Source organism: Leguminivora glycinivorella, chromosome 8 (genome assembly GCF_023078275.1).
Source record: "Leguminivora glycinivorella isolate SPB_JAAS2020 chromosome 8, LegGlyc_1.1, whole genome shotgun sequence".
NCBI lineage: Eukaryota > Metazoa > Arthropoda > Insecta > Lepidoptera > Tortricidae > Leguminivora > Leguminivora glycinivorella.
In genome coordinates, this window is record NC_062978.1 from 25,656,696 (window position 1) to 26,233,411 (window position 576,716).

General features: G+C 38.3%; 14 protein-coding genes and 2 non-coding genes across 28 annotated transcripts; 8 read left to right on the top strand and 8 right to left on the bottom strand.

Annotated features, from left to right (window-relative positions):
- Nucleotides 1–5,208: 5,208 nt before the first annotated feature.
- LOC125229210 lies at nucleotides 5,209–34,842 on the top strand. Its single transcript, XM_048134005.1, has 18 exons — nucleotides 5,209–5,402; nucleotides 6,258–6,408; nucleotides 9,539–9,644; nucleotides 14,574–14,632; nucleotides 16,879–17,090; nucleotides 17,644–17,742; nucleotides 17,983–18,087; nucleotides 18,243–18,321; nucleotides 18,581–18,798; nucleotides 19,325–19,559; nucleotides 19,874–19,975; nucleotides 20,095–20,238; nucleotides 20,375–20,511; nucleotides 20,970–21,123; nucleotides 29,899–30,012; nucleotides 30,794–30,943; nucleotides 33,594–33,805; nucleotides 34,558–34,842. The coding sequence occupies exons 1-18, from the start codon at nucleotides 5,362–5,364 to the stop codon at nucleotides 34,766–34,768; spliced, it is 2,529 nt and encodes an 842-aa protein (XP_047989962.1). The 5' UTR covers nucleotides 5,209–5,361; the 3' UTR covers nucleotides 34,769–34,842.
- A 6,772-nt stretch (nucleotides 34,843–41,614) lies between these two features.
- Nucleotides 41,615–50,782, bottom strand: LOC125229143 (zinc finger protein 665-like). Its single transcript, XM_048133924.1, has 6 exons — nucleotides 50,699–50,782; nucleotides 49,296–49,391; nucleotides 45,581–45,690; nucleotides 44,993–45,138; nucleotides 44,377–44,492; nucleotides 41,615–43,558 (listed from the first exon to the last, which is right to left on the bottom strand). Exons 4-6 carry the CDS (start codon nucleotides 45,136–45,138, stop codon nucleotides 41,706–41,708), a joined length of 2,115 nt encoding a protein of 704 aa, XP_047989881.1. The 5' UTR covers nucleotides 45,581–45,690; nucleotides 49,296–49,391; nucleotides 50,699–50,782; the 3' UTR covers nucleotides 41,615–41,705.
- Nucleotides 50,783–67,404: 16,622 nt separating this feature from the next.
- On the top strand, nucleotides 67,405–139,478 carry LOC125228499 (phosphatidylinositol 4-phosphate 3-kinase C2 domain-containing subunit alpha). Of its 6 annotated transcripts, none has more exons than XM_048133084.1 (34): nucleotides 67,405–67,546; nucleotides 67,674–67,813; nucleotides 70,751–70,868; nucleotides 73,714–73,839; nucleotides 74,893–75,409; nucleotides 75,930–76,077; nucleotides 79,641–79,837; nucleotides 80,311–80,401; nucleotides 81,118–81,261; nucleotides 83,268–83,356; nucleotides 84,819–85,056; nucleotides 87,418–87,593; nucleotides 87,762–87,975; nucleotides 88,802–89,006; nucleotides 94,517–94,711; nucleotides 95,335–95,453; nucleotides 95,875–96,044; nucleotides 100,707–100,873; nucleotides 101,217–101,350; nucleotides 101,563–101,651; nucleotides 101,947–102,120; nucleotides 105,402–105,559; nucleotides 105,922–106,009; nucleotides 106,651–106,780; nucleotides 107,383–107,538; nucleotides 108,510–108,660; nucleotides 109,468–109,624; nucleotides 110,622–110,755; nucleotides 111,281–111,388; nucleotides 112,714–112,914; nucleotides 124,291–124,487; nucleotides 125,801–125,946; nucleotides 126,434–126,598; nucleotides 127,736–129,651. In XM_048133084.1, exons 2-34 carry the CDS (start codon nucleotides 67,696–67,698, stop codon nucleotides 127,832–127,834), a joined length of 5,319 nt encoding a protein of 1,772 aa, XP_047989041.1. In that variant the 5' UTR covers nucleotides 67,405–67,546; nucleotides 67,674–67,695; the 3' UTR covers nucleotides 127,835–129,651. The 6 variants fall into 6 exon arrangements, 3 of the variants coding, with proteins under 3 accessions (XP_047989041.1, XP_047989040.1, XP_047989042.1); XR_007177296.1 differs by adding an exon at nucleotides 139,181–139,478 and having other exon boundaries at nucleotides 67,424–67,813; nucleotides 127,736–127,891; XR_007177295.1 differs by adding an exon at nucleotides 136,741–136,853 and having other exon boundaries at nucleotides 67,424–67,813; nucleotides 127,736–127,891.
- On the bottom strand, nucleotides 113,476–121,830 carry LOC125228501. The gene is made up of 3 exons (XM_048133088.1): nucleotides 121,725–121,830; nucleotides 120,341–120,471; nucleotides 113,476–114,262 (listed from the first exon to the last, which is right to left on the bottom strand). Exons 2-3 carry the CDS (start codon nucleotides 120,468–120,470, stop codon nucleotides 113,505–113,507), a joined length of 888 nt encoding a protein of 295 aa, XP_047989045.1. The 5' UTR covers nucleotide 120,471; nucleotides 121,725–121,830; the 3' UTR covers nucleotides 113,476–113,504.
- Trnat-ugu lies at nucleotides 123,713–123,784 on the top strand. Its single transcript has one exon. It is a non-coding gene; the product is annotated as a tRNA-Thr (tRNA).
- LOC125228500 (lipase member H-B-like) lies at nucleotides 133,255–138,452 on the bottom strand. The gene is made up of 6 exons (XM_048133087.1): nucleotides 138,228–138,452; nucleotides 136,720–136,895; nucleotides 136,313–136,443; nucleotides 135,230–135,411; nucleotides 134,169–134,321; nucleotides 133,255–133,617 (listed from the first exon to the last, which is right to left on the bottom strand). The coding sequence occupies exons 1-6, from the start codon at nucleotides 138,319–138,321 to the stop codon at nucleotides 133,265–133,267; spliced, it is 1,089 nt and encodes a 362-aa protein (XP_047989044.1). The 5' UTR covers nucleotides 138,322–138,452; the 3' UTR covers nucleotides 133,255–133,264.
- Nucleotides 139,479–143,898: 4,420 nt separating the features above from the next.
- Nucleotides 143,899–187,872, top strand: LOC125228688 (heparan-alpha-glucosaminide N-acetyltransferase). Of its 2 annotated transcripts, none has more exons than XM_048133344.1 (10): nucleotides 143,899–144,304; nucleotides 150,351–150,478; nucleotides 155,964–156,079; nucleotides 176,636–176,792; nucleotides 177,077–177,281; nucleotides 182,327–182,503; nucleotides 182,981–183,102; nucleotides 183,727–183,896; nucleotides 184,720–184,906; nucleotides 187,285–187,872. In XM_048133344.1, the coding sequence occupies exons 1-10, from the start codon at nucleotides 144,104–144,106 to the stop codon at nucleotides 187,577–187,579; spliced, it is 1,758 nt and encodes a 585-aa protein (XP_047989301.1). In that variant the 5' UTR covers nucleotides 143,899–144,103; the 3' UTR covers nucleotides 187,580–187,872. The 2 variants fall into 2 exon arrangements, with proteins under 2 accessions (XP_047989301.1, XP_047989302.1); XM_048133345.1 differs by having other exon boundaries at nucleotides 182,327–182,494.
- LOC125228689 (carboxylesterase 4A-like) lies at nucleotides 173,077–175,699 on the bottom strand. The gene is made up of 3 exons (XM_048133346.1): nucleotides 175,446–175,699; nucleotides 174,129–175,372; nucleotides 173,077–173,681 (listed from the first exon to the last, which is right to left on the bottom strand). Exons 1-3 carry the CDS (start codon nucleotides 175,626–175,628, stop codon nucleotides 173,486–173,488), a joined length of 1,623 nt encoding a protein of 540 aa, XP_047989303.1. The 5' UTR covers nucleotides 175,629–175,699; the 3' UTR covers nucleotides 173,077–173,485.
- Nucleotides 187,873–195,060: 7,188 nt separating the features above from the next.
- On the bottom strand, nucleotides 195,061–437,503 carry LOC125228887 (cyclic AMP response element-binding protein A). 2 transcript variants are annotated; one of them, XM_048133592.1, is made up of 7 exons: nucleotides 437,190–437,503; nucleotides 214,238–214,433; nucleotides 201,041–201,225; nucleotides 198,129–198,276; nucleotides 197,520–197,695; nucleotides 196,715–196,858; nucleotides 195,061–196,072 (listed from the first exon to the last, which is right to left on the bottom strand). In XM_048133592.1, exons 1-7 carry the CDS (start codon nucleotides 437,250–437,252, stop codon nucleotides 195,884–195,886), a joined length of 1,101 nt encoding a protein of 366 aa, XP_047989549.1. In that variant the 5' UTR covers nucleotides 437,253–437,503; the 3' UTR covers nucleotides 195,061–195,883. The 2 variants fall into 2 exon arrangements, with proteins under 2 accessions (XP_047989549.1, XP_047989548.1); XM_048133591.1 differs by lacking the exons at nucleotides 195,061–196,072; nucleotides 196,715–196,858; nucleotides 197,520–197,695; ... (1 more) ...; nucleotides 201,041–201,225; nucleotides 214,238–214,433 and adding an exon at nucleotides 323,655–324,986.
- Nucleotides 253,403–259,557, top strand: LOC125228884 (facilitated trehalose transporter Tret1-like). Of its 2 annotated transcripts, XM_048133587.1 has the most exons (10): nucleotides 253,403–253,590; nucleotides 254,161–254,393; nucleotides 255,645–255,798; nucleotides 256,259–256,428; nucleotides 256,902–257,025; nucleotides 257,465–257,557; nucleotides 257,633–257,691; nucleotides 258,009–258,167; nucleotides 258,729–258,908; nucleotides 259,323–259,557. In XM_048133587.1, exons 1-10 carry the CDS (start codon nucleotides 253,554–253,556, stop codon nucleotides 259,539–259,541), a joined length of 1,428 nt encoding a protein of 475 aa, XP_047989544.1. In that variant the 5' UTR covers nucleotides 253,403–253,553; the 3' UTR covers nucleotides 259,542–259,557. The 2 variants fall into 2 exon arrangements, with proteins under 2 accessions (XP_047989544.1, XP_047989545.1); XM_048133588.1 differs by lacking the exons at nucleotides 254,161–254,393; nucleotides 255,645–255,798.
- On the top strand, nucleotides 264,567–270,251 carry LOC125228885 (facilitated trehalose transporter Tret1-like). Its single transcript, XM_048133589.1, has 10 exons — nucleotides 264,567–264,740; nucleotides 265,323–265,555; nucleotides 266,104–266,257; nucleotides 266,491–266,660; nucleotides 267,340–267,463; nucleotides 267,920–268,012; nucleotides 268,088–268,146; nucleotides 268,470–268,628; nucleotides 269,303–269,482; nucleotides 270,021–270,251. The coding sequence occupies exons 1-10, from the start codon at nucleotides 264,704–264,706 to the stop codon at nucleotides 270,237–270,239; spliced, it is 1,428 nt and encodes a 475-aa protein (XP_047989546.1). The 5' UTR covers nucleotides 264,567–264,703; the 3' UTR covers nucleotides 270,240–270,251.
- On the top strand, nucleotides 389,362–391,231 carry LOC125228886 (piggyBac transposable element-derived protein 3-like). The gene is made up of 2 exons (XM_048133590.1): nucleotides 389,362–390,892; nucleotides 390,924–391,231. Exons 1-2 carry the CDS (start codon nucleotides 389,601–389,603, stop codon nucleotides 390,964–390,966), a joined length of 1,335 nt encoding a protein of 444 aa, XP_047989547.1. The 5' UTR covers nucleotides 389,362–389,600; the 3' UTR covers nucleotides 390,967–391,231.
- Nucleotides 409,640–409,717, bottom strand: Trnar-gcg. The gene has a single exon. It is a non-coding gene; the product is annotated as a tRNA-Arg (tRNA).
- Nucleotides 437,504–439,045: 1,542 nt separating the features above from the next.
- On the bottom strand, nucleotides 439,046–458,165 carry LOC125229055 (TBC domain-containing protein kinase-like protein). The gene is made up of 14 exons (XM_048133832.1): nucleotides 457,860–458,165; nucleotides 457,387–457,639; nucleotides 457,084–457,300; nucleotides 454,886–455,148; nucleotides 452,020–452,263; nucleotides 450,542–450,703; nucleotides 449,300–449,477; nucleotides 448,797–448,858; nucleotides 448,573–448,717; nucleotides 445,756–445,943; nucleotides 442,768–442,851; nucleotides 441,532–441,656; nucleotides 440,888–441,059; nucleotides 439,046–439,981 (listed from the first exon to the last, which is right to left on the bottom strand). The coding sequence occupies exons 1-14, from the start codon at nucleotides 458,044–458,046 to the stop codon at nucleotides 439,862–439,864; spliced, it is 2,400 nt and encodes a 799-aa protein (XP_047989789.1). The 5' UTR covers nucleotides 458,047–458,165; the 3' UTR covers nucleotides 439,046–439,861.
- Nucleotides 458,166–458,444: 279 nt separating this feature from the next.
- LOC125228908 (biorientation of chromosomes in cell division protein 1-like 1) lies at nucleotides 458,445–467,234 on the top strand. 4 transcript variants are annotated; one of them, XM_048133621.1, is made up of 7 exons: nucleotides 458,445–458,839; nucleotides 462,176–463,764; nucleotides 464,090–464,301; nucleotides 464,372–464,566; nucleotides 464,682–465,146; nucleotides 465,730–465,827; nucleotides 467,022–467,234. In XM_048133621.1, exons 1-6 carry the CDS (start codon nucleotides 458,644–458,646, stop codon nucleotides 465,788–465,790), a joined length of 2,718 nt encoding a protein of 905 aa, XP_047989578.1. In that variant the 5' UTR covers nucleotides 458,445–458,643; the 3' UTR covers nucleotides 465,791–465,827; nucleotides 467,022–467,234. The 4 variants fall into 4 exon arrangements, with proteins under 4 accessions (XP_047989578.1, XP_047989577.1, XP_047989576.1 ...); XM_048133620.1 differs by lacking the exon at nucleotides 465,730–465,827 and adding an exon at nucleotides 465,894–466,102; XM_048133619.1 differs by lacking the exon at nucleotides 465,730–465,827 and adding an exon at nucleotides 465,894–466,088.
- A 1,272-nt stretch (nucleotides 467,235–468,506) lies between these two features.
- On the bottom strand, nucleotides 468,507–556,897 carry LOC125228813 (synaptotagmin-5-like). Of its 2 annotated transcripts, none has more exons than XM_048133499.1 (9): nucleotides 556,809–556,897; nucleotides 542,801–543,011; nucleotides 498,041–498,187; nucleotides 490,551–490,777; nucleotides 473,845–474,065; nucleotides 472,858–473,065; nucleotides 472,276–472,502; nucleotides 471,537–471,682; nucleotides 468,507–471,010 (listed from the first exon to the last, which is right to left on the bottom strand). In XM_048133499.1, exons 1-9 carry the CDS (start codon nucleotides 556,817–556,819, stop codon nucleotides 470,864–470,866), a joined length of 1,545 nt encoding a protein of 514 aa, XP_047989456.1. In that variant the 5' UTR covers nucleotides 556,820–556,897; the 3' UTR covers nucleotides 468,507–470,863. The 2 variants fall into 2 exon arrangements, with proteins under 2 accessions (XP_047989456.1, XP_047989457.1); XM_048133500.1 differs by lacking the exons at nucleotides 542,801–543,011; nucleotides 556,809–556,897 and adding exons at nucleotides 508,462–508,743; nucleotides 510,841–510,947.
- Nucleotides 556,898–576,716: the final 19,819 nt, after the last annotated feature.

The following is a 576,716-nucleotide window of genomic DNA, read 5'->3' on the forward strand; positions in this document are numbered from 1 at the left end:
ACGTGTTTCCGAGCTAGTGAGGGGAAAAAGTAATTTAACTACCTGTACACTGTGCTGTCTCTATCGCGCTAATACGGAAGAGCGATACAGAGGGCTACGATAGCGTAAGCGAACCCTAAAAAAGTAACAGGTTATTTGCTAACGACTCCGCAACAGCCCTTCGAAGCCGAACTCGGGTTAACCGAGTCAGTTCACATCCGCGGCCCAACCGAGTAGCGCCACGCGTGAAACTTTGTCAACTCTCGGCGGTTATGTAAAAGAATCTACTCGTAGTTTACGCGCGAAGGGCAAGCTGACGGGGTATATGAGTGTTTTTATGATATATTATGTTTGGGGAAAAAACTTGATTCAAAACAAAATATTTTAGAGAGTATTAAAATAAAGTGTGGGTTATTTTTCATAGATAGGAAGGATAGGTACTTATTGGGAAAATCTGATTTTCTACGCTTAGCTAAGGTGTAATTTGTAGTGAAAATTATGACACAACCACAAGTTGAGTTTACCCAATTTCAAAATGTAATAGATTTTTATTTCCTTTACACATATTATTTTTTCGTAAAAAAAACAGTTTCAAAGTAATGCTAATGAATAGAGATAAATCGAAACTTAAATAAATACAGCCTAATTAAGCAAAACAAGCCAATTATATATTAAAAGGTACCTAATAGCAAATAAAATAAAACATTCCCAATACACTAAAGAAAATACAATGTCACAATGCCGGACAAATACGACCCCAACGCTCTCTGGGTGGCCCTCAACGAGGTTGGAGAAGGGGACATCTTCGGCGTGTACCCACGACTGCTGGCCGAGCTTCTGCAGAAGGGGGAAGGGGAGGACAGCAGTGCAGCGGAGCGCCTGGTGCTGCCGAGCGACAAGGAGTGGCGGCTGCAGCAGTACTTCCTACTGGTCGCTATGCAGAAGGATGTCCAGCTGGAAGAGGCGCTGTGAGTAGACACTAACACTCTGGGTGGTGCTCAGTGAGGTGGGAAAAGGGGTCATATTCGGGCTGGCCGAGCTGCTGCAGAAGGGGGAAGGGGGGGATAGCAGTGCAGCGGAGCGCCTGGTGCTGCCGAGCGACAAGGAGTGGCGGCTGCAGCAATATTTCCTGCTGGTCGCTATGCAGAAGGATGTCCAGCTGGAAGAGGCGCTGTGAGTTGACACTAACACTATGGGTGGTGCTCAGTGAGGTGGGAAAAGGGGGCATATTCGGACTGGCCAAGCTGCTGCAGGAGGGGGAAGGGGGGGATAGCAGTGCAGCGGAGCGCCTGGTGCTGCCGAGCGACAAGGAGTGGCGGCTGCAGCAGTATTTCCTACTGGTCGCCATGCAGAATTATGTCCAGCTGAAAGAGGCGCTGTGAGTAGAAGTTAACACTAAATGGTGCCCAACGAGGTGGGAGAAGGGGAATTTTTTAGCGTGTAGCGTCTGCGGAAGGGGGAGGGGGGATAGCAGTACAGCGCAGCGGCTCGTGCGAAACTAAGACTAAGCTTAAGTACGTTTTCACATTATCCGATCCGATATCGGATGTAGGAAGAATTTCAAGGGCAGAAATCAAAGATGGCGGCTTAAATGTATGGGATAACGGTCTTACATCCGATATCGGATCGGATAATGTAAAAAAGCACTAAAACCTACCTAATCTAAAACCTAAATGAAACCCCATAACAATCAGCCTCATACGAGTATAACTCGTAATGCCTGCACGAGGTAATTTGCCGAGTGTGTGGCCCTGACCTGCTAAAGGTCCCTTATTGAACATCTCCGTCGAAGTCTACTGCGGACGAAGAATAAATTAGGCTTTGGTGAATTGGTACAGTCGAGGTAATAAAATAGCTATAAATATAGGCAAAGCCTGACTAGAAATATATGATATAGTCAGGATTTATACGGTTGTCTATTGTTTGCCCGACAGTCATTTAACATAATATTCATTTGCCCGAATCTAACTTGCCTGAATTTCATTTGCCCGAATGATTTGTTTACCATAAAAATCATATGACATACTCGTTGTTTATCCGAATATTACCTTCCATAATCATACAATGCCATACTATTTGTTAGTCATATTATTAAGTGCAATAATATGGTTTCATAGAATATTCAAACGCCATAAGCAATTATTGCCATATTAATTGTTGCCCATATTATTACCTAACCTAACCTACTTTCTGATAGCAGTTTCATTTTCCAGGGGTCACAGTTCTAACCTAACCTAACCTACTTTTCCAGCAGTTTCATTCTCCAGGGGGTCACAGTTCTAACCTAACCTAACCTACTTTCTGATAGCAGTTTCATTTTCCAGGGGGTCGCAGTTCTAACCTAACCTAACCTACTGTCTGATAGTATTTTCATTTTCCGGGGGGTCACAGTTCTAACCTAACCTAACCTACTTTCTGATAGCAGTTTCATTTTCCAGGAGGTCACAGTTCTAACCTAACCTAACCTACTTTCTGATAGCAGTTTCATTCTCTAGTCCTTCTAGTACCTATTATAGTAGTTTTCGATTCTGCCAAAGCACATTATGGAAATTGACTTTTCTGGACGCTAATTTGTATGACAAATGATGGTATGGAATGTGGTAATTACGGATTTCGATGATTCTGACAAATGACATTATGGAAACTGACTTTATGGGAAACAAAGTTTTTGGCACTAGATTAATATAGTAAACAATGATTATGGCATAAGATGTTATGAGAAACAATATTATGATTGTTGAATAGGATGGCAAATAAAATTATGGCAAATGAAATTCTGGCAAATGGGGTATCCCGGATTTATACGAGTACCTAGCACCTGTATTTTTTTAGGTTTTGTGTAAATTAAGGGTTCAGGTACGGTACCTATACCTACCCAACGTACCCAGCTAGTGGCTAGGCAGCCGAGCTCACTCGCGGCTGGCGAGATTATAAATATGTATAGAAGAAAGTTTGAAATATAGTTATTTCATTTATTTTTACCCTCACTAAAAACGCATTTTATCCACTAGTGGGTAAAGTAATTTGACCTTGAATAAAGTCGAATTAACTGCTTTAACATTGATAAAAGTAGGTGAATCTAGTAATAAAGCTGATTTACCACCTGTGGAACTACTGGAAGCAGCGATAAACGCATATTTTGCGTTGTAGTTTCCTCGCTATAGTGAGGGGAAAAGTTTTGTGTTACACTCGGGTGTTAAAAATGTACGGTCACCGGCATAAATAAGTGTGGTGATTTCTGTACCTTGTCATGTTAAAGTCTTGTTTGAAATGTCATACGAAATTGTCAGACGATTAAAAGCGGCAAGGTACAGAAATCATCACTTCTTCATGCCGGTGACTGTACTTATGTACACTATGCACCTATTAGTTTGTTGCTCGTTTGTTTTGATGAAACTTGTTTAAATGAACTAGTTTCATAAAGACACACTATTAGTATTTTAAGCTTCTGATTATACGAGTACCGCGTGCTTATTTATAACATAATCTACTATTTATGTTCGTGTTTTATGAACTTCCTACGCGATTTCAGCTCGTTTCAAAAACCCTAGTGTTTTAGTGCCGTTTATTGCCTCAACAACTATTTTGCGCCCCTTCCGTGACTCAGTCACTTCAGAATTACGAAACGGTGACAATGTGACATACAAAATTGGTAGCATGATGTGACAGAAACCTATTCAATTATGTTCCTTGAACTTCGTTGTTAGAATACCGATTTGAGCATTTCTTTTTTTTTTGCCACTTTTATGAAGTGTGATATTTAAAAAAAAAAAATGCTATTTCTACTCAGAATTACTAGCCTTTTCAATCCTAGTAGTTAAAAAAAATGTCCCATACGATTTTTTGTTATTTTGTTACCATTTTCCGTACACGTTGTATGGGGTAACAAAAGAGGAAAGTAACAAAAATGTATGGAAATTCTGGGACACATTTTGTCTCCCAGTGAGATTGAAAGTACTCGTGATTCTGAGTACAATTGACCTAAAATTCCCTAAAACAATAAAAAAAAATGATTGGCAAAAAAAAAAGAAATGCTCATTTCATTTCAACCCGTTGTCAGCCGGCCTAGCCGAAATGACAATCGTTGCGACTAGTGCAGTATTATATTCTTTGGACTAGCGTACGCCGATCTAAACACAGTCTGGGTCTCTCGCGCCAATACAGAAGAGCGATAGAGACAGATACGATAACGATAATATCGTAAACGTTTGTGCATTTGGCTACGTAAAGCTCTCACACGATTCTAACACCTTGAGGTTCATAAAAGCACAAGTCGATATTTCCAAATTTCTCAATCACTATTCGATTCTCAAGTGAATCTAGATTAAAACGATCTTTATTCTGAAGGCAGTAGGGATCATACGATTGGTAAGTGTCAGTCACCAGCGCCTTAGTTCTAAGATATCTGAACACGTACACTAAGTGCGTTTTCACATTATCCGATCCGATGACGGATTTTTGACCGATATCCTCTGTAATAAAGGCACTATCATTGATTTTTGTCTATCCTTCATCCTTCCTACATCTGATATCGGATCGGACAATGTGAAAACGCTCTAACGCCTTAACAATAGAGGCGTGCTAATATATTTGTGAACATCTCAGCGATATGTACATATTTGAAGACGGTTGTACGTGAAGTAGGTACTTACCTAAGCTATTACGTGAGGCGTCGGATCGTCGGATACAGGCAGTTTGCATGTTGCATCTCTATGCTATTATCGGGCTTGCCACGATTAACCTATTTTCAGTTCTAACATGGGTAATCGTCTTTCAAAAGAAGTATACTTTACTTCTAAAGATTTTGAACACATGAGTCATCAATGGAGTGTTTATAAAAACTTGATATGAGTGTAATGTTGGTACTTTTTTAAAGCTCAATCGTGTCACGAGCTTAAAATAAGCTTGAGTCTCGACTGTGATGACGATGAGTCTTTTTATGCTTTTATGAGCATAACTGATCTATGAAATATCGAATATCGAATTGAAGCGGTTTTAGTTCTAAAGAAGTATAGGTACTAAAGTTCGAATCAGGATCTACTTTGTGACTACCAAAGAGCATTGAATCACTACGTTTGTGACTACCATACCAACCTCATTGGAGGCATTTTAAAATGGCTAGCTGGAACTGACAATTCTACTCACAAAAAAAGTAAAGTGTCACAAAATGTCAAACATCATTTACCATCAAAATAAAAAAATAAACTTTACACATTTCTTATATTTCAATATTTACCGGCGGTTTTTCTGTAAAATATTAGGGACGATTACAATTTTACCATTTACTAAGTGAAATGGAGACCCCATAATTAGAAAACCCGTATTTTTTGTGGATTGTTTGTGCAGTTTTACTAAGTATGGATAACAAAAAATAATTACTCAATGGAGGAAGATTTACTTGATGAAAATGCGATTTCACCTCAGTAAGTAAAATAGTGATATTATTATAGTTACTTTACGACTTTTTGAAGTACCAAATTATGTAGAAATTTACATGCGGTTTACGTGCATGAAAATCCGAATAGATAAAATATTATCGACGATATCAAAGTGGACGTCAACTATGGTAAGTTTGTTTATAATTTTGGATACTCCTTTACCATAAGCTCAGACCTACTTACCTATAATCTTAACCTATGTAGGTACAATGCAATACAATTTACCTACAGAGGTAATGTTTTGGTACCTAGATATCTATAGGTATGTATTCAACTATCCGCTATAAGGAGGCTCTGTCTTTATCCTACACATACGTAATTAACATTAATGCAAGCACATTGTTTCTTATGCATAGACTAGGTATATTTACATATGTAACTCCGTATAGATGGATAAAGTCTAAGAAAAAAATGTACCTCAAAGCCGTAGAGAAAAAGGTATGGTGGCCTAGATGGCGTTACACCTTTGGAGAACGCTCGGCTAGATGGCGCTAATATTAATATTTGACATTTTAACACATATCAAGCTAACAATATGGGCCAAATTGTCAAAACTGAGGTTCAAAAGTTTTAAGCTTATGTCGAGAGATGGCATTCGCTGTGATGGCGTCTATGCACTGTGATTACACATTTTACTTTGACAGTAACTCTCTATAATACTCGATCCTCTTTGCTTTAAGCTTAGGTACACGGTCTTCATTCTCGACTAATTATTATTAGATATTATGTTAACGTTCTACTTCTAAAACATTTACTTCTATATCAAATTTTGGGAGACAATTTTCCATAGACTATAGTTTACTACAACCACACCGTCTATAACCTGCCATTGCTTTACAGAGATGAAGCGGAAAAAACCTCGAAACCACCCGAAGACACGGTCGAAGAATGGGCCCCGTGGCGACTCGTGGTGTCCATTAAGAACCCCCACGCACCCCCGCCTGTTGCCGTGAGGTCCCCTCCCGATGGACACGCCTGGGACATTGCTCAGGTTAGTCCCCCAAGACGCCATTGAAAAATGGACCCTGTGGTGACTCGCGGTGTCTATAAAGAACCTCATGCCCATGTGACACCCCTTGAGTTACAGGCGTCCATAGGTTTTGGTGACCGCTTTCCATCAAGCGTACCGTACGCCTGTTTGGCACCGAGGTGGTATAAAAAAAAACTTCCACGTAGGCTCGCACTCCCGACTGTTGCCGTGAGATTCCCGTCTGGACACGCCTGGTTAGTCTCCCAAATCCCCATAAATATAGTTAAGGGTGCCTAATACTGTAATATCTGTGATAAGTGCCTTTCCAAACGGACTTTTATTAAAATATTACATGGCGTAGTCGGTAGGATGGGCCCTGTGGCAACTCGTGGTGTATATAAATGTATTTGCTCACTGTATGGACTTTAGTCTGAAATAAAGATATTTTATTTTTATTTTTATTTATTTATAAAGAATCCCCGCACACCCCGGGCTTTTTCCGTAAGGTCTCACTCTGGACAAGTCTGGGGTAGGTATTGCTCAGGGTTGTCTATTGTTTGCCCGACAGTCATTTAACATAATATTCATATGCCCGAATCTAACTTGCCTGAATTTCATTTGCCCGAATGATTTGTTTACCATAAAAATTGTATGACATACTGGTTGTTTACCCGAATATTACCTTCCATAATCATACAATGCCATACTATTTGTTAGCCATATTATTAAGTGCAATAATATGGTTTAATATAATATTCAAACGCCATAAGCAATTCTTGCCATATTAATTGTTGCCCATATTATTACCTAACCTACTTTTTGATAGCAGTTTCATTTTCCAGGGGGTCACAGTTCTAACCTAACCTAACCTACTTTCAGATAGCATTTTTATTTTCCGTGGGGTCACAGTTCTAACCTAACCTAACCTACTTTCTGATAGCAGTTTCATTTTTCAGGGGGTCACAGTTCTAACCTAACCTAACCTACTTTCTGATAGCAGTTTTATTTTCCAGGGGGTCACAGTTCTAACCTAACCTAACCTACTTTCTGATAGCAGTTTCATTCTCTAATACTTCTAGTAGTGTCGTCTCTGTGATAATTACGCATTTCGATGATTCTGCCAAATCACATTATGGAAATTGACTTTTCTGGTCGCTAATTTGGATGACAAATGATGGTATGGAATGTGGTAATTACTGATTTCGATGATTCTGACAAGTGACATTATAGGAACTGACTTTATGGGAAACAAAGTTTCTGGCACTTGATTAATATAGTAAACAATGATTATGGCATAAGATGTTATGAGAAACAATTTTATGATTGTTGAATAGGGTGGCAAATAAAATTATGGCAAATGAAATTCTGGCAAATGGGGGTATCCCATTGCTCAGGTTAAGTTCATAGACTGTATGCAAACGGTTTAAATGTGAATAGATAACAGACAGGCTGATGCGATGATATTTCACAGCTATGTACTGTCATTACTGTCAAGCTAATATGCTAACACTGCTGCTTCAGTCACCGTCATAAATAAGTGATGCTTTCTGTACCTTGTCGCTTTAATCGTTTATTGATTTATTGATTTATTCATTTAATATCAACTCTTGCGGGCTTACACTTGCGGGTTAGACAATTTCGTATACTTTTCAAACAAGACGTTAATGTGGCAAGGTGCAGCCCGTCGTCACTCCATAGTAGATCACCCATGCAAGCGATGGTTGCCAACATTGCGAAACAAAGAAAATCCTACCGAACTAAAATTACATCTATTGCCATACACTAAAGTTTATTATATTTTGGTAGCACGAATCTACGTATTTCCTTCAAAACGTCAAACATAATGATCTCGTAAGTGACGTAAGTCTCGTAACTCGTTGTTGCAATTCTGTAAATAATAAAATAACTATAGTTTATTATTGAAATTTTGGGAAAACCAATAAGAAAGTGTGAAATTTGTGATGTTAGACATTTGAAAAGGTCAACCTGTGGCTTATTTTTGCCTAGAATTGCACTGAATACAAACAATATTTTATGCGATATTTTCATTTTGATTTGCTAAAATTTACTAATTTAATCAATTTAAAGCAGTACACAACATGCAGTTCGTGTATCTACGATTTTAACGAAACATTTTGTAAATGTTTTTTCGTAAAAAAAAAATAACCTAAAATACGAATAGAGTGTGACCAACTTATCGATAATCTCTTTATTTCAGATGTCGTTTATGGGTAAAATTTACAAGTAATGAAGATTTGGTATATTTACCCATCTCCTGTATGCAGATAATGTTGGGCAAAGGTTTTCAGGACTTTCTGCAGTAAATATTAAAATGAAGCAACAAATATTGGCTTGTAGCTAAACACTTGATTAGGAGGCAGTGCCACTATTAACGTCATACATGGTAAAAACATAGGAATTAAGATTCTGCAAACAGCTCAACTGAGAAGTGCTGCAAAGTAGTTGGAAAATTCCTTCATGTAAAAGAAAAGTGTTGTTATATTTTGCTATTGTTTTATTTATCTTAGGCCCACTTGCACCAACCACTTAACTCAGGGTTAGTGGGCTGTCATCTGTCAAATTCCATATAAAATGGTGGGTTAACCCTCGGGTTAACACTCCATTATCGTTGGTGCAAGTGGCCCTTATACAGGGGCGTATTAAAGGCGGAAGGTTCTGTTTAGGGGAGCAAAGCAGCATTTTTTTTTAAATTTCATACTTTATCGTCACTTAACGGGGCGGTAAAGCTGACTGGCTCAGGATGCCAACGCCAAATCCTTGAAATACTCCTCTGAGCCTTCCCTGAAATTTTTCTTAAGTATAAAAATTTTCTGTTAAGGATCACCATACTGCAAAATATCGTATATATATCGATATCGATAAATATTAGGGGCTGGGTTTGTCAAGCCCTAGCGATTTTTTTCTTGGTTTTGGTAGCAGTGACATGACGTCATGACCGTCAAAAAACGCTTGCATGAGTCGGTTCGAGGCTTGTTCGAGAGTGCCGACTCTTAAAACGTAGTATCAATACTCTTTGGCAAAGTATATAAATCCACTTATTTTTGCCGGTGTCTGTCCATAAGTTTAAATATACGTCATATCATTTGTATATTGTTTATATATTAAATTCGTGTTTGTTTCTGCGCTGCAGGTTCTAAAAGCAGCCTATCTCCTTTCAAAACCACCCAAGAAGGTAAACTTCGCTGACGAACAGCAAATGCGATGCGTCTACTCTCTCATCTACGACGTTTTCCGATGTAAGTACTCATACGTAAAAAAATGGGTTAGATTACGATTCGCAGGATTTACTGCAGAACATCAAAATTCGAGTATAATAAGAGAATCCGACGAAACTGGAAATTAGGTAAGTGCAGAACTAACAACATTTTTTGACAAAAACAATATCTTATTGCTTATAATTTTTTTTATAACTAATTTGCTTCAATTCAGTGTAAATTCGATAAATGTATGAAAATTACTATGTCTTTTTTAGGTACTTGTTCACCTTGAATGTATATTTCTTACAGTCATGAAATCAGAAAAAGGGCAACGTTTTATGATTTTATATTTAAATATCATGTAATAAACCCGTTCAATAAAAGGCACTTGGAATGTCGTTTATTTGGAAATAAAGAAGCTATAAAAACGCACACAATATCGTAGCCATATTCGTGCCACAATTCAGCATGGTTTTTCAAGTTCATTTATGTGTTCTATAAAATAAAATTTGACAGTGAAGAGCATAAGTCTGCAGTCTGATCAGATGGCAGTGTTATCACTTGCACGCCATGATCACAATTAAAGTACCTAAACGTATGTATTTTCATACAAGTAGATAAGTTTGTCTTTGTATCAAAACAGCCTGTGGTATCAAAACCACAACTTAGGTTGGTCTGAATTTAGACAAGTATTATTTTTTCAGTTTTTAATTACCATCAAACCATACTAATATTATGAATGGGAAAATGTGTGTTGTTTGTTTGTACCTACGTCTTTCACGGCAAAACGGAGTGACGAATTGACGTGATTTTTTAAGTGGATATAGTTGAAGGGAAGGAGAGTGACTAAGGCTACTTTTTGTCTATGTCTAACTCCCCACTTCCCTAAAATGGGGGTGGAAGTTTGTATGGAGAATTCCGCAATTTTCGAATTTAGTGCGAGCGAAGCCACGGGCAATATAGCTAATAGTTCTTAAATAAGAGTTCATGGCGTCCAAACGTTCACATATACTCGTAATCTTGTATCATATTTCAGAATCAGTCACATTGCGTGTTCCTACCCTTATAGGTATGAATACCCCTCGCCACTAGAAATACAAGAAATATCTGATATCAGCCATTTCGCACGAAAGCAGATTGTTTTTCGGAATACGTATCAAAGTGTCATCGCGGTAAAGTTAGCGCCTGGCCGTAAATAACGTCACGCCACGCTTTTGCTAACGCAACTTTGTACTAACGGTTTTACATAAGATGGAACTAACGCAAAATTGTAGTAGATAAGTAGGACGAAAGGGGAGGACCCAAGAATTTTAAAATATGACTTTAGCTCTATAGAAAATGACATAATAAAGAAAAAACATTTATTTCAGATCTTGAGCCCATATTAAAATATAATAAATAACACAAACAAATTAAATTAAAATGAATTGTAAAATGAAATTAAATAAGATGTAAAATTAAATTAAATTAGATGTAAAATTAAATTAAATTAGAAGTAAAATTAAAATAAAATAAAATATAGACATATATTATGGACCAATAAGTCTGAAATAAATGATTTTAATTCAATTCAATTCAATGGACAGGTAAGATACAGCGGTGTAATTGCGACTGGGGGATAAAAGCAACTGATCAATTTGTTCCATGTTTGCATTATTAATTTGAGTGTCCACTGGTTATATATGGTACGCGTGTTCTGGATACATAAAGGAACTCAACTTAATAGTGTAATAATGGAAAAAAAAAATCAGTTACAAAAGCCCCCCAGTCGGGATTTGTCCCGCTGTACCTTAAGTATTTTTAGGGTTCCGTACCTCAAAAGGAAAAAACGGAACCCTTATAGGATCACTTTGTTGTCCGTCTGTCCGTCCGTCCGTCCGTCTGTCAAGACCCTTTTTCTCAGGAACGCGTGGAGGTATGAAGCTGAAATTTATATCAATTACTCAGGTCTACTGTCCCTTGAAGCTGTGAAAAAATCAAACTTCTAAGCCAACGCAATCAAAAGATACAGCCGTTTATGCCGCAAATTTTCGACACTTGCAAGGGAATCAAAACCTACAGGGTGCTTCCCGTGAACTCAGAATCTTGAAATTTGGTACGAAGCAACGTCTTATAGCATAGATAAAGGAAAAATTACGAAAACCATAAATTTTTAGTTACATCACATAATATATTTTTTTTTAATAATTTTAACCTTACTACCCATTTCCTCATAAACGCGTAGAGGTATTAAATTGAAATTCATACCAAATACTCAGGTCTATAATACCTTTAAGCTGTAACAAAATCAAACTTCTATGTCAACGCAATCAAAAGAAACAGCAATTTAAGCTGCATATTTTGAAACTCGCAAGTACTCGCAAGGGAATCAAAACCTAAAGGGTACTTCCAGTCGACCTAGAATCTTGAAATTTGGCATGAAGCAACGTTTTATAGCACACATAAAGGAAAAATTCCGAAAACCTTAAATTTTTAGTTACATTACAAAAATACCATAGTTATGACTCGATTGTCGTAATGAACGAACTTTGTAAACCTTGCAGGTTTGTACGGAACCCTCGGTGCGCGAGTCCGACTCGCACTTGGCCGGTTTTTTATATTTTATGTGCTTACCTATAATGAAATATACTTTACATAGGTATGGTTAAAAATTTGACATACTAATCTTCGTCCATTATACCGATATTTTAGTAGCCCTATCACGAGTTTTAGACTAGGTACGTATTTACTAGCATGTGCCTATCTTACTTTCTACAAATCTGTATCAAAAAAGTAACGGACACGCTAGCGATTATATTAGTTCCGGATTAGACTTATATTGACCGGGATATAGACCGTGATTAAGTACCTGTTTGATTTTTGTCGAGCTCCCGATATTTCGACGCAGTTGCATGCATCATGATCACGGAAAACTGGCGAAGGCAGGTGGATGTCAAAGTTGCGTATAGGTACAGCTCGGTAAAAATCAAAAAGGTAATCACAGTCTATCCCGGTCAATATACGTCTAATGAAAATAACCGTGAATCATTCAAAACTCTTAGTGTCAAACTTGGGGTAGAACTACAGGCTCAGAATGTTATTTAAGTTTTATCAGTTCATCGCGGAGGAGGCCATTTTGTATTATAACCGCAATAAACGACCTGACTTTTGAAACTAACTATCAAAGTAGCCTCCTATGACATGATATACATGTATTTTAATGGTAACTAGATGGTTTAATTTTACTGGCAAAGTTACCGCATAATGGACAATTTAAGGTTGTACAGTCGCGTTCAGTTACGTTTTAAATAAACAAAATAAATAAATAAATATTATAGGACATTCTTACACGGATTGACTGAGGCTCACGGTAAGCTCAAGAAGGCTTGTGTTGTGGGTACTCAGACAACGATATATAAATACTTATATACATAGAAAACATCCATGATTCAGGAGCAAATATCTGTGTTCATCACACAAATAAATGCCCTTACCGGGATTCGAACCCTACACACTTACAGGGAGCAAAAATATCTGAACAGAGCATAAAATCGTGTTCAAATAGCACAGCTGAACTAGTTGAAATGACAATCATTGACGCTAGATGCCGAAAGAAACGCAGTCTGGCTCTGTCGCGCCAATACAGACCGATAGAGATGGCTAGCTACGATAACGATATTAACGTAAGCATTTGTGTAGTTAGGTAGGTACCCTGAGCATAACCACACATCTAATATATGAAAGAAGCGCTAAGCGCGTTCCTAGCACACAGTCGAAGCTCGTGTAAGTGAACGCGTACTATGCTTGTATGAGTGAAATATGACAGGTCGACGGTTCGCATTTTTGACAGGCGGTAACTATGAGGTAACCGAGAGGGGGTGGGCGGCACTTTCAGCGGGGAGCGGGAGTGGCCATACTGTACGATAGTACTTTTTATTATACTGTAGCATAACAGTACCTACTGTACTTCATTTACCCATTTTTAGCTTTATTTCTGCGTTCTTATTTTCTATCAGACATATTTATTGCAGAAAAAGAACTCATCTTTATTTGCCATTCGTGTCTTTTACTTTTCTAGTATTAGCGATAAAACCCAAGGACAGATGTTGCATGGCTCTCGAACGAAGGCTTATAAATAATGTTATCGATGAAAGAATACGACGACCGGCCTAGCCAAATGACAATCGTTGACGCTAGAAGCCGATTGAAACTCAGTCGCGCTCTGTCGCACCTATAAGGAAGAGCGATAGAGATATAACATACAGGGTAGCTCATTCAAATCGGTCAGTATGGGAGTCTGAAACTATAAGACATCCAAGATCTGTTCCTAGGAACCATGTCACCGATTTTAATAAAAAGAAAACTGCATTCATACATTAAAAAAAAACTGTACCCAGCTGGGGAATCGAACCCTGTTGTTTTGAAAAAATAGACATACACTTTTTCTATTCAAATATGGATTGTGTAGGTCTTTAGCAGTAAATGTCTCTATGAAACATTATGTCTAAAATTAATAAAATGCATTGATTTCAATAATTCAATTTATTTTAGTAGATGTTCGAAGTGTCCACAATTACAGAAGTAGGTACAGTTAGCTGCAGAGAAAAGTAGACCCCCTTGCATACAAATTTGTATGGCAGCTACTTTTCTCTGCAGCTGACTGTACCTTCACAAGTTGGTGCAGTTTTTTTTTCAAATGTATGAATGCAGTTTTTCTTAGTTTTTTTTTTTTTACATTTGGCTACGTACCCTGATTCGTACTCGTATTGCATATGCCGTGTCATATGATAGAGACTTGTCATGGAAATGGAAAAATGTAGAGCTTTCTGCCAATAATCTTGCGTTTTTGCAAGGTTTGAAGCCTTAAGCACGCAACACATACGACTGAAATAAACATATGTCAAGGCAAAAGCCTTAGTTTAGGTACATTTTGTATGTTTATTCTACATATTTCAATTTGAATATGATGTTTTAATACTATTGTTACAGACAAGTCCATACTAGAACAAGCAATAGAGGACATCGACTTTTTCGGGGACTTCCCAGAGGTAATAATATTTATAATTCTGGACATGAATTATAATTATATTGTCCCAGCTGACCATAAAATATAGCAGATACCCATATAATGCAGCTTCGTCTACTAGAGTAGCAAGCCATCAAGAAATTACAATATCTGACTGATATTAGTTCGTTTTCACATTATCCCATCCGATATTGGATGTAGGAAGGATTTCAAAGGCAAAAATCAAAGATGGCGGCTTAAATATATGGGATGTCGGTCCTACATCAGATATCGGACCGGATAATGTGAAAACGCATTTACGGCTTGGCACCGACATTCACGTTCACATTGAACTTGGGCCAGTTAGCGTTATCAAGGCTGCATTTAAACGTCGTTATCAAATGTAATAACTTCTGTATAACTGGATCAGAGACTAAGTAGCTTATGAAGACAGGAAATCTGCAATTCTGCATAGAAGTCTCGAGTCACGATATGCGAGCGAATGTTCGAAAAGAAAACAGCTTTATTGAATTCTCAGACCAGCAACAGCAATCAAAACTATTGTCAAATGAGGGTTTTTTAATTGTTTATTTTTTAAGCAGTTATTTTAAAATTGTGATGTAAGAAATTCTAAAGTCGCTACTTGAGAGTCAGGAAGAATATTGTCAATATCAGTCCTTATCTAACAGATATATCTACCTGCCGGATCCGTCAAGGTGTCCATAAGTATTTACCTTTCTAGACAAAGGCGTGTTGTTTGGATTAAAGTTTCGGTATAAAACTGTACCATTACAATCAGTTCGTTAAAAGCGACCCATAAAGTATTCCTCACTCAGGATTTACAGAAATTAATGAGTTATCTAAGCTAAACAATGGTACTGTTCACCACAGGACAGGCATGTCTAGTTTGGAGACCAGAATAAAATGTAAATCACTATTTTATTTAAATAAACGTTTCAATGTTTCAATTACTGCTTAAAAATGTGTGGGATTTAAAATACTAACGAAGACATTTCCAATACCTTTAATTTAGTAACATAAATGCACATTTATATAACTAATACCAATCTTTATTTGTTACTAGTCTCTGACCGAAGAGTTACAATAAAAGTCGTCCCATCTAACTCGCATTAGGTCGCATGTCCACGATCCGTTTCTTTATTTGAGGACGCTCACGAAAATGACTCTATATTTACGACAAGTTATTTATGTTAGTGGCAGGTAAAGTGGCCCCGATTAAAAAAAGGGGACCGCTAAGAAACCGGTGTTCATACAAATATTATGTAGTTTTTCTCTCTGGAAGTTGATTCTTAATGAAAATGTTTTTAGACAATGTGATATTTTTATCGTACCACCTAGGCAAGTTGGTTTTTTTTGTACATTTTGATTATTGTAAAAATGTGGGACGAGAAAAATTTACCTCGGACTGCTTTTAAAATGCTCCTTTTATCTTATCACTGTAATTGAAAGTTCTAAAAAAAAAACCTTTCATATCATAGGTATTACTTTTTTATATATTCAATCTTAAAGCAGAATAGATTTACCCAAGTTTGAAGTTAAGCGACACATATTAAGTATAGTATGATACATTATTACGGCCGCCAACATACCTACTTAGCGATCCGTCTGTCCGTCAGATAAAAAATCCCAGGAAAATGAGGAGTAGTTTGTATGGAGAACCGATTGTTCCGTACTCTATGAATGTTTAGATTTATCGACTGATTCGAACGGAAGTATTATGTGCGGCGCCCTACTTTTAAATTGGGCAATTCGTGGAAGTTAATTCATTTTGCGGCTTTTTTTCGTTAAGTTTTTGGAACTGCCTTAAATCCGAGTGTGACGTGATTTATCAATTGGCAGCGCTAAAAATTGGTTTGCAAATTCTAAAACTTTTTAAATAGAGAAATAACTTATGTCAAAATCAATACTTGTACATGTGTAATGAAATAAATACAAGTGTCACATACGAGTATTGCGATATATATGTAGAGTAGGCGGAAACGGTATGTAAGCGAAAATAATAAATCAGTTTATAATCAGCCGAGGTGGTTTCATTGTGTGATATCTAGTCATTTACATGGCGCAGTCGGTAGGATAAAAAACGTAAAAATTATGTAAAATAATAACAGCATATTGTATATATATTTATGAGAATATTTCTTCCATACATATTTTTACACTTGACTGATGTATACTTATTCTACAAATTCTTTAGGATACCTACCTAAAATATTTTTTTATTCTTCTATTTAATTAAACAAACATATATTACATTTTTCTAACCCTCAGTACGCCGTCAACCGCCACACAGTCTGGCTTTTCCTCATGGAGCTAACCCGCCGCCGCTGGGGCGCGAGGCCACGAGGCGAGGCCGAACGCGCGGCGAAGCTGTTGAAAGAAGCAGGGTCTCCATTCCAGGACATCGAGAATACTGTCTGGGAGCAAAGGGTTCACTTTGCTGCCGCTATAGCCAGGATACGAATTAAGAATAGGGCTTTCTCGTAAGTTCTACATTTAGTCTACATTCTTAAATGTAGGCTACGGAAACAGTGTGGCTGTTTTTCAATGAGCTGATCCTTCCTCGCTAATGCTCGAGGTCTAACACAAGGTGAACCTGTGGAAAGAAGGTGGGTTGCTGTATCAGGATTTTGAAAATACGGTATGGGTTCATTTCGCAGCCGCTGTAGCCAGAATACCGGTGAAGAATAGGGCTTTCTCGTAAGTTTTTTTCAACATTAGTGTGGGCTAATGTTGACAAAATCAGTGTGACTGTTGCTCAAGGAGCTGATCCTTGGGCGCTAAGACTCGAGCCTGAAGAACAGGGCGTACTCGTATGGTCAAAATGTTTTCGATATTCTTAAATTTAGGCAACGAAAACAGAGTGACTGTTTCTCATGGAACTAACCCGCTGGAACTGGGACGCGCGGCCCAGAGGCGACGCCAATTCGCTATTCTACTTTCATTTTAGAACTGATACTATTATAGTTAAGTAGATTTAGTAAGTACTAGGTAGTTAGTAGTCTCGAAGATCAACACGTATTTAAACTGTTTCAGATTAAGCGAACTTCTGCCACCACATCTGAGGGATGAACCTTTGGCGACGTGTGTCAACAAAGAATCTGTTACTGGATGGGTCAATACTTTTAAAGCCACGTAAGCTACATAACAATTGGCTCCTGACCACAATTTGATAGCGTTCCTCCTGTCCTAACAAAAAGCACCGCTTGTCATAAATTATCCCCCCTGGATCGGCACCAAACTGATTGTGTGCAGAAATTTTACAGATTCACAACTTTATCTTAGTAGTGCAGATGGAAATGTAATACTGTTTTTCTTCTATCTTTTATACTCTCATAGAATCCATGAAGGTTTAATAGATGATATTGGTTTCAGGAAAGTAGCGAATCTTGTGATGAAGCTGCACGAACTGGGTTACTCATACAGTGGATCACGACAGCTGTGTGCGGGAGAGTACAGATTCGACCGCGTGTGCCCAAGGTTTGATAACTTTCATACAATTAGCTCTTTATGCGATCATATTTTTGGGATTTGCGTCTCTTTAACCGTTAAAGTTAAAATGAGGGAAGAGAAAATAAGAAAATGATTTGTCTTACTATGATCATAGGGTTCCTACCACATATTTCGTTTACCAGGTTCATCACGCTGCGGCCTCCAGCTGATAAAACCATTGGGCAGCTGGACCTCGTCAAAGATGGAATCATCGTGTTGCAGGTTAAGCATTACAAGCTTTCCTTATTAGTGTTTAAATGAATATTAAAGTATATCAATAATTATCTCAGGTGATAAAATCAAGTCTCCAAAATCTTTTTATATTTTGAAGTTTGTAAATGTCCGAAAATACTGCAATTTGGCTGTGCCATGCTGTTTTCTTGTTCTTCACAGGCTTGTAAGTTTACTTTTCAATGCAAGTCTCTCAAAAATCATCTTCCAAAGTGTTTCAGCGCCTAATTATAAAGTTTCCTGTCTCCAGGAGCGCGAATTCTGTGAAGGCGCATCAACCCTCTGCCGAGCGCTGCGAGCAAACAGCCTCCGCGGCGTAGTGGCCCAGACTCACGCTTCCTCCCCTCGCTGCTCGGCGTACTTGGCTGCTCAGTTGAGGGAGTTGGGTGCCGTGCTGAAGGCCAGCGCACCAGCAGCGCCAGCAACACCACAACTTGGGAAACTCGTGGTCTTCGGGGCGGGAGACAAGTTTGTAGCCTTGATTTTTTGCTTAAACCTTTGGCTAGGTCTATCTCAAGTTACCTCCGCGGTGTAGACGCTCAGACCCAGGCCTCTTCTCCCCGATGCTTGGTGTACTTTGGTGCTTAGCTGAGAGATCTCGGGGCGAAGGTGCGATGCTGAAAGCACACCCACGGCACCAGCTACTCCATCGTCTTCGAGGGAGATTGTAGCCTAGGATATACCTTTCCCTATGTCTCCGATTGATATAATAGGCTAGTTTCCTATACTTAAAATAAAATATGTTATGCAGTTCACGAAATAAAGCACCACATAATTAGAAGAAAAATATGGACAGTAGTTATGTTTAAACATAATTTCTATTTAATATGTCAAAGAAAAAGATACAAAGTAAATGAATTGACCTTGACGTCACTCCTCAGTATTTCATAGTAATTCCATATTAGCAAATTGTTTTGACATTTCTTAAAAATAATCTGATTTGACTAATAGGAAACTAGCCTATTATAATTATTGAAAATGCTTTTTCTTCCAGGGTATCCAGCTACGTTGGCGCCCTCCGAGAGCTCGGCATCGAGGCCTCCGAAGCCCCCCAATCCAGCGCCCCCGTCTGCGTGATCAGTGAGGCTGTATACTGCGACACGCCAGTGGTGACCAGCGCGCTGGATGGCGTGGTAGCTGTGCTGGCTACACCGCCTAACTCTTACTCTGCTGTAACTGACCCTATCGATCTTGTCTGTGGGAGGGGAGGAGACTTGGCCATGCTTGAGGTAACTTTTTTTTTATTATGAATGGGCTTACTCTTGACCACAGTCTGTAGCCAAAGGCAAAGACGTGACCTACAATGGATTGAGCTCGCCCAGAAGATGCCTGTTCACCCTTGATTTGAAGGTTGCCGGGTTATATGAGCTCAAGTTTGACGATTAGCTTATTTTCATACATCCGCGAAACCTAGCTTTTGAACATTTATTTCTCAAGAGATAGTTTTTTTTCAAGTGCGAAAACCAAATAGACAACGATGATGAACCTAACGGCAATCAGGAAACACCCATTTGTAGCTTAATGTTATTTAAATTATCTGCAGATATTAACAGAATCCGAAATGGACGCTAAAGGCAGAGAAAGAGTTCAATCTATACTGGAGGAGCAGAAGAAAACCCTCAAGACACTATTATCAAAGCCCCAGGTAATCAGCAGTCAACTAAAAAAACTTTGTTTTAATGTTTTTGAGAAAAAAAAATCAACAAAATATATAGGTATTAAAAAAAGGGTTTTGTGTAATTTTTATTTACGAAACTCCTTTAGATCCAGTTAATCCTGTACGAAACCCACTCCGCTCTCGAGGCCGAAAACCAAGCTCAAGTCACACGCGCCGTAGCCGAGGCCAACCGCCTCGCCCGCGAGAGGCATGTACTACTTAAGAAGAAGCATAAAGACCACCATGGTTCTGTAAGTATTGAACTACTTACTGGCTTTTGAAGCCGAAAACTGGGGTCAAGTCCGTATATCACAAACTTCATATCGTAACTGGCTGTTAGCTAAGTAACGAGCTACTTACAATTAGCCGGTTTCTCGATTTCCCCAGAGTTCCAAGAAAGACGTCACCGACGTGGCAAGCACGGAATCATCTTCGTCCCTTGATAACACGCTGTCGCAAGTGGGCTTTGATAGAGATTACTCTATAGCTAGCCAGTCGAGACCAGCTTCCGCGTGTACTAACAGGTATATTATAAATGACTTTCCACACCTTGTAAATAGGTGACTGACCGTCCAATCAAAACACAAATTATATACTTATTGCTGACCTGAAATGGACATTGGCCTCGCAACAACAGACATGCTTCTCAGTTTATAGCCATGTCTGACCAGTCAATGGCCCAAATTTCGCTTATTTCATACTTAGGGCGGCGATAATTTGGGTTTATATTGAATCAAAAACAAGAAACAAACAGAACTACTACTAAGAGCCTATCCCATTTCGTCAGGGTGATAGGAACCTGTAGTACAAAAATAAGTTATTTTTCACCTGCCATGCCCCTTTTGGGCCATTTTATATGCTTCGATAGGCAAATATTTTTTTCTTTCCGCAAGTTTCGAAGGATCGCATCTCTTGTAAAAAAAAACTGTAAATTAGAATTGGAATAACACAAAAATGGTAAACTGTATTTTATGTTATACAGTTCCAGACCGCCAACAGCCAGCGTTCTGAAGAAGCAAGCTGAGCGATCGCAGCAGAATTCGCGTCCGGGCACCACCAGCAAAGTCCGGCCCATACCCGAGGCTCCTGTAGTGAACGCACCGCGAGACCCTGACGAGGACATCCCGGATGTATATGTAAGTTATTTATAAAGTTTTATTTGTTTGGAAATAATAAAGGGGTGCTCTGTGAGACTGGTGAGACTGACCGCCAGGTCTAGTCTAACCCATCTTGTTTAAGGTGGCTCGCTTAGGTTACCCGAAGCTCAGGCTGCGTTAGATGGCGTTAATCTTCAAATTACCAGTCTTATTTTTTTTGTGGAGTCGTACAGGCATTTATATACTTTCAATTATGCTTCGCAAACATTTAATATTAAAATTGACGTATTACAACAAACATTCAACTTCTCATTGTAACGTTAATCCCCTTAATGTAGATAAATTTACTATTTTACACTATTTCTAAGTACCACTCACACATACAAACAGTGTTTTTGTATTCCTTCTAGTCGATAATTTCACGCGGCGACAGGTTGTTTAAATAGCCTTGCGGTAAATACGTGCCATCGCATGATTTGCATGGAAGTACTGGGTTCGAATCCAGGACTTTTTCTCTTTTTTTTTAATACTACGTCGGTGGCAAATAAGCATACGGTCCGCCTAATGGAAAGCGGTCACCGTAACCTATGGACGCCTGCAACTCAAAGAGTGTCGCATGCGCGTTGCCGCCCCATTAGAAACTTGTACACTCCCCTTTGCTGCGTGTGCACAGCAAAAAGGAGTGTACAAGTTCAAAGGAGGGTTTGGGTTGCCGACGACTCAAAGGACAATAGACGGAACAAATTAGTTCCGTAAGTCCTCCCGTCGTCAGCACCCCACACCCTCGTTGAGCTCTGGCAGCCTTACTCACCGGCAGGAACACAACACTATGAGACACTATTTTTTGTTTTATTATTATACATAAATGTATATGTACTCGTACAGTAGTTACTGAGCGTTTTCCACAAAAAAGATTAAAAACCTATTCTCTTACATGGTAATAATTTTTGGGTTCGTCGAACTCAGAATTTCGAACATAATTATCCTAATCTGATATTTTTAAAAATTCCAAAAAAGTATAAAAAGCTAAAGTATAAATTTTAGTTTCTAAACTACGATTCGAATGATTTTTTTTTCTAATTGTTTATTTTCGATGGAGCAAGGGTATTCAAATCGCTTTTGAAATCTTAAATTAGTAAATGAAAATGCAATAGTTAACTGAGTAACGTAATGCTTTAAAAACTCAAGTGGACTTTTTTTATCTAAGGAGTAATTTCGATAAAATATTATATTTAGCGAGGGTATTAAAAGTTGTGTTTTATATCTCAACTTAATAAATAGAAAATCAAAATGACAATAAAAATATCAATAGGTTCTCTAAGATAAAATTGATACCTTCGGCTCTCCATTCTTGCTCGGTCAATAAAAAATACGAAATTTATATCCAAAAAAATACAAAAAGTTAATAGAATCCTGGGAATCGAACGCACCTTCACGGCGTAACAGACGACTGTACACCAACGACGCCATTACATAACACGCTGTTCCTGACGAAATTGGGCTATACATATATAATTAATTAAATATAAGTAATAATGTCAAATCCATACTAATATTACAAATGGGAAAGGGTGTGTGTCTGTTTGTTTGTCCGTCTTTCACGGCAAAACCGGAGCGACGAATTGACGTGATTATTTAAGGGGATTTAGTTGAAGGGATGGAGAGTGACATATGCTACTTTTGTCTCTTTCTAACGCAAGCGAAGCCGCGGGCAAAAGCTGGTACAGCACGGGTAGCATGGTCGCGCGATAGACGATAAAATATCAGGCCGTCCCTGTCGCACTATTAGTAAGTGCGATTATAGGGACGGCCAGATGTTTTATCATTTATCGCGCGACCATAATTGCCTGCCTGGACCTTGATGATAATTATTATTTGTAACCATTTAGTTAATATTGTCTTCAGTTACCGCGATAGTTACTCATGAAATAAAAACTATGAAAACGGATTAAATCGCGTATAATGAGTTTAAAATTCATCCCGATGTTTCAAACTTTACAGCGTTCGTGGTCAACGGGTGACTGAGGAAAAATTACAATGTGCAAAAGCTACCCATATTCTTGTATATAACCATTTAGTTGTTGAAGAAAAACATTCACACAACAATAACATAGGTCAACCAGCTCAGTAAATGCAATAATTTACTAATACTATTGTACGGTTGGTGGAATACCAATAAAATACGGAGCTCGATTACATGTGTTTATTGTTCAAACTCAACTTACAGACTACTCAATACATGGATGATACATGACATATATAACTATAGATACACATACACCACACGCCCCCTCTTCATTTAAAAAAAAATACATAATAGAGAGTGTGTTTTTTTTTTTTTAGGAAACATATGGCTTAGTCCTATTTTTGTGCAATATATTTTGCTTATTTTTATTATCTAAAATGATTACATTTGGTTGTATATCCTTAACTACCTTATATGGGCCTAAATATAAAGGGTCCAATTTATTGGCGCGAGCTTCATTTTTTACCAAAATTAAATCGCCTTCTGCATATTTTACAGTGTTTACATCAGTGTCGTATCTGTATTTTCTTACCTCTTTACTTTTACAAAGATTTGTCTTAGCATCTAATTGCGACTTTTGAATCCTATATTTTAATTCGCATGGGTAATCGTTATGGTTATATAATGGGTCTAAAGTATCTGTTAGATGTGTCGGTATACTACATAATTTGCCAAAAACAAGTTCAAATGGGCTATATTTAGTTTCACTGTGTACAGTGGTATTGAAAGCAAAAGACCAATAAGGTAACCATGTACTCCAATTTTGGGGCGCGTTGTTTGTTTGAATACGTAAAAAGGAAATTAGATTTTTATGACTATTTTCTAACGCACCTATAGTTTGATGATGATAAGCGGTTGAGGTTAAGTGTGTAATTTTTAAAAGTTTGCACACTTCTTGCATGGTAGCTGAAATAAATTCCGTCCCTCGATCGGTAACGATCTCACTAGGTATGCCGTAGCGTAGAATGAAGTTGTTTACAAATGCAGTAGCAACCGCCACCGTTTCTTTAGTTGTTAGGGGATAGGCTTCGACATACTTTGTGAGGTCGCATTGTAATGTTAATATATAATTATAACCATTGTCATCCTTAATTAACGGGCCAACTAAATCTAAAAATATTCTACTGAAAGCTGACTTACCTGTGTCAGTTATTGACATTGGTTCTCGTATATACTTACTGTGTTTCTGTCTCTGACATGAATCGCACTTTTTCACGAAATTTATGACATCTTTTTCCATGCCGTTCCAGAAATACAGTCTTTTAATATTGTTTAACATGCGCCTAATGCCAGCATGGCCACTAGTTGGCAGCATGTGGTAGTCATTTAGTATGACACGGATTGTGTCTGTATCGGTAATCCTTTTAATTCCTCTTAAAATATGTAACCGTGGGCCGGTCCACGTTGGTAATTTATTAATGGTACGCGTTAACTCTTCTACTTTTTCTTTATTATTGTCATTCTTTATAACATACAAATTATTTACATTTATATTTGTACAAAACAAACTCAACGCCCTCGCAAAGGCAGCTCGTGCGCAATACGATCGGGATGATGGTTTGACGTAAATTATAGACTTCGTTTCCAAAAATGCGAAGTCTTCGCTCTCTTTTGTGACATAATGTTGTAAATTATTGATATCTTTGTCATGTAGATTTAGCAAGAGTTCTGTGTAATTATTTGGTACTTTTAACATGTCTACCACTCGGGGTTGGGGTGTTATAACTACTTGACTGTCAGGAGATTTATTTTGTGGTTGTAACATATTTTCATGTTTCCTTCGTTGAGCCCTAGTTAGAACTGCTATGATGTTTTCATGCATTGCTTTTAATTTGTCACTACTGATTCTTATACGAGATAATGCATCGGCTGCGACATTGTTTGTCCCTTTGACATATTCGACGTCAAAATCGTACTCTTCCAGTACTAAACGGAATTTCATTTGGCGACTATTTGGATTAGACATATTAAATAAATATATTAGTGGTTTGTGATCTGTTTCGATTTTAAATTTCTTACCATACAGGTATGGTCTAAAGTATTTTATTGACCAGACAATCGCCAAAAGTTCTTTATCTATAGTAGAGTAGTTGATTTCCGCTTTATTCAGAGTGCGACTGGCATAAGCTACGGGTCTATTATCGCCGTTACTCAGAATCGCACCCAACGCATAACCACTAGCATCAGTTTTCAAAATAAATGTGTTATTTTCGTCAAAGTTTGGGTATTGAAGTATGGGTGGATTTGCTAATTTTTTTTTTATTTCATTAAAGGCTGCATTGCAGTCATTTGTCCAAACAAATGGTACATTTTTCCGGCATAGTTTTGTTAATGGTAAAGTAATTTCTGCAAAAGAGGGTATGAATTTTCTGTAGTAGTTTGCGAATGCAACAAATCTACGAACGTCATCTATATTTTCTGGAGTAGAATAGTTATCAATAGCTTTTGTTTTTTCTGGATCAGGTTTGACACCGTCTGATGACACTATATGCCCTAAATATAATAATTCTTTCTTTAAAAAGTTGCATTTATTAGGATTTAATTTTAGATTAACTTGCCTAAGTCGAGATAATATGTCTATAAGATTTTTATTGTGGGTTTGTAGGTTTCGGCCGTAACAAATTAGGTCATCAAGGTACACAAGACATTTTTCATGATGCAAACCCGCCATTGCAATTGTCATGGCCCTGGAAAAACAATTAGGGCTTGTTTTCAGACCTTGGGGTAATCTAGTTAGCTGGTAATGCCCTGAGTGTGTAGTGAATGCTGTTAGTTTTCTACTATTTGGATCTAAATTTAATTGATAATAACCTTGGCTTAGGTCAAGATGTGAGAAATACATCGCTCCTGAAAGCGAGTCTAAAATGTCCGTTATATTAGGAAGCGGAAATTTGTCATCAACGATCTGATTGTTTAGTTTTCTAAAATCTATAACTAATCGCCATTTTTTTTCGTCAGAGTTAGATTTTTTCGGAACTAGGAGAACTGGGCTAGACCACTCACTGTTAGATGGTTCGATAATGTCGTCTGCCAACATTTCTTTAATTTTTTTATCTATTTCATCCCTATGAATTTGTGGCAACCGATAGGGTTTCACATAAACAGGAACGGAGTCTGGTTTCAGTGTAATATTAGGTTGATAAATGTTTGTGGTCGACAACTTATCTCCTGGTAAATGGAATACGTCAGAGTATTTTGCGCAAATATTTTGTATTGAGCGTCTTTCCTCTGTATTTAAATGAGACAAATTTAAAAACGACAGCATTTTTCGAACACGTTCACTGTCTATATTGTCGCATTTTTCAAAGTTACAAATATTGTAGTTGTTTAAAGTAGTCAATTCCGGATTTAAGTTCGTTAAGGTCACGCCATCTTCCCGGGTGTTAAGTATTTGTATGGGAATTTTCCCATTAATAGGCGGACTAATACTTCCTGCAATGAAAATCCCTTTACCTATTTGTTTCGGAGTTACTATACAATCTTCTTCGAAATTTGTCCTTATAAATATTATTTTTTCGCATCGCGGCGGTATGAATAAGTTATCATTGTCATCCGGTTGTCTTGTACATATTGGTAACGTAATAATCTTATTTAAGTCATGGTTAAATAATGAGAACATATCGTCGTAATAATCTATGAAGCAATAATATTTTTTAAAAAAATCTCTACCTATCAATGCATTCGTCCAACACGGCCAATCTTTTATGACGTGAAACTTGTGTTCAAATTCCGCACCATTTATAATGAAGCTAATGTAAACATATCCTTCGGTATCGAGACGTCCCCCGAGGCCATTTACGGGAATGCTACTTTTAGTAATCGGAATGCTAAGCTCAATTACAGTTTCAAGGCTTATAGCGCATAATGATGAGCCCGTATCTAATAGCCAAGAACATGTTACGTCATTGACGGGTAATTCTATGTAGTCACTACTATCACATGAAAATATGTTATGCACGAAAAAACTCTGATTCATTTTCCTGTGTTGCCGGATTATTTGTAGTCTCGCTTGAATTAGGTAAATTTTGGTTTTCAATGTAATTTACACTCGGGCGGTTGTAGTTGTAATTACCTCGATACATGCTACGCGAGTAACGATTACCCCGGTGCATGTGTCCTCGATAGAGCGGCGCCCGCGGCTGCCCGTACTATAAGTCGCAGTCGAATCATTTCGAGTTGCGTGTGAGTAGGCGTGTTGACCCCTACTACTTTGGTTGTACCATGTGTTCCTGCCTCGGCCTGTAAATGGACGGGTGTTATACTCACCTGAGGGTCTTCCTCGGGATCCCGTAAACATCTCCTCTTGCGACTGCTGCTCCCTTGAAGAAAGTTCTTCGTCTTTAGCAGCTCTTATGACGTCCTTAAAGGATTTGTAGTCACGCGCTGTTAATATAATGCTTAAGTTACGTGATCTCAGGCCGTCAGTGAAATTTCTAATTGCTAATTTTTCATTAATCGGTTTTAACACGTCGAATGCTTTTTTGTCACCGTCGGCCTGCGATATCGTTAAGTCTACGAAAAGTTTTTCTAATCTTTTACCATACTCATCGATAGTGCTAGTGCCTTGTTTTTCTTGAATTAGTTGAGCGTGAAGCGCGGTAGGGGATTTTTTTGTTAATAAATGCAATTTTAGGTCGTCTATCAGATTTTTACAGGACGTATAAGAAGATGATAGGCGTAACTTTGCGCTTTCTGTCAACCTAGTTTTTAAAATAAATTTTATTAAATTCGGTTGACTGTCCGAGTCAATCATGTCACTGTACAATTCTATGGCGTCAATCAATTTCTTGACGCTGTCTTCATCGCTCGTTATTTCAGGCAATAAAGACACCGCCGTTTTAAGGTTAAACTTTTCCATGGTGTTTTTGCTTTCAATGCCCTGTGCCGTACAAAATTCTTGTAACTGTACGTACAAGTTTTCTATTCGAATACAAATTTCTTTAATAGGAATTATGTCACTACCCTTAATAAGATTTTTTGATATATCTGCATCTAATGTCTCTGAACACTTTAGGTATTGTGTATACAATTGAGTAGCTTTTAACAAGGTGTTTTGCAACACATTAGGAGTTCTTTTAATTTTTGCTAATTTTTGTGTATTGTCTTTAAGTTTTTTTAAACTGTCGAAGACACTAGAAAGTTCTTCCACCATTACATACTATAAATAGGACACATTGCACTATGTAGCACACTGTTTTTTTTTCTTACGTGAATTTAACACTCACTATTACGACACCGTTGTTTAACACTGCTCCTGCATTTCCTCCTGCACTAGACGTCGTCGTCTGCTGGCCGCTTATCCCTTCTAAACGATCTTTTGAACATGACGTGATGGTTGATTTCTCGTTGAATCCACTTCTTGTGGCACTTATGGTATATTTTATATATTCCGTAAAGTATCGTCAGCAAAACAATGAATAATATAATGGCTAGGATGATGTTGGTGGTGGAGGCATGAAATTTCAATTGTTGCAAGTCGACATTGTTGCTGCCCCCTGCTGCAGTTTGCGCGATTATCACTTCTTCTTTTTCTCAGTGGAAGTTGAAGAACCCATTTGGAATTTTCGTTGCACTGGTGTTATTAGACACTAAAACTTTTCCTGCTAACGGTTGGACTGCGATGATGCAAATTATCGGCTGGAATACTGTCTGTTCTAGTAAGGCCGCAAACAGTCTCGGTTTCGAATCACTCGCGACGCACATATTTGGTCCGATCACTGACTTATTAGGCAAACACGCGCGGCGCGTGGCGACTGGCCAAGGGTCGCCATGTACGGTTGGTGGAATACCAATAAAATACGGAGCTCGATTACATGTGTTTATTGTTCAAACTCAACTTACAGACTACTCAATACATGGATGATACATGACATATATAACTATAGATACACATACACCACACTATGCCCACACTATGACCTATGTATAATGTATTATACCAGACGTGTAATATTTTATTTTATCAACAAAGGCATAATAAAGGATTGTATTGTATTTTTGTATGAAAATAAAAAATAGGAAAGCAATATAGTAATAGTCAAATATTCCATTAAAAAAATAAAAACTACTTAATAAATCCATAAAAGTTCAAATGATTAAAAAAAACTTCGGATTCGAACCCACGATCTTCTGCATCATAGTCAGTCGTTTGACCGAGACGCCATTTCGATTTACATTAGCAGTGTCGAAATACACGATATGTATCTTTGTTGACAAAATGCGTCATTATTTCTGAGTCTGCTTGAGTTAACTAAACCAATACCTTTAAATAATTAATTGTCAAGAGCCAAGTGTCACTGATGACAATGTCAACTAAAAATGCGCGAAATATGACGGCTCTGTGTCTGTACACAAAATTTGGCACGCACATTTACGTAAAATTAATAAGAAATTCACAAGGATTTGTCCATGATTTCTGTATGAAACAATGTATTTCATTCACTACCGCGACGACGGATAATGTATAGTAGATGTATGCGCATATTTTTATTTAGTTGTAGTGTGCGGTGACTAAATAAATGGTAGATGTTTTTTGTATGGAAAGCGAGCCACCTTAAGTTGTTAATTATTATGCAACTTGAGACAGACATATTGTAGGTACCTACTACCTACCTACCTACATCATCATCCCTTTATCAGCGGAGCATCGGCCTCTCTTCTAGTAAGCCACTTGTCACGGTCCTGAGCTAGTCTCATCCAATTGTGACACCCTACAAGAATCTAGCACTTACACTAGTTACTTACAGTATTACCCTTGAATAAATTATGTTCTACCGTTTTGGTTCTAGGTGCCAAACTGCGACTTGTTTGAAATCCAGACGCTGCCGAATCTTGGAAACGGTTTAGATATCAACTACATTTTAGACAGGGATGGATGTTACCTCGGTCTCATCCAGAGGAAGGTAGGTAGAAGTAGTGAGAAAATGTCTATATTGTGCATGGTTGTGTTATTGCATCAGTGTTGCATTCCTATCTACAAAATTCCAATTTTTTTTATCCAATCATTTGATATTGGCTTTCGCATCTAAGCAATGTAATATTTACATATTTCTGTGAGACTTCGCTTAGTCTTCATGAGTGGCCATCAAGTAGGTAACTAAATTACCCATTAGAAGCGAGCATTATTTTCCCTATCTTGTTTTTGTGTCTTGCTCAAAGGCAAGTTGCAACAGTCCCTGGGCGATTGCAAGCCTGAGCTGCTGCTTATATTAAGTACACACGCTGACGTAAATTGGACGTACTGACCGTCGGTCGAGCACCAATGCCAGACTAAGTCCGTTTTCACATTATCCGATCCAATATCGATGTCGGAAGGATTTCAATAGAAAAAATCCAAGATCCTGTAATGGATATCGGTCCGACATCCGATATCGGATCAGATAATGTAAAAACGGCCTAAGGGTTTACTCACGGTACAGTCAACCAATTGGAACCCTAGGCCACTCTACAACCATGTCAAAATGACAAGCAGTAAGAGATTTCATAAAATCTGATTTATAACGTCACTATGACATAGTTCTGCAGTGGCCTAGGGTTCCAATTGGTTGACTGTACACCGGGCCTGGGACGGGCAGACGTCATTTACTCATTTTCCGGTGTAGCTCGAGTCAACCCGATCCGTTGGATTTATATAATGTTAAAACTTACATGGAAAAGGTTTTACATAAATCATCAGTCGCACAGGAGATCACCCGGCTAGACGCGAAGTACATGATTCAAGTGGCGGAGGAGCGCGGGCTGTTCGGCGCGGGCGCGCCGGCGCCGGCGCCGCAGCGGCGCAAGAAGGAAGCCAGCGCGCCGAAGCGGCGCCGCAATAACAAGGGAACCTTCGAGGTTACTGGATTTTTTTTCGTCGTATGATTAAATCTTATAGAGGCAACCCACACGACCTTGCGATTCCTACGCTGCCCTACTAAGCCGAGTGGGGTGTGTAATGATTGGTATAACTTTTTTTGGTATAATAACATTTGATATAACAACATTTCGTATATATTTAAAGGATATATTCATTCGTTTGACATAATTAACATTTGGTATAACCACAAAATATATACTTTTATTTTGTATAATCATTATTTCGTATAACACTTATTTATAATAACCGTTATATGGCATATCTATTGATATACGACTAGTATAATATAACCAGCAAACAGTATAAAACATTTCATGAATTAATTTTATTATTTTTTGAAGAGATCACAGTTCTAACCTAACCTAACCTACTTTTCTGATAGCAGTAGGTACATATGTTTGAGGGTCACAGTTCTAACCTAACATAACCTATTTTTCTGGTAGCAGCGCGTTGTGTGTAGGGGTCACAGTTCTAACCTAATCTACTTTTCTGGTAAATGATGGATCTAATTTATTGTACAATTGTTTTTTATTCTAACTGTGCTTTAGAAAGAATTTGTGTTATACAATTTATTTATTATCGGAAATAAGCATTATACTCAAAGTATGTTATAATAAATGTTATTAGAAAAAATGATCATTATATTAAATAAGAATTATACAATTTGTTAGTATATTATTTGTTGTTATATAATACAATAATTATATCAAATGATCGTTATAACGACTAAAAATATATCAAAAAAAGTTATATCGATCGATACGCACCCAGCCGAGTGGCGCTATCTCAAAACCAAATGATTTTGAAAATGGAACTGTCAGGTATAGATACTTAAGTACAGAGAGCGATGGAGCGCACCATGCTCGGCATTAAACTCCAAGATCGAGTGAGGAATGTCGAGATCCGACGCCGTACCAAGGTGCGGGACGTGGGTGACGTCATTTCCAAACTAAAATGGAATTGGGCGGGGCATGTTGCCAGGCAGAGTGATGGCAGGTGGACTAAAATGTTGACCGAAGTTATCGGATGTAAGAAGCGCCTGGCATCCGTTGGCTCGTTGGGTGGACGACATCCGAAAAACTGCGGGGCACTTCTGGATGAGATTAGCCCAGGACCGGGATAAGTGGCGTACACGAAGGGAGGCCTGTGCTCAGCAGTGGGCGATTAATGGCTGAAATGATGATGATGACTTAAGTACAAGTTAGCTATGGATTTTCGTTTGAGATAGCGCTTTTCGGTTTAGGAGGACAGTACGGCACACCTTGGACAGTGGCGATCAAAATATATGAAAGAGGCGCGATCAGACGCACAGTCTAAGGTCCTTGTATTAGGCGAACGCGTTCTGTGCTTCTATGAGTGAGATATTAGGTAATTGCGAGATAACCCAGTGCGGATGGGTGGCATTTTCAGCGAGGAGCGGGAGTGGCCAATGGCCATACTGTACGATAGTACCTACTCTATTATTCAGTGCGCACGTTGAGTACGTTTAATATTAAATTTTAATAGATTACCTTCACCAAAGACATATATAACTCCGTATAGACTGATAAAGTCTAAGAAAAAAACGTACCTCAGTACCATACAGAAAAAGGTACCGTGGCCTAGATGGCATTACACCTTTGGGGTACGCTCAGCTAGGTGGCGCTAATATAAATATTTGACATTTTGACACATCAAGCTAAGAATATGGGCCAAATCGTCAAAACTGAGGTTCAAAAGTTTTAAGCCTGTGTCAAGAGATGGCAGTCTATGCACTGTGATTACCACAGATTTCGGGAGATAGGTCATGCCAGGCGATTTGTATAGAATACGCCTGTCGCAAGGTCTGCGCAACCCACACAAAGCACCAGTAATTGTAAAGATAATGCACGCACACACCTAATCCACAAACACTTGTAGCTGGACGCTCCTATTGCGCAATACACGCGCATCATTTCAATGTATGTGTACACGCGAACGATAAGCGAGCGCGATCGCGCACGCACACAACGATAAATAGCGGGAACGCCTCGCCTCGTTTCCGAGAAAAATGTCTCACTGAGAGAATCGTTTTGTACACCGTTCATTGCGGCGCAAAACACTACACTGTTTACAATATGTTCCTTGTGTAGCCGCAATGTATAATGAACGTTTTAAAGCACAAGCAAACGTAAGGTTACATGGTACAACTCGGAGTATTACGTTGAATTCGTGTTTTATGTGAAATAAAAGGAAATAAATAGTATTTACCTATGAAATGTTATCCTATCGGCTTGGAAATTATTCAGGTCACTGCGATGTTTGCAAGTTATTATTGCACACTTCGGCATTTTTGATAAAACTCGTTTTTCGTCGGTGAACAGCGCGCGTGTACACTCGATGACAGCGGACGGCGAACTGGCGGCGGTGTAGGCCCAATGGGCCTACATCTGCGACCAGGCCGCGCGCGGCTTGTCCTCTGTGATTACACATTTTACTTCGACAGTAACTAAGCTTTCACACAGCAGCGAAGTATAGAAATGACATTCCCGTACAATAAGATTTAGTGAACCCTTTTATCTGGTGCAACCGACCCTAAGATACTTCGATACGAATAGGCAATGTGCACGCTTTCGATATGTGCCTTATTAATATGTAAACTTGGTTCAGGTGGAGCGCATAGCCGCGCCGACGTACGCGTCTCTCTCGCGTTCGTCGCGGCGGAACAGCGCGCCGGTGCCGGCGCCCCCGTCGGCGGAGGCGTCGGGCCCGCGGCTGGCGGCGCTGGCGCCCGAGCCCGAGCTGCCGCGCGTGTGCTCGCGCCACGAGCGCCGCCAGGCCGCCGCCGGCTCCGTGCACTGCGCCTGCGACGCGAGGCACAGGTGAGGACAGGTGAACCCGCCCTTCTAACGCGGCTGCTCGGTTGAAGATGAAGAAGGCACCGGCTCGTGACTGCTGGCGCATGTCAAACGCGACACGCACGCTAGCCGATTGGTGTACTGTGTATGTGACACAGGTCAGAAATTACCCGCCTAACGCGCCCGGTAGCTACGTTTTGGACGCAAGAGACGGGAGAAATTACCTCTCCTCTTGTGTCGAGTAACTACTTATCTGCGCTCTAGAAAAAGGTATTGTCGTGTAGTTGTGGTAAAACGATAGGTAGATAAAAACCATGCTCTAAAGTATTTTTACAACTTATGCGTTATCACTAGAGACAGTAGATAAAGTATGATGTACCTACCGATACCGATAGACTATACATCTTGTAACACTACTGGATACATAACGGTACTGGAGTCTGAGGTTACAACATATCGCTATACGCCACCTTAAGTGCGTTTCCACATTATCCGATCCGATATCGGAGGTAGGACCGATATCTCATACATTAAAGCCGCCATCTCGGATTTTTGCCTTTGAAATTCCTCCGACTTCCGATATCGGATTGGATAATGTGAAAACGTATAGGATATAGAGGTAGTATGGTAGTATCATAAGTGCGTTTTCACATAATCCCATCCGATATAGTAAGGTTTTCAAAGGAAAAAAATCAAAGATGGCGGCTCAAATATATCGGTCCTACATCAGATATCGGATCGGATGACGTGGAAACGCAGTAACGTATTATTTGTAGGTTATACTCCCACCACCGACCGCGGCGCATGTCGGCGGACGCGGCGTCGCCGCCGCCGCCGCCGTGCCGGCGCCCGTTCCCGCTGGTGGTGCACGAGCTGCGCCTGAGCCGCTACTCCAAGGACTCGCTCGAGCCGCTGCCCCGCCGAGACCTGCCGCCGTGCCCTCTGCTCACGCACGACAAGTATCACAACTTCTTGTCTCACGTTTGATGAGTTGAAAAAGTAAAAAAAAAAAAACTCCAACTCTGGCCCCGTAGCCGAATAGCATTTCTACGACGCGAAACGAAAACGAAACGCAAGTTGAGCGATAGAGATAGATAATATCTACGAGCGTTTCGTTTCGTGAGCGTTTGTACTATTCGGCTATGCACCCTGATCTCCATAATTCAGGCTGATCCGAACACTGAATTTAATTTTGACATGTAAGCAAGATTTTGTCTGTTTTTCATCAAAAAAATCAGTGGCGTTACCTACTTACGTAGCAATTAACGATTACCATCTTGTCTACGCAACCAGTTTTTTGGCTTAATAAAACGCATACACATACCATAGTTTTGTGGGTGGATTTTCTAGTTTTTCACGACATAATTTTTGGGGGCCAGGTCGTAGATTAAGAAATACCAAAAATTTTAATTGGATTTTTTTAGGCTTCATACTTAAAATTATTATCACTGAGGCTTCTATAATAGTTATTTGTTTTACAAGGGGGCAAAGTTGTTGTTTAACCGCACGTGCCAATATTGAAGCCCGAGCAAGCGAAAGATTCCAATATTGAACCGCGAGCGTAGCGAATGGTTCAAAAAGTGGAATCTTGAGCGTTGCGAGGGTTTCAAGGCACGAAGGTTAAACAAACTTTGCCGCCGAGTGAAATACAAAATTTTTCACCACACCAACACGAACAAATTACTGACTATAAAACATCAAACTAAATGAAATCTATCAACTTGTTCAATATTTATCATTCAAAATAATCACTTATAGGTAATTTCTACCAGCCAGCTCCAGATCAAATTTTATGAAATTACTTTGCACTCTTGTGGATAAAATGCAATTTTACTATCTATTTTGGAATAGCAAAGTAAGCCTTTATCAGTTGGTGTGGTGAAAATGTATTTTTAACAGCGTCCCCTTTTTTAATTAAACTAAGAGCTTTTTAAATTCCATTCTAAAAAAAAGAAATTAGGATGTTTTTTATTACAGTGTATGTAGATCACGTATTTTATCACGCCATGTATTTCAGAAGTCAAACTCCAAGGCACATATTATTTTAATTTAAATCTGTTCTTCCGCCACTCTTTTATAACCTGTAATTTTCGTCATTCCCATTTGTAACCACCTCTTGTTGGCGGATGGCAGGTTGGTGGGGACAGATGGGAAGATAAAAATGATATAATTAAGCTACTTATATTTAATAAATATGCAATATTGTGTAATATAATTATTTAATAAAATGACACCTTGAACTTTTTTTTAGCAGAAATGGAGGGATTGACAAAATAAACATCGATATAACTGTTATTGATATTGATACCTAAAATCTAAAAATACTGTAATCCTTATAGATGATAGCTGCTGCCAAAAACTGGAAATGTAGCCTTCTTGCTTGAAGTTTTAGCAATTATTAAGAAGTTGGTTCCAATTTTTAACGTCAGAAAAAGACGTCTTTTATTATGTAGGTCATACTGAACTGCCTACTCTTTTTTTCCGGGAGAAAAAAAATGGTCTGTCGCATAAAAAATATCGTTTTCTAATCAGCCATGCATAATGAATGACACCAACAAAATTATCGCAATGCCGGATTTGATAACATCGCAAAATATGGATAAGGGTCAAATAATGTTTTTGTTTTCATTGTCCGGTATTATTTGGAGTTATTGCAGAGGTTTGGCACAGTATAATAAAGAGTACCTACTATCGTACAGTATGGCCACTCTCGCTACACGCTGAAAGTGCCGCCCACCCGCTCTCGGTTACCTCACAGTTGCCACCTGTTAAAAACGCGAACAGTCCTCATGGCATATCTGTGCAATGCCCGAAAAGTTTGTACATTTGGATCACGTCTCCCAATTTTGATAAAAATTGGTATGCTGATAGAGTCCGTGATGCTGAGCAAGTTCCACTAGGTTTCCCAAAATGTCCCACGTAGTTTGTATGAAACTTTCCTTTTTTGTTACCAGATTTTTATACATTTTCGGTAACAAAAAAGGAGAGTTTCATACAATCAACCTAAGACATTTTGGGAAACCTAGTGGATCTTGCTCAGCATCATGGACTCTATCAGCCTACCAATTTTTATCCAAATCGGAGACGTGATCCAAATGTACAAACTTATCGGGAATTGCATATCTCACTCATACAAGCAAGGCGCGCGAGCTTAGAATGTGTGCTAGGAACACGCCTCTTTCATATATCTGATCGCCATTGTCCGAGATGTGGTTTCGGTGAGAGACATCTTTATTTTTGACCTGCTTTGCTCTTTGCGACAGAGTACCTATACTTAAATAGTGCGAATTTATATAGTTTTTATCTTATCGATTTAAAATTGAGAATGACCATAATTATACCTTGTACTTTTGGCTCTTGAAAAAAGTGTAAACAAACCGGAACTGTCAAATTTGAGGGTTGTTTATTAGGTAACATTTGGTTACTGTTTTTTTTTCTCTATTTAAAAATAAATTGAGTTCACTACTATTTTCCATTTCATTCCACTAACATGTTACATGTAATTTCGTTTAATTTGACGAAACACAATACACCTTCATGAATAGCATATCGTCATTACATTTAATTAATATTATTATTTTCTTTAGGGAATCATCAACCAAAAAGTACCCAATTTTGCAGAGGTTTAAAACTCATGGTTGCATTTTAATCTGCGTGTAACACTACTAAAATATAAAGGTACTAGACCTTACACGATTTTTAATTTTATCTGACATTTTCCATTGCTTGCTATCAATCATCATCATCACCTGTTCCAAATTTGATATTTGTGTTTTCGAGCTTCCGTTTCTCCGTATGAGATGATGATTGTTATATTTATGTATTTTTTTACACTAGACTAGATGGTAGTTTAGTTGATTCAGTAATATTTATAGGTACCACACTACATTTTGATCAAAGACAGAGAAATATAAAAAAGCAATAGAAATAAAATTAAGATTATCGGTCCTTAAATTAATAAAAAGTGTTTAATGGTGAAAACATAATATGTATATTTTTAAATAAAACGTTATTTTATTCTGGTGAGGACGATGACGGCGACGAGGATGAAGACGAAGATGAGTCTGTCTCATTTATTATTATTCTGTCGGTCAAATCGTCAATCTTGTTGTCTAACTCTTTCATTTGCTTCTCTTCCTTAATGACATATTCTTCGCATCTTCTCCAGTTTTCTGGTTTCACATTAGCAATGTGCGTTTGCCGACCCATTATAAACTTGTACTTACACTCGTCTTGTCTAATTGTACATGTGTATTTGGTAGAATTAAGCGAAAGTAGGTATATGTTTTTGGAATGGAACGGGTGGAGTGAGCTCATTTATTTTTAAATACGAAAATTTTAACAGGAACCAAATGTTACCTGATAAACAACTATTTGACGGTTTATTCACAGTTTTTTTAAATACCTAAAAATACAAGGAATCGCATTTTTACTCTCACCTTACTTACCATTTATGCATTTATAATCATTAAAATTGGCTCGCCATGAATAAAAAGTACCAAGTTGCCACCTACAATTTTGTTCTTCGATCTGGCCTTAAAAGGTTCACTACCCCTGGATATGTCAAATTTGACGGCTCCGGTTTGTTTACACTTTTTTCAACAGCTAAAAGTACAAGGTATAGATGGGTCAAGGCTAAAAAAACATTGGATATCGATAAGAAGTTTATCGATGTTTTTTTTATCTAGCACTCGTTTTAGTCAGAATATGTTTTAGTGTTTTTTAAATAGCATGGGTAATTGGGTATGGTGTCATCGGTCATCTTATGTGATTTCCCAACAAATCGTGTCTTTATATTTCAATTGCACTAAGGAATTTTTAATAATTATGAAAGAACAGAAATTCTGTTCAATTCAATTCTTATTGCAGATCAAGCATAAGGACCATTTCATGAAAGAAACGAAGTGCTTAAAATATTCTCCATTTAAAGCTCTAAAGGTGGTTTTCCACCGGCAGAGCGGAGAGGGAATTGAAATCGCCCTGACCCTTTTCCACTAAAAGTTGGCATTAATAGCCATCGCGGGCCTGCGCCGTGCGCGAGCCTGCGCGTGCCTGCGGTTGCCTGCGCGTGCCTGCGGTAGATTGTAGGTTTCATACGATTATACTCTATGTCGAAAGCAATACGGTACATTTTTACAGTAAAATATCGGAATTCAAGTCTCGCACATCCTCGTCAATCCGCGCCTCGCGATGTCTCGTCGCGCCCTGCCGGTAGAATACCACCTTCGAGTTAATTTATACTCTAAGTAGGAAGCAATACGGTTAATTTTTACACTAACAAATATTTCAATTCACGTCCCGCACATTCACGTCAATCCACTCCTCTCCACGCTAAGCCACTTTTCGTCTCGCCCTGCCGGTAGAGTAGTACAATATAAATTAACTCGGATAACTACCATCAGAGTTAATTTATATTGTACTTTAATCTCAATTTAAGTCCCGCACATCCCAGTCAATCTTTACTATTTCCACCGAAGATGCGCTGGGCGAGAATTTAAAATTTGCCATACAAATTTCAATTCCCTCCCCGCTCTGCCCATTCACGCCCTGCCGGTGGAAAACCACCTTAATTTGTGAGCTCGCATGACAGCTGTCACTGTACCCAAGCTCTATAAAAAAAAAATAGGTCTAGTTGTAATAGAGCTAATAAGAGGTACAAGTTCCTACAAAGAAAATATTTTGATGTAAAATCATTTGGAAAGTCTTGGTTCGTAATATCCTTAGCGACTTATTTTAATATTAACCACAAGGTTGTATGAAAGCAATAAATAAGCAACAAAACCAAATCTTCTTTTATTTTAAGTAAGGAATTCTTAGTATGATGTGTTTAGTGTTGGTCTTGGTCACATCCAATGGGAAGGTAGTAATAAAAGGTAATTCAAAAAATTAGGACATGGGGGTCAATCAATAGCCATTATTTTAACATGCTTAGGGCCTAAAATATGAAAAAATATTTAATAAAATAATATGATCTTTTACATACTTAGTTAATAATAAGTTAAATAATTGACTCTAGCTGTAGGCCACAGAGGCAACAACTAACCTAAAGCAGGCAGGCAATTATGGTCGCGCGATAAATGATAAAATAGCAGGCCGTCCCTATCGCACTATATGTAAGTGCCATAGGGACGGCCCGATGTTTTATCATCTATCGCGCGACCATGATTGCCCTACTGAATTAGCAGTTCTCATTGTGTCTTTAACACTGCTTTCCCACTCTGGCAACTGTCGAGTTAGTTATCCTAATATTACAGGGCGCGTAGACAAATTGCCAAATGTTCACACTTGATAGCGTATAGTAATTATCTTTTATCGCACTTCTGTACCAGTACAGAGCTACAGAGAGAGCGAGAGATAGAGAGAGAGAGAGAGGGAAAACTACGTTACGCTATGGAGCGTAAACAATTAGTCACTTGTCACTACGCCCAAATGAACTAATAGAAACAAAATACGGTGTCAAGAATATTTTCTAACATAAAATAACTGAAAAATAATAGAAAAACAAGTTGAAACAACGCCAGTATCACATTCGAAAGGGAACAACTGCTTCTTCTTACATGTTCATTATAGTCCTCATTTTCCTCACGATACAGAGAGAAACATTACTGTGGGCCTAGTGAAAAAGAGTATAACTCAAATTGACTCTGTGAAAAAGGTCACAACTTCACAAGTCCGAGATGGGACTTGTGCCCTTTTTCACCGAGTCAATTTGAGTTATACCCTTTTTCACTAGGCCCTCAGAATTTAGAATTAAGTACATTCGTATGAAAAAGCGCTTATTTACACACCGACACGGTTTCCCCTTGCTCCACCGCGCAAATGAGAAAATATGCAGAAGCCGTCTCACTTGCACTGCAAATGTGTCGCTTATTAACTTCAAAACTGGGTAAATCCATTCTGCTGTCAGGTTGGTTATCTTTCACATCATATCTCAGAATATATAATAGTTCAAGTACAGAAGGCCCACTGCTTTTTTTGTGTTCACGAAATGCCGCCTTTTTAAATGCCTACAAAATTCTAACAAAGAAACGAGCTGCACGTGCGCAGCGTCGGAGGATAGGGTTGACTATGGTTTAAAACGCATTAATTCTCAGATAAATCTTGGGTACTTTCTAGGTATATATACAGTATTTATATATTTTTGTTACAGCCTTCAGCATCACAAGCCTTTTAACTATAAAACTCCCGTGAGACTCATACATATTTAAAAATATTTTAAGCGGGTTACTCACGTATTAAGTCGATATAGCGTTCGACATGTTTCGGTCCGGTGTTCGTTAACATGTCGAACGCTATATCGACTTAATACGTAAGTAACCCGCTTAAAATATTTTTAAATATCACAAGCCTTATTGAACTTTTCCGTGGGACTTAATCAATAAGATCAGTGTAAGATTGTCCTATTTTATTCATGATGTCTATTTAACTAAATATTATTAGCCATTCCACACGTGGACATCGCATATAAACCTTGAAAAAAAAAACTCGCTACGTAATGTAACAATAGAAAGTGCGAACGTGCGTTCCGTGACAACGCGCGCCACCCCTGATCAGGCCACGAACTCGCGGCCGCCAGCATGTACTTGTAGCGCGGCGATAGAATTGCGGAGTGAGCCGCCCCTGATCATATTATATTTTTTATATATTCAAACTTACAGCAGAATTGATTTACCCAGTAGGCCTAGCACATGATTGCCGTGAGAGTATGTCGCCGCGAGATAGATGACATGTCTTTGATGTCTTCTTCTGTATTAATGACATAAGGACGGGTAGTCTATCTCGCGGCGACATACTCTCGCGGCAATCATGTGCTAGGCCTACAGTTACATGATAATCCTAAAAACAAAGCGTTTAATATGTCACTGTTTCAGAAGTAACTGATACTTTTAAAGTCATTCATTCTAAACAAATGTATACAGCAAAATTACACCGTTGTAGGGTGGGTTTTCATATGATTTGTTAAGTGCATTCTAGTAGCACCCCTGTACCTCCACACGTCGCAGCTGTACGGCTTCTGGCCCGAATGCCGCGCCATTAGGTGACGATTTAGTTCACTTGACGTAGTGGTCCTGTAGTCACAGATGTTGCACTCGAAAGGTTTGCCACCTGTGTGTGTTCTCTTGTGATTTTTAAAAGAACTGCTTTGGGTAAAGGCGGCGCTACACTGATCACATTTGAACGGTCGTTCTCCAGTGTGTGTTCTCTTGTGTCTCTGTAAATTACCGCTTTGGGTAAAGGCGGCGCTACACTGATCACATTTGAACGGTCTTTCTCCAGTGTGTGTTCTCTTGTGGCTTTGTAAATGACTGCTTACGGTAAAGACGGCGCTACACTGATCACATTTGAATTCTCCAGTGTGTATTCTCTTGTGTTTTTTTAATCTACCGCTTTCGGTAAAGGCGGCGCTACACTGATCACATTTGAACGGTCTTTCTCCAGTGTGTGTTCTCTTGTGTTTTTGTAAACTACCGCTTTCGGTAAAGGCGGCGCTACACTGATCACATTTGAACGGTCTTTCTCCAGTGTGTGTTCTCTTGTGGCTTTGTAAATGACTGCTTACGGTAAAGACGGCGCTACACTGATCACATTTGAATTCTCCAGTGTGTATTCTCTTGTGTTTTTTTAGTCTACCGCTTTCGGTAAAGGCGGCGCTACACTGATCACATTTGAACGGTCTTTCTCCAGTGTGTGTTCTCTTGTGTTTTTGTAAACTACCGCTTTCGGTAAAGGCGGCGCTACACTGATCACATTTGAACGGTCTTTCTCCAGTGTGTGTTCTCTTGTGCCTTTGTAAACTACCGCTTATGCTAAAAGCGGCGCTACACTGATCACATTTGAACGGTCTTTCTCCAGTGTGTGTTCTTTTGTGTTTTTGTAAACTACCGCTTTCGGTAAAGGCGGCGCTACACTGATCACATTTGAACGGTCTTTCTCCAGTGTGTGTTCTCTTGTGCCTTTGTAAACTACCGCTTATGCTAAAAGCGGCGCTACACTGATCACATTTGAACGGTCTTTCTCCAGTGTGTGTTCTCTTGTGGCTTTGTAAACTACCGCTTTGGGTAAAGGCGGCGCTACACTGATCACATTTGAACGGTCTTTCTCCAGTGTGTGTTCTCTTGTGGCTTTGTAAACTACCGCTTTGGGTAAAGGCGGCGCTACACTGATCACATTTGAACGGTCTTTCTCCAGTGTGTATTCTCAGATGTGTCCGTAATTTTTCTTTCTCACTAGTTGCATACTGACATTCAGAGCAAGTGAAGTACTCCACATCATGACGGCTCTTCGCATGCTGCAATAGAAGCAGTCGAGTATCAAATATGGAACTACATTTTTTACACTTGAATTCCTTTTTTGAGGTTACACTGCAACCATTTCCAATGTTGGCCTTTTTCAATGCAATGTGCGAGTGTATGTGTTTTCCTAAGTTTGTCTTAATATCGAATGCTTGGCCACAATGGTCACATTTGTAATAATTCTCATTCGAGGCGGTGTTGTTATAAGATGTATCAACAGGTTTTCTAGTAGGAATATCTTGTACATCCACGTTCTTTGGTAAATCTACTTCAGGGAATGAAGAAGGTTCTTGTAGACCTCTCTTTTCCTTCTTTTTGTTACGCGCTTTACGTGTATTTGTCTTCACAGATTCATTTATGGTGACAAGTTTAGTTTGACCTGAACTATCTTTAATTTCTGTTGCTTGTTTCTTTTCATTTGAAGTTTTTTCTTTCCCTATTTTATCAACTTCATTTTTAGCTTCTTCACGTAGTGGAGGTTGACCTGAAATTCGTAAACATCAATTGTTTGATTTTGTCTTTCCACTAATAAATATATATATATATATATATATAAATCTTCAAGTGTTGTTACATATAACTTCCAGCCTATATAAAAAAAACCGGCCAAGTGCGAGTCGGCCTCGCCCACCGAGGGTTCTGTATCCGTACAAACTTACAAAAGTTAAAATAATCTCAAGTATCTCATATGTATAACTTTAAAGACTTGACTATAATTACCTACAGAAACAGCGCCAGCTCTCGGCAAATTTGCCGGTATTATATGGTATTTTTTTTTACATTTTCTTCATAATTCTTTTTTTTCCACAACAAAAAAATATATAAAAAATAGTTTTGATGTGTACAATTTGAGCTCTTTCTAACGATACCCCACTTGACGTAGTAACTTGACATTTACAGTTTGCCCACCTTCCATTTTGGCCATTTTCTATAATTAATATTAATATAATACATACATACATACATACATACAATCACGCCTGTATCCCATGAAGGGGTAGGCTCTTGGCAAATAAGGGGTAGAAAGAAAACGAAACTTTGACATTAAAGTGACATGTTGCCGGCCTCTCGCCTACGCCACAATTTAACCCACTAACATTTTAATATAATATTTTTTTAAATAACAATTTCAGGTTAACAATGTTCATAACTGTTCCAAATTTTAAATTAGTAGCGTAAGTAAGTTTTCGAGATATTTAGAAATGGTACAGACAGACAGACAGAGCGTCGCCATAAGGGTTCCGTTTGTACCGTTTTGGTACGGAACCCTAAAATTAAAGGTTATGTTGATTAGTGTCTTACAGTGTTCGCAGTCGCAGGGCTTGGAGTAGCGGCGCAGATCGACGCCGAGCCGGTTGGCGAACTCGCTGCCATAGAACACCAGCAGCTCCGTGAAGCGCGGCACGATCTTCACAGTCCTAAGAGATTTCACATTAAGAAAAAGTGCGTATCTGAGTCATGCATAATGGATATGACTTATTTTTCAATTTTATTTTAGCGATTAAGTGACGCATCGTGCATAAGAACCTTACTGTGATTGTAAGCCATATTTTAGAGTAAAATCGCTGTGACGACATGTGATATAATGACATGACGAAACTATTTTATAAACGTTCCTCAAGGTAGGTTTGTTTGGCTACCCTAAATGGAAGCATGAAAGTATGCAAGATCAATATCTATGAGTAAGCCTCTCCAAACCCTTTCGGCCTGTGGAGCTCGGATAGTGGCCCACGTTGGATTTTTCTGAGCAGCAATAAAGACATAGACAAAGAACGTTTATTTTCAGAATTATGTATCTACGTTACCAATATTACCAGGTGTCTCCGCACTAGGCTGTGCTTGTGTCGCGGAGAACCCTTTCAACCCGGGGAATATGACCCTAAGGAATATATGTGTGGAGACCCTTGAAAGCACTCGCCTGTAGTAGAGCTCGCCCTGGTACTGGAAGGCGACGAGGTTCTGCTCGGAGTAGCGCCGCGCGCAGTTGACGTAGCGCATCCAGTTGGAGTTGTTGGCGTCGCTCGCGTCCACCACGTGACTCGGCTTGTTGTTGCGGTCGTACATCTACGAAACGAATTAAAGACACTACACTCTATCCATCTACTCGTATCTATTACAATAGGTAGTGAGTAGTGAGGTAGTCTTCTGATAATACTAAGAGTCATTGTAGGTATTGAACTTTCTTTAGGCCACGGTTTGACTAAGTGTACCTAAGAATTTCATGGGGTTCCCAATTGATTGGATCTAGCTATTTTTTATGATATAGGCAAACGAGAAGACGATCCGCCTGATGTGAAGCAGTTATCACCGCCCATGGACATAGAAAAAACGAGCAAGAGACCCGTTTTTGGTTTGCCACATATCGAGAAAGTGAGGATGAACTTTGGCGGGAGGAGCGGTAACAAAAGCGCGACGATGGCACCAAGTCAAAAAGTTCTTCAGAGTATTCTTCAAGGTATTAGAATATAGTAAATATATTATATAAATAGTGATAGTGAGGACTGACCTGCCACTCGTACCCGGAGTCGACGGCGGTCTTGAGGCGGCGGCCGCGGTAGGGCCCGAAGCGCACGCCGCTGGGCAGCGTCAGCGTGCTGAACACGCCTATTCCCGCCCCTGACATACAACGAGTTTTTAAATAGTCTACAGAACCCACAGTCTACAGAAAAAATATGTGCAAAAAAGCCTAAAGCTTGGATTTGTAGTACAACACTACTTTTGCTGCTGATGTACACTAAACTCTATAAAAGCTAGCTATCTCCTGAAGTAAGAAAACAATAGCTTGCGATTTAGGTACTTACTTACAATCACAAGTACAATAGTCTCACTTAGGAACTGATTAAAAGTAAGTATGTTCAATATTTAGGACCAAGGAAACAAGGTAAAAATCTAAAAATAATAGTTACATATTTACCCCCTTACTCATAAACCTTCACTACAGTTATTATTAAGCCCATAAAGTTCGTTTGTCACTTTCTATCACGCTAATACGCCGGAAAGTGACAAACGAACTTTACCGGTTTGATAACTTTACTTTATGAATTAAACCCTAAACTGGCACCCCTGACTATTAAAAGGACAACTAATCTATGCCAACTACATACCTACTAATAAAAATACAGATCTAATCTAATCGCCTTCTATGTATAAACCTGGTATGTAGGAGTAGGCAAGATGCAGGAAGACCCTCGGCACGGTGAGCGCGGCGCGAGGCACGAACGCGGGCAGCCCCGTCACGGCGGGCACCTGACACATGCAAGCACTACACTACTACCCAGCAAGCAACATTCGTGCCCCCGGCAAAATCATATAATTTCTGGCGAAATTAAATCGGTCCGTAGTTCGTAGTACCTAGTTCATTTATTGTGTGCATCAGAATGACTGACCAAAGTGGCAGATCGATGTTGGAGTACCATCAGCATTTACTACCTATTTGCTACTATTATTTACCTATATTGACATATTTGCTACCTAAGTTAAAAAAAAAAGATTTTCCAAAAATAATGTGGGCAGTCATTCTGACGTCAGGATGACTGCCCAAACTGAGTATGTCGGGGTTGGTCCCCCTATTTTGCAACAATGTATATACTATGATTTACTACCTATTTGCTACCTACACATATATTTTTTTCAGATTTTTTAGGTAAAAAATAACGATTTTATGAGCAAAGTATTATTTTTAGAGATTTCTTCCATAAAGTGGGCAGTCATTCTGACGTCAGGATGACTGCCCAAACTGAGTATGTCGAGGTTGGACCCCCTAATTTGCAACAATGAATGTACTATGATTTACTACCTATTTGCTACCTGCACATATATTTTTTTCGGATTTTTTAGGCCAAGATTAACGGTTTTATAAGCAAAATAGTTTTTTTGTAGAAATGTGTTTCATAAAGTGGGCAGTCATTCATACTTCAAGTTGGACCCCCTAATTTGCAACATTATATGTCCTATGATTTACTACCCATTTGCCTACTTACATAATATAATATGTATGTTTTCAGATTTTTTTAAATATGAAAAATTTAATAAAATGAAATAAATATAGGCCCCAAGGCCCCATTTGCCTACCTACATAATATTATTTGTATGTTTTCAGATTTTATTTATAAATAAATAAAATGAAAATGTATAGATATTATATGTAGGTAGCAAAGGTAGTAAATCATAGGACATAGAATGTTGCAAATTAGGGGGTCCAACTTGAAGTATGAACGACTGCCCACTTTATGAAACATATTTCTACAAAAAAACTAATTGCTTATAAAATCGTTATTCTTTGCCTAAAAAATCGGAAAAAAATATATGTGCAGGTAGCAAATAGGTAGTAAATCATAGTACATACATTGTTGCAAATTAGGGGGTCCAACCTCGACATACTCAGTTTGGGCAGTCATCCTGACGTCAGAATGACTGCCTACTTTATGGAAGAAATCTCTAAAAATAATACTTTGCTCATAAAATCGTTATTTTTTACCTAAAAAATCTGGAAAAAATATATGTGTAGGTAGCAAATAGGTAGTAAATCATAGTATATACATTGTTGCAAATTAGGGGGCCCAACCCCGACATACTCAGTTTAGGCAGTCATCCTGACGTCAGAATGACTGCCCACATTATTTTTGGAAAATCTTTTTTCTAACTTAGGTAGCAAATATGTCAATATAGGTAGTAAATAGTAGCAAATAGGTAGTAAATGCTGATGGTACTCCAACATCGATCTGCCACTTTGGTCAGTCATTCTGATGCACACCATTTATTGCAGATAAGTGTAAATCCAAACATGTAAGTACCTAGGCATTCGGCGAATATGCGTGTTGCCATCTAGTGCTATAAAACCGGCCAAGAGCGTGTCGGGCCACGCGCAGTGTAGGGTTCCGTAGTTTTTCGTATTTTTCTCAAAAACTACTGAACCTATCAAGTTAAAAACAATTTTCCTAGAAAGTCTTTATAAAGTTCTACTTTGGTGATTTTTTTCATATTTTTTAAACATATGGTTCAAAAGTTAGAGGGGGGGGGGACGCACTTTTTTTCCTTTAGGAGCGATTATTTCCGAAAATATGAATATTATCAAAAAACGATCTTAGTAAACCCTTATTCATTTTTAAATACCTATCCAACAATATATCACACGTTGGGGTTGGAATGAAAAAAAATATCAGCCCCCACTTTACATGTAGGGGGGGTACCCTAATAAAACATGTTTTTCCATTTTTTATTTTTGCACTTTGTTGGCGTGATTGATATACACATTGGTACCAAATTTCAGCTTTCTAGTGCTTACGGTTACTGAGATTATCCGCGGACGGACGGACGGACGGACGGACGGACGGACAGACAGACATGGCGAAACTATAAGGGTTCCTAGTTGACTACGGAACCCTAAAAAGGAAATTAATGAGGCGCCATACAACTCCAGCTTCCTAGGACAGCGGTGCCGTCATATAGCCAAGTAGAAGCCGTCGGTGGCCGTTACCATACAACCAAAACATACAAAATTAAGCGGTTGTGTATGGAGTCATTGGAGACAGACAGCCGCTGTATATCCTAGAAACCCTTATGCCATTGTAGAACTATGTCATAGTGACGTAATGAATCAGATTGTAAGAAATCTTTTTCTGCTTGTTATTTTGACATAGTTGTAGAGTGGCCTAGGGTACCAATTGGTTGACTGTACAATGACACAAAATTGTAGATCATGCTTCTCGTGCTCTTATCAAACAAAACTTATGCAATCCCGGGTAAATATCCATGCAGTAAAAAATCTAATCGTTTGAGATATAATGCAGTATGTTTTGTCAGTGCCACACCGACTTAAAAAACTTACGTGTAAAGTACAAGTCAGGCACAATAGGTATAGATTTTTTTTTTGATAGGACAGGGAGGTAGGTACACTTGGTACATATCTAAAGCTATCCGTTCCATTTCCATCTAAATCACGGTGTTCAATAAGCGATAATCATTATGATATCAGTAGACCATAATTCTCTAAAGGTACGACATGACATACAAATGTCTTTAGCTGTGAACTTAATTTTTTAATGAAAATTAACTTGGTAACATAGCATCTTAGCTTCACTTGCATACTTATCTTAGCAATATACCATACAGAAAAGAATAACATAATATTTTAAGTAAATACTAGGTAGGTGATATATATGAGGACATCGATAATGATATACATATGAAGACATCCAATACAAGTTTTACAAAGAGCTTACCTTGTCATCAGGTATAACAAGTAACGGACCATGTATTGCGCAGTACTCATACACATAGTCCCGGCACTCAGAACAGTCTGTAACAATATATCCAGGCTATACAGAATGTCTTTTAATAGCGAGTCAGTAAGGGCAGCTATGAGATTGTAGGGGGTAGGGCATAGCGAATGAAATTCCGCTTTGCGTGGTAGGGCACAGCACAGCGGATATCATCTCGCTCGAATCTAGAGCAGAGCCCAACTGGGGTAGTACCTCCGCCTTACAAAAGACCGCAGCCAAATAGCACTAGACCCTATATAGTGTTGTGTTCCTGCCGGTGAGTAAGGCTGCCAGAGCTCAACGAGTGTGCGGTGTGCTGATGACGGGAGGACTTACGGAACCGACTTATTCCGTCTATTGTCCTTTGAGTCGTCAGCAACCCGAACCCTTCTTGGAACTTGTACACTCCTTTTTGCTGTGTATTTAACACAGCAAAAGGGAATATACAAGTTTCTAATGGGGTGGCAACGCGCATGTGACACTCTTTGAGTTGCAGGCGTCTATAGCTTACGGCGACCGCTTTCCATCAGGCGGGACGTACGCTTGTTTGCCACCGACGTAGTATAAAAAAAGATTCCGTGGTCCTACGCGGAAATGGTCTACGCCGGAGACCTTCCATCGATTTCAAATGGATGAGAAATGGCATTTACAGATTTTGGAAAAAGATACAGATAATACATATACTTACAGGATCAAAAGCTTGTATGGGACTAAAAAAAATTCAGGCTAGAAAAGTCACAAATCGCGAAAAACTTTTCCCATACAATTTGTATGAAAGAAAAAGAAAATTGGCATGTTGTGTTTAGGCATTTGTGACTTTTCTAGTGGGAATTTTATTTTAGTCCCATACAAGCTTTTGATCGTGTATAGGTATGATATCGCTTGGCGTCAAAAAAAAGTTTGTCAAAAATGCCCTTTTTCTCGCATCCTCTGTATGTTTTTCATCATATTGAAATCGATGGATGGTCTCTTCAGACCATTTTCGCGTAGGCCTACGGGATCTCATAGCTGTCCTTACTGACCCGCTATCAAAATACACCCTGTATGTATACCCAACTGGCACAAGTCTATGACATTACTTAACGATTAACGATAGTAAAACCAGATGCCTTGCTGATTTGGTTTTGGTTTCCTTAACGATACAAGTGCGGAAAAGAGAGAGTTCGAAACGAGGGGTGATTTCAGTTGTGTTTTATATCGACACGAGTTACGAATTCCCTCTTCAAACGCGTATCATACGACGTTTTTCAGCACATAAACGCCCCTTTGAAGTTTCGACCCATTCGACCTATCAGAATAATACATTATTACGATACAAGTGCGATAAATAAGAAATTCTAAAAGAGTAGAGAGTGTTTACTTACAAATGAATTCATCAAAGGGTGGTTCCTCTGGCTCGTAGTAGCATACACGAGGCCGCTTTCTTAGAGTGAAACCGCTCATCTTCTAGAACAAGATGGAAACAATTGAAATCGGCTATTTATTAAGTTACTTTCCTGAAATGCAATTCTGATAAAACAAACTTAAATTACCTACCTACCTATTAATAATGTAGAAAATAAATAGGAAAAGTAACAACATACTTAAAGGATTATGAGCACGATTGGTAAGTACACTAATTACGAATTGATAGTGAAGAATTGGTTGATAGCTTATTATTTATTACTCATGGCTGACAGTAAATTTAATGTTAATAATACTTAATTACCTTCGTTTGATAAAATAATCAATTTAACCTGGTTCAATGCAGAGAAAAGAGAGAGGAAAGAAGTTTTTAGGAGCACCTGCCTAAAGTACCCAATAAAATGAAAACGAATGATTGATTCCCGCCATTTTCAACTTTTTACCGCCAACTTTTTTTTAAACGGGTCCAAATCAAACCTAAGTTTCCAGACTTTCTCACCAAATATTTCTACAGATCGTGTAGCTCGGGTATGCGATTTCATAATAGAACCGTTTTTCCCCCGAAGGGTAAAAAACGGATATTTAGGTTCCTGCCGAAGCTTGAACCACTAATGAGATTAACACCTTCATAACTCGGCCCTAATCGAGTGAATTCCTCGACTAGTAGCGCCATCTGGCGCGCCAGTCAAGTATTAGTGTCGCCCGGTTACCAGCGCTCGGCTGCTTTTTCCTCAGTACCTTTAGCCGGCAAGGCCCTTAAGGGTGGTTCAAGCTTCGGCAGGAACCTAAATATCCGTTTTTTACCCTTCGGGGGAAAAACGGTTCTATTTAGGTGTCCGTGCCTTCGCTTGAACCACTAATGAGACGTGTTTAAACCTCTGCCGGCGCTGGTTAGGGCGTACTGTGACTGATATACTTTATTTATACAGAAATTTCATAATAAGAAATAGGAAGGTATACCTACAAAGGGAAGTTTCAAAATTTAGCCACTAAGGTTTCATGAGTTGAAACTGACAGCACATCACAGTTATCCATTATGACTCTATGATGGTGGTGAATCACTTAATTTATGTATAACATAAAACCGACAGGAAGCCAGTAGTTAATAGATCGGTATTATAATATTTACGGAAATAAAACCTGTTATTTCAATAACATTTTTGTGAGAAAATATCTGTAGCAACCTAAACTCTGAAGAGCTTCCCTTCATCAATGGGTGTTACATCAACGTCGGCAAAATTTGTCTCACGTTTCCCTTTCAATAGTCCCTAGTCAGAAGAAGATCATATACATGTTTTTTGTCTTATAAATTCACCAAGATACTAGTCTTCTTCTGCTTAAGATAACTATAATTATATCATGTAACTATAATACACAATTATATCATAGCACTGCCATGAGCATTATGACATTATGTTGAAATTTTTATTTTTCATGTAAATTGATTACTGTACCATAAGTAATGTATCTCCGAATATGCACATATTATTGTTAGTATACAGAGTAATAAGCAATATTGACATAGCTTAAACATTGTCTTACATAGCCCACTGCCAAATGTCAACATTTCCCATTGCATAATGTGATATGAATTCTGTATATGAAATATACATTTGTCAAAATAATTGAAATGGACGCTTGAGTTGGGAGAAATTGCACGCTATCATATGTTAATTTGTAATGTATACCCACATCACGATAATGTATGCGTTACTGCTGGACTGGTAGCAAAACGGCAAATAAGATGATAATACATTTTCGGCTTCTGACTGAATTGACAATACCATGGCCATGATTAGCTAAGGATCCATATAATAAAAGGTAAGCTCCTACTCAAAGTCTTTACGAGAACGGAAACTATGCAAATTTTTCCTATTAAATTAAAATGGGTCAACTGAGCAAAAAGCTTTGGGATACAATCGATTGAAACGAATCAATGATCTAATGAGTCACACATACTTAGGCGAAGGTCAAATGAAGGCAATTATTTCTAATTAAATTGACTTTGATACTTCCATGAATATACATGAATGTTAATGCGGGAATCCTCTCTACACTGTACTCGTCAACTTTATTTAGTCTTTTACTATGTCTAGCTAGTATGCTTTTTTCGATATTTGAAATATTTAATTTGTGTTTGAACAATTATGAATATGTGATGCATATATTTTTAGGCTTATCATTTTTATGACTTATGTGCTGACTAGCCGAATTTATAAAGGGAAAATTGTACGATTCGTGAGCTAGTAATTCTAAAACATTACGACTTATGGCTCTTTAGTCCATTTCGATATTCTAATAAGAACGTAAGACGACAGATAACTCTTCAAATAAGGGTTAATGATGTACGATTACCCATTTATAATTAAAATTCAGTCATCAGCTTAAAATAGTAAATAGTTTTCTTTTCAGAACTTTCGTAATTTATCACCAAATTGCAAAGCAATATATTCTATATTGCTCTTTTGTGCAAATAATATAAATGTCTCACGTTCTTTATAAACTGATGTATACACATAAACATACGGGTTAATATTTACTGTATTCTTGCTTATTTCCCAAAATCCATATGCAGCGGGACTTCCCATAAACAAGATGCAACTGTTATGTAGGGTAATACCTGATTCTACAATTATATCGAGATGACAATTATTTATTTATCGTATGGCATATAATTAGAATTTTCTTAAAAGTCGTACGTACGCACGGCTGTAGCATGTATCGCCACGGACGATGACAATGGTATTTACACTTGCCTGTCATTCGAGACCAATAGGTCAAAATATCGTAGCTATAAGTACCTACTGCGTACCTTAAGCGCTGAGCTTTTATTTTTCATTTAGGTTTCAAGACCTTACTTCTGATAAATATAGTTCATCAATATCTATTTAAACGGCAATAATTTTAAGTTTTCTGTTACCACTAGAAACCCATTTTGCCTAGAATCTGCGCTCCCTTTTATGAGTGTCCTAACAAATTCTTGTATGTCAGGTATATTAGTAGTCCGAAGTCTTCTAAATTAAGTCATAAGTCACAGTAATGTTATAAACATCATATTTCTAGTTCCTTACACTAAATTCAATTGGGACTGGGACTCGTCCTCTGACCTTACGAACCGTTTTTGAATAAGTTGTGGCGTCTCCTCTGTTACTGACAAATAGTCGCGCCGCAAAATTTTAATAAATGGCGCTTAGTAAGCAACTGCGGAAATGTGTATCGATCCTACAACGCGCTAATGGAGTTCCAAGACAAGACAAGACAAGACAAGAGACGCCGTACCCAGCCAGGACATGCCTGCTCCGGACTAGCCGGCGTACCAGGGGGCGTAGTTTTGTGGGGAGTGACACGCTCAGGGATAGGGGGAGGATAGTCAATCAGCCGGCTATGCAGCCTTGAGCCAATATTGGAAGGTAGGAGGGGTAGGTTAAGTCATTAAAGGAGAGCGTTAGAAAATTAATATGTCTGTTCCTCGTTTTAGTTTCGATTAGCTAACTAACTTGTTTCGAGTTAGCTGTATGCAATATAATCTTAGAATTCTGGCTGCTCGTCGATTCGATGGTCTACTTCTTCTTCTGATTCGCTGTCGGTCTCTTCTAGTGTATAAATTTCTCTTGCTGCTTTTACGAATTGGCTTTTGTCCTCTGCCATGTTGAGCCATTCGGAAGGATGTCTGGGGTAATATTCCATGTCTTGCATCAGTGAATTTTCCCACGTGTAGATAGGTCTGCCCACTTTAAGTTTATTGGCTCTGTATCTATAGGCGGCCTTAAGAGGTGGGGTTTAGGGCGTCTTAGGATGTGTCCTAGGTAGCACATTCGGAGGCATTTTATCCTCTTTGTGATTGTTTTACCGTTGAGGATATCTCGAATCTTAGCTAGTTTCGGTGCTGTTCCTGACTTGTTTATCATGTCTCTTAATATTATTCGCTCATAGCGTCTGAGTTTGGATCTATTGGCTTTAGTAAGGGCTGCACACTTGAGCCCGTATGTGATGGTAGGTTCGATGACCATTTTATATAGTAGAAGTGTGATCTGCCATTGCATTCTAGATTCTTTGACGAATTTAGTAAGAATTTTAGCGTTTCGTAGAGCCTGTTTGCAACGTGTGTGAACTGTGTTATTTCTAGATAGCGTAGACGTGATGTATGTTCCTAGGTATCTAATTTCGTTCACTGGGGAGATTAGTGAGCTACCGAGGGTGACGAAGGTTCCCTGGTTTTGGTTTGTATTTACTGGGTCTCTCACTAGTATTTTAGTTTTAGTCTCATTCACTCTGAGGCCTACCGTTTCGAATAAGGATTTGGCTTTATCGTAAATGGTATGAAGCTGTTGCTGGCAATTAGAAATAATGATTACGTCGTCCGCAAATGCCAAAATGATAGGTAATTGTATTTCTTGGTCCTGGTTGAGCTTCACAAAGGGAAGCTCTTCTTCAAGGGTTATGAATACGTCATCCATTAGTATCGTAAATAACCTGGGAGAAAGAGGGCACCCCTGTTTGACGCCTTTGCCTTTTTTAATCCACCTTGTTTGTTGCCCGAACCATTTTATACAGGTTAATTCGTTCATGGCCGCTTTGACTATTCTGTTGGTCATAGCTCTGTTTGTTCTACTCAATAGTATGTCCCTGAGGGCGTTTAGGTCCACGGTGTCGAAGGCTTTTTCCAGATCGATTGATAGAACGTACGTTTTGTTGCCTGCTTTCCACTCTTCGTCCAAAACTCTCCGTAGGGTGAACATGTGGTCGTCTGTGGATCTGTTTTTCAGGAATGCTGCCTGGTAATTACCAAGTTCCTTGGTTGATTCTTCTAACTTTGCTAAAAGAAAGTTGGCGTATATTCTGTAGCCGGTAGTACAGATAGAGATGCGTCGGTAGTCGTCAATCGTTCTCGGATTAGATTTTTTGGGAGGGGTACTTGGACTGACTGTGTCCAGGTGGCCGGCAAAACGTTTTTTGTCCAAGCCGTTTTTATATGTCCTAGAATCTCGGATTTTAGCTCCCAGGTGTTTGCTTTGTATAATTCCGTGACCACTTGATCGATGCCGGGGGAGGTACCGTTTCTCATTTGGCTGATGATCTTATCAATGTCCTCCATTGTGGGGTCCTCTCCTAGTTCTGATGGGTCCTCCTCGATGAGTCCGTCAATGAAAGGCCCCTCCATGTTGTCTAGTTCGTTTTCCCATTTTGACATTGGGATAAAAGTGTTTTTGATTTGCCGTCTTTCTTTTTGTTTATGTCTTCTGTAGAAGTCGTAAGTGATCTTCATTCTCATCGATGGGTGTGTTTTGGCTAGCCCCTGAAGAACGCTCTGCATTCTTTTTCGTCGTCTGCTGCTTCGATCGTTTCTAAACGACGCCTGCACTCTCTGAGATTGTTTCTAACTGATGGGTCCTGTGGGTGTTGTTTACTTTGAAATTTTGCCTTTTGTAGATTTGTTAGTGCCTCTTTGCGTTCTGTGGAGTAGTTAGGTTGATATTTTAGGGTCTTATTAGCGGCAGTTTTCATGATGTTCATGATGTTGTCCCACGGTAGTGGCATTGTTCTCTCCGCTCTGCTTTTCTCAGTTAGATCCATAAGGCAACCTTGGTATTCTTTAACTGTTGAGCTGTTTTGGAGCAGTTCGTAATTAAGGGTCCTGTAGTTGAATTCGTCGGTTATCGTCTTGTTGGTTGTCTGATAAGAAACTTTCTTACGGGTTAAACCGTGTCTTTGTTTCAGATTACCCCATATCATTTTGTGATCAGATAAGTGTGTGTACTCCCCTTTGATAAAGTTAAATATGGGTCGACTTCTTGCGTCTGTCATTATATGGTCGATTTGAGACCTTTTCTCTCCTGACCTCCAAGTCAGTTTACAGCTTGTCCGTCCAAAAGAAGTTTCTAATCGGAATTTCTCCCTGCGAATCAGGTCTAATAAGATTTCCCCGTTGTCGTTAGTCTTTTCATGAAAGAGGTTCCTGCCTATTAGTTTTTGATCCCGAAGTGCAGTTGTGTCTTTGAGGCCAATGTGAGCGTTCAAGTCTCCTAGGATGATAGGTGTTGCATTCTTTGGTTTCTTATCTAACAGTTGTAGAAGGCGTGTTAGGTCATTGGCGGCGGCAGACGCTGCATTAGACCAGTGGGTTGTGATAATAAATAGTGTGTGTCCGTTAGATGTGTCTATTGAGGCCACCATGTTGTTTGTGTTTTCTTTTGACCAGTTTAGCTTAAGCCCGGTGTTTTTTCTGATTAGTATGGCTACGCCTCTTCTGTTGTTGTTTCCGCTAAGATTCCACGTGTAGTGTTTTGAGTCGAGTGTGCCAGATTTGAGATGTGTTTCTTGTAAGCATGCGATGTGGATTGACTTTTCTTCCAGTAGTGAGTCAATGTCACGTTTTTTAATTTGTGTCGCCGCACCTCTTACGTTCCAAGTGGCCACGTTTATGTTTTCTACATCACGTTTATGGGTGGCAGGCCGCGGTTTGGTGCGGGTAATTCTGTAGCCGGTCTTATCGGGTATATCTTCTGGGGTCCCAGTTCCAGCCGTAAGACTGAGATCGTTATGTGGTATATTTCTCGTTAATACTCCTAGATGGCTTTCAAAACAGTCGTAGTGATTGCCACTAAAAATAAGGCCTATATTACCGACCGCGTCATGTGGTATGGTGGGAGAAAAGCATGCTGTTTCTTGTGGAGGGGATCCCTGGAATATTTTTACATTTATGCTATAATAATCAGCCGCTGCAATTAGTATATCGGTGCCACCCCATGTACCATCTACGTATTGTGATTTTATGTAATTGTCGATTTCTGCGTTTTGCGCAAAGGTGTCCAGGTTGCTCATGATTGCCATATGTATTTTAGGGTCGTTTTTATTTTCTTCCACATATCGCGCGAGATCTCGTCGGATTGCCTGGTAGTCAAATGTTAGGTCATATAGGTCGTTTATTTGGTGGGCTAGTGCGCGGTATAGGCAATTCCCGTCGCCTTGTATCTTTATGATTTTGTTATCCATGTTGGGGCTTGTATTTGATGTTGCAGTTGGCGTTGCTAGAGTATGCTGTGGGGAGGACTTATGTGTCTAATTTATGTTTAGGGTTAATTTCTTACTAATGTGTCATGCAGTTCGTGCAACTTAGTGTGATGTACTTATATGTTATATTAGGGCTAAGTAATGTTTGGTTGAATTATTATTACTAACCATTAACTAATGAACAATTTAATTACTGATTATGTTGACCTAAACAACATTAAAACTAGAGTTCAACTTACAAATAAAAGTGAGCTTGTACCAAACTACGTATCTAATTACATAGAACTTGGGTTATGCTAATTAACTTATATAGTAAAGAATATAATTAAGTGTATAATATTTGCTGTGTGCTTATAGAATTAAGTAATGTTTATTAGGTATGCAGTACTTGCGCTTTCTGGGATTATACTGTTTTACAGGGTATGGTGTGATTTAGGTTATTTTTCAGTAGTGTGCAATGGCTTTCGGGCCTTGTGGTGCCTAATTAATATTTATTTCTGTTTACTAACATTAGTTTCTAACTGTGTGACTGCGCCACGATTGAGTAGCCCGTTGCGTTTTTTATGTATACTACTTACTTATGAATGGGTAGTACATACAGATACAATTTTTTATAACTGTGATATAGCTAACGTTCGAAATGTATTTGTATAGTTATCCTTCTTCTTTGACTCGTAGTTTCCTGTTCGTGGTGTAAAGTTGTCCAAGGATCCCGATTTTTTGGTGGGAATAATTACGGTCTAGCGAGTGCCCCGGGGTAAAGACAATACGGCTCAATGCGAGTCAGATAAACAACCCTGCATGAATAGAGTTTTACGTAATTTATCGTTTATGACCGTGTTCGACAGCAAAGTGATGGCTGGGGCTGGACGCCATATGTGTGCGTTTCTACTAAGGAGTTGTCATCGTTTTTTTTGGGGGAAATTTATCCTTTTCTTTAATGGGAAGTTATTGGTTTGTTTTATGAGTTGGGTGCGCAATGTGTTTGTTATTATGTTGTATAAGTTATCCAAATTGTTCCCAAGAAAGGTCCGGGTTTTTTGTGCTTTGAATCTTGCTGTTTAGTATTTCCGAATGTCTGTGTCCGCGGGTGCTGCTATTATGACTTAATATGAAGCTTGTACTTGTATGCTTAATGTGCCTTCCAGGCTGTGATATCTCGTCTCGGAAGAGTCCTTCGTTAGAAGGGTACAAGAGGTATGGTACCTAATTGATATTTGGCGCAAGGTAATGTGGTGTGTAGGCCTAGGCAATATTAAGGCTAACGTAGTAATTAGTAATTACTACACAAGTATACCTAAGAAAACATTCTTACTCGGAATTAAATGAAATAAAAATTAAACTATACAAATTTTATACCTACGAGATTTATTTATACCACTTGAATAACAAATTACAGAACTACGGTGGTATTAATGCTATAGATTACCTAAAAATAATTATGAAATAAATTATGCTAACTATACCTAATAGAAATTAATGTTGTAAATTTGGAAACGTAATGTGCAAATTATTATTTTATGAATAGATGAATAATATTGGAAAATGAAATGTTTCATAAGGATGTTATTAGCTGAAGTATATTATAGGTATGGACACTGGACAGGTATACGATGCCTATGAGGTTTGTCCATTAAGTAGTATGGTCGCGTTACGGGTGTACAAATAAGTTAGGTACTTATATGTTAGGTACTTAGGAACAGTATGTATACTCCGGGTGAACTAGGCATGTATAATAGTTGTAGTCGGCTGGTTGTGGTGTATCACCCCCGCTATGTCTCTGTACCGGTTCGTTTGTGATATGTACGTTGTAACTCGTGGACCTAGTGGACTGAGTATACTGCAGTACTGGTGTTAGTGCTAAGGTCTAGCAGAGATGGAACGAGCTCACCAGTTTGGTCATGGAGGTGTAGTTGGCAGCAGCTGCTGTTCCTCGGCGTTGGATCGTAGGCGCCGGGCGCGGGAAAGTTGGCCCGGTCTGGGAGAGCGAGAGTCACACACTAGGCTAGTTCGCTGCTAGATCTGGTGTCCCTATAAGTTATTGATTTAACACTGTCCCTAGGATTGAGCCACAGACACTGTAGGAATGTAAACACACTGCACACTCGTAACGCGGGAAGAGGTTCGTGATTCTAAATAGATCTAACACTGTCTCTATAAATGAGGTAAATCTAAATGATTATGTAAATAACACACAATACACTCGTAACGTGAAACCTATAAGCAACTATTTGTGCAATTTGGACGCGTAAGGAACTTGGCGTAGGTTGCGGTCGGCTAGTTGTCGCACTTGCCACCCGGTTATCGCGGGTTCCTTTGTTTTGGCCGAGGTTTTACAACTTTGGGCTCTCGGGGGATGCGTCCGTCTCCCACGACGTGTCAGACAAGACCTACAACGCGCTAATGGAGTTCCAAAAGTTAATTGTAAATATACAACTTCTGTTAATCTCTCTCTAGGCCCCAGAAACCTATTCAGAAAACATTTGTCAAATGAAATAAACGGGAACTTTCTGTTAGTAATACCGCAGTAGCGGGCGATAATTTTAGGATGCGAGCGTGTTACGAAACCGTTCAAAAACCACCCTGGTTTTTGATCCTGTCTTCGTTAGGTTAAGATATTCATTTTTGTAATTAAAAATCAATTTTCAATTTTATAAATTTAATAATAATAATTCATTTTAATTCTAATTCATTATCATGCAACTTTGACATTTCAATTTGTATATTCTTTCATTAAAATATTCAATATTGTATTCAAGTTGACATTACGCATTGCAAATCATCAGTTTTAATTTATTCAATTTTTATTTAATGTTCATTTATAATTCTATTATTCATTAATACTACTTGCATATTTTTTAACTAAAATATTCATTGGAGTGTATAAAATCATACTTGAAATCACTATTTACAATTGGCAATATTCACATTCAAATCTGACAGCTTTTAGAGCTTTTTAAAAAACTTACGGTTATTCCGCCTCCAACGACATTCACAGTGTCACTTTTCTTTGTCCTCACAATTTGCATTTATTCACATTTTTTACAATTTGGAATCCATATCCACGCAATTTGGATTTTACATGGTCCTTACGAAGCCTCTGGATTGTGAGAGGACAGGACTGTGGCACCGAGTCAGGCTCCACCTATGCAACGGGTCTTCATCATCGAAGCCGTGGGTCGACCAGGTTGGCGCAGGGCGTATTCAGCTGCGTGCAGGTTCCAGGGCTTCCACTCATCGAGTCCCATCCCATCAGCCAGGATCCAGGACGGGTGAAAGTCGCGACGAGCACACGCAGCATCCCATTGCAGTGGGCATCCATCCGTGACCAGCAGTCAGTCGCGGGATCCAGCCAATTCAGCGCCAACTAGACCAGTCCAGGAGTATTCAGTGGAGATCAGCGGGAGCCAATATTCAAGATCAAGCAGCATCCAGCACAGGAGGGAAACGAAAAAAGTGAGATCGTTCCATTTCCTTTCTTATTCAATCCATATTCCTTTGTTTCTTCCTTTTCTGTGTAGCTGCACTATTCATTAGGTATTATTCAGGCATACCTATTCAAATACCAAATTCATTGCTTTCCCATTAAGTGCAGAAAGTTAATTCATTGCCATCGTTTGGATTACCCGTAGACATTGCCAGTAGACATTCGATAGGATTATTCATAGCGGTATTCATTTTCTTAGGTATAACCTCTTGACCCAGTTCACAGTAATAATATTTAAGATTTTAATATAAACTATCACTTTCACATAATTCCTATATAATACGATAACAATAATTCAATAATTTTGTAACTTTATTACGCTAATTTCAATTAAAAACTTCAAAAACAATAGGCAAACACGTTCTTAAAACAATCTTGATAACTAACTGCAGTGCAAATAAGTCGTAAACAAGGTTACGTAATACAAGTGCATACCTTTGATTCGCATAGCAAATAGTTTTAGCGCCTGGAGATTTTTTAAGAGCAAAGTTTTTATTTAAGGTCATAATTTGTACCAATATTTATAGGCTCATTTTTTAGCATTTTATTATGCCACAATGTCATCGGAACATGATTTTCATAAACTTAATTACAAGCTTGGACTTATTAAAGGTAAACTTACTGTTTTTCACAATTTTGTGTCGCAACTAGCTGTTGAACCGCAAGTAAACGAGTTACAGCTTGCAGAGCTGCAGCTTCGATTTGACAAAATAGGGCTTTTATACAATGAGTTCGATACATTGCTGCTAGACATAGACATATTGTCAGAATTCACAAGCGGAGAGTATATAGAGGATGAGCGGGCACTCTTCGAAGACATTTACTTCGCTAGCATGTCGAATGCACAAGTGCTGATTCATAAGTATTCAAAACTTAATTCAACAGTGAAAGTGTCCACTCAGGCGATCAAAAATATGTTAGATAGCACGATAAACACACAAGTATCCATATCCGCACATAAAACTCCCTCAAATACAAATATTCAGTTTCCAGTTAAGGAATTAGATTCAAATGTTCCGAGTGACAGTTGTACGATACAATGTCAGTGTCCAAAAGCTGCTCATGATCAGCAATCCACGACATCCATCGCATTTAATGAGCGGCCGTCAGTCCAGGGATACTCATTACAGCGAACTTCAGTTGCCTCCCTTTCTATGGAGCGTAGCTTGGAAGCCAAACATGGCAATACAATTCACAGGTGCAGTTACGATCGTGGGGTGGGAAGACCGAGCAACTCCATTCACATTCAGGTTCTTCAACGTTCAGGGTTGCTCAGTTCAAAACATCAGCGTCAATATGTATACATTTTTATATTCAAATATTACCGCCTCACGTTCTTACATGCAGGGCCTCTTTTGAATAACGAAACGATACAGTTCTTGATAGGTAACGTATCAAGAGAGCGTGAGGCGTTTCATTTATACTGTTATCACGTTATTTATTACACACTTTCACATAGGTACATTACACCTACTGATTCAAATTATGGTAATTTACACCCAAACATATTTCAGTCCTTTCGTTCCTTTCCACTTCCTGATGGGCGATCCACACCATGACAGTTCGGACCAAATGCACAGATTGCAGCCTTCAAGACATCACCAGTTCGTGGCACTCATCTGCAGGACAACTTGGAAGGCATCCATGGCAGCGACGGTATCTCACGGCCTGCACCATCATCTACCCTTCCCCTCGGCATACAGTTGAAGTCACAGACTTCAAGGCGGGAGCATGTTACGAAACCGTTCAAAAACCACCCTGGTTTTTGATCCTGTCTTCGTTAGGTTAAGATATTCATTTTTGTAATTAAAAATCAATTTTCAATTTTATAAATTTAATAATAATAATTCATTTTAATTCTAATTCATTATCATGCAACTTTGACATTTCAATTTGTATATTCTTTCATTAAAATATTCAATATTGTATTCAAGTTGACATTACGCATTGCAAATCATCAGTTTTAATTTATTCAATTTTTATTTAATGTTCATTTATAATTCTATTATTCATTAATACTACTTGCATATTTTTTAACTAAAATATTCATTGGAGTGTATAAAATCATACTTGAAATCACTATTTACAATTGGCAATATTCACATTCAAATCTGACAGCTTTTAGAGCTTTTTAAAAAACTTACGGTTATTCCGCCTCCAACGACATTCACTGTACCACTTTTCTTATTCTTTCACAATTTGGATTAAACCAGCACCAAACTACAGTCCGCTTATTATTTCTACCACCACTACGAAGACCTGAGACCAGCGAAGATTTTACAGAGCGCCTCTTTATTTGTAAGAGGAAACTGTGGTCAAAAATCGAAAGAGATTCATCCTTCAATTTCCGTTTAATTTATTATTTCAGAAACAGGCCTCCATATTCAGTGACTACTTTTCAACATTTTATCCATAAGAGTGCCTTAGCAAATTGTGAAAATCGGCTTCTCTCGGAAAATGTATTGCCCTATTGGTTTTAATGAGCTTAAAGTGTTTTCGATATATCATACTCATACAACAAATAAGCACTTTGAATACAATTTACCTACACGGTTTCTTGCTTTGTTTTGTGTAGTTGTTTAAAGTTTAGGACTAACTCCATTTACTTCGGTCAAGAGATGTAAGCCATAGTTCTTCGCTGTAAATAGTTTGAGAATATTGTTCGGTCGTCTCTTTAATCTAATTCGTTAGTTATTTATAGAGACATAGGATTCGTAACATTACGCCATCGAACTGGGCAACCGACAAATCCTTTTACGACGAGAGTCCGTCCTGAGTAACAATGCAACAAGGCATACTAAAATGCTATTGTACTAAATAACATATCCTTTAAGTCATTTTGCCAAACTATCCACAAAATATCGTATATATATTTGGGAGTCAGGTTTCCGGTACGAGTTTGTTGTCTTTGTATTAACCTCTTCAAGGATTGTCTGTAACCTTGGTCTAGCTAACGTTAGTAATAATGCATGATTGAGTATTCTAACCGTTGGTCGATTAACGGCAGTTTGAGGTCAATTTGTAGTACATATATGTATATATCGTACTTAGAAAACTTTCCGAGCTGTAGCTTTTTATTTCTAAATGAATTGGTTCAGAAGTCTCTACTGGGTCGATTGTTACAGAAGTAATACTTTTGTCAGTTCGGTATACTGAACAACATATACTGGAACATTATCCGCCATTAGTCCGACTGGAAGTTTCAGCCGGACAGCTATAAGTTTGCTGAAATACAGACGAATATCCAGGTTTCACAGAGTAATGAGCCTAGTACAAGAATTTTCCTTTGCGGTAAGTTATTTTGTAGCTAATAGTCAACATTTGCTAAGTACCTGAGTGGTTTTTCTGCATTTCTAAAGTCCGTATCAAGACCCAAGACCATGCGTCAATTATTGACGCCCGTGAGCTGATGAGACTAGAGCTCTAATCATTCATTTAAAAGAATCTGCACTCGAGGGATAGCGTAAAACAGTGGCATAAATTAATGGATTTTCTTTTTCCCATTGGTAATTTCGCCGCCCCCTCTCCCTTTCTGATTGGGCAAGAAGGGCTTTGTAATATAAAGTGGTTTTTCATTCTGTTTAGCATCACTATTATGTATATTTCTTAATTCGCTTAGTATCTGGCAACAAAGTGCTAGTTAATTGCTACCGAAGCTCCACCCACACGTTTTTAGATGTGGAAGTGGATTTTCACAACGTCAAACCTGCTAATAAACCTCTATCATGACGAGCATTCTAAAAGTTGACATGACAAATTAGGTTGGCAATAACGGCGTTGCTTTACAGTAATTGGATCACACATTCGTCATCATTATGGCCATTCAGATATTTACGAGTGAGAGAAATTTGGACATTCCTCACAATCATTCAATTGAGACGACGCCGATGTCGTTCACTTTACCTGTCTAAAACGACCCCACTTATGGGAACCCATCACGTGATGATTTTTGTCTAATAAGACAATGACTAAACTGTGTAATTGTGTATGTCTCAGGTTAACACGTACGCTGTGGTTCTGATTCGAAAGACCTTCTACGAAGTACATATGTTTAGAAATACCTTATACAAAGTATGTTTAGTTAAGAGTTGTGCTAATTACCGTAAAGTAGATGTTAAAGCGACATAATCTCATTGAGATTCGAGTACAAATACAACATTTTGCCTCGTGATCATAACGCTCGTCTCATGACACGAAAGGTGAATTAGTGCATAGCATGTAATAGCCCAATGGGTTCTCACAGGATGTCGTAAATCATCGCATAGGGCAACGAAATCCAAATTCCAAGTCGCTGCAAAGTTTAATCTTTTACGGGGCGACGCTTCTCAATTTATATGACAGTGTACTTTTTCGCACAGCACAACTTTACTCATGTTGTCTCTAATGACGAATCATGTCTGCACAATGAATGATCTCCTTTGTCATATCACGAGGCGATGCCCTATCGGATCGTGGGCCCTATCTTTTCATAGGCCAGGTTATCTAATGGGACCTCATCTGTCGTTTCAAGACATCTCTCGTGTCCTGTCACCTCACGAGGCGAAGCTATGACTTTTCAAGGGACGAACCTATGTCGTCTCACGGGACGTCGCTCTGTCTCGTCTTACGTGAGCGTAGCATTTGTCCCTTATATTCTTTATGACGGTGCATAGGATTACACTGCGTCCCATCGCTGTCAATTTTCTTCATCGTCTCCATGCCACCACACAGGAACAACCCTGTCGTCTCGCGGGACAATGCAATGTCGTCTCATTGGACGACGCCTGTCGTGTCACGGCACGACGCCATGTCATCTAACGGGACGACACCAGTCGTCTCACGGGACGACGCTTGTCGTCTCACGGGACTACGCCATGTCATCTCACTGGACGACGTCATGTCGTCTCACGGGACGACGCCTGTCGTCTCACGGGACGAGGTCTTTCGTCTCATGGGACGACGTCTGTTGTCTCACGGGACGACATCTGTCGTCTCACAGGACGACGTATGTCGTCTCACAGGACAACGTCTATCGTCTTACGGGACGACATCTTTCGTCTCACGGGACGACGTCTGTCGTCTCACAGGACGACGTCTGTTGTCTCATGGGACGACGTCTGTCGTCTCACAGGACGACGTCTGTCGTCTCACGGGGCGATGTCTGTCGTCTCACGGGACGACGCCATGTCTGTCTCACGTGAGTGAGGCATATGTATCCGCGTACTTATGACGGTGCCTACAGGAGGTCACTGCGTCTCGTCGCTGGGCCAAAGGCACCGAGCGGAATATCACGAAGTCAGAAGTAATCATAATCTTTTCGATGTTTTAAATTTCTCGAACTTTTTAAGACTTGCTTTTGTAAACGTGTTGCTCGGCCGAGTTACAAAAGCGTACTGAGGAAAAAGCAGCCGAGCGCTGGTAACCGGGCGACACTAATACTTGACTGGCGCGCCAGATGGCGCTACTAGTCGAGGAATTCACTCGATTAGGGCCGAGTTATGAAGGTGTTAATCTCATTAGTGGTTCAAGCGAAGGCACGGACACCTAAATATGGCAATGACAAAATAGTCAGACAGGATTTTTAAAAATCTAGATTTTAATACTCCCTGAAAAAATCCAAAGTCGCGGTGTAGTGCGCTTATATGCGTATTGCGTATATGTATTAAACTTCCATTTTTTTAGTGCTAACATGAATATAACGCACCAAAGTCATCCACATGCTATCCTGTGAGAGCGAGAGACATATTTTTTCTCGTTTTCACTTCGAACTGTTCTGCGAGCGGAGCGGTCGTGTGTTAGTTATACGTTTGTCTTGATGTTTGTACAGCCTTACAGTGACAGGATGTGACAGAGTTGCCATCTCATATTTTCTTAAATTATGGTTATCAATTTTATTATAAACAGTTTCTTTTATTCGTTTTTATTTTTTATAAGCCGTGTGTATAAAACAATATACATAAATATTTATAAAAGGCAGGAAAAAATACATGTTTAATTGATACCGAATATGTAGTTAAGTCCGAAAATGTATACTCGACTAAATTAAAACGTAGTCCGTATAAAGACATGGTCTGTGACATTTCTTTCCTTGATACAGCTTTTGGCATAAGTGTGTCTCACTTTCGCTACCGTGTGACAGTCAAACATGGATTTTTATAAAGACAGAGTATAGTCAATTAAAGTCAGTCAGTTGTCTTACCACTAAACATTTTGACTCTTTGTCGACACATATCTTTTTTATACGAATTTCATTCGAGATTTTTAGCCAAAGATCGTTTACACAATGTCTTGAAAAGTAAACAAGCTGCGCGTTATCGGGAAGTTTCTTTTGGTGAGGCAACTGCCCGAGATTTTGTGAAGTGATGTGGTTAAACCGCTACTTTTGTGAAGTTTTTCTACCATAACGAGTGTTATTGTGCTAACAGTTTATTTTCTCACGTTCGTGTTCCGTGTTCTAGATGGTCGTCGGACGACCTGATAATGTCAGAATACGATCTGCAGTTCCAAGCAGACTTGGAGAAGGCGCAGGCTCTGAGTTTAGAGAGCCTAGCGCTCGAGCAATTTCGGAGAAAGAAGCAACTGAGCTCAGGTGAAAATTGTAAGTTTAATTGGCTCGCAAAAGAGTTATTCCAATTAAAATGCATCTCGTTATTTCACGTTACTGCTCTTTTCTATATTTTTTTTCTCTGCCACAAGCTGTGGTCCTAGGTCAACTGGCATAATGATGTTTAGCATTCACAAATCACAACTGTCATGTCAAGTAGTTTGTGTTTACAACATTCATCAAGTTGAGGCCTTGTTTAGGGTGAACTTTGAACTAGCTTTATGGGATGTTATTTGCTGTTATAAACATTCTTGTTTATGCAATGGACAACAAGATAAATTTATATAGTTCTTAAAAGTTTCTCTTTTGAGTTGGTTTTGAAAACTAAATAAAACAGCAATATCAAGCAGTCATTTTATAAGGTGATCAGGGACAACTGCCGCCGTCTGAAAGACTATAATCTGTTAAATTCTATAAATATTTAAGAAGTCTTCTTATAAAGTTGAGTGTGAACTTCAGTGTGTTTTTTCAGTAACTTTTTCGTAGCTAAACTGAGAAAAGAACTGTCACCCGTAATATTACCGATACTATAAACTGAAATAGATCTATCTATTAAGCCCCTTTTTTCTGAATTAGAGAATGTCTCTTAGTTCAGTGTGCCGCTTGGCAAAGGCCTCCTCTAGCTCTTTCCATTGATGCCTATCCTGGGCAACTGAAATAGATACAATACTCTAAAGATAAAGCGATCAAGCCCACTGGTGGGGAAGCCGGGAATCGAACCCCGGTCATACCGATACTGCTTACAAACTTTCAAGTGAGTGTACTCCGGTATCACAGGCCAGCAACACACATCCTTATATCTTTTCTTACATCTGCACATAAGTAATGATGAATCTTATTATTTGTTTGGTTTTTGGCTAGAAGCCAATTATTATGGGGAATTCTATAAAATCTTTTGCCTTGTAGGGCAGCTATTTCAATAAAAAAAACTGCTAATTTGTTAACTAAGCCATGAAAGGTTGTCAGACACAACTTTGCTTTCTTAGCGTCTTCAGTATTTGAAGAATTGTGAGTCGTACAAGACATTCTCGTGGAATGCCAAAAATTTGGTTCACACATTACTGTGTTACTACACACTCTTATGCAGGAACGTTGATCCGTGCAGGAAGTATTGAATTCTAATTCATTAGAGCTCAATACCTATTCTCCAATGCCTCTTCATTCTGGCATACGAGAGGTTCTTCTAGGTTAGGGGCTTTGTAAAGCTTCAGGGCGCCTTATGTATCACTGCGACCATTTCTGATCTATTGTGATAGGTTAAGGTATTCATTGCAACAACATTTTCTGCATAATAAATATGATTGTGAACTAGGGTATTGAATAAAAATAAAAACAAAATTCCATGTATCTTTTAATCAATAGTGGAGACACTTAATGCACTTCTACTACATAGCTTTGTGGTAGTATATACAATACACTATCACTTATCAATAGGAAAAAGGAAGTAGGGGTTGTCAACCTATCAGTGCATTCAGCATTTTGCCGTTCGGTGGCCAGTTGTCAACAACTCAACAGATATAAAATAAAAATATTAAAAATGGTGCCTAGTGCTTTCTGTGAGTGTTCTGTATCAAAGTTACCATTTTATTCATAATGTAATGCAAAATTTTCTTGAAATTTTGAAAGATATCACAATAACTGTGTGGTCAAATTATGTAGAAGTGACAATCCAAATTTATATAAAATTTCCTGTGATATTTTTTAGTGTAATAAAATTGTATGATAAATGAATATCTGATTTTCTCAAGTAAAAGGTACCACATTGTTGTTTACAATAAGAGAGATGTGTGTGATTGATATGAAACAAATGCAAGATGAGATGATGCATGGAAGAAATGCGCCAACCCCAAGTAAATGCAGCAAGATTGTAACATGAATAACTGTTTCAGAGTGCTTACATGACAATGTGCTACCTTTTGCTTGTTAATGCCACTCTCTGATTATCAGTCTGATACAAAAGGGCAAAATGATTGGTTTCACATTATTTTCAGTTTTTTTCGCCTTGGACTAACCATTAGTATGTAACTAATGAGTTATAGTTAGCAGTTAAGCTTTCATTCTAATGCATCTAATTAACACGAAGTTTCCTAATTAGTCATTAGACCCATTATCATTTAAGATTACTTGTTATATAATTGAATTAATTAGATTATTCCGTATTTTATGAGTCTTAATCATATAGAATTATAGGAACCTGATATTTTATATGATAATGACCAAGAAATTTGATTCTTTTTAACTTTTACCAGTTACCAATTACGGAGTCTTATGTCAAAGTTTCATTTTCTCAAAACCCCTTATTTGCCAAGAGCCCCTTTATGGGATACAGGCGTGATTGTATTGTATGTATGTATGTAAGTAAAATAAGAAGTAGGCATGTGAGTATCAAATTCAAAACTTCTAAGCCAATTAAAGTGAAAGAGATCTATTTAAAGAGTTTTAAAGAGTAGTAGATCTACATTTTAATTACATGAAAAACTCTTGGCCTAAAAAAATTGAATTTGTTGTGATGTTCAGATGGTAATTATCTACCAATACCACCGTATTTTCGTTCTATTAACATTATTCCATACAAAAACAATCTAAAAGTCTAAAACGATAATGTACTGGTTCACTAAATACAAAAAGAGGAAACGTGGCAGGCCAAGAAGAAGATGGGAAGATGAGATAAAGCGTGCAGCAGGAAGTTCCTGGACTACAATAACAAAAGACAGAGACAAATGGAGGGAGTTAGGGGGAGGCCTTTGCCTACAAAAGGCATACAGACTAAAATTAGAAAATATAATATATGTGTGTTAACAACAAAATGAAATGTAACAAAACGTCTGAAATAAAGGCTATTTTATTTATATTATTTTATTATACAAAAACAATGCAACAAAGATAAACAAACATTGGCGAACCCGTATCTCATCGATACGCTATCGGCAGATAATGGCAGCGGGCCCGCCAGTGGCCGCCTGCGCGAGGAGCCCGACGCACCGCCGCCCGCGCTGCCGCCGCCGCCGCGCCGCCCCTCCAGAGGCCGCACCAGCACGGACTCCTCCAAGTGAGTATGAGAGCCTGGTACTTTTACGTGGGTCGCCAGTATACTCGGCAACAATTAGTACATTACATCAGAGGCCGGGAAAATGAGGATTTCCGGCCAAGTGGGTATATAGGATAGGGATACGAGGCCGGGAATCCGTTTTCACGCCGAGGCATGTATAGTGCTTTTCTCAAACATACAATGAAATAAAAAAAAATGCTCTAAAGGACAATATTTTATAAAAAAAAGTTACTTTGCAGGCCTAGGCCTAAAAAATAATATGAAATCCCTTTACAGTCCTTCGAGTTGTTGCGCCCAAAAAGCGATACATCCCAGCCCATTTTAAGGAACGTAAAGACAATATTTCAATGCATGTTTGAGAAATAGTACATTACGGTACAAGTGCGTAGAAAAGGAAGTTCGAAACGAGTGGCGATAAATTAAAACACGACTGAAGGGAGTGTTTTAAATCGACACGAGTTACGAATTTCCTTTTCGCACGTGTATCGTCCGACGTTTTTCAGTACAGATGAGCCTCCGAAGTTTCGACCTGGCATATAATGAACCACTTCTCGCACTAGTGCGTAAAAAAAAACCATCTGTACTGAAAATTATATTGTAGCTTTGAAGGTATATTATTTTTACACTTTGGCTGCTACTATTTATTTAATTTTGACTGGTAATCTATTGAAACAAACCCAACTTGTCAGTACAAAAAGGCGAAATTTAAAATTTTATGGGATAAGTCACCTCTTCTAGTCTTTGCGCCTACTTGTACTGAAAAAGTTGCTATGCCATCAACTTGATTTTGTGTAACAACACTTAGAGCCGATCGGCACAAACGCGCTTAGTCTGTGCCGAACGGCTGTGGTAGATTGACGTATCGCAATGAAAAATATTTCGTCTAAATAATGCCGTCATGTGTAGTGAGGTACTGTACAAACTGCTCAGGCTAACGAAAGCCAAGGAGTGACTTTTCATACGTAGGTTTACTGTATTTTTGTTTAAACACGCTTACTTTTAAAAAAATGTATCAATATAAATTCATGCCGAAGCGCCATGTTGCGGCGGCCATGTTTCGTTGAAACCAAAGAGTAAAAAATGCAACAAAAGCAGACGTGACAATATCGCAAGTTAGTTCAAGTTTCCTATCATCAGTTTCATATCATTAAATTATGTATATTTATCGACGCAAAAAAGGTTATTTGATTATTATTGTCAGAATTGCACAGTTTTCCGACATGTCGGTCTATAACAGATTCTCAATACGCGTGTCGAATTTCATGTGAGTATGTAAATGTAAGTGCAGTACCTAACCTGCCTGAATGAATTTGGGTAGGTAGACGGTCAAGCAAATTATGAGAGTATAAAAACGCGCGCAATTCAAATTTTCTATGGGACGATAAACCCGCGCCCATACATACATGGATGTAGATAAAGTTATGTATGCGACTAATCATAATTAGGCATTAAAACACTCATGTTATCTTATTAACAACAAAAACAACACTCATGTTTTAATGCCTACCATTATGCAAATGTCACATAAATAACTAATATCCAGTTGCGGCTACGTGTACACATGTACGCTCAGTCCGTATGTAGCTTTATATGTGGGCATTTAAAAAAATTGGGACTCACAGAGTTGTTAAAAAAAAGTTAAATCGCTGTGAGTTTTGCAACGATAATTAAGCATGGAATGTCAATAAAAACATCGTTTTTGTTTTAATTATGTAAATTATACTAAGCTATAATCTAAAGTCAGAACGTGAAAAAAGTTTACTTTTAAATACAGATTTCAAGCTTGATTGTCGTTACAAAACTAACAGCGATTTATGTTTTTTGTTAACAACTCACGCTAATTGAGAGTCATAAATTAAAGAAATGCCCATGTAAACCCATGTCACTTCTATACTACGACTTCTAATCTATGCACTCTATGCAGGGCTCATCATCGCGACCGAAAGGTCGTAAGTGCAGAGTAAAATCGTAGCGCTTGCGACGTAACGGAAGCAGGCCATTGGTTCACACCCCGCCCCCTCTCCCCGCCTTCAGCTTACAGGCTGTGACACGTTCGTTGTTTGCTATAGCTCCTCTGATGCCAAAAGACGCCAAAGTATAAGAAGATAGTAAAATACCACTTATACCTCCGCATCAGCCCACAATAATTTGTCAAAGAGTAAGGTAGCTCAGATCTTTAGGAGCACCTAAGCCGCTCCGTTATATCTGTATGTTGGAGAGACAACAGACTATACCAAGCAGTTGAGTTGCAGAAATTAATTCAGACTGGAAATTAGATATCTACGCTATTATGTGACTACAAAACCTGTGCAATTTTAAATAGTTTAATTGGCCCGACATAAGCCAATATTCAATACATTGTCATGTAAATTCAACCCTCTTGTTCTTTAAATTCTAAACAAGATAAATCGCAGCGCATAATTTACGCTTCGAAATGAATGTATCGTATTCTGTACAATTTATCAAGAAATAAATTGCTTCATTTAAAGCAGGTGAGAATGACGTATCAATTAAAATATCGTGACTTGCTCACGTATTACAATGATACACTTAAACTCATTCGTTGCATCATGGTTTTGTTTCAAGTACGCGCTGTTGTAGGTAAAAGTGCCATGCCATGATTTAGTCAGAAATGATGCAGATTTTCTTATTTTATGAGATTTTCGTGACAGGCTAAGAATTACACCACCCCCTTTTCTTCCATGGGTGTCGCAGAACTCGACTGTGGGTTTGTGGGACATGAGTCCAATTGTGGTGCCGACGATGAATTTTTTTCTAACCCTTTAATTGCCGAAAGCTCTTTCGGGAATAAAATGTAATAATAAAATTGTGTTTAATCCTCCAGATCTACAAGCACAAGTCCTACGAGAAACGAAAGCAGTGACCTCATATCTTTTGCGAGCCCGACAAGCAAGACAGCACCTAAAGATCCGCACGCGTCTCTCAAAGAGTACATCGAACAGTTTAACAAGTAAGATTCGTTTTAATCAATTTCAATTGCTTCAATCCATCATCATCCTCCTTGCGTTATCCCAGCATTTGCCACGGCTCGTGGGATCCTGGAGTCCGCTTTGACAACTAATACCAAGATTACTATCACAATAACGCTGGTATTTTCTGGTACGTGTTGCTAACCGAATATTCGGCATCCGATAAATCATTAAATCTAAGAAGCTGTAACATTATAATTACGTACTAGCTCACTATACGTCAGACCCAATAAAAATACAGAAAAATATGTTTGCGTGGATCTATCGCTATGTGCCAAAACAAAAAAATATTTTTTTGTTTGTAGTGTAACTTTTTTATTTGACACTTTTTTGATATGTGTATAAGGGTGAATTTGAATAATTCATCTAATCAACCATACATTTTGATTTTTGAGGCAATCAAGAGTGAATAGGCTACTGAACCAGTGAGCTACAACCTCGGCCTTGTCGTCACTTTCCATCAGGTGCGACTAAGGTCAATCACTGGCCAGTTTATAAAAAAAAAAAAAACATATTTAAAGGTGGTGCAAAGTTACCCACAGGGGAGCAAAGTAGCCTCGTTTTACCGTACTATAATTAATTTGATCTAAACAGTTCTGCCGTACACAAAACTTGTGTACTTACAAGATAAGAGTAATCTGCAATTTAAGTAGTACTGATAACACTATTCGGTTGTGATAACGATGACAACACAGAATATAACCAGTGGCTTAGTAATTTACGTCTTTCGAATATTCTTGCTATTTGAAATTTGCCCTTTATCGTGTAAAGATTGAGTCTAAGATTTAGGGCCAGTTGCATCAACCACATTTGACAGACACATCATCGTCACGCAACAGACGTCTATGGAACTTCTCATACAATAAAATTTAACGAACCCCTTAACGGTGACAGACGGTTTGGTTCAACCGGCCCTAAGTTGTCAAAGCGGACCCCAGGTCCACATGAACCGTGGCAAATGCCGGGATAACGCAAGGAGGATGGTGTTTGAGTCTAAGATTGATAATAGTACTCAAGATGCTTTTCTATTTCAGCGTGACCCAGCAGACGCAAGAACTAGCCCTAACCACAACAACACAACAATCAACCATGAACAACCACTATTACAACCAACGCCCCGGTTTCCCCCCCTACCCGTACAACCAGCCCCCCTACAACCAGTACCAGTTCCAATCCCCCCCTTATCCAAGCACCCCCTACGGCATGCCGACACCTATGACCCCTCCATACCCTTACTATCCTCCTGAGTCTCCATATACGGCTCCCAGATTCCCGAATGTCCCATATAATCAGACTAGAATGTCCTCTCCTACGCCTTACGTCGGTTACCCCCCACCTACAGTCCCCCCGCATACTCCAGTATACAACTATAACACAACTAACATGGTCTCACGACCCACGCCCCCGACTCCTAGTATATATCCTCAGTTGAATCAGGTGCATAGCTACCCGCCCTTGCAGGGAACTACTAGTACTAGTACTACTGGTCAGGAAGTGAAGGAAACAGTGGATAGCAGTAAAGTGAGGAAGACGTCAGAAGTCAGTACTGGGGTGAGTTTTTCTATGGCTATTGGAATAGAGTTTAAAGTTTGTACGAACGTTTTTTTGGTTGTTCTCGACTGTCTAGTAATACTAGCATATTATGTCTAAAGATTTCGTTATTGTTATTTTGGCTTAAGCCTCATTTCGGACTGATTCCTTGTAAGTTGCTGAGTAATGATGGTAAAATAACTATTGAATTGCAACTACTATCAATCTATAAACTGAAATAAATGTCATATAAAAAAAAAAAATCCGTTCCTTTTAACCTCTGACGCAAAAACGACGGGGTGATAAGTCTGACCTCTCTGTCTGTTTGTCTGTCTGTAGCATCGTAGCGTCTGTAGCTCCCGAACGGATGAACCGATTTCGATTTAGATTTGTTTTTTTTTTGAAAGCTGAATTAGTGAGGAGTGTTTTTAGCCATGTTTGATAGAAATCGGTCCACTATGTCGAAGGTTTTTTTCAAAATTTAAATTTCAATAATTGTTGTAATGTTTATCTGTAAATAGTCCAATTCTCTAATTTCCAGTCGAACGAATCCGCGGACACCGTGGGCAGCCTGCCCCACTCCATGAACCTGATCGACTTCGGGCGCCAGCGCCACTCCGGGCAAGGTAGCGTGCGCGTGAGTGTGCTCGAGGCTTTCGACCCGCTACTCACAGAGCCGAGTAGCCCGGGTGAGTGGGGTGCTTCATACACAAACTACTAAGTCCCGGGGTTTGAACTTTTGAACATTAAGAACACCTAAAGCACACCTCGGACACTGGCGATCAAATATATAAAAGAGGCGCGTTCCTAGCACACATTGAAAGCTACGCGTACCATGCTTGTATGAGTGAGATATGACAGGTCATCTGTTAGCGTTTTTGACATGCGGTAACTGTGAGGTAACCGAGAGGGGGTGGGAGGCACTTTCAGCGGGGAGAGGGAATGGCCATACTGTACGATAGTACTCTTTATTATACTGTGCCTGAAGGTGTAGAAATTCGTCGGGTCTACACTGACCGAGAAGCCTCGCGATTTTGAACAGCTGAATAAAGGCCGCCATCTTGCCGAGAGAATAGGGATGACGGCTACATAAAAAAATGTCATTCTGTTTAGTCCATCAGTTAGATCATCGAAAAATACTGAACACATTTTTGCTTTTATCAAATTAATGAATAAATACAGTGATATAGAGCTTCAAAGTTCTGGAGTGGGGGCTTGTGATGTCACTTATAAGTAAAAATTGTAATCTAGGCGTGACGTCACGCGAAACTCCAACGCACTGTACCGTCGTCATTTTTCATTTACGAAAAGACAAAATATGTGTCCAAATTTTTTTGATAATCTAACTGACGGACTAAACAGTTTTTTTACTCGTTTCGCCTATTCGCGCGGGTAAGGCAAACGTGCGCGTACTATCACGGAAGTTTGCCGCGCGAGGCATGGCCTGGCGATGCTGCTCGGTCAGTGTGGACCCAGCTAATAGGCTAGTTTCCCATACTCAAAATAAAATATTTTATGCAGTGCACGAAATAAAGCACCACGTAATTAGAAGAAAAATATGGACAATAGTTATGTTTAAACATAATTTCTATTTAATAAGTCAAAGAGAAAGATATAAAGTAAATGAACTGACCGTGACGTCACTCCTCAGTATTTCATAGTAATTCCATATTAGCAAATCGTTTTGACAGTTCATAAAAAGAAACTGATTTGACTAGGAAGAAACTAGCCTATTATAAACGTTGTCATGTATCCTGTTAAAGTTTCTAGTATGGTTTATATTTGCTTTTGCGCCCATGTCCCTGGCGTGCAAGTGTTACTATGAATATTTAAATGATAAAGGACAAAATCAAATTGGATTTTTAAATGACTCTGGGACTTAGGAGGCAATATTACCTTGGGGCTTTCCGTATAAGAATGTTGGGTATTTAATATTTATTAAAAGAAACAATAGGGATGACGACTACATAAAAAATGGCATTCTGTTTAGTCCGTCAGTTAGATCGTCCAATAATACTGAACACATATTTTTCACTTTTTCTAATTAATGAAAAAATACAGAGCTGAGAGATATAGAGCATCAAAGTTCCGGAGTGGGGGCTTGTGACGTCACTTTCTAAGTAAAAATTGTACCCAGGCGTGACGTCACGCGAAACTTCAACGCACTGTACAGTCAAGTGCAAAAATACGTATCGAAATAATAGTCTCATAAATATGGTACTACGCTCTTATTACACTGGACTAAGATGCTATAGGACATATTTTTGAGTAAGATGTGTACACCCATATTTTTACACTTGACTGTACCGTCGTCATTTTTCGTTTACGAGAAAAAAGAAAAAATACGTGTCTAAAATTCTTTGATAATCTAACTGACGGACAAATTTAATTTATTTTAAATATAAATGCCAGTGTCAGTTTTATGAATGATAAATCTGAGCACAAAAAATATAACACGTAAAAATATTTCTCAACCCAAAAAATATATACTTAGCTTAAAAGTTTAGTCTGTAACCATCTATTTACTATAGTTCTTATAATAACAACTTTGTATTTGATTATAATACGTATTAGCTTATTTCCATGCAGTTTATACGTATACATGTACCGACTGAAATTTTGACAACCGGTCTGGCGCAGTCGGTAGTGACCCTGCCTGCTGCGCCACGGTCCCGGGTTCGAATCCCGGTAAGGGCATTTATTTGTGTGATGAGCACAGATATTAGATCCCAAGTCATGGATGTTTTCTATGTATATAAGTATTTATATATTATATATATCGTTGTCTAAGTACCCACAATACAAGCCTTCTTGAGCTTACCGTGGGCCTCAGTCAATCTGTGTAAGAATGTCCTATAATATTTATTTGTATTTTTTGTCTGTTTCTTTAAATATGCGTTATAGACTAAATAGCTAAATTTATATTAATTTTGTTTACCTAAATTTGTAGGCTTTTTGTCTGTTAGATGTTTAGAATCAATGAGCAAGTGAGTGGCTAAATGAACTACACCGAAACCCCCGAGGTATTTTCATTATAAACATCGAAATATAACAAACATGGAATGTAATCTTCATTTATTTCGATGACCATACGGATTTCAGAATAGTTTAACATTCTTTGTGTAATTATTAATTAAGCTTATTATTGTGTTAAAAATATGTGATTTGAGTGAATCCCGTTACTTGAAAAGTTGACGAAATCAAAATTCTGAATAATATTACTTATTAGATATCAGTGATATCGTTTTAAAAGAAGGCGACATACCTTTAATTTGGGATGTTAAACTTACCTGCCGGCGTATTATGATTCCAATTTTATCATTTATCCACGTGGATAAAGCATCCGTCACGCTTTGGCAAGTATGTCAGTGTGAGAGTGACAGTTGTCTTATCCAAGTGGACAAGTGATAAAATTGGAAGCATGATACGCCGGCTGGACTCATAATCGTAAACGGGAGGGTCATGTTTTTAGATTCCTAAAGTTTTTTTTAATTGAAATTGTGTGATATTCATCTGTCAAAGAGGGAGAGGTATATTTGAGTTGTCTTATTGTGTTATAACTGTGTGGTGTGTTTTGCTGTGTTAATCTGATCAAATGTGAATATCATGAGTATCATTACATTCTTAATTTTATTAATAATTTTACTTTCACATACATTGGTTTGTAAATCTGTGTTTTGTTATAATCTGACATTTCATAACACAAGTTTTTCTTTTAGTTATTAAAAAGATCGTGGGTAATTTTGCCAATCTTATGACTTATGACAATGTGGATTGCTATTTTTTTTTTTACTTTATTTCTGCTACAATATTATCCTTTTCTCTTTTGAATAGTAGATTTGCCATTTGTTTGAGTTTATAGTTTTAAACCACCATGTAACTTTCCTATGGCTTTTATGACTGCATCAATTTAAACTTCACAGTGCACAGACTGCTATCTCTCGACACAAGCTTAGAACTTTTGAACTTCGGTTCTGACAATTTGGCCCATATTGCTAGCTTGATATGTATTAAAATGTCATTAATATTAGCGCCATCTAGCCGAGCGTACCCCAAAGGTGTAACGCCATCTAGGCCACCGTACCTTTTTCTCTATGGATTTGAGGTACGTTTTTTTCTTAGACTTTATCTGTCTATACGGACATACGTCTTTGCCATCAGAGACAATAATCGCTTACCACCAAGCGATTCGACTACTCAAATACCCTCAATACAAAAAAAAAACTATTTACGAACTATTTATATACAACAGAATATGCAGTGGCTAGCGAAGGCTCCGGCAGCGTGTATGAAGAGTACGACCCGCTAGACTTCCTCTACGGAGAGACAGAGATGCGAGAGACTCCTGTTTATGGGAAGATAGATAGAAGGAAAGAGAGCGCGATACTGCCGTCGCCTCCGCCTAAGAACATACCAAGCGTGCCGGCTGTTGTTAAGAGGACAACTACTGTAAGTCACTATAACTTATTAAATTGCAAAAAAAAACCTACAATATTAAAACCGTATTTTATTGGTGTTCTGTTCACCAAATAAATGTCCTTATTGAATCATAACATCTATCAGGATCAAACAGGAAAGCCACATATAGTATAGTCTATCTATCAATTCAACAATACCTTTGATGGAAAAAAAATGATGGCTCATGGGTACTTAGCTCAGAAAGGTCCCAAGCACTATGGGCACCTTTGCACCGAAAAATAGTTACTATCGGCAACACTGTTAGCTGTACACTTGTAATTCTTATTACAAGGCCATAAAGTCTACCGATGTTGGTGTTGCTGTTAGTACTATACATACTGAAAAAAAAATAAAAAAAATGTTTAATTAAAATATTAGTCACCCTTAGATTTTGATAATAACATAAAGTTTTACAAATAAAATTGTTGTCTTTTTATATTATTTTATAGTATTTTTAATTTCAGAATAAACTATACGACTGCATAATAAAATGTAGGACGAGGAACAGTGATAGTGAGCACAACGCGTTTTTGAAGATGGTGTTAGATGTAAGAAGTAAGTGATATCGTTCCTAACCAGCTTATTAAAAGCTCGGCCACACATGCGCGTTTTGAGAGCGTAGGCGTTAGCGGAGCACAATGATAGCGGTGCACTGGGCGAACGTTGGCGGGAACTACCGAGCGCGGAATGTGCGCGCATTCAGCTACGCTTTCAAAACGCTTTATGTGTGGCGGAGGCTTAACTGTGTTTTTTTCTGTTATGATACCCGTCTCATTTAAATTAATACAGTTATAAAAAGATCATATCATATCATTCTTTATTGCAACCATGTTCATTTTACACATGTTGTTACATATGTTGATACAATTGCGCTTATCTTGAGAAAGCCCTACTGTATTTTGTTTGAATTTTAACACATGTCTGCTACTTACTATCCACAAAGCAGGAAGCAGTTAGAAAACTATTCATATTTAGTAGAAATAAAATGTATGTAAATGAGTTTGCATTTTCATACAACTTGTATAGGAATTTTTTTTCTCGATTTGTGACTTTTCTAGCTAGAAATAAGTTTTTGTCCCGTACAAGTTTTCTATCTATGATATGAATGGGATAGAATGAAATCAAATAAAAGGTTTCTCATAAATTACTTTACTCGTAACGTGTATGCTTTTTCCAAAATCCAATGTTCCATGTTAAAGTCCAATGTTCATCAAGTTTCTCAATTGTATTAGTTTTGATGATAATACGAGTAATTTATTTTATATTTCCAGAAAGATTTGTCCATTCTGATCATTCGACGAACCCTGGGCACGTAGTCGCGGCGCGCTCTGGAGGAAGATACCCTCCTAACACCAGTATCAAGATTCTAGTCCACCACAATCACTCGGAGGAACCGATCACCTTCACGTCTGATGGTAATACTACTATTGCTATTAAATATATAATGTAGCACAGCCTTAACTCCCTACCCAGACGTGTAGACACACCCTCATACACACGTCTGTGAACGCCTTAACATTCATACACTCACCATTCATCACATTCACTCAACCAATCATTCACACACCTCGCGTGCGCCATATTATTTCAGTCCGAATCCGTTTGCCTTTGAAGAAAGATGTAAGGTCGCGACCTTACAACTACATGTAAGTGTCCTCTCTTAGTTGTTTTGCGTAAATCACGGGACCCCTTTGACCATCCCCGGTTATAATAATAAATAAATTAAATATATTAAACTAAAAGATAAATTTAAAGTGAGAGTTTTGAATGATTCACGGTTATTTTCATTAGATTTATATTGACCGGGATATAGACCGTGATTACCTTTTTGATTTTTGTCGAGCTCCCGATATTTCGACGCAGTTGCATGCATCATGATCACGGAAAACTGACGAAGGCGGGTGGATGTTAAAGTTGCATAGACAGCGCGCGATCTACCCTCCTTCGCGCGCGTCGGCTGCGTTTACTTTCAGCGTTACCTCTGGTCGCATTCACACTCGATGGTCTGTCCAAACACACTACACTCACGGTCTATATCCCGGTCAATATAAGTCTAATGAAATTAAAAGTGGAATATTCACCCTCTTTGGTGGGACTTGAACTCACGAGCCTGGGTCGATAGACCTTTTCAAGATAAACACAGCAAATATTTCCACCTTCTTATTAGATATTAGGTAAAACTTTGCTCAAATGATGATGATCCATCAATCACAGAGAAAACTATCAAAGAACCGTTTCAAGGTATATAGTATGTAAGTATGTATATACTCTATGGTTTACTGCATGATTGCTGTATATTAAAGTGCTACAATGGCGACAGAATATTGTCGTAGTATTCCCTCTTGAAGCGTCATAAAAACTAAATTAAATACTCTTCCTATACTTTTATCATAACTTTATAACTGCTCAGGAACCTTTGTCGATACTGTTGCTTACCACACGGCGGGCCGTATACTTGTTTTTCACCGAAGTACTTTTATAATAAAGCATAAAAGTTAATTCGCTACTAGGCAGGGTCGCCATATATGGAAGAGGGTTGGAAACTCATGTTAACAAAACGAAAACAACAACATGTAACGAAACGACAATTAGTTACTTATAAAGTAATATTGCAGTTTAAAATGACTACATTCGTATTAAGATAACCATGAAGTGGGAGCCCCACTAGTCAAACCAGCAGGCCTAGCACATGATGGCCGCGGGAGTATGTCGCCGCGAGATAGACTACCTGTCCTTATGTCATTAATACAATTAGACAAAGACGTGTGATCTATCTCGCGGCGACATACTCCCGCGGCCATCATGTGCTAGGCCTACAGGGATCCGGCAGACCACATGGGCGATTGCGGGATAACCTCGACTTATTTTTGAGTGGTTGGCCAGACTTAGCACTTAACCACACTTAACAGAGACGAAGGGAAAAAGAGAGGGGAGGTCTTTGCCCAGCAGTGGGACACAGCAGGCTCCTAATACGTAATAATAACATTCGTATAAATGTTGTCCCCTTGTCGCTCCGTGCGAGCGGCCGTTTTCGGGGACCCATATAGTGAGTTGGCGAGTCACCGCCTGCCTATTTTGTCATGTTTTATAACATATGAGCAAGGCAGGTGCCATAGTATTTTCGATAGTACCGGTTACCAATCCACCAGCAACTCAACCTAATAGCCCGGTTTCTTTTTGTACCATTTTCTTACAATAGTTCTACATTAACCGGGGCTTGTCCTTGGGTGCATTACTATAGTGCAGACAGGGATAATCGCCGGTTAGTCTCACATTACTTTTTAAATTAAACTGTCTTAAAGGGCCTCTGCGCTGTTGGCTTCGGCCCCACGCACGCCTCCCAAAAGTCCGGGACCCCATGGTCCCGAGAACTGAAAAGGACATTCGTATTAAATGTAATGTTGTTTATTTTTTGTTTCAGTGGAGTCAACCGTGGAACATGTGATATTGACCGTAGTTTGTTCACTGGACGAAGATACGAGAGATGATATGTCTGAATATATGTTAAGAGTAAGTTATTTCATAATTTAATTGAATTATAAATCGCCATGAACCACTTGGCCGCTGTGACGGGGTGGCCTAGGGGTTCATGGCGTTAGCCCGGTTTGCTAAAGACGCCGGTTCGAATCCAGCCTTCGCCACTGGTGGTGTCCGTCATTTTTTCTTTAATATATGGCATCTTATTTCAATTTTTAATTTAAATATATTAGTTTCACTGCTTATAAATACAAATCAAAACATTTGTTAAAATATTTTGATTTGTTCCCATAGTTCCGTAATTTCAATTATTTTTTAGTTGTATAAACAATGAGCAGAACGTAGGAAATACAATACAGTCTTTACTGCATACCTTACATAGTTTATAATAAAAGCCCAAGCAAAGTAAACAAGAAAGAATCTATTATGATTTCTATTTATAAATAACTAGCTGTTGCCCGCGGCTTTGCTCGCGTTAAATTCGAAAATTGCGGAATACTCTATACAAACTTCCACCCTCCATTTTATGGAAGTGGGGAGTCAGGAAGAGACAAAAAGTAGCCTATGTGACTCTCCATCCCTTCAACTATCTCCACTTAAAAAATCACGTCAATTCGTCGCTCCGTTTTGCCGTGAAAGACGGACAAACAAACACACACACACTTTCCCATTTATTATATTAGTATGGATAAAGATGAGCGACCGGGGCGAGAAATTATGTACCAAATGAAAAAAGGACAAAAGCTATGAAAACAGTTTTTTTGTCTTATTTTAAGGTCCAAATCTTTTCTTTTTTATTTTTAACCCCCAATGCAAAAACAACGAGGTGTTATAAGTTTGACGTGTCTGCCTGTCTGTCTGTGTGTGTGTCTGTCTGTGGCATCATAGCTCCCGAACGGATGAACCGATTTTGATTTAGTTTTTTTGTTTGAAAGCTGAGTCAGGAGTGTTCTTAGCCATGTTTCATGAAAATCGGTCCACTATGTCGCGGTCGGGGGTTTTTTCAAAATTTAAATTTTGTGGTTAGGTCATTCAGTTTGTATAAACAATTAGCAGAATGTAGGAAAAATACAATGCAGTCTTTACTGCATACCTTACATAGTTTATAATAAAAGCACAAGCAAAATAAACAAGGAAGAATCTATTATAAAACATAAAATAAATATTATAGGACATTCTTACACAGATTGACTGAGGCCCACGGTAAGCTCAAGAAGGCTTGTGTTGTGGGTACTCAGACAAAGATATATATAATATATAAATACTTATATACATAGAAAACATCCATGACTCAGGAACAAATATCTGTGCTCATCACACAAATAAATGCCCTTACCGGGATTCGAACCCGTATTATGATTTCTATTTATAAATATTTTTTTTATTTATGTCTTATTTTAAGGTCCCAATCTTTTCTATTTCATTTTTTATGTATCTATTTTTTTTATACTTACAGTATTGTTGCATTAAATAAATGTGTTTTATTTTATTACAGGTATGGGGTGCCAAAGAATACCTAACGCCGGGCAGCTCGCTAAGCGAGTACGACTATATTCGCGAGTGCGTTAGATTAGAGAAGGACGTCCGACTGTGTCTACACGAAGGAAAGGACCGCGCGTTAGCAAGGACAGAGAGAGATGACGCTAGAGACGCGCATCTGTCGCTGGATGACTTGATTCCTGTGCAGGGGGCGGCACCGTTGCTGTCTTTTGATAATTTGTCTATTTTACTAGGTAAGTTGAATTAAAGGACTTCAAGGTTTCAACTATCTTTCTTCCATTCGGTGTGCCGAAAAACATCTCCTTGCTCCGCCAACTTCTTCCTCCAAATTTTACGTGAACTCTTTCACCTTTCGTGCTGTTCTGTTGTGGAATGCTTTGCCATTAGACATCAGACTTGCTAAATCCCTCCCCGTTTTTAAATCTCTTTTAAAATCTCATTACTTGTCGCTGCCTTAATCTGCCTTTATTTACTTATTAAATGTAATATATTTATGTATATGTACGTATTTAAGTAGGTATATAGCATTTATATATTATACAGGTATTTTTATTATATATCTTTATGTACGTATTTTCTATATTATATATAATACTTTATTCATTGTAATTTATATATATCGGCACTACCCGTTTAATGATCTAAATTCATTGTTTCCTGCTACCTAAGGGTTGTCTGGTAGAGATCGCTTCTTAGCGATAAGACCGCCTGTTGTTACCTAGTTATTAAGCGTGATCCATCTTGTGTATTTTTTTTTTCTGTATGGTGCACAATAAAGAATATTATTATTATTTGTTTCTCCGTTTTTAAACTCTCGGGTCTTTCGAGCCCGGTCATTTATAAGGCGTGCGTGGGGATATAGATCCAACACGTAGAGGCCGTTTAGAGATATTTGATGTCATGTAGAACGCCTGCTGGAACCCATTCACGGGTACATATAGATACCCGTGAACCGGTTTCAGCAGGCATTGGAAACTATTGTCAATAAAATGGAAAGAATAGATCAGGTCTATGGGTTGAAGTTTTGATGAGTTATGAAAATTGGCTATTGCAAAGGTCCGGACACCTACCATAACATTGCGTTAACAAGTTATCGAGGCAGGCGGTGACTCGCCACTCGGTAGATGGGCACCTGATTTGCCATCATAAAGACGGCCAGGCGCAACACCAGCATGAGTGGCTCAGGGGTGTCGAGAGGTGGTGCTGCGCTTTCTCCGAAGTTACTCGCGGCGTTATGCCCTTTAACACTTCCACCCCCACAGACACACGTCACAGACAGCGACAGCTCAGACGTTCCTCTCTGGACGGCCAATGAAGGCAAGCCAGAGTTGAGAGTCCTGCGGGTCCCCTTGGGGTTCCACTCCGGCCGGCGAAGACACACCGGAGACGGAGACCCAGACCGACTCTCGGGAACACTCGGGTCCGTGGGGTCGTCACTCCCCAACAGCTCGCCACAAGCTGCCCTGCGGGCTATTATTATTATTATTAAAGGAGTGATCTAGTGGTAAGGATGTTAGGCACGTAGATACCCGGGTATGATTCTCCGGTCTTTCGGTGTGGGCTTGGCCACATTTTCTTTAGTGTAATAACATATTTCAGTTTAGAACCGTAAACTAATCAAATGAGTGTAGGGTAAGGTACAGCGGGGCAAATTTTGACTGGGGGGGCAATTGTAACTAATCCATTTTTTCCATTATTATAGTATGATGTTGAGTTCTACATGTATCCACTGAACACGCCTACCATATATAACCGGTGGACACTCCATTTCATAATGCAAACATTGTAAAACATGGAAAAAATGGACCAGTTACAAAAACAACGGCTTATATTCCAAATGTGATATTTTGGGCTTGGCCCAAACTATGTTATTCTTATTATTTATTTGGTTTCGCACTACGTATTGCTTTTGAGCCAAATTAAGATTTCCACTATTATCTCTAAAATGATGTAGGAAAACTGCAGCACAACTCGGACATTGGCGATCAAATATATGAAAGAGGCGCGTTCCTGCGCACACAGTCTAAGCTCGTGTCGGTGAACGCGTACCCTGCTTAGTATGAGCAAAGACATATATAACTTCGTATAGACAGATAAAGTCTTAGTAAAAAACGTACCTCAGTACCATACAGAAAAAGGTACGGTGGCCTAGATGGCATTACACCTTTGGGGTACGCTCAGCTAGGTGGCGCTAATATTAATATTTGACATTTTATCACATATCAAGCTAAGAATATGGTCCAAATCCAAACTGTCAAAACTGAGGTTCAAAAGTTTTAAGCCTGTGTCAAGAGATGGCAGTCTATGCACTGTGATTACACATTTTACTTTGACAGTAACTCTCTTTAACACTCGATCCTCTTTGGTATGAGTGAGATATGACAGATCGACTGTTCGCGTTTTTGACAGGCGGTAACTGTGAGAGGGGGTGGGCGGCACTTTCAGCGGGGAGCGGGAGTGGCCATACTGTACGATAGTATTCTTTATTATACTGTGACTACAGCTCCAAGGGTACAGTCTGCATTATTGAAAAGATTTTTCATTTAATAGTGTGTATATTGATTCTGAGTGCAATGAATGTATTATTCCTTCAGAAACCCTAGAAGGCGAGCTATCCCGCGCAGTGGGCGTAGTGGGTGCAGAAGGCACATGCTCGCCCAAAGCTGTCTTCCAAGCTGTCAAAGCCATCTGTGCGTTAGCTGGAGGAGTAGAAACCCTTCATGTCACTCACACACTCAATGCTTTCGCGCAAGCAGCTACGGGGGCATCGGTATGTATCTAAACTTTAAAAAAATCGTATCAAAAATATTTTTTATAGCATACTTTCGCTCTACATATGAATTGACTCTTAAAGACGACAGACTAGACATATGTATAGTACGCACAGGACCTACACTAAAGTGCAAGTTGGGTATTAAAGATATATTGTATTCCCCAGGGCACCAACAACCTCATAACCCCCGAGATTCAAGCGGACACCGGCCAGTATTGCTCCGTGTCCATCCGCTCCGCGACCGCGAGGGAAACCGTCCAGCACCAGTGCAACCGCGTGCGAGACGCCGTCCGCTCACTCATAGCACTCTACACTAGAACTAGACTGCTGGATTTCCAGCTGGCTGATTCCCACTTGACACCACAGGGTGCTTCTGATAGTGAGTATCACCCTCCCATTATAATAAGTCGTAATTTTCTATCTAGTTAGCGTCTAGGACATTTTATAACACACCAACAGAGCGGCAGCTGATGTTCACGTCCGCTCACTCATAGCGCTGTACACTAGAAATAGACTGCTGGATTTCCAGCTGGCTGATTCCCACTTGACACCACATGGTTCTTCTGATAGTGAGTATCACCCTCCCATTATAATAAGTCGTAATTTTCTACCTAGTTAGCGTCTATGACATTTTATAACACACCAACAGAGCCGCAGCTGATGTTTACGGAACTAGGATACGTTATAAGGTTTAGTACTTGTAACTTTAACGCTTCCTATTCGTAACCGCGCGGGAAACTGTCCTGCACAAGTGCAACCGCGTGCGGGACGCTGTTCGGTCACTCATAGGCAGCTGTGTATCTCAAGAACAGATCGCCTCACCGTGCTCTAGATGGCAATACGGACTCCGGTGGGAATGGCTCTACACTAGGACTAGGTTGCTGGACTTCCAACTAGCTGATTCCCATTTGACACCACAGGGAGCTACTGACAGTGAGTATCACTATCCCATAATAATAGGGCGTAGATTTTTATCTATTTAATTACCGATTAAGACATGTTTTAAAACACACCAACAGAGCGGCAGCTGATGTTCACGGGCCTAGGATACATTATATAATTTTGCTATTTCTAACACTGTAAGAGACTCCATATTACATTTTCACGGTTTCGGTACCGCCCGAGAGATCGTGGAGCATCAGCGCAACGTCGAGCTCAGTGCGACGTACAAAACAAATTATCAAAATTTCTCATATCATCCACAGAAGCGACCCCAGCCTACAAGATGACAGAGACGACGCTATTCTGCATAGAAGCAGTGCACCGGCTGCCACCGAGCTGGGCGCACGAGGACTACGTGTTCCACGCGCAACTGCACTACGGCACGAGGCCGCTCAAGGCTCTGCGGCTCACGCACACTTCCAGGATCGACTCTGCCGGTTTCTATAACAGAATCATCTTTGACACATGGTGAGTGGAAAAGTTTGATATTGTCAAAATTAGGTGCACTAAGGGACAAGACCGCTGACACTCTTGCGACTTCTAAGATTGAATCTGCTTGATTGAAATGAAAATGAAATATTTATTTTTTCAAGTAGGCATATTACAATGCGCATATGAACGTCAAATAAAGCTACGTCGGCTCTAACCCTACGCCTCAGCCTCGAGAAGATTTCAGTCCCCCCTCAGTTGGGAGGGGGGTATCCACTATGGGACCGGCAAGAAACTCGGCGGGCAACTTCTTTTCAAAACATTACATCTTATAATTAACATGCATTAAATAACAACATACAATTTAACATGCAAAAGTATTCATCAAAGAATATGAACAGACTAGGTACTCTATGGAAATCAATTTCAATAAATTATATTATTGCTTAATAATACGTCGTTCTTCTTCAGAGAAAACATATCAAATTGTCATAGAAGAAAAAGATAATATGAATCTCAATATCATTAAATATGTAATTTACCTACACAACATAAAATATAAAATATTTGATGTGCTTTCTTATCTGAACTGTGTCCTCTATACATAATACAATTATTTTAATTGCTATTCGTTTTTTGTAGTTTCTGGTTCGGGCCATGCATGTTTGTCTGTCAAATAGTCCTCGACTCTGTAATAAGCCTTTAACATCAATGATTTTTTTAAGTAGTTCTTAAGAGCTGGGAGGGGTAATCTCAAAGCAGTGTCAGGTAACTTATTATAAAAATGAATGCATTGCCCAACAAATGACTTCTGTACTTTACGGACACGAAACTTCTTTATGGCAAGCTTATTTTTGTTTCTAGTGTTATAATTATGGATATCAGAATTCTTAGTGAAACAGTCTAAATTCTTAACAACATAAATTATACTATCATAAAAATAAATAAATGTATTGGGAAGCTACAGTTAAGATATTAATTTCTTTGAAGAGTTCTCTTACTGATTCACGTGTTCCTAAGTTGTAAATAGAACGAATGGCTCTCTTTTGTAATACAAAGATAGTCTGTATGTCAGCTGCTTTGCCCCAAACCAGAATACCGTATGACATTACACTGTGAAAATAACTATGATACACTAGGCGAGCTGTCTCAACATTAGTCAGTTGCCTGATTCTCCTAACGGCGTATGCGGCTGAACTTAATTGAAGATTTTATCACAGGATCATATTTGTGATATGTCTCACTAACTAGGTGAGTAAAAAAGTATGATTTACCCTAAGATCTAAGACTGTACTGTTTAAGAGGAATATTCACCCTTGGACGCTCTGGCTGTAAGACTCAGCTATGTCAAGATTCTCCAACTGAGAATGGTGAGGGGTTCTTCAAAATAGTAAATTATATAGTTAGGTCAGTAAATGTCTCAGATCTCATGTAATTATCGACCGAGGCAGAGCCGAGGTCAACAAACATATCTGAGGCTTTTTTATTTACGTACTAAGGTGTGTATATACTATTTACATGTTCGACGGAGTTGAGAAACGGTAACTTCGTTTAGCGCAGCGCAGTTTTCCAACCAGAGGATAGTAAAGTAACGCAAGACATGAGTGTAAGGTACCAGGGTAGCATAAAATGCCAGAAGCGACACGGTTTTGCATAGAAGCAGTGCACCGGTTGCCACCGAGCCGGGCGCACGAGGACTACGTGTTCCACGCGCAACTGCACTACGGCACGAGGCCGCTCAAGGCGCTGCGGCTCACGCACACTTCCAGGATCGACTCCGCTGGCTTCTATAACAGGATCATCTTTGACACATGGTGAGTTTAACAGTTTGATTCTGCCAAAGCTAGGTGTACTAAGGGACAAGACGGCTGAAGACGCTCTGACTAACCTACACTTCTCTGCATGATTTTATCACATCATTTGTGATATTTCTTACTAGGTGAGTGAAAAAGTATGATTCACCTTACAAGACTGTGCGATTTACAACAACTACGAAAGGGAATGTACAAGTTTCTAATGGGGTGGCAACGCGCATGTGACACTGTTTGAGTTGCAGGCGTCCATAGGTTACGGTGACCGCTTTACATCAGGCGGGCCGTATACTTGTTTGCCACCGACGTAGTATAAAAGATTTATGAGGAATTTCCACCCTCGGACGCTCCAGGTTCAAGAATGACCTATGTCAAGTTTTTCTCTAGGTGTGGGGTTCTTCAAAATAGTAGATTACATAACTAGGTCAGTAAATGTCTCAGATCACATGTAATCGTCTGCCGAGACGGAGCCGAGGTCAACAACCATGTGATCTGATGCTTTCTTATTCTCTTAGGAGGACTTCGAAACCAATACGGAGAAGCGATAGAGACAGCTATGATAAAGATATATTATTATCTTAAGCGTTTATGCATTTGGCTACGTAGGTAGCCTGACCAACTGACAGACTGAGATTCTCCAAATTGACAACATTTCATATTTTTGAGTACTACTTTTTATTGTTTGTTTTGAAAGAACTTAATACTAAAAGATACACGTATTTTTTATTTTTCCAAAAACTGCTATTTTAATGTGAAAATCCCTTCTTATTACTACTTCGAGCAGAAAGAGCGTAAGTTACAAACGTCAAGACGCAGCTTCGTGACGTCACATGTGTTGTTTCATACACCTAAGAAAACGACAAAATCTTTTTAAAAAATTTAATATTTGCTACGAACTGTGATAAGTGTCACTGTCAAACTCAAGGGACATCCCAACTGGAAGATTTTTTTGTGGCAGCTCTAAATCAGCTATTTGACGTCACTTCCCCTTTAAACTATTTTTATGATTTTTTATACTAAAAATACGGAAAAAAAAATTAAAAAAATATTTATGTGATCTACAAGCGTATATCTCGAAATGATTTTCGATTTAGGGACATTGAAAATTTTGAAACGTTGTCAATTGGAAGTGTACAGACATTTAATGTCACTCCCGGGTAGAACGTGAACATTGTTTTACCGTTTTTAGGGTTCCGTAGTCAACTAGGAACCCTTATAGTTTCGCCATGTCTGTCTGTCCGTCCGTCCGTCCGTCCGTCCGTCCGTCCGTCCGTCCGTCCGTCCGTCCGTCCGTCCGCGGATAATCTCAGTAACCGTTAGCACTAGAAAGCTGAAATTTGGTACCAATATGTATATCAATCACGCCAACAAAGTGCAAAAATAAAAAATGGAAAAAAATGTTTTATTAGGGTACCCCCCCTACATGTAAAGTGGGGGCTGATATTTTTTTCATTCCAACCCCAACGTGTGATATATTTTTGGATAGGTATTTAAAAATGAATAAGGGTTTACTAAAATCGTTTTTTGATAATATTAATATTTTCGGAAATAATCGCTCCTAAAGGAAAAAAAAGTGCGTCCCCCCCCCTCTAACTTTTGAACCATACGTTTAAAAAATATGAAAAAAATCACAAAAGTAGAACTTTATAAAGACTTTCTAGGAAAATTATTTTGAACTTAATAGGTTCAGTAGTTTTTGAGAAAAATACGGAAAACTACGGAACCCTATACTGAGCGTGGCCCGACACGCTCTTGGCCGGTTTTTTTCAACTTTTCAACGGTCGCACTGGCCGTGTTTAGAGTCTTCTATCTAATAATTATTATTTAAAACGGGTAATATGTAAAAGTGTACGTGTAAGCAATGAGGTTTTCTCAATGAATTATTCATTTTCCAATGAGGGAGGGGGATTTGACCATTCTACAGGGTGGCCCAAAAATACGTTGACAAACGTTTGTATAATTATTTTTCTGTCCTTATACGAATGATTGTCCAACAAATAGTACGTTGCTTCTGGAAAGTTATGTATGAAAATATTGGCATAATTAATGGAAGATTTTTTTTGATTGGGATATGTACATTATAGGCCGAAGTTATTTTTCATCAACCCTCCCCATCTCTCCCCCCTCTGCGTCACCCCTCTTCCCCCCCTTAAATAGCCGAAAATGCGGTTTTTCGTGATTTCTGACAAAACCGTTGCAGATACAGAAAAAGCGTGTAGGAACAAAGTAATCCTTAATAAATTTACTACAAATCATTCATTGACACTTTGGTTCTAGCACTTATAGTTTTCGCGTGATCCATCGCGAAAGTTGGTCCTTTGCTGCAATTTTCTTTAGTGAATGTTAAGTTTTCTCCCAAATTGCTTACGAAATCTGTTTGATATTACTAAAATATTATAAACTGAAAATGAATTTCAGGGGGAAAAATCACTACCATGGGTGGAACTTGAACTCACGGCTTCTGGATGAAACTCCAGGGCTCTACCAACAGCTACCAAAAGCTCATCCCCAGTCATCGATATACTATATGGATCAATGATACTCCTAGCCACTACTACCGTGAAAATATTACGTCTTAAATAGTTACTGGAATTCCAAGACATATTGGAAATTCCACCCATGGTAGTGATTTTTCCCCCTTAATTTTATTTTAGTCATGGGTTACAATATTTTAGTCATATCAAACAAATTTCGACGATTTCGTAAGCATTTTGGGCGAAAACTTAACATTCATTAAAGAAAATTGCAGCAAAGGACCAACTTTCGTGACGGATCACGCGAAATCTATAAGTGCTAGAACTAAAGTGTTAATCAATGATTTGTAGTAAATTTATTAAGGATTACTTCGTTCCTACGCGTTTCTCCTGTATCTTCAACAGTTTTGTCAGAAATCGAGAAAAACCGCATTTTCGGCACTTTAAGGGAGGGTAGAGGGGTGACGCAGAGGGGGGAGGAGTGGGGAGGGTTGATGAAAAATAACTTCAGTCTATAACGTACATATTTCAATTAAAAAAAACCTTCCATTAATTATGCCGTCATTTTAGCTAATTTCCCCCTACTAAAATTAAAATGTGAAACCTTAATAATTTTTGACCAAATAAATCGAATCGCCTTCAAAATGCCCTCCTTTGGCTTTGAAGTACAAACGCAAATGTAAGAAAAAAAAATAACGATATGCCGCTGCACCTCTAGTATGACTTTCGTCTAACTTATTGCACGTTTAGCTTTTTAAATATCCTAATTTTTGTAATCAATAAACGGGCTAGGGTTTTAAGATTGATTACAAACTATAATTTATAGTTTTAAGTGAGGTGAATTTACGTAGGTAGGCTGAAACGTATCGAACGTATGAATTTGAAAAAATCGCCGTTTTACAATTGGTCTACATAGCAAATCTTGCGAAATGGACATGAATGCTGTTGAAATATTCATGGTGAATGTAGAAATATACAATAAATATAGGCTCAAAAAATATTTTCGGTAACTTCGATATTTAGGTTTATTTCAACATTTTACTATTCTTTGTCAACGTAATTTTGGGCCACCCTGTAAGTATTTGGACTATTAAATAAAACTATGGAAACGGATTATATCGCGTATAATGAATTTACAATTCATCCCGACATTTCGGACACTTTACAGCGTTCGTTTACATAGTTTTAATCGATTAGTAACTATCGCGGTAATCGAAGACAATATTATTTGTACTATTCTTAAATCAAAATGTCTGTTCCCCAGGTTGAACCTCGAAGACGTCCCGATAAGCCAGCTGCCGCGCGAGGCCCGCCTTGTACTATCCCTGTACGGGCGCACCCGTCGTCCGGACGACGCGCACAACGAGAACGACAACGACAAGCAGAACAACGACGACGACGTGCTGTATGACCTCGTCGAGTTGGGCTGGGCTAGCTTACAGCTGTTTGATTTCGATGGGTAAGTTATAGCTGGAAATCCAGCTGGATGGGCAGATCATTTCTTTCATTTTTGTTTGTCTAACTAACTACATAGTAAAACTAAAGTACACCGTTTTACTGTGTAGTGCATCTTTGTACCAGAAAAATGCTCAGCCAGGCAAGTATGGTCGCGCGATAAATGATAAAACATCTGGCCGTTCCTATCGCACTATTTGTAAGTGCGATAGGGACGGCCTGATGTTTTATCATTTATCGAGCGACCATGCTTGCCTGCCAGATTTCTGGTGAAGCAAGTGGAAATATGGAAGTTTTAAGCTGGTTTAAGCATTCGGTGGGACGCGCCCGGAAGGAATGGTTTATCGGTAACGGACAGTTTGGTCCTTAGATGGTTCGCAATCCTCAAGTTATTATCAGTCTCATCGTCCCTCTTGTTTTATCCCGGCATTTGCCACGACTCATGGGAGCCTGGGGTCCGCTTTGTCAACTAATCCCAAGATTTGGTGTAGGCACTAGTTTTACGAAGGCGACTGCTATCAGACTCAAGTATAATAACGTAGATATTTCCTAAGAGGGTAGAGTAAATTTCTGAAGTGTAAAGTTGCATGTAAATATGATTGTATTAACAAGAATACATTGTTACAGCATGCTAGCGTCCGGTTCGTACGTGCTGCCGCTGTGGCCGGCGTGCTGCGACCGGCGCCTGGGCCCCGCGCCGCACCCCATGGACGAGCCGCCGGAACCCTTCCCCGTTGTCAATATTGGTAAATATAACTCGAAACATTCGTTTATGACGCATGCCGGATGTCCTAAGGGGTTTCTAGGCCCCAGTAAGCAAAACTGACACTTCTTACAGTAGTTGTAGGCCCGGGGGTAACTAAAATAAAAATGTCCTCATTTGTTTCAAGTTTGACTAAAAGCGACTTAGATGTACCTAATATCCGAAAATAGTGTTAAATTGACTGAAAAAAATACCTACTTATCCAACTTCAATATTGATTTAAAATATACAGTAAACGGCAATAAAGAATGCACATCGGTCTATGGAAAGAGACAATCGACGTCACATAAGCAAGAAAGAGACAACGCTCGATGAAAATGAAAAACCGATGTGCAATCATTATCTACTTCAAGTATACTTTTGCTATCCATGAACGGTATGACTTTTTATTTGCTTTCTTCTAGAAATCCCAACGTACATCCACCACGGCGTGCGTTGGACGGCGGGCGAAATAGAGAAATCCATAACAGACCCACTGCCGCCGTTCGACTCTTTAGATGGTCACACACAATCTCAGCTGCTACATCTTATAGAACAAGGCGCGTACCAGAGAATGCCCACCGATTGTAGAGAGGTAAGTAAATTTTGTCTATGACCTTGGTACATTAAAAAATAAACGGTTTAGTACCCTTTAGTAGCCAAAATTTCGTAACCGGCCACAAACCGGTAATCTTGTTTCCCATTTTGTAGCCGGTTACGTATTGGGCCAGCGTGGTACCGTTTGGTAACTAAATTTTGTAACTGGCTATAGAACGGGAATACAAAATTCCCTGTTTTAGCTGGTTACGTATTGGGCCCGAGTTACTGTTCGGAGTTTCTACCAAATCGAAGCTAGGACGGTGTACATACGGACAGATGAACAGAGCGAAACTATAAGACAACTAACAACTAAAAAATTATTCAATGTCAGCATTATTCGAATAAATCATCTATTCAACACAAAAAATTCCCATTTTGTAACCAGTTACAATACGAGATTTTTTTTTCCCGTTTGTAAGCTGGTTACCAACCATGGCTACGAATCGGTAATGATTTAGTCTCATTTTGCAACCAGTTACGAATTGGGATTTTTTTCCCGTTTCGAAGCTGGTTACCAATTTTTAGTTACGAAACGGTACTAAAGGAAAATAAACAGTGTATGACCTATACCTATCAGTGGCCAAACATAATTTTTGCCAGATCATAGATCTAGATTCCTAGTCGTATCGTGAAACGTGTTAATCATTGTTTCATCTCTTGAGTCAACGAAACTAGCTGTCGGGCATAGAAACACCGCATTTGTAAAATGTATCTTACACACCGACCCCTTGTTGCATAATTGACTGTATCATAAACTTTTCCATCATTAACTGAAATAGATACTTTTCCATCATGAATTGACCTTACCGTATTATTTACTTGTAAATCAGTCGTTCTCCGAAGGAATATTCCCCGACCAATTAAAGACTGCTATTATTAAGCCCATTCATAAAAAAGGCACTAAGTCAGATCCCAACAATTATAGACCTATTGCTTTACTACCGACTTCATCAAAGATATTCGAACAAGCTATGTGCAAACGCCTGAACTCATTTTGCGAAAAATATTCAATTTTTAATGAAAGTCAGAACGGTTTTCGAAGAAACCGTTCAACTGTACTGGCCACTTATAAATACATACAAGAAGCGCTAAATATTATAAACGAAAGGAAATACGCGGTAGGTATTTTGCTAGATATGTCTAAAGCCTACGATCGAGTACAGTACAAAATTCTCTTAGACAAGTTACAGGAAATAGGTATAAGAGGTGCTGCTCATAAATGGTTTATCTCGTACCTCGAGAACCGTAAACAATATGTCGAGATACAGCACCACGACTACCAAACTGGCATGATCAATAACATTAAATCGGAAGCGCAATCTGTCAAACACTCCATTCCTCAAGGATCGTGTATAGGATGTTTGTTATTTTTAACCTCTCGTATGCTTAGGAGCAGATCTGCTCCATATTGTTTCAACTTTAACATGTAGTTATTATGACTAATATATTAATGACAATTTTTTGACAGACGCATACGAAAGGTTAATATATATAAATAATCTCCCTAGAAATCTCAATGACATGTGTATACTTTTCGCGGACGATATTTCGATCATGACGTCCTGTCAAAACGACCTAAATCTAAAAAATGACATAAATGACATACTGACAAAACTGACAGACTGGTTAACTGACCATAACTTGGAGATAAATTTTTCAAAAACAAAACTTATACAATTTAGGCCATATCAAAAAAACGCACTAGACATAAATTATTCCTTTAAAGATAATGCAATAGAATGTGTAGATACATTTACCCTCCTTGGTCTGGATATTGATACACACCTAAATTGGAAAGCACATATCCAAAAACTAGCCAGCAAACTTTCAAAATTTATATACGCGCTAAGAGAATTAAAAAGATCGACAAACTTCGATTGCGCCCTTAAGGCCTACTACGCATACGCCTTTTATTACGGGATAATACTTTGGGGAAACAGGGGCCTTACCATGATCTCTTAACGCGATTCAGTTTAGGACCTAAACTGAACTGCGTCGCTATTTCCTACCACGACATTGTTATTGCGATCAAATTTCGACCGAGCGAGCGATAAGCGTCCCAGCCGTTTCATTCACTCATCTCAAGTGTATTTCGTACCATGACATGCCACTTGAGCCTAAACTGAATAGCAGGAATGTCAAATTTAGCGATTCATAAAAAGTTACTCACTTACCGCATTATTCTGAATCGCTTTGTTGTAACACTAGCGATACTAAATAGTTTTGTGTTTTTTATAAGGAGTAGGAGATGGAAAATATAACTAAAGCTAGTTTCATCACCTGATTAATTTATTATTTTGGTTTTTCGGTCCTTACCGATTCGATAATAAAATATAAAGTTTTATGATTTTGTTTAGGAATATTTACGGACCAACTATTCCAACTAAATACACGTTTTTACATTTTCAGAGTGCCCTATGATCTCGCAACTTTCGCAAAAACGCAAATCAAAAAGAGCGAGAAAAAGTCTGATCCTTTTGTAGTCAATATGCAAGGAGTCATGTTAACACTTGCGACAAACTATGCCTAGAACTAGGATGGCTAAGGAATCAACTAGGTCTAGCATAACTTAGCGATATACATTAAATTTAGACACGAGTGAGCTACCTATAAATACTAATGACTTACGTATTTGTTAAAATATCATCCAAACACTGCGAGTTCTATAGCCGACCGAGCACAGCACTTCAAATACATAAATAAAAACTTTATTATTCCTTATAGTCAAGGGCGCGATGTTCTAAACATAAGCTTTAACGAACTGTCATTAATGTCATTATATATATATTTTTATCATTTATTTATAGTTTTGTTCAAAAAGACACGATATTTTACACAAAATCATTGTAATTATTGTGAATTTTACATTTAAATGTTTCTTTTTCCAGTTTTAAGAATGAAATAAAATTAAAAATTAGTAATCGTTCCTGGTTTTCGAACGATCAAACGTCACAAGGGGAAAACGAGATAGATTTATACGATTCCTATAGCGTCATCCTTTTCTTCTCAAAACGATTCAGTTGCGAACCAGAGACAATATCGGTCTTTCATTCACTTGTACGCGGTTCAGTTTCGACTCTGAACATTGGAGGTCATGGTAGCAAATTGAGACGCTCAGTTTAGGCACCTAAACTGAACTGCTCTGCGTTTGAATCGTTTTTAAAAAGATCGTGGTAAGGCTGCAGTACTGATATTGAAGAAATATTTATATTACAAAAAACTTGCATACGAATACTGGCAAATATTACGGTACCGGACAGTTGCAGAACCTATTTTATCAAGTATAAAATTATGACAGTAACTTCAATGTACATTTTCGAAATTTGTAAGTTCGTTAGAAAATATCCAAGTCTTTTTCCAAAAATAGCCGACCGTCCTCGACGGTACGAGAGTAGGCACAAACATAACCTGGCGCCACCAGAACGTTCAGAACTACACATACACAAAACAAGCCCAAAAATGATGGCTATCAAAATATATAATAAACTTAGTGACGATATTAAAACTCAGACATCACACAAACAATTTAATAACGAATTGAAGAATTTATTACTAAGTAAGTGCTACTATAAACTTAATGATTTTTTGGATGAAAAGAATGATGATAATGAATGCTATTAGTTTTAGTTCAAATTTACACACGCCAATTTAATTAATATAATTTTAATCTTATTTTTATTTTCTTACCCTCTTAATTGAATATTCTGTGACATATTATCTATTTTGGTATACGTAGCAACTTCAAGTGACATTCATAATTTTAATTCTTTTTTGACATACCTACCTTTATGTCCTATTTCATTGTTTCCTATTATATACTTTTACATAATTACCTTGTTAAATTCAATATTGTAATATTATAATCGATTCAATACCTAGCATAATTTAAATTTAAGACTTGCTGTACCCTGTCAGGGTCCATGTGAAACCAATATAAATATGTAACACCTAGATGTAACCATGGATGCAATAAATAAATTATGAATTATGATACCATACACTAAAGAAAAAGCGATCATACCCACTGTTGGCGAAGCCGGGAACCGAACCCGCTACACCACCTCGACCGCCGAGGTACCCGTCGAAATTTCTCTAGTGTATGTTATCTCTGAAGGCTAGGCGCCTTTGTCCAACTCTAAGGGCGAGCAATTTGTGCTTGTACCTCCTATATGAATCCTTTGCAGGATTACGATATAGCGAGAGAGACGGTGCTGCCATCTAACGGTGTATATTTGGTGGGATCCCACCAAAAGCAAACGCCCCGTACACACCTGGAGGCGGAGCGTTGAGAACGAGCTGAGGGAATATGGACTGAGCTGGAACGAGGCCAAGGCGGTGGCTCAAGATAGAAAGGCGTGGAAGGATCTTGTGGAGGCCCTATGCACCTATGGGGTGCCTTAGGACATACAACAACAACAACAACCACCAAAAGCGAGGCAGTGACAAGCTATCAGCGATTGAAACGAACGAAAGATAGTCGTTCTTGTGTAAATAAAAGAGAGAGCGAGCGATTTGCAGTGACGAACTATAACTTGCTCGCGCTATCATCGCGTTTCTTTTATCGCTTATTCGGCTTTTGGTGAGACCAGTGCCTAACGCAAGGATAATTGGTGATAAACTTTTCCACAATTTTACAACTTTTAAATTTCTTTAACAGGTGATGTGGGAGAAACGCCAGTACCTTGTCCAGCTTCCCGGAGCACTGCCTTTAGTACTTCTAGCCGCTACGAACTGGTACGGCGAGCATCGAGCACAACTAGTGAATCTGCTAAGGCGGTGGGAAAAGCCCTCTCCTCTCAACGCCATGCACCTTCTGCTGCCCTGGTAAGTCACATTAACGTCTAGAATTATATGGACGAAGCGACTAAAATTTTTACACGCGACATTTGACCTCAAATGTGACCTCATCGGAGAAGGGTCTTCGCTTCAAAAGTAACATATTGTCTATAGGGAGATCTATTATGCTCGATGCCCTTTAGTACTACTAGTTACCAAGAATTGGTTACAAATTAAAGAGAAGTGAAATACATTTTCCCCGTAAATTTTAACATTAATTTATAACATTTATAAAATTTCTAATAGTTTTTGCCTTGAGGCTTCACAGCTGATCATAGTCTCATTTAAACGGTCTTTGGGCTTATCTAAACGCTACTGTTCTCTTTCGCAGTTTCCCTGACTCGGAAGTGCGAGAAACGGCCACGAGTCTCATCAACGCTATGTCCGACGATGATCTGTGCCGCGTGCTACCACAGCTGACTCAAGCTTTACGACATGAGACCTATCTGACTAGTCCTCTAGCAGGTACGTTATTTTGCCAAATTAAAAGTTTTGACTGTTGAACCCTTTGTTTTTGTAATTTACATTTAGTTCTAAAGCTGTTTATTTCGCGTTTGCAGTTTTTTACCACCACTTGATTTTTTATTCTGTTTTATTCTGTTTGAAGTGTGTGATAAATAAAGTGACAATAAAAATGATTTTCTTTGTGACCCAAGAGACATATTTTTCCTTTGCAGAACTGTTATTGTCAAGAGCCTTAGCGGCACCGGCGGTAGCTCACAGATTGTTCTGGCTTCTTGTCCATTCGCTACCAAATGTTCCACAGGTAAACACTATTCTATTTAATTATAACTTTTAAATTCTTTGTAAAATAACAATATTTTCTCATGTTCTGTGATTGATTGTTATATTGGATGTGCCTACGAGACAGTAAGATTTAATTATCTATTTATAAAGTTCCCAAGTAAATTACATTTGTATTTTATTTATTAAGTACCTACAACTAACTTCACAAAAAGGACTAATGATTTGTATGTCAGTCTGCCGATTGTAACTTTCCACAGGTAGAAACTATACAAAGAACTTTGAACATTATCATAATTGGCCATTTTTGGTTCCAGGCACCAAGTCAAGAGTTCTTAGGCATAACTTTAGAAGACAACGCGACAGAGCCACAAGAATCTGTTGAATGCGTGACGGCTACGTGGCGATATAGACTCATGTTGAGGGCTTTACTAGCGGTCTGCGGAGAACAACTCACACGGACATTGGTTAGGCAACAGTTGCTTGTGAAGGTGGGTCTTATACTTATTGTGTTCTAAGAGGATTTAAACATATGCTAGCTGAAATGACTGTCTTTTTTTTAATACTACGTCGGTGGCAAACAAGCGTACGGCCCGCCTGATGGAAAGCGGTCACCGTAACCTATGGACGCCTGCAACTCAAGGAGTGTCACATGCGCGTTGCCAACCCATTAAAAACTTGTACATTCCCTTTTGCTGTGTTAAATACACAGTAAAAAGGAGTCACAAGTTCCAAGGAGGGTTCGGGTTGCCGACGACTCAAGGGACAATAGACGGAACAAGTCAGTTCCGTAAGTCCTCCCGTCATCAGCACACCGCACCCTCGTTGAGCTCTGGCAGCCTTACTCACCGGCAGGAACACAACACTATGAGTAGGGTCTAGTGCTATTTGGCTGCGGTCTTCTGTAAGGCGGAGGTACTACCCCAGTTGGGCTCTGCTCTAGATTCGAGCGAAACGATATCCGCTGTGCTGTGCCCTACCACACAAAGCGAAATCGCTTCATCATTCGCTATGCCCTACCTCCTACATCTTTCAAATGCGTGACGACGACGTGGCGATATCGACTCGTGTGTGTGTGGGGAACCGTTGACTAGGACACTTGTGAGACAGCAATTGTGTCGCTTAACTTCAAACCTGGGCAAATCCATTCTGCTTTACGGTTGAATATTAAAAAAAATATAATATGATCTGAAAGATAATCAACCTTGCAGCCGAATGGATTTACCCAATTTTGAAGTTAAGCGAGACAATTATTAGTCAAGGTGAGTTTTATACGGTAATAGAGTTGAACATTTTTTTTTTTTTTATTTTTTTTTTATATAAGTCTTACAGCTATCTTTACAGTTTCCCAATGCGATAGTGTATACAGGTTATTTACATTACAAACTAAACTTATTCTACTATGTACTACAATTAAATAAACCTATACTAAGAATAACACAACACATACAATGCAACTTTCTTAAATTCACCTTCAGAACAATAAAATACGTCTGTCCGACTAGCTACCTGGTTAAAAATTCTGGTGGCTCTCGTCCACGGGCCTGTGCGCATCATACCGGTGCACGCGCGCGGCTCGGCTAGCAGTGGCGGCCTGCGCCTCCGCCACACGTAACGCTGGGGCGCATAAATCCCTATTGTCGCAAGTAAATCTGGGTTACTCATTTTTCCACGGACTAACTTAAATATATATGACGCTAGTGCCAACTCTCTTCTAACCTCTAGTTGGTTATATGCAACCATGCCGAGCACAAACAAGGTTGGGTACATTAAGGGATAAAAGGGGTACACTCCGTACAACTTTAAGTATAAGAACCTTACGAATTTATTTTGGATTCGTTCCAGCATAAATTTGTATTTCGCCTCATTTGGGCTCCAGACGCAAGAACTGCTCTCCATGTGGCTTCTGACCAGAGCTTCGTACAGTGCGCGTATAGCTCTTACGTTGGAAAACCCGTGACACTGCCGCAAAACGAATCCCAAGTTCCTGTACGCCTTCTTGCATATAGTTGTTATATGTAGTTTGAAGGAAAGATCCGCGGTAAAATGAACCCCCAAATCTCGCAGTTCCGTCAAACGCTCCATTGGTGCCCCTTCTACTACATATTGATGAAGTATCGGGCTGAAGGACCTGCTGAAGGACATGGACGAGCATTTGGCTACATTAAAGTGCAGTTTATTTTCGTGACTCCAACGAACCACTCGGTCAATATCCTCCTGCAACGCGACACAGTCCGACACATCCTCGATCCTTCGTAGTAGTTTCAAGTCATCGGCAAAGAGTAAACATTCCGCATTTTGTACCACACTAGGTAGATCATTAATCATCAGTACAAAGTGTAATGGACCCAGATTACTTCCTTGGCTGACTCCAGACCTGGTATGGTATGGCTTTGACCGGTTACCAGCGCAGTCTACGTACTGGCTCCTTCCCCGCATGTAACTTGCAAAAAATGCAAGAGTATGTGGTGTACACCCCGCGTCCGCTAGCTTCTTCAGTAAGATGTCATTGTCTACCATGTCGAAAGCTTTCCTAAAATCGAAGTAAGTGACATCTACTTGACCGCCAGCGTCCACTGCAGGTGCTACCCGGGACATAAGGTGCATTAAATTTCCCTCAGTACTGCGTCCAGCCCTAAAACCGTATTGGGCATCTGACAACTGGTAACCAACCTGTTCCTGTAACGACCGTTGTATAGCGGACTTAACATGATAGAACGAATAGCTACTAGTGAAAAGAAACCTTGCAGTGTTGAGGTACAGTCAACCAATTGGAACCCTAGGCCACTGTAGAATTATGTCATAGTGACGTTATAAATCAGATTGTAAGAAATCTGTTACTGCTTGTCATTACGACATGGTTGTAGAGTGGCCTAGGGTTCCAATTGGTTGACTATACAGTTTAAATGGGAACAGTCTAACTAACACAATGCAAGATCACTTATGTCAATGGTTCTGCTAGCGGTGTATGGAAAATAAGGGTCATTAATATCCACCGCAGTTAACAGACACATCAACGTCACTCAGCAGAAGTCTATGGAAATTCCCATACAAAAAATGCGGACGCTTTTGGTAACATACGGTTTGATGTAACGGACCCTATACGTCATACGTTTACCACTAATCATAAGTAGGGAAGTAGCAAAAGTATGAACTCGCAAAAACACCTGTGTATTTTTTTACAAGCTTTTGTTCAACTTGCCTTGTCAGTATGTTAGTGTGCGTCAAAACGTAAAAGCTAAATTTGACCCACTTCCCGGTTTCCGATTGAGCTGAAATTTTGCACATTATGGTATCATGGAGCTGATCTGATGATGGAGCGGAAAGGTGGTCATAGGAACTCTGTTATGAAATGTACCCCTTATCGAGTAATGGGTTTTTAAAAACGTCTCGGGGAGCAGTAGATGACTGTTGAAAGAAAGGTACAGTAGGCAATAAATGCCTGCGCCAAAAATGAAATTTTTGCAAAAAACTTATTATTGGTACCCGTGTGGTGACGGGTTAAGAATTTCACCACCCCCTTTCTTCCCGTGGGTGTAGAAGGCGACTGTGGGATATGGGTTAAATTGTGGCGTAGGCGAGAGGCTGGCAACCTGTCACTGCAATGTTACAGTTTCGTTTTCTTTCAACCCCTTATTTGCCAAGAGTGGCACTGAAACCTGAGTAGTTTCATGTGCTCTGCCTACCCCTTAATGGGACACAGGCGTGATTGTATGTATGTACTTATTATTTGTTTGGGTTGTAACTGTTAACACTGCTAATTTCCTTGCAGACACTGTCCGAAATAGCGCTCTCAGTGAAAGCCGCCAAGGACGGCGGGCGAGCTCGCGCGCTCAGCGCCGGCGGCGAGAGGCTGGCCGCTCTACTGCGCGCCGAGCCCGCCGCTCTACCTTTAGCTCTACATCAATATGTACATGACGTCGATGTCAAGTGAGTACCACTAAATTAAGGTACACTCTAGCCCCGGGCACCACACTGTCAGGAGAAAAAATTACAAATAAAAAATAAGTAGACCTCAAAGGTTGATCTCCAATATAAAATCGTAATTTCCTGCCTTTTTGTGGCGACAAAGTGCTTGTGCCAGAATATACATTTTAGGATGGCCATTGAGTAATACGAGAGGATCAATTAATTCTTACTCTTTTTTCTGCCTTATCAAGGTATCAGCCAGGAGACAAAACTGATACAATTTGTTAGAATTATTTTTACTTCTACCACTCACGGAAAAGAATGCATAGAACATCTTATTTTTGAATTTTTATTATTGGGTTAACATTCAATTTTGTTTTCAGGTCGTGTATGTACTTCAATTCGAATACTCTACCTCTCAAAATTAACTTCATCGGCTGTGACAACGCTGTCGTGCCTGCCATGTTTAAGGTATGTCTCCTTTCGCAGTTGATAAAAATAATATAAACAGGCAGGCAAGCTTTGGTCGCACGATAAATAATTGATAAAACATCAGGCCGTCTCTGTTGCACTTACAAATAGTGCGATAGGGACGGCTTGATTTATCATTTATCGCGCGACCATGCTTGCCTGCTAGACGTGACTAATAAAAAATAACCACATAAAAAAATTGTTGAGACTGAGTTTTCGCATGTAGTTCTTTACAAATTGTTTGATGTACATTTTGAAGGTTGTTCTCCAGATTGGATATTAATTAGAACACAAACACATTTAGGTGCATTCCTCATTTTCTCAAGGATGAAACTGGGATAATGTTTTGGGATATTTTCTTGCGTACCGACATTTGGCCGACGGGCCGAACTAGGTAATATGCCGAAGTTAAACGTCGATACAAACTCTACATTATCCCAAAGTTTCATCCTTGAGAAAATTATAAAGTTCTGGAGGTTCTGGGCAAGTGTTCTATAAGAATCGTCATCATATAGCCTAATAAAAGAACAATTAACAATACAAAACTTTAAGTAGTGATGTAATGTTACTGGAGAGAACATTTTATGACTGTATTGAAAGTAATTTTTGATAAATAAAAAAACTGTTACGTGTTTGTTTAGGTCGGTGATGACTTGAGACAAGACGCCCTCGTGCTTCAAGTGATGAAAGTGATGGATAGTCTGTGGCTCAAAGCCAACTTGGATCTCCGGATGGTCACCTTCCAGACATTGCCTACGAGTGATAGAAGAGGTAAGAAATGTCTCAGATCAAATGCAATTGTAAGCCGAGGTGTAGCCGAGGTCAACAAACATGTGATCTGAACCTGAGGGTTTCTTATTAATAAATAATTGGCCTATTATTAGCCATTATACAGCTTATATTAGCATTACATAGCTTGTGGACATTATTTTGGTTTATTTCTGACCTTTATTGTACTTCTGTAAGTTTGTCTATCTTGCCTACTTTAATGTTCCTCTCATCTAATCTAAGGTTATCTGGAAGAGATCCCTTATAGGGATAAGTTCGCCTTTGAACCTCTGTTCCTGTAAACTGTATATGAATCTGTTGTACACAATAAAGTGATTATTACTACTACTACTACTACTACATTATTATTGGTTATTAGCCAAGGTGTGTATTTTCTGTTCGACGGAGGCGAGATGCGAAAAATTCGTTTAGCGTAGCGGCCTGAAATTTGATGCTTTCCAGCTGGAGGACAGACAAATAAATAAAACCTTGCAGATTTTTTTTTTAATTCTGAACGTATCAAAATTCGAACACGTAATGGTTTTGGCTTTCTCACTGACCTGTTGTTTGCCATGCATGTTTAAACGTTATCGTTTATTTTATAGGCATGATAGAAATAGTAGCGGAGGCGGAGACCCTCCGAGCCATACAGACAGAGTGGGGCCTGACGGGCTCGTTCAAGGACAAACCTATAGCTGAATGGCTCGCCAAACACAACCCCTCAGAGCTCGAGTACCAGCGCGCCAGGGACAATTTCACCGGTAACAATCTCCGTTCACCTCCTCCCTAAAACCCACCCTCCTCAACCCCTTACCTAAAAGCAAAGACATATGTAACTCCGTATAGACGGATAAAGTCTAAGGCCCACTTGCACTAACCACTTAACTCAGTGTTAGTGGGCTGTCATCTCTCAAATTCCATATAAATGGTGGGTTAACTCTCGGGTTAACCCTCCATTTTCGTTGGTGCAAGTGGCCCTAAGAAAAACACGTACCTCAAATCCATAGAGAAAAATGTACGGCGGCCTAGATGGCGTTGCACCTATGGGGGACGCTCGGCTAGATGGCGCTAATACTAATTTGACATTTTAACACATATCAAGCTAAGAATATGGGCCAAATTATTAAATTAAAACGGGACTTAATCGCGTAAAACTTACGTTTTATATTTAACCCGACGTTACGCGAGTTTTTCGAGTTTTACGCGATTAAGTCCCGTTTTAATTTAATAATATGAGTGAAGATCGTGTTAGTTTAAATCAATATATGGGCCAAATTGTCAAAACTGAGGTTCAAAAGTTCTAAGCTTGTGTCGAGAGATGGCAGTCTGTGCACTGTGATTACACATTTTACTTTGACAGTAACTCTCTATAATATTCGATCCTCTTTGCCTAAAAGTAAAATAGGTAAGCATGATGAGATGCGAATGATGTTTTTTTAACGCAATAAATAAATATTGTAGGAAATTCTTACACAGATTGACCGAGGCCCACGGTAAGATCAAGGAGACTTGTGTTGTGGGTAGACAGACAACGATATATATAATATACAAATACTTATATACATAGAAAACATCCAAGACTCAGAAACAAATATCTGTGCTCATCACACAAATAAATGCCCTTACCGGGATTTGATCCCTGCCTGCTGCACCCGGGACCGCGGCGCAGCAGGCAGGGTCACTACCGACTGCGCCAGACCGGTAATAATTTATTTTATTCTTCAATTCGCAGCTTCGTGCGCCGGCTACAGTGTAGCAACATATCTCCTGGGCATATGCGATCGGCACAACGACAACATTATGTTGAAGACGTCAGGCCATCTCTTCCATATTGACTTTGGCAAGTTCTTGGGAGATGCACAGATGTTTGGCAATTTTAAAAGGTCAGTGATAAAAGGTTTTTGTGCACTGGCTCCACCGCGAGCTAGTAAGCTATGAGCTATCGGCTATAACAACGAACAAAAGATAAGCACTCGTGCAAATAAAAGAGACACGGCGATATTGATAGCTCACCGCTGGGCGAGTAACTATAAACATCGCCTTGTCTCTTTTATTTACGCGGGAGCGATTATCTTTTGTTCGTTTTTATAGCCGATAGCTCATAGTTTACTAGCTCGCGGTGGGGCCAGTGCCTCATTAGTGTCCGCGGCCAGCAAAACGTTCCACTTTAACGCTTGTCATGAAGACGCTTTGACAGACATTATTTGTAAAAATATAGTATAAAACACAAATCTTGTCCGACATATGGTAAGCGACAAAGTAGGATGTGGCCGACCGAGAACGCAATCAAAACATCTTGTATACTGCTTTTAATTTTATGGATTTAGTGTGTTTGTTTTTATAGTTTAGAGTAGTATGCATCATGGTTTTAGCGTCTATTGCAGACGATTTATGGTGTAATATTCGAGAAGCACCTTTTGAAGCGCTGGTAGCCTGGCGGTAAGTACGTGCGGCTTTCGTTCCGGAGGTCGCGGGTTCGAACCCCGGCTCGCACCAATGAGTTTTTCGTAAAAACTAGTGCCTACGCCAAATCTTGGGTTTAGTTGTCAAAGCGGACCCCAGGCTTCCATGAGCCGTGGAAATGCCGGGATAACGCAAGGAGGATGATAAGTCTAGTATGTACCTACCTACGCTTTTGCTAAGATATTTAGACCGGACATACAGACTTCAAGTTTTGTGTTCATTTGCAGAGACCGTGCACCATTCGTCCTAACCAACGACATGGTATATGTCATAAACGGAGGCGACCGTCCTACGCAACGGTTCCAGCATTTCGTCGAACAGTGCTGTATGGCCTTCAACGTTATTCGGCAACATCACGACCACATATTAGATCTGTTCGCTTTGGTAAGTCGACAATGATTGTTTAAATTTTACCTACCACTTACTGTTTTAAATATTTTACATTGCTAATTTCTCAAATTATTGAAAAAACGAGCATAAACTCATGAAATACGGACAAGTTCAAGAGTTACACTTTGTATGTTATGTTACCTTCCGTGATTTTTCTCACTTAATGGTCTCACCGGAAGACCAGCGCTGGAAGTCGCCAGCAATATGCTGAGGTGAAGCCATTTCGTGGCACTTTATTACTATTTTATGTCAGTGTAAAATTGTTTATTATCTGTGTGCTTTCGAATAAAAATATTCTATTCTATTCTAAAAATTGGCATATTCCTGGCATCAGTCTAACATGTTTTCAAAATTCGAGTTGGCACGACTGAGTCACTGAGCGTTAAACGTTTAACGCTGTCAGCATCGCATCGTCCGTTTACAGATTACCAAATGAATACCACCTATTCCCCAACTAGGGTTGTAAATAGAAAAAAAACCAAATGTTTTTTTTTAGAATTATGAAAAAAAACATGAAAAAAAACCGAGCACCATGGTTTTTTTTCTAAATATGTTTTTTTTCAGATGAACAAATAATACGACAATAACGGTTTTTCGTGAGTTGTAACGTGTTTCGATAACAATAACGTACATTTTAATTCAATTAACATTCAGTATACAAACGTTTATTGGGGAATCCCCGATGCTGCGTGTAGCGTGAAGAGGCGGTGGTGTTGCCAACAGTAAATAGTGATAACTACCAACTACAGATTTCATAAATGTTTCTTTTATAAGACCAGAAATTAAAGTTATTTGACTAAATTCGTTTAATAGTTAACATTAAGTCTAAAAAACCGTATAAAAGTATTAACTACTTTGCAAATTTTGAGATTTCATACTTTAGAAAAAAAACATACTCCAGGAAAAAAACTGTTTTTTTTCACGGTTTTTTTTCATGTTTTTTTTCAAGCCAGAAAAAAAAACCGTTTTTTTGCAACCCTATCCCCAACAGATGGCAGCATCCGGCGTCCCCGGGGTGACGTCGACGGCGGTGAGCTACGTGCGCTCGGCGCTCATGCCCGACGCCACCAACGCCGAGGCGGCCGCCGCCTTCGCTAGGCTCATACACTCCTCGCTCAAGAGCAGGTCAGTACACAGCTCCTGTTGCCATGGTAACGTCGACAGCGGTAACAGTATGCCAGTGTTGTGAAACAGAGATTATTCGAATAAAACAGGGAGGGGTGGCGGCATCTGGTGTCCTTGTAATGTCGACCGACAGTGACAGTGACAGGTTGCCAACCCATAGCCCATATCCCACAGTCAATTTCTGTCTGTCAACGTAGGCACATCTCGGACACTGGCGATCAAATATATGAAAGAGGCGCGTTCCTAGCACACATTCTAAGCTTGTGTAGGTGAACGCGTACCATGCTTGTATGAGTGAGATATGACAGGTTCACTGTTCGCGTTTTTGACAGGCGGTAACTGTGAGGTAACCGAGAGGGGGTGGGCGGCGCTTTCAGCGGGGAGCGGGAGTGGCCATACTGTACGATAGTACTATTTATTATACTGTGACGTGGGTGTCGGACACAGGAGGAAAGGGGGTGGTGAAATTCATAATTCGCCACCGAGATGTAAAAAAAATGACATTAACATTTACATCTATTACAGGTTCACGCCTATAAACTTCTTCCTGCACAACCTGGCGCAGTTCCGCGCGAGTGGCGACACCAACACCAGCTCTTCGGAACTACTGTCCTTCATGCCCAGGACTTACACGTAAGCATACATACATACAATCACGCCTGTGTCCTATGAAGGGGTAGGCAGAGCACATGAAACTACTCAGGTTTCAGTGCCACTCTTGGCAAATAAGGGGTTGAAAGAAAACGAAACTGTGGCATTGCAGTGACAGGATGCCAGCCTCTCGCCTACGCCACAATTTAACCCATATCCCACAGTCGCCTTCTACGACACCCACGGGAAGAAAGGGGGTGGTGAAATTCTTAACCCGTCACCATTAGGGCATAACGACACGGGGACGTAAGCATATAAAGATAAATCTAGTTATTTTGTCACTCTAACTTAAAATAAACTTTACCTATCACTTATCTGTAATGAGAGTTTTGAATGATTCGCGGTTATTTTACGTGATTACCTTTTTGATTTATCGTGATCATGATGCATGCAAGTGCATCGAAATATCGGGAGCTCGACAAAAATCAAAAAGGTAATCACGGTCTATATCCCGGTCAATATAAGTTTAACTTATCTGTAATGTTCAATTTCCGTATTTCTTGTTTGTCGTATTTGTTGTTTAACGTAATCTTTTGAATTGAGTTCAATTACATGTGTGTCGCTTTACTTCAAACTCGGGTAAATCCATTCTGCTTTAAAGTTGATTAATGATTATGTATACAAATATATCGTCACTACTTTTAAAAAAACTTGTATCTTCGTCTGTCAATGAAAAAAAAAATTGTAGTTAGTATGTATGGAATGCATATAGACTTACTGCGTTTTAACTTTGAGGAACAGCGTGAGATACGAGATTTTTTAAAAGTAGTGACGATATGTAATCTGAAAAAAAAAATGCTGAATGGATTTACCCCAGTTTGAAATTAAGCGACACATGTGGTCTGCGATTTCCAGAGCCCGGAAAATCCATAGCAAAACAAAAGACTGTCGCAATCAAACTAGGGTGCTGTGTCTATTATAAATTTACAATGAGGTTGATTAGATTACCTCTTTGTCACCCGACTACGGCCAAGCTAAAAGGAAAGGGTTATTACTTACTTAATATGCAGAAATATAAGTAACGTTGATAATATAGGTTACGTTGTATTTTAGATGAAATAATAACACATATAAAACAAACCCTTAACTTACTACTCGTTTTGCGTTTGGCGTGAATAATTATAAAATAACGTACGTACCTAAACATATCGGTATGATTTTTTTTAGACAAAACTTACTCGATATCGATAAAAAAATGTTTCTCACCCTAGTTTGATTGCGACAGTCTTTTGTTTTGCTATGGATTTTCCGGGCTCTGGCGATTTCTTACTTTAGTGGCTTAGATGTAATCTACTATTTATTTCCAGAATGGCGCAAGAAGGCCGCCTAGTCAGCGTGGAATGTCTCGGCTTCGAGAAACGCTACGACCCAGAAAAGCATTACGTCTATGCGCTCCGCATCTACCGGCAGGGCCAAGCCACGCCGTCCGTGCTATACCGGTCATACAAGCACTTTACAGAGCTGTACCAGAAAATCTGTCTGCACTTCCCGCTGGCTAAAGTTCATAGGTAAGTGGCTTTATGGTAAAGTATTTAATAAAAATAGATAATGGACAACAGGGCCAAGCCACGCCGTCCGTGCTACACCAGCCCCTCCATACTTGAAGTCGCGCTTGATGTATGGACTCGCGCGCGACAAGGCAAGTTGTACTAAAGGGTCAGTTGTACAAACACTTAACTGAGATGTACTAGAAGATCTGTCTGCACTTCCCGCTGGCTAAGTGCGTTTTCACATTATCATCAAATATCATTTCACATATCAAAGGATTTCAAGATTATCAATGTTGACGGCTTAAATGGACCTACATCCGATATCGGATCGGATAATGTGAAAACGCACTAAAGTTCATAGGTAAGTAAAAAAGCATTAGAAGACTGGATTATGGACATATTTCTTCATAATTAATGAAAACGCAATTTTGAAAAAAAAAAACAGCTGTGATGGGTACTTACCCATCGATCGATCTCGCTCGGTAAATTAAAAGCTACGATTATGGAAAGCACTACTGGGTCACGAAGTGAACCACTAACTCAACAATCTTCTGTAGCACAAACAAAACCCGAGAAAAATACTTATAAAAACTTTAATGTTACATTATTCAAACTTCAGTATTATTTTTAACATTTTCCTGCGCTTTATCAAAGCTTAGCTGCAGATCCAGCACCATTTGTTTTTGTCTAGACCCGCTAGCCACAGGATTCCTGCTCATCTGACTCCGGTGCTCCGAAATCATGTCCCAACTACTACTCTCTATTGGTTTACTAAAACTGGTATTCCCTGTAGAATCGTTCCTGTTCACATGTTTCTCTGGCTTAACTTGTTCAGTATAAGGCGGTGGGCCGCTACTACGGCTGATAGAACTTTCTAGAGTATTAGTCGCTACTCTTCCTAAAGGATTCTTCTGCGGTTCTTTAGGCACTAAAGATTTAGTCACAGTCGCTTGCGGCAACGCTTTTTTACTCTCCTTCTTCCTTGCTTTAACATCTTTCGCCTGCTGTTCGGCTATCTTCTTATCTCGTTGTATTCTTAACTTGTCCTGCTTCGCTTGTTCTTGAGCTTTCTTCTTTTCTTCCGCTAACCGCTGCTTCTTTGCTTTCTTTTTCTCTTTATCTTTTTTATCATCTTTTGCGTTCTTTTTCGCATTCTTATATAAAACTGAGGATCCTCTGTTATTAGAAGGTCCGCCTCTAGGGTCAGTTGAGACATTCGGTGAACTCTTTCTAAGTTCTGGAGGTAGATTATAAGGTTCTGTTAAGTCGTTGGCACTTTTTGAAGTCTTTATTGTTTCTGTACTGGGTGGCAGCTTTACCATAGATGGCGTTAGTTTTTTTGGCGGATCTGCTATACTGTTGCGTCCTGTAATTAAAATATTATGGTTTGTTATTATTTCAGTGTCATTGCACAGGTGGAAAGATAAAGGTTAGTAACAGATACTTGATTATCTGATTACATATCTGATTAGATGAGAACGGTATTTTACCTGAACATGTACTACGGGTAATAATAGTAATAATGCACTAGCCATAATATTCGACTGTTTTGGCATTTACGTGATGAGTCATCATCATCATCAATTTAAGAGATATTCTCTTGTCGGTGGAGTATTTCCCAGCTTTTTCTTTGTCGGTGGAGTATTATGAGTAATTCATATAAAATAAAAGGTTGGACAACCTATCGTTTCTGATAGTCTATGTGGGTGTATATCTATTGTTCAAACGCACAGTCAAAGTTAAAAAGAGCCATTTTGCACCTTGTCAAGGACGTAGTACACGAATGTGACATGATTCACATGACAAGCAACTATGGCCTATGGGTTGGAAATAAAATTCTTTGACAGTATAATTTTCTGACTGTTTCATGAAACTCTAAAACGTTTTCTTGATATACTATAAAAAATAAAATAAAACAATAAATATTGGGAGACACACACAGAGATCAACCTAGACCTATATACATATTACATACTTAATATACATAGAAAATTATCCATGACTCAGGAACAAATATCTATGTTCATTATCATCACAAATATTATATTATTTGTGCCGTTTGTATATCCGAGGTCTTATATAGAGAGCACGTCGTAGACGTCGCATCGGACCGATAGATGGCGCCATCGTTCGTTGCAAGTCGCTCCGGCGTCACACCGCCGCGATGTTGGTAGTCCCGTTTTCCCCACCTGCAACATAAGGCTCCTACGCGCCCCCACCCGCCACCAGCCACCCTCATTGTTTCGTCGAACGCCGAAGTGACCGGTTGTCGCGTATTCCGTTCGAACATTTTTACAGCATGGTGTCTCGAAATTAATCTTTTAGTTTCTATTTCCTTGTTACTTCTGGTCAAACCAGAGTTATTCGTGTTTTTATTTAAAAAGTGGCTTATAACATTTCGGAATTATGAAATTTTTCAATTTCATCCGTCAATTCTTTCTTCCCTTTTAATTTACGCTCGTTCGTCTTGAATAATGAGATATATTATGCCTCGCTAGCGATCATTATTCGTCTTTCGGGGTTCTCACGATAGAAATGAACGAGCGGTGCTTTATGATTCTACCCACTTTTTTTGTAAGAAAGTTCCATGCTGCAAAAATCGTTACCGTTAATCAGTTTTCTTTTTAAAATTCGCATTTCCGAGACTAAAGTAGGAAGTGTTATCCGCGTATTAAAAGTTTCGCGCGAGAATATAAGCGGTAACGTAGGTAAGTTGCTCCGCCGGGGACCACGTGCTCCGGGGACCACGTGCTGCGCGACCTGCGGGCTGCGGCGGCGGCGGCGACGGGCGCGGTGGAGGAATACCGCGCTCCAAGGAGGTTTGAATTTCTCCGACGAATGGGTGAGCAGCTTCATATTATTTTAGAAAGAACATGTTCGGTTTCCGATTCGGTGCGGAGGACGGCGGACACGTGTCGGCGCCGAAACTTACTGTAGCGCTGCGATAGCGCCACTGACCGCGGCAGTGTTGTCCGCCGCGTCGGCGCCGCCGAAGTTGCGTAGAAGTTGCCTCCTCGTTAACGATGGCCATCTCTGCGGTGCCGCCGAACAACGTTGTGGCCGCCACATAGGCGTCGCGTGCGACGCTGTAAGTATGTCTGCTGCTGCCCCGACGCGAGCGCCGCGCCGTTAGTGATCTGTCGTCAATATGCAGGCTACCAGCGCGGCCACCTGCCCCCGCCACAACGCGACGAGCCTGCTGAAGCTGTCCACCAATATCGCTGGCCGCCACGCTTATGCTGGCGCCTCGATGGTGATGCAGAGCGTTCGTCTGCCGTGACAACGCCGCGATCCTGTTGAAGCTGTCCACCAATATCGCTGGCCGCCACGCTTATGCTGGCGCCTCGATGGTGATGCAGAGCGTTCGTCTGCCGTGACAACGCCGCGATCCTGCTGAAGCTGTCCACCAGTATCGCTGGCCGCCACGCTTATGCTGGCGCCTCGATGGTGATGCAGAGCGTGCGTCTGCCTTGACAACGCCGAGAGCCTGCTGAAGCTGTCCACCAATATCGCTGGCCGCCACGCTTATGCTGGCGCCTCGATGGTGATGCAGAGCGTTCGTCTGCCATGACAACGCCGCGATCCTGCTGAAGCTGTCCACCAGTATCGCTGGCCGCCACGCTTATGCTGGCGCCTCGATGGTGATGCAGAGCGTTCGTCAGCCCTGACAACGCCGCGATCCTGCTGCTGCCCACCAGTATCGCTGGCCGCCACGCTTATGCTGGCGCCTCGATGGTGATGCAGCGAGCTCATCTGCCGTGACAACGCCGCGATCCTGTTGAAGCTGTCCACCAGTATCGCTGGCCGCCACACTTATGCTGGCGCCTCGATGGTGATGCAGCGCGCTCATCTGCCGTGAAAACGCCGCGACCCTGCTGAAGCTGTCCACCAGTATCGCTGGCCGCCACGCTTATGCTGGCGCCTCGATGGTGATGCAGAGCGTTCGTCTGCCGTGACAAGCCTCAGTGGTGATGCGGAGCGTAATACTGTTAACCGCTGCACAGGCGTCGCAATCCTTCTGCTGCGTCTGCCGTGACATCGCCGCAAGCTACTTGAAGTTTTCCACCGGTGTCGTCGGCCGACACGCTGATGCTGGTGCCTTGATGTCGCCTCGATCGCACGAGGTAAGATTGCAGACGCGGCGACCTTCATCGCGCCACCGAGCGCAATACTGCGGCTGCCGCGAAGGCGTCGCTAATTTTCCTGCCGCGTCTGCCGTGACGACGCCGCGAACTCTGTTGATGCTGTTCACCGATGTAGCTGACTGTCATGCTGGCGCCGGTGCCTCCCGCGCTGACGGCGGCGACCTCGAGAGGGCCACCGAACACGATACTGCGTGACGCGACAGGGGCATCGAAGACGCCTTTCGAGCTGACGACGGCCGTCTCAATCTCACCGCCGAACGTAACATCGTCTGCTGCAGTGACAAGCTGGTAAGATTGCTGATGTGGTCCCTTGGTACTGCTAGCCGCCACGCTGATAACGTCCGTCGCGCCTAAGATGTCACGCTCACCGCGAGCACTGTCTTCCCCTACAATGGTGCCACGACCATATCCGGGCTCCGTCTGCTACGGTATCGTTGCAGACTCTGTTGCTAACCAGGCTGATACTGCCCTCCAATGTGACGCCGGGCGCCGCTATCAGCTGACATCCCGTACACTATGGTATCCACTCTTCTCTTTCCAGTTCCCGTGAAGTACTTCGACAGTATTTACACTCTATTTTGACCAATGACTCCTCCGTCGCCGAAGTGAGAACAGATAAATTCTAAAGATGCTACGTCCTAACGTGGCTTGGCCACCCATAGTTGAACGAGGTAAGACGTCAATAACCGGACGAGAAGCCGCACTGCTGCGAGGGTGTCCTGAAGATGTTCGCGAGCTATCTAATCGGAGAGGCGCCTCGCGAGACGACCCTGTGATTCCTGTACGTCGCTCATTGTGTAGGTCAAAGACATCGTAAAGGTTTGCGGAATTTAAAAAAAAAACTCTTTCAGAATGTCCAGATCTGAATTCGAGCCAGCGTGCTGCATCCTGAGCGTGCGTCTGTTTACCGGGCGGACACCAAAACCGATCGGTAATCTGGCCGCGGGGTTCCAAGTACACGACGATTTCCCGGAGGCTTGTGGCGCTTCCTGTCCATTCGAGAGATTAACTTATTCGCCGAGCCTCTAATAAACAAATTGGGAAAAATAAACCCGCTTCGCCTTAGTGAACTTGAGATTCCAGCTCAAAGCGAAAGGGGCCAGGAACTCAGGAGGACTTCAGTAGTTATCATCTGGCTCGACTATACTGAATTAATATAGTGCTTGATTCGATCGTAGAACCTGATTTCATCAATTTCACAACTTTCGTAGTCTACAGAGGAAGGTTGCACCGCTGCAGTTTCCAGCATTACCTCGTACAGCTGCCGATAGCTGTAGGCCAATCGCTCCTGTTTTGCTTGCATTTGCAGCCCGATAAGACCTTCAATAATCGGAATATTGTACAAAGTAAAGCTCTTCCGATGGAAAATAATCTTCAACAGGCGGTGGCGCTGGCGACTGAAGTGACATGCAGCCGGATTAAGGTTCGCATAGCACTATATGCTATGCACAGTTCGGTTGTATGTTATGTTATGCTGTACGATGGCAGGACTACATCTCTTCTGTTACGAGTAACTACGAAAGTAACTGCTGACTCCAACAGACTGTCGTACGAGGTCAGTATGCACCCCCTGGGAGCCAAGTAAGTGACCTTCGGTGACCTCGCCTTCTTCTGCTTCGCCCGTCATCGTACCTCTTCGTCTGCGAGAGCCCTGCATTACGCCGTACAACGGTACGTATTAAGCCTCCGCCACACATAAAGCGCATTCCGCTTCGCTAACGCTACGCTATCAGCGCGCTGAATGCGCGCGCATTCCGCTCGCGTCCCGCGCGCGTTGCGCTCGCAATCCGCGCTCGTTAGTTCCCGCTAGTGCCCACTGGGCGCAACGCCAGCGTTTGTGCGGTGCACCGCCATTATTGCGCTCCGCCTACGCTCTCAAAGCGCGCATGTGTGGCGGTGTTTTAATTCACTCCTTGACCTGCTACCACGACGTGTTCAGCAACCACCAGCGATGCGACACGGACGTCACCTCTCAGTCTACACTGTCGACCTTCATTGCACGAAGTAGAAATACGTCGCATCGGGTTTTGGATTAGGTAATGGATTACCCTAAGAGTCAATGACTGACTTGAAGAAATCGACTGATACCTCCGTCCAGTGTAGTAGCAATCGACAGCGCTCGTACTTTTCATCTTCTAGGCTAGTTTTACCGAGCGATCAGTATCCTCAAATGCCCTCACTAAAAAGAGTTCAGAGTTCAGGAGTCTCGCTTGTAACCGCGCTCGCTTGACGCGAAATAGTCTGATCGAAAATACCAGTATCGTAACAAATAGCCCTCGGGCGCGTGAGTGATGACCTTTTTCTGTGTTTGATATGGACGTAAGACGTTGGACTTTAAATAGTCATATCAAAGCTAATATTGATTTAGATAATTTTTACAAAGGGTTGACAAAAGCAGTATCAATTACGTTACCCTGCTACAGTACAGATAGTTACACTACTTTTACAGTTAATTTCCACACTTTGTGTCTGAAATTGGGTTTATAATAACCTGATAAAATAACGTGTCTGTTAATAATAAAAGTGTATCTAAGGTTTTTGTATCTTGTTCAAGTCAGCCTCGCCTACAATGTATAATAATGTCATTTCTCTAACTATTCGCTGACTAAAGCTAAACGTCATCACGAAAATCTCTTTAGGCGTTTCTGGCACCGAGATATTCGCGGATCGAAGGCGATTTCGACTGATACATCTGTCAAATCGGTTCAACAACCGATTCACTTATTCTTCTATGCTATGCCAATAGGGCTACCAAAGGCTTGCGCGCCAGCTGACTCGCCACCAGGAGATAATAAACAGGTCTCTATATAAGACCTCGGATATACAAACGGCACAAATAATATAAAAATTTTACCTTCCAATAAAATTGTTATTATTTTGCCTGGTATATCCGAGGTCTGAGTGATGCCTTCCTGGTAGGCTTAATATACCGTCGGCACTTCTCCTCAACAATGAGGGTGGCTGGTGGCGGGTGGGGGCGCGTAGGAGCCTTATGTTGCAGGTGGGGAAAACGGGACTACCAACATCGCGGCGGTGTGACGCCGGAGCGACTTGCAACGAACGATGGCGCCATCTATCGGTCCGATGCGACGTCTACGACGTGCTCTCTATATAAGACCTCGGATATACCAGGCAAAATAATAACAATTTTATTGGAAGGTAAAATTTTTATATTAAAAAATAAATCACAAATGCCCTCCCTCAGTGCCCTCACCGGGATTTGAACCCAGGACCCAAACATCGGCTTATCATTAGCAGACTAAAATTGAAAATAACGTTTTAGTTAAGCATTCAATTACCGAAGAATTCTTCCCTATGTGATCTGTAGGCCCCTCCTGTAGACAGGTCCGGGCCGCTGTCGTACACTTCCCTGCGGCGACTGCCGCCGCTGAAGTTTAGCGACGCCTTCCATCCTCCGAACTTGAACATTATCTACCTCGACCTAAAACATATCGGGCTACATTCAGTTTTAGGACGAAGTTTAATGCGGATGCTGTTTTGTACCTACGCGTTTGACGAAGCCTGCGCAGTGGATTTGGATGATGGTTTGTATGTTTTGGATATGAGGATATGAAATAAATGATTACTGTTTTAGGTGCATGTTATATTTCTCTGAAGTGAAATGTATAATTTCTTTGAGAAAATAAAGATCTATAAACCTAATATACTGGCTGCAAGCTTTGTAAGGCTCATTTACTCTTATGGTATTATTTTACGACTTGTTTTTGACAAAAAAATTACCTGTGTTACTGATTAAGGCACTGGTCCCACCAGAGACAAGTAAGCGATGAGAAAAAGATAGTCGCACTCGTGTAAATAAAAGAGAGAGCGAACAATTTATAGTTCATTGTCGAGGAATTATCGTGTCTGTTTTATTTACTCGGGAGCGACTATCGTTTCTACGTTTCGCTTTTGGTGGGACCAGTGCCTAAGCTACTTTATTTTTTAAATGTTTTTACTATATTGGGCTTACTCATGGCGATAGCCTAGCTGAGACGAAGTCGTATACTGTCAAGGTGTTATGACTTATGATTTCTTTCGTATATAATATACAGCGTGTGTATTCCATACGGGCGAATATCTTAGTAACGATTAGTATAGGACCTAAGGAGCCTAACTACTTGTTTTTTTTTTAATAGATGAAAAAATTTTTTCATACATAATAATTCAGCACGCAATGTATTACGTCCACATCAATTAGCGTACCTACCTAAACGTCACTACGACATGACGTTTATGTCAACGTATGAAGTTGGACGGGGTACATTGCTGCTTGGTCAGATTTAAAAAAATAATTACTCTTAATTAAAAACACTTTTTAACAAAATGATTATAGTACACGATTCGTACGATCAGATACTATAACTGGATACATTATTCGCCCGTATGGAATCCACACGCTGTATTTCAAGTGTGTTAGAACTCTGACTCAAGGCTATAAGATAACATACTTGTTTAAAAACCTAAGGTCCAATTTGGAATGTATTTTTGTAATATTTCTGTGGTTCAAGTGTGAACAGGCGTCTTCTGGGCGAGCTCACTCCATCGTAAGCCACGTCTTTGCCTTTGGCTAGTCTGTGGCCAAGAGTAAGCCCATTTATAATAATAAAAAAAACTAAAAAAAGACATGTTATTTTTGTATACAAACAGGAAAACTTTTGTGCTGTCACAAAAAACTGCATACTCACGTTTTGTGTTTAAATCCTATAACGTTCTCACAATATTATTGTAACTACATATATAATTGACATTCACCATTTGTGTATGATTCGTTAGCGCGCCGATTACATTGTGGACTGATTAATGCTTATCTTATCGCGGTCTTGAATTCGCTATCGTATCGGGTCCGGCCAAATTAATCTGAATAAATACCAACGAAATGTTATCTATTCCTGTTATATGGATTAACTTTGGGGTATAAGCTACAGCCTTGCAATGTAAACCACATGTAAACCGTTTTGCATGTGGCAACTATTGAGTCACTTTTCTATTTAAAAGTGAGTGCAGATATGATAAAATAAGTTTTTTGCAAAAAATGCATTTTTGGCACAAGCTTTAACGCCGACTGTACCTTTCTTTCAACAGTCATCTACTGCTCTCCGAGACGTTTCTAAAAACTCCTTACTCTATGGGGATACGACGTTTCATAATAGAGTTCCTATGCCCATCTATCTGCTCCATCATCAGATCAGATCATTGATAACATAATATTGCATTGTCACGTGATTTACTTATACACATGTGTGCAAAATTTCAGCTCAATCGGAAACCGGGAAGTGGGTTTTTTTTAAATCTTTTTTGCCAAGCTGTAAGCATATTTAAGGCAAATAAATGATCAATCATTCGCTCGCCCTTATCCCATTAATTTGGGGTTCACAAATCATGTCTTCTTCCAGTCTTCCACACCTTTCTATCGCTCGTCATATGATCACTCACCTGCGATCATTTCATAATATATTGTCTATCTATCCACAGATTCTTTTTCATTGTAATTTCCTTCCAGATCCTTTCTAAATTCCTTTCTCGTCACATTTCTTTTATCACATGCATATACCACATTAGATTGTATTTTAATTTTCTTAAGATTGTACTTTTTGTTAAAACTAACAATTCAGTAACAGAAGTTCTTACTTTTGTGAAAATTATTATCGATTTCACCGATTCCTTAAATTGGCACGTCAATGATTATTAACATTTTCATAAAATTCCGAACAAGCGGAACAAGTATTATTTATCAGCGGAAAATAATATAGCAAGACGGCCAACTTAGATGTAACCAAAAATGACACTAGTCATCAACTCGTATAACTTTAATGGAATTCTTAATGGTTACTAAAGAATAGATTGCTTCTCCGATAGTATAAAATGATATCATTATCCTTGTGTGCGGCACTTCAAATGTACCCTGCATATAACTGCAAGACCGCCATTGTAGTTACTATAGTAGTAAATACTTGATATTATCACGCACAAACTAGATACAATTGTTAAAGAAACATTTAACAGTGTAATGTGTATTCAGATCTATACATAAAAGATATGTAAGGTCAATACGGATCATCATCATCATCATCATCATATCAGCCGAAAGACGTCCACTGCTGGACATAGGCCTCCCCCAAAGATTGCCACAATGACCTGTCCTGCGCCACCCGCATCCAGCGGATAAGTGTGTCATAAGGAGAATTGTGACTGGCCTTTTGACCATTTTACTCATTATCACAGGTGTTTTTGCGAGTTCATACCGCTGCCGCGAGTTGGTACTTGAGACTCATGATTATTGGTAAACGTATGAACCCTCAATAAACACTGATCATTGGTTAATCAGGTCAAAGGCCAGACACACTTCTCCTTAAAATAAATAAATAAATATTGGGGACACCTTACACAGATCAACTTAGCCCCAAACTAAGCAAAGCTTGTACTATGGGTGCTAAGTAACGATATACATACTTAAATATATATAAATACATACTTATATACATAGAAAACATCCATGACTCAGGAACAAATATCAGTGCCTTGTGACACACTTATCCGTATTGACCTTACTTTACAAATATAGCGACAAATAACGTGACATTTTTTATCTGTTCCCAATGCACTGTAATGTTGAATAAATTAAATGAAAAACTATTGCTTATTACAACTAACGTACCACGTACCACAGCGGGCGGGTGGTCTAGTGGTAAAGACGTTAGCCTTGTAAGCTGAAGACCCTGGTTCAATTACCGGCTCGGCCACCAGTGGGCCTTGTCGTTTTTTCTTTCATATGATATCTATTCCAATAGAAATTGCTTATTAATTGCCAATTTGTCGATGAACAGTTGTTACCTTTGAATATTTGTATGTTTAGTAAAACGTCCCACTTTGTCAGTTATCATTAGGGCGAGATTTACTTGTATCTTTATATGAATAAACTGACAATGCGGCTTTATAGCAATCGACAAAGTGGGACGTTTTCCCGTGCACACTCACATTTTTGAGTTGTTTGATGTAAAATTCGGAACAATTTCCGAACCTTTTGTGAACTGATTAACCGCATCACAATAAATTAAAGTTTTCCGCAAGAAAATATTGTTCATATTCGCGTAATTGGATGCTTTGGCAAACGAAATCCTAAACGATACCTAAGTTTCTAACACTTTAAAAAAATACTTTAAATTTTCGCGTTTCACTGGCCATACATCCTAGCCGAAACGTTAGAAAAAAGTTAAATAATGACTTTCAAATTGTTTTATTCTTCCAGTTTGCCATCCGGTCTCCACGTCGGCCGCTCAAACATCCGGCAAGTAGCGGAACGACGTTTCGGCGATGTCCAAGCGTTCCTCACCTCGCTCTTCAGTCTCGCCGACGAAATCGCTCATTCAGACCTGGTGTATACCTTCTTCCATCCACTGTTGAGGGACCAGCAAGATGTGGAACCACAGAGAATGAAGAATAGAGGTAAATATATCAGTTACTTCGCTTACACGTAAATACATGGATCGATACCTATCGAATACCTATATCGATATTGTTTTTTTAATTGCTTATAAGGAGTCCCACTGCTGGGACTCACTTTCCTTAGACTTACTTACTTACTTTGTTGGCGCGACGACCCAAAGTGAGTCTTGGCCTCCACCACAAGAGCACGCCACTTTACGCGGTCCAGAGCGACCTCTCGCCAGCCCTCGTTGACGCCGAGTTCACGGAGATCTACCTCCACTCTATCTGCCCAACGATATTTAGGATGGCCAGCCGGACGGCGTCCAGTTGGACAACCCAGATAGGCTCTCTTGACTGCCCGATCCTCACCCACCCTTATAAGTAAATTTACTTACTTTGTTGGCGCGACGACCCAAAGTGAGTCTTGGCCTCCACCACAAGAGCACGCCACTTTACGCGGTCCAGAGCGACCTCTCGCCAGCCCTCGTTGACGCCGAGTTCACGGAGATCTACCTCCACTCTATCTGCCCAACGATATTTAGGATGGCCAGCCGGACGGCGTCCAGTTGGACAACCCAGATAGGCTCTCTTGACTGCCCGATCCTCACCCACCCTTATAAGTAAATTTACTTACTTTGTTGGCGCGACGACCCAAAGTGAGTCTTGGCCTCCACCACAAGAGCACGCCACTTTACGCGGTCCAGAGCGACCTCTCGCCAGCCCTCGTGCACGCCGAATTCCGGAGATCTGCCTCCACTCCTTAGACTTCTAATGTTCCCGATTAATTGCAATACCGGTACAACTATACAACATCTGCTATAAAATATACCCAGTCGGCGTATCATGCGTCCAATTTTATCGCTTATCTATGTGGATAAAGTATCCGTCACGCTTTGGCAAGCATGTTAGTGTGAGACAGATGTCTTATCCACATAGATAAGTGATAAAATTGGAAGCATAATGCGCCGGCTGGTCGTGTTATCATTTTTTTCTTGGAGCGACCTTTCGGGCATATGCATCGTGGCACCGACTCTTACTAATTTTTACCCAACTTTGTGGATGTATCCTACGTACATGACCTGTCCAATTCCAGTTTAGCCTTTTTTTCCCAATCACCGACCTGCCTCTTTTGATTTATTTTCCACTAGCGACCCGCCCCGGATTCGCACGGGTACTATACCTACATGTAAACCTTCCTCTAGAATCACTCTATCTATTAAAAAGAACCGCATCAAAATCCGTTGCGTAGTTTTAAAGATTTAAGCATACATAGGGACATAGGGACAGAGAAAGCGACTTTGTTTTGTCTCACAAATTCCTTATATCACCAGGAGAGACCGCGGAGGCTGAGAACACCGGGTCCGGCTCACTAAAGATGTCGGTTCAGTACGCCGGCGGAGTGTTGTCCGTGCTCATACTGCACGCGCAGTCGCTGGCCGCCACCGCGCAGGGCATCCCGCCCAACCCTTATGTCAAGGTAAGTTCCAAATGAGGTTAATGGGGATTTTCAGAATTTGGGTCACCCCAATTAGCGTAAGTTGTCAACAAGAATTAACTCGCTGTCAGTTTTGTGACGACAATTAATCATGAAATCTGTCTAAAAATTTACTTTTTTCACATTATGAATGTAGATTATCGCTTAAAGTTCACGTAATTAACACAAAAATAATGTTTTTATTGCAATTTCATGCTTAATTATCGTCACAAAACTGACAGTGAGTTAAGTTTTGTTAACAACTTACGCTAATTGGGGGGTCCCAAATTCTGAAGATGCCCACATATTTGACATTTTAACACATATCAAGCTAACAATATGGGCCAAATTGTCAAAACTGAGGTTCCAAAGTTTTAAGCCTGTGTCGAGAGATGGCAGTCTATGCACTGTGATTACACATTTTACTTTGACAGTAACTCTATAATACTCATGTATCAAGCAATACTACTAACAATCTCTATATTCCCAGGTGTACCTTGTACCGGACCCTACCAAAGAGACGAAGCGAAAAACACGCGTGCTGAAAAGGAATTCGCACCCCTCCTTCATGGAAATGTTGGAGTACCGCCTGCCCATAGACGTGGTACAGAACCGGTGTCTACAAGCCACGGTGTGGCACTACGACTCCTTACAGGTAATTCTTGTAAATATTGTTTTTAGTACAGTTGCTCAAAAAGCCATAAATAGAAACCTGTAAGCCTTTATTTCCTAAACTTGGACTCCTAACTCTGACCTCCCTTTACATATATGAAATGTCACTGTTTGTCAAGCAGAACCCAGACTTGTTTCCTGCTGTAAAAAATGTTGTCAATAGACCTGTACGGCAATTCCAAATGACAGTGCCATCGCATAATCTACTAGTCAGAAGGAAAAGTGCCTACATTATGGGTATCAGAATATATAATAAAATTCCAGCATATTTAAAGACCCTTACTTATACGGATTTCAAAAACAAACTGTATAAGTTATTGTGTGATTGTTGCTTTTATGCCCTAGACGATTTCTTTAGTTTTAAGTTTTAATATTAGATTTGGTATCAACTGTTATTTGGCATTAAATGACAGCAGTCAATGTCAAACCTGTGTTTGTGCACGAAAAGGTAGCTCAGGACTTCTGTTTCTTGCATGAATACAATCTAATTTCACATGCCGAATGGCAGAATATAGTAATACTAATACTATGTTCTTGTGAATAAATCATTCATTCAAAGTGCCCGTTTTTTGGCTGTTTAGCGTGCGACACTACTTTTAAAAAAACTTGTATCTTCGTCTGTCAATGAAAAGAAAATTGTAGTAAGTATGTATGGAATGCATATAGACTTACTGCGTTTTAACTTTGAGGAACAGCGTGAAATACGAGATTTTTTAAAAGTAGTGACGATATGGATCTTTTGTGTAATTGATCTCTTTATGTGTCAGTATTATTCAGATATTACCAGGGTCGTAGGACTCGACCAAGTCATCAAAACTTATGCGACAGTGACTGAAAACTCCCATCTTGTACTTTCTCAGTATTATACATATCTCAAAATGTTGTTATTAATATGGAAAAAAAAATTGCATTTTTGTTTACTATGTCCCATTTGACTCGAACCCTATCCTTAGACTTTCGATATCTACGTGCTTGGATATTACCTGTTAGAGTTGTTTAAGTAGTAATTCGATAGTAGTTCGATTCCCGGCTTCGCCACCAGTGGGCTTGATCGCTTTTTCTTTAGTGTATGGTATCTATTTCAGTTTATAACTTATCATATCTTCTGTATTGTTAACAGGAAAACACATTCCTCGGCGGAGTGATGATACCCCTCAACACTCTACCTTTGCGTCAAGAAACCGTTGCGTGGTACCCTCTGGAATACATACCCCGGTAGCTACTGCTCGCAGGGTCCGCGCTGTGGACCGCTAGATAGGACTGCTATATTGTGGAGGTAACCGCGACTTATACAATTATACTGTAGTTATATAGAACTGTTCAAATCCCGCCCAGATTTTTTTCTTTGATTGGAGGAACTATATCCAGTAAAAGTTTGAAGACCCCGGCTCTAGCACACCGACCTTATCAGAATAAAGAAGTAGCTAATTTGATGAGAGATGAGTGGCGTCGTCCTGCTATAGAAAATTTGTATTTCGTGCTTTTCTACTAAGAATGTGGGTGTGTCAGAGTATAGATAGACACTGTCTTGTGGAAAAAATACACATTTTTAAAGTGCGTTCATTTGAATTTGCGGCTTGTGTAAAGATGTCACTGTGTATAGGTTGACAATCGGAAACGGAAAATTAATCTTTCTGTTATTTTCAAATGTTGGTTTACAGTTCAAATAGCTTTTAGTATTCAATATTGTTTGCTTGGCTACGCTGCGTTTTAGAAAGAGGCCTCGTACGGTCGAGTTCAGAAACATCGTTATAATTCAACTTGCCAAAAATATATCCACAAGTGTATAAGAAATGTGTACATAATAATTATATTTGGAAAGTTGGTTTGAAAAGATGTTCTTGAACTGTGTACACACGAAGCTAAAAATTCCCTATTAATTTCAAAAATCTCGTCGTCTTAATATTGTAATTCCATTTTGCCTCTCAAAATGCTGCAAAATCTATAAAAGTGTGTCAAATGACAATTTATGCCAAAATAATGTACTGAACTGGTAATAATCGTAATAAGAACACGAAGAATCGAAGTTCTAAATATGTTCTGGAAGTTAAATTTTCAGCTTCAGGAAAGATCGGCTCATATGTTAACATAGATAGCTTAATAGTTAAATAATATTTTAATACCTTTGCTCTTAAGGCCAGAGCACACGGAATGCGTGTGCGTAGGCGTGCACGCACATGTCACGCACGTGGTGTGACGTCTCATAAGCAGAGATCGGACAACTGGGCGCCATTCTAACAACATAAGGTTCATTATTCCGAAAACGTCATACAAATGACGCCCAACTGTCCGATCTCTGCTCATAAGGGCATTTTCAGAAATTGGAATCAAAAATTAGTGACAGTTGTTAACAAAAATTAACTCGATGTCAGTTTTGTGACGTCAATTAAGAATACAATTTGTCTAGAAACCAACTTTTTTCATGTTCTAAATGTAAATTATTGCTTATAGTTTATGTAATGAACACAAAAGCAATATTTTTTATTGAAATTTCATGCTTAACTGTCGTCACAAAACTGACATTTAGTTAAGTCCCAATTTTTGAAAGTGCTCATAAACATCCGTATAAGTATTACAACGCGCAATCCACGTGCGCGCATCTAGTGTGCACATTCCTTATGATGTAGGTAGTTGAAATGATGTACCGTTAATGTATCCTTAGTATTATATGTACGTATTCGAGAGTAGTATTTGCTCATAAAAAGGCAGCTTTATTAAAAGATATAATTGGTATTTGATAAATTTAAAGAAATGCATATCTATAAGCTTAGTTCGACGCTTGTCTTGTATGTAAATGCCGCCGAGTTATACACCCTGTTTTTATTGAATTCCGTTAACTTTAAGTGATGGTTCTTTAGATCAAATACAATTAATTTCTCTAAAAAAACTAGCGTCTTAACTCGTAATAACACGATAACCGTAAGGTTATCGTGTTATTAAAAAAATAAAAATAATTACTGAACACGTGTGTGACAGCCTTTACCACTTCCCAATGTTATTTGTTTTAACATGTGTCGTCAATCACTTGACACTAACTTGAATATTATTCTTAAGGGTATCTCACACTAACTTATTCATTTATTATGTATGAAAACGATGAAAACATTTTTTTTGCGAATTTAACTAAAAGTGATATACAGGGTGGTTCCTGATAATGAGCCTAACAACGTGTCGAATTTAACGGAAAACAAATAAAACATGGTGTATGCTATAATTGAGACAAGCTAGATTAATCTATCTACTCGCGTCATATAAAAAAAACCTTGGAATTTGTGTAAAGCCTGACCAGGAATATATGAGCATTGTCTAGAGGGCGCTGTCAATCTCGTGTATGTGGTGACAGTTGAAAATACTACGAAGAAAATAGTTCTCATGAAATTCCGCAACATGGCGCGTATAGATGTAGCGCGAAAAGAGTCTCCTTCGTATTTTTCCGGAAACGTTCGTATTTGTTACGCTAGTTCAGTCTACACTTTGTACTGAGCCTGACTGAAATACACAGAGAACCTCCTATAGAGTGGCAGTCTTGTATATTTGGTTCGCGATACGAGTCACCAGTGTTTGGGGTGCGAGGAGCGGGCGGGGAATGTGTTAAGCGCGCTGTGATTGGCCGTTTCAAGGACGGCGGGCAGTCGCGCCAGATGAAAAGGGACAGAAGTATGACTGTCCCTCTACTGACGCGTAAGTGGCCAATGTAAGTTGACCTATGCCGGCTCTGAATAAATTATAAATATGACTTATTTGTGGAATGTAATGCCGTCTGTTTTTAAATTTGAGCTTCTTGTTACCTTTCCACACCATTTCACACTACAGGTGGACATCTTTAAGGCATCAAAATACCCTTTTCCAATTTTTTTGTGCGAAAAACACGCGCTGCTTTCGGGTCTGTTACTTGGTCGATACTGATCGGGCACGGCGAGCGCCCGCGCTTATATCAGTGCAAATACTAGGAAGGCTGGCGACCGCGAGTCGTCTTGTAATAGATGTCTATAGGGGTTGGTCTGTGCTGAAATAGCATGACACGTTAACTTACGTTTCCGTAACAATACGAAGGCAAATCTTTTCGCACTACATCATTAGTAGAGATGCACCGAATATTCGGTTACTATTCGGTATCCGGCCTATTCGGCCCTTATTTTAATATTCGGCCGGATACCGGATAGTGACGCACTATCCGGCCGGATACCGGATGTGCTATTTTTGATTGAATGATTTTGGAGTAAACAAATTAAATGTAAAAAAAACAGTTACGGTTATAATACCTATAATCATAGCCCTTTATAATTAAAAAAATTAAACATTTAAACAAAAACGGACTCCGCGCAAAGTTCACTACGAATCAAGTCAAAACCTGCAAGACGCACCCCACACGCGCCCGCTCCCTGCTTAAGTTGTAGGTATTGTAGGTAAAATTCTGCTGGCCGAATATTCGGTATCCGGTATCCGGCCAAACAACTATTCGTTTCATCTCTAATCATTAGTTATATATTTGTGGTCAGTCTTTAAAATCATTTATGGACGAATCTGTTGTCTATTGTAAATATATCGAGATTATCTTGCTATAAGCCGTGATACACGAATTGTTTACGATTTTAGGGCATATCACTTTGTACACTTTCTACTTTTGTACATTTATATAATTATAGACTAATCAATTTATTTTTATTAAACTTGATGAAAATCCAAGTCCTTTGTAAAGTATGACAGTAATTTTGAGAATGAACTATGATATGATTTAATTAAAAACGATTTATGGAATTACCCGATATCTGAAAGTAATTTGGAATTACGAAGTATACTTTATAAAGGTATTAGGGCAATTATGTGAAATTGAAATTATTTATTGTATGAAATCTGCCGCTCAGATATTTTTATTTACATTCCCATTTATTCCAATTCCATGATCAATTCTCAATGGCATATAAGAATCGCTTAATTGACTTATTGGTAGACTTGTTAATATTATTTTTGCTTTTGCTAAACTGGCCTATACTACTGTAAACAATGAATTATAATCATCTATATAAAACTTAGCCAATATTAATGAATGGCGAATCATAAAAAATGTAATTGTTGTATTGATATGATGAAATTTTTATTGAGATCTGAAGGTTGCGAGCGGATATGTTATTACTTAACACGTTTAAAGGCTGGAGTACATCGGCTGCGTGAGCGTACAAGTGCACGCACATTTCACGCAAGCGGTGTGACATCTCTTATAACAATCTATATTATACAACGCGGTCGTGCACGTTAACGCACACGCATCCGGTGCGCACAGGCCTTTAGGGCCTGTTTTAAATGTAAACAATTTGTTTTTGACACACGGTGAATCAATTGTTTTGTAATGCACTGTATTTTTAGTTGATCATTTAGCACAAAATGAGATGTCAATCCCAAGCAGAAGGCACTTGCGTTTCGTAAAATTAGTCTCTTTTGTTTGATATTGACATTAATAATGTAATGAAAGTGATAATCACATTTTCTGTACAATATTATAATAATTAAACGACTTAAGGTATATTTTGGTGTGGACGCCTGCATCTTAATATTATTATTATTATGAATTATGACTGTGTTTATTATACTTCAGTTAAAGTATAGATAGGAATTATTTTTAGATGTACTATTTATTGGAATAAAGCTATTTCAAATGCTTTTGCATATTTTCGGAGTAATCGATCATTTTTAGCGTTTTGTGATGTATTTACTTCATTTTTGTAAGTTTTAATGTTATATTAAAAGTATCATCTTGTTTATTGAAAAATAAAAATGTTGGTTAATGAAATATCGACTTCCATAAGCTTTCCAAAATTTCTTTAAAATATTTCTGTTTCATGTATTTTCAACTTCTTGAAAGAAAAGACAATAACATCACTAATTTCATGCTTGACGCAAAAATCTGATTTAATAGTCAAAATTATGTTGTGTATAAAATTGTAAAAGCAATAAACCATATTTGTTTTTATTTCGTTTGTTTATGTAAACCAATCCAAGATACCTACCTCATTTGTATCCACTTACCTGAAACTTCAGTGCCATTATTCTTAAAGAAAAAGGGTTAAGAGTCAAACGAAATTGTGACTACATACAATAAAATTAAGGGCAGAGTCACCTACAGTAATATGTTACACAAAGAAGACCGCCAAAATATCTAAGAATGTCACATATTTGTACGGCCTTAAATAAAATAACATACATACATACATACAATCACGCCTGTGTCCCAAAAAAGAGTAGGCAGAGCACATGGAACTAATAAATCTTCTGTGTCAAGTAATAAAATAAATAAATAAATATCAACGCACAGCCGAAACCGCTGGTCCTAGAGATTCCAAATTTGGCTCGTAGATTCCTTAGAAGGTGTAGAGGAGCACTAAGAAAGGATTTCTCAAAATTCACCTAAAGGGGTGAAATGGAGGTCCAAAGTTTGTTTAGGAGAACAAGATTAGTTTTTAGTACGCGGGCGAAGCCGCGGGAAATAGCTAGTTAGGTATATTACAACGTGCACGTTTGTGTACGTGCATCCAGTATGTACAGGTCTTTACAAGTAGTCAAGATGCACACTTAAAATTCTAAGCTCTATTAGTTTTAGGTATGAAGGGTTTTTGTAACAAAATGAGCTCCATATTCTCCACATCTTTATTTGTCACACCAACACATCCCCCTCCGGTTCTACCGATGTCTTCAACAAATAATCATTATGTCCAAATCTTCGTTTCTTCAACCCTTCCTCCCCTAAGTAATATGGCGTCCTCTCCGATGTAGGTAAGTAGTATATCCCTGGCTTGCTATGGTTAGTTTTAGGCCCTAAGAAGTTGTGAACTATAGGTTTGTTATAGCAGTCCCCTTTGCGGGCGTGTGCCATGGTGTCGCAGCGGACTGCTATGAATTTGTCCGGGTTGTCGTAGGCAAGGAGCCAGTAGAAAGCGGAGCGGAGGTGGCTGCAGAGTAGGAAGCATGGCATGATGAAGTTTCCTACCATTGATGGTTGGAATTCACCTAGAAGGAGAAAACACCACAGTGAGTGGGATCTTTAGTTACTTTAAACTTGCGAGCCTAAATAGATAACTTGCTACGGCTTTGCTTAGTTTCTTGGTGTCGTCGAGATAGCAGAACTAGATGGCGCTACATAACAATACCGGTAATACCGTTAATCTTGCCAAGAGAGTTTCTCTGTAGTACCGGAACGAGCACTCAATCTAGGTAGACCGAGATAAATATATAATTTTGGCGCCCGTTTAAAAACGTTTTTCACTCAAAAAAAGTACCTACTCGTACCATCTGTTTTTACCATTTCTTCTAGTTCTACCCTTCTCTCTCTCTCGTAATCTGGCCCTGTCTGTAGTGTTAAAATACCATGTAGGTAAACTGTTCTTCTCTCAACTCACGTACCTACCTATGTCATCAATGTTGTGTTACTTATTTGCTCATGTTGACATAGGTATCCTATCTCTACCATTGAATCCAAATCTAAACCTAGTTTGTTACCCGTTCCAAGTCTGTTCTACAAGAAACAGGGGCCCCGTTAATCTAAAAACATGTATACTTACCGCCATTAGCGTAAAAATCGACGTGCCCCATAGGATGAGCTATGCCAAACCCGTCTATATTGGTGTGTAGCGCGTCTACGCGTTCCGCTCCGCCCGCGTTGAAACGCTCCCAGGGTGGCAGGTTGCGAAAACAGGGGCCTGCTGGGTCCAAGCCTGGAAGTTCATTACGATTCTCCAATAATTACATTAACGGTTATTTATTTACCACAATCACACGTGTATGTACCTACGGTCACGGACTTTAATAGTTGATCCACTTCTAGCTCATTTTATACTGGATATTTCATAGTTATAATCATAGTTAAGCTATGACGTGTCCAGTATAAAATGAGCTGGAAGTGGATCAACATCAAAAATTAAAGTCCGTGAGTGTACCATCACTCGGGAGCAATCACAGTACTGACAGATATCCACAGAATAGTTAGTAAAAGTACCTACGTATATAAGTACAGTCACCTACTGGCTACTGCACTAATATGTTAAATGACGAAAGCTGCAAAAACATCTAACACGTTCTTTCATGAAGAGCCGTAAAGCGCCTTCCACACTCGCGCGTGATATATTTTTTTGCATATAATTATTTAGATATGAAAATATAAGGCCTCTAAGGTTAAAACGATCAGCCACTTGAAATACTCATTGCGGGAACCTGCAATTATTAAGTATGTATTGTGACGTGTTATGTGCGTAAAGATACCACGTCCTAGCTGTAGCTTATTATCTACATAGTAATAGGAATTAACGTGTCGATTTAAATCATGTAAATCTTGGCTTATAGTTTTAACTGTTGAAGTGCAAACTCAGGATACCTATACAGTTTTTAACCCATTAGCGATCCCTATACGTGACTTATCCGTGGTCTCAGACTATCCTGGGTCTATCTGCCACTTTTTGGTGCGATACAGGCAGTTGCGTAGGTATTCACCACGGATCGTTAGCGATTGTACTCTTCGCTACGGACCCATCAGGCAGTAGTCTTCCGTCAAGACTGCCGCCAAGCCTTTGTTGGGTCAGCAGCTTCATCCCTTTGAACTTTGATATGTAGTACAGTCGCTACTAACCAGTAAGTCTTGCAGGTTTCCTTCCCGTAAGTTCTCTATACTTGACGGAGGCGTAGTAAGCGACGTGAGCTCCCAGACTGCCGCCGGAGATCTCTAATCTACTCGGTGGTAAACCTCTTCGAGTCAGCTCGGCTAGAAACTCGCCGAGAAGTTTACCGAGTGGGCGTGTGATGCGTGCTGCCCTGCAGAAATAATTAAATACAATTAACGCAATATAAATCTTAGCTTGCAGGTAGGTACTTAATTACCCTTCTTTTTAATCCCCTCTAAAATATTTCATTCTTCCGTTAAGCCCTGACTGAGTGTTACATTATCTTGCAACGGCATATAAATGGGTTAGCTTCCTTGCCGTTTCATAAGTAGGTTATAGTTTTGCCCCGGCATTTCAAACAAAGACGGAATCACACCTATATTTTATTTCAAGTAGGTACCATTCTGTAACCGCTAAAGAAGAAAATATGTGTGTCCAGTGTCCACACATAAGCAAATAAATAAATATTGGGGGACACCTTACACAAATCAACCTAGCCCCAAACTATAAGAATAATTTAAACTTCGACATGTCTGACCGCGAACCATGTGCATAGCCGAATGCACAAACGCTCACGTTAATATATAATATCTCTTGCGTGGCTATACTGGCTATGTATCTATCTCTATCGCTCTTGCGTATTGGCGAACAGACTATACGTCGCGACAGAGCCAGACTACATTTCTGTGGCGTTTCGCATATACTCTGTCAAACAATTAAGTCTCTCAGTAAATAAAAACAAAGAATACTATAGGTATCCTTTTCTCTAGCACCCTAAAGAAAAGGATGCATATAGTTTTCTTTGTTCTTATTTACTGACAGACTTGTTTGACAGAGTATAGCAGAAAATTGGCAGAAATGCCATTTGGCTACGAGTCCTGTACAGATTTATCCATGATTTATCTATGTTTAAAAAAAAATTAAGGATGTCAGATACTTTTGATGTGTTGTTTCAACGGCTGCTTTTTCCCCTTTTTCCTGGTTATTACTGTTATTAGTTTATTACTGAGAATACTGGCTGACAAGTTGTAAGCTTGATTACATATTCTCACATGGGATATGTCCGGATGAGCAGCGGGAACACCTCGACGAGGATGACATTGCGGCCAAGGTTCAGATACGCGCCAGCCACTGACCGGACTACGGGAGAGAACGACGCGTCCAGGTACCCGGCTACCAGGACCTGGAATCATTGGGAGTAATTAACTATACATGAACGAATTTTAAGAGGTAAACTACATCGGTATATAATGGGAATTTAAATCAATTGTATCACTCTCTCATGGGACATTGGATCACTGAGTCAACAGCAGGTCTTTCTATTTTTGACGTAGCCCGCTGAGGCTGGCTGAATCGTCTGAAAGTACTCCTAGCACTAGCACCATGACCACGGCAATTCTAACTTATCGTTAGAACCGCCATGTCTGTAAGTTGTCCATCAACATTAGTCCTGTCTTACCTGTGTCCTCCTCCTCTTCAGATCCATCCAGCGCGCTGCACAGGCAGCACCAGGTACGCTGAGTCGGCAGCTCGTCTCTCTACTCCTGATGTAGCCTGCTGATGGCGCCATGACCACGGCAGTGAGCGAGCGCCGAGTTTTCTCTGAAAACTCTGTGGATGCATTCATTCCAGGGCCTGGAAAATCATGTAGAGGTAAAGAAATATAGTAATATTTAGATGTTGCGCTCTTCAAACGCCAACAAACTGTCTCACAGTTTGGCGAAAATTTAATTTAAGGTACTACGTAACTGTGTTTTTTTCTTTAAATAAAAAAAAAAGAAACGGTATGCAAATTCCCTTTCTTTTTTCCAGTTTTCTGTTACACCAGTTTAGTTTAGCTTAAGGGTGAGAAACGAAGCCTTTAAACAGGACTCAGGTTTTTTGTAATGATAAACATCCGTGTAACTACACTATATTCGATTACAATACGTAACAGTGTTGTAGAATTTCCTGAGTTCCCATTTTGCTAAATAAAACTTCAAAGGAAGCTATCGTTGTAGTGTATAAACTACTTTAATAACAAATTAATTGACTTTTTATTCTTAAAAATTGCGTAACGATAAAGTGCCAAATACTTGCAAAGACTGATTAGTGATAAAAGCGAGCTAGAGAAAAAAGATTTATGAACTCAATCAATGTATAACCGATCCTTACGCATTTTATGCAACCCCACAATGTCAGGGAACCTGTGAACCCGACGGAATATGATACCTTCAACCTTTCCTTGGTGAAGGTCGCTATCAGTGGGTATCAATCGCGTTTATTATAATTAAAGCAGGTAAATATAAATAAATATAAATAAATAAATATTGGGGACACCTCACACAGATCAACTTAGCCCCAAACTAAGCAAAGCTTGTACTATGGGTGCTAAGCGACGAAATACATACTTAAATAGATAAATACATACTTATATACATAGAAATCATCCATGACTCAGGAACAAATATCTATGCTCATCACACAAATAAATGCCCTTACCGGGATCCGAACCCAGGACCGCGGCTTAGCAGGCAGGGTCACTACCGACTGAGCCAGACCGGTCGTCAATATTAACTTTAGTTCCATCTTTCTCGGAGGTTGCTTGTTATGTCTGTCAATCAGGGAAACCTTGCGCATGCCAGTGAAGTCGGCGTATACCTAAGTGCGTCTTCACATTAGCCGATCCGATATCGGATGTAGGAAGGATTTCAAAGGCAATGTTCAAAGATGGCGGTTGAAATATGATATTCGATAATGTAAAAACGCACTAAAGTTTCGAGTCAATTTTCAGATTAATTTACGTGTATTCTGTGGTATTTCAAAAAATTACCGAGAAACGAGTAACCTTAATAAATAAAAAATCCTTATAAAAAACAAATTTATGGTCGTCAGGTTCATAAGTTCCATAACACTTGGATACCGGCCGGTTCTGCCAACTATCCGAAATCCAAAAAAAAATGTGCTTCTTGGAAATGCCAAACTCACAATCACTCATGTATCCAGCCGGCGTCCCGGAGTCATATTCATAAGCCGCACACGCACACATCCAAAGCACCACTAAAAGAAGTCGATCCTCCATCACAGATAAGAAAAATTTGCACCAACGACTGATCGCAGTCTATTTCATCTCACGAGTGGCGAACTTCATTGATTTTCCTTCGCGAAGGTCGCCCGATTCAAGAACGAAACGCAGTGCTAATATCTAAAATGCATGGGCGATTCTGTTGTGGAGTTTTCTTGACCTCGATTTGATAATGCACCAAAGCGTAATCAGGTGCGGTACTCGTATAGTAATACGAGTAGTATTATCATCATCCTCCTTGCGTTATCTCGGCATTTGCCACGGTTCATGGGAGCCTGGTTTCAGCTTTGACAACGAATCCCAAGATTTGTCATAAGCCATAGTTTTATGAAAGCGACTGCTGCCATCTGTAGCTGTACTTACTGTATGACTGATGCTTGACAAAAATCAGAAATGATTGTGTTCCATTAATTCCATTAGGCATACTTTACTTTAAATTACTTTTTCAATGGAACAGACGGACCGCCTGGTGGTAAGCGATTACTGCCAATCATGAACACTTGTCCTCGCCAGGGATGACGACTACATAAAAAAAAATGGCATTCTGTTTAGTCCGTCAGTTAGATCGTCCAAAAATGCTGAACGCATATTTTTCGCTTTTTCTAATTAATGAACAAATACAAAAATATAGAGCATCAAAGTTCCGGAATGGGGGCTTGGGACGTCACTTCTAAGTAAAAATTGTACCTAGGCGTGACGTCACGCGAAACTTCAACGCACTGTACCGTCGTAATTTTTCGTTTACGAGAAAAAAGAAAAAATACGTGTCTAAAATTCTTTGATAATCTAACTGTTGGATTAACGCCTATTGGGTACTTAAAAAAAACCCTTTACATGATACTTTTACTTATTACAGAATCGAATGAAGACTTCGAAAAAGCCACAAGCCAATTACGGCAGCGGTAGACGCAACCACAACTTTCTGGCAGCTGTATAGTGCCCGTGGCGAACAGGTATCGCTCAGAACAGGTATCGCTTGGCGCGTTACTAGTACCTAGATGTCAAATAAAAAGGGAATCTCCCTCCTGTCGTAGTACTATAAACCGGTCAGCCCTACCTATACCTAACTTGGGTCAAATTTAAGGTACGGTTACGTTGGATTAAGCATTAGCCTGGCATTCGGGTCAGTGCTAACTAGTACTTTTTAGGAGACGTACTGTTCATCAGTACCGTTCAGTACATTCTCTACGTTCTCTACTGTCAGAATGACTTAAGTACCTAGGTAGTCCGTTGCTTCTGGAAAGTTATGTATGAAAATGTTGGCATAATTAATGGAAGATTTTTTTATCTCTGTGATATTGATTGGGATATGTACATTACAGGCCGAAAGTTATTTTGTTGGCATCAACCCTCCCCATCCCTCCCCCCCTCTGCGTCACCCCTCTTCCCCCCCTTAAATAGCCGAAAATGCGGTTTTTCGCGATTTCTGACAAAACCGTTGTAGATACAGAAAAAGCATGTAGGAAAAAAGTAATCCTTGATAAATTTACTACAAATCATTCATTGACACTTTGGTTCTAGCACTTATCGGTTTCGCGTGATCCATCACGAAAGTTGGTCCTTTGCTGCAATTTTCTTTAGTAAATGTTAAGTTTTCTTCCAAATTGCTTACGAAATCTGTTTGATATTACTTAAATAATATAAACTGAAAATGAATTTCAGGGGGAAAAATCACTACCATGGGTGGGACTTGAACTCACGGCTACTGGATTGATACTCCAGGGCTCTACCAACAGCTACCAAAAGCTCATCCCCAGTCATAGATATACTATATAGATCAATGGTACTCCTAGCGACTACTACCGTGAAAATATTACGTCTTAAATAGTTACTGGAATTCCAAGACACATTGGAAATTCCACCCATGGTAGTGATTTTTCCCCCTTAATTTTAGTTTAGTCATGAGTTACAATATTTTAGTTATATCAAACAAATTTTGACGATTTCGTATGCATTTTGGGCGAAAACTTAACATGCACTAAAGAAAATTGCAGCAAAGGACCAACTTTCGTGACGGATCACGCGTAAACTATAAGTGCTAGAACCAAAGTGTTAATGAATGAATTGTAGTAAATTTATTGAGGATTACTTCGTTCCTACGCGCTTTTTCTGTATCTTCAACAGTTTTGTCAGAAATCGAGAAAACCGCATTTAAGGGAGGGTAGAGGGGTGACGCAGAGGAGGGAGGAGTGGGGAGGGTTGATGAAAAATAACTTCGGTCTATAACGTACATATTTCAATTAAAAAAAACCTTCCATTAATTATGCCGTAATTTTAGCTAATTTCCCCCTACTATTATAAGCCTGAACTGAGTGTAGAATTCAACATCATAGTGTAATAAATGTAATAATGGAAAAAATGGATCAGTTACAATTGCCCCGCAGTCGAGATTTGCCCCGCTGTACCATATATATATTTGATTTTGTTAAATTTTTGAAATACATTTCAAATGGTTTCAACATTTTGCAGTTGAGCATATAAAGGTATATCTTTAAACATAATCGTATGTGGAAGTACAATTATTTGGTTTGACGTGCGTGAAGATAATCGCAGCCGCAGGGAAGATTGGTCCGATCTCGTGCCAGCTTGCGTTTAGCATAATCTTGGACGGGTCATACTTAATAGGTGCTAATTTCCTTGAATTGTTTTATTTGGGTTAGTGGTAGAAATTGTACAAGTTGCAAAATGTTCTCAAAAATTTCAAAATTTTCATTAAAAATGTCTCATGCAAGTTGCTATTGGCGCACGTGTTCTCTAAGGCCCACTTGCACCAACCACTTAACTCAGGGTTAGTGGGTTGTCATCTGTCAAATTCCATATAAAATGGTGGGTTAACCCTCCATTTTCGTTGGTACAAGTGACCCTAAGATAAGGATGTACAGGTGTAGTGCGAAAATGGTTTCCTTCGTATTTTTCCGGAAACGTTCGTATTTGTCATGCTAGTTCAGTCAATGTCAGTAGGTACATCTTGTACTGACTGACTGAAATAGCATGACACGTTCGTATTTGTACAATAATATGTCTGAGCACCCACATTTCAAGCCTTCTTTAACTTACTGTATGACTCAGTCTATCTGTGTGAGTATGTCCTATAATATATATTTATTTTATTTATTTAATAGCATTCCTTTATTTGATTATAGACAGATGAAGCCTCATTGGAAAATAAGTCGATATCATTGGACAAGACACAACACGCATAGAATTATAAACTTTAGTAGTTTATTTACTTCGCCCGTGTGACTTCATCTTCATAAAATAAGAATTATAGGAATGCAACAAACACTTGTTGACCATTCCAACGATTCCAACGATATATATTATATAACTCAACCGATATCGGATCGGATAATGTGAAAACGCACTTACGTAACACAAAATTTCGATTTTTTTGAACCCCTATGTCACGCTTTTTTGTAGCCCTTTAACATGGATTGTTACATTTAGTATGACCCTTCCCCTTCCCTTACGCTCTGATGTAATATGTGGATGATCTTATACCAAAATTTTAATATATTATTCTATTCCGTGTGTCCACGAAAACTAAAGTAAGTATTTGGACGTAACCTAACACATTGAAAGTACATACCATTTTGCACTCATTTACACATATATAGGTATATTGAAAATTAGAAATAGTTAGTTAGTTATAGTGCACTTAAGATCAATTAAACTATCCGTTCAATATAAATTATCATTTTATTACAGGAAATACATTTAAAGAGATATTAATTCGAAGGCCAACATGTGAAACGCATAGTCCACTGCACTGTTGCATGCAATGACATAATGAAAATAGAAGGGCAGGTCTGGCAAGTTTTCTGCTACAGTAATGTTGCCAGAGTATGATATAGAAAATCTGGAAAAAAAAATTAAAAAAAAATGTTAAACACTAATAGGCCCCGGACGCCCTGTTCACTCATGGAAGCGGTCCATCGAAAATGAGCTACGAGCGGCTGGTTTGAGCTGGAGCGAGGCCACGAGGGTCGCTGAAGATAGGAAGGCGTGGCGCGAGCTTGTGAAGGCCCTTTGCACCTCTGGGGTGACTTAGGACTACAACAACAAAAGGATGGTCAAACAAAACTTTTTTTATGAGGTACGAGGCAAACAAGCTGATGGTAAGCGATCACTGTCGCCGATGGACACCCGAAATACAAGAAGGGTAAGAATGCATTGCTGGCCATTAAGATGGGAGAACTTTAAGATGATATTAGCTTCACATTGATTTGAACCATGGATTAAAGCCGTACAAATATCGCGGGGCGGAGATCGGTATATGCGAGATACTAAAATTAAAATAGCATTTTTACATATTACTTATAGTCTACTGCCTATTTCATGTTCCAATTTTGCACTCAGGTTTTGATACGACCATGACGATATTGACGATGTTTTGTATTGTATATTGTAACGCATTTCACGGACAATATTCACTTCATTTCAATCAGCGAGTCTTTAAAGGCGTAACGTGAGGAAAAGTGTACCATAGTGTGTAATTTTTATAACCAGCAATATTTTCTGGATATGATGGATGATCCTTCAGATCATCGCCTTAAATATTACCGGCACAATCATCTGCTTCGTAGAGAGTCGTGCTAATCACTAATAAAAAAAAAAAGTTTAAAACGCGAATAAAAGGAGGATGTAGCAACACTGCGCTAGAGTGGAAATACCTGTTCCGCTGTTGAACTCGACTGGCGTCTATGAAAATATCGTGAAATAAAATTTATGTGCGTAAAGTAAAGTTATCTTTACAATGGCAAGATTGAGATCATTTTAATTTGATGAAAATTATATCAATGTTACTAATGTTAGCAGACTGAGCATCGAAGTCTTGAAGATACGGCCTTATTGCGGAAAGTTTGTAAGTAGGTATAAGGAAAAATAAAATAAGTCATAATTAAATACAATTACAACTCATAGGGTATGAAACTCGTTTTTGAATGTAAAAAAATCAGAAATAAGAAAAGAGTCAGAGACGAAAAAAATAGAGACCTATTTTTTTATGAAATTTATATTTTAATATTATATTTTAATTATGAAATTTACTTAACCCTTACAGAGGCAGGGCTATTAAAATCTTTGCAGACTTATCGTGGCAAGACTCTATGTTGCTGTTTATGGGAAATTTAAGAGAGTCAAATAAATCTGGCCATGAAGCTAAACTAAACTGTAACTTTAAATAGATCTTCTTCTTCTTTGTCCTGGCCTTTTCCCGTTACGCGGAGTCGGCTTTCCCAATCTTGAGGCGCCATGAATTTCGCTGTAAATTTAAATACATATTCTGAAAAAAATAAAGCATGGAATCCGATATGAATAATGTAGTAAATAATACCTACCCCTTTTTTCATCAGATTTGAAATCCGAGGAAGCAGCTAGAAAACTTGAAAACGTCATATTTCAATCTAAAGTTTTAGGTATTTATTATTGTATAAGTGAGTACACCCATCATAATAATATTAACAATTGTCGTATTTTTTTCAACTGCTCTATAAGGTGGACTTTCTTTCATTGTTATTCTTGCAAGGCCGATTTTGCGCGCTTGCCGGCAGTACGACTCCATACCATCGCGCATACAGACGTCAGTGCGCGCGCACTGACACGATCGTCGCGAACGACATCCGCACTTTTTATCGGCCAGTGTGTCGCTTCCTTAAAAATACTGGCCGCTAAGAAAGTCGTTCAAGTTTTTAGTGGCCAGAGATTTTTTTTTCGAACTGGCAGTTTAGACTGGCCATAAAGTGTTTTAAAAAATACTGGTTAGTTTTTGTTTTCGAACATGAATGAAACAGTGATGGTGTCAAACAATACTTGGCAATGGTACAGGGAGGCTATCCGCTCATGGCTGGAGGACCCTGGAGTAGCGGAGTTTCAGGGTCTTAACATGACAGCTTTGAAGATAGATCAGGCTTATATGGTCGCCGATTCGGATGCTGATGTGAATTTGGGGGTGTATAGCGTTTCGGACGACTGCTTTCGGGTAAGGATACATACAGGGTGTAATTTCGTCGTGGTGCAATAATTTATGGAGTAAATATAAAGGTCATTGAACAACTTTTATTAGAAGACCAACTTAAAAATCGTGAGTTCGGTCGACCTAATATCGAAATGTAATTGCAATTCGTATGTCTTTATCAATGAGGTTTATAGTTTTACAAAACTAATGGAGTGAAAAATCCACCAATTCCGTACGAAGGTATACGTACCCGGTCAGTGTAAACAAGTAAGGTACGATTAATTACAATTAAAAAATAAATCATAATCAGAATGTGAAAATGCTTCCAAAGACAAATAAATGGAATCGCGTCGCGTAGTATCTGTATGTATAGACCAAATCACATACATTTTATTATATTGCCATAATTCGAATGATTCAATGCCTCGTTTACTAATTATGGACTAAGAGCTAGGCACCAAAAACGTTACATGTCGAGATCAGTTTGACAGCGGGTCTCTATCCAAACGTAATCGTGAACGCTCCGTGGCGAATCGCAACTCTATTAAATGGTCCCCGCAAACCCCGGTCACTAAAAAGGCCATAGAAAATTTGGATTTCGCGCCTTTTTATTGACAAGATTTGCTTGATATATGTTGACGACCGGTCTGGCTTGGTAGTGACTCTGCCTGCTTCGAATCCCGGTAAGGGCATTTATTTGTGTGATGAGCACAGATGTTTGTTCCTGAGTCATGGATGTTTTCTATGTATATAAATATGTATTTATCTATTTAAGTATGTATATCGTCGCTTAGCACCCATAGTACAAGCTATGCTTAGTTTGGAGCTAAGTTGATCTGTGTAAGGTGTCCCCAATATTTATTTATTTATTTATTATTTATTTATAACGCTATAGCTCTGTCGCCCCAGTGTCATAGAGCGATACGCTAAGGAGCGTCAGCGATTGAACTCTTGGCTAGAGCTCAATAGTTTAGCTATCTCTATCGTTCTTCGGTATTGGCGGGACAGAGCCAGACTGCGTTTCGACCGGCGTCTAGTGTTAACGATTGTCATGGCTAGGTCGGCTGGTCAGCAAATCTTTTCTATTCTCTACCCAACTACCAATAGCAAATTGTCAAGTTTCGTTGGTCATCGTCGCATTTTCAGAGCTAGCTCTCCGTTTCTTGCATGATTTCTTTCAATAAAAGTCGTGCTTACCTAAATTGTACGTTTTCTATTGTTTTGAAAAATTATTTAAAACATTGCATGCAAACGTAGAAACTAGAACGGAGCAAAAACTCAATGAGTGTCAGTATGTCAGGAAATTCGCATTGATATTTCTTGGAGGCGGATTCTGGTTTTGGTAACAGGTTACTAATTTTGTTTAAGTAAGGTGAAATACCCCATAATGGACGGTGATGCCATTATGGACAAAAAAACACAAATCCTTAAAATTAAGTATCTAAAATTAGTTTCTAAAAACTGACGGCTATGTACCATAAACTAGAGTTGTAGAGCTGTTTCATTTTGAAGTTTCAATTAATTCGGTTATTTCTGAAGGATTTGGCGACAAGATAAAATTCATCAGTTTACTGAAAAAAATATCAAAACGAATTCTTAGTAATGTTGCTAAGAGAGTTGAGTTCATGTATAAAATAATAAAAAAATAATACTCGGTGTAAACTTGAATGCGTTTTACTTACTGCATTAAGCATGAGATAAGGTATAAAACATACTAGTTTGTTGCTCCAAATATATAAAGAAATGGCGTCATTTTGCGAGTGTCCATTACTGGAACCGAAAAACTGCCTACCTCCTATGATGGACAAGGAACAATTTACAAAACCAAAATTTACAAGAAACAATCCTATGTGAAAATAACTCAAACTAATTGTATTTATGGTATATAAAATTGACTCATTGGGTATCAGTTGGCTTTAAAAGTAAAATTTTAAACTTATTTCACTGTCCATAATGGGGGATCCATTACTGGAGAACTGCCGTCCATAATTGGAGAAAAAACACCTAGTTTCAATTTGTTAAGTATGAAAAAACTATTAGGAGTATCCATTCTGAAATACGCTTGAAATGTAAAAGAAGGATAGGGCATTCAAGATTTAACACGCTTAGCGGTAGAATTTTTACATTTATGAGTGAAATATCAAAAACAGGCGAAAATTTTCCTTAAACTGTCCATGATTGGGTCCGTTACCTTATGTGATAATACTGATAATGTCAGTGTCAAAAGTGTACCTAATAGTATTGAACCAACACTGAATTATTTACAATATTTAAACATTTTAAACACTGTGCTATCAGAATGACTGCCAAATTAGTTTGTTGTGAATCTATCTGGGAAAATTCATATTTCAAAGTCATTTAATGGCATAAACATTTTAGGAGATACCTACGTAGTTAAGACCCAGGAGATAATGCCACCGACTCTGAGTAAAGCAACCCTGAGAAACTACATATATTTCTGAGCTCATATAACCCGGCAACCTTCAAATCAAGAGTGAACAGGCATCTTCTGGGCGAGCTCAATCCATTGTAGGCCACGTCTTTGCCTTTGGCTAGTCTGTGGCCAAGAGTAAGCCCATTTATAATTTAAAAAAAAAGTCCAGATTTGTAAGAATGCCATGTGTTCCTGCTTGAGTAACGCTCAAAGGGGTTGCGAAGTGCGATGTGTGAGGTCACACTCACACATTAGAGGGTGCCATCTGCCATCATCCTCCTTTTTTTATGGTATAAGAGGCAAACGAGCAGGCAAGTCGCCTGATGGTAAGCGATCATGGCGGTAGCCCATGGATACCCGAAACACCAGAGGTGTTGAAGGTGCGTTGCCGGCCTTTAAGATGGGTGTACGCTCTTTTCTTGAAGATTTGAGTTATCCCGGCATTTGCCACGGCTCATGGGAACCTGGGGTCCGCTTTCACAACTAATCCCAAGATTTGGCGTAGGCACCAGTTTTTACGAAAGCGACTGCCATCTGACCTTCCAACCCGAAGGGTAACTGGACCTTATTGGGATTGGTCCGGTTTCCTCACGATGTTTTCCTTCACCGAAAAGCGACTGGAAAATATCAAATAGGTACATTAGAAGGTGTAATATTTAGAATTTCAGGTAGGTATCCAAGGACACACAGACGTACTTACTTTAGTTTAAACCATGCGATGTCTTAATTAAGGTAGACAGGTTCGGGTCCAAGCATCTGGCGGTTTATTTTCTATGACGAAAATTTCCCGGCATGGTCTAACGTATCATACGGGTTTTCAGGGTTTACTTTCAAAGTTAACACAGTTATTACAATCAGAATAAACCACCGATTTCTACTACCGTGTATCGAGTGTTTCCCATACAATTACACGTATTGTCCAGGCCGGTTCCATCGATCAGTTCCGATCGAAAGTGGAGACAATGATCGAAACAAAAGTAAAGCGATTAGAAAGTGGGAACGGCTTTCTGCCAAGGTTATGTAAAAACTGGCGTCATTGATTGCATTTCTAAGTATTTGGTCTCGGATCTGATTAGAAGGTCATATTAACTCCTAGATAGGGAATAAGATATCACAACAATATTTTAGTTTAAGACGATACAGGAGGGGTCAATTCTCCATACAAACGCTCTCGACTATTTCCTTCCTGGTTTTTGAAGATAGAGCAATGATTTTTTCAACACAGATTATTATTATTTTTATCTGTGTCTATTTTTATTTTTAAAGACGTTAGAGCCAAAGAAAAAAAAAATTAAAAACGGCCTTTTTCATTATGGCGCAAAAAAAGATACTCAAAATTAGTAACAATTGGCCAAAAAAACTAAACGGTCCGACACAGACTATTTTATTGTTATTCAGATTCTCAAATTTCGTTCCGATTGATTAAGTTTTGAAGGAGTAAACAGTCGAGAGCGGAACCTCGATTTTAAAGATATTTTTGCAATATCTTTTAACTGAGTTGTTCTTAATGGACATTTTTTTTCCTAGTATATTTTATGTTCTTATGTATGTTCTTATTGTGAGTACTTTAAGGCTCGAGCATATATGTAGAGTTATGGAGTCCTACCCATTCGCCTCCTTACCCCTGTATTAAGGGTGGGTTCGTTCTTATAGAAGATAAGACGTTTCATCTGAAAACTCTGAATACGTATATTGACCAAACAAGTTCGACACGTCACGGGATTTCCCGGGATTGATCTGACAAGTGCTGGGCACTCGCAGTGCACTGCCCTGACATTACTGATACTGGTGGATACGATTATGTTCAGACAATTACGGCCGAAGGAAATAAGATATCACTAATATTAAAACAAAAGCTCAATAGACTGAAATAAATGTCATATACAAAGAAAAAGTGATCAAGGCCAAAAAGCTCAATAGGTAATAAACATACCTATACCTACACAATACTCTGGCACTACATTTTTAAATTACGAATTTATTATTACTATACAATAATTACAATATACATAGAAGAAACAATACAAGTATAAAAAAATATCGGGTGTGTATAATTGTGTACATAAACAACATCATGCAAATCGTGAAGCGATACTGATTCTGAACTTGGCTATGCGGCTGCCTAATTAACAGAACTATAATTATATTATAGAGCGAACATGTTTGTCAGTGTCATGTGACGGGATTTCCCGTGATTGCCATATGAAGTTCAATGCCCTGCCTTAGGATTTAGTACGTCCAGACAACAATCAGGACCAAAATAATAACAACATAATTATCACGTATGTTTAACTATACATACCCACTTGTATAAAATGCCTTCGCAAACTGATAGCCAAGTGGATGCCTTAAATATAGGCAATCGACGTTTACCTCAAATAGCCCCGAATTTGTATCAGAGAGTCATTAACTCATGCGTGATCACTCATGTGTAAGAGTCACAAGGTAACCTTACTCTTAGAACGTCACAATTCACATTACCGTAAGAAAGGAAATTGAGTAATCTCACATTGCTAACACGGCGAAGTGGGGTAGTTTTTATACTGTGTAACAAACCGTATCTGGGCCAGCGAACCAATCGCCGATAATTTCTCTAACGAGCAAGATGGAACACGCGTGCCGAGAGCATTTGACATACTTCGCGTTTCGCTGGCATATATTGTATTAGATGTGTGATTGTTAACGCCAGGCCAGGAAGAAGGTTGGACACCCTGAGGTTAGATAGAATGCATTAGTAAAAGGAAACTAGGGTCAATATTGGATCAGGAACATCAGGAAACCTCGGGCAGTACTTACTAAAACTACTCCTTCACTGCTATAATAGTGTTAGATTATTTACACACCATCCGATCCGATATAGATTCCGCTGTGAACCCTCGGGTTAACCCTCCATTTTCGTTGGTGTAAGTGGCCCTTATATGGATATTATAGCGTATTAGGCTTAGTTGGCGCTGTTTGAAAGCAAGTCACATATTAGGTACTAACTTGTACTTACTAAAAAGTTTTGTATTCACAGTTTACACCCGAACACAAAGTAGGAAGAAATACATTTGATTATTGCCTCAGTACGAACTAATTAACTTGTTGAAATTCATCTAAAAACATACCCAGCGTTAATTACATTGTCGTGCCAAAAACACGGTTTAATTTTAGCTATTAACGCACAAAACACAATATACTTGGTTTATATGAATACAATGTTTCCATAAGTATTACATCACGCTTTAGTTTGAAGAAAAGCAAGAAAATGTATGTGCCATGAGAAGTAATAAATTGTGTAAAATGTATAACAAAAGAATAATATGCAATGCTTTACCAATTTTTACGGTTATTTTTCTCGGAAAATACAGTCGTTGCATTAAGAGACATTATTCAGAAATATAACTAGGTAGGTAAACGATAATTCATTCACTCAGAAATAAAATAGAGATGTCACGAGTAAGGCTTTCCCCAAACCTATGGACGCGGAATCTGCTCTAGCCGGCTAAAAATCGCTCGTTAATATGAAGAGTATGAAGACGCTTACGGGTCGTTGTCGCTGAACTCAGACGTACGCATGTTCACATTAGCTCCGGGGAGACCCTAAAAAAGGAAGAAAAATCATAGTCTAAATTTCATATTTCCTCTTGTTCCCAGTGTCCATTCGAACTCCAGAAGATTATAAAGGCTGATACACAAGAATCCTGGATGGTGGACACGGCACACAGATCCTCATGGCGGGTGTACCGGTCTTCAGAGCAGTACATCTCTGCTACAAACACAACGTGAGTTATTTGTATCTATTCGAAGATTATAAACGCTGATACACAAGAATCCTGGATGGTGAACACAGCACACAGATTCTCATGGCGGATGTACCAGTCTTCGGAGCAGTACATCTCTGCTACCAACACAACGTGAGTTATTTGTATCTATTCGAAGATTATAAACGCTTATAAGTACACAAGAATCCTGAATGGTGAACACAGCACACAGATTCTCATGGCGGATGTACCAGTCTTCGGAACAGTACATCTCTGCTACCAACACCACGTGAGTACCTACAAAAAATGTTGTCCATGGATGGCTTAAGGTGCACCCTGTGTGATGCCGGGTTAAGAATTTCACCACCCCCACCACCCCCTTTCTTCCCATGGTTGTCGTAGAAATCGACTGTGGGATATTGGCAACCTGTCATTGCAAATATTGCAATGTCACAATTTGGTTTTCTTTCAACTAAGGAAATTGCCAAGAGTAGCATTGAAACTTGAGTAGTTTTAGATGCTCTGCCTACCCCTTTTTGGGAATAAAGGCGTAGTTATATGTATGTTGTAATTCTCTTAATCATTGTCCCACATCTGAGGTTTTTTTTATAGGGCTGTGTGGGTGGCCCGACCGTACCTACTTACCGCTACGTCCATACCAAGATCTCCATTCATAACGTAACTGTTTATTTTAAAAGGCACGCGTACGCGCGCACCTCCTAAATGCGATTTTATTACCACTTTGTTTTTACCAGGCCCCGTAGCCGAATGGCATTTCTCCGACGCCAAACGAAAGCGATACGCCGCTGGCTCTGTCGCGCCAATACGCAAGCCGCGCAAGCGCGATAGAGATAGATATCTACTAGCGCTTCGTTTCGTGAGCGTTTCGTGAGCGATTGTGCCATTCGGCTAGCCACCCGGCCCCGTAGCCGAATGGCATTTCTCCGACGCCAAACGAAAACGAAACGTAGTCCGGCTCTGTCGCGCCAATATGCAAGAGCGATAGGGATAGATATCTACTAGCGCTTCGTTTCGTGAGCGTTTCGTGAGCGATTGTGCCATTCGGCTAGCCACCCTGGGCGGTAAAATAGCTTAATGGACTAAGAGCTCAGAGCCGCCAAACCTTCCTCATTTTGTCAAGGATGAGACTTTGGGATAATCTAGAGTTCGTACGAACGTACGTTCTGCATATTACCTAGTTCGGCCCGTCAGCCATTTTTTTTTGCTGTAAGGCTTTAAAAAAAACACTACCTTTCCTTTAATATATTAAAATATATATATACATATCGTCACTACTTTTAAAAAATCTCGTATCTCACGTTGTTCCTCAAAGTTAAAACGCAGTAAGTCTATATGCATTCCATACATACTTACTACAATTTTCTTTTCGTTGACAGACGAAGATACAAGTTTTTTTTAAAGTAGTGACGATATGTATAATGCCAAATATATATATATCAAAAAATTGGCCGACGGTCCGAAGTTCCGAACTAGGTAATATGCAGGCATTAAACGTCGTACGAACTCTAGATTATCCCAAATCTCATCATTGAGAAAATGAGGAAGGTCTGGCGGCTCTGGGTGGCTAGCCGAATGGCACAATCGCTCACGAAACGCTCACGAAACGAAGCGCTAGTAGATATCTATCTCTATCGCGCTTGCGTATTGGCGCGACAGAGCCAGCGGCGTATCGCTTTCGTTTGGCGTCGGAGAAATGCCATTCGGCTACGGGGCCTGGACTACTCCATAAGTACTGCTTTCGGTTTCCTCATGTACACCGTGTATACAACCGTACGCAATATGTTTACGTTAAAGTGAAAGTATTTGACAAAATTGGACATTCAACCCAACCTTTCCGGCCGTGCGCATTAAATGCATTTTAAATGTGTAATCTTACGTTAAAGAATTTATTGCAGAACAAATTGGTTCGATCAAACCCTCTAGCCAAGAGTGCAATTGTTGACGCTTCTTATCGTAGTGGCCTGTTTCACCACAGTGACAATTGTCGCCCGACACCGACAATAACACTTCGCCTTTCATTTCTTGTTCAACAAGGATATACTTTAACAGTTTTCAATGATTCACGGTTATTTTTATTCACACTTATAATATCGAGAGCTCGACAAGAATCAAAATGGTAATCACGGTCTATATCCCGGTCAATATGTCTGAGGAAATACTTATTGACGCTAAGTTATCGTCCCAGAACTAGGCACAAAATGTGACACAAAATTTATCAGTGTCAAGTGTCAGTGTCATTATGGTAAACTGCCAATAGTCGTCACACGGCCGCCTGTAATTCACTTTGTGGTATGACTTCGACTTCAAAAAACAAATCAAAACAATATATCACACAATAATTTGCTTCTCAGTTGAATTTGACCCTCTTCATCTATTTTTAACCCCTGACTCAAAAACAAGTGTGTGTGTGTGTGTCTGTCTGTGGCATCGTAGCACCCGAACAACGGATGAACCGATTTAGATTTCGTTTTTTTGTCTGAAAGCTGAGTTAGTCGGGAGTGTTCTTAGCCATGTTTCATGAAAATCGTTCTACTATGTCGTGGTCAGGGTTTTTTCAAAATTTTAATTTTGTGCTTAAGTTATATATTTACTTACTTATATTATGATACTTACTTAACTATGATAACACAAAAAGTTTTTTTTACAAGATTAAAATCTACATGGTTACGTTATGACGTCACGCATCGGTTGCGGCGTACACGAAAAACAGGTGAATTTATTACGGCTCCCATTCCCACGTCATACTTTCCTCTTGTGAAAGAGCCCTAGTAATTAAATCTAAGTTCTGATTGAGAAATACAGTTTAGTACGTATTGGTACAGTCAACTACAAAGATTTTCATTCACTTTTTGAATGATTATTTTTTTTTTATTTGCATAAAACAAGCGTATATACATAGGTGTTCAAAAAAAATATCCACAGCACGATTCTTGTTTTGCCCCGACAGGCGTACAAATGTTGTTTACTTATGAACTAACAAAACTTAACTAACTATATACAAGATGTATACTAGTCTTACACACTATAATTATTCATGCAGTTCTGTACATAAAACATTTCCAAAACAGCATAGCTCGCAACAGTGACAATAAATTAATTATATATAAACATTTAATTTGAATTTACAATAAATAATTAGTATTAAATAATTGATTATAATTTACAATTTATTACATATTCATCAATAGAGTAATAACAATTTTCAATTAAATGATTAAACAATGTCTTTTTGAAAACCAATGGGTGTAATTCTTTAATGTCATCAGATAGGATATTGAATAATTTGATAGCCATACAGTAAACGTTTTTCCTGGATAACGCTAACTTAGTCATAGGTAAAAGCAATTTAGTTCTATGTGTTCCACGTTTGGAGTTGGTTGTGATAATTTCAAAAAACGACATATGTTTCTTAATAAAAATACACATTTCAAAAATATAAAGTGACGGAAGAGGCAGTATACGTTTGGATTGAAACAAAGACTTACAAGGCGCTAAAAATTCTGCTCCGCATAGAGTTCGGATACATTTTTTTTGTAATTTAAATATAATATCTGCGTCTACTGAGTTACCCCATAGTATGAGCCCGTATCGCAATATGGATGCCACATAACCATGGTATGCGGTAAGAGCTGCTTCCTCCGAAACTACATTTCGCACGCGATTTAGAACATATACAAAGCGATCCAGCCGTATACGCAGGTCATCTATATGAGCTTTCCAATTACAGAAACTGTCCAATGTTATACCTAAGAATTTAGCTGCCTCTACTTCTTCAATTATAGTGTCATTATAGGTTACCTTCAAATTCATTTTCTTACTTTTGCATGTTAAAAATTGTATCACTTTGGTTTTGTTTAAATTAATGTTAAGGTCATTGATTTCTAGCCATATTATTATGTCTCTTATTGCGTCGTTTATATCATCATTAAAGGTCATAGTGTCGTTACATTTTACGAGTAAGGTAGTATCGTCGGCGAATAAGATACACTCCTGTTTTGTAGCATTGGGTAGGTCGTTAATGTAAAGCAAAAACAACAGTGGACCTAGTATACTTCCTTGCGGTACTCCTGTCGAGTTTTTTCTATAACATGACCTAAAAGTTGTTTTATTGTTACCAATTATTCTCGTAGTTTCCACACACTGCTGGCGGTTACTAAGATAACTATTAAGCCATTCATGAGCAATTCCTCTTATGCCATATTTCCATAATTTATTTAAAAGTATTTTATGATTTACGAAATCAAATGCTTTAGTCATATCTAACAGTATTGCGACTACAGGAACATTACTGTCCAAGTTTTCTATTACAGATTTCACTAATTGAAAGCATGCCTTAGTAGTAGAACTATTTTTCCGAAACCCATATTGCTCATTTTTTAATATCTGATATTTTAATAATAAGCTACATATTTTGTTATGCATTACCTTCTCGAATATTTTCGAGAAAACCGGTATTAGAGTGATAGGTCTATAATTGGTAACGTCGTGTTTGTTCCCCTTTTTATGTAATGGTTTTACCACTGAGTATTTGAGTCTTTTTGGAAAAATACCCTGTGTAAATGAGAGATTTATGATGTGACATAAAGGTGTTGAAATACTTGTAGCACATAATTTAAGGACTTTAGTGCATATGTCGTCGTAACCTGTAGAGTTTGTATTACGTAAATTTTGTATAACTTTTATAATGTCTAAATTATTTACTGGTGTAAGAAACATACTGTGTTCGATTTGGGGTATATTGTTGGCCTGACTTACTCGCTGTTGTGATTGATGTGTGATATTTATGAAGTAGTCATTCATTTTTCACCTCGTTGCATTGTAATTGACATCTCTTTGGAGTTGACTGTACAGTGAGCTGCAGGGTTAGCACATGATTGTCGCGAGAGTATGTCGCCGCGAGATAGACTTCATTGATTAAGTAGCCATGCACTTTTGTAGTTCAGTGTACATGGTACGGTCAGCCAAGAAAGTGGTTTACCACTTTTCGACTCTACGTTAAACACATACGGTTGAAAAGTGGTAAACCACTTTTTTGGCTGACTGTACATTGTTTGTCATGTGCAAGTTGCAGAACATAATAAAGGTTTTCAAAAGTTCCTAAAATTTTTTTGAGAATATTTTCATCAAATTTTTAATAAGGTCTGTTCTCAGACAGGTAAGGTTTGTTCTCCTTAAGATCGACACGAAGTAGGAAACGGCTGCAGCGGCTGCGGCAACGGGCCGCTATGCCTGTGGATATGCTATGAAACCCGAGCTTTAGACGGAAAATATGCACATATTTACATACATACATACATGTGTTACATCCCATAGACGGTTAGGCAGAACACATGAAACTACTAAAGCTCCTGTGCCACTCTTGGAAAATGTATCTCGCCAAAATAACTTTTTGACCATTATTTTACACCCACTTTAATAAAAAAAAAATTGTTAAATAATAAGTCTGTAATGTGTTATTTAATTCCTCTTTTATTTCAATTTGCAGAGGTCTGGTGTGCCAAGTGAGGCCGGACCTTGGCCAGTTCGGGGTGTACCGGCTGAATGCGACCGACGAGGCATGCACCGTCAAGACCCTCAGAGAACCAGTTGACATTTATTTGCGTGAGTATATAAATATGTTTAAACCATTTAGGTATTTACATCAACAAAGATATATGAAGAAAGTGAGACTAAATAAGCTTCATGCTGATAATATTTTCTAGCTGTATCACAATGCTGATGTTGTGCGAGGATATTGCCGTTTACCAATTGCGAATCGTCGATTTCTGTAAAAAATATGCTGCACGCTGGGATTCCTCCTTGTTGCCTCATGACTGAGGGTCACGAGTGTCACAACCACATTTCCTTATTTTCTGTCCATTCTGAACGATTTTTCCTGTTCCCTGGACCTGGAGGGCCTCTTACAACGTCAAAGATTTTGATGATTTATTACCGTTCGTAATAGTGTGCAACATTATAAGAGTCTAGTAGGGACACTTGCTGTCTACACACATCATTTGTCTATTGGCTTCGTGCGAAGTGCATGGAGGGGGTAAGCAAAGCGATCGCAGTGCTTGCGGTGGTCAAAATCGACACTGATTGTGGTTGTCATCTATCAAAACTCATAAAATATAATACAATGTTTGATATGGGGTATCAATGTTGTTTCGTTGTTAATTGTAAAAATAATGGCATAAATAGTCGTTGCACGTTCTATGCGTTTCTTAGAGCACATTGGAAATTGGATCAAAAAACTAAATGGATAGCTACGGTGAAAAGAAAACGTAAGTGACATGTCAAAACAAAACATTATAATAAATTATATTTAAGCTTTCTTTACCTAATATTGTTCAATACGCTGTTAGTATTTTTCCTACCGTAAAAGATTATGCTTAAAGATTCAGGCCTAGCCTGGGAATAGGCCCGTGTCGGATATTTCTGCGGCCGCGGACATGACTACGTACTTACGTTTAGATTTATTTTATATGGCATTAACGGGACGGAGGTTTAGCGAATACCATATATATCACTAGCTCGAAAAACTTGTACCATTACTCCTATGTTCTTCAAGATTCCCTATATGCCCTGCCAGCACCAATTTATTGACTCTTTCTGTAGTCTGGGGTTGGAAGTTTATACTAGGAGTAATGCTTTGGAAACTGATTTTTGGTATTATATCCTTGTCTTTATAATCTATCTACCTAAATTACACTTGAAATAGTATCTCTTGTTATTCGATTTATTTAAAATTAACGAAAAATCGTTAAAATATAGTGTTTGTTTACATGTCATTTTTTGACATTTTCCACTTCAAATTCACATGGTAGTGGGCGTAATTGTCGTGCACGTAGCCAATATTATACATAGGTACTCTAGGTAAATAATGTATAGTTACCTAGAACCTAGACTAATACATAATTAATACACTGCTAAAAAGATGCACAGTTGCACACTTCTAAATACCACAATAGGTAATTTATCACATATACTTATTTCAAGTTTTCTCATGTGCTATAAATTATGTCAGTCGTAAAGATCAATATCATACAATATTACTAATCGTAAAATTTCCTTATTATCACCTCGGTAAACTAAATTATTGTACTGGTCAAGGTTCATTGAGACTCCTTTCCGTTTTTTGTTGTTTATAATAAATAAGTTGAATAACTTACTGACCAGTGACTTGTCCTTGACTTAATGAGTTTGATATTAAATTGGTGTCAGTAGGTAGCAGTAGTACGTGATTACGGTCTAGGTAAAATATCTTTAACTAGAAACAAAATATACTCTTAAGAATATACCTAAGCCAGTAAAATAAGAAATGTTTGTTGAACTCGGCTGCGCCTCGGCCGACAATTGCCTACATATGCAGATCACAGTGCAGGCTTCCTTATTTACAGGCCAAGGTATGTACCTATCTATTACTATTTTTCTATTCGACGGAACGGAACCGAGAAGCTGTAACTTCGTTTAGCGCAGCTCCATGAAATTTGACGCTTTTCGCTCGGAGAACAGAAAATGTCTTTTTCCGGCCTCAAACTGAGTAGGTATATGATCAAATTTTACATACGGTAATATAATTAAATATATGTAGAAATAATTCGACAGTATTCTAACCCAGACCAATCGGCTTCAATAGGTCACCCAGAAGGTAGAGATCAGCGTGTCTAGCCGGATGCACAAAACGCTCACGAAACGAAACGCTCGTAGATATCTATCTCTATCGCTCTTGCGTACTGGCGCGACGAGCCAGACTACCTTTCGCGGCGTTTCGTTTTCGTTTCACGTCATAGAATTGCCATTCGGCTACGGGGCCAGGGTGGCTAGCCGAATGGCACAATCGCTCACGAAACGCTCACGAAACGAAGCGCTAGTAGATATCTATCTCTATCGCGCTTGCGTATTGGCGCGACAGAGCCAGCGGCGTATCGCTTTCGTTTGGCTTCGGAGAAATGCCATTCGGCTACGAGGCCTGTAGTGTCAGTATATACCTACAGTACCCAGTAGACCAAATAAAGTGTTGAACTTTATTATTCATTTCACCAACATTGCATAATTTTCATAAATCGAATCACTTTATCGGAAACCCTTGACATACAATTTACTGTCGTAATGTCCTTGCTTCTCCCTTTATTATCTTGTAAAGTGTCCGTACGATCATCCTTTATCTTACGAGACGCCTTGTTTATCACAGACGGCCTCCTTCATAATCGACACCTTGATCGATTTTAATCAGGTTAAAGGATTTCGAAAATATACAATAGGGATGACGACTACATAAAAAAAATGGTATTCAGTGGCGGCTGGTGAAAATTTCTGCTAGGCAACACTGAGCAAAAAGAAACCAATCTTAACATTAGGTACTTTACTAGTAATCAATTTTAGGCAAAAATTTAGTCCGTCAGTTAGATCGTCCAAAAATACTGAACACATATTTTTCGCATTTTCTAATTAATGAAAAAATACAAAGATATAGAGCATCAAAGTTCCGGAGTGCGGGCTTGTGACGTCACTTCTAAGTAAAAATTGTACCTAGGCGTGACGTCACGCGAAACTTCAACGCGCTGTACCTTCGTTATTTTTCATTTACGAGAAAAAAGAAAAAATACGTGTCTAAAATTCTTTGATAATCTAACTGACGGACTAATTAGTTTTTTTAGTCGTCTCGCCTATTATGCAATCGGTCACTTTCTGTGACCGCAACGCTCGCCGTCGGGAGAGTGTTCGATCCTCCGCCTCACACTCTACTATTTGCATTTTCAGAATTTGGTTCCCCCCCAATTAGCGTAAGTTGTTAACAAACATTAACTCGCTGTCAGTTTTGTGACAATTAAGCATAAAATCTGTCTAAAAAATAACTTTTTTTATATTCTGAATGCAGATTATCGCTAAGAGTTTATGTAAAGAGTACTATCGTACAATATGGCCACTCCCGCTCCCCGCTGAAAGTGCCGCCCACCCGCTCTCGGTTACCTCACAGTTACCGCCTGTCAAAAAACCGATCAGTCGACCTGTAATGTTTCACTCACTCACGCGTGGTACGTGTTCACCTACACGAGGTGAGACTGTGTGCGTAATAGGTTAGACCTCTTTTTGACCCCCGACGTAAAAACGACGGGGTGTTATAAGTTTGACGTGTCTGTCTGTGTGTGTGTCTGTCTGTCTGTGTGTATCTGTCTGTGGCATCGTAGCTCCCGAACGGATGAACCGATTTGGATTTAGTTTTTTTTTGTCTGAAAGCTGAGTTAGTCGCTCGTGTTCTTAGCTCTGCAATTCCCGAAAAGTTTGTACATTTGGATCACGTTCTACCTGTCCTAAGTTGATTGTATGAAACTTTCCTTTTTTGTTACCGGAAATGTATAGAAATCTGGTAACAAAAAAGGAAGGTTTCATACAAACTACATAGGACATTTTGGGAAACCTAGTGGATCTTGCTCAGCATCATGGACTCTATCAGTCTACCAATTTTTATCCAAATCGAAGACGTGATCCAAATGTACAAACTTATCGGGAATTGCTGAGCTATGTTTCATGAAAATCGGTCTATTGTGTCGCGGTCGGGGGTTTTTTCAAAATGTTAATTTTGTGTCCGAGCCCGTCCGAGGTGTGCCGCAACTCTCGCCGAGAGAGTGTCCGATCTAACTCCTTAGAACAAAAGCCGCCAAACCAAATGGCAATATGTATGTGGTGGCTAATTTAAATCTCAGTACCTACCTAATTTGTATAAACCATCACCGGTCTATTATACGCTCGTGACACCGCATACATGCATTTCATGGTAATTTCATTATAGCTAGAGACAGTATTGTAATAAAAACTATATATGGATATGGCCAAGTGGCTGGAAGTCCAGGTTGCGAACAGCGCCATCTAGTTTTAAGCCTAAAAGGCCCATACATTTCAGGGGTACGCTTTTTTGCATGGGCGTTGTCTGTTCCGGTATTATATGGTCCTTGCTCGCTACTATTGAAACTGACTATTTATTTTAATACTTACCTGTAAGTAAGATAATTGATTACATGAAACTAAGACCAGGGGGCCAATTTTTGAAACTCAGCCATTCGATTTCGTGAAATTCGTTCAATAATATCTCCACTACTAGCGATTTAAATTCTACTAAGTAACGGAATCGAAAACGAGTGGTCATTACCACTTGTTTTAAAATTACTAGCTGTCCTTTTTCGAAACTAGCATTCCGTCGTTTTCCACAGACTTTCGAACGGAATACTTCCCGATTCGCCGGATTCCTGTTTTGCCGGATTCTTGTTTCGTCGGATTCTTATTTCGCCAGGTTTTTTTGATTAAGAAATACTATAGAAATATCGCGGCTTTACCTATCTATTAAATAAAATGCAGACACTTCGTTACATTAATAAAAAATATTCTCTGATTACTTTATCGTTTTTATCCAAAGTAATTGAAGTTGAGCACAAAAGCCTGTTCGAACACCGAAAATTTCTTGAACCACTTTTATTTTCTTTTTCGAAATTATATTTAAATCCTCCCCGTAGTAAAATACTCTTAGGACGCCTTTTACTATCGATAAATACTATCTTGTTAGTTTCGTCAGTTTCCATTTTCAATCAAAATTTGTATTGAATGCGTATAAGTTTATTTTCCCCTCACTAGCTCGGAAACACGTGTTTTGTCCTTTAATACCAGCGGGTAAAAACGCATTTTATCCACTAGTGGGTAAAGTAATTTGACCTTGAATAAAGTCAAATTAACTGCTTTAAAATTGATAAACGTGAGTGAATCTAGTGATGACGATGTTTTACCACCTGTGGAACTACTGGAAGCAGTGATAAACGCATTTTTTGCGTTGTATTAGTTTCCTCGCTATAGTGAGGGGAAAAGTTTTGTGTTACACTCGGGTGCAAATGTATTTTACTTCTCGTGTGTTAAAAAACTCGCAAGTTCAGGATTCTATTCTCGAACCACTCGCTTCGCTCGTGGTTCAACTATAGAATCCTTTCACTTGCTCGTTTTTCAATTCCACACTCGGCGTTAAAATACAACTTTGCCCCCTTGTATAACAAATAACTATTAACGTACCTATTTTGCTTCACCAAGACATTGAAAAGAAATGACATGAAAACAAATGAATATGAATCTTAGACAACGAGGTAAGTATTTAATTAGTGTCCAAGTGGCCAGTACTTCAGGTTGTAAACATGTACATTGGTCGCAAGAATCCAAATATCATTTACTTGAGGTTTTAAGTACAGAGTCTACGTGCTTTAACTTAACCTGGTTACGAATCTCCGGTTTCGTGCGAGGCCGAAGGGGTTAAGCGTAAGATGAATAAATCGTTGCGAATTAAAAGACGCTTTTCTCCCATTACAACTTCATAAGTTTAAGAAGTTCTTATTCGCAACTAATTTCCGGTAATAAATAGTACATTACATCAGAGGCCGGGAAAATGAGGATTTCCGGCCAAGTGGGTATATACGGCCGAGCGAGCGTGCGAGCGAGGCCGGATAGGGATACGAGGCCGGGAATCCGTTTTCACGCCGAGGCATGTATAGTGCTTTTCTCAAACATACAATGAAATAAAAAAAAATGCTCTAAAGGACAATATTTTATAAAAAAAAAAGTTACTTTGCAGGCCTAGGCCTGAAAAATAATATGAAATCCCTTTACAGTCCTCTCGAGTTGTTGCGCCCAAAAAGCGATACTTCCCAGCCCATTTTAAGGAACGTAAAGACAATATTTCATTGCATGTTTGAGAAAAAAAGTTATCTTGATTCTCAACTGGTTGTTAACAAAAAATAAACATTCTTTATTTACACCTGGTTGCGAATCGCAGTTGAGAAAACGGCCGGAAGCAGATCAATTCATACAATAAGAAAATATAACCACATGTTTCCTTTACCTGGGTGATTTTATTGTATATTAATATTTCCGACGAAACAAGAATCTGACTAAACAAGAATACGACGAAACAAGAATCCGGCAAAACAGGAATCCGGCGAATCGGGAAGTATTCTTCGAACGGCGAATTCGTGCATTCGAAATTCAAAAATCGATCTCATGATCTGCACCTGCAACAATGATGAACTCATTCATAAAATATGAAGTCTATTATTGAGCAGTTCTAAAAAAGTTTGTATATAGCCACGGGGCACGTCAGCAAATTTTAATTGATCCTATTTTGTTACCAACATTTAGTAATATAAGTCGGTTTCCGTAAGATATAATATATACAGGATATTTGTTATAATTAAGAAAATATAGTTACTAGAACCCTAATAATGACGACTGATGAACTTACTAAAATTTAAATTCATCAAAAAAAAACTCGGTAACAAAATAGGAATAAAAAAAAATTACTTTTTCCTTACATTTGTAGAAACTTTTTGAGAACTACTGTATTACAGTCTATATTGTTTATCAGTCTCTTATCAAAGTGAACGGCACATTAGTCTGACAGATGGCACTGCAAAACTTCCTATATTAAAAGGGTATTAAAGTTCATTAACGAGCCACGAGGGTTGGCAGGATTCAAGCATGCTTGCGCGCGTTTATGCAATATTCTTCTTTTTGAATTTTTGCTGCTTGAGCCTGGCTATTCCACTCCATTATACATTACGATACAGGTGCGGAATGAGTGGTCAGAAAGTATACGGCAAAAGGGAGTTTCAAATCGGCAAGAGTGGAATTCTCTCTTCCTACGTGTATCCTATACAGGGTGGCTTATTCAAATCGATCAGTATGGGAATCGAACGTAAAAGTCTCTATGAAACATTATGTCTAAAATTAATAAAATGCATTGTTTCCACATAATTTAATATATTTTAGTAGATGTTCTAAGTGACCACCGTTACAATAATTATTCAAGATGAACATCTACTTTTTTTTTTCAAATGTATGAATGCAGTTTTTCTTTGTATTAAAATTGATGACAAGGTTCCTAGGATCAGATCTTCGCATGTCTTATAGTTTTAGTTATACTGTCCCATACTGACCGATTTGAATGAACCAACCTCTATATGACGCTTTACAGCCTACACCTATGCTCCTTTGAAGATAAATAAATAAATATAAAAATAAATATTATAGGACATTCTTACACAGATTGACTGAGGCCCACGGTAAGCTCAAGAAGGCTTGTGTTGTGGGTACTCAGACAACGATATATATAATATATAAATACTTATATACATAGAAAACATCCATGACTCAGGAACAAATATCTGTGATCATCACACAAATAAATGCCCTTACCGGGATACGAACCCGGGACCGCGGCGTAGCAGGCAGGGTCACTTCCGACTGCGCCAGACCGGTCGTCAAGAAGATTCGACATGACATGTAATATATGTACTACTTTGTGAACTAGTGCGGAAAAAATAGTGCTTTGCGTCCCTCCGCGCGGAAGAAGTGAAACTTCGTAATGTGGAAATGAAAATAGGAAGGGATATTTCAAAATTCGAGTTGGCAACACTGAGCGTTAAGACGATACGGTAGGGGTCAATTCTCCATGCAAACGCTCTCGAGTATTTCCTCCCTGGTTTTTGAAGATAGAGCAATGATTTTTTCAGCATAGATTGTTATTATTTTTATGTGTATCGGACCGTTTTGATATTTTTGATATTCTGCTTTTTAAAGACTCTAGAGATAATCAAAAATTTCCAAAAACGGCCTTTTTCATTGTGGCGCAAAAAAAGGTGTGATACTCAAGATTGGTAACAACTAACCAAAAAGGCTAAACGGTCCGACATAGATTATTTCATTGTTATTCAGATTCTTAAACTTCGTTCCGATTGATTAAGTTTTGAAGGAGAAAAGAGTCGAGAGCGGAACCTCGAATTTAAAGATTTTTTTGAAATATCTTTTGACTGAGTTGTTCTTAATGGATAATTTTTTTTCGATAAATCTAGTTAATAACACTTGTATATTTAACTAAAATTCCTAAGTTGAAAGGCTTCTTTCCATTTTAGCATTTTCGCTACCGTATCCTCTTAAGTTGGTAGTCGCATTAGAAGTTTCACTTCAAAAAGCTCCATAATGTAGTCTGTAAACTTCTTTTTGGTTGATTTTAAACAGATTTAAGACAGAGAGTCTCTATTATGACCCACGCACCCTAGTGTGGGATAAATATACACCGTGTTTTTTTTTTGTTTTCCGTTAACTTCGACATCATCCGAAACCATCCTGTATATCAGTTTTTGTTATAGTCGAAAAAATTTTTTTTTCATTTCCATACATAATAAATGCATTAACTAGTGTGGGAGGAAAATTAAAGTCATTGTCATGAGTTTGACGGCACATGTCAAAAAAAATAACATTACGAAGAGGTAAGGGATGCCACACACGTGTTCAGAAATTAAATATTTTTTTTAATAATTAGATAACCGTAAGACCGTTTTCACATTATCCGATCCGATATCGGATGTCGGAAGGATTTCAATAGAAAAAATCCAAGATGGCGCCTGTAATGTATGGGATATCGGTCCGACATCCGATATCGGATCGGGTAATGTGAAAACGCACTAAGAGTTAAGAGGCTAGTTTCTTAGAGAAATTGATTGTATTTTAACTAAAGAATCTTCCCTTAACGTTAACGGAATTCAATAAAAACAGGTTGTATAGTTAGACTACTATCCGATTAATTCACCCATGTTCCCATTGTTAGTATTTCGTAATGTCGAATATTTGCATACGATTACCTTAAAGGGAAGTGACGCTCTGAATACATTCTCATGGCTGATCTTTGAATAGAAAGTCAGATGGTTATGGTATGGAGTGAGATTATGCCAATGAGGTAACATATGCAATTTACGTAATGTATTAAATGTTTATTTAGAATATTAATAGGTTTTTAGTTATTCAAATTGAGGTATAAAAAATCGATAGGTTGTAGGCGTCACATGTACAGTCAGAGAGAAATGTGGACCCTCTTGTATGAAAGTTTGTATGCAAGGGGGTCTACCTTTTCCCTGCAGCTGACCGTACTTTCGTCTTCTTAAATGAACCGAGATTGCGAAACTATTCTCTATACAGTGAATAGTACATATGTAGTAATATACAGCAAATAGTAAGTATAAACTAATACTAGTTTGACAGCTATCCCTCACATTAGTAGTACTCGCGCCTAAGATGGCCCGGTTTTTAAAATTCCCAATTTAACATTTCAATCTTTTGTAAATGTCAATGAGATCAAATGTGAGTCCATATTCTCAAATCCGCAACGTAGGCTTCGTCAACTGAATACAAAATCCGTTATTAGCTACAAGCTTCGTCAAAAAGTAAGACAATGGAAAATCCGCAACATGCATCGTCAATAAACTAAACCTAAAAGTACATACTAAAAAAAAAAAACACACACACACACACCTACAACTCAAAAACACCCTGCAAGTCGCCACCAACAGGCAGCGTGCCCAAAAGGCTGGCCGCATTGCCTCGCTGAATGGCGATGCTTATTCTCTGAGCAAAATACTGGCCAGCCCTTTTGTCACCCGTCACATCTACCAAACGAGACGCCAAATCTTTATAGAGGCGCCGAGCCCCGGGCCCCCAAGGTCCCATCGTTTCGACCGCAAACGCCTCAAAAATATACCCACTGCCCAGCGTATCGTACTTGCGACGTGAATGTGAGTGTGTTTAGTAAAACGTCCCACTTTGTCGGTTACCATTAAGGCGAGATTTACTTGTAAGTACATATCTATATATGAATAAATTGACAAACCGGCTTTATAGCAATCGATAAAGTGGGACGTTTTCCCGTGCACATTCACAAATTGTGTGTCCAAATTGTGGGTCACTCCCTGTTCGTTGGTAAAGCCTGATCAGAAATATATGACTACGCGCCATCTTGCGGAATTTGATTAGAACTATTTTCTTCATACTAAACTGAACTGTTACCCCATACATCAGCATTCAGCGCCCTCCTGACAGTAGTCATATATTTCTGATTTTACTATATTGAAACAAAACTGCAAATTATTGAAAATAAGAAAAAAATATTACGATGGGCTATCTTTAGGCGTCAGTTGCTTACGCCGTGTCTTGCGTGGGCGACGGTCGTGCGACCGTTGCGCGACCGTCGCCGTCGCGTCTCATACTTCCATATCGATAAGGTTTGATTTCGTATGCATCGCATCGCCGTCGCGCGACCATCGCGCGACCGTCGCCCACGCAAGCCACGGCGTTAGTAGAATATTTGTACTATCATCTAAACTTATCGAATAGATACATTTTATTTAAAGTGAAACACAAGTGTACTCCTTTAAGTGGTAAGAGTACCTACAGTAAGGTATATTTAGAATCAGATCGTAAGTAACTTTCTTGATGGCCATGTAAGCTTGAAGCTTGTAAGTGTGTTTAAATATAGGTCTCATTCTGGAACTATAAATCATGTGAAGTGTAAGTTTCTACAGTCAGCAGCATTGCTAACTAAGCGGACGATCTGTATACAACAATTTACATTTATTTATTTTATTTATTTATTTATTTATTTAATAAGTTTACACGGCATTACAGCATAAACACCAATACACCGAATAAACTAACATAGACAAAAAATACAATTTACAAAAAAGTATTATAACGACACACAATTACTTAAAAATATCATACACCGACCGTGGAAGGCCTATCATCCATCGTCTCGCAATACCTCAGACACTCAAGATACACTGTCTTCCATCTCCATGCAAACAAATCGCAATCAGGTGCTGACGTCAGTAGCGCATTGAGAAGTGTCAAAGCTCGAGGAAGCGGTGAGTTTTTGCGTGACACTGTGCGCGCTATCGGCACCGCCAACAGCGGGCGCACACGCGGTCTCAGACTAATTCTGGGAATATCAGGAACATACAATCTGAGAACGCAATTTACCAGATCTGGGCAGTCTGATTCACCCCGCAGCATCCGACAAACGGTGACTAACAGGTTGCAGTTACGCCTTACCTCCAGAGAATTATAACCGAGTGCTCCCAGCAAGAACTTCGTTGGGTATAGAAACGGGTAATAGCCATAGACTTTCTTGTAAAGAAATCTGAGAAAGGCCTTTTGGATCTTCTCTAGAAGTAAGACGTAAGTCGACTCATAGGGGATCCACACAATTGACGAGGTCTCCAGCTTGCTTCTGACCAGTGAATTGAAAACAAGCTTTATGGCCCCAACATCTTCGAACTCCTTAACATTGCGGATCACGAAGCCCAATCTTTGAAAACAGCTACGAGCTAGCTCACGTATATGATCGTACATACAACTGTTGTACTGTGAATATAAAGATAAAGTCCTATGACACGAGAGTAGGGATGACGACTACATAAAAAAATGGCATTCTGTTTAGTCCGTCAGATAGACCGTCCAAAATTAAAATACTGAAAACATATTTTTTGTTTCATGTAATTAAGGAAAAAATTGCACTGAAACTTAGTATTCATGTGCTCTGCCTACCCCTTTATGGGATACAGGCGTGATTATATGTATGTGTATGTAATGAAAAAATACAAAGATATAGAGCATAAAAGTTCCGGAGTGGGGGCTTGTGATGTCACTTTTAAGTAAAAATTGTACCAAGGCGTGACGTGACATCACGCGAAACTTCAACGCACTGTAGGTACCGTCGTCATTTTTCGTTTACGATAAATAAGAAAAAATATGTTTCTAAATTTTTTTGATACTCTAACTGACGGAATAAATAGTTTTTTAGTCGTCTCGCCTATTGGATGAGAAATGAGCCTGAAGAAAACACCCACAGACTTAGATGAAACTAAACCATTATGCACTCAGAATGAAAAGACCTTCGCTAGTTTCGTTCAAAAATTAACAAAAAATATATCATAGGACATTATTATATAAATAGACTAAGTCCCACGGTAAACTAAAATATTCTAGGCACTTAACAGTAATAAAAAATAGTAACCGCAATTTAGTATGAAGCATACGTAGATAGTCTAAGAGACACTTTCGCTGGCATTAGTTCCGCCAGATTTTTCCCATTTCCACGACCTTTGGTGCGTGACAACTACCACAGATTATAAAACCGCAAACACCACAGACTATGCGGAGTGAAAATAATATGGGACCCTCGGCGAACCTTTTAGTTTGTTACTGTTGTTCTATGAAGTTTTGTAACTGTAAAATGTATTCTTAAAAGAACCTACTTAATAGGTAATTTGTAGGTAGGTACAGGGCCGGATTAAGGGTAGAGCGAGTGGAGCGGCCGCTCTAGGCGCCACATGGCAAGGGGGCGCCAAAATCGAGAATGTGGAAAAATCCATACAAAAAATTATACGCTGCGTGGGCGCGCACCTATCACAAAATGGCCAGAGGAGTCGGATATGATTCCACCTATTGAAAATCTAGATTTGTAATTCAGATTAAGTGGAAAGTTGCACAACATTGCCATTCATAAGGGCGCTGATGCTAGGGCGCCGTAAAAGGAGGATTCTAGCCCTTGACGAACCACGTTGTTGTGCGGCGAACGGTAAAGTTACGTCGCTATCCAAATGCAAAAATATGAGTCTACCCGATAGTCCAAAGCGGAGTTCCTCATAAAGCCAAAGGCGCAAAACGTCTCAGAGGGGCGCAATTTTGTGAGTCACAGCAGATGGTGAGCGAATTTCAAAGCACTCAGATCACTTAGTGGCAAAATACTGAAATGGGCATCCCCACGGTGACGATCGAGTCCGCAGTGAATCTCTTAATTAACTCTTAGTATTATAAAAATAATAGTGATGGCGAAATATAAGGCCTAAAAGGAACATAGGCGCCCTGTGAAGTCAAAATACCCCAAAATATGTCAAAGACCGCAGCTCTGCAGACTATAAAAGCTTGAAAGTTCGCGAATTCCACGCTGGCGGGGAATAATTAATTGAGTCAATAGAAAAAAAAATCGCGCTCGCTTCGCTCGCGGTAATACTGTTTATAATTATCTTCTCTTTTAGTTAGGACAAATTCCGAATCTGCTTTCCTGACTTGGCCACTATAGTGCTCCATTTTGCTTGTTATTTCACACGTAACTATACTAGGGTGCGACTACGAAAGTTCAAGCATTTGTCCCTTTTGCACTCTGTATGATGAAATCCATAAATTCTGTATTGCGTTAATCTTCAAATTACAGCATTACTATGAAAAAAATTTCGCGCTCGCTACGCTCGCGATTTATTTTCCTACGTAGTGAGACTTCTTCCCAAGGGCGCCGAAACTCAAACTCGCTCTACCCTGATCGAGTGCACGGGCCGGCGCTGGGTAGGTACTCAATAATGTATATTATTTTAAATAATCTTATTATGTCATTGAAGTGGAAATGGGCAGGCCACGTATCACGTATTAGAGACCTAAGATGGACGAAAATTCTGACAAAGTGGAAAGGCCCGTCAGGGAAAAGAAAACAGGCACGACCTTGCGCAAGATGGGAAGACGAGATCATAAAAACAGCAGGAAGAAACTGGCTACAAACAGCCCAAATAATGGAAGACTGGCTAACTTTGGAGGAGGCCTTTACCTGCAGAGGGGTTCTTGCAAAACCAATTTAAAAAGATAAATAATAATAGAAATAAATAGGTACCTATATAGTTTTTTTTAAGTAAAAATTTAGTCACTTGTATGCAACAAATAAAAGGCTTTTTTATTTTTATTTTTTATTTATTTATTATTTTAAATTAGAAACTTTGAACTTCACCGTTGTATTTTTTAGTTATCGTAGGTATCTTAATTACTACATTAATAATAATCGTTCGATTATTCTATAATTAGGTCGTTCTACTACGTTACTAGTTCCACCTGATATTTTTCTAAACATACTGTAAATGAGAAGTTATAATTATATCGAATTCTCCAGTTAATAAACCCATTTTTAACCCATATTCATGTAAATTCTACATCTACTGAGAATTAAAAAAATATTTTCGGGAAATAATATATTACACCAACCACAAAATATATGTAGAATCTTGAGAAGAATTCTTAGAAATAATTTAGGTAGTAATATTTACTATCGCCAAATGTCATAGGTCTGTCTCAACAATTTTAAGATATTTCCCAGAAGGTGCCTGATCAACTTCCATCCTGTATGACCAAGCTACCACAGATTATAAGCCAAGTTATAATTTTATTACTCAATGACATTGTCAATTACTACGCTTTCTACTGGTCGTTTTATTGCCAATTAAGTTACGTGATTGGGCGAATTTATTGTTATATTAAGTGGAATTATTATTTATTTATTTATACTATTGCTCTGGACATTTATACACATTTCGTTACTACTTTGATGAAAACTTGTGTCATATTCTGTCAATGAAAAAAAAATGTTTTAATTATGTATGATGTATGGGATGCATATATTAGACTATACATAGAGTAACTACGTTTTAACTTTGAGTAGCAATGTGAGATACGAGATTTTTTCAAAGTAGTGACGATTTCTAATTTCTTTTGTCTGAATCTGTTATGGTTAAAGTACCGTGGCATGGTATGGTAAATGTAACTGATCCATTTTTTCTATGTTTTACAATGTTTGCATTATTAAATAGAGTGTCCGTCCACTGGTTATAATTATATAGTAGGCATGTTCAGTGGATACATGTAGAACTCAACATCATAATGGAAAAAATGATCAGTTACAATTTCCCCCTATGTCGAGATTTGCCTGCTGTACCTTATACTGTCACATTTTGGCGGTTCAAAAACTTCCATACAAAATAGGTATTACGAGTGCCGTTAAATGCTGTTAATTGCCTACCCTACCTAACATTGCCTGGCTCAAAAAATAGTGATTTACTTATTGCCGAAAAGCCGTTTATAATGCGCTATTTATAATGACGGTTACTGTTCTATCTCACAAGACTTCGATTTAAACACCTATTTTGATTAGACTACCATTTTAGACCCAGGCAGGTGTCGCGAGAGTTTAGTCGATCGGCCAAAAATCGCATTGTATGAAAAATTTCATGCATTTGGGATATTATGGTATGGGTATGTATGGGACAACGAATTAAGGTACCTATCTACTGGCTTACTAACACCTCACACCTCTAAATACATAATAGTTATTGAAAAATTACGCTATAGTCAAGTCAAACTTCCGCAATGAATATGACTCTTTGCCACTTATTATTCATTTATCACGTTGTTATGATCGTTTACCATGTAATAAATTGTAAAATGTATGAAACATCTCTATTTTATGGAGCAAGCGTATGTGCAAGATAGTAAAAGATAAAAGATTTACACACGCCACGTTCGTAGGGGAAACTAAGGTACCTAAGTTGAAAATGTAATAACACACATTTTCATCATGCTATCAATTGATGACCAGCGGGCGGGGCGTAGCACACTAGCGTGATAAACCTTATCATGCCCTATCGCACTTACAAATAGTGTGAAAATGACGGCCTGACGTGATAGCCTTTATCGTGCTACCATGCTCGCCAGTCTTTCCAGCCACCCTGTTAAAAACTTTCGGTGTCCTCATTACACCGTGTATAGTCCAAAACGCCCATAGACCCATTCTAGAGGCCATAGGCTCATATTAAATGCCGGCAACGTACCTGCAACCCTCCTGGTGTTTCGGGCAGAGCCTGCTTACCATCAGACGACCTGTTTACTAGTGTGCCTCCTATCGCATAAAAATACTTATGCGTATTTACTTACTCTACACTTTTGCTCCATTCGCAATGGCATTCACTTAAAACATTCACAATAAAAAGATATTTCTGACGTCACAAAGGATTGAAGTTCCTTGATTGTAAGGTCAATTGATATTCAACTCAAGTCTCAAGTACGGCCGTGTAAAAGGAAAACACATGCTTATAGTCAGCAATTCCATACATAACTACTTTATTTTCTTACAATACACGATGGTATCTATTGAATCCAATGTTTTTATTTATATGTTATCTTACTTATTGTTAAGACTTTCCTCTTCTTTTTGAATGGCACCATTTACCCCGTGTATAGTGACGTATTAAGAATGACTGTTCTCTCCCATTCCTCCTGTGGCTGTCTTAGAAGTCGACAGTGTGTAGGCGATGAGCTGGTAGTATGTCATTTCTGCAGCACGGCACGGCACGGCAAAAACTAAAAAAATTCAAAGGCGAAGTTCGAATTTGGCGCCCCTCCTGGAGTTGATGCCCGGGGCATGGGCCAAGGCTCGCTCCTCCGATTATACTATTCGGGCCTGCATTTCTATCACTGCAATATCACAATTTGGTTTCTTTCAACCCCTTAATTCCTAAAAAAACAGAAATCTGAGCAGTTTCATGTTATGCCTTTTACGTATATAGGCGTAAGTCACATACACTCACGGGGTATAGTATAGGATGCATGTAGTATAATCAAATGGATGTATCAGTTAGGACCACTTGCACCAGCCGCTTAACTCAAGGTTAGTGGGCTGTCAACTGTCAAATTCCATATAAAATTGTGGGTTAACCTTGTGTTAACTCTACATTTGCAAGTGACCCTTAGGTAAATAGTAGATAGTCCAAGCAAAAAGTTATTAATTAAAATTAATCCAAGTTTTAAATGACGCTCCAACGTTAATTTGCTCAACAAGGTCGTGCATAATAATAACTGCAAATTACCAACGGAAGTCCAATTGTGTTCGCAAAATGGGCCATTGGGCACGGGCAGGTTGTTGTTAAATGACAAATAGCAGCGTCGTTTAAGGTTTATTGAAAAATATTCCATAACTTTCAGCTCATCAAGAATAATAAATATTGTATTAGGTATACATATTAGAATTTAGAATAAATAAAGGTACTTAATACGAGTATATCTTAGAAAATAGTGAATCTGCAGGAGAATTTACAGGACTCGAAACTTCCACATGTCTATATCACGCACATATATTTTATTCAATTTAGTAATGACATGCAATTATCTAGAAACACACTCATCGGGTAAGCCTAAGCGAAATGGGCCCTTTTCAAATACCACCAAACCAAAACCAAACCAAACCGTCTGTCATCGATAAAGCGTTCGCTAAATGTTATTGTATAGGAATTTCCATAGAGTTACGTTGCTGCGTGACGTTGTTCTGTCTTCTAGGGTCGATGTAACTGGCCCTTAGTAGTCGCACTGTCGAGCCAAACTGCTGTACTTCCCGTAGACCGACTGGAAGAGTTCCCAAAAGGCTAGCCTCTCCCTCAGGAACCGGTCCTCCATGCGAAGGTCTGCTCCGATGTTGAGGTAGGGCCTGGTCGTTTCTGTTACTGGGCTCCACTTGACCGGGATCAAGTCAGAGGTCTCTGGGGTGGGGTTTCTAAAAGGAAAGTCATTTGAATATTAGTTCGGTAATATGTTTTAAATAATAAAAAAAAGATTAGAAAGAGAAATGTTGTGTTTTGTAATCGGAATACATTTATATTTCAATCAAGGTTAGTTTTGTGATTTTTCAAAATTTTTTGGCGAGGCGATCATGTCAAACAATCTGGGAGATTCGAAAACGATCTCACTTTCTATCCACTCGACCAGTTATTTATGAGAATATGTATATTTATACTTGAATAGTCTGCTTTTACTGTATCGTAACCATTATCTGTCGAATACCCATAGATAAAGATAATTCAATATTCCAAATGCTATGCGTCATTCATCAAATGTATCTTGAATATCGTGATAATGATATCGAAAATGACAGATATAGTCTACATTTTAGTGTTTACGCAACAACTTACATACGTTATCAGTAGTTATATAAAAAACTTACCCGTATTTGATGAAGTTAGCCCACAGAGTAACAATTCGATCAGCCACAATCTGGTCGGCTTCTGATCGTGATCTATAGTTTTGCTGGAAATCGAACAGATACTCCAGTTCGGCCGAGTGTGGTGCCCCGCCTTCACCAGAATCCCCTGTATAAGTGAACACGTACTCATAAACAGGGTTTGCATTGTCTTTAATCAAATTTGTTATCGTGTCTTGAATAGGGTGGTTAAATTCATAATCAGATAGAAATTCTGCAGCTTCTATTTTAACTTCTTCTGAAATAGTCGTGTCACCTATATAAAAATGTCTGACTATTTCTGCAATCTCTTGTAATTGGCCATTTTCCAAATTGAATTTTCCTTTTAAACTTGCATAAAAGAAGTCCTGATTGTAAAAATCATCGCCATTCATTAAGTTTATTCTTATGTCATCAACTTCTTGATCGGTATTACCAATAAGAATGGGAGTATTTCTTATTTTTCTTTCATTCGAAAATGCGTAAGGCTCGCTGTCGATGAAATTATCGACGCCACTGAAAGATTTTTCTTTGCATGGTTTAAAACCAATTTTCAAATCAGCAGATGCACCAGTCACTAAGCTGTGGTGGCTTGAAGCCAAAAATTCTAAGGCCTGCTGATTGTCAGTCGTGTTCAAACCCAAATAATTAGCCAGTTTGATTGCTACGTCCGAATCTCCCGTAACAAAAAATGATGGACTGAGTGGAGTTCCACTCTGTGCTATGACTTTGTTAAATAATTTTTCCTTGGAAGAGTACAGCTGTAGGAGTACTGAGGCAGATCCTGCGCTTTGGCCAGCCAGAGTGACGTTATAAGGGTTGCCACCGAATGCCGCAATATTGTTTCTGACCCACTGTAACGCAGCGTATTGGTCTTTCAGCCCTTGATTACCAGGTACAGCAGGATCGTCCAGGCACATGAAGCCGTAAGGTCCTAAACGGTAGTTGACTGTAACAACGACGATGCCCTGTTTGACTAAGTCTGGTACATTATACTCATTAGCACTTCCCCCAATGAAAATACCTCCATGAATCCAAACAAGAACTGGCAAAGGGCTTAGAGTGCTTGCTTTGCTCGGAGAATATACATTTAATTGCAGACAGTCAGGAGATTCGTTTTCTGAATTTCCGGAGAATTTTACACCGCCATAATTGGTTTGAGGGCATATCCTTGAGTTGTCATAAGCTTGGAAAATTTCTTCCTCGAACTCTGGAGCGGCTTGAGCAGCCTAAAATAGTTAAGCCAATTATATTTCAACCCTTACCAACAAAATTTTATATTAAACAAAGTATACAACTTACCCCAAACGGATTGTTTAAATCCACTTTTGCATATGGAATTCCCAAGAATTTGGAGTAATCACTATCGCTAGCTTTAATACCTTTCACCAGACCTTGACCGATCAGCACTAACGGGTCAACCCTCTGTAATGCACCATAGACATTTACTACGAATAAAATATTCAGCCATATGAAGGCCTTCATCTTGGAAAACGTCCAAGTACTTGGTACAGTTCAAATGCAACTGCTGGCAAATTCGGAGATAACTATTAATCTAGACATTTTGATCCATGACATCCATCTCCAGGACTGTGATAGTGAATCGACACGTCTTGATAAAACTTACAAACTTATCTCGATCACAAATACTTACTGTTAAGTGCATTGCTTAGTCGGTAGTTTTGTAATTTTATACCATGTGATAAACTAATAAAATTGGAATTTTCTAGGGCGTCAATATGTAACATAGAGAATACTCGGTGCAAGGTTCAGGTTTGCAAAATCTTGAATAAGTTTAAAATTTAGCACACCGTATTACGAGAACGTTCTGTTTGTATGTATGTCACTTACTATTTTTTACTCTCTATTGTTTTTTAAAGTTAGATGAATATTTTTCGTATAAGTAAAAAAGTTTCGTCAATATTACACGTTACCCTAACTAGCACTTTTCCAATACTCCCCGTAGAATAATTGTATCAATTGTACCAAAAAGTCAGTCACCTGATGGAACCTGTTCTCTATTCTATGTCCCTGTCCCAATGTGCATCCACATACCCCGATGTTGAGGTTTTTTTTTAATGTATTGAATGATAAAAGAAAAATTACACTTTTTTACACAAGACCCATCGTTGGCAAAACCTTGAAGAGGTTTGTGTGCCGATGGGGAGTTCAATATATTACTTCACTATTATCTATACCTAAGCTAGCTATCTATACCAGTAAAGGTGAGGCCTGGAAGTATTGAACAATTTCTGGAATTGGATTTGTGAAACAAATAAGCACATTTTAAGTATGCAAAACCATCAGCTGCAGGTTTTACCCATAAAACGTACTATTTAAGAGTACTTTTACTTACTAGTTTGACGCAATGACCCAAATTGAGTCTTGGCACAACTCTTGGCAAATCCAACGTTACTTTGCCTAAGTTCTTCTCTCAGACTTCAGAGCACTATTTTTGCCGACGCCCCTTAATACTGTCCTATTTATTCCAGCCCTGCTCCTCCTGCTCGGCATACTCCTGGGAACATGGGTGGTCTACGGCATCATCCGCTTCATCATGTCCAGGGTCTGGAGAACCGGGAAACTGCGCTACGGAGACAAGGAGCTGGCTATCCAGCAGCGGCTGCGAGCGCTCGACACCTTCCGCGGGTAAGCAACTAATAGTAACTGGACTAACTGTTGGTCTGAACAATCTTAGATGTCGCTTTGTGGGTCCAGTTCTCTGACAGATTAATATACTTCTTGGGACATAAAATCGGAGGATGTTAAAATTTAATTGTATTAGCGTTATTGCGCGTATGTGGTCGTATAATTCGTACCGGTCGTACGCCTATTTTTATTAAATAAGTACAACTTCTTCTCTATTGCTTTAAGATTTTAGACATTTTAGATCATCAGCTTTCAGCCTCATAATATCCATTTATTGTTCACAGAATGGCCATAATATTCATGATCTTCGTAAACGATGGAGCCGGTGGCTACTGGTGGTTAGAGCACGCTACGTGGAACGGTTTGACGGCAGGAGACCTGGTCTTCCCTTCGTTTCTCTGGATCATGGGAGTCTGCATACCTCTGTCTGTCAAGGGCGCCTTCGCGAAGGGAGTACCAAGGTGGAAGATCTTCGTGCATATTGTCAGGGTAAGTGAGTGTCTAGAACAGTCTGACGGCAGGAGCCCTGGTCTTTCCATCGTTTCTGTAGATCATGGGGATCTGCATACCTCTGTCTGTAAAGGGCGCCTTCGCGAAGGCAGTGCCAAAGTGGAAGATCCTCGTGCACATTGTCAGGGTAAGGGTAAGTGAAACTGGGTTTGCCTTTTTAAGATCTGGTCTGTGTGCGTAGCCGAATGCACAAACGCTCACGAAACGCTCACGATAATATCTCTTTCGTAGCTATCTGTCTCTATTGCTCTTGCGTATTGGCGCGATTGAGCCAGACTACCTTTCTGCGGCGTTTCGATTTCGTTTCGCGTCGCAGAAATGCCATTCGGCTACGCAGCCTGGTGTTCCGACAAAATATTTAGGGGCAGAAAGACGATATTTCCAAAGGTATCAATGTCCGCCAAAAATAATGTTGGACTATTTTTTATCTTTTTTTCACCGTATGACCCGTGATGGTTTCAGGGTATAAAAAAGTATTACAGTTTCGTGAGATTACAGTTTCGTGAGTAGGTAAAGAGGAATTCATGTTTTATTACTCAAATTTGAATTTCATGTTTATTTTGACCAAAAATCTGAAAAATATAGCCCGTTGCGAAGTGTGGTGTGATTATATTTGACCGGCTTTCTTAGAAATGCTCAGTCTCCGAAGGATTGCAGCAGTTGCATCATTTTAAGCTCAGGTCCCGTAGACGAATGGCATTTCTCCGACGCCAAACGAAAACGAAACGTAGTCTGGCTCTGTCGCGCCAATACGCAAGAGCGATAGGGATAGATATCTCCTAGCGTTTCGTTTCGTGAGCGTTTGTGCCATTCGGCTACGCACCCAGGTATAATAATTACATAATCGCAATGCGGTTCCCGGTGGTCTTACGCCAACCGACCGGTCCGTCAGGTTGCCAGGATGGCTCGATGACCTTTGCGCGCGCGCAACTCTGCTTGCAATATATTGGAGATTAGATAATCCGATAAACTACTAGCTTTTGCTTGCGGCTTCGCTCGCGTTACATTCAGAAATTGCGGAATACTTCATACAAACTGCCACCCCCCATTTTAGGGAAGCGGGAAGTTAGAAAGAGACAAAAGTAGTATATGTTACTCTCCATCCCTTCAACTATCCACTTAAAAAATCACGTTAATTTGTCGCTCCAGCTTAACAACATATTATTATCGTCACTACTTTGAAAAAATCTCGTATCTCACACTGCTCCTCAAAGTTAAAACGCAGTAAGTCTGTATGCATTTCATACATACTTACTACAATTTTCTATTCATTAACAAAAGATTCAAGTTTTTTTCAAAGTAGTGACGATATATTACAGTCAAGACCGCATTGTGTTGAGATCAGCTGTCTTTATTTATTACTGTTCTTTAGTAAATTGTTGTATAATACTCCGTGATAACATTGTAATAGGAATAACTCAATAGATCGGTTTCTTGTCATGGGAACTCCATTGTCTAAGGATTAATATCAGGTAGTTTGATGTAACGTATTCCCGGGTGAACTAGCTTATATCGTGACGTTTGGGTCGCAACATTTTCAGTCATTTATATGGAAATTATTAAGAATGTTCTGCGACTTGTACCATGTTTATAAAGGGTTTTTGATAATACCCAATTTTGCATGGTAAAGAGTTTTCTCTTCGCCCTCAATATTCAGTACCAAATAGACGAAAATTCAATTCAATTCAATTCAATTCAATTTATTGCATAAAATTAACACTGACAGTTAAACCTTACGTGCTAATTAGTTTTGTATTTCTTAGGATCTAACATGCAATATACAATATCAAGTACAGTGAAGTGAAACAGTTGATTGTTCATTAATGAAATAAATATTAAATTAAATTTAAATAGAACACATTACATTAGGTACATTCAAATTTAGATGTCATTTACATTAAACAGGTTGTGAAAATAAAATTGATCATTGATATACACCGTGTTTCCGGTATCACTCAAAACCTCAGACACCCCAACTGATTTTTATTTTTTTAAACGTATCTAGAATGTTCATTTTTTAATCTGATGATTATTATTTGTTTAAATTGAATTTTTAATTTTCTGTGCAGCTCTACTCGGCTTTTAACTCTACACTCAATAAAATAATTGCTAGGTACCATCATAAGCCTTCAAACTGTTTAATTGTGTACGTTACTGCAACGACACAAGGTTTACCAATAGACAGCTATGGCAATGTAAAGCACTTTAACCTGTCTCACAGTAAACTTCAAATTGGACAGGTGACTCAGTAAGCAAATTTAAACCTAAAATTCAAAATGACAAGGTTGTAATTAGGTACGAGTTCAGTTTGTTATGACTTATGATAAACTTTAAATTTAAACTGACGCACAACGTCTATTTCGTAGCAGAAAAAAAATCGTCCAAGTAACCAGCCAGTATTAATACCCTTAAATACTGAAAAAGGTATACAACCTCTAACAATATGATATGCACAATGTTGTATTACGAATTTGTAGAATGGGCACGTAAACAATAACTAATAATACAAATTAAAACAAAAAATATTACCCCCATCAAGATATACCTCAATCGATTCTACTCTCGATTCTGAACAAACAGTTTTCAGGTTTTTAGTGGTAAGTGAAACACGGTGTAAATGTGAGGAAAGTGAAATAAATGAACTGACAACAATATTTTTTACATTTTACAACTCTCTTACAACGTATCACTATAGGTTATCAACATTTAAAAAAGTTCAATAGCACATAAATTAAAACACTAAACAAATTTACATTCACTACCAGTTTCACCATTATTCATAACACAATACCTTCCTAAAGTCACATAATTTATTAGAGATTTATATAACATCTCCAAGACTATGGATCTAGATTGATCTAAATACCCATAAACTACACGGAGATTGGACCAGTGGCCAAACCAAAAGTGGCAACATCATAGTGGGAAGACACTACGAGGATGATGACACTTTTTAATATCTATTCTTTTTTGCCAGTCTCCCCATCTACAACTAGAGGTAGAAGAAGATGTGCAATATTTACCGCAGTGGCAGTCGCCCCAATCTTTTTTTTATTACAAAAATGGGCTTACTCTTAACCACCGCCTAGCCAAAGGCAGAGACGTGGCCTACGAATGAGTGAGCTCGCCCAGAAGATGCCTGTTCACCCTGGATTAGATTTGAAGGTTGCTGGGTTATATGAGCTCGGAAATATAGCCGCGGGCAAGGAATTCCACTCCTTGGCAGTGCGCATAAGAAAAGAAGATGCAAGCGCAAAGCCCTCACTATAAAAACTAGGTATCTGACACATTTTTATCATCAAATGTAAAATGTAAGCTCGCAGATATGCATGCAATCCACTTTCGCACTTACGTCATTTCCTTATTATTGATCATTCTGATCTTTGCTATTCGTGTCGTTTTTGCAACATACTTCATTGGAAATCCTTTGCGTGTTAGATCTCTCTACTTGTAGAAATAATGTTAAGAATAGATGTGTACAAGTACATATATGTACATGTGACTGATCTGATGAGAAGACCTTTGATGAGATTAAAAATATGTTCAAAAACTCACAGCGAACTCAGCAAACTTGAAGTAGACCATGTCATTCGTCTTAGTTTTGGTTTTTATTGTCGTGATATTAAAAGCTAGATTTATCAAATTCGAGATTCGAGAATGATAGAGGTACATGTTACCTAAAGTAAAAATGTTAGGTACCTAAAAATTGAACCATCTCCGTCACTAGAAAGAAGCGACAAATTAAAAAAAATGTAGGCGCGAATTTAATTACCATGAAAAACTTTGTTTTCGCGCCTTTTCTTAATGACAAACTTGTTTGTCCGGCTTCACTTGTAACTACATAAGTAATTATTTCTCAAGTACAATTCGGCTGTTTTATCGTAACACTGCCATATACCTTTTGCGAGCAGATTAATTGGTGTAAATGTTCTAAATTATAAAAATAGTATCTACACCAATGTGCCTAGTACACCAACGTGCCACATTCCTCATACGTAGTGAAATGTATGTATCTCAAGTGAAGACAGATTTCATACGTGCTTATGTTTGTCCATCCGTGCATGTTATTCTTTAACGGTAACCCTCAATCACTTTCACAAACTCCTATCTTCTTAACGTTCTCTTTTGAAATACCAACCATATGAATGCAGACGTTAGGAGTGTTTTGAATAAAATGAAGTTAGTAAAGTAGATTTTACACGAACTGTTAGAATTACTTACAGAACCGCCTATCTCTCTATAATTTTGTTTTCTAATATGAACTCCATTGATAACATCGGAAGGTAGCTATTGGTAGTAAGTTTAGAATGTAGTGTATGTCCATTAGTATGGTTTCGTTGCGGTATTTAGTGGGTGACCGATATTTGCGTAATGTGTGTGCTATTGATTTGTGAACTACAGTTATAATATATACTAGGGGAGTCTACTTAGCCTAGTGACAATCGTTAGTGGAAAACGCTAAGTATTCGAAACTTAATTGTATTGTAATTTTAATGGATGGTATGGATGAATTTGCATGTTACTTTTGGGTACATAACAAACATTTAAATACAAGTGTAAAATCTTACAAGCACTGTTTGAATTGGGCACACGAATGCCACGGTATCCTACGTACCAAATAGACTAGGGGCCCATTTCTCGAAGCTACAAATTATAATTTAAAAGCGGTTGTCAATGTCTAATATGACAAGTTGGAAAGAGACTTCCGCGTGTAGCTTGTAACTTTTAGTTTTGAGAAATGGGCCTTTCAACGAGTATAGTCAGCACAAGCTAAACCGAATAAAGACGGTGTTTCTGTGCTTTAACCTGTGCTGAAAAGAAAGTTCCGTGGCAAATAATAGAGCAGGAGCCCGAAGCCTCTCTTACCGTACAGATTCTAACTGAACCCACAAGTTTCTGTAAGTACAGTCAACCAATTGGAACCCTAGGCCACTGTAGAACTATGTCACAGTGGCCTTATAAATCAGATTGTAAGAAATTTCTTACTGGTTAATTGGGTAATTGTTTATACTTTTTTGTTTCAGCGTTCCTGCATCATGTTCCTTATCGGCGTGGCTCTCAACACGGTGTCAGGCCGCAACACCCTCAGCCAGATCCGCATCTTCGGTGTTCTCCAGAGACTGGCAGTAGCCTACTTCGTGGCGGCCGGCTTCTACGCTCTCACGGCCCCGAAGTACTTCACACCACCCAGGGTACATGAGGTTTGATTCTCTGTCTCATTTCCATGCACCTTTATGGCTTGGGAGCACTTATCTAATAACTTGTACAATCTTACTAAAACATACCTTTAAATATACGGATGTACTCACGTTAATACACCGCCACGTTCGGCGACATGGTTCGAGTCATTTTGGAGACCCGACCCGTCATCCGGAATAAAGTGCTCGCGGCGGCTAGACTCCGTGCACTCCAAATTCAAAATGACACGAAATATGTTTAAATATGTCTCGTGAAAGTTTAACGTCCATAATCTATACTTATTTACTTACTTCACTGTCACAGACTTAAAAAGTATCCTGGCCTCAAACAGACATTTCGACCTAAAATAATTACCGCTCTAATCTTTCTACCTCTACATAACTTCAAACCAGTTGTGAATCTTCGAATTGGTGTAGGATGCAAGTCAGTTTCATAAAACGGTATCCGTGTAATCATTCAAATGACTGGTTTTGTTCCAGGGAGCATGCGGCCAAGCTTTGAAAGACGTCTTGTCTTGCGTGTGGTGTTGGGCGCTAGCAGGTGCTCTTGTTGCAGTTCACACTGTGATCACCTTCGTAGTTCACGACCCTGACTGTCCAGCGTAAGTACCCTATTCGTTTTTTTTATATAAACTGTTTATTTCGAACTAGCTTTTGCGCGCGGCTTCGCGCGCGTTATAAAGAGACAAAAAGTAGCCTATGTCACTCTCCATCCCTTCATCTCCGTTTTACCGTGAAAGACGGACAAATAAATAGACACACACACTTTCCCATTTATAATATTAGTATGGATTAGTACATTACAGTTTCTTAAACCTAGCAATAATCTTTAATATCTATTAAGATTGTAAAACTTTACACTGTCACTTTCTTAGTCACGATCCATGGCTAGCCATCGTTAGTACGTCAGTCGTCATAATCAGGCCAAAGATGTCCTCTTGCGTCTGCTCAGCTGCCCAACATAAGTCCATCATCATTTCAAAGATCTTCATAATTATTTTGCTTTCAAATTTACCCTTTTTTTTACACAGGGAGAATCCATTAAGGATGCCACTGGCCTGGGAGAGCCAGTTGGTATGTCTGACTCCCACGGACTAAAGTCCCTGGGGTGTTCCGACGCTCGCTTTTTGTGTAGGGTTTCGGGAACTCGGTTGTAGGCCTCCGATACCCCGCCAGCGTTGCCCGTCGTTAATTAATTTTGTTAAGATTCACATCACATATTCCAGAGGCTACCTAGGACCCGGTGGGAAGCATGATGACTGGGCAGCCCCCGAATGCAGTGGCGGCGCGGCTGGCTACATCGACCGCCTAGTCCTGGGCTCTTCGCATCTCTACCAGTGGGCTGACCGCCGCCAGGTCTATGGAGGACCGCATACTGAGCCTGAATGTTTACTGGGTAAGCTCTTCCTGAGTGCTGTGGCGGCGCGGCGGGCTACATTGACCGTCTAGTTCTGGGCTCTATGGAGGACCACATATTGAGCCTGAATGTTTACTGGGTAAGCTCTTCCTGAGTGCTGTGGCGGCGCGGCGGGCTACATTGACCGTCTAGTTCTGGGCTCTATGGACCACATACTGAGCCTGAATGTTTACTGGGTAAGCTCTTCCTGAGTGCTGTGGCGGCGCGGCGGGCTACATTGACCGTCTAGTTCTGGGCTCTATGGACCACATACTGAGCCTGAATGTTTACTGGGTAAGCTAGTCTTCTTCATTTGTCACCATAATTATGTACCTCGTACTTCATGACTTTGTATCCATTTCAATCCTATCTGTAATTCATTTCCAGCAGCAATATTTAGATCCTAAAATCCGTTTTATTGGAAGATATTGCCGCCGATGTGTGCCGATGGAAATTTTTTAAAATTGCGAAATTTTCAATACCTATAGAAAAAAATTTGAAGCTGTCCTCATTTTTGTATGGAAATTGAAACTTTCCATATCATAAATTTCCTATATTTCTAGTGAAAGTCATGAAATATCCAAGAACAGGTCAAGTTTTTTGGAAAGTACGCAACTTGCACACCAGTAATGGAATACTTTTCCGGCTGTCCATCAAAGTCTCTAGATTAAACTACTTATCTTTTTAATAATTCGTATAAAAAAATCTCCAGAAATTGTTCGAACCCAATTTTGTAGATAAAATGAATAAAATCACGCAAATTACTTCTTTGAACCAATTTTCAAAGTCATTATCAAGCAGGTCCAAATCTTTTTTGCCCCAGGTTGCCTAACATCAGCAGTGCAAGCGCTTCTAGGAGTACAAGCAGGAGCAACGGTGTTGCTGCAGCGCTCGCACAAAGCACGGGTGTCCCGCTGGCTGGCGTGGGGACTAGTTTTTGCATTAGCCGGTGCTTTGCTGACTGGCTTCAGTCGAGAACATGGGGTGGTGCCAATCAATAAGAACCTGTGGTGAGTGTTACGAAAATTTTGTTGAAGTAATTTTAAATCAGGTCTCAGGCCAGATGGATAAGTCCATCAAGTGTTACGGCAGTACGTAGGGACAGGGCCTTAGAAAAACTCTAGTCTAGATAGATAGATAGATAGATGATTTATTTCACGAAAAAAATTACAATATAAGTTTGTGTTTCTGTACAAAAATATAAGAATTCCCATCATGATCGTCATAAAATTAAAAACTTAAAGATAACAGGAATAATATTAATAATAAATCATCATATTGTGTCCCCCAATAAGGATCGTCATTTTCCAAAATTTAACAATAAAAACAAATTAATAAAAATTAAAATTAAAAATTAATTAACATAAGTATGTAAATACTTACAAATCAAAATACAAATCGATTATTAAAGGAATGTCACACACAAAGATAAAAGATGAAAATATAATGTCATTATTAAATTTCAATTTAAAAATAATATCTCCCAATAAGAATCGTCAACAAAAATAAGTATAAAAATAACAATCTTAAATAAAATTAAATCTCCCAATAAGGATCGTCATTTACGTAAAAAATATCAAAAATAAAACAATTGCAATTAATAATAATAACAACAACAAATCATCAAAATTTCAATTCCATATACTCTTTTATTGAGTATAGAGGATTTTTCACCAAAAGGTTTCTCAATTGACGTCTGAATGTTTCGTCACTTGGCTCATTTCTTAGTTCGGCGGGTAAGTGCTCGAAATAAGTCGGTCCGATGACACGAGGGTTCCTTGTTGAAAGTGCCATGCGACGAGGGACACTTTTTAGGCGTCCTGTTGATCGTAGCAGTTTCCCCGGACAGTGTACTCGTTTAAATTGACTTATGTTGTTGCGCACGAACATGAGTACTTCGAACATGTGTTGTGAGTAGTGAGTCAATATACGCTGCGAAACAAAAAGTTCTCTGCAGGGGTATCGGCATTTCACTCCAACAAGTGTCCTTAATGCCTCTTTTTGTATTAGGAGGACCCTGTTAGCGTCTGTAGAGTTGCCCCAGATAAGCGTACCGTAAGACATGATGGAGTGAAAATGAGCAAAGTACACCTGTTTTAGAGCTTCACTCGAAATAAGTGGTTTTAGTTTTCGCAACGCAAAGACAGCACTACCCAACCTACTACAAACACTGTCGACGTGGCACTTCCAATTCAGATTAGAGTCGACCATAAAGCCAAGGAACTTACTCTCGTTGCATAGTGGCATCGGACAGCTAGCCATACACGGTGGCAGTGGGACCCTCCGACCAGAGAACAGCATTACATTTGATTTGGTGCAGTTAAGTAAGAGCCCATTTACTGAAAACCAAGTTTGTAACTCGGTACACGCATCGCTGATCTTTATGCTCAGCTGGTCGTAAGAGTCTGCACTTACCAACACGGTGGTGTCATCCGCAAACAATACAGACAAACCAGTTGCAATGTTCGACGGCAGGTCATTTATAAATAACAGAAATAATGTGTTTCCGAGGGCTGAGCCCTGCGGAATACCAATATTTATATCCCCCACGTCAGATTGCAACTGCTTTCCTTCCGCAAGTATTTTGACTACTTGTTTGCGGCCTGACAAAAAGGACGAAAACAGTGAGTGTGCTTGGTTTTGGACGCCATAAAAGGTTAACTTATTCAATAACAACTTGTGATCTATTACGTCAAATGCCTTCGACAGATCACACAATATTCCAGCCATTTTATTCCTATCGTCCATCCCAGTCACGATGCAATCGAACATCCTGTACGCCGCGGAGGTGGTTGACATTTTCTGCCTGTACGCAAATTGGTTGTTCGTAAGCAGGTTGTTCGATTCCACGTGACTCATTAGATGGGACGACAAGACAGATTCAACTATTTTTGATAATGTCGGTACTATTGTAATAGGCCTATAGTTATTGACATCACACCTGTCGCCCTTGCCTTTAAAAACCGGACATACCCTAGTGCTTTTCAAAACATCAGGATATGTATCAGTTTCTAGCTCTCTTCTTCAGAAAAAAGGTCTCATGGTTGTTCAGTAATTGGTCACTCTTAGGCCACTGACCCGTTTACCTATAGTTTGCAACAACTGCATTGATAATGATGGCTGTTCCATGCTTCACATAAGACTTAGTGCGTTTTTACATTATCCGATCCGGTATCGGATGTAGGATCGATATCCCATACATTCAAGCCGCCATCTTTAATTCTTGCCTTTAAAATCCTTCCGATATCTGATATCGGATCGGATAATGTGAAAAAGCACTTAGCGGGCAACATAGCTCGGTGACAAATACAGGTCCCATAATAGCTTACCACTCTTCAGTATACCTAAGTTTTATCACCTTTCGGTCTAACAAATCTTAATTTTCCAGGTCCATCTCCTTCGTCCTAATAACGACGTCTTTCTGTCTCGTCCTCCTCGTCCTGTGCTACCTGTTCACGGACGCGTGGCGGCTGTGGGGCGGCGGCCCGTTCCGCGCCCCCGGCCTCAACGCCATCGCCCTTTACGTCGGACACATGGTCTGTTACAACATGTTCCCGTTCCATTGGAAGGTGGAGAACATGGAGACGCACACGATCCGTCTGATCGAGGCCGTGTGGGGGACGGCGCTTTGGGTGGTTATAGCGCATGTTATGGCGAAGAAGAAGGTTTTTATTACGCTTTAAGGGGGTTAGAAGAGTTTTTGAGAGAGTGTAAATATTTGTTTAGGTCAGGATTATAGTTTTGAGAGGAAATCGAGCTTACTAAAGCAAGACCAGAAATATATGACTATTGTGAAAAGGGCGCTGTTATTCTAATGTATGAGGTGACAGTTCAGTGTTCAGTATAAGCAAAGACAAATGTAACTCCGTATAGACAGATTTAAAGTCTAAGAAAAAAACTTACCTCAACCATACAGAAAAAGGTACGGCGGCCTAGATGGCGTTACACCTTTGGGGGACGCTCGGATAGATGGCGCTAATATAAATATTTGACATTTTAACACATCAAGCTAAGAATATGGGCCAAATTATCAAGACTGGTCCAAAAGTTTTAAGCCCGTGTCGAGAGATGGCAGTCTATGCACTGTGTTACATATTTTACTGGACAGTAACTCTCTATAATACTCGATCATCTTTGGTATAAGTATTATAGTATAGTGCCTATGAAGAAAATAGTTCTAATAAAATTCCGTAACATGGCGCTTAGTCATAATATATTTCTGGCCAGGCTTGTATGGGCGAGTTTATAATCTAATGGCCCCTGTACACACATGGCCAACGGTTCCACCAACCCCCTTGGCCAAGCGTGTAGAGGGCTACTTGGCCGTAAGTTGGCAGTTGGCGCTTGCGCTTGCCGGCCAACTGTTTGGTGTCGGTTTTTTGTCCACACATCAAAGGATCTTGGCGCCAATGGCCAACTGCGTTTACACGTTGGCGCTTCATTCAGTTGGTCGTCAGCCGTCAGAGAGGACAGTAGTGAAATACTTACGAAAATAATAAGTTTATCTATACCAATAATAGTGTAGATTTTAGGAAATAAAATAACCTTGCAAATGTTTAATGTATTTCCTAAAAAAGATAAATGTTCTTATCAGAATATTCAAAAAATTGTTAATATTTCAAATAATTTAATTTTACTACGGGGTTATTATTTTTTAATCAAATTTTTCTGACAACATCTATGACCTACAATTTCCTAGACTTTTCCATTCCACGTCCATCTTTCATGAAGAGCCAATGCCAAGTGATTGGTTCGCCAATGTGTAAACAGCGGCTCTTATCTTGGCCAAGGGGTTTCACAAAGGGCTGGTGGAACCGTTAGCCATATGTGTACAGCGGCCATAACAGAATGTAACAATTAAGCCAAGGATACACTAGGGGACAAATGTCCCACGACACGTGTCGCCAGCGACGTCGGGTGAAGTAGCGCGACGTTGTCCGACTTCGCTCGACATGTCTGGCGACATCGCGCGACACGTGTCGCCAGTGACATCGGGTGATGTAACGCGACGTTGCCGGAATTCGCTCGATATGTCTGGCAACATCGCGCGACACGTGTGGGCAGTGACATCGGGTGTCGCGCGATGTCGCCAGATATGTCAGGCGAAGTCTCGCGAAGTCGTACGACTTCGTTAGACATCGCTGCGGATATAAGTCGCGCGATGTCGGCAGATATGTCAGGCGAAATCGGCCGGCTTCGCTTGACATGTCGCCGACACATGTCGTGGGACATTTGTCCCCTAGTGTATCATTGGCTTTAGCACTTATATTCGCTAATTATGCTGAAAACTGATTTAAGTAAAATATGTGATCTTGTCCATAGGAACATCATGATTTGAATAGGCTTAAGATTGCGTCAAAAATAAATACCTAATCGTATCTATAGTTAATATTTGACATAGTCTTCAAGTTCGAATCGAGCCGTTTTATATTTGCTATCTTAAAACCAATTAATAAATACCGATATTTACCGATATGTATGGGTACAGGCCCCGTAGGTATAGCCGAATGGCATTTCTACGACTCGAAACGAAAACGAAACGCTGCAAAAGGTAGTCTGGCTGATCTGGCTCTGTCGCGGCAATAAGCAAGAGCGATAGAGATAGATCTACTAGCGTTTCGTTTCGTGAACGTTTGTGCCATTCAGCTACGCACCCAGATTTATACAAATAGGTGTAAACGTAAACCCATGGATGGCGACAATTCTCTTACTTTGCTCTAATAGTGATAATAGATTTCCTATGCGGTGAGACTTGGCCAAGTATAATAATAGTTTTTAAAATAAGTAAAATGCCCCGTCATAGAGGAAACGTTATTTTGCCACGTTAGCTTAACGTAGTTTTAAAGACTGATTATTAGATTTAACTGAACTTGTATCTTAACTATGGCTGCAATAAAAACATTTAACAATAATGAATGTGTACTTATTTAGAATTAAGGACCTCCCACATATTGAACAAAAACAAGCAAAGCTATTTCGGCAAGATGTTTAGGGCGCGAATCCATATGGTTTCAACTTTTACATGTATGTATTGCGATTGATATAAAAATGACAAATTATTGGCGCATACTTACGGTTAAAACATACAGACGAATTGATAACCTCCTCCCTCGAGATTCGGAAGGCGGTTAACAAACAGAATGAGTACGCAAAATGCCACTTTTACGATATTTGTAACCGACAGGAGAAGGCTCTCCCTCATTTTAAAAATATAATTTTCAGGGAATAAAACACCGGTATACAATATTTTGACACTTTATTTATCTCAAAGGTGACAGTAAAATCCGTAATGTCATTGAAAATAATAATAAAACAAACGATTCAACAAATGATGACTCAAGGTATAGTATGAATTTTTTGAAACGAACGTTTCTAAACAAAGGTATTGTTCCTTTTGTGTTGAGCGGGAGCTTCTGTATTTGCACGCGCTAAGACAACAAGAAGCGACTGTATCCTGATAATTGTAAGGTTCAAATCTGTACAGCAGCAAATTTGAGATAGATTATTTTGGAAATGTGAAGCGATAGACCACACCGCTATAGGTGCGAAAATACAGCGCTTCTAATACTTTGATACTTGGTGGTGGTGCTGTAAGTAATGAAACACGTATATTATCACTGTTATTTTTTATTAATGATTTTGTTAACAATCAACAATTGTATATAGCAATATATAAATAGTAATTACATAAATATTAGGTACAAGTCTTGATATATAAAATAACATAAATAACTAAACAAACCGTAAACCGTATTTATAACAAAACATAACAATGGCGGTCAGATTGAAAAACCTTATCAGTGTTTATTGTCACTTTGCGATGACACCTTAAGGTGCCAGGTGCTTATCAACCTTTTAATCTGGCAGTTTCGCTGTTTAAACGTGTTATTTTTATTATACAGACTGACATATTACCGATGATTATTATAACTATATGTACTATACTTACACCATCAAGTATCAAAGTATTAGAAGCGCTGTATTTTCGCACCTATAGCGGTGTGGTCTATCGCTTCGCATTTCCAAAATAATCTATCTCAAATTTGCTGCTGTACAGATTTGAACCTTACAATTATTAGGATACAGTTGCTTCTTGTTGTCTTAGCGCGTGCAAATACAGAAGCTCCCGCTCAACACAAAAGGAACAATACCTTTGTTTAGAAACGTTCGTTTCAAAAAATTCATACTATAACAGCGAGTAGTTTTAACAAATAAAACTATTAATAATACACGGAATAACAATGTCGGCATGGCCGCAGGTTCAATCCGGGTTTAGGCCGTTTATAGCACGTCTTATTTCAATATTTCTGAGTTGAGCGTGAAATAGGACGCGTGAGAGTTAAGTTTTCGTGAAACTTTTTTGAAAAAAAAAATTCCTATAGTTTTTTTTTATGTGGTACTTTATTATATTGGCGGCATTGGCGCGCCTTTCATGCACTTATTCGTACCTACTGGCACGAGATTGTAAGATCTCGACACAGACCAGACAATGCTTTCCTTGGTAAAAAAAAAAGTTTAGCCTGATAGGGCAAAAGGAATTGATTTTACAATATGTATACTGGTGAAGAAAAGTATGAAAAATAAAAAAGAAATCAAGAATTCTGACACAGCTCTGTAGATTTAATAAATTGCAACAAAGCTCTTCATTTTTCTGAGAAAGACGGAAAAAAATCTTTTGCACAAAAATAACAGGCTAAGATTAAAATCTGCCGAGAAAAGTACAATTTTGATCATTTCAAGAAATTATGAATCATCATCATCATCATACTTAGCAGATAAAAGGGTAATAACTAAAAACGTCTAATTGATGATTGAACTCTCACGTATCCATATTTATTCATTATTCAATTAGTTGGGTTGACGAATTGATCATACTAAATATTAGTCACTCAGATATATGTTCTTGTACAACAGCCATCGGAAGCTATGTACAAGTTTGGCATTCTGTTACATGCATTAAATTATTAATCCATAACTTAAATATCAACTACTATAGTTAATTTATATAAGTCGTTTTTAATTACATCACTCCTTTGTAGACGGTAAATGCCATATTAGGAATTATATATTTTACAAGTTAAAATACTTTATTTTTATATAAATATCGTATTTTTTTCTAAGGATACTTTTCGCCTGTCATTCGTTATCTGCGGGCGACCGCTAGACGGCGCGGTTGCACGGAGGGACTAAACGCTAACATTTAAACAATGGGATGAGCAGCGCTAACGCTAAGAAACCATGGGTTTACCCACAATGTCACCCGCGTGCGTTCACTCCGTGCACCCGCGCTCGCCAGCGGATGCCCTGCCCCTTAATTCATATTGGTAAAACCGTTGCTAGGCACACTTACAGTTCATCTTATCCTGCGAACATCCCTGCAGTCTAATTGAGGAACCGTCGTCACTTTAAAAATTATATGAATGCTTGAAAGTATTGCAATGTAACCGTGCGTGTCTATAGACGGTCTAAGAGTGTAAGGAATGAGTGGACGCTCGGAGCGTTCTTGTGCACGCTATGGAGCGTGGGTGGTTTTTAAATTATAAATGGGCTAACTATTGGCCACAGACTAGCCAAAGGCAAAGACGTAGGCTACGATGGAGTGAGTTTGCCCAGAACTCAGACTCAGGACAGTATGAGCTTCCATTGTTTGACATGCACCCCCCCCCCCCACCCCCACCCCTCTGCACGCCCAATATGAGCGTACACTCAGGCCTTACACTTATAGTAAGTTTTAAAAGTCGTAGACACATTACGCCGATCAGAACAGTTTCAATTCGACTGCGGAAGGCGAGGATAGTCCAATGCCATTCAACCAATAGCTACAATCTAGAGATCTCGTATATCAAGACAAGTAAAACTGTATAACGTATATATTTCTAAAAATTCATTAGAAAAAATCTCTTAAAATATATCTTCATTTTCAATAACACGCCCCCTGATGAGTTGGGGGCGATATAAGTTGATATATTAATTTAGCACGATATAAATATAACATTTTCTTAAAAATCTACATAGGAAGAACTTTATACATGTACAACAGAACGTAATTGCACACAGTAACATGAACGTTAGTTGACAAACAAAACTTACTAAAGCTCGTATCCGAATAATCGCTTGGTACTGAGATACGAGGTTTTTAAGAGCCTAATGTTCCTACTTTTGGTTGTCATAAAACGTGGTATAAAATGACGCGTCTCAGGACGGCAGAAGTAGAATTATACTAGTCAAGCGGAGTTAAATAGACATATGCATACATAATTTTATTAACAGTTCAGGTAAAAATTTGTACAGCAAGTTGACTACATTCCGAAGATTCTATTATTACTAAGTACGAAGCTCACTTTAAGTCACTTACATCATACTAAAATCATACTTAGACGGTTATTCCTCTTGATATGATTGCAACTAAAATACTGCTTTTTTCCGTAGACATATAGATTTCCGATGTTCAACTCCGCTTGTAATATTAATAGGCTAGTTTCCTACTAGTCAAGTTTTAAGAACTGTCAAAACGATTTGCTAATATGGATAGCTATGAAATATTGAGGAGTGACGTCACGGTCAACTCATTTACTTTATATCTTTCTCTTTGACTTTTTAAATAGAATTTTTGTTTAAACATAACTACTGTCCATATTTTTCTTCTGTGGTGTTTTTATTATCGTGCACTGCATAAACTAGCCTATTGTAAAATGTTGAAGTTTTCGTTTGTTGTGTATCTAGTGACATCTAGTGACAAGTAGCATAACTAAATCCGCTACTTTTGCGCTACATCTCGAGATGCTTATAGTACGTTTTTTCTGTAAATAAATTATTCTATTTCTACTATAATAAGCAGTATTTTTGTTACACGCATGTCAAGGGGAATATCCGACTAAATACACCGTTTATGCTTACATCGAGAAAATGGAATGTATTAATTAGTTCACAAGAATGTTCTACGGACGACAGTCCTGTACCAAGAATTGTGGCACGTCACATCAAAATACTGTTCTTATACGAAGGCCAGATACAATAAAAGCATATTGTGTACTAAGGAAAATTGGCTATAAACTGAAGTGGCTGATTTTTTTTTGTAGGTATTTCTTCTATTTATAGTTATGTGAAATATCAATATTTTTGCCCATTTTGAGTCTTTGGAGTTCTCATTTATGAGAATCGACCCAGAGGCACGAGGTTCGTTGTTTTAAGTTTTTTTTACTACCTACATACATTTTAAACGAAGTTTCCACATCACATGATTATGTTACACTTTCTTAATGTACAAAAATATTTTATGTCGATTATATATTTCAACTTTTATTAAATTGAATCATTCAACTTTGAAAACGAAGTATTCAATCGGAACTACTTCAATAAATATAATACTTTTAACCCACAAATCAAATGGCATTTACTTTTAGTTCTAACACTTCAATTCATAATAAATTTTCCTCAGTGTCCTGTATCTATTTAAAGTACACTATTAATATACATTGCTGAAAAGGCTTGCTGTTCCTTTGTACTTGTCCACAGAGCGCCATTCCTGATTGACAGCTATTCTATAGCCGCGTGTTCCCTACAGGCAGCCTTGCGTCACTCTGAGGCACATGACGCGCAGTTGAGGCAGCGTGCCTCAGACTGAGGCACTCTATAGCGGACACGCGGCTCATGGGCCGTGAACCCAGTCACTGCTTCTACAAAAGACTAGACATTATACCGAATACAATCCCCCACAATCGGCTCAAAAGGTCCTTCAGTAGATACACAAATATCTATCTTAAAGATAAAATCTCTAGATACATTTCTCTTTATAAATGCAAATTCATGGAATTCAATTTATACTGTAAGACATCGATGTACCCGTGCCTTACATATTATGCTACCGGAATCCCGAAGCGAATCCAGGGATATTCTAAAATCGCCACGACGGCCACATACGAGTAAAGTATGCTTTGGGTAACAATTAAAATCCTTAACCTAATTTCACATAATAATAAACACACAAATTAAGACTTAAACTATTTAATGCTCTTGCAGCATTATTATAATATATTACGAGATTTCAAACGACACGCCTTTATAATTATCGACATTTGAGTGCCTATTACTAACACAACTTCTATCCATAATCCAGTTACAAGAAAAGGAAAATTGCTTATTTGGATGGTCTTAAATGATGGTGGAATGAATATTGTGCAGTATAAAAGGCATAATATAGACTCAATCATTTTTCCCTGTTATCGAGTCTTCGTCGAAAACAGTGTAGTTGTAAAAATAAATATCTAGTGTGGCACTTGGCAGTAAACACCGCAGGAATATGATCCAGCACCACAAAAACCTAACCTAAAAATATAGTGAGCAACCATTGAAACGCTAACAGTTCTTCCCTTTAGTCTCCTAGTATATGTAAATACTTCCAAATATACATACATTGTCAAAAATCGGCTAGCCGGTCGACTTTCATGTTAAATAAAATTTACCTAATCTTTTTAAATAAGTTATGATATTAAATTGTTAACTACGTTGATTGTTAATTTACAAGACATCAAAATTCGATATAGTTTTGAACTTTTGAGTACATAATAAATATAATATTATCATGATCATGACTGATATTACGACTCGGCTTAGCCAAAAAAATTACCTACAACTTTGAGAAATGACAAGTGTCTTTTGATTCATTTAAATTATGCTTGAGAAACGACGAAAAATAAAAAGAAGCGGTATATAAAATAACTTAATGATATTAATAGATTTTTCATAAAGAAAAGTAAGTAACGTCTTCTAAAAGTGGAATTAGAGGTATATTCCATTTCCTTAGTGAAAGAAATGTGAAACGTATTTGAGAACTACGTGAGGTCCACTCGAAATCAGATACATGCATTTTGGATTAAAAACGGCACCAATCAAAAGACAGTCGACACCTCTCATAATGACCTGTTACACTATAACAAATTCAGACTACAGCCGTCGAGGGCTCAGGGAGAACGTATGTCGCAGTGACGTCACTTGCGTGCGTTCCGCGTGACGAGCGCTTGCAGTGCGGCCAGTTGACTCTGCAGACTCGCGTTTTTCTGCTCCAGGGTTTCTACCCTTTTTCTGTAGTCCGAGTTCTCCGAGACAAGGATTTCGACCTTCCTCTCTAGTTGGTCCATGTATTCTTTCTTTTTGCGTCTGCTTTCTTGTGCTGATATCTGAAAGCAAAGAAAACGTATTTAAACCAAGAGTAAAAATAATGACAAACGTCATTTTAAAACAATGATTACAGATGCAGTGTGAAATGTTTCTCCATCGTATTTTCAAGGAAATTCAAGAACACGTCATGCTATTTGAGTTAGTCTCGGTACAAGAAGAACTTACTAACATTGACCGAACCAGGACGACAAATACGAACGTTTCCGAGAAAATACGAAGGAAAATTTGTTTACTTTGGGAAGACAGCTAATTTCTGTTCCTTTTTTTTATTTGTCATCAATGCCATCTTTCTCTACCGTCAAGGACGCTGTTAGAGAGCATATATGCCTGCCAGAAATTCGAAAATTTATTTCGTGTTTAGCATATTACAACAGATTATTAGTTACTAAGTTAAATATTGCCATATAACATACTTCAAACATAGTTTGGATATGATTGACTAATGATGGAGCTTTAATAACACCTAGAGGTATTAAAGTTTAATCACGGTAATTCTCTGTTTCTGCTATCAATCAATTATATTAGGCAATAACTAGCCTGCGTTCGCACCTTGATCCATATTTTCTATATTTTTATTTATATGTGTAAATTCCAATTTTAATTTGTATGTGTAAAGTAAGATACTTCACACTTTGTCTTACCTTATTCTTGATTTTCCTTCTGATCTTCTTGAGGGATTTCTCCTCCGCCTTGGTGAGCGGTAGACGCGTAGGCACGGGGTAGCCTTCGGCCAGGAGTGTGCGTTTCTCTTCGTCCGTTAGCACCAGCTGGCCTGTTGACCCTTTCTGTAATGGGGAGGGATTTGTGGATTAATTTTACGGAAATAGAAAATTGTCAAGAAGACATTAGTACGTTCTAGTTCAGAATGGTTTAAATTAAGAAATGATGTGAGAATGTGCCGTGAGCACGTGAGTAGGGATGCTAATAAAATATTTGCGTCATCCGTGGATGTCTTTAATGATGAAATAGTCAGTAAGGATATACTCCTTCCTCCGATATCTGGTGAACCAAGAACGTTTTGGTCATTTTTCATAGCTCCCACTAGACGTCAACACTCAAACGACGTTATTTTCTTGAAACTCACTGGTTGTGTTGTGTGGATAAATGTGTAACAAGCAGTGTGTCGATTGGTCACCGCGAATGGTGCGTTGTGACAAGTCTGTGGAACCATACTGGTCGTGTAGTACATGATAAGTGGTATGTTGATTGTTGCGGCGCGGTAGCGACAGCGTGATCTCCCTTCTGAACGTCTATAATTGGGACAAGCTTGGAAACTTCATCATCATATCAGCCTTTTATCGTCCATTCATCATGAGCATATGCCCCTCTTATAATTATGTAGTACGCCAGTTGTTCTGGTACTGAGCTAGTCTAATCTAGTTGTGACTCAGCTTCGCGCCCAGGGGGGGCATGACCCCCGTGACGACATGTGGGCTTCAAACTCACCGGTTGTGTACTGATGAGCGGCGTGTTGATGGGTTGGCGCGAGTGGTGCGACAGGTACAGGTGGTTGCGGCGCGGCGGCGCGGGCGCGGGCGCGGGCGCGTCGTGCGCGGGCGACAGCGCGCCCTCGCTGTCCGACGACGACAGCGACGACGGCGGCGTCGGCGGGAGGTGGAAGCCTGGAAACCGATGGAGATATTATTAAAAAGATTTCTAATTTTAAGGTTCGAATTCGTCACATGCTTCCGTGAAATGAGTCCAAGACTACTGCTATAGCTCGAGCACTCTCGCGTATCGAAAATACCAGTGCGCAGCAGCAGTAGGTACGTATGTATCTATAGGCTGAATTTATTATTGTCGAATGTCGGACGGACTGTATACTCAAATTGAAATTTCAATTTTCTATGGGAAGTCAACTCTTCGCGCCCATTTTTCTCGATAGATCAGTGTATATTTTACGTACCAGACCTTGAGCTGAACGTGACCTTGATGAGCGTGGTGGCTAGACGCGGGGCGGCACTGAGTATTTAGCAACTGTGGCACGCCTCATACAAACCTGTAGGTACGTTACACTAGTATGCTTATTAAGATGGTGATGTATATTGTACGTACCAGACCCTGAGCTGGACGTGACCTTGATGGACAGCTTGTTGGAGTTGAGCGTGGTGGCTAGACGCGGCGCGGCGCTGAGTAGCAACTGTGGCACGCCCGCGGCACCCACTTTTTGAAGTACGGCTTGTGGCATGTGAATGGTTCCCGTCTGCAATGAAAAAGGCTCAACATTAATATACATTTTTACATGTACCTATATAAGATGGATTTGTGTTAAGTTATCATTGAAAGGGCGACTGTTACTGCCAGGCTTTAAGCACACAAACACGGGCAACACAATTGCCAGAAATTCACATAACATCGCCGCACATTGTTTGCTCCATAGTTAGGTGGTGCATATTAAACAAACGCGGCAATTGTATGTGAATTGCTGTCACATGATGTTGGCCCTAAAGAGCCAACAGCTCAGTTTAAAGAGTTCATCGCTCGGCGATGATTACTGAAAGTTAAAGATACGAGTAGGTAATGTTTTACTTATTTTCTGCGTAGTTATCAATTATTAAATTGCATACTTGTAGGTATTGTAAATGTTACGAACATTTGTAAAAATAAATATTGCTCTTCTAAAAGGAATCGTTTGACCTATTTTAAAGGAAGAATTTGATTACACCTGACCTGAAAAGGTCGGCAAATAAAATGAAACAAATGTACAGAATAGGACACTCAAACAAGTTAATCGAGTTAACCCCTTAAAGTAAGGGGTTATTCGAGTTCATAAAAAATGAACCGTTCGCTAACTACCCTTAATTAGGGCCCGAATTCTGTACAGAAAAGGTCGCGGACTTGTTAATCGTATTTCGAACACTTACTGTTAAGCTTAGGTCACACAGAAGGGAGGTAAATGTATTAGGTATACAGGACGACTGGTAATTCAACCTATTCCTTCAAAGGGGTTATTCTATGAGTTTATTTGCAATGATTTAAGTCCAATAAACCAGGGATCAATTCTGATTGTTTTTTTTTTCAAGTTAAGTTTTTCGAGCCTTTCGAGCTAAAATTGGTAATTATTAAAACAACTACTGTACTTTTGAATAAAAAGATATTTTTAAATGGCTGATAAACTAGTAATTACTATACTTGCGTAAAATAACAATTAAATATGACAAAACTTTCCAAAATTATACAAAAATAATGATTTGAAGTCATAACTTTTTGTCATTTTTCTAAAATCGTCCAATGTTTTAGTGTTTTACTTAAATTATGACACTTCGCGTAAAAATACAGACATTAGTTCCTTCGTTCGCTGGCTTTCTAACAAGGTACAATTGTTGCTACTTATTATTCGCTATTTTTAATATTACATTATTATGTCAATATCAAACCCGTGGTACAGCTACAAAGTATTTTTTTAAACACTCTGAAGTTATTTTGTCCGTTGCTACCGGCCTAGCTGCCGACCGTGTGACCCACCCTTAACCAGCTTATTATGTTGCCGATATCTCGCCAGCGATCTGCTCTCGTTTCCAAACGTTTCCGAGAAATTCTCGATAATTACCTCCCAGCCTTCATAAATATGTAAACTATTACGAACCTTACTCCGACGTATTAAGCAAGAAAATTATACATATTTATGAATTGGTCTGAACTGAAAAATCGCGTGGTGAAAGTATACACGTGGTTTGAGGTCATTGACCTGTCATGACCTTAAATTTAGGGTCCTAGTTAAATAATCTGTCTTATGAATCTAAAAATCAATTCACTACATGGATAGGATTTACTTGCTTCATACTAAGAATCGTAGCTCGATTTTTTTGGCGGCACCTATTAAATACTATCATAACTACACCTGATGATGTTGCCAAATTTATTTTTTTCAAAATATTTAGATATTGACATGATATCATGATTTTGAAATAAATAAATAATATGTCATTTGTTCTTATAAAACATAAAAACATGCAAAAATATACGGGGAAAATGTTTTTGGCCACTTCCAGGCTGTGAACAGCGCCATCTAGTTTTAAGCCTAAAAAGCTCATACTTTTCAGGGGTACGCTTTTCTGTATGGGCTTTGTCAGTCCAGTATTAAACCGTTCTTGATTAGAATGAAAGATTATTCTCAGAAAGATAACATAAATGTAAACTTTATTTTGTTGCAATTAAAGGTAATGGAATGTAAATTGTATATACTCGTAATTATAGGCTGGTACTGAGATACGCAAAAAACGCTGTTTCATTTTGGCTCTGAGTAGAGATGGTAAGAATCCTGCATCATAACAATAAAGCAAATTCTCGAGTCAATCTTGTCCAGTCGAAATTATTTTCGATGCTAAACAAAACACACTCACACACGTACGTACGCACGCACGCTCACACGCACGCACGCACGCACGCACGCACGCACGCACGCTCGCACGTACGCACGTACTCACGCACGCACGCACGCACGCACGCACACACGCACACACACACACACAGTGATATGATGTAGACAGTGTACCTAACTAGTGACATTCAAGAGCTCGACCATCTCCATGTGTTTGATGAAGATTCTCATGGGTAGCTCTCTGACGTCCTTTGGGACCTTTGGTCTTAAAAATTCTTCATTCTTAGCTTAGTAGTAGTTGGTCAATAACGTAGTCGAGGGGTGTGAGGGGATACCTTGGATAAATCGTAGTCATATCGTTGTCTGAGTACCCACATCACAAGCTTTCTTGAGCTTATCGTGAGGCTCAGTCAATCTGTGTAAGAATGTCCTATAATATTTATTTTTTATTTTATTTATTTATTTTTGATGTAAATGATTTAGTGTGACTAGTGACCCCATGTGTTCCTAAGATCCTATGTCTATTCATGAGCTTCTCGACCATTTCCATATTGTGTTTTATGAAGATTCTCATGAGTAGCTCTCTGACGTCCTTTAGTCCTTCAAAATCCTTCATTGTTAGTAGTAGTAGTAATGTAAGACTCACTGTGTGGTCAATAACGTAGTCGAGGTGTGTGAGGGGCGTGCCGGGGGCGGGCGAGGGGGGGCAGGAGGAGGCAGGCGACTCGGGCTCCGACTTGGGCTCGGCCTTCACCTCCATCAAAGAGTCGCTGGAGCGCCGCCGGCTCCACGCGCTGGCGGGGATGGCGGGGTAGCACTCATCTTCCATGTCTGGAATTTAAAAAATAAATAAGTTAAAAAAAAACGTAAACGTAATCGTTATGATACGATCCTACGATATCCTATCATGAAGTTCCTGTTCATATGGCATCAGAACAGTTCGACAGTGCCATATTATTGTATTGTCATCAGGCAGGCAAGTATGGTCGCGCGATAAATGATAAAACATCTGGCTGTCCTTATCGCACTTACTTATAGTGCGATAGGGACGGCCTGATATTTTATCGTCTATCGCGTGACCATGCTACCCGTACAGAACTACATACATACTTAAAACGGGGACAATGCCGTCCTTGAAACGTCGGAGGTTAGTGTTTAAAACATAGTAATACGCGATTAAGGCCAGTTTGCAATTTTATATATGTGTATAAATCGTGAATGTTTAAATCAGTGTCATACTGCTGCCAATTTTCATTACGCTACGACACTTGGAGATGGTTAAATTAGTTACATACAGGTCGACCTAATAAAAGCGTACAAATACCCTTAATTTCATTCATAAACTCATGCCTGCTAAACGGGGCAGAGCACAGAGTTGAAAGAAAACCAAAATTTTGGAATAAGAGATCGCATATTGAAAAACAAATCGGTCCATTTGCAGAGGAAGCGTGTGTGTAGACGTACTCGTGAGAATTGTAATGTACCGAATCTTGTAGGAGACAGCACACCGCATGCGTGGCGTGACGTGTGCGTGCACAGCTTCAAACACTTCATGCGCAGGCCCCGTAGCCGAATGGCATTTCTGCGACGCGCAACGCCATCGAAACGCTGTAGAAAGGTACGAGGAGTCTGGCTCTGTCGCGCCAATACGCAAGAGCGATAGCGATAGCGTTTCGTGATCGTTTCTGCATTCGGCTACACACACAGGTATACAGATACACGCAGTCAGTGCCAAGCTGAAGGGAGCTGGATGTGCGTGCGAGTCGTTTCCTTTTCTTAAACGCATAATCACCTGTTACACCAATATTTACGTACATAATCACGCCTTTATTCCAATAAACGAGTAGGCAGAGCACATGAAACTATTCATGTGGGCCATTTTTTTCAAAGTCGTCCACCCCACTTTTTTTTGGATTTGGAAATTTTTATGTGGATTCCACTCAAAATCGCAAGCTTTTTCAATCCTAACACGATAAAAAACGTGTCCCAAGGTTTTTTCCCATTCCGTTACCATTGTTTTTATACATTTTGTATGGCGGTAACGGAATGGAAGGTTTGAAAAATGTATGGAAATATTGGGACGTTTTTCTTCTCCTATCAGAATCGAAAGACCTCGCGCGAGTATGAATCGCGTAAAAAAATACCCATGTTAAAAACTTTGAAAAAAATTCCCCATGTGCCACTCTTGGCAATTAGGGTTTGAAAGAAACCGAAATCGTGACAGTGTAGTGTCAGGTTTCCAGACGGCGCCACAATTTTACATATATACCACGGTCGACTTCTACGACACCCACGGGACGAAAGAGGGTGGTGAAATTCTTAACCTGTTAACCACACCGGGTAATATCATCATTAAAACTTAACTAGAAATCTAATCTATTTCATTAACAGTAATGTCAACAGTTAAGGTTTTATAAAAATACTAGCTTTTGCGCGCGGCTTCGCTCGCGTTAGAAAGAGACAAAGTTTGTTTAACAGTAGCCTATGTACTCTCCATCCCTTCAACTATCTGCGCTTATACAATCATCGTTATTTCGCTAGTTAGTTCGTCTCTCCATTTTGCCGTGAAAGACGGACAAACAAACAGACACACACACTTTCCCATTTATAATATTACTTAGTACTTAGTATGGATTGGACTTCCTAAACGTATAATATAACAAAAATTGTGTCCAGAATGTACAATTGTATATAACTGTTTATTAAAATATTTTCGCATACACGTAAAAAACCTGCTAACATTTGAAAAGTAAGTCCCACTTACATACATCTTCATACATTAATTGTTGTAACTCTATTTAGAACCTGAACAAAAGTATACCTTATTTTAACACAACAGTGTACATTATAGAAGGGCTATTCTAATGAGTTTGTGTTATGTGTCATGATTATACCAGTTATTGTTTTTGCAGATGCTTTTGATGCATCATTGCTTACCAAATAACGTGATTAAATCATTATTTAAGCTAATTAGGCGAGCATACAACACATGTTTAATGCATTAAAAGTGCATAGTCGGAAGTAGAAATATACCTAAGGTACAGCGGGGCAATCTCGACTAAGGGGGCAAATATAACTGTCCCATTTTTCCATGTTTGCACTATTAAATAGTGTCCACCGGTTGTATAAGGTAGGCGTGTTCAGTAGATACATGTAGAACTCAACATCATAGTGTAATAATGGAAAAATGGATTACTTACAATTGCCCCCCAGTCGAGATTTGCTTCGCTGTACCTTACATACGTTTGAAGTGCCATAAATGTACAAAGTGTACCCCGTGTCGCCAAGGTTAAGATTTTCACCACCCCTTTCTTCCTGTGCGTGTCGGCTGCGCGTGATAATTATGGGTTAAAAAATTGTGGCATCGACGAGAGGCCGGCAAACTGTCACTGCAATGTCACAATTTCGTTTTCTTTCAACCCCTTATTTGCCATGAGTGGCACTGAATATTGAGTAGTTTTATGTGCTCTGCCTACCCCTTTATGAACCTACCTAAAAGTACAGCGTTTACGGCCACTGGTTGAATTTTTTCATCATTCCCGAAAAGTTTGTACATTTGGATCACGTCTCCGATTTTGATAAAAATTGGTAGGCTGATAGAGGCCATGATGCTGAGCACGATCCACTAGGTTACCCAAAATGTCCTGTGTAGTTTGTATGAAACCTTCCTTTTTTGTTACCAGATTTCTATACATTTTCGGTAACAAAAAAGGAAAGTTTCATACAAACTACCTAGGCCATTTTGGACAAACCTAGTGGATCTTGCTCAGCATCATGGACTGTCAGCCTACCAATTTTTGTCAAAATCGGAGACGTGATCCAAATGTACAAACTTCGGGAATTGCTCAATTTAGGTCTCAAATGTTATTATATATTACCTTTTTCTAATAAAACCTCTCATTAATGCACTATTGTTACATCCATTTATCACAATTAAACACATTTTTACGCATTAATTGAAACAGATCACTTAGACTGCTCAATAATTGGAATAGCATTTGACTTATTGCAGTAACTGCTCATGACATAAGCATGTTATTTTTACTTTTTACTATTAGTTCAAGATCTGATAGAATAAAGTGCCGGGGCCCGTTTCTCGAAAGGTACAAGCCTTATTGTATTACAAGTGCGCAAACTGTCAAATCGTATGGGTTGTCATGGAAACACACTTGTAATACAAGGCTTGTAACTTTCGAGAAACGGGCCCCAGGCGTTGGTTTCCAATTCCATAGAGTAACTGGTGAGATCATCTAAATATGTATGTACTTATGAGAATTTAACGAAAAATGAAAACTAGTGTTTTTAGTTCAAATTCCTCAGTTTAAAACTAATAGGATCATGTATAATAAATATATCCTTATGCCACCTACCATACAAAAAAAATGAATTTGAATCTAGTTGTCCGCTCGGAAATTTTAAGAGAAAAAAAATACATATGGTACACATAAATACATATGGTAAATACATATGGTGAATACATATGGTGAATACATATGGTAGTCTATGATCAAATTAGCGATGTCGCGATCTGTCGAAAAACAGCGTGGAGTTGTGTCCTTAAGTTATATGTACAATTGTACATCATAATTTAGGTATTCTTGTCTAGACTGGCTAGGTCATCGGCACCAAATCTACTAGACAATATCAAACGTCATCACATTGTTTTCCGGAATACATGTAAAGTCAAAGAGTTCTTAATTATTACTAAAAAAATTTGTTAACACTAGTAGGTTTTCCGTTGGTAAACTGGTTGATAAGAAATTATTATAGTTAATTACAGACTATACACCTTGTTTTTATTGAATTCCGTTAACATAGTTATTTTCCTTAAGAATGGCATAGTTGGTTTCCTTAGTTTTGTATTATTTTCTAAAAAAAACACACACCTGCGATAGATGTTAACTTCAATTGCTGTTGAGAAACGGGCTTTACACAAGGCCCGTTTCTCAACAGCAATTGACATAACATCTATCGCAGGTGTATGGGATTTTTCAGAAAAAAGTTACGAATTGAAAAAACCAACTATGCTCTGTTTCCTATAATGGACCAAACTTTTATATGCCGAAGTTAACGGAATTCAATAAAAACATGGTGTAGATTACCACGAGTTGACATTGATATATTTCCGAGCATATGCGTTAAAATATGGCTCAACCGAATATTCGACCGAATGTTCGGTTCAGTAACAGCTGAACCGAATGTTCGGCCGAATATTCGTATTCGGCAAAGTCCGTATTCGGCCCATCTTTACTCTGAACCATTATTAAAGTGATATTTCCATTTTGTGGTGGAAAGACCACCTTACAATGGTTGAAACCCTTGTCATCGATCTCGGCCCTCGGCGATCGGAATGCCCATCTGATTTGCAAGCAGTTTTGGTGAAAGGACCGCCGGGTGAACGCACGACTGATTCATACATCTCCAAATGTCAAACGTCTGTGTTAAATGGCGTCTACCTATGCTGGCTATTTGTATCCGGTTATGCTATCGTTTTTGAATATGCTAATTATGTTAGCGAGGTGTATTTTGGTTGGGTTAGATACCAACCATACCATACCATAGGATACCGGTAGGATAATATATCAAAACAGGACACTTTTTGAGATATAGGTTATATCTTTCGAATGTAGTTAGTTTTCTGCAATTTTACTTACAAATGTTATATTTTTACTAAGATAATTCAGCACCTTTCAGTGCCACTCTTTGCAATTACAGAGTTGAAAAAAAACGAAACTGCGAATCGCAGTGACAGGTTGCCAAGTTTCTCGCCTACGCCACACTTGAACTAATATCCCACAGCCGAGATGATATGTGAACTCTGCCTACCCTCTATGGGAATATAGGTGTGAGTCCATGTAGGTATATAAGTTTAGGCATATTTTTATTTTCTTGTCTGTTTTACTTTTTCTTCCAAATGTGGGATATTTTGTACTTCTTCTACTCGGAATCACGACCTCTTTCGATTCCGCAGGAGAAAAAAAATGTCGCATATTTTTTTTCCGCTGAGTTACAATTTCTCATACAACTTGTTTGATCGTAACTCAGAGGAAGACAAAAAATGTATGGAAATCATGGGACATTTTTGTCTCCTAGTAGAATCGGAAGGGCTCATGATTCTGAGTAGAAAAAGTGCATAAAATTCCAGAAAAAAAAAATCGACAACAAAGCAAAAATATGCCCATTTAGTACGGAATACCTCAAAATCGTTTTAGAGTAGACTACAAAAATCTACGATTAGTTTGGTGCCGTACGAGGTCATTCCTTCATCAGAAGGTAGGTTAATAATGCGTCATTATGCGTACCCAAAATGATAATGGACCCATATATTGCGCATTCATAACCAACGTAATGTTCTAAATGTACACACGGGGCGATATTACTTTTTATTACGAGGTAAACAAAATCTCAGCTGAAATAAAATCACGCCATTTCATTTAGTAAGATGATCAGGGAAAACTGTACCCAGTTATTTTATTTAACATACCTACGTATTTACCAAAAAGTAAATTTTAATAAATTCACATGGAAACACTACATCCAAAAATCTTTATTTCGTCCAACTAATCGCATATAAATAAAAATATATATACAAAATGGGTAAATCAAATGGGTAAAATTGTGGCGTAGGCGAGAGGCTGGCAACCTGTCACTGCAATGTCACAATTTGGATTTCTTTCAACCCCTTTTTGCCAAGAGTGGCACTTAAACTTAATATTCATGTGCTACGGGATACAGGCGTGATTATATGTATGTAAGATACATATAAAATTTTTAAATATAAAATATATATTTAAAAACAAATCTTCAAATAACTGCGAAAAAATTGGTATAGGTATTCGCTTAGTATCAAGCGATGTATGCATAAATACATACACAAATATACAACGATAACTACTACTTTTGATGACTGTACTCAAAATATGTATAACATTTTAAGATTCATTTTATAAGTCAATATAAATTATATCAAAGTTGTAATAAACCAGTTAATACATAGATTTGCTACAATAAATTAAGCAATAATATAATTTATTGAAATTAATTTCCATAGAGTACCTAGTCCGTTCATATTCTTTGATGAATACTTTTGCATGTTAAATTGTATCTTGTTATTAAATGCATGTTATTTATAAGATGTAATGTTTTGAAAAGAAGTTGCCCGCCGAGTTTCTTGTCGGTCCCATAGTGGATACCCCCCTCCCAACTGAGGGGGGACTGAAATCTTCTCGAGGCTGAGGCGTAGGGTTAGAGCCGGCGTAGCTTTATTTGACGTTCATATGCGCATTGTAATATGCCTACTTGAAAAATAAATATTTCATTTTAATTTTTTTTTTCATTCTCAAATTCAACGATAATTGCATTAATTGATGTCGTATACAAATTAATCAATACTTTAAATGTATGTCACTTGTAAAAATGAACATTATCATCAGAAACGTGTTGAAGCACTAAATTGTACAATTAGTTGAAAACGTGCTTGCTTGCGATTTGTTTTGCTGATTATATAAATACTAACCTATTAACATGGCAAAATTTTGCACTAATAAACTTCGCAAATTGATGGGTAATTTTGCTTAGGTAATGCGATTTCAATATGAACTGGGTGACAGTGAGTTAAATTGATGAAATATGTTATTTTTACAGCAATCAAATTTGTGTTTAAAAAACAGTTTTTAACCCTCGACGCAAAAACGAAGGGGTGTTATAAGTTTGACGTGTCTGTCTGTCTGTCTGTCTGTCTGTCTGTTTGTCTGTGTGTGTGTCTGTCTGTGGCATCGTAGCTCTCGAACGGATGAACCGATTTTTATTTAGTTTTTTTTGTCTGAAAGCTGAGTTAGTCGGGAGTGTTCTTAGCCATGTTTCATGAAATCATGTCGGGGGTTTTTTCAAAATTTTAATTTTGTGGTTAGGTTATTCGGGGTGTCGTACTTCAGAACTGGCTGTACCTACAGTCTTACACAGATTACCTATATATTCGGTATCCGATATCGGATCGGATAATGTGAAAACGCTCTAAGGCCACACGTGTTCGCAATGGTTGTATTACAACGGCCATAAATCAAGATTGTGCGCGAGCGCCGCAATCGCGTATCGGTATTTATCGAATTCGACCGACTTGAAGTAAAACCTTCGCTACCATATTTTAATTACTTTATTTGAAAATTGAAACGATATCGAGTCATCGTCAGAGGGCGGAATTGCTCATCTAAATCGATTATCACTTGATATAATTTATGATGGCGGCTACGAAAATGGTCTTATCAATTCATAACAGTATTTTTTTTCACATACTCGTACTTACATATAAATTAATTATTAATTACATATTAATAACCGTTAACAAAGAAATAAAACGGGAACAGCTGAACACACAGACAACCCGATAGGGTGTCCTGGCGCCTACGACGAGAAGGGCCGACCCAAAGTAATGGGACCAGGGAAAGAAGAAGAGACTTACATATAAATTAGCCTTGAGAATTCAAGGAAAGTTAGTGTTATGTATACTGTTTTGAAATTTTGGTCGAAAAAAGGTTGTCGGGTCGAACTAACAGATATGCAGACATTAAACGTCGATACTAACTCTAAATTATCCCATAGTTTCATCATTGGCTTCTTGGTCCATAATACCCGTGTTTTGTTTCCATGGCAACGTTTCTGTTTTCTTCAAATTCCATTTTCCTTATATTTTTTCTCCTTATCGGCTAAGTCTTCACTTTGTAAACAGCAGATGTTTGTAATGCACTCGGCTCGACAATTCAACGTTTCAACACTCTTTGTTACGTTTAAATCATTTTACAGTTGTTAAGAATCCTTGTATCCCATATAGAAAAATCGTATACAATTTTGCGCAGTTTTTCTATTTGGGGCATACAAAATGGTAGTATTCGATTCAATAACACATGCTGTAAACGTGCGTACTTAACTTACATACAATCATTACATTAATGCATTATGTTGCATACTTATACATGTGTTGTAATCGCAGTAAAGCTCTGTAAACGTTATTTCACTCACTGAAAGAAACGTTTTCATAACTGCAACAAACTATTCAGAAGTACAGTGAGCAGCAAAAGTGAATAGCGTATTTATCAATGAATTCATAAGTTCTCCATGCAATTCCGCGGTTAACTGTACACTCAAGTGTAAAAATATGAGTGTACAAAAGAAGCTCTAAAATATGCCTCATAGCTCTTGCTAATAATGTTCTTCTTTCAAAATGCCTACTGTGACCGGCCAGTATTATATAAGTAGGTGCTCTGTACCAGAATGCAGGGGTTGTCGCTTCCAACTATTTAAATAAAAATCGTAACAGATACTAAAAAAATAAAATAAGTAGTATTTTATTAATTTAACTTTTTTAATGTTCTAATTTCGAATCGACGACTGTAACTGGCCAGTAAATTGCAGTTGTACCTACCAGAAAGTACGGATTGTCGCTCACGTGCGTTCCATATTTAAAAATCATTCAAAATCATAATAATAAATGTCTAAAATAAAACAGGCAGTCTTTTATCAATTTAACTTTTTTTAAGTTCCAATTTCAAAACACCGATTGTAACTGGCCAGCGAGTTGCAGTTGTACCAGAATGCACGGATTGTCGCTCACGTGCGTTCCATATTTAAAAATTCCGCCGCGGTACGGAAACGTCGCACGTTTTACTTTCTAGCAAATGGAGTATGCAAGGTGGAAGGTAAATTGCTGGTGGCAAGGTATTTAGTGATGTAATTTTAGGGACAATGTATTTTCCTTATTATGTAGATAGAAGTCTTAATTGAAGTATCTACTTTATTGTGCCCCTTGGAGACACATTATGAGGGCTTTCGTGTTAGTGAAATCGCAACCGAGCGCTTGATCATACCGTGTGTGGTATCAAATTAAAGGGCTTTGCGAGTAGTTTATAAATATATATCACATTATAGGACTTTTTCTACTTGGTCTAACAAAATATGAGAAAATGTCCAAAAGTGGTAATAATTGTACCGGTGAAGGCTCGTTTTCAAAAAATTGGCACAAATCAATAATAGCAATTTATAATCACTAAGGCATAACAGCAATTTAAGTAAACGTTGCAGATTAATTTAGTACAAAACTTACTTCGATGTGATGTAGATTTTCAAAGAAATTGTCACTTAATTTTAGGTAATTTCTGAAAAAAATTGAATTCGCCTTAGGCTAGTTTACTCTTTTTCAAAAACTTAAAATAAAAATCTAGTCTGAAATGATTGTGGTACAGGATATACGAATTATAAATTTACCCGTTTTAATATTCAAAATTGTCCAAATTTTACAAATAAGATCGACTGATTCAGCTCTATAGGTGCGTTTTTCTAAACGTGCATTAGAGAAAAATTCATAATTAATTTAATGAGTTAGTTTTCAAAAATCCAGTCTTATAAAAATCAAGATAATAAGATGCTCTAACTGGAACTTGAATTAAATAAATCTATTGGATAACGGAAAGTGTAGTATTTCACCGACTAAAACTATCAATTTTACATTCTTTTGACGTTTTTTTTGAAAGCAGCCTTATACTATGTAAGGGCGATCACTTGTCACTCAGTTGAGTTTAGACATATTAAAATATATTCAAGTCAACGTTGTAAATTGTTATTGATTATAGAAATAAACTACTAAATAATAAATAACTGTCTTAAACATTCCTAAACTGAAAAATTGTAGGTAGTCCAGGCAAATACGACTATAAATTAAAAAGTGGCACTATCGTTGTGTCTCAATTATGAAAGGGGCGACACCTACGATGTTGCCACATTTTAATTTCTATTATTTTTTGCCAGCCATTTTAAACACAATTTCGTAATTTCATTTTAGTTGACGACTTTATATTTTTAGCGAAGTCGCGTATTCTGTACTTATTATTTACCGTGGCTCATACCGTCTCCGTGTTTTTCTATGGGACGGAGCAAAATACTAATAAAAAGTAATGACGCGATACAAATGTACTATTTGTGTGTGCCGTAAATATTGACGAGAGTCCGTCAATAAAGTTATAAATAAGACTATGACACCAATTCTAGTCTGTTTCAACAGTTGGTACACAGCTACACACAGCGTCAAATACTTAGATGCAGATAATTAAAGGAACAACATAATATTTAGGTCATTGCAGAAAAATTAATATTTCTATGATAAGAATGGCTTTATTTAACTTGCAATTTAACTTTGAATGGGTAACATTTTGCTTGTTTTTAGGTACTTCTTCCGGTTTGACAAGAATTATAAAATTTTCATACATACAGTCAAGTGTAAAAATATGGGTGCGTACAACATATCAAAAATATGTCCCATAGCACTTTATGTCGGCGGAATAAGGTCTCGGTACATATTTTTGAGCGGATAAAATCGATACGTATTTTTGCACTTGACTGTACAATAAGATGACAATGAAATGAGCACCATGGTTACGATCAATCTAATTTGATGGAGATATGAGGTCGCCATAGAAATTCTATGATAAAACAAACTAATTGAGTTCGGGTTTGTCAGAAAGAATGTACTTAAGTATAATTAGTTTTAATACCACATTTTTTTGGTCAAGTTTTGGGCGCCATTTAAAGTAGATGGTGATTGTACTATAATATTACTAGCATACAATACATCGACCACCTTGGAAACTCTTTTGATGAGAAGTTTTATTTTTAACTACACTTCCCCAGGGATCACTACAGGTTGCAAGCTTTTCGCGAAAAGTCGTTATAAGTTGCTACGTGATCCAAATTCTTAACTTACCTCACAATCTGATTTCAACTAACGTAATACAGGTCGCGACGGTGACAGAACGTTTCAAATATAACTTAGTTTCTAGTTAAAGTTATACTTATTGCCTTTTTGGGGGAAATAAAAAAGAATGGGCACTTGTGTATGGGCGGTGTCCCAAAGTTGGTGTCATACAACAAAATAATGCTATAATAAGCCCTTTCAAACAAGCCATGTCCCATTAGTATACATTCATGAGACAAAATGCCCATTTTCCTTTGTTTGAATTTCAGCAATAATTTACTAGTTATTAAGATCTTTAAGGAACTTTCAGGATAAGTACATAGTTGTGAACATCTGAGGAGGTCAGACCGAGATTACATAAATAAGGTACATATTGTACTACCAATCTACTAAAATTTCATGGACATTTGGTCATTTTGGTCATTTTGGTCATTTTGGTCATTTTGGTCGCTGGCCACCGGGAAACCTATCTTAATGCTTCTAAAGACGCGTCTGTCAAGAGGCGCAGTCAGCATCGGCATCACTCTGGACTTGAACTGTATCTTTTTATGGGATAGGAGGCAAACGAGCAGACAGGTCGCTTGATAGTAAGAGATCACTGCCGTCCATGGACACCCGAAACACCAGAAGTGTTGGAGGTGCATTGCCGGCCTTCAAAATGGGTGTACGCTCTTTTCTTGAAGGTTTGAAGGTCGTATCGGTCCGGAAACACGACAAGCGACAATTCATTGCACAGTTTAGTTTATCTGCTCTGATAGGAACTAGTAGTCCCTAGATAAACTTACCGTCAACTTTTGACTGATCTGTGTAAACTGTAGGATGCTCTGTCTTGATGGGAACAGCTGCTAAAGTCGCATCTGTCATGAGACGGTCGTGCAGCACTTAAACATCCCTGATGGAAATTGAGAGTTGGACTCTCTCTGTAGATGTTATAGGTTTCTAATAATAGGTACTAACCGTCAACTTTGGTGTGGTGTGGCGATGGTGGCGCGGACTCCTCATCTAATTTTTTTTCTCCATCTCAGTGCAAGCTGTAGGAATGCTCTGTCTTGATGGGAACAGCTCCTAAAGCCGCATCTGTCATCAGACAGTCTTGTAACACTACTGTCTTGGACTCATGTGTAGATATTATAGGACAGGGTACTAACCGTCAACTTTGGTGTGGTGTGGCGATGGTGGCGCAGACTCCCCATCTGAGTGTAACCTGTAGGAGTGCTCTGACTTGATGGAAACAGCTCCTAAAGCTGCAACTGTCATTAGACGGTCCAGCAGCACCATGAGTTTGTCTGTCAGCCCTGATAGAAACTGGCACTCTGTGTAGATGTTATAGGGTACTAACCGTCAACTTTGGTGTGGTGTGGCGATGGTGGCGCAGACTCCCCATCTGAGTGTAACCTGTAGGAGTGCTCTGACTTGATGGAAACAGCTCCTAAAGCTGCAACTGTCATTAGACGGTCCAGCAGCACCATGAGTTTGTCTGTCAGCCCTGATAGAAACTGGCACTCTGTGTAGATGTTATAGGGTACTAACCGTCAACTTTGGTGTGGTGTGGTGATGGTGGCGCAGACTCCCCATCTGAGTGTAAACTGTAGGAGTGCTCTGACTTGATGGGAACAGCTCCTAAAGCTGCAACTGTCATTAGACGGTCCAGCAGCACCATGAGTTTGTCTGTCAGCCCTGATAGAAACTGGCACTCTGTGTAGATGTTATAGGGTACTAACCGTCAACTTTGGTGTGGTGTGGCGATGGTGGCGCAGACTCCCCATCTGAGTGTAACCTGTAGGAGTGCTCTGACTTGATGGAAACAGCTCCTAAAGCTGCAACTGTCATTAGATGGTCCAGCAGCATCATGAGTTTGTCTGTCAGCCCTGATAGAAACTGGCACTCTGTGTAGATGTTATAGGGTACTAACCGTCAACTTTGGTGTGGTGTGGCGATGGTGGCGCAGACTCCCCATCTGAGTGTAACCTGTAGGAGTGCTCTGACTTGATGGAAACAGCTCCTAAAGCTGCAACTGTCATTAGACGGTCCAGCAGCACCATGAGTTTGTCTGTCAGCCCTGATAGAAACTGGCACTCTGTGTAGATGTTATAGGGTACTAACCGTCAACTTTGGTGTGGTGTGGTGATGGTGGCGCAGACTCCCCATCTGAGTGTAAACTGTAGGAGTGCTCTGTCTTGATGGGAACAGCTCCTAAAGCGGCGTCCGTCATGAGTCGGTCGTGCAGCACGACCCCGGACTTGGACTCGCGTTCGATCAGCCAGTCGCTCTCGTCCTCGTCTAGCACGTTGTCCATCTCCTGGGGAAGAGAGAGATACACAGATTAGCCCCTAATATTATACCTTAGCAAATCTTTTTGATTTTGTTTACTTAAAGTACTTATTTCATTGAAATATTAAAACCACGCGTAAAAAAGTGTGAAATCTCTTTAAAGTATCAAAATGTTAATGGCGATGTGAGTTGCCTCGAATAATATACCAGGTTACCAGGTACCAGGAGGTTTTGAGAAGAAAGCATTTATATCTTAATGTTTAAGCCCAAATATGTAATAGAAGACATGGAATAACTGTATAACAATAATCAGCTAACAATGTTAACAACTGCTTTTAAATCGCATGTACATATACAATAAAGGAGTTTCCATAATAGGCCATAAAACTAGCGGTTGCGCGACCATGATCATCAATCTGTTAGCCATGTTCGGGTCAATGACCTGGCGTCGCATTATCTGATAACGTTAACGAGATAAAACTATTGATAACTGAAAGAAGTAGTCTGGGAAGTGACAATACGTTTGGTTATGGTTTTGTTAAGTTTTAAATAAGAGTGTTATCCTGCTGTGGAAAATGTCCAGTAAATATATTCAGATTTTTATTAAAAGCTCTTTGGCTTCAGTAACCATTACATAGTCATAAGGTACCTACAGCGGGGCAAATCTCGACTGGGGGGCAAATGTAACGTCCACGTTTTCAATATTTTACAATGTTTGCATTATTAAGTAGAGTGTCCACCGGTTAAACATGGTAGGTGTGTTCAGTGGATACATGTAAAACTCAACATTGTAGTGTAATAATGGAAAAAATGGATTAGTTACAATTGTCCCCCAGTCGAGATTTGCCACGCTGTACCTTATGTTTTTTTTTTTAATTTTGTTTTTAGTACAAGAAGATAGCTACAAAAACATTAAATAGTGAAGAATATACATACATACATACATACAATCACGCCTGTATCCCATAAAGGGGTAGGCAGAACACACGAAACTACTAAAGCTTCAGTGCCACTCTTGGCAAATAAGGGGTTGAAAGAAAACGAAACTGTGACATTGCAGTGACAGGTTGCCAGCCTCTCGCCTACGCCACAATTTAACCCATATCCCATAGTCGCCTTCTACGACACCCACGGGAAGAAAGGGGGTAAGGGGGTAAGGGGGTAACCCGTCACCACACAGGAACAATAATAGTGAAGAATAATAAATGAAAATATAATTATATAATAGAAAATAGATTATGATGTTTCCTTACATATCTCACTGAGAACATTAACGTACATAGACATAAAGTGCCTAAGTGGTAAAATGTATCTTTAAAATATATTATATTGAGAACAAATGTGCTCGTTTTACAAAATAACATACAAAAGTCAAATGCTCTACTTTTTAGTTATGTTTTTTGGCCAAATTATGCACAATTAACATTCTCAATTTGTACACAAATTAAGGTCAATTCAGTGGTAATTTTCCAAACGAAATGGTGCATTTGTTTTACTTCCTATGTTAAAAAAAAAACTAGCGTCGGGCAGTGCAAATATGCATAAGTACTTGAATAAAAATAATGTACACGACTGCTCCTCTAATACCAATGATATCCCCTTTTCCCTGTTTAACTTATTGGGAAATGTTAACAGACTGATGTAAATAAAAATCTTTAAGTAATCTTAGGATTATGATTATTTGTGGATTTCTATGTCAAAAGGGTGTTTATACTTCAAATTTAATCATTATGGGCGTTTTGAAGGACCTTTTAGGTACAGAACGTCACAATTTTGATCACAGTGTCACAATAATGTCGTGTTAAATAGTTTAACACATTGAACAGTAATTAATCTAGTAATGTATAGTTTAAACGCAATAAGCCAGTTGTCTCCAGTAATTAGATCAGCTGCGGACACCCTGTAGCCGTTATTGATCGCGCTCACGGCACAACTCAATTACTTTAGTGAAAACTTACTTACACGACATGGGTTGTGTTTATAATACACGCAAGAATGTTCGATATTACATAATTCAAAAGTTTTTTTATTAATTATAATATGATACTAAAAACCATGAAACATGAGTTTAACCACAGAGGAATAAGTAAGGGGAGAGTTGTAACTTATTTGTGTAAGTTATTTATATAGGCATAGTTAAGTGACATCTAGCCATAGATTTAGAATTATTAAACTAGATTGTGGAATCACATTTTTAGCCATACTAAATTGAACCTTATCACTGACACAGAAAGTCGATCGTATCAGACTAGCGAAAACGGTCCACATGAGAGGGCACATATTCCTTTATGGTTTAACGGACCATAATGAATGACGTTTAGTTATTCGCCACTGTTCGTTCTCTTTAGATCCTAAATTTCTAAGATGTCTTAATTAAACAAGTTGATTTAGTTGATATTTGTAGAAGAAACTGTCAATGTCAAATGTTTTAATTTTATACCCAAATCTCATCAGTTATTTTGAAATTAAGTCCTTCCAAAATCAAATTGAAGTAGCTGCCTCAGATCATCACATTTCGCGACCAGCCGGCGTATCATGCTTCCAATTTTATCACTTGTCCACGTGGATAAGACAACTGTCACTCTCACACTGACATACTTGCCAAAGCGTGACGGATGCTTTATCCACGTGGCTAAGTGATAAAATTGGAATCATAATACGCCGACTGTATAGACAAAATAACATGTTTAGAGAATACGGCCATGACTCTCACCTTGGCCGGTCACTGCCGCCATTGGCCACTGGTCCCACCAAAAGCGAGTAATCGGCGATAGAAACGAACGAAAGATAATCGCTCCCGTGTAAATAAAAGAGAGGACGAGCGATTTATCAGTTCATCGCTCGACGACGAACTGTAAGTGCGTTTTCACATTATCCGATCCGATATCGGATGTCGGACCGATACCCTACACATTACAGGCGTCATCTTGGATTTTTTCCATCACCTCCTTCCTACATCCAATATCGGATCGGATAATGTGAAAACGATCTAACTCGCTCGCGTTATCATCGAGTCTGTTTTTAACCCCCGACGCAAAAACGACGGGGTGTTATAAGTTTGACGTGTCTGTCTGTGTGTGTGTCTGTCTGTGGCATCGTAGCTCCCGAACGGATGAACCGAAAGTTGAGTTAGTCGGAAGTGTTCTAAAAGCCATGTTTCATGAAAAGGGTTTTTGCAAAATTTTAATTTTTTGGTTGAGCATTTTCAGAATTTGGGACCCCCAATTAGCGTAAGTTGTTAACAAAAGAACTCACTGTCAGTTTAGTGACGATAATTAAGCATGAAATTTCTATGAAAATATTGTTTTCGTGTTAATTACATAAACTTTAAGCGATAATCTATATTCAGAATGTGAAAAAAGTACATTTTTAGACAGATTTTATGCTTAATTGTCGTCACCAAACTGACAGTGAGTTAATTTTTGTTAAAAACTTTCGCTGATTGGGGTGTCCCAAATTCTGAAAATGCCCGGTTAGGTTATATTTACAAGGGAGCGAACTATATTTTATTCGCTTCTATTGCCGATAGCTCATAGCTTTTGGTGGAACCAGTGCTTTAGTGTGGCAACCACACGATAACTGGCAGCTATAGCTACGGCTTCCCTTTTATGAATTAATTACGTAGTTCCTTAGTTTGGGACAGAGTGACAAACGACAAATAGGCTAATATACTTTACAAGGAAACATGAAAATGTTTCGTTGTAATAGTACATTACATCAGAGGCCGGGAAGATGAGGATTTCCGGCCAAGTGGGTATATACGGCCGAGCGAGCGTGCGAGCGAGGCCGGATAGGGATACGAGGCCGGGAATCCGTTTTCACGCCGAGGCATGTATAGTGCTTTTCTCAAACATACAATGAAATAAATAAAAAATGCTCTAAAGAACAATATTTTATTTATTAAGTGACAAAATACAAATACACTCAAACGTCAAGTGTTACAAGTAGGTATCCAGGTCACACAAAAATTAAAAAAAAGTGACATGACAGTACTGACAGCTTACTTAAAAAAGTTACTTTGCAGGCCTAGGCCTAAAAAATAATATGAAATTCCTTTACAGTCCTCTCGAGTTGTTGCGCCCAAAAAGCGATACTTCCCAGCCCATTTTAAGGAACGTAAAGACAACATTTCATTGCATGTTTGAGAAAAGTATATTTCAAGTAATTATCATACATATATATAATCACGCCTATATCCCATAAAGGGGTATAGGCAGAGCACATGAACTACTAAGTTTCAGTGCCACTCTTGGCAAAAAGGGGTTGAAAGAAAACCAAATTGTGACATTGCAGTGACAGGTTTGTCCGCCTCTCGCCTACGCCACAATTTAACCCATATCCCACAGTCGACTTCTACGACACCCACGGGAAGAAAGGGAGTGCTGAAATTTTTAACCCGTCCCCACACGGTAAGTAATTATCACTCATTTAAAAATTGTTTGTGCAGTTTAGAAAAAAATGCGGCTTGACTTCATTTAGTTTTCATTTCTACAAAAAAAGCTTACCTAAACTATTAGTGGAGAAACCAAAAACAATATTTCCCGCTTTACTTCATGATTTTGGTAAATTTATAAAAGATACAATCCTGTATTATAATTTATAATAACCAACTCCTTCTCGTTAGTGGTTTTCGGGCCATTCAAGTCTTATTCTCAATATTCTCCATTCTGAACAGAACATTACAGTCTGGCAGGATCCAGAAGCGATTGTTTTATTTCTGAATTTAAAACCCTTTGTGACACAAAAAATTCAAAATAGATATTAGAATATGTATAAAAATTTGTACACTGGGACTTCAGAGGATCGATTGATATTATTCATTATTTAGTTCGCCGTGGTACAAAAGAAATTCTATTACTAATATTTGCCAATCCATTTCATGACCGAATTCAAGTTATGCCGCTAACTTCTAAAGCGTCTCCATTTCTAAAGGACTGTATATCAGCACGGGAAGCATGGTCGCACGATAGACAATAAAATAGCAGGCCGTCCCTATCGTACTATAAGTAAGTGCAATAGGGACGGCCTGATATTTTATCGTCTATCGCGCGACCATGCTTCCCGTGCAGGTTACATACCATAAAAACTGCGCAAGTAGAGTATGAAGAAACGCGATTACACGATATATCTCCCAAGCTAAACACGATAAGATCTGCGGAGCGAGAAATTAATCTACGCATCAGGATCGCGTGCGCAGAAAAACTTGGATTCCACGCACGTGAGGTCAATCACTGTTCACGTCTGCAATGTCTACATTACCGGCCTGTTTATATTGCCGGTTATCATTGTTATCAATTCTCATCACATATTGACGTAGAAAACAGTATGGAGGCCAGTAAATCAGGCATTGCTGGTCGAATTGGGAGCCTGCTGTGAAACAAGAAAGCTGATGTGTTATCTGACCGAAGACTGAATTTTTTTAGTATATTAAAGAATAATAAAAATAAAAGAATAATTTTAAACAAGTTTTTGCAGGACGCTAAGGCGTAGAACGAAAAGGCTTGGCTTGGAATTCTATACATACCTAAAATTGCGAGAAAATAGAAAATAGACTCGAATTGAGCAAGCGCTGGGGTCCAGCAGTGGCACGCTAAGTTAAAATGCTAAAAAAGTTGGTAAGTAATATTGTTTTTGCATATTTAAAAATTTTTCCGAGAAATAATCAACACATCGTATTCACGTGTTTGCGTCGGCGGAAAGCAGATTTCTCACAGGTGAATCATGTTGTCCTCAAATACCGTTCAATTATAGTGTAATGTGAGCAACGATTACCAACTTAATACGTGTTAGTCCCTCACCTTAAGCACAGTATAATAAAGAGTACTATCGTGTCTTAAGGTACCTACACTGTGGTAACAATACTGCTACCCCATTGCATTGGTTTTGCACTGACAACATCTGCGGGCAGCGTCTTGGATTTTGACATTTACAGTACCGTCTAAATGGGTGAATAGGGATGGCTGGGGTGAATAAGGACGAAATAGTTATTTGTTATACAAGGGGGCAAAGTTGTATTTTAACGCCGAGTGTGGAATTGAAAAACGAGCAAGTGAAAGGATTCTATAGTTGAACCACGAGCGAAGCGGGTGGTTCGAGAATAGAATCCTGAACTTGCGAGTTTTTTAACACACGAGAAGTAAAATACATTTGCACCCGAGTGTAACACAAAACTTTTCCCCTCAATATAGCGAGGAAACTACAACGCAAAAAATGCGTTTATCACTGCTTCCAGTAGCTCCACAGGTGGTAAATCATCTTTATTACTAGATTCACCTACTCATATCAATTTTAAAGCAGTTAATTTGACTTTATTCAAGGTCAAATTACTTTACCCACTAGTGGATAAAATGCGTTTTTACCCGCTGGTATTAAAGGACAAAACACGTGTTTCCGAGCTAGTGAGGGGAAAAATAAATGTACTAACTACTAACATTTACAAAGTGTATCATTTCGTAACAATAAAATTGTGCTGTTATTTTCAAATAAATTGCCAGGAATATCACATTTTATGTTTCGTCATTTGACGGTACCTACCTAGCAATGGTATTCGTCTCGCAGGCGATACGCCCAAATCATGGGAATTTCCCCACCTCAGTTCGCCTAGACATTTCTATACTTGTCCGGGTGTCAATTAGCATATAAACTATGTAACGGCGGCTCAAACGTGGAGCAAGACGCGGTGATAAAAAGAAATTATCATAAAATGTTAAATAAAACACAAACAATTTATAGTAAGTGCTTATGCAGAATTTGCAATTTTATCAATTATATTATGTATTTTATCAATTTTATTATATTATGTATAGGTATATTTATAAACTTAGTATTAATTACTTATAAAAATGTTGTATTGCGTAGCTTGTATATCTGTATCTTTAATATAATAGATTGTAGCAATAAAGTCGTGTATTTTACGAATCTTTTGAAAACAACATATAAATAATTGTGTTTCAAATTTTACTTGAACTAAAGACATAGTGTAAATTTGTTGACCAAAACTCATAGCTTCATATTGATTAATATAAAAAACGGTAACATAGTGGTCAATTTTCTATTTTCATAAAAATCTGAAGTCCACTGAGTTACTGTGAGTAACGTACAGTACAAGACCAAAATTCCTTGGGAACTGCATATCTGATTGTTTAATTTCTTTAGATGAAGCTATTATATTAACGAACCATTACATAATTAAGTGTAATTTAAGCGTGACCATGTCCAGACATCCGTTTTTTCGACAATATCTACGTAGACGTACATAAAAATAAATTAATAGTTTAAAAAACACTATAAAACACGCTTTTATAAATGCCAAAAATAAATTATGGATCGTTCAAGTTGTCTCTATTTGTGAGCTGATGTTTAAAAACTATGTGCTTTTAATTATAATATTTGATTGTAAAAGCGTGGGGCGCTGGAACAGGAAATACTTTTTGTATAACTTGCTGATAAATCAAATTATGCTATGTTACGGGAAGGAGGTTACACAGATTGACGCGCTAACTGGAGTTGCAGCATGACTAGTAGGTTCTACATTAAACAGTCAAATCAATTAAAAGTCAGTGTTCAAAGTAGGTACCAGTTTGTCGAACTCAGACAAAATATGCGCTAGTAGCGAGGAGAGTCGACAGTCACCGACACTTAGAACGCCGCTTTTTTCCGGTATTCAAAATACAAAAGGGGAAAGTGTCTACAGTGACAGGATGCAGAGTTCTTGTTCGTGGACGAGATATCTTTGGTTCTCTTTGGTAACCCTTAGGCGGCATTTGTAAACGTTATGTTCTTATGCAACTTCATTCGCCAGGAAGTTCGGATTAGTATTTGTTTACAAGAAAGTCTTTCCTGTTCCAGCGCCCCACGCTTTTACAATCAAATATTATAATTAAAAGCACATAGTTTTTAAACATCAGCTCACAAATAGAGACAACTTGAACGATCCATAATTTATTTTTGGCTTTTACGTGCATTTATAAAAGCGTGTTTTATAGTGTTTTTTAAACTATTAATTTATTTTATACTTTTTAGTCATTAAAAATGAAATACTTTTAACATTTATTTATAAATTTATTTCAAGTAGTCGGATTTTACATGCCATTTGTGGCTTAACGTGTACTTATTGCTAATTGCTACTTAATAATAACTAGCGGCTACCTTCTTATTACGGTATTATCATAAAAATGTTTATACCTAGTAAGTTATCCGTTAAAGATAGACAATATAGACATGTGCCATCGCGGACTTTTTGAAGACATTAGAGAGACATACTTTCGCCATACATTGTTTTGAAGCTCTCAGCTAGAGGGATTTTGTTTGACTCGATTAGAAAATATTGTCACATTTCAACTAATTCAAACAAAATTTAAGTATTTCTTTTTTGCCGAGCCCCCTTTATTTGCTCTTAAGGGTCACAAAAAACCCATTACCCAACTTATTTTAAATACAACGTTGATCTTTCTTTTATGCGGGGGCTTCGCCCCCGAGCCCCCTTTTCGTTACTCTTAAGGGTCACAAGAAAACCCTAACCCAACTTATTTTAAATACTACGTTGATCTTTCTTTTATGCGGGGGCTTCGCCCCCGAGCCCTCCTTTTCGTTACTCTTAAGGGTCACAAGAAAACCCTAAATCAACTTATTCTAAATACAACTTTGATCTTTCTTTCATGCGGGGGCTTCGCCCCCGAGCTCCCCTTTGTTTGCTCTTAAAGGTCACAAGAAAACGCTAACCCAACTTATTTTAAATACAACGTTGATCTTTCTTTTATGCGGGGGCTTCGCCCCCGAGCCCCCTTGTTTGCTCTTAAAGGTCACAAGAAAACGCTAACCCAACTTATCTTAAATACTACGTTGATCTTTCTTTTATGCGGGGGCTTCGCCCCCGAGCCCCCTTTTCGTTACTCTTAAGGGTCACAAGAAAACCTTTTTTTTTTGATGACCCAGGGGAATCCATTATGGATCCCACTGGCCCGGGAGAAGCCAGTGGGTATGTCCGACTCACACGGACTAAACCCCCTGGGGCGTTCCGCCGCTCGCTGTTTGGACGGGGTTTCGGGCACTCGGTTGTAGGCCTCCGATACCCCGTCAGCGTTGCCCTTGCGGGGCCTTCTCGAAGGCTGCTTAGGCAGCTTACTGCGCTGAAGGCCCTCGGAACACGGGAGGGCCTTCCAGCTCGGAACCTCGTTTAGGCGGGTGATGGGACTCCCGATCCATCACCCGCAGGTTCCATGGGCGCCAGAAGAGTTCCGGCGCCCGGCGGTGGACATGGTCTTTGGTTCCACCGCTAACCAAGTCGGCCGCAAAGGACAGGGAGAACGGCGCACCGTAATACCGGCACTCCTCTTCCCTTGCGGCCCCACCAATGCCGCTACAGCGGAGCGGCCCCGCCAAGGTCGCAGAGGGTAGGGAGAGTGGCGCACCGCTATACCATCACGCCTCTCCCCTGCGATCCCACCTCGGCCGCCGAGGACAGGGAGAACGGCTCACCGCAATACCGACACTCCTCTTCCTCGACGGTCCTCCGCCAATGCGTCACAAGCGGGCTTATGAAGCCCACTTGGAGCATACTCCTCGGGCCAGCTCGCCCAGCAACAAGCCGGCCCTGGTTGCCTCTTCGCTTCACCGTGGGTGACCAAGCCACGGTTACTAAGCCCCTCCACCACGACAAGGTGAGCAACCTGCGGGGGTCACAAGAAAACCCTAACCCAACTTATTTTAAATACTACGTTGATCTATCTTTTATGCGGGGCTTCGCCCCCGAGCCCCCTTTTCGTTACTCTTAAGGGTCACAAGAAAACCCTAAACCAACTTATTTTAAATACAACGTTGATTTTTCTTTCATGCGGGGGCTTCGCCCCCGAGCCCCCTTTGTTTGCTCTTAAAGGTCACAAGAAAACGCTAACCCAACTTATTTTAAATACAACGTTGATATTTCATTTATGCGGGGGCTTCGCCCCCGAGCCCCCTTTGTTTGCTCTTAAAGGTCACAAGAAAACGCTAACCCAACTTATTTTAAATACTACGTTAATCTTTCTTTTATGCGGGGGGCTTCGCCCCCGAGCCCCCTTTTCGTGACTCTTAAGGGTAAAACAAGAAAACCCTAACCCAACTTATTTTAAATACAACGTTTATCTTTCTTTTATGAGGGGGGCTTCGCCCCCCGAGCCCCCCTTTGTTTGCTCTTAAAGGTCACAAGAAAACGCTAACCCAACTTATCTTAAATACTACGTTGATCTTTCTTTCATGCGGGGGGCTTCGCCCCCAGAGCCCCCCTTTTCGTTACTCTTAAGGGTCACAAGAAAACCCTAACCCAACTTATTTTAAATACTACGTTGATCTTTCTTTTATGCGGGGGCTTCGCCCCCCGAGCCCCCCTTTTCGTTACTCTTAAGGGTCACAAGAAAACCCTAAACCAACTTATTTTAAATACAACGTTGATCTTTCTTTCATGCGGGGGCTTCGCCCCCGAGCCCCCTTTGTTTGCTCTTAAAGGTCACAAGAAAACGCTTACCCAACTTATCTTAAATACTACGTTGATCTTTCTTTTATGCGGGGGGCTTCGCCCCCCGAGCCCCCCTTTTCGTTACTCTTAAGGGTCACAAGAAAACCCTTAACCAACTTATTTTAAATACAACGTTGATCTTTCTTTCATGCGGGGGGCTTCGCCCCCCGAGTCCCCTTTTATTTGCTCTTAAAGGTCACAAGAAAACGCTAACCCAACTTATTTTAAATACAACGTTGATCTTTCTTTTATGCGGGGCTTCGCCCCGAGCCCCCCTTTGTTTGCACTTAAAGGTCACAAGAAAACGCTAACCCAACTTATTTTAAATACTACGTTAATCTTTCTTTTATGCGGGGGCTTCGCCCCCGAGCCCCCCTTTTCGTTCCTCTTAAGGGTAAAACAAGAAAACCCTAACCCAACTTACTTTAAATACAACGTTTATCTTTCTTTTATGCGGGGGCTTCGCCCCCCGAGCCCCCCTTTGTTTGCTCTTAAAGGTCACAAGAAAACGCTAACCCAACTTATTTTAAATACAACGTTGATCTTTCTTTTATGCGGGGGCTTCGCCCCCCGAGCCCCCCTTTATTTGCTCTTAAAGGTCACAAGAAAACGCTAACCCAACTTATCTTGAATACTACGTTAATCTTTCTTTTATGCGGGGGGCTTCGCCCCTCGAGCCCCCTTTTTCGTTACTCTTAAGGGTAACAAGAAAACCCTAACCCAACTTATTTTAAATACAACGTTTATCTTTCTTTTATGCGGGGGCTTCGCCCCCGAGCCCCCTTTGTTTGCTCTTAAAGGTCACAAGAAAACGCTAACCCAACTTATCTTAAATACTACGTTGATCTTTCTTTCATGCGGGGGCTTCGCCCCCGAGCCCCCTTTGTTTGCTCTTAAAGGTCACAAGAAAACGCTAACCCAACTTATTTTAAATACTACGTTGATCTTTCTTTCATGCTTCCCCCTCGAGCCCCCCCCCCTTTTTCTGTTCTTATCTTCCGGCACCATCATCAGGTCTTGAAACCTAATCGTAGTCATAGTTCATTACAAGACTTTTCTAAGAAGCCCAAAAACAGCTATGATACGATATTCCATCATGTAGTTCCAGTTCATATCTTCCGGCTCCATCATCAGACCTTGAAACCTAATCGTAGTCAAAGTTCATTACAAGACTTTTCTAAGAAGCCCAAAAACAGCTGTGATACGATGTTCCATCATGTAGTTCCAGTTCATATTTTCCGGCTCCATCATCAGACCTTGAAACCTAATCGTAGTCAAAGTTCATTACAAGACTTTTCTAAGAAGCCCAGAAACAGCTATGATACGATGTTCCATCATGTAGTTCCAGCTCATATCTTCCGGCTCCATCATCAGAACTTGAAACCTAATTGTAGTCAAAGTTCATTACAAGACTTTCCTAAGAAGCCCAAAAACAGCTATGATACGATGTTCCATCATGTAGTTCCAGTTCATATCTTCCGGCTCCATCATCAGACCTTGAAACCTAATCGTAGTCAAAGTTCATTACAAGACTTTTCTAAGAAACCCAAAAACAGCTGTGATACGATGTTCCATCATGTAGTTCCAGTTCATATCTTTCGGCTTCATCATCAGACCTTGAAACCTAATTGTAGTCAAAGTTCATTGCAAGACTTTTCTAAGAAACCCAAAAACGGCTATGATACGATGTTCCATCATGTAGTTCCAGTTCATATCTTCCGACTCCATCATCAGATCAGCTCAACAGTACCATATTATTGTATTGTCATCGGAACTACATATAGCTGCCAATTTTCATTACGCTACGACTCCTGGAAGATGGTTAAATTAGCTTCCTCAGATTCCATTACATACATAGTTACATACACGACGACCTAATAAAAGCGTGTTAAAAAGAAAAATATGCGTTTTGTCCAATGAGCATAAGGACTGTTTGGGTATAAGAACATCATAAATAGTTCTCGAAAAGTGATGAATTTTATCGCAGTTTTTTTACAAGCTTAATAATTAGTATCATTCATCCCGTTTGTTGGTCTGTAACACAATCTTGCATGTTAATCATGAACACTGGTTAAAAATAACAAAACGTTTATGTTTGGTGTTGTTTGATTTGTCGCCAAAAATTTACAGGCATCAACTAAAGCTGGTAACAAAATGTAAAAGCTAAAACTTATATAAATATGGTTACACAGTTGTCAAAAGATGACCACTTGGGTATTTCCAAACCCATCTAAGCACTAGGCATACTAATAGGTGTAGGTATACCAACACAACTCTCTTAACTATCCATAAACCCTACCTCCCTATTAATAAGGTCTACGACTTGTCAAACTATGTTGATGGTCTGGCTCTCACGTATTAAATATGACTGTCCTAATATAAGACTGATCACTTCTACACCTTAAGTCTTCACCATACGGCTTATGACTTGTAAAACTGTGTTGATATTGGTGAGAAGCATCATTCTTGTATAAGACTTCACATGCCTCACCATTTTTAGTCTTTAAGTCTTAGTGACAAGCTTGAGAGTCAGTCAACTCTCACTCGTAAGACTCTCTTCAACAAATCACTGACCATATATAGACCTGAACTCTTTGTAATAAAGTGTACAACAGGTTAGCTACCCAGCGGGTTCGACGACCGCGTTTGGGCGTCCGTTCACCGGCCAAGGTGAGGGCCGGTCGCGATCGCGAATAGCTGTGATTGACCGACGTGTTTTGCTTTGATAGTTTTTGTGATTTTCGGATGTTTAGTTACTTTCTATTTTTTTGCGAGGGAAGGCAAGTAGAAGGGAACAGGAAAAAGAATAGAATCTACAGCCTACATGGGTTTCACACCGTCCCGACCGTGATATATTGTTGGACCACGTTACGGAACATACTATCATAATATTAAACGTGGTATATATTTAGCAGTAATTGGCCAACGTGATTTGCTTTGATAGTTTTTGTGACTCTCGGATTTTTAGTTACTTTAAATTATTTTTACTTTAAATTTACGGGGGAAAATGATATACCAAGGTATGTAGAGGTAGATTTGTAGAAGGGAACAGCGAAAACCTATTTTGCCACGGACTTGTCACTGGTCCGACCCTGACGTTTAGACCACGGTAGCGAATAAGTTAGCTTCAAACTCGTGGTAGCCGTAAGTCTCCAAATAAGTCGGAAAGCTAAGAAATATTTGCATTAGCCTATAGCGCTTAAGATGTTTGCATTATATATTTGTGCAAATTGCCCATGATAACTGTCTGAAAGATCATCTCTGCAAGAAGCATCAAATTGTTTGGCCAATCTTACCAAATGCGTTATATTTGCCATCAAGAACACGCTAGAACATGTTAATTCAGTCCAACATGAGTTATGATACCCTTAGGCACTGGTCCCACCGCGAGCTAGTAAGCTATGAGCTATCGGCTATAAAAACGAACAAAAGATAGTCGCTCCCGTGCAAATAAAAGAGACACGGCGATGTTTGTAGTTACTCGCCCAGCGGTGAGCTATCAAAATCGCCGTGTCTCTTTTATTCGCACGGGAGTGCTTATCTTTTGTTCGTTTTTATAGCCGATAGCTCATAGCTTACTAGCTCGCGGTGGGACCAGTGCCATATGCCGATGACAACACAAGCACACCTCGGACACAGGCGTTCAAATATATGAATGGGGCGCGTTCCCAGTACACAGTCTGAGCTCGTGTAGGTGAACGCGTACTATGCTTGTATGAGTGGATATGACAGGTCGATTGTTAGCGTTTTGACAGGCGGTAACTGTAAGCTAACCAAGAGGGGGTGAGCGGCACTTTCAGCGGGGAGCTAAATAAGCAAACCCGGAAACATGAGACCCGACTATATTATTTCTGTTAGAGAAGCGAAAATTAACGAGGTCCAAAATTGACAAAAAACCTTGCCATCAAAATCAAACATAGATTATCTCATAAGAGAATATTTGAGCTTGGGAACGATGACTTATCAATCACAAAGACATTAAATATTATCGCTTCTTACACACAATTCACACTATTACCGTGTGTCGACTAACAAGACGCAATAGTAAATAAGCGACCAGAAAAATTCGGACTCAGTTCTTTGAACCTTTAGCGGAATTCAGAACATTCCTCATCACTTACCAAGCGCTGACATATAACTAACCAGTAAACCAACGGTCTCTCCTTGCTAACATTTGAAAGGGGTCTTAGATAAGATTTAAAGCTGGTGAGTTAATACATATAAAGGTGGGAAGCTTGGTGGACGTGACGAAAATCGTAATTGCAATTCCATGGGAAACAAATGCCAGTGACAAGCGTCGATAATGAATACCATCGTACACATTGTTACTGATTCGAGAGGCTTAAGGTACTGCAATAGAGTACATCGCGTATACGACTTCCCGCGCCGTGAATGGGCCCTTTTGCTCTGTCCAAGCATACTCTGTGACATCTGTCAAACAGATCACAATCATAATTACATAATTAAAACTGTCGAGTGTTACGATCCTTGTCTCGGAGGTATTCAAGCTCGCTTTCTACTCGGTTACGATTGGCTGATCGGCGTTTAGAGAATTACTTTGTAGGTACTTTATAGTTTATAGGAATAAGTGAAAAACGATTAAAATATATTGCGTAAGTAGAGTCTGTTCAGAAAGAGTCGTGGAATGTTTGGGATCCTATGCCTTCACTCTTCTCTCCGCACAGACTCAGAAATACCTAATGATAGATGGCCACTTAGCCAGCATTAATAGTAGCAAAGACATATGTAATTCCGTATAGACGGATAAAATCTAAGAAAAAAACGTACCTACCTCAAAACCATAATGAAAAGGTACGGTTGACCTAGATGGCGATACACCTTTGGAGGACGCTCGGCTAGATGGCGCTAATATTAATATTTGACATTTTAACACATATCAAACTAAGAATATGGGCCAAATTGTCAAAACTGAGGTTCAAAAGTTTTAAGCTTGTGTCGAGAGATGGCAGTCTATGCACTGTGATTACACATTTTACTTTGACGTAGACGTGACGATCCTCTTTGATAGTAGCAGATAAAAAAAAGAACCAAAACTATCTGCTGTTCTGGCCGTCTTCAATTGTCGGGGTCCTTACAGATTTCATGACCGGTTATCTTTTGCAATCCGACTGTCCTGGCCTGCAAGGATGAGTTGTTGCATTTATTCAGCAGTTTCAGCACCAAATGAGTATCAGTATCTTTATTGCTAGCATAAAAGTTTATCGCAAAAAAAATTAAACATACAATACAATACTCTTTATTGCACACCTCACAGACCTCAGGATAAATTCCCTAAAACAGAAAATTATCAGGTTTTGCACACTTTTAGATCACCAATGAATAAAAAGGACTTCTCATTGGATTTTTATAAATTATCCGTCGCACAGACTGCGGTACCAGACCAGCAATCTGGCTGATCAACGGTACGGTTCATCATTCAATTAGGACAGGAGAGCGCCTAACGCCATTTATGAGCCATCCTTGCGTGGGAACGACGGACCGACCAGCGATGGTAATACTACTGCTTAGCGAGTATTCATACCACTTTATAATTTCCACAATTTTCTGTCAAAAAATATATGACAGTTTAAAATAACATCAGAAACTTGCGGACCGAAATGTATAAATTGAAAATATAGATGGTAACGCAATGGATAACCACCTATTTCTAAACATATCGAGAGACAATCAAGGACCATTGTGTTACTGTAATTAAACATATTTACATTACATATTTATAAACTAATAAAAACTATTGGGATAGATACCAGCCGATGCCAGCAGATGACTCAGCCTCTTTTTCCATCACAAAACACGAGCTAAAAAGATGCACTTTTGCAAATATAAGCAACTAGCTTTTGACCGTGGCTTCGCTCGCGTTAGAAAGATCAAAAAAGTATAGCCTATGTCACTCTCCATCCCTTCACTTTCCCATTTATAATATTAGTATGGATTAGGCAAATCAGGCAAAAATATTGCAAAATTCCTTTTAAAACTTAATCTGGGAGAGGACACTGACTTCTGTAACACAGGTTTTTACCTAGCTCGGAAGTGTAGGTCCCTATACTTCTTTTTGTACATTACTTCTATTAGTCAATAAAATATTTATTATTTAGCTTTTGCCCGCGGCTATGGTCGCGTTAGAAAATGTAGCCCATATCACTTTCCATCCCTTCAACTATCTCCACGTCAATTCGTTGCTCCGTTTTGCCGTGAAAGACGGACAAACAAACAGACACACACGCTTTCTCATTTATAATATTAGTATGGATTAGATCTAGAAGAGGAGGCGCAAGGCAAGCGCATCTCAGTAGATGGCAACTACTGATGGCAACAACTAGCGACCCGATGGGAATACACGGCCGACTCTCTCACGGAATGGCAATAGAGTAAGCTGTCATAATACTTATAATTGCTATGTTCTTTGAATATGTCTGGCCAAACAATTTATTTCCCAGACTTGCGTACAGGTCAAAATGTCAGATGTAAAAATGGTGTGACCAGTAATGGTGGTATTGTTGTCTACCTAGGTTTATGACTAGTTGTCACTGTCACGATTTTTTACTTTATCTTATGTGGGATATCTGTAATCCAACAAAAACTAGAACGAAGTGAAATGCTGTAGGTAAACTTTATACTAGCTCTATTTTATTCAAATATTATAATTATTAGAAACAAGAACTAAATAGTATCGGACAAAGACATTTAGTTGAGAGCTTATTACCCACACAACACAATAATCCTGGGATATCTTGAAACCTACCTAATTACATCAACATACGGATATGAAAATAAAATAATATTGATATAAATACAAAGGTTTGCAACTTGGCATAAGCATTAATAATCATAAATTCCTTGTAAGATTTTATAAATTTCGCAAATATTAAATTGAAAACTATAACCGAAGTTGTAAAAACAATTGGCAGAAAGAAAGTTACATTTTACAAAAGTCAAACATTGTGACCTTTAGCGATCGAATGTGGTAGTTAATCTGGGTTATTTCCATTTCCAAATATAGTATAGTAAGCTACAAAAATAGCAAAATATACATCAACAGTAACTCGGCCACTATACTTCTTGTATTCATACTAATATTATAAATGGGAAAGTGTGTGTCTGTTTGTTTGTCCGCCTTTCACGGCAAAGCGGAGTGACGAATTGACGTGTTGAAGGGATGGAGAGTGACATAGGCTACTTTTTGTCTCTTTCTAACGCGAGCGAAGCCGCGGACAAAAGCCAGTACGTTATATACACTTTTTCGCGAAATGCGCAATTTGGAAAACTTGGACGCTTTAATCTCCGTTTTTAACCCCTTACGCAAAAACGACGGGGTGTTATAAGTTTAATGTGTCTGTCTGTATGTGTGTGTCTCTGTCTGTGGCATTGCGGCTCCCGGCTTGCGGATGAACCGATTTAGATTTAGTTGTTTTTGTTTGAAAGCTGAGTTAGTCGGGAGTGTTCTTAGCCATGTTTCATGAAAATCGGTCAACTATTATGTCGGGGGTTTTTTCAAAATTTAAATTTTGTGGTGAGGTTTTTTGCTAGAAAAAAGGCCTTATTAAGTACTTAGTGAAGATAATATTTATTTACAAAATAAATATTATAGAAGATAATATTTATTTACAAAATAAATATTATCTTAGTTGTTTTCGATGGATACATTTATTTCATAATTGGGAAACTAATATTCAACTAGACTACGTCATTTTTAATGATGGTAACTTAGTCATTTTTAATGACGGCAACTTAGTGGTCGTTGATTGCCTCCTGATTTCCACGACGGGATGTTATAAGTTTGACGTTACGTCTGTCTGTCTGTGTGTGTCTGTCTGTGGTATCGTAGCTCCCGAACGGATGAACCGATTTAGATTTAGTTTTTTTTGTCTGAAAGCTGAGTTACTCGGGAGCGTTCTTAGCTATGTTTCATGAAAATCGTTCTACTATGTCGCAACGGGGGTTTTTTTCAAAATTTTAATTTTGTGGTTACATGAAGACATTATATTCTTATAGCGTGTGACACTGGCTTTACGCCTAACGCGTCTCAGAGAGGCGGCACGAGTCAAGAGAGAGATAGACGACTCCCTAAGAGAACCAATCGAGGTAGACCCCCGGCTCGCTTCCTGACGGACTAAGCCGCGGGTCAACCTTAGCTGGTTATTGTGTGTAACTTGTTTTGTCCAATCACGTAGCGGCTGGCAGCGCGGCGTTTTCGTCAGACAGTGGCCGTTAGCTTTCACTCGAGAACGCACGCGTATCCGCACGACCCTTTGTCTAATTTTTATTGTGTTAGAATGTTTAAAGTTAAACTGTTGTGTTACTTTAACTAAAATATAGCTTGGATTCATTAAACCGTTGTTGTTACTTTAAAACGTCCCGCTATATTCTGGCGCCCAACGTTCTCGAAGTGTGTAGGTACGCCATATTCTGGCTGCCCAACTTTGTGGGTCTGGAACGTTCTCGATGTGGGTGTGTTACACTAGTTATGTGTAACTACGTATAGTGTTTTGTGACTATTTTTGTGTTGCGTTTTCAAAATGTCTCGTGGACGTCGAGCTGGTAGACACTCGTTGGGAACGCATAACGATGACTCTGATGCTGACAACAACATCACGATGAATCAGGATGCTCTGACGGCGATGCTCACGACCTTTCAACAGACTCAGAATGAGTTTTGCCAGCAGTTGTTACGTGAAGTTCGGTCTTCTACCCCGTCACAGGCCGACGCCACGGCTGCTGCAGTCGCCGCGGCCACCACGTTTGCTGCGGTAAATGGAAATTTCGCGCAGTGTACGGCGCGTTACAGCGGCAGCAAAGACGAGCATTTAGAAACTTTTATTGACAGCATTGAAAGCTACAAGTCCTGCATGCACATAACGGATGAAAATGCCGTTCGTGGTTTGTCTTTGTTATTAACCAAAGACGCAGGTATTTGGTGGCAAGGAGTAAAGCTTGAGATAAGAACATGGGAAGACGCAATTAATAAGTTACGATGTGCATTCGGCGAGCGCCGTCCTCCTTTGTCATTTACACGGAGCTGTTTTCTATGGTACAAGGTGAGGAGACCACGGAATTGTTCGTCGCGAAAGCAAGGGCCCTGTTAGCTAAGCTCCCGCCAGAGGACCTAAGCGAGCGGGTCCAGTTAGATATGGTGTTTGGCCTTTTGGATCGCCGTATACGTAAACGTCTTAAAAGAGAGAACATAGATTCGTTTGCTACCTTGTTGAAAAACAGTCAAAGCATAGAAGACGCTAGAAAAGAAAATCATGTTCCTGTTTCGAAGAAAAACATCGTTCAAAGCGATCATCAAGGTTCGACGGCGAGCGTTTCTCCGAATCGCGGCGGAAGGTCGCGCGCAAGTGGCGCGAGCGACGTTGCCACTCCGCGCGCCGCCGCCTCCTCTGTCGACAGCAGCGCTTCAACGTCGCAGCGTTTATATTGCGTATATTGTCGTCGCGGCGGTCACAATAAAGACAAATGTGAAAAGCTAGGTAAAAGTGAAAAAAGTGATAAGTGCGTAGATAACAAAGTTGTTGATAAGGTTAAGTGTTACGGTTGCGGTGCACCGAACGTTATTCGGTCAAAGTGTTCAAACTGTAACTCTAAATCGTCTAAATCCGGTTCGGGCTTGTCGTTTTATGCGGTTGATATCGTCGACGACGCCGCTGCTCCGCGCAAAGGCGCGTCGAGCGTAAGCGGCGCCTGCGCGTCGCAACCTGCATCTCAGCCGCCGCCCGACGGTGACGGCGCGGCTTCGCGTGCACGGCACGGCGAAAGTCCCGCCGCACGGCGAAACTTAAGTCCTGCGCGCGCCAACGAGTACTCGCGAGAGCGCGATACTTACGCCGCCGGTTATGAAGAGTCGGCGGGCGCTGCGGATGCGCCGGACACCATTACCGCGCCGATTGTTAACCCTTCGCCTGCGCACTGTAGTAGAGGTAACCCTGCTCATGCAGTGGGGAATTTAAATGTTAATGTTAAATCTGTTGATTGTAAAACCAGTGTTTGTCAAACTTTTTGTGAAGAGGTCGGCGATGTTAAAACTTCTCGCCGTCCTATTTTGAATATCAGTATACTTGCTGCAAATGGCACTGCACTTGTAGATCCTGCGGCTAAAACTAGTGTCGCCGGTCACACGCTGTACGCTTTCTTGTTGAGTAAAGGACACCCATTAGTGTCGTCGACGCGAATTGTTAGGTTGGCCGACGGTGTCAGCAGCGAAAGAACTGTGTTCACTGCAGAGGTGGAGGTGACACTTAAGTACAAAAAGGGAAAAGTTAAATTTGTTATTTTCCCTGAGTCCGTAGCAAATGAGTCGCTTCTAGGAATTGATTTTCTGAAAAGTTTTGATATTGACATTCACTTTGGAAAAGAATTTTGGTACTTCGGTGATAACATTGGGGAAAAATTTAAATTAGAGTTTGAAAGTGTTTCACCTCCGACTCTGTGCGTTGCTGCGTTAGAGGCGTTAAGGGACGACGAAGCCACATCACTTACCGCCCAACAACACGGTTTGCTTGCCCAGTTGCTCACCGAAAATAGTGACCTGTTTGAGCCAGGGGAGGACCAACTCCTTTTGCCGAGCACAGGATTGACACAGGTGACCATCCACCTATCGCGGTGCCGCCTTACCGTGTCACGCCGGCCAAAAAGGAGCTGATGCGCGCGGAAATAGAGAAGATGTTGGCGGACGACATAATAGAGGAGTGTGAGTCTCCATGGACTTCTCCAGCTCTCCTAGTCCCCAAGGCTAACGGTAAGGTTCGTTTCTGTGTAGATTATCGTAAACTGAATGCTGTTACCAAAACAGATGTTTACCCAATGCCTTTGATTGACGAGCTAGTCCAGTCAACGAAGAGAAACTGCTACATGAGTACGCTCGACATGCGCAGTGGATTTTGGCAGGTGTCTGTCAGGCAGGAGGACCGCGATAAGACGGCGTTTGTGTCACCTTTCGGTACGTATCGCTTCAAACGTATGCCTTTTGGGCTCAAGAACGCGCCGTCCACGTTCCAGCGGCTCATTGACAGGCTTCGCTCGGGTTCTTCTCTACAGAACGTAACTGTACTCGCGTACCAAGACGATCTGCTGGTCATTTCAGAAGGTTTTGATCAGCATCTTGAGGATCTTCGCGCTGTCTTCGGAAGATTGCGTATGTTTGGTCTGCGCGCTAATCGCGAGAAGTGTGTCTTTGCACGTGAAAAGGTAAAGTACCTAGGTCATATCATCTCGCAAGACGGTATTTCGCCAGATGACGACAAAATCCGTGCTGTTTTGGAAATGAAGGCCCCTTCGTCGCTGCGCCATTTGCGGACCTTCTTACAGACCTGCTCGTGGTTTCGTAAGTTTATTCCTGGCTTCTCCTCTGTAGCTGAACCACTAACGCGCCTGTTGAAGAAGGATAAGGTGTGGACGTGGGGTCCGGAGCAGAAGAAAGCCTTTGAGGAGATGAAAAATAAGTTAACATCAGCGCCAATCCTCATACAGGCTGATTATCGGAAGCCATTTGTCCTGAGAACAGATTCTAGTAGCTACGCCCTTGGTGCGGTATTGCTACAAGGGGAAGGTAAGGACGAACGGCCCATAGAATATGCCAGTCGTTTGCTCACGCCAGCTGAAAGAAATTACAGCACCGTTGAGCGTGAGGCTCTTGCAGTCGTGTGGGCCGTAGAGCGATTCAGAGGGTACATTGAAGGCCATCCTGTCGTCGTAGGGAGTGACCATCAGCCGTTAAAATGGCTACTTACCTTGAAGTCACCATCAGGAAGGTTGGTTCGATGGGCATTAAAACTACAGGCTTTTAACATACAGTTCGAGTACACTCCGGGCAAAGCTAATGTGGTCGCCGATACGCTCAGTCGTCCTCCTTGTGAAGAGGAAAGTAGAGATCAGTGTGGTGTGTGCGCGGTCGTCGTAGACTTACCTGCCCGCAGCCCTACAGACCTACGACGTGCTCAGCTTGATGACCCGGATCTGGAAAAGATTATAGTAGAATTAGAGAGTACATCAGATGCTGCAGCCGTTGGAGCAAAGCGTTGGTCTGAAAGAGGATACTTCATGCAGCAAGGCGTCTTGTACAGGTACAATCCCGATGTTGATAGTGAAGAGCCGCAGCTGGTGGTTCCTGTGTCACTGCATCTCGACATCTTGAAGGAATGCCACGATTCACCATTGTCGGGGCACCAGGGGATTGAAAGGACCTTTCACAAGATCTCGCAACGCTTTTTCTTCCCAGGTATGCGTCGTATCATCGCTGAGTACATAAAAAGTTGTGTACCCTGTCAGCGATACAAAGCGTCTAATGAGAAGCCGTCTGGCCTTCTCCAAACTCCGGTTCTTAGTCAACGCAATGAGGTAATAGCTATCGACTTGTTTGGTCCTTTACCAGAAGGCGAGAAGGGAGAGCGCTGGATCCTCCTGGTAGAAGATACTGCCACACGATGGGTGGAGCTTTACGCGCTACAAGAAGCTACCTCCGAAGCTTGCGCGCGTACTCTTGTAGAAGAGTATTTCCTCAGGTACGGTTTCCCACGCAGGGTAGTCTCGGATAATGGGGTCCAGTTTGTCGGGGCGGTCATGCAACAGTGTATGTTTGTCCTCGGCGTCAAACAGAGCCTCATCCCACTGTACCACGCTGAGGCGAATCCCGCCGAGCGCAAGAATCGCGATCTTAAAACACAGCTTGGAATGTTGGTTGGAAACGACCATACGTCGTGGCCAACGAAGCTGGGTGTGATTCGGTTTGCTATGAACAGCGCCGTGTGTCAAGCCACTGGTGCTACTCCGGCATACCTAATGTTTGCACGTCAGATGAGATCTCCTGTAGAGGTTAGTTATGATTTAAGAGCCGTTCTTGATAAGGAAAATTTTGTTCCTCAGATCACGCCATATCTTCGCTCGTTCATTAATTCTCTGTCAACAGTACGTGATCGAGTTGAAACTCAGCAGGATAGGCGTAAGGAACACGCTGACAAGTCTCGTCAGCCAGGTGATGTATTTGAAGTCGGGGACAATGTCTTGATTACGTCACACGTTCTTAGTAATGCAGGAAAGAATGTTTCGGCCAAGTTCGTTCCAAAAAGAGATGGTCCTTACCTGGTCGTTAAAAAGGTTAGTCCAACAACTTACCTGGTAGCTGGTCCTAACTCACCCGCTGAGGTTCTGGGTAAGTATCACGCCTCTCAGCTTGTTCGTTTTAATGGTAGAGATGATGTGCTTCCTTCTCCCGTGGTGCCTAAACGAAATAGAGGACGTCCACGTAACCGAAATCAGAATCGTGAAACTCGTGAGCGAGTCCATGGACGTGGGCGTCATCATGAACTCGAGGGGGAGTATATAGCGTGTGACACTGGCTTTACGCCTAACGCGTCTCAGAGAGGCGGCACGAGTCAAGAGAGAGATAGACGACTCCCTAAGAGAACCAATCGAGGTAGACCCCCGGCTCGCTTCCTGACGGACTAAGCCGCGGGTCAACCTTAGCTGGTTATTGTGTGTAACTTGTTTTGTCCAATCACGTAGCGGCTGGCAGCGCGGCGTTTTCGTCAGACAGTGGCCGTTAGCTTTCACTCGAGAACGCACGCGTATCCGCACGACCCTTTGTCTAATTTTTATTGTGTTAGAATGTTTAAAGTTAAACTGTTGTGTTACTTTAACTAAAATATAGCTTGGATTCATTAAACCGTTGTTGTTACTTTAAAACGTCCCGCTATATTCTTAAATATTTCGACATAAGTCGATGTCTCGAGCTATAAGTAAACAATGAATAGAATAGAATAGAATAGAAACATTTTATTGACAAACTGTGTACAAAAGATAGCAGGTATGTATAATGTTGAATATTGCCCCAGCTGGTTAAGCAATAACGTTACTATTGAGCTAAGTATAATAATGACAGTAGCAAGCCTCACTATTTGGGTCGTCTGTTCGTCAAGGTTACGTCGTCCATAATTTTTTCTTAGCTATGTTTCATGAAAATCGTTCTACTATTAGACTTATATTGACCGGGATATAGACCGTGATTACCTTTTTGGTTTTTGTCGAGCTCCCGATATTTCGACGCAGTTGCATGCATCATGATCACGGAAAACTGACGAAGGACAAAAATCAAAAAGGTAATCACGGTCTATATCCCGGTCAATATAAGTCTAATGAAAATAACTGTGAGTCATTCAAAACTCTTATCGTTCTACTATGTCTGTCTATTATAGCCTCATATTGTAACATTTTATAATAAGTCTCGTTATATGTAAGTTTTCTGTAGTATGGTGAAACTCTATTACTATTAGTAGCGAGCCAAGCCAATATACAGTGCATGTACACCTGTATAGGTAGAATCTTGGAGATCCCAATATAAAATATTGTACCTAACACCTAATAATGTAAACCCAATATTCACATGCAAATAAATCATTCATTCATTCATTCATTCATTCATTCATTCATTCATTATGTCGCAGACGGGGGTTTTTTTCAAAATTATAATTTTGTGATTAGGTTATTGGCTTGCAAATCCTTCCTACATCCGAAATCGGGTCAGATAATGTGAAAACGCATTTATTCTCTACAGTGATTAACTGTAACTTTATCACAGATAGGAAATGACAGAAAGTGAAAATGAAGTGATTGTAATACCATGCAATTGAAAGTCTCGGTTCGTGGTTTTCTGTTATTTTATGGTTATGATGCTTTGTGATGATGAATAGATTTTTTTTAACTGTACTCTACTCAACAACTTCTTTACTGTATAGGTAAAATAAAAAATGCCTGCATATATAAAATGTTTCTTTTCGACCCAGTGGTTGACTGGTAGAGAATGCCTTAAGGCATTAAGTCCATCATTTGTACTTATTTTTTTATGTGCAATAAAGTATAAATAAATAAATATATAAAAGAATCGAAAACATGTGAAAAAAGCAATCAACATATTGTTTATTTAAAAACGTGCATGTCCAGAGATACTCATAACTCATATTATATAGCTACGTACACATACATACATTATTTTATAGCATCTTCCACATAACATTTAACACCAAAGAGGATCGAGTATTATAGAGAGTTACTGTCGAAGTAAAATGTGTACCACAGTGCATAGACTGCCGTCTCTTGAAACTTTTGAACTTGGCTTAAAACTTTTAAACCTCACTTTTGACTATTTGGCCCATATTCTTAGCTTGATATGTTTCAAAATGTCAAATATTAATCTTAGCGCCATCTAGCTGAGCGTACCCCAAAGGTGTAATGCCATTTCTAGGCCACCGTACCTTTTTCTGTATGGTACTGAAGTACGTTTTTTTCTTAGGTTTTATCTGTCTATACGCAGTTATATATGTCTTTGTTTAACACATTTTCGTAACGCTACGCATTTAAATAGCCAATTTCATCGTTTTCCTGAAAAAAAAAACTGAGACTATAAATCTCAAGATTTTGTATATATACCTACCCATGAATAAAGCAACATGTAAACTTTATTACAATATACAGAGTGGGGCCTGTAACAAAAGCAAAAAATTAAACTGTAAGCTATTCTCCTTATACTGATCAACATTTGTTCAGCGACTTTTAAAAATAACTTGTATTTTGATTTTTATTACCGTTGAAAGTTTTTTCTAAGAGGTAATGTATTGCGAATTCTGTTAAGTCTAAAGTGTGACAGACAACGTCAATGACAACAATCAAGGCATACATTGAAGCTAATATTTATTTTGTATGAAAAATAAAAAAATTAAAGACTTCATAATTTTTAAAAGTCACTGATCAAATGTTGGTCAGTTTAAGGAGTATAGCCTACAGTTTAATTTTTTGCTTTTGTTACAGGCCCCACCCTGTATACAAATACCTAAACATAACTACAAAGTTCAGTGCACTCAATAACAAATCAAAAATAAAAATCAGCATAGCTGACATTAAACCTATCGCAGCATAAACGCCTAGTTATAACAAAGATATTCAGGACACGAAAGGTCAGCCCGTATTTTCGCACAATTAAGCACACATGCACATAATGCATATGCACGCACACATGCACAAATGCACATGATGCAATAGCCCAATAAGCCGGTTTGGACCACTTGCATAATAGCTGTTTAATATCGCTCCACGAACAGCTTTGCGTCATTAAGATGTGACATTTGTCCTTTTTAATCCACAAGACGAGAACTTGCATAGCTGTACATCGGCTACTTTACTTATGGTTGTACATTTTGTTAATGTATTGGCCGTTATGTTCTTTCCATTATATGTTACTAGTTTTTGCCCGCGGCTTCGATGGCGTTAAATCCGAAAATTGCGGAACACTCCATACAAACTTCCACCCCCCCCCCCCCATTATAGGGAAGTAGGGGGTTAGAAAGAGACAAAAAGTAGCCTATGTCACTCCATCGCTTCAAAAATCAAGTCAATTCGTCGAACCGTTTTGCCGTGAAAGACGGACAAATAAACAGACACACACATACTTTCCCATTTATAATATTAGTATGGATTTTCTGTGTTGTAAACTTTTCCAGTATTGTCTCCCGAGTTTTATCAACTTGTCAATAATAATAGCAAAGAGGATCTAGTATTAGGTATAGAGGATTGCTGTCAAAATGAAATGTTTAGTTACAGTGTGTAGTTTCAAAGACATATACACGGAGTTATATATGTCTTTGAAAATAGTCTTTCAAATAATATTGAGCACAGCAATACAAGAAACACGCCATTCTTTGCGCCACAGGAACCACGACCGGCTGGGTATCGAATAATGAATTTGGCAATTTGTGCTCGAGCCGTGGAACAACTGGGGCAATGTAGCGGAATCGCTAAGGGCAGCGCATTGGGGCCAACCTACTTTAACATATACACTGAAATGGATGAGATACTGCAAATAAAATTAGTTCATGATTGCAAATAATTTCGTGAGTAGTATTTGAAAAACACAAATTAAAATATAATCATGAATATTTAGATTTCTTTTTAAAGTCGCATAATATATATTTTTGTCATGGATATACGATTCTCCAAGCAAAGTCCCAAAATTCGACATATGCTATTGATATTTTGCTTCTTCATTTAGACGTAATACGTACATAACTGTATCATATAGCTTCAAATGAATTATTATAACCTATTTTGTACCCGTTTATTAGAGTCATAACTATAACATTTATCACTATAAATAAACTAAGGAAAATAGTACATACTCTGACACACCCGTTGTCATTATAAAATGGCAACCAAAAAAATATTGCCCGTAGGGAAATTTTAATTTCCCTCCTTCTACTGATAAAGTTGGTACCCAGATCATATTTCAGATATAAATTGCCCTAGTATTCTCCATACTAATAATTAAAGGCCCAATATGCTATTGTTTTACAGTAAAAATATAATTGGACAAGTCAAAATGTTACAATGGAGAATTAATCATCTTCATTTGTTGTGAGAATTTCTTTGGGCCCATTGATGATGTGCTCTGGAGCGTACTAAAGATAACATTATACGTGTTCAGCGAGAGTGTACTTAGAAGATATATTCGAAATTTTAAAAATAGGCTAGTATGATATTGGTTTGTGTGAATTCACTTACGACAAACGAACTCAGTCAAATCCACTAAGTCCGTCTTTACTCTTTGTAGATAGATAGACAGATTTTTATTGGTATTAATCATACACAGTCAGTTTACAATCATAAATTACAAAAAAATGACAATTCATTATATTCACATTACATGTTCATAAATTAATTAACAAATAATATTGTTGAAATTATATAACACAAAATTAAAACAATTAAATTAATGACATTACTATTACGTCACAGCTTGCAGGTTTCGGGCGTCAATGTTTGTAAGTTGAAGTCAACAAAAACATAATAATGCTTCGTTACGTGATATTTAATTGCAACAACATAAAAATTATGAACACTCAAGGGCCTGAGACATATATTTCCAATCACAGGCTAGCCGGTACAAGATCTGACACGCTCGGCCCCTATACAAATAGATGAACATGTTTCTTCTACCTAAATATTTGAGACGTAAATAAAAACGTGGGTCATATGTACAGTCAACCAATTGGAACCCTAGGCCACTGTAGAACTGTGTCATAATGACGTTATAAATCAGATTGTAAGAAATTTCTTACTGCTAGTCATTTTGACATGGTTGTAGAGTGGCCTAGGGTTCCAATTGGTTGACTGTAAGTAGGTACATTATGTACCTTGTCAACTTTTACCATGGGACCATCCCGAAAGATAATACACAGCCCTCAGAGTATAAGAAGACTTAAACAATCTTTATAAAATACTTAAGTTGCACTTACGAGTTAGTGACATGTTTAAAGTTACGTCACATTACATTCCATTTATGTTCTATTGATTCAGCACTTACCTGAAAAGAAAACAAATAATTTTATTAAAATGTAGAAGACGATAGAATATTTAGCCAGATGTAGGTAAGCAAGGAGAGTGTAGAATCATGATGATGAACTGATGATGATATAGTTAATATTAATCTAAAACTGTACTACTTAAAGGATGAATGTCATCAAATTGATTGTCTGTGGCATGAATACCTTGCTATTTTTGTAATGTATGCTATTTTAATACCTACTACTACTAAGATTTAAATTAAATCACATCACTTTACTCGTAACCCTTTCCAACCGAAGAAATCCAGGTTTGCTAAATAAATTTCGAATTTTAATGACAATTATATGTTAACAACCCGCTAACAACCTTGCGATCGTATCAGCTCGGTTGTAAAGAGTTAAAGAACACACAAACTTCAAAATCTTCCAATCCACTCAAAATTAAAATCAAATCGAGTAACGATTGTCATATTCCAAATTACTGCGCTCGCGCAGTCAGTCAGTAACCAGAATGAAGTCTTCAAAAATATTTACAAAATGCCACCTATTCTCAATGCGATACTACTGTAGATCTACTATTTCTACAATCGGCGATACAGTAGAGTTCATAAAATATGTGTACATTTTTTCACCTTATTGCAACAAGTTAAGGTGAAGAAATGTACATATATTTATGAACTCGACTGTACCTTTCAAATCGTATAATCGATCGGTCCCGGTGCCAACTATACGAGGACATTCTTTATTGCATTGTTGTAATTCGTGTCGGCTCTGAGAAACTCCGTCGTACGACTTTTCATAATCGATGCATGGAAAAATGCATAGTGGCAAATTGATGAAGTAAATAACACCGCCCGCCCGCCCCCCGAACCCTGGCTTGATGCGTCGGTTGCGCGATTTGTGTACGCCTTGATGATTTACATTCTATTTCCCAGTTAGTGATGGGTGCAGTAGGACTAATAAACTTTAGCAGGTCTCCAACAAATGACCCAAAAACCGGCCAAGAGCGTGTCGGGCCACGTTCAGTGTAGGGTTCCGTAGTTTTCCGTATTTTTCTCAAAAACTACTAAACCTATCAAGTTCAAAACAATTTTCCTAGAAAGTCTTTATAAAGTTCTACTTTTGTGATTTTTTTTCATAATTTTTAAACATATGGTTCAAAAGTTAGAGGGGGGGGACGCACTTTTTTTTCCTTTAGGAGCGATTATTTCCGAAAATATTAATATTATCAAAAAACGATCTTAGTAAACCCTTATTCATTTTTAAATACCTATCCAATAATATATCACACGTTGGGATTGGAATGAAAAAAAAAATCAGCCCCCACTTTACATGTACGGGGTACCCTAATAAAACATTTTTTTCCATTTTTTATTTTTGCACTTTGTTGGCGTGATTGATATACATATTGGTACCAAATTTCAGCTTTTAGTGCTAACGGTTACTGAGATTATCCGCGGACGGACGGACGGACGGACGGACGGACAGACAGACATGGCGAAACTATAAGGGTTCCTAGTTGACTACGGAACCATAAAAAAACGTTAAAATATTTACAATTTTCCACGAGGCTCTCTTTATTTTTCAGAAGCTGAACTGAGACCTTGCATGCATTTTACTCTTACATTATGGAAACGCCCGTTTAGATGGCATCACACCTTCGGATGATGATGGGTTAGATGACGCTAAAATTAATTAATTTAACAAAGAAGATTCAAATGTCGAGTGTGAAGCAAGAGATGGCATAATGGCATTGTACACACTGTGATTACTAGACATCGTTTTCCTAGCTATTTCGGTACAGTATTGTCGCGGTAAGGGCAAATGTATGTCCGAATCTGGCTGGAATTAGGATTACCAATAGTAATATTAGTCTAATCGTTATCATTATAATACATAGATAATGGTTGTATAAAGTCTTTACTGCACCGAAATTGCTAGAAATTTTAAGCTGTCTTGTGACTCCTATTTTACGTTGACAATAACAATCCTTACTCCATTCTCTTTAGTAAAATGGAACTTTGCATTGAATAGGTATTGGTTTTCGACACAATCGAAGTACAGTAACAAGAGCACCGAATGTGCAACTCGATAGCGGCGAACCGGATGCGAATGCTATCGGCCGGTGAAAGTAGATCTCACAAAAAATGCTCCCATTCCTGCGCCCGCGCAGCGACATTCACTGCACTGTTATACGAGTACTTGAATCCTTTTCATGTCTTGACACAAAACGATTCTGTATAATTCCAAAATTCGAAAACAGTATCTCTAGGGTACATTTCGGTCGATTAAAATTTTGAAAAAACCACCGACTTAGTGAACCGATTTTCATGAAACATGGCTAAAAACACGCCCGACTAACTCAGCTTTCAGAAAAAAAATCTATCGGTTAATCCGTTCGGGATCTAGGATGCCACTGACAGGCACCCAACACAGACAGACAGACACGTCAAACTTATAACGTTTTTGCGTCGGGGATAAAAATGTTTCGGTAAGTCACAGATCGCAGACACGAATGAAATTTTAAGACCCTGAAAACAGTAGCAACGCACGGTTTCCTTTTCTAAAAAATTTACCGATTATAATTATGTATAGCAGAATCCGTCGTGTTACTATTGTCGCAAAATGTATTAGATAGCTGCAGAGTTAACTTAGTCTAACTATAGACTTGTATTGACCGGGATATAGACCGTAATTACCTGACCGTGACCGTGAGGGTAGATCGCGCGCTGCTGTCTACGCAAATTTGACATCCATCCGCCTTCTTCAGTTTTCCGCGATCATGATGCATGCAATTGCGTCGAAATATCGGGAGCTCGACAAAAATCAAAAAAGTAAGATATCACGGTCTATATCCCGGTCAATATAAGTCTAATGAAAATAACCGTGAATCATCCAAAACTCTTAGTCTAACTATAGCTTCGTACAGTACTCGACAATCAGGGTAGCGTATTCTGATTTAGTAGATCTGTATACTTTCATAGCAGATGTAAATTAGGCTATATGAAATTTATGAAACTGACCAGTGAGTCTCAACTGACATTGCTTCAACAAAAACATGCCTATTGACTTCTGATCAGACCCATATCATATCCATATCAAAATCTCAACCTATTATTAAAGTCAGTTTTTGTCTTAATGGAGGTTTTCCAAAACCGTTCGCATTCCATCTAGCTGATCCATAAAACATTCTACTAGTAAATCGTGTCCGGTTTGGAAAGGATCGTGCGCGCACATCCCGCCAGCCGGCTGCCCCGCTCCGAACGGCCTTGGTGAAAGATGCAACCAGACTATTTCTAACGCTTTATTATTAAATACTATTATGTCTATACCCTTATAGCAGGCATAAGGGCATAGACATAATGGTATAATATTTGTTATTGTAATATTGACTCTTAATTTTATAGATGTTACAAATATGTTTTGAATTGATGATACAAAATAATTTATTCCCTGTTGACATGTAATATTTTAAGAATATTATGAATAAATGAGTATGAGTAAGAGTATTAATATGGTTATATTGTTTTTTATGGAAATAAAACTATTCAAATCCTCTTTTATACGAGATATAGTCATTTGAGAGGAAGGTTTACATTTACCTATGCAAAGTCGAGGCGGATCGCTTTTTCATTATAAACAACTAAATAATAGTTGATTCGCCTTGGTAAAGGTTGAAACCACAGAACTTAATTTAGATAGAAGAAACAAATTCATATATTTGTATAGGGGCCGAGCGTGTCAAATTTTGTACTGAAGTTGATTCTTGCCTATAATTTTAAATATGTCTCAGGCTCTTGATTGTTCATAATTTTTGTGTTGTTGCAATTGAATATCACGTAACGAGGCATTATTTATGTTTTGGTTGACTTCAACTTACAAAAATTGACGCCCGAAAGCTGCAAGCTGCGAGTAAAGACGGACAACTCAGTGGATTTCACTGAGTTCATTTGACACGCTAAGTAGATACGTTTGCTTGATCTATGGTATATATGACATCTGTGGTTGAAACCAGATTATTTCTAAGGCTATATAAGTCTATAAGGTATCGTTGAGTACTTATTACGGTTCTTATGGAAATATGAGAAACATTATTCCCTTTTCTGTGCAGCTAATCTGTAAAAAAATCAGCTAGGTCAGTTTTGAAAGATCAGTGAACGACATTGTCGAAAATACTAACTAGAATACTTCCAGTGAGCTACAGACACAATACGATTTGGAGAGCAGCGCTGAGAAGAATTCTACAGAGTATTTCCGCATGATATGCAACGTAACTTAATTTTAAACTTGAAATCGGAAGGCCAGTTCCGACACAGAATGTTAAATATAATCGATGTAATTAAAAAATATTAAATTGTTACCTTCAAGCTATACGACTTATGTATCTTAGCTTTCATCATCTTTGATGCCAACGTGGGAGCTAAACGTCTATAATCGATTTCCTTTTATCCTTAAAACTACTTTAAAATCCTGAGTCTTTCCATATTTTCAAACTGCACTTAAAAGGTGCTCTCTATTTTCCATTAAGGGCGTTCCTTGCGCCAATGACCTTCGATATTTGAATCCATTGATGTTATGAGAGTTTCTAAAGCCTATCATGTTAATGTTTATTTAAAATTCACGGAGCTATAGTTTTGTATAGTGTCATAGTGTGTAATTTTCTTTGTGTAAATAAATAAAATCATATTGACAGATGTCATTTGTTTTGTCTCCACTGTATCTTTTGCTGAGGTGTGCCAATAAAGAGTATTCTTTCTATCTATCTATCTATCTATCTATCTATCTATCTATCTATCTTGACAGCATCGTCTTTAAACAAACTAGTGTCTCATAATTACTTCACAGCTCATTGTTTCTGTGATATTTGGCATCACAGTTGAACAATTTTACGGTAAAAACTGGTTTTTAGGTAATAACTTTGGTTTTAATTACTTAAAAATTAATATCTCTCTTGAACTTTTAGAAAAGCCAAAACCAAACATATTGTTGGTAATTCCAAACATATCGTTTTCATGTATGTAACATCCTTCACTAAAATCAAATTTCGATAAGTGTTTATTTAGACCATATTTAAAAAATCATAAAATAATAAGTTTTTTTTTTTTTTTTTTCAAAATATGGCTCTTACGAACAGAGATGAAAGATTGAAGAACCGATGGCCGTTGGTCTTATAAATCTGTAGTACAAATTTAGGAGCTTCAACTCAAAACTTGTCAAAAGTCGATGACCGTGTGGAGCCCCTTAAATGGATTCTGCACGCTATCAGGCCACGAGAATAAATGAAATTGTCTTTAAAAGTACCACAAAGTCAGACCGCGCTTTCCCATCCCATTATTTAAACAGCGTTGACAAAATAAGGCACAATTTATAAGGGTGGTTCCATAAAAGTTGGGTAACTTTGTGTTCCAGTGTTTATTTTTATAAGTTTATAGTATGTACCCAATATAAAAACGTCTGGTAATGAAATAAACGATTTTTAATCATGTCACTCATTTTTGCGTTGATCATATTTGTTTTTTGTCAGAAAAATTACGTTTTAGCTCCCTAATATCAGTCCCTAGCCATGTCACATCTCCAAAATAATGTTTCCGTTTGTCGGTTTGAGTATACCCAGATGTTATTTGAACTTTATTTAACATAAACACACTAAATATTACATCATCTTATTTACCGAAACAATTTAGTGAACAGTATTCATTATTTTACATGTTTTTTTTTTTAACAAAGTAGTGTCATCGATATTTACAGTCAGGCCCTAGCCACTTAGTAAATTTGAAAATGCGCGGCAATCGAACGAAACGAGCATTTTAAAACCGAAGCGTTCAAAAGTAATAACACTAAGTTAGCCACACACGTGGGCCGACCCACAGCGGCCATCTTGGCGTCAGTGCGGTCGGCGTCCCCGCTGAGCAAACACGTGCTGTGCCAGTCAATCTGTCAGTCCCTAGGTGAGTTGTTTAATAAAAAGTTAAATAGTTATTATTCTCTTTTGTTTGTGTGTATATGTGCTTTATTGGTGACGATGTTATAATTATCTACAACTTAAGGCATTTCATTTTGAGAGTAAACTAAGAGGGATTTTGTCCTGATTCGTCAGTCCCTAGACCATCAGGCCCTAGCCGTAAATGTGACTAGGGACTGATGCAAATGCCAGGGACTGACGATCAGGCACATTGAAATAGATTTGTCAATCTAAGAAACGGTTGTTTGTTTTAGAATATGCCGCCTAAAAAGAAAATACCGTTATCTAAAGAAGAAAAAGCAAACAAAAAGTCAGAACAAGCAAAAAAACGATTAGAAAAAATAAAAAATGATCCAGTTTTATTGCGGAGTACAAAGATAAGGAAAGATTAAAATACCTCAAAAAAAAAAAAAGGTCAGAGAAAATGCGTTGAGGATATGACTCCTCGTGAGCATAGAAAATTAAAAAAGAACTGGATCACCTACTCAGCAACTTACAGAAAAAATAAAAAAATTGTCAAACAGCATGCTGATCAATACATGAATGAAAATACGCCGCCATCATCTGATGGAGAAAATGATCCTCAGGTACCAGAAGAAATAAATCTCGAACAACAAGCAAATAATGAAGACGTTCCGTGCTGTTTCAATATTGCTGATCGAAAACAAGCTGAAGCTAAACGGAGAAGTATTTTACAACGGAAAATTAGAAATAAACAACTACAGAAGAAGAACCATGTTATTACTGAACTCAAGAAAAAACTTGCTAATCAAAGACAGAAGTACAAAAGACTGAAACGCACTATTAAGAAATCTCAAAAGGCACTCTCACCCAGAAGCAAAATTGAAGAAATAGCGAATAGTCCTAATAAAAAGGCAGAATCAGTAAAAAAAAGCTCTATTTGGTGAGGTCATTCAGATGCAAATCTTAGAAAAAAAAAAGGAAACAAGAACATATAAGGAGAAAAATACATTTGAAGCGGCTTTGTCTGGTTCGGTAGTAAAGAAGTATAAAGTATGGAGTTCGGTAGTAAAGAAGTATAAAGCTGTGAGTTACAAAAATCTGGGATTTAATCGCACAAAGTCGACAAAGAAAGACAGCAAGAACGAAATGATAGCGATTATTCGTCAGTTTTACGAAGATGACAGCAATAGCCGGTTATTCTTGTTGGTAAGGGAGAGACTAGAAGTATCTCGAAAGACTGCTTTATAAATCTATAGTTTGATTGGATTTTGCTACAAATGTGTCAATTAATAAGATAATAATAAGAAATACTAAATAAATACTCATTATATAAGAAAGAAATGTAATTTTATTATACTAACAATGAAGGTCATCAGTCCCTAGCACAGCCCGTCAGTCCCTAGAACACAGATTTCAAAAAAACACAATTTTCTCCATAAATACCAAGTAAAGTGACCGGCCTCTTTGGATACAAAAAGTATATTATTAAAATAATTGTATTTACCAAAAAAATAGTTAATTACTATTTAATAACTCTTATGGCAAAAAATGTTTGAAATTTACCCAACTTTCATGGAACCACCCATAATGAGAGATCGTGAGTCGTGACATGCTGGTGTAGACTAGACTTAGAGCGCTTACACATTGGCCTATCCGTTATCGGATATATACATACATACATACAATCACGCCTGTATCCCATAAAGGGGTAGGCAGAACACATGAAACTACTAAAGCTTCAGGGCCACTCTTGGCAAATAAGGGGTTAAAAGAAAACGAAACTGTGGCATTGCAGTGAAAGGTTGCCAGCCTCTCGCCTACACCACAATTTAACCCATATCCCATAATCGCCTTCTACGACACCCACGGGAAGAAAGGGGGTGGTGAAATTCTTAACCCGTCACCACAAAGGCAAGGCAGGGCAGTTATCGAATAGCAGTTTTTTAATGATGGACAGCAATATAGCAATTACTTCGACACAATCAACGCTGGCGCTGCAATGGCGCAGCAGAAATGCAACTTCGTGTGATATCTGATTGTCACTTTAACTCTGTGACAATTAATTCATATATTTTTATATTAAAGGAAAAAATGGAAAAATTTACGCTTCCGGCGGGACTTGAACCCGCACCATTTTTGCAATCCGTGCAATGCTCTTACCAATTGAGCTACGGAAGCCACGCCGGACTTCGCAAATCTTTCCATGCCTATCCTTTTGTACACACGTCTTGGGGTGACGTCTGGGGTTGGGGTGGGTGGGGGTTGGGGTCTTTAATATAAAAATGTTTAGAATCGTTAGCAGACGTTTCTGCTTAATAAAAATTAATTAATTCATATGACCCCAGTCTTTTAAAACAAAATTGAATAGGTTATTACTGAAGAGGTGAGTTTATTTTAAACCCTGTTTTGATTTTCGTAATACCAGGTGCGACTACCTGACTAGAGTATTTACTGTACGATTTATTATCAAAATATAACAACTTGGCGTACGATTACGATAGACTGTGTAGTCAGACCGACAGAAGTTTGCAAGGATTTTGATAGCCTCGTCGGTGAAACTGTTACTTTAAACGTCAACCTTCTAGGAGGCTATGACGTTTTCTTAATGCCTGTAAAGGCAGGGCTATCAAAATTGCTCCAGGGTCAAACAGATTTTAATGTATGGGTAATTGGTTATATCTCTCCTGTGGACATTACAAAAGTTAAGAAAATCTAGTGCTAATTTTTAGACTACATTCTAATGACGGGAAACATTTTTTAGTTCTTGACACTCAAATAGGAAAAACGGGATACGAATGTACCAGAGTCGTTAACTTTTATAATATTGTCCACAGAAGTGACGTTTTTACTAAATCTTTTTGACCCTCCAATGGTTTGACTCTTAAAAAGAAAACATCTAATTCCTTTAAAAATGAAATAAAACTATGGAAACGGATTAAATCGGGTATAATGAATTTACAATTCATTTGTGTTGTATGGTGTTGGACATTTGCAGTATGTTTTTGTCAGTTTTGTGTAGATTCATTGGTTAATTGTTTTTTAACATAGTAATGGTAAAGGTATGAACCTGCCTTAGAAATCTATATCATTTATGGTCATGGTTCGTTAATATTTCTTATATTATGTGGGTAGCTTTTGCACATTGTAATTTTTCCTCAGTCACCCGTTGACCACGAACGCTGTAAAGTGTTCGAAACGTCGGGATGAATTGTAAATTCATTATACGCGATTTAATCCGTTTCCATAGTTTTATTTCATGAATAACTATCGCGGTAACCGAAGACAATATTTTGTTTTTTTTAAATATGATGTAAAGTTGTACAACACATGCAAAATACGGCAAGCAATGACTTGTGTCATCATTAGTCAGATATTTGATGAATTATTGATTCTTTGTCCTTTCAGATAAAATCTTAACCGATTTTAATCTCAACGTAAGTCTTTTGTTTCTATGTGAGATAGTAGTTACAAGTACAATACAAGTACGTAGGTATCAAGGTCGAGATTTTGCACACTGCCCACACACGCTGTAGGAAATACCACGATAAACAGGGTTGTAACTACTGATACTGAAAGCTTGCGTATGAAATGACGGAGGTAGAAAAAGGTTAGTGCAACCCTTTCTATTTTCAAAACTGAGATCGAACGGTGAAAGGCCGTCGCAGCCCACATTTCAAACATCCAGCTGGCAAAACGTTCCAATATTCGTTTCGACAGGTTATTTGTTTTAAGTAAAGAAGCAAATCTTGACCATCCGACTTCGACGTAACTTCAAGTCCTGTCAGTTGATCTTCCTGTGGCCGTATATTGAAATAAAACAATGATTTCAGTCTTACACCATTGACACACTAATTGAACACATTATGCACCTACTGCAAAATGTTGAAAAAACCAATAAGCACCCTAAGATTCCTAGAGAAATGTTTCAAAAGTAACTGTTTCTGACTGTTCACAAGTGAATAGCAATACAAAAAAATGTTTAGCATTATAAGTCCCATGTGCATAAGGAGCCTTCTGAAGGCCGCCATATGTTTTCCATATCTAATTTTATAGTAGGTATCTCCAAACTCCAAATAAAACATAAACAAATAACAAGATTTTTGATAGCCCTCCATTTTAAATCACCACATGATAAAAATATCTCGCAATACATATTCAATAGTTCAGATAAATCATTATCTAAAGAGTATATATTTGGTGGAACTTCTTAACATTTTCTCAGTCTCTTCCGAAAATCAGTTTAAACAAGTGTGTTACGTTTCATTTCAAGCCACTTGTTATTCAAATTAGTAACCATTTCTGTAGAGTAACAAATAGCTTTGTTTTTCATAGGAATATTTATGTTACAATTTAGTGAAAAAGTGTTGGTAAAAGAAAATCTTTCAAATGGGAAAGGCGCAGCAGACGTTGACAGGAGTGGCCGGTAAGTTATACTTAAGTGATGACCTACTTTCAACTGAAATAATTCTCATACACGAAAAAAAAAAACGATAAAAAAACACCGGTGGTCGAGCTGGGAAGCCTGGGAATCGAACCAGGGTCTATAGCGTACGATACGAATCATCATTTTCAGTTATTTACACTAGACCACCAAAGGCGACGCTAAATTCTGGCCTTGAACACTGCAAAGCAGGCCAGTTTTCATTGTTCGGCAGCAAATAGTGTCTCTGTGCAAATTTTCGTTGGTACGAGTATACACGCATGACGCATTATATGAAGGGATACTTTTTATCCTACCATACTGGACATACTCACTTGCCTGGTGCGATGACCCAAATTAGTCGTGACCTTAAAATACAAGAACATCAAAGGACTATCACATAACGACAGCTTTCGCCTGTGTGCTGAAATCACGGACGTCTGCCTGCATTACCTAAATATACCTGCCTCATATCCGCCGAACAGAATGATGGTCATTTCTAGTAAGCCCTTTTGACTGCCCGATATTCACCTGCCTTTACTGCATATCAATGCTCATAGATTTTTATTTCAGCCTCATTCGCCGCTCTCCTGATGGGTTCCTTAAATGTGTGGACTTCATACACTCTTCAGCACTTCACATCACCAAACAGTACGATCTTGGAGACACCAATGACAGAATTCCAAGCGTCTCTGGTGGGCAGTTTACCGTCTTTGGGCGCCATGATCGGATCGGCTATAACTGGAGCTCTGATAAATAGCTATGGAAGAAAACTAGGGGCGATTATGCTGGTGTTGCCATATATTGTAAGTGTAATTTAGTTTTGAGTCCGTCAAAGACTTTTGATTCAACTTGAAAGTTTGATATTTTATGAGTGTTGACTCAAAAATGTTACTTGTTGCTATTTTAATAAGTGAGTCGCTTATTATTTATTAACCAAACGCCTTGAATAGGGTAGATTTTTCCCAAGAGGGCAGAGTCGATTTACCAGATAGAGCATATTATAAGCGACTCAAGTGTTAAAACATTCCGTCATACTGTCGATGTCGTCTCTTCAATAACACCTAGTTGAATTTGTATTACAAGAGATGACTAGTTGTCACGCGCTTTATGATTTGCATATTTCGAGCTCATTTTAAGCATTTCATCATAAATCCACAAATCTTCGAATGTTTGTACCTTTCGTGCTTTTGTTCATGTTTTTCTTCCCGACAAGATATTGCTAGTAATTCGTGCCATTCTGATTTTTCTTTTTGTTGAATTTATTTAACATTTAGGGATAGGGATACGTCGAAGAGTAAGAGGGAGGCCTTTGCCCAGCAGTGGGACAATGTGGGCTAATAATAATAATAGGGCAGCTTGTGGCGAGCTGAATGGGAAGTGGCGTCCCTTGGGTCCCATGCCCCCGAGAGTCGGTCAGGCCCCTCCCTCCGGCTTGCCTTCACTGGCCGGCCGGAGTGAACACTGAGCAGGGGCCGCAGGATTCTCACCTCTGGCTTGCCTTAACCGGCCGTCCAGAGTGGGGTGCCAGAGCTATATGCTCGCAGGGTGGAAGTGAAATATGCATAAGACGCGAGTTGGCACAGTGGCTGTTTCGTACAGACTGGGTAGAAAGCGGCGCACACCTCTCCACACCTTGAGCCGCTCACGCTATGTTGTCCCCTTGTCGCTCCGTGCGAGCGGCCGTTTTCGGGGACCCATATAGTGAGTTGGCGAGTCACCGCCTGCCTATTTTTTCGTGTTTTTAAAACATATGATCAAGGCAGGTGCCATAGACCTTTCCATAGACCGGTCACTAGCACACAAACATTTCAACCCAATAGCCCAGTATAATTTGTTTCTTTTCATTGCAATAGTTTTACACTAACCGGGGCTTGTCCTTGGGTGCATTCTATAGTGCGGACAGGGACAATCGCCGGCTAGTGTCACATTACTTTAAATTAAACTGTCTTAAAGGGCATCTGCGCTGTTGGCTTCGGCCCCACGCACGCCTCCCAAAAGTCCGGGACCCCATGGTCCCGAGAACTGGAAAAGACAAACATTTAATCTTCTTCCAGTTCCATTGGGTCACAATATTCATGTCATCGTCCGCGTTGCCGATCATGGTGGCTCGGTTCATCGGCGGGATTCCGGGCGGGGCGTATGTCGTGTACGCACCCATATACATCTCGGAAATAGCAGAGCCCGCCATTAGAGGGTCTTTAGCTTCAGGTAGGTGCTTCAAAGAGAAAAAACCTGAAGTTCAATCACTAGATCTTACTCAAGGTGCACAGGATAGTTAAGATTGAAGAAATATCATAAAAAATGACGCAAATTGATGCGCGAAAGCTGTGAGTATAGGGACGTCCGTCCCTACCTTCCGTACCTAGACATTTAGACTAACAATGAGTTTGGGCACGCTAAGTAGATGCGTTTGGGTGGATCTATGTTATAAAATCTGTGCTTAGTTCTGTGTTGCTGCTGGTGAGGTTGCCAGAGTTCTAAGGTGGTCTGGGGTGTCAGAGTCGGCAGTCGGACGTAACATGACTGGAGTTGCAGCTGCAAATAGGCTACAATGACTGCTTACTATCCGGCATGCTTGTTAACACCGACCTCGTAATAGAGGTATAAATACAAATGAAAAGCGCGAATAAACTGTCATAAATTAAAAATATTGTATCTCTTTTTTCAGCAACCGTGACATTTTACTTCATGGGTGCGATTGTATCGTATCTGAACGGTTGGTTCATCTCCTACCGCACCATCATTCTCATAAACCTGGCCCTCTGCGCCATCAATATCGTCCTTTTGTCGCTGGTCGTAGAGAGCCCAATGTTCCTCCTTAGACAGAACAAGGAACAGGTAAGATATAATTGACTTACTTGAACATCTTAACACTGGACACTAAACGCCTGAAGGCGTAATCCCATTGTTCTTTCTAATGTATCTGGAGTAATGTCCAGCAAGGTGTTAAAATTCCGGTCTCTTTAAAAACCGCTATTATATTTTTTGCTATAAATTTTCTTTCGCCGCTGTGGTGATGGTGACCTGTTGATGAGCTAAGAATTTCCACGCCCATTTTCTCCCGCGTGTCGTAGCAGTCGACTGTGGGTTGCGAATTCAATTGGACTGCGGGCGACGGACTAGCAAAGCAACCTGCTTTATAGCAGTATCACAATTTTGTTTTTTTTTGAGCCAGGATAGCACTGAAACTTGAGCTTCGGAATAATTTTTGTTGCTTTCAATGCGTCCTGTTTATGCTTTAACACGTGCTTTATTGTATTAAATAAGATAAATTTACCGGCAACAGTCTTCAAGATTGTATTTATTTATAGGCGGCGCTAAAAGCGCTAGCGCACTACAGGGACGGATCAACGACGTCCAAAAGCGTCCTTGAGGAGCTCTCTGCGATGAGACAGCAGCTTTACTCGCCGATTGAGATGGCCAGTGTACGAACAGGTAAAGCTATATAGAAAGGTATATCTGTGTTCGCAAACAGAGACAAGACAAATTATACATTACAATAAAAAAGGAAAGGAATGAAATGCCACGAAATGACCTCATCTCTGCATGTTGCGTGAGTTGTGACTTCCAGCGCTGATCTTCCGATGAGATCATATTATGTAAAAATATAATGCGCCATAATGATCTTTTAGTTTTTTATCAGTATATCAAGTTCTGGACCTTTACTCCATGAGTACAATAAAATTGTAAACCTCTCTAAGACACATTCAAGTCAGTTTTATAAAGTGTACAACGTTGCGATCCAAAACAAAATGGAAAAAAAATAGAAATAAATTCCGGGCGAAAATTAAGACCCGCTACAGTGATCTTTCAAAAACATTTGCATTTAAATATGCGTGGTGCTTATAGGTAATAAATACTATGGCTTTTTCAGGGCCAGAGGTGGAGGAAGGCGAAAAAGAGAAATTAAACGCTGACCAAGTCGAAGTTGTGATTCCGCCTAAAGTGCCTGCTTGGAAATTATTATGTAAGTTCATTTACAAATTGTTTCGTAAAATTTTCGGCATTTTAAACTTTTGTTTAATAAATACTTTCGTTTCAGTCACGTCCCGATCCAGCCGTAGAGCCTTTTTAGCAGTCGGGACAATACTAACACTACAGGTAAAATCGTTTATTGTTATCATTGTTCTTCTTACAGAGAAAATAAACATCTAGCTATTTTTCTTTTCTCATTGATTACTCTGTTACTTTGTTTTCAAGTGTGAAGTGCACCATCTTCTCACTTAATTGCTTCCTCGGCAAGATTACAACAAGCTTTGCTTAGTTTGGGGCTAGGTTGATCTGTGTAAGGTGTCACCAATATTTTTTTATTTGGTCTTGCAACTTCTTAACTTAAATCAATTTAACAAGCAGAAACGTCAATTAAGTTTCTTCCTAGGCAGACATTTTCCACTTATTAAATGATTTTACTCTCCCAGGTCTTGATGGGTGCCGTTGCAGTGCAAGTATACGCAGGGCAGATCTTCGCAAAAGCGGCGCCTGGCAAATCATCAAGCTTCTGTTCTGTGCTGGTCGCACTGACTTCCTTCGGTGGCTGCGCACTTGCGATGGCCATCACAGACAAGGCTGGAAGACGGGTACGTTATGCACGTTCCGGGGTTAGCCATTTTAGCCAACAACCCTGAGTTAAACGACTAATCCCAAGTCAATGGTACAACTTCTGGTTAATAGCTGAAACTGAATCCTACAGGGCTAACCTTAGGTCAGTAGTACAACTTAAGTCCGGGTTAGTGACTAATTAAACTGAATCCTGCAAGAGATTGTCATTATTTTTGAACAGAAAGATTTTCTGTACTTAAAAGTTCGACTAACAATAAGGAAACTTCTGCTTGGTATGGCTACTGTATGTATCAATGATCTCGACTATGTTTTACTAGATCTTAATCGTCGGAGCATTTGCATTCTTTAATATAGGTGTATTTATTTCACGAAACATATCACCCTCTGGATTGTTACAAGAAACGTCTTGTTCACCATGATTTTTTGGCTATAATTATGGCCCCGACGGAAGATCTGCGTTTGGCCCTCCCAGGCTGAGTCGGGATCATTTCGTGGCAAATGTAGATATGTATCTATCTTTTTGTGTTATGTGCAAGTAATTTGAGGTCATGAATAAATGTTTTTTCTTTCTATTTCAGGCTTTAATAATATCATCGTCAGTATTATCGGCGCTCTGCATGGGCGCTCTAGGTGCCCAGCTACAGTCGGGCACACCACCGCTGCTAACTGCAGGGACTATCCTGGTCTTCTGCTTTTTGTTCAACTACGGCGCTGGACCCATTCCTTATGTGTTAATGGCTGAAGTCTTCAGTCCGGAGGTACATTTGTTACATAGTATAAAACAAAGTCGCGCAGTCTATGTGTCCCTATGAGAGCCTAAATCTTTAAAACTACGCAAAAGATTTTGATGCGTATTTGATACCCAAACTACCTAATAATCTGCAAAACCAGGGTGGGTTGCTAGTTAAAAATAAGACAAATAAAGGCTTAACAAGGGCAGATCAATGAATGAGGACCATAACTTGTACTTACGCCTCCTAGTTCAATTGGGATCTGTGACAATTTGTCAGCTTTTGCATGATAAATTTCGGTTTACGATAAACTGTAAAATTTTTAAGATGCAACACTGTCTTAAACGTAATCAAAGACTTCTGACTATTCACAATTTACAAAATTGGCGCTGTGTAAACTCCAATGAAATATCTGTTCTTTAAAGAACTTCTTTCTTTCAGGTCCAAAGCATCGCCTCAATGATCCTGATGGAGAGCATGTGGTTCACCAATTTCCTACTCATCGCCATTTTCCCCACCATCCTATCCCTGGTGGGAATGCACGGCGCATGCTTTGGCTTCGCATGCGTCGCGCTTGGGAACGCATGCTTTTCCTACTTCCGAGTCCCGGAGACGAAAGGGCTGAGTGGGAAGGACATACAGGCGTTGTTTGCTAAATAAATTTTGTAGAATAGAGAATTGTTTGGTTTGCTTTTTAGTGTCTCCTTTCATATTACATGATCTTTCGAGAAATAGAGAAGCAGACAACGATTTTCGATTTTTGGATATGGTTTGTAAGCATAAGGAGGATCTAGGTGTTTCCAAAGTATATCAGTGAACTATGGCTGTTATCTATAATTAGACGGACGGTGTGACTGGTAGGTAACCCTGCCTGCTAAGCCTATGGTGTCCTAAGTTCCAATCCCGGTAAGAGCATTTATTTGTGTGATGTGCACAGATATCGATGTTATATGTAGATAGATAGATAAATGTATATTTAATTGTATATATCTGAGTAGGCAGGGCGGTCAGGTGGCGACGCGTGAACATTTAAAGCCGGAGGGGTTTTTGGGATCTGGTTTGTACAGTCGACCAAAAATGTGGTTTACCAGTACCACCCTACGGGTGAGGTTCGTTTAAACGTCATGAGACAACAAGGTCGATTTCCGCTTGTAATAATATTATGTCAATGGCAATCACTCTGTCTATATATGATGTTTACGTCATGCCGTGTGTCAAGTCAACCTTAGCGATCGTTAGAGTTTCAAGAAACTTTTGTAAAAACTGGTAGACCACTTTCTTGGCCGACTGTACGGACTTCTACAGATACTGCAGAGTTTTAGGGAACCCGTTGGGAATCGAGTTGCATCGACGCTACGCCACTGGTAGGTACCCACTGTGGGTACCAACCAACACACGTCACAAACCTTTTCGAGTTTAACGTGGGACAGTCAATCTGTATCAAATTAAGACTATTCAATAATATTTGTTTATTTCGTATAATTCAGACACGTTTTCTGCCACGAATGTATAATTAATAAAGTGCGTCTATAGACAATACAATATTAAGGTACATACAACAACAACAACGTACGTACGTACAAGTATGAACAATATTTAAGTGTATTGTTATTTTTTTTACTATTTTCAATTAATGGCGTTATGAAGGATACAATTTTATAAATATTGTTTTCGATGACGTAGGCTTCTAATTGTTTTTCAAACGTTTGAAACAGAGACACACTGCAACTAGCGTCACTATGATCCGTGTTTAGATTTCAGAACCAGGTCGTGAGTGAAACGAATATCGCAAACGCATTGCACACGCTCGAGATGCACTCGAGAATGTCACGACTGTATGCTGCAACAGTCACTTAAAACGTTTCAAACATCTTAACTGTGGTCGTCGGGATCCTGGTCATGGCACCAAAATTAATAACTATCGCACTTAAACTGCTCAAGAGTGAAAAGTATAAAACAGACTGGCAGTAGCAACGCTATGTCAGGTCAGGCGCATCCCCTGTATCACTTTTGACAACTTTTTCCGGAATAATTTGCGTTAATTAGGTTAAAGGATATAAATCGCTTTATTCGCGATTATAAAATAGTCAGGTACGTGGCAGAGCATTTTTGTTGCCTTTACTTCTTCTCCTTTCTTCACATATTTCTTCAACTAATAACTTATGTTGCCAATAACGTACATTTTAATTCGATAAACATTCAGTATGCAAACGTTTATTGGGGAATCACCGATGCGGCGTGGAGCGTGGAGAGACGGTGGTGTTGCCAACTACTAACTATAGATTGTGTAAATGTTAGTTTTATAAAACCAGAAATTAAAGTTATTAAATGTAAATTCGTTTAATAGTTAACATAAAGTCTAAAAATCCGTAGAAAAGTATTAACAGATTTGCAAATTTTGAGATTTCGTCCTTTAGAAAAAAAACATACTCCAGAAAAAAACAGTTTTTTTTACGTTTTTTTTAAGCCAGGAAAAAAAATCGTTTTTTTAGAACCCTAGTTGTAACGATACTGAAAGCTTGCGTATGAAATGAGGGATGTAGAAAAAGGTTAGTGCAACCCCTTCCTGTTTTCAAAACTGAGATCGAACGGTGAAAGGTCGTCGCGGCCCACATTTCAAACACCCAGCTGACGTTCCAATATTCGTTTCGAAAGGTTATTTGTTTCAAGTAAAGAAGCAAATTTTGACTTTCCGACTTCGCCGTAACTTCAAGTCCTGTCAGTCGCTCTTCCTGCGGCCGTAGATTGAAATAAAAACAATGATTTCAGTCTTACACCATTTAAAACATTGATACACTAATTGAACACATTATTAAATTAACCCACGTCAAAAAATTTAAAAAACTAATAAGCATCCGCGGGTCCTAGACAAATGTTTCGAAAGTAACTGTTCACAAGCGAAAAGCAATACAAAACAATTTCTAGCATTAGAAGTCCCAGCCTTCTGAAGGCGCTATACGTTTTCCATATCTAATTTTATAGTAGGTATCTCCAAACTCCAAATAAAACATAAACAAATAACAAGATTTTTGATAGCCCTCCATTTTAAATCACCACATGATATTGATAAAAATATCTCGCAATAACATATCGTCGCTGCGCGTGCAAAATTCGCTATGTGATTTTTAACGATTTTTCGTTTTCAATGCCATTTTAAACCTTATTTCTAAATACATATGCTCCAAAAACAGCGTCGAGCTCATTTCAGTATTACAGGTTTTATCAAAAGTAGGTATGTGATGCCCATACATTGAATGCTCCTCCTATAATCGCTAACTGCAATAAATCACATAACTACATTATCTTCTTATAACAGCAGTTTTGGAATTGCGCCTGCTATGTGAATTATGACACATAGCTATATTTTCGGAAATATTGTTTAAAAAGATGTGTTAGATTTTTGTACCCGATTTGTACAATCTCATACACAGCGATAATTACATGTACAATAAGTTAAACGCAGATTATCACATATATCATCTATGCTACGCAGAATGTAAAAAAGTTACAAAGAAAGCTCTAGAACTAATGTCTTATGAAGACACGGAAAACTTATTAACAGTTCTAAAATAACTAAAAATAACCTAGACAGAGCTACTTAATGTTTACAAATAAATACACCTACCTATGTATCCTTACGCTGATGCGATAAAGTACAACTGTTGACTCATTAAAATGCTAATAAGCAATAAGTATTACATATGGCTTACCATCTTTTTTTGCTGTACTTTTAGAATTATGATAGTTTTAAGTAGGTAACCTACTCTATTTATAAATCTGTAATGTAACTTATTTATTTTTTAGTTGAATACCTATGCAATGCACATGATATTATCAAATAATTTCCCTGTTTTAGTTTGTAAGTTATTTTTTCTGCCTGAGATACAGGATCTCCCTAGTTCAGGCACGGACATGGTGAAGCCTATTTTGTGTTAATATAGTTTATGGCCTGTTTATAACTGCTATTTTTGGTACATGAATAAATGATTTTTATTTTATTTATTTTTTTAAAATTTTGTACTATTTGTAGAAATCGTGAATGTTTTCAGATCGTGTGTTTTGCGTCACATAGCAGGCTTTTCTTATAAAAATCTAGCCTACTCTCTTAAAACTTGTTTAAATGGTGTATGGTAGGTGGGTTTGTAGTCAAGTATAACCTCTATAAATGAGACAGAGAGTATAGTTTCCCTTTTTATTGAGACTATGTCTGAAAGTACTCATTCTGACCGAATAGTTATTTTTTAATATTTGTTAAAAAATAAATCATTTTAAATTGATTTTTAAGATTAACTGTCAGGAATTTATTAGTGTTTAGTTTAATATAATTATTAGTGTTTAGTATATTTAGTATGACAAATTTCGTGTAGGGTTCAGTGCGTGTAAACGTATATTACAAACTATCGAAATACGATAAAGTTATGCTAAGTAACTTAAAAAAATAGCAAGTGATTTAACATTGCATTGGTAAGACATCGTTTTATATGAAATTTTGTGTGATAAGATCTATCTATCCTTTCTGGAAACATTTTAAAATAAATAAATGAAAATAAAATGTTTAATAAATGAAAAAAAGCTGACTTGAGAAATCACACAAAGTTTTGAGTGACAAAGATTTTTTATCGTTTTCGGATAAAAAAAGAAAAATGGAACCCTTACACAATTATGTACTTTCTTGTCCATCCGTTTATCAATTTGTCAATATTATTTATTTCGGAAAAACCCTATACTCAAGTGTACTGTACCGTTCCTTGAAGCTGTAAAAAAACCTTATTTCTAAGTAAATACAACATAGGTTAATTGAGTTGAAAAAAAATCTACACTCTCAAGGAAGTCAAAATTAATAGGGTACTTCCGTTTGACCTAAACTATGAAATTTGGAAAATAAATCGTCTTACACCATACATGATTATTAATATAGTTGTGAGAAAAAAAAAATGTATAATATACACGTAACCTTCGGTGTTCGAGCCAGACTAGCATTATCCGGTTTTTTCAAGTTAAAAAATGCATAATGAAATCTTATTCAATACATAAATGTTTACATAATACCACATTGAGCAACTTTGTAACTGAAATAACCTCCATTCATAAAAATTTATGGAAAAAATATATTATTATAGTTGTAATATATTGATAGTAATATAATAATGTAATCGAGTTTTTTATTATAGTATTGTGTATTAAGTTTATAGTATTAAATCGTGTTTTTTCTGAAATAATTAATTCGAACATGAATTGCTAAATTACAAGTAAACAACAACATAGTTAATTCAAATCATATGATTAAATAACCATGTGACGATAAAGTGCACAAATAGTATTTTGTTCCTTAAGAATAAAATCTAGTTAAGTGATTGTAAGACACATACCGGTTTTTTACGACTCAAATTATAATCGCTAAGTAACATATTTATGAAAAAATATTTTTTTAACCTTATAATAACTGAAATATAATTTCAAGTTATTTCTTAATGTATGCAAAAGTGAAAATATTTATGCCATAAAAATATTGATTTATTTATGTTCAATAATTGCCGAAATAAACAGTTTTTTTGTGTCTCCTGTAAAGTAGGTTAAAAACACATAGCGAAATTTGCACGCGCAGCGACGATATTCCATAAAAGAGGATATATTTGGTTAAACTTAACGGTTTCTCAGTCACTTCCGAACATCTGCTTGAACAAGTGTGTTACGTCTAATTTCAAGCAACTTGTTATTGAAATTACTAACCATTTCAGTAGAGTAACAAATACCTTTGTTTTTCATAGGAATATTTATGTTACAATTTAGTGAAAAAGTGTTGGTAAAAGAAAATCTTTAAAATGGGAAAGGCGCAGCAGACGTTGACAGCAGTGGCCGGTAAGTTATATTTAAGTGATGATCTACTTTAAACTGAAATAATTATCATACACGAAATAAAAAAAAAAACGATAAAAGACACCGGTGGTCGAGCTGGGAACTGTGAAGCATGGAAATCGAACCAGGGTCTATAGCGTACGATACGAAACGTCATTTTCAGTTATTTACTACTAGACCATCAAAGGCGACACTAAATTCTGGACTTTAACACTGCAAAGCATCTCTCTGTGCAAATTTTCGTTGGTACGAGTATACACGCATGACGCATTATATGAAGGGATACTTTTTATCAATTTTATCCTACGATACTGGACATACTCACTTGCCTGGTGCGATGACATAAATTAGTCGTGACTTTAAAATACAAGAGCAATAAAGGACTATCACATAACGACAGCTTTCGCCGGTGTGTTGAGATGCCTGAGATCACGGACGTCTGCCTGCAATACCTAAATATACCTGCCTCATATATATCCGCCCAAAAGAATGATACTCTTGGTCAATTCTAGTAAGCACTTTTGACTGCCCGATATTCACCTGCCTTTGCTGAATATCGTCAATTCATACAGATTTTTATTTCAGCCTCATTCGCCGCTCTCCTGATGGGTTCTTTAAACGTGTGGACTTCATACACTTTTGAGCATTTCACATCACCAAACAGTACGATCTTGGAGACACCAATGACGGAATTTCAAGCATCTCTGGTGGGCAGTTTACCGTTTTTAGGCGCCATGATCGGATCGACTATAACTGGGGCTCTGATAAATAGCTATGGAAGAAAACTAGGGGCAATTATGCTGGTGTTGCCATATATTGTAAGTTTAATTTAGTTTTGAGATTCCGTCTAAGATTTTTGCTTCAACATGGAAGGTTCATATTTGCTGATTTTTTATGACTGGTGACAGCGGTGACTCGAAAAAATTATTTATATTTATAAGTAAGTCGTTTATTAACAAACTCTGATAAATGCAAAAAGCCTTTAGGTATAATAAATAGCGTAGACATTTTCTAAGAGGGCAGAGTAGCAGATAGAACAGCGACTCAAGTATTAAAACTAAACTACTACTAAGAATTACATTCCGTCGTACCGTCGTCTTTTCAATAACACCTAGTAGAATTTGGATTACAAAAGATGACTAGTTGTCACGCGCTTTATGATTTACATATTTCGAGCTCATTTTAAGCATTTCATCATAAATGTTATACAAACCTTCGAATGTTTCTACCATTCCTTCTTGTGTTCATGTTTTTCTTCCCGAAAAGCTAAGATATTGCTTGTGTCATATTGCAAATATTTCGTATCATTTTCTTTAATACGTTTTTCTTATTTATTAAGTTAATTAAATAAACATTCTTCTTCCAGTTCCATTGGGTCACAATATTCATGTCATCGTCCGCGTTGCCGATCATGGTAGCTCGGTTCATCGGCGGGATTCCGGGCGGGGCGTATGTCGTGTACGCACCCATATACATCTCGGAGATAGCAGAGCCCGCCATCAGAGGGTCTTTAGCTTCAGGTAGGTGCTTCAAAGAGAAAATCTGTGCTTAGTTCTGTGTTGCTGCTGGTGAGGTTGCCAGAGTTCTAAAATGGTCTGGGGTGTCAGAGTCGGCAGTCGGACGTAACATGACTGGAGTTGCAGCTGCAAATAGGCTACAATGACTGCTTACTATCCGGTATGTTTGTTAACACCGACGTCAAATGGAAAGCGCGAATATGCTGTCATAAATTAAAAATATCTCTTTTTTTCAGCAACCGCAACATTTTACGTCATGGGCGCGATTGTATCGTATCTGAACGGTTGGTTTATCTCCTACCGCACCATCATTCTCATAAACCTAGCCCTCTGCGCCGTCAATATCGTCCTTTTGTCACTAGTCGTGGAGAGCCCAATGTTCCTCCTTAGACAGAACAAGGAACAGGTAAGATATAATTGACTTACTTGAACATCTTAACACTGGACACTAAACGCCTGAAGGCGTAATCCCATTGTTTTTCTAATGTATCTGGAGTAATGTCACAGAATATATAATAGTACAAGTACAGAAGGCTCACACTTTTGATGATAACAAAATGCCGCCATTCTAAATTCTTACCTACATTAACAAACGGACCGCACGCGTGCACCCGACATTGTATTGTAATGCGCTGCGCTAAGGTTTCACTACTGAATGGGCCGCGATTCGCTGGGGCTGGCATGTACTTGTAGAGCGGCGACAGAATCGCAGAGTGAGCCGCCCCTGGTAATGTCCAGCAAGGTGTTAAAATTCCGGTCTCTTTAAAAACCGCTATTACATTTTTCGCTATAAATTTTCTTTCACCGCTGTGGTGCTGGTGATGGTGACGTCAGTGACGTTGATGAGCTAAGAATTTCGACCCCCATTTTCTCTCGCGTGTTGTAGGTGTCGACTGTGAGATGCAAGTTCAATTGGACTGTGGGCGATGGACTGGTTTGGCAGTATCACAATTTTGTTTTTGAAACTTGAGCTTCGGAATAATTTTTGTTGCTTTCAATGCGTCCTGTTTATATAACACGTGCTTTTTTGTATTAAATAAGATAAAATTACTGGCAACAGTTCTCAAGATTGTATTTATTTGTAGGCGGCGCTAAAAGCGCTAGCGCACTACAGGGACGGATCAACGACGTCCAAAAGCGTCCTTGAGGAGCTCTCTGCGATGAGACAGCAGCTTTACTCGCCGATTGAGATGGCCAGTGTACGAACAGGTAAAGCTATATAGAAAGGTATATCTGTGTTCGCAAACAGAGACAAGACAAATTAGACATTACAATAAAAAAGGAAAGCGAAATGCCACGAAATGACCTCATCTCAGCATGTTGCTGGTGAGTGGTGACTTCCAGCGCTGATCTTCCGATGAGATCATATTATGGAAAAATATAATGCGCCATAATGATCTTTTACTTTATTATCAGTATATCAAGTTCTGGACCTTTACTCCATGAGTACAATTGTAAACCTCTCTAAGACACATTCAAGTCAGTTTTTAAGGTGTACAACGTTGCGATCCAAAACAAAATGGAAAAAGGATTTAGAAATAAATTCCGGGCGAAAATGAACACCCGCTAGATTAGAACGTCTTGGAGTGTACAGTGATCATTCAAAAAACATTTGCATTTGATATGCGTGGTGCTTAAAGGTAATAAATATTATTTCTTTTTCAGGGCCAGAAGTGGAGGAAAGCGAAAGAGATAAATTAAACGCTGACCAAGTCGAAGTTGTGATTCCGCCTAAAGTGCCTGCTTGGAAATTATTATGTAAGTTAATTTACAAATTGTTTCGTAAAATTTTCGGCACTTTTAACTTTCGTTAAATAAATATTTTCGTTTCAGTCACGTCCCGATCCAGCCGTAGAGCCTTTTTTACAGTCTGGACAATACTAACACTACAGGTAAAATCGTTTATTGTTATCATTGTTCTTCTTGCAGAGAAAATAAACATCTAGCTATTTTTCTTTTCTCATTGATTACTCTGTTACTTTGTTTTCAAGTGTGAAGTGCACCATCTTCTCACTTAATTGCTTCCTCGGCAAGATTACAACAAGCTTTGCTTAGTTTGGGGCTAGTTTGATCTGTGTAAGGTGTCCCAATATTTTTTTATTTTTTTATTTGGTCTTGCAACTTCTTAACTTAAATCAATTTAACTCGCAGAAACGTCAATTAAGTTTCTTCCTAGGCTGGCATTTTCCACTTATTAAATGATGTGCTCTCCCAGGTCTTGATGGGTGCCACTGCAGTGCAAGTATACGCAGGGCAGATCTTCGAAAAAGCGGCGCCTGGCCAATCATCTAGCTTCTGTTCTGTGCTGGTTGTACTGACTTCCTTCGGTGGCTGCGCACTTGCCATGGCTATCACAGACAAGGCTGGTAGACGGGTACGTTATGCACGTTCCGGGGTTAGCCATTTTAGCCAACAACCCTGAGTTAAACGACTCCCGGGTCAATGCTACAACTTAACTTCTGGTTAATAGCTGAAACTGAATCCTACAGGGCTAACCTTACGTCAGTAGTACAACTTTAGTCCGGGTTAGTGACTAATTAAACTGAATTCTCCAAGAGATTGTCATTATTTTTGAACAGAAAGATTTTCTCTAACTGAAGCGGATCTAAGAACAAACATCTTCTACTTTGTGTTGACAACCGATGCTGCCTCACGTTGAATAATTATTACCGATAGAGAAAATACTAATACAGTACTTTAAATGTTGACTAACAATAAGGAAACTTCTGCTTGGTATACCGTATGTATCAATGATTTCATCAATGACTGTGTTTTACTAGATCTTAATCGTCGAAGCATTTGCATTCTTTAATGTAGGTGTATTTATTTCACGAAACATCACCCTTTTGGATTGTTACAAGGAACGTCTTGCTCACCATGATTTGGCTATAATTATGGCCCCGACGATGGAAGATCTGCGTTGGCCCTTCCAGGCTGATATCATGCTGAGTCGGGATCATTTCGTGGGCAAATGTACATATGTACCTATCTTTTTTTATGTGCAAGTAATTTCTGGTCATGGATAAATGTTTTCTCTTTCTATTTCAGGCTTTATTAATATCATCGTTAGTATTATCGGCGCTCTGCCTGGGCGCGCTAGGTGTCCAGCTACAGTTGGGCACACCACCGCTGCTAACGGCAGGGACTATCCTGGTCTTCTGCTTCTTGTTCAACTACGGCGCTGGAGTCATTCCTTATGTGTTGATGGCTGAAGTCTTCAGTCCGGAGGTACATTTGTTACATGGTATAAAACAAAGTCGCGCAGTCTATGTGTCCCTATGAGAGCCTAGATCTTTAAAACTACGTAAAAGATGATGCGTACTTGATACTTAAATTACCTAATAATCTGCAAAACCGGGGTGGGTTGCTAGTTAACACTTTCGAAACCGGGCTCTACGCGGCGCTACGACATTTTCGCTACATACGGGGAAACCCATGTAATCGGCTACGCTTCTACGAGCGGTGTACCCGACAGTCGGGTTCTTGGTAGCGAAAGTGTTAAAATAAGACAAATAAAGGCTTAACAAGGTCAGATCAATGAATGAGGACCATGACTTGTACTTACGCCTCCTAGTTCAATTGGGATCTGTGACAATTTGTCAGCTTTTGCATGATAAATTTCGATTATAAACTGTAAAATTTTAAAGATGCAACACTGTCTTAAACGTAATTAAAGGCTTCTGACTATTCACAATTTACAAAATATATTTGGCGCTGTGTAAACTCCAATGAAACATCTGTTCCTTAAAGAACTTCTTTCTTTCAGGTCCAAAGCATCGCCTCAATGATCCTGATGGAGAGCATGTGGTTCACCAATTTCCTACTCATCGCCATTTTCCCCACCATCCTATCCCTGGTGGGAATGCACAGCGCATACTTTGGCTTCGCATGCGTCGCGCTTGGGAACGCATGCTTTTCCTACTTCCGAGTCCCGGAGACGAAAGGGCTGAGTGGGAAGGACATACAGGCGTTGTTTGCTAAATAAATTTTGTAGAATAGAGAATTGTCTGGTTTGCTTTTTAGTGTCTCCTTTCATATTACATGATCTTTCGAGAAATAGAGAAGCAGACAACGATTTTGGATTTTTGGATATGGCTTGTAAGCATAAGGAGGATCTAGTCTAGGTGTTTCCAAAGTATATCAGTGAACTATGGCTGTTATCTATAATTAGACGGACGGTGTGACTGGTAGGTAACCCTGCCTGCTAAGCCTATGGTAAGTCCTAGGTTCCAATCCCGGTAAGAGCATTTATTTGTGTGATGTGCACAGATATCGATGTTATATGTAGATAGATAGATAAATGTATATTTAATCCAAAGATATAAACAACATTTATTATCATTAAAAATAAAAAACATGTTACACATCACTTACCAACACACAACACAAACCTTCTCGAGTTTAACGTGGGACAGTCAATCTGTATAAAAATAAGACTATTCAATAATGTTTATTTATTACGTATCATACAAACACGTTTTCTGCCATGGATGTATAATTAATAAAGTGCGTCTATAGTATTAGTATTTTATGCAACTGGTGGTTAAAAGAGGTCAAAAAAGGCGAGTGGCGTGGGTAACAATTTGAGGCGAAGCCGAAAATTGTTAATAAAGACGCCACGAGCATTTTTTGACTCAGTTAAACACCGTTGCATACAATACTTTTTCTACGACCAAGCACTTTGAAAGAAAATTATAAATTCAACAAATACCTACTTTCAGTCATCTTAGTTATCTAGTGGACCACCTACCATTTCGAATATGCAGTTTGAGTGAAAACATGAAAATAAAACTGTCTATGGTATGGTTCTTTGAAGCCTGGCCACTAAGACGAATCGAGCCTAGTTGAATCGAGTTCTCATACATTTGAATGCGATTCGACGCGTCGCCAATGATCGCAGCAGAAAACGAACGAGTCTCGACTCTACGAATGCCAGGCTTTATCTGACATTCTAAGGTTGGCAACAATGAACCTATTTAATACAATATTTTAATTTTCTACGATGAAGTGATTGGTTTGTTAAGTTGGTAGCAATGTCTTTACTGAACTTTAACAGCTATATCGTGCTACTGCTACTAAATGTTTTCAGGGTATAGACTAGATAGACTTGTCCTGACATCTTTTATGTAGGGTTTTAAAATTCTATGAACGACCTTGTAAGTCACGAATAACAGTACGGGAGTAGAAAAACATATTTAAGTGTATTGTTATTTTTTTACAATTTTTAATTAATGTCGTTATGACGGATACCAGAAGTTTTATAAATATTGTTTTTGATGACGTAGGCTTCTAATTGTTTGTCAAACGTTTGAAACACAGACACACTGCAACTAGCGTCACAATGTTCCGTGTTCAGATTTCAGAAACAGGTCGTGAGTGCAACGAATATCGCAAACGCATTGCACACGCTCGAGATGCACTCGAGAATGTCACGACTGCATGCTGCAACAGTCACTTAAAATGTTTCAAACATCTTAACTGTGGTCGTCGGGATCCTGGTCATGGCACCAAAATTAATAACTATCGCACTTAAACTGCTTAAGAATGAAAAACTATAAAACAGACTGGCAGTAGCAACGCTATGTCAGGTCAGGGGCATCCCCTATATCACTTTTGACAACTTCTTCCGGAATAATTTGCGTTATAAGTCGCTTTACGGATATCAATCGCTTTATTCGCGATTATAAAATAGTCAGGTGGCAGAGCACTTTGGTTGTTTTTCTTTCTTCTCCTTTCTTCAGATATTTTTCAACTAATAACTTATGTTGCCAGTCATCTCAGGCCTATTTTTGTGTATCCTGTGAACACCACTCTATAATCAGATGTTACGAAACAGTCATGGTTCCTACCTCCAACATTTTTCCTTTTTTAACGACTCTTCATTCCTCAAAATAAACATGTAAAAGTTTATTGAAATTGGAAATGTAATTTCACGTCCTTATTTTGTTATTCTACACAGTCTGTTTAATATCTGTCATCTAATGTCACACTTTCCCGTAATCACATGCGATCAATTCCTAAGTTAAGATACTGTTTCCAACATAGTAATTGCTATAATGTTCGCGTGTACCGAGGCGAGAGTCATCATCATCCTCCATGCGTTATCCCGGAATTTGCCACAGCTCATCGGAGCCTGGGGTCCGCTTTGACAACTAATCCCAAGATTTGGCGTAGGCACTAGTTTTTACGAAAGCGACTGCCATCTGACCTTCCAACCCGAAGGGTAACTAGACCTTATTGGAATTAGTCCGGCTTCCTCACGATGTTTTCCTTCACCGAAAAGCGACTGGCAAATATCAAATGACATTTCGCACATAAGTTCCGAAAAACTCATTGGTGCGAGCCGGGGTTCGAACCCGCGACCTCCGGAACGAAAGTCGCACGCACATACCGCTAGGCTACCAGCGCTTGTACCGAGGCGAGAGTGATATCTGTTTTACTGCACATAGCTGCCATCTACTCTTTGGTAACTCGTGCTCGGATCCAGGTCTCCTTCGTCAATTTGAAGTGTCCTCGATATCTTATCACGCCTATAGACAAGACAGGCTACTGAGGCTACGTAATCCGTTTTATAAAATCTTTCCGACGACCGGTCTGGCTCAGTCGGTAGTGACACTGCCTGCTAAGCCGCGGTCCTGGGTTCGAATCCCGGTAAGGGCATTTATTTGTGTGATGAGCACAGATATTTGTTCCTGAGTCATGGATGTTTTCCTATGTATATAAGTATGTATTTATCTATTTAAGTATGTATATCGTCGCTTAGCATCCATATTACAACTTTTGCTTAGTTTGGGGCTAAGTTGATCTGTGTAAGGTGTCCCCAATATTTTTTTTTTTTTAATATTTTAATGTAATTCTACTTATATTTCTTAGAGCCACCTACCATATATTCTGATTATATTAACTCCAGTACCCAAAGGTTGTCTTGAAAAGATCGCTCTTAAGCGATAAGACCGCCTGTTGTTACCTCTGTTTAATTTGTTTTTGTTTCTTGAAAAATTCTTCCATAACCGTCTTTTTGGCCCTTTATTTATAGGGTATTTCAAGAAATCAATCAACTCATTCTTTTTATTTTCTCGTACAGGATTTTTCATCATCCCACTGCATCCTTGACGGATGATTTTTGCAAGGTTGTATTAGGAGCGATTGAGCCGACCAAAGCATAATCCGCCTATGGTTGTACAATAAAATTGTACATACATACAAGCCTATCGATGACCTTGTTTCGTCTTCAGAGACTAAACAGGATTTTAGAACTTTTAGTTACTACTCTTAGGTAAAAAAAATCTAAGAAAAGATGGCCAAATACCCATTAGATAAGGAAAAACAGCTACCTCAATGCAAATCTTAATTGGCGACAAATTACATCACAGTGGAATTACCGTACGGTAATGTCATTTATGTTATACAACTATGACGTCACTAATAAGCTGTTTATTGAATTGTCATCGCCGGTTATTGTGTCTAGACGAAACCATAAAAAGATTAGCGGCCTTTTTTCTATGGGAATTGTATTGATAAGTTGATGACATTTCAAGAAATTATACATATTGACACTTTTGGCATTTTGTCAGTTTAAGGGTACATTTGTAGGTTCCTTTTAAGTTTTTTTTCGAGGCCTTAGCAAAGAGGCTGGTGTCTGCCCTCAAAATAACATGGTCCCGATTATAATATCATATTTATTAACCTTGTATCGTAGGTACATAAACCCCAATTAGTATATAAGCCCCAGTTAAGTTTTGAATCTGTAAATTTGAAATAAAGTCTCATTCATTCATTGATATTTTTTTAAACTTCATTGCACAGTAAAATAATGTACGAAAGGCGAACTTAATGCCGGAAGGCATTCTCTACCAGCTAACCTTAATTTATACATGTAGCTATGTAATTGTAGCTAAGTATTATAAAATAAAACAAGGTTTTATTTAATTCCGGAGCTATGAGCACACGCGTTTATTCTTTCAACGGTTAAACGGAAGAGGAGGTTACATACATGTCAAACATGTGTCAAAGACAATCAGTCTCTTAACTTATTTGATGTTACCATACAAGAATATACTTATTCTAACACCCCAACTACATCAAATAAACAAAGCTTTACACAGGAGTAAAAAATAACAAACTTATTTTACTAACATTGACTTACTCCCATAGCCTCTATACACTTATAATGTTTCACAGCACATAAAGCTTTTGTTAAAACATCAGCAGGCATAGCAGCAGTTGGCAAATAATTTAAAATAATTATTTTATCATTTACTGCGTCTTTGACAAAATGATACCGAATATCAATATGTTTACTTTTTCTATGACAGCCATAATTTGCCACCAACTTCTGTGCACTCTGACTATCATTAAACAATGGTACAGTATAACAAGCACCTGTAATTTCATTTTGCAAGGATCTCAGATACATCGCTTCTTTGCAAGCCTCAGCTATAGACATTAACTCCGATTCCATACTAGATAAAGCGACAGTTCTCTGCTTCTTACTTAGCCAGGAAATAGCTGAGCCTGACATTTGAAAACAATAGCCGGTAAAAGACCTCCGGTCTATAACATTACTTGCCCAATCGGCATCCACATATCCTTCAAGCTGAGCTTTTTCCTTTACATACTTTAAACAAAAGTTTTTAGTTCGGCTTAAATACCTAAGTATTCTCTTTGCATAATTCCAATGAACTTTAGTATAACATTTGTTGAATTGACTCAGAAAACTAACACTGAAAGATATGTCAGGCCTAGTCATCACTGACAAATACATAAGGCCTCCAATAAGATTTTGATATGGAATTTCTTTATCACAAATTTCTGATTTCTCTACATTTAATTTACATTCCATTGGAGTACTAGCCTCTTTACAATTGGACATATTAAATTTTTCTAACAAATTGTTTATGTATTCTTCCTGGTCTAATGTAATAACATTTGCATTTTTATCAATTTTAACTCGCATGCCCAGGCAATTCTGAACTTGTCCTAAGTTTTTAATATTAAAATTAGAACTCAAAACAGAAACTAATTTGTCAGTCTCTTCTTTACTATTTGAATAAACAAAGAAATCATCCACATATAAAGCTATAATGATTTTCACATTATCATTCATTTTTGTAAACACACAAGGTTCCAATTTACATTTTTGAAATCCTAGTTCACACAAACATTTTTCAACTCTTTCATACCAAGAACGAGATGATTGCTTTAAGCCATAAATAGCTTTATTAAGTTTAACTATCACCTTTTTCTTGTTAGCATCACAAGTAATATCTGGTTGATACATATAAATATCCTCTTTGAGGAAACCATTTAAAAATGCAGTTTTAACATCTAGATGTGTAACATCCAGATTCAATTGTACAGACAAGGCAAACAACAGTCTTAAAGTGGAATGTCTGACCACAGGTGAGAAAGTTTCATCATAGTCTATACCTGGCTTCTGCGTGAAGCCTTTAGCCACTAAACGCGCTCTGTAACGCACACTTTTATCACTGTTCACTTTGATTTTAAAAACCCACTTACACTGCACTAAGGTTTTACCTGGAGGTAACTGTTCCACTGGCATCCAAGCCTGATTTTCTTCAAACGCTTGCAACTCATCCTGCATAGCCTCGATCCATTTATCCTTATCGGGTCTAGACAAGGCATCACGAACAGATACAGGATCAGTGATGTGGTCTGGATTCGATGAGGTGCACAAGTTGGTAAATCCATATCGCTCTGGTTGCCTCCGGACACGTTTGGTTACCACTTCCACTGGTTCTAGTTCAGGTTCAGGTTCCTCCTCTGACAGCTCCTGCTGTAATGTAGTATCCAAGTCAGACATTGCATTGTCATAATTAGACTCTTCAGAAATGTTCAGATCAGAGTTATCAGGTTCACTCTTATTTATAACTGTCTCCTGTGTTTCGTCACAGGCAGTTTCCTGTTCCTGAGTGGTATCCCCAACTGAAACTGATACTCTGTCATCTGAGCACTTCTTTTCAATATCCTCATGTATATATACATCCCTACTTGTACTTATACATTTTTTTATGGGATCATAAATCCTATATCCCTTGACATTTTCTGGAAAACCAACTAGGATGCTTTTCTTTGACTTAGTGTCCCACTTAAGTCGCCTTTCCTTAGGTATATGAACCATAACCTGGCTGCCAAAAATCCGGACATGGCTCAAATCTGGCTTGGTATTAGTCCAAAGCTCAAAAGGTGTCTTGTTATCTAATCCTGATGCTACAGATCTATTTTTAAGGTAAACTGCAGTACTAGTAGCCTCTGCCCAAAACTTTTTATCTAAATTAGCATCAAATAACAAGCAGCGAGCTCGTTCCACCACCGTGCGAAGAGAACGTTCTGCCAGGCCATTCTGTTCTGAAGTGTAGGGATTAGACTTTTGATGCACTATACCGGCTTCCTTCAAATAAGTCTCAAACTCATTGCTACAGAACTCAAGTCCATTATCTGTCCTAAAATACTGGATTTTTCTACCTTTCTGATTTTCAACCATGGCTCTAAATTCTTTAAAACATTTAAATGATTCACTTTTAGCTTTCAGAAAGTATACAAATGCCATACGTGAGTAATCATCTATTAGAATTAGGAAATACCTTGATCCGCCAATTGAGGTTGTTTCCATAGGTCCACATACATCTGCATGCACTAATTCCAATAGCTGGCTGCTTCGTGTTCCTGTGTGATTAAATGGAAGACGGGCCTGCTTCCCTTGACAACACACAGTGCACGTATTCTTGCTGAAATTCGACTTCCCACTGTATGATATGCCATTGACAGCACCATCTCTCATCATATCGAGTGATTTCATATTCAAGTGTCCAGTTCTACGGTGCCACACTTCACTAGTTGCCGAGTTTGACGTAAACAAACAAAGTTTACTTTCGTCCATGATCAATCTGTATACACCGTCAATCAAGTCCGCCACGGCCACAAGTTCTCTGTTTTTATTGTAAACAAAGCAGTTTTTCTTCCCGAACCTGACTTCATTGTCATTCTTAATTAACTGGCTCACTGATATGAGATTCGTGCTAAGGTTAGGTACGCACAAAACATCTTTCAATGTCACTTCATATTTACATCTTGGCGTCACTGTCACAATATCCACATCGCCCGAACATAATACTGGCATGGCACAATGATTAGCTGCCATAATCTCCTTTATGCTGGGTGTAAAAGATGCATTCTGGATCATGTTTATATCACGAACATAATGACCACTCGCGCCAGAGTCCAAATAAAAGTCCTTTTCACCGTAATTCCCGGACATAAACACTGCCGAGAAAGCGTGTGTTTTCTTCACATATTCCGTCTGCTGGCTACTTGCTTGGCATTGATTTTTATAATGGCCATAAGACTTGCACCGGTAACATTTTATTTTCGACTTGTCACCATTGTTGTTGTTGACGTTTGCCACAGACAATCCGCCGCCATGATTCCTTTTCTTGTCAGAGCTACCAACTTTCAAGTTTTTGCTTTGGTAGTGCTGCCCTCTACAACTAAACAATGCGTTGCCAACTTCACTATCATCAACCGTCAAGTCGATGAGTTTCGTTTTTACGACATCTGCAGTAATGGCGATTCCGGAATGTTCAATTGCCATTATCATTGGTATGTATTTTTCAGGTAATCCTGCTAACATCAAGCACCCGATCCACTCGTCGTTCACGGTAAAACCGGTTCCCGATAATTTCTGAGCCGTCTCGATGATTTGTGTAACATAATATTGCATTGATTCACAGTTTTCGAGTCGAATCGAAATTAAATTTCGCAGCAAGGTAATTTTTCGGGAAAAACCGGAGTCATCAAACATCTTCTGTAGCTTCGTCCACAGCTCTTTAGTTGTTTTTGCTTCCTTTATGTGAACATACAGCGATGGATCGATCGTTAAAATCAATTTAGCCTTTGCTTTTGCATCACTTGTGGCTGCTGATGCGTCGGGTTCAGTCTTTATTGAATCTCCCGTGCCCTCCAAAATCAACAAATTCTCCACTGCAAAAGCCCATTCCCGATAATTCTCACGTCCCTTCAACTTGGGAACGTTGGTCAGGAACGAATTTGATGTCATGATGTAGAACCACGAACCACTTTTTTAAAAAAAAAATTACGTTCTGGCACTGATCTGATGCTAGCTACCTAAAACTAACTTTTTACTAGTCCCTAATGGGCATAACTGGGCCCATAACCTATTATAAAATAAAACAAGGTTTTATTTAATTCCGGAGCTATGAGCACACGCGTTTATTCTTTCAACGGTTAAACGGAAGAGGAGGTTACATACATGTCAAACATGTGTCAAAGACAATCAGTCTCTTAACTTATTTGATGTTACCATACAAGAATATACTTATTCTAACACTAAGTAATACGATAAACGAGAATACTATTCTTTCAGTCATCATCACGCAAGGAGGATGGCGTTACCCCGGCATTTGCCACGGCTCATGGGAGCCTGGGGTCCGCTTTGACAACTAATCTCAAGACGTAGGCACTAGTTTTACGAAAGCGACTGCCACCTGTCCTTTCAACCCGAAGGGTGACTAGGCCTTATTGGAATTATTCTGGTTTCCTCACGATGTTTTCCTTCACCGAAAAGTGACTGGTAAATATTAAATGACATTTCGCACATAAGTTCCGAAAAACTCATTGGTACGAGCCGGGGTTCGAACCCGCGACCTCCGGATCGAAAGTCACACGCTCTTACCTCTAGACAACCAGCGCTTTACAGTTCTTTCAGTAACTTTAAGAAAACCCACACATTGCAGAGTATATAATAGGCAAAACAAAAACATGTCAATTTTCCTTTAAAATTTAACTGTGCTACAGAATGCTACTTAACAACTAGGCTACCGTGCCCCGCATACATAAGCGTGACCTTTTCAGCCTATTTCCGCGCAGTCCCACACTTTTTCTGCACAGTCACCAGATAGCGTGGGCGTCGCGTGGGCGGTGACGTCACTCAATGAACGTCTAGACTGGTTCCACAGTGACGTCACGTAGGGCGCCTATTGAGGGTGGAACTGTGTTGCTAATAGAGATAAGAGGTAATTAATGCAAAAAAAAAACTTTTAAGAGGCTAAAATGATCTCCATCAAAAAAATCACGAAAACGTGTTTCACCCTTTAACCGCCATAGTCCGATATATAACATCTACTTCTACAATATCCAATTAATTTCGCCGACGTCTTAAATAAGACTAATCTTCGTATACTTACTACGTATCATTTTACGACGTTTGACGACCGGTCTGGCGCAATCGGTAGTGACCCTGCCTGCTACGCCGCGGTCCCGGGTTGGAATCCCGGTAAGGGCATTTATTTGTGTGATGAGCACAGATATTTGTTCCTGAGTCATGGATGTTTTCTATCCCCCTTATTCATAAACGATCACTAAAGTTATCATGCCGATAAAGTTCGTTTGTCCCTTTCCAACGTATAGGTGTGATAGAAAGGGACAAACGAATATTATCGGCTTGATAACTTTAGTGTACGTTTATGAATAAGGGGGTATGTATATAAGTATTTATATTATATATGTCGTTGTCTGAGTACCCACAACAAAAGCCTTCTTCAGCTTACCGTGGGCCTCAGTCAATCTGTGTAAAAATGTCCTATAATATTTATTTATTTATTTATTTAAATATTTATTTACGCCTAAAATCACCACATGACACGATTTACAAAATTTCACATTACAATGGCTACATGATTGTTTTTGCAACGGAGCGATGTGCTGTGCGTGGGTGTTTCATTATTTCTCAGCCGTAAGAGTTTCGGCGGACTTCGCTTGAGTCTGAACATGGAAGGCTTGTTCACGCGTAGTTTATTTTTTTGGTAAATAATTTGAAAACATATAAAGCTTCGCTGTGTAACATAAATTATATGAAAGCGTTTTTTTTTGCTCGTGTGGTGACGGGTAAAGAATTTCACCACCCCCTTTCTTCCCGTGGGTGTCGTAGAAGGCGACTATGGGAAATGGGATATGGGTTAGAATTGTGGCGTAGGCGAGAGGCTGACAACCTGTCACTGCAATGTCACAGTTTCGTTTTCTTTCAACCCCATATTTGTCAAGAGTGGCACTGAAGATTTAGTAGTTTCATGTGTTCTGCCTACCCCTTTATGGGATACAGGCGTGATTGTATGTTGTATGTTGTTGTTATTTTTAACCCCCGACGCAAAAACGACGGGGTGTTATAAGTTTGACGTGTCTGTTTGTCTGTCTGTCTGTGGCATCGTAGCTCCCGAAAGGATGAACTGATTTAGATTTAGTTTTTTTTGTCTGAAAGCTGGGTTAGTCGGGAGTGTTCTTAGCCATGTTTCATGAAAATCAGTCTGCTATGTCGCGGTCGGGGGTTTCTTCAAAATTTTAATTTTGTGGTTAGTTATTACAAGGTTTTTATACATACATACATACAATCACGCCTGTATCCCATAAAGGGGTAGGCAGAGCACATGAAACTACTAAAGCTTCAGGGCCACTCTTGGCAAATAAGGGGTTAAAAGAAAACGAAACTGTGGCATTTGCAGTGAAAGGTTGCCAGCCTCTCGCCTACACCACAATTTAACCCATATCCCATAGTCGCCTTCTACGACAACTTTTATATAACTTGTAATATTTATTTGTCTGTTATAGTATGTTTGCTTTCATTATTCGATTGAGCTGAAACTTCACATACTTACCTGTAACAAGTTATTTGACAAAGTATAATGTTAAGAAACTTTCGAGCTGATCTGATGAAGGAGACAAGATGTAGCCATAGCTAATCTTTGATAAAGTAACGCAACGTAACTGACAAGATTTTCATAGGTAATTTGCTTTTAATAGAATTATCTTGATATGTACTGGTTGTCTGTTGACAGTATGTAGTTTTATACAATCACGTCGGCATCCCATATAGGGTTAGGCAGATCCCATGAAACTACTCAAATTTCAGTGCCAAGCACTCTTAATTAAGAGGTTGAAAGAAAACCAAATTGTGACATTGCAGTGACAGGTTGCCAACCTGTCACTGCAATGCCTGCAATTTAACCCATATCCGACAGCCGACTTCTACGACACCCACGGGAAGAAAGAGAGTGGTGAAATTCTTAACCCGACTCCACATGGGATTGACTAAACTTCAGTCAGTTATAAACCTAATAACATCAAAACTAAAATTATTGACATCTTACTTATTTTGTAAATAAAACTTGAAATCCGATCTCGACTGCAGCGCCATCTGCGTATCTACGCTCCCTCGTTACGTATTTGAAAACTTATCGGCCATGTTTTTTGAAATATGGCCTCTCCTCTTACGCGGTAACGAGTTCGCCGGAGCAAATTTATTTTTTAAATGCCAGGTACAGTCGGGAGCAAAAGTTAATAGTTCACAGCGTTAGCCCACGCACAAACTGATCCCACTATTCAACCCTTAAATGCTAGCTAGGGGTCTATATTAATTCGCATAACTGAATACTCCTAATATGAATTGGCATACCGTTTATTACGCATAACGTTTAATACGCATATCATTATTTCGCATAACAGATTTCGTATAATGCTAATACGCATAATGTAAATTGTTATAACGATGAATTGGTATAAGTATAATAAGCATAACTTTGTTTCGTAGAATGTTTAAATGGCATACAAGAAAATTATATTTTCACCACATTAACGGGTAACGGCTTACTTTTCTGTTCGAAAACAGATAGCAAAATTACATTTTATCCACTCTTGTGGCAAAGTAATTTCATACAAATTTTAACTTGATGTCTTAAGCTAGCTGATGATTTTGAATCATAAATATTGAAGAAATCGATGGATTTGATTTAGTTTGATGTTTTATAGTCAGTATTTTGTTCGTGTTGGGGTGGTGAAAACTTTGTGTTTCAAACTCGGTGGCAATGTTTAACGTGCCGTACGAAGGTTAATGTGCCTTGAAACCCTCGCAACGCTCAAGATTCCACTTTTTGAACCACTCACTACGCTCGCGGTTCAATATTGGAATCTTCCGCTTGCTCGGGTATCAGTGTTGGCACGTGCAATCTGCGAAAATCTGAACGATGAAATAATATTATTTAAATACTATCAATTTTCAATTTCTTTAGTAAGGTACAGCGAGGCAAATCTAGACTAAAAGGCAATTGTAACTAATCCATTTATTCCATTATTACACTATTTCCATTGTTACATGTTTCCACTGAACACGCCTACTACATAACTGGTAGACACTCTATTTTCTGAAAAACACTTATGATAAACGAAAAAACTTAATAAGTAATGTATAAATAAAATAAAGACTCCTTAACTCAAATAATCTTTTTAATTTAAGATTAGCAGTTAAGTTCATAAATGCATGTATGTTTCTTAAAAATAAACAGGTTTTTTTAATAATACAAAAATTGTAAAACATAGAAGAAATTGACCAGTTACATTTGCCCCCCACTCGAGACAAATCTCGAGGAAGTAAGGTAAAGCGGGGCAAACCCCGCTGTACCTTACTTACCCCTATTTTTTCCATGCTTAATAAGTGAGACAGTATAAAATTAAATACTCAAAATCGAGCGCTCGAAATTGGAAAATCAGCCCCTGATTGATCCAATCGCTTGCTCCATACAGTTAGTAAGTATGGCAATTCATTTTAGGATAATTAAAGTTATACGAAATAATAGTATGCAAATTTCAATTATGCAGATTCATTGTTATGCGAAATAAGAATTATGCATTTTTAATATTATGCTTATTCAATGTTATGAACAATTATGTTATGCGAAATCTGTTATGCCAATTCAAATTATGCGAATTAATGATAGGCGAAATAGAGGGCACCCGCTAGCTAGGCTAGTGTAGGAAGCGGCCTACGCAACAAACAGGTTTAATTTTAAGCGTACGTATTTATATTAAGCAGAAGAACGCAGAAAAGTACAGGTGATAATTTCAGGTTATATTTTTTTATCATGTTTTACGCTAACTTGATTGTCATATGTGTCCACTGAAAACTAATGTAAAAACTACTTATATTAATGTAAAAACTGTAAAATTAACATGGGAAAAATTTATTTAGGTAATCAAAATTACCCCCTATTCGAAGTTATAAGGTTTCAAATGTTTCAATTTTCCTTTGGAAGCAACCTTAATAAACCAAATTAAAAGATTCAGAAGACATTGTAAGTGATAATGAAATCTTAATTAAAATTTAAAAGACCTTCCTTGAAATTCACGTCAACTGTACAAAGTATCAACTGTAACTTTTTTACATCGTAATCAGCTTCCGCGTCCGACGGTACCTTATCACCGTCGGGGGCGCGTCGGTGACGTCACCCCCCCCCCTGCACCCCCTCCATTGCCCACGCGTTGCGACAATTTTCTCAATTTTCCGCCACTCTGCCGGCGCCTGTGCTTAACAGATAACCGCTGCGAACCAGTTGAGACCCGATCTGGTGCGATTGGTTACAATAGTTAGTGATACAGTTTAGGAACCAGTAAAACTTGAACTACGGAAGTTTTTGACGACCGGTCTGGCTGTCGGTAGTGACCCTGCCTGCTGAGCCGCGGTGCCAGGTTCGAATCCCGGTAAGGGCATTTATTTGTGTGATGAGCACAAATATTTGTTCCTGAGTCATGGATGTTTTCTATGTATATAAGTATGTATTAATCTATTTAAGTATGTATATCGTCGCTTAGCACCCATAGTACAAGCTTTGCTTAGTTTATTAGGGGCATTAGGGCTAAGTTGATCTGTGTAAGGTGTCCCCCAATATTTATTTTTATTTATTTATTTAACCTGCCATTTTTTTCAGGCATATAAAGTCGTAATAACAAACTGCATCAACCTATTTTTACTATCTACTATTTTTTATACTACTTATACCTAAACTAGCGAAAGAAATTAACTTCCAAACAAAATTGCAACCTCAATGTATGAGCACCCGATTTTTCCGCAATTTCAGTTCGGTATTATTTGTTTGGATTGGATATTCTATACATATAATCAATTTTCTAAATTTTCTGCCATTGCCAATTGAGACCCTGTCTACTGTCTAGGCTCGTAGCCAAACGCTTAGGATAATATTGTTATCGTAGCATGCTATCTCTGTCCCTCTTCCGTATTGGCGTGACAAAGCCAGACTGCGTGTCGTTCGCGTTAAGCGTAAAATCTGTCTAAAAATTTACTTTTTTCACATTCTAAATGTAGATTACCACTTAAAGTTTATGCAATAAACACAAAAACAATATTTTTATTCAAATTTTATGTTTAATTGTCGTCAGAAAACTGATAGTGAGTAAATTTTTAACTTACGCTAATTGGGGGGTCCCAAATTCTGAAAATGCCCAGTGGTACGATAGTTGTGCATTTGGCTCCGTACCCTGGTCCACTGTAACCTTCACCACTACTCGCTAACCGGTTGCAATAGCAACAACACCCCAGATTGAATTTGGTCGTGTTAAATATCCGTTGGGTGTCGGCGTTGAAACATTGTCAATGGACGCTTGAGCGGTTTTCTACGCGTTTATCTGTAATAGCCTGCTGTGGCTTAATTCAGATTCTGAAATAGGTACCTTCTGTAAATTGTGCCTACTTTGATCACCAATGGGTAATCCATTGTATTGTTATAAAATTATACAATATGCTGCACCGCTAAGCGTAAGTGCGATAACTAATTTTGGAATCTCTTTCAATTGTAGAGCATATCATATAATTGTAAGTTATTTTTGTAGCCTGCATCCAGTCTTATCAGTACCGCTACTTGACACTAGATGTTGCGAGTGTCGATACAAAGGAAAAGTACGTATCATAATTTTTCACCTAATATTATAACAGCATATGTTGGCGCTTGCAGTTGAGACTTTGGGTCCCTGGTCAGCCGATATGAAATCATTCATGGGGGCACTGTCGGCACGGCTGGTCGACACCACAGGGGACGCCAGGGCGGGAGCGTACCTCTGCCAACGTAGTTTTCTAAAGAGGTAACGCCGCCAGTGTCATGGGGTCCATGCCGCAGGCCGAACTTTTGGACGGGGTTTTCTCTTAGAACAGTTTTATTTTTGTAGTTAAGTATTTTCATAGGTAGCTTGTTATTTAGTTTTAATTTTAGTTCTAATGTTATAGTTTAATTATTTAGTCATATTTTTAGTATACCTATATTATTGTTTTTGCTATCCTAAATAAAGATGTTAATATATGTATATGTTCTTTGTACTGCTGGTAATATTAGTTTTTTCATGGCGAGGCGAGGGCTCGCCATTGGTCATTATAAGAAAGTATAAGTTTGTGTTATTTTCTATTTAGGCTTACCAAATTGTACATCACCCGAACTCGTTTATCACGTTATGTTTCACCACTTACCTGAAAAAAAAAACACAGTTGTTAAATACAATACAATATAATCCTTTATTGATGAAATAATTTTTTACACGTCAGGTACATTGGCATGCTTACTGCTAGATTTAAAATTGAATTAATTATTAACGGGCAAGGCTGAGTGAGCGAATTTTATATGAATGTGTATATTTGTATACCTATAGTTTTACTCATTTGATACAGTGTTAGGTCTCTTAATAAGAATCAAATCTCAAACATGTTACACAGGGGTATGTAACACTGTTAATCATCATCATCATTGGCCACGACATCTTAGCAAACTTAATGATTGTTGGAGTGATTTTATTGTGTGGTGCCGGTACATCGTCTTTGGTGGCTCAGTAGTCCGATGGCAGCACGACACCTTTTGCCACATCTGTCACAGGTGAAACGTGAGTCAAGAGGAGGAGGAGCTCTGGAGCGAAGCCTTTTCTGCTTGAGGTTGTCGAGCCAGGCTTTGTCGTGCTCCGTTGCCCATAACACTGTTAATAAGCTGCGACAAATACTGAGTGTCCCTTTTTCCGAAACCACCTCCATTTATTATTATATTTCTAGATTTAAGCCTATTTTGATGTTGTCATAAATGTGTTTCTAATAAAGTCTAATTCAATTCATAATTCTGTGGGTCTACTGAAAAAGGGTATAACTCAAATTGACTCGGTGAAAAAGGTCACAAATCCGAGGTGGGACTTGCCCTTGTGCCCTTTTTCATCGAGTCAATTTGAGTGATACCCTTTCTCACTAGACCCACAGCAGAATTCAAGTTAAGTCATAAATGTTATAATGAAAATCGTTGTAAAACGGGGGTGTTGTTCCGAACAGGGCAAGAAGGAAAATTGTCTCATTATATTATGCACGAGTGCCAAGATAGGCCAGGTGAATAAAACACAGGGGACAAGTAAATACATAATGACAATAATGAATAATGCGAACGAAAGATCAAGGGCATTGTTTAAAAAATTTGCGCAAAATTCACAAAAAATGGTGTAAGTTTATTTATTTATTTAAACTTTATTATCGTGCTTGTCGCTCCCGGATAGGTCTATATAACACTTTAAGTTCTCGCGCTTTGTACACATATTTAAAGTCACACACAGGTAAAAATAATGTTAATTAATTAATCGCGTTCGACCTGTGTGTGACTTTAAATATAGGTCTATATAGCCACGCGAGGCGTTGTCTCTCGCATTCAGACTCTGCTTAAATCATCTGTCAAGATCAAGATGTAAGAGGCCTTATGATGATGATGATGTTTATTATTATTATTTAAACGTCTTTGCTTTTGGCTAGTCTGTGGCCAAGAGTAAGCCCATTTATTATAAAAAAAAATATTGAACAATAAAACAAAATGTACAAAAGGCGAACTTAATGCCAGAAGGCATTCTCTACCAGCTAACCTTTGGGCCAAACAGAGATCTATAAGAGCTTAATAGGTGCAGGAAATAAATAAGTTTAGTCGTCATCAGAAATATCAACTGCCAAAACTCTCTTAATTATTGGAACGCGCACGCCTCTCTTACGCCGTGGCTTGCGTGGGCTACGGTCGCGCGATGGTCGCGCGACGGCGATGCGACGCATACGAAATCAAGCCTTATCGATATGGAAAGTAGACGATGCGATGAGACGCGACGGCGACGGTCGCGCGACCGTCGACCACGCAAGACACGGCGTTAAAGGCTTGAGTGCACGCTCATATTGTGCGTGCAGCGGGGTGGGGGGTGCGGCGTGCATATCAAACAATTGAAGCTCATACAAGTGTCCTGAGGAGGATAATAAGGAAATATACCAACTGGAGGAGGGTTGCCAGAGATCGCGACAACTGGAGGAAGATAGTGGAGGAGGCCAAGACCCACAAAGGGTTGTAGCGCCATCGGAAGTAAGTAAGTAAGTATGTAACCCTCCTTGGAACTTGTACACTCCTTTTTGCTGTGTACTTACTTAACACAGCAAAAGGGAATGTACAAGTTTCTAATGGGTGGCAACGCGCATGTGACACTGTTTGAGTTGCAGGCGTCCATAGGTTACGGTGACCGCTTTCCATCAGGCGGACCGTATACTTGTTTGCCACCGACGTAGTATTAAAAAAAAAAAAAGTAAGTACAAGTGTCCTGAGTCGATACTGCATAGATTGTATGACGCTCGCCCGTCACGCTGGTCCGCGCCGAGCGAACACTCAGGGCTTAGTCCGTTATCACATTATCCGATCCGATATCGGATGTCGGAAGAATTTCAACGGAAAAAATCCAAAATGGCGCCTGTAATGTATGGGATATCGGTCCTACACCCGATATCGGATCGGATAATGTAAAAACGCACTTACAGTAACGTAACAATAGAGGCACGTTCCGATATTTGTGAGTGCTTTGGTAGCTTCGATATATTTGATGGCGACTGTATACGGTTACAAATTTGGGTGGATTGGTAGAAGCATTAGAGCACTTTGATGTAAAGCAACGTCTTATCCTGTTGAAACTTGGGTATTAAATAACCAGCCTAATTATTGAACATAACTTAAGTATGTATTACACAAGTACCTACCCAATTATTAGTATTACCTACCTAATCGGATCTGCAGCTAATACCATTATTACCACATTACTTGAAACACAGCTCCTTGTAAAATTGACTGGGAAAGGTACCAAGTAAAACTGGACTTATGCACTACTGAGATTGGAGGTAAAATAGATTAAAATGATCCTATTGGGTTGGTAAGAAAGTAATGAGCGAATCATAACCAATATTGTAATTTTTATTTAATTTATTATTTTAATCATTTATCAAAAATATAACGGCCTTCGTTATCTACTACTTGTCTCCATCGTTCTGGTAAAGAATGAATATAGCATCGGCGAAGAAGTTCTTAGGTTTAGAATCAAAAAACTCAGCTATGTACTGTCGTAGATGGGCTTGATCATCGAACTTTTTTTCATTCAAGGCATTGCTTAGCGATCTGAACAATGCGTAATCCGTAGGTGCCAAGTCTGGAGAGTACGGTGGATGAGGTATCACTTTCCAACCTAGCTCCAATAGCTTTAGCCGAGTCACTTTTGCAATGTGTGGGCGAGCATTGTCGTGTAAGAAAAAAACTTTAGCATGCTGTGGACGATTCTGACAGATTTTTTGGTTTAAATTTTCAAGCTGATTACAGTATACTGATGCGGTAACAGTCATTCCACTTGGTAGGAGTTCCCAGTGACTAATACCATGAATATCCCACCAAACGGACAGCATAACTTTTTTCGGGTGAGGCTCTGTTTTTGGTGCCTCTATTCCTTTTTCGTTTGGAGCTAGCCACTGACGATTGCGTGTGTGATTTATATATAAGACCCATTTTTCATCTCCAGTGATAAGATGGTCCAACCAGTTGAATGTGCGGCGAAAAGACAGAAGTTGTATGCAGATATCGGCACGGCGGTTTAGTTGATCTCTATCAAGTTCGTGCGGTATCCAAACACTGTATTTGTAGTTTTTTCCCAACTCATGTAAATGTGTTTCTATGGTGACATGAGAGCAGCCTAACTCGGTAGCAAGAGTACGACTCGTTAGCCTCGGATCTCCTTCAATTAAGGTTTTTAATTTGGCTACATCAATCTTCACCGGTCGACCAGACTTAGGTTGATCTGATAATGAAAAGTCGCCACTACGAAACCGCTGGAACCATCGTTTCGCCGTGGCCTCAGACACAACTTCAGGAGCAACACGCTGACATATATTACGCACTGCTTCGGCGGCTGAATGGCCAGACTGAAATTCATATAGTAAGCAATGCTATTTTAACTATAAAACTCCCGTGAGACTCATACATATTTAAAAAATATTTTAAGCGGGTTACTCACGTATTAAGTCGATATAGCGTTCGACATGTTTCGGCTCAATTTCGAGAGCCTTTCTCAAGAGTAGCGACACCCCGCCTTTACATGTCGAGCGCTCTCGACATGTAAAGGCGGGGTGTCGCTACTCTTGAGAAAGGCTCTCGAAATTGAGCCGAAACATGTCGAACGCTATATCGACTTAATACGTGAGTAACCCGCTTAAAATATTTTTAAATAAGTAAGCAATGCCTTACATGCACTTTTAATTCGTCCATTTTCTTCCTTATATTAGCTCGGCGACAGCTAGTGAATGACTGACGAGAAACTGTGCGACTCGCCCTTTATATACTTTCGACCATAGAAGATTCTAGAACTCTCTCAAAAATTTTATGTGGAATTCAATCGATCGCTCATTACTTTCTTACCAACCCAATATTTCATTTGTGTTGAATGTAATGTAAGTTATGTCATTTTGTTTGATAATCATACTAGAAAGGCATGTGACAAGAATGAAAATGATGGTCTTATCCAGAATTGGAAATGCGAACTGAGAATACAAGTTTTTTTTTATGCGAAAGGAGGCAAAGGAGCAGAAAGGTCGCCTGATGGTAAGGGATAAGTGCCGCCCATAGACACTCGAAACAATTAGTCATACTAGTTATGAAAAAAAAGCTGCACTTTTGGATGGAAGCAAGCCGCTTTGCATGGTGATAGTAGACATCATAGTAAACGATTTTTTCCGAGGTTATCGAAATTTCATCCCTTAGGAAGCCGAGCGTAGCGAGGTGTTTTATGAAAATTAAAAAAATTCTATCTTTTTATTGTGTAATCCGATTTTGACAAAACGTATCTCAAATGAAAGGTATTAATTTGTGTAATTAAAAAAAATACAAAGAAAAAAATTCACATTCACCATGCAAAGCGGCTTGCTTCCATCCAAAAGTGCAGCTTTTGGCCAAAAATTCTCCATAACAAGTATGACTAAATAGAAGGGTTGGAGGTACGTTCCAGCTTTTAATGGGTGTAATATCTGGGCAACCGACCTTCGCTCGGTTCTGTTTCGTATCCTTGACATGTGTCGCCATCTAGTTCAAAAATGAATAGTACCTACACCGAGCGAAAGAATTCTCAGCCTTAACAACACAACTACTCCACACGAGATGGCGCGCATTTCGCCACAAAAACTCAAATAGTGTATTTTCTATTCGTTTTAGCCTTGACCTGTGTCGCCATCTAGTGTTTGCAATAAATAGTACTTACATCGACCGAAAGAATTCTGTCTTAACAGTACAACTACTGCACACGAGATGGCGCGCGAAGAAAAACGCATGAAAACTCGAAAATTCGCGTTTTCCGGGACCTAAGGATAAGTTAGACCGATTTTTCACCCCCAAAACCCCCACATAACAAATTTCTGCGAAATCGTTAGAGCGGTTTCCGAGATCGTCAGTGTAAATAAATATAATTATATATAAATAAATAAATAAATAAATAAATAAATAAATATAAAAAAATAAAAAAAATAAATGTTTTATTCTGTATCAACAAATGTTTTACAAAGTATCTGCGCTGGTGCCTCTTTTTAAGTGAGGAAACACTTGTGCTAAGAGAGCACCGCTCTTCCACGGTATACACTGTTTATCTTATAAGTAGGTATGTAAATTTAGATTAATAACACAAAATTATACTACTTAACCTTATACAAATAATTAAAGATCGTTATCAAGAATTGCTCGTTTAAAAGTATAAGATAAGCTCTTTTCTTGCAGGTTTGAAGGTCGGATCGGTTCGGAAATCCCGCAGACGACATTCCATCACAGTCTAAATACCTGGGTGTACGAGGCAGGACTTTTTTGGAGTAATGCACACACAGTTGAAGAGCTTTAATGATATTACCGTTTTAAGGTATACTTAATAACTTTATTGACCTACTTGTAGTATTATTCTTATAAGTACAGTCAACCAATTGGAACCCTAGGCCACTCTACAACCATGCCGAAATGACAAGCAGTAAGAGATTTCTTACAATCTGATTTTTATCGTCACTTATGACATAGTTCTACAGTAGCCTAGGCTTCCAATTGGCTGACTGTACATGTTTGTAACTTATTACGCGTAGGTAAGTTACCTTTATTAATATTGTTCAAGACCTTCTCAATAAGTATTTTCCTGGTAAAAGCTCTTTAACCCTGATGTAGTTTAAATACCTATGTACATGTGACGTGTAAAAGTGCCCCTGTGGCCTATTTGCTGAATAAATTATTTTGATTTTTTGATTTTGATTTTTGTAAAAAATATTTTATTAAAATGTAATCTTTTTCAGTAATATTTAGCCGCTACTGCAATTTGAAACTTTTTTACTATTCTTATAATATTCTGTATATTCTAAACACATACCCTGTGATCTCAGTCCGTGAAATGAGTGAGTAGTAGCTGTCACACACTGAAGACATCCAAAAGGTCCTATCTCCCCAGGTTTGACTATACACATACGCCCCTTAGTTACAGTTTGCTACGCTTCGTTACGCTTGTGCGTAGATAACATGACATATTCACAAAATTGTATCGCCGGCACGAGTAGGTTGCAGTAACAGTAACCATATGTGCGTAAGTTAGGCCTGATTTACGGCGTGCGAACTCGCATGCGATTTTAGTTAGATTGCGGGCTGTTGAGGGTACATACAATTATGCACGGCCATCAAATACCGCAATGTAATAAAACTCGCATGCGAGACCTCGTACCGTCTACATGGACCCTTACTTTGGCTTTGAGTTTCTATAACCCGGATAAGACTAGCTCAGGACCGGGACAAATGGCGTACTAGAAGAAGAGAGGCCTATGCTCAGCAAAGGGCTACTATGATGATGATGATGGAGATAATGATCATGACAATAATGATGATACAACTCGGGTGCACTAGCATATGATTGCGATCGCGATTTGATACTCAATGTCCAAAGATGTTGATTTAGAATGTTGATAATTCGCATGAAAAGTCCTGAAAGTATGTTTATGTTTATGGCATCATCGCATTTTAATGTATGGGGTGGTATGATCTTCTTATATTTACTATTATGGCATCGATTGCCAATACAAGAAATGACAAGAAAAATTTTTTTTCTACTCGTCGACTTTAATCAGTCAATTAGGACACCACAGACTAAAATATAAGTGCTGACTTTTCAGTGTTGGATAGTCTTTGACACTTAGTCAACTATAAATATTTCATTACATCACTTTAGTTAACTGAAATAAATTACAAAAAAATAGAACTTCATACAAGTTCTATACTAATTTGCGATACCTGGCAAATTTTTCTGCATCTGAAACACATTTTTTTTAATCTATCGCGTATCGACCAATCAGAGACGGGTATTATAAACAATTGGTTGCTAGGTAATTCGATGTTGATACAACGGTGAACGACGCTATTAACATTAATTTTAACTTGAATGTGATATTTTTCGTCCATTGATGATGAAAACGATGACTCATAGAAAAAGTATTGTATACAATAGTGATATAATTAAGCTTTTCACTCTCGTACCGAACTATTAGGCCACTCAGTAACCTTCGTGGCCTAAACACGGTACTCGACTGAAAAGCTTTGTATTATATCACGATTGTATAAAATACTATCTTTTCAATTATTTACATACTTTGTTTTCGTGTACAATATACAGATATTTCACTGATTTAAACTTTCACGATTATTACACATCATTATTTTTAAAATCGGGACTTAATCGCGTATAACTACATATTAAACTGACCTCCAACGTTTCAAGGACGGCGTTGTCCCCGTGGTCTCGGAGAAGACTGGCTTGAAATGACATCAACACCTTCTGACAGCCGCGCGAGTTTTTCGAACTACCCGCACTTGGTTTTGATTATCAACTTGAACTGTTTGCGCACTAGGGATGTTACTCTGTCGACATACAACACTGACGATATTTGATTTAACGACTGTCGATATTATTTTCGGCTTACACTTATTAATGACAGGATTCCATGTGGATGAGATCCTAAAACCTTCGTCCCGATTGAAATTGCGATGTTTTTTGATTTCAATGGCTTCACGCACTTTTCTACTGTAGAAATGGCGTTCCGTGGAAAGGATTTTAGGGTCATGTAGTTCGATCCAGTGGTTTGGCCCTGACTCTAACAAATGTTCAGCCACGGCAGACTTGTTGACCTGACGATTTTTCACAGCCGCGATGTGCTCCTTTACCCTTTCTTCTATGGTGCGCCAACAAGTCTGCCGTGGCTGAACATTTGTTAGAGTCAGGGCCAAACCACTGGATCGAACTACATGACCCTAAAATCCTTTCCACGGAACGCCATTTCTACAGTAGAAAAGTGCGTGAAGCCATTGAAATCAAAAAACATCGCAATTTCAATCGGGACGAAGGTTTTAGGATCTCATCCACATGGAATCCTGTCATTAATAAGTGTAAGCCGAAAATAATATCGACAGTCGTTAAATCAAATATCGTCAGTGTTGTATGTCGACAGAGTAACATCCCTAGTGCGCAAACAGTTCAAGTTGATAATCAAAACCAAGTGCGGGTAGTTCGAAAAACTCGCGCGGCTGTCAGAAGGTGTTGATGTCATTTCAAGCCAGTCTTCTCCGAGACCACGGGGACAACGCCGTCCTTGAAACGTTGGAGGTCAGTTTAATATGTAGTTATACGCGATTAAGTCCCGATTTTAAAAATAATGATACAGATATTTATTTTTAAGCATAACAAGATTTGGCGCAGCGCGTTGTCATCTGACGACAAGTACCTAATTGATAAGGGCGGAAGGAAGAGCTTATCAACGGAAACTCGACTGTTATATTCGTCAAGATTTGTTTTAATATAAAGATAGAGTTACTTCATTACGAGTTTTATTTTAAATTTATGTTTTTTTGTTCCTTATGTTTTTTCTTTTGTATGTTGCCTTCCGTGATTTTTCTCACTTAATGGTCTCACCGGAAGACCAGCGCTGGAAGTCGCCAGCAATATGCTGAGGTGAGGCCATTTCGTGGCACTTTGTTATTATTTTATAGTCAGTGTATAATTGTTTATTATCTGTGTGCTTTCGAATAAAAAATATTCTATTTATTCTATTATTTGACGAGATCACATTTTGGAATTGCTTCTGATAATTAGTTTTGGAATAATGGCAAATATGTGAACTATGTCAATGCTTCTTGACAGTTTTCCAACCAACATACGTCACCAGGGGTCCATAATAGATACTGATGCGAAACATTAGAGCAATCCAAAAATGCGGGTTCGAGTCCCATGTTATCCAGAGTCGATCACTGTCGATTTTTTCATTGAGAATTGTAGGGTAAACTCGCCTCATTTGGTGACACGCCTAATTCGGTGAAACAACCAAAAACCGTCTTTCGGAATTAGTGCTTCAAAGCTTGTATGTATCACCGAATTAGGCGTGTCACCGAATAAGGCGAGTTTACTCTATCTTTTATAGTTTTATAATAATACGGTTAAAAGTGGATATAAAACCACAAACACGACGGTTTCCACTAGTAGCTATAATGACATAACTGATTCTAATAAACAAAACCGGTACTAAAACTATATGTATAAATATTAAGTAGGTTCTTTTCTTACTTATTGGAAAACCCAAGATAAACATTATCTTTGACTAGTAATTTATTAGGTATATTATCTAAGATATTTACTGAGCGGAAGCTAGTGTTTATAGATAAATATTTGAATACTTATTAAAAACAATGTTGCATAATATCCGGTAGTGAAATACATAAATGAGAATGATAACGTTTTATTTAAGGTGACGTTGTTACCTTTTAATTTAAATAAAACGTAAAGCTACGTAAAGGTAAATGACGTTATAAATGTTGATTATCTCTTATGTGTTTCTTCATGATATATACAAAATATACATTGGAGGCAAACGACAGCACAAACAGTGGTGTTTTTGACTTTTACCACAGTATAAAGAGTACTATCGTACAGTATGACCACTCCCGGTCCCCGCTGAAAGTGCCGCTCACCCTATCTCGGTTACCTCACAGTTACCGCCTGTCTAAAATGCGAACAGTCGACCTGTCATATTTCACTCATACAAGCATAGTACGCGTTCACCTACACGAACTTAGACTGTGTGCTAGGAACGCGCCTCTTTCATATATTATAATTGATCGCCAGTGTCCGAGGTGTGATTTTACTTTGGCATACTAGGTATCTTAAAAGATCCATATTAGCAGAAAAATAGACCGTTTGCTTCAGGCACACCTCAGACACTGGCGATTAAATATATGAAAGAGGTACGTTCATAGCACATATTCTAAGCTCGTTAAGCTGAACGCGTACCATGCTTGTATGAGAATGACAGGTCGACAGTTCGCGTTTTTGACAGGCGGTAACTCTGAGGTAGCCGAGAGCGGGTGGGTGGCACTTTGAGCGGGGAGCGGGAGTGGCCATACTGTACGATAGACATCAGGTAACTGTAAAAGGGAATATACATTACAATCAACCAATTGGAACCCCAGGCGACTCTACAACCATGTCAAAATGACAAGCAGTAAGAGATTTCTTACAATCTGATTTATAACGTCACTATGACATAGTTCTACAGTGGCCTAGGGTTCCAATTGGTTGACTACAGTTATGTATATTATAGATTCGTTATAAACAAAACTAAGTAAAAGTATTGCCTCCTTTTTTGTTCACAGTCACAATCCTTCAAAATCAATCAAAGTTAACATTCCAAAATATCAGGCGGAAGAAAAGTAATACGCCGCGAGGCAATCGCTCAATTATCGTGTCAGTCAACTGGTCCTCTAGCCACGACTCCAATCGTTTATCCTGTGTCGTATCGTATAGTTATCACTCTATCCCGTTCGACGGGTCGACACAGGCACCTCGGACAATGGCGATCAAATATATGAAAGAAGCGCGTTCCTACACTGAGAGAAATTTGCATTGTGAATTTAACAAGTTCGACTTGTTGCGGTTTATCCGTTTGAATCAGCCAAACGTATGTTTAAAACAATATGTGTCAGGTTGTTTTTATAAAATCGAATTGTTGATTCAAATATATTGCCGATTCAAATGACAAGTAGCTTGTTGTTTGAACCAAAGAGCACGTAGGCGCTATTTTAACCAAAAAACTTGTTGAACGAACATGAAAACTGGTTGTATTTTCTCTCAGTGTACGCACACAGTCTAAGCTCGTGTAGGCGAACGCGTACCATGCTTGTACAACCGAGTTCATAAATATGTGTACATTTTTTCACCTTATTGCAGAGAGTTAAGGTGAAGAAATGTACACATAGTTATGAACTCGACTGTACGAGTAAGATAAGACAGGCCAACTGGGGCCCATTTCTCAAAACTGAAAGTTACAAGTTACAAGTTACAAGCGGAAGTCCCTTTCCAACTCGTCATATTACACATTGACTACCACTTGTAAATTGTAACTTGTAAGTTACAGTACTGCTATAGTGCTGAATTTCTCTTATATCGTTCGCTATCGATCGTCGACGATTGTACGTTTGGCTAGAAGCGATCGGATAACATAACTACACTGCGTTATAGTTAACTTGTTTTTTCGCTTTTTTTAATACTTTTACGTTACCTACTTGAGGTTTTGTAATGAACTCGTTATTAGAGCCTTATTTTAGTGAACCCGTTTTAGTTTATCATGACTCAGAATTATCGTCAGGATCTACATCTATATTTTATAAAATTGATCATGAAATATGAAGAATCAACGCTTTGCCCATAGTTGCAATATTAGTGGTTTTTGTCACTACATATAAATACATATCGTCACTACTTTGAAAAAAACTTGTATCTTCTTCTGTCAATGAAAAGAAAAATGTAATAAGTATGTATGCAATGCATATAGACTTACTGCGTTTTAACTTTGAGGAGCAGCGTGAGATACGAGATTTTTTCAAAGTAGTGACGATATACTCGGTAGTCTCGGTACTTAATCTTCGACCAAAAGTTTTTGACGTATTAAAAATACGATACTCGTTAACAACTTCATGAGTGTTTTTTTATACCACGTCGGTGGCAAAGAGGCATACGGAAAACTCGCGAAACTCTTTACAGTAGATTATTAATAATTTATTACAAATATGAATAACAATGTATAAGGAAATATAATATAATAATTATATGCTATTAATAATTAGTAATTACAATACAATACAAGACCTATGTATAGGTCTGCAATACTAATTGTATAGTACAATTAATCGATGGGCAATTTACCGATAAGACTGCGGCACAGACCATACATTGCATTAGACGTCGCAAGCGCACTCGTCTTGTTACTTTCATAACGAGTAAAATCAGTGATATACCTACAGTGTCTCACGTGTCGCGGTTTACTAAGTTAAAGTGGGAGTTCCCACTTTGTCGTTTCTCATACAAAAAAGCTGTCATGGTACGACAAGATTTTCTAACCTCATAAACACAAGTTTGGATCAATCAGTGTTAATTATCCTATTGAAATAATGCTAAGGTATCTCAAAATCTGGCAGCTCTGTATCAAACCTACTGATGTGCCGACGGAAAGTTTCCATAATTCTGAAATTTTCAGATAGGAAAACTTCGGAAACTTTGTATGGACAATTGTATGGCTGGAAACTTTCATTTTCATAAATTTAAATTCCCTTTATTTTTCGTGAAAGTTTCGTGAATTTTCAAGAAATTTAAGATTTTTTTGGAAAGTTTCCGCAACTAGCACATCACTAATCAAACCAAAAGCGTCACTGTTATTATAGACAGATAAAAATATATGCTTGGGCGGATTACATCACGTTTGTATTTTATTTGATTATGAATAAATAATTAGTTATTTTAATATATATTGATAGATAGATGTAATACAATTTAGATGTGGACTATAAAACTTTATAATCAAATATACTAGCGACATCTCTTACAAATATGTATGTACCTATGCGCATATTTGAACTAAAGCATGTGCAGCTTCTATTTCAAAGCATCTTTCGAGTTACGGCGGTGGTCTATCTCAGTCCATGGTCTTGCACATTACAATGTCCGATTAGTATGCCGGCCGGGCCGGTAACCAGCCTCATTACCGAGCCAGTAAGTAGGCCGCAATGCGTCCGAATAGATTACTGCACTTATTGCTTATTATGCACTTTACTGTTCTGGATTTTTTAGTGATTTTAGCAATTTTAGTGTAGACAAAATTTTAGAAGGTATTGATTTTTGCCTGTTTATTAATAGTTCTGTCGTTTAATTGTTAATTCCTTCGAGACCAAGTAAAATAGCATGCTCTCGTTTCAGAGGTCAAAACACTCTTTGGGTCACTGGAAGTAATTGATTTAGTTACTCGGTTATACGATTGCTTTAATATATTATAATTAAATATATTATTATTTATTATAGGACATTTTTACACAAATATAATAAACAAATCGTTTATTTGCCAAAAAAATATTTAAATAAGTACATTTTTCAAACAGAACTTAAAACATATTATATTACATTTTAAATTAAATAAATGCCCTTACCGAGTTTCGAATCTACGGCAACCGCGGCTTAGCGGGCTACGTCACTAGTGTCACTACGTGCTAGGCCTGACCGATCGTCAAATATTTAAATATTTTCATATGGTAAAACATTGTGAATGTAAAGTATTGTTGGATCTCCTGCTTATGAAGGCCACATTTGTGCATAGATACTATGGATAAGCAAGCTTGTCTGTTGTCTTTTTCTCGCTTGGCACGCAGTGAAAGAGATATCCGGCATTCCTGTTCTGTGCACGTACAAGGCCCTTTCCTTTACAATGATACTACGGTACAGTCAAGTGCAAAAATACGTATCGATTTTATCCGCTCAAAAATATGTACCGAGACCTTATTCCGCCGACATAAAGTGCTATGGGACATATTTTTGATAAGTTGTACGCACCCATATTTTTACACTTGACTGTACTTACCTACTTTTTCAGTACACGTGGTGTTTTTTTTCCCGCACTAGTTTGCGAAGTAGAAGGTAAGTACATTTCTTTAGACTTATATTGACCGGGATATAGACCGTTATTACCTTTGCCATGATCATGAGGCATGCAACTGCGTCGATATATCGGGAGCTCAACAAAAATCAAAAAGGTAATCACGGTCTATGTCCGGGTCAATATTTCTAATGAAAATAACCGTAAATCATTCAATCAGATATTATTTTTTATTGCACAGTTAGAATCATACATAACTTTATCTCTGCTATATGTATCCATACTAATATTATAAATGGGAAAGTGTGTGTGTCTGTTAGTTTGTCCGTCTTTCACGGCAAAACGACGTGATATTTTACGTGGAGATACTTGAAGGGACGGAGAGTGACATAGGCTACTTTTTGTCTCTTTCTAACGCGAGCGAAGCCTTCAACTATCTCTACCTAAAAAATCACGTCAATTCGTCGCTCCGTTTTGCCGTGAAAGACGGACAAACAAACAGACACACACACTTTCCCATTTATAATATTAGTATGGATTTCACACGGAGCTTAATCGCGAGACCACGGGGACAATGCCGTCCTTGAAACGTCGGAGGTCAGTGTTAAAAACATAATAATACGCGATTTAGCCCCGTGTGCAATTTTAAATATGCGTAATAATCGTGTAAGTTTAAATCAATATTTACAATATCGAATAATGTAAAAAGGTCAAGGCCCATTTTCCCTGTTTTGTCCAAGGCTTCCCGGCGAAGGCTGCGTCGCTGGCAGGTATTCGAAAATAGAACCTTTGTGTAACTATTTGCACAGGCTTCATTAAGATTTCCCAACTTTGAGGACAAGTAAGCTAGTTATTAGTATTTGCAAAAAAAAACGTTGATCATTATAAAGAACTTCGCTTTAACTGAAACATAATTTGACGACCGGTCTGGCGCAGTCGGTAGTGACCCTGCCTGCTGCGCCGCGGTCCCGGGTTCGAATCCCGGTAAGGGCATTTATTTGTGTGATGAGCACAGATATTTGTTCCCGAGTCATGGATGTTTTCTATGTACTTATATAAGTATTTATATATTATATATATCGTTGTCTGAGTACCCACAACACAAGCCTTCTTGAGCTTACCGTGGGCCTCAGTCAATCTGTGTAAGAATATTCTATAATATTTATTTATTTATAATTGAATTATAACTACACCCGAATATGCCCTCTATAAATATTTACAAGGATTTCCTCTATTTTTACACCCTGTATATTTACCTCTTTATTTGTTTGTCCTGTGTGGTGAACAGGTTAAAAATTTCGCCACCCCCTTTCGTCCCGTGGGTGTCGTAGAAGTCGAGTGTGGGATATGGGTTGAATTGTGATGTAGGCGAGAGGATGGCAACAGTGGCAACCTGTCACTGCAATGTCACAATATCGTTTCATTCAACCCTTTTTTTGCCAAGAGTGGCACTGAAACTTGAGTAGTTTCATATGCCCTGCCTTCTTCTTTATGGGATACAGGCGTGATTGTGTGTCTATTTTTTTTCTTTTTCACCTCATTGACCAGTATGGCCAAAAATTTCGTTGACTATTGGAGGTCTTGGTGGCTTGGATGGTTATCGATCCACAAGCGGTGACTTCAAGTCTCACCTAATGCAGTAATATTCCACTTTTGTTACCAATCTATTAGGACAATGTCAGGCTCATTGCCAACAATAGTCCTGTCATTGACAAAATTATTATTATTTAAACTCAAGATAGCTGAACTAGAAACCCCCCATCTATGCCGATTTCAAGGGCTTCCAAACTCCTCAAAGAACCGGGCCACCGAACAAGCAACATCGTGATAACGATTCACAGTTAACCATTGATTGTAATAACGGTTCGATACGATTTAACGTTACTTTTTTGGCGCAAACTTTTTCATGCTAAAGTCTTTACTGCGAGTTATTTGGATTAAAAATAATACTCCTATTTGTCTAGCCTAAGCTATGAAGAAGTTTATATGGAGATACAATTTTTGAATTCACGCGAGCGAAGCCACGGGCAAAAGCTAGTATAACTAAGGTAAGGCGGGGCAAATCTTTTCCATTATTACACTATGATGTTGAGTTCTACATGTATCCACTGAACACGCCTACCATATACGTATAACCGGTGGACACTCTATTTATAATGCAAACATTGTAAAACATGGAAAAAATGGACCAGTTACATTTGCCCCTCGGTCGAGATTTGCCCCGCTAAACCTTACATAGATTTCTTCGTAAACACCTAAAACACCACAAGACTTCGTAACGCTTATAAAAGTAAATTTAACCGGGAATTCGGATAAGGAATTTCCTCATCTTTTATACCGTTGTTTCTTTTTTTTAACCGTCTTCAAAAAAGGAGGAGGTTCTCAATTCGACTGAATGTTTTTTTTTTTTGTATGTATGTTATTCGATATCTCCGAGAATCATGGACCGATTTTCAAAATTTTTTTTTCATTCGATCAGGTGATGAGAGTGACCCGAGATGGTCCCATTGGCACCAAGTCGGGGTCTGATGATGGGATCTTGGAGAAATCGAGGGAACTCCTCAAATGTTATAGGCACATGTAATGTTTTTAGTGTATTTTTCAAAGGTACACCAGTATTTACGCCTGATGGTGATAACTTTATGTGGCTGAGCTGATGATGGAAGGTCAACTCCTCAATGGTTAGGAGTTAAAGGATAATTCTTTCACTACTGTACATATATTCGGACTGATACATAGAATATCAATAGGAACCACTAAAAATCAACAAATAAATAAACTTTTTAACAAAAAATAAAACCGCCTTCAAAAATAAGCGCGTTACAAAACACGGAGAAACTAAAAAGCAAAAAATAATAAACCTTTGAATTCAGATTTCTTATCGGATTGCAATAATCTAAACATCCAAATTATAAACAAATCAATTATTTTTGGAGTCGGTGCCAGCCTGCGTATGGTTGGGTGGTGCAAACAGGAATAGCAAGGCGATGAACAGGTCTGGTACCGACTACAAAAGTAATTGATTTGTTTATAATTTGGATGTTTAGATTATTGCAATCCGATAAGAAATCTGAATTCAAAGGTTTATTATTTTTTGCTTTTTAGTTTCTCCGTGTTTTGTAACGCGCTTATTTTTGAAGGCGGTTTTATTTTTTGTTATAAGTCAATAATATTGTGAAAGCAATCAAATTAATGACAAGTTAATTTTCTCTGTTTCCTGAACGCTTGATAAACAAATAGCTCTGGGTGCGTAGCCAAATGGCATTTCTGCGACGAGAAACGCCATCGAAACGCCGCAGAAAGGTAGTCTGGCTCTGTCGCGCCAATACACAAGAGCGATAGAGATAGATAGCTATGAAAGAGATATTATCGTGAGCGATTGTGCATTCGGCTACGCACACTGGTTTTATTTCAGATTACTTTAAGTACATAATTTTCGTTTCTCAAGGATTGAAAGTATTTAGAAGCAGTGTTTTTGACAGGCGAGCTTAAATTGTTTTAAGAAAATGTACGGTATTTTTCATTATTAAATTAATTGCAATGGAAAATTGTAAAGGAAAATGGTACATTTTAACTAACAGGGACGGATTATCTGAAGGTGCCGCAAGTTTGTGTCCTTTTGTTTTGTTTTAGGTACTTAGTGAGAGCGAGAAAATAAAGTGAGTGTTTGAGCTAGACTTACGTTAGTGGGATCTTGAAATTCATATTTTAGAAATATTTAATTTAAATAAAATAAAAAAATATTCAAAAATTCCCCAATTTTAAAAGCAACGTTCATATTTTTTACCACAAATTTCGCTAAAATAGCCAAAAACGTATGACGTGATTAATGGAACCCCCCTTATACGCCTGAACTCAACCGAAAATTGACAAATCGTAGTACAGAACTATTTAAAAAAAAAACTTAAAGATTAATTACGATTAAACATTACTAATAAACGTTATTTAATTACTAATAAATACGCGCGATATACACCGTGTACCGTGTGCACCGTTTAACTCAACAAGCACACTTTCACTCGATCCAGTTGTTCATTGTCACAGGACAATGGGACTTTCGAGCGGCCCCTTTCGGAGAATTCACGCTATATATCTATTAGTTCATGGTTTATCTGATTGCATGATACATGTTTTTTTGCATGAATGTTGCTTGTTATTAACCTTTAGCCGCCAGAAATTTTTAATCGAGCGTGCTCGTGTCGCCACCGACAGGTATTGTACCACGCAAAGGTTGGCATAGTTATGGGAGTTATAAATGGGCTGTAAAAACCAAATCAGATCTTTGTCTTATTTATCAGACTATGGCGGAATGAGCTGGATATCATCATCATCATCCTCCTTGCGTTATCCCGGCTTTTGCCACGGCTCATGGGAGCCTGGGGTCCGCTTTGACAACTAATCCCAAGATTTGGCGTAGGCACTAGTTTTTACGAAAGCGACTGCCATCTGACCTTCCAACCCGAAGGGTAAACTAGACCTTATTGGAATTAGTCCGGTTTCCTCACGATGTTTTCCTTCACCGGAAAGCTACTGGCAAATATCAAATGACATTTCGCACATAAATTTCGAAAAACTCATTGGTGCGAGCCGGGGTTCGAACCCGCGACCTCCGGAACGAAAGTCGCACGTACTTACCGCTAGGCTACCAGCGCTTCCGGAATGAGCTGGATATGTGATGTCTTATATATCAGACTCTGGCGGTTAAAGGGTTAAGCAATAACTCTCGCACAAGGCACACCTCGGACACTGGCGATCAAATATATGAAAGAGACGCGTTCCTACGCACACAGTCTAAGCTCGTGTAAGCGAACGCGTACGCGTACCATGCTTGTGTGAGTGAGATATGACAGGTCGACTGTTCACGTTCTTGACAGGCGGTAACTGTGAGGTGACCGAGAGCGGTTGGGCGGCACTTCCAGCGGGGAGCAGGGAGTGGCCATACTGTACGACAGTACTCTTTAATATACTGTGCCCAAAGACACATGCTACCCCACAGCGAAACTAGTATTTAATTTGTAGAAATTTGAATTATCGAATCGAATTATTATTTGGTTAAGTCAAAAATAATAATAAGACGTAATGATAACACACAAATTTAAATACTCACAAACTACATTATTAAAACAAATAAAACGATACTACCATGCGGCATAGCACAACTAGTGTGATAAACCCTACCGCGTCGGTGCGTCCCTCTCGCACTTAATACTAATGCGAAAAGGACGGCCTGACCTGACACGCTTTATCACGCGACCGTGCTTGCCCGCCAGTTCTTACATTATTTAAAATAGCCAGGAATAACAGCATTCTTGTCCACAGAAAATTGTTTTATAGTTCTCCTTGAGTTATATGGCTTCAACGAGTTTTGAGGCCGTACGCAAGAGTAACCAGTTTTTTCACCCTGTATAACTTTTAATATGGAAAAGTAACCTTTATGGATTTTACTTATTAAAGATAATTATGACAGCTTTATTAACGAATTGTTAACTTTGTTTTTTACCGTTTTAAACATCATCTCGGCATTTGTAACGGCTCATGGGAGCCTGGGGTCCTCTTTGACAACTAATCCCATGATTTGGCGTAGGCAATAAGCTTTTACCTCAAATTTTGTTTTACTCGTATCGTAATAATTCAATGTTTTTGGCTATCAATAATCATCCTCCTTGCGTTATCCCGACACACATACGGGTATTTCAGCCATCTACGCGGCCATAAGTCAATTTTACAAAATGCATGACAGGTAAACAAAAGAGTTGCCCCTATCAAGATGATTAGTCTAGGGATTAAAATTACTCCCTCCAAACCTGATTCCATGAATCCCGATAACGCACGATCAGTCGGAAGTTGATCTTCCCATTCGGTGTAAATATACTTTCTCGGCGTTCGTGTGTAAACGTAAACTTCAATCGGTCATATTTGTAAAACCAAGTTAATTTGTGAGAAAAAAGTTATGAATCCAGACACATCAGGTAATATACTACCAATTTTAAACATATTTACTAAATTATGTTTGTATATTAATTAACTTTTCTGTTTTTTTAACTTGATCGTTTTTTTAACTTTTTTTTTGCAAATATTTTACTTCAAAAAGGGTTTTGTTATATGATCCTGTGAGATCCCGTTTTAAATTCACTTTTATTTTAAAATTTAAACCTTTGGGGAGATAACTGTAAAAAATTAGCCGCGGATAGCCGCGGATTATAATTATTTTTGACCTTCGAAGTTTATACTGAAAAAAGAACCATTGTCATTTTTTTATGATTAAATTATTTTTTGTTTGTATAAGTTCTCCAATGTACTTCAAAACCTTCGAATGCAAGGCTTGTGACTCGCCAGTATTTATTGGACCATTTGGACCGCATTTGCAGCTTTAGTTTACCTATATCGAAGAAAAGCTCAACTTTTAAAAAAAGGACCTTGTATCTATAACGAGGATCAAATCACAAGCTTTAAACAGAAATTTTGCCCATTTTAAATCGGAAATTAAACAAGGATGGTCTTAAGCTCACAAAAATAGAAGAAATATTCCGAAAATTGAATAAGAAGTGGCTTGAAGGAACGTTTGAACTTCCCATTGTGAGTCTGCAGCGCGGTTCTTATGTATATTGTCTTATGCGGTTCTTGTGTCTACATAATAGATCGGGTCGACCGTGTAAATTGTTTGACGAATCGAGTGAAATACCTATTTCATGAAAAAGAGGAAAACGTGCGGTTTATATTAGAAGGAAAAGTGATAGCATGCTGCACAACACAAATCGAGTTGCGGAAAACAGGAAAACGTGATGCGTCTGACGTACTGAAAGATATTTTGAATTCTCCGAGGCTATCAACTTCTGTTTCTGACACCTAGAAGAACAGAAGTTGATATAGACTTACACCGCATCGTCTCAGGGTCTAGCAATGTTTGTGGGTAGCTGCAAAGAAGCTGCAGAGGCACGTTACAAGCACTTCAGAAATTACCAGCAGCAGTTTTGCCAGGAAAGTTTCCAGAGAATCTTACCAAACTAAAACTAAATAGATTGCTACTCAGCTCTGATCCCATCTTAAGCAGTTTAAAGAACGCAAGATAAAGCATCATTAATAGTTTTGGCTGAAAAATAGCTATGTTATGTTAATTGCTACGAAACCAAATCCTCAAAATTAATAGTAGTATGCATTATTAATAGAATAATTTAATGTTTAATTAAATAAAATGATATACAAATGTATTTAACCTACTAATAAGCACCTATGTAAATTGTGAACCGCAACATCTCTTTACTAGCAAAGGATGTCTTTGTCTATTTCTATATTTTCTATGTCTAATGTTTTTAGGGTTTAGTCAACTAGAAACCCTTAGTTTCGCCATGTCTGTCCGTCCGCGGATAATCTCAGTGATCATTAGCACTAGAAAGCTGAAATTTGGTACCAATATGTATATCAATTACGCCGACAAAGTGGTAAAATAAAAAGTGAAAATAAATGTTTTGTTAGGGTACCCCCCCTACATGTAAAGTGGGGACTGATATTTTTTTCATTCCAACCCCAACGTGTGATATATTGTTGGATAGGTATTTAAAAATAAATAAGGGTTTACTAAAATCGTTTTTTGATAATATTAATATTTTCGGAAATAATCGCTACTAAAGAAAAAAAAAGTGTTCCCCAAGTGTTTAAAATATGAAAAAAAATAATCATAAAAGTAGAACTTTATAAAGACTTCCTAGGAAAATTATTTTGAACTTAATTGGTGCAGTAGTTTCTGAGAAAAATACGGAAAACTACGGAACCCTACACTGAGAGTGGCCCGACACGCTCTTGGCCGGTTTTTAATGTCAATAAACTGTTTTTCACACTAAGTATATTTTATTTCATATAATAATACCCATTAGAAGTCATTTCTACCAAAAAATAATTTTGGCCGCGCAGATCGCTTAAATACCCGTATGTGCGGCATTTTGGCTGTCAAAAATATGTCTATTTATTGCCTAGTCCGATTATTATCTATTAATTGTTTTTGAATGTTTTAATAAGCAAATTTTATAACGATTTAGCTTTACAATCATTTGAGCTGACACTACCAATATTCAAATTCGGAACAACGTCGGTTGCTTCAAATGTGTCAACGGCAGATCAGCGTTTTACGATTCTTATTATTTTAACCCAGTTTTTTGTAGATCAAATATTTTTACTGCGTTGCAAAAATAGTTAGGTACTTACTTACCTAATGACAACATACAACAACAACATACAATCACGCCTGTATCCCATAAAGGGGTAGGCAGAGCACATGAAACTATAAAAGCTTCAGTGCCACTCTTGGCAAGTAAGGGGTTGAAAGACATTTTCTTTTCAAACTGTGACATTGCAGTGACAGGTTGCCAGCCTCTCGCCTACGCCACAATGAATGCCTAATGAGTTAGATATTAAAGAAACAACATTATAATAATGGAAAATAAAATCGGTTGTTTATTACGTATTCCGCCTAATGATCACATCTACAGTGCTTATTTCTATGGGATTGTTTTTTGATTTTTGGCAAAGGTCACATATTTATTATACATAACCTAATTCAAATGTTTGAATTTGTCTCACGAAATTTTAACGTCTATAACCATATTAACTGTTCAGTATTCTGACTATGGTGAATAACATTAGACCCAGTATATTAATTGGTAACTAGCAGGAACGTCTAATGAATCTACATCTACACACTTTTATAGGTATTAAAGGAAAAAATTGAACAATTTGCAATTCCGGCGGAACTTAATTGGTTAAGAACTATGCAGGAATTGACGAAGATGCAGGTTCAGGTCCCGCCGAAAGCGTACAATTTTAATATTTTTCTTTAATATAAAATTACAACCTGTATAGTATATTTAAATATGCAATTAGGCATTTAGTCGGCACTAGACAAATAGGTATCAGCAATCAGTAGGCATCGATCCGATCGGCAATAATCGATTTCTCATGTCTATTCATTATCGATTTCAGCAATCGATCGCTGAAGGCAATCAATAAGTGAAGAGGCTTGTTCGCACTTGAAGATATTTATAATGCACTTATTAGTTGAAATAAATAGTAATAACTTTTTTTTTTTTTACACTTAATGGCGCAACTTTTAATCAGGACATCTAAGAAACATTACTTTTTACATAGGTTAATAACGTTATTATTTATTATTGCTAATATTTAATATAAGTCGGTACATAAATATATTGTACTAGCTATTGCCCGCGGCTTCGCTCGCATTAAGTACTAAAATTGCAGAATGCTCCATACAAACTTCAACCCCCCATTTAAGGGAAGTGGGGGGAGGCTAAAAATAGCCTATGTCACTTGTTTGTCTGTCTGTTGAATTTTGTGGTTATTCCATTGCTTTTATCAGGGTTATTTATGGACATACCATGGCGTAACCAGTTGAGTGACTTCTGAGAGTTCTTATATATTAATTATGTTTATAAAGTTGACATATTATAAATTGACTGTGTGGATAAAAGTTTCCTTTACCAGAGGCTAGTATGTAGCATAGACTAACAATACTTCACAGTCTTCACACAACGCGAACATTGGGCATTTGTCCCATCGAGAGCTAAGCTATGAGCTATCGGCTATAAACAAAAGATAATCACTCCAGTGTAAATAAAAGAGACACGGCGATGTTTATAGTTACTCGCCCAGCGGTGGGACCAGTGCCTTAATAGTCGATATTTTTCTACTCCCAAATTGATATTTGATTCAGTCCTGTTTTAGGTAAATTTTAGCAGAATAAAGTGAGAGAATATCATATTCATATTCATATATTTATTCATAATAGTTCATATTATATGTCACATACATTTTAAATACAATTATTTGCAGAATTGATATTCGTAACATTAAAATATTTTACATACCTACTTATAAGCTTAGGTACTTATTTGGTACTCTATAAACTCCTTAAAGCTGTAAAAAGTGTGCTCGATAAGCCATCGTTTCAGTCGCGCTTTGAAGCTCATCAGTGACGTGATCATTTGCTAAGGGAAATTTGTCCAGAAGTTTTCACTACTTTTTTCGAAAGAAGCAAAACAAGAACGAGCCTAAATACAGATGTAGTGCGAAAAGGGTTTCCTTCGTATTATTAGTACATTTTGTACTGACTGACTGAAATAGCATGACAAGTTCGTACATTTCCGTAACAATACGAAGGCAAATCTTTTCGCATTACATCTGTACTCGTATACATCTTTCAATTTTACGGCGTTAAAACGATATTGACAAATTAAGTTTGTCAGTTTGTTTAACAAACTAGTCTTTGGCAAAACTAATTTGGAAGTTTTCTGGTAAAAGGCCGTTGCTCTCACGAATCTCAAGGCCACGACTATGGCGGACTGTTATGGTTATTTCACATTTGCATAACTATGCGAGGAGATGACCGAATGTTAAAGGTACAGTCAACCAATTGGAACCCTAGGCCACTCTACAACTTTGTCAAAATGACAAGCAGTAAGAAATTTCTTACAATCTGATTAATAACGTCACTATGACATAGTCCTACAGTGGAAAGGTACCAATTACTATTAGTTAGTGACGGCGTCGGTCTAAGTTGTTTAGTGCTGTCACTTTTTGCTTTGTAAGTGACTGTGTGTGTAGCCGAATGCACAAACGCTCACGAAACGCTCACGATATCTCTTTCGTAGCTATCTATCTCTGTCGCTCTTGCATATTGGCGCGACAGAGCTAGACTACATTTCTGCGGCGTTTCGGTGGCGTTGCGCGTCGCAGAAATGCCATTCGGATAGGATAGGCTGCTAGGGTCAAAAAGTTACACTCGTGCAAAAAATAATAAACATTAAAGTGACAATATGTATTAGAGTTTTTTTTAAATATTTTAATGTAAACTAAGTGTGTTATACAAGTAAATAAATAATAGTAAGTATCTTTATTAATATTAATGATACATTGTATATGTACTGTAGTAGTGTCATGAGCTGTCATCTCTTTCATATCACTATGTTTAAGTACACGGGACGACATCGACACTTCAATGTTGCCACTTTTCAATGTCCACTCTTTTTTTCAGCTGCGCTGAAGAAATATTCCAACATTTCACATTTTAAGAATAGATACCTGTACCTAGGATTCATATAGGAGGTGCAAGCACAAATTGCTCGCCCTTAGAGTTGGTCAAAGGCGCCTAGCATTCAGAGATAACATACACTAAAGAAATTTCGACGGGTACCTCGGCGATCGAGGTGGTGTAGCGGTACTCTAGCGGTTTATCACGTCAGCCGCGTTAGCTGGAGACCCGGGTTCGATTCCCGGCTTCGCCACCAGTGGGCTTGATCGATTTTTCTTTAGTGTATGGTATCTATTTCAGTTTATAATTTAATATTTAGTAGTGTTACTACTTAAAAAACAAATCAAAAAATATTTAATAAAATATGTAATTTGATTTGTTACCTACATCAATTAGGTACCTAGTTATTCCTTTAATTGCCACACTCTGTTCAATAAATAAAGATTTATGAATGCAGGAAAACCTTTTAATTGCATTCTGCACATGATCAATCGATTATCAATAGGGAATGTGTTGAAAAACAAGAAAAAATGCTCTGATTCATTTTGACCTTTATATTGCTTAAACGATTACAAGGTACAATACTAACTGGGTAATATTTAAATAATGAGTAACTTTATGCACTAGAGCGGAAGAAAATTACATTTTCACCACACCAATTGGTAAGGGCTCTCTCTTTGCTATTCGAAAACAGCAAAATTGCATTTTATCCACAAGAGTGCAATGTAATCTCATACAAATGTTAACTTGATGTCTTAAACTGGCTGATAGATTTTACCTATTTAGAATAATTTTGAATCATAAATATTGCATACCTACATTGATGGATTTGATTTAGTTCGTTGTTTTAAAGTCAGTATTTTGTTCGTGTTGGTGTGTTTCATTGTGTGACAGGGTCACAGTGTTTGTGTGGTGAAATATCATTTTCATCTTCATCTCTTGACTGGCAGTGTTCAACTGCGATTCTCCAGAAGCTTCCTGCTAATTAAAGTTAAACCGTGGAATAAACTGTCGCCGGTGGCATTTCCAGACCGATATGACTTTCAAATCTTCAAGAAAAGAGCGCACTCCCATTTTAAATCCCGGCAACGCACCTTCAACGTTTCTGGTGTCCGTGGGCGGCGGTAATTGCGATGCGACCTGTTCACTCGTTTGCCTCGTATCTCATAAAAAATACCCCACTATTGAATATTTACCTATCTATTTAATATCTGTAAAAACGAGCCATTCTTGAATATTTATTTATTTATATACCGGCGATCTTGGAAACCATTCTAACGATTTCGCTGAAATTTGTTATGTGGGGGGTTTCGGGGGTGAAAAATCGATCTAGCTTAGTCTAGAATTAGGTCTCGGAATTTTCGAGTTTTGGAACTGCCAGCGAAGCTCGGTCGCCCTACCTGTATGTATAAAACTCGTAAGCTACGGTACCTTAAGATTTAGATAGCCAAGTTTCTTAACAGTTGGCAGATAGCGAAATGCAAAATGCTTTTGGTCCTGTTCCAAGGGACAATAAGCTGCAACCATTTTGAACTTTAGTACACGGAAATATGGTTCTTGTTGATGAATAAGAGGTGACAACCTTCAGTCCAAATAGGGTAAATATAATTCTATGCACGTTTATTGTAATCAGAGAAGTATTTATCCATACTAATATTATAAATGAGAAAGTGTGTGTGTCTGTTTGTTTGTCCGTCTTTCACGGCAAAACCGAGCGACGAATTGACGTGATTTTTTAGGTGGAGATAGTTGAAGGGATGGATTGACATAGGCAACTTTTTGTCTCTTTATAATAGTAGAGCGGCGAGAGGGTCTCGGGAAAAGTTGATGTGACTGGAGAGTATACTGCTGACAAGTGGTATCGTTGTGATCGGTACACTTTACTGAGTACGAAATAATGACTTGTCACTTTCTCAGACTGTGGGGGGGTTAACTATGACGTCACAAAGATCGCGGTCCCGGGTTTAATTTTTTTGCCAATTTGTCTAGAACCCCTTATCCAATTTTGAAAAATGAGGTGTTGATTGAAAGCGTATAACATGCTGATTAAGATTTATTATATGTGAAAAGTATAGTTTTGTTAGTTATTTTTTAATTTACAATAATGCAAAAAATACGTTTTTTTTACTCTCTTTTTTGATTTTTGTGACTCAAAAAGGCAATGAAAACGGCCACTTAGCTAAAAAATATGTTATATAAATCATTTAACTACATTATTAAGCTATCTGTTGCTTTTTGAATTTCTACGATCGGATAATAAATGAGCAAACTACAACCACATACCTGTAGGCGGGGAGTACCGCTTGACACGCGTTCCCATACATTCGGCGTCTACCAAATTACACCTCGCGCAAAATTCGTTTCAAGCAGATATACCTCTAATCTTATTCATCGTAACCTATCAATATTGATATCATTTGAAAGCACAATTAAAGTACTTTAAAAAACAATGTCAATCATTTTTTTAAAATCAATAATCGCCAGTCTGTGGTGGTTACAAAGGAAAAAAGTGGGTATGCAATTTGACTGGTTTCCTAGGTTTGATACCCTAGACGAGTTTAAAAGGGGAGGTAAAGGTGACATATGGGTTTTTCTCTGGCCTAAAAGCTACACAGAGGGTCAGGGGAGAAAAAACTAGGGCTTAAGTTTAGTTTTAAGTTATTTTTTCCTTTATTTGTTGATTTTATTGTGTTAAATTTTTTTGTAATTTTATCAAGGATACACGTTGGTTTCTTTTGCTAAAAGTTGCCTTTTTTATGAGAAATGTTATGAATTTTATGGCTTTTTCCGATAGAGACTAAAATTAACTTTCAAATAAGGCCACATAGTCATACTTTTACTTATATAATATTAAGGGTATGACTATGTATCAGTAGGCCACATAGTCATACTTTTACTTATATAATATTAAGGGTATGACTATGTATCAGTATGACTATGTGGCCTTATTTGAAAGTTAATTTTAGTCTCTATCGGAAAATGCCATGAAATTCATAACATTTCTCATAAAAAAGGGAATTTTCAGCAAAAGAAACCAATGTGTATCCTTGATAAAATTACAAAAAAATTAAACACAATAAAATCAACAAATAAAAGAAAAATAACTTAAAACTAAACTTAAACCCTAGTTTTTTTCCCCTGACCCTCTGTATAGCTTTTAGGCCAGAGAACAACCCATATGTCACCTTTACCTCCCCTTTTAAACTCGTCTAGGGTATCAAACCTAGGAAACCAGTCAAATTGCATACCCACTTTTTTCCTTTTTAACCACCACAGACTGGCGATTATTGATTTTATGAAAATGATTGACATTGTTTCTTAAAGTACTTTAATTGTACTTTCAAATGATACCAATATTGATAGGTTACGATGAATAAGATTAGAGGTATATCTGCTTGAAACGAATTTTGCGCGAGGTGTAATTTGGTAGACGCCGAATGTATGGGAACGCGTGTCAAGCGGTACTCCCCGCCTACAGGTATGTGGTTGTAGTTTGCTTATTTATTATCCGATCGTAGAAATTTAAAAAGCAACAGATAGCTTAATAATGTAGTTAAATGATTTATATAACATATTTTTTAGCTAAGTGGCCGTTTTCATTGCCTTTTTGAGTCACAAAAATCAAAAAAGAGAGTAAAAAAAAAGTATTTTTTGCATTATTATTAATTAAAAAATAACTAACAAAACTATACTCTTCACATATAATAAATCTTAATCAGCATGTTATACGCTTTCAATCGACACCTCATTTTTCAAAATTGGATAAGGGGTTCTAGACAAATTGGCAAAAAATTGAAACCCGGGACCGCGATCTTTGTGACGTCATAGTTAACCCCCCCACAGTCTGAGAATGTGACAAGTCATTATTTCGTACTCAGTAAAGTCTACCGATCACAACGATACCACTTGTCAGCAGTATACTCTCCAGTCACATCAACTTCAAAACTAGACGACTTTTTTCAATTCCGCCGCCTTACTATAACGCAAGCGAAGCCGCGAGCAAAAGCTAGTTTAATATATTCAGCCATCCTGGTAGGTAATAAACTCCAACGCAAGCAGTCTCTCAGTAAGAAACACTTTTATATGGTAACTAGCTTATGCCCGCGGCTTCACTCGCGTTAGAAAGAGACAAAAAGTAGTCTTAAAAAATCACGTCAATTCGTCGCTCCGTTTTGCCGTGAAAGACGGACAAACAAACAGACACACACACACACTTTCACATTTATAATATTAGGATGGATTCAATAATTTGTTCAACACTTTTTTTTAGTATTTCCTACTGACAGAGTATTGTACTGGTAGAGTATTTCAACGTAGTGACGTATCAGGACCTCAAAAAAGCGGCAGAGAAAAGAACGGAATGGCGATTACTCCACAGACAAGAGCCTGGCTCTTAAATAATATTCGATGATGACTGACAGAGCAGGTGTGCCAGAGTAGGTAATTAGTTTGCATTTAAAATTTCGTTTTTTTTTCAACATGAGTATAAAAGGTAAACAAATCTTTTTACTGAATACATATACAAAAAAAAATTGAAAAAACCCCCGACCGCGATATAGTTGACCGATTTTCATGAAACATGGCTAAGAACAGTCCCGACTAACTCAGCTTTCAAACAAAAAAAACGAAATCTAAATCGGTTCATCCGTTCGGGAGTTATGATGCCACAGACAGACACCCACACAGACAGACAGACAGACGGACGGACAGACAGACACGTCTAACATATAACTCCCCGTCGTTTTTGCGTCGGGGGTTAATTAACCTAAAACAAAAAATGTATAACCTTCCTTTGGCCTCAGAAAAGCGTGGTTAAAATATTTAAAATCTCTTTCAAACACCATAATCGACCTCCAAATAACAATGCTATATAATAATACTAATTCATTTATACAATAGAGCACGCGATCCGACCAATAATTATATAATTACTATTGGATAACCTGACTCTAAACAAGCGTATTAGATTTAATCATGAAATGTAACTTGATTTGCTAATAGGGGGATATTATGGCATTGTTCTGCCGCCAGAGTGCAGCACTATCACACATTAACCACAGAGTAACTTTTACAACCGCTGTAGTATTGTTTATTTTGTTATACAAATTTCCTAAAAGATGTCGCTGTACCATACGTAAACTGGTTAATGGTAGTTATTTATGGAACCTTTATAAATAACTGTCAAGAATAAGCGATTATATTTACTAATGAATCTAATCGAAAGGGGGTGGTGATTTGGAGAAATTCTGCACCATCTGATGACGGATTATTGCAACAAATAAAAATTTAGTGATAAAATGGCTGTGAAATTCCTGTAAGGTAAGATACATTCTAGAAGACAAGGCACGGGAAAACGCCCGTCATTTAGAAATATTTACAATGTTCCATACAACATAGACTCGAAATTCGAGTCTCGAATGTTCCGTGCAACAATCCATGTACGTACAGTCAACAACACATCTGTGAATACATACGAAGTGCTAAAAATATTTATACACACCTTAATGTACAGGTAATAAAGTTCTGTAGATATACATTTTTTGGCCCTTTGGGCTACACGGCTACTTGTAAAGGAAACAGGGTCGGAGTTTGTAGGTACTTTTCTCTTTAAACTAATGTCAAGTAGGTATATGAACCGCCTAAAAACTCTCCCACCGTGCACAATGCGCCGGGTAAAACAATGATATCACTAATTAAAATAAGAATACAGAAACAATGACAATGTTTTGGTGCCGGCCTCTTTATCTGAAACAAACGGGTACTGAACCGCTTTGGATTAGCACCTATTCAAGAGTATTCAGCTTAAAGGCGTGAGTGGACGCTAGGAGCGGAGCGTTCGGCGGAGCGAGCGGGCGACTCAGGATACTTGTATGAGCTTCAATTGTTTGATATGAACGCAGTACGCCGTACGCTCCGCGCAGCTGCACGCCCAATAAGGGACCGTCCACACTCAAGAGACGCATGTCCGCCGACGCGGAACGGACGTCAGCGCCACGCCGCTTGAATGTAATTTAAAAAGCGTCTCCTCAGTACATTTTGTATAGGAAGGCCGTAAGACGCGGCCCTAGGCGGCGCGGGCGCGCGCCAAACGACGTCCCTTGCGCGTCCTTCCTATATAAAATGTACTGAGGAGTCGTTTTTTAAATTACATTTAGGCGGCGTGGCGCTGACGTCGCGTCGCGTCGGCGGACATGCGTTTCTTAAGTGTGGACGATCCCTAAGAGCGTGCACTCAGACCTTACACTCAGTGAATAGATACTAATCCAAAGCTTATTTTAATTAAATGAAAAGTGAATAAAAGCAGGATCGTAGATAAGAGTTTTTTTCACCATGACTTTCTGACCTTTTAAGCATACTTTAGGCACTGGTCCCACAGCGAGCTAGCAAACTATGAGCTATCGGCTATTTGTGCGACAAAAGATAGTCGCTCCCGTGTAAATAAAAGTGACAGATGTATTATAGCTGAGCTATTGACTATTTTATAGTTCATCGCTCAGCTATAATACATCTCTTTCTTTTGTTTACACGGCAACGACTATCTTTTGTCGCATAATAGCCGATAGCTCATCGCTTTACTAGCTAGTGGTGGGACCAGTGCCTTAAGTAGTCGATAGGAAAAGAGTCATGGAAAATGAATGATATAAGTAGGTACCTACTAATCCACATGCATACAATGATATGAAAATGATATCCATAAACATAAGCATAAGCCTGTATTCCCAAACCAATGAGGCACAGCACATGAAACTGATCGTTTCCAAATCCCACAGTCGACTTCTGCGACACCCACGGGAGGAAAAGAAGTCGAGTGTAATTCATAACCGGTCACCACACGTCAATCTATCAAAAAATATAATTATAACGTTTACAACCTCGTAAGTCCTGGGAGCATTTGTTTTGTTTTTGAATTTAATTAGAACCTTTTGTTACTCAACCTCCTCAAAGTCTGAGTCAAAATCAAAAACTTAGCTTAGTCTTACCACAAACCAGGTTATGTTGTGATATGAATCATAGCTCTAAACATGAATGGCAAGTGGTACTGTGAGATAGAGATGGCGAATGTGAAAGCAATGAAATGTCACGCCGCTCTGCGCCCGCGCCACGCCTTTCTAACGTCAGATATAATTGTGTCAAATCGGCGTTTGGTTAGTCACTAAACTTGTAGTTCGGTTAGTCGCTAAACTTTAACCATATCGGCAAATTAAAGGCAATGAGGAGGCACACTCAAAGGTTATGACAGATGGTCGATGATCGCATCGCATTAGTCCATTGCAAAGATAAAGAATTTCATATGTGAGAGCGAGAAGATGATTTTTTCTCTCTCTCACACATGAATTACAGTGACATGGGAAATGGACTAGCAACCTGTCACTGCAATATCACAACTTCGGCACCGGAACTTGAGCGGTCTCATGTGTTCTGCCTATTCCTTTTGGGAATGCAGACGTGAGTTTGTGTTAGGCATTAAATCAAAATGTGTTAGTTAAGTACCTTACATAGTAGTGCATAGGATAAAAACAGTTTTAAATTTGGGTATTCACGTTACTTAGGTCTATAGGTACGTAAAATTCTACAAACCGCGGTCGTGGAGGTCACAAAAACAGCGTTTGTTTACATATTACATATCTATGTTTATAAGGGTTTTACGCTTTGATACAAGAAGGGGGAGTACCGAGTAATGATGTCATTTTTATTACAGAAGTGATTGTTGCCTGGAGACATTTACGGTGCTGTTACACGGACAACACAATTGCCAGAAATTCACATACCATAGCCGCGTTTGTTCAATACGTACCAACTTAACTATGGAGGAAACGCGACAATGGTATGTGAACCTTTACGGCTCAGCCACGACCCACGACACTGGTCTAAGCGCGGCAGCGGTGAGCGGCGGCCATACATTGGAGCGAGACAGCGATGGGACTTTTCATTCGCACGTATGGCTGCCGCTCACCGCTGCGCGCTGTCGCGCTTAGACCAATGTTGTAGCCGGGCACTTAGGTAGATGAAAACGTTTAGCTCGGGCCAGAATTGGCACATTTCAAAAGAATTTCCTTTAACCTACTTCACAATAGGAAGTACTTTTAATGTACTTTTAAAAAAAAATGCTTTATTTATGTATTCATTCCTATATTTTCTACACGTTTAAAATTTTAGATACTTGGGTACCAAATAGTATATTATACCGGGTGGGGCCTGTAACAAAAGCAAAAAATTAAACTGTGAGCTGTACTCCTTACACAGACCAACATTTGTTCAGCGACTTTTAAAAATAACTTGTATTTTGTTATTTATCACCGTTGAAAGTTTTTCCTAAGAGGTAATGTATTGCGAATTCTGTTAAGTCTAAAGTGTGACTGACAACGTCAATGACAACAATAATGGCGTCCATTGAAGCTAATATTTATTTTGTATGAAAAATAAGAAAATTAAAGACTTCATAATTTTTAAAAGTCGCTGAAGAAATGTTGGTCAGTTTAAGGAGTACAGCCTACAGTTTAATTTTTTGCTTATGTTACAGGCCCCACCCTGTATAACGGTAACGATATGAAGGCTATAAAAGTTGAGTTCCGCGGTTAGGTCACGAGGCTTTGCCGAGTGGCCTAAGTAAGGTACGAGACTTTTATAGCCTTCATAATGTTACGATTGTATACTATACTTTTTCTACGACAGCCAAATAAATACCTATTCGAGAATAATAAAATGGGTTACTAACCTATCTTATATAATGAATGGGAATATTTGTGTGGACCTCAGCATTGAGTATTCAGTCCACAATGTTGATGGCGAGAACTTGTTGCACAAATCTTCAAAATATGCCAACAACGCGGTTTCAGAGATCGTTTAAACATTTTTTTGCAATTTCCATGTCAAAACAATCATAACATTTTTGGTACGCTTTATCCGACTTTTCAGGTAACAAATTGTCAGTCACTTTGAGCGTCATAGCCTTGATTTCTTTGGAAGTACATTGTTCATCAGAATCAGTCATAATTACTTAAGTTTTTGCACAATAACGTCGAATTAAAATAAACTACAAAACACTTTAAATAGTTCAAATACTTTCGTGATAAGTTTACAAATGTCAAACATGCCATAGACAAGAGAAATAGAAAATAAGCCGGTTTTTAATTACGAAAAATGTGGTTGCGTTCAAGAATATTTAAATGTCGATTGTAAAATTATTTGATAAACTTATGATTTTTACCTTTGTTTTACAATATGTAATATGTAAAACGCATTTCAATTTACTTTTTCATCTTGATTTAAATTATGAGCCTAAATATTATATTATTTATTAAAAGTTACTTATTATTGCAAATGAAAACATACCTGATAAATGGAGGTTTTGCTTTTAAAAAAAAATTAACAGAACTCCTATATTCATATGATTACTGCTAGCAGTAATCATATGAACCTATAGACAAATAGACTTTCTTATCGTTACTCAAATGAACTCAATTTGGATACCGCTGACAATAATCTAATTGACAGATTTAAGTGCTGGAGTAGAAAAAGTACCTACATAAGATACAGCGGGGCAAATCCCGACTGGCGGGCAAATGTAACTGGTCCATTTTTTTCATGTTTTACAATGTTTGCATTACCGGTTATAATATAAGGTAGGCGTGTTCAGTGGATACACGTAGAACTCAATATCATGGTGTAATAATGGAAGAAATGGATCAGTTGTAATTGCCCTCCAGTCGAGATTTGCCCCGCTGTATCTTACTCAAAACTGTGTTGATCTTGCTATTATTCTGTAGACGAGACGCTCCCTTTATTGACACCTTAGGTTCTTTATATTTTCTTATCTGCTATACGGTAATATTTCTTCAGCTAATTCGATTCGATAATGATGGAAATGGAAAAGTTATCGAACAATTACCATTCAATACAGCAATTACATCACAATCGTGTTTTTCGAATTTACTACTCGTACGGAACAATCGCAAGCAAAACCGGGGGCAATCATAATCAAGCTGTCGCGCTGTCTAATGTTTTGTGAATCAACTGGTTGAATTAATTGCTGGCGACATCTTTAAAATACTAAAGCTGCGTTTTCACTTAGTGTTCTGAACAGTTCTGAGCGAGCATTCGTTCGTATGTGCAACGATAAAGCCTTCGCCATACATAAAGCGTTTTGATAGCGCAATGATAGCGGTGCGCCGCAATCCGCGCGCATTCCGCTCGCAATCCGCGCTCGTTAGTTCCCGCCGCGCCGGCGCGCCGCGTCCGCTGGGCGCAACGCCAGCGTTCGTCCGGCGCACCACTATCGTTGCGCCCCGCTGACGCTCCGCTGCCGCTCCGCCTACGCTATCAAAACGCGCATGTGTGGCCGAGCTTTGAAGGTATGGAAGTCAAGTGTTTTCTGCGCACGAACGAACGGATGCTCGGTCAGAACAAGTGAAAGTTGAAACTGAAAATGCAGCATTAATGCGTTTTCACACTATCCGATCCGATATTGGATGTAGGACCAATATTATCCCATATATTTAAGCCGCCATCTTTGATTTTTGTCTTTGAGATCCATTGCGGACTGTTGAGGTTACTTACAATTCAGAAATAGATCAAATGGCGAATTGCGAATATTCACACCCTGTAAATGGGCCAGTTTTTTTCATAATCGTCCACTCCACTTTTTTTTTTATTTGGAAATTTGTATGTGGTTTCCACTTAGAATCGTGAGCTCTATCAATTGTAATAGGAGAAAAAAGTGTCCCAAGGTTTATTTCCCATTCCGTTACCATTTTCTCATACATTTTGTATGGCGGTACCGGAATGGAAGGTTCGAACAAGTCCCACGTTTCACGATTTAGGTCTATATACAGCGTGTCCCATGAATAGTTTCTTAAAAAAGAAGATCATATTTTTACAAATTACAATATTTCTTAACCTTAGTAAAATGGGTTCACTCCAACACTATCTTCAAAACCGATCTTTCTACACATTCATTGATTCCAACTTAATTAATAACCGTAACTTAAGTAAAACCATATACCTACCTTCTACAATGTTGTACCTTAATAATTGAATATAAGGTAGAAAAGAGCTTGTATTGTGAGCATCTAGTGTACCCGAGTAGGCCGTTCACACGGGGTTTCCCACGACAGACGCAATCTTATCAGATCTGATAGGATTCAACCGGGAACCCACGTGGAAACCGCCCTTTTTATACAAATTCCCCGTTATAAATACACAATCGTGGGCAAAAATGTTAAGAGTAAAAAAAATCTTATCCAGGTAAGCACGGACGCGTGATAAACGATATATCTAACGTCAGGCCGTCCTTTTCGAACTATTTGTAAGTTCGATAGGGACGCACTGTGCACCGCACTGATGCGATAAAGTTTATCCAACTAGTGTGCTACCCCCGCAGATACATACAAGGTGCTCGCGAGGAACCTGCATAACTTGAACCACGCGTTTCTGAGGCAAAAAGAAAGAAAAAATGTTATATGAATTTTAAAATTTTTCGCCAAAAAAAAAATTTTTTTTATCCATAAAGTTTGCAACTAAAATGAGTTCCTTCATTTATTTTTCTAAAAACCAAATCATTTGGAAGTTTTTCTTGTCACATTTTCACATCTATCAATGACTACTGTGAGACTATGCTCCACAATTGCGCATCAGCGCCGTTAAGAAACCTTTTCTACTGAGTAACAATACGGAAATGTTTTTCTTAAATTGGCAATAACTCTGAAACTAGACGAAATCTAGAAAAGTTTATATGACATTTTAGTCTTAAAATGTGACCAAGAATATGCCGTTAAAGTTATATGGGTTCCTCGCGAGCACCTTGTATATACCAACACACAACCAAATTGAGAAGTAAAAATACATACATAAAAACTGACCTACTTCGGCACTGGTCCCACCGCGAGCTGGTAAGCTATGAGCTATCGGCTATAAAAACGAACAAAAGATAATCACTCCCGTGTAAATAAAAGAGACACGGCGATGTTTATAGTTACTCGCCCAGCGGTGAGCTATCAAAATCGCCGTGTCTCTTTTATTTGCACGGGGGTGCTTATCTTTTGTTCGTTTTTATAGCGGATAGCTCATAGCTTACTAGTGCCTGGGACCAGTGCCTTCATGAGAGGTGTAATCCGTGTAATATATTTAGGCAATCAAAGAGACACTATACACAATAAATTGTTTGCATAATCGGCAAAATAATTGTAAGTGTAATTACACATCAAAATTATAAATTCGTGAAAATAACTGTTGCCTTCGTTATTACCCTAAGAACGACTCAATATTATATCGTAATACCTATCATCCTTTGAGGCATACTCTTTAAATGATTAAATATTAAGTTTAGGACTTACAAGATTGACTAAGCCCCACGGTAAACTCAAGAAGGCTTAATGTGTTGTGGGTACTGAGGCTTCTACTTAATATACAAATACTTAAATACATAGAAAACTTTGATTTCAAATTGGCTACCAGCAGGTGATACCTAAGTTTACTCTTTGGCCTCTAAAAGATATTAAAACATATAAATTTGTACATGTTACCTAAACTGTTCAATTTAATAGCGAACAACGTTATCGCATAAGAATAGCGTAAAAGAAAAATTTAAATAAATGCATATTTTCTTATCGCACATAGCAACAGTTTAAAACACTGCATCGCTACATGCAGTTCAGGTATGACACGCACCGGGGAAATGCATAGCTAATTTAATTTAAATGCATTTAGATTAAGTTTACTTATAATGCAGACTACAGTATATGATTTGAACATTTTTTTATAGCAAAATACCTGTAATAAAATAAATACAAATCATTACATTGTTTTGATATTTAATGTTATGTTTTAAAATAAAAATCTTACTACAAACTAAAAAAAAATCATTAGGTACATCAATGTAAAACGGAATTTAGATAAAGTCATTTTATTGGCACATGCTTACATATGTATGCACGATGCTTTCCACCAAAATAAAAACTACATTTTATCATTTGATAGGTTCTGACTTGTGCCTTAACCCCTGGAACGCCGTTGTCAAAAATTTGCTACTGAATTAATAACTTCAGTTTAAATATTTTTAAATTAAAGGAAAAATGGAAAAATTCACACCTCCGGCAGGACTCGAACCTGCGACCTTTGGCCTTGCCGGGGCCATCACGCAATCACCAAAGGTCGCAGGTTCGAGTCCTGCCGGAGGTGTGAATTTTTCCATTTTTCTTTTAATTTAAAAATATTTAATATCGCTCGCAGTTAGTTAGTTAGTTTTATTGGGCATTTTCCGCAAGTCGACATCCATTGTGCCTATTTTGCGTGAAATAGACGGGGTAGCACTACTCTAACCACCCCAGCTCCTCTACAAATCCTAGCAGTGTTTTCAGGTTGCTAATTACCTCTTTCAGTGTGTTTGGCGTACCTATATACTTACCTATATACTTGTTCCTATATACTTCTACCTGTTTACACTCTAGAAGAAAGTGTTTGGTGGTTTCTTCTGCTTCCATGCACGCTCTGTACATGGGGCTATCGGTTATACCTATGTTATTGAGGTGTTTGTTCAGTGTGTTGTGTCCTGTCATTAATCCTACTAGTTTGCGCAGTTGCTGTCTGGGAGTTCTGAGTAGGATTTTTGTAAGCTTTGTATTTGGTTCAACAAGAATTTCTTTGGTTTGTCTACATGTGTCTAACTCAACCCAGTATTTGTTGTGTAGCTGTTTGTAGTGTTGACTAAGTTGGTTTTTCCTATATGATACTGGTAGGGGTATGATGGGTTCGGGTCCATATGCAGGTGTGGCTGATCCTTCTCGGGCCAGTTCATCCGCTGCATCATTCCCTCTTGATCCACTGTGCCCCTTTATCCATTGTATTGTTACTTTGTTGTCCTCTTCGCACACTTCAGTGAGTCTTTGATGACATTCTAGTATTAGTTTCGAGGTAAGTTTTGGGCTGTATAGTGCCTGAAGCACTGATTTGCTGTCTGATAGTATCAGTATGTTTCCATGTTTTACCTGACGTCTCTTTATGGCATTGCAAGCTTCTATTATTCCTACACATTCAGCTTGGAATACCGTGCTGTGTTCACCTAGGGGTTTGGATATGTGTATGTTTAAGTCTTCTGAGAAGACTCCACACCCTGTTCCCTCTTTTGTTTTTGATCCGTCTGTAAATATTCTTAGATTTGTTTGGTATAGTCCTTCTTTTGGATCTTCTGTTAGCAATGTCGTATATTTTTTGCAGAAGATCGTGGTTTTGGGTATTTTGTCCACTGGCGCTTCTAGCATCGGCATTTTTGAGATCATGTCGCCATATATTATTTTGTGCGTTGAGTTAAGTTTTGTCCATAGGGTTAGGTCTTTCAGTCGGAGGGCTGTGGCTGCAGCTTCCTTTTGTATATATATGTGTAGTGGTAGGAGTCCTAGCATTATTTCTAACGCTGCTGTCGGAGTAGTTCTCATACATTCCGTTGTTGCTACACATGCTAGTCGTTGTGTTTTATTCAGCTTGTCTATCGCCGTGGTTTGCTTGGTGCGGGGCCACCATACAATAGCACCATAGCTGATCATCATCGCTCGCAGACGTTTCTGCATGATAAAAAACAGATTTAACCTTCAGTTTGTTAGTTACAGTTTACCTTGTATGGGACAGATCTGGAAGGCGTCAAGGCTAAATAATTATCAGATTATTAAATCTTATTTTAACATAAATCATGACTACTAATAACATAAAAATAATTAAGAATGAGAGAGAGAAAATTTTGTGAAAAAAAAAAGAAATGTTTACCTATTAGTAGTAGGTACTCTGACCTATTGCAATTTGCAAGTAAGTATTTAAGTATCCAAAATTAATAAAAAAATTTAAAGACAGACGCTGAAACTGTACTTAAACATACATTTGATGAAATCCGAAGTTTATTTAAAGAATACTGGTGGCTAATTAATTACATTTTCAATTATCTCAGCTAAACAATTCAATTTCATAAAGGGCAACTTTTGTCAATCTGTAAATGAAAATTAAATTGAAAGCTCAGTGTTGACCAAAAAAGAAGAATCCTTTTTAGGGTTCCGTAGTCAACTAGGAACCCTTATAGTTTCGCTATGTCTGTCTGTCCGTCCGTCCGCGGATAATCTCAGTAACCGTTAGCACTAGAAAGCTGAAATTTGGTACCAATATGTATATCAATCACGCCAACAAAGTCCAAAAATAAAAAATGGAAAAAAATGTTTTATTAGGGTACCCCCCCTTCATGTAAAGTGGGGGCTGATATATTTTTTTTCATTCCAACCCCAACGTGTGATATATTGTTGGATAGGTATTTAAAAATGAATAAGGGTTTACTAAGATTGTTTTTTGATATTATTAATATTTTCGGAAATAATCGCTCCTACAGGAAAAAAATTTGCGTCCCCCCCCCCCCCCCCCCTCTAACTTTTGAACCATATGTTTAAAAAATATGAAAAAAATCACAAAAGTAGAACTTTATGTCCTATAATATTTATTTATTTATTTATTTATTTATAAAGGCTTTCTAGGAAAATTGTTTTGAACTTGATAAGTTCAGTAGTTTTTGAGAAAAATACGGAAAACTACGGAACCCTACACTGAGCGTGGCTCGACACGCTCTTGGCCGGTTTTTTTATTAATGATTTTGTAAATAAGAAATAGGTACTTAGTATAATTGAAATTAATGAAACTAAACAAATATTGACATTATTTGAATACGTACCAAGAAACGTTTGGTTTGTTAATTTATTTAATTTCCTTTAATTATCTATAAAGGGCATTTAAAGTTTTTTATCGCATTCTACGAGTATTTATAATCTTACAGCCAAACAAAAATATGTCAAGGAAAGCGATTATTATTTATAATTTTACCTTAAAGAGCATAATTACTTATAATTAAGTAAGAATAGTTTAATAACCATCCTTATTCACTTATTGTTTATTATTGAAAATAAATTGCAAAAGAGGTAGGTAAATCGTTAATTACATACATACTTGTAATCCATTACTTAAAGCGTTATTCAATTTATTTATATCCATATCGGGATTCGAACCCCAGACCATCGAAGAATCTCTTATAGTACTCCTAACATACCCGTTTTAACTATTGATGTAAAAAACTGGGCTTATGGAGGACTGGACGGGACTAATCCCAATAAGGCATTACCCTTCCGAGTTGGAAGATCAAGTGGCAGCCGCATTCGTAAAACTAGCGCCTACGCCAAATCTTGGGATTCGTTGTCAAAGCGGACCCCAGGCTCCTATGAGCCGTGGCAATCGCCGGGATAACGCAAGGAGGATGATAATGGAGGAGTGGACAGTACACAATACTAGTTGATAGTTGGTATCTTATTAAAAAATAATTATTGGGATTCATCGTATATTTATCTTTTTATGTATATTGTTTTGAATTAACATGAATTTTAAACTTTAGAATCCCATTAAAAACAAAAATTCAAAAAATGTTTATAATGTGTAAAAGCAGCAAAAGTGATTAATTACTCAGTTAATAGTGGGTATTCATGTTGTCGTGTTTAATACGTCTCTCAAAGAAATTTCGGCAAGTTCAAATGTCAAACCAGACTGGTAACAGGTGCTCTCGTACCACTTTCAAGGCGGGACGGCTTTATACAACGTAGTGCAAATAAAAATACAAATATTATAGGACTTTCTTACACAGATTGACTGAGTCCCACGGTAAGCTCAAGATGGCCTGTGTTGCAGGTACTCAGACAACGATATATATAATATTAAATCCATACTAATATTATAAATGGGAAAGTGTGTGTATTTGTTTGTTTGTCCGTCTTTCACGGCAAAACGGAGCGACGAATTGACGTGATTTTTTAAGTGGAGATAGTTGAAGGGATGGAGACTGATATAGGCTACTATTTGTCTCTTTCTAACGCGAGCGAAGCCGCGGGCAAGAGCTAGTACTTATATACATAGAAAACATCCATGACTCAGGAACAGATATTTGTGCTCATCACACATTATAAATGCCCTTACCGCCTTAGAAAATATGTAAATTTTGATGTTTTGACTTGCATGTACCTTACCATCTCCATACCACTAGGTGTCCATAAGGTGTCCATAGGCTAATGTGGCTGGCTTGCGGGTCGTATATGGTATAAAAAAATGTAAATACATTTGAAAATAAATTATTTACTTACTTTAGTGTTAGTGCGAAGAAATGGATTGCGCTCCAGCTTTCTGTGTGTGTCGTGAAACAGAATGAGCGCCGTGTCAATAACGTCCCATAAAAAATTGCAATGAGAAGCTCATTTCTCATGATATTTGTTGTCATCTGTATTTTATATATAAGGTCCTAATTTATTAGATGCAGATATTATTACAGCTGATAGTACTCGGTCTCTGGAGTATATTAAACCGTGAAACATTATAGCTTTTACGATGTTTTTTTGGAGAAAACGGAAAAACAAATTTGCTACGTAAAAACACCCTGTTTATGTGATTATTAAATGAAAACTCATTGAACAGATTCTAGTACCTCTTTTACGTACCACTTAACTGTAACTGGCCACTTCAATGACATGTGCAGTTTTCCCGCCGAACCTTTACGACATTTACAACAAACAATTGTTGACATGACAGACAGTGTTATTGTGACATGTGATAATGCACATGATGATTTTTTTTAGACGAAATTATAATTAATTTTTTGTTAGGAAAATGAAATCAAAAAAGTTACATAAAAAGATTTCTTAATTTATATTTAAAGTTAATTATTTTAATGTAAAGTATCATGTGTTAAAATATCTGCAACTAATAAAGTAGGACCTTATATATCCTGTTCTTATTGAATTCCGTTAACTTTAAGGGAAGATTCTTTAGTTCAAATAAAATCAATTTCTCTAAGAAATTAGCCTCTTAATTCTTACGGTTATCGAATTAATAAAAAAGAAAAATACTGAACACGTGTGTGGCATCCCTTACCACTTCCTAATGTTATTTATTTTGACATGTGCCGTCAAACACTTGGCAATGACTTAAATGTTATGATTAAGGTAGAGGACCACACTAATTAATCCATTTATTATGTATGGAAACGAAAAAAAAATGTTTTTTTCGAATTTAACTAAAAGCGATACACAGGGTGGTTCCTGATGACGAACCTAACTGCGTGTCGAATTTAACGGAAAACAAAAAAAAACACAGTGTAGTTTAGTAAATACTTAAAGAGTAAACGCAAACAGTTTATAGTCGGATTATTATGAAACGATAAGTTTACTTATAAGTTTATATGGATGTGGATATTGAAAGTGTTGACCTGTTGACAAAGTTACACGAGGACGAACTGGATAACAAATTAATAGCCGTAATTATTTATGGCAGCATGTGTCCGATTTCACGCTAATTGGTATCTATTAACTGTAACAATAATAAACAATTGAGAGAGAGAATGAGTTCGTTTGCGATAAGATAAAGAGAAATATGTTTGATTAATTAGAAATAATATGATTCTAAACGCATGTGAGGCACATCATTGATGACTGGTATGGCCTAACGGGCGTGGCCCTGCCTGCTAAGCCACGGTCCTGGGTTTGAATCCCGGTAAGGCATTTGTGTGATGAGCACAGATATTTGTTCCTAAGTCATGGATGTTTTCTATGCATATTATTATATATCGTTGTCTGACCCACGACACCTTCTTGAGCTTACCGTGGGACTCGGTCAATAAGAATTTCCTAGCTAATATTTATATATTAGAAAAAGGTTTAGCGATAAGACCGCCTCTTGTTTTAATTCTTCTAAGTTGCTGTTTATACTTACTGTGTTGTTTCCTGTATAAGGGTGTGCAAGAATAGTACATTGTGCAACAAGGGGAGGAAGTTGAACATTACCAACGATAGTAAGTTAAATCGCGACGGCTTGCCAGAGCGATTTAAAGACTCGAGTTAGTAATATTCATACTCCCCGAGTTACACACAATGTTTTTCATCACACTAGCAATGTAAAAAATATGTAAATATATGTAAATAAAGTTAAGTACGGTACAAGAAATTTCATTATTTTCTTGGGAGAACGATTTTTCTATAACTCACGGTCCGCCTGCGTGCAATAGCACATTTAAAGTGCGGGTGTGATGAAAAGAGTACTTGTATTACATTGTCAAAGCAAGCACTGTACAATACGTTTTCTCAATAAATAATTTGTATTTATATAACTTGACTAACTTGTTGCTTAACGCCGTCCACGTTTGATTGAGAAGCGCACTGAGCGTTCGTGACTTTCACGCCACGCCACTAATTAACGATTTGACATTGAATTGAAGTTCTGACTTGAGCATTACTGTACTTTCTTTTCTATACGTTCTTGGATTTTAATACTTTTAATATGTGTAGAGATAAGTGTCCAATTTTTTGCTCTGTGTTCTCAAATGAATACTAAAGAAAATATGGTGAAGAATTTCATGAGGTATGAGCATAATGAATGTTATACATTTTAACAATATTTAATGTAGCCATTTCGAGTTTATTCAATTCTTTCTTTTATTTTTGACTTCATTGCGCATCAATAAAATACAAAGTCTTATGGTGCTCCCACAATGGCTGTTATAAATGTTATATAACATGGTCTGACAGGGACAGCGCGATGGCATTGACATTTCGTTGTTCTTGTCACACCGTATAATACCATATAATATCATGTCTTTTATTTTAACTTCACATAATATTACTTGTTTCAGAACGCAACATAAAACTTACGCGTCACGGTAGGAAAAATGCAGGCACATTTTACGGCAAAATTGTAGTGTTATCTAATTTATCTATTGTATTTATGTTCCAAGGACGGTAATCATATTTAATATTGGTATTATCTAGGTGTTTCTGTATGTATATAATGGCGGACACTCGTGTTATGTGGAAAAAAACATGTAAATGGTCACCGTCAAGGCTCACACAGGCACAATCCATACTAATATTATAAATGAGAAAGTGTGTTCGAATTGACGTAATTTAACCCCCGATGCAAAAAAGACGGGGTGTTATAAGTTTGACGTCTGTGTCTGTATGTCCGTCTGTCTGTCTGTCTGTCTGTGTCATCGTAGCTCCGGAACCGATGAACCGATTAAGATTTAGTTTTTTTTATTTGAAAGCTTAGTAGGGAGTGTTCTTAGCCACGTTTCATTAAAATTGGTCCACTCGGAGTGTCAGGGGTTTTTTCAAAAATTTAATTTTGTGGTTAGGTTATTTAATTGGAGATAGTTGAAGGGTTGGAACATGACATAGGCTAATTATTGTCTCTTTCTAAGCCCCTACTTCCCTAAAAAGGGGGGTAAAAGTTTGTACGGAGCATTCGGCAATTTATAATGTGAAAATGTGATTATGATTAATGTGAAAACGGTCTAACTATAGGTAGTCTGTGAGCCGCTTTATGTTAAACTGTTTAAGAAGAAGAAGAAGAAAATAATTTTATTCAGGACGTTAACAAAATTTCTTATGTCTATGATGCACACTAATAGGTATTGATATTAACGTCACTGAAAAGGTCTCCCCTCAGCATTTTGTCAAGTTACCTACCAGGTAACTTGACGCTGGTCTTCCGTGGAGACCTGTCCAAGCGATCGCACGCGTGTACTGAACATATAAAAAAAAACCGGTCAAGTGCGAGTCGGACTCGCCCACCGAGGGTTCCGTACAAACTTTCAAACTCCCCAGTTAAAATAATCTCATGTTTTCACATAACTCTAACGACTTGACTAGAAGACAAAAGTATAGGTACTAATGAGCATTATTGTGTATAGCGCCACCTCTCGGTGAATTCGCTAACTAATTTCCGCGACCATAGTATGTTGGTTTTTCAGGGATTATTCTTTGTAATGTTAACCGATTTAAACAATTTTTACTTTATTGGAAAGAAGATGATTTAAGTAACATCTCGTATTAATTTGAAGTACTATATACATCCGCAAAGGTGGGTAAATTAAAAGTAAAAATCTAAAAAGTTTTTTGTGAATTAAAAAAAAGTTTTCAAGATACAAACACGATTATATTTTTCCTGTAATATTTAGCATAAAAGCAATGTTTCCTAAAATTTTCATAATTTTTCGTTGGTAAACTTCGGAGATAAGGGGGGGAACGGTATTTTTTTTACATTTTCCTTTAAAATTCTTTTTTTTTCCACACCAAAAAAATTATAAAAAATAGTTTATTTACGTTCAATTTGAGCTCTTTCTAACGATACCCCACTTGACCTAGTAACTTGAAATTTACAGTTTGCCCCCCTTTCATTTTGGCCATTTTCTACAATTAAAATTAATAAATTTAAAAAAATTATACCTTCTATTTGTAGAGGTTTACAATGTTCACAACTATTCCAAATTTCAAGTTAAGTTCATTAGTAGTTCTCGAGATATTTAGGAATGTGACAGACGGACAGACAGACGGACAGAGTCGCACCATAAGGGTTCCTGTTGTACCTTTTTGGTACGGAACCCTAAAAATGAAACTTACGAGAAAACATTATAAACATTAAAACTAGATATATGTTTATGTAAACTGATCAACCTAACGACTTTACCTAACTGTAAATATTACGGGAATCCCGTTGAACCTAGAAGCATTTATTTTAATAACTTTAGCTAAAATGGGAGGTAGTAAAGTTTATATGAAAATTAATAGTAAATTTTATTTGCAGGAAACTTATTCACAACTGAGGAGTGTCTTTTCAAAAGGACTTATTTCTATAAGTCAACAAGGTTTATTTCTCTAGGAAGACATAGATAAAAATAACCTCTGTTGACGTATAGAAATAAGTCCTTTTGAAAAGACTCTCCTCAACTTCAATATCGATTTGCCAAACATTTATAAGTCGAAAACAGAGTCCTAAAAATAAATAAGTGTCTGTAATGAATATTAAATTATATTTCACTGTCTCAAATTACATATAGGAGTTCTAAAAGGCCGGTCATTTGCTACCACTCTAATGTTACAGTGTGCGTAAAGTCAGACCAAGTTTAGTTGACATCGATTTCGATAGAGCAGTCTTTTAAATTGTGACGTTTTAAACCACAGATGTCATATATACCATAGATCAAGCAAACGTATCTACTTAGCGTGTCAAATGAACTCAGTGAAATCCACTGAGTTGTCCGTCTTTAATCGCAGCTTGCAGCTTTGGGGCGTCAATTTTTGTAAGTTGAAGTCAATCAAAACATAAAAAATGCCTCGTTACGTGATATTCAATTGCAACAACACAAAAATTATGAACAATCGAGATCCTGAGACATATTTAAAATTACAGGCAAGAAACAACTTCAGTACAAAATTTGACACGCTCGGCCCCTATACAAATAGATGAACTTGTTTCTTCTATCTAGTTCTGTGTTTTAAACCCTAGCGCAGTCTGTATCAATACATTTGATAACAGAACTTGGTTTGACTAACTAACGAATTATTAGGGCCCATTTAGACGGTACGAGAACTCGTATACGAGTTTCATTACATTGCGTATTTGATTGGTGCGCTGAGTTGTTTGTAACCTCAACAGTCCGTAATGCATCTAAAATATCATGCGAGTTCGCATGCCGTCTAATTCAGCTTTTTTTTTTGACGGAGTGGGAATGATCTAATTCAGCCCTAACCCTAACACTCCGTTCCGTGGGGAACCGTCACCGTCGCATAGGTAAGTATAGTAGAATGATAGAGAGACAAAGTGTTTTATAATAATTGTTATCGTATCGTTTGTCACCTTAGTCACTGGTGTCCAAGAGCGACTATAAGGGCATTTTCAGAATTTGGGTCCCCGCAATTAACATAAGTTGTTAACAAAAATTAACTCGAAGTCAGTTTTGTGACGACAATTAAGCATAAAATCTGTCTAAAAATTTACTTTATTCACATTCTGAATGTAGATTATCGCTTAAAGTTTATGTAATTAACACAAAAACAATATTTTTATTGAAATTTCATTCTTAAGACGCCGACAACACCCAATGACCTTAACGCTAGCGTACGCCGGCTATTCGCATGGGAGTAAGTGAGAGCGCGATGTCACTAAAACAGGGTGGCTAGGTACGAAAAGTGCGGAAAAATATTAAAATAAAATAGAAGGATGCATTATTTGTGCAATATGTTTCGTTAGTGTTTTAGATATGTATATTTTTGTTATTGTAATATAAATTAAGGACAACTAAGTGAATAATTGAACGACATAGAACCGTTAAATGACGAACTCGACACCAATCTTTGCAATTTTTTTCTATCGAGCCGATTTCGTTAAATCGTGTATCGAGTACGGCTAGGCTATGTTCGTTGAAATATAATGAATAATAACATATACATAATTTACTTGCATTACTAAAACTAATAGTTTGTCTTAAAAAACTGCGCAAGTAACATCAATTTAGCGCAGTTGGGTGTTGTCAGCCCCTTAATTATCGTCACAAAACTGACAATGAGTTAATTTTTGTTTACAACTTACGCTAATTGGGGGGTCCCAAACTCTGAGAATGCCCATAATTGCTCACCGTCAGGCGATTCTACCCTTTTACCTCCTATCAAAAAGTTATCCATGCAAAAACGACCATAAAGATTTGTAAGCAGTAATCTTAATCAATGACACGGTCGCTTGTTCGATAAGAGCTTGGACAAAGCAAACATTAACGGAAATACCAATTGTGATAAGAAATCGAAGGTCATTACCTACTTATAAAGGCATTCTGACATTACCAATTTGCATTTTGACATTAGAATAATTACTAATTGATGTCATTTCTTTATTCACGAGTGCATTTTGATCCTACAGGTTAGGTACCTGGCCTCAGTCACAATCGCTTGCGCTTCGGATCGTAAGAACATTTAGCTAGCTCTCCATAACGCTCTTCTGCACTGACGCGAAAAGTCGAGACTGCGTTTAAATCACCATGTAGGGTCAACGATTTTCCGAGTTGGTCCGTAGTTACTAGTATTGGCGACTTGGCGTGAGTGAAACGCACGGCGAATGATAACAAAATTGCGTTATATGGGCATTTTCAAAATTTGAGACACCCCAATAAGCGTAATTTGTTAACAAAAATTAACTCGCTGTCAGTTTTGTGACGACAATTGAGCATAAAATCTGTCTAAAAATGTACTTTTTTCACATTCTGACTTTAGATTATCGCTCAAAGTTTATGTAATTAACACAAAACCATATTTTTATAGAAACTGCGTGAGTGTGTGCTTAATTATCGTAACAAAACTGACAGTGAGTTAATTTTTGTTAACAACTTACGCTAATTAGGGGATCCCAAATTCTGAAAATACCCATACGTCGTTTTGAAGCCAAAATTAAAGTGCCATAGACAATGTAGTACATTTATACTAAGTGTGTGTAACAATTTTGACAAAGTTTATCATTTTCTAGCTTCTAAAAATAGTAAAAATGTCGTAAAACCAAGTTTCAAATGACTTTTCCATAGAACGCTGCTTTTGTATCTTCTTAACGCTTGTTACGTATTAAACGATTCGAAACTTAAAAATATTAAATTAGTAACACGAATTTGTTCATTAACTTTACATTCATTATAATGTATTTTCCATACATGCATACTATTGACGTCTCTCCGGTATGTCATTACTTTTTAAACTTAATTTCAGAAACCATATTTCAGACCTAATCTAAACATAACAAAAAACCAGTATGTAGATATGCTTTTGACAAAGTTTATCATTGAATACAAATTAGCGTGAATAAAGGATAAAGAAAATAACGAGCCTTCAAAGTAAGGGCAATCAACCATAGCCATAACAGGTTCGCCGAAAGAGTTCGTTCAACCCGCGAGAGCTCCACAAGGTACAATCCCGAATATTGTACCTTGTTTGTTTTACTATGAGGGTACCACAGGGTACACAACTTGGGCCTATTTGACGACCAGTCTGGCTCAGTCGGTAGTGACCCTGCCTGCTGAGCCGCGGTCCTGGGTTCGAATCCCGGTAAGGGCATTTATTTGTGTGATGAGCACAGATATTTGTTCCTGAGTCATGGATGTTTTCTATGTATATAAGTATGTATTTTATCTATTTAAGTATGTATATCGTCGCTTAGCACCCATAGTACAAGCTTTGCTTAGTTTGGGGCTAAGTTGATCTGTGTAAGGTGTCCCCAATATTTATTATTATTATTATTTGTATGTCTTACCATATCTCGGGACCATGGGGTCCCGGACTTTTGGGAGGCATGTGTGGGGCCGAAGCCAACAGCACAGAGGCCCTTTTAGACACTTTAATCTAAAGGCAAGGGATACACCTGGCGGATACCATCCCCGAGCGCCCAATATGATACATCCGGAGATGGTCCCCGCCAGGTGTAAAGACTATTTCAGTGCAGCACTTTTGTGTTGCGATGGGAACTAAGGTCATAGGCTATTGTTGTGCAAGTTGGATGGACTGGATAATGGTCTATGGGGGGAGACTATCGGACACCTGCCATGACAACTAGTCTCAAGATTGTAAAAGACAGGCGGTGACTCGCCAACTCATTGAGTGGGCCCTGCAAAACGGCCGCACGCATGGTGCGACAACAGAGCAACACTTGAAGAGTGGCTGAAAGGTTGTCGAGAGGTGAGACTGCGGTAGCCAGATCCCGGTGATCCGTTCAGCAGGCCGCCGGCGTTATGACATTTTACACTTCCAACCTGGAGCATAGGTCCCGCTCTTGCGAATCCACTCTGGCCGGCCGGTTAAGGCAAGCGCAGAGGCGAGGGCTAGATGGAAGTGCCCTCTGGAATAGGGGTCCGCGGTGTCGCCACTCACCGTCAGCTCGCCACAATATTATTATTATTATTTGTTTTACTATTTACGGTGTGCTAACGTGTGATGTGATCATCTTGAATAGCGTGATAAACCAAATATAATTTTACTGTATTTTAGCAAAACGGCGACAAATCATCCGTACGTTTAACTTGCTAAGTGACAGGCAGTACGCTTACAGGAAACATAAATCATGTTTAGATGTTATTCGCCAAACCCTAAAAAACATAATGACAGCTAAAGAAGATCAACGTCACGTTGCAATATTATTATGTGATATGACACGGGCTTTTGATCTTTGCAATCATGATGTCCTTGAAAAAAAATTCCATCATATAGGTATCCGCGGGCCAAGCCTTAAGTTAATGCTGGACTTCCTGAGGCAGCGGCGCCAATGCGTTGCTATTGATAACGGCCGAACGAAATCCGATAGCGGAGATATTGATATTGGCGTGCCACAGGGGTCTTCGTTAGCGAATTTGTGCTTTCTGATCCAGGTAAATGATTTACCAAAGGTCGTGAATGGAGAAATGTACATCTTCGCTGATGATGCCTGCGACATCATAACCGCTGATACAATTCCGGCACTCGAAAACATTATAGTGTCGGAAATATTCAAGCTACAAAATTGGTTTTCCGCTAATGGTTTAGTTTTAAATCTACACAAAACACAAGTGATGCATATAAGCCTAGGGGCAGGCCCCGCGTCCCCTTAGTGTTAACGTAGACGGTGCCGTGCTTCCGCAGGTAACTAGTACCAAATTTCTAGGAGTGACGTTGGACGCCGCCTTGAAATGGAACGTACACATCGATGTCTTGTGTGGTAAATTGTCTGGCGCATGTTATGCGTTAAGTAGGTTGGCACGTATCCTGCCACACCAACAACTTAGGTCAAGCTACTTCTCGCTGTTCCATTCGGTGATGTGCTTCGGTTTGGAATTCTGGGGCACGGCTGCTGAATGGCAGCGCGTATTCATTTTGCAAAAACGTGCGGTGCGAATTATATCCAACGTGCCACACGGGACCCCGGCTAGGCAACTGTTCATTGACAGCAATATAATGACACTGACATCTCAATACTTGTATCACATGATTAAATATATTAGAAGTAACATTGAACTATTTCCAATAAAGACATTTAAAAGTTCACGTATCACACAAAAACATCAAAACATCTTACACTCAGCATGTTGTCGACTCGCGAAATCGAATAAAACGGTTCTTATTGCGGGACCAGGTATCTATAATAAACTACCCGACAACATAAAAAATATTAAAAATGAAGCCACATTCTATAGTAAATTAAGGAAATGGCTGACTATTAATGCTTTTTATGACATCTCAGAATATTATAATAATAATAATGCAATTTAATGTTCAATACGATCACATACTATTATTATTATTTTTTTGTAATTATTGTTCAACATCTATTTCTTTTTTAAATTAATTATTGAATTTATTTGAGAGTATTTTCTATTTTTAAAATGTAATATTGTATTGTACCCTAATTATGATAATTTAACTTTAACTTTGACATGTAAAATTGTTAATTTTATGAATAAATGAATATGAATATGAATATGAATATGAATACGTAAGAAAATACCGTTAGTAATGGATACGTGCCAAACCAGAAGAGTTGTAAATGCATTTAAAATGGAAATTGTGCTCTTTTATCGTAGGTTGTAGCGGCCAGGAAATACCGCAGGCGACAGATTATTCTACAGTATCTAGTTTTATCACTAATGCCAAAACTTTTTTCTACGCGTTACAAATACATGAGAGTTGTGACAATTCGCAAAGCATTCCCGCATGGAATGCTCGACGCTCTAAATGCACAATTAAGTTACGTGCTTACAAAACTACTCTAGAGTCTTTGGACTTTTATGTTTTATACGGGCTCATTTGGTTTTTAGATTTCGCGTCTATAAATACGGGTTGATGGTAGATTATTATAGTCGAAAGATCCAGTTCATCTTCGAAACCAGTTTATTTATTGAAACAGAATCCCCTGTTTTAAATTCGGCTGAATCATGATTCCATAGTTGTTTAATGACAATTATAGTCAAAAATAAAATCTATCATTTTGAATGATTCACGGTTATTTTCATGAGACTTATATTGAACGGGATATAGATCGTGATTAACTTTTAATATCGGGAGCTCGACAAAAATCAAAAAGGTAATCACGGTCTACATCTCGGTCAGTATAATTCTAATGAAAATCTAACATATTTAGAAAATTATTCCGAATGTACCCTTTATCGGTTATCCTTATACATAATTATCCTTCTACCGACACCGACAACAAAACGAGAAAATTAATCACTTACATTGAAACCGTAGAAAAAACATTTCCACACGTGCCGCGATAAGAACATGTCATAAATATTTACTATAGTCGAGATCACGCAATTATCACTATATATCGTGTGTCGGGAATCCCTCTATGCAAACTGTTTTAATAACAATATTTACAATGATGAGGATATATTATATCGATTAATGGAGCATAACTAATAGATTTTAGATAAAGTGTAACTAGCAATCTGTTGTTAAGATTCTCGTAAAAACGTGTGTATATAGAAACAATAAAAAGGGGTACACTTCGTATAATAAATTTAATAATTAGGTTTTTATAAAACAACACACAAATTCAGTGCACATAGGTATGATATAAAAACCAGGTTGATAATAAAACCATATAGACAATTACTGTCAAAGTAAAATGTGTAGTCACAGTACATAGACTACCATACTAATATCAATATTATTAGCATCTAGCCGAGAATCACAGCAACCAAAATTTAGCGCAATGAGCGCAATCTAGGCGACCGTTCATTTCGCTTGATGATTCCGAGGTACGTTTTTTCCTTAGACTTTATATCTGTCTACACGGAGTTATATCGGACGTCCAGGCGAGGGTAACGAATGCACCCGTATGTGGTTAGTGTTCCATTTATCCGCACAAAGCGATTTGCCTCATCCTTTGTAATGCGGACTGCAAAGGAGTGGAATGCGCTCCCAGCATCGGTGTTCCCAGAGAAATACGACCTCGGTCTCTTTAAACGTAGAGTGAATAGGCTATTACTGAATCGGTGAGCTCCATCTTAGACTCTGTCTTCACTTCCCATCAGGCCCCGTAGCCGAATGGCATTTCTCCGACGCCAAACGAAAGCGATACGCCGCTGGCTCTGTCGCGCCAATACGCAAGCGCGATAGAGATAGATATCTACTAGCGCTTCGTTTCGTGAGCGTTTCGTGAGCGATTGTGCCATTCGGCTAGCCACCCTGGTGTGACTAGGGTCAATCGCCGATCAGTCCATAATAAAAATATATATATATATATATATGTCTTTGCCACAAAGGGATCAGTGTAAGGTCATATTTTTTTATCAAATAATTACTTTCACCTAAATGTCCTAAAACGATAAATGTAATTAATCTAATCTCCATCAAAAATGTCCTTCAAATGGAAGCTTCATTATAAATTAACAAAAAGACATTGCACGATAGAAATAGCAAGTAAAATTAATGAGAGTGGAATTGAAACCTTTTAAACCATGCTTAAGTTTATTAAAAAAAACTTGAACTGCCAATGTAAATAATTACTGTAATTAATTCAATTGAATTAGTTAGCGTTTAAATAATTGATAAAAGCCGTCAACTTTCTTCCAACCAGGCAGGTTGGCGAATATTTTAGTAATAAATCGATGAACATATCGACGGCGATATACAAGGAAACCTGCCAAATGATATAATAGCGGTTTCGGAGCAACGACCTTAAGACGACGCCACCGGTGTTTACGGACGCATGACATTGACATTGGCGGTACCTACTCGCTTAACGTATGTACTGACATACATGTAACAAAAATGGTGGTGATCCGTTTAAGGGCGTACTCAGTATCGTATTCTTATCAGGAAAAAGTAGAAGAAAATTTTTTTTTCGCTAAAAAAATTTTCACTTTTGTATGAGCCGGGCCGCGCGAATCGGTCGAATCTCCATACAAAGATAAAAAATGTTTTTGCGAAAAAAATTTTTATCCTACTTTTTCCTGATGAGAATACGATACTGAATACGCCCTTAAACGGATCACCACCATTTTTGTTACACCCTGTATAGTCAACAAAGATTGTAACTAGAAAACTGCGGGAAATTCAAATGTTCTATGGGACCATAAAATTCGCACCTACATTTTTAAAAATTGCCACTTTTCTAGTGACTGAGGCTTGACAGACTATCTGCAGCGGCTTGTCCATACGAGCCGATTTCCAAAGGCTTGCCTAAAATTGATTACTAGTAAAGTATCTAATGTTAAGGTAGGTTTCTTTTTGCTAAATATTGCCTAGCAGAAATTTTCACCAGCCGCCACTGAGACTATAGAATTGTATATTCGACATTCGTAGTAGTGATTATAGTAAATAATTGTTTTCACGTCAATTATAAAAAAACCTAACCTTGAGTGCTGCCAGCAGCGGGGCAGGGCCCAAGTTGCCGGTGGTTAGGGCTGCAGAGAGAGAGGAACTGCCGGACTACCGCGCTTTGTCCAAGATCACCGCCTTCTGCATCTGACCCTACTATTATTTAGATCATCTATATCCATACTAATATTATAAATGGGAAAGTGTGTGTGTCTGTTTGTTTGTCCGTCTTTCACGGCAAAACGGAGCGTCGAATTGACGTGTTTTTTTAAGTGCAGATAGTTGAAGGGATGGAGAGTGACATAGGCTACTTTTTGTCTCTTTCTAATGCTAGCGAAGCCGCGGGCAAAAGCTAGTTATATAATAAATGTATAAATGTAATTATAATATAATAACTACAAATAGCAAAACCGCAGAACGTGTTCCTTATCTTAACTCGTAAAAGTTATATTATCTGGTGAACATTATTATTAAACTTATCTCACGAGATATTTATCAATTTCTTACCCACTTACTCGTATGCATTCCACACATTGCCGCCTTATCATTATCAATTATCACCACTCGCCTAGGACTGGCTTCTTCTGAAGTATCAACTTACCTGAAAACAAAAATAAATATTTTAATGGATAAATAAAATAAATATTGACCGACGATAGAATAAGGTATCTGGGAAAGACAAAACACGGATCGGTACAGTCATAAATTAAATATAACAAGATCATACCATCCCATACATTAAAATGCGACCGCCTAAGACCGCGCTTACACTCCACCACACATAGATGGCGCCACAAAAAAAATGTCTTGTAGCTTTCGATTATACTTGTAGATGGCGTTAAGTGTCACTTTTGACATAGATTTACGGCTCGGAATTGACACTTAATGCCAATCTACAAATAATCGGTGGCAACAAGGCATTTTTTTGTGGCGCCATCTATGTGTTGTGTGGTGGAGTGTAAGCGCGTTCGTAGGCGGTCGCATTTTAATGTATGGGATGGTATAATCTTGTTATATTTAATTTATGGTACAGTGGAGCATATCTCGACTGGGGGGGGCAATTATAACTAATCCATTTTTTCCATTATTACACTATGATGTTGAGTTCTACATGTATCCACTGAACACGCATACCATATGTAACCGGTGGACAATATTTAATAATGCAAACATTGTAAAACATGGAAAAAATGGACCAGTTACATTTGACCCCCAGTCGAGATTTGCCCCGCTGTACCTTATAGGTTATTAGGTACATACGTAGAAGTAGGTATATTATACATTATAAAAGATAAGAAATGAAATAAGAGATGAAATACATTATAAAAATAAGTTACCTAACTCAATAAGGGAATCTGAAATGCCGCTATTTAGGAAATATTTATTGGATTTTTTGGTGAAAAATGCTTTTTACTCTATAAAAGAATATTTAAACTATATGCCACACATGTATTAATTAAGTATAAGTAATTGTAGGATGTTTATTATGCATGCTGCATGATAGTCATAAATTCTAGTCATAGTTATAAGGAACGCTGTATGAAACTAGTTTTCTATAAGATTTTGCATGCCCTCTAGCTGGCTGAATACACTGCACTTTACATTTGTTTGATACCATCTACTTGACTGTATTCTTGCAAATAAACGATTTGATTGATTTGATTGATTGATTGAAGGTTTTTTTATTTAATTTATTTATTCTAGATGAGCATCAGCTAAAACTACCAACTGACTTTTGCTGATAGATTTATCATTTGACTACCTAATGAAACTAACCGTGAATCATTCAAAACTCATATCAATCCGATCAAACGTATCCGTGTGTTTATGAACAATGATCGATTAATAGTAAAGCAATGCAGATAAGCCCAATGCACATGTGAAAACTTTCTATATTAATTATATTATACAGAGGCAACAATAATAATTCGCAGGTAAACTATCGTGACTTGCAATGACAAATTCGGTCAAACATCTTGTACCTATAGTATAAGAATGACATTAGTAATTTTGTAAAGGTTAAAATATTCATAATTGTAAGTTGCACTAACCTGTTTTTTATGAATAATTCTATAAGTCTATTCATTATGCCATCGTTTAACAGTCAAGTGTAAAATATGGGTGCGTACAACTTATCAAAAATATGTCCCATAGCACTTTATGTCGGCGGAATAAGGTCTCGGTACATATTTTTGAGCGGATAAAATCGATACGTATTTTTGCACTTGACTGAACAAACGACGTTCCCAAAATGTACTACATTGCCATTTACCACAAAGACGAGAATGCTCGCATCTTTATACGAATTAACTGGTAGAGGGTCTGTATGATAAAGTGACAAATTGACAATGTATCTTTTGCTTTTGCTTTTGCTTAAAAACGATATTAGGTATATTAGTATTTTTGTTACGATCACCACGAAGCCCTCTTGCCAAAAAAATTGCAAAAAACGGGTACACCACGTAGATTGTAAGTACACAAATTTGTAGCATCAACATGAAACTTATAATAATATTCTTTAGTTGTATTTGTGATTATTTTTTTTAATGTTTGAAATTTCCGTTTTACATACAATTTAGTCTTACCGAGAGCACCAGGAACTGTGGCTAAGTTAATAAAAGCAGCGATCATAAAATTAATGACCTAAGCTTTAAATCAAGTGAGATTTATTATCTTATCTTATCTTATCTGTTAATTATCGTATTCATGCGGGCTCGGATATTGGACAGCTGGCATATTCAACGGAAGGAAACCATTATGACATACTAAATACTCATCATCCTCCTTGCGTTATCCCGGCATTTGCCACGGCTCATGGGAGCCTGGGGTCCGCTTTGACAACTAATCCGAAGATTTGGCGTAGGCACTAGTTTTACGAAAACGACTGCCATCTGACCTTCCAACCTTAAGGGTAACTAGGCCGTATTGGAATTAGTCCGGTTTCCTCACGATGTTTTCCTTCAACGAAAAGCGACTGGCAAATTTCAAATGACATTTCGCACATAAATAAATAAATAAATATTATAGGACATTCTTACACAGATTGACTGAGGCCCACGGTAAACTCAAGAAGGCTTGTGTTGTGGGTACTCAGACAACGATATATATATTATATAAATACTTATATACATAGAAAACATCCATGACTCAGGAACAAATATCTGTGCACATCACACAAATAAATGCCCTTACCGGGATTCGAAACCGGGACCGCGGCGTAGCAGGCAGGGTCACTGCCGACTGCGCCAGACCGGTCGTCAAAATCTGTCGTCGGTTCCATTTCGGACAAAACTCATTGGTACGAGCCGGGGTTTGAACCCGCGACCTCCGGATCGAAAGTTGCACGCTCTTACCGCTAGGCCACCAGCGCTTATGACATACAATATACTATTACAATAATTTATAAAAAAAATACTACTACTATTCGATACTTGATGAATCCATAGTGTATTCTGCTTATTATTTTGCTTTGTTTACAAAATGAGATTAAATTAATTTCAGTCAGAATTATGTATGATAATTTGCAGTACATGTTGACGTATTTCCTATTTTATTTACTAGCTGCTAAACATTTATGAGAGCGTTCACCCGAAGTATAATGTAATGAAGCATAAAAATCCAGAAATAATGCACACGAAACGACAAAACATGTGATGTTAAAATCAGTTATGTATATTATTTTATTATTCATGAAATAATTGTAGTCGGGTACAAAGGTACCGATTATTAGTTTAGAGAAGTTAAAGATGTGTTTAATAGTATTTTATGCAACTGGTGGTTAAAAGAGGTCAAAAAAGGTGAGTGGCGATGGCGTGGGTGTTAATAAAGACGCCACGAGCATTTTTTGACTCAGTTAAACACCGTTGCATACAATACTTTTTCTACGACCAAGCACTTATGTTGAAAGGAAATTATAAATTCAACAAATACCTACTTTCAGTCATCTTAGTTATCTAGTGGCCGCCTACCAAATATTTTGAATATGCAGTTTGAGTGCAAACATGAAAATAAAACTGTTTATGGTATGGTTCTTTGAAGCCTGGCCACTAAGACGAATCGAGCCGAGTTGAATCGAGTTCTCATACATTTGAATGCGATTCGACGCGTCGCCAATGAACGCAGCAGAAAACGAAGGAGTCTCGACTCTGCGAATTGGTTTGTTAAGTTGGTAGCAATGTATTTACTGAACTTTAACAGCTATATCGTGCTACTGCTACTAAATGTTTTCAGGGTATAGACTAGATAGACTTGTCCTGACATCTTTTATGTAGGGTTTTAAAGTTCTATGCACGACCTTGTAACTCACGAATAACAGTACGGGAGTAGAAAAAATTAGTAATACGCAATATAATCAGGATTAGTAACGAACAAGTCATGCTATTTCAGTAGGCCTAGCACATGATGGCCGCGGGAGTATGTCGCCGCGAGATAGATGCCACGTCTTCTTCTAACTGTATTAATGACATAAGGACGGGTAGTCTATCTCGCGGCGACATACTCCCGCGGCCATCATGTGCTAGGCCTACAGCCAGTCTCTAGTCTACTAGTCTTGTACTGAGACTCAGACACATTTTCACACTACATCTGGGGGTCGATTTTTGACTCTCACTGTCACTAAAATACCGGTTGAAAACGGTGAATTGCCTACTATGTTCAGTGACAATTTTCTGAATTCGAACGCCGTGAGATTCATAAATCGGCCCCCTGTAACGGGCTATGTACAGTATATTTCATCACCCCCTTACCTCCCGTGGGTGACACTGACATAGAAGTCGACTGTAGGATTTGGGTTCAATTTCAACTGGGGCATGCAACCATCAATTATCACAATTTCAGTTTGAGCAGTTTCATTTCCAGTGCGTACCCCTTTTTAACCCCCGACGTAAAAACAACGGTAAGTTTGACGTGCCTGTCTGTCTGTTTGTCTGTCTGTCTGTGTGTGTGTCTGTCTGTGGTATCGTAGCTCCGGAACGGAAGAACCGATTTAGATTTAGTTTTTTTTGTCTGAAAGCTGAGTTAGTCGGGAGTGTTTCTTAGCCATGTTTCATGAAAATCGGTCTACTATGTCGCGGTCGGGGGTTTTTTCAAAATTGTAATTTTGTAGTTAGGTTATTATAATACAGGCTTGAATTTATATGTGCATTTTAATTGTTCAGCAAATGTCATTAAACCCATAAGGCACATTTTCCGCCCACTGCCTACACAAGATAAACAATTGTTTTTATTCTCAGGTCACTCACCCGAGGTGTTGCAATTTAACTTTGCAATTTATAAAACCGCTTTTTACTAAACGTCGCGTAATTCGAGCCATCTAATCAAACCAGTGTACCTTGAGCTGTCTTCATTGATATAAAGTTGGAGAAAGAATAACTACTGTGACTTTCCACAGAGAAATCCATTATGGCGGATGGCGCTTACGTTGCCTAGCAAGTAGCAACGCAGTCATATAGAGGCGACTTCTATAATAGCTTAAGCGCCAACCGGTATGAGCCGTATGAGATACCGTCAAATTATTTGATGTAGATGCGGATAAAGTGCCAAATACACGACTTTATTACTTACACGTTAGAGTTGTGGGTAAATATTTTTGGCATTTCGTTCGCGTCTATACATAATACCTTGACTTTACATTCGTTCGCGGGGCGCCAAGTATTATGGCACGCGGGTCTTTAAAGGTGGCCATTATGACACGATTGCGAGTTGGTTGTGTAAATTCCTTCACGACATAATAACGGGGTGTTTAGTTGGCATTTTTATTGAATAAACCGATTTGTTTTGTTTGTCGTTTTTCTCATTTACTCCGTTTTGATAGTAATGTAAATGGAAACGGATTTAATTTAAGTTGATGTACATTTTGAACCGTTGGTATAATGTAAGTAAGGTACAGCGGGGCAAATCTCGACTGGGGGACAATTGTAACTGATCCATATTTCCATTATTACACTATGATGTTGAGTTCTACATGTATCCACTGAACACGCCTACCATATATAACCGGTGGACACTCAATTTAATAATGCAAAAATTGTAAAACATGGAAAAAATGGACCAGCAGGCACATTTGCCCCCCCAGTCGAAATTTGCCCCGCTGCGCTGTACCTTAGATTAATAATCATTTTACAGTACATAAAAAGTAACAAAATGATATTTTATGTGTATTTCGACTACATCCTACGTTTCAAATTAGAACTTTAATCTACTTATTCAAAACGTAGTCATTTTAAATAAAAAAAATTGCGTACAACATAAAACTGTTAAAAATTTATTTTTAGCTCTGTACTAAAAATAAATAACATTGTCAATTTATTGTCACTCAATTTGCATATTATTTGGGGTTATTGGTATGTCACATTCACATACAAGTTTGTTTACATTGAGCGAGAGCCTTTTGACACCTAAGGCACTGATACCACCGCGAGCTAGTAAGCTATGAGCTATCGACTATAAAAACGAACAAAAGATAATCACCCCCGTGCAAATAAAAGAGACACGGCGATGTTTATAGTTACTCGCCCAGCGGTGAGCTATCAAAATCGCTGTGTCTCTTTTATTTGCACGGGGGTGCTTATCTTTTGTTCGTTTTTATAGCCGATAGCTCATAGCTTACTAGCTCGCGGTGGTACCAGTGCCTAACTCTAGCGCAGCTACTTTCTGAGAACAATTAACATGTTCCGAAGATAGATATCGACGGTGGAGTACCATGAACTCCCAACTACTTAGGTTTTCGTACTTAGTTAGGAGTTCATGGCACTTCGCCATCGATATTCTGTGTCTAAATTGTGACTTTCGACATGATAAGGGTCCTGAGTCCTGATGTTTCATGTGCATAATTTGTGTACTAAACTAAAGTTGAACAGCAATTTGGTCAAAGTGGAGGTGACTGTTTTGATTCCAGCCCTGGGCAACTGGCGGCCTTGGTAAATTTTTCTTAGTACCTATATTTCATTTATTTTAAGTCTGTAGTAAATACTTTAAAATTACCAATACCTTATAGTAAAATGTCGTTATGTCAGACCGTTTACACATTATCCGATCCGATATGGGATGTCGGAAGAAATTCAATAGAAAAAATCCAAGATGGCGCTTGTAATGTATGGGATGTCGGTCCGACATCCGATATCGGATCGGATAATGTGAAAACGCACTTAGTCCACGACTCTTTTCTTTCTGAACAGACTCTATCCAAAACAATAGTAAAGATGACCAAAACAAACTCTAAATATATCCACATTACGAATCCATTGCTGAAGTTTTACAAAAAAGCTATGGTTTTTTATTTAATAAAGCTTTCTCCAAAACTTTCAAAAGCACCGAACTCTTACAAAAACTTTTTTCAAACGTGCGTAAAGAAAAAAACGAAATTATATAAGCAACCGACCGCGACTAGAGTAACAGGGGTGACAAAAACATGGATATAATGCAACGGAACTAGTAAGTACAGTCAAGCCAATCAATAGCTATAGAAACGGGTATTGCATAACAACTTAATTCCTTTAATTTTGATTGTACACCTTTTTTAATTCCCTTACTAAAGCTATAATACAGCGTGTGTACTCCATACGGGGGAAAATCTTAATAACGATTAGTATCGGACCTAACGAGGCGGAGCCGATGTAGTTACATGGTTTTACAGCGCACCTACCTGTGTTATTGCGACATGACGTTTATGTCATGTCAAATTAAGTTGGACGGCGTACATTGCTGCTTAGTCAGATTAAAAAAAAAATACTCTTAAGTCAAAACACTAAAAAACATTATTCGCCCGTATGGAATCCACACGCTGTATAACAAGTAGCAGATAGTACTCATTATGAAACTTAGAAAAAAAAAATACTTTTATGCCTTATCAAGAATTTTTAACGAGTATCAATGATAACGAGTATCAATGGGTTGCGTTAGTGATGTGCAAGATGCGGAAACTTTCCAAAAATCTCTTAATTTTCTTGAAAATTTCACGAAAGTTTCACGAAAAATAGAGGGAATTTAAATTTATGAAATGGAAAGTTTCCATCCATACAATTGTCCATACTTTGTTAAGTTTCCGAAGTTTTCCTATGTGAAGATTTATAAGAAATAAAGTTCTTTAAACCTAAAATTTCAGAATTTTGGAAAGTTTCCGTCGGCACATCAGAAGGTTGCGTAGACCTGACAAGCGTTTTATGAATAAAGTCATTTGATCGCAGTTGAATGTACTTTTGAGACAGCAGATTACTTTGCAATTTATCTGTCTTCTCATATTTCGCATATTCAGCCATTACTCTATTCCTATCCTTCATATTTAGATTTGTAATGTCGTTTTTCGCACTATTGGTGTAGGTAAGCGGGAAACACGTTTTAATAAGCACGATATTATTATTATTATTATTTATTATTTATTTATTGGAAAACCAACAGCACATGAAACATGTTAACAGAAACAATAGAAACAAGAGGCCAATTACAGGTTCTTCTATAATAAGATAGATAGATTCTTTTATAATAAGAGTCAAACTGTATTCAACTAAATTCAATTATACATATACCTCTATAATATGTATAATCATCGTTCATTCAGATGTGACCCGCAATTTTCCGGATGTCGTCCACCCAACGAGCTAACGGATGCCAAGCGCTTCTTACATCTGTGAGCGGCCACCATTCTGTTGACATTTTAGTCCATCTGCCTGTCTGCCATCACTCTGCCTAGCAACATGTCCCGCCCAACTCCATTTTAGTTTGGTAATGACGAAACCGACGTCTAGCAACTTCGTGCGACGACGGATCTCGGCATTCCTCACCCGATCTTGAATCTTGATACCGAGCTTGGTACGCTCCATGGCTCTCTGAGCAACTCGGATCTTATGCACAGCCTTTTTAGTGAGCGTCCATGTTTCGGCACCGTAGGTCATGGTGGCCATCAGGACACATTGGTTAAAGAGGCGAGTCTTCAGGCATTGTGGAATGTTAACAGGTTTGAGGATGTCCGCCAACTTGTTGAATGCCGCCCAACCCAACTGGGTTCTCCTAGAGATCTCCTTCTCCTGGTGTGTTTTGTCAAAAGATATATGTCCAAGATACACGTAATGCTTGACAAACTCTAGCTCTTCGTTCTCCACCATAATGGTTGAGACCGAATCACCAGAAATGTTCGTCGTTCGATGCATAATATATCTCCTCTTCATCTACATATTTCCCTCTAATTTTCATTCTTTGAAGAATACACGTCTTGTAACAAATAATGTACCTAAATCATTGAAGGTAAGGAAGTGTCCCACATCCTGACGCATTGCTGTCCATCCTGTGTTTGACGACGTCATAAACTTTATACATCGACAACCATGCCTGTAAAACACATACAACATCGACTTGCTTTGATCGCTGAAGACAAATATTTAGGGCAAATATTTGGGTTTACCTTTACGGAACTGCTGTCGCAAACCACAGACGACCTGACACCGGATTATGTAGCGTTTCCAAAGAGCGCGTGGTCACCATCACCAGACATAAATAACATGACAAGTTTATTTAATAGTACATACCACAACGATACAAGTGCGAAAAAGAGGAAGTTGGAAACGAGTCTCGATAAATTCGACACGAGTTACGTGTAATAGTAGAACAAGAATTGACAACAAATTAGATAGGTACCTTTTACTAATGCCTGCTTTTACAATGCTTACCATAATATTAAATACAGGCATACCTACCTACAGCCTGAAATTATTTATTTACTATTTATTTTATGGTATAATGTGGCAATATGTAGGTATGTAAAGCATGACCAGAAATATATGTCCACGCGCCATCTTGCGGAATTTCATTAGAACTATTTTCTTCATACTAAACTGAACTGTCACTGCATACGTCAGAATGACAGCTTCCTCTTGACAATCAATACTAATAATATTGTCTTCGGTTACCGCGATAGTTACTCATGAAATAAAACTATGGAAACGGATTAAATCGCGTATAATGAATTTAAAAATTCATCCCGACGGGTCACCCGTTGACCACGAACGCTGTAAAGAGTTCGAAACGTCGGGATGAATTTTTAAATTCATTATACGCGATTTAATCCGTTTCCATAGTTTTATTTCAATCAATACTAATATTAAAAATGGGAAAGTGTGTGTCTGTTTGTTTGTCCGTCTTTCACGGCAAAACGGAGTGACGAATTGACGTGATTTTTTAAGTGGAGATAGTTGAAGGGATGGAGAGTGACATAGGCTACTTTTTGTCTCTTTCTAACGCGAGCGAAGCCGCGGGTAAATGCTAGTAGTTTACATTTCTGGGCAGGCTTTAGTCGTAATGTGTGTTATGCTTTTTATAACGAACATTAAATGATTCCAACATATTTTAGCATTAAAATAGGTGCAGTTTATATCCTTGTTGACAGTTCTGAAGTGTTAATTACGAATCCAAGACTTTATTACTTCTTCCCTATAATTATAAGACAAGTTATTAAATTTATTGGCGTGATTAATCATTAATAAATACTACTGTTTTGCTAAAATTAATATTTATAAATGAGTAAGTTCATCATCAACTCTTCATGTTTAGGAAATATTCAATAAAATCTGGTTAGCCATTTCTTTCAAATACCTACATACTAATAAACTATGCTATGCCCTTACTCTCCTGTTATTTTCTAAGAAAATATGCAGCATATTTTAACAACCTTCACAAAACCTCATGCGTATATTCCAAGGTGTTGTTAATGTGAATCACTCCGTCTGTCTCACGCAAAAAGTGTCAAAAAGAGACAAAACACGTCGAACCGGACGGTCGAAACTCTAAATAGCAATAACGGTACCTGTGTAAAGTACAGCCAAGTTAATATAGATGCGAACCAAGTGCCAAAGATATATATACACGACTTTATTCCTTACAAGTTAAGGCCGTGGATACATCTTTCTGGCACTTTGGCCGCATCTATATTTACCTAATACCTTTCCTGTACCTGTATAACGCGTCAGGTATAAAAAGTCATAACTCCGTACGGTTTTGTATGAAGATACGCCCTTTTTACATTGGGCAGTGTTGGAATGCAGTCGACAGGTGACTAGCACAATACTTGCACTGGCCAATCTGTCATGCGGCACGGATTTTTAAAAATAAATCTTAAGAGAAACTTGTAAGGTTCTTATTTCAATGTTCTGCTTGAACGATCTTGGGTTATGCATCTTCTATTAGCTTTATTGCATATTGAACTTAAATTTGTATTGTTAAAGTCTGAATTTGATTGTATCTCTATGATTTATTACTAGTATTGAAATGTTGAATGATGGGAGAGTTGTATGGCCGTCGTTTTGAAGTTTTGTGAATCCATATTAATTTCTTTTCTAATGTGTTTAATCATTAAATTCATATAAAGTTAAAAAGCTGTGTCCAAACAAAAATAGGTACCTAATTAAATGTTCTGTTAATAATATAGTAGAATACATGAATTACATCATAAGTCATCAAAAAATTCAGAAATAATAGTTAATGATCATTGCGCCTTTTTCTCGTTAAACAATAATGTTATTGCTATCTCATTCATTCACCGGAGCGGCATGCGAAGTCACTATTGTACCTATATATCTTTAGGTACTTAGATAACATAAATGTAAACAAGATCTACCCTCTAACGGCTCAGCCACGACATTGGTCTAAGCGCGACAGCGGTGAGCGGCGTCCATACATTGGAGCGAGACACAGCGATGGGACTTTTCATTCGCACGTATGGCTGCCGCTCGCGCTTAGACCAATGTCGTGGCTGGGCCTTAAAGACTTCTTAAACCGGTTAAAACAGTTTATATATCGTTCGACATGTTTCGATCCGTTTCCGAGGATCTTTAGAGTAACGACCCGCCTTCACCCGTCGAAGATCTGCTTGGTTTTGTATTTGGTTAACCAACAAAATGTTGTAACTACCCTATTTACATTTGTTTACGTCCTTTTAAATGTCTAATAACCTAACCACAAAATTAAAATTTTGAAAAAACCTCCGACTCAGCTTTCAGACAAAAAAACTAAATTTAAATTCATCCGTTCGGGAGCTACAATGCCACAGACAGACACACACAGACAGACAGACAGACAGACAGACACGTCAAACTTATAACACCCCGTCGTTTTTGCATCGGGGGTTAAAAATACAAATTATAATAAAAATCACCAGCACGTTCATATTCCCGGTAGAAATTGACGTCAATAAACGAAACAGTGTCCGTTAAAAAAACAGACAAGTACGCGGTTCCGGCGTCGACGTCCGGTCCATTCAAATTGGAATCAATCATATTTGGACGCTCTTTGACCATGTTTCAACATTGTGTCTTTCTCGGTAAGGTTTCCATACAAAATATCCCTTGTTAGTATATCGTTATACATACATACATACATATAATCACGCCTGTATCCCATAAAGGGGTAGGCAGAGCACATGAACTACTAAGTTTCAGTGCCACTCTTGGCAAAGAAGGGGTTGAAAGAAATCCAAATTATATATTATACATTGCAGTGACAAGTTGCCAGCCTCTCGCCTACGCCACAATTTAACCCATATCCCACAGTCGACTTCTACGACACCCTCGGGAAGAAAGGGGGTGGTGAAATTTTTTACCCGTCACTACACGGGGGGGGGGGGGGGGGGGTAATATCGTTATGTTGCAAAAATAACCACTATTTCTGTTGTTTTTATTAACAATATTGTAACTAGGTGCTTACTGCGTGCTACGAGTACACAAACTAAACCTGCATTTCAAAATTATTATTTTTTTAAACATTTTACTGAAATATTCATACATATGATTAACTTTGTAAGGTCAGTAAGACACCTATGAATACAGCCAAAGTGGCAATTTTTTTTTTATGGGATAGGAGGCAAACGAGCAGACAGGTCGCCTGATGGTAAGCGATCACCGCCGCCCATGGACACCCGAAACACCAGAGGTGTTGGAGGTACGTTGCCGGCCTTTAAGATGGGTGTACGCTCTTTTCTTGAAGATTTGAAGGTCGTATCGGTCCGGAAATACCGCAGGCGACAATTCATTCCACAGTTTAGCTGTGTTTAAATATGTATAAACGACCTTAATGTACAAGCAATAAAGTCCTGTATATTTTTGCCACTGTAATAAAAACAAGAAAAATGTATAGGTACTTTACACACCTATACAAAGTATATGAATCAATCATTAGCTTAACCTTTTTCTCACTCAAATAAAATGCCAACACTGACTCATAGTTTTTTAGGCACCCGCCACACGTCTCCAATTAATGCTAGTTAACGGTACCTCCACACTGTCAATGGTATCGGACGTATGATCAATCACCTCGTTACTACAACTTGCCTACTAAGCAGTTAATGCCTGGGGCCCGTTTCTCGAAAGGTACAAGCCTTGTATTACAAGTGTGTTTCCATGACAACCCATACGATTTGACAGTTCGCGCACTTGTAATACAAGGGTTGTACCTTTCGAGAAACGGGCCCCTGGGGTCTATTTCTCGAACGATATTAGCCTGAATAATATTAGTGTGTTGTTATGGTAACCCATACGATTTGACAGTTCGTGAACTACCTAATAATATTAGTCTAATATCATACCAGACATGGGCCCCAAAACTTACCTTACGGAGAAAACTAAAAAATTTTAAATATTCTATGTTTTTCAGGCTTGGAAAAAGTCTTTCAAAACTGCATTTTTGTACAGTTTTCCGTTTTCTAATGAAACTAAACGTTTTCGTATCTGTAACTTAGGTCCTAATGTAATGATTGCCAGATTATCATTAGTCATAATTCTGAAACGTTTCACTTTATAGATTGGTTAGGTTAGGTTAGGTTTGTAATTTGTAAAAAAAAAAAGTTTGTAATTTGGCAATCCTGAAAAGTTACGCGTTTCTGAGAAAAGTCAAATGACTAACGAAAATGTTGACAAACATACATTATGACGTAAAGCTGAGGGTAGACCAGCAAGTTATTGCTGCAAGTTGTGAGACGCAACTATAGGTAAGAGTGAGTGGCAAGTATCTGCATCTCTTTCTTACATATACGTATACTTCTGTCTCAAAACTTGCAGCAATAACTTGCTCATCTAAACTCAGCTTAAGAATTGATGGGAACCAATAGTGACCCTTATAAAATATATCGATATAATTATGTCAATGTCATTTCAGTGTCAATCGCATGGTAAGACTATTGTTTGTAAATAGGTTCCTGCTTTACCCATAGTTACTAATTATTAATTTTATCCATGATTAAAAATAGAGAATACTAATTTAACAAAAAAAAACTATCGTTATTTCCACAACTAAAAGATAATTAACTAGTGAGTTAACTATCACAATAATTATAAAATAAGGTAATCTAGCACACGAATGGCCTGATGGTAAGCAATTACGTAGACCATGGGACGACGGCCATCAGAAAAACTATGGTCTCTAGACTCTCTAGCCAAGAGGACAAACAACGATGCTCCATGGCGAACGATATACAAGTATGCAACTGGCTCTGGTCGTCTTGCCAAAATTACTATCAAAGTGTTTAGTACTTTTTTATTATCTAAATACCTATATAAAAGGAGAAACTGACTGACTGAGTGGTATAGAGATTAGTGATTACAAATTTTACAAATTTGGCACGCCGGTTCTTTACAAGGATTAGAGGAGCACTAAGAAAGGATTTTTCAAAATTCATCTCCTAAGGGGGTGATATAGTCAGGGGCCAAACGACCTCTATTCCAAAAAGTCGTCGACATCTCTTCTAAATAACTAAGCCAGCGTTCCCACTTAAACGTCGCGTGTCTCGGGGCGCGCAACGGACGTCCGCGCCACGCCACCTGAGTGTAATTCAAAAAACGTCTCCTCAGTACATTTTGTATAGGAAGGACGTAAGACGCGCCGCCACGCCACCTGATGTGGCCGGTCCCTAAAACAGGTATTGATATGGGAGTCCAAAGTTTGTATGAGAAAATAGATTACTACGCGGGAGAAGCCGCGGGAAAAATCTAGTTTTTATATAAAAATATTAAATTACTTAAGCTGGAAACCAAGTCTCAACGGTCCTATTGTTTATGTCAGTTATCAGGATGTCAGGCAGACGCAGACTGCCGTCTGGAGAAAAACAAAATAAACTAGAGTTCAAGGAATCCCCCAAATCTGCGAGTCATCTGCCGGCTCTGAGACTAGGGTAACAAGACTATAGGAAAAAAAATAGACATTTAGTTTAAAACAGCCAAATTATTAAATTACTAGCTTTTGCCCGCGGCTCCGCTCGCGTTAAATTCTAAAATTGCGGAATGCTCCATACAAACTTTCATCCCTGATTTTAGGGAAGTGGGGGGTTAGAAAGAGACAAAAAGTAGCCTATGTCACTCTCCATCCCTTCAACTATCTCCACTTAAAAAATCACCTCAACACGTCGCTCCGTTTTGCCATGAAAGACGGACAAACAAACAGACACACACACTTTTCCATTTATAATATTAGTATGGATTCTTAGTTTAAACATGTTAGCCTGTGTGAACCTATTGTTTGGTTGTGAATTATTATTATGAGGTGCCTGACAATATTATTTGAATGTTTTCTTGGCAGTATATCATATTATGATACATTATTTTACAACTTCCTACGATAGTAAATTATGAAGTTGCTATTAAAACTATTATTGTGTTGCTAATAATAGTTTTTTTTTTATTAGCACAGGTTACAGGTAAGGTTCAAGATAAAAGTTTAGTGATAGAAAGGTAATAGAAGGTTGATTAGATACGCATTGTCAGTCAAAAAAAGGGGATTCATCCGATTTTTTTTATTTCATAATTTATGGTCACCCTACACCAGACCATCTTCCACCAAATCAACCAAATCCGGGCCAAAAAGAACAAAACCCATCAACTCTAAACTCTAAACCTAAACAACTAGAGCATAAATTTCTTTAACACAAATGGAACAAGATCAGAACGTGCACTAACGAAACGCCATTTTAATTTAATAGTGTAAGAGGTCGTTGAACCAAAATGGCGAATTACTTTTCGGCCGGTACCGCTATTCGGTGATATTGCAATTTCACTGGGCACAGGTGAGCCGAAAGACAAGAGGAGACGTATTTTGAATTACATTCAGGCGGCGTGGCGCGGACTTCCGTTCCGCACCTCAGGACATGCGTCTCTTAAGTGTGGCCGGTCCCTTAAGAATACTCCCGTGACTCCCGTCCCGACTAATTCAGCTTTCAAATAAAAAAAAAAGAAATCTAAATCGGTTCATCCGTTCGAAAGCTACGATGCCACAGACAGACACACACACACACACACAATCACACATAGACAAGACAAACATGTCAAACTTACAACACTCCATCGCGTCGTTCTTGCGTCGGGGATTAAAAAACCGGCAAGACTCGGCAAGAGCTCGAGTGACTGAGGAATGGCAATGTCGTGAGTACTGTCGTAGTACATTGTCGCTACATTGCCATTCAAAGTCGAATAGAGCCTTCGGCAAAAACTGGACAAATAAAGCCATTGAGAAAAGGTGAACTTCTACGAGTATTATTTCTTGGGTACATTCGTAAAAGTCGCGAGGCCGTATTGAGGAGAAACAATGTTGTAAATAATATGACTTTGATTGATTTCAGACCGTTGAGAATGCATTTATAAGGTCGTTAAAATCATAAAAACTGGACCTTTATGTATATTAAACATGTGTACTCACGACAGTAATAAAGTGTCTCAGATTTCATGCAATTAATTGTAGTAAAACATGTGTCCTGATCCTTTTTTAGGGTTTTTTATGTAGGCTCAGGTCACGTTTTACTACAAGGTTTGTATTATTTTTCTGGCGACCAGCTTAGTGATTAGTGACCCTGCCATCTAAGCCGATGGTCCCCGGTTTGAATCCCGGTAAGGGCATTTATTTGTGTACTGAACATAGACATATTTTTTTGTTACTGAGTCATGGATGTTTTCTATGTATTTAAGTATTTGTAAATTACATGAATCGTTGTCTGAGTACCCGTAACACAAGCCTTCTTGAGCTTACCGTGAGACTCAGTCAATAATATTTTTTTATAAAACTGATGCTGACTTCATAAAATTGATACGTAGCTTTATTTTATGTATCTAAGTTGCCTTACATTATGTGTTTTGGCCTATACATTCAGACTAATAAGGGATCGGCTACACGGCGCGCGAATTTAGTTACATTGCGGACTGTTGAGGTCACATCCAATTCTTACATTAAAAATGCACCATTGTAACAATGAATTTCAAATTTCACATGCATACAAAATAATAAAATAAATAAGGTACGAAACCTTGTAAGTCAGCCCTACGTGCGATGTTCGTAAGGCTTGGAAACAAGAAGTGAAAGTATGGAGTTTAATTCAACTATAACAAAACCGGCCAAGAGCGGGTCGGGCCACGCTCAGTGTAGGGTTCCGTAGTTTTTCGTATTTTTCTCAAAAACTACTGAACCTATCAAGTTCAAAACAATTTTCCTAGAAAGTCTTTATAAAGTTCTACTTTTGTGATTTTTTTCATATTTTTTAAACATATGGTTCAAAAGTTAGAGGGGGGGACGCACTTTTTTTTCCTTTAGGAGCGATTATTTCCGAAAATATAAAAATTATCAAAAAACGATCTAACAAACCCTTATTCATTTTTAAATACCTATCCAACAATATATCACACGTTAGGGTTGGAATGAAAAAAATATTCAGCCCCCACTTTACATGTAGGGGGGGTACCCTAATAAAACATTTTTTTCCATTTTTTATTTTTGCACTTTGTCGGCGTGATTCATATACATATTGGTACCAAATTTCAGCTTTCTAGTGCTAACGGTTACTGAGATTATCCGCGGACGGACGGACGGACGGACAGACAGACATGGCGAAACTATAAGGGTTCCTAGTTGACTACGGAACCCTAAAAAGCATAACATTTAAGCTGCAACATTATCAGGTTTCAGTGTATAACGGGTACTCGGACCGGCTTGTGCCAAGTGACAGGTAAATTAGCAGACTGACAATGTCCAAAGTTACAGGAATCATACAAAATATCGGAATTATTGAATCTGAATCTAATTACAATACATTCATCATCATTCTCTTGCCCTTATCCCAGTCACTTGGGGTCGGCGCAGCATGTCTTTCTCTTCCATACATCTCTATCACTCGTCATCTCATCAGTAACTTGTTTTAGTTCCATATATCATGTCTCACACAGTCCATCCACTTCTTCGGTTTTCCTCTCCCGTTACTTCCACCACCTTCCACATTCATTCGTAATATCTTTCTCGTCACATGCCTTTCATCCCTCCGCATTACATGTCCATACCATGCTAGTCGATTCGCTCTTACTTTTTCTACTATCGGTGCTACTTTCAGGCTTAATTAATAGTACATTGTGCAACAAGGGGAGGAAGTTGAATATTACTAACGAGAGTAAGTTAAATCGCGACGGCTTGCCGGAGCGATTTAAAGACTCGAGTTAGTAATATTCATACTCCCCGAGTTACACACAATGTTTTTCATCACATTTGAGAGAAAAATACAGAGGAAACAGTCATAAGGCAAAACCTTCAACCGGCGGCGCGACCAGTAGTGTATCTTGATCTACATCAGATTATTCAATATTCATATTAAATCCATTGTTTTTGATAACAATCACTTTTTCAACGAAAAATAACACGAAAATACTGCATATAAATTAAATACAACGTTCAAAAAAGCATATAAATCATATAATTGAACTAAAATTGTACTTTATTTTGATCTGTTGTACTCTCCGTTGCTAGGCAACGGTGGGTGCCTCGCGTAAGCCCGCGGTCAAGCGCGAGTAGAGAGCATATTTTCAGATTGTAAATTATAACAATTTATCTGAGTTAAATTTTACGAAATAAATGCAAAACACACTGAAAAAATTGTAAAACATAAATAAAATGCATTTTTCATACCGTATAATATATTTTACAGCTTAATAGTAAAATTTTGGTTGTGCAATAAAAATCCTCGGCAGATTGAAACATCCTTTGCCTGAAGTATTGTACGGATTGTATTAATTTTTAAAACTAAATCCATTATTCCCTTGGGAATAAAATAGTACATTATGCTTCAGTACACGTAGACGCAATGATACCTTTAAACAGCAAATGTGATGAAAAATATATTTTACAAAATAAATAACATGAATTAATACAATAACGGGAAAGCTTTAATTAAGCATTGTCACCCGGCCCGTGAGAGCCAGGGGCGAATGCTGTCTCCGCCTTGGGTGGAGTGCCCCAGAGTCACTATAGGCATTCGCCCGCGTGCATTTCTTTCTTGCCTGTTAACACGGCAAAAATGACGGGTACTTTTGCATCAGTTCCAGGAAAATTATTCCAAAAAAGATTTAAAAATTAACAGAAATTTTGAACATGAAATGTTCATTATGATTTGATGTAAAATAGTTATAGTAAAGTAATTGGTATTGTAGGTAAGTTTTTATTTTCAATAATCTCTGACTGATACATAATGGTACTTTCCCACGACAAAACGCACAGGTTCCAGTTCTGCGCAAGGTATTCTTTTCTTTTAAAAAATTATATTGCTCGCAGACGTTTCTATTTGATAATAAGATTAATAAGTTTAGCAATAGAATTATGAAAGAGAGGAAATATAGCTATTTATAGTCTGTCCTTGTCTATGATAGAGGTGTGCGCCGACCGGCGTGGCGTACGCCGCCGGTCATTTTTGCCACGCCGACGCCGCCGATCATTTCACCGGCGTGAAATCGGCGTGAGATCGACGTGAAAATAATTCCTAATTTTTGCCTTGTTCTGTGTTATTCATTCTGTAGACGTGTGTGCCGATTAAAAATTGATCAGCAACGGCGTTTGCCAAAAATCGGCGGTGGCGGCGTGTTTCCGGCGTGAATTTGGCGTGACCTTGAATTAAGTCCCAGGTCATTGTTTTCCGATTTTGAATTTGGAATTTTCTTTTATATGACAGTTCAAAACTCTAATTTAATTTGTACCTACTTGTACAAGTACTAAAGTGATCCTTATATAAAAATCATACGTATACTTTGATATAAACAGTGAGTTAAATAACACATGTAAATGAACACGGGATAGGAAAAAACACTGATTACCCTAATAATTATCCGTTGATAGCACAAATATTTTTTGTCATTGTTGGCTTCCATTAAATAATTTATTTTCTAAATTACTATGAATCTGTAAGGCACTCTTTCTTTATGACGACCTTTGGAAGCTGGTAAAGAGGCCTTAGCATTGGTGGAGCACTGCAACCCAATGAGCTTCAAGACCTCACAGTCCAAAAAATCTTGAACTTCCTGTATTCAACGGGAATGAGAAGGTTATTTAATCACAAAGAGCTGTCACGATCACTGCTGGTCGGCGTGACGCGGAAAGGCCCAAAATAGTCCCCAGTAATAACCGGAGGAACACACATCATAAGCACAACCACAGGAATTCCATTGTGCCCGGTCAATTGATGACTGTCGAGAAAAAAAAGAGCTTTACACACAACTATGGAAACGGATATCTAGCATATAGCTCTCGGCATACAAATTTAAGTTGGATGCAGATAGTTGATCCAGAAAACTGGTTTTGGTTTTTGCGTCGTGCAGCAATGTCAGCACTGATTAATTTTACATGTGTTAATGCGATAGATACCCGGATCGGTAGTCCAAAGTACCAACGAATGTTTACCATGCTACCGCAGCCAGGCCGGCCGGGAAAGACAAAAAAAGAGATAAAAGGACGACCTCGATGCATTTTTATAATGACTGGCGGGAGCGGACAGCAAACTGTAATGAGTATATAAGGATAAAAACCGGCCAAGAGCGTGTCGGGCCACGCTCAGTGTAGGGTTCCGTAGTTTTCCGCATTTTTCTCAAAAACTACTGAACCTATCAAGTTCAAAATAATTTTCCTAGAAAGTTTTTATAAATTTCTACTATTGTGATTTTTTTCATATTTTTTGAACATAGGGTTCAAAAGTTAGAGGGGGGGGACGCACTTTTTTTTCCTTTAGAAGCGATTATTTCCGAAACTATTAATATTATCAAAAAACGATCTTAGGAAACCCTTATTCATTTTTAAATACCTATCTAACAATATATCACACGTTGGGGTTGGAATGAAAAAAAATATCAGCCCCCACTTTACATGTAGGGGGGGTAATAAAACATTTTTTTCCATTTTTTATTTTTGCACTTTGTTGGCGTGATTGATATACATATTGGTACCAAATTTCAGCTTTCTAGTGCTTACGGTTACTGAGATTATCCGCGGACGGATGGACGGACGGACGGACAGACAGACATGGCGAAACTATAAGGGTTCCTAGTTGACTACGGAACCCTAAAAAGGACAGGCCTTTCCCCAGCAGTGGGCCACATATTAGGCACATAAAAAACAGGATATCTACCATTAAATGGAGGTTGGTACTTGCCGGTAGTTGTAACCACACAGAATTATAATGAAAAACTTCAATTCGTGCAAAACCAGATCAGCAACGAAATTAAGATCGCGCAAAGTGAAGCCAAACTGAGTAGTATACCTCTATGAGCACCTAGGACGCAAAAAAACCATCCACCATCCAAACTATAGTTCTACACACAGTGGCTATAAGCAGTTTGCCGACGTGATGGGCACATAGGTATTTTTCGAGGAGCCCTGAGATGGCTGAGATCTTGAATAATACATGGTACTCATCCAGATGGAAAAATAGCTGAAGATCCAACTGGAGAGTCTTGGCTCTTCAGATCTGGTATTTTCGTAGGCGCTGTAACCATTTGGTTATAGTCAAGACATAAGCCAGAACAAAATCGCACACAAATCTCCCCGTATGCGGGCATCAGTTTTTCGCATGCCATTAAGAACTTTATACTGAAGTCCCTCATCTTTCTTACTGCTGAATAACAAATATTTTATTTATAGTAAAGGTTATTGAGAAATTTTAATAAATATTGAATAAAATAGTCCAAAAATATATCCAAATAGTGCAAATACAAATACCAAGTTTGAGCAGTTTAGTAACCACCAAGGTCACGCCGTTTAATAATCGGCAAAATGCCCGGAGGCGGCGACAGTTCATATCAACTTAGTGACAAATTTCAAGTCAAAAACGAAATAATTTGCTATAAATATTGCTAAAATCTTCATTATAACATTAAATTGTGTCACAGGACTCATGATAAAAAGTTTATATATGTACTTTGTAATGCCGGTCATAGAAGTGCCGTTTTTTTAAAAATATAACATGTTTTTAATCATTACGCCGATCACGCCGATTACGCCGACGCCGCCGGCCATTTTTGGCCCGGACGCCGCCGCCGACGATTTAGCCATCGGCGCACACCTCTAGTCTATGAACAAGGACACCATATAGTAAATTAATTATCTAATAAGGTTTTATATTAATTTAGATAGCAATAGTTATTGACATACATAGTTTGCGTCTTCATTATCTTAAGTTCTATCATCTATTATTATCATTATCTTAAGCTGTGACATTCATCAACGAGATTATCCTAATTCGATTACTTATCGATAATATTAAATCCCTGATTATCGATTGCTCATGGAAGTTATGATACGCACGCCATTAATTAATAGTTATTTGTTATACAAGGGGGCAAAGTTGTATTTTAACGCCGAGTGTGGAATTGAAAAACGAGCAAGTGCAAGGATTCTATAGTTGAACCACGAGCGAAGCGAGTGGTTCGAGAATAGAATCCTGAACTTGCGAGTTTTTTAACACACGAGAAGTAAAATACATTTGCACCCGAGTGTAACACAAAACTTTTCCCCTCACTATAGCGAGGAAACTATAACGCAAAAAATGCGTTTATCATTGCTTCCAATAGTTCCACAGATAGGTAAATCATCTATATTACAGATTCACCTACTTTTATCAATTGTAAAGCAGTTAATTTGACTTTATTCAAGGTCAAATTACTTTACCCACTAGTGGATAAAATGCGTTTTTACCCGCTGTTATTAAAGGACAAAACACGTGTTTCCGAGCTAGTGAGGGGAAAATTATCTTCCTTCACATTCTTGTAGTACATACAATTGTCAAGAGATGGCGCCAGTTCCGGAACAGAACGCGCTAACAAAGTTTCGACTGTTCTACATCAAAGACAGAAGAAAAACTTTAATAGATGGAAGGGTTCCAGAAGGATCTACACACCTCCCAGTAAATTCGTAAAGCAAATACTGTTTGCAAATAAGAAAATCGTCACTACTTTTAAAAAAAACTTGTATCTTCGTCTGTCAATGAAAAGAAAATTGTAGTAAGTATGTATGGAATGCATATAGACTTACTGCGTTTTAACTTTGAGAGCGTGAGATACGAGATTTTTTAAAAGTAGTGACGAAATATTGTTTGTAACATTATTCGTGCATTAAATTCATCTATGGACCTACACCCTACCCACATACTACCTTCTTTTACTTTTACCATAGAGGAAAAAGTTAGGGAAGAGTTGTAACTCTACACTATGTAGCATACGAGCCCCAATGCAAATGATATCGTCTAGTATGAAAAAAATATTATGTCCTAACTTCGACCTCAAAATTCAGGATGAATTAGATGATTAGTAGAACATGTAACATAAAAACAAGAGAGCTTATAATGCATATTTTATTTATTCAAAACATAAATTAACAATTTTCCTCACTAGTAAACAAAAAAACATAATTTCACCAAATGTAACACTCGCAAAAATGTTCGTCTTCAGCGTAGCCGATGCAGAAAAGAACAACTACCACTTGGTGGCGTCACCTTTTGCATCTAAAACGGCCTTAATTCTGAGCGGCATTTTATCTACCAACTGTCTATACTCCTCAGGGGTTATTCCATTCCAGACACCCACAAGTTTCTCCTTAAAATCAGCTTTGGATTTAGAAGGATCTTTTCGCAACTTTTTCTTCATTTACCACTACAAAGTTTTTATGGGAGACAAGTCTGGACTGCTGGATGGCCATGATATGGTAGGAATTTGTTTTTGTTTCAGCCACTCCATCGTTGTCTTGCCAGTATGACATAAGGCACCATCTTGTTGAAAAGTAAATCCATTTATATACTTGAACTTTCTTATAGACGGTAGTGAACTCTATTCCAAGATGCTTTTGTATTTCTCTGCATTGACGGTTCCATCTATAAATTGCAGACATCCCACACCCTGTGCCGACATACAGCCCCAAATCATTTAAAGATGCTGGAAACTACACCTTGCGTTCAAGACAGTCTTTGTGAAATGCATCTCCTTTTTCTTGAATGACTTTACTTCGTTCATCGCCAACTATGACCTCAAATTTGGATTTGTCGCTCCATATTATTTTTCGCCACTGATCGGCAGTCCAGTTTCTGTACTTTTGTACAAATTTCAACCTGTTAGTTTTCTGCTTTTGAGTAAGTAATGGTTTCTGTTTAGCGGTGTGAAAACCGAAGCCCATTATTTTCATTACTGTCTTTCAGGTATCGACTGAAATGTTTATTTTGATCGCGTCATGCCATAGTTAGGTAAGTTCTCCTGCTCTTGCATGACGATTTTTCCTGATGATGCTCCTCAAAATCCTGTTTTCTCTTTGGCAGTTATTCTTCGACGGCCAGATTTATTTAAACAGGAGACGGTTCCGTGTTTTAGTTGATGCTGGATGATTGTATGCGCCGTAGATCTTGGCAAAAAAAGGTCTTTGGATATTTTGGAACGTAGATTTGCCGCTATTGTTACTGGAAATTATAATTTTCCTCACTGATTCAGGCACCGACTTACCTCTTGCTATTTTGGTATAAAAATGTTGTAGAATAATTATATTTTTTACAGAATTTACCTTTTTATGTAGCCGTATATCATATCAGACGACTTATAATATTATTAATTCAATTTAAAATATTATTGTATAATATAAATCTTACTAAACTATTTTTATTTAAAATAGACGACCTATTATGCCTCAAATATGAACTAGGCGTATTTTTTTGCTTTAGATATGTTATTTTTATGATATGATTATATTTAAACATATAACATTAGGGCATTTTGTACGGCGCAAGATTAAACTAGTTTTAATGGCTTAGTGTGTCGTGTATTCCATTTATCATCAAAGTCAATCTGGGTTTAAACACCAGTTTCGGAAATAAATATCGCACGTTGAAGTGTGACTAGACGATATCATTTGCATTGGGGCTCGTAATTGCCGAAGATAAATCCTACGGCTTATACATTACCTTCTATAGTACCTTTAATTTTCATGGTGTTTATTAAAAAAAAAAGGAAATGGTATTCGTAACCGCTATTCGATACCGGTTATGCTCTTAAATGGATCACCAGCATTAATGTTACATCCTGTATACATCAGTAAATGCGGGTTATTTGTATAGGCATAGTTAAGTGACATCTAGCGGCAATCACGCGTCAATCACGCGTATCCGTACCACTACTCGATACTAGGTGGCAACTATGTCTCGTCTGCCAAAAAAATAATATTAGAACAGTTTACAACTTATATTTCAAGCAAAAAGAATTGAAAACAGAATACTGATTAATACTATTGTAATATTAGCTAAAAATTGGTGAGCATTAGACTTTTCGTTCGTCCGACATCTATTGACAAGTAGCAGTACTGATAATTTACGCTAGTTGACGCGTGATTGTCCCTAGATGTCACTTAACTATGCCTATACAAATAACCCGCATTTACTGATGTATAGAGTTACAACTCTTCCCTTATCTCCTTATTTCTCTATGTTTTTACAAAGCTATCCTGACCCTCTCATTAAAATTAGAAACATTCCCAAAAAGGGTCGATAATTGCCAATGGTTGAACAGGTTTTCTTGAATCACGGTTCTAAAAATATGTAGTAGTCTAGCAAGTTGGCTTGCATAAAAAAACTTTTTTTTGGGACGGCTTCTCATGGGACTCAGTAAATCTGTGTAAAAATGTCCAATATTTATTTATTTATTTTAAAGCTGCAACGTTGTTGATTAGTTTTAAAAAGTAAGGTCTAGATTTATTCTATTATTTGACGACCGGTCTGGCCTAGCGCGTAGTGACCCTGCCTGTTAAGCCGCGGTCCCGGGTTCGAATCCCGGTAAGGGCATTTATTCGTGTGATGAACACAAATATGTGTTCCTGAGTCATGGATGTTTTCTATATACATAAGTACGTATTTATCTATATAAGTAAGTATATCGTCGCCTAGCACCCATAGTACAAGCTTTGCTTAGTTTGGGGCTAGGTTGATCTGTGTAAGGTGTCCCCTAATATTTATTTAACTTATATATTGTCTCTGAAAACGAGGCTGGCTCAAAACGTTACACTTCATAAAGAGAATGCGGCCATGAATTCCTCAGCTAGCCATGATTGAGTGTTTTGCTCGGCAGAGTGACAGTGGAAGGAATAATATTTCAGCAATTCTACCAACACATCCTTAGTATCCTTCCTAGCATAGAAAAACAAAAAAGTTGTCACGGAAACTGTATGAAATTCAGCAGTTCTCAAAAAGTTTGTACAAAAATTAAGGAAAAAGTTAAATCATTTGTTTTTATTCCTATTTTTTTACCAGGATATATATTTGATGATTTGAATTTTTTTGTAAGTTTTATTTCGTCATTAAGGTTCTCTAGTTCTTAATTATGACAATTATCCTGTATATATCTTACGAAAGTCGACTTATATTTCTAAATAACAATAACAATATAACAATATATTTATTTAAAGAAATACAAATCAAGAAGAAACATATTCGATGGCCCACATATTAAATGTTGGTAACAAAATAGGATCAATTAAAATTTACTGACGTGGCTATGTACAAAGTTTTTGGGAACTGCTCAATTATTGGTTCTAGAGCTAGGTACTAATAATGTAACCATTTGGGGGTGGCATTCACTTATTCCATGCAATGAATGTCATTTTCCGTGATATTTAGGTATGCTATCGAGATTCAGTTCGACTGAACCACAGAATATTATAAAAGTACAAGAACATAAAACTCACTCTCAACAACCTGTCAACGGACTGCATGCGACATTGAGTTCTATTGCGCAGCGTGAAGGTTGTCAAACTTTATGGGCCGCGAATTCGCGGCCGTCCGAAATGTACGGAAGAAACGCAGAGTGAGCCGCCCCTGACTGAACCGAGAAGCGGTAGCTTCGTTTAGCGCAGCATCCTGAAATCTGATGCTTTCCGACCGGAGGACAGAAAAAGTTACTTTTAACACTGACAGATCAGTGGCCCGATTCTCGAAAGGTACAAAGCCTTGTATTACAAGTGTGTTTCCATGACAACCCATACGATTTGACAGTTCGCGCACTTGTAATACAAGGCTTGTACCTTTCGAGAAACGGGCCCCTGATACATAATTCTAGACAAAATCTGATTCTGATCTATATTAAAACTAGCTTTTGCCCGCGGCTCCGCTCGCGTTCAATTAGAATATTGCAAAATGCTCCATACAAACTTGCACCCCCATTTTAGGGAAATGGTAGGTTAGAAAGAGACAAAAAGTAGCCTGTCAGTCACTCTCCACCCCTTCAAATATCTCCTCTTAAAAAATCATCGCTAGGTTTTGCCGTAAAAAACGGACAAACAAACAGACACACACACTTTCCCATTTATAATATCAAAGACATATATAACTCCGTATAGACAGATAAAGTCTAAGAAAAAAACATACCTCAGTAACATACAGAAAAAGGTACGCTGGCCTGTGGCCTAGACTGCATTACACCTTTGGGATACGCTCAGCTAGATGATGGCGTTAATATTAATTTAACACATATCGAGCTAAGAATATGGACCAAATTGTCAAAACTGAGGTTCAAAAGTTTTAAGCCTGTGTCAAGAGATGGCAGTCTAGGCACTGTGATTACACATTTTACTTCGACAGTAACTCTCTATAATACTCGATCCTCTTTGATAATATTAAGTAGGAATAAAAATACGCCTGTCGTTCTGTATAGAGAAATCAGGTTTCAATCGTACAACCTTCAATTCTTTACCTTTAAAGATCTTTCCTGTTCGCTTTAATAACTTTAATAGCCGGAAGAAGTAAAGAAAGGTAATTTTCCTCGTTGTAACTGTGGATTTACTTTACAACAATAGATAAAGAAACAAATAAGTGGGGAAAAGACGTTTTGAAACCACTTTGTGATTGGTTTTTATTCCATTTTCTACAATAAAAAGAACTTTGGGTCATTCTAATTTCTCATGACGACTGTTAATGTCTCAAATTGTTATGAAACTTAATTAAAATAATATGTAGATCAAAATTCATAACATTAACATAGAAACGAGAGACAAGCCTTTGCTTGTGGTCCTTACTACCGAGTTACTGTGATTAAGAATATTTTACAGTCGTTATTTAGACATAGACAACAAAGCTAAAAGGATTGTTGTATGTAACTACTATTGCACTGTCCAACATACCTCAAAGTACTTATTAATTTTTCTACGCATCAGTCATTCCCAGAGATCACACTCATACTAAAAGTCATTAAAATGACGTAAGTCACTAAGAATGTCGCAAATCCGTCCGATCTCTGGTCATTCCCGTGAAGAGGAAAATGACAGAAAAAAGATAGTAATATCCATCCAGCGGAACAATCCTGTTTAAAAATAGAACGGCTTTGTGCGAAATTGTGCCAGTGCCGTAAGGGGTAGTTCGCACTGCCTGACGAGCCTGGTTGTCACTTGTTTAAAGAGAGTCCACAGACCCATCTCCCGTTTATGCTGCATGTACAATATGGATATCGCGAACCGTTTAGCGTGGTATGGGCATGTGAGGAGGGATGAAAGTCATGTGACAAGAAAGGTATTGCGAATGAATGGCGAACCAATAAACGGGACAGGAAAACCAAAGAAAAGGTGGATGGACTGTGTGAAAGATGATATGAAAAGAAAACAAGTGGACGATAAGAGGACGAGCGATAGAGAGGTATGGAAGAGAAGAATATGCTGCGCCGACCCTGAATAAGTGGAAAATGCCTTTCAACTCATACAAGTCACCCAAGGACCGCTGAGTTACTGCGAATAAGAATATTTTCTCCAAGAAAGTTATTGAATATAACTAGGAATATTTCTCACTTGAGCTTATAACAGAAAATAAATACGACCATGTTTTCAGTATGAATTTTTTAAATCAGTGTCAAACTTACGTGGATACTTAAAATAAAAAGTAAAATGGCCGAGCTCTGTTTGGCGAGGAAATTCCGCAAGCTTCAGTAATAAATAAACAACGCCTACCTACATTCTTCGTAAGCTCATGGCACACAGGTATTTACTTCCAACGACACAAAGCTTGGATAGATCAGAGAAATACCAGTATATCCTAACTTTATTTAGGTATGTGATGTTTTCAGTACCTAAGACACAGTATAATAAAGAGTACTATCGTACAGTATGGCCACTTCCGCTCCCCTCTGAAAGCGTCACCCACCCCCTCTCGGTTACCTCACAGTTACCGCCTGTCAAAAACGCGAACAGTCAACCTGTCATATCTCACTCATATAAGCATGGTACGCGTTCACCTATACGAGCTTAGACTGTGTGCTAGGAACGCGCCTCTTTCATATATTTGACCGCCAGTGTCCGAGATGTGCCTAAGATGCAAAGTACCTACCTACCTAACCCATTATATTAAGCTTAAATGGAATTAGGCAGGACATATTGCCAGACAGAGCGATGGCAGGTGGACCACAATGTTGACAGAATGGTGGCGTTCTCGGGTGTAAGAAGTGCCTAGTGCCGTAGCCGAATGGCATTTCTGCGACGCGAAACGGAAAATGAAACGCTGCGAAAGGTAGTCTGGCGCTGTCGTGCCAATACGTACGAGCGATAGAGATAGATGGCTTCGAGCGTTTCGTTTCGTGAGCGTTTGTGCCATTCGGCTACGCACCCTGGTATCAGTTGGCTCATTAGATTTTCGAAAAACTGCGGGGAACCTCTGGATGAGACTAGCCCAGGACCGGGATAAGTGGCGTACACGAAGAGAGGCCCGTGCTCAGCAGGGGGCGATTAACGGCTAAAATTATGATGATGATGATGGATCTATTCTATTGAAAAAGGGGTTCAGATTTGTTTTTATTTTAGGATATATATGTTTAATTTCTGTAAGAAATGAATTAATTAACATCAGTTAAATGTAACGGAAATTGAGGACTACTTCTTAGAAAACAATTAATTTTAAGGGAAATGAGAGATCCTTTTGACCTTAGAAACGGCCCTTTGAACTCCTCACTTCTGTTAATTAGTTTTTATTTTATTTGAGGTAAACGAGCAGGCTAACAGACAAATCTCACTACCTTGGCGATTTTAAATTCTTACTAGTCTGAAAATACAAATATTTACAGTACTGGTGCAGTAGCCGAATGGCTTTTCTGCGACGCGAAACGAAAACGAAACGCCGCGAAATACCCTGGCTCTGTCGCGCCAATACGCAAGAGCAAGCGTTTCGTGAGCGTTTGTGCGGTTTGTGCCATACGTACCGTGACCAATAATATATCACAATTGTTATTTTTTGTACGAGCATGTACAGAGTAAGCAACGTAGCGTAGGTATGTTGGTCTGTAGGACAATCTAAAATAATGAGATGGGATCCAATTAATATAAAAAAAGTTTTACGAAAAAAACATGAATGTCATTATAAGCAAGAAGTCTGGCTGGGGAAATGCACAGATGAAGCTCTTAGAATGTATTGGTTGACTACTATCAACCAGTATACTCGTAATAATTATACTTTATTGCACACTACAGAAAAAAAATCAGGGGATCGATTTTTGAATTTCGAACGCACAAATTCGCCGTTCGAAAGTCCGTGGAAAACGACTTATGCTATTTTTTAAGAAGGACGGCCAGTAATGTTAAAACTAGCGGGGGTCACTATCAAATTTACCTTATCGCTAAAAGACTATATAGCTGACACGTCTGGATTGTGTTATGTCTTTGTGGCTACGTGGACATGAATGCTAAATGTGTCTTTAGCAAAACGTCTGGATCTTAAAACGTAACAATTTAAAATGATCTAACTGCAAAACATCTTCATCTTCGAATGTCTGTATTACAAAACAGACATGAACGCTAAACGGTCAAGGAGCAAAAAATCTGGATTGTTTAATGTTTTTATTGCTAAATAGAATAAACGCCAAACTACCCGTTAGCAAAACGTCTGGTTTTAAAATGCTTAAGTGTCTTGAGAATTCAAACCTTCTCGCACTATTAATAAGAACTGTTCTGTTACATATTTATAAACCATGGCGATGACACATTATATTTCCGGACGTTTTGCTACTGAATAGTTCTGTGTTGACGTCAATTAACTAACTACACTTTTGGCTTTTTAGATATGCTAATCATACGGACTATGTATATTTCCAGACGTTTGGCTACTCATTCATTCTAAGTCTTAGCCATCCAGTTAAATTTACTTTTCGCTGATTGAGTATTCTACTTTCATGTCATCCCAGCTGAATTGACTTTATACTGACTGTATATTTAAATTTTCTGACATCTAGCCGAAATAGTCGTTTAGCGATAAGGTAAACTTGATAGTGACTCACTAGCGGTAATGACCACTCGTTTTCGATTCCGTTAGTAGAATTTAAATCGTTAGTAGTGGAGATATTATTGAACGAATTTTACGAAATCGAATGGCCGAGATTAAAAAAATCGGCCCCCAGAACAGATACAACGTAGTAGGTAACAACAGGTAATCTTATCGCTGGAACAGCTCGTATAAGTGTACCTACTACATTATTCTATTAACGTAATACTTGTTCAATCTTACTGTGTAACCAATTCCACACAAAAAGAGAAGAATGCATTGTCATGCACAGATGCAAATCGTGTGCATGTCAAAAAAGTGGGATGCTCTCACGAGCGCTTTTATGTCTGTCGTAAGAAATTTCTAATTAATCATCTAATTACAGTAATTGACATGTTCAAACAATATATGATTCATTGATTCAAGAATTAAATCATTTATTTCTTGTACTCATTTGTCAAATTATTTATAAACTGATACGCGCTGCTTTAATTGTTGAAGTTACGATGAAGAAATTGATGAAATTTGAAACATATGTTATAAATGTTGTAGCATAATATAGAATATATAGAACAGGTTAATTAAGATCCACAAAATGTAAACTGTCCATAACTAGGATCCCCGTGACTTTTTTTCACGAAAAGTAGGATATATATACCCTGTTTTTATTGAATTCTTAAGGGAAGATTCATTACATCAAATACAATTAATTTGTCTAAGAAACTAGCGTCTTAACTCTTGCGGTTATCGAGTTATTAAAAAAATAAAGATAATTGGTGAACACGTGTGTCACAGCCTTTACCAATTCCTACTGTTATTTGTTTTGACATGGTGCCGTCAATCACTTGACACTAACTTGAATGTAATTCTTAAGGGTCTCTCACACTAATAAATTCATTTATAATGTATGAAAACGATGAAAAATATTTTTTTTGTGAATTTAACTAAGTGATATGCAGGGTGGTTCCTAATAATGAACCTAACGACGTGTCGAATTTAACGGAAAACAAAAAACACGGTGTATACTAATTAAAATATGTTAATAGCATGTATTTAAATCGAATTTCTCAGCAAGGACGAGTAGATGCTCATTTCACTTAAAATTATGTAAATTCAACCTGTCGTACAAATTTGTGTCAATAAATAATTTAATAATTATACCCTTGTCATAGACAGCGGTTAATAATTGCTGCGAAATATTGAAAGTGCATATTTTCTACCTTAAGTAGAATAAAAGTGCACATGAATTAACTTTTCATAATTATAAAAAATTGGACGCCCATAAGGTAGGGAAGATCCTGATAAGGTAAAACAGAGATAAGTTGAAACAACGTCAATTTTTAGGGTTCCGTACCTCAAAAAGGAAAAACGGAACCCTTATAGGATCACTCGTGCGTCTGTATGTCCGTCGTCATAGTCAATTTTCTCCGAAACTACTGAACCGATTAACTTGAAATTTGGCACGCATATGTAAACCTGTGACCCAAAGACGGACATGTAATTTAAATTAAGAAAATTTAATTATATTGGCCATTTTTGGGGGATAAAAGCGGAAATTAAAAATCAAAGTTTTTAGAACTACTAACTAGTAAGGTAATTTTCAAGTTATTTAAGAAAATAGGCAAAAAATGACCATTCCCCCCCCTTATCTCCGAAACTACTAAGCGTAAAATTTTCAAAAAAATATACGAGATAGTTTTCAATCTATAGATTACAGGAAAACCTATTAGAAATATACAGTAAAACGTAAGTCGGACTTAAAAGAAAAAAACTCAAATTACGAATTTCTTGAAATCCAAATCTCTTGAAATTGTTTGAGCACGTTAGAATATTACATACAAACTCATTTCTGTTTCGTTTTGTTCAAAATATTGATTAATCGCAAAAATTACTTAAGTTCCTATTAAAAAGGAGGCGCTTAAGCCTTTCTCGTAGTGTACGGAACCCTTACAACGCGAGTACAACTCGCACTTGGCCCGTTTTTTTTATAACCGACTTGATGCAAGGATTCATATGAAGGGACTACCTGTTTTTCCCAACTCGTTAAATGTTATGGATGTTTTTTAGGGTTCCGTGCCAAAAAGGTACAAAAGGAATCCTTATTTTAATTATAGACTGATCGGCGATTCACCCTAGTCACACCCGATGGAAAGTGAAGACGGAATCTCAGATGAGCTCACTGATTCATAGCAACTTACATGATTTATTATGGGACCAATGCTGAAATATGAAAAATAGTACATTACGATACATTAAATAATCTGATTCATAGCATACTCACTTTTGCCTTAAAGAGAGCAAGTTAGAATTTTTCAGGTAATACCGAATATCATAACCTAACCACAAAATTAAAATTTTGAAAAAACCCCCGACCGCGACCTAGTGGACCGATTTTCATGAAACATGGCTAAGAACACTCCCGACTAACACAGCTTTCAAATAAAAAAAAACTAAATCGAAATCGGTTCATCCGTTCAGGAGATACGATGCCACAGACAGACACACACACAGACAGACAAACAGACAGACAGACAGACAGACAGACAGACAGACAGACAGACACGTCAAACTTATAACACCCCGTCGTTTTTGCGTCGGGGGTTAAAAATCGATGTTGTTTATAAAATATTTGGTCTACTATTTAGTTATGTTTATACACCGTGCTTTTATTGAATTCCGTTAACTTCGGCATATATGTAGTTAGGTCCATTGTAGGAAACAGAATACAATAGTTAGTTTTTTTTGTTCGTAACTTTTTCTGAAAACACCATACACCTGCGATAGATGTTACATCAATTGTTGTTAAGAAACGGGCTTTGTGTGTTCGATATGGGATTGACATGTCATAGCTTTGACACGTGTGAGTTAATTTAATTGTAAAGCCCGTTTCTCAACAGCAATTGAAGTTAACATCTATTTATTTATTTAAACTTTATTGCACAAAAGAACAACTTAATGTACAAAAGGCGAACTTAATGCCATGAGGAATTCTCTACCAGTCAACCTTTGGGCAAAGCAGAGAAGATTGTATTTATCGCAGGTGCATGGTTTTTTTTTCGAAAAAAATACGAATTTAAGAAAACTTACTAGTATGCCATTCTGTTTCCTGTAATGGACCTAAATATATGCCGAAGTTAACGGAATTCAATAAAAAAACAGTTAGTCGTAATAAATTCTGGAAATAATTACATGCCCGGACAACCCATAACCTTCCTAAGGCCTTCGACGATGTTAAGTCCCCGTCCCCCCTTCTTGGTCCATTAGCTGGAATTGCCTTTCTGTCCTTGTATGCACTTATTAGGATACTAGTGCAATCTAGGTGTGAAGGCCTGAAGGGCAAACGCAATGGCGGTTCAAGTACCACTTATTCAATAAAACTAGTTCAGTTGGATTGTACCGTTCTTATCATCAATCAATTTATCTACTTAAAGAAAACCTGCTGTATCTGGACTAGAGATGGGCCGAATATGGACTTTGCCAAATACGAATATTCGGCCGAACATTCGGTTCAGCTCTTACCGAACCGAACATTCGGCCGAATATTCGGTTACGCCATATTTTGAAAGCGGACGTTAAGATTAAAACTAAGTATTAAATGATTGATAATGATTACATATGTTACTACAACCAAGTTTTTATGATTTAGTCGATAACTAAAACTTAATTAAAACAACTCTGAACTCTTCTCAACTCTTAAACTATGGTTTTTTAACTTTTTTACAAAACAATTGTATTAATATTTTGACGCATAGGTTTCTCTCTTTTTAGCAGTTCCTTAAAACTTACTAAAATAGGAGCTTATTATCCATTGGAATACGTAAGATCTTCATTAGTTATTTACTTTGTTTATTCGGTAAATATTCGGCAATGCAACCGAATTATTCGGCCGAATACGAACATTGAAAAACTTGCCGAATATGCCGAATACCGAATATTTACCGAATATTCGGCCCATCTCTAATCTGGACAGAGTCATACAAATTCGATCTTAAATTCTTAATCTAAATTGGTGAAGCAGTGCAAATGCCTTATTTTTGGTACAAATGGAGAGACAACAGAGAGCCACTGACTCTACACCCTGTTTTTATTGAATTCCGTTAACTTTAAGGGAAGATTCTTTAGTTAAAATACAATCAACTTCTCTAAGAAACTAGCCTCTTAACTCTTACGGTTATCGAATTATTTAAAAAAATAATTTAATTACTGAACACGTCATGAGGCATCCCTTAACACTTCCTAATGTTAATTGTTTTGACATGTGCCGTCAAACACTTGAGAATGACTTTAATGTTATGATTAAGGTCCTCTCACACTAATTAATCCATTTATTGTGTATGGAAACGAAAAAAATATTTTTTTTTTAATTTAATAAAAAGCGACATACAGGGTAGTACCTGTCCTGATGATGAACCTAACTGCGTGTCGAATTTAACGGAAAACAAAAAAAACACGGTGTATATGTATTATAATATTTACAGCAGTTGTTAGATATTGGCATAAATAGCCTTAAAAAGCCTCTTTAAAAAATGGAGGCAATAAATTCAGGAAAAAAAAAATTGTGGGCGGAGTCCCTCCGTGTGGACGAAGTGAAAAATAAAACCGCCTTCAAAAAAAGCGCGTTACAAAACACGGAGAAACTAAAAAGCAAAAAATAATAAACCTTTGAATTCAGATTTCTTATCGTATTGCAATAATCTAAACATCCAAATTATAAACAAATCAATTATTTTTGTAGTCGGTACCAGACCTGTTCGTCGCCTTGCTATTGCCTGTTTGCCCCACCCAACCATACGCAGGCTGGCACCGACTCCAAAAATAATTGATTTGTTTATAATTTGGATGTTTAGATTATTGCAATACGATAAGAAATCTGAATTCAAAGGTTTATTATTTTTTGCTTTTTAGTTTCTCCGTGTTTTGTAACGCGCTTTTTTTGAAGGCGGTTTTATTTTTTGTTAAAAAGTTAATTTATTTGTTGATTTTTAGTGATTCCTATTGATATTATATGTATCAGTCCGAATATATGTACACTAGTGAAAGAATTATCCTTTAACTCCTAACCATTGAGGAGTTGACCTTCCATCATCAGCTCAGCCACATAAAATTATTACCATCAGGCGTAAATACTGGTTTACCTTTGAAAAATACACTAAAAACATTACATGTGCCTATAACATTTGAAGAGTTCCCTCGATTTCTCCAGGATCCCATCATCAGACCCTGACTTGGTGCCAATGGGACCATCTCGGGGTTATACCCGTTCGATCAAAAAAAAATTTTGAAAATCGGTCCACAATTCTCGGAGATATCGAGGAACATACATACAAAAAAATAAAAAAAAATAAAAAAACATTCAGTCGAATTGAGAACCTCCTCCTTTTTTGAAGTCGGTTAAAAAAGACTGAAGCTTTGTAATGTGGAAATGAACATAGGATGTAGTATTTCAAAATTCGAGTTGGCAACAATGAGCGTTAAACGTTTAAGTCGCATCAGAAGTAGGCTTGTGTCGTTCACGAACTATGAACTGTTAGGAATAAAATCCCATCAATGACCGAAATGAACTGAATCTTTCCGTGCTCTGAGAATCGGTCTTTGCTCATTTAGTTCAGTATAGGATCGGCGAGCGGTTTGGATCGAGAACGAGCGTGTGACTGCGCCGACCGAGAGCGAGAGCTACTTAGCAGAGCTACAAAAAAACGTCAAGTTTTCATATTAAACTTCATTACTTACAACCTTTTGGCCCGGAATGTTACTATCTGTGGACTATTTGTATCATTTTGACACTATTCGGTCCCATTCGTTCTGATCATTCCGACCGTAGTGGTCGCTGTAGGCCTAGCACATGATGGCCGCGGGACTATGTCGCCGCGAGATAGATGACACGTCTTTGTCTAATCGTATTAATGACATAAGGACAGGTAGTCTATCTCGCGGCGACATACTCTCGCGGCCATCATGTGCTAGGCCTGCTGGTCTGGCTGAACTAAATGAGCAAAAGACCTAAAAGAGCGAACTAGTTCGTGGGAGCGATTGAACGAGATCGGAGCGCTCCGATCAACGAACGAAACGGCACAAGCCTAATCAGAAGTTTCACTGCAATAGGCTAGTTTCCTATAGTTATAGCGCTATGACATGGGGTTCTTTAAGAAGCAGGTAAAATTTAGGGTTCTTAAAGGTCGGCAACGCATAGGTGACTCCCCTGATGTTGCTTATGTCCATGGGCGGCGATGACTGCTTTCCATCAGGGTAGTTATATTTAAACATAATTTCTATTTAATAAGTCAAAGAGAAAGATATAAAGTAAATGAACTGACCGTGACGTCACTCCTCAGTATTTCATAGTAATTCCATATTAGCACATCGTTTTGACAGTTCTTAAAAAGAAGCTGATTTGACAAGTAAGGAAACTAACAGTGTCAAAATATGACTATACGAGAAAAAGTAAACATAAATCAAGAAGTAGAAGGGCAAATGTAGTATGACACTTATACAATGAAACTGAAAAAGTAATACAAACTACTCTATCAACACATCCGAGATACTTACACAGGACAATGGCTCGCCATTACACATTATTCTGTTATGGCTTAACACACAGACCACCTCAACTACTACTACTAGACGGAGCATTGAAATCAATTCAAAGTCTGTTCACCTAACAACACTACATAGTAGACGGAGCATTCAAGCCAACTCAGATTAATCAGATTATGCATGAGTACAGACCTAGTTCGTGAATGAAAGATTAAAATTAAGTACTTCATAGAAGTAATATCTCTTTCATTCACTAATTTTATCATTTCTTTACTTCAGCAATACAGTTACTATCTATTTATTTCGGTCAGAGAGTGACAAAGACGCTTATCCCTTAAATTCATAGAAGTTTTTTTAAGTGATTCATATTGAATCAAAACATTTATTCAAATTTATCAGTCCATTCGATATAAATACCACAAGTCAGAGTCACCACACATTTGACCTCCCGTAGTAAAGTATGAGAACGCAACCGCTTTACTGGGTCAAGTCAACGTTTAAGAATAAGAATAAGAATAATTTATTGAAAAAAAAAAACAACCAGCATTCATGTAATTTTGGATTAAATATAAAAAATGAGATTTAGGATTGAACCTGGGCTTTATTAAAAAGATATAAAAACTACCAATACTCATTTAGTTTAGCCGATTGCTTTAAGTGCATTAGATCAGTTCCCGAAAACTTTGCACAGTCAACCAATTGGAACCCTAGGCCACTGTAGAACTATGTCATAGTGACTTTATGAATAATATTGTAAGAAATCTCTAACTGCTTTTCATTTTGACATGGTTGTATAGTGGCCTAGGGTTCCAATTGGTTGACTGTACATAGCCACGTCAGCAAATTTTAATTGATCCTATTTTGTTACCAACATGGTAAGTCGACTTTCATAAGATATATACAGGATAATTGTTATAACTAAGAAAATATAGATACTAGAAAACCTTAAAATTTGCTGACGTGGCTATGTACAGTCAACCAATTGGAACCCTAGGCCACTATACAACTAAAACTTACAAATAAAACTTATAAATAAATACAATTCATCAAATAAATCTTGGTAACAAAATAGGAATAAAAACAAATGGTTAAACTTTTTCCTTAATTTTTGTACAAACTTTTTGAGAACTGCTGATTACTGATTCAGTAATGTTCTGATTATTTGATTAACCAATCACAACGCTTATTCCAAGTGGATAAGAAGTAACATTGGTTAAGTTATAGAGATCCGACACATAATTATAATATGATTACTAAATGCAGGCCGCACGCCGATCGAGCGGAACTGTTGGATTATTACAAAAATGTAGTTTCTCTTTTGTACTTGTTACAACTAACCTGCGTGTGCTGGGTTTCTTTGGCCATCTGAGCAGGACCGCACCAGATAGTCTAGAGAAGCTCACAATCACGGGACGCATGGCAAGGAAGCAAAGAAGTGGAAGCATGGGCAGACAGAATAACGTCTGTGACAAAGACTACGTAACGTAGGCCATCATGCACCGGGCCCAGGATCGAGTGGCGTGGAGACAACTGGTAAAGAGCGTCCACATTCGTCACGTCCCTCAGCCTCATGGATACGACAAAGAAAAAGACAAGCAACCTATCTGCCCGATTGTAATTTTAGCTATTTTATCAGTTTTAATATGACGAGTGCTCAGTGTCTAAAGTGACAGGAACAGGAAGCGTTGATGTTGGTAAAAGTGTGCGCTGTGCGACTCTCAATCCGGAGGTCGCGGGTTCGAACCCCGGCTCATACCAATAAGTTTTTCGGAACTTTTGTGCGAAATGTCATTCTCATTTCATTTGACATTTGCCAGTTGCTTTTCGGTGAAGGAAAACATCGTGATGAAACCGAACTATTAATTCCCTATACCTAAGCCCCAATTACCCTTCGGGTTGGAAGGTCAGATGGCAGTAGCTTTCATAAAACTAGTGCCTGTGCCAAATCTTGGGATTAGTTGTCAATGAGCCGTAGCGAATGCCGGGATAACGCAAGAAGGATGATGAACTAGCACCGTCGTTGTCAGTGTCACCGTGAGAGAAACCGGGTTTTGCGACAGCAGAAATGACTTTGATCCAAACCCAGAGGTACGAGTAGGTATAATAGCAAACAAAAACCTAATCTCAGATCTACAGGAAAACTATAAACATTAAATAAAAGTCATATACAAAGAAAAAGTGACCAAGGCCAAGGTGTTCCGAGCTGGAATCGAACGCCGTACTCCGTTAACCGGACGGATGCCTGTAAAACCACTCGGCCATCGGATCACGAAAGCAAGGGTCGAGATTTCCAAGTATATGACACAATTACCGAAGGCTTATGGCGCCCCGTGTTTATAGTATAATAGTAGTGTTACTACTTAAAAATACAAATTAAAATATTGTTTAAATGAAAATAATTTGATTTGATCTAAGATTTTACAGCAAAACTGCCTGTAACTAACTCAGTCATATATAGTTCTCAGAATCGTGAGTCTCGATTTTCCAGGCACCAATAGAGATGTTTACTAGCGGTCGCCTATTGTGGATCATCGCTGACATCCGGACAATTGTAGTAAACATGCGATCACTATACACTACTGTGGAATTCCCTATCGTTTTGATAACAGACGTGTTTATTTGGGATTTTTACAGGTAATAAGGGAGTTTTACGAGTAGTTGGGCTCTATTCATTCGATGCATGTTGTAACATTCTGACCAGAGGCGGCTCATGGCTAGAATGTGTGGGTGTTCACCATAGAATTAGATTTAGATAGAAGAAACAAATTCATATATTTGTATGGCGGCCGAGCGTCTCAGATTTTGTACTAAAGTTGTTACTTGCCTGCGATTTTAAATATGTCTCAGGCCCTTGAGTGTCCATAATTTTTGTGTTGTTGCAATTAAATATCACGTAACGAGACATTTTTAATGTTTTTGTTGACTTCAACTTAAATTAAACACGGACGACTCAGTGGATTGTACTGAGCTCATTTGACACGCTATATAATTCTTGTGACAACTTTACTGAGAAAAAATTGGAAAGCCAAAATGTCAGGAATTTTAAAAAACAGAGGTCCGATTAGTGATGAGCCTTGTCCAGAAAACTTTTAGAGGAAATTTCCTTTCATAGAGAATATTCCCTACTTACATGGATTTTTTTCCCGAGAACGGCACATCACTAGGTCCGATACATGGAAAACTATCAATAATATATACAGTAGAATAAATAATATACGGGTAACATATACATATGAGGAGTGTCTTTTTAAAATGACTTATTTTTATAAGTCAACAAGGTTTATTTCTCTAGGAAGACCTCTGTTGACTTATAGAAATAAGTCCTTTTGAAAAGACACTCCTCATATAGGTATCTACCATCTAAGTAAGTGTGTTTTCTTTCATATTAACCGATCATATTATCGGAAGGATATCCTATAATAATATTTATGGTGTTGTGCCATCTTTCACTTATGCCCTTGACATCCTTCCTACATCGGCTACATCCGATATCGGATCGGATATTGTATAAACGGTCTAACTATACATTGATGAACCATTGCACACGATCTTCAATCATTACTAACGACATAATATAAGGAAGAACGCGATCCGCCTCAGAACCAGTAAAAGGACGGGAAATGTACGAGTCTAGTCCAGATTCAACTGAATAACCTTCTTGCTTACCGGTAAAGACTTACTAGCCCTAACGGCCCAGCCACGACATTGGTCTAAGCGCGACAGCGGTGAGCGGCAGTAAAAATCAAAGTCTCAATAGGTAATGGGTTGCTTTATTTTGATCATGACATGAAACAGCTTCGGAACCTGAAGGTAAAATCGACTCTTAAGAAACGCTTTACAAGCTTATTGTTCCCAAGCGTTCTTGGCTGTATCGTAATCATACAAAAGTACGATTGTTCCAAAATAGGTATCCAGTACACTTAATACATTGTCTTTCATCTTTAATTTTAATATTTTTTCTATTCGTCATTTACAGGGTCGTGCATAGATCTTTAAAACCCTACATAAAAGTCTATTAGTCTATTCCCCAAAGCCAGCGTCCACCGGCTTACCGCGCATGCGCGCAATAACGAAAAAATTAAAAACACATTGTTTGGCTCTGTAACCATGGCAACGCGTTGTTAGAACGATAGCGGGATGACTTTGGGCAGCTGCGCTGGCAGTGCAAACCTTTGCGTCAACATACAGGAAGCAGTGTGAGTTTCACAAAAGTTCTAGGAAACTATTAAAAACTAAGTGCACGGTCGTAGAAAAAGTATTAGTATGCAACGGTGTTATAACTGAGTCAAAAAATACTCGTGGCGTCTTTATTAACAATTTTTGGCTTCGCCTCCAATTGTTATATACCCACGCCACTCGTCTTCTTTGACCTCCTTTAAACGCCTGTTGCATAATACTTATTTGTTATACAAGGGGGCAAAGTTGTATTTTAACGCCGAGTGTGGAATTGAAAAGTGAAAGGATTCTATAGTTGAACCACGAGCGAAGCGAGTGGTTCGAGAATAGAATCCTGAACTTGCTCGTTTTTTAACACACGAGAAATAAAATACATTTGCACCCGAGTGTAACACAAAACTTTTCCCCTCACTATAGCGAGGAAACTACAACGCAAAAAATGCGTTTATCACTGCTTCCAGTAGTTTCACAGGTGGTAAATCATCTTTATTACTAGATTCACCTACTTTTATCAATTTTAAAGCAGTTAATTTGACTTTATTCAAGGTCAAATTACTTTACCTCACTAGTGGATAAAATGCGTTTTTACCCGCTGGTATTAAAGGACAAAACACGTGTTTCCGAGCTAGTGAGGGGAAAAATACTATTTCGACTAAATGCAAGGTCTTCATATTCTTAAAAGAAGCTATAAATTTAATCACTAAGTAATGAAGATTATTTACCGTCTCCGTATGTCCGCTTATCCGAATGTAGCCAAGAATAACCTCTGCATGTGCACTTTAGCTCACCTTATCTTTATTTACATTAATTTAAGATAAAAACACGTTAAGTAACAATGTCACGAAATGCGAACTGACCTTAAAATCAAGTGCTTCATTGATGATAAAGTAAGGTGTTTTTATAGTCATCACGTCAGAATTATATGCCCTACAGTGTAGTATTATAATCCATACTAATATTATAAATGGGGAAGTGTGTGTGTCTGTTTGTTTGTCCGTCTTTCACGGCCAAAACGGAGCGACGAATTGACGTGTTTTTTAAGTGGAGATAGTTGAAGGGATGGAGAGTGACATAGGTTACTTTTTGTCTCTTTCTAACGCGTGAGAAGCCGCGGGCAAAAGCTAGTTTATAATTCTACAGAGCAGCAACAATAACCTTTTAAGCAGCTGTAACTCGCAACTGTTTCTTTGAAATCCCATTTTGCCAAACCTTACCAATCTTACCATAACAATTTAGAAAAAACTATGGAAACGGTTTATAAAACGATCTGGAGTGAATGATTGATTATTTTTTATTAACTAAGGTACATCGGGGAAAATCTCGACTGGGGGGCAAATGTAACTGGTTAATTTTTTCCATGTTTTACAATGTTTGCATTATTAGAGTGGCCACCGGTTATATATGGTAGGCGTGTTCAGTGGATATGTCGCAGTAAGATAGATAAAGCCGTTATATAGTTATAACCCTAGGTATATAATTATATGTCGTAACATAGTTAAACGAAAGCGATTTATTGCTATCTTACTAGGAATATAACTATAATACGTTACTAGTTTAGTCAAATAGTTATATGACTGGATTCAGTTTAGTGAAATGATTGTAGACAGGAGTGCGGCGGTGCGGCGGAGGTATAGTTATAACCCTAGGGATATAATTATATGCGTTAAACAAACAAACCACAGTGAAGAATTGTTTAGGGCAAGAATTCGTTAATTATTTCCAATTCAATGTACTTATTCTCTCTAAACACACAGACGGATGGACAGAGTCGCGACATAAGGGTTCCTTTTGATTTTTTTTTTTTGGTATAGAACTATAAAGAACCGGGACACCCGGTTCCAGTCCCACTTAGAGACGTATTATAATTATATCCCTAGACTAAGTTTAATCCAGTGATATAATTATATAACTAAACTAGTACCGTATTATAATTATATATTCCTAGTAAGATGGTTATGAATCGCTTTTGTTTAGCTATGTTACGGCATATAATTATATCCCTAGGGTTATAACTATACCTCTGCCGCACCGCCACACTCCTGCCTACAATCATTTCACTAGACTGAATCCAGTCATATAACTATTTGACTAAACTAGTAACGTATTATAGTTATATTCCTAGTAAGATAGCAATTAATCGCTTTCGTTTAACTATGTTACGACGTATAATTATATTCCTAGGGTAATAACTATATAACGGTTTTATCTATCTTACTGCGACAGATACATGTAGAACTCAACATCATAGTGTAATAATGGAAAAAATGGATCAGTTACAATTGCCCCCAGTCGAGATTTGCCCCGCTGTATCTTATATATTTTAAATATTTACGTTTGTTACGCAGCGCACCACATCACTGACTGTCGATGTCGTTAGAATTGGTCTTACCTGAAAAGAAAAGGTAAAAAGAAAGATTAGAAAATTAAATCCACAACAACAAATTCAATGAAATATTAAAAGAAGAAGAATCATGTATATAGTCAAGAAATGAGGGTTCGACTGCCGGTGGGTATTACATATAATAATTTTATTACTATACCTAAAATGTTTGTCCCTCACTTTCATTCTCTCTGTCAAACCGTTACTAAACATTCTTAAACGTAGTCACTCCATGGCCTCTCGATTTGAATGAAAATCCATCATTTTCCACTGCATTACACATGGATGGGAAAGAAGAAGACACTATAGTAAAACGTCGCAATCGGTTGCAAGCTTCCCTTGTCAGCTATTTGGCAAAATATGGCGCTCTCGCATAGGTCTCTTTAGTCATCAAAAGCGATGTCTCTAGGACATAGCACTATAAATCGTCTGAAATAGACGCTAAGGCCAGTATGTGTACACATGGATATGGATTTGGTCAACCAATTCTTATTACATGTCCAGGTAATTTAAATTTAGGAATAACATTTTTATACAGGAATTCATACTTTTTTCTGGCAAAATATTAACGGTCAAGACGTGAGAGACAGAGAATGATCGTGGTTTACACGGTTTAATTTAAAGTGCTTTTAAAGAAACTTAATGGATTTATTCGACATGAAACGTATACAACTCGATTCCAGTGAAAATGTGTGGAACCGAACACGATAAGCGATCACGTGTTTCAGCATACACTTCTTCTACCTTCTTGCCTAGGCGATAAAGCTCATAGTATGAAACAAAATGGTTACGCAGTTCGACTAGGCTATAGACTATAGAGTTCAAAATGAAATTCAGGTGGTTATGTAAAAATCACGCGTTGCACTGGAATTCGATGTGCATTTAATCCATACTAATATTATAAATGGGAAAGTGTGTGTGTCTGTTTGTTTGTCCGTCTTTCATGGCAAAACGGAGCGACGAATTGACGTAATTTTTTAAGTGGAGATAATGGAACTCGTGTCGATTTAAAACACTCCCCTCGGTCGTGTTTTATCACCACTCGTTTCGAACTTCCTTTTCTTCGCACTTGTATCGTACGACGTTTTTCAGTACAGATGACCCTCTGATGTTTCGACCTGGCATACTTAAATGATTAATGAACCACTTCTCGCACTAGTGCGTAAAAAAACACCATCTTTACTGAAATAGTACATTTTCTCATGATTACGAATACCTACATAATTATTCCGCAGCGCATTTTACTTTAGTGAAACGATGAAGCCATACTTTTGTTTACGTTATTCGAACAGTATGAATATTTATTTTTCTTCTATTTACGCAAGTGTTTTATAGTTTCAATTATTGACGGTGAATAGTATTAACTAGTTAATACCATAACGTTTCTTTTAATCGACCTTGAATGTAAAGTTTCAAAGTTATCGATTGAGGTCACAATTTTATGTTAAGGAATAAACAATTTCTGCTTATATTTAGTGGGATATATACATGTAAAAATACGACTCCACTCGGTTCGTCAGGCCCACTTGGACCAAGTGCTGTCAAATTCCATATAAAATGGTTTATCACATAAATTTACGAAAGTAGGACAAGAATAGTAATTTACAGGTTTATCTGAAAACACAATACTCCCAACAAGCGTACCACTAGACGCTCTGTGCAGTGTTAAGATATTGGTTAAAGGAAACAGTAACTTTGAAACTAAAACAGAAACAGTGTTTTGCACTTTAACAAAAACATCTCACAGGAAACCCCTGTTTTCCTCGATTCAATAATAAGCATAAGGATACAGAATACAGATATACTTAGCAACGAGTCAATAGGAATCCTGCGAATATAATATGTTTAATATTTGAAAACTGGTATCAAATTACAAATAACTTGTATGTTTATGAAGTCAGTAAAAGGAAAGATATGTGAATGTGACTGTGCGCCCGTCCCGTAAGTTCAGAATTTAATTTCTTGAACTTTAAATGAGCGCAAGCGTGAAGGAGATGATTGCGTGTGTGCTGAATCACGAATTACTTTTGTAAGTTACAGAAATTAAATAGTAGATTACAAACTTAGGCCGGTATGTGGCCGGTGACACACACATGTGATCTTACGCCTCACACCGAACCTGCCTTAGACCAAGCGCAGCCGGAAATATATGACGCTTTCCCACAGAAAAATATTATCGATAGGTAAGTTCAGAGTACGATAATTAGACTCAATTTTCAAAAGCAATTATAAATCTTTAGTTTTTATGCAAAAATTGTAATAAAACTGTGTTTTCCACTTGTTGATTTCTTCTACATACTCGTAGCATACCTACCTTGACCGTTTCCCAGCCAGATATAGCGGCGCCATGTTCGCATATACAGTACAGATTAGCTAACCTAAGGTCAGTAGAACAGGCAATGTCACGGCCACCTTTAATGTGTTCTGTGCTCGGTATTTACATAACTTACTCACACCTATACAGCGGCGGAATATGTGGCCAATTGGTGGAACTTTTATGACCAGTTATGATTGTCTCTTACTTAAAATGTCTTTAGAGTTACGAGGTAGTCGATCATTTAATGTGGCATAGGGTAAACGTTACGTAATATAATTTATATAATATATATGTATAAACATAGTTCTAAACAAGAACTAAATTAAATGGTCGAAGCATTAAAAGTTTTTATAATTGAAATGAAATAAATAAACAGTAATTACACTTTTGGGTAACACAAAATTCATCAGGCAACCTTAAAAAATAAAAAAAATAACTAAAATAAATGGTGCGCGTGATAGACATTAAAAGTCCACACACAGTTACAAAATAATGGGTTAATGGGAATACACATACATACATATAATCACCACTTTTTTTAAATTATAAATGGGCTTACTCTTGGCCACAGACTCGCTAAAGGCAAAGACGTGGCCTACAATGGAGTGAGCTCTCCCAGAAGATGCCTGTTCACTCTTGTTTTGAAGGCCTGTATGATGTATCCCATAAAGGGGTCGGCAGAGCCACAGAATATTAACAAGTTGGCAGAGCACATGTAAATACTCAACTCAAGTTTACAGCAAGGGGTTAAAAGAAAACGAAACTGTAACATTAATACTTGAAAGGAATGTATCCAGAAAATGGAATTCTCAAATAAAATTAAACATATTAAAACACGTCAAAACGATATTCTCATTTTATTGTCAATCAAAGCAGGTAAACGGTAAAGGATATTAAAGAGGTATAATTTAAATTGACAACCGTCCTCGACATTTTGCCGCATTTAAGCCGTAATGCATATTTCATAACAACCGGATCCGCGACCGGTCATTTAAATTCAGAGACGAGTAAAAACAGACTGTCGTACGAGATTTATAAATAAAAAATAAATAAATAAGGATTTTACACAGATTGACTGAGTCGCACGATAAGCTCAAGAAGGCTTGTGATGTGGGTACTCGGACAATGATATAAGGTACATCGGGGCAAATCCCGACTGGGGGGTAATTGTAACTGATCCATTTTTTTTTTCATTTTTACACTATTAATTTGCAATATCCACTGAATACGCGTGCCATATATGTATAACCAGTGGACACTCTTATTATTAACCCACTTGTTACTATCGTTCTTTTAAAAGGACGCCAAACACTTAAAATTCTCATGAACAATGGGGGTACTTATAAAACTTTTGGTGATACGCATTCGAAACCTATTGAGTGTTAGAAACGGACTGCTAATTGACTGTGCGTGTTTATAGCAGTGTTTTGTTTTTATTTATCGATACATTTGGAGAAATTAACAATGGAAACTTCAAGGTATGTAGTTTTACAAAAAATATAGATAATGTTTTATTAAAAATCAGAATATAGAAAAAAACAACGTGAACTATTCGGTACCAGTGCTATAAAATTTAGAATATAATTAGAAACTATATTTTTTGGTGATTATATGAACCGTCCTTTTAAACTACCAATAGGAATATATGCTACTATAGTACTTTTTGCATTTTAGGAAGCGAAAAAAGACTTGGTCTCGCCCTTTAACATTAAATGAATCATTGACGAGCTTGAGGAAGATGACCAAGAAATACCTGATTCGATCGTTATTTTGCCTCCCGAAAACTGTAACGCTGACGTCACCGATGAGGATTCAGGGGACGAAAACCAAGTAAATATACAAAATCTACCGGGATCTCAGTTACGTGCTCCGGGAGAAGTTTGTTTTAGATCGGAAGAAGATTTTAGTGACGAGGACGATAACATACCGCTTATTCAGTTGTCTAAACGAAGATGTGAGACAACGGACCAGTTTCATCAGTCAACATCTGGGACAGAGGCAAGTCCTTGCCGGCCAATAAGCGTACCAAAAAATAAAACATACAATTGGATTGAACAAGATATTCAGCCCAACTTCGCGGTCTGGCAATGCATGCAAACATCAGCACCGAATTTGAATCCCATGCAATATTTTGACCTAATGTTTGGAGACACAATTATCAATATGTTTGTACACTACACCAATTTATATGCAGCAAAGAAAAATGCAAGCAAGTCCTGCCCTATTACGAAAGACGAAATGTATTGCTTTATAGGTATATTACTATACAGTGGGTACGTGATAGTACCTAGAAGATACATGTATTGGCAAAACGCTTCCGATTGCGGTATGCCTATAATATACAATGCTATGTCTAGAGATCGGTTTACGTATATTATGTCAAATTTGCACTGCTGTGACAATTCAAAATTACAGTCAGGTGATAAGTTTGCGAAATTACGTGAATTATTTCAGCTTCTGAATCAGAACTTTGCAGAAAATGCACCGTTTGAAGAGCACTACAGCATCGATGAAGCAATGGTTCCGTATTACGGAGGGCACCCGTGCAAACAATTTATTCGTGGAAAACCCATAAGGTGGGGCTACAAATTTTGGGTTGGTGCTACACGTCTAGGATATATATTGTGGTTTGAGCCGTACCAAGGAAAGTGTAGTACCGTAACATCGAACCACTACAAAAACGCCATGGGTTTAGGTGCAAGTGTAGTTTTAGAATTCGCAGATGTGTTAAAGGAAATAGACAAACAAGCACCTTTTCATCTATTCTTTGATAATTTTTTTACGTCTATTTACCTCATAGATGAACTACGACTCCGAGGGATTCGGGCAACTGGAACTGTGCGAGAAAATCGTGTCGCAAAGTGCCCATTGACTGCCAATAAGTTTCTACAGAAGACACCTAGGGGTACATTCAAATATCAGTCCACAAGTGCTGAACATATTTTAGTGTGCAAATGGCATGATAACAGCGTTGTCACTGTTGCATCAAACGCAGCCACAATAGAACCTGTGGCAAAGGTAAAGAGATTTTCGCAGCAACAAAAAAAATACATACTTGTGGACCAGCCAGCTGTAATAAAAAAATATAATGAAAATATGGGAGGAGTAGATCGATCCGATCAAAATATTGGCCTTTATAGAACATCTATTAGGGGAAAAAAATGGTACTTCTCTTTAATTTGTCATGCACTTGATATGGCTGTACAAAATGCATGGCAATTGTACAAGAATAATGGTGGCGAATATGACTCCCTAAATTTTCGCAGATATGTGGCAACATCTCTTCTCGAAAGCTATAAAAAAAATTTTGAACGAAAAGATACACGTGCTAGCGGACTGTTTCGAGATTGTGTACGTTTTGATGGGAAAAATCATATAATAAGGTATAAAGAAACTCAAACCAGATGTATTGAGTGCCACAAAAAAGCTAATTTTATTTGTGCAAAATGTAATGTAACGTTACATCCCAAGATTTGTTTTGAAAAGTTTCATACTGCTGAATAAAGAGTAACAATATGACGTATTCATTATTTTATTTTAATTCAAATTAATATTAACATTTGGTAGTATATTTTGCTATTGTCCTTTTAAAAGAACACCTTTTTCCTACTTTTCCATGAGAGCAGCATTTTTTTTATTATTTTTCCCTTGTTATATATATTTTTTCTAACACTTCACATAAATTTCGTAAAAATTAAAGGTATTTAGGACGTCCAGTAACAAGTGGGTTCAAAGCTGAAACTACAAACAAAAGGCGAATCTTCAGTGTTTGTTTCGCAAAAACTCATGTTTCGATCGGACCACAGAACACCCCACTAGAAGCCTATTGCAAGCGATATTGTTCGAGACGCAAATCACCAATCCTTGCGGGGTGAGGCGGGCGCGCACGGTGCTGCCATTGGTCGTTTCAAATAATGGCGCGCCTTTACGATTAGCAGTAGGGATGGGAATGGGACATGTCTATTATAGACAATGGTACCGGTACCAGTACTGTGGTGAATTTGTTTTGCAACAAATTATAATATTATAATTAAATTATAATAAGGCCTAGTTACCCTTCGGGTTGGAAGGTCAGATGGCAGTCGCTTTCATAAAACTAGTGCCTACGCCAAATCTTGGGATTAGTTTCCAAAGCGGACCCCAGGCTCCCATGAGCCGTGGCGAATGCCGATGCCGGGATAACGCAAGGAGGATGATGATTGTGATAGCACCTCAATAAAAATCATTCTAGTAACTAATAACTAAACTGTGCATTTTTACTTACGTTTACTAAGTTAAATTACCAACTAAATATTCTAGACTAATCAATCAACTAAATAACACTACATACTCTACAGATTATAGATAATTATTCACAATTACAAATCTGCTTTCTTTTATATTTCATAAAATGGTAGCACATGGTACGAACGGCAGTACGAAGTTCCCGCAACAGACATAAACTAACATGGCCCCATCCCTAGTCGTTTACGTGAAAGGGATAGCATATCGCATTGTTAACTAGGCAAAAAGGGATGGACGCGCCTCGGCGCCGCTCAGTACAACCATATTGACCAGTATAAATGAACTCCGCGGATAATAAACAATATTCAACAAAATAATTAATTTGACTTAACTGTGGAATGTAATTCCATCTTTTCTATATGTAGAAGTGTTAGAAGACTTGCCACACCACTTTATGCTGCAAGAGACCATTGTTTGCAACCAAATTTGATTATTTAAGATTTTTTTCCCGAGCGGACACGAACACTGTTAGCGGGTCGTATACTTGGGCGCTACTGATCGGTGTCGCACGCGTTCAAACTTTTATAAACCTGATTTGTCGTATGCTTGGTGACCGCGAGTCGCCCTGTAAGGGCCGTCTTGTTGTATTGGTCCGTGGATCGGACACTTACTTGCGGTAGCGACTGGACGATATTCATACCACAGAATATACATACAAGTACAGGCGAGTTCATAAATATGTGTACATTTCTTCACCTTAACCCGTTGTATTAAGGAGAAAAAATGTACATATATTTATGAACTCGACTGTACAGAAGGTTCACTGTCAGTGGACCTCACGCGAGCAGCCGACATTGAGTTCACTATTGACGCAGTGTGAAGGTCGTCAAACTGTATGGGCCGCGACGGCGCGACCGCCGGAATCGCCGGACGTACGAAATGGTGCTCTTACACTGGCTGTTACAAATGTTATATAACACTGTGTGACAGGGACAGCGTAATGTCAATGCCATTTTCAGTTCATGCCCTGCCTGAGTCTGTGTTTCCGCATGAGTACAATCCAGGTCTCTTTAAAGCAAGAGTCAATAGGTATTTCATAGGTAAGCGTGCTCCACCGTAGACCGCATCATCACTTACCATCAGGTGTGATCGTGGTCAAACGTCTACCTATTCATACTAAAAAAAAAACAGCCAGTGCCCCTTCGGGATCCGCCCCTTTTCATAGTGCAATTGACAGTCTTTAAACCAACACGTCTCTGTCAAAATCAGTTATGTAACGTTTCAGTAAAGCGTCCGGTCACTTAAGCGTTATCGTACAATTTCATTCGCCCACATTCGAATAAGCGATAACAGTATATTAGTAGTACTATGCGTAGCTATGTTATCGTAACTTATAGATTGTGAACTTTAATGGACATTATATAAGGTGCATTGTGTTGTTTTACGTGACAGTTGTAGTATGTATGCGCGTGAACAAAATCGAGGTGGAGCGTGTATATTGGTAAAACTAGACCATCAGTTTAAAGAACTTGTAGATATTACTAAACATTCTGTAAGTGGAATATTTGAGTGCTGTGCGATTGAACTAACTCTTCAAAAAACAATAATTTTATGCATTTACAGAACTCCTGGTCTTAGACATCTAGATGTATTTTACGAGAAGTTAGATATAATCCTAAATAATATATGTAAAAATAGTAATAAGAATATTATCATATGCGGAGATCTTAATATTAACACTATGAAAAGAAACTATGTATGTATACATATACAATTAGAATGTTTTCTCTCTAGCTATAACTTAGATCTAGAAATAAAACAACCTACGAGACTGGCCAGTAACACGTGTATAGACAATTTTGCGCACAACCTTAAAAAGGGATATAATAGTAATGTACTAGACTCAGGTTTATCTGATCATACTGCTCAAACTCTAACCTTTTCTGTGAAAAGAAATATAAATGACAATAGCTCAGTAAAAACCTGGCGGGTCAGACGCCGAGTGTATTCCGAAGAAAATCTTGAACTTTTCCGAAGGCACATTCAAAGTTTCAGTTTTAATGATGTGTACTTATTAGATGATGCCGATAAAGCCTATGATGTATTTTTTGATATTTTTAAGTGTATATATGATCTTTGTTTCCCCTATGTTGTAATTAAGAAATCTATAAACGTTAGACCCAAATGGATAACTAATGGAATCAGATTATGTTGTAAAAAGAAACGTACCGCTCTATGGTCATATCGTCTTAATAGAACCAACGAAAATAAAACCGCTTACAAGACGTACGCTCAAAGACTTAAAACTATTATAAAGTTGACCCAACGAGCCCAAAATAAGCGATTTATATCGACATCTAGAAATAAGACAAAAGCTACTTGGCAAATTATAAATAAGTCCAAAACTTATAAACCAAAAGAACCTATAAACATGTTGAAAGCTCATGGGATAACTTATACAAAGCCATCGGACATTGCAAACACTTTTAACAATTTTTTCATAGATGAAATTAATCATAATCATTCCACCAATAAAAAAATAAATATGCCAATGAATCCTCACTCTATTTTTCTGGGCCCAACTACACCGGAAGAAGTTGTGAAAACTATTGCCTCCCTAAAAACACAAATAGCGTAGGATTTGATGGCATTAGCACTGTGGCTATTAAATATGTAAGTGATATTATCTCATTCCCACTTACTCATATAATAAATCTAAGTCTCTGTTCTGGTACCTTTCCCACCACTTTAAAGATAGCTGTAATAAAACCGTTACACAAAAAGGGTGAAATATCAGACCCAAAAAACTATCGCCCGGTCGCCTTGTTACCAGTAATATCAAAGGTCTTTGAGAAACTTATATCTGATAAACTGTACAATTTTTTTGAAAAATTCAATATATTAATTGAGCAACAAAGAGGATTCAGAAAAAACATGTCTATAAATGTAGCTATTTATGACTTAGTCTCTAGAGCTGTCAATAGTCTTGACAAAAGTAAACCATGCTGTGCCATCTATATGGACATGTCAAAAGCTTTTGACCACGTGGATCATGAGCTACTATTGGAAAAGTTAAGCCATTATGGAATCCGTGGAAATGCCCTAAATCTCATGAAATCATACTTAGAAAGCAGGGTGCAATACACAGAACTGACACATATATGCCCCCATACAAAACACGAAATAACATACACTTCTGATCGAAGAACTTTTTTGTGTGGGGTACCACAAGGTAGTATATTGGGGCCATTGCTATTTTTAGTGTATGTAAATGACATTGTTAAAGCTAGTCAATATCCTATGGTATTATATGCTGATGATAGCACCGTTATTATAGAAGAAAACGACGACATAGATTATGAAAACGCAATAAATACAGACTTAAGACATATTATTGAATGGTTGGAATGTAATAATTTAAAAATAAATTTAGAAAAAACTAAGATGATGCAGTTTAGTCAAAGGAGAAAAGTACCAACACTTAATATTACATATCAAGACAAAAATGTTGATAAAGTGCGTGTAACAAAGTTCCTAGGCCTCTCAATCGACAGTGACATGTCGTGGAGAACTCACTCTGAAGAAGTATGTAAGAAACTTTACCGATTTTCATATGCTTTGTATAGATTAGCGAAGACTACTGACCGAAGCGCCGTTCTAACTGCCTACCATGGATTTGTGTCATCAACTTTACGTTATGGGATAATTTTCTGGGGTAACTCTACATATCGACATACTTTGTTTAGGGCACAGAAACGATGCGTAAGGGCTATCTGCGGACTGAGTCCCCAGGAAAGTATCACGGATCTCTTCGAGTCGCTAGGACTGTTGACATTTCCATGTCTCTATATCTACGAATGCTGCGTCTTTGTGAAGACTAACCTAAGATTTTTTAGATTTAAAGAACAAAAACGAATTTGTAGCCTCCGGCCACGGAAACCGGTGCTGTCGGTTGGTACGATTTCAACAGCTTTGATGAAAAAAAGTGTTTTAGTAATGGCACCAAAGATATTCAACAAACTACCAGAATCTTGGCAAACGGCACCAATACATAAGTTTAAATCTTTATTATTTAATTTTTTACTCGTTAAGTCCTACTATAATGTGAATGATTATTTTAATGATATTGACATATGCTAAATGTAATTAATTTTAATTTATTATTCACAATCATTTCCGTATTTAATTGACATACTTTTTAATAATAATTATTTTTTAAATCATTTTTTTCTTTTTAATTATCTTCCATTTATTTTCTACCATTTATTTAATCTTGATTCATTTATGCATATGTTAATATAATCACCCATGTAAATATTGTAAAAATTGTATATATATAATTATATGAAACTATTTCGTACGCCAAAAGGCACATCATGGCTGTTCTATGAAGTACTATGTTACCACCTATCTATTATGTACCTATGATGAACGAATAAATAAATTGAAATTGAAATTGAAAATATGCATTTCACATTCGTATAATGCTGTTGATGTAAATCCAAAAATCCATGGAGTTTAGCTGTAAATTGTGTGGTGACGGGTTAAGAATTTCACCACCCCCTTCCTTCCCGTGGGTGTCGTAGAAGGCGACTATGGGATATGGGTTAAATTGTGGCGTAGGCGAGAGGCTGGCAACCTGTCACTGCAATGTCACAGTTTCGTTTTCTTTCAACCCCTTATTTGCCAAGAGTGGCACTGAAGCTTTAGTAGTTTCATGTGTTCTGCCTACCCCTTTATGGGATACAGGCGTGATTGTATGTATGTATGTATGTATGATTAGAAAAAAATAGTGTCCGTGTAAGTATCCTACAGTATGCACTTTCGCTCTCGCTACGAGTATATTGTAATCCTGTGTGCGTAGCCGAATTCACAAACGCTCACGATAATATCTCTTTCGTAGCTATCTATCTCTATCGCGTGAGTATTGGCGCGACAGAGCCAGACTACATTTCTGCGGCGTTTCGCGTCGCAGAAACGCCATTCGGCTACGGGGCCTGTAAAGGATTCATATAGCAAGTGCAAGCACATATTCCTTGCCCAGTTGGTCAAAAGGCTCCTAAACCTTCAGAGATCGGTGGTCGAGGTGGTAGAGATGAGCACGTCAGCCTCGATAGCTGGAGACCCGGGTTTGATTAAGGTAGCATTCGGATCCCAGCAGTCGCGACCCGGCAGCCGCTGCCCAGCAGCCGCGACCGGGTCGCGCCGCACCGCTTTGTAGGGATTTATATGCGATAGTTTCCGACGCAAGCGACCGAGCAGCGCGGCCACCGGCAGTGGACTTAATTGCTTAGTATCTATTTTAGGCGCGTTACTCGTCGTGTCATAAACTTATTTAAGTATAAAGTACGATAAAAATCAAAATGGCCGACCATCGCAGACACTCATAACTTATCAATAGTACACCTTATTTCAAAGATTTAAGATCCATGTTAAACCAGGTCTTGTATGGCTTCATCAGTATTTGGCAAACATCATCAGGCTGAAATGGTTGTTATTGTCCAGTATCGGCAGTATCCGGTTTACAGTTTTTGTTCCGTTTAGCTATCGGCAATTTAATGAGAATGTTTACCGTAAACGTTTGTTTGATAATGGGTAATATTACCAATTTTCTCATGCATACACTTCGCTTCAAATATTGGTTAGCAGATACACTAGTCCCACCAAAAGCACAGTAAGTATTAGAGTACTATATCGTACAGTATGGCCACTCCCGCTCCCCGCTGAAAGTGCACCCCCCTCGTCGTCACAGTTACCGCCTGTCAAAAACGCGAACAGTCGACCTCATATCTCATACAAGCATGGTACGCGTTCACGTACACGAGCTTCGTATGTGTGCTAGGAACGCGCCTCCTTAATATATATGATTTTTCACTGCAACCTTTTACGGGAGCGCGACCCCACACAGCCACCGCAGCGGAGACGCTTCGCACCCAGATACCCAAGCAGGAGGGTTCTGAAGTGTCGAACTATCCATTCTCTCTCTCTCTCTCTCTCTCTCTCTCTCTCTCCATGTATTTGATCGTCAGTGTCCGAGATGAATAGCCAAAAGCGAATAGAAACGAACAAAATATAGTCCCTCTCTTTTATTTACGAGCGACTATCTTTAGTTCGTTTCTACCGCCGATAGCTCATCGTTTCTTGGCTTTTGGTGGGACCAGTGCCTGAACCACAGAATTGACAGAATAAATAAAAGTACGTTACGTATTACGTACATACAGAAAGGACACTTGCTAGAAAACTGATGTTTGGTAGCAGTTCAAGGTCGAATTGTGCTGTCCCAAAGCTGCATGACACTATCGACTATTTAGGGTTGTCAAAAATCACATATAGGTATATCACAGATTAGATAATAATATCTGGGCAACCGAGCTTCGCTCGGTTCTGTTTCGTATCATTGACATGTGTCGCCATCTAGTTCAAAAATGAATAGTACCTACATCGAGCGAAAGAATTCTCAGCCTTAACAACACAACTACTCCACACGAGATGGCGCGCATTTCGCCACAAGAACTCAAATAGTGTATTTTCTATTCGTTTGAGCCTTGACCTGTGTCTCCATCTAGTGTTTGCAATAAATAGTACTTACATCGACCAAAAGAATTCGGTCTTAACAGTACAACTACTGCACACGAGATGGCGCGCGAAGAAAAACGCATGAAAACTCGAAAATTCGCGTTTTCCGGGACCTAAGGATAAGTTAGACCGATTTTTCACCCCCAAAAACCCCCACATAACAAATTTCTGCGAAATCGTTAGAGCGGTTTCCGAGATCGTCAGTGTAAATAAATATATATATAAATAAATAAATAAATAAATAAATATACAAGAATTGCTCGTTTAAAAGTCTAAGATATAATCTGTGGTAGCGTCAAGGGCGGCTTACTCCGCGATTCCATCGCCGCGCTACAAGTACATGCCGGCGGCCGCGAGCTCGCGGCCTAATCAGGGGTGGCGCGCGTTCTCACGGAACGCACGTCTGCACTTTCTAATGTTACTTTACGTCGCGAGTTTTTTTTTAAGGTTCATATGGGATGTCCGCGTGTGGAATGGCTAATAATGCTTAGTTAAATAGATATCATGAATAAAATAAATACCATAGGACATTTTTAAACAGATCTACAACTGATTAACTCCCCTAAAAAATGTCAATAAGGCTTGTGATGTTGGAACTCAAACAAAAATATATAAATACTATATATACCTAGAAAGTACCCAAGACTTGAATATAATAGTATAACATTTTATCTGAGTATTAATTCGTTTTAGTCCATAGGCAACCCTATCGCCGGGCGCCGCGCACGTGCGGCTCGTTGATTTGTAAGAATTTTGTAGGCATTTAAAAAGGCGGCATGTCGTGAACATCAAAGCAGTGGGCCTTCTGTACTTGTACTATTATATATTCTGTGGTAGCGCACGCAATGGACCGTCATCGTCAATCCTAATAATTTCTATGGCTATACGGCCCTGGCTGAAGTTTTTAACTGGTTGGTTGTAGTTTTCCAACATCTCTTACTTAAAACTTATACCTCTAACATATAAATTTGTAGTATCGCTGGCAGTCTTAGTATTAATCAGGTCAATATACGTGACGTCACAGCGAGGCAGAACTTAGAAGCCTTACTGCGATTTTCCTGTTACATAACCACCGTTCAACCGTCTTGAATAATGCCCTCGTATCGTAATGCCAACCCGGCGATAATGCATCTTACTGCATTAGAATTATGGAAGACATATAATCGTCATTGACCTTGCGAGTTTCATTAGGATAACAGCGTCGTAAGTATATAAAGCCGGGTAGTGAAGTCTTTCAACCCTACGAAATATTGATGTTATGTTCCTATAGACCACAAAGTATGACGTTTCAGGTACGGCTAGGACAAGATGTATGGAATTTTATACAAATCTTGTAGGCCGGCTAAATCTTCTTTTTTAAATTTCTAGTCACAGATATTTGTGTCATACTCGTAACATCTAGGTATTTAGTTAGCAATTTATAAAACTGAGAGGGGCTTTACAGACGCTCAGACCGCAACTTGTGTAGAGTCTTAGCAATATTTACGTTTTGATATTTTTTTTCGATATAATTGGTTTTTTTTTTCTTTTTTTATTGCTACATTAAGGGAGTTTCACAGGGGACCGCGAATTTGATTATTATTGCGCTACAAGTGGCTACAACGCACGATTTAGGAGATACAGCCATTAAATTTTTATATTCAGTACAATTTTATTTATTTCTATAAGAAAATTACTATACCTAATAGGTTTTACCTATGTATTTATTTATTTAAACTTTATTGCACAATTGTAAAAAAATAGTACAAATGGCGGACTTAATGCCTTGAGGCATTCTCTACCAGTCAACCATGTATATACCTCGGCGGGAAATAAAGAGGTTGCCCGCCTCATACGTATCTGGTCTCGCTTCGCTCGTCCGTCTGTCTTCGGCCGGCAAGTCCGGCAACCCCTTTTGTCCCGGCCTCTGTACTTCTGTAGTACACCTTGTAGGCTACGTATTTTTTTTGATATGATGGTAAAAGCTCGGCCACACATGCGCGTTTTGATAGCGTAGGCGGACGGCGATAGCGGTGCGCCGGACGAACGCTGGCGTTGCGCCCAGCGGACGCCGGCGGGAACTAACGAGCGCGGATTGCGAGCGGAACGCCAGCGTTCCGCCGGCGCACCGCTATCATTGCGCTGAGCTAACGCTACGCTATCAAAACGCTTTATGTGTGGCGGAGGCTGAAGACCTTTTGTTTTTGCATCGCTGGCGCCTCGCTAAGTGTACCTACGGTGCATCCGGATTTAATTATTATTTACGCAGAATCGTGCTGTTATGGCGGTCACATCGCAATTCTATACCTCCATATTATCCTTGTATTGTTGTTTTGAATCATTTCAAAGTAACTTATCCGGATATGTTATGCCATATTTACTTATTATAGTTTACAGATGTAGTGCGAAAAGATTTGCCATCGTATTGTTACGGAAACGTACGAACGTGTCATGCTATTTCAGTCAGTCAGTACAAGATGTACTGAGATTGACTGAACTAGCATGACACATACGAACGTTTCCGGAAAAATACGAAGGAAACCCTTTTCGCATCTGTAGCTTATGTATGCCTAAATCTAAATAGTATACGAGTATTACACGTGCATCTAAATAGTAACAACCAATTGGAAACCTAGGCCACTACAACCATGTCAAAATGACAAGCAGTAAGATATTTCTTACAATCTGATTTATAACGTCACTATGACATAGTTCTACAGTGGTTCCAATTGGTTGACTGTACATTATTAGTATACAAAATTTATTTTTAACAAGCAGAAACGTCTGCTAACTATTCTACACATTTTTATATTAAAGGAAAAAATGGAAAAATTTACGCTTCCGGCGGGACGAACCCGCATCATTTGCAATCCCCCCCACCCCAAGACGTGTGTACTGGAAAGGCATGGAAAGATTTGCGATGTCCGGCGTGGCTTCCGTAGCTCAATTGGTTAAGAGTCTTGCACGGATTGCAAATGATGCGGGTTCAAGTCCCGCCGGAAGCGTAAATTTTTCCATTTTTTCCTTTAATATAAAAATTAGTATACAAGTTCGGAAAAGAGGAAATCTGAAACGAGTGGCGATAAATTAAATTAAAACACGACCGAAGGAAGTATTTTAAATCGACACGAGTTAAGAATTTTCCCTTCGCACGTGAATCGTACGTAACTATGGTACGTATGGTTATGAATTGCTTTTGTTTAGCTATGTTACGGCATATAATTATATCCCTAGGGTTATAACTATACCTCCGCCGCACCGCCGCACTCCTGCCTACAATCATTTCACTAAACTCAATCCAGTCATATAACTATATGACTAAACTAGTAACGTATTATAGTTATATTCCTAGTAAGATAGCAATTAATCGCTTTCGTTTAACTATGTTACGACGTATAATTATATTCCTAGAGTTATAACTATATAACGGCTTTATCTATCTTACTGCGACATATACATAAAGACACTTTTATTGAACTTTGTATGCACATCTGTTCCAATCAATGGATGATATCATGAACAAAAAAAAGTCAGTTATCTACTCTAGATAATTATCACAACTTTTTAACCTTTATTGCATTGCTACATAACTATAACGTGATAATATAATAAAGTTATCAGTAAGATACTATGTTATGTTGAACTTTAGATTACGGTGTTCTTATTTTTTAATCTGTAAATACTTGTGATATGAGCGTGCGACTTCCATTATATGATTATTCCATATAGGATTTTCAATACCTTGTAACATTAACGTCTTGTTTGAAATGTCATACGAAATTGTCAAACGATTGAAAGCGACAAGGTATAGAAATCTCTTATTTATGCCGGTGACTCTACCGTCCTTCGTTTGCAGCACCTATGCAGTGCACTCATAACATAATAATACCTCATAGTATTACAATTCTTCAAAATGGCTACTTTTATACAATGTTGGCTTGTTGGCTATACACTTAACAGAAACAAGCATAGGTACTATCAGCAGCAAAAGTGCATGGAAAAATTATGAATGAATTCATTGATAAATTCGTCATGCACTTTTGCAGCTGATAGTACATTTTCTGTTGAGCTTACCTTATTAAGTCCCAAGTTATATATACATACCATCGTAATAAAACATTTTATTGGCGCGATGCAGAAATCACCGGTCACGACACAGTGCCATCTAGAGTGATATTAAGTAACCTGTTTTGTATTAAAGTAATCTACAAAGTTCTGGGAAACACACCACACCTGTGACACACTATAATTTATACATAATATGTATACATTTTACTATTTGTTTCAAGCAATTTATTTATTTTCAATGTAATATACAATGTTGATATGTTATATCAATATTGTATATTGTTTTGATTAATTTTAAATTGTTAGTGTCAGTGCTGTAAGCATATTGCTTGAAATAAATAGTAAAATGTAAAAGTAAGTAAAGGCCGTAGCAGGATAAGGGAAGAAAAAGTGCCCTTTATGATTAGGAGCTGGTTTTTTTTTTCTATAGTTACTTACACTTAGTAGTACGATTGTGCAAAGTTTTATTGAAAAATTCCCAGTGGTTCAGCTGGCAGAAAAAAAAAACCAAATTCATGAAATATGATTTTTCTCTAAAAGTATTTAACTCTTTCATACAATCTTTTTTTCATTTTGGTTAACTAAATAGTACTTATAACCTGGAAGAAATTTGAGTCTCCAACTATAATATTTCTGCAAAAAGTACGTAAGTCAACATTTCAAAAAAAAAATTTTTTTGTTTCTGAAGGAGGGACCACTCTAAATGATACTTTTAAAAAAGCCTTATTTAATGATCTGTCAGTCACATAAGTTTGACAGTTAAAATCGAAAAGCAACAGTGTCAAAATTAAAAAATAATGTTGGTTGGATTTTGTTACATTTTATTGTTATACCATTCTAACACCGCCAAATAACTTAAAAAGTTATTTCCTGATCGAATGTGTAAAAATAAAACAAATTTTCGACAATATTGGCTTCAAAAAGATATACAGGGTATATTTTGATAGCGGGTCAGTGAGGGCAGCTACCAGATCCCGTGCTGCTACGCAAAAATGGTCTAAGGAGACATTCCATCTATTTCAAATTGATGAAGATTGGCGTTTACAGATTTTGGAAAAAACATGATGGATTGAAAACATGGGGTGTGAGAAAAAAAGTCATTTTTCACAAACTCTTTTTTGATGCTAAAAGATCCCATTCCTCTCAAGGATCAAAAGTTTGTATGAAACCAAAAAAAAAATCCGGCTAGAAAATCCACAAATCGAGAAAAACATTTCCCATACAATTTATATGAAAAAAATATTTTTCAAAATATATCCTGTATATCCCGCTATCAAAATATACCCTGTATATCTTATTGAAGCAAATATTGTCGAAAATTTGTTTTATTTTTACACATTCGATCAGGAAATAACTTTTTAAGTTATTTGGCGGTGTTAGAATGGTATAACAATAAAATGTAACAAAATCCAACCAACATTATTTTTTAATTTTGACACTGTTGCTTTTCGATTTTAACTGTCAAACTTATATGACTGACAGATCATTCAATAAGGCTTTTTTAGAAGTATCATTTAGAGTGGTCCCTCCTTCAGAAACTAAAAAAAAAAATTTTTTGAAATGTTGACTTACGTACTTTTTGCAGAAATATTATAGTTGGAGACTCAAATTTCTTCCAGGTTATAAGTACTATTTAGTTAACCAAAATGAAAAAAGATTGTATGATAGAGTTAAATACTTTTAGAGAAAAATCATATTTCATGAATTTGGTTTTTTTTTCTGCCAGCTGAACCACAAGGAATTTTTCAACAAAACTTTGCACAATCATACTACTAAGTGTAAGTAACTATAGAAAAAAAAACAGCTTCTAAACATCAAAGGGCATTTTTTCTTCCCTTATCCTGCTACGGCCTTTGATAACAGCGATTTTTCCGATATTTTGCCTGCAGTAATATTATTATTTTTTCATTCTTCAGCCACGCGCCATTATTGATTTCTTTCTTGTTAATAATTGAAAAGATGAATTATGGAGGTTATGGCCTTGGCATACTTCTACCTAATACATACATTTGTTTTCATAATGTAATGTTAGGTTAATCGGATTTAAAAGTATGTATAAATAGATAGGTAGATAAAACACTTTTTTGTATACGTAAGTATTATGTTTTGTTGTCATTGACCTATTTATATTATTGATTATTGATGTTAGAGGCCATTGACCAAATTTAAACCTAAAAATCAATACATATGTTTTTTCTTTTCATATAACAAAGGACATTTTAAATATAACCACTAAGTTGTCATAACCTCTAACATTATGACTAACTTAATTATATAAATGTACATTAACTAAACGTTTTTCCTTGACATTGACTAATGTAAACATTATAAAACGCGAAGATAATATCTTTTCGCCTGAATTGTTATTGAACTTGACCTGAATGATAATACAATATTAGCGGAATTTGTGTAACTATGACAACATTGGCATTTTTTTATCAATTATAAATGGGCTTGCTCTTGGCCACAGACTAGCCAAAGGCAAAGACGTGGCCTACGATGGAGTGAGTTCGCCCTGAAGATGCTTGTTCACTCTTGATTTGGCAATTTGACATAGAACCTACTGAGACCACCGGTAGTACAGACAGCATTAAAAGTTAGCTAAGCGGATTAAAAACGCTTCAGAGGTGACTACAATTCAGTAACTGCGAAACCAAAATATCATTATGTGTGACTGTGTGTCTAGGGAAAGGACACATGGAAAACATAATTAAACTTTGCCAGGAAATGTATACGTACTGTTTCATACACGGGATGAAACATTTTACAGCATTTTGATGTTCGCTGACTGGCAGTCCCCGATTTGAATTTGGAATAATAGAAAAACGTCAAGGAGAACGAACACTTTACGGCGCACTCATATAGAAGCAGCGATTGTGAGTGGTTGTTTGTGAAATAAAAAAAAATATTGAGAAAAAGAGCGTTTCAAATATATGGATGCCCTTCACCAATAGGCCGTCTCTCTTACAGTACCAGTTACAGTAGTCTTACAGTTATATTTAGACATCACTTAATTTAATCATTATCAACAATTAATTTAATCGCGTACATTTGTATCTTCCCATTTATGCGAACAACCTATTTGGTAAATCATTTATTTCTTACACATTATCTACATTATAAAATCTATAAAGTATGTTTTTCTACTTGTCGACTGTAATCTGTCAATTAGGACACCACAGACTAAACTATAAGTGCTAACTTTTCAGTGTTGGATACTCTATGGCAGTTCCGACTCAATTATAATAAGCTCATTATAGTTGACTTTAGTTAACTGTAATAATTTCCAAAATAGAACTTCATACAATTTCTATACTAATTTGCGATACCTGGCAAATTTTCCTGCATCTGAAACACATTTTTTTTATCTGTCGCGTTATCGGCCAATCAGAGACGGTTATTACAAACAATTGGTTACTAGGTAATTCGATGTTGATACAACGGTGAACGACTCTATTAACATTGATTTTAACTTGCATGAATGATGATATTTCCGTCCATTGATGATGAAGATGATGACTCGTAGAAAAAGTATTGTATACAATAGTGATATAATTAAGCTTTTCACTCTCGTACCGTACTATTAGGCCACTCAGCAAGCTTCGTGGCCTAAACATGGTACTCGACTGAAAAGCTTTGTATTATATCACGATTGTATAAAATACTATTTCCTACCATGTATCTACTACTGTCATATTATTTAGCAGAAAGCTGTGCAAACACTCGTATAATGCAACCCTGTGATAAACACCACATAATTGGAGAAAAGTAAGGTTCCTTTAGGTTTGGGAGGTACAGTCAAGATATTAAACATAGATGTGGACAGAGTGCAAAAAATATGTATGTGGCCATTGTGGCCTATTTCACATCGTCTGTCCAACAAGAAAATATTGATGCTTATCGACCCAGAAATAGGTACATACATAATTGTCAGTGTCAAGTGCCAATATCACTGGTGAAATAACCCACAGCCACACCTCGGACATTGGCAATCAAATATATGAAAGAGGCGCGTTCCTAGCACACAGTCTAAGCTCGTGTAGGTGAACGCGTACTATGCTTGTATGAGTGACATATGACAGGTCGACTGTTCGCGTTTTTGACAGGCGGTAACTGTGAGGTAACCGAGAGGGGGTGGGCGGCACTTTCAGCGGGGAGCGGGAGTGGCCATACTGTACGATAGTACTCTTTATTATACTGTGCCACAGCTGACGATTTTTCCACCGCTTTACAACCGGCTGTCAATTGTTTTTGTTCATAATAGTTTCTAACATCACAACAACATGACAAGGTAGGCGATGACTGAATTTACACATTTTTGTTACATGTTTCTGTGGATGCCATAATTTTAAAGCCATTCCTGAACACACTGACGTTACGAAGTGCCAGCTGGCTTTCACGAAGGTTCATCATTCGGACGAAGTATCGCGCGGGACGCGATGACTGACGGAATGTTCGCCTGGCGGTCTAGTACACACTAAAGAATTTATCAGTGTCAACACGAGGTACTACAGACCCTTTAGCACAACTTGCCATGTCGCGCGCGAGTCCATACATCAAGCGCGACTTCAAGTATGGACGCGCGCGCGACAAAACAAGTTGTGCTAGAGGGGCTGGTCTACATTAGTAACCAACATGCTACCAAGTGCTACCAAGTCATAATGTCACTCATTCACTTGTGTCAACATCTTGTTTTGAACCATTCGAACGTGACGCAACGTGTTTACGCAAGCCTATTGTTCTGACTGTACATCGGCGAAATGAATAAAAGAAAACCTTACGACCGAGATATATGGTCCAACAGATGTAGCTGTACGCTGTGAAATCTTTGAGGATTGTTCGATCCGTACCGCTCAATCAAAAGACGGGATAGCTAAGATAACAATTAGTGAAAGAAAATGATACTTAAATCCAAACTTCAAGTATGGAAATTGTCTTAATACTAAGTTACTGTCATTCATCGTGATATAACTTTTCTCACCGGCACTAGTCTCGAATAATTCTGATGTTTGGTTGTTGGAATATTGACAATACTAAAAATCGAAGTAGTGGGACCTAGTGGGTGTAACCCACACATTTTTTTATGGGATAGGAGGCAAACCAGCAGACAGGTAGCCTGATGGTAAGCGATCACTGCCGCCCATGGACACCCGAAACACCAGAAGTGTTGGAGGTGCGTTGCCGGCCTTTAAGGTGGGTGTACGCTCTTTTCTCGTATCGGTCCGGAAATACCGCAGGCGACAATTCATTCCACAGTTTAGCTGTGCGGGGCAGGAAGTTTCTGGAGAAACGCACAGTTGAGGACTGCCAGCTGTACACCCACCTAAAAGGCTGGCAACGCACCTCCAACCCTTCTGGTGTTTCGAGTGTCCATGGGTGGCAAAAGATCGGTTACAATCAAGCGACCAGTCAGCTAGTTTGCCTCCTATCATACATACAATCATACTTACAATCACGCCTGTATCCCATGAAGGGGTAGGCAGAGCACATGAAACTACACAAGTTTCAGTGCCACTCTTGGCAAATAAGGGGTTGAAAGAAAACGAAACTGTGACCAATACGAGTAACAATTACGATTCCGGACAAATGCTACTAGAAAATTCACAAAGTGCGTAAAAAACGATACGATTGCGAAAAAAAATTGTACTGTGTGAACCTCAACGACATATGATCCACAAAGCAGAATATCTGGACATAGTCTAGCCATAGTTATTTTTAAGAAATAAAGTTCAGGATCTGTGTATGGCGGCCATTTAGAGAATGTGGCATGGTGCTTCCTCTAACTCCGACTTTGATGTCGAATTTAACTATCATACACTGTTTATATCGATTTGGTTTAGGCACTGTTCAAACACCGTGAATGTCAATTAGACTTTGGCCTATGGCTAATTTTTTTATCTGTTTCTCTCATCCTGCTTGCATCAAAAATTTACGACAATCCGGAACGTTGCTCAAAATAGCGTTTTTTTTAATTATATAATTTCACCGCATTTATTCTGCAAGTACCCAATTGAAAAACCATGAAGAGGACTCTTTAAAGAATATATTTTGGCAGCATATTAACCTTTGTTTGTTGAAATCGTGCAAACAGTCATTGAAATATTCTCAAATTAAGCCAGATAGGGGTTGTCCGAAATTTATTTGCTAGACCTTAATGAAAGTACCATAAAGTCTCTAAAATAAAATAAAAATTATACCTTCTTATATTAAATAGTGCTTACCAATACCTTCAGATCATACTCTCGGAACATAATAATATAAAATTATGCACATGTCAACATTTAGACGAGGTTTGTTTTGTCCTTATACTTATCGATACAGTCCTTAACATCATACCTCCAGTTTGCCTCCTATCACATAAAAAATCGTAAATCATAATCCATTAAACCTAACTAAAAACCTATAGGTATAACACCGCATGGTCCGCATGCCTGATAATTGTTCAACAACATGCATCTACGTCAACATGATATGACGGCATTGGCATGTGTAATTGTATTTATGTATGTATGTAACTAGTCGCATGTAAGACCGTAAGTGATATTTAAAAAATCACAACGTAAAATTTACTTAGGTATATGAACCAACTACTGATGTACATACATACATACATACAATCACGCCTGTTTCCCATATAGGGGTAGGCAGAGCACATGAAACTGCTAAAGTTACAGTGCCACTCTTGGCAAATAAGGGGTTGAAAGAAAACGAAACTGTGACATTGCAGTGACGGGTTGCCAGCCTCTCGCCTACGCCACAATTTACCCCATATCCCACAGTCGCCTTCTACGACACCCACGGGAAGAAAGGGGGTGGTGAAATTCTTAACCCGTCACCACACGGAATGTTTCCAAAATTCTGAAATTTTCACATAGGAAAACTTTGGAAACTTTCCACACTTTGTATGGACAATTGTATGAATGGAAACTTTCCATTTCCTACATTTAAATTCCCTTTATATTTCGTGAATTTTTCAAGAAATTTAAGATTTTTTGGAAAGTTTCTGCAACTTGCACATCACTAGAACCAACGATGTAAATTTATATGGATTAGCTAGACGTCTCATACGGTGCCGTGCAAGGCGACATATACGATACAGGTAGGAGGGGTCAATTTTCCATACAAACGCTCTCGACTATTTCCTCCCTGGTTTTTAAAGATAGAGCAAAGATTTTTTCAACACAGATTATTATTGTTTTTATCTGTGTCGAACCGTTTTGATTTTTTTGATATTAACTTAAATAGATACCATACACAAAAGAAAAATCGATCAAGCCCACTGGTGGCGAAGCCGGGAATCGAACCCGGGTCTCCAGCTATCGCGGGCTGACGTGCTAAACCGTTACACCACCTTGACCGCCCGCCAAGTCAAGTCAAGTCTATCTATAGACCAGGCTTACTTAAGACGGTACGGGAGCGAAAATGCAAAAATGGAAAGGAGTCCCCCTTTCAATTTGGGAATTTCAGTTAAATATAATAGTGTTATTAACTAGATTTATTGAAAAAAAAAATGTCCATTAAGAACAACTCAGTTAAAAGATATTGCGAAAAAATCTTCAAAATCGAGGTTCCGCTCTCGACTGTTTCCTCCTTCTAAACTTATTTAAACGAAACGAAATTTGAGAATCTGAATAACAATGAAATAATTTGTGTCGGACCGTTTAGATTTTTTGGCTAATTGTTACCGATATTGAGTATCACACCTTTTTTGAGCCATATTGAAAAAGGCCGTTTTTAGAAATTTTTGATTGGCTCTAGCGTCTTTTAAAATAAAAATAGCAAAAAAATCAAAACGGTCCGACACAGATAAAAATAATAATAATCTGTGTTGAAAAAATCATTGCTCTATCTTCAAAAACCAGGGAGGAAATAGTCGAGAGCGTTAGTACGGAGAATTGACATGTACCGTATCGTCTTAAGAAAACAGCTGGCTGAAGAAGGTAAGCCAAATTAAATCTGACAGGACCTATAAATACAATATGTAATAGCGAATCAGACTTTTTTTTTTTCATGTTGTTTTATTCTTCTTGAAATACTTGTATTTGTTCAGGTCAAATTTTGCAGACTAAATTGATTAAAATTATCTAATAAGTAATAATATACCTCCCACTATTCGATTGAGATGACATTTTCACATATTTTTAGGGTTCCGTAGTCAACTAGGAACCCTTATAGCTTCGCCATGTCTGTCCGTCCGTCTGTCCGCGGATAATCTCAGCGATCGTTGGCACTAGAAAGCTGAAATGTGGTACCAATCACGCAGACTAAGTTGAAAAAAATGTTTTATTAAGGTACAAATCTACAAACATCTCTTCTTACTCTGCGACCTGCAACACAAAACAGAGGAAGGAAAATGTTGGTTCCCGCCACAGAACTTAATTTAGATAGAAGAAACAAATTCATATATTTGTATAGGGGCCGAGCGTGTCAAATTTTGTACTGAAGTTGATTCTTGCCTGTAATTTTAAATATGTCTCAGGCTCTTGATTGTTCATAATTTTTGTGTTGTTGCAATTGAATATCACGTAACGAGGCATTTTTTATGTTTTGGTTGACTTCAACTTACAAAAATTGACGCCCGAAAGCTGCAAGCTGCGAGTAAAGACGGACAACTCAGTGGATTTCACTGAGTTCATTTGACACGCTAAGTAGATACGTTTGCTTGATCTATGGTATATATGACATCTGTGGTTCCCGCTGCCGAGATAGGAAACCATGTGTATAGGTACATTATGAGTTATGACCCTCACTGACGTTCCAATACTACTAATATTCCAATATTTTCTACACAACCACAAAACTTTAGGTAAAACATTTAACGTTAAAACTATCTTGTCCAATACTGTGTCACGGCTGCCCTTTCAAACTAAGTACAACATTCATGAATCCCAATTTCGACCTTACAGCGTTTAGATAAAGTTCACATATAGTGAATATTTCCAGTTGACGATAGTAATATAATTTTTTTTTCATATCTAGGGCAATGGGCCCAACCGATTATTATTCATGAATGTAGATTGTAGGTTGGATTTAGTTACTATAAATGCTGGAAATATACTCGTAAATAGATTTAAACTATTTTAAACAAGTATAAATAATAAAAGTAGGTACCTATATGTAGGTAGGTGTTTATAAAATTTCAACTATTGTCTTAATATACAATACATAGGTATTTATACAGATGTTTAACTGTAGATTAAGGGCATTTCTCAAGGTCTAAGAAGTAACAAATAAAGTTAGGTTCACCTTACAATTATTTGTTTATGAATTCAATATGTTAAAGTATTATTATTTTTAAAGTATTAGGCGAGAGGCTGGCAACCCTGTCACTGCAATGTCACAATTTCGATTTTTTTCAACACCTTTTTGCCAAGAGTGGCACTGAAACTTGGTAGTTCATGTGCTCTGCCTACCCCTTTATGGGATATAGGCGTGATTATATGTATGTATGTATGTATGTTATTCTTTTTATGTATCGTCATGCGGCCAAATCCGACATAGGATTTATTCCGTCCATGATACGTAACAAATACACAAACGCTTACGATAATATCGTTATCGTCGTATATCTTATCTATCTCTATCGCTCTTCCATATTGGCGCGACAAAGCCAGACAGCGTTCCGATCGGCGTTTAGCGTCAGCGATTGTCGTTAGGCCCGCAGAAGCAGTTTGCTGAATGCGTACACATTTTACAAATTATATAAAAAAGTCAATATACACCGTGTTTTCATTTAATTCCGTTAACTTCGGCATATCGCCACTACTTTTAAAAAATCTCGTATCTCACGCTGCTTGAGCTGCTTCTCAAAGTTAAAACGCAGTAAGTCTATATGCATTCCATACATACTTACTACAATTTTATTTTCATTGACAGACGAAGATACAAGTTTTTTTTAAAAGTAGGTAGTGACGATATAGTTAGGTCAATTATAGGAAACAGAATAGCATAGTTGAGTTTTTTTTTAATTCGTAACTTTTTTCTGAAAAACACCATACACCTGCGATAGACGTTACACCAATTGCTGTTAAGAAACGGCCTTTGTGTGTTCGATATGCGATTGTCAAGTCATCTAGTTTTGACACTTGCTTAGTGTGAGTTAATTGTAAAGCCCGTTTCTCAACAGTAATTGAAGAAACATCTATCGCAGGTGTATGTTTTTTTTAGAAAGAAAAAACTAATTTAAGAAAACTGACTATGCCATTCTGTTTCCTATAATGGACCTAACTATAAATGCCTAATATGCCGAAGTTAACGGAATTCAATAAAAACACGGTGTAAGTTTTGCTTTAGTCCGATATATTACTTCAGTGGCAATCAAAAACAGATGGCTTTTTTCCAACAGATTATAATAAATTAAATACAAGCTGATTATTTAATGCTTCAAAATCACATTGTTATCAATGAAAGCGCCCGCAGACAAAACGCGAGAAATAAGTAAATATAAATTAAATGTTTTATGGGTATTTGTGATAAAATCGGGCCCGTATACAATTATGCAACTCTGTTGCATGGATGCATTCAAGTAGGGTGTGGTTGAGAGACTATTATTAATATTGGAGTGGGCAATCGAAATAATGCCGGGAATTTGTCAATTTTATTTTATGCCCTCATATAGAGGTATTTTCTTTAATTTTCTTTTTTTGTAAATGTTCCGTTCAAGAAGTAATAAATAATAATACTTTTAAATTATTAAAGTAGGTAAAGATGAGCGAAAAGATTTTCCTTCGTATTTTTCCGGAAAGGTTTCGTATTTTTCACATTACCCGAACCGATATAGGATTACGATTCCGATATAGAAAACGGACTTACCGGGATTCAGACCCTGGACCGCTACCCAATACCTATGAGGATTATCTACAAGTGTCTGTTTTAACCCCTCTGACCTTCTTGTATAATTGTGTTAAGTATTTGTGCTATTCGTTATTTTTACTAATAGTCACGTACATAATAAACTCTTAACGGCAAAATAAAACTACATACTAATTAATCTAATTGTTTTGAGTAATCCAATTACTTCGGCACGTAAGAGCAATATATCTACAGAACTTTGATATTTCTAGAACTCTAGAAATTTCATTACGAACACGTATAACAAATTACGATACGTGACGAAGGTATTCATTAATTGTATCAATAAAACTAAAAAAATACGCATTAAGTTACGTGTTTTCGATTTGGCTTTATAATGTAATTTTTGACGATCATGATGAGAAGAAACATCGCTTTGATATGTAACTTTATAGTGTAATTTTTATCATGTAGGTAATAAAGAAATCTAATCTAATCTACTTTTTAACCCCCGACGCAAATACGACGGGGTGTTATAAGTTTAACGTGTCTGCCTGTCTGTTCCTGGCATCGTAGCTCCCGAACGGATGAACCGATTTCGATTTAGTTTTTTTTGTTTTCAAGGTGAGTAGTCGGGAGTGTTCTTAGCCATGTTTCATAAAAATCGGTCCACAATGTCGCGATCGGGGGATTTTTCAAAATTTTAATTTTTTGGTTATCGATTGGCTTGTTCGTTTTAATGATTTTATTACAATGGGCAGTGAACCTGCCTATGTATCCGGATGCCGAAGTTAACGGAATTCAATAAAAACACGGTGTAAAGTTTTGCTTTAGTCCGATATATTACTTCAGTGGCAATCAAAAACAGATGGCTTTTTTCCAACAGATTATAATAAATTAAATACAAGCTGATTATTTAATGCTTCAAAATCACATTGTTATCAATGAAAGCGCCCGCAGACAAAACGCGAGAAATAAGTAAATATAAATTAAATGTTTTATGGGTATTTGTGATAAAATCGGGCCCGTATACAATTATGCAACTCTGTTGCATGGATGCATTCAAGTAGGGTGTGGTTGAGAGACTATTATTAATATTGGAGTGGGCAATCGAAATAAATGCCGGGAATTTGTCAATTTTATTTTATGCCCTCATATAGAGGTATTTTCTTTAATTTTCTTTTTTTGTAAATGCTCCGTTCAAGAAGTAATAAATAATAATACTTTTAAATTATTAAAGTAGGTAAAGATGTGCGAAAAGATTTTCCTTCGTATTTTTCCGGAAAGGTTTCGTATTTTTCACATTATCCGATCCGATATCGGATCGGATACCTAATATGAAAACGGACTTACCGGGATTCACACCCTGGACCGCTACCCAATACCTATGAGGATTATCTACAAGTGTCTGTCTTAACCTTCTTGTATAATTGTGTTAAGTATTTGTGCTATTCGTTATTTTTACTAATAGTCACGTACATAATAAACTCTTAACGGCAAAATAAAACTACATACTAATTAATCTAATTGTTTTGAGTAATCCAATTACTTCGGCACGTAAGAGCAATATATCTACAGAACTTTGATATTTCTAGAACTCTAGAAATTTCATTACGAACACGTATAACAAATTACGATACGTGACGAAGGTATTAATTAGAGGTAATTGTATCAATAAAACTTAAAAAAATACGCATTAAGTTACGTGTTTTCGATTTGGCTTTATAATGTAATTTTTGACGATCATGATGAGAAGAAACATCGCTTTGATATGTAACTTTATAGTGTAATTTTTATCATGTAGGTAATAAAGAAATCTAATCTAATCTACTTTTTAACCCCCGACGCAAAAACGACGGGGTGTTATAATTTTAACGTGTCTGCCTGTCTGTTCCTGGCATCGTAGCTCCCGAACGGATAAACCGATTTCGATTTAGTTTTTTTTGTTTTCAAGGTGAGTTAGTCGGGAGTGTTCTTGGCCATGTTTCATAAAAATCGGTCCACAATGTCGCGATCGGGGGATTTTTCAAAATTTTAATTTTTTGGTTATCGATTGGCTTGTTCGTTTTAATGATTTTATTACAATGGGCAGTGAACCTGCCTATGTATCCAGTGGCCCTCAGTTAGAATACGGCTATTTATTTGTGAGGTGAACACGATGCAATACAGATATGTGTTCCTGTGTCAAGGTAGTCAAGGATGTTTTCTAATGTTTTTCATATTAAAGTAGATTAAGCTAGTTTCCTACTAGTCAAATCAGCTTCTTTTTAAGAACTGTCAAAAGGATTTGCTAATATGGAATTACTATGAAATACTGAGGAGTGACGTCACCGTCAATTCATTTACTTTACTTATATCTTTCTCTTTGACTTATCAATTAAAAATTATGTTTAAACATAATTACTGTCCATATTTTTCTTCTAATTATGTGGCGCTTTATTTCCTGCACTGCATTAAATATTTTATTTTGAGTAAGTATAGGAAACTAGCCTTTTGTGTAACAATTTGTCTATAATATTCAAATTATTTACATAAACGCTTGTAAAGCGTCGGAATATATTTATGTTGTTTATTGAGAGCTACCGACGCGACGTTGCTCTCAGGACATACAGTGTGTTTGGTTAGCGGTGTCGGAGCTTTTAAGGACGTAAACTACAATCAATTTTATCGATAAATTACCACAGAATATATAATAGTACAAGTACAGAAGGCCCACTGCTTTGATGTTCACGAAATGCCGCCTTTTTAAATGCCTACAAAATTCTAACAAAGAAACGAGTCGCACGTGCGCAGCGTCAGACGATAGGGTTGCTTATGGATTAAAACGAATTAATACTCAGATACAATGTTATAATTAGGTACTATTACATTCAAGTCTTGGGTACTTTCTATATACAGTAGGTATTTATATATTTTTGTTTAAGTCCCAACATCACAAGCCTTATTAAACTTTTCCCAGTACCACGGAAAAGTTTAATAAGGCTAAAAATCTGTATAAGATTGTCCTATTTTATTAATGATGTCTATTTAACTAGGCATTATTAGCCATTCCACACGCGGTCATCGCATATGAACCTTAAAAAAACTCGCGACGTAAAGTAACAATAGAAAGTGCGAACGTGCTTTCCGTGAGAACGCGCGCCACCCCTGAGTAGGCCGCGAACTCGCGGCCGCCAGCATGTACTTGTAGCGCGGCGATAGAATCGCGGAGTGAGCCGCCCCTGAAATTACCATGCGATATTTTTTTTGTGTCAACGGTAATTAAATGGCGGCAATTTTAAAATTTCAAAGAGCTGAAACCGGGTGCTCGTGGTATTTCTGAAATTATCAGTCTGTTATCGGTCCTATCTTCACAAAAAAGATCTCATTAGAGAGCTCATTGAATAAGAAAACTAATTAAGCTAATTGTTTGACTCAAGTATTTGAACAACGAGGTCAAAAAAAAATATGAAAAATAAATAACAGTAATAAATTTACCTAAATTTTTCAATTAATTTATTTTGCATGAAAACTAGGTCGTTAAGATAGGTTTTTTTTATTGTTATTTGTTAGAACAGGATGTAAGCTAAAAAACAACGCCATAATCACAGTCATACCTTAAGTACTTTAGGAATTACAGGAGGTCAAACATGCACCATAAAATTCGGATTTTTTGTAGGAAGGGAAAAAAATAAACAAAGTGTTGCTAATACTAAAAATGTAATAACGTAACGATTCGAATAAGTTAACTTAACAAAAAATATAAAACAAATTAAAGTAACTGTTCAAAGTGCCCCCCTCGATATTGAAGACAAGCAGTTGCTCTTATCGCAACTTGCTGCGTAGACCGTCGAATCATTTCATTGTCTTCTCTTAACACGTTGCTTTCTTCAACGATTCTCCTTATCAATTCTTCTTTAGTCGCTGGTATATCGACGTATACTCTTTGCTTCAGAGTGCCCCATAAAAAAAAATCGAGTGGTGTTAAGTCCGGTGAACGAGGTGGCCAGGCGATATGCCCATCTCGTCCAACCCACGGGGTGCTCATTTAAGTAATTCCGCACATCTCTTGCAAAGTGTGGGGGAGCTCCGTCCAGTTGCAAAATCATCCTCAATCTATAAGCAATGGGTAGTTCCATTAATGCATCCTGGAACTGCGTTTGCAGGAATTCTAAAAATCTCGGACCGTTCATTGTTCCTGGTAAAACAATTGGCCCAATTAAAATATCATCGATCATTCCTGCCCAAACATTGACGGAAAATTGATGCTGGAACGAACTTTCTCTCACTGCATGAGGATTTTCCATTTGTCACAGGTGCTGGTTGCGATGATTAGTAAAGCCCGATCGGGTAAAAGTGGCTTCGTCTGTCCACATGATGCGTTTCAAAAACGTTTCATCCCCGCGTGTTCTTCTGACAATCCAGGCACAAAAAACTGATCTTGCAGCGTAATCAGGTTCGATGATGTCCTGCACTCTTTGAAAATGGTAGGGATGTAATCCTTCTCTTTTTAATATTCTCCATATTGTCCACAAATTTAAATTCATATGGTTGGCTATCCTTCTGATACTTAGTCGAGGGTCTCTGGTTACTGGTCAAAATCGAGGGGGCACTTTGAACAGTTACTTTTATTTGTTTTCTTAGTTAAATTAACTTATTAGGTAAGTTACGTTATTTTTTTTTATTATAAGCAACACCTTGTTTAATTTTTTCCCTTCCTGCGACAAATCTACATTTTTTGGTTCATGTTTGAGGACCTCTAATTCCTAAAGTACTTAAGGTATAACTGTAGTTATGGTGTTATTTTTTAGCTTACATCCTGTACTAACAAATGACAATAACAAAAACCTATCTTAGTGACCTAGTTTTCATGAAAATTTTAATTAATTGAAAAATTTAGGTGAATTTCTTACTATTATTTATGTTTAATATTTTTTTTGGCCTTGTTATTGAAATAATTAAGTCAAACAATTAGCTTAATTAGTTTATTTATTTAATGAGCTCTCTAATGAGATTTTTTTGCAACAATAGGACCGATAAAAGACAGATAATTCCAGAAATACCACGTGCACCCGTGTTCAGCTCTTTGTAATTTTGAAATTGCCGCCATTTAATTACCGTTGACACAAAAAAAAATTCGCATGGTAATTTATCGATAAAATTGATTGTAGTTTACGTCCTTAAAAGCTCCGACACCGCTATCCAAACACACTGTATAATAAAAAAATGTCTCGATATAACAGTATTTCAAGTTGTTATTAAATCATAGTTTCTTGTCGCGCTCGTATTTCCCGGGGTTTTGAACGTTATTGTAGCAGTAAGTGTGATATTGACATAGGAATATAATTTCAAGGTTTTTATTTAATTTTATGACATTTATTAACCCCCTCATTCATAAACGTACACTAAAGTTATCAGGCCGATAAAGTTCATTTGTCCCTTTCTATCACACCAATACCCGACGTAGTAAAGGGACAAACTAACTTTATAACTTTCGCGGCGTATCGTTTTCGTTTCGCGTCGCAGAAATGCCATTCGGCTACGGCACCAGAGCGTTTGCGGGTTCGCTTTCAGTCTTATGAGCTCTCTTGCGAATATTTTAAGCCATTTTGGCTGCAACTTTGAAGAATATTTGAGAAACATTCCCTATGAAGGGGAATTTCTCATTCCTTAGGGATTTTCCCAGGAACGGCACATAACCTACTGAGAGCATAATAAATGTAACGGTAAGTGTATCATGATATGTAATCTCGCATTCGGCTACTTATTACGGCTATTAACGCTATTACCGTTAAGAGGAAACTGTTGGCTTTCCGACCATGGTCGTATAAACAATGTGACGGGAAGCAATCGAATGACTCTTTAACGGTGTCTAAGACCTTTTTTATAACTTTCGATCATAACGGATGTAGGATCTTATCACTCGAAAACATTACGTGGTGAAAATTTTTGTGTTTTACTCGGTGGCAAGGTGTGTTTAACCTTGAAGCCCTCGCAACGCTCATGATTTCACATTCTGAACCACTCGCTACGCTCGCGGTTGAATATTGGAATCTTTCGCTTGCTCAGGTATTAATTTGATGCCCCCTTATAAAACAAATAAGTATTTGACTCCGCAAATGAAACTGAAAATAAATATATAGATAATCAATATGAAACTTGAACCTTCTTCTACTTTTGCTTAGAACCTTCTTCTACGTTACTAGCTTTTGCTCGCGGCTTCGCTCGCGTTAGAAAGAGACAAAAGTAGCCGATGTCACTCTCTATCCCTTCAACTATCTCCACTTAAAAAATCACGCCAATTCGTCGCTCCGTTTTGCCGTGAAAGACTGTCCGTCTTTCACGGCAAAACGGAGCGACGACACACACACTTTCCCATTTATAATATTAGTATGGATTCTGTCTTTGGCCAACTCAGTTCAGAGACGTAATTAATTGTGTCACTGTTCAAAATATTTTCTAAGAAACCAATTTTTACGTATTTCTAAGAAAAAAATACCAACATACAAAATCAATCAATTCAATTTAAGAGTTGGGCTCTTGTCGGTGCAGCTTGATGAAGTTGTCTCCACTTTGGTCGATCCGAAGCCAGCCTTTTACAAAATAAATAAATAAATAAATAAATATTGGGGACACCTTACACAGATCAACTTAGCCCCAAACTAAGCAAAGCTTGTACTATGGGTGCTAAGCAACGATATACATACATAAATAGATAAATACATACTTATATACATAGAAAATATCCATGACTCAGGAACAAATATCTGTGCTCATCACACAAATAAATGCCCTTACCGGGACTAACCCAGGACCGCGGCTTAGCAGGCAGGGTCACTACCGACTGAGCCAGACCGGTCGTCTTTGAACGGTACATGTGCTAACGGCTTATTAGCACAATTCGCACTTGTATCGTTCATAACAAATATTTTAACAGTCGAAACGCAAACCATTTTTATTAGGGTTCCGTACCAAAGAGGTACAAAAGAAACCCCTACGGAACGACTCTGTCCGTCTGTCTGTTGTCACATTTTTATACATAGTAGGTAACCGGTAACTAAAAAAAAGCGCTTTGCTTAGATTTTTCAAACTATATACGCAATGGATTTTGATGCAGTTTTTTTTAATAGATACTTAGAGTGGGGAAAGTTTTAATGCATATTGTATATAGTAACTACCCGTGCGAAGCCGGGACGCGTCGCTAGTAACTCTAGTAAGTAACAAAATAAACCTAACACTTAACGAATATTAGTCAAGACAAGACGCGTCAAGCAAGAATGTCAGAAATACTTTCTTCAGAACCAGGAAACAACCGGTATTGGGACCGTGCGCGACGACACGCCACGTGACAGGTGACCATTATGGACAATATTGTCGCCGCTGTTAAGCGAGAAGTAAGTAAAAATTGTGAAAAAATTAATGAAATCTTGTGTTATTTTACTATATTAGACAATTTTGGACGACGGTGGTTACAACATTATCGCTAATAACATTAAAATTGTTGTTTTCAGTGAGAAATTAACAAACTGGTGACTAAAACGGGGTTTCGTGCCATCGCTCACGAAATCATTTTCCAACCTAAGACGATGAATAAAGACAAGAAATTGGTGCTAGCTGGGCATTTTCTAGAGATTGAAGACTTTTTTACACCATTTGTACCTATGTGCAATAAAGTATAAATAAATCATTGGCTTTTGAAATAGTTGATCAGTTCACTGCTATCCTGTCATTTTCATAGGCTAACTATAGGTATTATAAGTATCATTGCAGGGTACAGGGTTTATTGTAAAATAAAAACAAACTAGCTATAATAACGTTTAATTATAATATACATTACATAAACTTGTTTCATTTACTTAAAATATTGGAGGTTTACCAGATATCACATCAAATACAATCATGAATGCGATGAAATAAGTTCTCAGGAATTTTATTTAAAATGTGATAAGCCTTCAGTGGATGGACTGCTTCTGCTTCTATTGTTCTCGTGCTCCTTCTTCCCATTGAAACCTCGATATTTACGCATTTTCATCAATCCGTTTCGATTTGTAAACAGGAGCACAGATGAGGAAACAAATAAAATTATTTCCGAACATAACTGGGATTGGCTTCCACGTCGGCTTTTCTACCTCCAATAAAATTTGCACTATAAATTCACCGTAAATTCAATTCAATACTTGTATCAAATGATTACGCACTTTAAGTAAAACTTCAGAGATTGGACGACACTTTTCTTCTTACGGCAACTATTCACTTAAACGGTGGTTTCGTTTCCACCACGGTCTTGGAAATAGCTAGAATTTAGTCGCTACTTTTCTTGGAGTTATTACAATTCGCCATAACAAATTTTACTGGGCCCGTATTAAATTTATCTCAAAAACGACATGAAAATGTTTACTGCAATATGGATTTGACAGCGCAAGTCAGCGACTAAGATGTCAATTTTGGCCGTAGTGAGCGCTGTGATCGTTTTAGCTACCCCCTCCACCCGCTTTGCACCCTGCCAATACATAAACCGGTTTTATTACAAAAATGGGTTTTGGTTTACTAATCAAGTTGCTGGAAGCAAGGTGCCATTAACGCTAATTAGACATTAAAGCTATAATTACTCATTATGCAAGCTATGTGAAAACAAGGTGAGATATTCAGATGTGCGAGTCAAAGACATACATTTCTATGGACTTAGTTAAGGTTGCTATAAAGCTGAAGACTTCGCTAGCGTAACTTAACAAAATAAGCGTATATGGTTTCACCATTTAAGATCACAAATCATTTATTCAGCAAATAGGCCACAGGGGCACTTTTACACGTCATATATAAAAAACATTTAAAGTTGAACTGAAATTACAATTGATAATACTAATTCTAAGTTCTTAACTAAAGTATAACGCTACTACAATGTATCAGAGATGTCTCTAAATGTCGAATTTCAAGTAAAAGATCGTATTCATTATCTGTAATCGAATCATGCAATAACAAAACGCTTTTAGCCTGGATGGTCCCTTAACCCCTCAAATTCCTTGTTCCAAATCTGTCACAGACAATTTAAGCTGTGATAAAAACATCAGGCCATCCCTATCGCACTTTCAAGCTATGGACTTGAGACTGAGACAAGCCAATCCTAAATTTGAAGTGCCCGCAAGCTGCCTAGGCGTAGGTCTCTGTCTAAGCGTAGGGCCTAGCAACAACTTACTATGTTGCAGACAAGTTATAAATCCAACGAATGCCAATCTAGCCGCAGTAGGAATGCGAACAGATCAAAAACATATCTAGAATACTAATCGGACCGGTCAGACCGCGCCCAACTAATTAATTCATAGCGAAAGGCCAAAGCTCCCAAATCATCCGGACCACAGATACAGAATAAGTAATAGTAATTATGTCTTTATCGAGTTGATACAACAAATACATTCTCAGTGAGCCTATTAGTAGATAGAGGCTAACGATTTCATATAAAAATTGTAGCACACCCAATTTGTCAGTCAAGAAACGGCAAATTTAAAAATTTAAGCGCGAAGGCTAGCTTGTCTTTAAAAAAAATCGAATGTCGCGTCATTTTGAACTGGCATACTGGATGACTATGCAAAACTGGCAGTTAGCAACCCGATCTTCACTCATATTATTAAATTAAAACGGGACTTAATCGCGTAAAACTTACGTTTTATATTTAACCCGACGTTTCGGACATGACATTACGTCCGTGGTCACGGGTAGACTGGCTGGGAGTTGTATCAACATCTTCTAGCTGTACGAGTTTTTCGAACTACCCGCACTTGATTGTCATCAGTCACTTTTACGCTAGGGTTGCCACTCTGCCTACATACAACACTCACGACATCCGATGGTATGGGACGAGGGATCAGTGATTAGCAAGTGTAAACGTGAGAAAACTTCCCGTCCCATACCATCGGATGTCGTGAGTGTTGTATGTAGGCAGAGTGGCAACCCTAGCGTAAAAGTGACTGATGACAATCAAGTGCGGGTAGTTCGAAAAACTCGTACAGCTAGAAGATGTTGATACAACTCCCAGCCAGTCTACCCGTGACCACGGACGTAATGTCATGTCCGAAACGTCGGGTTAAATATAAAACGTAAGTTTTACGCGATTAAGTCCCGTTTTAATTTAATAATATGAGTTAGCAACCCGTTTAGTATTTTAGAGTGAGTCTGTCTTAGACATGTCTACTTTCCCAGTGAACATAAACGCGAAATAATATTTCCCACGCAAAGTCAACCCTTCACCTACATTTTTTTTACATTTGCCGCCTTTTCCTCATGCCAGTCTTTCAAGCAAATGTGGCCATACGTAAATAATGCGTGAGCCCATCTTACAAGTGTGACCATGCGTTAATAAAAAACGCGGACCCGAGGTTCAACGCACTAGGTCGACGCTCCACGGGGTACCGTAAGACCATGATGGGCGTCATTGCGACTGCTACGCGGGTAAAAGGTGACCAGTTTCTGTGCAGTTAAAACACTACACTTTTGGACCGTGCGTTTGAGGCATGAGAGTATTAGGAATGTTATTTTTATATTTAATTTTGTTTCAACCGCTGATGACTACTAATGGGGGTTGAAGGTAATTACTTAATTAGTGTACGACCGAAATTTTAGTTTTAAAATTAAACTGTTTCTGACTCACGTTCGGTTTCGGTGCATTCCTTCGTAGTGTCTGTGTATTCCCATTTTTTCCTTTTTAGGGTTTCATACCAAAAATATACAAAAGAAACTGGTGAGAATCTACCTGTCTGTTTAATTAAGTATTTTTCCCCTCACTAGCTCGGAAACACGTGTTTTGTCCTTTAATACCAGCGGGTAAAAACGCATTTTATCCACTAGTGGGTAAAGTAATTTGACCTTGAATATAGTCAAATTAACTGCTTTAAAATTGATACAAGTAGGTGAATCTAGTAATAAAGATGATTTACCACCCGTGGAACTACTGGAAGCAGTGAAAAACGCATTTTTTGAGTTGTAGTTTCCTCGCTATAGTGAGGGGAAAATTTTAGTGTTACACTCGGGTGCAAATGTATTTTACTTCTCATGTGTTAAAAAACTCGCAAGTTCAGGATTCTAATTCCACACTCGGTGTTAAAATACAACTTTGCCCCCTTGTATAACAAATAACTATTATATCTTAACTGTACTTTTAACTCTTATAAGACAACTTCTACTTACTGTTACACTGGTCAATTCCCTTGCATGCACCATTACGAACACGAATACGCGCAAGATTCACCCAACTCAACCGAGACGAGACCCATACCGACAAATTACCCTAACATTCACAATTATCCACCTTACAACAGCGCAATAGAAGCGGACGTACATTTGACGCGTCGTACATCGGACGTATACATATATTTGACACCGTATATGGTATGTGACGTCACGCGTCTTGGAACCTGTTACAGGTGCCCAGAGGTCTCATTGACCCCCGAATACTACATTGGTGGTCGTTAGGCAGTTGATTTTTAGGTGGTGGTAAGTTAAAAAAAACGAAATATTAATATTAAAATACCTTTCATGTACGGAAACTAAATACACACCTATAAATAAAACGTAGTTATGTATGTCACAGTTTCGTTTTCTTTCAACCCCTTATTTGCCAAGAGTGGCACTGAAGCTTTAGTAGTTTCATGTGTTCTACCTACCCCTTTATGGGATACAGGCGTGATTGTATGTATGTATGTATGTATGTATGTATTGGGTTGGTAAGAAAGTAATGAGCGATCGATTGAATTCCACATAAAATTTTTGACAGGGTTCTAGAATCTTCTATGGCCGAAAGTATATAAAGGGCGAGTCGCACAGTTTCTCGTCAGTCATTCACTAGCTGTCGCCGAGCTAATATAAGGAAGAAAATGGACGAATTAAAAGTGCATGTAAGGCATTGCTTACTATATGAATTTCAGTCTGGCCATTCAGCCGCCGAAGCAGTGCGTAATATATGTCAGCGTGTTGCTCCTGAAGTTGTGTCTGAGGCCACGGCAAAACGATGGTTCCAGCGGTTTCGTAGTGGCGACTTTTCATTATCAGATCAACCTAAGTCTGGTCGACCGGTGAAGATTGATGTAGCCAAATTAAAAACCTTAATTGAAGGAGATCCGAGGCTAACGAGTCGTACTCTTGCTACCAAGTTAGGCTGCTCTCATGTCACCATAGAAACACATTTACACGAGTTGGGAAAATACTACAAATACAGTGTTTGGATACCGCACGAACTTGATAGAGATCAACTAAACCGCCGTGCCGATATCTGCATACAACTTCTGTCTTTTCGCCGCACATTCAACTGGTTGGACCATCTTATCACTGGAGATGAAAAATGGGTCTTATATATAAATCACACACGCAAACGTCAGTGGCTAGCTCCAAACGAAAAAGGAATAGAGGCACCAAAAACAGAGCCTCACCCGAAAAAAGTTATGCTGTCCGTTTGGTGGGATATTCATGGTATTATTCACTGGGAACTCCTACCAAGTGGAATGATTGTTACCGCATCAGTATACTGTAATCAGCTTGAAAATTTAAACCAAAAAATCTGTCAGAATCGTCCACAGTATGCTAAAGTTTTTTTCTTACACAACAATGCTCGCCCACACATTGCAAAAGTGACTCGGCTAAAGCTATTGGAGCTAGGTTGGAAAGTGATACCTCATCCACCGTACTCTCCAGACTTCGCACCTACGGATTACGCATTGTTCAGATCGCTAAGCAATGCCTTGAATGAAAAAAAGTTCGATGATCAAGCCCATCTACGACAGTACATAGCTGAGTTTTTTGAATCTAAACCTAAGAACTTATTCGCCGATGCTATTCATTCTTTACCAGAACGATGGAGACAAGTAGTAGATTACGAAGGCCGTTATATTTTTGATAAATGATTAAAATAATAAATTAAATAAAAATTACAATATTGGTTATGATTCGCTCATTACTTTCTTACCAACCCAATATAATTTATATACGTTTCTTTTAAATTTATTACTCACGCTTGATCAGTTTTTATTATTTGTTTTTTACACAGTGCAATTTGTTGCGTTGCACCATTCTTACTCGATTATGAACATAAAATGTGCTAAATATATCAGAACTGGCCAATCGAGTGTATCAATCGAAATTTGATCGAGTGCTACGTAAAGTGTTATTTATTACCTCACAAAAGAGTCGAAAGAAATGTGCACCTAAAACTCAAAACAAATTCGTGTTTGACACGTAATGTTCAGTTGAGTTCATAACATTTTTTCACCTTATTGCTATGAATTAGAGCCTGTTCACACTAGCGATTCTTTTCGGCGATTTTTAGGCGATGCGAGATCGCGGCGTGCACGCAGCGAGCTCGCCGCGGGTCGTCGCGGCATCGCGGCGATTATTTTATCGCATAATATCGCCGCGAGCACGCGGCGAGCAAGCTGCGCCGCGATTGTTTATGAGGTAGACAATCTAATCTACCCACTTTATGCTACCATTTAAGTCAAAGACGCATTTGCATCCCGTTACGCGAAAATGGCATCAGAAATTGATAATTAATTGTTTATAGAAGAAATACGCAAGCGTCCAGCACAGTCACTCGTCCCGAGATTTGCCACGAGCGGCACGCGAGAATGTCTCGGGACTCGTGAAGTAATGAAATACCTACTTCTCGCACTTATAACGAAATGTACTATTTTGGGTTACATTCAACACTCTTGCGAAAGGGCACAAAATATTATAATCACTTTCTGCTAGGCGGTAGTCCAATGCGGGATCCTCCCAAAATTTACGGTTTGATTTTCGTTTTCGATTTAATTGCCTTCTGAGCAACACAGCTAAAAGTATCTCCTCGTCAGAGTCCATTTTGTGAATAATAAAAGCCTGTAAAGATAACAACAGCGAAATTGCGGCGAGCTTGCCGCGAGTACGCGGCGTTACAATCGCGATAAAAAATTGCTGCGATGCCGCGACGACCCGCGGCGAGCTCGTTGCGTGCTCGCCGCGATCTCGCATCGCCCAAAAATCGCCGAAAAGAATCGCTAGTGTGAACAGGCCCTTATGAACTCGACTGAAAATGGTATTTTTCGACGGTCACTTTAAATGTTTAGGTATAATTTAATATTTGAAAATTAATTTATTTCATAATTTATTTCATAATTAAAACTGTATTAACTGACAGTACTACCTATGTTATGTCAAATTTATATTATTCGACATTGTGATTTTCTTAATTAATGCTTTTAGTTTTAATATGACGATCATTATTATGAGATATCTATACCCACCTATTAGATTTGTTCATTTGAAATGTATTCCATTATGTATTAATTTTTTTAGTTTGAATTCGATTTTATGTTAACTCTTTTTGTTTTGATTATTATTATTGATATTATACAATTGAATGAATGCATGTGAAATAATTATATTGACGATCATAATGTAAATTCGTATAGGTTAACATAGCATAATTTATAATGTAATTTATCATTATGAAATAAATAAAACTAAACTAAACTAAACTAAACTATAAAACTATGTGACCGCCACGCGACACCTGACGTCATCTTTGGGATAAAATTATGTAGATTCTAAAAAATAAAAAAGGTCGAGTGATACTAACAAAATAATTATATTTCTAAGTAGGTGTTAATTATATAATTTAAGTACGGCCATAAGAAAAAATAAAACCAAAATTTCACATTTTTGTGGACCCCTGGAACGCCGATGTCAAAAATTGTGCTAGGTAGTAATTAATAAATTATGATTTGTTAATGAAATTATCAGTGACGGATATGGGACTGTGCGTTCCAGGGGTTAAACCAACATAAGTATTTTTAGCAGTCGAACTTGTTTTTTGAAACATTGTTTTTTTCATAACACTAAATTTTATACCTAGGTAAAAGTAATTGATATTTGCAGGTATAGATAATTAAATACACGTTCTATAACTGTGCCTCAGTGCGTCAAGCAGAAAAAAGTCTGACCATTGAACTATAACAACTGCGCAAAAAATTGAAGGGGAGATGTACGCAATATGCGCACCGGTACAACTTTTTTGCTCTGAATCAAGACAGGTATACTTTTTACAGAACATTACTAGAATCAAAGAGGATATAGAGAGTTACTGTCAAAGTAAATGTGTAGTCACAGTACATAAGACTGCCATATCTCGACACAGGATGAAAACTTTTGTACTCCAGTTTTGACAATTTGGCCCATATTCTTCACTTGATATTTTAAAAACTGTCAAAAATGTATATTAGCGCCACCTAGCCGAGAGTCAACCAAAGGTGCAGCGCCATCTAGACGACCCTATTTTTCTTGACAGTTCCTAGGTACGTTTTTTTCATAGACTTAATCTGTCGATACGGAGTTATAGTATGAATTTTGTGAGATGAACTTTTCTCTTTAGCCGTAATCTGTTAAACAAAGGCCTTTGTGTCTATTATTCACGGCGGCTAGCTCCCGTTTAAACGGCACGTGCTACAGTCTCAGTGTAGTTAAAAAGCAACTATCATGATAGTAATAAGGTTCAAATCCATAAAAAGCCCTTTCGGAGATAACACGTTTTGTCATCTTAAAAAAAAGTTACCTGCATACTGCAAACTGTTTAATAAATTTGAACCTTATTGCTATCATGATAGTTGCTTTTTAACTACACTGAGACGTGACTGAGACTTTAGCACGTGCTGTGGAAACGGGAGCTAGCCGCCTTTAATAATAGAAACAAAGGCCTTTGTTTAACAGATTAAGGCAAAAGCGAAACGTTCATCTCAGAAAATTCATACTATTGGGTTGGTAAGAAAGTAATGAGCGAATCATAACCAATATTGTAATTTTTATTTAATTTATTATTTTAATCATTTATCAAAAATATAACGGCCTTCGTTATCTACTACTTGTCTCCATCGTTCTGGTAAAGAATGAATAGCATCGGCGAAGAAGTTCTTAGGTTTAGATTCAAAAAACTCAGCCATGTGCTGTCGTAGATGGGCTTGATCATCGAACTTTTTTTCATTCAAGGCATTGCTTAGCGATCTGAACAATGCGTAATCCGTAGGTGCCAAGTCTGGAGAGTACGGTGGATGAGGTATCACTTTCCAACCTAGCTCCAATAGCTTTAGCCGAGTCACTTTTGCAATGTGTGGGCGAGCATTGTCGTGTAAGAAAAAAACTTTAGCATGCTGTGGACGATTCTGACAGATTTTTTGGTTTAAATTTTCAAGCTGATTACAGTATACTGATGCGGTAACAGTCATTTCACTTGGTAGGAGTTCCCAGTGAATAATACCATGAATATCCCACCAAACGGACAGCATAACTTTTTTCGGGTGAGGCTCTGTTTTGGTGCCTCTATTCCTTTTTCGTTTGGAGCTAGCCACTGACGTTTGCGTGTGTGATTTATATATAAGACCCATTTTTCATCTCCAGTGATAAGATGGTCCAACCAATTGAATGTGCGGCGAAAAGACAGAAGTTGTATGCAGATATCGGCACGGCGGTTTAGTTGATCTCTATCAAGTTCGTGCGGTATCCAAACACTGTATTTGTAGTTTTTTCCCAACTCGTGTAAATGTGTTTCTATGGTGACATGAGAGCAGCCTAACTCGGTAGCGAATTGTGATGATTCTTTTTCAGATTGCCTTATTTCGACAATTAATATCACCTCTTCTCTAGTTGAAAGTTATCTCAAAGGACTGGTGACATCTAAGGGCTGCGGACCAGATGGAATTCATCCGGTATTTTTGAAGAATTGTCGGAAGAGCTTATCTTTTCCCATAAGCCTCTTGTTCAATTATTCTTTGAAGTCTGGGACATTGCCAAGTTGCTGGAAGAGATCTATTGTTGTTCCGATTTTTAAAAGTGGCAATAAACACGACATAAAGAACTATAGGGGTATCTCAAAGTTGTCGGTTATACCCAAACTATTTGAAAAAATTATTTACGACTCTTTGTTTCACGCAGTCCGGCCGAGGTTAATTGAACAGCAACATGGTTTTATTAATAAACGGTCCACTGAATCTAATTTATGTCAGCTAATTGATTATGTAACAAATGCCATGGATAAGGGTCTCCAAGTAGATGTTATCTATACGGATTATTCGAAAGCGTTTGACAAAATTTCGCATTTTTTACTTATTCAAAAATTACAAGCTTTTGGTATCCATGGCAACCTTTTGAGATGGTTAACATCTTATTTACGCAACAGGACACAAGCAGTTGCTATTAAAGGGCACACGTCTAGCTTTGTTCCTGTATCGTCCGGTGTTCCTCAAGGATCGCATTTGGGTCCTTTACTTTTCAACATCTATATTAATGATGTAATTTATTGTTTTCAATCATCTGAATTAATATTATATGCCGATGATACTAAAATATACTCTATCATACGTTCTAAAGACGACTGCTTAAAACTACAGGCGGATCTAAATAGGTTAAGTACATATTGCTCCATGAATGAACTATATTTAAATATCGAGAAGTGTTGTGTTATCACATTTTCCCGAAAACACAATAATATAAAATACAATTATACATTAAATAATACGACTTTAAGTGTAGTATCAGAAGTAAGGGATCTAGGATTGCGTCTTGATAGCGAGTTAAAACTAATTTCACATGTAGACACAATAGCCGCTAAAGCATACAGAATGTTGGGATTTATACTACGACAAAGCAAGGATTTTAAAGATGCTAAAACTTTAGAACTTCTATTCAACGCATTTGTTAGGTCGAACTTGGAATACGCTACAACAATCTGGAATCCTTGCTTCAAGGTTCACATTCATACAATAGAGAGGATTCAAAATAAATTTATTAGAAGTATGAAATATAAATTCAATAATTATAGTCCTAACGACTTGGACACTCTTCAAACACGCCGAGAAATTCGTGACCAGATATTTTTGTTTAAGATTTTACACGGTCTTATTGATGCTCCCGATCTACTTTCAAAAATATTTATTAGATGTCCCGATCGGCGAACTCGTTCCACAAATTTATTTGCAATTCAATCTGGGCGAACTACTTATGCAAGAAATAAATTCTTACCTAGAGCATGTAAGATTTATAACGAAAAATTTGGCGACATTGATATATTTCATTTAACCTTAAATCAATTTGTTTCCGCAATAAAAAATAAAAGTAGAAATAGCAATTAAATTATTAACTGTACCTTAGCAACCAACAATCACTCTCTTTGCATGTAACTTAGAACTGATAGATTTAAAATTTTACCTTTAGTATGTATTAGTAATAATTCTGAGCAACAGAGATACATGTGTTATACATTAGTGGAAACTGTGTGGCTTTTGTATGTGTATTGTGATTTGACTATATGTGTTGTATTTGCCTGTTTGTTTCCCAAAGGTTTAAATAAATAAATAAATAAATAAAGAGTACGACTCGTTAGCCTCGGATCTCCTTCAATTAAGGTTTTTAATTTGGCTACATCAATCTTCACCGGTCGGCCAGACTTAGGTTGATCTGATAATGAAAAGTCGCCACTACGAAACCGCTGGAACCATCGTTTCGCCGTGGCCTCAGACACAACTTCAAGAGCAACACGCTGACATATATTACGCACTGCTTCGGCGGCTGAATGGCCAGACTGAAATTCATATAGTAAGCAATGCCTTACATGCACTTTTAATTCGTCCATTTTCTTCCTTATATTAGCTCGGCGACAGCTAGTGAATGACTGACGAGAAACTGTGCGACTCGCCCTTTATATACTTTCGACCATAGAAGATTCTAGAACTCTCTCAAAAATTTTATGTGGAATTCAATCGATCGCTCATTACTTTCTTACCAACCCAATATATACATGTCTTTGCTAGAACATAGTAACATTACCTTTTTAGAACAGTGGTGGGAGCATGAAACTCGATTTGCACCGGCTTGCCTATTAGAGAAGGAAAATATTCCTATGTTTTGAAGGCGAAATCGAGGAAAAATTGTGATAGGAAATTTTAAGTTCATTTCGCCCTTTTTTATATATTTAAATGACAGAGTAGGTATGCCATAATTTTAAAAAAGCACGCCGCAAGTCCGTTTTCATATTATACGACCCGCTATCGGATGTCGGAAGGATTTCCATTGAAAAAATCCAAGATGGCGCCTGTAATGTATGGGATATCGGTCCGATATCCGATATCGGATCGGATAATGTGAAAGCGCACTAGGCTGAGTGAATAATGTAAGTTTATTTTAGCTATGATTTTGCATATTTTTGTATTATAAACCTAAATTATTATTAATCTACGTTACCTATATTTATATTCTTGTCAGTGAATTATTATGTATGTAATCAATTTGATCACAGTTTTGAATAAATACCTACATCATATAACAATACACAAAAACGCTCGATTAGATTAGAAAAGTAAGAAAAACAAACTGAACGGGTTTCGTAAAAACTGTGCATAATACTTGGAAAAATCCTTCAAATAACCCTCCAAAGGAGCAGTCTAAAGGTCAAAACAAAGTAGGTAACTTGTGTAGAAATTCGAAGGAGGTAAACAAATATTATGTAAGGAATTCCCAGAATTTAATGTACCGAATAAAAGGTGAAACAAAAACAGGGCCCGTTTATATAATACTAGCTTTTGCCCGCGGCTTCGCTCGCGTTAGAAAGAGACAAAAAGCAGCCTACGTCACTCTCCATCCCTTCAACTATCTCCACCTAAAAAATCACGGCAATTCGTCGCTCCGTTATGCCGTGAAAGACGGACAATCAAACAGACACGCACATTTTCCCATTTATAATATTAGTATGGATAATGTTCGGTATCTAAATTATTCAGATTAAGAAAAATTAAAATATAAACTTGGTAGTTATCACAAAAATCATTAAATAAGCAACTTGCAGTTACATATCATATTTACGACCGGTCTGGCGCAGTCGGTAGTGACCCTGCCTGCTACGCCGCGGTCCCGGGTTCGAATCCCGGTATGGGCATTTATTTGTGTGATGAGCACAGATATTTGTTCAAGAGTCATGGATGTTTTCTATGTATATAAGTATTTATATATTATATATATCGTTGTCCGAATACCCACAACACAAGCCTTCTTGAGCTTACCGTGGGCCTCAGTCAATCTGTGTAAGAATGTCCTATAATATTTATTTATTATTATTTATTTTATTTATATTTAGTAAATGGTACTTGTTAGTAGGTTTTATGTTTGGTATCTGTTTTCGTCGACCATTTTAATAACATTATTAGAATCTTTAGGTAGATTAGATTAAAAAATATCGAAATACGAAATATATGACCACGCGCCATCTAGCGGAATTTCATTAGAACTATTTTCTTCATACTAAAACTGAACTGTCATCCCATATACATCAGAATAACAGCAGTCAGGCTTTTCAGGTCAGGTCAGGCTTTACTACCCACATTGACCTATTTAGGCGACCGGTCTGGCGTAGGTAGTGACCCTGCCTGCTAAGCCTCGGTACCGGGTTCGAATCCCGGTAAGGGCATTTATTTGTGTGACGAACACAGATATTTGTTCCTGAATCATGGATGTTTTCTATATAAGTATGTATATCGTCGCCTAGCACCCATAGTACAAGCTTTGCTTAGTTTGGGGCGAGGTTGATCTGTGTAAGGTGTCCCCCAATATTTATATATATATATATATATTTTTGTGTGAGTAGGTAGACGTTTGACTACGATCACACCTGATGGTAAGTGATGATGCGGTCTACGATGGAGCACGCTTACCTATGAGATACCTATTTACTCTTATTTCATAACTTTCTTTTCTTATTTATTTTTATTTCTTTTTAAGTATTGTAGTAGGTACAGCAAGGAAACCACTTTTGATATCTTGGCTTGGGTAAATTATCTAGGTGTATTATATAACATGAACTTATGTAAAATTTGTATGTGGAAAGACGTGATTCGACAATAAATTCATAAACACCTGGTGATAAGCAATCTCATCTACTAAATAGATAAATAGATATCAAGCAAATCCCGCATAATAAATGATTAGGTATAGTAAACACCTATAATGAATGTGGTTTCCAGTAATGGAATGATATAAAACTAGGTTTTGCCCGCGGCTTCGCTCGCGTTAGAAAGAGACAAAAAATAGTCTATGTCACTCTCCATCCCTTCAACTATCTCCACTTAAAAAATCACGTCAATTCGTAGCTCCGTTTTGCCGTGAAAGACGGACAAACAAACAGGCACACACACTTTCCCATTTATAATATTAGTATGGATTTGTATTTTTTTTTAATCATGCCAGATTGAACCGGAATCACCTACCGACGGTTTCTAAAACATAACTTAATTGTTATAATTTTTAGATATTTTACTGTAACTATAGAATTTAACGGAAAACAAAAAAATACGGTGTATATGAAATATGAATATATTATTTGTCAATTCGCCTAGGTCAACGGGACTGCCCTATTATTTACTATATCGTTTGTACTTGTAAATATGTAGTCGTAAGTCAAATTTCTAGTCAATAAGAAAAATTTGCATGCCTAATTGCCTACACCCTCGGCGAAGTGTGACGATCAGAATAATGCATGTTTACCTACCACCTAATCTATTGTACCACATTTCTTGCAAATAAAATATTTAAATTCACAAAAAGGAAAAAATATATAAGTTTTTTTTACGGAAAGGACGTGGTTGTTCGATTCGCACTTGGCCGGTTTCTTATCAATGATCGAGTTAGGTAATGAAGTAGTTATTACGTTTTTCCAGCATTGAAAATCTATTAGGATTATAGATAAGGTAAAATACCCCATAATGGACGGTGATGCCATTATGGACAAAAAAACACAAATCCTTAAAAATAAGTATCTAAAATAAGTTTCTAAAAACTGACGGCTATGTACCATAAACTAGAGTTGTAGAGCTGTTTAATTTTGAAGTTTCAATTAATTCGGTTATTTCTGAAGGATTTGGAGACAAGATAAAATTCATCAGTTTACTCAAAAAAATATCAAGACGAATTCTTAGTAATATTGCTAAGAGAGATGAGTTCATGTATAAAATAATAAAAAAATAACGCACGGTGTAATCTTGAATGCGTTTTACTTACTGCATTAAGCATGAGATAAGGTATAAAACATACTAGTTTGTTGCTCCAAAGATATAAAGAAATGACGTTATTTTGCAAGTGTCCATTACTGGACCCGAAAAACTGCCTACCTCCTATGATGGACAAGGAACAATTTACAAAACCAAAATTTACAAGAAACAATCCTATGTTAAAATAACCCAAATTAATTGTATTTATGGTGTATAAAATTGACTCATTGCGTATCAGTAGGCTTTAAAAGTAAAATTTTAAACTTATTTCACTGTCCATAATGGGGGATCCATTACTGGAGAACTGCCGTCCATAATTGGAGAAAAAACACCTAGTTTTAATTTGTTAACTATGAAGAAACCAATAGGAGTATCTATTCTGCAATACGCTTGAAATGTAGAAGAAGGATAGGACATTCAAGATTTAACACGCTTGGCGGTAGAATTTTTACATTTATCAGTGAAATATCAAAAACAGGCGAATTTTTTTCTTAAACTGTCCATAATTGGGTTCGTCACCTTACTACATTTCTGTGGCCCTAGTGAAAAAGGGTATAACTCAAATTGACTCGGTGAAAAAGGTCACAAGTCCGAGATGGGACTTGTGCCCTTTTTCACCGAGTCAATTTGAGTTATACCCTTTTTCACTAGGGCCACAGATTTATATCTTCAGCTTGCAAACGAATACCTACTTGTTTCCGGTTGGGTAGATAGATAGATAGATAGATACATTTATTGGTACTAATCATACACCGTCAAACATTGTTACAATTATGTAAAAAAAAAAAAAAAAAAAAATACAATCTTTCAAATAAAATTCCAATAAAAAAGAATGGTAAGATTCTAATTCGCCGGCTTTAGAAATACCGGGACCAAAATTCCTAGAATATTTCCTGTTAACCCTTTATCGCATATTGTTCCATATATGGCCGTTATAAATTCTACTCTAGGTACAAACAGCTGTTTGAGTCCAAATTGAAACAATTTTTTTAATGTTATATGCGGTAAAAGGCTAAAAAAACTAGTATAGTGCCTAAGGATAATTCTAAAAGTCGTCTAATTAAGAAAGTCGCATAAAAATCACCATTATTTCCATCATATCAAGATTCCCCTTTCGGATATATCCGAGCATTTCTGTCATTCGAAATTACCCTAATGCACCTTACAGCTTTCAGACGTGTCTGCTTAAAACAAGATTTATTTAATCCATTATTGTAAAAGTCTGATCCAGTTACCTAAAAGAAAAAGATCCATTCGTAACAATATTTATAACGCCATATCATTGTTATCAGCTTAGTTTTATAATATTTAATAAGCTGCCTACCTCACTAAAACATTATTAATATTGATAACAGTAATCAACGAAACATATTGTACCAACTTCAAGCAACAATAAAGAAGTGAAAACGAATGAAATTTCGAGTTAAATTCCACTTTAGTGCAATTAAATTGGACATCAAGTTTTGCTGCAAAATAACGGAATGGAATTCAGTTATAAACGGCTATTTCTTTTTCTAATGGAAAAAGACTAAAGTTATCATATCCCCATGACCTCTATTGGTACCTTATAATAAGTGAAGTAAAACAAAACAAGGTGCGATTCTTTAAGTTTGGTATTTTCTTGTATTGTTACCCGATGGAAAAATAACCAGTTATATCATACCTACCTAAGCAAATAGGTCGCGTTCCGAGGTAAAAACGTAATTACCCCCCACTCCCCTACTTAATCGTAACTTTATTCCTACCAGTTTACACTAAAATCGCACAGTAACAGACCAAAACACCTGTAGTTTTAAAAGAAAACAGAACACAAGTGCAAATGATTCACTGCGCGCATGAATTCCATCGAATTCCAACCGAATGTTATCATATTTGCAGTCGAGTCACATCACACACTTGTATTTATTTTCTTAAAACAGGTTGATTACTTCATTAGTGATAAAGCAACATCTAGCTGTCCGTTATCACCGCTACTTTCTCAGATACACTTCGGTGGAGACGATTTCTCTATGATAGCACTTACCGGGTCAATGTCTGCATCCCAGACGTCTTTGAGGTCGTTTGAGATGTCAAAGTAGCTCTCCATACTGGCCTGGGCGATGTCCGCCGGCCAACAAAATCCAGCAATTTTCACTGATTCCTAGCAATGCTAGGATGTACTAAGTTTATTCGAAACACAGGTTAATGTACACAGAACACACACAATCACACAGTTTCAGGTTTCACTATCGATGGCCATTTGTTTTTGCAATAAAATAACTTTTATGAAGTTTCACTGCACGCGATTTGTGGTTGGGGAGCGCGACGGACGTGTGGTCGCTTCGGGCGCGGGCCGGCGAATGCGTAGCGGTGGCGCCCCCCTCCCGGCTTCGCTATCTCATTCATAAGTCGGGGTAAAACATGACGCGGGTGACGCTGGGGGGACTACCCACACAAATCAACAGGTTGTTTATACGGGCCCTTTATTTTGATGTTTTTGTAACGTGGGAAGACAAGGGCGCCATAAATAGGAGTACAGACAGATTCACAAGGACCGAAACACCCCTCGCTTGTGGTCAAATGCGTGTCGAACGTCGATTTTCACCTGTAATCTTGTGGCATCATAAAATGACCCCCCACTTATATCAAGATTGACCCATAAATGGGTGGGTGTTTGTTTTGTCCAGTAGTGTAAACGTAACTTGTCTAAATCCATTCTTGATACTGAATTGTATATATTAATAATTGTATGTATAAATAAAGTATAATTAAATGTATAATTATATCAAAGAAACCTATATATAATCTTTTGAAGTAAAATAAAATTGCAATTAATCTACGACTGTGAAAATTTAAATTTGACTGAGTAATTGACACTGACACTAACTTTTTATTTTTACGAAATAAGGTTGAAATGCGTAAGGTATTTCTATTCTATTACCAAATCCATACCAAAGAGGATAGAGTATTAAAGAGAGTTACTGTCGAAGTGGTCGAAGTAAAATGTGTAATCACAGTGCATAGACTGCAATCTCTTGACACAGGCTTACAACTTTTGAACCTCAGTTTTGACAATTTGGCCCATATTCTTAGGTTGATATGTTTTAAAATGTCAAATATTCATATTAGCGCCATCTAGCTGAGCGTACCCCAAAGGTGTAATGCCATCTAGGCCACCGTATCTTTTTCTGTATGATACTGAGGTACGTTTTTTTCTTAGACTTTATCTGTCTATACGGAGTTATATATGTCTTTGTCCATACTAATCCATTGCGTCCATGCTAATATTATAAATGGGAAAGTGTGTGTGTCTGTTTGTCCGTCTTTCACGGCAAAACGGTTTTTTTTAAGTGGAGATAGTTGAAGGGATGGATTTATTATCTCTTTCTAACTCCCCACTTCCCTAAAATGGGGGGTGGAAGTTTGTATGGAGCACTCCACAATTTCCGAATTTAACGCGAGCGAAGCCGCGGGTAAAAGCTAGTATTACCTAAATATGAGTTTTCTTATTAGAGTCTGTTCGGAGAGGTCAAAGTGGTTAAGACCTTCTAATATTTTTTTTTTTTCCTAGCCTGCGTTAGTGTCCCACTGCTGGGCAAAGGCCTCCCCTCTCTTCCTCCACTCGACCCTATCACTCGCATAAATAAATATATAATTATATTACTTATTTGCAATAATATTATTTGAATTTTATCCACTTTGGTAACCTCAGATTTCGATAATAACATTTATAACTTATTAGGGTGTTGGTGACCTGTAAAGCTATGATGAAAAAATAGCAATAAAATTTAATTTTAATCATGTTTATTTTATTTCAAATATTAATTACATTCATTCATTCCTAGCAATGAAAACATTACCATAATAATATTTTAAGAAATATTTAAACCCCGAGCAAATATCTACTAACTTATTTAGATTATACACAAAAGGAATGACAACAGAAAAAAAAACATTTCAAATTATATTTGTATACTGATTTTTATTTTTATTTTAAAATAGTAACATCTTACTTAATAATCTCGTGTATAAACATGTTAACTTATATATATATATCTGTATATAAAATAATTTAAAAATAAAAATGCTTCAAGAAACCATGTTTTTATAATCACAGCACAGCAAAGTGCTAACCATTTTTTTTAATATTCGTTTAACATGTTCATTGTTCATGCGTTATCCGTTACCCAGGAGACAAGTCCGTTACTAATTACCACAATTAAAAAAAAATTAAAGTCCCTATCACTCTTGTCGTGTCCTGGCTCACAAAAATTGAGACGTGGAGAAGAGTCGAACTGTGGACAAATGAGTTCTATTTTCGGTCGTTTCTAGACACAGTGAAGAGAGATGGTACGTGTGTGTAATGCGTGTGTACCGCCGTGCAGCATACCCACTTGCACGTGACACTTCACAAGGTATATAAGCTGAACTGTGGAGAATTATGGTATATTTCCTGTCGTTCCTAGGCACGGTGAAGAGGGATGGTATGTGTATGCAATGCGTGTGTACCGCCGTGCAACACATGTGTGTGTTGCACGTGACACTTCACAAGGTATAAGCCGAACTGTGGAGAATTATGGTCTATTTCCTGTCGTTCCTAGGCACGGTGAAGAGGGATGGTATGTGTATGCAATGCGTGTGTACCGCCGTGCAACACATGTGTGTATTGCACGTGACACTTCACAAGGTATAAGCCGAACTGTAAAGAATTATGGTCTATTTCCTGTCGTTCCTAGGCACGGTGAAGAGGGAGGGCACGTGTGTGTGTAGCGAGTGTGTACCGCCGTGCAGCACGCACACCCGGGGCACGTGACACTTCACGAGGTACGAGCTGAACTGTGGACAAACATACATACATTTTTATAAATATTTACTGATTATTTATTAGGTCTTTCGATTTACATCCGTATAATGTAACGATGGAAAACAAGTACCTTTACATAGACAGACGTGATTTCTTTACTTTCCTGTTGGCATTTATGTTCATGTCTTTTTTTTTCACACTTTCCTTGTCTCCTGGGTCACAAAAAAGCCTACCAATATGAAGATATACATTTTTAAATTAAATGGAAAATTGCACCTCTGAGCTCTGACCAATCTTTATATTTTACAACTGATTTTTAACCTCCGACGCAAAAACGACGGGGTGTTATAAGTTTGACGTGTGTGTCTGTCTGTCTGTCCGTCCGTCCGTCCGTCCATCCGTCGGTCTGTCTGTCTGTCTGTCTGTGGCATCGTAGCTCCCAAACGGATGAACCGATTTAGATTTAGTTTTTTTTGTCTGAAAGCTGAGTTAGTCGGGAGTGTTCGTAGTTCATGTCCATGTTTCATGAAAATCAGTCTATGTCGGGGGTTTTTCAAAATTTTAATTTTGTGGTTAGGTTAGTTAAATTCATATGTAGGTATATGTCGAATTAAATTATATCACTTGACGACCGGTCTGGCGCAGTCAGTAGTGACCCTGCCTGCTGCGCCGCGGTCCCGGGTTCGAATCCCGGTAAGGGCATTTATTTGTGTGATGAGCACAGATATTTGTTCCTGAGTCATGGATGTTTTCTATGTATATAAGTATTTATATATTATATATATCGTTGTCTGAGTACCCACAACACAAGCCTTCTTGAGCTTACCGTGGGGCTCAGTCAATCTGTGTAAGAATGTCCTATAATATTTATTTATTTATTATTTATTTACTTACAGATGTTTCTGCTTTGCTAAAACAACTATTATTAAGATACTAACCAACTGAGCAGTCTCATCTTCTGCCGATGCCACAACGACGGTTTTCTTCAACTTAATCGCCTCAGTTAAAATTTTGTGGTTGTTTGGCCCAAGCGACTGTAACTCATGTTGTCCTAGGTGAACGCCGCTGTATGGGATGTTGATGCTGCCTTCTATGCAGCTTTTCTCGTACCTAACGTAAAAAAAATGATTGTTATACAATTTATAAACAGTGATTTAAAATAGCTAAAACAAAAAAAAAATGTACGAGTAAAATATAAGAATCTATAGATTTTATTTAAATAAGTCTTATGGGGATATATGTAGTTGAATCTCTTATATTTTGAATAAGGTCAGATAAAATATTAGTAACTTTGTAGTTGCTGAAAATATTTTAAACGAAAACTTTTATGAAAAAAAAAACTATATAAATTGTTAAACATTTTCAAAGCAAGAAATAAAAGGCTATCTTATTTTATTTATACTTGTCTTCACTATATGTAATCATATCACTTAGAATACATTATATGTAATCAACTAATCACTTATGAAAAGCGCGACCTAAGGCATTCTAGTTTACAATAAATTATAAACATTAAATGTTACCGTAAAAAAAAATCTCCTGAATTACCAATAACAGGTAAATAAAATAATATAATACTCACAGTAAATTAGACCTAATGTCGATCACGCAGGACTTATCTTGACATATGAGGGAGAAGAAGTCAGACAGGCTGATTCGCGGACAACATTCCGTGCACAGAACATCCATTGGTATTTCTACCGCATCCTGAAAAGTATGAATAACCTATAATAATTTATCTAAGCACTTGGCTCAGCCACGACATTGGTCTAAGCGCGACAGCGGTGAGCGGCGGCCATACATTGGAGCGAGACACAGCGATGGGACTTTTCATTCGCACGTATGGCTGCCGCTCACCGCTGTCGCGCTTAGACCAATGTCGTGGCTGTAGGCCTAGCACATGATGGCTGCGAGAGTATGTCGCCGCGAGATAGACTAATAAATAAATAAATAATAATAAATATTATAGGACATTCTTACACAGATTGACTGAGGCCCACGGTAAGCTCAAGAAGGCTTGTGTTGTGGGTACTCAGGCAACGATATATATAATATATAAATACTTATATACATAGAAAACATCCATGACTCAGGAACAAATATCAGTGCTCATCACACAAATAAATGCCCTTACCGGGATTCGAACCCGGGACCGCGGCGTAGCAGGCAGGGCCACTACCGACTGCGCCAGACCGGTCGTCAATAATAACTACCCGTCCTTATGTCATTAATACAGTTAGAAGAAGACGTGTCATCTATCTCGCGGCGACATACTCTCGCGGCCATCATGTGCTAGGCCTACTGGGCCGTTAGACGGCGCGAGAACTCGCATACGAGTTTTATTACATTGCGGTATTTGATGGCAGTGCAAAATTGTATGTAACCTCAACAGCCCGCAATGTAACGAGTTCGCACGCCGTCTAAATCAGGCCTAAGTGTATTAAAAAGTGCTGCCGCTAAAACTAATTTTCACCAATATTTAATACTAGCTTTTTCCCGCGGCTTCGCTCGCGTTAATTTCCAAAATTGCGGAAAACCATACAAACTTCCACCCCCCATTTTAGGGACTTGGGAAGTTAGAAAAAGACAAAAAATAGCCCATGTTACTCTATCTCACAATCACTTCAAAATCACGTCAATTCGTCGCTCCGTTTTGCCGTGAAAGACGGATAAACATACAAACACACACATTTATAATGAAGGTAAGAGATTTGTATTGACTACGCCTGTCGCAAGTTTTTGAACTCAGTAGATAAAAGTAAAAAAAAAAAGTAAAACTCGTTTATTGTTGCACATAAACACAAGCATAGTGACTTGCCATGGGGTCTTTTACTTCAGCGTCATTTGTGAACCGTCTGTATGTTACACTTCTCGGTGAGCTGCGGCACATCTCGATGGATTCCTAAAATCATATCATGTTATTTGTTATTAATAAATAAATAAATAAATGTTGGGGACACCTTACACAGATCAACTTAGCTTCAAACTAAGCAAAGCTTGTACTATGGGTGCTAAGCGACGATATACATACTTAAATAGATAAATACATACATACAGGGTGATTCATGAGTCGTGAGCAGGAGTGAACAGGGTACTGGGGAGGGTCACACTGAGCAACTTTCATAATGGGGCAACACTAAATTGTGATTTTTTTTTCTTAACTATGACTTAATTGATAGTTAATCATCAATTAAGTCATAATTAGAACGTTATTGATAATTAGCTATCAATTAAGTACTTATCAATTAAGTCATAGTTAAGAAAAATAATCACAATTCAGTGATGCCCCATTATGAAAATTTCTTTCAAGGCGTAAACAAATTTTGATATTTTACTCTTAATATTTTTTATATGTGGTTTCCAGCAGATGTGCTTATCTATTACTATCCCGAGTAGTATTTTACAATAACAAATCATATCATTTTATAAATAATATTTTACAATTACAAACGTTAACTTAACTCAATCAAATTATTTATGTTAGGTTACACTATAATATACCCTCGATTTCTAAAAAACGTTGTGTTAACCTACCAGGGGCGACTCTTTTAACGGTGGTGAGTATAAGACATAAGAAATTTACCTAATTAGGTAACTTTTAAATAAAAAAAATATCCATACAAAATAAAACCGCCTTCAAAAAAAAAGCGCGTTACAAAACACGTAGAAACTAAAAAGCAAAAATTAATAAACCTTTGAATTCAGATTTCTTATCGTATTGCAATAATCTAAACATCCAAATTATAAACAAATCAATTATTTTTGTAGTCGGTGCCAGACCTGTTCGTCGCCTTGCTATATTGCCTGTTTGGCCCCACCCAACCATACTCAGGCTGGCCCCGACTCCAAAAATAATTGATTTGTTTATAATTTGGATGTTTAGATTATTGCAATACGATAAGAAATCTGAATTCAAAGGTTTATTATTTTTTGCTTTTTAGTTTCTACGTGTTTTGTAACGCGCTTTTTTTTGAAGGCGGTTTTATTTTTTGTTAAAAAGTTAATTTATTTGTTGATTTTTAGTGGTTTCTATTGATATTATATGTATCAATCCGAATATATGTACAGTAGTGAAAGAATTATCCTTTAACTCCTAACCATTGAGGAGTTGACCTTCCATCATCAGCTCAGCCACATAAAATTATTACCATCAGGCGTAAATACTGGTGTACCTTTGAAAAATACATTAAAAACATTACATGTGCCTATAACATTTGAAGAGTTCCCTCGATTTCTCCAAGATCCCATCATCAGACCCCGACTTGGTGCCAATGGGACCATCTCGGGGTTATACCCGTTCGATCAAAAAAAAATTTTGAAAATCGGTCCACGATTCTCGGAGATATCGAGTAACATACATACAAAAAAAAAAAAAAAATCAGTCGAATTGAGAACCTCCTCCTTTTTTGAAGTCGGTTAAAAACAAATTAATTCGGCCCGCAAAGTAATGCAAAAACACTTGCGTAAAACGCTCGTTGACAGCGTTTAACGCGAGTGTGTTTGAGTGAATGACAACTGTGGTCATTGACTGTCATCGCCACTAGGGTTGCAAATAGAAAAAAACCAAATTTTTTTTTTTTCAGAATTATGAAAAAAAAACATGAAAAAAAATCGAGCACCGTTGTTTTTTTTCTAAATATGTTTTTTTTTAGATGAACAAATAATTCGACAATAACGGTTTTTCGTGAGTTGTAACGTGTTTCAATAAGAAAAACGTACATTTTAATTCGACTAACATTCAGTATACAAACGTTTATTGGGGAATCCCCGAAGCGGCGTGCAGCGTGGAGAGGCGGTGGTGTTGCCAACAGTAAATAGTGATAACTACCAACTACAGATTTCGTAAATGTTACTTTTATAAGATCAGAAATCAAAGTTATTTGATTAAATTCGTTTAATAGTTAACATTAAGTCTAAAAAATACTTTGCAAATTTTGAGATTTTGTACTTTAGAAAAAAAACATACTCCAGAAAAAAAACTGGTTTTTTTTCACGGTTTTTTTTCATGTTTTTTTTTTTCAAACTAGAAAAAAAACGTTTTTTTTGCAACCCTAATCGCAAGCACGTTTGCAGTACATTGCTGCTGGGATTTTTTTTTCAAAAATTCATTATGAGAAGAAAATTAAAAGTAAATCAAAAACCTCTCAATTAACGCTAATAAATTATATGCCTAGTTTAATCTATCGCCCGTATTATGTTTACACGCTGTATAGTTCGTTGCCTTCAATAGGCAATCCAGGTATAAATTACGCGACAAAAGTCCCGAGAAAAGATAAGCGAAGTCGAGAAACTTTACTTGAAATATCCAGGGCCATCATACAAATTAGGTCGTTATATTTGTCTTATGAGTTATGTTATGACACGTATCTCTCGGTATTGCCCAAAGGCCTTTACAGGGGACAGCGCAATCACATTTTTTGCCATACTAAATTGAACCTTATCACTGAGACAGAAAGGCGATCGTATCAGACTAGCGAAAACGGTCCACATGAGAGGGCATTGTTTGGGCTGGTGTCCCTCTCGCACGTGTGGCCAGTGTTAATGAGGTTACCATAGTAGTAGTATTTTTATCTGTATATTACTTGACTTTAAAACTTCTTATATTATTTTAGTGTTATATCCAAACTAGGGTTTCGATATATTTTAAAGAATAAGCAAATAATTATAATGTAACTATTTTGGTGCCAATAAATCAAAGATTTGTATAATTAAAAAATACCTTCAATTGGGTATTAGTAGATTTGGTAGTAACTTTGAAAATTGACTGGTATCCCTAATGTATGACAGTGATGACGTCATTTTTTACCTTAACACACTCGCCAATATCGATCTCCGGTAGATCGGAGAAAAGCAGTATACACTCGTTGAATCCGGACTCGAGCAGCGTGTCTCGCAACTGCCGGAGTATACCCACTCCCATGAAGATGGGCAACAAGGGGCCTTCTACCAGAAATGCGTCCCAGAGGTGAAGGATCTTGTGGAGGGGGAACACATCTAGAAAGAGAAAGGCATTTTTAGGTTATTTTCTCTATCAAGCAGAAATTACGAGCGGTACTACAACTTTATAGATTAAAGGAAAAAAATAAATTCACACCTCTGACAGGACTCTAATCTGCGACTTTTTGTGTGTGTGTGGATTGAGTGAGCACCTTCCGAAAATAAAAAAAAATACTCTGATCATTTAGTAAAAGTTCTAAAACAATTGTAAAACGAATCTCTGAATTTGTAAAAAGATAAATCAAAAGATACAGCCATTAACATGTGCTCACTCAGTTCTCACAAACTACCAACGAAAACAGTGAATATATTCATTTAACATATAATATTTATATACTAACATTTAGTAAATAAAAAATAGGCCAACCTACCTCTATAAATATTAGATCACCTAGTGACGTATTAAATTTTTTACAAATAGTTTCTTATGCTCACTCAATCCACACACTTTTGAAAAGCCGAATTTTGATGAAAAACATAAGATTTAGACCGCTATTATATGTGTATAGTTTAGTAAAAGTGAAATGGGAATTTGTAAAATACAAAACGAACCACTAACGTGTCAGGTTTTTTTATAATAAATTTTTGTAAGTGCTCACTCAGTCCACACGTTTTGAGAAAGTTAAAAATGTAAATATCTTACGATTTGTAGCACCTAAGACACTCGAAAGTACTTCAACATTTAGTAAAAATTTTTACTAAATATCCACCATCTAATATTTTATATTCGTTGTCTGGTTTTAAAGATATTCAGACATAACTTTTCTTATACAAATGTATCAAGTAGGGTGACCACACTATGTCGGCTCCTGATTTTCCCCACCTTCCCATTGTCATATTGAGATTGGGGAGTTTCGTTCAATTTTGATAATAGTTTACCGGATTTGTAAGTGGGAGCGAGAAAAGAATAACTATTTCTCGCTCCCACTTACAAATCCGGTACGCTCATCTGTTAGCGCGATTAGATTACCAGGTTCTGGTTTCTTACTAGTGAAGTATTATATTCTTTGTTTCTTACCAATTATCATTCATGTCCTTTTTAATGCATGCATGTCGATATGGTTATTATCTTGACGTCGATAAAAATTAAACAATACACATCATCACTAGGCCAAGAACATAACCTAAAAACAGTTTGCAGATGGAGAATTGATATGGTATTAGTTTAATATTATCAAAATTGAACGAAGGAAACTCCCCAATCTCAATATGACAATGGGAAGGTGGGGCAAATCAGGAGCCGACATAGTGTGGTCACCCTACTTGATACATTTGTATGAGAAAAGTTATGTCTGAATATCTTTAAAACCAGACAACGAATATAAAATATTAGATGGTGGATATTTAGTAAAAATTTTTACTAAATGTTGAAGTACTTTCGAGTGTCTTAGGTGCTACAAATCGTAAGATATTTACATTTTTAACTTTCTCAAAACGTGTGGACTGAGTGAGCACTTACAAAAATTTATTATAAAAAAACCTGACACGTTAGTGGTTCGTTTTGTATTTTACAAATTCCCATTTCACTTTTACTAAACTATACATATATAATAGCGGTCTAAATCTTATGTTTTTCATCAAAATTCGGCTTTTCAAAAGTGTGTGGATTGAGTGAGCATAAGAAACTATTTGTAAAAAATTTAATACGTCACTAGGTGATCTAATATTTATAGAGGTAGCTTGGCCTATTTTTTACTAAATGTTAGTATATAAATATTATATGTTAAATGAATATATTCACTGTTTTCATTGGTGGTTTGTGAGAACTGAGTGAGCACATGTTAATGGCTGTATCTTTTGATTTATCTTTTTACAAATTCAGAGATTCGTTTTACAATTGTTTTAGAACTTTTACTAAATGATCAGCATATTTTTTTTTATTTTCGGAAGGTGCTCACTCAATCCACACACACACGACTTTTTCAGGGAACTCACGTGAGAACATAGTGAGAACCCTGAAAAAACCCTGTGAACCCTGGTGAAACTTGAACAGGTTGGGCTCGAATTCGACCACGTGTGGCCACGTCTTTGTCTAGTGTCCCATTTATAATAATAATAAAAAAAAGTTTATAATATAGTAACTCACGTGAGAAGGTGAGGAACTCGGTAAAGCGAACAAATTCGGCTCGAATCCGATATCGAAGAGAACCGCTCGAAGAGGTGGGTGATCAGTTATGGATCGTGTTAGGCGACCATCTTCTGCCATTCTAATATTTAGTAACTCACGTGAGAACATAGTTTTGGCACCACGGAATTCGACTAGAACCCCGACCTCGAAGGGGCGAGTAACCAGTTTTAGCTCGTAGAAGGCAACCATCTGCCGATATTGTAATGTATAGGCTACTTGCCTCCTAGTCAAATCAGCTTCTTTTTAAGAACAGTCAAAACGAAATTGAGCGACTTGCTAATATGGAATTTATATGAAATCAAATTGAGTGACGTCACAGTCAACTCAGTTACTTTATATATTTCTACCTGACTTATTAAATAGAAATTGGATTTAAAAATAACCTCTGTCCATGTTTTTCTTATAATTATCTGATTCTTTATTTCGTACATGGTATAAAATATTTTTTTTTTAACTACAGTCAAGTTCCCTATTGTAGGTTAGTCTATAGTAACTCACGTGAGAACATAGTGAGGAACCACGGTATAGCGAACAGGTTCGGCTCAAAGCCGATCTCGAAGAGATGAGTGACCAACTCCGGTTCGTGGAAAGCTACCATCTGCCAGAATTTGGCTAGGTACTCCTTTATTACGGCGCTGTTGTCCTTGAAAACAAATATAATAATTAGTTAAAAAGATACGTCTACTTAGATGTAAACTTTAATCTAAATAATAACTAAATACCTTTAGGAAGAACTTATGTAGAAAACGTGGGACAAACGCTGATAAACAAGCGAAGGCACGGGCTGAAATAATACGAATTGTGTATTAGACGTTACAAAATTTTTTAACATCCCAGGACCATGAGTAAGCGGGTTTTAGAAGATTTTTTGCGAGATACATTGAGCGATTTGTACATATGCACAAAAGTTGAGGTTAATGTTAGTTACCTTCATTATAAAAGTTGAGGTAAAGGAACGGAGGGATTAAAGAGTCCAATCCTTGCCAGTAACCATATCGTGGGTTAGCCAATAACCACGCCTTTTTGGAGAAAAGTTGAGTTACCTTCATTATAAAAGTTGAGGTAAAGTGCTTACCTTCATTATAAAAGTTGAGGTAAAGGAAAGGAGCGGTTAAAGAGTCCAGTCCTTGCCAGTAAACGTATTGTGGGTTAGTCAGTAACTATGCTTTTAGCATTCACTTTGGAGCCCTATGACCCATTATAAAAGTTGAGTTTAAGAACTTACCTTCATTATAAAAGTTGAGGTAAAGGAACGGAGCGGTTAAGGAGTCCAGTCCTTGCCAGTAAACATATTGTGGGTTAGTCAATAACCATGCTTTTAGCAGTCTCTTTAGGCCTCTGTGACCGGCAGCACCGCATAGCAGCCAGCAGTACTGGTGGCAACGTGGGATGTCGACGTCTATCTGTGGAAATTGAGAAAAGTTTTTTTTTTTATTTGATCACCAAAGACTTCATCTGAAGGACGTGTCTACAGTGCAATTTCCTTCGGGAATTATTAGAGAACGGCGCAATCTTAGAAAATGGTGTCGCGAGGATCACGCTTGAATGTCTTACTCTTGAATATTTTATGTGTTTGTTTTTTCTTCTTCTGGCGCAATCTTGGAAAATGGTGTCAGAGAAGGACAGGGTGTGGCGAAGAGGAAGAGACCGTCAGACATCTAATGTGTGAATTTCACGCCCTCGCCAGACAAAGAATGAAGAACTTTGGAGCAGGCTACCTGGTACCAAAGGACTTCAGCTACCCATGAGCCTCATCATCCGAAACGTGGAGATGGTCGAGAAGCTCCTGAATAGCTGAAGGATATTAGGATCGTAGGGGATAATTGCACAAAAGATCCCGATGGGTCGAAGTGTATCCGGAAGGGCCCCCACAGATTTAAGATAAGATAAGATAAGATAGTCGCTCCCGTGTAAATAAAACAGACGCGATGATAACGCGAGCGAGTTCGTCGTCGAGCGATGAACCATAAACCCCTCGCTCTCTCTTTTATTTACACGGGAGAGGCTATCTTTTGTTCGCTTCTATCGCAGATACACCACCACCACCACGACCAGGTGGGACCAGTGCCTATGGCTAGGAATTTCACTATCTAGTGGATATTACAATCGTCTGCCAACAATTCATTCAATTCTGGGGCATTCCACGAGAAAGTCGTTTACGACTTAGTGCGTTTTCACATTATCCGATCCGATGTCGGATGTCGGACCGATATCCCATACATTACAGTCGCCATCTTGGATTTTTTCTATTGAAATCCTTCCGACATCCGATATCGGATCGGATAATGTGAAAACGGCCTTACGCTTACGCTTTTGCCTTGTATGGCACCTATATCAACCACCACTACCAATTGGTTAACCAAGTCATGAAAGGTTGTCAGACACAACTTCGCTTTCTTATCGTCTTCAGAAGTATTAGAATAATTGCATGTCGTGAGCGACATTCTCATGGAATGCCCCTTCTAACCTGTCTATCAGTAGGCGTGGGGGTCTCTTTATCAATTCTCTCGTAACGGTCCTCTATATCCCCTACGACGCCTAACAAGGCTGCCCAGACGTGTCCCCGGATCAGAGGAGGGATGTCCACTTCCGCTTCTGCCCGGATGTATGATGTTGTGTAGGGGTAGCCCTGAAAAAATATTACGGTACTTGTAATTGTTACACGCCATACTATCATTTGCCTGCGACTTTGTATGGATGGGTGGCATTTAGATGGCGCCTGATAAAGAATGAGGGCAATATTCAAACATGCATGGTGAGTAAGGCTGCCAGAGCTCAGCGATGGTGGGGTGTGCTGGTGGAACTAAATTTGTTCAGTCCTTTGAGTCGCCGGCAACCCGAACTCTCCTTGGAACTTGTACACTCCTTTTTGCTGTGTACTTAAAACAGCAAAAGGGAGTGTACAAGTTTCTAAGGGTTGGCAACGCGCATGTGACACTTCTTGAGTTGCAGGCGTCCATAGCTTACGGTGACCGCTTTCCATCAGGCAGACCGTATGCTTGTTTGTCACCGACGTAGTATAAAAACATGCCGTACATCCATTAACAGGCGCTGCCTCAATTTCATCATCTCAGTTTCGAGGTAGATGTGAGACAATGTTCATCCTCTTAACACATTTAATGCCAAGAGCGCAGTTTTGCAGGACAATGCATTTCTGGCAGTGAATACGTTGAGGGAATATTTTAAATAACACTTCAACACATCCTGGACATAATTTATCTCTTAGACGAAATATATATTATATATTATATGATCTTTCAGGGGATGCAAACTATCTACCAAATTAAACTAATGCGGAGGCACAGGCACACTCAAAGGTTATGACAGATGGCGCCACCTCATTAGTCCATTGCACAGAGCGAGAAGAATATATGTTTTTCTCTCTCACACATACGAATGACAGTGACATGCCTAGATACTAGCACAGGCGCCACCTGGTCGGAAAAAATGTCAGTGTGCCTCCTCATTGGTTCGGCGGTTTCAGACTGAAGAGATAATTGAGCATTTATTTATTTTTTTGCCTTTTTTTATTTTGATTTTTTAGGGAATTTTAGGTCAATTGTACTCAGAATCACGAGTAGGTACTTTCAATCTCACTGGGAGACAAAAAGTGTCCCAGAATTTCCATACATGTCTTAGAAATTTGTACACTCCTTTTTGCTGTGTTAAGTACACAGCAAAAAGGAGTGTGCAAGTTCCAAGAAGGGTTCGGGTTCCGACGACTCAAAGGACAATAGGACAAATTAGTTCCGTAGATCCTTCCGTCACCGGCACACCGCACCCTCGTGGAGCTCTGGCAGCCTTACTCACCGGCAGGAACTAGTTGTAGTAAAAAAACACAGATCGCACAGAATAAGAACGAATGGCGGAGTCTTAGTGTCGGAGGCCAAGATCCACTTCGGGTCGCTGAGGGCGCAGTAAGTAAAAAAAGGGCTATCAACTCACATGCATCAGCCTCTGGAACCACAGCAGTCTATAAAACTGGTACTCCGTATCCCTTTCCCGTATAATCCTCGGTAATGACACGGCATCGAACTCCTTCCTTCTCTCATGCATCAGAGGGTAATAGTCATGTATGGGAATGTGAGAGAGCCTAGTCTTGAGTAATTCTAGGCTGTATTTCGCTATACGGCGGTCGAAGAGGGCGCCGACTTTGCCGCCTACCGTACAACCGTCTAGGAGGATGGCTCTGAAAATGTAAATTGTGATATTGTACTGCATTTTTAAGCCTCCGCCACAGAATAAATATTAGTACAAGTACAGAAATCCCTCTCCAAAAACCCGTTTAAAGAAATAACGACTTATGCTACGATACTATTAAGTTCAAATCCGACAGCACAACGCTAAATGCCTACAATTATATTCATGCAGAAGTGCGCTCTCTTTCTATCGCGTAACTCGTACCTTTTCTGACGATATCAAGGTTGTCTCCTTTTAAAAAATAATATAATTTTAATTTAATTACTACCTTTTTATATTGCTCTACTTTAGCTCGAAAAAACCTAAGATATGTCTTAGTGGTATGTAGGTTGAATTCTAATAAATTCGCGTGTAACTAGTTAGGCGTACCTACTTACTTAGATAGGTACCTTAATTGAAACAGGCCTGGGTATTATCTACTCAAAGGCCTTGAAAAATTCCGCCCTTTAGTTATTTTTGTAAACAAACGAGGCTTCGAATAGTACGTATCACGATATTCACGATAAAATATCAATTCTGTGACAGCGGTCGAATCAGTAGGTACGTAGGTATGCGACGAACAACTCTCGCGCGTGCGTCACCGCTCGCCCGTGAGGCCCTACTGATTTGCCCCTCGCGAGGGGTACTTACAGTTCGATGCCTGCGACGATGCGAGTGGGACAGGCCTGCCTCCGCCACACATAAAACGTTTTGATAGCGTAGCGTTAGCTGAGCGCTTTCCGCTCACAATCAGCGCTCGGTAGTTCCCGCCGGCGTCCGATGGGCGCAACGCCAACGTTCGTCCGGCGCACCGCTATCATTGCGCTCCGCTAACGCTCCCCCTACGCTCTCAAAACGCGCTTGTGTCTTTTAAAGTGATCCAGTGGCCTATTTCACAACACTAACAATTGTTTACATGTTTAATTGTCACCTGACAGAGACACTTCGCCACTGAGTAACAATGTTATAGAAATAGGCACAGAATTGTCAGTGTCAAGTGTCAAAGTCACTGTGGTAAAATAGCCCACTGATAACGTAACACAATCCGAAACATGCAAGTTACATTTTAAAACAATAATGATGTTTAAAATATAAGGTTGTAACGCGCAGTTTACTCTGAACGGGCAATTCAACGTCCATATAAGAGAGGTCGTTGAGATTTCGAGCAAAGTGGCACGATTAGACCATAATCTTGGACAGTTTTTTATGTTATAGGTGACAAACGAGCAGACGTCGCCTGATGGTCAGCGATCACTGCCGCCCCTGAACAGCCGACTCCGTTCCGGCCTTAAGATTGGTACCAACGCTTTTTCCAGTTGGGACAATATATGGTACCCATTCTTTGTCCCAAAAATGTTAAAATATTGGGTTGGTAAGAAAGTAATGAGCGATCGATTGAATTCCACATAAAATTTTTGAGAGAGTTCTAGAATCTTCTTTGGTCGAAAGTATATAAAGGGCGAGTCGCACAGTTTCTCGTCAGTCATTCACTAGCTGTCGCCGAGCTAATATAAGGAAGAAAATGGACGAATTAAAAGTGCATGTAAGGCATTGCTTACTATATGAATTTCAGTATATGTCAGCGTGTTGCTCCTGAAGTTGTGTCTGAGGCCACGGCGAAACGATGGTTCCAGCGGTTTCGTAGTGGCGACTTTTCATTATCAGATCAACCTAAGTCTGGTCGACCGGTGAAGATTGATGTAGCCAAATTAAAAACCTTAATTGAGGGAGATCCGAGGCTAACGAGTCGTACTCTTGCTACCGAGTTAGGCTGCTCTCATGTCTCCATAGAAACACATTTACACGAGTTGGGAAAAAACTACAAATACAGTGTTTGGATACCGCACGAACTTGATAGAGATCAACTAAACCGCCGTGCCGATATCTGCATACAACTTCTGTCTTTTCGCCGCACATTCAACTGGTTGGACCATCTTATCACTGGAGATGAAAAATGGGTCTTATATATAAATCACACACGCAAACGTCAGTGGCTAGCTCCAAACGAAAAAGGAATAGAGGCACCAAAAACAGAGCCTCACCCGAAAAAATTTATGCCGTCCGTTTGGTGGGATATTCATGGTATTATTCACTGGGAACTCCTACCAAGTGGAATGACTGTTACCGCATCAGTATACTGTAATCAGCTTGAAAATTTAAACCAAAAAATCTGTCAGAATCGTCCACAGCATGCTAAAGTTTTTTTCTTACACGACAATGCTCGCCCACACGTTGCAAAAGTGACTCGGCTAAAGCTATTGGAGCTAGGTTGGAAAGTGATACCTCATCCACCGTACTCTCCAGACTTGGCACCTACGGATTACGCATTGTTCAGATCGCTAAGCAATGCCTTGAATGAAAAAAAGTTCGATGATCAAGCCCACCTACGACAGTACATAGCTGAGTTTTTTGAATCTAAACCTAAGAACTTCTTCGCCGATGCTATTCATTCTTTACCAGAACGATGGAGACAAGTAGTAGATAACGAAGGCCGTTATATTTTTGATAAATGATTAAAATAATAAATTAAATAAAAATTACAATATTGGTTATGATTCGCTCATTACTTTCTTACCAACCCAATACATTTTGTTACTTTCACAGAAAGTCTATGAAAAACAAGGATACTTACGAAGGCATAGACAGTATAGGCGGACTGTTCTTAATCAAGCCATGCTTCTTCAGCTTGGCCTGCACATCGCCCCCGGCTAACTGCCACCAATGGTACAGGAACTGCAGCTTGCAGCCCATCAGGCCGCGGGGCGGTTTGCTCTCAACGGGCAACCGCACGTCCATATGAGAGAGATCATTGACGATTTCGGGAAAAGTGGCGCGTTCGCTTGGGAGGATTTTTAGGCATTTTTCGATAATGTTTCGGAGGTCTTCTGGTATTTGCTGCAACAAATATATGTATACATATGTATTTTTATAAATCCATACTAATATTGTAAATGGCAAAGTGTGTGTCTGTTTGTTTGTCCGTCTTTCACGGCATAATAACGGAGCGACGAATTGTCGTGATTTTTTAAGTGGAGATAGTTGAAGGGATTGTGACATAGGCTACTTTTTGTCTCTTTCTAACGCAAGCGAAGTTGCGGGCAAAAGCTAGTATGTTATAACGCGAAAGAAGTTTTTACACAAGTTTCATTTTCAACAAAAGATTTATACCTGTGTCGTGTAAAAACCTGCCTACATATTTCAAGTTATAGGTAAAAACTTGCAAAAAACACTTCAAATCAGGTAGGTATTTATTTCTGGCCATTTTGTCTATAAAAGTAGGGCAGTAAAATTGCTATACAATGTTTGTTAATAAATAAAAATCTACTGCTGATAGTGCTGATTTGACATTTTTATGTTCTTGCACTTCGCTCATTATGTTTATGCTGTGTGTACCAAAATGAATATGAAATAAAAAGTAATTAGAATCACACTGTAGGCATTTTTATATTACTTAATTAGATCTAGGTTACTCTGAATTAAAAGCAGTGTTGGAAGTTGCCAAATACTGGTTGCTGGCTATAATATGCTGAGGTGAGGCCATTTGGCTTATTATTAATTCACTATCTGTGTTATTAGATACTGTTCCTGTAAAGCTTACTCTTTTTAGAGCCTATTGCCAAAGCTTCTACTCGTGTGGTCTATGGGTCGGTTTTACGCAGCGGGCGTACAGTGCACTTAGAGTGCAGTATAATAATGCATTCAGGGCATTGTTGAGGCTCCCTCGCCATTGTAGCGCGTCGGGCATGTTTGCGGACGCCGCTGTCGATGATTTTTATGCGATAATGCGCAAAAAGTCGGCGTCCGTAATAAGACGTGTGCGAGAGAGCGGCAACAGCATCCTGCGGATGATAGCAGACAGGCTGGACTCGCCCGTCCTTGGCCGGTTCGTGGATCTGCACGTGAGGGATCCGTGAAAGTATTGTTTGTGTTGTGTTAATGTTTTATATTATTTGTACTAAATTAGTATAACATAGTTATTAAGTTTTAGAGCTACTAACCATATTATGGAACGTGTCTTCTGAAATAAATGATTTTTATTTTTATTTTGTTTTATTTTTATTTTTATTTTATTTTTATTTTATTTTTATTTATTTTATTAGAAATAAATCATATTCTATTCTAGCATGTATAGTAATTTTAAAGCATCATGAATTGTTTGTACGTTATGAATTAAACGAAGTGGCATGCTTTTGTGTTTGAGAGCAAAACTCATTTTTGGAGATCACTGGCACTAGCGAAGTAAGTGTACAATAGTTATTTGTTTTACAAGGGGGCAAAGTTGTTGTTTAACTGCATGTGTCAATATTGATACCCGAGCAAGCGAAACATTCCAATATTGAACCGCGTGCGTAGCGAGGGTTTTAAGGCACGTAGGTTAAACAAACTTTGCAACTGAGTGAAATGAACACAAAATTTTTCACCACACCAACAGGTCAAAATAAAAATCAAATTAAATGAAATCCATCAATTTATTCAATATTTATGATTTAAAACCATCATTTATAGGTAAATTCTACCAACCAGATTAAGACATCAAGTTAAAATTTGTATGAAATTACTTTGCACTATTATGGATAAAATGCAATTTTGCTATCTGTTTTCGAATAGCAAAGTAAGCATTTACCAGTTGGTGTGGTGAAAAACATTTTTAACATTTACTATCAGACAAAAAATGAGGACTATGTCAGAAACCATTCATAATCTATAACCACCCGCTTGTATGACGAGAACGTTAAAAGTGGGTACTCAGGCATCAGCATAGTTCACGAGTGCCCACCTGGGTTCTTGATGTCAAACGTGTTAAGGAAGAATCTGAGGCGATAGACCTACCTTATAAGCATCATATAAGTCATTTTCTCTAGCGATCCTCTCAGCCGGGCTCCCAGCATGAACTAAGGTAAGTATTCTCCTCAAAATCGGTCCGGGCTTCAGGTTCGTCCATAGCTTGCCCAGACATAGCTCTAGAAGTATGATACCGAAGGTCCAGAGGTCTGCGGCTGGACCACCACCGTCTAGAATTGTTTCTGGGCTCAGATATCTTGGGACACTGAAAGTAAAATATGTTATTTTGAAACATGTAACTACTCATTGTTATTGCCTGTTTCTTTCATGCATAATAAGAATAAGACTTACCCAAGTGGGAATAATACTTCCTCCCCCCTTCCAGTCATATAATACATGCCATAGTTAAACAGTTTAACCCTCCCCTCGTGGTCCACTAAGATATTATCATCGGACAATGTCCGATGCATTATATCCTGCTCATGTAAGTATGTGAGAGCAGTGGCCACTTGGTATGCAATGTTCTTTATTTCGTTGTGGGTAAATTTTGAGGTGTATTCACTAAGGGACTTGCCTATTACTTCTGCTACCACTATGATTCTCTCTGGAACAGATAACATCAGCATGAATGTGAGTATAAGGTCAAAACTTGCCATATTATTCAAAATTAAATTACTGCCGGCCTAGCCGAAATGATAATCGTTGACGAATTATGGCTCTGTCACGCCAGTACCGAAGAGCGATAGAGTTGCCTAGCTACGACAACGATATTATTGCGTTTGTAGATAAGCTACGTACCCAGGTCGTAACATTAATCTACTTACCATGTTTCCCTCGTATAACATCAAGGTACGTGCACAAATTAGGATGCTCTATAGTGAGCAGGCGCTGAGCCCAGCCAAGTATAGTTATAGAGCTGGGAGTCAACGGCAAGCCATTGCTACCGCAGGTCTCGCCCGGGTGATTCTTTGCGAAATACGTGCAAGCTGCAAACTTGTAATCTTTCTCCATCTTGGTGTAAAAATGCTAAATCACTTATTAACTGGTGTGACTTATTGATCGTAACATACTTAGATTTTCATATTCAAACTATTTTCACTAAGATTATCGAGTTTAGTAAGAGCGAGATCGCCCCCCTACAAACGTAAATAAATAAATGTCATTGTCATTTTGACAGTTACGTGAGTTAAGTTACGTTACGTTGTATACAGATAATGATAACTTGAGGGCAGAGATTTAAACAAAAAATGTTTCTGAGTTATACGAGAGCGGTCGTGTGTTATGTAGACCGTGTATACAAAGTTTTATTGTGTTTCACATTTTATGCACATTTTTGTCTATGACCGACTGTCAACTTCAAGTGACTTGACATCTTGACTTGACATTCACTTCATTTCAATGTCTCATTGTCGCTTTATACTATACGTTTTCCAATCTCCATATAATTGATCAATGTAGAAATCGTTTTGCGTAGTTTATATTGTTGAAAAGAAATCTAATTTTCAATGTGGCTATAAATGTTGACTTGTTATGTACTCGTCATAAGTGAAAGTTACGTGAGGTAACTAGTTATTAACATTTTGCACATTTTTTGTCCAGCGTGCAACAATGGCTTGCGTGCAGAATCCTTCAGTCCAGGCGGACTCTGAGAGGGAGGAAGGAGAGATAGTGGATGAATTAGATGAGCTTTCGGACATATCATCGGAGGAAGAGTTTCTCCTTCGACAGAGGTTGCATATGCTTGAGAAGTACAACAATGTCCTTGAGCGTAAGAATGCGAAGCGCACAAGCGTCACAGGGCCTGGTAAGTTACTTGTTAATGACATACATAGTAGACGAGTTCTTGTTTTGATGCTCGGTTAATACATCTTTAGTAGCTATGTAGAATATTTGCTACTTGTAACATGTGTACTGAACACATTAGTGAAAGTACTAGGGTCATACTAAATTAGTTAATTCATTTTAATACCAGCTTTTTCCGCGGCTGAGCTCGTGTTAGAGAGAGACAAAAAGTAGCCTATCTCACTCTCCCTCCATCTCTTCAACTATCTCATTTTAAAGAAAAATCACGTCAATTTGTTGCTCCGTGAAAAATGGACAAACAAACACACTTTCCCATTTATATTATTAGTATGGATGACCTATAAATGAATGAATTGTAAATATGACCTCATTTGTACATATGTTTTGCAGATTTTTGAATAATATTCCATATTAATAGTGTTAGTTCCATTATTACAGTACAATCTTAATAATGTTGGATTGGTGGATAATCATATTTTTCTGTAATTTGTATAGAAATATTGTACTTATAAAATGAGTTAAATAAAACTTCTCTGGTTTTTATCCACTTTTAAAGTAAGTCAGACTGTTAAATTACACATAACATATGTGGTAAACTTGGACTTGACTTTTAATGCTGGATTACAGGATGTTTCGTACCACCAAAGTACCAGATTATCAAGATTGTACTGTATGGTTAATGGAGAAGAAACACAATTATTTTTTATTCAAATAAAAATCTTTATTGACTTTTTAATTGCCCTTTGAAGAAACATAAAAACTACCGACAAGACAAATCATAGTCGGACATTGAGTATCTTAACCTTTTCAATGCTGTCATCCCTTTGGCTAATTACAAACAGTAATTTTACCTTATTTCCATAATCATTAATATTTATTTTTGAAAGATTTTGGTTCGAAATTTCATTAAAACATCATAGCAATATTGCATGTTCGGAGGTATCAAAATAAGCTTTCTAGAAGTATATCAACTTGCCCCATACAAATTGGATCATTTTCCCGATAAAAATAACACTACTGAGAATGGCACATTGCTAGTTAGGAAACATCAGTGTCAAAATCATGGTAAATCTACAGGTCATTAACCTCTGAACAGTACATAAGTACATAGATATTACTCATGCAGTGATTACTTGTTTTGTCATTTTGAGGGTTCCGTATTCGTTATAAAGTCTATATACCACCATTATTTTCTTAATAATTAACTTTAAACTTCTGTGTGTATACTTTTTGCAGCAATACACAAATATTTATGTCAGTAAGGGTAATGAAAACAATTGTGATTTTTTATGTGTGACACAGAGTGATTTGTCTGCACCACACATCTAAAATATATGTAGTTATTTGGTGTGTTCCCATTTGTCCCCATACATAAAAATAGGTTCTGCATACAATATTAATATAAAATAAATAAATATAAATATTATAGGACATTCCCCATGGTAAGCTCAAGATGGCTTGTGTTGCAGGTACTCAGACATTGATATATATAATATACAATTACTTATATACATAGAAAACATCCATGTCTCAGGAACAAATATCTGTGCTCATCAGACAAATAAACGCCTTTACCGGGATTCGAACCCGGGACCGCGGCATAGTAGGCATTCTCACTACGCGCTAGGCCAGACCGGTCGTCATACAAACTATTCCTATCTAAATTAAAAGAATGGAATGGAGAATCAATGAATATTATAGATTTAATTTTTCAAAAATTGTTTATATACAGCAGAACCAACTTGTCACCAATTTTGAAATCAAAAACTGTGCAAATTTTGTTTTTGTGCCCATTATGGTTGTTGTTTAAAATTACGCTCGCATTGTATTGTAGCATTTGTAGCACAATCTCTGCCGTCAAAATCGCTGCTAAGTGAGATTGCTCAGACTCTAGTAGGATTCTGGACTAAATGTTGTTTTATATTGGTTTGAATTGAATGGTTTATGTGGGACAGTCACCATCAGTTATATTGGAGCTGCCTAAGCTGTCACAAATATCGGAACATGCACTCTAACATCTTAACAATAGATGTGTTCCGGTATTTTTGAGAGCTTTGGCAGCTCCAATATATTTGTTGCCAATGGCAACCATAAGCAGAGATCGGACAACAGCCGTCGTATTATGCTTCCAATTTTATCACTTATCCATGTGGATAAGACATCTGTCACTCTCACACTGACATACTTGCCAAACCGTGACGGATACTTTGTCCACATAGATAAGTGATAAAATTGGAAGTATAATACGCCGGGGCGTCATTCTAACAACATAAGGTTCATTATTCAGAAATCGTCATACAAATGACACCTAACTGTCCGATCTCTGACCATAAGTGAGTTGTCTAAGGAAAGGCTCACTTATTTGAGAGTGTGTTATATAATTGATATTATATTTTATGTTCTTGTTTCAAAAATGTGTAGCTTATAAAACAAAAAGTAAAATGCCATATAAATTGATTTTTATTGATCTTGAAAGCTAATTTTATGGGCTTGGTTATAATTAGGGTTCCGTAGTCAACTAGGAACCCTTATAGTTTCGCCATGTCTGTCTGTCCGTCCGTCCGTCCGTCCGTCCGTCCGTCCGTCCGCGGATAATCTCAGTAACCGTTAGCACTAGAAAGCTGAAATTTGGTACCAATATGTAAATCAATCACGCCAACAAAGTGCAAAAATAAAAAATGGAAAAAAATGTTTTATTAGGGTACCCCCCTACATGTAAAGTGGGGGCTGATATTTTTTTTCAATCCAATCCCAACGTGTGATATATTGTTGGGTAGGTATTTAAAAATGAATAAGGGTTTACTAAGATCGTTTTTTGATAATATTAATATTTTCGGAAATAATCTCTCGTAAAGGAAAAAAAAGTGCGTCCCCCCCCCTCTAACTTTTGAACCATATGTTTAAAAAATATGAAAAAAATCACAAAAGTAGAACTTTATAAATACTTTCTAGGAAAATTGTTTTGAACTTGATAGGTTTAGTAGTTTTTTAGAAAAATACGGAAAACTACGGAACCCTACACTGAGCGTGGCCCGACACGGTCTTGGCCGGTTTTTTTTAAACAGTTTAATAATTACTGTATCGTCTGTATCTGTCATTATATCATTGTATTTTTTTGTCTCTGTTTTACACTTATAGCTAAATGTTTTAAATTGCCAAGTTCCTTTGCAATAAATATGCAAAAGCAACCTATTTAGTAATTACATATATATTATTATTATAACTTCGCACTTTAAGATATTTAGATGAACATAATTATAACGAAATCGTATTTACTTATAATTAATATGCATGCACTACCTCACTTTGCACTGAGATTCTTAAATATAACTTTTAGGTAAAAAATGTAAGGACAATGATGCATTTTTATGTGATCTCTCTGAGATATCGGCCACAGAATTGGAAGAACCTTATGTAGTTGCTAAAGATAACAAGGAACAAAAACATTTAAAATCATATCATAAACCAAAACGAAGAAAAGATCCACTACCTGATAATAATTTAGCTAAACGGGTGTACAGAAAAAAATCTAACAAAACTAAGAAAAGGGCAACAGTTTTATCTGAATCAAGTGATGAATCTGATGATGAGTATAGAAATAAAAGGCGAAAGTTAGCTGTAGCTGTCAATAAGGGTAATGTCGATAAATCAACCCTGAAAGCAAGACTGGAAAAAATGCTTTGTGGTACACAAAACCCGGAACATGATAGATTCTTTCCGAATTTACAATCTGAAACTCATATTGTGTCCATTAATAACGAGATTTCGATAGAAAAAGTAAATACCTTAGATGCTTCAAATGAAGTCAATAAAGATTCTACCAATCAACAAGTATATGAATCTGTAGACTTATGTTCTGACATAGATACTAAAGATAGTGGAAATAATGGCAGCACTATAAGTGTACAATCAAGCACTGAAAATTATGGTAGTATTATAAGTGTACCTTCAGAAATCCATTCCGCCTTAGAATTAGCCCAAGAGACTGTTCAAGTAAAAAATATAACCATAAACGAAACTCAAAATACCAGAGATTCAGACGAAGATTTAGAATTATTAAGAGAACACGCTCTAAAAACAAAGGCTGTCAAGAACAACAGTCAAAAGATTGAAGTAGAGAAACAAAATATACAGCAGACCGATGTCATTGACGAAAAAGATGCTTTGCTGCTGTCAGGAGATGAAGATAGTGATACGGCAGAACTTCGGTTGATATGTCTAAAATCTGCTTTATTGAAAAAAGCCTTTGAAAGGAAACAAAAACAAAAGTTAAAGAAACGACTGTCCCAGTCTATGAATTTAGATGATGAACTTATGAGAGATCAGATTGAGTATATGAATCAAATGTTGTCAGATAATAATACTGATATAGAATCGGTCGATATGGATATTGGTTCTGACGGTGACGAGAAAAGTAAAGATTCTCTCATTGAATCTTTAAAACCTACGAATATAGAATATGAAAAAGTAATTGCGGTGGAAAGTACTGAACAGAATGGAATAACGGAACTAATCAATCCTAAGGAGGATGAATTTGAGGAGGATGAAGATCTCCTTCGTGCCAAATTATTAACTTCATTAAGTAAAAACTTGCCTAATCTTATTCACCCTAATGATATGAGTAATATCACAAATAGTGATTTCCCAAAGAAAGATAGCGAGACTGAAAAACAGGTCAATAATATACCAGAGGAGAAAAGATTTATAATTAGCATTGGAAATTCTGATTCGGAGGGCGAACATGAGGCAACTAAAAATTTAACAAAGATGCATATGAAATTGTCGGAACAAGCAGACTTCCAGCAAAAACTAGACATGTTTTTAAAATCTACCCGTATGGAGGTAGAAAAGAGTGTTCTTCCTGATGTTGTCCAACAGCCTATCGTGCCGCCTGTGCCAAAAACGAAGGAAAAATTCGTTCCAAAGGTAAGAGACCATAATGTTGTCCTACGTATGATAAGGAGCCATGAACCTGGTTCTTGACTGGAATGGAACCAGCTTCTTTTATTACGCTGTATCTCCTGATTGGAGCCTTCCGGCTACGAGAGCTGTCGTTCTAATTTTCTGATCGTGGAAGACTTTTTGTCTTTGCTACCCTAAAGCTAGATTTATGCTTTTTTTCAATAATTATTTGAATTTGCCTGGACAATGTCGATTGTTAAGTTAACTCTGACGTGTGTTGTGGTCATTAATTAATAAGATTAAATGTCGTATTAGATTTGTAATTTTAAAACCCATCACTCAATTTCAGACTGTAAACCATCTGCCAAAATCGGAACAAATCGAGTATAAGAATTTGGTAAAAAGAATGGCTGAGTTGGAAAAGATTAAAAATGCAAGACAATCGTCGATAATGGTAAATAAAGAAACGAAGCCAATGGAAACACTAAAACCTCGTAATTTTGGCACTAGAGAACAACTTAAGACAAGTAAAGATTTAGAAGAACAAATAGCATTATCAAGGTACTAGTGATTTCTAATATTAAGATTATTTTTACGTCGTTGTTTTTTCATTAAACATTTATATTTCCAGAAAAACTATAGCAGAAGAGTCAGCCAAAGTGCTTAAACTGAAGGAAGAGGCAACGAAATTATCACACAAGTATAAAATTGTATCAACTGAACTTCGAAATATAGCAACTGCCATAACTTTAAATAAAAAGCAACAAAAGGTTGCTCAGATTAAGTTGTCTAAAATAAGATCTCAACATCAGCTGCTGATAAACAGGTATTGGTACTTTTGCATAAAACCATGTTTTATTTAGTTTCTTCGTTTTACTTAGAAATAGCATTTGTTTGGTTTTTGTTTTGCGTATATTTAACTTTTTAAATATGTTTCACAGCTCAGCTACTTCCAAACATTCCATACCAAACGGTAATATAGCTCCAAAAGTTCATGGCCCACAAAAACTATCAGTAACCACTAAAAGACCTCAGAAAGAAAATGCCCCAGTTGAGGAAGTAAAAACTGTACAATTATATAATCCATCAACACATAGTGACCTACAGTCAGTTAAAGTGAGTGTAGTAAATGATAGAATGGAAGAACCAAACCCTAGATTATCAGTTCAGATAGATGTTGCTAATAATAAAAAGACAGTAAAATTGCCTAAAGACCCAGTTAAGAATACATTTATAGAAAACTGTGTGGAATCTAAAATAAACGATGGAAACATCGATGTCAATGTAGAACTCGTTGACAGAGGCAAGAAAGATGTAAAAGAACTGAGTGACAGTAATTGGGGAAGTAAGAATAAACTGATAGATGATGATTATAAGTCACCGCTCCAAGCTTTAGGCTCTGCAAAGTAAGTTAATTAGCTTGATGCATGTGTTACAAAAAAAATCTGTTAATGTTCCTTAAAAAAGGTAATTTTTCATTTTGATTTTAAATTCATATTGGTCCTACTGTTGAAGATTAGGGGAATCATAATAAGTCTAAGAAGCATTTTCGATCATTGTCAGAGTTATATGAAACAGAACATATTTTATAAGCTATTCTTCCTGTCTTCAACATTAGTATGTTTATCAACGCCACAATCATAATAATTTTAAACGATTCCTATTTGTTCTATATATATAATAACATTTAAAATTGCGACTCGTTGCGCTTACATGATCCTCGAAATGCATATCTGCATATGTAACTAAAACTTTACACTAATAGAAGTTTTTTTTTTGTTTTACTATTTTCAAATAAACAGCTTTACTCTCAGACTAACATCGTAAGTTCAATAATAGAGTTCTTGGTTGACGAAATCGTATACATAGCCCAAAAACAGTTTCGTGTTTGGAGAGAAATACATTTTGTGTTTTTTTGTTATGAAATTATGGAACAAACAGGAATATCTACTTTGACCACTTAATAACATTGTTTTTGGTCCCCATTAGGTGTATACATAATAGAACAAGAAAATGTGCATGTTTCAATTATCGCTTCCGATTTAAATGAGTGGAAGAATGCGTACACATCGCTGGCGGCGTGCGATGTAAGTATGCAGTTCACCTCTCCACATCCCACTTCTGATGTCTATATTAACACAAACACTTTTCAGCTGGGACCCCAACGCTGTGCTCTGCCGTTTCGAGATTGGGGGCAATTGCAAAGACCCTGATTGCAAATATCTACACCCAAAAATACAGGAACAATGACACTTTACACATACACATTGCTGCCACACACTGCCATACTATACATACATTTACATACACTTGTTGATATTTCTCCTGCTGGACTCTACAGACAATGTGTAAAGTATATGACGTATATGTATTATGTATCATGGATTTATTTTTTAAATTGCTAACATGTACGAGTTATAAAATATTGTAATGTGGGACTAGACTAATGGCTGCTACTTGGAGTTGGAATATTTTATTAAATCGAAAAAATTGAAAAAAAAAAGTAGAAATAGTTGATCATTGATCAACTATTCAACATAGAAGGATTTAATTTAACACTTACAATAACAGTATAAGTACATGTACTGAATTAATTATTTAACTCTGATATTGATTGCTATACGCTATCTGTCGTATATAAAAAATCTCTATCATTGGTATCATTACCGACAGAGAATTAACTCACAGATAATCAGTATGTTTTTGATACCAAATTTTATTGCAGACTGTAATGTTCTTTTAACAGGCAACTTTCTAATTAATCAAAGTTTCTAAATTATTAATTAATTTGCGATGTTTTATCACAGTTCTCATAGCCTCGTGTGTCCATTAGCAATTAGTCCGACGGTACCATAATATTGCATTGTCACCTAACTTATGTATTTATAGAAAGTTATAGCTCAAACGCATATTTTGAAGCGAGATATAGCTACATCTTGATATATTTTGATTGATTGTTTTACCCATCTGATACAATATGCAATTACAAATTTTATGGTAAATTTTTAAACGTGAATGTATATCAATATCATAATTGTGTTTTTGTCGCCAAATAACTAGCTGAAGACAATGCTGTTTGGTTCGTTTGCATGTTATGAACGTCACTGGACTATAAACCATATTTATCAAATAAAAATTATTGATGTCGATAAGCGCTACACAATTGTTAACCTTGGCAATGTTTCTTTTTCACGATCATTTGAATTCAATACTTCGCTTATCATTATTTGTACGTTTCGACTCATATCAGTTGATTAAATAACTTTTTTATGCGGTTCTAGTTGGTGTTGCCGGCTGACGTCTTCCTACAGTGGTAAGTTCCGGTAAATACTAGTCATAGTGAATAATAGTAGTGGTCTCTCGGACTATGCCCGTAACTATCGGATCTCGCAACGTTGGTAAAATGTATGTTCTAGTTAAGTTTTATTATAAATATTTTTAAAATACATACAATATTGTACAATTTGAAAAGTATAATAAATTATTATTTTGTATTCTTTGTTTTATTTATGACCACATTTTATATCCTTTGAATGTATATCCATAACGTAGGTACAAGCTAAATTCCATGCAGAGATGTAACGGATGTGGTTTTAACGGAAGCGGAAGCGGAAGTTTTGAATTTAGTTTAACGGAAGCAGAAGCGGAACCAGAACCAGAAGCGGAGCTTATAGATGTTAAAAACGAAATGAAAAAATACCACATAGGTATAACATAAACCAAAACTAATTAAATTACCTAGAACTTTTAGGTGTTTACTGTTCAGCCTGTAATCAGCCTTTAGGCCCACTTAGGTTTTAAAAACGAAAAGAAAAGTTACCTGATATTTTATCTTAAGTATATCATTCATTACAATCCAAAAATTTAAATCACCTTGAACTTTAAGATTGTTTGTTGTTTAGGTAATCACGTATGAATCCTTTTAAACCTTTATTATGCCGTAAAAGGTTTTAGAAACGACAAGAAAACTTACTCGTAGGTAGTATAATACAATCCAAAACTAACCAGTAAAAATTATATGTGTAATTGTTAGCACACAATTAAATTTTTAAATTAAATGGAGTGATTGTAAAAGAAGTTGTATTTAATAAACAAATTAGCAGCTTTATCTCCCGGCAGTTTGCTTCTAAGGGGTTCGTAGATAAGCCCTGCACCACTGAATAGTTCTTCACTCGCTACTAACTAGGTGGACAGGACAAATATTGGCGCGCAATGGAATGAAGCGATTGATGTTTAGTATCGCAGCACGTGGCAAGCGGAGAGATGAGCGAATGACAGGTATAGACCTGTTGGTCTTTGATGTACGCCGCTCATGTCCCACCGTCGCGCTAGGTACCGACATCCGTTATAACTTCCGTTTGAAAAATAACAGAACCGGAACAGAAGCGGATGTGTAAAACAAAACGGAAGTTCCGCAGAAACGGAAGCAGAAGCAGAGCTCCGTTACATCCCTGATTCCATGACAAGAAAACTAATGATGTACATATACTTATGATATGAATTTCATGGCTTTCCAATGTAGAGAAGACTTGTAAAATATATTCTCTGGCATACTTAAGCTGGGTTTATCAGTAGAAGTAGGTACGTGCGAAATTATAGTGGTTTAGCTACTTTTTACGCCGTCATTTTTAAAGGCACTTTTGACTGACAAACTGGGTCATCTACTTATACTCTGGCACACCATTGCCATAGTTCAAGTGAATGTTTAAGTCTGCAATATCTTTTCTGGTGAACGATGAGATAATAAAACAAACTAGATCTTACAAATAGACATTTTATTCAGACATTGTAAAGAAATAAAAAGTAAAACTTTCTCCACACAAAGATACATATAGTTCCAAATTTATACGTATATTTTTAGGAATAATTACAATATAATTACATAAGAATAGAATATTTATGAACGACTGCACAGAAGACGTCGCCCCTATGTTGCGACGAGAGAATACTGATACAATAGTACAATATTATCCATACTAACAGTAAAGGCTCTACAGACGAGCGAATCTAACCACCAATCTGTTCCATTCCACTACAAGGGCGTCCGCTAACTGCTACGGGGTGCACGTAACGGGCGACGCATGTGAGTGCCAATGGATGTATTGGCTAAGGTGCGCGACTGCTGCTGTCCTCATTTTATGGGCTTTTCTATGATTAAATCTTAGAGTGAACTAGTTCCAACTGTCGCTGTTTGAAATGCCCTTGGCTTACGTGAATTTGTGACAATCAGCGCCACTTCCTTTGTTGCTGATAGGTAGAAACACGGACACAGTCACTGCATAAGGGTTTCTTTTGTACCTACCTCTTTGATACCGAACCCGAAAAACATCTTCGAGACCAATGCTCATACTATTTTCGTTAACCCGTTTCTGGTATCGAGAGCCCCCAAGCTGATAGTTAGATTGCTCTGTAGATCCCCAAAAATGGATGAGGACAAATTTCGACAGTTGTCGTTGATAAATAGTTACAATATTCACTAACTATGGATTAAGTACAATCATTAAAAATAATCTTAACTCCTTTAGTAAAGTTCATAAGTATATAGGCGTTCCAAAGCTCAACATTTCGATCATTTCCAAATTTTATCAGTTTTTGGCAGTATTTTACAAGTAACTTATAGGTAATTTAAGATTATGGCTATGTTCATCGTTGAATACTGCATGACCATCTATGAGTTTGAGAATAATGTATCTAATAACAGTATTTAACTTATCTGTAGATATGTAATGTAAGTAAATGCCTATGGTAACATTATTATTGTAAGGATAAGGTCAACTGTGGTGAATTACTGCACAGGGGCTGGTATTTATTAGAGTTATTAACATTAAGTACATTCTTTGAAGTAATTAGGATGTATTCACACTTCCGCCAGGACTCGAACCCGCGACCAACGGCTTTGCCGGAGCCGTCGCTATGACCAACTTAGCCGAAACTAAAAATCACACTAATTTTTAATCAAAAATACCTAGTCGTCATGCATTTTTAATAACTGAAATCTATAAAAATATTGGTTTCTTCAGTCAAATTCTATAGACAATAATAATTTTGATATTAGTTTAGAGGTAGCCTATTGAAGAATAATGTGAGATGAAACTGCGCCTTGTAATATATTAAATAGATAAAGCTATATTAATACTCTTTCACATTACCGACAATGCTTTTTGAATCTGTAGGACATTGGGCAACCTATAATACCTATTAAGATTTAAGTTCATAATCATAAATTAACTTTGCCGCCATTAAAAACTTTTTCTTATACCATAAACAATTTCAAAAGTGATGTCTGACGCCGGTTAATACGTTTGAGAAGACAATTGTTTGGCTGAACATATTTTTCTTAGGCCTTTAATTTGTGAAGGATACCTATTATAAACACAGGAGATAAGACATTATTATTTCTTACGATTGTTTCGCTCCTACTAGTCACGCGAACATGGCAAAAGTAATGGCTCATGGCTCTTGTTTTGTCTGATGTGTGTGCCTGAAAGGTAAGATGTGCTAGACTGCTAGTGCTTTGGAGAGAGGCACGCGGTCAAAATATGTTTTACTCCTACTTTATTGCGAAATATCCATAGAAAGTGACCCATTATCGTTCTTTGTATCATTACATATATATTGGTTAGACAGTGACAATTATAATATTTAATCATACCTATATAGAAAACACCAATTAAAACTTAAATGGTAAGTAATATTTAAACGACCATATTATTTTTCGTAAATTAGGTTACCTATAAGTAGGTGCAGTACACCGACAAAAGTCAAATCGGTACGACAGACATAGATAATCACGTGGCCATTTCCTTTAAGTACTCTAGTTATTTAACTTTTCAGAGATTTCAATAGATAAGTTAGATAACTTATTAGATCTGGATTAAGATATGGATTTGGTCTTTCAGTGTCGAAACGGAATAGGTAGCTTTTATTACAGATCGAGGTACGATCATAAAAGCTCTAACAGACTATCGCACCAGAAAGTTAAACCGAGAAATATATATCTGGCTCGCTCTCACCTATGGATGACCTTCGCGGTGCGATGTCTTACGGTTTTAAGTTTCGATTGGTGTTTTCTATCACCGGTTGTCATGTCTACTGCTGTGTTCCCGCTTTGTCTTGTCTCTGTCTATCTGAGCGTGTGCCACATGGCGACAGCTTTACGCGTCTCCTGAGACATTTGCGCCCAGTGTCGGCCTTCGGCGGCGGGCTCGGCGGCCCCGACGCAGCACCAGCCGACGACCAGGCCGCTGCCGCCGCCCGTCACCACACACACCTGGAAAATGTTGAAAAATATTTAAGTATGCCTCAGTTTCCATAAATTCGTTTTCAACAAGCAAAAACGTCTGCGAAAGATGTACCCTTGGGTCTCGAACTCGTGGCTTTTAGATTGATTGAACCACCAAGACCTCATCAGGACCAGTGAGTCTTCCCTCCTTATGTGTCAATATATAGGGACACTAGTAACATCTACCGCAAGTTACTATAGTCGCAATGGATTGGATGTTACTATAGTTATGACGTGCTACCCATTATTATTTTTTTACAATGCAATAACGTCTGCAATTAGGTAGTTTAGAATAAATTAAAAGTATTACTTAGATATATTACTACTTGCGGTGAGATTTGAACTCACGGTCTCTGAATCGAGAATGTATACCAGGCTGAGAACTTCTGCCACTCGACTGCGAAGCTGAAGTAGCGGAAAACCACGAGCCAGAAGGTCGGATATAGGACAACCGTATATGAAACAGCAAGAAATCCATAAAAGAGGCATACATTAAGTATAAGGTGGGAGTTACCTCAATGGAAGCCTCGTTTAAATGTCCGGACGCCAGGCTGAACGACAGCGCTTCGTTCCAAACTGGATTATTGATCTCTTTTCTGTTGGTCTTCTTCTTCTTCACTCGTTTACCGTTCACCAGGAGGTATACTTTTACGTATACATCTGGAAGAATAAGGAAACCAGATAATTTACTACCACACTCTAAAAGTTTTAATAGTTATTTGTTATACAAGGGGGCAAAGTTGTATTTTAACGCCGAGTGTGGAATTGAAAAACGAGCAAGAGAAAGGATTCTATAGTTGAACCACGAGCGAAGCGAGTGGTTCGAGAATAGAATCCTGAACTTGCGAGTTTTTTAACACACGAGAAGTAAAATACATTTGCACCCGAGTGTAACACAAAACTTTTTCCCTCACTATAGCGAGGAAACTACAACGCAGAAAATGCGTTTATCACTGCTTCCAGTAGTTCCACAGGTGGTAAATCATCTTTATTACTAGATTCACCTACTTTTATCAATATTAAAGCAGTTAATTTGACTTTATTCAAGGTCAAATTACTTTACCCACTAGTGGATAAAATGCGTTTTTACCCGCTGGTATTAAAGGACAAAACACGTGTTTCCGAGCTTTTGAGGGGAAAAATATGTGATTATAAACATGACTAATAATCAGTCAATCTGCAATAAGTAGGTCCTGTTGTTAAAGAAGGTACCTACAATGGCAGGCGTTTAAGATATAGGAAATGAAACATACCTAAGGCGTCTTTTCCTTCCTGAGGTGGCAACAGATTCCTTGCCTTCAACACAACTACGGTCAGTCTCTCAGCAGACGGCAAATAAGAAAGAGACAGTAGTAGCTCTTGCAGCTCCTCTGGCGGTCTACGTTCCCTGGACAGCTCTGCCCATACTTCTGTGCCCCCCGCCACTTCTACTCGGGATAGGGAGACTTTAGCTGAACCCATTACTTCGTTCCGGGAGAATCTAGAATGGACAAAAATAGGGATTATTAAAAGATCTAAAAAACATGATGCCCTGCACAGTTAACTAAATAAGCTGACGCAAATGGTCTTCGAAGCTTCACAAAAAGAGCATAGCCTACTCGTAACTTATATCTTAGGTCGGCAACTCAATTACGATCCATCTAGTGCTGTGTGTTGGCAAAGATAGCCCCGTCTGTTCAATGGCATAATTTCACCGCAACATTTGCACCAGCGAGGCTGTTTAAATAGCTGCCATGCCAACTTAGCTTGGTATGCCTCTAAAATGACTGCAGCAAGACTGATACAAACTTCAAATCTTCAAGGAATTAACGTATTCCCAAAATACTCGTAGGTACCTGTCGTAGTCAAAGACTTGCAACAGCAGCGTCTTGTCCCGCAGCTCGTCATGGGAAACGGGGAACTTGAAGTGCTGGTCGAAGAAGGGGTTCGCCTCGTTACGGTGCACGGGGGTCTGTCTCGTGCGGGTGTCCACGGAGGGGAGTAGGGTCACTCGCACGTAGGGGTCGTTGAAGCCACCCGCTTCGTAGCCGGCTAGGTCATGGGCTGAAAAACAAAAACAAATTCTATAAATTACTTCTAGATATATGATAATTAAGACAGGGATAGGATACACTAGGTGACATACATTTAATGACACACTACAGGTCACACATGTAACCAATAACGTCAGTTGCAGAACTTCGGACCGTCAACATCAGGTCCTGAGGATGCCTCGTAGAGAGGCGAAACACGTGTCGAGTTTTGTATTTTTGGTGGTGGGTTGTTATATTTATTTGCGTATATTTTTGCGGTGGAAGGGTAGGAAAATTAATTGCATGTAAAAAATACGCAAGTTGTAAGTATAACGGGTTAGCACTGATTGACTTGCACGTTATCAATTCGCGGATTAGCAAAGGAATGTTCTAGTTTACGACCAATAACGCGTTAAGTAGCGCGACTTTTCTCGACATAAGATATGTAACAACACCGCTTCTGGCCGGGAGTCCCTAGACTATCTACCTAGGTACTTACCTACATATGTATAATGTCCGACCAAGGTCTCGTTTCTCGGTCAAAATACTTAGAGATTCTCGGTCAGGCCGAGACTGTGAGTTTGTTAAGAAAGTGTGACAAAACCACAAAAATGGCGGAAGTACATTCGAAACGGCGTTTTTAGTTTACATGCCAGCAGCAATAGCCCAGGACTTTTAGACTACCTACTCTGTCTCAGCGGTAGTGTAATCTGTGTAATGTAAAAAAGTAGGTACTAACCCTCAATCAAAGTGGGGAGCCACTGCTGCTCTCTACTTTAATTTAAGTCAAATGAGAAGTAAGGAGCTCACCCTCAATAAGATGCACCTCTAAATCCGACCGGTCAAAGTCGTATTTCAGCCTCAAATGCAACCGTCCCAACGACGGGCCAGCGCCCTCCAGCTCTATAAGCAAGGGTGCTTCTCGTTTGGTATACAAAGCTGGTTGTAGGGCTCCAAGGGCGCTCGGGGCTCCAGGCGAGAGGGGGGCGCCACTGCTGCTCTCCACGAGGGAGTTGCTGCGGTCTATCCGTCTGGAAAGATAAATAAAATAGATAATCTAAGCGCAACTATGGGAACAAATCAAGTTATTTTTAACAAATATTTTGATTTGTGGTTTGTAGTAACATATAAATTAAAAATCGAAATAAGATGTCATAATATATTAAAGAAAAAAAACCGACACCCCCAGTGGCGAAGGCCGGATTCGAACTGGTCTTTAGCAATCCGGGCTAACGCCATGAACCCCTAGGCCACCCCGTCCGGGGGTCAGACTTTAATATATGACATCTTATATCGATTTTTAAAATAATCTAAGGTAAAAAAAAAAACTTTCAACCGCCTTTTACGTGTATACCTTATAAATCCGCTTCTTAAACGTATCCCAGATCTGATATTTTTTTTTGTTTATGGCTAAATTTTTTTAAAGGTAAATAGAATTGAGAGCTACCTGAAAGGTTCTCGATCAAAATTTAAAAATTAACATTCCTTAAATTCAGCAAGTAAGTCAATAGATATTTAAGGGGTAAGGAATGTATAAAATTCTAAATTTTGACTTTCTGCACGACATCATTTTAAAAGTTGGTTTGACTATCAATTATCACTCAATGTAATTACTTAGCAAATTCCCTGATTTCAGGTAAGTAAACAAAATTTTATTCCCAATCTTTGTTAGAGTTCAGGGCGCAAAATAATCCATAAAACAGATAAGTGGCTACTATATATGAATTATAATTAGTATGCGTACCTACATAATCAAGGATCTTTCCCAGAGCGGTCTAAAACCGACCCGTCAGCAACAGATTCGCCGCAACCAGTGAGCGGAATGGTTTTATTTTATATATTTAAGTTCCAAAATTATTATGGAGCAGCATTGACTAAAAACTCCATAAATCTTTAAATAACATCCCAAAATTATTGCGATGATTTTAACGTAGACGTTAGTAGTAGTTTAGACATTAAGCTTAAGATAAATAGATAGACCGGATATTTCAGTGTTAAAAATATGTCTTAACGTCAAACTTGGGTAAATCCGTGGGTAAATCTTTCTGCTATAAGGTTGATTATCTTTCAGATTATATTATATTTTTTATATAGGTATTCAACCTTAAAGCAGAATGAATTTACCCAAGTGTGAAGTTAAGCGACACAAATGACGTTTGAAAATGATTTTGACGTTGACAAGAACGTCCTTTTTGACACTGACCCTAATTGTTTCTAAAGCTAAAAGTTCGAATTGAGCCGAAAGCTGCTTCAAATTTTGTATTTATTGGGTAGAATCACATCATAGGGCTGATATTATCGTAATATTGCGTACGATAATTAGGTTCTTAATCGTCCTAAGTACATGTACGATAATTATTGTAATTCAAAAGTCTAGCGAAGAAAAGCCACCAGCTGCCTATCACTTTGGTTTTGAGTTAAAAAGCCGCGAAGAGGGCTCGCGTAAGTGGCTACGAAATTCCATTACTAGACTGACATGGCGCGAACCGAGCGCGAGTCTAATATGTTATATGACATACCTACTTTATAGGGTGGTTAAATTATACGAGGTAGTGAAAAAGAAATATACCTGCAATCTAGAGTAAAACATCGAGAAATGTGTAGTAATGTTAAGAAAACTGATTCACTTTACATTTTCAAAAGCTCTTAAGTAGCATAAGTAGGTATGTAGGTATCTTCAAAAAATGTGGATAGGTACACTAGAACCACAAATTGCTAAATAATAAATTTCTTCTACCGTACAATAACAGAATGCATCTAAACTGTAGCTATGTTTTCACAAATAAATATACTCGGATTCTGAAACACTTACATATTTATTTAGGAACTCGTAAAAAAACATAACTCGAAAGACAGATCTACTAGGTACTTATATCCAAATATCTGAGTTTTAACAAGGGGACTGGTAACATGAATGTCTGGTAGACCGAACGGCGTCAGGTTTCGGGCGGTGACAAATTGTAGCCAATCAGTTACTGCTGTTCGTCTTACAGTGTCATATCTAACCGTTTTGACCATCCTCGTGACGCCCACCATACAGAATCAAAGCTAAGAAAGTTATAGGGCATATTTTTTATTTTGACGCTTTCACTACTCAGAATCATGAGCTCTTTCGATTCTAATAGGAGACAAAAAATGTCCCAAAATTTTCATATATTTTTTTGCTTTCCTATGAGTTACGATCAAAAAAAGTTCTTTGGGAAATTGTAACCCAGTGGAAATAAAAATGTGAGACATTTTTTTCTCCTGCGAAATCGACAGAGCTCATGATTCTGAGCAGAAAAAGTACAAAAATTCCCACATTTGAAAAAAAAGTAAAATCGACAAGAAAATAAAAATCAGCCCTTTAATAAAATTTGAATATATGTATTTATTTGGGAATGAGGTAATGTCAAATGTACTTAATAATTATTACAATTATTTAGTCATACTGGCATATTTTCATACATACATATAATCACGCCTGTATCCCATAAAGGGGTAGGCATAGCACATGAACTACTAAGTTTCAGTGCCACTCTTGGCAAAAAGGGATTGAAAGAAATCCAAATTGTGACATTGCAGTGACAGGTTGCCAGCCTCTCGCCTACGCCACAATGTAACCCAATGTAATTTTCATACTAGTAATATTCTTCCAAATACTTAAGTAATATTCTTCCAAATAATAAATATTATACGGATGTTTTTTTTCACGTCTCTATTTTTAAGTTAACAGTCCTCGTTTTAAAGTCAAGGTAAAATACTAATTCAAATTAAATTTTATTCCCATTAGATGCCACTTTCAAACTTAAGTCATTGTCAATTAATGTGACAACAGGGTGTCATCAATTGGGCATTAGCATTTCCAGCAGTATACTTGTGAGTGTGCACGGGAAAACGTCCCACTTTGTCGATTGCTATGAAGCCGCTTTGTCAGTTTATTCATAGAAAGATACAAGTAAATCGCGCCTTAATGGTAATCGACAAAATGGGATGTTTTACTAAATGGGGTGCTTTTTTACGCACTAGTGCGAGAAGTGGTTCATTTTTTGACAGGTTGAAACTTCTGAGGGCCAATCTGTACCTACTGAAAAACGTCGTACGATATACGTGCGAAAAGAAAATTCGTAAAACTCGTGTCGATTTTTGTGTCGGTTTTAATTTATTGGCACTCGTTTGGACCTTCCTTTTTTACGCACTTGTATCGTAATGTACTATTTCCGCGACGCATTGTGTAGAATGGTCAACATTGCGAGTAACTCTGTTAACTCTTTATTTTGCACGGACGCCACTGTCGCACCCAAACTGGATTGTAGCCTTTGACATTGAGAAGTATCAGCTTGAACTTTTGCATGCACTACCATTGGTTCGTTTTTAATTCTCGCAAATTACTCTTTTTAAAAAAAATGTGTCTATAGTACGTATTCAGACTGCACCAGCATTACTGCTGCTGGGAATCGATTTTTGAATTTCTAACGCACGAATTCGCCGTTCGAAAGTCTGTGGAAAACGACGAGTGCTATTTTTTAAAAAGGACGGCTAGTAATTTTAATACAGTGGTAATAATGACCACTCGTTTTCGATTCTGTTAGTAGAATTTAAATCGCTAGTAGTGAAGATATTATTGAACGAATTTAACGAAATCGAATGGCTGAGATTCAAAAATCGGTCCACTGTATCTAAATCTAAATATCTCACTCGCTTTCCCACCTTCATTTTTACAAGCTTTTATTCAACTTGTCAGTATCTTAGTGTGCGTCAAAACGTAGACGCTAAAGACCCACTTCCCGGTTTCCGATTGAGCTGAAATTTTGCACACATATGTAAATCACGTGACAATGCAATATTATGGTATCATGGAGCTGATCTAATGATGGAGCAAAAAGGTGGTCATATGAACTCTGTTATGAAACGTCGTATCCCCATCGAGTAAGGGGTTTTTAGAAACGTAGATGACTGTTGAAGGAAAGGTACAGTCGGTGTTAAAAGCTTGTGCCAAAAATGGAATTTTTGCAAAAAAAAAACTTATTAGTCATTAAACTTGTGTTATTGTTCTGTCTTCGGGCACTAAGCTCGGAGCTGGGCCTTAGGCAATCGCCATGTTTATTTGTTTAACTTGTACACTAGTATTATGATGTGCTTATACTATTGTTCAGTATTTGAGTGGCAACCCCCTATCGTTTAGGGTCTTCTGTGTACCGTGTATGAGTTGAAACTCCGGGCTTTCGGCCTTTAGCGGAGCTCGGCCTTTGCAATAGCTGTCCACACCACGTTTAACGTAAACCATTGTGGATGTTTTCCTATTACACCCATTCTTTTAAATCACATACAAATTTTTAAAATCCATAGACACAGATTGCTATTTAAGTTCGAGATCCCCCAGTAGCGTTCGAGTCTCAATGTAGCCGGGTACGGGCGAAAATTGAGTTTATTCCAATTTACGCCTCACGCCAGATTGATCCTCACCTCTGCTGATGCGAGCTTATATATGTGTGACGTCATAGTCAGACCACGTTAACTCTGCATGCATCGATAAAATGTGCGAATTTAAGAGGTATTCGCTCTACTTTCTATAGGTACTCAATGCAGCGTGCCAAGCCAAGTTTCAAAGAGAGAATTATGACCGTTCGTTATATCATACATACTATACTAACTCAACAACTAGACATATGATGTGTTAACTAAGTACCTTCCCTAACATCCTAAACTTTAAGGACTTTAAGCACTTTAAAAAAAACATCTTGATTATTTTGTCGATGAAATTGACAACGTACTAAGTTTATTTTTTTATTAAGTTCCTACCTATTGAATTTTTCACAATATAATGATGGGATACGGTTGAGTGAGTGAGTGACAAATCTATATCCAAACATTTCATCTAACGCCAAATCCATGGCACCGTGGTGTCACGCACAGTCGCTGAGATGATCGACCCCCTCATAGCGGGTGATTATTTGCAGCTTAAATGCCTATCTTGAGCGTTTCAGCAAATATCCATGTTGAGGCATACTGATTTGGTATTGAATTGACGCTTGATGCAGCTTCTATCAAACTGTTGCGCTTCGGAGCGACGTCCGATGCTGTGATTTTTAACTTAGCTGTGATTTTAGTGCGAATGGAATCTCAATTTTTTGAGCTAGAGCCAAAAGCTCAGCACCTCCGGGCGTAGAAGCGACATCGCTTTTCGAACGGAACTGCAGGGTACAGTCGAATTCATAAATATGTATATGTAAATATTTTCACCTTATTGCAACGGGTTAAGGTGAAGAAATGTACACATGATTATGAACTTCTGGGCAATAATATAAAGAGTTGGTGATTTGCAGCAGAATTGACATAAACAAGAAAAGTGTACTACTTAATACAACAATAAATGAAATGATATTATTTATTTATTTATTTAAACTTTATTGCACAAAAGAACAACTTAATGTACAAAAGGCGAACTTAATGCCATGAGGCATTCTCTACCAGTCAACCTTTGGGCAAAGCAGAGAAGATTGTAGGCGGTGCATTAAGAGACCAATTTTGAAATATCAATCAAAAGCTTAGACATATAATATATTAACGTACATACAATTACATACTATTTTTACATAAATAACGATAGGTATACAAATAAATAAAAAAAAAAAATACAACCACATTTTGAGATAATAAATCTTTGTAAATACAACCAGAGTATTTTTCTCACAAATATATAAATTAATCACAGGTATACATGTGATTAATTTATTTATAGAAGAATAATACAGTTTATAGAAGACTAGCTTTTTCCCGCGGCTTCGCTCGCGTTAAATTCGAAAATCGCGGAATGCTCCATACAAACTTCCACCCCCCATTTCAGGCAAGTGGGGGGTTAGAAAGAGATAAAAAGTAGCCTTTGTCACTCTCCATCCCTTCAACTATCTCCACTAAAAAAATCACGTCAATTCGTCGCTCCCTTTTGCCGTGAAAGACGGACAAACAAACAGACACACACACTTTCCCATTTATATTATTAGTATGGATAACGAGCAGTCGTACCTAAAGATCGAGTTCTTCCAAAGAAGCTTTGAAATAGTAGGTACTCATCAAGTCATCATCGTTCTTGCGTTATCCCGGCATTTACTACGGCTCATGGGAGCCTGGGGTGACAACTAATCCCGATTTGGTGTAGACACTGGTTTTACGAAAGCGACTGCCATCTGACCTTCCAACCCGAAGGGCATAGTTGCCTAGTGGTCTTATTGGGATTAGCCCGGTTTCCTCACGATGTTTTCCTTCACCGAAAAGCGACTGTGAAATATCAAATGACATTTCGCACATAAGTTCCGAAAAACTCAATGATAAGATACGAGCCGGGGCTCGAACCCGCGACCTCCTGATTGAAAGTCGCATGCTCTTACCGATAGGCCACCAGTGCTTATTTTATAAAACATATTTAAGATATTAAAATCGGCTACATGAACCGGGAACAGGTAATAGATAGAGGAAATACATTAATACAGTCGAGTCTCCGGAACTGTCTTCCGGAATACTCCGCAATTGGCAGACGTCAATTCTTAATTCAATTTTAAACCGACTTGATATTTTGTATTTATTTTCGTTTTCGCTCGTTTATGTTGTTTATGGAGTTACTGATTGATTTTAACAAGCAGGAGCATTATCTAACGTCTAAGTAACATTTAGATTTAGAGGTTCGTTTATAAAGCTTCCAAAAATGTACAGAAACAATTAATTTCATTTTTATTTACTTACGAAAAATTACTTCGGAGGCCCTGAGTTCAAGTCTCAAGACTGCCATTTTTCCAATTTTAAATTTATTCTAAGCTAAGATATTTACATTATTTACTCTGTATCTGTATTTAATTATGACTTGGATGTCAACACCCTCAAGAAAAATATAGACAAGATATATTTTAATAAAGTTCAACAGAGTGCGAATACGGGGTACAGTCACCAAAGTCGGTAGAATAGTATATCACGAATATCACGATACAAATGCGGAAAAAGAAAGTTCGAAATGAGTGGTGATAAATTAAAACCACAACAACAACAATGTGAATTAAATTTTCGCATGTGTATTGTACGACGTTTTTCAGTACATATGGCCCTTTGAAATTTCGACATGACAAGAAATCAGGGTACCTACGTAGCCGAATGGTACAAACGGTCACGAAACGCTCACGAAACGAAATGTTCGTAGATATCTATCTCTATCGCTCTTGCGTAGTGGCGCGACAGAGCCAGACTAACCTTCGCGTCGTTTCGTTTCGCAGAAATGCCATTCGGCTACGACACAGGCATTAATGGTCGCGCGATAAATGATAAAACATCATCAGGCCGTCCCTATCGCCTATTTGTAAGTTATACGCCTGATGTTGGATGTAGGTACTACTTTGCGAACTAGTGGTAATACTCTAATACTATTACTTTCGGACTAAGTGTAGAAGACTCGAATTGTACTTACTTATAAGTACGTTGGTTGCTGACAGTAGGTACTAGTTGCTCATAAATATAATGTTTATGCCATATTTTCACAATATGTCTACATCTACAAACTTAGGTTTTAGACGTATGTATATTTTTAGTTGCTTATATTCCGATATAGTATATTTCACCACCTTGTCAGTGGAAATAAATACATTACGATACAAGTGCGAAAAAAAGGATGTTAGAAACGAGTGGCGATAAATTAAAACACGACCGAATGCAGTGTTTTAAATCGACACGAGTTACGAATTTCCTTTTCGCACGTGTATCGTACGACGTTTTTCAGTAGGTCGGATGTATACATTTAACCATTGCTTTAATTTGAATATGTGACGTTGCCAAACCATGCTAATAGCAAAAAAATATTGCAAATTAGTCTCCTTCGACGTTCCCCAGTCGATGACAGTCCAGCACAAACATCACATGAGAAGTGAGGTGATTAGTGATTTTTGATAACATAACAAAAAAAAATATTTTTTTATTATTTCGTACTTGCTTTTTATGTATTGAAACCCTGAAAAATATATGTTCTGTAAAAATAAAAATACACATTAGTTACTTAGTAGTTTTACGCTATCTAGTACTTATTAAAAACTCTTGGTAGTGATTGCAATCAGAATAAGTCTCCACGTTTTATAATTCATCAAACTAGTGCATGCCTGTCAAGAAGCTAGCAGCAACACGGCCATTTATAATGCAACTGCACCTAACACTCCGTTGAAGAACTTTCATACATCTTTAATTAAGGCGCGGGATACACTCGACGTTCTGTAGCCTTTTTTTTTTTTTTTTTTTTTTTTGTCAGAGGTGGAGGTAATCCTCATTGGATACTGCCAACCCGGTATCCTGGCAGTATGCCCGACTCAGCTGGGCGTGCTCCAGCCGCCTACGGACTAAAGCCCTCCACCCTGTTCAGTGTAATGTTTTCGGAAACTCGGCGCTATCGGTATACACGTTGTTTCCGGGTGTGTGATTGTGTAGTCCGGGATATAGTGTTTGTGTATTGTGAATGTGGAGTGTAAAGTGTGTGTTTAGAGTTTGTTTGTCGAAAGTTTGTTGACTTGTGTAAGGTAATCATAGATGCCATTGAATTTTATGTGCCATTAAAAGATTTTAAGTTTTTAACTATGTGTTCTATTAAATCGTGGAAACATTCTGTACTTGATTCTTTAGTGAGTATGGCGTGTAAGTTATTTGGGTCAATATTTAGGTTTTGGCAAGTCATTATTAAATTATGTCGTTTTGGAGAGAATCTGGGGCAGTTGTAGATCAAATGGTCTATTGTTTGTGGGATGTCTGAATTTGGATCGCATGGACATTTATTGTCAGTGATTATTTTAAATCTGTATAGATACGTTTTGTGATAGCCGTGATTACTTAAAAATTGAGTTATAGCAAAGGTAAGAGTCGTTTTTTCTATGTACTTCATGAGGTCGTCATAGGTGGGAAATAGTGTTTTAGTGTAATGGCAGTTGTTCGGGTGGTTATAATAGTCTTTCCTGTCGTTCTGGAGGTCTGATTTCAATTGGTGTTTAATATGACTAATTGGTATTCGTATGTAGTCTGGGGCACGGTGTAGTTTAGTGGCAGCCTTTGCTGCGACGTCCGCTAGCTCATTCCCTCGGATGCCGCAATGAGCCTTGGTCCAAAATAGTTCTACATTTGTTTGAAGTTTTTCTCTGTCAATCAAAGTTTGTATTCCGTTAGTAAGATGGTTGTAACTGCTTGGGTTTGATATTTCAGTGAGTCCCGATTTGCTATCTGAAAATACAAGAATTTTGCGTGGACGAACTTGTTCGCCAAACACACATCTTAGTCCTTCTCGTATAGCCAGTAATTCGGCTTGGAATACCGAACAGCAGTCGTGCAGCTTCAGTTTCTTAACGATCGGATGATGGTTGGGCTTTTCTATAACAAAAGCTGCTCCGACTTTTCCATCGACTTTGCTTCCATCTGTGTACATGTGCCAAGTATTGGTAGTTTGTTCGTTTGCTAAAATATCGTCCAGCTCTTGCTGATTATTAATAGGTGTATATTTGATTGTACGTCTATGGGCTGGGTGAAGCAGAGATGCCGGTGGTGCGGGGGATTCCACAGGTAGATCATTCGGGAGTAAGGTAGAGCATCTGGTGATGCGTGTTGACTCTACTTCCGCCGCATAGCGCACAATGGAAGGTAAGGGTGTTAGTTTGGCTAGTGTGATGGAAAGTGGTGTATTAAGTGTTTTAAAACCGCGGATACATTTAATAGCAAAGAGTCTCTGTAATGAGAGTAATTTTACATTGACTTTTTTATACTTCAGGGCGTCAATCCATACGGATGCAGCATACGTAAGTATCGGCTCCACTACGTGTTCGAATATGGTTCTAATGTTACCAGGATGGACACCCCATGTCGGCCTAATGAATTGCTGTAGTTTATAGTAAAGTTTTTTGGACTTCTCTATTGTTTTAAAAATGTGTTCTATAAATGTCTGTTTGGTGTCAATAGTCACTCCAAGATATTTGAATGATTTGGAAAATTCTACGAGGTTTCCATCCATGTATATTCGTGCTTGTTTTGCTCTGGGGACGAATGCAAGAAGTTTCGTTTTGTCGTGGCCAAACGACAGCTTGACTCCGTTTCCCCATTCCATAATTTGTGTTAGTGCAGAGTTGGTTTTTTGTTCTAAATCTGGGACGTTTTTGGAGCTGCATATCAAAAGAATGTCATCGGCATATGCCTGTATGTGACAGCCTTCAGGCATGGGCATATCAAGCACTTCGTCAAGGATAAGATTCCAAAGGACAGGGCCGGCAACAGATCCCTGGATGCAGCCCCTGGATGTTGGTTTTTTAGCTGTACAGTCTGCAAAGGCGAGCATTACGCTCCTATCAGTGAGGTAATTGCGCAGAATTTGATAGATGTTTTTGGGGCAATGTATGTATTTGAGACGCTTGAAAATGGATGGCCACCAGGCGTTGTCAAAGGCAGCCTTAATATCTAGTGATACAGCAATAACGAGTTCTTTTTTGTCCTTGGCGTTATTGATAACATCTAGCGCATGGTGGATGGCATTTGTAGTGGAAGTTTGCAGTCTGAATCCGAACTGTCGGTGGATTATTTGATTGTGGGTGTGCATATGATAAACTAGTCTGTTTATAATAAGTTTTTCCAATAGCTTACCGAAAACTTTAACTAAACCAATGGGTCGGTATGCGGAGCTTTTGGTGTAGTCTAGTTTGCCTGGTTTAGGTATAATTTTGGTCGTGGTAACCTTCCAACACTCCGGGAAGTATTTAAGCTCAAGGCACCGATTCATTGTGGCTCTGATAATCTCAGGGTAGTGTATTGTGACCTGAAGACAAATGTCAGCGGTAAGATGGTCATGGCCCGGAGCTTTCTTATGATTGATAGTTTTTAGGGTCTCGAGTATTTCAGTGTCTGTGAAGGGGGTTCGTCAGGTGTATCAGGAGGAGTATGCATCTCATTCCTGAGATTGCGTTGGTTTATCGTATCAGACTCAGCATTGTCGTCGGGGTAAAAGGAGTTCAGGAGAGCTTTAGCTGTATCTAGGCTGCTCTTCGTGTGTGTTCCATCTGGCATAGCCAGGGTGGCAGGTGGTTGTACCAGTGGTCGAGTTCCGATCAGGCGGTTGGTGACTGCCCACACGTCCTCTTTGCCTTGTCTTTGACAAAATTCTTTGAACTTATTAATCGATTCTTGACGGCATGCGTCAGAGTAACTTTTTCTGAGCTCATCTCTTTCTTTGAGGATATCATTGAGAGGGAGATTCTGTCGCACTGCTTTCCTCAGTTTGTGATGATTCTGGATGACCTGTTTCTTTTTGTTCTCGAGATCCTTAGTCCACCACGGTGGTCGGGTAGGGGGACCTTTCGATCGTGGGAGCAATTCGTCGCAAATTTTTATTATTCCCTCGGTCACGTGGGTAATTTCAGCATCTAACTGGTCTTCTGTGCATGACATTATGTGCTCCACCGAGGGGATTACAGGGCTTAGTTTAGTTTTGAACTCATCAGCCATTTCCTCCCAATTGACCCTGGATGTATCGTAGCGGAATGTCGATAGTTTAGCTTTATTTTTAAACAGAGCAGACTTATGAGGTGCTGTAGATACAGTGAAAGTTATGGCGTGATGGTCAGAGGACGGGCAGATGTTAGTATCAACTTTCCAGTCAAGAACTTTAATTGCACGGTGTCCGTGAGGCGGTTGGCTCTTTAGCAAGGTGAGGTCTATTATTGATACACGCGGTCCGCTTGCAGTGATGACTTCAAACGTAGGGTTGGAGCCAGTGTTGCAGACAGTCAAATCATTGATTATGACCATGTCTGAGACTACGTTCCCTCTAGCGTTATTTTTGGGGCAGTTCCAAAGACTATGCCACCCGTTAAAGTCTCCCGCGATAATGTGTGTAGAATCAGCTGTTTCCCTCAGGAATGCTTCTAAACCCTTTAAGGTATCATTTGCGTCGTTTATCGGCTCGACGTATATAGAGGTTAGGTACATTTTCTTCCCCGATTGCTCCGTCAATTGCACTATGCACAGGTTAGGATTTGAGAATTGTGTGACCCCTAGGGTGGAGATAAAATTGTTCCCAATGCATATAGCCGCTCGGGTCGGACGATCAGGGAGTGCGAATTGATATGTGGTGAATCCAGGTGGTGCTTTCATTTGCTTTGTGGTTGACTGGACATATGGCTCAGATATGAATGCAAAATCAATGTTGGCATTTTTGTCATTAAGGGCGACAACTGTTTCTAGATAGGCGTTCCTGCCCCGACCTTGATTAATCTGCAGGCAATTGTGTCGGTGAATATTTAATATGCTGTTTTTCTGTCCCGTTGGCTGGCCTTTAGCAGTACCGTATAGTTGTGCGGGCTATACGATCCCACTTTTGCCAATCGGGGCAGGAGTGACTATATGCTGGGTGATTGTGTGGCTGGCCTGACCTTAAGCAATTGATGCAACGCGGCGTAGTTTCTTCCCTAGGGCAGGTCTTGGAGCTATGACTGCCAGTACAAAAACCGCACACAGATGTGTTAGTACATACTGATGCTCTGTGTCCATACCCCATGCAATTGTAGCACTGAAGTATGGGAGACTGGTCGGACGCCACAAGGCATTGGTACCCTATTTTTAACTTTTGGTGTACCACTTTACTCCAGACTTCTGGGCTGACCTCGATTATCGCGTTCTTGACTGCACTGTTGCGCCCGTTAACAGCTCTGATAAATTTGACGTGAATATCCGAATCCTTTACATCAGCTAGCATCCTGGCGTTCTGTTTTATTATTGCCTCCTCGATTTTGTTCGAAGCGTATTCGGGTATAATACCGTTCACCCTAATAGCCGGGTTGCGTAAGCGTGGGACCTCTACCGAAATTTTTCCGGTTTGTGCCTTAATAGCTGCGCTTAATTTTTCCCTCTCCTCCTTTGAGTCACAGCGAACCACCACTTTATTATTTTTAGTTTCGCGTATATTAGATATACCTACACCTAGTCCAACAACATTCACTTGGTCCTTGACCATACGTAGGACATCCTTTGCATCGTCTCTCGGATCTATTGATTCGAGTATTATGGCATAGTTGGTGGCAGGTTGTGCTGCCGGTCGTTGGGGAAGTTGGGTTCTTTCAATGCTAGTGGCAATTGCGACGTTGTTAGGTGTCACAGTGGAAGCTGCAGCATCAGCACGTACTTTCCTCCTTGCTTTTTTGCTGAGCACAGGAGTGAAACTGCCGCCGTCGTCACTGGACTCCTCACACAGTGCCGTTTCCAAGAGAATTTTCATTTCCAGCTGTTCAACGCGGATGCTTGCCAGTTGCGCCTGCAAGTCATTAATAATGCTATCGTCGATTGCCGGCGGGGTATTAACCAGGTCTATGATTTGGTTTTTTGGTGAGGCAATCCTTTCAGTAGCGACGGTCTCTAGTTCTATTATGAAACGTTCCGTTTCCTCTCTGATATTGTCAGCGCATGCTATCACTGCTTCTTTATTCTCGCGCTTGGCGCTTTTATCTACTGGGAGCCGGTTCTTGATTTCATCGACGTGTCTGCAAATAGTTTTCAGGAATCGCTCAGAGCGACTGGTTATGGCCGGAGAGCCTGGTATGTCATCACTCATGAAAAGCCGTTCCATGTCTCCAGAACTCATTAAATCAGCATGCTCCGCGAACTCTACTTGTTCTCTCTGTTTTTCCGTATCCATGGCGGGTTCATCAGTGGAAGGCGTTTTATTAAGAACCATTCTTTCGTCGAGGACGATGGGTTCAGGCTCTGTCTTCCCACGGATGTTGCTGTTGTTGGGACTCAATGCCTTTTCTGGGACTATGCTTGCCCAGGTCTTCATTGGTTTCGCCGGAGTTCCAGGTGGTGAGTGAAATACCCCACTCATTTTAATGAGATCTAGACTGTGTGAATTCAACTGCATATAAAAAGAAAAGGAAAGGGTACAGGGTTCGCCACTTCCTACGCGGGCCCAGAACTGTAGGGGACAGCAAAGACGGCGCATTCCACTACGACTACTAGACTTCGTTCGCTGGAATATTCCCGATACCCGTGGCTCCGTCACGCGTTCGGGGATTTGCACATAGGCAAACGCCGTTTATGCCTGTTCAATTTCCCGTCATTAAAATAACGCGGGAAACCAAACACGCGCCACATCCAGTAACACCTGAGCGGTGATTTTCGCCACGTACTTGGGGTCGAGGCCAGCGACGAATTACACCAAGATCCCCGAATCGACACGCACCATAGGTCAGAGACATATGGGTGACGTTAGACGGGGCACATGGTCTTTGCTGCCGAGCCTCTTAGCACTTCCGTGGTTACTCATACACATCGAGGATGCACTGATGCCTTGCCCTAACCTAATGACGACACACTTAAGGCTAACTTTTTTTGCACCGTAGACTTCCTCCACACCAAATCACGGATCGACTCTTTGTTGCCATGGGGGGGTGGTTATCCCCATGCTGGAGTTGGTTTATGCCCACTGAAGGGACTGACGAAACCGGCCGACTCCAGAAGGAGGATCCATGAGATGATGTAGAGCAGTTATATACGGCCCCGGTCAGAACCGAGTATTTTTTTTTTTTTTTTTTTTTTTTTTTTTTCGTTCTTCGTTCCCAAGTCGCAGGAGGGCAAATGCCCCTGCCCCGCATCTAAACCCGACACGGCACAAGGCCCACGCAGGAGTAAACTCTACTGCTCCCTCTGTGATCGGTAGTTCGCAGAGGGAGAATAGCGAAAGCGCAACAGAGCTGCTATCCTCCCCCTCCCAGGGTGCACCACGAGGAGGTCTACCAATCCCGCACCCCCGTTCTGTAGCCTTAGTGCGGTTAAGTGAGACTAGCTTTTGCCCGCGACTTCGATCGCGTTAGAAAGAGAAAAAAAGTAGCCTATGTCACTCTCCATCCCTTCAACTATCTCCACTTAAAAAATCACGTCAATCCGTCGCTCCGTTTTGTCGTGAAAGACGGACAAACAAACAGACACACACACACACTTTCCCATTTATAATATTAGTATGGTATGGATTGACAATCGGACCTGATATCATGATATTAGAATAAAGAAATATGACCTTTGTTCTACTATTAAATAAAAAAACACGCAAAACTATTTGGGGAAAATATGATTTTTGCCACTTCCAGGTTGCGAAACATAGCCATCTAGTTTTATCCCTAAAAGGCCTATACATTTCAGGGGTAGGTACATTTTTTTGTATGCGCTTTGTACTTTAAAGTAAGTGTCTATCGGAGTCTAGTATTAACGATTGTCATTTAGGCCTGCAGGGCACCTAGCTGATGTCACACGTGGCCTACGCTCCGTAGCGTATCATGCTCGGTCCAAAACCGGACGCCGAAGGCGCCCTCATACCTACTTCAAGATTCGGGCGAAGCCCGACGTACGCGACCCAAAGCCGAGAACCTAAGTTTTGTTTATATAGGATAAACGCGAACACACATCAGATTTGGTAGGAGGTAGGGCATAGCGAATGATATTCCGCTTTGTGTGGTAGGGCACAGCACAGCGGATATCGTCTCGCTCGAATCTAGAGCAGAGCCCAACTGGGGTAGTACCTCCGCCTTACAGAAGACCGCAGCCAAATAGCACTAGACCCTACTCATAGTGTTGTGTTCCTGTCGGTGAGTAAGGCTGCCAGAGCTCAACGAGGGTGCGGTGTGCTGATGACGGGAGGACTTACGGAACTAACTTGTTCCGTTCATTGTCCTTTGAGTCGTCGGCAACCCGAACCCTCCTTGGAACTTGTACACTCCTTTTTGCTGTGTACTTAACACAGCAAAAGGGAATGTACAAGTTTCTAATGGGGTGGCAACGCGCATGTGACACTGTTTGAGTTGCAGGCGTCCATAGGTTACGGTGACCGCTTTACATCAGGCGGGCCGTATACTTGTTTGCCACCGACGTAGTATAAAAAAAAAAAAAAAAAAAAAGAATAGGTTGGTATTTCCTGTTACCAACATGGTAGCAGGGGTGACAATTCCTTGGCGGAATGTGTCGGACTTGGCGGGGTGGGTGAGTTTACTAGCGAGGCCAATGACCCCGTCATGGGGCCGCGCGGACGTGACGCTCAACCAGACGACGTTACAATATAAAACTATACATACATATAAACCACAATAAGTCCCTCTGGTCGATCCTCCGTGTATTCTGGCCAAAGACCATAAGAAATGAGGATTTGTGGAGTATGTGCCGACAACCTCCGATCGCCCAGGAAGTCGCACTGCAGAAATGGTGATAGATCGGTCATACCATTTGAAGAGGAGGTACCAACAGCGCCAGTATCGCGTTTGAGTGGCGGCCTCAAGGAGGAAAGCGAGTCCGCAAACGTCCCGTACACACCTGGAGGCGGAGCGTAGAGAACGAGCTACGGTAATTTGGACTGAGCTGGAACAAGGCCAAGGCGGTGACTCAAGATAGAAAGGCGTGGAAGGATCTTGTGGAGGCCCTATGCACCTACGGGGTGCTTTAGGACATTCAACAACAATAACATAAAATAAACCACACACATAGTTGAAATACTTGAAAGTTGTTACCTCGGTGGCATCAGCAGTGGTGACAAACACCTCGGCGGCAGATGCCTCGGACTTGACGGAGTCGGCGAGTCTGCTAGCGAGGCCAGTGACCCCGCCATGGGAGCCGCCCGGACGTCGAGCGAGGCCGCTCGCAGAGGCGACGGCGAACGCGGCCCGGAACCACCGGCCTCGAGCGTGCGTCCATCCGGCGCGAACGTGCGGATAGCTGGGGAGGATCCACGGTGGCTCTGTTGAGAGAAATTTTGCTTTTAAGTCGTGTTATCAAGGCCTCAAGTCGTCTTAACTTTATTAAGTCTATAATGTTTCTAAATAGATTATCAAAGGATGATGCCTAAAGCCATCTGCTTAGCCTTCTACCGTCGACGATTCTGTTAAGGGAAATAAGCTTGGCCAAAGAATCGGTACCGTGATTACGAATGGCACTTTTGCCTCACAGGCAGGGCTTAACTTGGAATGGGTGCAGGGTGAGGCCTTTGGTATTGTGATAATGTCATAAGGCACAGCGGGGCAAATCTCGTCTGGGGACAAATGTAACTGGTCCATTTCTTCCATGTTTTACAATGTTTGCATCATTAAACAGAGTGTCCACTGTCCACCGGTTAGATATGATAGGCGTGTTCAGTAGATACATGTAGAACTCAACATCATAGTGTAATAATGGAAAAAATGGACTAGTTACAATTGCCCCCCCCCCCTAGTCGAGATTTTCTCCGCTGTACCTTACCTTAAAATTCCATTGCTCTTCCTTAGGAAAATTAATATGTCCCCAAGTAAAAGTATTGCGCCCTATCTGTATTTACGTTACGGCTGCCGTGTCTTAAATTCAACTCTGGCTAATACCATAGATTAAATATAAGAAGATCATACCATCTCATACATTAAAATGCGACCGCCTAAGAACGCGCATACACTACACCACACATAGATGGCGCCACAAAAAAATGTCTTGTAGCTTTCGATTATACTTGTAGATGGCGTTAAAGTGTCACTTTTGACATAGATTTAGGGCTCGAAAGTGACACTTAACGCCAATCTACAAATTATCTACAAATAATCGATGGCAACAAGGCATTTTTTGTGGCGCCACCTGTGTGGTGTAGTGTTTGCGCGTTCTTAGGCGGTCGCATTTTAAAGTATGGGATGGCATGATCTTCTTATATTGAATCTATGCGTAATTGGTCACGGTTCTGCTCACAGGTCACATTATAGGTAGATTAATTATTCACTCAATTACAAAACAATAAAAGTTTCTTTTTATAGAGAGACCAATAGGTAAATAAATATATTACCAAAATAGTATCAGAACAATTGTCCAATTCATTACGAGAAATAGTTGCCAGATGTGACCGGGCCTGTAACTACGTAGGGCAATGAATTCCTTACAGAATATCATTCTAGTTTAACGACTATCCCTGACGTGTCACGGGTCACGGTTCTGCTCACAGGTCACATTATAGGTAGATTAATTATTCACTCAATTACAAAACAATAAAAGTTTCTTTTTATAGAGAGACCAATAGGTAAATAAATATATTACCAAAATAGTATCAGAACAATTGTCCAATTCATTACGAGAAATAGTTGCCAGATGTGACCGGGCCTGTAACTACGTAGGGCAATGAATTCCTTACAGAATATCATTCTAGTTTAACGACTATCCCTGACGTGTGCTGTTTATTTTTACACGACTGCCCCAAAAAAGAGTGTATTGTTTTCAGCGTTCATGTTTGTAAGTATGTAAGTATGTATGTATGTGAGTTTCTTTGTTCCACCATAACTTCTGAATGCCTTAACCGATTTAAATGAATGATGTATCATTGGAATCCTTACGTCACCCCAATGAACATAGGATATGTGACGTCACTTAAAATTCAACATGGCGGGCGTATTACGTCATAATGCGCAAACTTTAGAAAAAAAATTTTTGCAAACCTATCGAGTGGGGTATCAAAATGAAGAGCTTTTAAAGGCGATTAATAATATATACACATTATATGCGTTTATGTCTTGTTTTGAGAGATTAAGAGTTTTCAAAATATAAACAAATATTATTGAATGAGACATTAAAATGAAGACTTTAGATAGAGAATAATAGAAAATATAGGTATCCGGAATAACAATAGGTGTTATTCGGGGACCTAATAGTTAATAGACTATGAATCGCGCGAATAGGGTTGAAAACGTTAAAACTTAATCTAGGTACATCTACGTCTGTTTATTAGGCAATACGATCATAAAGATACCAAAAGAAATCTGCGTCGACTTACAGATCAAAGCAGGTGCCCGACTGATTTTCCGAGAAAAAATACAATCGTTTTCGGCAGACCCACAGCGGTTCGCCGACGGCTTCTTTGGCCGAATAACAATTAGAAGAATCTCATTACGCATAGTATAATATTCATCTGTAGTTGTAGATCATTTGGCATTAGGTACTGGTAGTTTTCTGGGACTCGCGTATAATTTGTTGTATGGATTCAAGAAGCTACTACTTACCTTTAATTTTTCTAAAAAGTTTCTAAATATCTGAGAGTTCTATACCTATTCAAAGCCATTTATTCCGAGCCTGAGATAGCATATTGACCAATTTCATGCGGCCGAAGGCCGGAAGGCGCCCTCATACTTAGAGTCGTGCGAAGCCCGACGCACGCGGTCCAAGACCGGGCGCCGACGGCGCCCTCATACTTAGAATCAGGCGACGCCCGACTAGTAATGTGGAAATTGCAGAACATCCCAAAAAACGGAAACATTCTTGAGAATGTTCGCCGAACATTCCTGCAACATGAAATTTATTGTTTAAACGAGAGAATATACCTGAAATAAATTTTAAATGGGCGCCCAAGGCTCATACGTAGAGTCCGACGAAGCCCGTCGCACTCGGTTGAAGGCCGGACGCCCAAGGCGCCCTCATATATAGAGTCGGGCGAAGCCCGACGCACGCGGTTGAAGGCCGGGCGCCCAAGGCGCCCTCATATATAGAGTCGGGCGAAGCCCGACGCACTCGGTTGAAGGCCGGGCGCCCAAGGCGCCCCCATACGTAGAGTCGGGCGAAGCCCGACGCACGCGGTTGAAGGCCGGGCGCCCAAGGCGCCCTCATATATAGAGTCGGGCGAAGCCCGACGCACTCGGTTGAAGGCCGGGCGCCCAAGGCTCATACGTAGAGTCGGACGAAGCCCGACGCACTCGGTTGAAGGCCGGGCGCCCAAGGCTCATACGTAGAGTCGGACGAAGCCCGACGCACTCGGTTGAAGGCCGGGCGCCCAAGGCTCATACGTAGAGTCCGACGAAGCCCGTCGCACTCGGTTGAAGGCCGGACGCCCAAGGCGCCCTCATATATAGAGTCGGGCGAAGCCCGACGCACGCGGTTGAAGGCCGGGCCCCCAAGGCGCCCTCATATATAGAGTCGGGCGAAGCCCGACGCACGCGGTTGAAGGCCGAGCGCCCAAGGCGCCCTCATATATAGAGTCGGGCGAAGCCCGACGCACGCGGTTGAAGGCCGAGCGCCCAAGGCGCCCTCATATATAGAGTCGGGCGAAGCCCGACGCACTCGGTTGAAGGCCGGGCGCCCAAGGCTCATACATAGAGTCGGATGAAGCCCGATGCACTCGGTTGAAGGACGGGCGCCCAAGGCTCATACGTAGAGTCGGACGAAGCCCGACGCACTCGGTTGAAGGCCGCGCGCCCAAGCCGCCCTCATACATAGAGTCGGGCGAAGCCCGACGCACGTGGTTGAAGGCCCTCATAGTTAGAGTCGAGTGAGGTCATGTACGCGGTCCAACGCCGGGCCAGGGCTGCGTCACTACTATTCTGCTGAGTTTTACGTGGTAACTAGGTATTAGTTAAATAAAGCGTAAGTATTTGTAGTTTTGCGGGCAAGTGAAGGATCTGTTTGTGTGGGAATGCAGAGAAAGAGTGTTGTTGTTACGGTGTGCCTTTCTCTCTGTCCTCCGTAGCCGATTTATGGCTATGCAATAGGTATGTTGTCAGTGCTTAAAGCACAGAACAAAAGTACAAGCGTCTAAAAGCGAATGCCGTTAAATAAAGTTACCTACACCCTTTCATGCTAAAATATCAAGAGCCAACACTATGACCTAAATAAAATAATTATGGTTCGTTTGTGTAGTCACTAAAATGTAAGAAATAAAATAAATAATTAAAAAATTAAAAACACGACTGCGGTTTTAAAGCGAACTGAAAAGATGAAAATAATCTTTAGATATGCTGGTCAGTTAACTTGATTAATATAAATTAGAATAATGAGTGTTTAGTCAGGTACATAAATAAGCTAAAGAAAAAGTTAATGCTCATGGAGGATATCGTGACCGTACCTAGATATTTTATTTCGATTGCAGTCGGGGGACATTCTTGTCAGGTTTTTGTCCATTGTCCCCCGACTGCAATCGAAATAAAATATCTAGGTACGGTCACGAACTCCATGAGCATTAACTTTTTCTTTAGCTTATTTATGTACCTGACTAAACACTCATTATTCTAATTTATATTAATCAAGTTAACTGACCAGCATATCTAAAGATTATTTTCATCTTTTCAGTTCGCTTTAAAACCGCAGTCGTGTTTTTAATTTTTTAATTATTTATTTTATGTATCAAGCCATAGAGATAAAAGTGGAAAATTGAACCCAGGACCAGTGGATCGCTAGCCCAGTGTTCATTCATCCCTGATTTATGTACAAACTGAATATGATATGACATTCCTATGTCCTATGTCCTATGTTGGGTGTCGTAGAAGGCGACTATGGGATATGGGTTAAATTGTGGCGTAGGCGAGAGGCTGGCAACCTGTCACTGCAATGTCACAGTTTCGTTTTCTTTCAACCCCTTATTTGCCAAGAGTGGCACTGAAGCTTTAGTAGTTTCATGTGTTCTGCCTACCCCTTTATGGGATACAGGCGTGATTGTATGTATGTATGTATGTATTCCTATGGTCCTCGTTACCCATTCCCTCTACCATAACACAACGCGCTCTGTTATTGATGAATTCATAAGCTTTGGACTCCGAAGTGCTATTAACAGGGTCTGACCTAAATTTATTATTAAGGCCCAGTAGGTTTATGTTCTCCCTTTCGACGTAAGTGTGAGTGGAATGGGTATGCGTTTAAGCGAATAAGAGAGAAGTACCAGGGTGCGTAGCCGAATGGCACAAACGCTCACGAAACGAAACGCTAGTAGATATCTATCTCTATCATCTTTCCTTATATACAATAATATAATTATTCTGTATTGTAATTGTGCATGTTTGAGATATAATGTAGATATTGACGATGCAAAAGCGGTCTATTTGATCCTACTTGAATAAATGAATTTTTATCTTTATCTATCGCTCATTGCGTATTGGCGCGACAGAGCCAGACTAGTGAGTGGAATGGGAATACACAAAACTGACAGTGACTTAATTTGTGTTAACAACTTACGCTAATTAGGGGGTCCCAATTCTGAAAACACCCCTATAACCATTGAGGTATATGTACTACGTACTAGAGGCGACGTTGCCAAGCGAAAACTCTGCACATGCTGACAAATGCGCGGGGTGCGGGGAGCGGTTATTTACGCGTAGAGTAGGTCCACCACCAGATGTGACACATTATTATATTCTGCCTAACGGGAACTTTACATTATAGTTAAATAAAATACGGATATTCTAGTCAAACTTATTTATTTATTTACAATTTAAACAATACAAATTAATACAAAATAATTGTGCTGTATTTATCTTCTTCTTTAAAATATTAATACAAAATAATTGTGCTGTATTTATCTTCTTCTTTAAAATACACAATGAACATATATAGTGGTCAGTTGGTAACCAAGTTTCCTCAGCACGATTTTTTTAAACAAAGCGTATCAATTGTTCCCTTTTTTCATGACCAGGCCGAAGAAAACTGCAAAAAGTGAGCGTGCTAAAAATACAATTTTACTCAAAAACTATTAACTATATATATTTAACAAATAAACCTTTTTTATATTTTAGTAACATAATTAATGAAATAGTAAGTAGTTACTCAATAATTTTCCAAATAGAAATATTTATATTTCGCAACTCTATTAGAGGTGAAACACATTAGTAGGAACAGTGTAAATGGCACATCTGCGCGGTTAACTTTTTATAGTCTATGATTGCGTCACCAAAATGGCGGCAGTGTCGCTCCCGCTCGCGAGTTTGTAGAATATTCAATCTTAAAATATTATAGACGAGTTTTTTGTTTAATTTACCGATGGAATGTCAGACCTTGGCTTTTATTTGATTTCCTCGAGTGATTAGTACAATTTTTAAGCACACAAGAAGGCATTATTCACGTGGAAAGTATATGCATCACGGCACGTCACTGCACTGACAACGTTGCGGTCCATGGACCGCAGTGCGTTGTGTAAAAGTTCTCTTAGCAACGTCGCCTCTAGTACGTAGTACATATACCTCAATGCCTATAACAGAAAAGTATACGTTTCTGCTCTCCTATCTGGAAAAAAAAAACTCATTTCCAACATAATGTAAAAATAATATTGAAATGTATTGTACAGGTAATACAGGTATTATCGCGTTACCACATATTATTAAACTGATATGATAGGTTTCTGCGGTTAAAATATTAATTGGTTCTAGTTAAAATGCTAGCACAAAAATATTGGCGTCAATGTGGGTAGGTACAATATATTATGTGGTACCTACTATTAAGAGTTCAGAGTTATTAATTAAAAATATTAAGTAAATTGGAACCTAAGTTGTAACAAGGAAACAATTTTGTGGAGAAAAAATATACACACATACATATATACAATCACGCCTGTATCCCATGAAGGGGTAGGTAGAGCACATGAAACAACTCGAGTTTCAGTTCCAGTCTTGGCAAATAAGGGGTTGCAAGAAAACAAAACTGTGACATTGTGAGAAAAAATATGATAGCGCGAATCAGGCATAAGTGAATACTGAACAGCTTCATCTACTGTCACAGAGAACCTCCTATAGAGTAGCAATCTTGTATATTTTGTTCGCGATACGAGTCACCAGTGCCAGGGGTGTGAGGAGCGGGCGGGGAATGTGTTAAGCGGGCTGTGATTGGCCGTTTCAAGGACGGCGGGCAGTCGCGCCAGATGAAAGGGACTGTCCCTCTACTGACGCGTAAGTGGCCAATGTAAGTTGACCTATGCCGGCTCTGAATAAATTATAAATATGACTTTTATGTGGAATGTAATGACGTCAGTTTTTAAATTTGAGCTTCTTGTTACCTTTGCACACCATTTCACACTACAGGTGGACATCTTTAAGACATCAAAATACCCTTTTTCAATTTTTTTACTGCGAAAAACACGCGCTGCTTTCGGGTCTGTTACTTGGTCGCTACTGATCGGGCACGGCGAGCGCCCGCGCTTATATCAGTGCAAATACTAGGAAGGCTGGCGACCGCGAGTCGTCTTGTAATGGATGTCTATAGGGGTTGGTCTGTGTCTACTGTACAATTCCAACACTAAAGTTCTTACCGTAGCTCTAGAGGTGGCGCTGTCCAAACTGCTCTGCGATGAGATGGAGGGTGTGCGAGCGAGACGGGCGTGCGGGAGCGAGCTGGCTGCTCGCGTCTCGGAGCTGAATGGCTGGACACGGCACTGCTCTTTGGAGATCAGCATTTCCTAAAAAAAAAAAAAAAAGAAATTAATATAAATTTACACTTGCTTACTATACAAGGTATCTTATTTATACTGTCCCACTGCTGGGCAAAGCCCCCCCCACTTTGATTTCTACTCGTCCCCGCCATCTCCGCCTGGACCTGCCAGATTCTCGTCCGTCTTGCGGCATCCATATTGTGGCTAATTAAGCCCACCTCTGTGGCAGACATGGCCTACCCAGTCCCATTTCAGTAATGCATCCAACATCAATAATGCGTGTTTTTGAGCGCAGCGTAGAGTTCCGGATTCGGTCAATCTGTTTCACTCTTTAAATGCTGCGTTCCTTAGCTCTTTGACAAACCTTCAATTTGGTATTATACATAACAATCCGAAGTTTAAAGAACACAAACAATTTACAAATAATATTGTCTTCGGTTACCGCGATAGTAACTCATGAAATAAAAGTATGGAAACGTCGGGATGAATTTTAAATTCATTATACGCGATTTAATCCGTTTCATAGAGGTAGTTTTAATTTAAAAATAATTTGTAAAACTTCGTATAGTTACAATATTCGTTGGTTAATCAACCAAATACAAAACCAAGTGGATCTGTCACTGAGAGACCTGTTTTTAACCTCCATATTAGGTCGTGTCATCAATCAACTGGTTTATGGAGCCTTTTGAGGGTAGATTCTGTTTACATTTTTACCCAAAAATATAGATACTCATCGGCCACAAATTGTCGGCCATACTTTTTTAGACAATTTTACTATGTGGCCAACCTCGAAGTTGCGAAGTCTAAAAGACTATTTCATACATTTTAGCTGTCCGATCTTAAAAGTTTCCTTGGAATAGTAATTTTTTTTTCACGATCGGGGTTTATTTCATAGTTCCTAAAAGTTGTTCAGTTTGACCTAAGGTAATTTATAGGTATTCACCCTGTACAGTACTGCAGGTAACTAAATATACATGTAGACGAACTAATGTTTTAAGTATACATCGAAATAAACACTAATTAAATATGTATCTAAATACTATTATTATTAACACCTTATATGTACATATACATTAAACTACACACATCATTATCATTTCATGATAAGGTTCACAGTAACACCGTGGGGTAATTATTTATTTAAACGGGTAGATACTTAATAAAATATGCATGGTGATGACACGGAAGCGTGTCGACGTCGCTCTAATGTTCATGTATTTATATGGTACGGGTGCCCTCTATTTCGCCTATCATTAATTCGCATAATTTAAATTCGCATAACATAATTGTTCATAACATTGAATAAGCATAATATTAAAAATGCATAATTCTTATTTCGCATAACAATGAATTTGCATAATTGAAATTTGCATACTATTATTTCGTATAACTTTAATTATCCTAAAATGAATTGCCATACCTACTAACTGTATGGAGAAAGCGATTGGATCAATCAGGGGCTGATTTTCCAATTTCGAGCGCTCGATTTTGAGTGTTTAATTTTATACTGTCTCACTTATTAAGCCTGAAAAAAATAGGGGTAAGTAAGGTACAGCGGGGCAAATCTCAAGTGGGGGCAAATGTAACTGGTCAATTTCTTCAATGTTTTACAATGTTTGCATTATTAAAAAAAAACTGTTTATTTTTAAGAAACATACATGCATTTATGAACTTATCTGCTAATCTTAAATTAAAAAGATTATTTGAGTTAAGGAGTCTTTATTTTATTTATACATTACTTATTAAGTTTTTTCGTTTTTCATAAGTGTTTTTCAGAAAATAGAATGTCTACCAGTTATGTAGTAAGTGTGTTCAGTGGGTACATGTAATAATGGAATAATGGAAATAGTGTAGTAATGGAAAAAATGGATTAGTCCGTCTTTTAGTCTAGATTAGCCCCGCTGTATCTTACGAAAGAAATTGAAAATGGATAGTATTTAATAAATAATATTATTTCATCGTTCAGATTTTCGCTGATCGCACGTGCCGATACTGATAACCGAGCAAGCGGAAGATTCCAAAAAGTGGAATCTTGAGCGTTGCGAGGGTTTCAAGGCACATTAACCTTCGTACAGCACGTTAAACATTGCCAATTGTGGTGAAAATATAATTTTCTTGTATGCCATTTAAACATTCTACGAAACAAAGTTATGCTTATTATACTTATACCAATTCATCGTTATAACAATATATGATCAAACGAGCTTCGCAAGCGAAGTTCGATCGATATTATATGACTCGCTTCATTGGAAGATCGAACGCGATTAATTAACATTATTTTTACCTTTTTTCCCAACGTTTCGGCCAGGTTGCACTGGCCGTGGTCGCGGAAGACTGACGTCCCAGCAAAATGTCACCGGAGATGTAAACAACACAAAACTACCCGATATTAATTTATATAAATGTTCGGGGTAGACAAATAAATATAATCTACCCGCTTTTAGTTAATGTTTATTTCCCACCATGTTTATTTTAAAGGTAAAAATAATGTTAATTAATCGCGTTCGACCTGTATGTGACTTTAAATATATGTTTAATGATTTCTTATCAAGTGCTAAAATATAAAGTTTCATGGTTTTATCATTTAAAATTAAGAAATCCCATACAAACTTTCAACCTCTTTTTCAACCCCTTCATCCCTTTTTTTCGAAATAAAAAGTAGCCTATGTTCTGTCTCAGGGTCTAAAGATTGTCTGTTCCAAATTTCATCAAAATCGGTTGCGTGGTTTAAGCGGGAAAGCGTAACAGACAGACAGACAGACAGACAGACAGAGTTACTTTCGCATTTATAATATTATAGTATGGATGGAAGTATGGATCGTATGGATATGGATAGTATGGATTTGGATACCATTCATCAATGTAATCCAATACTATTTTTGGATCCCAAATGTGAGTAAGTATATTTTGGAAAATTAGGTCTCATTTTAAATATGCGTTTTAACAAACGTTTAACATATTCGTTTTTTTTTTTTCATTGGTCCCGAGGAACAGGGATAATGCTGACCTTATGATTGTTTATGGATCCATATGACGCTCCTGCGTTAAACTGGTCCGTTAAAAATCTTAGAATCAACTTAATCGAACTACTAAAAACGTTTTGATCGAGTTGTGATCAAAATGTCCACCATAGTTTAAACGAAACGTTATATTGCTGAATGGTATTTTTAGAAATAGATGCGATCACAGGAAGTTTCCTCAGATAACCTTAACCGGAGAGCACCGCTCTGCACCCAGGAGAAGGCGCTTGTGGAACGGATTCCTGGTGCTGTAATCAGAACAGACCTTATGTTCTTCGGGGCTCATGTAAATAATATCGGATTTTACTAGCGACATTAACAAAGGAAACCACGCTTGGGATGGCCCAACGGGGAAACTAAACTTCCTGTTGCTTTGCCATAAATTATCTTTTTTAAAGATTTTAAAATGATCGGCAATGGTGGGAAACTATAAAAGTCTAGTGTAAAAGCATCTACAGCTGATGCATCTGGGTCTTTCCACCATGATAAGTAAGTGTACATTTGGCATTGGAGCCAGAAGTGAAAAGATCAATATCTGGCTCACCAGTAGTACTTATACATTATGCGTAGCAGTATAAACGCTTCATGAGATAGTTCCCATTCAGTATCGAGATTTACATTTCGTGATTCCCGGTTTACTTCTATATTGTCTTTCGTATATTTAATATTTATATAAGATACGATGCAAAAAACCAAAGATTTCGCTTCTTCGCACCACTGCCAAATCCGTCTGAAAAGGTCGTTCAAAGTTCGAAATTGAACGCTGCCCATGCGATTTTCATCGCTTATAGCTGTCGTATTGTCTATACGAAGTAATATAAACCAGTCACAACGACGGTCATTAGAGAAATATTAAGAGGTAAACATACTGCTAACAGTTCCGATTGGTTTATGTGGAAAGCTTTTTCCTCGGATCTCGACGCTCCGTGTGCCCTATCGTCTCAAGATCATATGAAGTGGGGAACATGGAATAAGTGCATGAGAATATATTATTCATTCCCCAGTTCGGGTCATTTAATATTACTTTCGGTAATTTAATTTTCTTACTATAGTTTGGGTCGCGTTGCAAAGCATTTTTTTTTTATAGCCACCCAAATTTCGCTGCAAGGCATGCGTCAATAAGTACTCCGATCAGTTGAGATAATTCTCTAACGGAACAAGAGTGTAGTGACAGAGATTTTCTAACCATCACGTTGATTTTCTCTCGTTTTTCCCGTAGGTAAAAATATCGACTGAGTTGAACATAAAACCTAAGTCTCGACAAACCTGTCGCGGTTTTAATGTCCTATTAGTATAGTTTATGACAAAGCACAAGCATTCTAGTAGGTTAACCGTATGTTTTACGTTTCGTAAACACTCTACATAAGAGTCCCCGACACATAAAATATCGCGCTAAGAAAGACCATAAGACAAAGCCGTAAATTCATTTAAGTTAATAAACTAGGGTTTCCATAGTCAAAATGGACGCGCAGATATTTGCGGCAGTGTCTCGCAATAAGAATCAGTGGGTAAGCTTCCTTCAAATCAACTGTAGCCATGAAGCTACCTGTTGGTAAGTATAAGCTTAACAGTTGGTCTGTGGTTTTCCATTTTGAAATGTTCTCTAGGAATAAATTTGTTCAGCTTTTCGAGATTTGGAATAAAACGTTTGCTGTCATTAGATTTTTGTGACAAAAACGTTCTCGAAATAAACTGGTCATGCTGTGGGGTGCAAGGGACAACTGCATCCAGCTGAAGTAAATTTTGGATCTACCTCCATAACGGCTTTTTCACTACTTGCCCAATTTATTTGGGGTACAACGTCTTGAAAAACCGGACGTTCAAAAGTTACAGAGTGACCGTTTTTAAGCGAATCTAAAACAACTTCATTTGATGTTATTTTCGACCAGCAATCATAAAAAAATATTTTATTTTACCAGCATGAGGTAACTGACTCATTGTTGAGGAGTGGCACCGGGCTTGCCCTGGCCCGCTGGTCTGGCTGGAGGGTTCGGAGTTGGTTGACTGCTGCCCTTCTCTGGGCTCTCCGCGCCCCCCCCCTTTTTTCGACTGGTAACGAGGAGGGCCTGACCCGTTTCCTTGAAACTGGTATTGGTTGCGCGCCGACGTTCTTGTCGAAGTTGACGGAGCCATGTTGCTCTTTCCCGAAGATACAGACTTTTTTATCTGTAGCCATTGTTTCTCAATTACTTTTGAGGCTTTTATTTCCGGGAGTTTACTTCCATAGAGTAAATCGCCCGCATCTTGATATGGTCAAGAAAGGTTTTTCTAGCCAGGGTGTGACAAGCCTTGTGCGCGCTTGGGTTTTGCAATAATGCAAGTCTAATAACAAGCGACAACTGTCGCTTAACAGCTTGGTAGCAGTGATCTTATCGTCAGACGATAGAACAGTAATAGCTCGGTTTATGGCTATAATATAATGCCTACACCCAACTGGCAGCTGCCACAAACAGCGTGGCTGTAATGGCCGCAGAAATTTCTGCATTAAGCATCTAAATGCTTATAAAAGCGTACAATTTTCGGAGATAAGGTATTCTTTTAATATTTTATCCTTCAAATCTTTGGTGAACCCTTGCGGACTAATGATAACCAAAGTGAGGCTAAGTTACCGTGATTTTTTTCCCCAAGTTTGGGTGTATGGTCGGTATATATATAGCCTCACCTAACGCGGCAACCAGGTCTGGGTCCAAATCAGGTACTTTTGGAGCTGGATTTTCAGGAGTTGAGCCTGGCGCCGTACCCGCAGGGTGTTGCGTCTTCAGGTAAGATCTCCGGAACATTCTCGATGTATGGAGAATTCGAGTCCTGGTAATCGAGCTGGTTGTCCGGAATGTACCATTTCGGTCTCCGTGACTTCTTGTTCGAGAAAGCAACGATGCTTTCTGAACAGAACACAAACCAAACCATAATTTAGTTTTATAAAAACTAAAATAAAAATAGTACCAAAAATGTGGGTAGATTTCACCCATATGCGCGAATGTGCGTTTTGCTTAGTGTTATCTCGCGGATAACATTCAGTAACTAATGTGCATATCAACATCTGTTCATAATAGAATCACCATGTCTTACATGCGTTATGCCTTCGTGTTGACTCACGGTCAACCCCCAGGCTGCCTTCGTGTTGACTCACCCATATGCGCGAATGCGCGTTTTACTTAGTGTTACCTCGCGGATAACATTCAGTAACTAATGTGCATATCAACATGTGTTCATAATAGAATCACCATGTCTTACATGCGTTATGCCTTCGTGTTGACTCACGGTCAACCCCAGGCTGCCTTCGTGTTGACTCACCCATATGCGCGAATGCGCGTTTTACTTAGTGTTACCTCGCGGATAACATTCAGTAACTAATGTGCATATCAACATGTGTTCATAATAGAATCACCATGTCTTACATGCGTTATGCCTTCGTGTTGACTCACGGTCAACCCCCAGGCTGCCTTCGTGTTGACTCACGGTCAACCCCCAGGCTCGCGTCTTGTTAAAAGTACGCGTTTGCTCTGTACTGACGAACATTTAACGTTCGAGCAAAACATTACGAATTGAAGGTTTGACAAAGCGTCAACCACGTAATTTAAACAATTACTTGTGATCATCCTTAGATGATGATAAAAATACTAGTCCACTGTATTTCTTGGTTAGTGCGTTTACGCTTTGGCATTGTGAAAACACTTTCAACTTTTACCAACGACCAAGATAAATTTAGTATCAAAAGATAGTGCAGTGGACGCGTGCGTCTGTTGCCGTGCACGAAAAAATAATGAGGATGCCACCACCGGTTTGCACCAACCTGAGGGTGGGGGGAAGGTTTAGAGGCAATTGAAATACTTATTTTTTATAAATCTCTAAAATAAGCGTGCAATATGTTGCCAGTAGATTAAATAAACTACAATAATGTAAACTTAATAATTATATCGAACAATGAAGCGAGGAAATATAATTTACATTATGCGCATTAGCATTATACGAAATCTGTTATGCGAAATAATGATATGCGTATTAAACGTTATGCGTAATAAACGGTATGCCAATTCATATTAGGAGTATTCAGTTATGCGAATTAATATAGACCCATATGGTACACTTTATAGTGGAATGACCCTTTTTATAAATTATAAACGACGTGTGGTGTCTTTTTCACTCGCTCTATAATTGCTAAGGGTGGTACTGAAACTTGGGTAACTTCATGTGATCTGTCTACGTGTCTACCCCTTTTTGGAACACAAGACTGAAAAAAGAAACTTCTACAGTCCTCTTAAAACAGATTTATTGAATTGTGATCAGTGTACAAACAATTCAATTGTATAAAAATCTAGAAAATAAATCTGAGCACAATGCAATGCACTCCGAATCCCCTTGTAGGTTCCCGTTCTAGGAAGATTCATCGCGGAATACTTTAAAGCCGGTAAAGGAAAGCTAGGCTATAAAATAGAGACGTGCACGCTGCAGAACTTTCTTAAAGTTTCTGGAAACTTTTTTGGGAAAATTATAACTACTCGTATCACTAATAATTGGAAATTTGTAGAAAACAGTGTATAGCATTTCTTTTTTTGTAATTTATTTACAATTTAACACCATTGATTAAATTTATTTCAAAATACAAATATAAATATATTCAAAGAAACATCTCAACGCCTGGTTGAAGTATCCGGTGACCAGAGGGCTGGCAGCTACTTTGGCCAGCGAATAAGTTTGGCCATTCAAAAAGGCAACGCTGCCAGCCTACTGGGCACCATCACCTCCGAGGATGATCTAGGGAGCATTTTTTATTTGTAAATAAATATATAATTAATTTGTGTAGTTTTAAGTTGTACATATATTAAATTGTTTAGTTTAAATTATATATATAAGTCAGTTAAGGGTGAGGACCCTTAATTTAGCAGGATATTAAACATTAATAACAATGAAAAATATTTTTTATCCAGGAAAAGGCGGTTTCAAAAGGCAAGTATTTCATGAGGAACGGTCCCTAATTACATGGTTTATTTTTTCTTTGATGCTGCCAGATAGGTACCTAGCGCTCGCCAGATAGGTAAGTACATAAAGTTCGGTCGGGACTCGGGACACGAAAAAGTTGCTATTGTAAGCTGCTGCACAAATGCACAACACAATTTACTTCTAAATATGAAAAAAAAAAAACAAGTAAATTATGTGTAAATACACTTGGGGTACCGTGGTGACAACATAAGGTAGAAAATCGGCCAAGAGCGTGTCGGGCCATGCTCAGTGTAGGGTTCCGTAGTTTTCCGTATTTTTCTCAAAAACTACTGAACCTATCAAGTTCAAAATAATTTTCCTAGAAATTCTTTATAAAGTTCTACTTTTGTGTTTTTTTTTTATATTTTTTAAACATATGGTTCAAAAGTTAGAGGGGTGGGACGTTTTTTTTTTCCTTTAGGAGCGCTTATTTCCGAAAATATTAATATTATACAAAAACGTTCTTAGCCCTTATTCATTTTTAAATACCTATCCAACAATATATCACACGTTGGGGTTGGAATGAAAAAAAATATCAGCCCCCACTTTACATGTAGGGGGGGTACCCTAATAAAACATTTTTTTCTATTTTTTATTTTTGCACTTTGTTGGCGTGATTAATATACATATTGGTACCAAATTTCAGCTTTCTAGTGCTTACGGTTACTGAGATTATCCGCGGACGGACGGACGGACGTACAGACGGACGGACAGACAGACATGGCGAAACTATAAGGGTTCCTGGTTGACTACGGAACCCTAAAAAGTCCTCAGCACTAGAAATAAATAACAATTTTCAGAACAGATGTTGTTTTTTTCACTGGTGCGAGAAGTGGTTCATTATATGCCAGGTCGAAACTTCGGAGGCTCATCTGTTCTGAAAAACGTCGTACAATACACGTGCGAAAAGGAAATTCGTAACTCGTGTCGATTTAAAACTCCCTTCGGTCGTGTTTTAATTTATTGCCCCTCGTTTCGAACTTCCTTTTTTAAGCACTTGGGTATCGTAAACTACCTATTTACTAACATAGCTTTATACCCACAATGTTGGCTGTAATGGTGTAATGCGACATGCGATAGGTGATCCAACATTTTTCTACGCGTAAAAAATACTTGAAGATCCTCTTGAGTTCAAAAACTAAAGGAACATTTGAAAACTTGGCAAATTACCTATGACTTTTAAATAAAGTAAGAAATGTTCTGTCATACCCAAATTAGTTTGCTATATGCGATGGATAAGCTACTTAAAGAGTATCTTCAGTCCAAAAATTAAAGAAACCTTTAAAAAAATCTCAGTAAGGGCTCTTGTGGCTGCTATGAGACTTGTGACCCGGCGTAACATCACAATACATCATGGTTAAAGAAAAGACTCTGAAAAAAGTACATATCTTCTAAAGAGAAAAAAATTATGACGTCCATACCCGAATCGGTTGGCTGTATGAAGTGGCTGTATAAGATAGATAAACTATTTAAGGGGCTCCACGCGGTTTTCATCTAAACAATGAGCTGTGAAGTAATTCTAAATACTATTTTTGTTAAAGACGATGCCGTTAACCTATGAAAGGCATTAGAAACTATCATAATGGATTAAAATCGAAGGTCATTGGCGTAGGTAATACCATGTTGAGCCCTAAAATCAAAATACTCGTTACTTACACTGGGGCTGCCGTGGCTCTTATATGATAGTTGTCATCTGGGAAGCTGTCAGTGGACTTGTGGCTCTGGCCGCTGCTGGCACTCCCGAAACTCCAGCCTCTTCAAATAAACACCCTTATCAGGTTTTCGAACCTACTATATGAGACAGTGAGTTGAATGATGAACAAGAAACACCCTTGTCACCCCTCTTGGACACAGCCCACTCATTTTAAATACGACAACACATGACTAAAGACAATGGACTCTTAAGAACAAGAAATGTAATATATGAGAATATTAATAAAACACACACCCAAATCGGCTGCCAGTGTGAAAAAGATGCTCCAAAAATTTCGAAACGATGATTTTTAAACAGCAACTGAACCAAAAACGATGACATTCCAAGACTCGAGAAAATATTATGAACTAATAAGTACTAGAACTACGGAACCGGATTTGACTAGAAGGCTAGTAGCCTGTAGTTTTAGCATCAAGTACCTACCTAAGACGATATTAAATAAATTGTCAATTTAAAAAAAAGTACGAGAAGAAAATTTGGATTTTACAAAAAAACATACTTAAAACGACAATCTGTAATGCGACATGTTTGATTGACTACTTAAAAAACATCGAGCCTTAACTATATAGAGACCTTTGAAGACTTACGCTAGGGCTGCCGTGGCTGCCATGAGACTTGTCATCCGGGAAGCTGTCAGTGGAGTTGTGGCTCTGGCCGCTGCTAGCGCTTCCGGTGCGTTCCCTGGCCGCCCTGGCCCAGGACTCCAGCCTCTTCTGGGCGGCCCACACCCCGGCCGGACCCAGTCCACTCATCTTCGTCACTCACAACATTACACTTAAAAAATTTGGTCTATTGCACTTTTAAAGTCTTTGGGGTTTCGTTGATTAATTCATTGTCTTTAGGGGTTAGAGGAAAACTAGCACCGAAATCTGTAGAACAGGAAACGTCAAGTTTGAGATATTGGATGTCTTTATTAAAAACGAGTCAAGACGTTTAGAGGAAAATCCAGCACCGAAATCTGTAGGAAACCAGACGATAATCGACAATCGCTTCTCCATTCAATGTGGCTTCTATTTTCTACGCTGGGTATTGACCTGATAGAAAACGTTTTAATACAATTTATTGTAAATTAATTAAAGCTACTCCTTTGTTTTAAGTTTTTAAAAATGTGATTAACACGAAAACTAGAATCCAAATACAACAGACAAAGCTGTTGTCAATGTTCATCAAATTGCATCAAAATATTTTCTATAGAGACATTTGTAAATAGAAGCTTGTAGTATGTAGAGAGAGAAGAATGTAAGCTGCTATCCTCTTAAGTTACAAGAAACGACCGTTTATTGTCCCAGGGCATGAAGAACAACAGGTGGATCGTTATTTTTGTTCAGTTCGATTTATCTCTACCTGGTGAAATACACTACATATTTTTGCTTGACAGGGCATCTGTCTTTTATATCATTGAATTACTTCATTCATTTATTTTTTTTGTTTTTTGAGCAAAGCATCGGTGTATGTGACTTTAAATTTAGTACACATTTCCAATCCAATCAGATCTTTCAATTAGTTCTATGTCCAAATATGCATCGACAATTTGACATATTTGCGACATCAAGGTCAGTTAATAAACGTAAATGTATTTATACGGTTAATGCATTAAATTAATTCAATTGGAACTATGAAAACATTTTTAAGTTTAAATGTCAGAGTTCGTTGACGCAGACGAGCGCCACCTACGTAGTTGTAAGATCCCGCTACGACAGACGATGAGTGGGAGTTTGTTTTCTATTCAGCATACTAGTTATAGTACTAATTACTAAGCGAACACATAAGTAGTAAAGGACAAAATAAAATATGATTTTACTGTCACGCTCACTTTTAAACGTCGTATGTATTACATTATATTATGAGATCCGATGTGGCGTCACACGTTGTTTGTTCGACACTAGAACATAAATCTTTATTTTAATTTATTAGCTGTATTAATGCACACTGCAAACAAAAGCCCGTGAGCTTTGGAATATCAAATTAAAGCTATAGTTTACAAGAGCAAAATCTGAAATTCTGAGTTCTCCAGCAATCCATGTATAAAATGGCCTTGTTGTAAACATTGTTTTGGTTTTAAACCCCGTACGGAAAAATACGTATGCATTTTATCTGGTTAAATACGCGTCAACGTGTATGTGGGTGCGGAGTGGATCCGTTATCCGCGCCCGATAGAACTCAATAAATTGATCGACGCCCGGACCTTTACAATTATGAAAGTACCGCAGTGCTACTCCGATAGCTTGATGAGATTTCAATTGGCCCCAATTGGGGTGACGATGTTCGTGTCCCACGTTTGGGCGCCAATTTTGTGTCCCGCGTTGGGCGCCAAATTTAATTTACCTTCGCTTTAATAAAGTTTCCTCTATTATTATAAGAGGTACTATCGCATTGAGCCTGTACTATATAATGAATAGTGTAGAATACAGATAATATAGGCGCATTTAACTACAGCAAAATATACATATATTTAGCGCTTTAATGTCATTGACCTTGATGTCTAGCTTAAGTATCCACTTTATAAAATGAAACATTTCTTCGAGTAATACGTAATAAAAAGATAAGACGGTTAAGTCAGTCTTGTAAGTTGGGTGTGGAGCGGTATGAGCAAACTGTTGCGCCTAAAGTGCTCCCTCGATATTATCACGATGAGACTGGCTGTTTATTCAAATGAACATCTTATTTTATGCAGACTCTTCGCTGTGATTACAATATATAATTACAAATCAAGAGGTCAATTAAATAAATATCAAATATGAGGATAAGATAGGCATAACAATTTATTTGGAATACTTTAAGTAGGTATGTGAAATAATAAGTAAATTTGTAATTAACTTGACAACAATTAGGTAAATGAAAGCATTCAATTTTCTTTAAGATTACACTGTAAGACACTTAATACGTCTTACACTCTCACAACTAAACTCCGTGCAATGGAGAATCCGAGCGACTCAACCGAACTTTTTAAGATTTATGAACTGGACCTTATCTGATAAACACTAGTTTTGAGCACAGGATGGAAGAGATAGTTGAAGGTTATAGACACGTTAGGGTGTGTATGGTTCTGGGCCGGCACAAGGGTGCGATCGGCGCGGCGGAACGCGCACACTGGCGCCGCCCGGGGAGTGTTGTCAGCTTTTGGACGCGTTTATCCGAATTGGGATTACGGAAAGCGTTTTAATAACAATGTGGGCACAATTTTGTTGTTTCTTTAAATTGCCTTTCCTATTGAAAATTGAGAAAAACTTATTTTGATGCTTCAAGAAAATATATTACCTATTTTTTACAAGCTTTTATTTACTTTCACCTGTCCCGTTGTCTGTCTGTAATCAAATATTGCAAGGAATATTTGACCCATTTCCCGGTTTTCGGTTGAGCTGAAATTTTGCACACATATGACTGTAAAACACGTGATAATGCAATATTATGGTAAGTATAATGGAGATGATCTGATGATGGACTGGAATGGTGGCCATAGGAACTCTGTAATGAAATGTCGTATCCCCATCGAGTGGGTTTTTAGAAACGTCTCGGAGAGCAGTAGATGATTGTTGCAAGAAAAGTACAATCGTCGATAAAAGCTTGTACTATAAATTATTTTTTTTGCGAAAAATTTATTATTTGTACAGATGACTGATGGTGACTGAGATGACTTATACAAGACTGGGTTGGGGATAAATTGGAGCTTATCATAGAATACGAAGCCCCGGAAGCTATAACTCAATTCTGCCCTGGATTCATAAGCCACAGTTTATTCTTACATCAATGTTTGTGAGCTCCTTAAGGTCAGTCAGTTAAATATTTTTTTTCCATTGAGTCCACTCTAACTTATCTTGTGCTTTTACTAGTACAAGATGTAGCCATCCGTAGATTCTAGCACAGATACAGCTGTCGTCTAAATATTTAATTGCATACTGAGGGCCTTAGCTAAGACATCAAACACAACGTATTAATCGGTAATATCACTCATCCATATAAGTGCGACAAAGAGAGATCAGCGTTTCATACGCTCTACGATACAGTCACGGACCAATTGTTGATCCACTTCTGGCTTATTTTATACTGGAACATCATACCTTAACTATGCATAACTGTGAGTGGTCCAGTATAAAATGAGCTAGAAGTGTATCAACAATTAAAGTCCCTGGCCGTACGTTTACTATTCTGGTTTCCAAAAAGAATTCAATTTTAGTTTAAATAAAAAGAACATCCCAAAACAAGGTTGTTTCCAAATTGAATTATACATATTACAACGCAGCCCAAATTTCTGTCAAAATTTCCTCGAAAATTCGGGCGTGCTCGCGAGCTGGCAACGCCGCGCGACGGCGCATTTTGGCCGCGCGCCCCGCTCCTGGCGGGCGCAACAGGTCTAAGTATATAGGCACAGAAGGTCACAGCGCCTTGTTGAGCCAAGGGCGAGCTCTTATGCTTCTACTACTAGTAAGCCCCGAACTGAGACTTGGCTGAGAACTATAGATTAGATTAGATTAGATTTCTTTATTTCATGATAAAAATTACACTATAAATTTGCTACATGTCAAAATTATGTTTATCTTCTCATCATGATCGTCAAAAATTACATAATAAATTCCAAATAAAAATAATTGTGTCTCCCAAATGAGGATCGTCATTTACAAAGAAAGAAAATACACATGCCCAGCTAAATAAAATTAATAAATTAAGTTACAATATCATGAAATTATCACGAAGCAAGAAAATATTATATAACAGAGAAATATAGGTATAATTATATCATCGGTCATTAAAAATTCAAATCCATGTACTCATTTACAGAGTACATGGGGTTATCTAATAAAAGGTTTCTCAATTTGCGCTTAAATGCTTCGTCACATGGCTCATTTCTCAGATCGGCAGGTAAGTGCTCATAGTAAGTAGGGCCGATGACTCGAGGGTTCTTTCTTGAAAGTGCCATGCGACGGGGGACTGTTCTCAGATGGCCTGTAGATCGAAGCTGTTTGCCCGGAAAGTCTATGCGTGCAAATTGGGATATATTATGTCTAACATACAGCAGTACGTCGAACAGATATTGTGAGTAGTGCGTCATTATACGTTGAGAACCGAAGAGCTCTCTACAAGGGTACCTGTCTTTTACACCGGCAAGTGTACGTATTGCGCGTTTCTGCATTATAAGGACTCTTTTTGCATCAGTAGAATTGCCCCAGAGCAGTGAGCCGTATGCCATGATAGAATGGAAATGCGCAAAGTACACCTGCTTTAAGGCTTCTGCCGAAATAAGAGGCCTCAGTTTTCTCAACGCAAACGACGCACCACCCAACCGATCACAAAGATTGTCTACATGGCACTTCCAATTTAGAGTATTGTCGATCAGGAACCCTAGAAACTTACTCTCTTCGCACATGGTCATTGGAAAGTTAGCCATGCAAGGTGGTGGTTGAACCTTTCGACCAGAGAATAACATAACATTCGATTTGGAATAGTTAAGTAACACAAAAATTCTGTTGCTTGTAGCTTTCGTAATATTTGAAATCCATCCACCTCATAAAACAAAATAATTTCATAGAAACCCCTTGTATTTGAGACGTTATTTTGCAGTAGCCGCAAGCTATTAGGTACCTCGTAAAATCATTTTATATTCTGCTGAAGTATTCCCACCGTATACATAAGTGCTTTGATTCTAAGCTGTGTTTATATTTCCGAAATAAGTATTATTTCTACTTACTGAATGGCTACGATATTACATATGTCGTTCGGTTAATAAATTATGTCAATGTCAAGACTAACGTCTGTGCTTCAATGGGTCAATTGCAGAAAATTTGTACCTTTTGGATTTCGTAACGAAACTGATAAAATTTGTAACGAAACTGATAAAATAAAAACGTCTATGTAGTAGTAACATAGTATGGAAAAAGCCAATTTCGTCACATAACGAAATGTAAAATGTAGTTTTAAACGTCGGGTCTTTTCTTTCGGCTCCAGATGTCTATGAATCGCATATGTGTGAGCCAAAAACGTTAATTTGATCCATAAAAAAATGCATCTAGAGCTTTGTTGACCGATCGATATCTTGTTGCTTTGCATCTTAGAAATTTAGAGCTATATTTTTGTGCAGGCAGATTCTATCAAAAAAATCTTAACAGGTTTATTTTTAACTAAGAAACCGACCACATTGTAGTACAATTTAATTCATAGGATAAACATAGCCAAAAAGAAGAGATTTGCGAGAGTAGCGAAAAACTAAAATCTACCATCAAAAGGTTCATGTTCAACTTACCTACCTAAAGGTTCTATTACAAAATAGAAAGATTAAATACAGGTTGCTCAGTGAGAGATCCGCTCGGTTTTTTATTAAGTTGGTTAACCGACTAAAGTTCGCCAAAAAAGTATAGAAATGGAACAATATTTTTTTATTAACCCCTGACGCAAAAACGACGGTTTGTCTGTTTGTGTGTGTGTGTGTCTGTGGCATCATAGCGCCCAAACGGATGAACCGATTTAGATTTAGTTTTTTTTTGTTTGAAAGCGGAATTTAGTCGGGAGTGTATACTATACTTAGCCATGTTTCATGAAAATCGATTTTGAGATCACTATGTCGGGGGTTTTCCAAAATTTTAATTTTGTGGTTAGGTTAACATATCACAGCAAAACTTAACTGTTCTCATAGAAAAGTGTCAAAATAGTTGCAACATGCAAAACTGTTTACATGGCGGTGGCGCCCCTATTATTTTCTACTATTTTTTGCCAGGCTCTAAACTCTGACCCCGTGTAACCCGAAAATTTACAGATTATTTGTTTACGTTTTTATTACCTTAGAGTATGTATATATTCGCAAAGCGTTTGGAACGCCACCCTTGTAAAGACCCAGCGGCTATTAACTAAGGCATGATATGGATATAATCGGACAAAAGCGGAGGAACATTTTAGAAAGGTAAAGGTTTTGGGTGAAATGTATGTTAAGCTTCCTATGAGTTTAAATATTAGAAATAAGATACCTAATTTTAATTGAATATCCCAGTCGAATTTCATTTCAATTGTTGGTCAACGGTGCGTTTCGGTTTATAAATATTTAATTGTAGATGTGACGAATGACGACCTGCAATGGCTGCAAAGTATACAGCAAGTCGTCCTTTTTCAAATCCTATGAAATTTGATGAGCCAATTTTATTGGTTTTATAATTTTGTTACCTTTTTTTTTCAAAATTGGCGGAGACATGTGGCCATTCGCTGGGTCTTATTATGCCAATAGTGCAAGTTTAAGTTATTGCACAAAAAAAATCATAACCTCAAACTACATTTATTTTCGGTACTGACGGTACTTCTATCGTCTACGAATGTTAGGGGTCTACGCCTAACACCGTAGCGTAGCTACGGACTACGACCCTACGACAGACACATTAAGCACTATGTTGTCGGACTTGCCGGTCTGTTCTATACGGTCGGCATTTTAAATCGTATGACACTCTAGAACCCTGTCTTATTGACATCATATTTTATTTTAATGTTAAAAACTAAACTTAAGTCCTATCTATTAGAGGACAACTAGGAGTTAAAATAATTTAGATAAAAAAAAAAAGTTTAAATTAGTAATAAGTTATGTTTTTGTTTAATATCAAAACTGTATTTAAGTACCTATGTCTAGAACAATGAGCGCCTTTCGCCCTCAAACGTTTGGCGAGGATTCCTGTAGACTGTTAATTATAAGTTTTTTTTTGTGAATAAAAAAAAGATTAAAAAACAGAAACGTCCGCTCACGCTTCTAAACATTTTTACATTATAGGAAAAAAATACGCTTCCGATGGGACTTGAACCCGCATCCTCTGCAATCCGTGCAATGCTCGTAACCAATTGAGCTACGGAATCATGTTTAATGTGCCATGTAAGTCACTTTAATGTTTACTATGAAAAGGTTCTGCAGCATTCGCCCAGTGTTCATATTGGTTGACTAATGTGTATTACTGAATTAATGCAATGTCAAAAAATAACGATGTAAAAAAAAAAGAAAACTTGCTCCAACTACCTCATTTTTAGGGTTCCGTAGTCAACTAGGAACCCTTATAGTTTCGCCATGTCTGTCTGTCCGTCCGTCCGTCCGTCCGTCCGTCCGTCCGTCCGTCCGTCCGTCCGCGGACAATCTCAGTAACCGTTAGCACTAGAAAGCTGAAATTTGGTACCAATATGTATATCAATCACGCCGACAAAGTGCAAAAATAAAAAATGGAAAAAAATGTTTTATTAGGGTACCCCCCCTACATGTAAAGTGGGGGCTGATATTTTTTTTCATTCCAACCCCAACGTATGATATGTTGTTGGATAGGTATTTAAAAATTAATAAGGGTTTTCTAAAATCGTTTTTTGATAATATTAATATTTTCGGAAATAATCGCTCCTAAAGGAAAAAAAAGTGCGTCCCCCCCCCTCTAACTTTTGAACCATATGTTTAAAAAATATGAAAAAAATCACAAAAGTAGAACTTTATAAATACTTCCTAGGAAAATTGTTTTGAACTTGATAGGTTCAGTAGTTTTTGAGAAAAATACTGAAAACTACGGAACCCTACACTGAGCGTAGCCCGACACGCTCTTGGCCGGTTTTTTAAAGTTGGTTAAATATTGAAGGCGCCTCGTTGCATACATAGCTACAATACATTTAGAATTATACTCTAAAACGTGCGTACACAGTGGATTTTACTGAAGCGTGTTTCACTTCTTTGAGTTGTTATTCTAACTTTTGGTAAGTATATTTTATGATAACTCGCTCTCAAATTACAAAAAGCGGCCTAAAACGTGTACCTGTAAAGTTTACATTTGGATAGGGGAAGATCCCATTTTTGTGATTCCATTTCTTAAGGTTGTGGGTAAACATTTTGAAATAATAATTCAGAGTACAAAGGCGTTTTTTGCATAAATATCTGTGTCCATTGGATGCTGTTTTTCTAATAGTAAAATTCCACCCCACTTTTTTTGTAACATGGGTATTTTTACGACATTCATACTCAGAATCGCGAGGTCTTTTGATCCTGATAGGAGAAAAAGAATGTCCCAAGATTTCCAAACATTTTTCCAACCTTCCATTCCGTTACCACTGCCATACAAAATGTGTGAATAAATGGTAACGGAATGGGGAAAAAACCTTTGGACACTTTTTTCTCCTATTAGGATTGAAAGAGCACGCGATTCTGAGTGGAAACCACATAAAAATTTCGAAATCCAAAAAAGTGGGGGTGGGGGAGCAACTATGAAAAAAAAATGTGTGGCTACCGTGAGTTTCGAGTATAGATAATTCATTTCGACTGAGTAGCGTACAAACTCGTATACGATTCTCGCATACGTGTTTAGTTTACACGGAGACATAGAAACATCAAAGGCGAGGCGATTATCGCCTCCTCCCGTGCGATATCATACGCATAGTTTACATGATACGATATTTTTTCTCGTACTTCGATAATCGTACGTTCGAGGCCAGAAACTCGTACCATCTAAATGGGGCTTTATTTAACTAATACTAATACCTAAGTTACTACGTAAAACTCGGAAGATAGGTGCCACGCAACTACACAGGCGGGAGTAGTGATGTGCAAGTTGCGGAAACTTTCCAAAAAAATCTTAAATTTCTTGAAAAATTCACGAAACTTTCACGAAAAATAAAGGGAATTTAAATTTATGAAATGGAAAGTTTCCATCCATACAATTGTCCATACAAAGTGTGGAAAGTTTCCGAAGTTTTCCTATGTGAAAATTTCAGAATTTTGGAAACTTTCCGTCGGTATATCAGTAGGCGGGAACATGGCGCCCCTCGGCCACTTGTTCATTCGAATGAACGGCTAGCATGTAGGTAAGGTAGGTACTTAACGCGCGACCGCGAGCGAGTGACGTAGGCCTGATGATGTGTCAATTTTTAGAGAAAATGTCTCGTGATCATGTGACTACAGACTTTGACTCGGTCCGTCCCATCCCGTTCTAACGTCATCCAATATTATTTAAGTAATTAGAAAGGTCCTTTCCTCTTAATCATCGTCCTTTGCGTTATTCCGGAATTCGCTACGGCTCGTGAGAGCCTGGGGTCCGCTTTGACAACTAATCCCAAGATTTGGCGTAGACACTAGTTTTACGAAAGCGACGGCCATCTGCTTACCTTCCAACCCGAAGGGTAACTATGCCTTTTTCCCCTAAATAAAATAAAATATAAAAATGGAATTCTTCTATTTAAGGCGGCTTAGAATCATCAACATCCACTAATTAAAAGAAGAAAAAGCGTGAGATAGCTTGCCCATAAAAGCCATAGCTTAACGAGCCTCATTAAAAAGATATAGTTACCCTTCCAGCTTAATAAAAGCTGCTAAAAGATGCTTTTGCAAGTGCATGGGCTAAACAATCGGCCAAGAGCATGTCGGGCCATGCTCAGAGCCAGATGGCTTATAGTAGCTAAGTTCGGAGTTCCTATTTGGTCTGTTATAAATCTTATAACATTGTGTGAAAGGGACAGCGCGATGATATTATGCTGTCCCTGTCACACAGTGTTATAAAACATTTTTTCTACTCCCGAACTGTTATTCATCATTTACAGGGTCGTGTATAGATCTTTAAAACCCTACATAAAAGTCTATTCCCCAAAGCCAGCGTGCACTGCAAAAATGAGTCTGAGGTGCTAATATGAAGATAACAAGCAAAATACTGTTAGAGTCAGATTAGCATTTTTCAGTTATGAAACACCTTTGCAAGTTGTAAGTAAAGGACATAATTTCATTTCATAGTAGTTTGACAAGTTCTCGCTGCAAAGTTAGCTTAGTCTGACTATGAAAGAGTGATACTTATGTCACAAGTATTGTTCGAATCGGGTTGAGCAACAAGTACGGATCGACCAGTGACGCACGCCGCTCCCCAGCTCATAGTGTTGCCAGTATACGCGAAAATCCATACTTAATATTATAAATAGGAAAGTGTGTGTGTCTGTTTGTTTGTCCGTCTTTCACGGCAAAACGGAGCGACGAATTGACTTGATTTTTTAAGTGGATATAGTTGAAGGGATGGAAAGTGCCGCATAGGCTACTTTTGTCTCTTTCTAACGCGAGCGAAACCGCGGGCAAAAGCTAGTTAGTATAAGTATAATATAAATCAACCAAACCTGCATTGCTGGCGTCGGCGGGAGGACTGCCAGGCTCAAATTGGAAAGGGCTGGTCACGTCTGCCGCATGCACTCTGACAGGAGGGCTAGTGTTCCAATTGGATGCCACAAATAGAGCGCGGACGCGGCAGGCCCAGAAGGAGATGGAGGGACGACCTAGACAACTTTCTCACTAACTGGCCGGAAGAAGCACTAAACCAGGAGTCATGGAGGTCATGGGGAGAGGTCTTTGCCCAGCAGTGGGAGACCATTATAGGCTTGTAAAAAAAATTGAAAATTAAAGGAAAAATGTAAAAAAATCACACCTCCGGCAGAGATCGAACTACGACCTGCATTACCGGTGCAGCAGACCAGTTTAGCCGCAAAGATTTGGTGTAGACACTGGTTTTACGAAAACCATAGGACGAATATTGGGATTAGTCCTCTTTTTCTCACGATTTTCGGTGCACTGGCAAATATCAAATGGCATTTTGCACGTAAGTTCAGAAAAACACATTTATTTAAAAAAAACCTATTCGGCTTTTTTAATTTTTACTTCTAACTGAACCGATTACGCCGATCTCATTTTTAGTTTTTTTTAAGACTGCGATTCAAAAATGATGTAAAAAATCCAGAAAATTCCGGAATTATTTACAAAAGTATGGCAAACTCGCTCGAAATCGTTCGGAGGCACATCTCCAAATTTATTTAGTAGTAGTTATTTGTTTAGTAGTAGTAGTTTATTTTATTACAGTTACATTTTCAACGCTATAGGAAAATATATGTGGAGTTATCTAGCAAAAGGTACCACGGCGTCGTTTATGCATTATGCATTAGTAGAAGCTTTAACATGTTGTTTGTATAAAGAAAGGATTCGTTAGGCCGTTTTCACATTATCCGATCCGACATCGGATGTCGGAAGGACCTCAATAGAAAAAATCCAAGATGGCGCCTGTAATGTATGGGATATCGGTCCGACATCCGATATCGGATGGGATAATGTGAAAACGCACGTTATTTGAAAAGGTAATTGTATATTTTGCAGATTTGTACCTAACTATAGTGTCCATTTGTGGACCCTGGGTTCGTAGCTAGCTATCTCTGTCGCTCTTCCATATTGGCGCGACAGAGCCAGACTGCGTTTCAATCGGCGTCTAGCGTCAACGATTGTCAATTTGGCTATGGTTGCTGGATTGAAAAGGGAGAATTAAATATTAAACAGCCATTTCTCGACATAATGTTGCAATGCACTGCACTGCAATATCACAAGTTTATTTTCTGTTATCACCTGTCTTGCTAAGAGTACCTACTGAAGCTTGAGCAATAATTGCCACAATAATTTTTAAGAAAAAAAAACCGTCGCCTTTCGGGTTCTGGTGAAAGCTACTTGCGAATGTTGGATTATGTAGAAATGTGTAAGTATTTTTTAAAACTGTTTTTAATGCTTTAATTATTAGATGGCAACACAAATGACACACGAAATATACGTATAACGTTAAGGTTTGAGGAGTTTCCTTAATTCCTCATGAATCCGATTGATTATATTATAAGAAATCGAAGCTTGACAAACTTTGACTTCAAAACTTATGCTTAACAAACATAACTAAATAAATGTCACTGTTCTGAACTTCAATGCATGCTTTTCTTACAAAAATACCAAAGTCACTGTGAGTGTGCCGTTCAGGTTTGAGGAGTTTGGTTCTGGCCATCATCAGCAGTTCCACTGCACCAAATGTCACTGTTCTGGACGAAAGTGCATACTGTTCTTATAAAAATACCAAAGTCACTATAAGCGTGCCGTTCAGATTTGAGGAGTTCGGTTCTGACCATCATCAGAAATTCCACTGCACCAAATGTCACTGTTCTGGACGAAAGTGCATGCTGTTCTTATAAAAATGGCAAAGTCACTATAAGCGTGCCGTTCAGATTTGAGGAGTTTGGTTCTGGCCATCATCAGCAGTTCCACTGCACCAAATGTCACTGTTCTGGACGAAAGTGCATGCTGTTCTTATAAAAATACCAAAGTCACTATAAGCGTGCCGTTCAGATTTGAGGAGTTCGGTTCTGACCATCATCAGAAATTCCACTGCACCAAATGTCACTGTTCTGGACGAAAGTGCATGCTGTTCGTATAAAAATACCAAAGTCACTATAAGCGTGCCGTTCAGATTTGAAGAGTTCCGTTCTGGCCATCATCAGCAGTTCCACTGCACCAAATGTCACTGTTCCGTACCTAAATGCATGCTGTTCCTTTAAAAACACAAAAATCACCATATGTATGCCTTTCAGATTTGAGGAGTTCCCTCGATTTCTCCAGGATCCCATCATCAGAACTGGGTTCTGAGAAAAATGGGACCAATCTGTATGCATATACATTCAACCAAAAAAAAAATTTTCAAAATCGGTCCAGTAACGACGGAGATATCGAGGAACAAACATAAAAAAAAAAAAAAAAAAAAAAAAAAAAACATACAGACGACTTGATAACCGTCCTTCTTGAGATATGAGGCGACGGTTAAAAAATAGGCAAATTTGGAAAAAGTAACGGCTCATCGGCCAATTGTCTTCACAAAACGCTTGTCTTCACTTTACATACAATTTCGCACCATTTTTTGTGCCATGATTTGCTTGACCGTCAATATTTAGTATGCTTTTGGTACCCTTGTTCAAGTTACAGTGGCAATGGCGCTAAACTCAATTTGCTTGGGCTCGCGGCAAAATGAAAATCTTTGGAAGTAATTTGGGTTAAATTTTAAATAACACTGTTCAAGCTACTGTGCCCCCGGTTATTTTAGAGTTTTAAATATAATACCCCCTAGCCTACCTTTCTGGAAAAGAGGCGTTATTGTATGTATGTACCTATATGGGTATAAATGTGAGTGTGTTTAGTAAAACGCATTGCTGGGCATTAACTCGTTAATCCGTTAATCGTTAATTAACGAAGTTAACATTTCGATTAACGGATTAACTTTTAAGTTAACTTTAAAAAGTGTTAACGGATTCGTTAACTTCCGTTAAATTTATCCTAGTCCGTTAATCGTTAATCTAGCATGGCAGGCGCCAGCGGCGCAGCGAAAAACACGTTGTGAACGCTACTGAAAAAACCCGATGTCGATCGTTAAAAATACGAAATTATATATAAGCTAGTATTGTTCTCTTCGCTTCGCTTTTTACCAACATTGACTCAGTGAATCCTAGGTTTTTACCATGGCGATTGTGTCAGGGCCGCTAATTGGAGCATAATTTATGACCACATTCACTTCAAAACGATAATTTGTGAATGTGCACTGGAAAACGTCCCACTTTGTCGAATGCTATAAAGCCACTTTGTCAGTATATTCATATAAATATACAAGTAAATCTCGCGTTAATGGTAACCAACACAGTGGGACGTTTTAATAAACACACTCACATTTGTTAACATTTCGTTTTGACCTATCAGGGATATTTTGAGAGGCTTTGCTGTACCTACTGAACAGTAACAATACAATAAATATAATGGATTATTGATGCAAGTAAAATTCAAGTTTTATCACGTGTTAACGGATTATCGATTAACTTTAACTTCCGTTAAATTTGTAGAAATGTATCGCTTTAACGATTAACGAAGTTAACTTTTTTAGTAACGGATTAACGATTATCGAAGTTAACTATTTGATTAACGGTGCCCAGCTATGGTAAAACGTCCCACTTTGTCGGTTACCATGAACGCGAGATTTACTTGTATCTTTATATGAATAAACTGACAAAGCGGCTTTATAGCAATCGACAAAATGGGACGTTTTGCCGTGCACACTCACAAATGTACATGACATACACTCACGCTTCTATTCCCAAATGGGGTGAAAGGTCAGAGCCGCTCTTAAAAATTAAGGGCCTAGCCGGTTTTAAGCTTATATTTGAGAAACTATACATCATATAGACTAGTGTTCTGTACTAGCACACCTCGGACACTGGCGATCAAATACAAAAGAGGCGCGTTCCTAGCACACATTCTAAGCTCGTGTAGGTGAACACGTACTATGTTTGTATGAGTAATATATGACAGGTCGACTGCTCGCCTTTTTGACAGGCAGTAACTGTGAGGTAACCGAGAGGGGGTGGGCGGCACTTTCAGCGGGGAGCGGGAGTGGCCATACTGTACGATAGTACTCTTTATTATACTGTGGTACTAGGTACCTTCATATAGAAATCCATTGTAAGAACAAACAGTTGGTCGATCAACGGAACAGACGAATAGGATGTAGGTTTTTAGGTCAAGTATGCAGAAAGTACAATAATTACTCCAGAATGAAAAGATTACATCCCTGTCCCGAAGGCAACCAAAAAATCAACCTAACACGTTTGCCTTAAAGCTTGTAATCGGTTGGCAACGGGTATGAAATGTGTTTATCGGTTCTCGCCAAATTCCATTTAAACGGTCCAAGGGCTCTTAGAGAAATTAAACCTTAATAATTTGCATTTGAGACACGCTCATAAAGACAGACGGACAAACTAGTTGTTTTTATAGATATTTAATAGTGTAACATTTTAAAAACTAGGTTAAATACCCTTAGGTATAAGTAATAAGTACAAGGACTTTTATTTTCAGCAAGCTGACACTCATTGCTGGGCATTTACAGAATTTGGGACCCCCCCAATTAGCGAAAGTTGTTAACAAAAATTAACTCACTGTCAGTTTTGTGACGATAACTAAGCATGAAATTTCAATAAAAACGTTGGTTTCGTGTTAATTACATAAACTTTAACCGAAAATCTACATTCAGAATGTGAAAAAAGTAAATTTTTAGAATGATTAATTGTTACACACTAAGTGTTAACAACTTTTGCTAATTGGGGCCCAAATTCTAAAAATGCCCAGCAGGGACGAAGCGAAGAAAAAAACACGAAATATCTAACATTCATTGCCCAATTAGTTTCATGCATCAATTCGTCATAATAAATATTACAGGACATTCTTACACATATATTGACCGGGATATAGACCGTGGTTAACTTTTTGATTTTTGTCGAGCTCCCATCCTTTTCCATTCGAACCCAGGACCGCGGCTTAGCAGGTAAACTCACTAACGACTAGGCCAAACCGGTCTTCATGAAGTAGGTACCAGTGGCGGCTGGTGAAAATTTCTGCTAGGCAACACTGAGCAAAAAGAAACCTACCTTAACATTAGGTACTTTACTAGTAATCAATTTTAGGCAAGCCGGTGGGAATCGGCTTCTATGGACCAGCCGCTGCTGGTAGGTACGGTCAGCCAAGAAAGTGGTTTACCACTTTTCGACTCTATTTGAACCACATATGGTCGAAAAGTGGTAAACTACTTTTTTGGCTGACTGTACTGTGATGGTCATTTAATAAATGTCTTTATTATTTAGACGTCTATATTTAAATTAAGCGAATTATAATAAAATACAGCTTAAAGATAGATTAGGAGTCGGATTAATTGAGTTATTTATGCCTGATGAGGGTAGTCATTGGAAGGAGAGTGGGGTTCTAGAGCTTCGTCATGTCTTATTATGATTTTAAAAGCGAGAGGCTGGCAACCTGTCACTGCAATGTCACAGTTTCGTTTTCTTTCAACCCCTTATTTGCCAAGAGTGGCACTGAAGCTTTAGTACCCCTACCCCTTTATGTGATACAGGCGTGATTGTATGTATGTATGTAATAATAATAAAATAATAAAGCTCTTTATTTCCAAACTTTTACCAAATTTAACTTAATGTATGTATATGTATTTTTTTAGTAGGTTTTGGTTAGTGTAGCGTTTATTTTGTTTGTTAGTTAGTTAGTGAACATTATCTGTTTGTTTGGACGCCCAGTTTTGGGCAAAGGCCTCCTCCATGTCACGCCATTTGTGTCGGTCTCTAGCCGTTCTCTGCCATGTTGTGCCTGCCAGTTTATGTATGTCGTCTTTCCAGCGCGTCTTCTGGTGACCACTGTGCCTTGTACTTTTCTTTGTAGCGTCTCTAGGGTACCATTGTATGATGTATGTATGTATGTATTTTAAAAGCAAAGTATTATTTGAAATCAGGAGTGTACACATTTCTAATGGATTGTCAACGCGCATGTGACACTCCTTGAGTTGCAGGCGTCCATAGGTTACGGTGACCGCTTTCCATCAGGCGGACCGTATGCTTGTTTGCCACCGAGATAGTATAAAAAAATATCAATAGTCATGAGACATTCATAACACAACAATTCCCATTTTTTGAAAAGGCAGTTCGAAACAAAACTTTAAACAGTTAAAGTTGGATTGAAAATAAAACTCTGATTTATTTTGCGAATGAAGTAAGTACGCCTGTTGTTTGTACCCTCTCGGCTACCTCACAGTTACCGCCTGTCAAAAACGCAAACAGTCGGCCTGTCATAGATCACTCATACAAGCAAAGTAAGCGATTACCTACACGAGCTTAGACTGTGTGCTAGGAACGCGCCTCTTTTGTATACAATATGCTCGCCAGTATCCGAGGTGTGCCACGGCGGTAATATCTAAGTACAAAATGCTTCTTACTCTTCACAAAAATGATACAAACCTACTAATATGATTTTTTTATTATTAGAAAGGTAAAAGTAAAATGTCAGAATTGTGATCAAATCTCAATTGTAACGTGGTTGTAAGAAAATCTGCAGAGCTTACGGCAAATTCTCGACTTTAACAACACTTGCAACGCCATCTGTTATCAGATCTTGGAAGCAATGGCTCCAGCGCAGAACTCTGAAACTTTTCGAAGCCTTCGAGCTTCGCGCTACCGCGAAACACAGTTACGTATCAGTGTCTTATCTTGCCAGTAGATGGCGTACAGATACACATTCAGTGAAGTAGGTAAAGTACAGCCGAGTTCACAAGTGTTGGAGACTACTGCTAAGGGTACAATGAGCTTCAAAAGTAGCGGATCAAATAACGCTTCAGAAGTAACTAGGTACCAATCTGTAACTTCTATACACAAAGATATGTTTTTTTTTTAATTGATTTACTCAAAAAAGGTTACACAGTATTATTCTAATTATAGTATGTTCGTCAAACAAAAAGACAATTTGTTGGCGAATCCAAGCACTCACTATTATTTCCTTATCGTCTACGGTCGCGCGACCGTCGCCGTTGCGTCTTATACTTCCATATCGATAAGGTTTGATTTCGTATGCGTCGCATCGCCGTCGCGCGACCATCGCGCTACCGTCGCCCACGCAAGCCACGGCGTAAGGTAGGGGGTAACAGCAACACACACAACAACATCTTTGTTCAAACGTGAAAGAATAATCAAAACTTGCCAATATAGGCCACGAACTGTACAGATTTATCTGTATTTAGTTAGACAAGCTATTTAGGATGTCAGATACTTATCAGGGTGGCTAGCCGAATGGCACAATCGCTCACGAAACGCTCACGAAACGAAGCGCTAGTAGATATCTATCTCTATCGCGCTTGCGTATTGGCGCGACAGAGCCAGCGGCGTATCGCTTTCGTTTGGCGTCGGAGAAATGCCATTCGGCTACGGGGCCTGACATCCTAAATAGCTTGTCTAACTAAATACAGCTATTATAGCTGCAAAATTGCATGAAGAAATTATAAATTAAATGCATTGATAAATTCGTCAAGCACTTTTGCAGCTGATAGCTAGTACACTTCGAATGTATTTCAATCCATTCCAGGCCCCGTAGCCGAATGGCATTTCTCCGACGCCAAACGAAAGCGATACGCCGCTGGCTCTGTCGCGCCAATACGCAAGCGCGATAGAGATAGATATCTACTAGCGCTTCGTTTCGTGAGCGTTTCGTGAGCGATTGTGCCATTCGGCTAGCCACCCAGGCCCCGTAGCCGAATGGCATTTCTCCGACGCCAAACGAAAGCGATACGCCGCTGGCTCTGTCGCGCCAATACGCAAGCGCGATAGAGATAGATATCTACTAGCGCTTCGTTTCGTGAGCGTTTCGTGAGCGATTGTGCCATTCGGCTAGCCACCCTGGTATTAAACATTTGCTCGTGTAACCTAAACAACGTATACATGTGTGAGTGTGTTTAGTAAAACGTCCCACTTTGTTGGTTACCATTAATTCGAGATTTACTTGTATCTCTATATGAATATACTGACAAAGCGGCTTTAAAGCAGTCGACGAAGTGGAACGTTTTTCCGTGTACACTCACATATAATCAGTCTGGCTAGAAAAAAAGTAAACCTTTATATAAATACTCTACGGAGATTTACGATAAAATGTCAGCAACTTTTATACTCGCTCGAGTTATTTATATTACCTGCATCATACAAGTTCGATTCGTCCGTTCGAAAGGTACGAAGCCACAGACAGACATACACGTCAAACTTATAACACCCCGTCCTTTTTGCGTCGGGGGTTAAAAAGGCCGCGCTTTATAAATCGGTATCTATGCTCTGACTCACCCACTTTATCAAGAAACAAAAAAAAATATAGCTTTGATGTTTCTGCTCAAAGTACGTTAAGGCTTTAACGCCTATTAAAAGCGTTCGGGGAATGATGCCAAACAGAAATATTAAATAGTAACGAAATCCAACATTTAAAATTTCTGGGAAAATTAACGTCGTCACATACCCTTCAAAGACATAATGTAACTCCGTATAGACAGATAAAGTCTAAGAAAAAAGGTACGCTGGGCTAGATGGCGATACACATTTGGGGGACTCTCGGCTAGATGGCGCTAATAATGATATTTGACATTTGAACACATATCAAGCTAAGAATATGGGCCAAATTGTCAAAACTGTGGTTCAAAAGTTTTAAGACTGTGTCGAGAGATGGTCGTGTGACTACACAATACACATTTTTCTTTGGCAGTAATCACTCTCTAGGAACTCGATCCTCTTTGCCTTGAATGAATTTTCGTTGGCGCGAAATGGGTCAGTCAACAAATTTTGAAAACAAAAAGGATTTCTTTTCCGCTCCAACGCGGAAAGACAAAGAACAAAAGGTATGAATTATTCAAAAACATGACGGTTCTGTAGAAACTTTTCTTGTGTCCCTTCAACAGAGACAACTTAACACTTTCGCTACCAAGAACCCGACTGTCGGGCACACCGCTCGTAGAAGCGTAGCCGATTACATGGGTTTCCCCGTATGTAGCGAAAATGTCGTAGCGCCGCGTAGAGCCCGGTTTCGAAAGTGTTAATTGGCCTGTGTGACAAGGCCCGTGGAGACGCCCGTGGGCAAGTGGCGTGGGCAAATTCGTAACTCGTGTCGATTTAAAACACTCCCTTCGGTCGTGTTTTAATTTATCGCCACTCGTTTCGAACTTCCTTTTTTACGCACTTGTATCGTAATGTACCTACTATATTATCTGTGTAGGGCCGTTTTGTTTTTTTTTTATGAAATAGGCAGCAAACGAGCAGACGAGCCGCCTGATGGTAAGCAGTCATCGCCGCCCATGGATATAAGCAACATCAGGGGAGCCACTTATGCGTTTAAAGACGCTAGAGCCAATCAAAAATTTCCGAAAACGGCCTTTTGCATTATTGCGCAAAAAAAGATTGGTAACAATTAACCAAAAAAACTAAACGGTCCGATACAGATTTTTTCATTGTTATTCAGATTCTTAAATTTCGTTCCGATTGATTAAGTTTTGAAGTATGAAACAGTCGAGAGCGGAACCTCGATTTGAAATTTTTTTTTGCAATATTTATATTTTAAATGAGTTGTTCTGGACAATTATTTTTCGATACATCTAGTTAATAACATTACTATATCAATCTAAAATTCCCAAATTGAAATGGAGGCTTTTTTCCATTTTAGCATTTTCGCTCCTGTATCGTCTTAATGCCGCGTATGTCCGGGCATTTTCGCGAGAAGAATCACCAAAAAAAATTGTTTTAAGGTAGGTATAATAAGGTACTATAAAAATAAGTAAGGTACTATAAAACATAAAATTAATTTATGGTTCAAAATCATTTTTTATAGGTAAATTCTACCAGCCAGCTTAAGACATCAAGTTAAAATTTGTATGAGTTCTTGTGGATAAAATGCAATTTTGCTATCTGTTTTCGAATAGCAAAGTAAGCCTTTAACAGTTGGTGTGGTGAAAAAGTTATATGTTTCCTACTCAGAATTACGAGCCTAGGATAAAAAACGAGAGACAAAAATTTGGTCCCAAAAGTTTCTATTATTTTGCATACTTATCTACTTTCCACTTTGTAACCGCTGAACAAAGTGTTTGAAAAATGGTAATGAAATGGTAACGCTTTTTTCTGCCTAGTAGGATCGAACGTGCTCGTGATTCTGAGTAGGAAAAACATTAAATTTACATAATATGGAAAAATAACTTTTTGAATCTTCGGCTTCGCTCGCGTTAGAAAGAGACAAAAAGTAGCCTATGTCACTATTAGTATGGATTAGTATGGATTACCTACACTGCTGGTTGTACTTTTTTCAACAAGCAACTAGTAGAGTGGAAAAAAGGAGGCTGCAAGACTCTTCAAAATGACCAAAATATTTGTCCAACCTTTAAAAAAATACAAAAATAAACTTTTTTACAAAAAATAAAACCCGCTTCAAAAAATAAGCGCGTTACAAAACACGGAGAAACTAAAAAGCAAAAAATAATAAACCTTTGAATTCAGATTTCTTATCGTATTGCAATAATCTAAACATCCAAATTATAAACAAATCAATTATTTTTGTAGTCGGTACCAGACCTGTTCGTCGCCTTGCTATTGCCTGGTTGCCCCACCCAACCATACGCAGGCTGGCACCGACTCCAAAAATAATTGATTTGTTTATTATTTGGATGTTTAGATTATTGCAATACGATAAGAAATCTGAATTCAAAGGTTTATTATTTTTTGCTTTTTAGTTTCTCCGTGTTTTGTAACGCGCTTATTTTTGAAGGCGGTTTTATTTTTTGTTAAAAAAGTTTATTTATTTGTTGATTTTTAGTGGTTCCTATTGATATTATACGTATCAGTCCGAATATATGTACACTAGTGAAAGAATTATCCTTTAACTTCTAACCATTGAGGAGTTGACCTTCTATCATCAGCTCAGCCACATAAAATTATTACCATCAGGCGTAAATACTGGTTTACCTTTGAAAAATATACTAAAAACATTACATGTGGCTATAACATATTTTTTTTTTAATTAATTTATTTAGAACACAAACAGTCACATAAATAAATGAGTTGGTGTACTACAATGTAGGTACTAAGTAATTTGGATAAAAAAAGACCTGGAGGTTCATTACTGAATATAAAGATTGTTAACATACTAACAAAATTAGGTATGTAAGCTAATAGGTAAGCAAAAGAAATCATGAACAGTAGCTAATACTTAAGAAGTTTTACAGTCATTAGACTAAAATTTTAATACATTTTCTTTACTACGATCGGATACAATTATAATTAATTTAGTTAGAGGAGGTAAATATTAGTTACTCATATTAAACCGAACAAAAATGTACACTTAGGTTTTTTATTTGTAATACTAGTGTTAAGTCTAAAATCTAAAACACTTTTCGCTTGAGTAAAACTTTCAAACTACACAAAGAAGTGTTAAAAGGATCAATGTCAAATAGATACTTATTATAATAACTAGGGACTCGTCACATTTGAAGAGATTTGATTTGTGTCGTCGGGGAACATTTGAAGAGTTCCCTCGATTTCTCCAGGATCCCATCATCAGACCCTGACTTGGTGCCAATGGGACCATCTCGGGGTTATACCCGTTCGATCAAAAAAAAAATTTTGAATATCGGTCTACAATTCTCGGAGATATCGAGGAACATACATACAAAAAAAAAAACATTCAGTCGAATTGAGAACCTCCTTTTTTGAAGTCGGTTAAAAACGTCTTATTTTTCATACCAAGCAAATAACAGACCTAATGATATTATACAAATATTGTTCTGTAGAAACGACATCAAACGCACACAGCGTCCAATTACATCTATATCGTGGGGCTTCTTTAATCAGGGTACCTAGCCAACGTCACATCGTTTTAGGCTTGGTGACCGTGTCGTTATCACTTATCTCTCCCTATCGCTCTTCTGTAGTGACGCGCCAGGCTGTATTCCGAATCGAAACTTTCGATCGCCACGTAGTGTCAACCATTGTCACTTTGGCTAGGCTGGCAGGGTGGGTAGGGCATATTGCTGGACTCTTAAGACTACTTCAGACTAGTATATTTTTAGATATGCGGTCGTTTTTGTGTTTTTAAATAAATAACACACGGGCCAACTGAATTAAAAAAGGGAGTCACGTTTTGCCATACAGTTGGCCCGACGCTACGCTCGCGAGACGCTAGATGTGTATGTGGGGGAGGGTATTACGGCTCAGGCACGACATTGGCCTAAGCGCAACAGCGGTGAGCGGCGGCCATACATTGGACTCGCTCCAATGTATGGCCGCGGGTCTGTTGCTGCCGCGCTCACCGCCGTCACGCTTAGATCAATGTCGTGGCTGGGCCGTTAGGTTTGTGTTTAGTGCCTAAAACACAAGTTTTTAAAAGTGGGGTACTTTGGTGAACAAGTTGTATTTATATTTAGTTCACTAATAACCATAACTCATAAAAAAAACTTGCGATGAGCACACAAATAAATGCACTTAACAGGATTTAAACAAACTGGGCGGGGATAGCATAAAACTAGTAAATATTTCTTATCGTAAAGTCTAAAAGAGACGACAACGCGCATGTAGCATCTCTGAGTTGTAAGCTATACGGCCCAGCCACGACATTGTTCTAAGCGCGACAGCGGTGAGCGGCAGCCATACGTGCAAATGAAAAGTCCCATCGCTGTGTCTCGCTCCAATGTATGGCCGCCGCTCACCGCTGTCGCGCTTAGACCAATGTCGTAACTGAGCCGTTAGTTTACTTATCAACGTGGTTTAAAATCAGGCGAAGGTTAAAGTGATTATTTACCAATTTATACCACGGTAAAAGAAAACAACAAATCGTCTCAATATTTCTTAAATCTAAGTAGACACGCCCCCGCAAGTTAATTTCCCAACGGTACCAATTCATAGTCACGTCATGTTACGAGAAGTGGCAGGTCTCAACTCAATACTGATTCTAATAACTCTGATTAGCAATACAGAGAACCGAATACAATAAGTACTTATACCTTTGGCAGGTATACCTTTCGTACCATCGATTTAAACTTCTCTAGATACACTATCACCTACAAATTCGGCACTCAAAAGTGTCCGATCGCTTAGTTGCAAATGTGTGCGTCCAGTTGACAAACGAAAACTTCGCAATGTAGTAAAAACTACTTTCATTTTTTTACAAAAACAACGTTATTTCTTAGTACTTAAAGTTCAATTTCAAATGCAAGCAATTGGCGGTTATGACATTAATGAATGTGATCATCGCGAAAGCCATAAAATTTTATTACCGCAGATCGCAGGTGTGCATATTTTTAAAAAAATCTACGTCTTATTGCAACCAACTTAAGTTTAATTTCGTTTGCGCTGCAACAATCTAAACGCCATTTTTACATTGGGAACGAGGATGGACAGAGGCATCATGGGAGTCGCGCTATGAGATGAAAGGCGAGAATGAGGAAATTTGCGGTATTTTTGCGAAAAACTGTTTTAAAAATCCTATTAGATAGAAAATTTCTTAAGGAACAAAACGTTTGGTATAACATTTTTCGAGATGTTGCGTATTTTAAGCGAAAAAAATGAGTTTTTACTGTACGATATTTTTATTGATATTATCTCAAACAAAAAAATATATAAGGTACGGCGGGACAATTTGGACTGGGGGACAATTGCAACTGAACTGATTAATATCTCCACGTTTTGCAATGTTTGCATTATTAAATAGAGTCAACTGAGGTATATATATATATATATATATATATATATATATATATATATATATATATATATATGTGTGTGTGTGTGTGTGTGTGTGTGTGTATGTATATATATAACATATGTGTGTGTGTGTGTGTGTGCGTGTAGTGAGTGTATGTGTAGCGATTATGTGAAGGTAAACAGTTGAGGGATTGTATGTGGTGTGTGTGAGGGTGCACTTGGAGAATATGAATTAAGTAGCTATTAAAACAAAGAAGAATTGAACGATGACATTAATTTATTATTCTACGTATAATTTCTTTCAAAGCTTTGTTTGGGTAAATCTTCTCTCCGCTCCTCAGCTATAATCTTGCGCCATTTTTCCCTTTCAACGTCTTGTTTTGGGAATCTGGAATAAAAAGCTTTTTTATTACTTAAAAACGAATTTGCTATTCCCGGGTTGTTTCTTTTTATAATTAAAGTAATTTATAAGATATGTATTAATATTATTGAATTGAAATCATTTATTTCAGACTTATTGGTCCATAATAATAAATAAATACATACATTATTAATATGAAATAGGCTTCTTTTACAAAAAATATAAATTAGCGACTCCATCATTCCATTTTTAACTATGTTCCACTTCATCCATCTTTTGTCGCCGTCCGCTCATTACTAGTATAGCGCGAGAGAAAGAGACAAACTGCGTAAGACCAAATCAAGGAATTTACTTTAATTATTCTAGAAAATAAATGTTTTTTGTAAGTTAGGAAGCCATTTTGACCACAAATGCATAACATTATAAAATTATTAACAATTACTTACCGGAAATACGATACGTCATCCTTTTTCAACGTATATAAGGTGTTATTTTTGCACTTTTTTACGGAGCACTTAGGCATGTTGCCGACACGGCGGATGAAGCGCTACTGACCGCCCAATTGTGCTTAGAACATTTTCAAGCACAATTTGCTGCGGACACATTCTAAGCCGTGATGGTGCATCTAGGTAGTTTAGATCGATGGTCAAACATTCAGGCGCCGTGGCGTAGACGTCCGTTGCGCGCCACGAGACACGCGACGCCTAAGTGGGATCGGTCCCTTAGGATGTTTTCACATTATTCGATCCGATATCGGATGTCGGAAGGATTTCAATAGAAAAAATCCAAGATGGCGCCTGCAATGTATGGGATATCGGTCGGACATCCGATATCGGATCGGATAATGTGAAAACGCACTTAGACGGCATGCGAGTTCGCATGCGATTTTAGGTAGGTACATTGAGGGCTGTTGAGGTTACATACAATTTTGCACAGTCATCAAATACCGCAATGTAATAAAACTCGTATGCGAGTTCTCGTACTTGACGCTATGTTATTATTTAATAGTATTTTATGCAACCGATGTCTAAGAGAGGTCAAAAAGGCGCGTGGCGTAGGTAGGTAACAATTTGACGCGATGCCGAAAATTATCAATGAAGATGCCACGTATATTTTTGACTCAGTTAAAAACGTTGCATACAATACTTTTTCTATGATTAGTAAACTAATTTAACCTAGTCTGATTTGGCGACTTTTTGGGCAAAATATTGACCCTCGGACTGGCTTTAAGGCAGACTTTATATGCAAGCTTCTAATGATAATGATGCACTTCTTAAAATACTTAAATTTTGCAGTCAGTTTTAATGAGATCCTCGACCTTCTAGCAGTGTTGTTATCTATTTTCAGCACACTATCTCGTAAGTATTGTTCAAAAACTAATGAGAAAGTTGCATTTTTCCGTCAAGGTTACCAAGTAATTAGACGTGTCAATAGTTATTTGTTATACAAGGGGGCAAAGTTGTATTTTAACGCCGAGTGTGGAATTGAAAAACGAGCAAGTGAAAGGATTGAACTTGCGAGTTTTTTAACACACGAGAAGTAAAATACATTTGCACTCGAGTGTAACACAAAACTTTTCCCCTCACTATAACGAGGAAACTACAACGCAAAAAATGCGTTTACCACTGCTTCCAGTAGTTCCACAGGTGGTAAATCATCTTTATTAAGTGATTCACCTACTTTTATCAATTTTAAAGCAGTTAATTTGACTTTATTCAAGGTCAAGTAATTTTACCCACTAGTGGATAAAATGCTTTTTTACCCGCTGGTATTAAAGGACAAAACACGTGTTTCCGAGCTAGTGAGGGGAAAAAGTTTTAGCTACAGCCGTAATGATTTGGAATGATAAAAATATTGCAGCGTCAATTTAGTATCTCTGTCTCTCTCTCTTTTCGTAGCTATAAATCCTACATGGTGGTGGGGTCAGCTTTCTGTGTCATTTGCTTCCTCTTCACCCGATCCTTAAAGTCATCTTGGGACACTTTGCACTCAGCCATATCTTTTAAATAGTAAGGGTCCCCCACATCTAGCGTCTCGCGAGCGTCGCGTCGGGTAAACTGTATGGAAAAAGACGTCGCGTCGACGCGACGTCGACGCGGCGTCAGGCTTTGCCCATACAGTTGGCCCGACGCGACGCTCGCGAGACGCTAGATGTGGGGGGACCCTAATAGTGCCAACGGATACGGAGTGACGGAGGTCCCTCCATCTTGTTTAGCATCTTGTGCAGTCTTAATTTAGCATGATTTTGTGTTATTTATTTTTATTTACTAGGGAAACTTACAGTTCTGTTACAATAGGGCTTTTAACATAAAACAATGAGCCAATAACACGTTTCCACAGATATAAACTGGGCAAAGTACATGCGTGCAAATTACAGAAATTGTTTCAGTATATTGGAAGATTTAGTACTACATATCTATATTTGAAGTAGTAGTAGTTATAGTTTGTATTTTCCGATGGTGTGATAAAAAATTGTTTTTGATTAATTCTTCACGCTTGAAACCCTTCAAACGCTCAGGCGGGAGACATGAAATGACAGAAGGAAAATAAATATTTAATAATCAGTAGGTAAGAGGTATAGAGGCAAATCGTCAGTAGGTACTGTAAGAGAGACGTCCTATTGGTGAAGGGTGAAGGGCATCCATACATTTAAACCACACTTTGACTCAATATCTTTTTTATTTTTTTAAGGAGCTAAATAACAAGCAATCACTCTCAATCGCTGCTTCTATCTGAATGCCCCGTCAAGTGTTCGTTCTCCTTGACGTTTATCTATTATTCCAAATTAAAATCGGGGACTGCCAGTTAGCGAACATAAAAATGCTGTAAAAGGTTTCATTCCGTATATGAAACCTCTTACATATCCCTCCCCCTTATGTTAGAAGCAGCCATTGTTCACAATACTACACCCTATCCTATTCTACCCTGACTACCGGTTGGCCCTACCTAATCTAGACCCCCCTATACACAAAAAAAAAACACTCCTAACACCCAATAGTGACAGCCTTATTCAAGGTAGCCAACATCTAACACTATTTGCGTGGTTGCCTAGTCCACGGCTGAGACCGCCAAAATTTGGATAGTTGGACTATAGCCAAGGTCCTCGCAAATTAGTCAGATATGGACTATGGTTAGGAAAACCAATAGCAAAACCTAACCCCTGCCCATCGACTAAACCCTTTTTTTGAACTTTCTGACAGCTAATTGTCTGTGGCCATGACTAGATGACATTGACAAGACAGCTGTTAGCAAATTCACCAAACTTCAAGTAAAAAAACCGGCCAAGTGCGAGTCGGGCTCGCGCACAAAGGGTTCCGTAGCAGCAAATATAATAAACTTATTATGTCAATTTATACACCTGCCAAAATTACAGTTAAATCAACCTATCTCAAAAACTATAAGAGATACTTTGATCAAACCAAAAATCGTTGAAAGAGTTAATTAGCATGCATCACCTCTATTTTTTTTAGAATTTTATACCCCGTAGTTATAAAAATAGAGGGGGGGGGACATACTTTTTACGACTTTGAGAGCTGATATCTCAAAAACCGTTCACTTTAAGAAAAATGTTTTTTAGAAAACTTTATATCATTTTAAAAGACCTTTCCATTGATACCCCACACGGGTATGTACATCGAAAAAAAAATTTTCATCCCTCAGTTACATGTATGGGGGCCCCACCCCCAATTCTTTTTTTTACTATTTAGTGTCATAATTTTGTAGCGGTTCATACAACACATATTCCCATCAAATTTCATCACTGTAGTACTTATAGTTTCCGAGTAAATCGGCTGTGACAGACGGACAGACGGACAGACGGACAGACGGACAGACGGACATGACGAAACTATAAGGGTTCCGTTTTTGCCATTTTGGCTACGGAACCCTAAAAAACAAGGCAAAACGTTTATTTTACAAGAAATAACATAATAATACATTTTGAAGATGCCGATTCTTGTTGGCGGTGGCGTTGAAGTGGGGGCTTCTCATGGCCGCCAATTTTGAAAAAATCTCGTATCTCACTTTCCTACTCAAAGTTAAAACGCAGTAACTCCATATGCAGCCCATACATAGTTACTACATTTGTCTTTAAATTGATACAAGAAGATACGAGATTTTTTTAAAGTTGTGACGAAATAAATGCTTTTGAAAGAACATTTTTACCTTGTCAGTTTTTACTTATAGGTATCTTGGAAACATGCAATTATGCATTCTAGCCTAGCGACACAATGATCAAAAGGCTTATTTTGCTACTTAGGTACATTTATTATTCAGTTAAGTTTTTTTTCGTAGTTGAGTAGTTTTCAAGATATCCGCCCTTGAAAGTTTACTTACGTATCAAAACATTTATGAGTGTGCACGGGAAAACGTACCACTGTGTCAATTGCTATAAAGCCGCTTTGTCAGTTTATTCACATGAAGATACACGTAAATCTCGCCTTAAGGGTAGCCGACCAGGTGGGACGTTTTACTAAACCACTACACACATTAGTTTTACGTTTGACGACCGGTCTGGCGCAGTCGGTAGTGACCCTGCCTGCTGCGCCGCGGTCCCGGGTTCGAATCCCGGTAAGGGCATTTATTAGTGTGATGACTTGATGAGCACAGATAACTGTTCCTGAGTCATGGATGTTTTCTATGTATATAAGTATTTATATATTATATATATCGTTGTCTGAGTACCCACAACACAAGCCTTCTTGAGCTTACCGTGGGCCTCAGTCAATCTGTGTAAGAATGTCCTATAATATTTATTTATTTATTTATTTACTCACATTTTTCTACCCTTGGGGGGTACGGCAGAAGACTTTTTATCTTAAGGACCGATACAAACCGTGATGATCAAAAACACGGAGAAACTAAAAAGCAAAAAATAATAAACCTTTGAATTCAGATTTCTTATCGTATTGCAATAATCTAAACATCCAAATTATAAACAAATCAATTATTTTTGCAGTCGGTACCAGACCTGTTCGTCGCCTTGCTATTGCCTGTTTGCCCCACCCAACTCATACGCAGGCTGGCACTGACTCCAAAAATAATTGATTTGTTTATAATTTGGATGTTTAGATTATTGCAATACGATAAGAAATCTGAATTCAAAGGTTTATTATTTTTTGCTTTTTAGTTTCTCCGTGTTTTGTAACGCGCTTATTTTTGAAGGCGGTTTTATTTTTTGTTAAAAAAGTTTATTTATTTGTTGATTTTTAGTGGTTCCTATTGATATTATATGTATCAGTCCGAATACATGTACACTAGTGAAAGAATTATCCTTAAATTATCCTTATTAAAGGTCAACTCCTAACCATTGAGGAGTTGACCTTCCATCATCAGCTCAGCCACATAAAATTATTACCATCAGGCGTAAATACTGGTTTACCTTTGAAAAATACACTGAAAACATTACATGTGCCTATAACATTTGAAGAGTTCCCTCGATTTCTCCAGGATCCCATCATCAGACCCTGACTTGGTGCCAATGGGACCATCTCGGGGTTATACCCGTTCGATCAAAAAAAAATTTTGAAAATAGGTCCACAATTCTCGGAGATATCGAGGAACATACATACAAAAAAAAAAAAACATTCAGTTGAATTGAGAACCTCCTCCTTTTTTGAAGTCGGTTAAAAAAGGTAATCATCACGGGTCTGTCCCGGTCAAATATTAATTTACTTAGGTAGGTAGTCAAAAATTTAATTCCCGTGTGGTGATGGGCTAAGAATTTCACCACCCCTTTTCTTCCCGTGGGTGTCGTAGAAGTCGACTATGGGATATGGGTTAAATTGTGGCGTAGGCGAGAGGCTGGCAACCTGTCACTGCAATGTCACAGTTTCGTTTTCTTTCAACTCCTTATTTGCCAAGAGTGGCACAGAAACTTGAGTAGTTTCATGTGCTCTGCCTACCCCTTTTATGGGATACAGGCGTGATTGTATGTATGTATGTATGTAATTCCTTGCATTTCCCTCAATACTACCTTCTCGTTACTTACCCTAATAAAAAGCGCCCCGAAAATGTGTCAAGGTACCTACGCCCAAAAGATTTACAAATGAAGAAGTTAAGAATCAATTTTTATTCCGGTAAAGGCAGGCAAGTACCTACCTTATGTCTATTCGTGAAGGTTTCAAATGCAAAATTATTTGAGAAATGATACCGTATTACAGCTGATTTTATTTTTCTTATTTGGTTACTGCTTGCGATGCGTAGATGTTTTTGTGCCGAAAAATAACAAAATATTTTTTGAGTGGAATGTATAATAACCATCACATATGTAATATACCTACTTACTTGTATTTGTATGAACATTTTCATGAGTACGATTTTTTTTAGTTCACCTATTCTGAGAGGGGACTTTATTCCCTGCTATGAAAGAACAAAGTGGCACTTTTCTGTTCAAGGACTGGACGATAGTTTTAGGATCTCATTCACTTGAATGTTTTTTTGTTCGGAGAGCCTCGATTTTTTTGAGATTTTGAATAGCGCACCTAGTGGAACGATTTGGTAACATTTAATTCCTAAGGATGTTGTCATGCAAGAACCGCCAACAAAATAATTAAATATGGAATATCAATGATATTGAATAATGCAAAAGGACTAATTCATTCGTCTATTAAAAGCCAATCTACAAACTTCACCTTTTTAATCAAAACTTGAAACCAGGGGGCTACCATGAAGTGCTAAAGCCGTTCAGTTTAGGTTGAGAGAGAGGGACGGAGCTATGGAACTGCTATAGCTTCATCCCTTTCTCTCAACCTAAACTGAACGGCTTTAGCACTTCATGGTAAACCCCCAGATTCTGTTTTAACAAATGTTTGTTTTGAAATGGTTTTGATACTATAAATATTTCAGAAGATAGGGCCATTTATACCGGGTAGGCCCTGTAACAAAAGCAAAAATTAAATATATTCTTTAAACTACAATGTCGAACTTAATATGCAGCAACGAAGACGTGGAATATATGAAAATGTTCACCAGAGAACTGGCCAAAATTTTATCACCTACATATTTTATTTTGAATACCTAATAATTTATTAAGTTTCATGTTACATCTTTACTTTTTTCCGTAGTATATCTGCTTATTTTATTAGTACTATCTCATTTACTTGGATACAAATATACATCGTGTCCGTTTACACTGAGAGAAATTTGCATTGTGAATTTAACAAGTTCGACTTGCGGTTGATCCGTTTGAATCAGCCACGTATGTTTAAAACAATATGTGTCAGGTTGTTTTTATAAAATCGACTTGTTGATTCAAATATGTTGCCGATTCAAATGACAAGTAGCTTGTTATTTGAACCAAAGAGCACGTAGGCGCTATTTTAACCAAAAAACTTGTTGAACGAACATGAAAACTGGTTGTATTTTCTCTCAGTGTAGGTATGGCCAGTCTCTTAACTAAACTCTGTCAAACAAGTCTGTCAGTAAATAAGAATAAAGAAAACTATATGCATCCTTTTCTTAAGGGTGCTAGAGAAAAGGATACCTATAGTTTTCTTTGTTCTTATTTACTGACAGACTTGTTTGACAGAGTATATTACGTGTACACTACACACTACTCGAATCATCCAAGTTATGTCAAAATAAGGTCAATCTGTAACAAGTCGGTCGTTCTGAATCGGACATTAGGTAGATTTATCAATTTCCCTTTGAAGTTTTTCTTATTTTAAAATAACGCTATTAGGTAAAGAGGTTTTACAAAATTCGAAGGACAATTTTATCAAGTGCCTTCATCGATTTTTAGGGTTCCGTAGTCAACTAGGAACCCTTATAGTTTCGCCATGTCTGTCTGTCCGTCCGTCCGTCCGTCCGTCCGCGGATAATCTCAGTAACCGTAAGCACTAGAAAGCTGAAATTTTGTACCAATATGTATATCAATCACGCCAACAAAGTGCAAAAATAAAAAATGGAAAAAAATGTTTTATTAGGGTACCCCCCCTACATGTAAAGTGGGGGCTGATATTTTTTTACATTCCAACCCCAACGTGTGATATATTGTTGGATAGGTATTTAAAAATGAATAAGGGTTTACTAAGATCGTTTTTTGATAATATTAATATTTTCGGAAATAATCGCTTCTAAAGGAAAAAAAAGTGCGTCCCCCCCTCTAACTTTTGAACCATATGATTAAAAAATATGAAAAAAATCACAAAAGTAGAACTTTATAAAGACTTTCTAGGAAAATTGTTTTGAACTTGATAGGTTCAGTAGTTTTTGAGAAAAATACGAAAAACTACGGAACCCTACACTGAGCGTGGCCCGACACGCTCTTGGCCGGTTTTTTTGCTTAAATGAACTTGTTTTCATCTAATAATGGGCTTTTAAGGGTTCTTTGGTTAAAAGAGGGCTTTTAATTTTGGCTAATATTTATGATCTTTATCGAACGAACGAAGCGAAGTTCTTATAGTCAACACGAATAACATTAGCTGGATATACCTACAGCGCGTAAACCTAATAAGGGCGATAAATGAAACCAGGCATATAATTCAATATTGTTATCATTAATTAAGAGGTGTTTTTGAGTTACTTTTAATTTTCACCCCATAATGAATTTTTGAAAAATTTCCCAGCAGCAATGTACTGTAAACGTGGTTGCGATGTCAATCAATGACAACTGTCAACGAGCGATTAACGCGAGTGTGTTTGCATTACGTTGCGGGCCGAATTATTTTGTATGGATAAAAAAAATATTTCAATTTTAAGTAAAAGTTATCTAATTCCATTTTTTATGTCCTATACTCACCACCGTTAAGAGGTTCGCCCGTATTAGGTTTACACCCTGTAGATAAATAAGTTTCAACTTAAATACAATTTACCGTATTCTTAAGGCCATTGTATTTAACTTGAATGTCATCAAAAGTATGTATAAGTACTTACTTATACATAGCATGCGATAGCAACATAAAGCACAAAATGAAACAAGTCTTGTTTGATCCACTAGATCCACCCACACTAAAGCTTCTTCAAATACAGATAAAGTAAGTTGTAGATTTATAAAAAAATAGCATAGCACTAGGACCTAAGAAAATCTAAAATTAATTCGTTTTCACCACACCAACTGGTTAGGCTTTCTTTGCTATTCGAACACAGATAGCTAAATTGCATTTTATCCACAAGAGGGCAAAGTAATTTCATACAAATTTTGACTTGATGTCTTAATCTGGCTGCTAGATTTTACCTATAAATGATGATTTTGAATCATAAATATTGAATAAATTGATGGATTTCATTTATTTTGATGTTCTACAGTCAGTATTTTGTTCGTGTTGGTGTGGTGAAAAATTTTGTGTTTCACTCGGTGGCAAAGTTTGTTTAACCTTCGTGCCTTGATACCCATCACGTAACGCTCAAGATTCCACTTTTTACTCGCTACGCTCGCGGAATATTGGAATCTTTCGCTTGCTAGGGTATCAATATCAGCACGTGCGGTTAAACAACTACTTTGCCCCCTTGTAAAACAAATAACTATGTATTATCGAGCGATTCTCATTGCAATAACATTTTGCCTAAATAAAACTCGTACGTTCGCGTTCCGCTCTTGTTTTCATTATAATTTTTTGTATTTTAAAATAAATCATAGTTTAGGAGCCAGGAAAAGTACACATCTCGTGATGTGCAATTGCCGTCTATAATTTTATTTTCTCTGAGAAGACTTTCGATTTTTCCGTGTTTTACCTACTGACAACGTTGGCTCGCAAGAATTCATTAAAAGCAAAAAAATGACTTACATTTTGTGCTACATCCATAGGAGCCAGCTGCGGTGGCTCCCTCTTCCGTGGTTTTCTCCACAGTAGTATGAAAGCAGCTACCACAAGCACCGAGCCGGCGCCGACCACAGCGCCACCTAGTGCGCTCCACGCGTTACCGTGGAACTCCATTAGTTGCCGAGATTCCATATCTTGGAGACTTTCCAGAATGTTCTCTGCTGATTTTTCCAACCTGAGGCAATGAGAGAAAAGTATTATCAGTTTTAGAACTTATTGATAGTGGAAATTGATTTTAGTTTAAAGAGAAACGGCTGCAAACTATGTATTGTTAGGTTAGAAATATTACTTTAAAAAAAATCCTCGTTCCGCGTTTTACTTCAAAACGGAAATTTTATTATGTAGCTCTCATCTTTATTTCGTGGTTTCTTTAACAAATGATAAATAAAGATAAAATAAATGAGTTCCTATTTATTTCTGGATCCGGAATATTTTTAGACTGTCGAGTCACCCAATCCACGGTAAGCCGAAAGGCAATCAGTGGAAATCCTTGGAAATGTTTTCTGTTCTTAAAGTCGATAAGTTTTACTAATATTTATACGTTTACGTTTTACTAATATTACACGATTTATAATAGTTTGGTCAGGCAAACGTCACTCGCTCGCGTTCGCGCGTTAAGTACCTACACGCTAGCCGTTCATTCGAATGAACTAGTAGCCGAGGGGCGCCACGCGCCCGCCTGTGTAGTCGCGTGGCACGTACATACTATTCTTCTGAGTTTTACGTAGTAACTTGTTAGTATTAGTTAAATAAAGCGTAGGTCTTTGTCGTTTTGCGGGCAAGTGAAGGATCTGTTGCGTTAGTAACTTATTAATAAATCTGTGGTTTGGTTGTCACTACTTTCATATGTATCTTTAGGTATTTAAATATTTAAATAAATGTAAACAATATTGTTATCTTCTTCTCCATTGGATTCTTCAGCCAACTGAGGGTAAATTAAAATATTACACGACCTAATAAGAAGGTTAAAAATAGGTTCACTGACAGACTGACAGACCCACTTATTTTGGATTTGGTTAACCAACACGTTTTAGGTAACTAACCGAAAAAATACAAATTATTTTGTTACGATTTTTAAGTAAAGGTATGACAGAATATGACTGTGGATATGTGGTTTGCAAATGCCTAATTTTGACAGGTGATTGTACCGCGGCTACCGCGGTACCATTCACATCAACTTGACATCAACGGAGAATAACACGAAACGTCAGTTTTGGCAAGTCGAAAAAGGTCCACTTAATATAGTATTTTATGCAACAGGCGTTTAAAGGAGGTCAAAAAAGACGAGTGGCGTGAGTAACAATTTGAGGCGAAGCCGAAAATTGTTATTGAGACGCCACGAGTATTTTTTGACTCAGTTAAACACCGTTGCATACAATACTTTTTCTACGACCATGCACTTAGTTTTTAATAGTTTTCTTAAATAAATTTCGTGAAATTCATTCTGTTTCCTGTATTTTGACTCAAAGGTTTGCACTGTCAGCTCGGCTGCGCAAAGCCTTCCCGCGCACGCCCGCAGTGTCGTTATAAGGCGTTGCCATGGTTACAGAGCCAAACAATGCGTTTTCAGTTTTTTCGATACTGCGCGCATGCGCGGAAAGCCGGCGGACGCTGGCTTTGGGGAATAGACCTTTATGTAGGGTTTTAAAGATCTGTGCACGACCCTGTAAATGACGAATAACAGTTCGGGAGTAGAAAAAATACTTTAACGTCTCACCATATGGAGCTAAAACCGAGTGCCACATTACATTACTCTTGCTTGAATTCGCGCTCCGATCGATATATTTCTGTTATCAGCGGGACGTATCTAACTCGAAGGGGAGTCCAGGAAGGCAGGAAAGTTGTAACATCGGGAGAGTTCAACTAGGGAACAAATCAAATTATTTTATTCAATATGTTTTTTTGATTTGTTGTTTTTCAAGTAGTCACACTACTGTTGCCACCAAGAATTGTTAAAACGCCTTTTTAGACCAGGCCCCGTAGCTAATGGCATTTCTGCGACGCGAAACGAAAACGAAACGCCGTGAATGGTAGTCTAGCTCGTCGCGCCAATACGCAAGAGCGATAGAGATAGATATCTGCGAGCGTTTCGTGAGCATTTGTGCCATTCGGCTACGCACCCTAAGTACCAACGTGGTTAAATCTTTAAAAAAACACAGGAAACTTGTGTGTACTATAAGAACTTGAAGTTGGGTAACCTGGACAACAAGTATTCGTTCATTATGAAGTTCTCAAGCAAACATTGGCGCTTAAGCTGAAGGAACAGTCACCGGCATAAATATGTGATGATTTCTATACCTTGTCACATTAAAGTCTTCTTTCAAATGTCATACGAAATTGTCAAACGATTTAAAAGCGACAAGGTACAGAAATAATCACTTATTTATGCCGGTGACTGAACCTCTAACTAATCTGTATAAATATACGAGCATATTTCATCGTTATCGTAAGCGACAATGGGGTACCTGCTAAAAGTATGATCGAGAGAGTTGGGCGCCAAAACAATGGACATTGGAAATCAACTATAATTATTCTTCTGACCTAGACACCATACCGTAGAAGGTTCCAAAATAACCAAGGAACAATATTAAGGGCAAAGCACATGAGCTAAAAGCGACAGCAAAATTACATTACTCTCGTTCGCACTCCAGCCGATGTTATATCCGTAATTCCGTATCTTACTGCTAACAGCGGGGTGTGTTAAGCACTGGTCCCACCAAAAACGAGTAAGCTATGAGCTATCGGCTATAAAAAATGAACAAAAGACAATCGCTCCTGTGTAAATAAAAGAGAGAGCGAGCGATTTGTAGTTCATAGCTTGGCTACGAGCTATAATATAAGTCGCCCGCGCTGTCAACGCCTTTTATTTAAAGCCTGACCATCAGAAATATATGACTACTTCATCAGAACTATTTTCTTCATACTATACTGAACTGTCACTCCTTATTAACAGCGCCCTCCTGACAATGCAATGGAGACTTTCGGTCCGTGGTCGAGCGACACCAAGAAGTTCGTTAAGGAGGTGTCGGTCAGGCTTGTAGGCGTCTCAGGGAACCAACGAGCGGGCGCTTTCTTTGCACAAAGGCTGAGTCTGGCGGTGCAGAGAGGAAACGCTGCGAGTGTCCTGGCGACCATGCCAGAGGGAGGTGAAGTAGGGGAAGTATTTTATATTTAGTTTTAATTTTAGGTTAAGTTTTAATTGTATTTATGATGTCTGAGGTTTTTTGTTGTATTTTCCTGACAATAATCATATATTATATTTCTGGTCAGGCTTTAGCGACTATCCTTTGTTCATTTTTTATAGCCGATAGCTCATAGCTTACTCGCTTTTAGTGGGACAAGTGCCTTAAGGCCGCGTAGGTTCCTGCGGGCTTGCCGCGAAACACGTCCAACGTGCATGTGAACATTTTTTGCTTTTTCGTACGTATTTGTTTCGAATTATTTATTTGATCAAAGTCAAAAACTAACTTTTCGATCGCTGGAGTCCCGAGAGACAACCGCAAACTTGCTAAACAATTGACAACTATAATAATAAGACGACCGGTCTGGCTCAGTCGGTAGTGACCCTGCCTGCTAAGCCGCGGTCCTGGGTTCGAATCCCGGTAAGGGCATTTATTTGTGTGATGAACACAGATATTTGTTCCTGAGTCATGGATGTTTTCTATGTATTTAAGTATATATTTATCTATTTAAGTATGTATATCGTCGCTTAGCACCCATAGTACAAGCTTTGCTTAGTTTGGGGCTAAGTTGATCCGTGTAAGGTGTCCCCAATATTTATTTATTTATTTATTTAATTGTGAGTTAAAAAGTACTATCACTTTACTAAAACACTGTTCTCTGGAGATTTACACGACGAGAATGTATTCATCTTTCATATTTATAATTAATCTTTCAATCCGCAACAGCCTTTGTCAAACTTAAACACTAAATAACCTAGGCTATGGTGCCAGTGCCACCCCGGACCGCAGCTGGCCCAAATCTTCCCATAACACTAGCCGAGTTGCCCCGTTCTAAGGGAAATTTGTTAGACCAGATGATCTGGAACGAGGATCGCAACCCCTGTCTCTAAGCCGCCGGCCCAATTCCCACACAAACTCCTTAGCTTCCGCACCCCAAGGCCCTGCAGTCTCCACCGCAACTAGTATAAAATCATACGTTGGCTCCAAGACAGAGTATTACCTACTTCGGGATCTACTCATTGCTTTCATATTCAAAATGCATTGCTTGGTTTAGCAGGTACCAATGTTTTTTATAGAAAAAAAGTCAGCGGTTAATATTCACCCCGCTCTGAGGGCAAATATTAACAATACAGGGGCAAGAATTAACAATTGGTTTTACCTACATTGTACAATCGTTAACGCTCCGAAGAACAATACGAAATAGTTCAGATTCAGATTCAGATTCAGAAAATTTGCTGAAACATGGTATACAGTTCTACATGTTTGGTCATGGAGACATGCAAATATTTTGTAGTGTAATGTGTGTCGCATGCATTTATTTAATGTATACTTACCTACTTATTAATTAGACAATCTTATAACTATCATTATCATTACTATCAATATATTATGTGTCATTCAGATATTCCTTAATACTGTAGTAGGCCTTAGAAGCTAAAAAGTTATACAAAGCTTTTTTAAATTCATGAACGCTCTCAAGTTTTAAAATGTTAACTGATAATTTATTATAAATTCAGGGTGCCATACACAAAATACTTTTTGATAAAAAAGCTGTTTTCGATGATTTATAATTAATTTTCTCCTGTTGTCGCAGACTGTTAAATTTAGTGAACTGGTGTAAATTACATTTGACATACATTGAAATTTCATAAACATAAAGACACGGTAGAGTCAATATTTTGAGTGTAATGAAAAGTTCCTTGCAAGATTCCATGGTTCGAGTACCGCATACAGATCTCAAACATTTCTTTTGACTCAAGAATGCCATTTCCCTGTCAGTTGCATTATCCCAAAATATAACGCCGTATCTTAGTGTCGCAGTTACGTGCGCATGGTAAGCCGTTAGCACTGCTGTTTGATCTACAACCTTTCTTAAATTATACAGTGCATAACTAAATTGATTCAATTTACTACATATATTGTCAATTTGATTTCTCCATGTCAAACTACTATCTAAGCTTAATCCTAAAAATTTCGTGGAGTCAGTTTCAAAGATTCTTTGATTTTGATAGGTTATTGTTAATTCATGTGTATTTTTGGTCCGTAATTTAAAATTCATCATATTCGTTTTCTCTATATTCACGTGAAGATTATTTTTGTGAAGCCATTCAATTATAATATGTAAGGTCTGATTTATATTGGTTTGGAGTAAATTCATGTCAGTTTCTGTAAAAATAACCTTGCTGTCGTCGGCAAATAATACCATTGTCCACACCAATACGACAATGCGACAAGGAGAAATAGAGTCTGTTCGGAAAGCGAAGAGATTTTTTTTATGCTCGCCCAGAAAATGCCTGTTCACCCTAGATTAAAAGGTTACCGGGTTATTTGGGCTGGTGAGCGTGAAATGTATGGGCAGGCCAACGTCACTAGCTCGCGGTTGCGGGTTAAGTACCTACACGCTAGCCGTTCATTCGAATGAACAAGTGGCCGAAGGACGCCACGCTCCCGCCTGTGTAGTCGCGTGGCACGTACCTACTAAAACTATTCTTCTGAGTTTTACGTAGTAACTTATTAGTATTAGTTAAATAAAGCGTAGGTATTTGTCGTTTTGCGGGCAAGTGAAGGACCTGTTACCTTAGTAACTTATTATACTCGTAGTATGAATTTTCTGAGATGAACTTTTCGGTTTTGCCCTAATCTGTTAAACAAAGGCCTTTGTTTCTATTATTCGCGGCGGTTAGCTCCCGTTTCCACAGCACGTGCTAAAGTCTCAGTGTAGTTAAAAAGCAACTATCATGATAGCAAAGTTTAAATTTATTAAACAGTTTGCAGTGTGCAGGTAACTTTTTTTGAAGATGACAAAACGTGTTATCTCCGAAAGGGCTTTTTATGGATTTGAACCTTATTGCTATCATGATAGTTGCTTTTTAACTACACTGAGACTAAAGAACGTGCCGTTTAAACGGGAGCTAACCGCCGCGAATAATAGAAACAAAGGCCTTTGTTTAACAGATTAGGGCAAAAGCGAAAAGTTCATCTCAGAAAATTCATACTATAATAGTCTGTGGTATGGGGACTAATACATTTCACGATTCTTCCAGACTCTAGCTACTATACGAAGCAAGTACCTACTCTCAGCTACCATGTTTTCTAAATATAGTCTACTTTATACTTGTGTCGCTTACTGACAGTGTAATGGAGCGAGATGGCATTTAACACCCCTTTTAGATTATGCAAATATACAGAGACAGGTCACGCGAACGTAGATTACGGGTCATAGTCTATAGTTCTATGTATTTATAGGTTTAATTTTTTTTTTTATACTACGTCGGTGGCAAACAAGCATACGGTCCGCCTGATGTAAAGCGGTCACCGTAACCTATGGACGCCTGCAACTCAAACAGTGTCACATGCGCGTTGCCACCCCATTAGAAACTTGTACATTCCCTTTTGCTGTGTTAAGTACACAGCAAAAAGGAGTGTACAAGTTCCAAGGAGGGTTCGGTTGCCGACGACTCTAAAGGACAATATACGGAACAAGTTAGTTCCGTAAGTCCTCCCGTCATCAGGACCGCACCCTCGTTGAGCTCTGGCAGCCTTACTCACCGGCAGGAACACAACACTATGAGTAGGGTCTAGTGCTATTTGGCTGCGGTCTTCTGTAAGGCGGAGGTACTACCCCAGTTAGGCTCTGCTCTAGATTCGAGCGAGACGATATCCGCTGTGCTGTGCCCTACCACACAAAGCGGAATGTCATTCGCTATGCCCTACCTCCTACAAATTCTGGTAATTGAGCAACAAACTAATTTTTTTTTTACAAAACAGCATCATAGCCCAGAGGCTCATGGTAAACCATGAGCACAGTATAATAAAGAGTACTATCGTTAGAATATGTTGCTCAATAGCATAAACATCAGGCCCCTTAGCACAATAGCATTTCTGCGATGCGAAACGCCACAGAAATGCAGTCTGGCTCTGTCACGTCAATACGCAAGAGCGATAGAGATAGATAGCTACAAATTACGATATTATCGTGAGCGTTTGTGCGTTCGGCTATGCACATAAAGCAAGCGTTACTTTGCAGAAATCCATATGTTAATCAAAATTTTGCTAATCCGTGAATCATCCATAGGTACTAATATTATAAATGGGAAAGTGTGTGTCTGTTTGTTTGTCCGTCTTTTGAATTGACGTGATTTTTTAAGTGGAGACAGTTGAAGGGATGGAGAGTGACATAGGCTATTGTTTGTCTCTTTCTAACCCCCCCCCCCCCCCCCCCCCCCCCGAGTCCCTCAAATGGGGAGTGGATTTATATGGAGCATTCCGCAATTTTCGAATTTAACGCGAGCGAAGCCGCGGGCAAAAGCTAGTATCATATAAAGCCTGACCAGGGTGGCTAGTACGGTGGAGCGAAAAAACACTTTTCCGGAATTAGCAAACCTAATAGTTATCAATCAATGTCCCTTAGTGTATGAAGCCTTTGTGCAAATTTTCAGCTTTTTAAATCAACATCTTCTGCCTCCGCATTAGGTTTGAAATTTTGAAAATCTCATACAAACCTGAAAATTCAACTTTTAGATAAAAAATGTTTTTCGGCAGTATTATGTTCAGTATACATTATTGATACATATTATTACAAGAAACTACCAAAAATTGCGACTATTTTGGCGAATGTACTGAAACTAGACAAACTTTGGCGATTCTTGACGCTATTTTCGCAACTTTTTGTAGTTTTTCATAATGATATGTATCAATAACATATACTAAACATAATACTGCCGAAATTTTTTTTTATCTAAAAGTTGAATTATTAGGTTTCTATGAGATTTTCAAAATTTCAACCCTAATGCGGAGGCAGAAGATGTTGATTTAAAAAGCTGAAAATTTGCACAAAGGCTTCATAGACTAAGAGGCATTGATTGATAACTATTAGGTTTGCTAATTCCAAAAAAGTGTTTTTTCGCTCCACCCTAGTGGCTAGCCGAATGGCACAATCGCTCACGAAACGAAGCGCTAGTAGATATCTATCTCTATCGCGCTTGCGTATTGGCGCGACAGAGCCAGCGGCGTATCGCTTTCGTTTGGCGTCGGAGAAATGCCATTCGGCTACGGGGCCAGGGTGGCTAGCCGAATGGCACAATCGCTCACGAAACGCTCACGAAACGAAGCGCTAGTAGATATCTATCTCTATCGCGCTTGCGGATTGGCGCGACAGAGCCAGCGGCGTATCGCTTTCGTTTGGCGTCGGAGAAATGCCATTCGGCTACGGGGCCAGAAATACATGACTTTTGTCAGGAGGGCGCTGTTATTCTACTGTATGGGGTCACAATTCAGTGTCGTAAGAAATAATAATAATAATAATACGTAATACGTATACGTAATAGTTCTAATGAAATTCCGCAACATGGCGCCCAGTCATTCGAAGATTAGCACAGCAGAGTGATCTTCTAATAGATTTTGGGAATTTTACCTTTATTACAACATGGAATATACTTATTACAGTTCCGAACAAAATTAGTCTTAATGGCGCCCAATACAAACATGTTGGGTATGTAAAGCATAGTTAACATAGTATTGGCACGCGTTTAGCGACGAATAAAAAAAATATAATTATTTAAAAATTAAAAAAAACTGATAACCACATCTTAATTTTAATACGTTGATAACTCTATATTAGAAATTTGGTTGATCTAACTTTTTGCGTTTGTAAGTTATTGATGATGGACGTTGACCGGCGAAAATGCACTGTGAACAAATACGTGAAAAATCCCCTTGGTCTGGGTCAATGATTGCTAAATTGTTGAATTTCCAGAAAACTACTAGGCAATAATTATTGCCCAAATCATTATTTCATTAAAGGCCAATTAAATAATAGTGGCAAAATAATTCAAAATATCCACTCCTTGCGGTCCACACGGAATCAACAGACAAAAAAGATGGATGAAAATCTTGTTCAGAGGATGATGAATACTATTTTCAGAAAAGTCCGTAATTTTGTGCATAAACATACTGAATGATTGAAATATATGTGACACGCTAAAAATAATAAACGATCTTTTATATTCTGCAATAAAAAATATTGTTTACTTTTTTCTTTTCATTTAAAAATTAAATTCCTCCCATCGCGTACCAATTCTAAATTAACTATGCTTTACCTATCGAAGTTAGGTACCTACTCACGATTGTAGGGCGGCGGACTGTTGGGCGGTTATCATGTTTGCCTGATAAGCGATATCTAGTACACGTGTAATCTCATGTTTTACTGCGGGCACAACACGAGCCTTTCACGTAGGCATACAAAACAGGAATAATCAAGTTTGAGGGTATTTTTCAATAATCACCATTTTAGTTTAAATACAAGAAATACTTTAATTGAAATACGGTTGTACTCACGTTATTATATCGCTATTGCTGCGACATGTTTCGGGACAATTCGCAGTCTGACTCGTGAGTCTGCGGAGTTTAGCCGTCGCGTGAACTCCTATATGCCTGAAGAGGGGCCTCCGAATTGGCCCGAAACATGTCGCAGCAATAGCAATATAATAACGTGAGTACAACCGTATGTCAATTAATTATTTGAATATGTCTCACGAAAGTTTACCGTGTATAAGAAATACTTTATTCCGCAAAAACATGGATGGTCGTGAGTTCAAACCTCCCTGGCACTCACTTGTATTGATAAGTAAATAAATAATAATAATAAATATTGGGGACACCTTACACAGATCAACTTAGCCCCAAACTAAGCAAAGCTTACTATGGGTGCTAAGATGTTTCTGCTTAATAAAATTACAAAAAGGGGGTCAATCATTGGTTGTGTACAGTATTTTAGACAAATCGAAATTAAATTAAGAACGAAAAGAAAGTGCCAAAAGACTAATTCAACGTAAATTCGGACACAAACAGGAAAAACCAAAGCAAAAATTCTTCTTTGAAATATTATTGATTGAGAGATTACTTGTTTATATTGCAGTCAGAGTACATTTACAGCCATCTTTTATTTATTGATTTAAACCTTATTGTCCAATACCCAAAAGTACAAAAGGCGGATTTAATGACAGGGCATTCTGTATCAAACAACCATGAGCTAAACCGAAAAATCTTTTATAGAATAGAATAGAATAGAATAGAATAGAATAGAATAGAATAGAATAGAATAGAATAGAATAGAATAGAATAGAATAGAATAGAATAGAATAGAATAGAATAGAATAGAATAGAATAGAATAGAATAGAATAGAATAGAATAGAATAGAATAGAATAGAATAGAATAGAATAGAATAGAATAGAATAGAATAGAATAGAATAGAATAGAATAGAATAGAATAGAATAGAATAGAATAGAATAGAATAGAATAGAATAGAATAGAATAGAATAGAATAGAATAGAATAGAATAGAATAGAATAGAATAGAATAGAATAGAATAGAATAGAATAGAATAGAATAGAATAGAATAGAATAGAATAGAATAGAATAGGAATAGAATAGAACAGAACAGAACAGAACAGAACAGAATAGAATAGAATAGAATAGAATAGAATAGAATAGAATAGATAACGTTTATTTAGTGAAAATATACAAGTAAAAAAACAATAGCATAATCTATATACATCTTAAACTAAAGTCACCAAAAAGGATGCCACTCAGCATATGCCAATGGCTAATTGGTATTAGCCACGGCGCTGGGTTTCAGGGCAACCGAGAAAACAGGATGGGATTTTGGTTAAACAGACCGACGCGAGATACCATTAAGCTACATTAGGGTAAATACGAGTCGCTTAAAAATCAGCATTATTTCCATCATAATTATCAAGATTCCCCTTTCGAAATTACCCGAGCATTTCTGTCATTCGTAATTACCACCAATGTACCTTACATACTAATAATTTATATTTAAAGTAACAAAAAAAAATACTTATTAAAATTATGGGTTAATTATAAATACTAGGGGTACATAAGTCACTCACTCATTAGTCATTGGCGTTGTCACAAGTCGACACAGTTCTCGACACGGTGTAAACACGACACAGTTCTCGACACGAGACGAGTGTAGGGCGGGCGGCGCGCGACTGGCGGGCGGCATCCGAGTTGTTTACAAGTTATCTTATCTCTGGCTGTACGAGTGTTGCAATATAATGTCGGCCAATACTTACATCACGAGAAAAAGCTACCAAAATATTTCGTCGCGACCATAGCTGGGCATTAACTCGTTAATCCGTTAATCGGTAATTAACGAAGTTAACATTTCGATTAACGGATTAACTTTTAAGTTAACTTTAAAAAATGTTAACGGATTCGTTAACTTCCGTTAAATTTCATAGAGTCCGTTAATCGTTAATCCAGCACCCCAACAAGCGGTTCACTGCGCCGCGAAAACCACGTTCTTACTGCTACTGTAAAAGCCCGTAGTACGGCAAAACCTAGGTTTTATCGGTAAAAGCAGATCCGTCGGTTATAAACAGTCTAAAGACCAATTGGCGACTTTGGATCACTTATTCGAGATCTTCTAAATCTTATTAGGCGTGCTAGATCGATCACTAACCTGAAAATAGAGTGCAATCATCAGGCATGGCAGACAAATCGCGCAACCGACGCATCGAGTTAGAGTCCGGCGCGGGCCTTAGATTACTCTACCAAGTTATCGTGGCCCACAGCATCGAGTTGTCATCTCAAATCTCAATCTGAAGAACCGACGCACCACGATCGCGATCGCATGAATGACCCAATAATTACCAATCCGAAGTAAAACCTAGGATTTAGCCAACCAACGGCGGTAAAAGCCCGAAGAGACCGTAATTATTACATTTCGGTTTTTTACCGATTGGCGTCACAGGTTTTAATGGTTTTTGGTGGATACTTAGTAAATAGAAATACATAATACCTACAGTGGAGTCCTATTTTTATGACATGTTAACGGATTATCGATTAACTTTAACTTCCGTTAAATCTACCGAAACGTATCGCTTTAACGATTAACGAAGTTAACTTTTTAAGTAACGGATTAACGATTATCGAAGTTAACTATTTGATTAACGGTGCCCAGCTAAGGTCGCGACAACATACAATAAATACGGAACCCTAATAAAAACTTTATAAAAGTGTACCTACGGTACATGCTATTGTAAGTAGTGACGTTTCTTTTTTTTATACCACGTCGGTGGAAAGCGGTCACCGTAACTTATGAACGCCTGCAACTCAAGGGGTGTCACATGCGCGTTGCCGACCCATTAGAAACTTGTAAGAGTGTACAAGTTTTTCAAGAACTCCTTTTTTCTTCTTGACAAAATCTCACTTTTGATATTGACAGCAGAGATGGGCATCAATCGATTGATTTTTTAGTTAACTAATCAATCGACTAAAAATATCAATCGTCATTATTCAATCGCGATTGATTTAGTTGCGATTAAATTAGTTGTGGGAATGTTCGACTAACAACTAAATTAGTTTTAGTTTCAATCGACTAAATTCCACGAATAAATCATTAAAACTACACAGTCGGCCGTTTTTGCATTTATATCTTATTTGTAACTACAAGTAGGTATGTATATAACATTGGAGAATGCACAGGAGAATTTTGTGGATTATTTTGAAGTAGATATATTCGACCGATTGAGCTAAAATTACGTATACACGTTTAATTTGTAATGCTTGAATGACAATGCAATATTATAACGATATATCGGTAACGAAAAATAGCGAAAAACTGCAGTGTTCACAAGTAGCAAACAAAACAATTAAGTATGTTATTGCAATACTTTAAATTATACGATACTGAGTAAATCTTAGACATAGAAATTACCAGTATTTTGCTGTCTCTGTCGATAGTAAAACTCTTTTTAGTGGCACGTGGTGACAAAACATTGGGCTAAATGACTAATCCTACTTACCTAGAAATAATTTCATTTTGGTGCAAGGGCCGACGCATCTTCTAAAAATAAGACGTTCTATTGAATCAAACATCTGCATATTGTTTATCTATTATCTACGCGCACTATTTTGTTGTCATTAAAATATTTAAACCTCTTTGTAATGTAAAGAACTCTCAGCGTTAATTATTGTTCATCTTCCTTGCGGCATTCTACATTCAAATTTATATAATGGCAACAACGAATTTCACGATATTTGGTATATACTATACACCATGTTTTTATTGAATTCCGTTAATTTCAAGGGAAGGTTCCGTAGGTCAAATACAATGAATTGCTCTAAAAAACTAGCGACTTAACTCTTACGGTTGTAGAATCATTCAAAAATAAATCAAACATTTTTTTTGGAAATGTATTTAAACCAGTCAACCGGGTACTTTTATTGTGTTTTTTTAATGTTATTTTACTAATGCACAAACAAAGTACCCATTTTTTATTTACCCTTAGATAAGAGAAATTTAATCCAATTTCAAAGTGACTGTAGTAGCAAAATAATAGTTAGAACACCGATCTAACTCCTTAGAAATGGTTAAAATATCTTAAGTAGGTAATACATGATGATATGTTTAAACATTCGTTAAGATGTCCTAATCAGTCTGTCAACATTAGTTGCGAGAAATAAGTCTAACTAATTAGTCGATTACAAAATTTAGTTGTCCGAAATCAATCGGCAACTAATTTAGTTGCAACTAAATTAGTCGCGCTCTATACAACTAAGATTGATCATTCGTGGTTTTCAATCGTCAGTCGCAATTAAATCTTGTAATTTTAATCGTTAATCGTTAGTCGATTACATTTTGCCCATCTCTGATTGACAGCTCGGCAGGTACCGTAACGCTGCGCAATACCTATGTAGAGCAGTTAATTTCAAAAGTAACAAAAATAAAAAAAAATAAAAACTCTAAACTTCATACTCACTCATTGGTCATTGGCGTTGTCACAAGTCGACACAACAGAGACACGACACAGTAACACGACACAGTTCTCAACACGACACAGTTCTCAACACGACACAGTTGTCGACTCGACACGTGGCGGGTGTAGGGCGGGCGGCGCGCGACTGGCGGGCGGCATCCAACTTGTTTACCAGTTATCTTATTTCTAGCTGTGCGATGGTTGCAATCTAATGTCGGGTCGTATAGATACGCTGTGTTATTGCTAATGAAACAATATGTTTTCACCGCACCAACTGGCTCTTTTGATTCTTCGAAAACTGATGAGAAAAGATGCATTTTATTCACAACAGTGCGAAGTTATTTCATACAAATTTTGTATGTCCTAAGCTGACTGGTAGAATTGACCTTTCCATATATAAATAAATAAATAATAAATAAATATTATAGGACATTCTTACACAGATTGACTGAGGCCCACGGTAAGCTCAAGAAGGCTTGTGTTGTGGGTACTCAGACAACGATATACATATTATATAAATACTTATATACTTAGAAAACATCCATGACTCAGGAACAAATATCTGTGCTCATCACACAAATAAATGCCCTTACCGGGATTCGAACCCGGGACCGCGGCGCAGCAGGCAGGGTCACTACCGACTGCGCCAGACCGGTCGTCATTATATACCATACATAAATGTTATCACATAGATTACTTTGATTTAGTATGATATTTTACAGTAAGGATTATTTATATAATACTAGCTTTTGCCCGCGGCTTCACTCGCGTTAGAAAGAGACAAAAAGTATCCTATGTCACTCTGCATCCCTTCAACTATCTCTACTGAAAAAATCACGTCAATACGTCGCTCCGTTTTGCCGTGAAAGACGGACAAACAAACAGACACACACATTCCCATTTATAATATTAGTATGGATTTACATGCTTCATACTAAGAATCGTATCTCGATTTTTTAGCGCCACCTATTAAATACTACATAACTACACTGATGATGCCTACTTTATTGTTTTCAAAATGTGTATCGACGTGATATCATAATTTTAAAATAAAGAAATATGTCATTTTGTTCTTAAAAAACATAAAAACACGCAAAAATATTTGGGGAAAATATGATTTTGGCCACTTCCAGGCTGCGAACAGCGCCATCTAGTCTTAAGCCTAAAAGGCCCATATATTTCAGGGGTAGGCTTTTTTGTATGGGCTTTGTCGGTCCAGTATTAAATCGTTCTTGTTTTATACAGTTACCTGGTTATTCATAAACGTACTCTAAAGTTATCAAGCCAATAAAGTTCGTTTGTCCCTTTCTATCACACCAATACGTCGGAAAGGGACAAACGAACTTTATCGGCTTGATAACTTTAGAGTACGTTTATGAATAAGGGGGTTAGTATTTTCCTAGCGTTACGTTACGAGTACCGGCAGTGCGATGTTTAGTCAGGGTAAAAATAGGAAATTAGAGAAGACAAAATAGTATGGTAAATTATCTATCAGTTAACGGCCGGTCTGGCTCAGTCGGTAGTGAGCCTGCCTGCTCAGCTGCGGTCCTGGGTTCGAATCCTGGTGAGGGCATTTATTTGTGTCATGAGCACAGATATTTGTTCCTGAGTCATGGATGTTTTCTAAGTATGGATATCGTCGCTTAGCACCCATAGTACAAGCTTTGATTAGTTTGGGGCTAAGTTGATCCGTGTAAGGTGTCCCCAATATCTTATAATTTTAAACGAGCAATTCTTGTATATTTATTTATTTATTTATTTATTTATATATATATTTATTTACACTGACGATCTCGGAAACCGCTCTAACGATTTCGCAGAAATTTGTTATGTGGGGGTTTTTGGGGGTGAAAAATCGGTCTAACTTATCCTTAGGTCCCGGAAAACGCGAATTTTCGAGTTTTCATGCGTTTTTCTTCGCGCGCCATCTCGTGTGCAGTAGTTGTACTGTTAAGACAGAATTCTTTCGGTCGATGTAAGTACTATTTATTGCAAACACTAGATGGCGACACAGGTCAAGGCTAAAACGAATAGAAAATACACTATTTGAGTTTTTGTGGCGAAATGCGCGCCATCTCGTGTGCAGTAGTTGTGTTGTTAAGGCTGAGAATTCTTTCGCTCGATGTAGGTACTATTAATTTTTGAACTAGATGGCGACACATGTCAAGGATACGAAACAGAACCGAGCGCAGCTCGGTTGCCCAGATATTTATTTATTTATTATTTACATTCTTACACAGATTGACTGTCGCACGATAAGGTCAATAAGGCTTGTGTTGTGGGTACTCAGACAATATACAAAAAATAATAAAAAAACGAACATGACTCAGGAACAAAATATCTGTGGTCATCACACAGACAAATGCCTTTACCTCAGACTCGAACTCAGGTCCGAGCTTAGCAGTCATCAAACCGGACTCATTATGTAAAAGGAAATAGAGACAGTAAGTACCTAAGTATTTTGTAGGCTATATTTGCTAGGTTGTTAAGTAAATTACTAGGTAATAACGAAACCCACAAAGGGCGGCCTGACCGGTAATTTCGCGCGGAACAAGTAATCAAAATTCCTCTAGGTCACACAAATTGCGTAGGTACTTGTAAAAGGGTGTTTCTATTCTACAAAGTTGTTTTTTTCTCCAACGTTACTTTTTAACCCACGACGCAAAAACGACGGGGTGTTATAAGTTTGACGTGTCTGTCTGTTTGTCTGTATGTCTGTGTGTGTGTAACTTGTGTGGCATCGCAGCTCCCGAACGGAGGAACCGATATAATAATAGATTTTTAGTTTTTATTTGTTTGAAAGCTGAGTTAGTCGGTAGTTTTCTTAGCCATGTTTCACGAAAATCGGTCGGGGGTTTTTCAAAATTTTAATTTTGTGGTTAGGTTATTCTACAAAGGATTCATAAGATTTAGTCCAAGATAAGTTAGCAATGATTTTGTCGGCGGTGCAAATGCTATGTATTTAATTTTTATTTCAACTTAACGTTGACGTTTACTTAACCCTTGCAGAGTCGGGGTTATAAAAATCTTGTGCCTTTTACTTAGGAACATTCTCAGTTCTTGCTCTATTTGCTTAAATTTTGACCGATAAAAAGACAGCGAAACAAAAATTGTTTTTATGACACATTTTTCTGCTAATAAAACTTGTGAAAAATAATAACGTACTAAAATTAGAAAATAAATGCAAGTTGTGGTATGACTTTAAATAGAAACGCCCACAAAGCTGTGATTGCCTATGTAGACTGTCTAGTCTACAAATGCTTTTATTCTTTGAATGATTTTATGCACTATTCTGATAATATAAATGTATGAATTTAAATTAATTTTGGAATGCTATTTTAATGCTATTATTTAATGTTTTTCTTTTTGTAATTTCATTTTGACCTTTATTATTAAATGCGATTGCGTATTATTATTTATTAAATGTAATTGTTGTTAGTTAAATGTGTTTATAATGTATTTATATTGAAATCTGAATTGCGTGTGATTATGTACAATCTTTATATTTTAGTTTTAAGTTAATTTGCATGCCATATTTGTTTTGGCTAAGCATGTGATACAATTTAATTAGTAATTACTTAAACATCTGTATGCAATTACCATGTTTAAGCAAATAAATATTTTCTTTCTTTCTTTCCTTCTTTCTTAGTACCTTCTGTGTCTCCTTCCCTTAGACTGTAATAATATACGGACACAACGGAGTAACCTTATAAGAGTTATAAACTTACTACTTTTTGGCCGCGGCTTCGCTCGCGTCAAATTCGAAAACTGCGGAATGCTCCATACAAACTTCCACCCCCCATTCTAGGGAAGTGGGGCGATAGAAAGAGACAAAAAGTAAACTATGTCACTCTCCATCCCTTCAACTATCTCCACATAAAAAGTCACGTCAACGTCGCTCCGTTTTGCCGTGAAAGACGGACAAACAAACAGACACACACACTTTCCCATTTATAATACTAGTATGGATTAGTATGGATAAACACGTGGCATTCCTAATCTACTAACTCCTAAGAGCATTTTCAGATTACCTGATCCGATATAGAATGTATTTAAGACCTATTTCCAACATATTAAAGGCGTCTTTAAATATGGCAGGGTATACGATAGAGCTCACCGGATATTAATTATTGAAAAACACTTTCCATGTGTCACCATTGAAATGTAGACCATTTTTAAGAAGAAGTTGCCGCAGGATATCCTCTTAAATAAATAAAAAACAGAACGGACCTTCAGGTGCGGCTCAAGCTATATTTAGTTACTTTATTTAGAGTTCACAAAACGTTTCCTTTGAAAATGAATATTTCAAGATCGGTTTTAATAATAACCACAAAATTAAAATTGTGAGAAAAACTCCGACCGCGATGTAGTAGACCGATTTTCATGAAACACGGCTAAGAACACTCCCGACTAACTCAGCTTTCAGACAAAAGAACTAAATCTAAATCGGTTCTTCCGTTCGGGAGCTATGATGCCACAGACAGACACACACAGACAGACAGACAGACACACACACAGACAGACACGTCAAACTTATAACACCTCGTCGTCATTTTTGCGTCGGGGGTAAAAACTTAACGGACCTTCAGGTGCGGCTCAAGCTATATTTAGTTACTTTATTTAGAGTTCTGAAACATTAATTTCCTTTGAAAATGAATATTTCAAGATCTGGCCCCGTAGCCGAATGGCATTTCTCCGACGCCAAACGAAAGCGATACGCCGCTGGCTCTGTCGCGCCAATACGCAAGCGCGATAGAGATAGATATCTACTAGCGCCTCGTTTCGTGAGCGTTTCGTGAGCGATTGTGCCATTCGGCTAGCCACCCTGTTTTAATAAAAATAATATTTATAGAATTGTCTTCCGTTAATACAGCCGTAGGAACAATACTATTATTTTCCGCTACTGTACTTTTCGTACTTATTAGGTTTCGTAGTTATTCCGACAGTAAATCTTGGAGGTTCTAAAACTCGTCTTTCTTGACGCGTTACGATGTCTTTTGAATTTAGAGGGTTAAAGGTTGTCGGCATCGGCACCTGTGCGCGTAGCCGAATGCAGAAACGCTCACGAAACGCTCACGATAATATCTCTTTCGTAGATACATATCTATCTCTATCGCTCTTACGTATTGGCGCGGCAGAGCCGGACTACATTTCTGCGGGGCCTGTTCTACAAACTTTAATAGACAAATGTTTACATTAATCTTAAGACAAAATTGACAATGTGCGCTGTGTGCTTTATACTTCGTGTGAAGTGGCAAAACTTAAATTGTGTGTTTTAATTCAATCATGTAACCTATTAATTATAGACCGTGATTACCTACTACGTAACTTTGACATCCACCCGCCTTCTTGAGTTTCCCGTGATCATGATGCATGCAACTGTGTCGAAATATCGGGACCTCAATAAAAATCAAAAAGGTATATAATCATGGGTCTTTATCCCGGTATAAGTCTTATTGTATACCTACCTACTTATTAATAATGGACTAAAAAGCTAACAATCATTATTTTCGCAGTGTAGTGTGTTTAAATAATAATCAATATTTTAGTCTCTGTGTGCAAAAATGTATCAAAACTGTACTTTATTTGCATTTTGAAAACAGTGTAGTATGAACAATGCGTATTAACAGGTTGTGACTTTCTTTAAGTCTTGAAGAAAAAAAAAAAGAGAAACGACAACTTAAAAACGAAAACCACAGAAAAACCAATAATTCATTACCTCCAGCTGCCTTCATGTATTTGCAAATTGATTTTCAATCTAAAATATGAATTTACTCTTTTCTCGCCCGTCTGAGACATAACGAAATCGCTTAGATATTCTGCTCGCGTCGAGAATCTAATAAGGGAATCCTGCCATCAGTCAACATTAGCTTGAGACTGCGTAAACAGCTGTTAAGCGATGTATTATGTATTTATGAGCTTTTAAAGTCAATTTAGTACCTATAGTAGTAGCTTGCAAAAAAATATTGATGAAATAAGGATGACACATGTGGCATACAATTTGCATCACATACACATCCAACTAACCTAATCACAGACAGTCAAACTTAAGTATAAGACCTCGTCGTTTTTGCGTCGGGGGTTAAAAATATCTACACACGACGAGATACACACAGGCATAGGCATAGAAATTAACATGGAATTAAGAGTTTTGAACGATTCACGGTTATTTTCATTAGACTTATATTGACCGGGATATAGTCTGCTATTGCTCAACATCTCATTGAGTCGGGTGCAAATCATTGGATCGAGTTGCATAGTCCTAAGGTAATTTCGACGGAACGCCACTACATACCGAGATTGGTAAGAGAAGCCATTGAGATTCACAAATATAAAAATTTCAATCGTGAGGATGGCTTCAAACTATCTAATGTATGGAATCCAGTGATTTGTTTGTGTAAAAAACCGGTGAAGTCAGAATTGAACAAACGTAGTGACACTGTGAGTGTAGTGTGTTTGGACAGACCATCGAGTGTGAACGCGACCAGTGGTAACGCTGAAAGTGAACGCAGCCGACTGGCGCGCGAAGGAGGGTAGATCGCGCGCTGTCTATACAACTTTAACATCCACCCGCCTTCGTCAGTTTTCCGTGATCATGATGCATGCAACTGCGTCGAAATATCGGGAGCTCGACAAAAATCAAAAAGGTAATCACGGTCTATATCCCGGTCAATATAAGTCTAACATGGAATTGTCTATAAATACACAGAATATATAAAAGTACAAGTAAATATACGATTTTGTTGTGGGAGCCTAATTGATTTCTCATAATATATAAAATGATTACGTCAGTTTGTAAATCGCTTTTAAAAATGATTTATTAATGAATGACGCAATAATTATGATAGGTACCACAACCCGCAACTGGCATAAGGAGCCTTTTGGAGGTAGATTTTGTTTATATTTACAGATACATATCACGCCTGTATCCCATAAAGGGGTAGGCAGAGCGCATGTACCTACTACTAAGTTTCAGTGCGACTCTTGGCAAAAAGGGGTCGAAAGAAATCCAAATTGTGACATTGCAGTGTGACAGGTTGCCAGCCTCTCGCCTACGCCAAAATTTAACCCATATCCCACAGTCGACTTTTATGACACCCACGGCACACCTCGGACACTGGCGATCACATATATGAAAGAGGCGCGTTCCTAGCACACAGTCTAAGCTCGTGTAGGTGAACGCGTACTCTGCTTGTATGAGTGAGATATGACAGGTCGACTGTTCGCGTTTTTGACAGGTGGTAACTGTGAGGTAACCGAGAGGGGGTGGGCGGCACTTTCAGCGGGGAGCGAGAGTGGCCATACTGTACGATAGTACTCTTTATTATACTGTGCCCACGGGAAGAAAGGGGGTAGTGAAAATTCTTAACCCGTCACCACACGGTTTGTTTAATGTACCGCGGGCAAATCTCGACTGGGGGACAAATATAACTGCCTCTTGTTTTACCTCTTTAAGTTGTTGTTTATACTTGCTATGTTGTTTCGTGTATTGAGGTGTGCAATAAAGAGTATTTGTATTGTATTGTATTGTATAACTGGTCCATTTTTTCCATGTTTACAATGTTTGCATTATTGAACAGTGTCCACCGGTTATATTATGGTAGACGTGTTCAGTGGATACCTACATGTAGAACTCAACATCATCATCCTCCTTGCGTTATCCCGGCATTTGCCACGGCTCAAGGGAGCCTGGGGTCCACTTTGACAACTAATCCCAAGATTTGGCGTAGGCACTAGTTTTTACGAAAGCGACTGCCATCTGACCTTCCAACCCGAAGGGTAAACTAGACCTTATTGGAATTAGTCCGGTTTCCTCGCGATGTTTTCCTTCACCGAAAAGCGACTGGCAAATATCCAATGACATTTCGAACATAAATTCCGAAAAACTCATTGGTGCGAGCCGGGGTTCGAACCCGCGACCTCCGGAACGAAAGTCGCACGTACTTACCGGTAGGCTACCAGCGCTTTTAGAACTCAACATCTTAGTGTAATAATAGACAAAATGGATTAGTTACAATTGCCCCGCAGTCGAGATTTGTCACGCTGTACATCATATTTATTTAAATAATTACCTGTAACTCCTATAAGATACCCGTAGTTACCCTGAACCTACAGGGCCTTCCCATATAACCATAATCGGTCGCCGTTCCTACGCAAATCCTCCTATTTTGTGTACACACAAGTCTTCGGGTCTCAATGCTTAGTCGCAGTACGGTCGACGTTTAGTCGCGGCGACCCAAATGGGAACGATTGGTAACAGGCACAAATGGTCACAGAAGTGACAGAAGTGTGCACTACGCGTGCACACATTGTTACCGTTTGGCGACTACTTTCCCAAAATCATTCGTTCATTTCATTCTTTTCAAATGGCGACTGTCAGAGACGTCAAAGTAAAAAAGAAATAAAATCATTTGACATTAAAATGTAATGGCGTAAGAATTTGTTAAAGATAAAATATTGTTTGCATTTGTAATATAATGTGGGCTAATTACCATGGCCAATTAAATTGATCGAGTGATTTCATAAAATAAGTCTAAATTTATCAACGCGCCATCAATTTACCTCAGTTTAACCAGTAATAATATTATTGACTACTCGGTGTTTGCGTGTTATGTATATTGATTGGTGAAGTTTTAGTGCTCCGGTGCATATACTATACTGAAATAATAAAAATAATGCCTAGAAAACCAATAAAGTTGTTAAAATATGGATTAAGACGGTAATATTCCATGTAAAAAACAGTCGCCAAACGGTCACCAAACGGTCGACAAATGGTCGCAAAATGGTCGCAGCGTACACGCGTGACCGAAAGCAGTGAATATTTATTATATTTTCAAAATGGCTTCTTGTATTAATTTTTTCCAGGTATCCTCAAACTTTATAAACAATTAAATATGCCGTCGTACTCAGTTGCCCTCACTAAAGATTTAAAAAAAAATTGTAACGTGCGTACCGAGCTGCTGGGTTGTAAAGGATCGGGGATCATATTATTATGGTCTTCTATAGAGCAACTAGTATTTTGCGGCATTTCACAATTGACACTTGTTGAAGTAGTCGTCATTAATATTACTATCAACATTAATTTCAGCGATCTGTACTTCTTTTGTCAAGATTTTTGTATAGATAAGTGTCTACAAATTTGGAATGTTAAAGAGACATAAATAAAACGTAGTAGAGTAAATAATGTGTTTTTTTTTGTAACCCAAACAAAATACTTGTAGATACGAGTGCGGAAAAGAGGAAAATCGATACGAGTAGCGATAAATTAATACACGAACGAAGGGAGTGTTTTAAATCGACACGAGTTGTGAATGTCCTTTTCGCACGTGTATCGTACGACGATTTTCAGTACCTAAATCTAAGCTAAGAGTTTCGACCAGACAAGAAATGAATCATTGCTTGATTTGCTCGCACTACTGCGTTAAAAAAAGCAGCATCTGTACTGAAAAAAACTATCATTGCGCAACAGAAATTCTATTAATATCACAGTAAATACTCTATTTCAATTGATTCCTACTTTTATTGTGTAAAGCAACACTACACTTCATTTTTATCAATAAGAATTAAAAATTATATATTTAATACATTAAGTAACTATAAAGTGCTTATCTATTTGTATTATCATTCTGCACTTTTCTTAACTTTCCCACATTTCTATAAAATGTCGAAGAGTGTTTAAATGGTCGTCGTCGTTTATTATTATTTAATTTGCTCATATTTAAATGATTCAAAGCAACCAGTCCACAACTTCACAAGACAGTTTGAGAAACCTTCGTATTTCAGATTGTCATTTGCGGATACAGTGGTTTAGGAGCAGTTCGGTAATCAGACCTACACATGTGTGTACAAATTCTGTCAATATCACTGTCAGAAACCGTTCTGACAGTGACAATGACAGCCACAAATTCGTCCACATGTTGTTACCGTTATGTGTGCAAACGTCGACTAATAAAGTGTCGTTAAAAGTCATTCTGACAGTGACATTGACAGCCACAAATTCGTACACATTTTGTTACCGTAACGAGTGCACACGACGACTACATTTTGTTATTGTATCAATACGGTCGCATTGTTTGCACGACGTTACCACGCGTTATGTCACATTTGACAGTTAGTTACTGATTTGAAGATTTTGCGACTGAAATGGTTGTATGGGTTGATTCGTCTACCGCACACGAATCTAATAAAGAAAGAAATCCGACCATTTGTCCACATTAGAATACAGAATACAGAATCATTTATTTGTCCAACATAGGTGTACATAAGTTGTTACATTACATTTCAGTTCAGTTTCACTATGTGGCGCCTTACGGCATACAAATTTGAGAGCATGCATGTCAAACTATAAATTAATAATTACCTACATAATTATATTCTAAATATTCAGAAGTCTTTATCATCTAAGAATTCTTTTATAGAGTAGTAACTCTTTTGAGCTAACAACAATTTTAAGGCATTTTTAAACTTGTTAAGTGGTAATAATTGAATATGTGGTATTTTGTTGAATATTCTTGGGGCCATTCCGACTACATTTTTTTGGAATAGCATTGTCTTGGGTACAGCTGAATGCAATATTTTTCCTTGTAGTCGTATGCTTTTAAAGCTTAAGAATAAATGAGAGTTACATTTGACAAAAATACACATTTCATAAATATACAGACTAGGAAGTGTTAGGATCTTAAGATTTTGAAAGTAAGGCTTGCACGATTCTTCAAAACTAATGCCACACAGGGATCTAACACACTTTTTTTGAGCCAGAAAAGCTAATTCTCGGTCTGTAGAGTTACCCCAAAATATTATTCCGTACCTTAGGGTCGATGTCACAAAGGCATGGTAAGCAGTGAGCACTGCTGGCATATTCACTCTTTTTCTTAGGGTTGTGTAGCAAAAATAATTTGGAGCCAAGTCTGCAGTCGCTTTTTAGACGAGCGAGAACTTTATTAAAATGTTCTAGGAAATAGTTTTATTTAAGAGATAGGCAGCAAACGAGCAAACGAGCCGCCTGATGGGAAGCAGTCATCGCCGCCCATGGACATAAGCAACATCAGGGGAGCCACTTATGCGTTGCCGCGACCTTTGAGAAGTCTAGGTATCGTAGCGCAAGGGAAAAATCGGAAAAATCTTCACCAACTTTAGCCGATACTGACAATAATCCAACTACCTACACTTAGTTTAAGCCTCTTTACTTGCCCTAGAAAACTCTAATCCCCCAATATGTTGAACAGTCATGTCCTCAAGCCCCTACCACGGATTCTGAGATTTCTGGTTCTCATGCAAAAGTGACTCAATCTTAATAGAGACCACAAGCAAAACGGTTTACATTGACGGTGGCGCCACTATTAATTTCTACTCTTTTTTGCCAAGAGAAAGCTAAGTAGAAACAAAGAGGATCGAGTATTATAGAGAGTTACTGTCGAAGTAAAATGTGTAATCACAGTGCATAGACTGCCATCTGTTGACACAGGCTTGAAACTTTTGAAACTCAGTTTTGACGATTTGGCCAATATTCTTAGATATGTTTTAAAATGTCAAATATTAATATTAGCGCCATCTAGCTGAGCGTACCTACCCCAAAGGTGTAACGCCATCTAGACCACCGTACCTTTTTCTCCAGGGCTTTGAGGTACGTTTTTTTCTTAGACTTTATCCGACTATACGGAGTTACATATGTCTTTGGTATTGGTTACTTCTTGAAAATATTAACCGGTAATGCCATCTACATGTTGCGCAGTGAACTAATAATACAAGCAACTTAGATCAGAGGGCATACCACGGTCCACGCACCATTATATGGATTTTAAAGTACAATAAAGTCAAAACTCCTTTCACACGGTAACAAACAACACTTTATAAAACCTTGGTTTATTGGAACCCCATCTGTTAGTGGAGTTTGGAGTTTTCAGGTATGCTGGGAGAAGAACAAGACATTTAAGGTAGAAGTTTTAGCTTTCTTTCATAGATGGCGCGGTAACTCTTTAACTTAGATACAAGTATGTATATTGTGTATCATTCTTTTCCTCAAGGCAGGCGACAGTAATAATATATTATATATTCTGTGGCGACAGCGGGACTTTTGACTTTTGACAGACTTCAGAACATATACACGGTGTGACATGGAGAAACCGAATAATTTGAAGCACGCATTTCTGAGGCCAAAAGAAAGAAAATGCGGTTAGGAATATGCTGCTAAAATGTGTGTGTGTGGATTGAGTGAGCACCTTCCGAAAATAAAAAAAAAATATGCTGATCATTTAGTAAAAGTTCTAAAACAATTGTAAAACGAATCTCTGAATTTGTAAAAAGATAAATCAAAAGATACAGCCATTAACATGTGCTCACTCAGTTCTCACAAACTACCAACGAAAACAGTGAATATATTCATTTAACATATAATATTTATATACTAACATTTAGTAAATAAATTAATAGTTTAAAAAACACTATAAAACACGCTTTTATAAATGCACGTAAAAGCCAAAAATAAATTATGGATCGTTCAAGTTGTCTCTATTTGTGAGCTGATGTTTAAAAACTATGTGCTTTTAATTATAATATTTGATTGTAAAAGCGTGGGGCGCTGGAACAGGAAATACTTTTTGTATAACTTGCTGATAAATCAAATTATGCTATGTTACGGGAAGGAGGTTACACAGATTGACGCGCTAACTGGAGTTGCAGCATGACTAGTAGGTTCTACATTAAACAGTCAAATCAATTAAAAGTCAGTGTTCAAAGTAGGTACCAGTTTGTCGAACTCAGACAAAATATGCGCTAGTAGCGAGGAGAGTCGACAGTCACCGACACTTAGAACGCCGCTTTTTTCCGGTATTCAAAATACAAAAGGGGAAAGTGTCTACAGTGACAGGATGCAGAGTTCTTGTTCGTGGACGAGATATCTTTGGTTCTCTTTGGTAACCCTTAGGCGGCATATGTAAACGTTATGTTCTTATGCAACTTCATTCGCCAGGAAGTTCGGATTAGTATTTGTTTACAAGAAAGTCTTTCCTGTTCCAGCGCCCCACGCTTTTACAATCAAATATTATAATTAAAAGCACATAGTTTTTAAACATCAGCTCACAAATAGAGACAACTTGAACGATCCATAATTTATTTTTGGCTTTTACGTGCATTTATAAAAGCGTGTTTTATAGTGTTTTTTAAACTATTAATTTATTTTATACTTTTTAGTCATTAATAATGAAATACTTTTAACATTTATTTATAAATTTATTTCAAGTAGTCGGATTTTACATGCCATTTGTGGCTTAACGTGTACTTATTGCTAATTGCTACTTAATAATAACTAGCGGCTACCTTCTTATTACGGTATTATCATAAAAATGTTTATACCTAGTAAGTTATCCGTTAAAGATAGACAATATAGACATGTGCCATCGCGGACTTTTTGAAGACATTAGAGAGACATACTTTCGCCATACATTGTTTTGAAGCTCTCAGCTAGAGGGATTTTGTTTGACTCGATTAGAAAATATTGTCACATTTCAACTAATTCAAACAAAATTTAAGTATTTCTTTTTTGCCGAGCCCCCTTTATTTGCTCTTAAGGGTCACAAAAAACCCATTACCCAACTTATTTTAAATACAACGTTGATCTTTCTTTTATGCGGGGGCTTCGCCCCCGAGCCCCCTTTTCGTTACTCTTAAGGGTCACAAGAAAACCCTAACCCAACTTATTTTAAATACTACGTTGATCTTTCTTTTATGCGGGGGGCTTCGCCCCCCGAGCCCTCCTTTTCGTTACTCTTAAGGGTCACAAGAAAACCCTAAATCAACTTATTCTAAATACAACTTTGATCTTTCTTTCATGCGGGGGGCTTCGCCCCCCGAGCTCCCCTTTGTTTGCTCTTAAAGGTCACAAGAAAACGCTAACCCAACTTATTTTAAATACAACGTTGATCTTTCTTTTATGCGGGGCTTCGCCCCCGAGCCCCCCTTTGTTTGCTCTTAAAGGTCACAAGAAAACGCTAACCCAACTTATCTTAAATACTACGTTGATCTTTCTTTTATGCGGGGGGCTTCGCCCCCCGAGCCCCCCTTTTCGTTACTCTTAAGGGTCACAAGAAAACCTTTTTTTTTTTGATGACCCAGGGGGAATCCATTATGGATCCCACTGGCCCGGGAGAAGCCAGTGGGTATGTCCGACTCACACGGACTAAACCCCCTGGGGCGTTCCGCCGCTCGCTGTTTGGACGGGGTTTCGGGCACTCGGTTGTAGGCCTCCGATACCCCGTCAGCGTTGCCCTTGCGGGGCCTTCTCGAAGGCTGCTTAGGCAGCTTACTGCGCTGAAGGCCCTCGGAACACGGGAGGGCCTTCCAGCTCGGAACCTCGTTTAGGCGGGTGATGGGACTCCCGATCCATCACCCGCAGGTTCCATGGGCGCCAGAAGAGTTCCGGCGCCCGGCGGTGGACATGGTCTTTGGTTCCACCGCTAACCAAGTCGGCCGCAAAGGATAGGGAGAACGGCGCACCGTAATACCGGCACTCCTCTTCCCTTGCGGCCCCACCAATGCCGCTACAGCGGAGCGGCCCCGCCAAGGTCGCAGAGGGTAGGGAGAGTGGCGCACCGCTATACCATCACGCCTCTCCCCCTGCGATCCCACCTCGGCCGCCGAGGACAGGGAGAACGGCTCACCGCAATACCGACACTCCTCTTCCTCGACGGTCCTCCGCCAATGCGTCACAAGCGGGCTTATGAAGCCCACTTGGAGCATCCTCCTCGGGCCAGCTCGCCCAGCAACAAGCCGGCCCTGGTTGCCTCTTCGCTTCACCGTGGGTGACCAAGCCACGGTTACTAAGCCCCTCCACCACGACAAGGTGAGCAACCTGCGGGGGTCACAAGAAAACCCTAACCCAACTTATTTTAAATACTACGTTGATCTATCTTTTATGCGGGGGCTTCGCCCCCGAGCCCCCTTTTCGTTACTCTTAAGGGTCACAAGAAAACCCTAAACCAACTCTTTTTAAATACAACGTTGATTTTTCTTTCATGCGGGGGCTTCGCCCCCCGAGCCCCCCTTTGTTTGCTCTTAAAGGTCACAAGAAAACGCTAACCCAACTTATTTTAAATACAACGTTGATATTTCATTTATGCGGGGGCTTCGCCCCCCGAGCCCCCCTTTGTTTGCTCTTAAAGGTCACAAGAAAACGCTAACCCAACTTATTTTAAATACTACGTTAATCTTTCTTTTATGCGGGGGGCTTCGCCCCCCGAGCCCCCCTTTTCGTAACTCTTAAGGGTAAAACAAGAAAACCCTAACCCAACTTATTTTAAATACAACGTTTATCTTTCTTTTATGAGGGGGCTTCGCCCCCGAGCCCCCTTTGTTTGCTCTTAAAGGTCACAAGAAAACGCTAACCCAACTTATCTTAAATACTACGTTGATCTTTCTTTCATGCGGGGGCTTCGCCCCCAGAGCCCCCTTTTCGTTACTCTTAAGGGTCACAAGAAAACCCTAACCCAACTTATTTTAAATACTACGTTGATCTTTCTTTTATGCGGGGGCTTCGCCCCCCGAGCCCCCTTTTCGTTACTCTTAAGGGTCACAAGAAAACCCTAAACCAACTTATTTTAAATACAACGTTGATCTTTCTTTCATGCGGGGGGCTTCGCCCCCGAGCCCCCTTTGTTTGCTCTTAAAGGTCACAAGAAAACGCTTACCCAACTTATCTTAAATACTACGTTGATCTTTCTTTTATGCGGGGGCTTCGCCCCCGAGCCCCCTTTTCGTTACTCTTAAGGGTCACAAGAAAACCCTTAACCAACTTATTTTAAATACAACGTTGATCTTTCTTTCATGCGGGGGGCTTCGCCCCCCGAGCCCCCTTTTATTTGCTCTTAAAGGTCACAAGAAAACGCTAACCCAACTTATTTTAAATACAACGTTGATCTTTCTTTTATGCGGGGGCTTCGCCCCCGAGCCCCCTTTGTTTGCACTTAAAGGTCACAAGAAAACGCTAACCCAACTTATTTTAAATACTACGTTAATCTTTCTTTTATGCGGGGGGCTTCGCCCCCCGAGCCCCCCTTTTCGTTCCTCTTAAGGGTAAAACAAGAAAACCCTAACCCAACTTACTTTAAATACAACGTTTATCTTTCTTTTATGCGGGGGCTTCGCCCCCGAGCCCCCCTTTGTTTGCTCTTAAAGGTCGCAAGAAAACGCTAACCCAACTTATTTTAAATACAACGTTGATCTTTCTTTTGCGGGGGGCTTCGCCCCCGAGCCCCCTTTATTTGCTCTTAAAGGTCACAAGAAAACGCTAACCCAACTTATCTTGAATACTACGTTAATCTTTCTTTTATGCGGGGGCTTCGCCCTCGAGCCCCCTTTTTCGTTACTCTTAAGGGTAACAAGAAAACCCTAACCCAACTTATTTTAAATACAACGTTTATCTTTCTTTTATGCGGGGGCTTCGCCCCCGAGCCCCCCTTTGTTTGCTCTTAAAGGTCACAAGAAAACGCTAACCCAACTTATCTTAAATACTACGTTGATCTTTCTTTCATGCGGGGGCTTCGCCCCCGAGCCCCCTTTGTTTGCTCTTAAAGGTCACAAGAAAACGCTAACCCAACTTATTTTAAATACTACGTTGATCTTTCTTTCATGCTTCCCCCTCGAGCCCCCCCCCCCTTTTTCTGTTCTTATCTTCCGGCACCATCATCAGATCTTGAAACCTAATCGTAGTCATAGTTCATTACAAGACTTTTCTAAGAAGCCCAAAAACAGCTATGATACGATATTCCATCATGTAGTTCCAGTTCATATCTTCCGGCTCCATCATCAGACCTTGAAACCTAATCGTAGTCAAAGTTCATTACAAGACTTTTCTAAGAAGCCCAAAAACAGCTGTGATACGATGTTCCATCATGTAGTTCCAGTTCATATCTTCCGGCTCCATCATCAGACCTTGAAACCTAATCGTAGTCAAAGTTCATTACAAGACTTTTCTAAGAAACCCAAAAACAGCTGTGATACGATGTTCCATCATGTAGTTCCAGTTCATATCTTTCGGCTTCATCATCAGACCTTGAAACCTAATTGTAGTCAAAGTTCATTGCAAGACTTTTCTAAGAAACCCAAAAACGGCTATGATACGATGTTCCATCATGTAGTTCCAGTTCATATCTTCCGACTCCATCATCAGATCAGCTCAACAGTACCATATTATTGTATTGTCATCGGAACTACATATAGCTGCCAATTTTCATTACGCTACGACTCCTGGAAGATGGTTAAATTAGCTTCCTCAGATTCCATTACATACATAGTTACATACACGACGACCTAATAAAAGCGTGTTAAAAATAGGCCAACCTACCTCTATAAATATTAGATCACCTAGTGACGTATTTAATTTTTTACAAATACTTTCTTATGCTCACTCAATCCTCACACTTTTGAAAAGCCGAATTTTGATGAAAAACATAAGATTTAGACCGCTATTATATGTGTATAGTTTAGTAAAAGTGAAATGGGAATTTGTAAAATACAAAACGAACCACTAACGTGTCAGGTTTTTTTATAATAAATTTTTGTAAGTGCTCACTCAGTCCACACGTTTTGAGAAAGTTAAAAATGTAAATATCTTACGATTTGTAGCACCTAAGACACTCGAAAGTACTTCAACATTTAGTAAAAATTTTTACTAAATATCCACCATCTAATATTTTATATTCGTTGTCTGGTTTTAAAGATATTCAGACATAACTTTTCTCATACAAATGTATCAAGTAGGGTGACCACACTATGTCGGCTCCTGATTTTCCCCACCTTCCCATTGTCATATTGAGATTGGGGAGTTTCGTTCAATTTTGATAATAGTTTATATTAAACTAATACCATATTCATTCTCCATCTGCAAACTTGCTAGCTTGTAAATGGGAGCGAGAAATAGTTATTATTTTCTCGCTCCCACTTACAAATCCGGTACGCTCATCTGTTAACACGATTAGATTACCAGGTTCTGGTTTCTTACTAGTGAAGTATTATATTCTTTGTTTCTTACCAATTATCATTCATGTCCTTTTTAATGCATGAATGTCGATATGATTATTATCCTGACGTCGATAAAAATTACACAATACACATCATCACTAGGCCAAGAACATAACCTAAAAACAGTTTGCAGATGGAGAATGAATATGGTATTAGTTTAATATAAACTATTATTAAAATTGAACGAAACTCCCCAATCTCAATATGACAATGGGAAGGTGGGGAAAATCAGGAGCCGACATAGTGTGGTCACCCTACTTGATACATTTGTATGAGAAAAGTTATGTCTGAATATCTTTAAAACCAGACAACGAATATAAAATATTAGATGGTGGATATTTAGTAAAAATTTTTACTAAATGTTGAAGTACTTTCGAGTGTCTTAGGTGCTACAAATCGTAAGATATTTACGTTTTTAACTTTCTCAAAACGTGTGGACTGAGTGAGCACTTACAAAAATTTATTATAAAAAAACCTGACACGTTAGTGGTTCGTTTTGTATTTTACAAATTCCCATTTCACTTTTACTAAACTATACACATATAATAGCGGTCTAAATCTTATGTTTTTCATCAAAATTCGGCTTTTCAAAAGTGTGAGGATTGAGTGAGCATAAGAAAGTATTTGTAAAAAATTAAATACGTCACTAGGTGATCTAATATTTATAGAGGTAGGTTGGCCTATTTTTTACTAAATGTTACTATATAAATATTATATGTTAAATGAATATATTCACTGTTTTCGTTGGTAGTTTGTGAGAACTGAGTGAGCACATGTTAATGGCTGTATCTTTTGATTTATCTTTTTACAAATTCAGAAATTCGTTTTACAATTGTTTTAGAACTTTTACTAAATGATCAGCATATTTTTTTTTATTTTCGGAAGGTGCTCACTCAATCCACACACACACTGCTAAAATTACACCATGACACCGTGTATGTGATATTCTCCAGCAAAAGTACTATATTATTGTCTTCCAACAAGTAATTAGTATAAAGATACAAGCAAATTTCATCCATATTGTAAGCAGGGTGTGGTACCTTTTACTAGAGAATGTCACATAAATTAGTAAAAATAAAATTGCCTTTTAAATCTACATTATTTTATTATATCTTAAATTAATAAAAAACTAAATAACAATAAGGTGGTCAAGTTCTATGATTTCCATTCCACGGCCTGCGGGTTTCTCTTTTCAAATGGGAAGGTCTGTTTATATCTCGCTATGCCGAGACTCACAAATGCTGAAACAGAAAATATTACTAATTATACATCAATTCCCCACAAACGCCCCATACACACCTGGAGGCGGAGTGTAGAGAACGAGTTGCGGGAGTTCGGACTTAGTTGGATCGAGGCCAAGGCGGTTGGTCAAGATAGAAAGGCGGAAGGTGGAAGGATCTTGTGGAGGCCCTATGCACCTATGGGGTGCCCTAGGACGATCAACATACATCAATTAGGTAATACTTTACTGGGGGTAGGGATGACATTATTTTGCAAAAGGTAGGTATCACATTGGTGCTGGTCAAAAGAATGTGTTAATAGGTAAGTATCAATAATAATAATATCACAGGGAAAAATGTTTTTAATGCAATTTAGTAAGTTAGACAGAATAGCTTGACAGCTATTCAGAAACTTCATTACAATTAATTTATTGTATGTTGAAAATAATTTTGTGGAAATATTAAAAAAAGACAAGATCTCAGTTTCAAAGTTTGTTCTGCTTTTAAAAATAGGAAAAAACTGGAAAAATTGTATAACATAATTATATACATAAACTCAATATTTCACTGACAATTTTTTTGCAGATAGAGAACAGTCAAAGAAAATGTATAGGGCCCCATACATGTTGTTACCAAACGACCTTTCCGAACAGGATGTTAAAATGCTTGCTATTTAGCT

Bases quoted from the DNA above. Each gene is read 5' to 3' on its own strand.
- LOC125229210 (XM_048134005.1), top strand. From the start codon at position 5,362: ATGGAGGAAGATTTACTTGATGAAAATGCGATTTCACCTCA. The intron at 14,633-16,878 runs GTAATAATATTT...TCTAACCCTCAG, and splicing joins TTTTCGGGGACTTCCCAGAG to TACGCCGTCAACCGCCACAC. The intron at 20,512-20,969 runs GTATATTATAAA...TATGTTATACAG, and splicing joins GCTTCCGCGTGTACTAACAG to TTCCAGACCGCCAACAGCCA.
- LOC125229143 (XM_048133924.1), bottom strand. From the start codon at position 45,138: ATGTACGACCGCAACAACAAGCCGAGTCACGTGGTGGACGCGAGCGAC. The intron at 44,493-44,992 runs GCGAGTGCTTTC...GAAATCTCTTAG, and splicing joins CAGGGCGAGCTCTACTACAG to GACTGTGAAGATCGTGCCGC. The intron at 43,559-44,376 runs GTAAGACACTAA...TACGAATTTCAG, and splicing joins GCCCTGCGACTGCGAACACT to GTCAACCTCCACTACGTGAA.
- LOC125228499 (XM_048133084.1), top strand. From the start codon at position 67,696: ATGTCAGAATACGATCTGCAGTTCCAAGCAGACTTGGAGAAGGCGCAG. The intron at 105,560-105,921 runs GTGAGTACCACT...TTTTGTTTTCAG, and splicing joins GTACATGACGTCGATGTCAA to GTCGTGTATGTACTTCAATT. The intron at 109,625-110,621 runs GTAAGTCGACAA...TATCCCCAACAG, and splicing joins TATTAGATCTGTTCGCTTTG to ATGGCAGCATCCGGCGTCCC.
- LOC125228501 (XM_048133088.1), bottom strand. From the start codon at position 120,470: ATGTTCAAGTTCGGAGGATGGAAGGCGTCGCTAAACTTCAGCGGCGGC. The intron at 114,263-120,340 runs GTAATTGAATGC...TTTTAATTACAG, and splicing joins ACATAGGGAAGAATTCTTCG to GACGCAACAGTATAGCAGAT.
- LOC125228500 (XM_048133087.1), bottom strand. From the start codon at position 138,321: ATGGAGGATCGACTTCTTTTAGTGGTGCTTTGGATGTGTGCGTGTGCG. The intron at 136,444-136,719 runs GTAAGACAGGAC...CAATGATTCCAG, and splicing joins TGAAGAGGAGGAGGACACAG to GTCCTGGTAGCCGGGTACCT. The intron at 134,322-135,229 runs GTTAGTAGCGAC...ATGAACTTCCAG, and splicing joins GAAACCTGCAAGACTTACTG to GCTTGGACCCAGCAGGCCCC.
- LOC125228688 (XM_048133344.1), top strand. From the start codon at position 144,104: ATGAATGAAACAGTGATGGTGTCAAACAATACTTGGCAATGGTACAGG. The intron at 176,793-177,076 runs GTAAGCAACTAA...TATTGTTCACAG, and splicing joins GCGCTCGACACCTTCCGCGG to AATGGCCATAATATTCATGA. The intron at 183,897-184,719 runs GTAAGCTCTTCC...TTTTTGCCCCAG, and splicing joins TGAGCCTGAATGTTTACTGG to GTTGCCTAACATCAGCAGTG.
- LOC125228689 (XM_048133346.1), bottom strand. From the start codon at position 175,628: ATGAAGGCCTTCATATGGCTGAATATTTTATTCGTAGTAAATGTCTAT. The intron at 175,373-175,445 runs GTAAGTTGTATA...TAACTATTTTAG, and splicing joins ATTTAAACAATCCGTTTGGG to GCTGCTCAAGCCGCTCCAGA. The intron at 173,682-174,128 runs GTAAGTTTTTTA...CTTTCCTTTTAG, and splicing joins GCTAACTTCATCAAATACGG to AAACCCCACCCCAGAGACCT.
- LOC125228884 (XM_048133587.1), top strand. From the start codon at position 253,554: ATGGGAAAGGCGCAGCAGACGTTGACAGGAGTGGCCG. The intron at 256,429-256,901 runs GTAAGATATAAT...ATTTATTTATAG, and splicing joins TTAGACAGAACAAGGAACAG to GCGGCGCTAAAAGCGCTAGC. The intron at 258,168-258,728 runs GTACGTTATGCA...TTTCTATTTCAG, and splicing joins CAGACAAGGCTGGAAGACGG to GCTTTAATAATATCATCGTC.
- LOC125228885 (XM_048133589.1), top strand. From the start codon at position 264,704: ATGGGAAAGGCGCAGCAGACGTTGACAGCAGTGGCCG. The intron at 266,661-267,339 runs GTAAGATATAAT...ATTTATTTGTAG, and splicing joins TTAGACAGAACAAGGAACAG to GCGGCGCTAAAAGCGCTAGC. The intron at 269,483-270,020 runs GTACATTTGTTA...TCTTTCTTTCAG, and splicing joins CTGAAGTCTTCAGTCCGGAG to GTCCAAAGCATCGCCTCAAT.
- LOC125228886 (XM_048133590.1), top strand. From the start codon at position 389,601: ATGCAAACATCAGCACCGAATTTGAATCCCATGCAATATTTTGACCTA. The intron at 390,893-390,923 runs GTATAAAGAAAC...AGATGTATTGAG, and splicing joins GGGAAAAATCATATAATAAG to TGCCACAAAAAAGCTAATTT.
- LOC125228887 (XM_048133591.1), bottom strand. From the start codon at position 437,252: ATGGAGAGCTACTTTGACATCTCAAACGACCTCAAAGACGTCTGGGAT. The intron at 324,987-437,189 runs GTAAGTGCTATC...TTTATCATGCAG, and splicing joins GGGATGCAGACATTGACCCG to AAACGTCTGCGAGCGATGAT.
- LOC125229055 (XM_048133832.1), bottom strand. From the start codon at position 458,046: ATGGAGAAAGATTACAAGTTTGCAGCTTGCACGTATTTCGCAAAGAAT. The intron at 457,640-457,859 runs GTAAGTAGATTA...TATCTGTTCCAG, and splicing joins TGTTATACGAGGGAAACATG to AGAGAATCATAGTGGTAGCA. The intron at 441,657-442,767 runs GCAAGTCACTAT...CATACTTTTCAG, and splicing joins CTGAAGTAAAAGACCCCATG to GATGCGGTAGAAATACCAAT.
- LOC125228908 (XM_048133620.1), top strand. From the start codon at position 458,644: ATGGCTTGCGTGCAGAATCCTTCAGTCCAGGCGGACTCTGAGAGGGAG. The intron at 464,567-464,681 runs GTATTGGTACTT...TATGTTTCACAG, and splicing joins CATCAGCTGCTGATAAACAG to CTCAGCTACTTCCAAACATT. The intron at 465,147-465,893 runs GTAAGTTAATTA...AACACTTTTCAG, and splicing joins CAAGCTTTAGGCTCTGCAAA to CTGGGACCCCAACGCTGTGC.
- LOC125228813 (XM_048133499.1), bottom strand. The intron at 473,066-473,844 runs GTGAGCTCCTTA...TTTGTTTTTCAG, and splicing joins AGAGGTGCATCTTATTGAGG to CCCATGACCTAGCCGGCTAC. The intron at 472,503-472,857 runs GTACCTACGAGT...TGTCCATTCTAG, and splicing joins CAAGTCTTTGACTACGACAG to ATTCTCCCGGAACGAAGTAA.